The sequence below is a fragment of the Anas acuta genome, chromosome 5, assembly GCF_963932015.1.
Source record: "Anas acuta chromosome 5, bAnaAcu1.1, whole genome shotgun sequence".
Taxonomy (NCBI): Eukaryota; Metazoa; Chordata; class Aves; order Anseriformes; family Anatidae; genus Anas; species Anas acuta.
Genome location: NC_088983.1, coordinates 54,464,758 through 54,918,212, shown reverse-complemented (window position 1 = coordinate 54,918,212; position 453,455 = coordinate 54,464,758). Strand labels below are relative to the sequence as shown.

Sequence of the window (453,455 nt, the reverse complement as noted above, 5' to 3'; positions counted from 1 at the left end):
AGCGTAACTGCTTAAAATACAACATAAACAAAGAAGCCTGTGCCAATATCTTGACTTTGTGTAAACAATTCAAGCCATACTACTCTGAAGATAATGACATAATGTTGTATAAAATGCTCTGAAAGGGTGTTGTTGAATTAATCTGCGTTTGGGTTCTAGAAGAAAATCAGAATGCACAGTGAAAAAGTTCTGTGCTCCTGTTGAATACCATCGTAACAAGGTCTGGAGCTTCCAGAAACCATCTTATGAAAGGGCTTCACTATTGTGAGTTAAATTGGAAAAGAATGATTTTGAAACCCTGTGCTGTCATTAATCCCATTCACAAAGCTTCAGAAATCCATGGTATGTGACAGACTGGAATACAAGATTTTGTCTTACTAAGTATAAATGAAGTATTTCTTACAATTATGATAATACATCTCGAGGCAAACACTCCTTCTCCTTTTAGCAACATAATGAATTCAGGTCTGGAAAGGACAGTGATTAGTGTTTTAAACTTCTGTTAATAAAACTAAAGGAAAGCTATCTGTACATAGGAGTTTATTTAGATGCCCACAAGTTTTAAATCATTCCCCTTTATATCTCAGCCCACTGGATATCTCATCCAACTGAATTACCATTGGGTTTTACAGTGTGATATACAAAATGAGCTGACATGATTTACAAACATCCTTTGAGTATCATATAAAACACAACTGTTTCCCTTATTATACAATCATTAGGGCAATGCAAATATAGTCAAATACATTAGTAGCTGAAAATGATGGGGTATTTTAAGAAAATAAATTTAACTTTACCACACAGACCTGTTAGATAAAACAAGTAATGTTTAAAAAAATGGAATAAAATTATCTGAGTGATAGCAAGTCATTTTTATATTTTTCCACTTTTCTCCTTATAAGAAACATGATAGTACTTGATCTAAAAGACTTGATTTTTTAATTTTATATTCATTTCATTTTTTTTCATTTTTTTTCATTTTTTCATTCTTATTTATGTTTCAGTTTTTCTGCATGAAACGATGAAAACCTCACAAATATAGACTTTCCAGACTGTATTCACTATACTTATTTCTGCACTCTTTTCCACATACTCAGTGCTTAATTAAATGAAAAGCAAAAAACACTACACAAATGAGCAGAAAAAAATACAACAGCACATTAAAAAGGTGACGTTAATCTGCAGGTACCATCGTCATAGAAATATATTCTTGTTCTAATGCCACAAACTTTCTAGCCTCATGAAAAAAAAGAATAGACATAAGCTGAAGAGAGTCTAAACTCTAACCTCAATATAGGGCTAAGAGTTTTCATTTTTATTTCTAAACTTATGTATTAAAAGACACTGTGTGCATGGTAAATTTAAAACTAAATATTTTTAAATGTCATAAAATAAGAGAAAACTTGTTTCTGAACTGTTAATTGGGTAATGAGATTTACCGAGCGTTAAGATCTACTGTCCTGCGTGCCACTGGTAGAGCTGCTTCTGCACTTTGTCATTATGGTAGCAGTAACTGAGAATGGTGGACATCATTATTACTGTAAATACAAAAAAGAAAAAACTCTGAACTAATCAATGATGTTATAACTGACAGCAAAATCTAACCTAGTCATTTTAAATTAGTTCATCTTAAGGCCGACTGTTTTATCGTTGCACAATTCAGAAGAATTATACCCTTTTGCAGCATTTGTAGTTTCTCTTGCAAAACAGAACACTGATAAAGACTAATGGTTCTTTTCTGAACATGTGTTGAAATGGTGAGGCTAAGTTTTAGTACCATTTCTCGCTATAGGAGTCTTGCTGCTGCTTCACACATTTGGAAAAGAAAGTGCTTCTTTGCTATTTCACTAAGTTCATGGCATTTATTTTTATATTTTTTAAAGACAGACTTTGATTACTTCCATTCTGTCCAATCAAATATACCTTTGAATGTTTTAAAATGTTGGACAGACGTGAAATATAAGTACTATGCAATTTGACTGTACATACATACATATTTTCATAAATACATCTGACAGGGACCTTGGAACTAAGTATGTGATATCATGGGACAAAACCACAACAGGCTGTTTTGTTTGTAAAATCTAGATCCAAAGGAAGAAGAGCTGAATTCTATCATGTTGTCAATACACAAATTAAAACAAAAATACAGCTTTAGTTTACCTATGAAATAATTTAAACATATTTGCAAATGTCTTGACAGGAAAAGTGTGTAATTTACAACACTGAAAACTTTTAACAACCATTGACTTATATGCGCTGTACTGTAAGTCACCCGGACAAGGCTAGCAAGGATGAGCATAGTGATAGGTCCCAAAGGCAACTCCCAAACATCTTCCTCATGCGGAGACTTTGGTAATTGTCTGTTGTATAAAACACCAACGCATACGGCTTCATTGCAGATGTTAACTTCATCAGTGTTCCTCTCCCAGCACGGTCCAGTTCAAGTACATCAATTATTGTTGAGACACTCTAAATCCACTGAGCAGCAGACGTTCCCATTCTGCACAGACAAACAAGCAGGTGTCAATCACTGCTGCAGAACAAGCTACAAAGAGCAAAGGAGATCGTAGCTGGCAGAGGTAATTCTACCACACACAAAAAAACACCTGCTTAAGCCATCATCCCAGGTTGTCCTCATAGATCCCAACAGGGATGGCTTTTTAAGGAGGCTGCTTTTCTAAGTAGCACTCTAATTATCTGTTCTTTTTCTCTCTGTACAGACCGTATCTGCCAACAGACAGAACTAACCTGAACTACAAATCTGGTTGTAAACAACTCAGTGGTCCTCATGACAGAACACAGTACAACAGCAACAAAGATGATTCAAGTTGGTTTGTCCCATGCAAGAAAGTTAGAGTTTTAATCTGGTGCATACTGGGAAGCTCTCAATTTTTCTGAAATATGCCCATCTTTCAGATTCTTGGTTTAATCAATATGAAAAACTCTGAAGAATGGCAGAAAAGCTAACTTCCGTAATTCACAGCCCTGAAACAACAGCTTGGTTTCCCACAGTGAACACAAGAATATTTTGTGTAATATAAAGCAGTATTTTCATAATTCAGTTTGTTAATTTTTGTTAAAAAGCAAGAGAAGATCAGTTTTCACTTAGAGTGATACAAAGCACAAAATTCATGGTTCAGCTTCCATGGAGTCTGAAAATAGCAGCAAACAGGATACTGTCATCTGGTTTTTATTAGTCCTTTGTAAACAGAATGTATCTACTACAGCCTTAAGTCCACAGTGACTAGCTTTGGTGACAACTACCTTAAGATACTTTTTCCTGACCACTTAGAAATTCACTTTTTTTTTTTTTCCTGAGGGACACCATATTATGGATCACCAGCATCACCTCTGTATAAATACAAATATAACTTCACAGAAAATTGCACTTTTTAATCTGGACCGTTTTGCCATTTCTGCTTATATCACAGCCTCTAAAACATTTACTCATGTACAACTGAAGGGCAGTGAACTGTAGCAAAGGGCAGGAGCAGGCAAGAACCTAGCGGACCAGACCAGATGCCAGAAAGGTTACAATTTCAAACTGTAAGCTCAGTAAATGGGGAAGTGCAGCATCCAGGCACAAGGTTCACACTGCATACATTGTGACAGGAGAACAGCTGGGGAAACAATGCCTGAAACAATTCCCAGAAAATGCTGGAAAATAATTTTTCTAAAGTTCTGGTCCCTCCTACATTTGGGCAGCCCCAAAGCAGGCACTTTGTGGAGGCTGAGCTTGCTAGCCTGGAGCTCCTCCTGGCACACACTGCTCTGCATTATCTGCCTTGTTTAGAGACAATTGCCTTTACCCTTTCTCTGGAAAACTGCTGGCATTGGCAGTGTTCATTATGTACATACTTATGGGTTAGAGTACTCCCTACACAGCGACCTCTTTGATCTACTCAGAGAGTGGCAAATAAAGCAGGTGTGCCCTTGCTCTCTCCCTGGACAAAATACATGACAATGGAATAGAAACTAATAGGGAATAGAAACTATGGCATTTCCCTCCCACTTCTCTTATGGAAGTGCCTTCATATGAGGTTTCTACTTGTATACTTGCTGGTGAAACTTGTATTAGTATTCTTGACTCCGCTTACCAGTTCTGCAAAAGACATTTTCATAATCATTCACATGAATTAATTATTAAAATGTTAGCCTAGTTTCATACTAAGAATGCCTGAAAGGCTCACCAACAGAATGTCTGTAAATTGTGCTAGGATATTACATAGCTGTGCTCAACATTTCGAAGAAAACAAGCACAGATTGTTCTGTTTCCACCCTGCAGACCACATAAGACACATTTTTTGGTATGCTACTTTTTCTGCCCTCAGGTCTGCTTCACTTCACAGCAATCTGAATATGAGCTTCCAAGGGCAGAAAATGACCCTGTTTTTATGTAGTAACAATCATTTCCATTACCATTCAACCTTGTCCATCGTACCTTGCATTTGCAGGTTGTACAAGGAGATCCCACCATGGTCCATACAGCACCACTAAGTCTTGTAATTCCATAGCCATCTAGACACGTTTTCCTGATGTCATAGGTGATGTTGTCAGCCAGGCAGGGGTCACTGACGCAGTGGGGACAGCACTCTCCTTCTGAAATAGCTGTGTACTCGCAGTTTAGATTGGGGCACAAAAGAGGCCAACAGTCCACTTCCCCTTCCTGTAAAAATTTGAAACAAAAAAATTTGAAATTGAAACAAACCTCACTGAATACATTTCCATTTGTTAGCTAACTTTGCATCCAGTCAAATGGAAAACATTCATTTTGCCAGAATTGAAATAGATTTAATGGATCAGCTTCTCAGCCTGGTTGATCATGTAACTGCATATTTAAATACTGAAAGTTTTCTAAATGTAGCAGAGTATCATTTGCTTGTTTCTTGACTAAAAACACCACCATAGGAAGAGAACTTGAGTTCTTTGGGTTTTTTAAAGACAGCATTAAATACTGGTTTACAATAACTTTCCATAACCTACAATTTTTGCAGAGATGGCCTTGCAGACTTATGCCCTTATGGGCACATAAAATCTCCGTGCAGTCACAGCAACTGTTTAAACAGGAAAATAACAATGCAAATATACCTAAGTTAGCATGTTTGAGAAGCACTGAACATAATCTAACTAGCAACAGTCAAAAGCTATTTTACTGTCAAATGCTAGAAGAGTTGTTAGAACAATACCTGCAATACGTGTTATCTTCCACTTAGTGGAACTTAAAAAAAAAAAAGATAGATATAGCACGGATTTACTGAATTGGTGTCTTTTAGTTCTGTATGTCTGTTAACCTAATCATAAAATTACGCAAAGAAATGCTGACCACAAACTCAGCATCCTTTGTAAAACACCTCACATTTTATATTTGCCATTGCTGCTGTCTGCCAATGTTTCTTGCTGTTCTTTTGCCAACATAAAAACCACCTTAGGAGAATACAAAATACAATACTTATTGCTCTATGTTACAGATAATTATCTCTTAACAGTAACTTAGCTTTGAATGTAATTTGTTTCCTGATGCTCAGACACCTCTTGATTAATATCACACGTAAAAACAATGTTATACAGACAGCTATAAATGGAAAACTGATAATTTTAATGAAGTTCACTGCTGCACTAATTAGTATATCTGTACAAAAATTAAAGCTGTAGGGAGATAATCTACAGTGCTTAATCAGAAAAGAATGTTCTTTATTTTGTATGTTTGTCTAGTAATTTTGGTTTTCTTTATTTTTTTTTCTTTTTCTTTTCTAATTCACCATGTGGCACTGTCACTCTGTTTTTTCAGCTTCTGCTGAATTAAAAAAGAAAATTGCCCTGTCCATTTTGATAAGACAGGTTTAAAATTAAAAACTGAAACTCTTCCATCAAAATCCATCACATGTGAAAGAATCTTTAAAAAATATTTAAAGATAAGATGACATTATAAAAGTTGTCAGAAGTAGACAAACACTTTAAAAAAAAAAAAAAAGGTTAATATAGCATTAAGGTTTCCAAGCTTTTGTCAAGCTTTTCTTCTCAGTCATTAGACCTACTTATTCAGCAGTAGGAAGAAAACTGGTGGTGTGTCATTTGGTGCATACTCTGTCATTTGGTGCGTACTCTGTAAGTGCTTTAGTATCATCCTCAGCCTGAAAAGCAGGTGAAGAGAGAGCAAACAACCTGCTTCCAAGTACATTTAGCTAAAAACAACAATCATTATTCTTGCTCCCCTCCAAAACACTTTACCCATACCAGGCAACGGCACTGCTGGCAGCTGTAGGTCCAGTTGTCCCCACTGCGGTAGAGCTTGTGCCCCGTTTGGTCGAGGCACTGGCTGGTGACGCGAGTGTCACACTCTGGGCAGCAGAAGAGATCAGCACTGGGGTTCTCGCAATCACAGGCTGTTCTCCGGCAGAAAATCCTCCCATCCTGCAAAGACACATTGCCCTACTGTCAACCACAAACCACCAGAAAGCAAAACAGATCAGTGTCCCAAAAAAAGCCCCACTCTGTACATATCAAAGAGCATGTCTTTCACATATCAGAAAATATCAAGTTCTTAACATATTAAATGTTACCAACATAAGGACTTGATCATGTAAGTTGTAATACCTCAAATACCAGTGTTGTCCCAGTTTCTGTCAGTGCAATTGATTCAATGCTGTCTGAATGTGAGTGGTGTTTTCCTGTCTGCAACTAATTGAAAATAAATATTTTAAAATAAATCAGTACCTCAGGTGAAATGTGAAAAAATCTTCTTTCTCATTAGTTACACCAAGGAACTCTCCAACCAGTAGCCTCTTTAGTACATGCAATATCTGTTTAACTTTACTTTGACTAACTATGGAATTGTGAAGAAAATAACTTGAATAAATACGTGGAAGGTATGAGGTTGGTCCCTTTAAATTCATAGGAGCACCATGCAGCAAAATCACAATGATACTAATAGTTCTTTACTCTGAATTCACAACTGGTTCTGTTCCATATCTGGACCTACTGTACACCAGCATAAAGCTAAATGGAGTACAAACTATCACCACCCATTATAATTCTGTTCATGTACTAAAGAGGGCCCATATTCCACAGACTCTCCAAAATATGATTTTGCTAAATATTTACTTACTGTATTGGATGGCACATTTTGTTAAAGGACATTAAACATAACTGTGTGAGATAAACAGAAGATTTGCTTCAGCAAGTAAAGAGAAAAGGATATATTCTCTTTGCATCAGAGAAAGGCAAATTGATTTTAATTCTAGTTATGAAAACTAGGGGAGCTATTGTGTTTGAAATTATAGCATTTACTATAGGTGAGCCAACATACTGATATGCCACATGTAGACTTGGAACTGAAATCAAAGTTAACAATGAGGAGATTATTGAAGAGTTTTGACATTAAATTCTTTTGCATTTAATGCAGATAATTGGATTATTCCTTATTCAAACAAAACATCACCTGTAGCCAATTTGAAGGTAGTGTTGAGAGAGGAGTGAACCACAGTTGTAACATTTGCAAAATTGCTCTCACTTCAATGGATTTTTTTCATATTGTCATCAGAACCTTGTTCTGAATCTATAAACCTCTACCTGATCCAAGTGGGAGATGCTTTTTCATTGCCACCAAAAAAAAAAAAGGGTTACCTATCAAAACAAGGAAATTTACTTCCTCTCAAAGCTTTTAAAATGTGATTACTAAAAAGAAGCGTGGCAGTCCATGATGTCTTTTCCACAGGCAGACAGAAAAGCCATAACCTCAGCATATAGCATAGGAGAAGGGTGTTCTGTTTGTATTTTGAAGAATGCATTTTGACTCATAATGACCATGTCAGTCAGCATCACTGATGCATTTCATAGCATTTTTGGACTGATTAACATATTGCTTTCTGTTATAAGAATTATTAAAATGGCTTGTTACGCCTAACAAGGAAAGTTAAAGAGAACACAGAATTACAGAAATGCAGAAAACATGCTAGCTCAATATGGTTCTCAAGTGCTTTTCCTAGCCAAAGGGCATAAGGCTAGACTGTCTTAGTCTTTAGTCAGCTTTGCATCAAATTAAGATAACTAAGGATTCCGTACTTGTGGCTGACTCCTCACTGAAGCCATAGTAATAAATAAAGCTTTGCTTCCCTACTCAGCAGTTTGAGTAAATCACAAAGTAAGGAAGATGGCCTGCAGCCCAATTCCTTACCCACACCTGCTGGACAGGTCCAGATGCAGCACAGGGAATAATAAAACCCACAAAAACAAACAAACAAAAAAAAATCTTCCCTGCTGCCAAGTTATGACCAAATCTCTGTACTCACAGGTAGAAAAGCACAAGTATCTTCCACCCTTTCCTGAGGGAGGACATCAAGGAGCATCCCACCACAAATGCTCCGCCTGGCTGACCAGCTCCAGGTGAGCTGGGCCAAGTGTCTCAGCAGCCTGATGCCACCAACTATGGCTCTCTCCTCTCCATAATGGATTGCTGATTAATAATGGTTAGCAATAACCTATCTGCCCGAGCCCAATTTACTTTCCAAGCTTTCAAGATTATTTTTCAAATTCCCCTTTCAGCTGGTGATGGTGCTGGTACTTTGCTACTCCAAGCTACTGTGCTGTTACCTCTGGGGAGCAGCTAACCTTTTACATTGCCTTCACTCTCTGTATTTCAGAGCACTGACAAAGCTTGATGATTTTGCCAGAGACCTTTTGGTAATCATAATACACTGCTAATAATACACTGCTAATCTCTATTATTTAAGCATCTGTGTTCTATCTACAACCTCATTAGTTCCATGCCTTTCAAAAAACATTTTTATCCCTATGCTGCAGTGGCATAAAGCCTCTTAAGCTACGTCTTACTTGTGTCTTTGCAGTTCTATATTAGCATTGTGGTTTTTGGTTGTTGTTTTTTTGTTTTGTTTTGTTTTTTTCGTTGTTTTGTTTTTCTGATAGCAAAAACTGAGAAATACACAGAAAATAATTCATTTCATTTTGATGGGATAATTACATATAGCATCTTGTTAGTACCTCTCTCTCAGCCTTCCTCACTGAAGCAGTTCTACAGGTTTCAGAAGCATCAGTGACATGAACACAAAATTATTCTTACCAAAGGAAAAAGTGACACACAAGAGAATCAATGTAAAGGGTGACTCAAGTTTCCACAGAACCCCAAAACCGATCAGATAGAATTCAGACCCCGCAAAAACCAAACCAAACCAAACCACCTCACTGTTCTCACCATCAGGAACACCCTTCACCTGTGCACATCCCACCATTCCCAGTGCTGTGCTTACCCCCCAGATTTTTTTCACATTGGAATGGAGGCTTATCTGAATTAGACAACAAACTCAAAAGCCCACATATAGCCAGACCATAGAGCAGGCTTTTTTTTTCCCCCTCTTGGGAAAAGGAAACAACTACCCACTCCCCTTCAAATTTCTATCAGTCTTGTGTATTAAATCCACAAGAGTTTAGGAAGATACTTGTAAAGGATGTACCGAATATACTTAAGGTATTGCATTAATTATACAGTCAGCTAATTAAGTTTCAAGAGTTTGTGTTTATGTAAACTTTGTCCCCATTCAGGTGAATGCAGACAGTTTGAAGAGACTGGGGTGATGGAACACTGGAATAATCCCTTGTGCTTCCATAATGAAACTCTGCTTCAGCATACTACTGAAGGAATATAACTTCTTGTATTTGACAGCATTCTACTCCACAAATAGCATCACTTAATGAACTTCAAAGTTAAGCATGCTACTTGATTTCCATTTGAAGTTAAAATATTTTCAAGACAGGATCCATGTCTTCCAGCCACTGCACAATATACATCTATCTAGCCTTTTCTATATTAACTACAGCAAAACACAAGCTAAAAAAAAAAAAAAAAATTTTAAAGCTGAAACACTGATTTGTCTCCAAGAGAAAACAAGTGGGTAGGATCATTTCAAAGTTAGAGTAAGAAATACAAGGAATGATTTAGTCATACTCTGCCCTTCCCCTCACCAAAATCAGCAAGCTGCAAAAGGGTCAAGCAGGACCAGCCCTCCATGCAACTACATGAAAATAGTAGAGCCCTGCAGTAGGTTTGAGAAGTCTGGTGTACTGGGAGTTACCACAATCTATAAAATATGTTTCAATAACAATTTCAATAAATGCTGAGAGAAGACTTTACTTTCTGGTTGGATAAGATGGAGACAGAGCTCTCCTTGTTTTCCCTGTTCTATAGCAAAGAATTTGGCTCTTGAAACAAGGCAGCTACTGATGTGAAATAAAATGCAAATGTTAATTCACAGAGGAAAAAAAAAAAAAAGGAAAATGAGGAAGACATAAAGGAAGAGTCACAGCAACAAACACTGCCAAGCTTACTTTAAAATATCTATGTATTAGTTAATCATTTTGTGTATTTTCATATACTAATAAGGGCATTCAACATAAGAAATAAGTGCAATGAGAAATGGCAAAGAAAACAAATTATAAGCAATCTAAAATGGGAATACTAATAGTTAGAGCTCTGCAAAGGCAGACCAGATGTCTTCACATACATTAAACTGTTTATTCTATTGACTGGAAATCCTTTCATAAGCCAGCCTGTTCCCCAAGATTACAATAAAAGCTTTATATGTATTCAGTGGAGTTGTACATTTCAGCTTCTGAAGGGAGGAGTTTTAGGGAACTTACAGCTACTTGAAGTAAAAAAATATAGCAACTAACAAGAATATATTCCCATTTGAGCCCCGAACAGCACTGCAGCTTGTGGGTTCTATTCACCCTGAAGTGTTGATTTCCCCTTCTGATACACTACTGCAATACAGAAATGATGAGGCTTTCAGCTTCTTTTCAACTTCAAAATACCTTGTCTCTCATCACCTCTCCAAACTCTCTAGTGCTTCTGCAGCTCACAACCAGGGGACAGATAGGCCACTTCTCATTCTTTATGTTCAGATTTTCACAGTGGCTAAAATTTCATTTTACGGATGCAAGAGCCAATAGCATTCCTGCTGTATCTAAGCATACCAGTGCTATGAACATACCAGCTCAAAGTGGCCACAAAAGATCAACCACTTTGCAGATTGGTGCCTTTCTAAAATTCTAGTGATTTCACTGACAGCGTCCCTCTTTAAAACAGTGAAAAGGAAGAAAGAAGAGTCAAATGGTCTTTTAAGTTTATCACCATTTAGTGCCTGCTGCTAAGTCCTCCAACCTTGGAATCATGTCAAGTTAATTGATAGGTATTCCAACTAAAGGGCAACACCATCAAGAGGGCTGCTGTTGGCTACATACAGTACTTGTCCTAAGAGATGCATATTCATATGAAACAGAAATTGAAAACCATTTTTAACATCTAGAATAAGCGTGCTGATTGCCTGAAAGTTGTGTTAAAGGGCAACGTGAGATCCTCATGGAGGCATGCCCCGAGTGCCTCTGGCACACAGGACGACATGGAAGAAGTCCTCTGGGGTTAGCCGTTATTCAATTGTGTTCACTTTTCCACAATAGGAAAAATGTCTGTCCCCAAAAAATTTCCCAGTCACAACTTCAGTGCCCCTCAGCAGAGCTTACCTTCTGCCTCAGTGCTTTGGGCATATGCTAGCATTTTGCCAATGCCAGTGGCACTGCAATATGGGGTGTCTGACATAAGCCCAGAGAATTAAACAACTCCTGAAATCCAGAACACCAGGATCTCACCTTGCAGGAACAAACGGAGCATCTGTCCTCCCTCAGGGTCCACACCTGCCCATTCCGCTTGAAGCCACCTTCGTGGGGACAGTCTCCAGTACAAGATGGTCCAGATGGACAGAGGCAATCAAACCCTCCTGCCAGGTTCACGCAGGCTGAGTCATTCCAGCAGGTGTGGGTCTTTAAGGCACACTCATCGATATCTGCAAGACAGCAGATTTATAATGCTTTGGACGTTTGTTTTCACAGGGTAAATGTTATTTTTATATTAAGTATTACTGATCTGCCTTTCTGGTGGGTACCTTCTTTCTGATATCTTCCATATGTATTTGATAAATATTAAATGCTGATTTTCTAAACTTATCTACTGTTTGTTTTGATTCCACCAAGAATTCTTAAACTATCACCAGCAGACTTAATTATAAAAGCTGAGACTGACAGAACTAGTGCAACTATATATCACTGATGAACTTGAACAGGGTGTATAGTGTTTTTCAAGTCACTGGCAACTAGTGAAGAGAATTACCTTCCGTCTGTTGGACCACTCTCTGTTCTGGATTTCACAACAAAACAGAAAGGCACTATTTTTCATAACATTAATAGTTAATAATTAATAATAACATAATTTAATCAACACTAACCGCTCTCAACTGCATCCTATTCCCGTTGCTGGAAGGTATAAGAGAATTTAAAAATAAAAGATAAAATAAAAAGGGGCACCTTACAAGAACAACACCAAAAAAATCTTAGAATAAAGCTATGTGGGAAAACCATGATTTAGCAATGACACAAAGAAGGAAGCAACAAAAGAAAATCATTATACACTGAAGAAAAGTGAATTACAGTACCCCATTAAAATTGCTTTTAGAGGATAACATATAATTATGCAATATGGATTTACCTAGGGAGTTTATACAGCATTCTTTTTCTTGCAGTGAAGCCATGAGCTTTATAAACACGTTGTGGAAAGCAGGTATTTCTTTCAGAAAATAATTTTGGACTGCTCTTAATATATTGACAGATTGTCCAGATAAAATACCAGTAAACCGATGGGACTTTTTTGTTGCCACATTAATAATAAAAGCTATAAGAAACAGTGGGAAGAAGGCTAGAGAAGACAGTTCTTTAAAAGTATCTGAGGATTTCTATCATCATGAAAATTCCAAAAGAGTGTTATACAAATTCAGAAACTACAAGGAAGAATCCTCACACTTACCATTTAAAGTGCCTTTATTGCTAGGGTGAAGTTTATAACTCTTCACTGTACTACCCAAGAGTACTTTTAATTCCTCTCTAAAACAACAATTTTTAAAATTCAGTAGAATTAAAGAAGAAAAATTACCTAAACTCTAATTAAATGGGATCTCACCGCTAGCTGCCCTACCTCATGGGTAGAGAGCCATGGATTCACTAGTCATCTCCTCAGAAAGCCAGAACTTAAATAAAGATGTTAAGAGTTTCCTTCAGCTAATTGAGAGAATTATCTGTAACAACCAAATCACTACATTTCCTCTGGCCTGGATACTAAACTTGCTGGTTTCAGTTCACAAATACTCCAGGAACAACTGGAAATATTTTAGTCCCCTTGGGTTTGATCAAAAGCAAAATCAGCCAGCACAACAGTCTGGGGCTTAGGGCATGAGAAAACTGCTGTTCTCCTTTCTGCTCACAGACCAAAAGGGAAGCCAGAAGGCAATTACACCGCAGAAGGGCTTCACTCCTGGGCTGTGGGCCAGTCCTTTGTCAGAGATGTTCCCAGTGGCTTGATAGCTTGATTCAATTGCTCATCACTCAGACTTCCCTAAAATTGGTGCATTTTGCTGCTTTGATGGTCTTAATCACCAAAAAAAAAGAACATTATTGCTCTAATGCATACTGTAGCACTACTGAGAATTTGAAAGGTCCACTATCAGTGGTGTAAAAGGGATTGCACTAAGAGAAATTAAAACTCACTGTTCATCGGTTAACAAGTGCCAGAGTGTCACACAAGGTAAAGGCCATGAAGAGAGGTAGGACTAAACTGTTATCAAATGCATTATATTCAAACAGCTACAGTGAGGCTTAAAATATTCTTTAAAATACCCTATTTTCTTTTTGATAGACTTTGGCTTGCATTTCTTTGGTTGTTCTTGTTGAAGATCAAGGCATAGTTGCGGCATTCGCTTTTTGGTGATTTCACAAAGTGATATTCAATTGCCAATATTTTATTTGCCGTATTAAGGGCTTTTTGAGCAGCATATATATAGTATGCAGCAGGATCACAGTGCAAATTAGAAGGGTAGCTTTCACAGTTCAAAACTAAAAGGATTTCACAGATGAATATAAAGCCATATTGCCTACAGAGTTCCATGTAATTGCTTTACTTATGACACAGAAATCTAATTCGGCTTCCATGTAATTTAACAGATTTATGGAAAGCCAGATGTTAGCAATTATAGAAACTAACATTATTCATATTCTCAGTAGTACAGACCTGTTCACACTGCACAAAGTCAACTTAATATGTTATATATATCCAAAAGGGAAGAGCACCCTATTTATGTACTGCTGATGCTGTGTTGGGTTTAGCACACATAAAAAGGATGCCCCTATTAACAGAGGCCCAACCTGGTAAATGGGACATTCTTTACAAAGCCAGCCATCAAGAAAAACTGAGTAACATAGCGTGAGCATAAATTCCTAATTGCTATTCAGTTTGCTCTTTTTTTTTCTTTCTTTCTTTCTTTATGCAAATGATGGTTTCTTATTATTTTACGGCATTTATTATTTAAAAGTTTTAGCCATTAATCAAATATAAAGTGCTTGGACACTACACTCATTTCCAGCTGAACTTTTAATAAAGCTAATTTTCTGAGAACAGCATTTTCTTGTCACTGACTGCATTTCTAAAAGTGAGAACAAACAGCCAGTGTTCCCACTAACTTGAGGAAAATAAGTTATAAGAGTATTTTTGTCCCTTGCACTCTTTTAGAAGAAAAAAAAAAAAGATACAGAAGAAAAAAGACAAATGTTCCCATATTTTTAGCTCATAGTTAGCTTATAAAAGTATTTTAGCTTAATGGAGATCACATGGAATTGCTCATATTGATGTGAGATGAGTATGTAGATGGCTGTGCAAAACATAGAACAAAGTGCTTGTATTTACTGTGCAATTTCTTTTAACAATTGGGATCAATGTGTCTATTTAGCTGTTGAAAACACAGCATAGTTTAAAATTCTGAACATGTCCAAAACAATATTCTAATGAATATGAAAATTGTATGATAAGGCTTTTGCATACAGATTATTTTTATATTATTCAAATCCTTGCTCAGCTCAAATTCCCCACACTCCCATCAGGTTTCATTTGCTTTCCCACAACTGCTCTCCAAAGGCGTTGGCCCAAAACTGTAACATCTAATGAAGGCCAAGGCAAAACAGTACACAAACCTTATTGCCTATTATAACAATACCAGGCAGAAGATGAAATATTCAACTATAAAACTAAGCAACTTTTAAGAACAATGGACAAGTACATACACAAAACAGCTTGGACATGCTGTAGTTTACCCCTATATATAACACAAGAACAAGAAGTCTTTCTTGACTTTTGGGGGAATTAGTTCCTCCATGTAGCCTATAAACCTGGGAAAACCATCTCATTTTCCTCTCCATACCTGGTATGACTTTGCAACATTATTCATTAAGTTGAGATAATCTGTGGCATAAACCACTAATTAACTCAAGTAAAATAGGCAGAGCTTCACTTCTCCCCTCTACACCATTTCTCTTCAAGAGAGAATAGAGTGGCAAAAATAAAAAGAATAGAACAGAAATGACCATAATCAGAAACTGCTTTGTAAAGCTAGCCTTCTGCTATTTTATAACAATATATCACCAGCAGCAAAGTGCTTGTTGCTGTGACATGCCACCTCAAACATTGTGCAGGGCTATCATAAAACTGATCAAGATCTTCACTCTTTGAATACCTTCAATCTGTGCTTCTCTAAACAAGTGTACAGCAAAAAGTACCTGATACGTATTTTAGCTGCAATGCAACCAGTCACATTTTGTGGATGGGAAAAAAGAAGAAAACAAACCATCCAAGACATGCTTATTTCCTCATATGCTTTTGAAATACATAAATATAGCTTGGTAACATGGGCAGACAAGAAAGCAGGATCAAAATGGAATAGAATAATCCCCTGAGATGCAATTTCCTTTTCCATCCTTTTTGGCTGTAACGAGAAGTACTTTGCTTCAGATATTGTGAGAGGTCCCATAGCCACTGCATTTGAATGGGGCGGAAGACAAGCATGACTGTACATATCAACACAAGTTCATTAACTAGGTTTCACTGAAATTTTAAACCAATCCCTAGTTACTTAATTTCTTAGTTTTCCAGGCTATTCAGGTTTTAATGCTGTGACTTTTCTACGGCACCTTAATAAATGTGTGCAAGCATGTCACGCAGTGTGGTGCTCTGTAATATCATGATAAGCTGTTGTAGAAGAACCCTACTAATGTGCTAATTTTAACTGTTATGGTACATTAAACCATTACAGTATAATGTTATGTGAAAAATGTATGCTCAGCTCCCAAACTAATGTGTGTACAAGTTAACTAAACACTGTTTTGACAAATCATTTTTCACATGCAATTTGTCACAAAATAATGTATTTGCCTTCCTTCTAAATCAAATGAAGTGATTTGGACTCATCTTTGAAAAATTGCTAAACAGATTCATTTTTTAGTTAGAAAATATTTTATGATAGTACTTCTACAGAGACATAATGATGTATTAAAAACACTGTATGGTAAATTAGATTCAGAACATAGGATTTACTAATGCTTTCTAGAAATACAGAAATGACTAGGCACAATTACCTTGAAGATATGAAACTCATAGAACACAAGAATCAGAATTTACTAAATGGAAAATAAGCAAGAGACTATTTTCATTATGTAGAGACTGATGTTATGAGCTTTACTAAAGTCTATGATCAGGATAAAGTTGTAATACAGCAGATTCTAGAGTAGTCTTGGATATTCTGCACCGTATGTAAACCTTTCTGTCTACATATCACTTCTCTAATGGCAGAAAGGCAATTCTCAGGCATACAGGAAGATTTTTGAAGGTTGGGTCTAGCCTTTTGTTTGATAGAAAAATTGGGCACAACAGAATAGTTTGAGTGGGATGGGACCTTAAAGACCATCTAGTTCCACTTCTCTGCAATGGGCAGGGACACGTTCCACCAGACCAGGTTGCTCAAAGCCGCATCCAGCTTGGCCTTGAACACCTCCAGCTCTTCTGTGCAACCTGTTCCAGTGCCTCACCACTATCACAGAAAAGAAATAATAAAGAGCAGAACTGCTTTTCCATCACTTTCAAACCTAGGAAACAGAGAACACTGCAGCATACCATGTAGTATATTTAAACCTTCAGTGATTGATTTTAAAACTGTTCAAACTTAACCCTGAAGCATTGCCTCACCCAACTTTTATAGGACTAACACACACAGAATTTTCTCTCACAAGCTGCTGCATCCTACTGTTTTCCAGATTTCATATCCCAACAACAGCTACTCTAACCCTGCAGTTAGGCTGAGCTATACAACCTTTCAGCATGCTAAAGATGGTGAATCCTGTGTGTTTTTTTTTTTTTGTGGGAGGAGGATCCATGTTAAGCTTCCCTACAAAGTTTGCACTGATTCTTGAAGAAAAGACAAAGACAACCAACAGAGACTGCTGTCTTCATTGTTCCCTCTGTGCTTGCAAGTCACAGCATAAAGACTTGGAAAATGAAACCATTTTAGGGAGGGAAAAGAATCAGGAACAATTCTCTACAGACTTAAAGAGGGATGGAGATAAGTATATACAATTTATCTTAATTTGCTTTTATTTTTCTCCAGCAGATAGGAGTGAGCTTTGTGGCACGCTATTTACTTCTCATAAGACGGCATTTTCTGTGTCATTTTTTACCTTCTTTTGGTTCTGATAATCTCAAAGATTGTCACTGAAAATTCAACAGTGAGGGTAATTACCTTATGTGGTATCAGTGTTTGTCAACAGGCACTTAGCGTAGGGCAACAGCAACATATGCCAGTTGCTTCAACATGGATTGTGATATATCTGTGGATTGTTGTTAATACTGGGATATGTATCATATGACAAGTCATAGTTCTCTGTAAAGCATTTTTGTGTGTTTACCTTAACATGTAGCAAAAGAAAGGAAAAAAGAGTGAAAAAAAAATAAAAGAAAAACACAGCAACTATATGCTACATATTTTAATTGCCAAGGAAACTTTGGTAGCAACTTAGTTATAGCAATTGCCTTTTGTCTGCAAGCAGTATTCTTAATAACATATTGTGAAAGGCCAGTGCCTCATAAAAATGCTACTGCTGGTAATTAAATTACATTCTCTTAATTTGAGCCTGCTCACCATCTCTTTATGAAGCTGACATCTTTTATAAAAGTGTGGCTGTGAAAATATATTCCCTTTTCAAAGCTGTCTATGCTTGATATTTTGAGCAATAAAGAATTTTCTGAAGCTTGAAGCACTCTGGCTAAGTCATCCATCCTTATTGCCCAAGCTCTCATACAATATTATGACCTTCCTAATTTACAAATTTGTCCCTTACCAGGTGACAAACTCCACTCTTGCAGACAACAAGGTAAAAGCTTTTAGAAGCCCTGAGCTACCTCAATGCTACCCAAATGTGCACACGTTTTAAAATGTTCTGCAAGCACTGACAAGACCCTGCAAGCAATGACTCAGCCCCAAGACCACCTCCCCATAAAGAGAGGGAAAGGGAAATTTCCAAGAGATATACATAGCAGCAACCACCCTCCCAGGCTTTGGACTATCTGCCAGAGTTGAGTACTCCTTCCCACTGTCTTAACATTTTTCATACATTGTTATTATTTTGTTAGTTTGTCTTTTAAAAAAAAAAAAAAATTGTTTTTAATTTTTATTATGTTTTTAGCCTGTTTATTGTTCTCCAAGATTTGTCCTTCAGGAAGGAAGGAATGCTTCAAAACATACTGAAGAGCACTGAGCCAAACCCAGCTCAGGTACATACTAGGATCTCAGTAAACAGTCCATAAAAATATAACAGGCCAAAATGCTGTTGCTAAGCAGATGAACCCTCTTTTATCTGAAACAGAGCGAATGGCTCTGGCCTTGACTCTAAATACTCCACCGTGCAAATAAGCTCTGTAACATAATGAAAGTCAGTGTTCAAGTAACCAAGTTTTAGTGAGAATATGCACTATCATCTATTATTTTGACCACTTCTTAGCCGTACTTCTAAATGAAAATCACAGTTTGAAATCTCTTTGTTATATGGATTAGCAAAGTCTTTCAATCAATTTTAACTGCTTAACCAGTATAATGAAACAGAAGAAGCTGGTTTATTCTCTTCATCACTGGTACCCTGCAGCAGATAGTTCAGCAAAGCTATTTAGTTAAAATAACCTCACTCATTTCACATTTTGTTTACAACTTGCATATGGCAAGAAGAGCACCTCAACTAGCAGATTTCCAGTGTGCTGTGCAGGTCAAAATGAGGGCAATTTGTTTGCACCAAAACTCATGCTTTCAGTTTCCACAGTACATAGAGCATTTGGGGCTTTTGGGGGGCTTTTTTTTTTTTTTTTTTTTTTTTTTTTTAAATCTCAGAGGTAATCAAGTGTCCTTCCCTTTATTAGCAGTACTGGCTTTTTCAGCAACTGAGCCTATCTGTGGGCCACGTCAAACCACAGTCTTGCCTGTGCATCTGTCTTTTGCTGAGCCCAGCCCCAAGCCTTGCATTTTCTTAGTCAGAAAACAGCTACCTAAGGTTGGCCTGAAAAGGGATGGAGATCACCATGGTAGCAGCACAGATAGACATCAGGAATGCTACAAATGCCATTTATCCCCAATTCTCTCAGGGCTTTTCAAAGGCTACTTCATGTTGCTTTGACTTTTGATAAAGTATTTTCAATATTAAGTTACAAAATGCTGTAAAATTTTTCAATTTCCTTTTTCTTTTTTTTTTTTTTTAAGCACTCCTCAGTCAAGCTCACTGTTAAGATTTTGTTATGTTCCCTGGTCACCTTAGGACAATATATCAATATATAAGAAGCTAGTATAGTTTGGCTGGACAATCTACAAAATATTGCTTTTGCAAATAATTATTTTTTTCTCTGCATTTTTAAATCACAGTGCTATGACAGCTGCAATTTTTAAAATATTAGACTGTATCTTACAAGTTAGAACTAGGCATATAAATTCATATGAAAAAATATATTATTTTACTTCAACTGTATATTTCAAATCTTAGATGGAGCCCTTTGCACTTACACATGATAAGTAGGTTTCACAGTGTTAAAACAAAGTCTTTCACAGAAGAAGCAGAAAAGCAAAATGCTTTTACAGAAAATTAATGGAAGTGAGTAGAGATGAAATAAATGGAATTCCAAAGAAAGGATATAGAATGAAGAAATGTAGACCTGTATCTCAATAGTAGTTACAAAGGGATCCTTTCTGCATTGTTTTAAACTCACCTAATAAAATATCATATAGAAATTACAAGGCTTCCGAGAATAAGTAAATAGGTGTAAAAATTGTAAGTCAGAGGTAGAACACAATTGTCACCTCGCTATGATTTTGTTGTTGTTTACTTGCTGTGGTGGCACACAAAGTCTACGGATAGTCAAGGGCACCCAGACTGCAAGAACCAGCACTAAATCCTCATTCTTTGTCCTCCCACAGAAACAACAGACAAACTCCTGCACCCCTTAAACTTTCCTCTCCCTTCGTGCTCTTAGGGCATTATTCTCCAAATACGGTGCATAAAGTGCTTTATGCTATTTGCATAACTCTAAAAATAAAATGTTGAAGGTATGAAACAATGCAAAACAAACATATCAAAGTAATACAGACATACACCAAATCTGTTCTTGTGCTGCTGTGCTAAAATCTGAAAGGCAACTCTTCCCCTTTTGTGGCCTATTATGCTCCCGAGAAAGCCTGCTTTCACTTCAGGTTTTAAAGCAACTTATTATGATAAATGGCAAGGCTCAGTAAGTCACACTCTGGATCTCTGACTGCCTCCCTCCTGTAATAACCGTGCTAAAACGTGATGCATCTTAAACTAGCACCCAGGCTGTGGGGCTGGGGATGCTGCCAAACACAGACACGCTTGCTTGCATTCTCATTTTAGCCTCAAACACAGCAACAGCTCAGGACAGTGTCTCAGTAGTCACTTTATAACACCATGCAGAACGCGAAAAAAAAAAAAAAAAAAAAAAAAGCGCTATGCTGATCATTGCTTACCAACACAGGACTCCCCGGAAAGAGAATAGGTTCCATTGTCATGGAAACCACTTCTGCACTCACAGTGGTACCACCCTGGGAGGTTAACACAGCGTGAATGGTTGTGACACTCAATGATCCCCTCTGCACACTCATCAATATCTGCCTCAGAGAAAAACACAAGCCAGCCAGGAAATTAATTTCCTTTGACACCAATGCTTTAGGATTTTGTTTTTGCTTTTTAAAGTCTTCCTTTAATGGATCATGGTTTATTACGGTTCCAAATAGCAGACACTTCAACATGACTGACATAACAACAATAAAAAAGAACAGTACATCATGGAATTTGATACATATGAGACATTTGTTTACACCATGCTTTGTTTAAAATGCAAAGCAAACATACAGAAATTTTGTTCATTGTGTTGTTGGCGTGTTTTTTTGTTTGATCGATTGCTTTAAATCAGATTTGTCTGCACATGCAAAGCATTGTAGAGCAGGTTCTCGACTGAAAAGGCACTTTCAGCAACATTGCTGCTTTACTGACTGCACGTCCCAGGATACCTTGGAAAGAAAAAACCTTCTCTTCAGGATGTGTTCCCAGGGTTCAGCTGTGGTACTTTGCAGCTCTCTGGCACTTAACGTGTTCAGGGCACTTTGCAAACAATAATTAATCTTTTGCGTTTATATGATCAAAATGAATACCTACCACATGTGTAACAGTGTGCAACAAAAAGAAAAGGCAGTCTATGTTTCAGCTGCAATAAAACATTTAGCTGGAAAAGAATGAAGCAAATGACACCATACCGGTAAGTCTGTAGCAGTGGAAAGGTACAGCAAGTGAAATACCCTGCTGAGTTTCAATAAATGTGCTGTTTTTATAAAGGGTTTTTACAAATTTCCATAACACGGTTAATAGAGACCTCATAATTGCTAGTAACCTTGGTTAATCATGGCTGACACGTGGCTGTTGCTCCCCTTTGAGCATTTTTCCAGCACATTTTGTAGGGTTGCAATTAAAATTAGCAAATTAATTATATGTTAACCTTGCAGTAATTTAAGAAACTATTATATTTTGATTCCTCTTTTTAGCTCAGACTGTTTGACTATTTTTTTTCCTCCCCCATCTTGGTTACTTTCCAGCTGCATACCTTATCAATTAAAAAGAATCTCAAATCACTTCAAATTATTAGCTGTTGTCATCCATTGAGATTTTTTCTTGGCAATTGGCACAGTTAACATACTCATAAAATCATCTATACTGAACACATGAATTTGGTGAAATTAGATTCGCAATCTGCATTTGGTTCTGCAAGCATCAGAGAAGAAATGTTATCTGATCCTGACGCAAGAGTAAGTTAGGGTTACTAAGTAACCACAGAATGCAGTTTTTATCTCAATATACAGAATACATACACCAATATGGTTTTATTGACAGCAGGGAGTCATGTTGAAATCGATTTGAATGAAGTATCCTTCAATCTTCAATATCCCTCAAATCTTCCTTTTTTTGTTGTTTGTTTACATCTTGTAAGCAATACCATAGAAAAGTTTACTTTTTCCTCATTTAAATAACAATGCTTATTCTTGTTAAATACAGTTAAGAAGCCTAAACAGAAGCCTTTTTTCAGTTTTGAGTTCACATTTCCTCAAGAATAAAGCAAGTTATCTGTATAACAGGGTTACAACCACTATTTATTTGAAGCTTTATTCAGCTTCCATCTAACAATAAAGTCAATTTTTTACGCTTTAAAATCTGTCATTGCTGCCACCTTTTCTGTACTTTTTATTTTGTAGAAGCTAATTTTAGTGTTAAAACACTGCACAAATCTAGCTGTCCATCAATGATGAGTGCTGCTTGCAAACTCAGACACTTTCAATTCATTACAGCAAATGGAATTTATAACCATGATCTTTTCACATGTCATGGCTGATGGAACAAGTTTAATCCTATTTGGAAAGTGAACGACTTTGCCATTGCAGGTCAATTGCAAATGAATCCTTCTTGCTTTCTTTTCTTCCCCTGCGTTCAATCTGAGAACGTTCCTGTTCAAAGATTGCTTCTGTGGGTCAGTCCTGTACTGGGCCTCTTTATATTCAATTTTACAATTTTTAATTTACAAAATCAATTGAGTTTTTCTAAAGTTCACTCCTGAAGTTAAGCCCTTTTGAAAGTGCATTTGGTTTAGACTCATGGTATAGGATATTAATTGACTGGTAAATTACTTTTCAGAAAGCCTGTCTGCCAGGATACCAAAGCTGAGCAGCAGCTTGCTTAATGGAAGAAAAATGGTATGTAAGTCTCTGTACATTACATCAGAAAAGTAAAATAATATATACAACTGTTTCAAGACTACATGACCTTCTCATGGCAGTACTCTAACTGTCAATAGCTTTTGTCCAATGATTTTTAGGGAGACAAAACAATTTCTTAAGCACACTTCCAGTTGTATCAATTCTTCATTTATTCCTTGATCTCCATAAACCAGTAGAGTTACACCAGCAGGGCCTTACCCATGCCTGGGACAGGAGGCAAGGCAAGAGGAGGTGCAGTGCTGGCTGCTTTGGGAACACACACCATGAAAGCCATTGTTGTTGCAGAAACAACTACTAAAAAAAAAAATAATAATCCTTCAAGCTCTACTCTGTACCACTACATCTCCTCTCCCAGAGCCATTTCCAGCTTACAGGCGGTTCCCTGCTCTTCCCCCTCCAGTGAAACTCAGCACCTCTCCTTGCTCCCTAGCCCAGCTTTCCCCTGCATGGTATGTGCTGCATGTGTGCACGCTGGACTGTTGGTGTGGGCAGGAGAATGGGGAAGCAAACCTTCCCTTGCTTCTGCAGCAAGTTAGTATTCCTTTGGCAACATGTTATTTAACAGCACCATATAGAACAATATGCACAAAGAGCAGCATAAACAGGAAAAAAAACATTAGGGGCTTTTCCATTTGTCTAATACATCACAGGTCCTTATTCCATATTTAAAATTATGTCCATAAAAAATATGAGGGAAGAAAACATTATGATTAGGTCTGTAAGAACCTCCTGACATCCAGTGTGTTATTTGTAGCATATGGATAAATGTATTTCTGCAGGTATAGGAAAATATTATGGATTTGTTTTAGAAACTTCAGAATGATTTAAGATGCTCATAACACAAAGAGGCATCTGCAAACAACAGCTCTATAAAATGGCATGTCATATACCGTGACACTGCTTAGTTCACCTAATAGATCATTTCCATCTTGACGTATGGCTTTGATAACACTTTTTAGAGGAATCTATACAGGAAGATTTTGCTACACATAACAGCTAGGTCAGGGAGTTTGAATCAATTCGCCTTTCTTTATCTTTGCTCTTCTATCTTCAAATGCTAGCACTATATTTTGCATACTTGTCTTCGGATGGATATCTTTCTGTTCAAGTCTGATTTGGGGTTTTGCTACAGAATTTGAACTATATATACACTATTTATGTGTGTCTGTTGTGTGTAGACACTCACCAGCAGATGTTCTACCTTTTTATCACATAATGTTAGGCTGAAATGGAAGTGTGTACCTCTGATGTGGGAGTAAAAAACAGTACAAAAGTTATAACCCAACTTCAAAGGAGCAAAGAAAAACCTATCCAGAAATCCTGTAATGACACAGGCCAGAAGAAACAACAATTGGACATTTTTGGGCTGTGTTCCCATGCCTTAGGTCTTGCCCGCTCTTGGTGCTCCTGGCAGCAGAGTGAGCACATGGCTGTCAGGACTCCCAGGCTCTGCCTTTGCACAGCATTCCAGGCATCCTGCCATGGATGGAGGACCCTGGGTCTTTACATGCACATCTTCACCTTGCCATCCCATGTGGCTAAACCATGCTCACAGATTTCAGTGAAAACACATTCACTGACTCCCTGACTTGTTCTAAAAATCTGTGCTAATAGCTATATAGTCCAAAACAAATAAAGTATTTGTGAGAAACAGTCAATTTAATATTTCCTTGGGAACTGAAAATTTCCCACATCCTTAATTTTCCTCTCTAGTCTTCAGCTAAATATCTATTCTACCTTTACACTGAGTGTAACATTTTTCTTTTCTAGTTGCAACACAACATCAGACATAGCTGTCTTACCCCCTGTGGAACTATTTTTGCATTTTATTCAAGCTTTCTTACAACATCCATGTGAAAGGAGATCCTGTACAGGTCGTTGTTGCTTTTACCCCTATGCAGTTATTTAACTGTCATTAGTACAGAATTGTTAATGGAACTGGCAACACTCCATTATAATGGCTTTGCAAAAGCTCAAAAATGGCACATTTTTGTATTGTATAAGAAAGGCACCAGTTGGTTTTGAATAAGCTCTTGCAGGATGTTAATCCAGTCCTTTAAGGACAGGTCTATAATTTTTACTTTTACCATCCCAGCTTCTTGCATTATTCATAAAGGTATTTATGTATGCAAGATAAATAGGATAATTTACCTCCAAATAAAACACAATGGCTTCAGACCTAGTGAAAAAGTAAAATTAAAATAATTCAATCTTTTCTAATGCTTCATCATATTTAAGTCACCGTGTAATAATACTGAAAGGAAAACTGCTCAGTATGTTGTAATAGCTAACATTCTACAGTTTCAATGAGACAGAAGAGCTTTATTATAAAAGTGTCTGTTCCTCAAACTCCTACAGTACTCTTTTTCATTAAAAAAAATAAAAATAAAAAATTACGTGATCCTTATCTTCAGCTCTCTGTTGATCAGGAGACCTATAAAGTACGAAAGGTTTGTACTAACAAGAGAGGATCATACAAGTCTCAGGGTTCCTGAATTAATGCCATACCCTGGCAGTTAACTCCATTAATTCCAGAGTGCTATAGCTTTATTTTACACCTTACAATATGTTTCTTCAACATAAAAACACCGGAAAAATTCAGCCAACCTACTGAGGCATAAGTTCTATGTAGAATGCATGCTCTTCTCATCTTCTACTTTCGCATGAGCCCCACTTGCAGAAGACAGAGATAGCAAGAAAGGGATGTCACTGACAGCACTATGCAAACAGCTTTCCTGCTGCAAAGAAGTCATCCAACTACTTCAAATAAACCCCAAAAGCAAAGACAACTACTTTGGATGAGAAGAGATGAAAGTCTCTTTCTAAAAAAATATCTCCCACGTTCTTACCTTTATGCCAAATTCATTACATGTAAGCATATCATAATTCTTTTGTTTTACATAAACTTATATTAAGGCTGAATTTTACCTGATACAATTAACTCTTTTATCAAGTGACTTGTTAACACTCTATATTGGCTTTGAGAGTTCTCCACAATTATCAGGAAGGCACTGCATCTACTTTTATACATACACAATACAAAGCAGTTAATACACTGACAATAGCTATCCTTAAAGACTACATCTTTTCCCCAGTGCAAAGTAGAAAATGCTACAACACTGACCTTGTCACAGGTTTACAGCCCAGCATGCCTGGAATACCAATGACACAGCGAAGAACAACAATTTAGTTGTTAAGTGAACAGTAACTTAGAATAACACAGATAACTGTATAATTTAGTTACATTTGAATAATGACTCATGGTTGTTGCTCAATCTCATGGGGCCAATTCACTATTAAGACCACAGAGATGCTAAAAATCAGAAAGGACAGGAAACACATCTATCTGAGCCCTACCTATTGACATTTTTAATAATCAATTTCTTGTCTTATAAATTAAGGTGACAGAGAGCCCACTTCTCGCTGACTAAAGCTAGTAGCAGGCTTTGGAATAGTTGCTCACAAAATTCTTCCTTGACATTTAGCCTCTTTTTTAATTACTTTCATTTTAACTCATTAGGAGATTTTGGGCAATCAACCAGCACCAGATAACATATTCCTCTCTCCTCAGCAGTCATGGCAGTTTTCACAGACTGATTTTAATTGCATTATATTTATATTGGCTTTTACAGTTCCTTCTCAGGCAGGAATAGTTTTGCCTGAGTAAATGGTACAGGCTTTGGTCCATTTTTCTATTTTGAGGACACAGCAGTAAACTATAATGCTTCGGATCTGTTGAGACAGTAAATACAACTCAAATTCAGGAATAATCAAACTCACACAACAGTTTAATGGTACTAGATGGCTTTCAAGGATTAAAGGTGTGCCCACCACTCACTATAATTAAAGAACAGCTGTAATGTGCTTTATCGTGTAATTCTAGATTGGCTTTATCAAGATTTTTAATCATCTCAAACAGAAGTGCAAATTTAGAATGATGAGTTTAACAAGGAAAAAATGGAATTAAATTCATATCCGAATAATAACAGACTAGTGGTACCAGCCATTTTAAGATTAATTCTTCTAATATATAACATCTAATTTACTGAAATTCATTTTTAATACACACTCCAAGCTGATGTCTTTATCAGTTAAGTGCATGCCTTTCTCCCACGCTCTTATTTGTCTATTTGTATGCTAACTATGCAGTACACTTGGAGTTTGCAACCTAACGCTCTTGGAGTATACAAATAAATGTCAATTCACAACAGTGGAGATGAAACAAGAGTTTTTGATTCCCGTATTTAGAGACTGCTGGGTGACACAGCCAGACTGCTCAGTGAAAAGCATGGTGGGAATATACAAGGCAAGGTGAAGAACTATTTCATATTTAGTGTTGTGAGTTTCTGTTGCAAATAGGATTGTACGTATCACTCTATAAGTCAGAAGGAAAGAGACTGACTTCACAATTAATAGGTTAAGTTTCAAACTGACGTAGAGATTCTTTGTCAGATTTGAGGCCTATGGTCAATATGTCTTTCAAACTACGTAACTGTGAAAACAGATGTGCTATTAGGCCAAAATTTATCATATTTGGGCTCTTTACATGTCTTGAAAGGAAACTTGCCATCCCAAGGAAACCGTTTCCAATTATGTATAAATAGGTACCAACAGTGCATAGTCTCCAACATAAAGTTACCCATGTACACCTAGTCTGGCAACATTTTGTACAGCAAGTCACTTGCAGACCATTAGTTCCGTGATATATATTCAATTCGTTTGTAAAATCTTCTCAAGTATGATAGAGGCACCGCACACAATTTACAGGTAAGATGACTACAACAAAGAGAGATAGAGCAAACTGCACAAAGCAGCCCAAAGCCAATGCGTATGAAGCTCCTCAGCTGTTCTATTCCAGTCCAGAGTCCTAACTTTTAGGTTATCTTTTCTCTATCCTCTATAAAGACGTTCTCAAATAGCCTGGTAGAGGCAAGGAAAACCTTCACTCCCCACTCCTCTCACGATTTCAGTATGAGCTTAATTTTTGAGGAAATATTCAGTATCTTTATCCCTGACTGCTAATTCAAGTAAATTGGAAGAGTGGATTTGCATCTGTAGTTATTATATACAGCGCAATTATTCAGAATATTAGATACGCATAGTAGAATACAATGAGAGAACAAGATCTACAGGAGAGATCTTTCATGTCAATAGCCTGTAACCAATGAAGCCCTCAGCACACACAGATCTTTTTCTATAAAGTTAGGATTCTGTACATTTTAAAAAAATACATATTCAAACCTATCCTTAATAGCATGGTATTTTTATGCACTAAGCTCCTTAAAGCTAGTTCAAAGCATAAATGCTGTAAATTCAGATTCATTTAATTTACAGTGACGACTACAACCATACTAAAAATATATTACAGATTGCAGAATTACATTTCAGAAAATCCACATGGCAAAATACATCATGTATCTGATAAAAAGATTAGTTCATCAACCAGAATAAAAATCCTTTTGACAATTGATTTTGGCATGCTGTAATTGAAGAGTTGCATGTTCCTTGCCAAGATCACAGAATTTGAGAATCACCTCATGTAGACATATCTTAAAACAAAATAGTTGATGCTCTGAGAACGAATGCTCACTCCAAATAAAACTACTAAAATAAACTGTATACAGGCTGCAGACCGGTTGATCAGAGTTACAAAAGACAAATGTAGCTTCTTATAAAACAGGACACTGACAAACAGCATTCTCTACCCAACATACCAGTTGTCTGCAACCCAGTGAATTGCACAAAAAGAATCATTCAAATGACACTAGCTGTACCTATAAAAGCTTCATTGATGAGCCTTAGCATTATCATCCAATGCGAGCAGATGACTTCATGCAGAATCTTTAGGTATAATACATAACCAATATATCACTCTATCTAGCACTTGAAATGCTAAAGTTCAACATCAAAGAGCCATAGAAATAGCCTATTATTTTATCTAGTACATCCTGTGACAGAAAAGAAATGCTCCCTACCATACATTCTTCAGTGATTTGCCTCAAACAATTTTAAAATGACACGCATGATAAGTCCTCCTTCACTTCATTGGGAAGATTATATTGCAGTCCAATAGTCCACAATGTTAGGATTTTTTTTTTTGATTATTTTGAGCCCTACCGTAATCGAATATGGTTCAGACAAAATAACTCTTGTCAAAACAATTTCACTGCTAACAGGAGGCTGCAGCTGATGAGAAAATGATAAAAAAAATAAAAAAAAAGCACATTTTCTTCACTATGGCTGGGGTGGAGGAGTTTCAGCCACTCTTTTCTAAATTCCCATGTAAACCACAGTGCCGAAAGGCAACAGAAGCAATGCTAAATTGCAGGTTCAGATTTTGTACACATCCCGTAGCACCCCTGAGAGTTTAGTGATAATGGCAAATATTCTCAATTAGTTTTCTTAAATCGTGAAATGATTAACAGCTTCAGAAAAAGCATTTAACATTCAAACAGTAAAGAACTCTCCCAAGGAAGTAAATCCCCCAAAAAAGTGTAAAAGGAGCTCTTGAGATCATAAACAGAAAAACGCAAAGCTCTCTGCATCCTTAATTAGGAAAGAAAATGGTTCAGAAAGCGCTGTTCAATATAGAACAGATGATAAAAATGCATACGTTGAAGAATGTATGAACACAGGAGGATAAGGAGGATGAAATTTGTGTTGGGTCTTCCAGACACTACACTGGGTTCAAAATATTCTCATTCTGTGGAAGATGTCTGTCCACTCTGGAATGTATACATACTTATTTTTGATAACAGTAAGGCTACACAAAAAGATCCTTTGAGATATCAAATAGAAAAAGACCATAAAGATTGTTTAAGAGAAAGCAAAACGCTTACATCACATCGCCTATCTCTTTTTGTTCATAGTGTAAGTAAAGGCAGTTCTCTACTTTGGTCTGCTTGAACTTTTTTCCAATCCCACCACCATGCCTGTGTCCATCCACCCCTGCCTCCTAGAGATGGTATATTTATCCAGATTCCTAGCTCAATCATGCCATGGGCAGAATGACAAAAAATTTCTTGTTGTGATTGCCCATGCACAATGCAGTGAGTATATTGAGAAGCATGAATGAAGTGTGCTTTCTTGTTTAACTTGAACAGCACCATATTTCATTGCACTAAATAATCAGAGTCAAAATGTTCTACGAAATCTAGCAAAATTTACTAAACAAACAGAACACTCCAACCATCCCACTCAAACGTGCAGAATGGCCAGGATTTAGTCCTATGTGACTAGAGACATTCAACTATCCCATGCATCCCAGTAGTCAATGAACTGGGATAGGGACTTTCAAAGGCTAATGTTGACTGCTTAATAGCTATCTTTTTCATTAAGTTGAATCAAAATTCATTTATTTTTAAGCTTATTTGTTCTATATAACACATTAAGCATTTTAAAATTGTAAACATAAATATCTACTTTTAATCAAGTTAAAAAATCCCTGATGGAAAATTCAAAGTTCTTGGTTTACACTGAAAACATACACACACACACACACACGTATATATAAAGGAAATGATCATCTTACATCCAGTTTTAAACATAACTGAAGAGAATAAAGTATATCAGCGGATATAAAAGCCCAGTGCTGTTTCCAGTAAAAACTTCCAAGTGAAAAACTCAACAAATATTTGGGATTAAAAACTTTAATTATTACTGCTACACCTCTTTTTAAATACTGCAATGAGTATTTCCAAACAAATAACAAGTGACTGTTTTCTTAGCACAAAATGTGCACTTTGAAAGCACATGCTCTCTGTTTCATTTTTTAATTACAGACTCAATTTATAACTTCACTAAAGCATTAGTTGCAGACTTTGATCAGACCCCACTTTTCCCAGACTGGGTGCTGCTTCAGACATCAATAATTCCAATTAAACCAACTCTGAGATATGACTACATCATTTCTCCAAGCAATTAAAATTATGTAACTGAATTAAGTAGAAAACCCTGAAAGAAAAGCCAGAGGACTCATCAAATGTTAATAAAAATAATAATAATAAATAGATTGTATTTCTATACTGTATTTCATCCTGTGATCTCAAAACATTTCCTATGTATTATGTAATACTCAAATACTTTTTTGGGGGAAGGGGAATAAAAATATTATCTAAAAGAGTTTTGACTTCTCAGGATGAAGATACAGTTGCCACTGTTCATTGCATGAATAAGCCCTCTGCTTGTTAAAAAACACATTTATCCAAATTACTTTTGTGTCTCCAATTTCACTGAATTGACTAAGTTTTATTATACATAAATTGAATGTAAATGCTTTTCATAAGGACTCCCAAAGTTAGGAATTCCTCACACTGATTTTATTATTTGAACACCACAATGTAATCCACTCCCTTAAAATGTCCTAACCTACACAACTGTTCCACAAAAACTTATCTGTAAGAACTGGCACTTAAAACCAGATTCTATTGTACTGGGAGAATCATTTTGTACTTTGATTTTGTACCATCTCAAATGGCTACATTATTTCAGTATCAGAGTTTGGGGTTTTTGGGGTGTTCCAAAGGCTCAGTGAATCAAGTGAGCTGCGTAAATCAAGGACTGGAAGGAGCAGCTACCTGAAGTTTAATAGTGGTGCTAGTACTGCTGCTGTGTTTAGTCTAGACAGTTCTCTCCCCTTTATTTCTGTTTCCTTGTAAACACAATTTTTTGATACTACAAAATCTTCAGCAGCTCTTCAGGATATTCTGAATATACAGATCATGTGGACATTAATGAATACATTGATACATGAATCATATAGAACATAATCATTCTACAGAGAGTTTTCAAATATGTGTATATACATACACGTATAATCTAAGAGTCTCTGAGTTTCATTATCAATGAAATAAATTTGATTTATGGCACACAGGATACTAGAACAAAAATTAAAAAAAAAAAAAAAAAAAAAGAAAAAGAGTGAGCACCTATGAGAAAAGGTGTCCTATACATATTTATGCATTTAGGAAGAAGACTACTGCCGAAGAAAAAGAAAAGTCACTGAAAACAGAGCAGATACACTGTCCCTTTAGCTTGTTTGTTGTTGTTGCTGTTGTTGTTTTGCTGTTGTTGTTGTTGTTTTTCCCCCTAACCGCATTGGATATGTTCCTTTCCACATTAAGGTATTTTTTTTTCTATGAAAACTATGCTGTCCATCATGCACACTAGATCCAGATCAAAGAGTGTTTGAAATGTTTTGATCTGGTTAATACGGACAAAGACAATTGCAACTATGAATATCAGAGAATATGAGCAAGAAAAAGGTTGCAGCGGATAGCCATGCACCAGTAAATAAATAAATAAATAAATAAAATTAAATAACTTTTTCACAGTGAGAAATATGACCTATATCAACAAATGGTAATGGCTAGTGGAAATTATCCTACTAAATTATTAGGCTACATGAAAGGAACTAGTATGTCATGGTCTGCAAGGCATGCATTGCTTGAGAGTCAGTGGAAAACACACTTGCTGCGTGACAGGGACTAAGGCCAAGGGTCATTCAAAAATCTATGAATGCTAAATACAATAAATCATGCTGGATATAATTGTCAAGGAACTTGGGACTACCACAAAAGCTTTTCACACATACACTGCTTGTGAATCTTAGTGAAGAAAAGGCAAATTACGAGATTTCTGTTACATTTAGTTTTTAACCTGTGTCAGCTCAGAACTCCTACAGACAATCTTCTAATTTATTGAATGCAGTAAAAGGATGTCTTCATTACTTACCCTACTACCCCAAAATTAGCCAGTCTTTCGAATGGAAGTCTTATTTTCTTTAACATACTTTATTTTACATTACTTTTTTTTTTTTTAATAGAGGACATTTATTACGCTCCTCAGGGATGTTTTCTTGGTAAAATTACCAGTTTACATTAAGTGAAAATGCAGTCTTTGGTCTCGCAGTTTTTTAGTTATCAAAATAATTTCAGTTCAAACATTATAGCCTGAATAGAGCTGCTTCAGAAATGCATCCAAACACACACCTAAATTATAATCCCACCCAATATACTCACTTCAACTGCTGATAAAAAAGTTACTACCGTAATGTTGCCTTCATATGGTTTAAAAGAGTGATATTTACACCCATATTTTAACCAGAAGCTCCTGCAAAATCATTCTGTTGGGGTGATAAACACAGAGTACCAGGAAAGGCGAAACAGGGAAGGTACTAGCTGACAAGAAGGAATTGGAATAATAAGAGAATATTTACAGTCCTCTTCCACTTCAGCTGGCTCTGCCTCTCTGAAGTGTATCTGGGAAAGAACCAGCATTACTGAACAAACACATGTAAGTGCAATTCCTTACCTCATCAAAGACCGTGTATGTTTCATTAGGGTAACTCAGCTTTTATCTTATGAAATCAGAAATAAAAGGGCTGAGGGCCACCAACTGCTAGTTCACAGAGACTGACAGCCTCACCTGTGTCAAACTGAAAGCATTTGTTGGGCAGAGTAACCATGGGGGAGGGAGACAGTGCCTCTGAGGAACATACTGAGGGTAAGGGCAGGATGACACTTGCAGCTGGCGTGGCACTCCAGTCTTCTGTGATGCACAAGAGTTACAGAAGGAGCTCACAGGAGCCTAATGAACCAAATTCACAATTCCTTCTTCTTTTTAGGTTACTTTGATTTTGACCTTACAATGAAGCACTCACATACACAGTTCACTGCTACCTACCTTTTAATGACATTTTTTTTTCCCAAAGAAACATTTAACTGAGACTTAGCAATTACACTGCCATTGGCTTAGCAGTCAGACACCAAATGTTATGCATGGTCCTTTTTGCTTTAGAAAAAGAAAAAGAAGGAAAAAAAAAAAAGGCAAAGAACAGCAACGAACAAGTCCTAGAGCAAAATGGCATTATCTTGCCTCTGCTTAGTGCAGAAGAAAATCAGTTCCTCATTTTTGAAATGATTTTTAAAGATCTTTGTTTCCAACAGGGGACAATCACCTGTTGCTCATCCTGTACAACCAAAGTAAGCTGTAGAGGTCTGATAGTATTCCATATTCCCACCACAATCTTGATTCCCACAAAGGACATCCAAACCCCTTCAAGCAACAAATATTATACAGAGATTCATCTCACCTAGCTTTAGATGGATAGTAAAAGTTATCTGTCTTAGAGGTATTTATCTGGTCCCCATTTATCACCAATGGAGAGCTGAACGCTTTTACACTACAATTCATCTATCGCCTACTTTAGATGCCTCCTTAGAAGACAATGCATGATGCGTTAGAAATACATATTTCTTTCCACTGACTATAAAAGCTGTTTAGCTTACCTCAAAGGCAGACAGCCACAATCTCTCCCATTAGAACAATATAAGACAAATTCTATTTCACCTGGCAACGTATTCATCTACATGAAAAGAAATTAGGGACAAGTATGCTGTAGGGACTTGTAACTCTAAGTTATGCATCAGAATCTCTGACTAGTTCAGGCTGACTGGGGCCTTCAGAGGTCTCTGGCCCAACCTCCGCTCCTGGCAGGGCATGCAGTGAGGACAGACCAGGCTGCTCAGGGCTGTATTTACACAGGTCTTGAAAACTTCCATGAATGGAGACTGCACAGTGCTCCTGGGCAGTCCAAGTCACTGCGTTTTCCTCATGAGGAAAAAGTTGGAACCTTTCTTGCTCCAATTTGCGTCCATCATCTTTCATCTCCCCTCTATAAAACTATGTAAAAAGCTTGGCTCCGTTTTCTCGGTGGCTTCCTGTAGGTGCTGGTGCAGGAGTACTGAGTATGAGGCCAATAATCACTGCCCTCAACCTCCTTGTTCTGCTTCTGTTAATACAGCCTCCTACTGAGAAAATCCTCCTTTTGTGTCCGCTATGGTCATCCCCAGAGCTGGCTGATTAATTCCCTCCAGGCAGCCGTCTCCTCCCTGGCCACTGCAGGTATTTTAAAGACTTGTTTCATGCTTCCTTCCGCTCCGCTTGTTGCTCTGTGGATGTTGGCCTCCTGTTTAGATGTGCCCTCTTGAGCCATCACATTGTCAGCTGATGCACTCCTTCTCCCCTGGCAGCAATAACTGAAATAGCCTGCATTAGCTCTAAGGAAAGGCTCCACAGGACTAACGCTAGGTCATTTGTTCAGCAAGCTGAAGATGAATCAGAAGAGATCATCTCCAAGGTGGTGGTGTTTGGCAGGCACGTAGGCAAGCAGGCTACTGGGGCTGTTTTGGCCTCTTTAATGGTCCAGTGGGAGACACTTGATGAAAGAAGCAGTTTGAAGACATGAAAACAATGCTTCTAACGATGCTTTAGGGGAGCTATTTTACAATAAGACCTTGCCTGCTTTTTATTGTTCTTTATGCATTCTCATACCTTCCTGTTTTCTTGGTTTCTTCCCCCTCTTTTTCTGGTACAGAATAAAAAGTTCAGGTGACATCACAAAGAAAAGCTCCTAATCCTAGTGCAAGGATGGACTTCAGACATACCGACCAACACAACAGCTTTCTTTTTCTTGAACATGCTTTGGGGCTTTGTCTTGAATATTTTTGTTCCCGTTTGTGCTCAATTCCAGAAGAATATTCCAACCCTTTTCAAAGCTAAACAACCCATACGTGCTCTACTGACAAATGCATGAACAAGCTCTGTGAGTGCTTGTACATCGCAGACATCATTCACCCCTTGATTTAATTCTTCTTTTAAAAACACCTCTGCAACAGAGATTTTTTTTTTGGCTTAAACACTCATAGACCATAGTTCTCTTTTAAAATAAATTTATCTATTTCTGAGGTGGGACTAGAATCTTCTGAACTGCTTTAATAGCTTTCATATTTTATAATCTTTCTCATCAATGTTTAAATTTTTGCCTTCATTAATATTGCTCTAAGTCAAAAGTGCTTTTTTTTTTTTTTTTTTTTGGCTTAACTTGGTAGAATTCTACCAATGACAATGAGATAAGAACTGGGCTTCCTGGGGAGAAGTTAATATGTATGTATTTATTTTTCAGGCTGTGACTAAATTCAAATAATAATATATATTAAAAAAAAAAAAAAAAAAAAAAAAAAAAAGAACATTGAAACCATTCTCCATTGGAAACCATTTACAGCTATAGATAGTATACAAGGAAATTCCTTTACCAATCACTGCCAGCCCTGGAACTCTCTACAGCAGCTATTCACAGCACATAGTTATGCAGGGAAGGGCAAACAAAGTGGCCATAACCAATTAGGTCCAATTTGTAAAGTGTAATTTTCCAAATGGGAATTTTTCAAGACTCCATCCCAGGTTCTGTCAATGCCTTAGACCACACCATCATCAAAAAAGTTCAACTTCACATCTCAAGTCTGCTGCGCTTTCACCTCTGCATAACAACTGGACAGGTACTGTGTCCCCTAATGCAGTTCCCATCCTGAGGTGGATTTACAGTGCCATGCCTGAGCTTCATGGACAGAAGTTTCAGGAAGGAGATGCTATACTGTAGGTGGAACACTACCTTCCAAATATTATATGTCATAAAAAATAACTTATAAACAAACAAACAAAAAAGCCATTATGGAAAACTTACTTCTGAATGAAACTTCCTTTTTTATAGTGTGTCCCGTTTGTTGCAAAGGAGCAGTTCAGCACAGATCAAAGCATCTCCTGGCTGTGTTGTACTGCAACTGAAGTGTCAAACTGTTTCACAGCAACACTAATAAGAAATGCTTTGATGTGTGTGTCTGCGTGTATCAAGCACTTTAGTCATTACTAAGTAGCTACCCATAATATTTTATAAATAGATTACCCAAATTGTAATTTCATGTTATGATGCATCACTGAAAGTAACCCATATCATTATATTCCTGTTACTGACATGTTATCAAGCAAGATAGAAATGAACACTAAAGCACCCTTTTGAAATAGAGACATTTCCTGTGGAACAGTTATTTGGTGCTTCCATCAGAGAACACTGCGCAAGGCAACAGTGACAGGTCTAAAGATCATCACTCAAGTACCTTCTTTGATGAAATTAGAGTTTAAGAACACGAACGTCCTGAGCTGAACATCAATGAAAACAGAAAAGGTATAAAGATTTGGCCTTGAGCCTGTCCTCAGACGATAAGCCCACAGCACTATCTTCTGCCCTAGATAAATAGTCTCCACAGGTTACCATCAAATCAGATCTGATCCTCTTCTGAGCCTTTCCCAGCTCCAGAAGGCAATTAGCCTTCCCGTCAGGGCTCAGGGACAACGCATGGATTCAGCTACAGTGGGATGCACAGAAGGACATGGAAACATTCACCTAAGAGTCACCCTTGTGTCACTAAAGAGGACAATTACCAAACATGTTCAGTCAAATATCTTTGCAATCTTTCTCTCTTTCTTGCTTTTAATTTGCAAAATATTAAAAAGTCAGACACTACACTAACACTCCTGAACATTCTAATTAAAATAAATCTGATGTTATAATATTTTTTTTCCTACTGCTTTATAACACAACTGCAATGACTGTGACTGAGGGAGAGTATAGCACATTGCTGTTTTAGCTCTGCAGAGGACTCAACTCTGAAACTGCTGAGAAACACGGACCATGCTGCTGGTTGCTCTTTTTGTGTTGAAACAGTTTTTATCATTTCCAGGAAAACTGAAAACACTTTCATGTGCAATTAACCAGTTGGATTGCTCAGATTCACATCAATTATCATTCTTATTATTCACCATCTCCTTGTTATTCGTCTGTGCTACTCTTTTTGGCATGAGAACACCATATATTTTTCTTTTAATTTTAAACGTCCCATTCAACTTGACAAATCCATAAAGCTTTGCCTCTTGAGCAGCATAATGGTACTTTTTTTTTTTTCCTCTATTACTGCATAGCTCATGCCTAATGCTTGTGGTCTTAATTGATCTATAATTACCTAGTGATGACTATTGATAATTAGGGACTATTTAACTGATATGCATTAGTAAGAGGACACCAAAACAGTTGTCAAATTCAATAATTTAAATTTTCATTGAAAATGTACCTGTACAATATCAGAAAATATCTGATGCACATTCCGTAGCATTAATTGTCAAATTCTGTTTTCTCATACATCAAAAAACTAAAGTAAATCATATGCTCCATCACTGTCTTTTGAAAAGTCACTTATGTGAATTTGACATACTGTGTTTCTCTTGTTTTCTATTACTTCATAGCACCGTATGCAGTCCTAGTGCTGACATACAGCATTTTAATTCCCTTAAATATTTAGGAGAATATGGGCAGTTGCTACTTGGTATTGCTTCTCCAGTTTCTAGTATAATTAAATGGCTTAACACTAATACACACACTACTAACACTGGCAAGCCATGAAAAGCCAACAAGAATAATGAGATACTACCACAGAATCACAGAACTTAAGAGATCATCGGGTCCAACCCCCCTTCCAAAGCAGGTTCCCTAGAGGAACAACAGAGAGCAATATACAAACAGAACAATACCAAGAATTAAATTTTAAGATGCACAATTGTGAAGAATTTTTGAAAATGTTTTTAGATTCACAGGACAAAACACTTCATATCAAAACTTAATTTTAAACACACTAGCATTTTCAATAAATTCCAATTTCTTATTTGCATCAACATCTTAAGTCATACACCAAACACGTTATAGACACCTGTAATGATGTATGTTTCACAGACAGAGAAAAATGAGCTGGGAGAATTGAGGGAAGAACCTTCAATCACTTAAGTTAGTGGCCTAGTCAGGAGTAATATCTACAGTCTATGAATTTATTTCCTGACTGTAGACACTAAATTACCCCCCTACCTCTCCAGCAACACTTTGTAAATGTTACAGTTTGGATACAACTTAGTGTTTAATACAGAACTTTAAACTGTATTAAGCAGCCTGGAGGAGAAAAAAAAAAAAAAAAAAAAAAAAAGTCATACTGCAAAGACTGTATAATTTCATAGATGGAAGAAGATAGTGTCATTTTCATTTCTGCTATATGGTCTTATATCTTTTCTAGATTTTAGATTTGCATTATAATTAAACTATGTGGTACTTTCCATGAACAATGAAAGTACTTAATGTGCACCGTTTTGGCCCTTTAATTTTGGGAAGCAAAGTGGCCAGAGAAAGAAAACAGAGAAAAATAAGAACAAACGGTGAAGTTATAGAAAGTACATGTGAAGTGATAACAGCCCAGTTCAGTACCAAATAGTCTATCTTTATAAAGACATACTTCTATGTATCAGTACTTCTAATAATGAAGAAATTTCTACTCTGAAATTAACCTATTTCAAAACCTTATTTAAAGACCCTTCCATCCCTTACTCCTGTAGCTCCAACAGCGGCAAGCTAATCCAACCACAAAGAAAGGAGCACGCTTTGAAGTAACAAGGAAGATCTTATGTACCCCTTTTCCCCAGGTGTTTTGCCAAAAATACCTTTTTTGTTGGTATTTTGTCAATAAAAAGGAAAAGGGAAAGCATTTCAACCCTTGTGTCCTAGTGCTGGCAGCGTCACTGTTCTGCCAGATAATGGTGGGCAGAACATCAAGCTATTTGTGCTTACTTTTCCAAAGACTTTCAGAACGAGAAGAGGAAGAGCTAGAGAACAAACAGGAACATCGCTCTCAATCCTCAGGCAGCACATGAGAGACAGAGACAGACCAGAAGAGAGAGAAACACAGATACATAACCATCCCTGGATTAAACAGTTATTGCCACTGGAGGCCAGCAAAATCACTTAACCACTCTCCTAGAAAACTATGTCCATGTTTATTTTCCTGGACAAATCAATCTTTATTGGTTTCTGCAGTGTGGAACAACACTGTCCGGAAACCTTAAAGGGGACCCATCTGCAGACACTTCCCTGTGATGTGAGAGAGCAGTGGAACAGCTCAAGCACAGTCAACCTAACTCAAAAATGCAATGTTAAAAATATCTATGCCATGATACACATTAGATATTACGATATATATAATATATATTAGTATAGTTATCATATACTATTAAATATCTGATTAGATATCATATATTACGTACATTAGGGCTTTCCACAAGCCATGTACCAACAAAAATCTACAGCTTAATGTCTCTGACCAAACAGAGTTGTTGCTGTTAGGTCAAGGGTGCATTGTGTCACAAACCCAACCCTTGATCCATAGTCTTGGAGTAGTCTGAGTTAGTATTCTGTGTCTCAATAAAGCTTATTTGGGGGATTTAATTACAATGGTTTTGACCTGAAGTAAGTGCAGGACTGGTCACTCCCGCTAAGACAGATAAATCAGTTACAAACAGAAGTGAAACTTCAGGCATCTAGAACAGTTTGACTGTGAAAACAAGAATGTTCATAGACATCTAGTTATAGCTCTTAATAGGGGATTGCACAGCAGGACACCTAACTTTGTCACAGCCACAAAAAAAGAAATGGCAAAATTCCCTTGGAGATCTGAACTTTTCCTACTATGCCGTCTCATTACGCTCAGCAATAAACTTGGATTAACTGTATCCTTAAAGTTCCTGGAAGCCTACTGATACGAGAACTGGAAGATAGAATTTTTTCTTAAGAATTTTTCTTGGAGTTCATCTTGTATATTCAGCAAAAAATATGTCTCTACAAATAAGGTAGAGACAGCTGTGGTTGGTTCAACTGGTACAACTTTGGAAAGCACTGCCAATGCCACAGAATACTGGAATTTCTTTCTGAAAGGAGGGAAAAGTCATAAAGACTTGACTAATAGAAAGAGAATGAAAAGTAATGATATAAAGCACCTTGTCATTCTGTTTGAGAGCCTAGTAATGAGCATTTCTGCTAAAAGATAGGAAATGATCAGTGAGAAATGACTGGGGAGGATGAAGACCATATTAATCAATCACAGGATTATGGGGTAGGTAGTACTACTTTTATTGAAAAAGGTAAAACTGCTCTAGAACGTAATCAATTGTAGAATTTGTAACAGGAGCACAAAAACCTTAACACCATAAAACAAGGCACAGTGACACATCTCAATACAATTTTAGTCACTTCTGCTCAAAAAATAAGTATGAACCCTCAACAGAGACACGAGGACATACGGGTGAATTAACAATGTTTTATAAAATGTAGCATTCCTCACTTAATTGGATTAACACATTGAACACCATGGGGAGATACGATTTCTTTGTGTAAGCTCATTAGGGGGTCAAACAAGGAAAAGATTAAGACAAAGAACAAGTGTCAAAACACCAATGAAAATGAGTATTAACAGTCAGGATAAGTCTAGGTTGGAAATCAGCAGAAGGTTCATAGCCATAATATCAGCACTGTCTAGAACAGCTTTCCAGGGGAAGTATCATAGAATATATGAGTTGGAAGAGACCCACAAGGATCATCGAGTCCAACTCTTGGGTCCTCAAAAAAATTAGATCATGAAAAAAAAAATAAATAAAAAATCAGATCATGAAAAAAAAAAAAAAAAGTAGCAGGCTAACATTTTGTTGTTGTTTTCTATTTAAGAAAAATAGGTGATTTTAGGACAGGTCTGAAAAATCCATCAATATGTTTAAGTGGTACAGTCACCCATGGTAAATGGAAACTTAACTGAATTATCTGGAAGTCCCCTGTGCTGTGTAAAATGCTGGGTATTTTATTACTTCGTTAATGACAATTACTAATCTATGATAAAATTCTAAAGACAGGACTGTTTATTCTTCATATAATACCACATACCACAGGGTAACCCTGTGATCCTCCTCCCCTTTTCTGTATAACAAGGAACTGCCTGATTTCTGTTGTAATTTTGTTCTGCTAGCCATCAAGAACTAGCTAACACAGACTAAGAATGCTTATTTATCCCTAGACTTGCCTAACAGATTTTTGAATACAAAACATGGTTTGTTTGTTTTTCTTTTGAGACAGGAAATGACAGAAAGGACTGGGGAAACAAGAGCTATTGATGTTTCAATATATACTTTCCAAAAGCATTTTACATTTGCAACTTCTACAATGTTTCTGGTTATCAGCCAGGTCTATCTACACATAAACCACATAGTTTACAAGTAACTATCTTCTCTATCACATAAGACCCAATGGATTGTAAGAGCTAATTTAAAAACATTACGATTTCTTGTTCAAATGTGCAATTAAGAAGAGAAATGAAGATTGAGATTAGCGATGGCAGAAGAACTCTAAAGTTTATATTACACAATTAACATTTTAAGTAGAGTGGGTCAGAATAACTGGGCTGTTTACTTGCTTGCAACACTGGAGAGGGAAATAAGCATGCTTCAGGTCAAATAGTGCTTCATTTATTTTCTAGCATTATTTTAATGTTTTCAAGTCTTTGTAAAAGCCATTTCACACTTAAAATTGGAAACATTTATAAAGGTTTCAATAGCTTGCAGAGGCCTTAATAGGCTTCCAAACAGATACAGAAGTACATAGGGAATATGTACTTTTTCACATGTGGGATAGCCATACATGAAATCTTGGTGTGCTGTTAATTAAGCTCTGGATGTGTGCAGAGAGAATAAAAAAAATCTACTGGAAAATCTGAATAGTTCATTTAACCAAACATTTGTCCCTCTGACTATGGAAAAAAAATTGGAAAGTTAAAGGCTCAAGGTTATAAAAGATCATGTTCCAGTGCTCATTAAGAGGACTGCTAAGCAGCAATGACATACAGATTTTTTTATTCACTTAGCACAAAATGGGGAAATAATACAGGCCAATTTTCAGTAAATTAATACAGATGACATAGAGATAAGTTATTGTGCTCAGGCTGTTCTACCCTGAACATTGGTACCAGTCCAACACCTACTCCCTGAGCAAAGGGAAACTACCCATCACAGTAAAACACAGAGAGCAACCTGAGCAGGACACCATACCAAAGCAAAAGCAATGCTCCCACCACCTTGGAAGAAATGCACGCAAGTACCGTGTATCCTTCCCCTCTGCTCAGCACTCTGGTAGAGTCTTAGCTGCAGTAATATGTCTACCAAAGTGCAGGAAATGAGCTTAACGGAAGATACAGACCAACAGAAGATCCAGAGGAGAGGATATCAAGAATAACCAGAGACCTAGAAAACAAAACTTCAAGGGAATATGGGAGGGGGAAATATATATATATATATATATATATATATATATATATATATTATACAGATGAATACAAATTGTACATGTGAAAATAGGTCTCAATCATGAAGTGGATTCAAGTAATATGCTTAAAATGTAACATAGATATAACATAGATATAAGATCTTAAGGAAAAAAAAAGCTAAGATAGAGAAGTACATGACATGTACAGGCTTTTTAGGGCAGCTGTGCAATCTGCATCCATGAAAGTTTTGAAGGATGAAGGATTTTCTTCATGTGCATGAAGAAAAGGTGCAGATCACTCTGTGACATGTCAAAAGACCTGTCTTAGGTTTATTCCAGATGTATTTTCTGAGTCTAAATTTGTCTGTGTACAGACATACTTGATCCAAAGTCATGCTCTTGTCTCAGTTCTCCTTAGCCAATTACTGACTTTAGTGAACACAGCTCTGGGAGAAAAGCAGACAAATAATAAAAAAAAATGAAATAAACAACATTGTTTTCCTGTGCCTCTTTCATTACTTCCGTGTTCTGCTAAATGCAGCTATCTGGAGAGGAAGAATAAGACATACAATACAGATTCCTCACTTCAGATCTTGGTATCAAAGAAAAGAAGGAGCCAGATATCCTACACATTGTGTTTAAAATTCTTTCTGGCCCATTATGAGATACCTTTATAGATTCTACGAAACTAAGCACAGTTTTGTAGAAGCCCTTCAAGTCTTCTTTCTCTTGTACCCTCCCACAATAGCAAGAACTCAGTAGCTTGCTTTTGTTACAAGCCCATCAAATCAAACTTTGCAGGATTCTTTTCTTTTTTCAGCTTTTTGCCTTAAATTTCCCCTAGTATTTGATCACAAACTATCTGGGATTTTGCTGAAGAATGACTCCCATTAAAGAGTTTTAGCTCAGAGAACTAGAGCTTGCCAGTTCCCTAGAAGTAGGATCTAACAGCCTCCAGAGCAGAGGATGACATTTCTGTTCAGCCAGGTTCACAGCTGAAGCATTACGCATCATGTCAAAGAGAAACAGCAATAGAAGGATGAAAAAAAAATATCGTCACAGATTCCAAGAGAATTTGCTCCACTGTAATTTGTTACTGCCAACTAACTCAACAAAAGTTACAGTAGTTATAAAATCAGTGCAAGTCAGAATAAAATCAAATTATTTTCCTCAAAGACAGCAATATATTTGATCATATTGGAGGACACTTACTGTATTCTTTATTGGGAAAACATTCATTTTAAGTGTTAGATGCCAAGTGCCACAAAGATACATAAAATGGAATATATACATTAAATTAAAAGATGTTGAAAGGTATCACCATGGCATTTTCACTGAAGAAGCTGACAGCTATGCTATTGTCTAGAATGGTGTCTGTTAACTCCTAGATAACATCTGATTCTTAATTAAACACAAGCATCTACAGTTTACATTTTTTATGACTTCATAGAAGGACTGTAGCTAGCAAGGTGATATTGTGCTTGGAAAGAAAGATAAGCTCCTTCACAGAAGTAGCAATGAAAGCGAAGAATCAGGATTGAAAAGAGTCAAGTTTAAGCACAAACCTAACTGACATGGAGGCATAAGGTGGAAAAAAAAAAAAAGAAAGAACAAACCCACTCCCAATGCCTCTACAGACATTTTTCAATTGCTAGAATGCACCCTGGTATTTGGAGTGGAGTGATACTGTCAGGCAGGTGTTAAGCCTAAGTTTATGCCCTCTCTCATGTTATTTCCCAGTCAGAGCATTTAAACCTTTCCCAGTCAGAGCATGTAATGCCGTGCTAAGCAGTGCTAGGCTGTCCAAAGGTGTTAGCCATTTCTGAGAGGAAGTTGAGAAAACGCATCTTACTGCTTCTGTGCTATTATCTGCCTCTTCTAAGCTGTGGCAAGAGCCGAATTCAAAAGCTCTTCCCCTTTCTCCCATCTGCAAGAGGAGACAGGTAGCTCTCCTGGCTGTGAGATGGATGAACCTGCAGACTGGCTCTGTGCCCAGGGGAGAAGTGAACCTGTTGAGGTGTCTCCTCCCAGCTGGGATGGCCTTACAGCAGCAGGTACGCAGGCAGTCGCTTGGCAGTGGTAAAACTGAGAGTAAACCTAGCCTGAAGCATAATCCACCATTTGGGGCACTCCTACAAAAAAAATAAACACTACATGGTTGTAAACATCAAAACTTCTGGCTAAAACTTAGTAATGGTTGGGCTATAAGAAGGTGCTGTCTCAAAAACCCAATATATTTTCTTCTTTTATTACAGAGGTCAAAATAGTAAAGTATATCTTCTCAAGTTTTATATTAAGGAAGGAAAAAAAGGACTCCCAGGCAGAGACCTTGAATGTCGAGTGATTTTTATGGCTATATAACAGGCCCTGAAAACAGAGGGTTTTAATAGAAGTGTCAGTCACAGTCTGTAACTACTTCCATGCAAAATTATGACATCAGTATTTACTGAGATCTTTCAGGCAACGTGTGAACAATACAAGGCAGCTAATTGGCAGGTTACCCAGACAGAGAAAATTCATTCAGAAACTTTGCATATTCCCAGAATTCAAGCCTCCTACTGTTCACAAGGTCAAGTGAATGTATTGCAAGCTAGGCTCTCATTTGGACTTATTTTAATAATTTCTGAATTAGATATGGTTCTCTCTTTACTTTGCACTTGTACGGTATTACTCAGTCTCCTAAAAATCATGTCATATTCCCTACAGTTAGTCATTAGCGTGCTTTTCAATAACTCAAACACTATCAAAATGAACATGGGGGGGGTCATTTTGAAATGGCAAATAATCATTGCCTTTTAACTGCAAGGAATTTTCTAAGAAACTTTTTACATGAAAGAACAATGTTCTCATATAAATTAGTAGCTGTAATCCCATCACATCGCTCCACGTCCATTTTGTCAATACAACTAAATTTCTCTCTGGATCATACATTACCCTAAATGAAAAACAAAATAAAACCAAAAACAAACAAATAAAAATGGTTTCTCCACAAAGCTCTTTCAAAACCAAAGGGCTATAAAGGTTAGTTTTCATAAATTGCTTCCATGGATGTCTGGTCATATTAGATTTTGCAATAACAAAATTGGATGTAGGATATCTTGTTGAGATAGCAATTTTTAACAACAGTAATGATACCACTGCATTCTTTTGTACTGTAAAGAAGCAGTACTTCTGACCTTGCTCATCTTGACATCTGAAATGCACTGACACATTGTTCAAGGCAGGTAGTTTTGAAACACACATAAAATCAGAACTGTCACAATGCTTGCAATTAAAGAAAGAAAAAAAATCCAATAACACCAAACCTCAGACCAGGTCAGCCTGCTCTCAGGGACAGATCATGAAATCTCTAAGCTTTGCAACCTTCCCAGAAAGCAGCTTTGTCTTTCCCACCACTGAATTTCAGTGCAACTCCTCCAGAGACTGCCAGTTTGCACTACAACTCATTCAACATCCTGAATGGCACTTTAAAAACAGAAACAGGGCAGTCTTGGGAACAAAATTTTAGTTAGCAAGTGGCCATGCATTCCTGCACAAAGAAACATTTTAGTAGGATTTTCAAGTTAAGAATACACAGATAAAAAAAAAAAAAAAGAGTGACAAAATCTACTTGCCAAGTCTGCGCTATTTAAAAAACACTTAATAACCTAACATCCGGCTAAACTCTCCACATTTTCTGTGAGTCTCTAAGGGGGTACGTGTGTCATTTTCTGGCACTGGAGTAACTGAGTTCTGAACCAGAATATTACTGATTCACTCACTCTATACATGACTCTCTGGGTTTTCTCTTCAGCAGCAGCCTGAGCTGCTACCAGTTCATGTTCCGTGACATTGGTGGGTCAGACATAAAGAAAATAAATAGCACAAAATGGCACACCTCATGTAAGGCAACACGTTTTTATACCATTTCTTTAGTGCTCTTGGTGCTCGATTAGTTTGTTTAGACTTCAGAAGACTGAAAAATCTCCAAAAGTACAGCGTTTCAAAAAACAAAAAAAGTTAAATCACACTGCATGTTCTGGGTGAGAAAGCAAAAACTCCATCCGCACCTCCTACAAACAAGTACAACAGTAATACTTGAATAATAGAATTCTAGTGTCCAAAACATTCAGACTCAAAGTACCAGGAGAAGTGATCTGATATTCAGGAGATTATCTATGGCTTTTGATTTGCACAGCAAGGACTGCATCCTGGCCTGGAAAGGATGTATCCTTGTCTAGAAAGATCAAATAATCAGTCTTATAGGATACATACTTATGCTTGTCTTTATATATATATTGATTCAAGTTGAAGCCTGACATAAATTTCAGATTGTTCTCCTTCCTAAAAAAAAAAATAATAAATAAATGTAAAATTGATAATGATGCAGTAATTTTGCATGGCAAAATACACTTTTTTTTTTCCTTTGGAATAAAGTAATTTATCTGGAATGCTAATTAACTAGGAGTCGTTTCTGAAATTCAAGATTTATAAATCTCCTTGATATGGCCATCCTTTTTTAATCATTTCCATTACACAGTCTCAGACCAGATGAGGTAAGATCAACAGACAACCTGGGGTGTGCAGTGAAAACAGACAATAATCTTGTTTTCAGCTGAGGATCAAAACAAGCTTTGAGAAAACCAACTCTGGGTTTTATTTTCTTATAGACGAAATGCATTTGTTTCCCTGTGTGCCTGAGCAGCAGGATATCTATGAGCAACCAACATAATGTATACTTCAAACCCAAAAGAGCTATCATTTATTTTAGTCACAGAGCACAAGAATCTGTCTTCACAAAGCAGCCTCTCCCCAACCTCCACAGACACTATTCACTGCATTTTAAGAATCAAGTCACAAAAATACATGGACCATCTTATCTAATTAGTACTCATAGAACTGAATGCAGCATTCCCTGAGCAGTATACGGATTTGAAACAATTTAAGTCTCTAGTTTGGCTGTTTGTTAGAGCTGAAAGACTTATGGTTTCCCTTCCTTTTCCCCCCTCTCTCCTATTTTGATTCTGTAAGATAAGGTAAATGCCAAAGAAATACATTGTTTAGCTGTAGAGATTAACAACAGTAAAGGGCAGAGGAAATGGATGAGGAAGTCAAAAATAGCTTGAATGCCTTGGCTCACCAAGAATAAAGCACACGCAAAATCGAGCAAAAAGATCAGTAAATATGAGTCAGCAGCACAACATTCTTAATCCAGAAGCAAGCAGGCTACGCTACAGTTGAAAGCCATCAATCACAGAGTACTTAAAATTGATGAGGGTGCCTCCTTGTATCAGTTACATATCAACACATTCAATCCTCTTTTCTAAATGTGAAGAAAGCATCTTGATTCTTTCAGCTCTGAGTAAGTCATTCTTTTAGCATCGAGACAACAGCCCACAAAAGGGTGAGCCACACTGAAGATTATGTTCTCATCAGTACTGTGAAGAGCCATGCCCAACTCTACTAACCTTCCTTCAGTAAAAAGAAAAACGTCAAACAACAATAGCCAAGGAATTCACAATTTTCAGCAGCAAGAAGAACATTCACTCGCAGATAAGCTGGCTGCCATTCGATTTATGAAATGCTGTACTTCTGGATATGCCCTGCAAAATCCAACACAAAGTCTACAGTAGGTATAAACAGCCAAAGGAGTCAAGAGAGCTTTGTTGACAAAGTAGACTGCATGGAGTCTTTTCAATTATGGGACCACTTTTCATATTACACTCACATCGGAAAGGAAGAGGAGGCAAAGACAAAAGGACAATTACGGTTTACAGCTCATCAAAGGGGTTTGTACGATCCATGTTTTAGTATTATTTTTCTTTCTATTCTTACCCACCCAATTTCCCCTCACACAGACAAAAAATCAATAAAGCAGCCAAATGTATGAAGTTGAGTGTGAGTTTAATTGGAAGCTGTGAAAAGAGATACCACATGTGGTATGACAGTTCTTCATTTTGCATTACTCTTGTAGCAGACAAAAATGACAATTTGGGAGGAGCAGCTGCCAGAGTAGTTACAGAGGCAAAAAAATAATAAAAATCTGTTGACAAAGAATTGAAACCCTGAGAACAGTTGTAAACAGTTCTTTCTCAGAAGCCCAGTGGTCAAACCACTGGCACATCTTCCATGCTTTCTTCCTCAAGACATCCAGTTGCAATTTAAAAACTAACATCTATATTTCAGATAATAAAATGGGAGTAAGCACTCTCCCAGGAAGCAGTACTCAAAGTTGGAGAGAAATGTCCCACAGCCACAATTTCAGTAAACCATCCTAGCACTCATGCACTAAGTCATTCTGCATGGGGAGCTTCTTTAGTTTTGTTTGTTTGTTTTTATTTGCATTATATCCCCCTTGCACACACAAAACACAAACCTGTTAATCATGGGCCTCAGGGAACCTAACAGGTGACAACAAATGTCTGAATGTCTGTCTCCACTTAATGCAGTATTAGTCATCAACCTGTTATATCAGACTAATTTAACGGTAAATGATGACACTTCCCTACCAATTTGATGAAAACAAGAGGTCACAAGATAGTCACAAGTGCTTTCTTTTAGAGAGAAGTTAAAAATCATTATATTCATAGACTGAGAGCTCACTCTGTCTGCGTGCTGGCCATATAGAATTTCTCTCCTTTTGGACAGAGACACATATTCCAGCCTCGCTCCACACAGGTCATGTTGAACAGTGTACGGGCAAGCTACAGTCAATCTTTGTCACTAGCAGACAAAAACAACCTGCACAAAATGTGGCATGAGAGAGTGTCAGGGAAGTCTGATGGCTCAAATAACAAGAACCATGTGCAGGATGTTTACCCTGCCACTTGTGTGCGTGCACTGAGCACCATTGCTGCTGGTGCTCTGCTGTCAGAAACTTCACGCCTACTCAAAACAGTAAATCTCCAGAATACTGAAGAACAAAGAAAATAATCCTAGGGAATTGCCTGCATTCTCTGAAATGAGACACGCAACAAATTTGTTTTCCTCATGAAAATATTGGGTTGCAAGACTTCAGTGCTTTCTGCACAGAAATACATTCCTTTCAGAAATCTTGAAATTCATTTCTACAATCTAGCTTAATACTAGAAACAACATATAGCATTTCAAAATACGATTTAATACTAGCATCTGTCGAGAGCAAATTGAATAAGAAAGTCTTCCAAACCAGGCTGAAGTCAATGAAAAGGCTAATCAGAGGAAATATACCTCTTTCAATTTCGAAACTTTGAATACTCGTTGCAGGAATGTCTTTTGCTGCATATTCCTCTTGGTTAAGTGCAAACTAGTAATATGGATAGTGTAATACAAGGCCTAAGAAGTTACAAGTGACATACATGCACAAAATTAGGGGCTTTCATTCAGAGATTATTTTCCATTATAATAACTTCTTGCCAGCTTCATTACTTGTATACTTCTGATGTAAACAGTTTTCAGTAATAAAGACAGCAAAACTGAAGGCAAGTTGCAGTCTTGAAAGAATCTTTCAGAATAAGGGACCAGAGAGAATCATATCCAATACCACAAATTGCATTACAGTGTAAACAAAATCTAACCCAGGTGAAATTAATAAAGCTGAAAATGACTGCATTAAATGAAGATGACAGGATGGAAACGTTTTCTATAAACATATAGCTCTATAATATATTCATAGCCAGCGGCATTAGCACAGTTTCAAACCAGCAGACAATTCCTCATTTTTAAACCTCTTTGCTAAAACAAATAATTACATCTACACATTCATTTTAAAGAAAAGACTCTCCTTTTAAATATTAATAAGCTGCTTTTTATAATGAATTCTAAATTACAGTAAGAAGTCCGGGACTTGGGTGGTTGGTTGCTGTTTTTTAAATCCAAAATACTTTGACAGTGTTATTCATTTGATAAATCTTATACGGTTATATGTTCACAGTCTGAAGGCAAATTTGCAGTACACCATGTTAGAAATTCTCCCATCTAAATGCTATAATACTCTCAGTATCAATGCTCAGTGCAAACAAAGAAATCAAAACCTTGATAGATGAAGCACCATGAAGATAGTATCATCTGTGCTACGTTATCTATCTGCATGACCACACAATCCATCTAACTGAAGAGGCAAATGTAAAAAATCACAATTCAAAAGCATCTTACCTCTTTTCACCACTCAGGTACTATTCTTCAAGCATTGCAGACACCTTCCTCTGCTCCAAAGAAAAGGAATTCACACTCCTTCCTAATGTAAACCTGACCAACATTCATATTTATCCCCACATAGGGTCCTCTAAAGTGATTTTGTATTATCATTATCCCCATCTGGATAAAATAATAAATCATGGAGAGAAAATTCAACAGATGTCTAGAAACTGTTTTGCACCATATCAGCATGCTGTTTTCTCGTGGAGCTGTATTTACAGTCATGAAGGTGCTCATAGAGAAATATTTTAGGAAAGTGTCCCAAGTCTGAAAAATCGTGACATCAACATTGCAATTAACGGTGCTGATGCACACAGAAAACCAAGATTAACACTGATGCACACAGAAAACCAAGATGAAAAAGACGACAAGTCCTCTTTTCCTCACTTGTTTTTACTTGATTGTGCAGCCCTTTATGCCCCTTGTCTGCCATCCTCTACCCCACTCTGAATTTGTATACATGCACAAAGGTAGCACAGATGAAACGTGGAAGTAGAATAATACAAATATTATTTTTATTCTACTTCACAGCTAGGTAAGAATTCCTTTCCAGAAGGAATTGTCTAATTCTAATTTTCTGGGATATATTGTTTCAGAACAGATACATGTTATTAGAAAACACAAAAAACTGCATTGGCAATAGCTAACTAGACAGTATGTTGTTTGAACTGATCTCCACAGAGCAAACATATGCATAAAAGACAAAATTATACTTTAGAATCAGTAATATATAACTTAGACACAGAAATCCTTGTTTTCTGAAAACAAGGGATGACCTATACCCCATGCTACACATACAGTCCCGTTAGTCTTGAAAGCATATTTTAACGGTATTTATATTTACACTGAATTTAGATTAGATTATCTCACTTCCAAATTACTTTCTGGAAGTAACAGAATGCTCACAGCAACACTGGGTGTTTTCAAGAAGGAAGTTTAAGAAAAAATAAATGAGAATTCATGAATACTGTGATTATCTGCCAACATTTACAAGTAATTTTTGCACCTCTTTCTCAAAAATTCTTAAAATACACATTGCTCTAGTCAAATACAAACTGTATTATACATGCATTATACATTACATATCCACAAAATACATAGGTACAACTAAATGGGTTGCTACTTTCTGAAAGCAGGAGGAAGCACAGCTGAATCAGCCCTTGATAGCTGTGTAACCCATTTGTCTGTTCAGTATAAACTTCTCTTTGCAGTAGACTTTACCTTGGTTGTTAAAAACACAAGCCCACAGAAAAACTTCTCTCTGCATTCTAAGATGGCGATGTCCTCAGTGCCATAACCTACAACCTTGCCAAATTCTGCAGGACCTTTACTTATGGAAGGGAACCCAAAACTCACAGTGTAAGTGCCAGGTGCCTTAGAAGAACAACCACAGGCAATTTCATAAAATAACTGATTACTAAAATCAGCTAACAGAAACAGCTACCTATGATATTCATCGTGCTTTAGTAGAACTGCAGGCAATTTCATAAAATAGCTGATTACTAAAATCAGCTAGCAGAAACAGCTACCTATGATATCCATCCTTTTTATACGACAAATTCATCAAGCCATTTCCAAAGAGACAATAATCTCTACGTCCATTAAGTGCCATGGTCCCTCATGTAGCTGCTATTTTATATGGTATCACAAAACCCAAGGTATTTTTAAAATCAACAATATCACAATTAAGTTGCATCATTATGGCTGACATGCTCCAAGTTGGAATCTACTGTTAGTCTGCTGGAAGACCTAGTTTGTCAATAATCTTACTTGTTTATAAGTGGGATTAAAAAAGACTATATAGTAATATATGATGAAATTGACTTCATAAAACATGTTCTGCGCTAACTCAGTGGCTCCTAGTTTCAGTGAGTACTTACTCATTTGCTAAAACGGATTGAACTTGAGGATCAAATCAGAGCATTATCTTGAGTCCAAAAGTTTGGAATCATCTAAGTATCTGTGAAAAAGCTGAGTACAGTTTTTAAACTCTATACACATTGTTTAAATATGCATATATATTTGATTATAGTGTCAGACAAATGACACAGATATTCTGTTACAAAATACTGTTATGAATATATATTATCACTTTATATTTATTCCATTATTTCCTTTGCATTAATTTACCCTTGGCTAGCATTTACAGCCAGCTGCTCTTACAGTGAACCGTTCTTTGCATCACTACTAGACAACTGAAATCATTAGGACTACGCATAATGTAAGACAACCCAGCGAGGTAAAGACTAACAAAGCATTTTATGACTGTCAGCTAAATTAAGTTTTCTAATAACCCTTTTCATCAAACTTTAAAGGTCAAGATTCTCAACCTGTTTCAATACAGTTGAGATTGGTATAAATCAAAAGATTATGGAAAACAAAAAGCATGTAATGTTTTATATCTTCAAAGACACAAGTATTTGGAGTTTTAAATTAAGGTTCATTTACATTTGATTTATATTTGAAAGTGATAAACAGGGAAAAGAAAAAACAAACCAACAAACAGTTATTTCCTGGTTTGGTTGGACCCTTTTTTTTCATGTCTTAAAATATTATCTTTCCTTCAGCAGAAAACTGAAAATCGTTGTTTAATTGTTACTCATAAAAGCAGTGTATGACATTTGTCATTTTTTTTAGCATTGATTGGCACAAAACCATTCCCTTAATTCTTTCCCAATTTTATTTCTCATTTTGGCCTAGAAACCTTGCCTATGCCCTTTAAGTCTGGCAGTTAATACACAGTAATATGAAGAATGAAATATGAAATCTAGAAATGAAAATATACCATATATAAATTTCTTCAGCTAGACTGAGTTTAGTATTCATGAAAAATATCACATCAAATGCAATCAAGTGAGGTGTCTTACAGTTCTCCACAAGAATCAACAGAGTAGCAATGTCAAAGGTAGTACATTTCCCATTTTGGTTGTTTCTTCCCCCTGAAGAACATCCTCCAAGAGGCCATTGCAAACTATTTTACAGTGATTCAGCTCACTGATGAAACTGTTCAGTAAGAGGACTAATAATTGACCAGTTTCATTTTGCTAGTTGTAGGAAGAAGGCATAATAATGCATTTAATACACTAACAAATTAAGTTAACACTCAGTAAGGAAACTTAATAGTGCGGTGACAACCTAAAACCTTAACAAATGGATATACCTTTTTGTAGTGACTAGTGGACTATTTCCTTCTTGTGTAATTTAGTTTTTTTGCTTTGTTTTGTTTTTGTTTTTACACATGTAAACTGCATATGATGGACGGATCTGAGAAAATCCCCCACAGTCGAATCTGTCAGACAGACATTACACGTAGGTATCAGAAAATCCTGGTCATTATTGATCAGACTCTGTATCCTAAGTGACCTACTATCATCTAGCTACACATACAACTTTCTTACATCTTATTGAGTATTTTGAGTATCGAACATACCTAATAAAGCCTGCTGAGAAAAGATGGGGGTGGAGAAGGGAGGGGTTGGAAAAAAAAGAGCTCTGTTTAAAAAGAAACATATGACTCAAAAGGGAGGCCTTAGGAATAACTAGGCATTATCACACTATATCTGACTCAATAGCCTATAAATGATTAATGGAAGCACTGAGGGAATTATTACTGCTATCAACACACACGTCTCACAAACTGCATCAGCTGTGAACTCTCTATATGAAGTTGGAAGAGAAACAAGATTTGAGATGAGAAGATGAAAAAAAACATTCTGAGGTATGAATTACATCTCTACTTTCTCCACACAGTAAACTGAAAAAAAAAATAAAAGCGAAAAAATCTGTGATGGACTTTCTCAGATTCTTAGGATGAGAGAGAAAAACCCCTAACTCTCTTTCTAGGAAATGTAAGCACAATTACTTCTGGTCAAAGAATTCCCTAAAGCAATTCCACCCTCCCCAGCCCCCTCCAAAAGGGGATCTTCATACAGCACCTTGTAATTGGAACTCAGTCTTTGTAACAGGTCATACAAGTGAAATACATGTACTGACCACACCTTCTGACTGATCAACAGCACGCCAATTTATATATTTTCTGAGCACTCAAGAAAAGAAAGAACTTTCTCCTCAAAGCTATTTCAGTTCTGAGCCCAAAAACTTTAATTGCTTTTCAAGGTTAGTGACTCAACTGCAAGGGAAAGCCTGTTGCCCACCCTGGCTCCTTGTTAAATAAAAAATAATAATAAAATAAATAAATAAATAAATAAAAGCTGTCTTTAAAATGAAAACAATCTATTTAATCTCCCTTTAACTGAGGAGTACCTACACTGACAACTCGAAGTTGTCCATCGTTTGGACGGCCTGTTAAACCAGTAGATACTTATAAAGAAGCTGAGTGGCTGCAGCACACGTGAAGGGGACACATGGGATCCTAAGCAGAGTTTGGGTGCCTCTCCTCTTTTCGCAGCTCATCAAAGAGCCTGACTGCTTACTAATAAGAAAATCCAGCGGGTGTGCAAGAATCTATACATGCTGGTGAACTCTGCCATCTGTGATGGAAATATCACTACTTCCAAGATGATGCAATGAGGACATTGGATGAGCTGAGCCTACAAGTTTGGACTCCACGTAAGAATCATTCACATTTACAACCATGTAACTGCTATCAAAAGCTGAAAGGATCTGTAACCTATCACAGAAACATAGCTCTCTCTGAAGTTAAAGCATAGGTGCTACTCCATGCTAACCAGACAGCTATTTCATGAGTGATTTCTCTGACTGACATTGCTAAAGAAGGCACAATGTAATTACCCAAGCTGAAATAGGATACAGGTTCAACAGGAACTTTAATGACCAGAAGTGTTTAGACCTTTCATTTTATGTCTCATTCAAAGGATAAATGAGTACCATTCCAAAGATTAGATTGCCAGCATACAGAAAATGTCTCTTCAGAAAAATCAAATAAGAAAGGAAATTTTACTCTTTCACATAAAACCCCTGCCATTTATGTTTGCATCTGAAGTGACCGATCTACTTAGTAGATATTAGATGTTGAAAGAAGTAATTCCGATGTTACACTGCTTAAATAGTGGAAAACTCCAGCTATTGAACTGACTTGCTAAACCAGAGATTCTCTTTTTAAAAGCAAAAAATGATTGGGGTATTTGAGAAGAGCTCTGTTTCTGCAAATGTGAAGGACCAAATAGATTTTTATCAGAACTTTATAAAAAGTTAAAAAACAAACAAACAAAAAAAAAACTTTGCTACCTAGTTCCTCGAGGTACATTATGACTTATTTTACAGCTATCTCAGCCATAAAGGAACTAGCAAAGAAAACATTCAACCAGAACAATCCACATTTCGTTTATGCCTCATATGAACCTTACATTAAGTGAAGCATTCCTTTAACACCTTGTGTTTCCTTTCACCAGGGTCTACAGGCACAAACGTTGTCTAATGAAAACAGGATCTTCACAGAGAGTTTACGAGCTCTGAATCTAGAACAGATTTTAACACCACACTTTCCAGGAAATGGATGCAGAGGTCTTTTTCACACCCAATAGGTATTACTCTACCGATTTTTTTGGTAATTCATCATCCATAATATACTGGATTATCCAGAAAAAAATCCAGCGCTAAGAGGAGTCTTCTGAAACATCATGCACTTTCTGCAGCAAAACAGATGTCACTATCAAACAACCAACAATGAAAACGTTTCACCTGATGCTGAAAAATCTTTGGAATGAAAAAGCAAGTTTGTAATGTTCCAGATCAATAAAACTTTGTATTTCTTTTCTTGTCTGTTAAAACACGTGAGTACAATCCTTAAGAAGGACTTGTTTTCTTGGGTCCATACACTGATTTTAATTCAGCTTCTTCTGTTTTAAGCTTTTATTCACTGTAGGAGTTCATAACTCCATTCTGCAACTGTGCTAAGAGCAAACTATTTAAAAAGGGGGCTACTGAAATTCAGAGTAACTTTAGGTGCTAACGAGAGTTCTTCAGTTAATAAAGAAAGGATGGCATTCCAGCAGTGTTTTAACTCATTCTCACCCCTTCTCCTAGAGAAAAATAACTGATATATTTATCCTATTGTACATGAGCTACAACAGGGCAAATGATCTACGCCATTTTATTTGCTTTCCAAGTATTTTATGAACATGGATGGAATCTCTTCCTCTGAATATCAATCCAATGAAATCAAACAGACGTGGCTGTTGATTTTGTGGTGTTGAATTACCCTCAGTAAAGGGAATAGGGTGTTGCCGGTTACCCCTACTTGTTTTTCTGTTGTATAACCTCCATTAGCTTATAGTGTCCTTCTTATACCATAATTTTTGAGGTGAAAAAAATTAGAAATTAAAAAAGAAAAACCTGAATTAGGTATCCAATACCACTAGAGCAACAGCATGTTGTTTTGCTCCACTCCTTTCACATCACAGTATTTCTTAAAGAACTAATGCTGAGATGCTGGTTCTGATTACAAAGATACATTTTCTCTCACTAAGTCTTGAATAACTTGAATGAGATTACTCATTAAATATGCTATGAAATAACTCATTATATTAAACTTTGGCTGAAATGTGGCTCTATATGGTAAACTTCCAAGCTGCACAATTTTTGTCAAGAGTGAATTATCTCCCCAGCTTGAATAGGACCTTACCCCTAGACCGACCAGGTTAGTTAGATTTGCACCATAGATCAATGTGTTAAAGGTGGCATATTTATCATTACAAATGCAACTAACATAGCTAATTCTACTTAACCCCCCGCCCCCCCACACAAAAAAAAAAAAAAATCTTTTATTTCACTAGAACAATTTATTTTTCATTTCACCTAATTGAACTGCACCAGATCCTCAGGCTTTCATGCAGGTGAAATCCTCCCTGAAACCAAGGGGAACTGCCTTAAAAAAAATGCAAGTTCCTCTCTATGCACACTCTGTACATCTCAAGTAATATTTCTAGGTTATCAGTAAATTTCAATATTCACGGTTGATTCCCCAGTCTACAGCAGGTTACTGATAAGAAAAAGATGGTAGAGAGCTTATTACAGTCAGAAATGTCCCCTAAATACCGTGTGTAGTCAGACAGACTAAGGCATTTTTTATTTAATATTTAGTTAGTCTACTATCTATTCTGATATCTTTCCATAGAAATATTCTGTTTTTCACATATAGATATCTGCCCTCAGGAAGCATAGAAGGGTGTCAGACTATCCTGACAAACTATAGCATTAAATATTATAAAATTAGCAGTAGCGCACTGCATTCAGAGCAGGCCTGTTTTTTGGGGGGGTTGGTTTGGTTTGGTTGTGTGTGTGTGTTTGTTTGTTTGTGCTTGTTTTTTTTTTTTTGTTTTGTTTTTTTAATTAACCAGAGTAAAATGACTAATCTGGCTCATTCATCATGAATTATGTATTTTAAAGCAACTATTTTTTTTCCAGTTCACATCCATATAGGATTGCTTCATATATGGAAACTTCCTAGTTGTCAAATGGAAGTTTCATAAATAGATGAATATTCTCAGCTAGGAAAGGACATGCGTTTCTTTCTCAGCTAGGAAAGAAACGCATGTCCTTTTAGGCTGTGAACACTGTCTTCCACCTCTGCATCTTCCAGGAATGTTACTAAGACCAGCCACACAGGCAACCTCCTTGTTGTGTAGGTACATCAACCTGATGTAGAACATCTTGAACAGGAATTGGGATACAAAGATGGCCAGCCAAGACATTATATAAAGGTATTTTTGTTATTGTATAAGGCAAGAGAACAAAAATTATAAAATCTGGGCTTGGATCTTCTCTGCAGTATAAAGTTTGATCAACAGAAATTACCTCTTCATTACATTGTTCTGTATGAATCCAAATGCAAATTAGATGTCAACTATCTAAATCTTGCCTTTCTCTTCTCTGAATAAAATTGCATCCTTAAGTGATACCTGACATGTACAGCTAGCATACAGACACTGGCTGGGGGAGGAAAGTAAAATTTAGGTGGAGAAATTTGAATTGTGGGAACCTAGAGTAGTGTGCATTATCCCAACTAGGATATGCAAAATTGTACAACCCTATTCTTAAGTACACGTTTTGGGGATCTGAGAGAATAGAAAAGAATTTTCTTTGACTTAAAAAAAAAAACAAAAAAAAAACCCTCTCCCCCTCTCACCAAATCAGAAGACTATGAAAGAGATTTTATGACCACAAGTCATACAAGTAATAAAACATTAGAATATTAGAATCATTTGTTAGCTGGGATGTCAAGGTATCATCTCAGCTAACAGCAGAGATTAATATAGGTGATATTGCTTTCATTAAAATCAAACAGAAGTATATATACTCAGACACTTGAATATTACCAATACAGCAACATAAAATTATCCCTTGGAAATAAATAAATAAATAAATGCAGTCACTGCTTAATGTTACTCCTGGCTTTTAAACTTCAATTTTTGCAGTACACAAGGCAGTGTAAGCACTACAAAAAACGAGTCCAATCTCCCCAGCCATGGGGATAAGTGCTGTTCCTGGTCCGGGAGATTTCACTTTTCTTTGGCTTGGCAGTGTGAGAAAGAACTTCCCCCCCCTTTGAGAGTTATTTGTTGATTTGCAGGCAGATGTCCCCTTGATCCTTAGAGACTGTCTTAATCAGATTTTTCTAGTAGATATTCTTTCATCTACTCCCTGATATCTTTACAAATGACAACTTTGTTTCTTCTATCATATTAAGATATCACCTCTTGCCATTTTGCAATAAGCACCGCTGGGGCAAATGCTGTAAACAGCTTGGCAGCAAATGGAGTAGGGTAACCTCAGCCACCTGGAGCATCTGCCTTCTCTGGATCTGTCACACTCTCAGGAGTGTTGTATCAGCCACAATCACCATTTTCCGTAATAAGTTAAACATTGCTCACTTCAGCCCTCTTATATTGCACTGTATAGGCTTTGCCTCACCTTGAAATGAGACACTTTAGAAAGAATCTAATGCAAAGCCTTGTGCCTACAGCTGCACAGCTGGTTTGTTTCCCAAAATAAACCTTGCTTCATTTTTTACAAAATATCCTTAGATAGAGAACGTAGGGAGTTTTGACATTTAGCTTACTGTACTCACTGAAAATCTTTTTCTCGGTTTTGCTTTGGGTTTTGTTTGTTTGTTTGTTTTTTTAAACCAGGTTCCTCAACTGAAATGTCTTTGATAGCTACACACCTAAAGATTGATCCAGCTCAGGAATCAAAGAAATAGCACATGGGAAGACAGTTCTCACATTTCTTTCTATTTCCAGGGTCCAAAGGAATAGACTATAGGGATTTTTACCCAAAGGACTGCAGAAGACAAGAAATTCCAGAAGAAGCAATTTAAGAGATGAGTCAACAAAGCAGTACGCAGTGTCTAGATGACAACTCCAGATACTGCAAGCTAATATGAAACAAACAAACTAAAGGCCTCCTCATTTTCCTGACAGTTACATGACACATCCAACTTCAAGATATAAGCATTTCAGCGTTCCATTGTGCACCTGTGAAAACCACACTGCACTGAAGAATCCTTAGGTAAGTAATACAGCAATGCAAGAGTTGATTTATTTTTTTTGTCATTCACAAGTATGATCAGTGGGATTCAGAGCACATTTCTCAGCCATGGTACATACCAAAAAATGACCTCTCCCCTCAATGTCAGACAATCTTTTGCACACATGGTCCAAAACCACACACAAAAAATATAACCTCAGTAACTATCACCTCCTAATGCTTCTCTGTCATATCTTACCTTTACTTCTGTTTACAGTCAGCAGGCAATTCTTTGACACCATTTACCCATTTGATAAGGAAAAAAAAAAAAAAATAAAAGTTTACCTTCACTTTAGAAAGATAGATAAAACTACAACAAAAAAAATTATCTCTCTGAGCTCTAGTCAATACACAGTCCTTCTTATCTACCAGAATCATATTCCTCATGCAGTGTATACCAGCTCAGACAATAGCTTTCATAAGCCAGGGGAACAAAGACTTGGTGCAATTTTAGACATGTTGCTCGAGCAGTGCAAAAGCCCTCCTGCAGCTTCAGGGGAAAAAAATTAAAAAATAAAAAATTAACTTGCCTCTAGCTAGGAACTTGCTTCTTCAAACTTTTTTGCTCTTTCCTTCTTATTGCCCAAGTTCTAATTCATGCAGGAGGTACTATAAAGAAGTGGCTTATATTTGAGTATCAACTGGATTGTGCCTAGGAACCAGCTGGAGTCTGGGGTATCTAGCCCAGGATGACAGTCTGCTTTCCCATGTCTGCTCTCCTCCTGTGTTTCTGTGCTGGACACCTACTCTCAACTTGTTGTGTAATGCCAGGATCTAACTTCCTTAACTGAAATGTCTGTAACCACTGAACACCATCACAGAGCTGTATTGAAGACGGTGGGTATTTCTTAGGCCCATACACAGAACTCCTTCACATGCATGTAGGTGTTCGAGGGGTGCCTGCAACATACTGTAGGTTCAATCATTTGCTTACTCCCATCTTTTGATATTCTACACTGTTATGCCTAACTCATTCTCAGTGCTTCATCAGTGGCAGTAATGACGAACATTCCACAAATACAGAATAATAGCACAGCCTGTCTACAAAACCAACGGTACAACTCCACTGACCTGTGGTTCACCCACTGTGAGAGAAAAGCAGCTCAATGAATTATGGGATTATATTTATTTTAAAATATTGCTAAAACATTGGAGAAAACATTCCTGGATGAAAAAGTAGGGCATTTGACTCCATGCTGCCAACTACTCTCAGAGCATTGTGTTTGCACTCCTCTCTGCACAGCAAAATGTCTCTTGGAAGCATTTAACAGGGATCCCTGCCAAGAATGCACCTGGGCTTAAGCCAACAGAATTACATACATTTAAGGATGCGCATCTCCAGCTCAGCAGCCAGGTGTATATATGCTAGAACCATACAGCAATGCAAGCAAAAACTAACACAAAAACTTTCTAGCATAGGCATCACAACTATGTTAGTTATCACAAATGGTAATGATCACACAGATCATTTATTTCAGCCATGGTCAGATAAATAAAACAGACAAATAAAAAACTTAATCAGAAAATAGAATCAGTCTCTAAACAGAAAATGACAAGAAGTCTGTAAAAGGCATCAAGCTCACAGTTATAGAAAAAGCATTTATAAAGAATGGATTGAAAGAAATACTTGACAGTATCTCTGGATAACAATCTGCAGTTCACATTGCATGCAAATAGAAAAGGCAGCCCCACAACGGTGTTATGCGAATTCTGCATTTCAGGTAAAACAACTGGTAATAGCTAATTCTTCTCAGCAGCACGCTGAATTATGTATTTGTACATACACCTTAAATATGTATTTTAATTTCACCTTTTCAACTGCGTAAATTACCACTATATATCCCAGTCTTCTCAAATATCTCTGATTTTTTAATTAACCTAATATCATTTCAACCAGACAGTCAGAACAAATGAGTAACATATGATTCACATTCAGAAGGAAATGCACCTGCTTTTCAATGACCTTTCTAATTGATGGTTTGTTTTACCCTTTCCATGACGTTAAAGCCAATTTGGGTCACACCGTTTTCAGCTAGTGAGGAGTCCTTTCAGCTCACAAATAATGTATGAAGGATTGCTGTGCTGTTGGTTTGAAGGACATCTTTAAATGCAGCTTGGTGAATAGAATACATTACCCAAACACATCAGTTTACTTCAGATATACATCATCTCACCAGTTTCCATCAGACAAGATTTTAACAGGAATGTTTGATTTAAAGTCATGTCCCACCATTTCACAGCCTTCAAACTATGTCATGATTGAGGGAGTGGTACCATATGTTAAACACAACTGTTTATTTCTAACACTACATACAACAGAAGGAAAACAAATAAAGAAACAAATGTTTTTTGAATACCTTAGATGTTCTCCAATAAAACTGCAGCAAAATGAAGAGAGGCTATGAAGGAAGTCTTCTCTGACCTCCCATTCCTGACACTATTGCATACTCGAGGAACAAGTAGGTAAGCAAAAGGGTCTGCTTCAAAGATGGTTCATCACCTTTCTACTCTCAATACATATTTTTTTGTAGTTTTTCCAGGACATGTACCTTCAGATGGCTGAAGCTGTTAGAGACCTGACATTCACTTAGCTACTGAAATACACATACAACATAACATATATCAGCTAAAGCTTTCAAAGACACTAATACAACTAAAATATGACTTCTCATATTCAAAGCAAATTCAAATTTCTCAATGTTATCATCATTAGCTTGAGTGGTAGACTATTGATAATCCTACACATCCAACGAATAAAAAAATAATCCAGTCATATAGATTTTATACACAGAAGCAAGCTCTATACCTCTAAATTTACTGATATACCTACCGAGTGTCCCTTGTCTGCCATGTTACCTTTACTTGGTGTGCTAACTCACCCTTTAGATCAAAAAAATACACAAGCATGAAAAACATAGCCTTCAATTGTGGTTATGTCATCCATTTATCAATCTTAAACCATTGCTTCATCAATTTAAAGACTCTGTATTCTAGTTACGGGAATCCCTTTACAGCTATAAGAAGAAAGATGCTTTAAAGATTCATGTGTGAAAGACAGGCGGTTGAGCTGAAAGCTGGCCTAAAGCCACCAGCTCCCTGAGTCGGCAGGGAACCCTTGGGCAAAGCAGGTGCTGGTTTTGTAGAACCATATTTACACATCCATACAACACATCCCAGGTATCCTGAATCACTCTGAATGTATTTGTACCCTCTGAATTACAGACATTTTCGAAAGGAATGGACAAACTATACATGAGAGAGGCGAACTAGCAGGATTAGAGTGGGGCTCTAAGGCAGGTTTTCTTGTATTACCTCCCCATATATATTGTCTGCACTTATTGCTGAATGTCAGGAGGCTTGGGAGCTTGGTTCTGTTCAAAACAAATAACCCAAAGGCTATAGGCAAGCAAAATGCAGTACTCAAATTAATTCAAGATGATATGAAAAAATTCATGTCCTAGTTCATTCCCAAATCATTAGAAACAATGCTGACAACTAGAAACTATGGGATTTTATTATACAGTGATTTAAGTACATCCATAAAAAGCTTTAGGAGTTTTCAGAAGCTACTCAAAGCACATTTGTTGACAATTGGATTTAAATTACTTTCTATTATAGCAGAACAGACACGTATTAAACAGACACTGTTATACACTAATTATTGGACAGTCTCTGGATAACAAGTGGTTCCAGTGATTTAACGTGCCCTTTAATGGTTATTTCTTTTTTTTTCTTCCATAAAAAAAAACAGCTTGTCAATTATAAGCTCACCCATACTAGCATCATCCAACTTGCATTAACAATTCACTTTATTTCCACCAGTAAAGTATAAAGATTTACTAACAAACTTGCTAAACAGAAAACTGTCACTGGGTTATTTAAATGAAATTCAATTGCAATAAATACAGACCAAGATAAAATATAAAATCTGCTTTTTAGAGAATCTAATCAGAGTACTACATGGAATCCTATAACATTCCTTCCTTCTAACTTCAGGTAGACAACGAACCAGATCTCTGTGAGAAAAACAGAAAGGTGGACCTATGGAAGAGGGTGCCAGGATCAGATCTTGAAATGGAAAGAATTTGACATAAAGCTGAAAGGAATCAAAGAATCACTAGTATGATACACTTCAACTTAAGGTCCTATGGAAATCGATGTCCTCAGTGACTTGGAAACAAAGCAAACCTTAAAAATCCAACAACTTGAATTAAGTAGAATTATTTAACAAAAATTCCAGTGAAAAGCAAGCATCCCAATTCAGGTCCAATGTGCCAAATAGATTCAGAAAAAAACAAAAGGTGACCTTGAGCTCGCACCACAGAAGATAGGTGGAGTAAATATTTTTCATTTACCTTTCTCCATAATTAATTAGAAGTGTCCACTGGAAGCAAAATCAGACATCCCCAATCATTTAAAAATTTCCATGTTTAATGTAAGACTATCTTTCAGTTAGAAAAAGGCAGCTATGGAACAGCCAAAACATGTGTCTTCACTGAAGAGAAAATTTCAAGCAGATTGAGTTGAAAATACTACATTTTAAAGCAACTATTTCTTAATGCAGCATATCATATTTCTTATTACAAAAGAAGAAGAAAGCGTTTCAGCAAAGTTTTACCTTTCTCACAATGACTTCCTGTGAATCCAGAAGGGCAGACACATTTGTTAGGGGCTACACAAGTTCCACCATATCTGCATCCCTCTTCACAGAATGCTGAAAAATCAAAGGAACATGTGATACTACTTAATTTTTTTTCAGCCTATTATACATTTGCAAGGTACTAAGAAAAGCATCCTAATTCTAAGCAATTAACAGAATTCAGCATCCACCTGCAAACACAAAGAGGTTACTCACTTAAAAAGTGAGGAAAAATTTCAGATTACACCATAGGCAAACTACCTCACCAATAAAAGACTAATAACCATCTGGAAGAAGAAGAGAGGGAAAAATACAGTATACAATTTTAATGGGGCTGATACTTCAATTATACCCAATTTGAGTATTACAATTACAATGCTCTGGTGATCCACAGATAACAGGCTGGTCAGATGGTGTTAACTACTTGTTTCTCACTTCTGTCAAATAATACACTTCATTGAAAGGTCTGTAAATACAGCCTTTTCCTTTTTTAAAAAAATATTTTTAAGTTTAAATCACATTTTCAGGAATCGAAAAATTAATTAAGACTTTAGGCTTATGACTAAAAACAGAGAAGGGGTCAACCACAAGACAGCACCTCTGTCAAAGTGTGGTTCTTGACAAAAATGCACAAGTACTTCAGAAGTGCACTTGTCAGATATCTGAGTCGAAACAAATGATGGATCTCGGCTTTTCTAGCAAGCAGTGTGGCGTTCCTCTCACATATACAAGTTCAGCAGGAAGTCCACTAACTGTGAAAGAAGTATGCTTGAAATTTAATGCTATTTTTTCTTCCCTTTTTTCGCATGTGTATAAGGAGAGGAACTAGGACAAGAGAGGAAACTGCAAGCATCAGGGCATGATCAATTTTGCACTGTTAACGCCAGTAAAAACTTTGCTGAGGCTAAGGTCGGGCCCTGTACCCGCAAACACTCTCCCAACCCTCTCCTAGATATATATTGAACTTCACAAGTTACTCAGTGGGCTTAACTGCACTTATGAGGGAAGTTACAATTAATATTTAAACAGCAGCTCTCTGCACATCTAAGCTAATAACAGAATCACAAAGTGTTTTCTGCAAGCTAAAATCACAGATGGAGCGTTGGCAAAGAGATGTTACAAATGCTATGAAAAAGCTTGAAGTGCTAGATAACAGAACAAATGTTTTAGATTTATTTTCCAATGCACTAAAAAGAAAAATAAAGAGAGGAAAGTACTGAGGATTAGGAAGAATCTTTTTTAACTGTTAACCACTTAGAGGCAAAAGAGCACATCATTATACCTTGACTGAACCCATAGACTGCTATGTTCTAGTATAATTTGTAGCATGTCATACTGTTTTATGGAGAATAACACAGGGAGAGGAATGCTGAAGTGTTTTAGAGAAGATGGTAGTAAGAGAACATAAGCTCTCCTACGACTGGTGCAAGGCAGTGGTGGGAGAAAGTACTGCTCTTGCCCAGTAACACTTCCTGCTCATTGATGTGGGCGCTCCATGTGAGAATCTTCTGAAATATGTCTATTTTGAAACTGCTCAAAAGAGAAATATGGTTTAAGAAAAGCATTTTGTCATTTTTTCATATAAATATTTGTAGAGAAGTATAATTTTGCACAAAGCTGAAAGTAACTAGCATGAAATACAGCTGAAAAATTATGAAAAACATGATAAAATAAAAAAGCTGCTTTCTGTAGCTCTTGAAAAAATGCTCACTTCTGGTCTCGGCATTCTCAGAGGATGTTCAAGTTAAATTCTTCACCTACATTTTTTCTGTTTTGAAAACAAGAGGCAGCAGAGACTATCTTGAATTAGTAATAAATTTCTGCATGACTACAAAAGAATTAGAAATTGTGGCAGAGCAGATATAAAGGGAAAAAAAATAAATATATATATATATATAATCAGCTTCACTGACAAAAAGGAATAGCTTCTACATAACATATGCCACATTAAACTGGAAAAAAAAAACAATAGTGTTCTTAAAATAAAAAGAAGTTAGATGAGGAAAAAAAAAATTGTCATCTATAATAATCAGTTGTGTCCACCAAAAGTCATTAGAGCTGGAGGGAGATACATTTACTGATGGGAGGGGTAAGAGGGCTTCACTAAGAGCACTCACACTTTGCCATCATAACCGATACTGCAAATTTACTAATGTGAAATGTTTGCTTCTTACAATAAATCCTATTTATAGGCATGCACAGTTAGCTGGTGTTTTCTCCTGTTCTCTTTTAAGATAAATAAGATAAAAAGGTTAACAAGGTGGTATTGGCTATTTAAGAGATTTTCTCTTTAGTCTAAAAACTATGTTGTCTGCAGCAGCCAGGTCTCAACATCCGCAGGCACAGCCAGCTATGGTGTTCACATCCCAGAGAGAAAGACTGCAAGGCCTGCCATAGGTCAAAGTTCTCTCAGTCCTTCTATTCCTTCCTGCATGTCCATATCCAAACAAACCTCCTGTACATGTATCCGAATGTGCTTGCATTTTTTAAGCATTTTGAAATTCACTTCTCCTTAAGGTGTCACGCAGTAACAGTAGCAATGTAGAAAAGAAAACAAAACAAAACAAAACAAAAAAAAAAAAACTAGGAATCACTGTATTAGAAGTTTCTGTGAGAAGGGACTCTCTCTGTGCTGCTCAAGTGCACAAGGAATCACTGCGTCACTAGCCTGTCATATGGATGTAAGAGGGAGGACAGAGTTGGCGAAGAAGCTAGGCAATGGCTGTAAAAGAAAAGAACTGAATGCTCTTTTTCAATTTTTGCAGAAGCTGAAAAGGCCTCTGCAATCCAGACCAGCTGTTCTGAATGGCTTCTCTTGGTTCCTCAGGCTTTGGTGGATTTGGGGGAGGAGATTATTTCTTATAATTTTATGCAAGAAAATAAAATATCAGTGAAACCAACCACAATTGTCCCAAACAGCTTTCCTAAAAACTCTCTAATTCCTATATTGTAGGTTTGCAGGAAGTGGGAATGTTAAAACCACAAATCTCCAAACATCGTTACAAAATCAAAGTGTTTGTCTAAGGCCACTTTCCTTAATTGCCAGGAAAAGAGCCCACAGGATTATAAGGCAGCACTGATAGCACAACTCCAAATTTTAAGAATGCTCAAAGCCTCGCACGATAGGAACCCAATTTCAAACTTCGCTCATTTGAACTATTTTCTCTAACAGGTTTCTGCTGCTAGCTGAAACCTTTTAGAACATTTTATCAAAAATCATTCTTTTCCAACAAAGATATTTTTTCCTTTCTACTCTCAGTAGGAGAGATTAATTAAGGAAAATCTTTACAACACTTCTGTACCTATGTCTTATCGATGGACAAGAGGACCCAACAGGGAGCAGCTCAGTGACTGGATAGTAAATCAACTGGAGTGCCCAGGCTCTCATAGAACTACTTGCTTTAGCACTTACGCTTTGTCATACATCTTATGGGCTGTGGGGTCTAAGACTTGCATTGTAGTTTAGACCCTTCGAAATGAAAACTCTGTTATGGGGGGGAAGGCCCCAACAATACCACAAACTACCAGTTATAAACCTCAACTGCAGGCTCCCTCCTACTTAGAGCAAGTTAACAAAGAAAGATAAATCATGGTTGGGTCATACTTTTTTAATGTATTGCCATAAATAGATCTGATCTCAAAGTATTTGAAGGCTTCTTCCTCCAAAGTAAAAGCCATTTTCATATAAAGATCTTTGCTAAATAGACATAATTTCTCTACAGAGTTTTATTTTTGAAGCATTTCCTCCTCAATGATGGATCAGCAGGGTACGGAATCAGCTGAAATGAGCAATCTGTTGGATTTGCCATTTTTGTGAAATGTTGCAGGGACAGGGAAGTCTTACTGTGCAGCTCCACAAGGAGCCGCAGGAATACACCCACGGACTTGGTACTGTGCTCTTGCACACCCTCAAGTTGAATACCCACTGTCAGCATATTTACAGGATACAGGTTCTTTTACTTTTTCCAGTTAAATTCAATTATCTCCTCCCCCAGTTAGAGCATTATGGACATCCTCAGGAACAAAAAGAAGCTTTTAGCAGTGCTAGAGCCTCTTTTCATGAAAGGTGTGGAATTTGGCTGTCATTCTTGTAAATTCTTTTTGTTTCTTTCCTGTGTCTAGGCACTAATGCGTAAGAGAGCCAGTATGAAAGCCAGGCTGCCAACTACGGTTTCAAATATGCAGTACTGTCATACTATCATTTTTATGCAGTACTACATAAAAAACAAATACAACATACCATAGCTTGCATAAAAGGAAACACAGCAATACCAAGAAACACAACAACAAAAAACTCTTGTCCCACATATCACAATGAAGAGAAGCTATAATAAAAGAGAGAAAACACAGTGGTTTTTTGTTTAAAATAATATTTTTAAAAAATTTTAAATAATATTTTTTTGTTTTGTTTAAAAATAAATTCATATAAATTAGGCATTTACATGAATCAAAACCATACCTATTACTGCATTAAGTTCAGTTTATCAGAGATTAACCAGTTCCTTTCCATAGTCAAGGTATACTGTAAATTGTCAGGACACTTGCAGTGTGGGTTAACTGTTAGCCTACTTTGTAGCAGTAATTGCAATGTAGCTCAAGGTGAGTGAGACTGTGCCCTCTAGGTAGCATACAAGACACCAGTTTCTATAGTGTAGTAGCACTTTTTTGCATTTTGACCCCTACGTACTGGGTGCTCACATTCATCCAAAACTATCTGGTACCCTGCCTCACAGGCACACATCAGCTTCACTGTGTAAGCACCTACAGCGAAGAGAGGAAATCATTCTTCATGATCAAACAGAAGTTGGTATAATGCCGGTGCTGCCCTATAATTAAACCTACAGCAGTTTTCTAGAAGACTTCAATTCAATGGGACTTCAGCCTGGCACCTTCTACCTTCACTCCAAAGATTGTTAATTGGTACAGAGAGTTACAGGGGAGAAAAAAAAAAAAAAAAAAAAAAAAAGAAAAAGAAAAGAGCATCAGCAAATACATCCTTTGCAGGTACCCACTGCAGGCTTTTGCTCACCGCTGAGCTCCCTACCAAAAATATAGACCACAGCTCCTTCTGGTCACTGCCTCAGCAAGCACTAATCCTCTTTTGATGTTATCATTGCTCTCCTTGTAAATCAGGAGGTGTCCGGGGACCGCTATGCTGTGCACTATAAAAGAGAAAAGCATAGTGGCTACTCTTGTACTTTTGAAATACTACTTTCGTGATTTATCTTCAACAGGGTGGTCAGTAAAATGACCGTAAAGTCCAGGGACATTTGTCTAAATTCAAAGGTTATATGCACATTAAGTGAAAAAAAACAACATTCGGGAAAGGTGAGAAAGGGGTCAGGCATGGACTGCCCAGGTAAACAAAAACGTACTGGCTTTGGAAAGAGATGGGCTAGCTGAACCACACAAGCAATTTGATAATCAATTGATGGAAAGACCGCAATTTCATTAGCTGATTGAATTTACTCAGCCAAGTACACACAAGGTCGTAGATGATAACAATCCAACTATGTAAGCCAAGTACCAGAATAATCAGATGATGCCAGTTGCTGAGGTAGATTTAGAGGACAGCTGAGAAAGGAAGGAGAAAGCACACAAACAAAATAAGGGAACGGGAGAGGTTCTGCGCTTTTTCCCTGTACTCAAGTGTGACACTATCTTTTATAAAAGTACAAAACTTTTGGTTCAGTGAACTGCAACCGCTCAATGAAGGGTGTGACTTATTTAACACAAAGTCTGCCAAATGCCACTGGAGTCCTTTTACAGCTGGCTGGAGTCAGAGAAGGACATATTTGGTGGGAACAAACTTTGGGCAAAAGAACCTCCTGGAAAATTTTCATCCCACATGTTGGAGAAGAAAGGGGAGCATAGGTCAGTATGGCAATCAGCATGTGAATACATCTGAGACTAGAAGGTAACTCCTTAGCTGAGCAGTTTTGCAAGTGACTCCCAACCCAATTTGCGCTTTAGATTTTATACAAGGTATGTATGAGGGCTAGTTCAGTCCTGGAACAACCTGTAAGTCGTAGGCCCTCTAATAGCTGATTGTAAAATTACTACTCCTGATTTATATTTATAGAGATTGCACATATAAGAGGTATACATAAATGTAATTAGCATAATGCCTACCTACGGTAGTCTAATCCTGGCAGTACAAAACTGTTACTTAAAGCTAAGTATGAAAAAAGATCAATGACCTTAGAATTAGGGTATGGAGAAGTGTTTTTTCCAAAGCACTCGGAAAAGTATGAAGTTCTTTCAAATTTGTGAGGCCACACACATTAACAGTCCAGGGAAAAGGGCAACACAGAAAAGTACCTGTAAAGATTGTAAGTAATAATGAACATATCATGAAGAAATGATGGCTAGATATTGCTTTTAGGTATACACACATCTGCTGTGTGTGTGTACGTGTATGACTTTGTGTGTGCACATATTTCCATCGGATATAGTACTTATCAAAATGGTGAACTAATGTTGTAGACACTGGCATTAGGCTATTTAGGCTGCTTAAGCAGTTGGTCTTCTCAAGAACCCAGTACTTTGTCACACAGCACTTTAAAAATTAAGACTGAATTCAATTTGGAAACCTGAGCATCTCTCTCAGAAAACACTGATCTCTTAGAAGCAGGCCCTTTCTTTGCCGTTACATGACATTAAATTCTCTTGGTGTTTACTGTTGTGCTTGACTGACATGTCATCAAGTTGTGACCATTTGTACTGAAGAAGCAGCCCATTCATCTGGATGCTTTGCAGGGTGGGATCAAGTGCAGTTTGGCTGGAAATGCTGGTACTTGGGGTTGGTTTTTTGTTCGTTTGTTTGCTTCTCTGTGGTTGGTTGGTAGCATTATGATTTGTTTTTCTCAAGAATAAAACATCAACTCCTTAAAATTAGTACAATGAATCACAGTAATAAGCACTAATTGTTTCTTTTGTATTACTCCAATAACAGGACTTGCTTTTGAATGCACAAGTTATCCACCATGATTAATAAAATTTTCATCTAAAATATTATCTAACAAACAAGATGAATGTTATTAAATTAATTCAGAAAATATATCAATCAAACAGATATGTCCATTCTACTTATTGGTGAAATACATATATGAAATACTTATTGATATCAAGTTTATTTTATAGCTCTGAGGACAGCTGTGTGACAATTTTCTAAAATGTATATAAGATCAATAGAAACAGTAAAAGACAAAAGTAATATAATAAAATTTGTCCTCTGTTATATTATACTTTTGAAACCATCTCTGACATCCTCAGATGATTCTGCACAAAATAAATGTTGTTGCCACTTTACTACCCTGCTTCCCCAAGGCTAGACTCCTCAATATTTTTAGTGCACCATTTTAAGCCAACTGAATGTCTGTCTAGTAACCTAATACTAAGTATGAAAAAAATAGGGTGGAAAACTTCTTCAAGAAACCAAGTAACCATCATCTACCCATATGAAACAGGTATACCGACTAAACTCATTCTTCGTGCATTCCCTAGTACAACTGACTGGGGCTTTCACCAATAAAAAATAGATCTATTTACTGTAAGGAACAGTGTGAATGATAGTGTATGTAACTTAAATGAAAAGCTACCTAGCAACCTCAAATAACTGTGTTATTAAAAAGACTGGAATGTTGAATAGTTGTACAAAACATTCCTAACATCAATAAAACATCATTTTAGGATATCTGTCTGTATGAGGATTGCTGTGTTTTGAAATTGTAAAGTAGCTTTAGAAAAAGCATTTTTACTTGTGACTGAAAGTGAGCTTGTTGTTCTACTATGTTAGAACCAGAAGTATTATTTTGAAGGCTGCTGGAATTTTACTACAAGCATAACAATTGAAACTGAAAACAAATACTTGGCTTGATAGCTGAATGCTATCAATTATTCCTTGTTTTACTACTGCACATTTTGTGCAGCAATCTGATAGTGACAATATTGAAAGGAAGAAGAAAATATGAAATAAAACAACATTGGTTTTCTTGGTGAATCAAAGATATGCAAAGACATCTTATAAAGAGATTAAGAGATGTTAAGCAGTAACTTGAAACAAGTACATCTAAATTTAGGCATTATCTCTCATTGTCCTAACATTATACTACTTCTGGTTATCTTAAAGTAATGTTTTCAGCACTATCTCTGAAAACATTTTTTAATGGGCTTTTGCACCATCTTTTAAATCTCACTCATTTTGCCAAGCAACTCCACCCACAATAAAATGCCTTTTTTCAAAGGATGATTGTGTTCTGGTGAACAACACAGGAAAGATGGGACTTGTCAGTTCCAGAGATCAGAGTCCTCTGATTACAGGAAGGACTTGCTCTCCCTGTTTGTTTTCTTTCAGTATGAAGCATTTAGAGTTCAACCACAATACCCATCCAGTTTTTACTCTTTATCAAGAAAAGTGCCATGTTAGATATAGATTGTTTGCCACTAAGGAAAGGAAGTTAATCTCCATTTACAAAATCTAGCTTACCTTGCAGTATCTAACAGATAAAGGTCTGTATTAACTAAAGAGACTGCCAAACTGGCAACCCAGAGATGAAAAGCTCCGTATCCCATTAGCAATACTCTAGGGCTTTCTATCTCATTCATATGAAGTTTATATTAGGGAAAGCAAGAATGATAAATAAAACAATGAAGGAAGAAAAAAGAAAAAAAAAAAAAAGATTCAAATACACTGCTAAAATATACCATGGTAAATAATTAAATCTCTTAGGTATGGTAACTTTTGCACTCTTTCGCACTTCTTCTGACCTTTGCATTTGTTGGATTAAAATGAGAATGCAAATAACTATTAATAGGATAGAATTAATGTCAGTGCTAATCTGCATTTTAAATCAGGAAGATTTTCAGTACTTAAAATATTATTACAAAAGCTGAGTTTTCTCAAAAACAATGTAGATTTTCAGCAATTATTTTAACTTTCTCAGTGGCCAAAGACCTGTTCACGCTACCATCTCGGTTTACCTTGAGTAGTCTTACCAGGGAAGTTTTATCCTGAGATGCAAGGCTTATCCAAAAGAAAAGAGAATAAATTTAAGTATCCGAGAGAGCCACCTTTAACAGTGAAAAAAGAAACACTAAAAACTTGTCTGAAAAATCACTGAAAACCCTGGTATTGTTCTCACAGTTATGCAGAAATTCCAGTATAAAGGCAGCTCAAGCTGGTGTGACAGCAGGTGTGATATGCGTCACCATCAGCCTTATAGTCATCATAATACAATGCTTCTACATAATTCCTTTCATCTCAAGCTTTTACACATTATAAACAATTAAGCTTTACAACCCCCCAGTGAGGTAGACACATTAAGAACCTGAACCTGCTAGGCACTTTTTTTTTTTTTTTTTTTTTTTTTAGCAAAGAGTTAAGTACAGAAATATAATTTAATAAAGTACACATTTAACAAGTAAAAGCAGAACAGCAAATATAATCTGTGTGTGTAAGATTTTTGGCTGAGCCAAGAGCATTGTAGAAACCCAAGGGGCTACACACTCTGGTAGTGTCAATTAGTAAAACTAAATCAATTTAAACAGTGACTTAGAATTTACTTCCTACATTCTTAGGCAACAAGACTCTGAGGAGTACGTTTCTGTGACAGTTTATAAGAGCACACTGTTGACTTGTGTTCTTACATATACACATAATCACACAAACATTTTAGTTAATTTCTAGGAAGTATGCACAATGCTGACTTCAGTTTCTGCCACCTGCTTCCTCTCTCCAGTATTTTTCTAGAGAGACCTCACTGAGTACTAAAAGGTAGAGGAATTATAAAAGGACATGAAGATAAAATACAAATCCTTGGTTGGTTCTTACAGAAAAAATGTCACTGTGGGCACAAATCTAACTCAAATCTAACTTCAATGCCTCTGTATCAACTGCTCTGTATTTTGCTGTATGGACCCCATCACAATTTTGTGGGCTTCAAGAAAAATCTGATCTTGAAAAAGTCTGTATAACTGGACTGGATGTGCTTTAAAGGTGATAGAATTTTTCAAAGGTGCACAGGAGTTCAAGCTTGGTGTGTCTGGCTGAAATTTTCTTCCCTGATGTATGCAAAACGTTCCACATCGTGTGTGTTTGCCTCACAACCTGTCAGGAGTGCTTCAGTAGTGCCACAGAGCATATGCTGTATAGATATTTTTAGTACTTTGGATTAATTTAGAATGATAAGGTTCAACATAAATGTGAAATATCTTTCTTGTGCTATAACCTGCTAACAGTGCACACTATATTTTTAATGTAAAAAAAACAAAGCAGCATAAATGGCAGCTGTAATCTTCCTATCAAGCAGTCTGTGTTCCCAATGGAATATCTTTTCAAAACAGATTTCCAGTGCCACCTTCTTATGATACCATTTCACAATATTTAGTTTACAAAAATTGACTAAAAGAATACTTGCTGTATTGCTTGGCAATGCAACATTTAATTTTATGGTGCATAGAAAGCATTTTCTCTTAACAGATGTATCAGTTCCTCAGTATCATGACTAAACTGCCTCATACCCATTAAATGCTGTGTGGGGAACTAGCAAGGCTATGGCTTTTATTTTTGTTGTTGTAGCACACCCATCTACTGCTCATAACATCATGCCTCCCTGAATAACAACAAACAGCTTAGCCTGCTCTAAGCAGACTTGATCATGAGCACACTATATATGTTCTTCATACATTTGGTGGTTATGCACAAAAAATTGTCCCAGTTACACAACTTAAAGCATGTAAAAATTACAAGATTAATGAGAGTGTTTTGTAAATAATAAATTACTAACAAACATAAACTTTAATATTCAGAACTCTTCCACAATATGAAATTCAGTCTTCAGCTTGGGAGGGGTTAGCCTCTTCCGTGAGTTAGACATTTCATCTATTCATGTCCTGACAAGAAATTAAAATTTTGTTCTACATTGGAAATTCTTAGAATATAATGTAGTTGTAATATTCCTTGACTAAATTCAGAGAAAATCATGCATGTGTTTCACACCTCTCAGAGACGAATGGCTTTGGAGACTCTCCAGAAGCCGCATAGCAGCAACACAACTGTGTAGCCTATTGCAGACATCATACCAACAATAAGGCATAAGAAGTCATTCAGGAGAAGAGAAACTAGCATGTTGGACAACTTAGAAATTCTTCTTTATATAAGTTGTGATGTAAAAGAATATAAGGCTTGTTAGCTTTTCCAGCTGCCTCCTATACAAGATAGATAGTATAGAAAGCAGCTACTCTTTCTGCACATGCACGTTTTCATTCTCAATATCCCTCACACTAAGGGTTTCAGCCATCTGACATCAGCAACTCTACAAGTTCAAAAATATCATCTTAAAAGAACAAGTAAACGAGCTCCACAAAGCATGTGGTCTTTGAAGCAAGTCACAGATAGGAGGAGTGACTTCTGTGAGAACTAACTGGTTTAATATACGGTAGTTCAAGCATCAGCTGACAGATAGCGAGGAAATACAGCTAGATGAAAATTAAAAAAAAAAAAAAAAGTTAGATTTATGTATTGATGCAAAGGCTCCTTCAAACATTTCAACATTATTGGGAGCAATCAGAACCTGGACAAGAAAGGAAACTACTTTCAGGTTGAGTTTGTTTTATCTATCCAGTACAAACAAGGCTAAAAGAGAAGGCACCATGCAGAGCAAGGATGCAAGCAGTGGAATGCCATGATTCATGAAATCATAAGAAACATAATACACTGTAGTATATTCTCTAGTATAGTATCTGGTCTTCATGCATCTCACTGGAAATCAGTGTAACCTAAGCATAATTCTGAATGACAGCTAGCTTAACACCAAAGCGTATTGCTCAAGCCAAGAATGAGCTATACATGCATAGCATGGAGACAGATATCAGATACTACAGTTTTGTTTATTTTGAAGACATTCATGTTTACAATTATACATGTGCTAAGCTCAAAACACACCTAATAATGCCCAGTAGAAAATGTAACCAAAGTACAAGCAATGTGAGTATTTAAATACTCTACTGCCTCACTAATACCAGCTCTAGAAGAGTTAAGAAACCTCTTGAAATTGCTTCATCTTCATTCAAATAAAAATAAAATAAAACAAAAATGAAATCTTTAACTTAGAATTTTCTCATGCATCTGGCTGAGAACAGAAGCCATTTCTGTTTAAAGATACTTTTTGAGTCAAATAAGGTTTGATCTTTTAAAAAAGGTATGGTTCCCCCGAGGAGCAATCAACTGGTCCTCTCTAACGTACACTGACAAGACAAGTCAAATTGTGGGGAAAAGTAGCTCTCTGAAGAGCTTTGTGAAACTTTATGCATGCTATTTTTATGTCATTGCTTTTTTGTTTTCAGAAATTCTCCATACAGTTACTAGGTTTGTTCTACACTACAAATAGTATTGCATACCAGAAGGAAATAAATCTCTCCTAGTGTATATAATCAGTTATTAATAGCAAATGACAATGACTGCTGATGGACAGAATCAGAATAATGGTCTCCTGCTATTACATAAACAGAAAGCTTTAAATAAAAATACACACTGGAGAGAAAGCAAGCTTCTAGTTAACCGGAGCATCATTCTTGTGTGCGTTGCAGCTGACGTGCTGTTACAAAGCCAGAGTTCTGGTGTTTGCACAGGCACCAGAGAGGCTTAAGGAAAGTAATGGACAGCAGACCTGAAACTTTAGAGAAAGAAATGTACTGCATAGGAGTGCACAGACTGATAGGTGTGTGGTTCCTCTCTTCTGAATGGCAACCTGGAGTCTGAAGCCATCTTTTTATCCACAGAATAGTTGGTGTCAGCAGCAACACAAGATTTCTCAGACTGCCTTGCCCATAGTGTACTGCTGCAGACTATTGCATCTATCTAAAATGAACCTTCTAAATTGTGGTCTATGTGGCATGTCAGCCAGCACAGTAATTCTCAAGCTCTAGGGGGTTGGCAGAACGTCAAAAACTATCGGGTAAGATAAAGACAGTGCATTTCTTTCAGTGGAGTATCATATAAAAATAATACTGTCTTTTTGCAACTTATATTAAAAAGCTCTGCTTCTTCAGGATCCACAACCACATTTATTTAATTGACCAGCACCAGGGCATTGAAATACACATTTAAGATATTAAGAAGCGGAACACTGGTACTTAGGAGAGCACAGATTTCTGCCGTTTCCAGAAGAAGCATAAAGGAATAAAATATTTCTACATCAGCTAGACACTCAAGAGGATTCAGTCTGGGTCGTTCACCTATTGCTTTATATTTTGTTACTGCTGAATAAATCAACAAATCCAGCAACAGAACACAATTTTTACAGTGACTTGTATCTGTCTTTATCTGTATTATGCCACTGAGAAGGTACTTCAGTGAAATGGGAATGTTTCCCAGAACTGCATATGAAGTTTGGTAAAGCAAATGAGATTATAAGACTTGCCATGTGCAAACTTGTAAGCAATCTGCGTCAAACTACAAATGTTTTGGTGGACCAGAAGCAAGGCAAATAAACAAGGGACCCCATGGGAATGTTAAATGCTCAAAAGACCCAGGCAGAACGTGATGCTATTCACTCATGCAAAAGAACTGTGCCATAACCCAATATAACAACCCCCAAAATCATTTTGCAGCAAAGATAAATAGAGGTAGTTCTCCCAGTTGAGTCATCTTAATCACAGTCTCTAGCAGAAAAACATCACATATTGTTCTGTGATACTTCAGTGTTTTATAACGTATATATCACCAATACAACTGTAGCAAGCATTGCTTTACACTAATAACTACAATTCAGTGCTGCCAATGCTCAAGCAGAGGGCAGGGACAGTTGGTATTAGGACCTGAAGCTACAGTAAATACACCCTTCAAAAAGTGTAATAAAACTGTCGCCTTCCATTTGCTTTTTATAGCTGGCTCTTTTCTAAAACAAAATGAAACATGAAAATTTGGAAATTCTTTGACCCCCTTTTTATGACATCTGATAGCTCACAGAGATCAAATGACACTGAAATCTAACACATCAGCATTTTGGTTGGGCACCAAGTAAGATCATACAGCTTAAGTTTGGAGAGGTTCCCTTCCCTCTTGTTGCAATCCCTGAGTTTTTTAATGTCCAAGAAAAAAAAAATAGTATAAAGATGTTTACTGATGAAAGGAAAGCTGAATGCCTTGTCAACTGGTTTCTAACAGCACTATAATCACATCAGGAAGCCTTTCTAAACCTTTGCCATTGGATAGCAGGGTTGTTATTTTTCACCTCCCTGGACATTCCATGACTCTACCTCTATTACTATGAACTTGTTTGTATACCTGTTAAGTAGTTCTTTAAGAGAATACACCTAATGGAGGAAAAAAAAAATCTGAATACAAGATTTTGATAGAAGAACAGGTTTGAGAAGTCACTGGAATGAAAATACATATCTATATCCACTGGACAGTTACCCAACATAAAATTTTTGTTTCCACCTGGCCAGGCTCTGAGATACACCATTTGTGCTAATCAGAGTCCTTGGAGGAACTCCAGATTCTTTAACACACTGAAAATCCATCCTGTTGTTTCTCTTGTTTTAAATAGGCAGAGGCAAATAGTGCATTATCATCAAGTGCACTAATTGATCCAAATGCAGTGTAAACTAAATTAATGGGGCTGGAAATGCTGGAAAAATTAAACACAGCATTCTTAATAAAGCTGAAAATAGCTTAATAAAGCTGAAAATAGGATCCAAGCATCCTAAGGCATGTTTATTTCTGTTTAAATAGATGTCTTCCTGTAGACTGTTATCAGCTCAGCAGGAGTCTTACAAGAGAGGCATTTTTCTCATTCTGTGCATTTTAAGTTAGGTTTCTGAGAAGTTCAGCCTGTCTGTAAAAGCTGCTGCCATGTAAGAACTATAACTGTGGCAAAGTACTGCTAATATCCTGAGAGCTAGCGAGTTGCAATACTGAGCTGCAAATTCAATCTAAACCTTTATCTCAAAAAATGGAAGTTTACTGATCCATCTTCCAGATAGCGAGTCACTGCACACAAAAGGAAGAGTGTATCTAAGGGAACAAGATGGAGTCAATCCTCATTAGAAAGATTTTCCTTTATAAATGGCTTGTGGAAGTCTTTGGCTGGCAGCAAGGCACTGATTCCACCTTTTTTTCTCTGTTTCTGAAAAGGGCCCATCAGCATTGGCAGGTGTCACAGTAGATGGGGCTGAATACAGCGCTTCTTCGTAAACACACTCTAAATTAGATGTGAGAGGACAAAGCACCCCAGACCCAAGAGAGAAATGGCCAAGGGGCCTCTTTGAATAGCATTTCAAATACAATCTTCTTGAGCTATTTCTAAAGAGAAGAAATGCCAGCTGGGCTTCAAGAGGAGTGAGAATCTTCAGCAGAAAACTCTGCTCTTGCTCAAACTGTGCAAGAGAAGGGGCAGATGCATTGTATTTCTCCTTTCCAAAAGTTTCAGGAAGCACCACAAAGCAGAAAGGAGCAGAGGAAGGAGAAAGCAGATGAAACAAAAGAAGCTGGCAAGTGTGAAAGTGTGGAAGAACTGTGAAATTGTCAAACTGAGGGGGAAAAACAAACAAACAAACAGTGTACCCCTACATGCCTTAGAACTGTGAAATTGTCAAACTGAGGGGAAAAAACAAACAAACAAACAAACAGAGTGTACCCCTACATGCCTTAAATCTGATTGGAAATCACCAGAAAAATAGAATACTTTTGGCCACACAGAAATTCAGTCCACATCTTTTAATAATTTATTCTATTAAAATCAGAGGTAGGTGCTTGCTGGCTTTGAAAGACAAAAGAATCACAGAGAACAATTAACCTGCAACACCTAAAACTGTGCTGAAATGAAAAGAAAAAACACTTATCTTCAGAAAAGACACGAAGGACAAAGTTACTACCTCATTATATACGTGACGTGCATAAGAATAAAACATGTCTGAAAGAGAAGTTTAATAAATACTATGAGTAAAGGGTGACCAGAACAGATATAAAACTATGGTCCTGTTTTTAATTCTAATTCTCAGCCCTACACAATATGAAAATATTTCAACTGTAAAATTAAGGGTAAAAATATTGTTCCACTACTTCCAGCATTTACAAATTGATCGCCATTGCAGCTCTTCAAGACATTTTGTAGCAAAGTTGTTATGCATACGTGTACTTCATAAACTGTCAGTGCAGATGCCACTACTAGTAACTGAAAAACAGTCTGTAGGTCTGGTGAGAATAAGAAATATCAGCTACAGTGACTGAAACTCCAGTGACTTCTCTCCCATGTAAGCATCCGAGTTGGCAGCTCAGTCTAAGCTCATAATGCTTTTGAGTCCAGAAGGCTATTGCATGCTGTTGTCTTCCACATTTATGTCACTGGCACATCCCCAGCACAGATACAGTACTGTTTAGTTACAGCTTGGCCTTTTGCACATTTAATGATGGTCACAGATGTAAGGGGTGGCAATTCAAGTGGTGCAGTCCTGTAATAAAGCTAACATCATATATTTCTAATAGGCATCATAGCTTTTCCCCAAAGCCTACTGCAGCTTTGATAAGTAGATGTATCACTGATGGATAAAATTTAACCTCTAAGTTAAATTTCAAGTGAGATATAAAGGATAAGATATTCAAGTTGAAAAGAGAAAGGCTAATTATTATCTATAGTAATCTACAGTCTACCTTAGTCTCTCCTAAAATTTAGAAAAAATAATCACCAGCCATATAGAAGAATCTTCAGAAGCAAGAAAAAAATGTTTGCACAGAAACATGCTTGTTAAGGACTTTTAAAACCATGTTCGAGACTAGCCTTGCCTGCCTACGAGAGCACGTAACACATACCTATTGGTAACCAAGAGGTCACTGTGAATACGGAATCTATACGTAAGCCCGTGGATAGGTGGAGGGGATGCAGAGCACAATACCTGTTGTATTGTGACTGGTGAGAGGTTGTCGTCTCACTGTCAAAATACATAAACCTCAGAATTAAACTGAGGGATTAAACAGAAGCAAATTCTCTTAGTGCTAGATAATGTGAAATGACCTCCAATATACTGAAACAGCGAAAACAACAGAAAAGCCTTACAGCAAGATGAATTTCAGTGAAGCTGAACAAGAGACTCAGTGAAAGTAAAGCAGAGTACAAAGTAATATAGCCAGGCTAGTACAGATCTAGGTTGGTATTCTGACATAGCCTTTTAAAAATAGCGAATTAGTCACAAATGACTGCTCAGCCCAGTTCTAAGTATTCTGTCCTACCAGTACCCAGAGCTTCTTCCACTACTTCCATTCAGGACCTTTCTTTGATAGGGAACTCTTTCAAAGAGAGTACTACCCATATCTAAACAGGATTTCTTCTCCTTCAGGACACAGCTGCTGTCTGACCCAGTCCATCACTCACTGTCAGGAGAACTACAAGTCTGGCTGCAGCAATGATTCCAAACCTGGAAGATATAGGATCTGGGTACAGGCTGAAAGGGATATCCCTGGGACATTCATTAACGGCAAGTTTCAATAGATTTAGAGCACATCTTGCTGGCATTCACATCGATGTTACCAGATACTATGAAAATGAGGGGAAAAAACTGGGAGGCAGCCAGGGCACTGATGAAATGCTTCAGTTTCTCCCCAAGACCAAACTATCCAGTAATGCTACTGGATTTGATCTCTCCAAAAGAAGCTTTCAGTCTTGGTACTGACCAAGATGATAAACAAGCATATTTAAAAGCAGCTTCAAAAATGCAATAATGACTTAGGTTTTGGTTTTCTTTTGTGAGGTTCCTACTCATCTGTACTCTGAAGTCTTTTAGGCAGCTATGCTTTCTTTCTGAAAAAGGTACAGAAAAGTACAGAAATAGTACAAAAAAAGGAAGTACACGGGTTTCAGAACTAGTCAGATGGACATAAAGCTTCAACTTGCTGCCACGGAATCTAAGTTGAACAAAGAAGAATATAATCGCCAAGTCTCTAGTATTTTTGCATGATGCCCTTACTGAGCAGGTATCTGAAGAACTTGTAGATTTCAGTTCTCTGATTTGTCTATGTTTACATCTTTTGAGGAAACAACACCTGGAAGTAGAAGTAGCTAATAGGGTACAGCCATTCCACATGATTTGCTGTCCCCTGTATGTGATTCTTCAAACAAAGGTGAACTACCCAAGGTAATTTACTCTCTTGCTTATTTGGTATCACAAGGACAATCATGAACATTTTGATCAGGAAGAAAAAACAGTAAGATATCATTGTGATACACTCACTAGAAAGTACTCCACTGGATTTATTAGAATTTCTGTGCTTCTAACAGTGGGATTCTTAAATTCTGATAACGAAGCTTAAAACACTACTTAAAGCTTAAAACTGCAACTTAGCTTTCAAACATCATGTTTTGCTGTTCAGTTTATTAAGCCAAAAATTTATTTTACCTCATTATTCAGAACTTCATAGCTGTGACCATAGGCGAATGTCCTATTGCTCCTCAGCAGCCGTGATAGCAAATAATGTGCTGCAAAGGATCACCTGAAAACCAAGATCCCACTGAAAAGATAGAGAAAATTGGAAGGAAAAGACTCTTTGTCCACATGCATGGCAGTATTTTTAATAACAGAAATAATCCTTCCTTTGAAATTTTGACATTCGATTAGTGGTGGACAGCCAGAGAAGCGAAAGGGAGGAAATTGTTCTGATGATGCGTAACAAAGGTGCAAATTCCAGGACTTGGAGAGCTTCCACCACCCTGACAAAAGGGAAAGATTCTGACAGCTATTGTTGAAAACCTTTCAACATGTAAATACTGCAACAACAACAAATCAAGCCACAGAAACTATTTCTATCATAAAATCCTCCTAATACTACTGTAAAAGGGATGTTTGCCACTTTCGGAAGTACCTAGATCTGAGATTAAGTTACATTTTTCCTTATGGTCCAAGGAGAAACTGCAGGGAGGAAACGTGACTGTTTCAGTTCCAAATTTGTGACCTCTTTGCAAGCTTTGTGGCAGGGGAAGAAGGAGAGGACAGGAGGAATTTCTGCAGTCTTTACTGGGACTGGCCAACTCCCTTTCGCCTCCTGGCTCAGACCTGGCGTTTCTGTTGCTAGCCTGCCCATCTGCTCAAGAGCACCACGCACTCAAGCGCTTGTATCCCTTCTGTCCAGATTGATGTTAGAGCTGACATGACATTGTGGGAAGCAGAAAAGAAAACCTTTCTCTAAGATAGATACTGTGTTAGTTTGCTCTTAGTTCTGGAAGAGAAACTGTATGTGTAGAATACTGGCTGGAAGTAGACAAAAGATAATAGATACGGCTTTGCCAGTCTCTTAAATAGCAAAAAAGTATTTTCCTGAAACACTGACTGCATTTCTTCCAAAGAGATGCTGGAATCCTGTTTGTTATCCCAACTGCAGCTGCAGAAAATGCTGTTGGCTTTTGGGATTTCTGCACAATAACTCTGAAACCTCTTTTTGTGTCACTCTGCCGCAGCAAAATTCCATTTAGCAGATATTCACTTTTTAGTCTCCTTTGCAACAGACATTCATTTACATCTATTTTACATGAACTAAATTTGGCATTAACTGTAGTAGACCAGATGCTTAAATGATACAAGAGCTGACTGCAGTGCTCATCTTTATTTACTGCTCTGGCTTGGGTTGTATTGATTCCTAAACATTTGCATACACGCTGGTGAGATCTGAATTGTTTTGTTTTGTTTTTTCCCCTGTAACTTTTATCCCATTAATTTTATTTTTCCTCATTCAGGTCAGGTTACTGACTTTGATTCATCTTTTTAGCATCTCTTAACACAGTTCAGAATAAATGTATCAATGGAAAACGTTGGTTTATTCTGTACAATTAGTTTTCATATAAGTACAGGATGGCTGCAGAGGGATGTTTGGTTTTTCAAGCTCATTCTCAGTCAGGTAGGCCACTTTTTCTCTTTTCTTGCTTTAAAAATTGTTGCATGTGACCACTGCACCTAAGAGCTGCATTTCATCTGTACACAAAATCCCTTCCTGTCAGTAGATGAACTGAGGAGCTTTTCATTGAGCATTTTCTTTCAATGAAGGAATACAGTAAACGTTTTCTTCCACTTAGATATTTTACGTATCTACCTAGATACTGAGATCCATGTATGTACCACAGATACAAGAATGAAAGCAGCCATGTAAAATATCTAGATAAAGTAACATCTTAAACCACAACTGCCTTCCTAGTAATCACGTCTGAGTTAATACTTAGAACATATTCTGAGAACAAAGTCCGATTTGTTACATGATCCTCAGGCTAACTCTCCACACAGTTATCTGTGCCACAAAAACAAACCTTCAGTTTCTCTGAACTTCAACTTTCTGCCTGAAATATGACACAAATATTCCCACTGCCTCGTTTGCTGCTTTCCCCAAATAGTTTCATTCACTTTTTTTATTCATTGCTTTTAACTGTTATATTAGATTTCTTATTCAATAATCCATTTATTAAACGTAAGTGGGGATTTTCTCATTTTGGTCCTTTTTGTGAAATGCAAACCATGTCTTTATTGGATCTTTTTTAAACACCACACTTCATTTAAAAAGCACTCAGCACTTTACACCTCCTTATTAATAAAATAACTTGACTTGATTAAAGCTTTTCTCAGAAGCGTTGTTCCAGCTGCAAATGAGGCAACACAAGAAATTATCAAATCCTTCCATCCCATCTCCGTCCCTTCATGTCCCAAGGCAGTTCTCCTCCCAAATTTGTCCACGATATAACCATATGTGGAAATGCTCACAAAAAAAAAAAAAAATAAATAAAAAAAAAATCTGCTATCTTTACTTCTTGAGTGGTCAGAAACCTAATTTCCAAGTTGAATTTACTCTGAACTACTTTATATAATTTGCTCTTGTAACAATAGTGTCCTCTAAAATCTTCTTCATCTCTCACTTGAATTGTACATAGTAAGAACAACTCACTGCAAAGTTCATTTTGCTGGGCTTAAAAAAGAAACTCCCTCTTAACCCATTTTATCAGATGGTTTCTCCATTCTTGCAAACATCCTTGCAGCCATCTCTGAACACATTTCCAGTTTAAACATATCTTTTAAGAACAAGCATGAAAGAAATACATGTAGTATCTCCAGTTATGTTTTACATGATTTCTTGTACTATGATATTAAAGCTTCTTTGCATCTAGTAAAAATACCTCACCTTTCTCTCAGTTGCATCACGGCAGCAGCTCACACACACCTCCCAGACAACCAGCAGCCCAGTATCAGCTCCCTGTCTGGGCTGATTCAAACTGAGGAGCCCCAGCTGTACAAGAAAATTCCCTGTAATCAGCTCCTAAGAGTTCTTAGGTTATTATAGTATTTAAAGTGGATGATTACCCTAATGCACAAGGTCATATCATTCTTCCTGGAGGAGAACTCAGGGTGAAAGTCTTCACACACACAAAAAAAAGTCATTAATATGCTAATTGTTAAGATTAATGAGGCATTTTTGGTATTTTGAATAGTGACCTACCATGCTATTTAACAGCTTTCACACCACGCTTTCAGTACAGCCCTCTAATTGATCAACTCCCTGCCTAGATCCATCCCTGCTAATTCCGTGCAAACACCCCTCCTGAATTTCGCAGACTTGAATGAGGCCCTTAGAGCTTGTGACACAGTTAACGTTGCTGAAAGGAGTGCTCCACATTTTAGTATATAGATGTAACAACATTCCCAGCAAGCATTTTACCCCTCAGAACTACTTAGACCTACACTCATCAGCAATTTCAAAGACCTCAACAGACTCTTCCTGGAGATCATTCCAACAAACGCAATAAAGAATGTTACCCGAAGACAAGGATCACATGGTAGCAAAACGTCAGAAACCATGGTGCTATAAAATCCTGTGGGAAACAGACCGCTAAAATGTAAGCAGCAGGTACTAAGCATTTGTGTTTTTCCAATGCCAAATGCAGAGATTTTATGCAGGGCAACCATAAACATTTCTCCAAACACAATACACTTTCATGTTGCAAGTTCAGGAGAGGTTGAACTTTCAAAACAAAGCTCTCTCTACTTGTTTATCTTACGTAGAAGTTGCAGTAATGAGGAAGCTGAGTGCAAAGTTTTCTTTCTACAAAATCATTTGTCAGCAGAGATTGCTTTTTAAGATTACTGTCGTGCTGCCAATAGACAACAGACGTCTGCCATTCTTTTCAATTCCATATGCAATTTACCACCACCAAGAAAAAAAATGCTACAGTCTTTCAAAAATCAATCTTTCCAATTCAAGCATATCAGCATGGAGCAATACCTACGTAAATTCCAAGGTGAAAAAAAAATATTTATAGAGAAATGGAACAAATATTAAATTCTTTGGATTTTATAATCCCCACTGAACACAGCTAGCATCATATAAAACCATCATAATGGGTGCCTAAACAAAACATGTATTGCAAAGCAAAACCAGTATCGCAAATACAGGAGAGAAAAGGGATAGCTCAACTCAAAAGAGCTCATTTTCCAACAGTCTGAGCAGTACTTTTAATAAAGAAAAAATACTTATTATAAGGTAATATAAATCTGATATATTCCTGCACTACTATAGCTACTGTATCTTTATGTTCATTGTACTAATTAACTCATTAACAACAACTTCATATAAGGTATTGCTTTATCTGAAGCTAACTTTGTGATAGTAAAGAAAGAAAGATCTGAGAGATCACGTTCAAGTCTTGGATGCTACAAGCAGGAATCATTTATCTGCTGTTATGATATTATTACAACAAAGTTGTAAAAAGAAAGTTGTGAATTATGGACATTACAGAGAACAAAGTTTTAACCTTGCTGTAACTCACTCAAGTCTTGGTAGAATACAATGATCCAAAACATTTTGTCGTACTACAGTGGCTGGTGCTGTCACAAACATTTGTAAGCTTTTCTACCAATGTTTATGCTCTATAGACAATTTTGTTATGTAATGCAAACAGTAATCATCTCTTGTTTACACATAATAGAAATACAGAGTATGAAAATATTCTGCACTGGTGAAGACAAGAACAAGTCTGAATCAAAGCTCATATCTCTGGAGATGTTTAAATGACTGCAGGCCTCTGGTCTAAAAAGCTTCTCTCGCTCCAGTTTCTGCAATTCCCAAAATCTTACTCTGTTGGTGACTTGTACAGCAGGAGGAAGTAGAAACCACTGTACACTACAACATGTCGCTGCCATACATTCAAATTGGTTTCTTTTTTGTTTCTTTTTCTTTTCTTTTTTTTTTTTTCCCCCTACAGGCTTACGGACTGCTATTTGCTGTACTGTGATACTCAACTATTCAATTAAAGCAGAGGAAGTAGGCAGTTTTTAAAGTTACAGCTTATGTCAATATTACTAAAACCCAGAGTTCATGATCTTCAGTCTACTTATTTTTCAAGTCATCTACAAAACAATACCTGTTTTTCCAATAAGCTCCTGCTTCCATGTGCCTGCCTGCTCTCCAGACATCCGCAAGCAGACTGTCCGTGCCTATACCAAACCCAGAGAGAATGAACGTAACAAAACCACTGATTCACTGTCACCCAGGAGGATCTTGCTTTTGTTCCCCTGCATTCATTTGCTTCCCATATGTTCCTTTAACACGTAGAGTGTTGCAGTTCAAAAGGCTTTTCATCCAGCACATGTTTTATCAGAATATTGCCTCTGTGGAGTATATTCAACTGCTCCTAGGTACGTGCAAATAAGAATGGAACTTCATGACCCCAGGGAGAGGGACATCAGCGAAATAATAGTGCAGAGATTTCAGTAGCAGTACCGATATCCCTGGAATACATTAGGGCATCACAGCTTACCAGTTTCCCCCAGTAGCTCACAGCTGTCTTCCCTGTGTTTCGCGCAGCTGAAGAAAGCCTCTCACACTACCCTACAAGCACATCAGTCATTCCCCATGGCCTGCCTATAGCTTGCATTTGCTTGCTTCCTCTGTGCTTTACAGTCACCCGTTGAATTCTACAAAGAATATTAATGCAGCTAAAATGCTTACACCTCAATTCATGCCCTATTTCTCGGTCCATCTGTTGAACGAAAGTTGTATTAGCACCTACATTCAGCTTAAAACTCTGACCTCTGCTAAGTATAGACCTTACTTCACTTGGAATTACAATTGGAAACAGAAAAAAAAGAACAAGCTGAACTTGGTGTACGTGAGAAGTTACTCTATTTGTGCTGTTCTATCCAGACTCCAAGGGGGAATAAACACAGTCCCTCCAAACAAAAAGTAAAAGTGTCATTGGAGAGAGAAGATCTGTTGAGATACAAAACAAACCCCGGGGAGATATATCCCAGCAGTCCAAGAGCCACAGATGAGTGAGTAGAGCTGTCAAGACCAAGAGAATTGCTGAAATGGTCTGCATTTATCACCACCGTCAGCTACGTCTTCATCATGTATCATTCCCTTTCAGGATAAATTAAAATGTAAGAAGTAGCTCAGACTGATCACTTAAGTTCATATTGTAATAATGTCATTTTTATTCCAATACTTTGTTACTGGAGGTAATTAGAGTAACTTTAGGAGCACTTACTTTCATCAGTGTAAGTGTACATTTCCCTATATTACTTCATCCTTTTAATTTTTAAATTGCATGATTTATCTCACATAACAACTTACCTGATAACACCCCTAAACCTGAAACCATACTGTAAAAACCTAGGGGAGGAATTGTTTGATTCCATGTTGAGATACAGTTCTCTGGAGCTCAACAACACTGAACAGCAACCAGAATTTCCCCGGTATACTCAGGGATCACATTAGCATGATCCTAAATGCTCTCAGTACTGGATCTTTGATATTTATGTTTCACATCAAAATGGGAAAATCAACAACATACTGTGACCCTATGACAGCACAGAATAGGAAAAGTTGCTACTTATGAGGAGCGGCTGAGGGAATTGACATGTTCACTCTGGACAAGAGGAGGAGTCCTCAGTGCTCTCTGCAACTACCTGAAAGGAGGTTGCAGTGAGGAAGGTGTCAGTCTCTTTTCTAGGTGACAAGAGATAGGACGTGAGGTAATGGCCACAAGTTGCACCAGGGGAGGTTTAGACTGGATATATTAGGAAGAATTTCTTCATGGAGAGGGCAGTCAAGCATTGGAATGAGCTGCCCAGGGAAGTGGTGGAGTCCCAGTCCCTGGGTGTATTTCCCTATAAGCCTTTAAGACACATGTGGACAGGGCCCTAAAGGACATAGCTTAGTGACAGAACTCGGTAGGTCAGGTTGGTGGTTGGACTTGGTGATCTCGAAGGTCTTTTCCAACCTGGATGATTCTACGATTCCATATCAGATCACACAGGTATCATCTGGAGTTCTGCTAAGAAGCCTGGCTGTGTACACTGTTATAACACATTTAATTTCTTACAGGTCAGATACTTAAGCCTTTTTTTCCCCCCGTCTTCCTTAGTTTCTAATGGCATAATGTAGACAGTGTAGTTACTTCTTGCTTTTGGTCTATTCAGACTGTAAGATTTAGAAGTTTTGCTTCTTAAATTCATACATTTTAATTAAAAGAAAAAGTGCAAAATACTAGACTTCCAGACATAATTAAACCTAATACACTGTTCCAGATCAGAAACTCTAATTAACTTTCAGCATCTCCTATCACTAATAATCACCCAGTCAGCAAATACCACTGACAAATTCCACTCCTTTCTTCCCCTTCTGCCCCCAAGGCACAGCTGCCCCCAAAACTTAATTGGAAATTAAACATTTCCTCACCATACAAGCTAACCACACTTGTACTCCTATTTGAAGTTCACAATTAGAGATGTTTCTAATGTTGGAAAAGAAATAATCAGCATACGAGAAAAATATCTTTCTTGGAATGTGTAAAATTGAAATTCTGTGACCAAGTTTTGGAAAATAACTTTGAAATGCAAGTTTCCAACCAGAAGATTTACAAGTTATCTTACTTGGGAAGAGGAAACAAAAGCACTAAATGGACATTTCTTTCCATCAATTTAATATTTAACTAGTTCTTTAATTTCATAGCATGTATTTTTGAAAATTAATAAACCCAATACACAGACACATCCTTTTACCTGACCAGGTGAAAAGCAAGACTGACTCCCTAGAATCACATGACAGCAAAAGAAATGCTGCCCTAGGGATGAAGTAACATTTTATGTTGCCAGCTGGGAGATTCGGGAAAAAGGTGACCTTAATATACTCCTTTCCTGAAGCTAGTGGAAAACAAATACACTGAAACAGTTAATATGTTTCGTCGTGGGGAAGAGCTAACCTGAAGCCTCTGCTCGGCGTTTCAGCTAGCTGACTGCTGTATGAACCAATATAAAGGACATACTCAGGATAGGCCACAGGTCCTGCCCTTTCAGCAGAAGCTTCTAGGCAATGGTGGTAGCAATCTGGAAGTTAGGAAGAAATGAAAGAAAAATCTAAGACAAACCATAATAACTCCAAGGACTAGAGGCTGTCCGCTGACTGTGTCATTAAAATCAGAAAGGACAATATGAGACAAGAAGGGATACAGACAATCACATACGTTGCTTCCTTGGATTATCCTCCCTTGTTTCTTGCCAGTCCACACACTGCAGCAATGGCTGCGGGCAGTGGAAGGCATTAGTAATAGACTTGGTTCCCTGCCCTTATTAACTTGTGTTCTAAGACATTGACAACAACGCTTACAGCAGATAGTCTCAATTTGTTCTGAGTACAGAAGCTGTGTACAACTGGGTGAAGCAGGGCTCCTGCAGAGGAGAGGAGACAATTTTGGCTTGACTGATCTGACTGATTCGCTAAGTATGTGTGTGCATGCCAAGCGGAGCAGGGATGAGCATTCTTCTACATCTCACAGAGCTACTGAACTCTCTTGACTTTCTCTCCCATTTCTCTTCTCCCTCCCCCTATATATTGTCAAGCCACTATTGACCACATTACACAAAAGCATACAGGGCTCTTCCGGAACAAGAGTCAGCAGCACACCACAACAACGCACAACTCACACAACCTGTAAGTGAAGGGACTGCACAAAAAAAGGCAGACTAAAAGCAAACGCAGCCCATCCACAGAGCTGGCACTCAGCAAGCCAGGTTTAGCATCACCCTCATCTGTATGCAAGAACTACAAGGAACTTCACAAAAGGTGGAGTCAGTTTCAGAAAATTTCTTCTAACACAGAAATTCCATAGAATGTTATCAATAAATCAAATCTATACGACGTTGCAAATGAAATGTCACAGCCAAAACAAGCAAACAAAAAAAAATCGTTATGTTACCTTGTCACAAGATCCAAATAATTGCTGTCACAATCACACACGACTCGGTGCAACAGCACTGCAGTATTGAGCTTACAGACTTGCAGGCAGACCATTTTGTGATTTATTCTTATACCAATAGACAAAGTGGAAGCTGTATCAATTCCCTTTTCAAAGTGATACATGCCACGATAGCTGCTCAACACCTTAAAAATTGATCTAGGTATGTCTTTAACAGCACAAAGAAAACAGCGTCATGTCAAAAGAAGCCAGTTAACTTTTTGATTTATTTAATTCTCACTGGTTTGAAAGTAATTGACCAGCTCAACAAATTATTGCTATCCTACACTGAAATGTAGTTTGATTTCCTACATTGCATTTAACAGTACATATTCTGGCTTCTAACACACATTTTTGAAGAAACAAATCTGCAATAAAATCATATTTTGGCAACCCAGCAGTCACAATTCAAACATCACAAGAACGCTGCAATTATGTTGCAGAAATGCTTCCATCAGCATTGTTTAACTGGACACCTGAGATTAAAACACACAATACCTGTAACTGTTGAGGGTGAGATTGGAACCTTCCACGTCTGCACTGATTTTTGGCTTGGAAAACAAAAGTCACATTAAGCTTTGTGGTGGCTCAAACTTACAAGGTCTGTGTTGTTTCACAAGATTGTGTTGCTATATACCTAACAGTCATTTCTGTGCATCCTTGAAGCAATGCAATAAAAAAAGATTTCATGCCAGCTAATCAACATCACTAGTGAAATGCAAATACAGGGCTAGCAGAAGATACTTTTATATGGTCCATCACCAATATAATTACCATACATTCATACAAAAATCTCACCTGACTTACAGGAAGACTCCTCAAATTATTATAGTTTAACAAGAAATACCTAACATGACTGAATAAATGTGATTACCTAACCGGGGACTTCAATGAAAAGGCAGTAGGCTGGGTTAAACAGGAACTCTTGTAATTATATCAGCATTTTAATTACATACAAATAATACTGGAATCATGACAAAAAATATTAACATGGCTTGAGGTTACTAAGCACAAATTAAAAATGTACTTTTCACAACAGTGCAGAGATACCTAAGGTAGCACTGAGCAGGCAACAAGGTACGATGCTAGAGGCAGCAAAGCAGTGCCATCCTTGGCTCGGAGCGCACCGCTGGAGCTTGGCAGTGCCCGCCACGCCTGGGGCTCAGACAGTCCCCAGCCTTCTGCACCCACGCCCTTTGCACGCTCTGCCTACCACAGCAGTCAGGGCTGGCAGCAATACTGGGCCATGCTCCGCTGCACGATACGGAGATGCTCTTGGTCTTTGCCTTTTCCTAACTCTAAGTGGAACTGCAATATCACCCTGCATGAAAGTTTCAACTTTCCTCCTGCGTTTTTACATCTACAGCCATCTATCACTGCACACGCTGAAAAGGCTGTGTTAAAGCCTCTGACTGTGTGTTCAACAGTCCTCATGAACAAATGTCATCGTCCACGTAAATGTGAATAACTGCCTCAGTAGACACCAACTTACGCATCCTCTATCTACTGCACATTTTATAAACTAGTGTGTACCAACTGCAGGGTTAAAATAATTTCCCTTAAATTAGAAGTATTCTCATCCTCGGACTGCAGGCAGTCTGTGGGTGAGAGAAGTGTTTAAGTGGCTCAGCTAAGCGGAGATAAATGTTGCCTTTGCAGTCTGTTGAAGTCACCAGTATGAGACACACAAATGCAGCCTATGACACTTAAGGGCAATTGGTCTTGTGGAGCATTTCAGCACTGCAGTGTGTTACAAATAAACACTACTAAGTGTCTCAAGAGTGCATCCGTTCTTTAGATGGCATTAAAAAAAAATCTAGTGAAGATGCTTCTTCTCATGATACCTGTAGTTTGAAATATCTGTCAAATGTATTCAAGGCAAGAACAAACTATGTCATTTTACATATTATTTCATTAACATGTGCCTAGAATGCCTGCCTAGAACAGATGTGAGCCTGACTGGACCTGTCTGGTATAACCTAGGAGGCATAGTTGACAGGGCTTATCAGGTCAAAAGAACATTAAGATTTAAATAAGAATTAGGTAACCATATTCAGATGCAAATACAGTATGCCAAGTTTGCTTACTTCAAGCTCAGTTTCATTCTACAGCAGTTTATTTGCATTGAAGGCCTGCATATTTCTCAGTGACTGCCAGAATACAGTGGTATAAAAGATTTTCAAGCCTATATAAAAATCACAGTTCAGGGCTTAGAAAAGCATCATAAAAGTACCTGATATACTTCTAGATGTGCATCATGCTTCTGTTTAACGTACAATCTTCAGTTTTAAGCACTCAGCATGAGGAAACACTGCTTGCAAATTTCTAACATCTACCTTTATCAGTATCAGTTAATTAAAATTGTTTTCATGCATCTGATTTCATGCATTAGGTGTAATTTATTGTATCCCTAGGTGTAACTCTCCCAAGAAGACATTCAGACCAACAAGAACCATAAAAACAGTGTTGAACAGAAAAGCACAAAGGAAAAGATTGTAAAAAGCACTCGTATGCCTCAAACACAGTATGGACACAATTTCAGTTAGGACATCTAAAAATGCCATTCAGTGCTCTTCTTTGGCTCTTCTCATCATCCTACCCACTGAGCCCCATTAGAGATGCCAGGCACCTACCTTTTGCACAGAAACCTTGAGACAAGGCATAAACCTTCGGCACAGAACCAGGTGCTGTCAGCTGGAACAAACAGAAATCAAGCTCCCTCAGGTCATGAGGGACTCCCAACCTCACCGTCCTCATGCCCAAGCACCTAAGAGCACACCGGGGCATCCCACAGAAAGCTCCAATTTCCACAAAGAGCCTCCATACAAAACCCACCCAGGGCCACGCAAAACAAGGCAAGGTGACATGCCATCACCCACATTCTGCAGAGTGCTCTGCTGATGAAGTACTTGCCTGGAAGGTGGTGGAGGGCGGGGTGGGGAGAAGGTTAACTCGCCCCTTCACTGGAATAAATGAAAAACACAGCTCCATTTCTTTCAGGAAAGACACGGCAGCAAAGGAAGTGAGAGAGGAGGTTTTCCTGTCCTCATCCCTCTCATTCCAGAATTAGGCATGTGGGAAACACAGGAGCAGGAAAGCAAATGCAAGGTTACACAACTCCCTGTGCTGGTGGTTGTAACAAGTGGCCAGAAGGTATCTATCACCTGTCCTCTATTATGCTGTGTGCAGGTGCTTTTTCACTTATTTTCTTTCACCTGATAAACTTTTAAAGCAATAGGTACAAATACGCAGTGGATCAGACCTTGCCACCTGAGCTATTTCTGAATTTCAGAGATTCTATAGCAGTAAAAGAATAAACAAATAATGGAGCCCTCAGAATCACTTGGCCAATAACCATTAGCAACTACTTGCAGATTCCCACTCGTTTTTATTTTGGCTCCATCTACGTCCTGTGATGTCACTGAAAATTAGTTTCTAAGTCTTGTTATCTTATAACCTTACACTGACTGATTAAATTTCTACAGAAACAATATTTTTTAACATAATGCTAAGTACTGCTTCTAATGGATCTTGAATGAACATTACTATTAAGTAGAAATATCAGCTCCCTCTGTTTGTTGAGGATTCCAAGATGAGCGATAGGTGGGTTTGGCTGGTCAGCTATTCAGATATGGCAAATTCAACCTCCACTTGATATCCACAGCAAAAGATGAATGCTTACTGTCTGTGTTCATCCTAACCCATGTGACATAAGCACAGCAAAACATATTTGGCACTAAAGTAAAAACTTAAGCACCTAATTGCATAAGTAGTCTCTTTGGAATCAATTGCTTACTTTCAGTTAGACACATACCTTGCCCAGTCAGGTCTAAAATTACCACATTAAGAATTTTCTCACTTGCCTCTCTCCTAAGGCTAAGGGAATACTGTGTTGCGCATGCAGGACTGATTTGATTACCTCAGTCTTTTATTGGGAAATAACATATGTCATGGCAATGTCAGGCGACTATTGTTTCCTTTGTTCTGTTCAGAGGGAGGAAATAATAGGTGTCAGGAAAGCAGCGCAACCATGTGTCTCAGTAATAAAAGTGGCATATTAATGAGCATCCGTAAACCATTATAATTAATGCAGGGGAATGGATATTGCCTATTTAAGCTCTGCACGCATTCCTATAGCTCCACACCCAACTGCCATTTTATTCCATCCCAGGGCTTTCCACTCACAGCAGCTCCTTCGCAAAGCCATCAGGCACAGAAATCATATGCTCAAGGGAATGGTTTCGATACATTTTAATAGTACAAGTGACAGTTGAGAACAGTCATCCAGTCTGTTCATCAGTAGCAGCAAATGCATCCCATAGTCTATGCGAGGCATACACATATTACACCCTTGAGGCTACAACATAATTAACAGGCTACAGAGAAAGATGGATAAGATAGGCATGCACAAAGATATGGACTTGTACTGCTTTAATTAAAAAAAAAAAAAAAGGTATATTTGTGAATTTTACATCATTTTAAAATTTCAAGCCCTGCTTGATATGCCTGTGCACCATGTAGCCTTCAAATAAACAGTCAGTTTTGAAGTTTAGCTTCAAAAATCCAGCCTGACAATTCCCGTCGTTAAGCACACAATTGAAAAAAGAGAGAAAACCGCAAGCACCATCAAGGTGACACATTAAGATGCTTGAGTATTTATCAGTGGAATAATAACATAGGTCACGCAGCTCTGCCCCTTCAGGAATACCTAAAGAGAAACTCCTAGTTTCTATGACATACAAATTGTTCATTTTCACTCTTGGACAACTGACTTTTAAATCATGTTGAAAAGCAAGACCCCTTCAATTCCCACCTCTTCTCGGTTTACTTTAACTTCTAATTCCCTCTGCACTTAATGTGTTCTAAGCTATTTTACTTCACATTCTTCTTGTAGTTCATGTACTGAATTCACCCAATAATTCATTTTGATGATACAATCTTCAAACCACCACTTTTATTTTTATTTTTTTAGTACGTTCTGGAATAGATTCTTTTTCACTGCAACATTTCTTTCAGGTACCATTCTCAGTGTACTGTTTAAGCTTGTCATTAGTCTTGTGCTTAGCATATGCTCACTTAGCATAGCCACATTTATTATTTTTATCGGTGAACACTTTAGATAAGAACTCTATACACACACAGGGGTGCCTCAACTTTTCAGCATGTTGCAGAGGCTAAAATACCAGCACCACTGTGAAACAGTTGCAAACTGAAGAATCGTTTCAGACAGAAATATGCAAATTATCCCATCAGACAGCCTACATAGCTTCCAGATTTGCCATTTCCAGTGCTAAACAAATAAATGCAACCTCCAGAACTAGTAGGCCAACCAGCGTAACTCATGCAAACAAAGAAAGCAAAATCCACACGCATTGCCATGCAAGTTCTCCTGACTCTAAGACACCGTTTTCAGAAACATGATCAAATAAGCCATTTGTTATCAAGTTTTTCCTGCACTATCTACCAGAAGCTGCATTGCAGAATTTTTTTTTTTTTTATTTCTTAAAATAAGTTAAAGGCAGTTTGGGTGCTGCATTTTTAGTTTGTTTTAGTTTGTTTTGGGGGTGGAGGTTCCTTTGTTTGGAGACTCCCCCTTGTCCCTATCTCCCATTTGGACCCAGAGAATGCATTCAAAAAAGACTGAGTACCTCCTTTCAGGACTTCATCCCTTTCACCTATTGATGGCCTATACCATGCACTGAATGAGTAAGAAGGTCAGAGAAAAAAAAAAAAAAAACTGTGATTTTGTCAGTAAAGACCATATTACTGCAGTGGATATGAGTGACTTAAGATTGAATAGGTGACCTAAATATTAAATATCCCCCAAATTTTAACATGATTGACCTTGCAGTCTCAACATTTCTTTTGGTTTGATTCCTTGGGTATTTTTAGAATACTTTCAATAGTTCTGCTGGAAAAAACACAGGCTGGTAGTTTGCAAACAGAGTTTGAAAACTGGATCAGGTACTGCCTGCATTTGTCACAGTTGACAAATCACAGTGTTTTTACCCTAGTTTACCATAGGGTGGGAAATTCAGCAAAATAGGAAGCTGAAAGAAGTTTTCCGTCCGTAGTCTATTCCTCTGCTATGGTAAGGAACAGATCCCTTTGAAAATCTCAGTAACCCTTTTGTGCAGCTGAAAATGTATAAATAAATGAATTATACCATCTTTATCTAAAAGACATTGTTCTATGAATAATCTTGGTGAGAACATAACAGTAAATCAATCCGGTTGTTTCAGAGGGCCTCCTAGCCCAGCATCCTCTCTCTATGTTCCCATAATGAATGCCAAGGGAAAGAACATGGCAAAGATATATGGTGACACTCCAAGGAGTCCCCATGATATTCCTCAAACCTAAGACTGAGCACCCACCAATTGGGATTCTCATCTGTTATGAGATGTGATGCAGCTTTTTCAATCCTCCCAGGCTCCTAACCATCCTGTGATCAAGGGTTCTGCAATTTGATTATATGTTCTGTGAAAAAGTACTTCCTTTCCCATTGATGCGGCCATGCAGGTATCCCAGTGATGTCAAAACAAACCTGCAATGATCTTACTTTACTTTTGGGCAAGATTTTTTTTTATATATATATATATTTTTAATACAGCTTGGTTGTTTCCTACAGAGAATCCAAAGAATTTCATGTTTGTGGCATTCTTTTGCCTTTTCATGCTGAACTGCTGAGTCTAGATGAACCAATGTTAACCAAAGCAGTAAGAGACAATTGGCAACCAGGTCAACAACAGAATCTCCATTTCCAGAATGTAAACCTAGGAACACTCACGAATGCTTAGGAGTAGGCCTACTGAGCCCTTTAGACTCACACAAGCAAACAAACATGTAAGATCAAATTTTAAAACATTTCACATGTGATAACTACAGGATTTACTTCCTTTTATACAGATACAATACACAGATACAGCAGTTGGTCTGGACTGGACCACTTACTCAGCAAACACAAATCAGTACGACAGCCATTTTACATTAGTTATAAATCTAGAGCAGGGAGACGATCTGTGACAGCAAAGAGATCAGGATCCAGATTCTAACAAGATGCATTAATCATGCTTTTTAAATTATCTATTTCCATAACTGATGTGCATTCTAAATCATCTTGAACAATCTCCCACACAGAACAGGATCTCGTCAGCAGGAAATGTTCTGCCCTTGGAGAGGCTGTAAAATTTGACTGCATAATGGTGAATATGCATAGCTTAACTCTTAATACAGAAATAATTAAGCCCAAATTTCAAAATCTCACATGACTAAATCTAGATGATGATCTTTTATGGAAAAGAAAAAATATCCTAAACAATCTTAATTTCAACACAACTGATTTAAGTCATTGTAGTCCAAAAGCAAAGCAAAACCATTAGAAGTGAAGTAGCTTTAAAAGTACATGGCTAGTAATTTACAAAGGGTGTTTATATAACTTCAAAACCAATACACAAATGAGATGTTATGGATACGTTGGTTATCAATATATTGATAACTAACTAATCATGAACAAAACCACAAAGATTCCTACATTAAAATTTCAAATTTTCATTTTTTTAGTACAGTGGATTTAGTTCAGTTCTGCTAGTTTTAGAATGAATACTCCATAGGAATTCTGATCTCACTGCTGTATATCTGTATATTGTTTTAAAATCATTAAATTGGTTATATCTAGAATGTTTCCTCCAAAAGTATGACTGTCCCATGTCTTACACTTCACATGGTACCTTGCATGTGCCAAGTGACACCAAAACACATGCAAGTGTGCATATTTGCTCTTGCAGTGATTTGTATGCTACATACTAGGTATAACTGCACAAATTTCAAGACAGTGAAGAAAGAACCAAGATCAAAACCTCAAAATGAGTCAAATCTCCCATATTCTTTAATGGCACTTGTACATATTATAACAAAACAGCATTTAAAGCCTTGAGAGGGCATATCAACCATTCCAAGCCTTGCAACTATGAACGCCAGAGGCTAAGCAGAAAGACCTGTTCGTTTTTTCCCACTGCTGTGCTGGCCTACATATTACTCAGAACACGTTCCAATGCACCATTAAGGGCTTTTAACTCCACCCCTGACAGACAGACATATACACCATATACAATCTAAATAAACCTAAGAGGCTGTTAGTCACCTTGGAGTGATCAGATATGCTTTTATATTAAAACATCAGCACATCAGACAGTCTCATATTGCTGGCATTTGGTAATGTCAATGTAAAAGAGACCAAAAAAAAGCAGAGAACCCAAATAACCCATACGGCTAGTTTCTGTTTGTTTGTTTTGTTTTTGCTGTTGATGTTGGTTTTGACTTTTTTCTTCTTTCTCATACTATTCTCGACTATTTTTCATAAAAGATGATGAAAAGTTGTCTTTAGCCACCTGTTTACTACACCGTCAACATACTACCTACACATTGGAAGGCATACATTTCTTTCACTTGCACTTATTTCAGGTTATTAAGCATATTTTAGGCTAAGGTTTACATTACTAAAAATGTACCTGCTTGGAAACAAAGGAGAAAGCTGCAACGAAAGACAGCTCTCAGACTGTCATTCTTTAAAAAAAGTAATATGACCATCTAATTACTGTTTGAGATTAAGACAGTGTGAAATAGGCCGACTTAATGAGTTACACCAGACAGAAGTAATTTTCAAGCCTCTGATGTACTCTAGTCACCAGTAAAATTTTTGAATATATTACGAATAAAGACTCCATACAATTATTCCCATTACCTTAAAACAAAACAAAAAAATCTGTTCAAATCTGGTCACTTTTCCATACCAGCATCACAGCAAGTTTTTCATGAAGGAACTGATTAGTTCATCGGTGACAACCACACTCCAAAACACACCTTCCAAGGTACGTATATAGGAAGAACTGCAGCACAATTAACACTAATTTGGACTTCCAAATTGAACTAGAATAACTGAGACATTTTCATGTTAAAATAATGACTTGATTTTTTAACTCTCTACTATACACTGAGTTGTAATCCCCTGACTGTTTCCTGAGAAATGCTGCAGGGGAGCAGAACAGGAAGAATAAATCCTATTCCATACTTTGGCAGAAATTAACCATTCTACAACCTGAATACTAATTAGAATAAACATTGTTTTGACTTTTATATCACAACACCTCATGTCTCTCTTCCCAGGCATCAGTCATATCGCACGCGCTTTAAGGTTTATGACTAACTAAATCCACCCCATTTAATCATTCTAATAAATCTACATCTCAGTAAAAACCACTAAAGGTGATATTAATAGCAGACCAAATACAGTCTGTTACACAGACAAAACAGGTAAAACACCAAAATAAAATGAAAAATACCCACTCTTGTTTGAGCACTAGACTTCTGGTTGTTCCGCATTAGTGAGACACATGAAAAAAGGTTTAACAAATTCAGTTCGTCTGTATTTCAGGAGAATGTCTAGTGTTTTACCATCTAAGTATACTAAAAAAAAAAAAAAAAAAAAGGCCACTGCTATTTTTCTGTTTCTAGGTAAGTACCTCTACGAGCAGAACTTACTCTGAAACAAGATTTGAAACAAACTATCAAGAGCTAGGACAAGACTCATACAGTCCTTCTGGGTGTCTTTGTATAAAACAAGATGACAACTCATTGCAACAAGACATTGGTGGTGACTTGTACTTTGCACAACATCACTTCTGCAGCATGTCATGCAAGGCTACCAAACACAACTGAAACTAGAACTTAAGAAGACAAAAAGCACAGAAAAATATTCTCCTTACATACATTTTCCAAGCTTCAGGATTCAATTCCTGCCAAGATTTCACCCAGAAACACTGCAAGGATACACAGACCAAGAGCCTTTATAGTCTGTTATAAATCTGTGCATTCAACATCCCTGGCTCTTCAGCTACAGTCGTAACATTGAGTTTTGCTCATTTTACATATGACACAGTTTTACTTTCACAACTAAACATTGTCTACAGCTGACATGTTACTCAGAAACCTCATTGTCTTAGTCTCTTCTTTCATCTAGACATTACCACTAATTTCCTACGTGGCGCATCCTGACAGACAACGCTATTGTATCGGGTAGCCACTTACCCCCTCCCACACACACCACAATCCATTTGCTAATTTTTTTTCTTTTTTTGGATCACCTTTCCTTCTGCCCTGATAAGTTAATTGCCTTCATACTGCACTGTTAAGTCTTATCCTGAAGTTCAGTGACTTCTTCTAAATTGGCCTTAACTTCACCCTCATCCATGAATTCATTCACAGAATTCAAGTAAATAGGCATGGTGTGAGTTACCTACCTATGACTTCTATTCCCTTCATCAGTATTAGTTCTTTTGATTATTTTTTTTCAAAGTTTTCTTCATACAAAAAAAGCAGCTTAATAAATCTGTAAATTCAGAATACCTATTCACCTCATTTTACCTTTGTCCTCTGCCTTTTGTGCTTTAATTTCTTCCAGCAAATGCTTCCTTATAAGACTTTTTATTGTCTGTAGAAATATTGAGACAATTTATCTAATTTATCTGATGCTGAGTCCTGTGTTCTGTCAAATTTGCTAATGGTGATGGCACAGCATTGAAATTGCCATTTCATCTCAACTCAGCTGCTTTTTTCCCCCCAGTCTATCCCCAAAATTTCAGTATCTTTCTGAGATGCTAAAGCCCACTTCTTTCACTGAAATTGGGAGCGTACATGTATGTACACCCATAGGAAAAGTTTAGTTTTCCTCTGTTTCATACAATCTTACTGTCTACGTTTTGGTACCTATGTATTTATAAAAATTTGTTTGTGTTCATTCTCACTTCTCTTCCCATGTCAATGTCACTTAAACTATAGCTGTATCTATTTTAAAGCAGAAGAGCATTTGCTCTTAGACTAGGCCCTTGTCTACTGCTTTTCCTCATGACAGTTTCCACATCTAGTTTGACACGATCCACTTCTTAATTACACAGACTAGTCTACCACTTTTACAGAAAAGCACAGAAGTTCTTCCTCCTTTATTTTTGTACTCAAGAAAGGAGACAGCCTGATTCTACAGATTTTTTAAAATTATTTGCTTTCCTCTTCACTTCTTTTTTTTTGTTTGTTTTTATTTCTAAATCATCAGCAATCATAGTATTCACATTGAGATTATTTGTCATTATTTCTTCATACTTTCCACAAAAATTGCAGATGTCATAAATTTGCCTGCCAGAGTAATTTCATTGTATTTACCAGTATTTCACCATGCAATTTCATTTAAATGTGCATACATTTTCTAAAACACAAATAGCAGTATTTTGTTTTCTTATAAAGATGTTATCAAAGTACTAGTCAGTCAAGTCAAAGAACAGCGTTATTCTGATTTCATAACGTCGTGAAGACTATGATATTAAATATATAGCACAATTGGGCACAAAAGCAAATCCTATTCTTGATCATAAAATCACTATTCTATTTACAGTGTTGCTGGACAATATTAATAAGATTTCTAATAGAACTACAGAGATATTACTTCAGTGGCAGTTGAAACAACCATTTTGTGCATGTAAATGTCTGTAATGTAAACCCTTACAGGTGGTTTAAGTAGAACATAGATATTTATCAACTTCAGATGGTATTATATTAAGTTTATCACCTTGGCTCATATCATTTAAAAATATATATATATATATGTTGCTTGAAGATGAAGCCCAAGAATTACTAAAAGACAACATACACTCTCTATAGCTGTCCTGCTATGTCCAGACCTCTTTCCTTGTGCTGAGTCTAGCACTTGTGTGAGGAAACTAATGCGACTGGTACCTGGTAATTTTTCTGTTGTTACTTCTTTTTTTAGCCAAATTTCACTTACAACATATCACCATTAATTCCAACAAAAGAGAGGCAGTACTGGTGTCCCTGGGGTTACCGTGGGTAGAATGGAAATGTTCCTTAGATTAGCTGCCCAAACTGTGAAAACCTCAAGTGACCACAGAACCACAGTCTGAGACACTCAGACCACTTCTTTAAGTAGAGTTTTACCATTTACTAAAACACAACAGCATTCTAATATTATCTGCTTAACAGTACTAACTATTCCAATGTAATGACAGATTATTCTCATCCCTAGTGAATATAATAATTAGACTGCAAGCCACTTTCCTGTAATCTCCAGTTTTCCCCTCAATTTATGCTTGCTAGTCAGAACGTAAGAACATACTGTTTCCTCTGTTTTTGTGTATAACTGTCTCAAAAAGGTAACTATAAGTACATTTGCTTATGCAAAACAAAAAACAAAAACAAACAAAAAACAACTATGTATTTTAACCACAATTAGAGTTCAACAAAATTTTGAGGATAAAGCTTTATTGCATTTTTCCAATGCAATTTCATTACTTCAACATTACTGGATTAATGACCATGAAGCACGAGTTTTACTTCGAATTTTTGGCACATTAAACCCAATATCAAGTGTGCAAATGAAGAAAACCACTGTGAAAACACGTTTTGTATGAACTAATTCTAACATCCCTGTTTCACAGAAGAATGATTTAAGGTTTATCTTGTTATATTATCTTCAGGGAAAAACAAAACAAACAAAAAAAAACAAAACACTAAAATATCACAGTTGAACACAGCCAGGCTGTTTACTCAGACTTTTCTAGAAACATTTGTGTATGGTGTAATTTGCATTCATTTTAATATAGTAAAAGGTAGTAGAATGAATTTCTCCCCAGTATCACCCAAGGAGGTGATAGAACTGCAATATGGATGGAAGGTTTAACTTGGCCATCATTTTCATAACCTTTTTGTGATCCTTTTTAAATCATTGCAAATCATTTTACAGTTTTACATAGAGTGACGCTGTTGTGCAGATGGACAGTACCCAAAGACAGTCAAATCAAAAAGCAATCAGTATATACTACTTTAACAGCTGACAGGCTAACCTTCTTGAAGACCTTTAGCTTGAAACAAGAATGATATGAATCTTAGTACTCCTTTAGGGGATTCCATAGCCAATTCATAACATTCTAAAAATTAATATCTAGCGTCTTGTGCCTACAGACTAAGTACAGAATTTTCTCAATTTCATTAACTGTCATCTCAAAAATTTGAAAGTTAGTTTTCCTGTAGCTGCAGTTCTATTTAGAAATTATGCAGCACCAGACATGCCCAATTAATAAATAAATAGCTTTTCACGAGACGAGGTAATTCATAAATATACAAGAAGCAGAATTCACGAAGCACCTTCATGACACAGCCCTCTCTAAGCCAACTGGTCAATATATTCACTGCTCTGTCTTTATAAAAACATCATTGATTGTCCTTTTCCACAGAAACAAGCCCCCCAAAGTTCCTAAGTCAATGACCTACCATTTCACATAAAGCATAGCTGATACTAGGCATTTCTTTTTTACATCACAAACTTCAAAATAAACATTTAAAGGTAAGGTTCAAAAAAAATGTATTCTATTGTGAATGGTTCAAAAAAAATGTATTCTATTGTGAATAGACAAAGCACAGCAATATTATATTAGGATATGAGTTGATTACCCTAATTTAAAACAAATCTGATTAAATTTTCAAAGCTAAAGGTGATAGCATATACAATCTACAATTACCAAAGCAATGAACATAAATTTTAAGCTGAAAGATAGTAGCTCAAATGACAGGATTCAATGGCAGTAAATGGAAAGTCCTTTTCTCCTAGCATTCCAGAAATACTTCTTTTTTGCTCCAAAGTTCTGCACAAATCAATTCCCATCATCTCCATGCATACTTCAGTTGCCAGATGATAAATCAGACAGAGGATCATTGACAGAATCCAGCCATCACAAGTTACCAGAACGTAGGGGACTGTCAGAAAATATTAATAGAGTCTGCCACTTTTATGTTGTTTCTAGAGTAACAGACTTACCTCGGCAGATGGTCCCATTCCCCACATATCCAGGTTTGCAGGTACAGCTGTGTCCCCTGACAGTGTTAGTACAGATTGCATTCTCATCACAGTTATGCTGTCCGCTGCTGCACTCATCGTGCTCTACAAGTGGAAAAAAAAATATACGAGAGAGACAGTGAGCTTTTCAGTTTGATGATGTGGCATTTGAAAACCAAGTGGAATAACAAGGTTGGCACAATGGCTGAATGCTAGAAGTCTGGTCTAGAAGTCAGCTATGGCTCTGCTTCAATTACAAGACTCAGCATGTGTATGATGATTATTTATGTTCAAAAACAGTAAAAAAGAATCAGTGAGGAGAATCAGCACAAACAGATTAGCACAAAAAAATTATCATAGAAGAATATCTGTTGTGAAGACTAACTCATATATCACTGTCTGTCACTAAACAGAAATAAGCAAATACAAGGGAAGTGAACAAAGGAAATGGAACTCTATCAACACGCTCTTTATAGAAGGCACAGTTCAGTTGTCACGGCCACTAGCTCTAATGCAAGCTGAGCTGAACCTTTCTCTAATAATGCATAACAACAGTTAATATCTTTAGAGCACCATTCCTACCACTGGATCTCAACGAAACTACCAGACCTATGGGCCATATTTCGCTTTCATCCAGCATCTCTAACTGCTGCCACTGAGCCTAATTTGCTGCAGCTCTTGCACTTTACTCTCCTGCTTTATTTTGTTGTGGTAAGGCAGCAGTTAGAGGTGGTGAGCTACCTGACCCTGAAGTTTCTCGCTTCTTCCTCCAATTACTGGGAGCTTCCCTTATGCAGCTGGATTGCAAAAAGAAAACCTGAATGTTTTACACCTCTGCACTGGTGGATTTACAGTTTTGTTCAGCAGAATAAAGAGAATGCAGTGAAATTTCTTCAGGTCAAGCAAAGGGTTTCGACTATAGACCTAATCATAAATGTCAATGTGGAATCTTTCTTGGTAATCTTCATTTATGCCAGTGCAATCATCTGGCTAGCATCCTACTCAGAGGTAAACGGCATTTCTGCCTGGAACCAAAGATAAGCTTAAATATACTAGTAAATATGAGGTGCTCAAAGGATCACAGGCTAAATTTAGCCTTTTATAGACAAGAAAGAAGCGGTGCCTCTAATACATGAGGAAAATACTCATTTTTACATACTCTGAATTAAACCCCTTTGGAAGAGCCTTTTCATTAACAGCAAGACCAAAGGCTTCTCCAGCCTTACATTAATCTTTGCATTGCCCTCACTTTTCTGTATCACAGGATGACAGTCAATTTCAAGGTAAATCAAGACACACGTAGATTTGAATGGTAGATTCCAAGGAACGCTCCGAACCAAATAACCAAACCATTATCAAAGAAACACCTTTGATAACTGTTTGCAGAACATATACCTGACATGCTTGCCTTTTTTTTTTTTTTTTTCCCAAATCCATCTGACAGGTAAATGATATGGATTGCCATCATTTTCCTTTAAAGAGAATCAAAGCAGCATGTCGCTCACTGCCTGTTTGCTTTCAGCAAGAAACTCTCATATGCACACAGTCATATGTGCCTGGCTTTTGCTGATAAATTCAGGCTTATATTTATACTTGTTAGCTTGTGTTGATCCCTGGCTCTGCTCGTTCATTTACTTGAGCTCCTTTCTAATTTTCAGATGCCTCAGATACTCTGAGTTTTAGGCTTCTTCAGGGCTGTTTGTTCTCTCCTTCATATTTTAAGAAACCCTACTCTAACCTGATTCTTGCCACTCCTGGTCTCATGGTGCTCAGACACAAGGATCAAGCTACCCTCCAAGGAAGTGCCTAGCAGGCAACTGAAATTGAATGTTACTTTCTTTTATAAGGCAGGCCTTCTCCATGCTCTCTTCCTCCTCTTACTGCTTTTACTAGTCATTGCCTTTAGATTTTGTGTGTTGGTATTCAAACTACAATGAGAGGGCCTTCATGATAAGCTCTTATATACAGAATATTTCTACTCAATTGCCAAAACTACTTGATTACCTTCTCAGCACTTCAAATGTAAACAAATGATTTCTCAGAGGTAGCATTTGTGTTTTGCCAAAATACAGAAGAGATTATACTCTGTTGTCTTGTTCCAGGACTTTGACAGAGTAAACAATGCTGTTTACCACTCCTGCAGATGTACAGATGCTAGCAGTGTTAAAAGATTTAGCACCGACAAAGTTGCGTTCATACAGCTATGCCTAAAACAGAGGACAGTTTTTCTAGGCAGATATAAGTTTGAAGAGAGAGCAACAGAGTTAACCATGGGAATATGCTCTTCATCAGAGATCCTGATATTCTTAGCACAAAAAGGACTAAGAGACCTTCATCTGCATGAGGAATCCCAAGACTGTTTGGCTGCTATGATGGGAACTTTAAATGAAATTTTCCCTGGTGTAGGGATGTCTATAGATGACGTTACTCCAGTCCTAATAAGAATGAGAAAGCATTGATTTTCTGTCAACCTACAAAAATCTTTTTATTCCAAATAGAAAAATCTCTAAGATTCTGTCAGTAGAGAGTTATTTTTGGTTTTCTTCTCCCTCACAAGAGATCACCCTTTGGAACACCTCATATTCACATTGGCAAGTGAGGGAGGAAGGTGGACTTGTGTTTTGTTTCATCTTAAAGGAGATTATGACTGATTTGCAAAGAATATCACTTTCCAAAATCTCCCATTCAAGCGCTGATCAGAGAGAATGTGTTTTTCCTTTAACGTTACAGTTAAAACTACCTAAATAGATACCGAAGCATGGAAGGAAAAAATGCTGAAAAACAAATGGAAGGGAGTGACAAACAGTGCCATTCCAACAACGGAGAGCTGAGACTAAAACTTCAAGTCATATCTTATTTTGACAATTTCACTTTTGGCTGAAAATAAGCAGCACAAGAAATGGGGCTCTAAAATTTCTTTTGTTTACACATATATGTATTTATATATATATAAAAGCATGCTGCCATGGAATGACAGCTCAGGAATGAAACTGTCATCATAAATTTGACTAAATTCATCCATCTCCATGTGTCTTTTGTTACTATTATGTAACACAAGAGGAGATTATGATCAAAGACAAGTATCAGCAGGCTTACTGAGAAGGTCACTGCAGTAGGATGCAGTTCCCAGGACCAACGCTCATTCCCTTGGATTATTAATATTGATTTCAAGAAATAGGTAGCATTTCAGAAGAATAGTTAAATTACAACACTATTCTTTGCTTACAGACAATTTAGTTCATTTACAAAATCTCTGCAAACTGTCTTCAGTATTAGTATTTCTGTTACTGAAATATTCTAGTTATTTCCACTTATATTCTGTGCTTTGTCTGGGGTAAAGCCAGAGGATTATTTACTTTTTATGCCTCTATTTCCCTGCATTAAATGAAAGTATTACAAGATTCTATACTTTTTTTTTTTTTTTGAAGTATTTGTCCTTCTTTTGAAATCCTCAAATGTTAAAGACCTTGCAGAAAATTAAAGAATATCAATCTTCTATAGTAAAACAAACAAAAATCAAATACCAACTGCCAGTTCACCTTCTGCTTAATTTTATTTTCCTAGAAGCAGAAAGGGGTTATGAAAGCACAAATTATCTCTGAAGCTTCAGATCCCATTCTTGACTCCTAACCACCAGGCTACAACCACAGCTAGCACACTACATATTTAAGCCTAGTATTTATTTCTAGACCAAAACCTTGTCGAATTTCCAAATGGTTCCATGGACTTTTCTAAAATCCTTAACAGTCCTTATCTTCAAAGTTTATATTTGAGCTAGGCCAGCTTGTGAAGCAACAAATAACAAGTTGATTCTTTTTTTTTTTTTTATGAAGAAGTCCATTTGCCTCCATAAGCACTTGAAAGATCACTGCTAAGAAATTAGTCACCTTCTTTACAATATCTCTGCCGCCTCTGTTGTATGACTGTAGAATTATGGCATGTATCAAGTGTGGGTGCATTCTATGCATACATTAGGCAATGTGTCAGCTCTGAGGAACACCTTTAAAACAAAACCTCTACAGAAAACTTCTATATGAAAAAGTTGTAATTGGACAGTTAACAAAAAAAAAATACTTGTCTCAAAAACTGAAATTGCATCAGCTCTGACAGCACTATGGATCTGGGGACACTGATGTTTATACATCAGTATTGTTGCATGATGGTGAATGCACAGCTGTTAAAGATAAGCATTGTAGTTATCTCTGCTTTGTTCACAGGCAAACTAATAAAATAAGTTTATCTTGATGAATTGAATACCCAGGAGCTGTCTGACAGAATTTGTTTCAATATTACATGGTCTTACAAAGATAACAATCACATAAAAAGCAAAGTTAATTCACCAGAAAATAGTCTCAAGTAGACAGTTAGTTGCATATCTTATTATGAAGCAGCAATGCATCCCACAAATTGCAGAAAACCTTATTCTAAATACCAAGTTGGTGTGTATGCACACTGACATTAGGGAGCACAAAATACCTCCTTTTTCCTGAAATGCCAGAGGGGAAACTCGTTAGAGTGCAATGGGAAAATGCACATCACTTCCTGTGAAATTCTCAGTAACACAACTGAATGGGAAACTGCACAATTACCAGAGTGCCACAGAGAGCTGTGACTGCTCTGCACCCCCCTGTACTGGTGTTGCACATTCAAAGGAGACTGACCCTGCCCAAGCAAACAGCACACCGATATCCCCAACACCAGCAGCCAGCATTTACTGTGCACTTACGTAGAAGGCAACAGCATGCAGCAGCAGACCACAAACACAACTGAACTCCACATCTGTGGACAAAGCATTCACTATAAAAGGTCAAACCTCCACTAACAGCTACATTAGCTACACCTTAACCAACACCAGAATAATAAATCATGATGCATTTCAGCTGTGATGCCACTAGCTTAAATTTTAAACAAACCATCAACTTTCTTCTAAAGACAGGTAACTATTAAGGCTAGTTGAGTTAAAGCATCTGTAAGCTGTAGCATCTTGTGCTTTGGTGTAGCTCAGACGAGCATGCATTCCAGCTGCTGCACATTAATATGTAACCCTGTTGACAGCTGATCACTTCAGTGTGAAGTATGAATAGGAATATTCCAACAAGGACAAAGAAGTCAGCAATTCTGTATTCCTGTCAAACGTTCAATATCCTCATTTTTCTAGCCTAATCTTACTGAGGAATCACAAGATTACTTTTGTTTAGTGTTAGTTTAAAAAATATATATATACACACACACACCCCTCAGTTCTGGGCTAAAATGAGCTGCAAGAATGCAGCAGGAAACACACCAGGGAGAGAGGGGTAACATGCAAATATTTTTGCTGCCTAAGGTACTGTGTCCTACACAAAGCCGTCAAAACCACACTGCAAAATTGTTTGCAAGTAAAAAAACACTACATAAAAATAATTCAGAACACATGCAAATTAAAAAAAAAAAAAAGGATTTGTCATACATTTATAAATACAGATGCACAAACGTATGAATTTATAACAACACAGAGGTGCATGTAAACACTATTTTTTCTCCATTTGCGTGTACATGAAATTCAGTGCTTGTGAAAGGTTCGACACAGCTCTGACAATTAGCATTAGAAGAATATGGTCGATAATAAAAAACGGCATATTGCTGTACTCTTGTAGTGTTTTCTTTTTTTTTTTTGTGGTAATATAAATATCCATATTTTTACTGAAAAAAAATATTTTCAATAATTTTTAATATTCATTTTACAAGAGAAAAATAGCCTTTACTTATGTACTGGGCATACATTTTTAAAAATGCATTCTTCAGGAGTACAACATAGTTTCTAGGATGTTTCTGCTTTCCCTTGCTGAAAGAAGCTTACTGGATTTGTATGGGCTCTGAAAGTAGAATCTACTTGGATTCTACTTTTTTTTTTTTTTCTTCCAGTACATACTTGGAGGAAAAAAAAAAAAAAAAAAAGATGTTATTCTATTTGTATAGAAATCAGAAACAGAAAAAATTCTAACAGAAAATTAGAATGACCATTTGAAAATTTATACACATGGTAAAGCCAAGAACCTTTTAGAAAAGAGTTCTGAGTAACTGTAACGTGGGGATAGCTGTCCCTTGCACATTTCAAAAGACCATAATGATTTTCCAACTCATCATTTCTAAATGGTGTATTTGACACATGATTTACTTTTCAGGAAAAAAAAAAAGTGTTTATTTGATTATTATTTTTTTTTTTTTAATAAGAATGTTCTTCTAAAAAGGACAGACACTTGAATGCAATTACTGAACACATATCCCACTGAGTGGTCCTACATCATAGCCACTCTCACTTTTCGTTACAAGAAAAGGTCCCAGTTTAAACCATCTAAGAAGATAGGAATATTTTATATTGTGACAATTTCCTCCCATTCGTTCCCCCAAACCTTCATTCTTTAACGAAAAAAAAAAAAATCTTCATTGGAAAACACTGTGTATAGATGCTATTTCTATTTATTCTCATATTTGCAACACTGAAAAGAAATCTATGTTGATCTCTAAATTGAGAGATGAAAATCTGCTTCTGAGGTATGAAAGGACAAATGCAGGAAACACTTATATGCCAGAGGTATACAACAGAGACACGACTCACTTCAAGAATAGCAATGTCATCAGATGCTACCACTGTTTATTAATACAGAGACCATTTATATATAATATGTCCTAATGTAAAAATAATAAGCTGCCAAGCAACATGTACGCAATGGCATTTGAAAACTCGGAAAGGAGAAAGTCTTCTCTCCAAATACATTTAAAAGAACAAGCAACACTTTGTTGCATGGCATTAGGACTCAAAAGTCTATTTAATTATTAAGGCTTTAAAAATGAGAAATGAAAAAATTTGAATTTGAGAAGAACTGAGGACTTAAAGGAATCAGGACTTCAGGTCATAAGAAGTTCTGATGAAACAAAAGGATAGTTCTGAAATAGACTGAATAAAAAGAAACTTGACTGTGAACACACAGCAAGACCCTCCCCTAGAAAACCAGGGCAATTAGAAACATGATTCGTAGGTCAAACAGCATATGTGCAATAAATTACATTGCAGATAAGATGGTGAAAGACTATTGCGCTACCTGTGAATCCTGACAACCCTAAAAATAAATAATCTGCATTTTTGCCTACTCATGAGAATTATAGAAGCAAAATAAGGCTGATCTATGTCCATTCTGAACATCAGTCATACAAGCTCACCCTGTTCATTTCCACAAAGAAACAGGCAGGCAACACAGGACTCAGAACAGCAACAACAACAAAAAATCTTCTTTAACATTAGGATGTACTGCAAGTTTATCGTTACGAGCAGTAAAACACACAAAAGTGCTTGCAGAAATATCAGATTTGCAGTTCTTTTAGTAAGAAACTAAAATGCTATTGTAATTTAAGACACGATGAACAGCTTCTGGTGTTTAACACCAAATTATTTAGATTGCCTTCTAAAAGAGTAGACATATGCTACTCTTGAGTAATTAGGAAGAAATAGTGAGATTTAATTTGAATATAAAATTCAGAATGTGCATGCATTTGCCTGTCTGAATAATGCCTCTTGAATGTTTACTTTTCTGTAATAAACTAAATTGCTTCCTTTGGTTTCCTGGTACCTCGTTAGATTTTGGTCACAATTCCCTATCTCCTATCAAGTTTATAAAAGAAACTACTAATGTAAGCCATGCTTATGCTTTTTATTCAGTTTTGTTCTAATTTAGTCTAACAAAGCAGCCTACCTAGTACTGTTTAGAAACCAGTGTAACAAAATAGGATCCATGTCCTCAAACTGGTATTCAGAGAGAATCACTGAGATTGGTCTGACAATTTCCTCTTCAAAAACTTCAGTTATTAATTGGTTTAGTTCAGATTTTTAACTCCACAATGAAACCTTCTTTGCAATCATGTATTCAAAGATTATAAACAAAACCAATGTAATCGGATTCATACACTTAATGTTTATCATAACTAACATGATAAGGATATATCTCAGGGAATATGGACTAAAACTACCATCTCATGCCAAAGAAGCTAGTGTGAAAAAATGGGAAATAATAACACCTGTACATCAGTTTGTATGATTTCAACATCCAGTGGGTGACGTCTTTACAGCACATGCCTCCTGCATTGAGATGCTCAGACTTCCTTGTTTTCCCCTCAGCAAGAAGGAGAAAGCAGAAATAAACATGAAGGTCTATGTTCTGTTCCAGTATACAGAGATTTCACTGTTGTTTGTCATGTGTTGGCTTTTCCAATGAACCTTAATCCTTAAAAACCCACCACTTCCACTTTTATCTTATATACACAGACAGAAGTAAGAAGAACCCAGTATGACAGAAAGATGTACTGTAAAAGAAGAGGACAACTTTTTCCAGAAAGAGTTGTAGTACTCAGAACGTCTCATAAACCAATGTTTATCATAAGGAGCTCTCCCGCCCTTTTACACAACCTTGATTTAATATACAGAAACCTAAAATATGAAGCATACTGAGGTGTGTATATTTAATACCAAAGCTTGCCACCAAACTTTGAGTCCAATCACAGAGACAGGCATCGAATTCAGATCAGATCAGATGCAAATGAAAAAAAATAACAAAAAAAAAAAATGTTACAGCAGAAACTCCACTCTACAGCAGAGAGAAAAAAAAAAAAAAAAAAAGGAAAAAAAGTTCTTCAGTTATTTTTAGGCTTCAAAGATGTTGCAACTTCATACTACCAGAAGAATGAACTCTTTTGCAACTGCTCTCACTGAACAAAGTGCTGTATATCCATAGGACTCAGAGTCTTCAGCTTCACAGTACTGGGAATGAACTCCACAGAGATCAGAACATCTTTCAGAACTTAAACTAAGTAGTAGGGATTGCCTACTTTCAATCTTAAAGATTCAGAGTAATTCCTAACTTTAATGGTAATAGAGTGCATAGGAGCTCGCTTTCCAGTGCTATGGCACAGATTGAATCCTTCATCTAAACTTTTGCACAGGGTGAAGGGAACATGCAGAGCATTGGTAACGAAACATGGTGCAATATAAACCATGTTACCTTGAAGACTAAGCAATATTAATGAAATGAAGAAGCCCAAGTCACAATGGAAATATAAATGTTTTTTTGTTGGTTTTTTTTTTTTTGTTTTTTATAACAAAGCTATCAAAAATGTAATACTCTACACATGATAGAGATGTGGAGTTGTAGAGAAAAGAACCATACCCTCAACTATGAGATCCAAAACATCTTAAAGGTCTTTCTCTGTATTGGATTTATGATCAATTTATGCACTGTATGTCTAGAGTTTTGCAGTTACCAAGTCTGCATACCAGTCTCAATCTATTTTTATGTAGCTTTCACCTTGTATGATCTCCAGCCTGAGCCCAAATGGTGAATGTGATTTTTACCATTTACATCTGTGGACTGGGAGCTATACCCATAAAGACAAACACCTCAGGACTAAACCCACAAGTTGTGTATATTGGTTTGTATTTTTGTAAACCATTAACTAAATTGTTTTGTAAACCATTATTCCAAATCTCTCAGAGTAGCTATTGCTTTTCTTGACACAATTATGAGACAATTTCATACACAGAGCAAATAAAGCCTTGTAACTCATTATGATGTACCATGCAGAAACAAAGCCAACTATACAGTTCCGACTAGACTGGAGCCATGAATCGCTAATATTGACAGAGGAAGTGGTAAGAACATCTCTGTGAAGTTCTCAGCTTCTCATAGGACATTCACTTAGAAAAATGAAGAACACATAACACCAGAACCTGAAACTGTCTAGAAGCTGTCACTGCCAAATTTACAGTTTGCAGAAAAGATGCCTGTTACCGTTAGATCTTAAGATCCGGTTTTATTTTGCCTCTGTTTTACTATAAACTGAGTACAGCGCAAATACCTGCTTTTTGTGTCAAAAATAAAAAAAAAAAAAAAAAAGAAACCCTAAAGCAATATAGTACTGATTTATTTATATAGCAATATAACTTAATCTAAAAGGAAAGGATGCTTTTTATCCATAAAATTGTGAAAGATACATATTTTATGAGGTTGGTATCAGAGCCCCATCTTTCAGGTATTTTCAGTTCAACAATAGCTGCAAGCTTTGTTTTGAAGAACTCACAACTTCACTAATAAAAAACATATCTGATTGACCTTTGAATGCAATTTTTAGTCAACATTTCATCATAGCTTAATGAACTTATATTGGCAAAATGAGTTCTAAAGAGTTATTTCAGCACTCTGAAAATGTGCTTTAACTTTGACATTAAAAATAAATAAATTACAAAATGCAATGCAATGCCCATCTCAAACTTGCACAAAAGCATATTAGAGCTATTGCAATATATTAATGAGGAATTGTTCATAAATGTAACTGCAAGCATGACAGAAGTGTCAATCTGCTCATACAAGAACACAGCGTCACAGTTCAGGTTTGTAGCAGAGTTCAAGTATACCAAGAATAGGACGCCTATTATTTCTTTGCACCTATTAGAGATGCAATGAGAAGGCTTGCAGTGTTGGAGCTTGTATTACAGGGGATATGAAACTTACAGAGACTACTTTTCTCAATTTTCCATTTAAAAAGTTAGACAGAGTCAAACTGTTAGGTTCCCCCATAGACTTAGCACCTTTGTATTTCATGTACAAGTTTCTAATCAAACAAATTCTGCAAAAGTGATGGAGACCACTGTACTTTCAACTTTTGATAAATTAGGGATGAAGTGCTGTTTCTTACTGAAGTAAACAGAACGTGAATCTAGTTGCAGCTCACACAACTAACTCGGGGAGTGCTGACTGAGATTATTGAAAATGCATATCTAAAAATTGACTTCTAAAACAGTATTTGGGCATTGAAATTACTGAACACTTTTCTGAGAACCTAACTTGCCTCAGTGTGTTTAACTAGGACAAACGGGTTCTCAGCACTTGAAAGAAAAAAAATAGTAGTAATCCTATTTATGTCACTCTTCGATATTAGTCTTCAGTGTACTCCTTTGGCCTCACAAAAATACCACAGAATTAGTAAATGGAAGGAAGTGATCAAATAATTTTACCCCTTGAAGAGTGCAACTTCAGCATTACATTTATTCTCAACAAACACAATCAATTTGGATTTGTAGGCAGAAACAGCAACTAGTGAATCACGATTTCCTAAGGCACTTAGTTTTTCCCTGGAGATATTGTACAATAATAGTGATCATGCTAGACCGTACTTGTCTTATGAGATCTGACAAGATCACAACCTGAGTTTCCTTGGCTGCAACTATGCCTTCTTCTAACAGCAAAACACTACGCAGCGTGAAGATGCCACTGCTGAGACAAACGATAGATCAAACAGAATGCACATGCTGTCCATTGCTCAGGCTCTCACAACTAACTGACAGTGCAACTTCGTTTTGCACTTTCATCACTTTAGTAAAAAAAAAAATAATAATAATTAATAATAATAATAATAATTACTTAGATATGCAAACATCTCCATTAGACTAAATTTAAAAAAATGGTTGATTGAGGTTTATTCAAAGAGGGAATTCTCTAAGAGACTTCTACTCCAAATGCATGAAAAAGTCACTAGCAGCCCCAGCAAAGTGACAGCAAATGAATGGTATGTATTACTACAAGTAAAACAGGAATTTAAGTACGGGGTTATGCAAGAGAACTGATGATATAAGAAAGGTGTCTCCTCCATGAAAATTTAGCACAGAATTTTAGGGAGGACAGAGGCAGTAACGTCACATCATCAAATACTACAGTAAGCACTGCAGAAATCTGCAGAAATACACCAGAGATTCAAAGTAAGGGTCTCTAGGATACAAAGTCACATACACTTTTGCTGGCTCTCTTTTCAGTGTTAACCGGTGTCTGACTCACTAAGAATTACCCAGGGCCTCTCTGCTGCAGGTGGTAGGATACTGCACACAGCGTTTGGCAAATCATGAGGTAATTAGGGAGAGAAGCAAAACACCACGCAAGGAACATCTTCAAAAATCAGCTTATAGAAGGCACAATGAAATTCCATGCTCAGCTTGAGTACCTAATATTGACAAAACCTGTCCACACAAACAAGCATGCAAGAAGCCTTAGGAAGTGAGATTAAATGACCACAAACACTGAAGGAAGCATAAAACTTCACGACTGGGGTTAGAAAATGTGAGATGAAGTTGAACAAAAGAGAGAAGATGAGAATCAAGCAATGGTGAACAAGGAAACTGCCTTTTCCTTCCAACAAAAAACAACATCAACATCTGCATGAGAGATTTTAAATAAGCAGGCAGGACACACAAATAAATAAATAAATAATAAATAAGAATAAATGCATAACATTTTTGCTATTTTCTTTTTTTGGTTTTGTTTTAGCATTATCCATATTTTCCATGTTTTTATACTGCAGAACAACATCAGAAGGGAAATCTAATTTTTAAAAATCCTTTTTTTTTTTTCCCTCAGTGTTTTGTTTTACAGGAAAGCAAACATGTATCTCTTCCATGATGTTGCTAGGTCTACAGAAATACATGCTGAAGAAGCATGTATTTCCTGACAGTCCTGTACTTTTCTGTTCATCGCTGTTTTTAAAAAGCAACTAAAAAGTCTTCTGAATCAAAACCTGTGTCAGAAAGAAATTTTCCCGCTAATATCAAGGTGAAATACCAACACAGGAACTTCTTTTGCTCCATGCTATGGAAAAATTTGAAGTTCAGCATGGATCAAAAGCCTACACTTATACCTTAAATTCCTTTTTCTTTCTGAATGATGCCCCTTAACTCTTCAGGACTGCCTGAAAGCACATGCCCCGAGCATCAAGTATTTCAAATCCTGTCTATTTTACATAATTTCCCCAATACTGTACCATCTGATGCTTTGACCCTCTGTGCCCCACATTTTCTTTAACGAAGCCTTCCCTCTAGTGGGCTCATCACTGGTTTTACCCAGAAATCCGGAGGCCAGTTCTCAGTTGTACAATGCCTACTGGCTCTGATGCAAGCTATCCAACCTGAGCTTTCTTCCACCACAACTCCTTGCTTATACGTTCCCACCAGGGGAGCAGAACAAGCAATTGTCCACAGAGACTTGTTACTTCCAGTCCCCAAAAGAAAGTGTAAACAACTCTAAAGAAATCTTTGCATTAATGATGAACATTGGAAGGGAGGGAAGGAGGGCTTAGAACTAGGATTTGGTAACCTCTTCGCCCCAAACAGTATCCACGTTCTAATAATGTCAATGAAAACGTATTCCTATAAATAGGATGGTACTTCATTAAGGCAAAGTGAGAAAATGGTTGCAAGTCATCCAGAATAAAGAATAAATACAATACAATCATTGTAAGATGGATTTAAAAAATAAACAGAAAAAAAAGGAAAACAACCTCCACCAAACACCGGTACCTATGCATATTACATGTTACTGTGTTGCTTAGAATCTAATTACAACATATATTTCAGGGAAGAAGAGTAGGATTATAGAGAGCACTCCAGCACAGAGAAAGGAGCAACACTGCTGTTAGATAAATGGAGCACAGACCTTCCTACAGAACATGCCTAGAGTATGAGAAATCACAATCCAGCAGCAAGCGCATATGGCACAATCTGAATTCCACCCCTGTCTCATTAACCCTCTGCATGATTTGGTGACTAAGGTATTTGTGCTACCTCTTCTGTAAAGCAATGTTTAGAAAAGTGCTATGTCAGTGCAAAACTGACCTAATATATTGAAATTGTTTACAATGTACACTTTAAAAACAAGAACGGAGGAGAGACCGGCTCTGGAGTAATTGACCCACTTGAACAAAAAGGTAAGAATCTAGAAGAAACCAGACATATGTTAATGTTAGGTAACAGGTAACCACTTTATATGCTGGAACACTAATGACCTTTCAGGGATAGCTCATATATACAAAAGATATCAAGTAATCAAGAGACAATTTTAAAGGGTTGCTGGTAATCACATACAAGGAACGGCTGAAACAAGTCTGACAAAAGCCCACTGGGAAAGCAATAGATGTAAACTTATCACAGGTTAAGCACTAGACAGACAATCACAGTAAAATTATTGGGAGGAAGGTGTCAGGAGGGATATACTCAGACACTGGCTTCAGAGACTTTCTGTATCAAAAGAAACAATAATAAAATGCTTTTATTATTTGAATGAAGACATACTTTACACAGCAAATAATAATCCTGCTCTAGATACTATCTCTAACCCTTACAAAGACATTTTCTGTATTTGTTGCCGATTTCCTAGATGAACACCCCTATACAAAGAAAAAAAATGTTCTCTGGTTCCTCTGGAGCCTCCCCTTCATCACAGTGTCCTACAGGAGGGGGAATGAAAGGAAGCGATATAATTACAGCTGGAACATGGTTTTGATAAAAACTATAATTTCAGTCCTTTAATATTTGCCATCTAAAAGGGCTCAAACCCAATTATTATCATTAGTGATCTGTGTCTTATGTGTCACTTCTGTGACACAGGTGACAGATGTCTGAGAACAGCGAATACAGTTGCAGAGAAGAGGTGTATGTCTTTCCAAAGGATGTTGTACAAGTGCTGCTATCAGCACTAAATCAGCGTTACAGAAATTAAGCAACTCTTTCCCACAGAAGGCAATGGAACTTCTGATTTTAACCACTCTTTAGAAAACCTGAACACACAGGCGAGGCCTGCGGCATCACGGTGATGAATTCCCTAGAGAAAATCTCCTTCCACAAGCTCCCGTACATACAGATTGGATGTCAGCTAGGAGCCCTCCATCTAATCTCCATTTTACAGTGAAAGCAGCAGCATCCCTGTGAATAACGCTGACAAGCATTCCAATGCTACAGGAAAAGATCACTGAATTACGATGTTAAAAATTAATAGTAATTTAAATAGTTAAATATTAATAGTTTAATTTGGAAGGAATAGGAAGGATTTCTTTTGATACTAATTTGACCTTTCATTCTAGGTGACCACACTGCAAAGATGACAGGTGAAACAAATTAGTATAACAAAACAATCAGCTGGAATCAAATTCAATTTCAATGGAATACCTTATGCCGCTATAACCTAAGGGATTCATCTTATGGGGTACACCTCACTGGGTACACATGCAGTTTAGAAAATTGATAGGATAAAAATGTGTTTCAAATATTTAACAAGAGACAAGGTAAGGTCAACCAGGAATTCAGCTGAAAAAAAAAAAACATACATAAACAGTATTAATTCTTTAAACTCTCCTGTAATGAGAGAAAAGTAGTATTTTTCAAACAGAAAGAACTTTTCTAATTAACAAATGTGTGGTATTTTAAGCATCCATACTGGGAAAGATGAATGATGTCAACTAGTCCTGTCATCAGTGATGCTACCAACACTGGCAAACCTGCTGTGTTTCCAAAGAGCTTACAAAAGCAGACATTCAAAGCAGGAAGAAAAGTTCAACTGAGTTAACCATACACAATACCTGAATGACAACACAGCCTAGTGTTAAATTCTTACTTCCAACAAGACATGGGTTAAGATGGGGACTTTTGGAAATAACCCAATACAGCTCAGGAGGTGTTTTTCAAGAAGAATGGCAATGAGGGCATATAAGGAGAAAACAAGCATCAGGAAATGCCTCCTTTCCTTTTCATCCAAGAACTTGAGTGAATAGCTATGGCACAATAAAGGAGAAATGCATCTTAAAAATTGAGTTGAACATGGACAAATGATGGCTTAAGATGTGGCATCCTGCAAGGAAGAGTCAGCTACACAAGGCATTTTCTAACTTCAGCATTTCTCTAAAAATTCACTAGCCCGAGTGCTTTTGGGGAAGTGGTATCTTCACACTGGGTGAACCAATGGTTCATTTTGTACCCCATATTCAATCTTTTGTTTCTAATGCAAAGAGCAGTGATGATTTTTGGCTTATGATCCTATTTTCCATTCTCTTTCTGAACAATTCCTGGCAAAGATTCCTATTTTCAGTTTATTCCCTTTGAAATACTTGGCATTATTACAGCCCATGACTTGGTTTTGTAAGGTTTTCAAAAACCCTTTCAAAAAGAAACAGTTATTATTCTGTGATGCTCACTGAGGGCCATTTCTTGCTTGAGAAGGCACAATGTAAGTTGTATAATAACAATATAGCTATCAAAAGATCATTAACTGCAGTAGGATTACCACCTCATTTTGGGATGGGCTTTTCTCAGTTTCTGTCTAGGCTGGAAGGGATCACCACACCTCTACATGAATGCTGGTAATGATAGCCATTGGTCCAGGCATAGGAATATAACAATATTAAAAGATAATAAACAGCACCAAAGGAAAAAAAAAAAAAAAAAGGAAAAGAAAATAGGGTCGTTCTGAACAATACGTACAATGGAGGAAACCTTGTAACTCAGATTTCAATCAGCTGTACACAGAAAGATGAGAAAGCAGAGGAATAAGATATAGATTATTGTCCATTTGCTAATAAGAAAAGATACAGGAGGACTAAACCATGGAATCGATATACAAATAACTTTATATTCTAAAAATGAGCTAATGAGTATAATGAGTAGCAAATAAAAATCAGTAAAAAAAAGGGGGGGGGGATGTAATATCAAGCTTCAAAAGGAATAAACTCAAATAAAAATGTATTGAGATGAACTAGCTCAGAATATGTAATAATATTTTCTCTATTGTAAAATAAAAGCACTTACTTTGGTGACTGAAAATACCTAAACATACAAGAATATATCTCTACATGAACCACTGAAATTCTTAAGAAATCTTCCATATGCTTTTCAGTCATTGTAAAAGAAAGATAATATAGCATATAAAAAGCATTGGAGAATCAGGAACAACACTGTCTGCATTGACTCACAAATTCACAGGAAACTACCAAAAAAACGTAGACATCATTTTACAATACCTGAAATTCTTATTTCACTAAGGGTAAACTCTCCTGCCCTCACACTAGAGTTATAGGTGGTTTAAGGGTTAGCATTTGAGCAGTTACAGACCAAAAATTATTAGGAAAAAAAAAAAAAAAGTTTACGGACATTTATAGGAGCAAAGAAATCACTGGAATAAGACTGCATATAATTTGTGCTTCATTCTAAAACTAAGATAACTGATTCACAAAAATACTAAGGTGTACAATGCACTTTTGTTTTTGAAGAATCTTGAAGGATTCAAGTGAAAATATTCTAGGATTATAATTATTATTGCTGCTGCTGTTGTTAAATACTCTGTTATTTTCTTCTGACTTTGCTGCTTCAAACTGATGGTTTAAGTCACATCAAGTTCACCTAATCTAATTATATTAGATAGTCCATAATAAGCTGACTGCCTTTCCAGAAACAATTTTACTTTTATCATGTTAAGTAATCATACTTTCATATTAGAGTTAAAAATGCAAGAACATTGAAAATAAGGTATTGTGGCCAATTGAAATTATACCAACAACTAGCATCTGAAGGATTTAAACAGATAGTAGCAATTATCCTCTTCTTGGTGAAGCATGAAAGTGATAAAAATGATTATTTTTCTGAGATCACTATAATATTCATGTATCTACTTAGCTTTCTTGCTTCGAAGGTCCCATTTGTTTTCTTTAAAGAAATGAATAAAAAGATTTAAAGGATTATTATTATTCAGTACTTAAGAGAAAATGAACAGAAGCTGTAACAAAGGTAAGTTAAACGAGCAACAAAATGCAGAAAAATATTTTCCCCAATATTTATTACATTATAAATTAAATTTCCCCAATATTTATTAAAAATATTTCCCCAATATTTATATGTAAACATTTCTAATATATATAAATATATATATAAGGATCTCTTGCTCGATGAAATTACAGGCAAAATATCAGAGTGGACAGACAAATAGTCATTTTACAGAACATGTCTAACTGACATCTAAAGATTTCAGATGATATTGAACCCAAACATACTCAGAATAGAAGCTCTTTTATGCACATGAATAACATCAGTAGTTTCATCAGCAACAATTTAATTATGAAACTATTGATTGTTATGTTTCAAGGCACAAAATGACCATTAGATGGAATGAAGGAAAGAGATTCCTTCGATGTTCAACCTGGATGGAGGCCTATATTTTCTCTGAGGGAACCACATTTGCTGCCAGAGAATAAATGCTAGATCAACAGGAGTGCAAGGTGCCAGTTTTTTTTTGTTGTTGTTGTTGTGTTTTGTTTTTTTTTTTTTTAATAGAAAGATTTTAGACTGTTATTTGAAGAATTCTTGGGTAGGATAATATCTGGAATTAATTTATGCAATAGGATACCAGTTTACACTGCTTTCATTATTTGCTCTTCATGAGTTGGGCTGACAGATCAACTTTACATTCAGTTTGGATAAGGGAAGAAGGAATTGTGTCCAGCTGGCCTTCTTGCCTTCAACTGAGGTTAGCCATATCACCACGTGCACTAGCATAGAACTGCTTGGATTGCCTCAAGTTGGTGTTACACTAGAGGAAAACCTGAAAGTGTATTCCATACCCTACTTTCTGCTGATTATTAGCGGTTACCTATGAATGATGAGTATAGACACCATTGAAGGCAAAAGGATAGCATGGACTTCAAAGATTAGATTCGCATTTTCTTTATCAGGAATCATTGAGTAAAAGGAATTTTCTGATTTCTTAACACTAAAAACTCTGATGTGTTCTGCTGCCCTATATAAAGATTTAACATACTCGATGAACAAAAATGATAGTCTTTCATTTTAGGGAAAGCAAGTCATTGGGTAGAACTTATTAAATTTCTCATAATAGTGGAGAGGACTTTTAGTTTTAGTCTCTGTAATGCTGGTCTTAAAGAACTTCCAAAACAATTTTGACAAGTAGCATAAAAGTTAGCCTGTACAGGGCTGTACTAATTCAGTACTGCTGTATCGTTTCGAACTACTCTGTGCCATACAAGTGGGCAATCTACAAGAAGAATAGTTTGAGGTTATTCTACCAGTAGTACGTCACCTCTTATCCTAACAACGTTTGTTTCTCAAAAGTAATATTGCATTGAACTGTGATGTAATCAGAGTGAAAAATCTGTCACAGACAGCAGAGTAACATTGCTTAAATGGAAAATCTGGTATCTCTAAAAACTACATCCAATACTAGGATTTCATAATAATAATGGTGAATAAAAATATGGTAAACACCACCACCTGTGTAAATTTCATAAGCTAGGAATTGCTCAAATAAGTGACTGTAGCATTATGTTCCTCAGCGAAGACTTAATTAAAGAATATTTTTTAAAAACGTTCAGAGACAATCACCCAAAGTCATGTTTTCAGAAAATACCGAGGAAAAGAGAAGGTCAGAAGACCTTTCTTGCACAGAATTATGGTGCCTGTAGAGCTGTCAGACAAGGAGAAACATAAGCAGTAGTCATTAAAGAAACTTATCCTCATGGAATTTCACACAGTGGAAACCTATTACAAGGTTTGTTGCTTTATTAAACACTGTAAGAGATTTTTTTTTTTTATTTGTTTTGTTTCTTGGGGCTTTTTTTTTGCTTTTGTTTGAGAAAAAAAAAAAAAAAGAGTTATTAATATAAGACTAAAATACTAACAGTTCTAGGTCCAGATGTTTACAGAGTAGAAGTCCTCAGTCACTACTTAAACTTGCTTTCTATTCCCATGCAGCACATAGGAAGGAGAGACAGAAACATTCAAAGCAAAGTCCAAAATATATATAGTAGAGAGTCCTTCTGGAAATTTGCTGACAACCCAGTACCCACATTAATGTTCACAAAGGGAAGAAATTAAAAATTTTGCAGCAGATGCTTAATACTTTGCAGGCTCAGATCCAGCTTGAGAAGTATTATTTCTGACTGGAGAGCCAACACATGCCTGCAGAAGCAATCCAGTAGCAATCAGCAGCTCAGCACCTTACAGAATCTTTCTGATAAGTAGTTAAGTCTTATCCTCGGTTTCTATGAGACATATCTACATGTTGCTTTTATTTAGTACGCAGATCATGATCTGTTAAGAGCTGCAGTATGCTAATAAGACAAGAATAAAAGCTTTTTCATTTTAATAGTGATTTATTCTTATACCATCTGTTGCTGGAAAACCTATATAACTGGGACAATCTACAGCACAGGATTCAAAATTGATCTGTTAACATCCTTCAAGAGCTGTCTGAATGTACTCATACACCAAGCACAATAAGCACTTAACCTTCATGCAGCATTAGTTTTTCAAGTTCACCGTACTTCGCTAATCTGTTTTAATCTCAACATCTCTAACTGTGTTAAGCACAGTAAACTTTCCACTGGAACAGAAATTTGGACCATAAAGGCAGTTAACCCATTGAAATAACATAAGGAAAACAAATATCTCTAAGGACTTCTGAAAAAATATCAGGTGAGGGCTTCATATTTCTAAAGAAGTAAGAAATCATTTTGTCAGTGAATTCATTAGCCTCTTTTCTCCAACACAAAACCAAAATCCACATAGAGTAATAACTGTCCTTGGTTCCCAATCCAATTTATGGATCCTGACAGGCAGTCTAATGGCACAGATGATTTTTAATAAATCAACAATCTCAGAGCACCAAATCAAAAGCAGCAGTGACTTAAAGAAAGACTTATTCTAAGTCCAGTTTGACAGCAGACCTGAATAAACATATATAATTTGATTTCTACAATCTATAAACCCATCTTTGGGATTTTTCAGATTGCTAGGTAACCTCACTTTTAGCAACCTCAGCGTTGATTTCTACTTGAGTATTTAGCCATGTAAAAAAACCTACTTATTTTTGCATTGAGTTCATTCCAAGTCAAAAATGCTTATTTGACTATTTGTTTATAAAACATGCAAAAAAGCTGGCTCCTTGGGAAAGGAGTCTGCATAGATTACATATCAGAATATTAAAGGAATGTTAAATTCTCCTATCTCATTATTGCTTTTTGTTTCTAATGTTCCTTTAAAAGAAGTTACATTTCCAATTCAATTAATGCCTTGAGTTAAGTCTTTCCAGCTGACTTTTTACACAACTTCTTCAGTCTCTGTGCAATAAAGAAACCCACTGCTGCCTTTACAAGTATCATCAATAATGTTCAGCTGTGGGTACTCAATCACTGAGAATTGGTCATACATTTTAGCAATACCAGTTGGAACGCTGCTCAGTTGCCCTTAAAAAAGGTCCTTTCAGTGTCTTCTGAAAGCATCAACCATGAAAGACGTATGTATGTTTATACATTTCACTCTCACTAGTGCCCTAAGCAAACGATTCTGCAAGATGTACAATTTCTGTTACTGTCACACATTAAACATCAGCTAAGAACGTAACTGTTGTTATTTTCATCTGTAACTTTTTCATTTTAATAAGCCCAGTCAGAGGCTCAAGTCTAACAGCAGCAACACACAAAAATACAGAGAAGCCTTCATCATCAGATGCCATATATATTTTACATCAGCTTACAACAGAGCCCAAATCTGGGCAGAGAAGTCACTTGGACTGTGAATTTGAATTTGAATCTTCACCAGAAACTAAAATAAGCCTCATTTCTTAAGTGTGAAGTGATCAAAAGATAGTTGTAAGTGACGTTAGTATGCCAGGCAGAGAAACAGGGAAATTAACACGCTCTTAATGCATTAAGCTAGAGAGAAAGAAAGAACCCTCATGCCTAAGATTGAACCTCAAGCTGGAGGCCTTACTAGTAATCAAAGATGTCATCCATAGCACAGTGCACTCTTCCTCAAGAGCCGCAATCTGGTCCACGCTCAGATCATATGATCAGCTCTAGGATTTTGTCATGATCTGAAAATATTGAAGTTTCCTGCACTGTTGACAACAATCTGACATATCCTGTTAGCCCGCCTGTGCCTTGGGAGCTGGCAGTGTGCAGCCTCTCACAGAGTGGGGCTCAGGCATGGGTGCCATCTGTCTGCTCCACTAGGTCACAGAAAACCTCCAAGACATTTCAACTGAAGATCTCTACGTGTGCAAGCTCTTGGTCCCAAAACTAGAGAGTACTGAAGATGCAGAGAGATAATGAGTAAAAGGGCCTACTTAGACGAAAAGGATGTATGAATTATAGCAAGATCAGACGAAGTCTATCTTCTTTCTCTCCCCATTTCTATTGAGAAGCACATCTGGACACTGTAAAACCATACAAGACCACTGTTTACCTTTTCCATTCATCTCTTGTAATTGAAGACTCAGAGAGCTGGGGCTGTTCAGCCTGAAGAAAAGAAGGCTCCACAGAGACCTCACTGCAGCTTTTTGGTACTTTAAGAGGGTTTATTAAAAAAATAGAGAGCAACTTTTTACTTGGGCAGATAATGACAGGGCAAGGGGGAATGGTTTTAAACTAAAAGGCAGGAGATTTAGATTAGATGTTAAGAGGAAATTCTTCACTCAGAGGGTGGTGAAGCCCTGGAACAGGTTGCCCAGAGAAGCTGTGGTTGCCCCATCCCTGGAGGTGTTAAAAGCCAGGCTGGATGTGCAACCTTATCTAGGGGTGGCATCCCTGCCCATAGCTGGGGGGGCGGAACCAGGTCTTTAAGGTCCCTTCCAACTCAAGCCATTCTACAATTCTGTGTTTCTACAATTTTGCATAATGCATTATAGGATTTGTGTAATTCTTAGAAGTATGTATGAAGTGAGGTAAAAGGGCAGAACATTTATGTAGCTCTGTACTGAGTAGATACTGCTAGCACATGCAATAAAGACAATGACATTTTATGTTGTGGTGGAATGTGATTACAGTTGGGATGTCTTTGCTTTATTGCAAAGCCACATTTATAGCCTAAGTAAAATATGGGATGCAGTTCAGGACTGGATAGATACCAAGGAATCCATCTGAAAGCAAGGCTCTGAAAACTCAGTGGATTCCTTCGTCCCTTTGCGGACTGCATATGTGCATAAATATGTACATTCTTAATTTACTGCTTGAAGAGGAATTTGCTATGCCAGATATTCCACATACCAATGAAAACATCTGTGCTATTTTAGAAGAAGAAGAAAAAAAGACAAACCAAAAACTAGCAAAAAAAACATAACATTATTCAATAGTTCAGCATTATGAATGTTTATATATGTTATTTTTTTCAGAATAGGACCTTCCATTATGAGAAGCACAAAGGAGTCTAAATCAAATCCCTAGAATCCTGAAGATGTTTTGTAGCTTGGAAACTTTTCTTCACTATAAATAAATAAGAAAAAAGTATTTTACTCTTACAGATCATTAAGCTCTTACTCTGTTTCACCCTTATACTTTGCTTCAGAGCCCTTTCTGCTATCATCTGCCATGGCAGGAAAGCCTTCCCCAAAACACCTAAATGATATTTTCTAAAAATGAACTTCATTTGTTAACTGTGAAAAGAAAACAATCCAAGCACTGGCAATAAGCTAATCAAATGACTAGCGAGGCTGGTCCATTCATTTGTTTAGCTCTGTCCCACTTCTCTGACAGTGAACAATGAAAGTTATTCCTGAGGCAGTTAACAGATCCCCAATTTGAGCAATTACTGCAAGCAATCATGTAACTGAACTGAGTATTTTCATACTATGAGGCAAAAAGCCTGCAGTAGAAAGAATGAAAATATTAACTACAAAGTGAGACATCAAAGCATCTCTTTCCCACTCCCTCTGTGCTATTCCCAAAGGCTTCGTGTCTTAAGGACCAAGAAAGTCTGCTTGCCAGTGGCAGCTCCTCCACAGTCCTTAAAATTATTTTACCAACCATTCAGAAAGGCAACGTTACCAGAACTATGGTTATTCATTCAAGTTTACAAACACAGGAATTTATTTAAGTTATTGAGGTTATAAGACGTACTAGAATTCACCTCTAAACATTACCCATACTAATTACCTATTTCAATATTTTTGCTGATGGACAGAACAACAAAGGTGTTCCAGAAGCAGTACCAAACCACCCCAAAGGACAGACCACATTGCACACCTTCAGAGCAAGAGAAACTCTGCCCCATCCACTACTCCCCCATAAACACTTTTCTGCTGACTTTTTATTATTACTATTTTATTTCATTATTACTATTTTATTTATATGTGTTATCTGGGAATCCACAGAACTAGAAAAGCAAGAGTTGGATAATCCACAACACATGCCTAAACAGGGCTTACACAACCCCAGCCACTTCAAACAAAGAACACAGCCATCATTGAACCAGGGTCCTAAGGTCTCTTCAGTATCTAAGATTGCTCAGAAGGCAATTCTTTGATCACTTGTATACAGTAATTGATACTCAAAAATCAATGGTTGTTAATAAAATATTAACTTTTCCCAATCAATATCCACACGTCTATAAAATATTCAGCACAGGTACAAAAATGATACCATACTGAAGCAAGAAATGTTAATGAAATATTTCTGAGTGTAAAATATACAATTAGAGTAAAAAGGAAAAAAAAAAAAAAAAAACACGGAAGAACCTTCGTCATACATATTTCTCACTGCCAAAAAAAAATTATCAGACATAAGCACCATGTGCTTCATGGAAAATTCTGTTAAACTTAACAAGCTTCTCGTAATTCCTTTGTTTCAGAAATAAAGGCCTTATTCTGCAAATATTAAATCCAAGCAGCAAATACAAGATACAATTGCAGATCTGCTACATGCTGCACATTTCATGAATATGCCAGTTGTTCCTTGGCAGCCTAGTCTCATCTACCATGGCACATTACCTTTCAGAAGGAAACCACCAAGTCATACATCTGTCAAAACCAAGTTAATAGACTACAAGTCCCTGGTCCTTCTAGGACTCTAGCAATGGCATCCCTGATCATTTCCATCATTTCTTAAATCTTTCTTAAATCAAAGTGGTAGGAATTTGGCACTCCCACACTCCACCAAGGAAGGGCTCCGCTTCCTCAGTGTGGGATTTCTCTGGAAGAGATGTATATGTAAGTGCCATACACTACACAGCTTTTGGTCACACCAGACCACAAATGCCACACACAACATATACGTAAGCATACTGGAAGACCACTTGAGCCTTTTTTTCTGTAAGATTTCCTGACAGTAGCATGTTAGTCATTACTACTGCAAATAGACCAGCCATATAACCCATTCATGTAGCACAAGAAACACCATACACAATCTCTGTCTAGCCATTAGTCATCCACGTAATTTCATCTTCATCTACTCAAGCAATCTGTTTAAGCAGAAAAAAAAAAAAAAAAAAAGAAGGATATAGCAATTAAAATAGAAAATTCCCATCTAGCATGGTCAGTGTTTTGCCTAGCTAACGAGCCTTTGGCAGTAGATATGGACAACGCCTGGGAATCTGATAATTGGTATTGGTGCGTTAGGCCACATTTGCCCATCTGAATTGCTGACCATATACACACCATGCATCTTATTTGGGATCATGCTTTAGAGCTTCTTCCTTTACACACACACCATCTTGCAGCTGAACGCAAAAAAAAAAAAAAAAAAAAAAAAAAAAACGAACAAACAAAAAACTTCTAAACTTCTTTAATACACCAGAAGGATGCTGTGGAGAGAGGGGGGTAGGGGCAAAGCAGATCTTTCCAAGGGGAAAACATGAAGTTAGGATAAAAACTTGGAATACTTGGCCATATTGCACTTGGCCATTGCACTGCTTGGCCATAAACCTAAAAATAGGTTATTTTAGGTTAAAGATGGGAAAAGTAAAGCACATTCATGAAAAGAGGTTTTAAATATTAACAAGGACTGCAAATAGAAAGGTCAAAGCATTCTCCACGTTCACTGAGAATATGACAAAAGGTGACGGGTTTAAATTGTGTCAAGGGAGATTTAAGTTAGCCATTAAGCAAGCCTTTCCAAATGGCTAAGTACAGCGGAGAGAGAAAAATATTAAGGAATTCCCTGTTTTGTTTTGTGGTTGGTTTTTTGTTTGCTTGTTTGTTTTTTCCTCTCCTGTAAGAACGGGTGAGACTAAGGATGTTTTAGGTACCACGGATCCTGCTTCGAGGCAGGGTGGTGAACCGGATGTCCTTTCCATGATTCGGTTATTTCCATAATTTGGTAAGGGAGTGCAACTGAATGGTTTCTAGAAACAGGATACGGTGTTGGGGAACGTATTCTTGTTTGAACAGATGAGATGACAAGCCCGGGCTGTTAGAGGTCCAAAACGATCAGAATTTGATTGAATAACATCTTTCCCAAAATCAAGTGACACTCCTGAAGGCATCAACATCTACTGTGGAAGTGGACAACTAAAACATGAGAGCTTTTTGCTTCCGTCCGCTGTCACTGATCCAGCATCCTCTGCATGTTTTCAAGACAGCATGTTCCCACTAATACATTGGTGTGGTGGCTCTACATTCCAGCTCTCACCTCATGAACCGTTTGTAGTAATTGCTAGGTTTAGGATAGAGATCAAGAACTCACAGATCACAGAAATTGATTTAGTCCCATTGAATCAAGAATAAATCCTTCATAAAGGAGCTCAGGACAAATGCTGACTGGGTGACATGGAAAAAATTACCCTTACTTGTTCTTTAGATAGGCAGCTTCATTTATGAGTCTTGAATGAGTATTAAATCAAAATCATGATTTTTAAGCCACTGAGCATGCACATGCAATTTGAAATACTAAATTATAGCATATGCACCAGCACCAAAGGCTGCACCTAAGAAATCATGTAAAAATGCTAATTATCCCTAAGTCCAGAAATACAACTATCAGCATGACTTGTGGTCAGCTGTTTAATTAATTTTACTATTAATAAAGTTAGAGAAAATCAATGTGTCAGAAGGACTTGAAAGGATTACCAACTATTCTGGACAAATTAGCAACACATCCATGCCTCAAGCACAAGAAAGCACAAAGATGTTTAATTAAACTATTTACCAGTGAGGAATTTAAATCACTATAAATATTACATTTTGAGCGCATTTTTTCCCAGATTGAAAGCACTTCGAAGCAAATAATATGCAGTTCCCCAATGGCATTTTTTAAAGGAAGGAATTTAAAAAATGTTGCAGTTAAATCTACTAAATGAAGGTGAAGTCAGGAACAACAGAACGTAACACAGCATTTAAAAACTAGAGGACAGGTGAATAATTCAATTCCTAAGTAACAAAAGATGTTACAGAACTTCATGGAAAGAAGAAGATTTACAACATGAAGGTCACATGGTTACTCAAGGCCTATGCACATTGTGCTTCTACTAATCGCTTTTGTTTCCTGTGAAAATACTGATCCTTGTTGGTATGTCTGTTTTTCCCACACCTCATTTTTCAGATCCCATTTACTAGAATCTTCAAAGCTTCCCGTGTCACATTTGTGCCACCGTGAATTTCGGTTAGATGCTCCACTTCTCCTTACCTCAACTACCCCTGTTCCAAAACAGCAATTAAATACTTATCAGCCATCCAGGGATGCACTGAAAAGCTACCTTATCCACGTTAATACAGCATTTTCTGACAGTACAAAAGAATTATCCCGTTTAGTATTATTATCAATAGAGCTTCCCTGTGGCAAGAGCACACTAGTTATCTCTCTATGGGACTTATCTAAAGCCAAAATGAAAGCAACTGAAAGCCTTCCATTGAGTTAATGGGTTCTGAGTCAAGACCTGTGCGAGTGTCAGTCATCTGACACTGATTCACTCTGCTTTTGTTTTGCTGGATTGACTCAGTGCTCTTCTAGTCATCTGTTGACTTGTCCTGCAGAGCAAAGAAATGCTCTCTGATGCAGGCAATACCCAAGGGTACATAGATTACCTGCAGCTGAACTTGGCCAATAGCCCTCTTTGGGGCTTGAAACAGCGGCTACTGCATTTCAAGGCACATGAAACTAAGCATTTTCCTTCACAGTTCTGGGAACAGAGATGCTATTGACTGCAGTTCAAACAAAAGAGTACTGCTTAACACTGAGAGCTAATTCCTGTCCTGCCTTTTAGCACTTGACACATAAGGACCTCAGGAAAGAAGAGACTGGCATCAGAGTGTTTTGTACCTGCTGAGTTAATACAATCACAGAAACATCCGTTCAGGGTTACTTAAAACCAATTTCCAAATGCATTTGGAGATGTCCAAGTATTGTCCTGATGATAGCTGCAGCAAGACAACAAGCACGCAAATCAAGCTCACAGGACAATGAGCTGTCCTCAGCATGTAGAGGACAGAGTGGACTCCAAAACAGGGAATGCTTCAGAGCAGTACAAATTAATACATTAGCATCAGACAAAATCAGGAGGGTCCAGATCTTATGGAGGTCCTTACCCCCAGCAGTATCCACTGTGCTGAACATCTGCTACCTAGTCTGTAAATGGTGATACATGACTATGACCTAAACTCAATTCATATTTTTCATAATGTTTCATTTAAAATTACATGTATGTCATGCTAGGTTAGATATCCACCACTGATATACTTTAGAACAGCAACATCTGAAGAGGATGTTGCAACATCACTTCCCCTGAACGTGCCTGAAAACAATCCCACTACAGATCTATCTTGACTGCCTAATGACCCAGATTTCACGTTTTCAGCTAGCAGACATGTCTATTCTGTCCATCATCTGAATAGTGGTAACATTTATTTACTGATCTTTGAGCACGCTAGACCCCACTCAATACTTGGAAAGTCCAAATGTCACAACAAAATATTAACGTTTCTTTCTTGAATGCTAATTTAGTTCACCAAAAAGGAGGAGATAGAAAAGAGGGTCAGTAGATTAGATTGCAGTAACAGCACTTTCTTTCCAAAAGTGACTATATTATCAATTGGCCGCCTAAAAGCTTCTATTCGGGTCTTTTTCAAACACAAACCGTGGTTCTGGATGAGAGGCCAGGAGCCTGCCCTTTGAGATTGCCACTTTGCCACTGTGATGCTTGCTGCATTATTAGTATTATTATGGGGTCAAATACACCATCTTGAACCTGACAGGTAAACTCCAGCAACAAAAATCTCAAGGCATCAATTTCAGTGATAGCAAACAATTTGAACAATTTTTGCTCTAACAATTGCAGGAAATTTCCGCAGTTGAGTTGCTTTTCTTGGATGGGGGAGTGGAAGAAGAAAGAGCAGGAGAAGGGAGCTGCTGTTTTTTTCCCCTTGAAATTTAGATTTTGCAGAACTCCACATCTGTCTATGCTTTAGGCACAATCCTTCAAATATGCTACATTGGAAAGATTGCTATATATGCTTGCATGTTCACAGCCAACATACTGCACAAAGGCTTGTTCTGAAAGGGCATTGTATTCAAAACTGAACATTCCTCCAGAAAGTACCAAAAGGGGCTTATGAGACAATCCTTCCAAACCATTAGGTTTTCCTACTTCCTTTTGCCTATCCATACTGTAAATCAAATTAACATAAACTACAGATTAACAAATATTTAAATTCTAAGATGTTGTTTGTGTTTTTTTTTTTTATCTAAACAATATGTTTCTATATAACATCAATTTTTCCATAGGATGAAAATGCAGAGTAAATTATTTTCAAAATATTTGCTGTTTCCATGGTAGATAAAGGCTTGTCTTTTTCAAGTAATGTTTTAGTGACTCTTGCTTAGAGAAGCCAAAGGTAAGAGAAGTTCTGTCAATGTTATCTCAAAATGAGGACTGAGAAAGGGTTAAACTGGAATTAGATGATCCTTGAGACCCCTTCCAACCCAGGCCACTCTATGGTTCTCTGTTAAAGGCCAGGTATTTTTATCATCCTCACAGAAAATGCCAGTAATATGCATAAACTGATGAGACCCATCTACACCATTTCTTCTTCATGTCACCACAACACATCTAGTTTATATGGATAACTTAAAGCCTATTATGATAAAACAGCATTTGCTCACTTGATTCAATGGCAGCGAGGCATAAAAATAATATGTTGTTTCCAACTGAAGAAGAACAGACCTCCAAACACACTTCCAAAATCATACCAGAGAACAGCTGCAGCCCACCGGAGATAAAGAGTAAGGGATTTTTAATATGAAATTTATAATGTTTTAAAAAAGCATTTCAAGCAAACACCCATAATGCTATGTTAGAAAAAAGCAATCCAAGAGACCTTATTTTTCAACAAGCAAGAATAAAAAAACTATGCAAGTCAATAAAATGCTTTAAATCGGTAGATTCCAGTAAACGAGAATATCCAGAGCAGCAAATCTTGCTGCCATTTTCAGAATGGGTAAGACTGTGATTTACCTGAGAACAGATAAACAACCTGTCAGTGTCATGCGAAGGGAGCAAAAGAAGCTTCCTGTTCAAAGGTAACTTCTCTTAATAAAACCGTCTTTCACTGAACAACTTAACTAACAACATTCACAACTCCAAGCTCCAGGAATAGGAAAGCACAAAACCATAAATAAATCTTTCTTTCATTAATCTACTTTTCTTGTCCGAGCTATTGCTAGGCAGATAAACCTATCACAAAATAGCATGGGGTAAACCTCGGCACACCAGGCCTTTTGCTTATGCAATACTTAAAATTGATTATACACAAAAATATCCACTACTTATTTTAAATCATATTTCAGATTTTAATATAATTGTAGACTTCATTCAGAATATTATTTTTGTTACTACTTTGTCTGTGTGACTGCTTTTGCTAAGGACTCAGCATAGCTTCCAATAGAGTATCTTTTTTACAAATAACATCAGGAAGCTACTGTCCCAACAGTTCTTACGATCAGAACCAAGAAACATTATTCAACAAATGTTTGGAAGAAGAAGAAAAAAAAAAGTGTAATCAACAGCAAAACAGTACAAATGTGTTTAATTTGAAAAAGGACACAGGAAACAAAGTATTTAAAATTCAGCAATATGCAAATTAAACATCTCATTTTGCTCAGTTCAAGTTGACCTAGCATTTCAATTTTCACTTCATTTCTTTTTGAAAAGATAAAAACCCCAATATCAAATTGAAATACGCTGTTCAGTTCAAAAGAAGTGTTTCTCACTCAAGCCTTCCACAAATCACTGCTTCTCAACTTCTGAAAGCCACCAGAGCAAAGGGGCCAGAAGGCATAGGGCTGGCCAGAAATAAAGACCATTCTCAAAAGCCCACACCTTAAGTCGAGGACTCTTTGTACCTCGATGAATTAGAGTCAGTCTTCCCAAAGAATGATACCTCTTACTCCGGAAATATTTCTGCTTTTGAGTCAACATAGCGTAAAATGCATGCAAAGCAGTACACATGCCTTAAGCATTTACATTTGAAACTTGTTAACCTTAATCTTGAGCCCATTACAGCCTGATCCCACATAAACAATATTCAACTGCAATCTGAATGTTAATTCACTCAGCTTTCAGATTTGTCCCCAAATGCATAGTTCAATAAAAAGATAATTTCTCATTTCTTTTGAATAAAAAATTAAAAATGGAGTAATAGCTAGAATCCAGTTTGCTCGTGTCTGCTACACAATGGTGCCAGCATGAGAGGAAACTAGTTAAGTATTTGCTACCTGCTTTTTTCTTCTATTGCACTCTTATTTGAAATACATTTGTTCTTGTAACATACTATTATTCATGGATACAACAGACAATGAACCAAGATTCTAAGTTACATTACATACTCGCTGTACTTTGTAACTGTGATGTCAAAAGAAGTCATTTCAGTAAGATTATAAAAACTGCAAGAAATATTTATCTCACTCTTTCCATTATTTCTTTCTTATACAGGTCCTTTTTTTTTTTTTTTTTTTTTGTGGTTGCATGCATGCACATTAAAAGAATGTTCACCAATTACTTTAAAGCAACTCATCTTACTAATGCACAGGTTTGCTGTAAATCACAAATAACCTGCTTTCTAAAAGATTTGCATGCCTAATGACACTGCCTTGCCAGAAGGAAAGGAACGTTAGAAAATTAGTAGTGCATATATGAAAAGCAAGTGGCAATTATCAAAAACACTTTCCCCATCACTGAAGGCTGCTCCCTCACACAGCAGTCACACACAACAAAGTTTAAGTTCTGAAACTTTTCTGACATGTAAAAGATCAAGAAAAACTCCAAAGACAGAACGTATACAGAAATAATGACTCTCTGGGCCAACTAAGAATCAGTTTCCTGGCAACTATTTAGTATCAGCCTCCCTCGAGAGGTGAGCAGAACCTCCTGAAGTTTTTATGAACTACACCATCATGGCTCCAAGACATACTGTCATCATGAAAGTCAACATTTACTATGACCTTCCCTAAGGACAAGAAGAGCATTACAACGTAATTATTCTGGGCTGGAAATCGTTCTCATATTGAATACTCCTGTGCCATCCTTCCACTTGAGAGAATAGCTCACCTAACACAATTCTAAACCTGGTATTGTGTCAAGCTTGCTTATTTCCATTTCAATAAATTTGTCTGATATTTTCCTTCCTTGCCAGACAGGTGCACCATGAAAATAATGCTGAGATCAGCCTTTCTGGAAGATTGTGACTGACAGATGTTATACAGTTAAGTATAGTTGACCAAGGCATTTCAGTAACTTCTCACATTTTCACTAAAGATTGCCAGGGAAGGTTTTTTAAAAACCTGTAGATGGAAATGAGACCTATCTGCCTTTCCCTAAGAATTTTTAGAGCTCATTTTGCTGACAAGTATTAAAAAAAAAAAAAAAAGTATCACTGGATTAGTTATCTAAAGCTAACATACCACTTCGCTTTTCTAAATAACGTGTAGCAGGCCTGGAGACATTAATTTTCAGCATTAAGAGCAACAATTTTCACACCACGTAATGATACATTTTTACTTTTGCTTTTATATATTTATCTCAGCTTTGTCTACAAAAAAATTCCTCTTAGCTAATTTCTGATGTTTCCATCTATTGACCGGTTTATACATAATAAAACATCATTTCTTCTCACTGTGCATGAACCCTTTTCATGTCCTTGCTGTAATAAAGCAGGTCCAATGGTTTGGGTGAGTTATTCTCCCATGAAGAGGCAGGACTGAAACTTTGGAGTAAAGGTGATGGGCACATCAGTGCTAGGAATCTGACATGATCTGATCTCCAGCTGTCCACTTCACATGCAATCCACAGGTAGGACATGAAGGGACAATGTTCTGGTCGACAACAGCACTCAGGTGCAGGTACCACAAAGCTTCCTGAGCCACCCTCCAGTTAATCCCAAGGGGCACACACATAAGAAACGTACCTCATACCATTTTTATCTATCACACTTGTGTCAATTACACCAGCCGTGGGTCAACAAGTACATTGCTTCTGGTATGGCCTGGGGACTTATTAGAAAGTGAGGAATACACAAAGCACACAGAGTATGATAACACTATTGCTATATACATAAGAGCTCACCTGTACATGAGAAATCATCTACTCGGACATATCCCTTGACGCAGTCACAACGATAGGATCCGGGCAAATTAACACACACAGTGTTGGCATGACAGTAATGCATCTTGGCAGCACACTCATCAATATCTGCAGGGAAGAAGAACCAAGGAAAGTCACAGTCAGGCTCAGTTAAATAAATAATATGACATAACATTAGAGTAAGAGAAGATAAATTTCATTTACAACTCCAAACGTGATCTGGTTGAACTCCAGCATTAAAGAACAAAGAACAACGCAAATTTAGTGGAAAATTCTTTCTTAAAGTATAGTCAAAAGTCCTGCAACACAGTAATGAAGGGGTTCCTTCCCTTGCTTTTAATAAAAAATTTAAAAATATTGTTTCTTAAATGAAAACTCTGGAAAAAGTAACATGAACTTTTTTTATATATTAATTAAAAATCAAAATGATGCAGTTTTTAAACACGTAAATCAGAAATAAGCAACACTGAAAATCCTAACTCTGACTCATAGGTAGCCAAAATTATTAAGGCGTGGGAACTCTGAACAACATAATACTGGTTGTAGTGGTGAACAGATATGGCATGACAACAAGGCAAATTCAAATGAAGAGCTGATCAGTGAGTATTCCAGCTGTCTGTGAAACAAACTTCTGCTCCAGGAACAGAACAGCACTATTACTGAACAGCACTCTGCACTGCTTCCACGTCCCACACAGGCAGAAGATCAAGCCAGATGCCTAAGACCATTTTTAGCTTTCCTTACATTATCCCAATACAATACAATAAATAAATAAATAAATAAATAAGGATGACTTAGGAATGGCAGTAATTTCGCCTCATATCTGTTTGCTTGAGCAATCTCTCCTGCTATTGCAAACCCAAAATTCAAAATTATTGTTTTCACAATGGAGAATAAGCCTATCATTTACTAGCCTGTCTAAATATCCCAAAGTGATACTGTAAACTGTAAAATATTCTCCCTTCCTTCCCCACAAAACCAGATATTATACTGAAGAATTCTCTCTTTTTTTTTTTCTTTTTTTTTTCTCAGCAAGATAGATTTTCTGCTTAGTAGCACAGATTTTACATAAAGTAATTCATGGCTTTCAAAAGATTAATTCTAGTATTACACATGTTCACACAAAAGAAAAAAGAATCAGACTCACTTTTCCCACATCTCCTTCTCCTTGTTATTGATTGCTCACACTCAAGAAAGCTAGTAACTAATAACAGAGCTGGAGAACTTCCTTAGTTGGTGAGGTTCAGATGAGCTGGTCACCCCGCAGTGTGGTATCCTAACACACCCCTCTGCAAAGCCGCATGCAGACACCAAGCTACAGGCTCCCCCAGCCTTCACCACACGGTGCTTATGGAGATGCAATAGCAGTGCTAATTGGGGTTAGTACAACGTCATCAGCATTTAATCTCTGAAGAGGGGCCTTAATTGTGCAAATATTGAGTTAGTTCAATTGCTTAGTTGCTTAAATGCAGGTAACCTATTTGACTTCCCTGAACAGCAGTAGCTGCAGTTGAAATACACCCAGGTTTTCCAGCCTTGAAAGCAAAACCCATGCCAGCTCTGTTTATGCTTTCTATATACCACAGACGTCTGTCCAGTAGGAACCATGAACTAAATCACTTCACACTGGCCACCAAACAGCTGTCAGTTGGGAGTGATTTCCAACTGCTACCAACTTGGGCTGAATTAAAAATGATGGCCTGGAGGCAAGACTTTGTATACCACTGCAAACACCTTGAACTACCTCGCTCCTGCATTTCTGTTGTTTCTGTTGCTGTGACACTTGATGAAATGAATTTTAAAAAGTCAGAGGCATCAATATACAGAAGATAAAAGCCAAGAAAAATCCTCCCACACGTCTTGTTATCACACCACCGAGTGCCATAGCCACTTGGGAAACACTCAGGTGTTGATGTGTGTTCACACTGTTCTGCTTGCAGACTCTTTTTAATAGGCTTTTGGAATATAGCTTTGAGGAGTTTTATTCTTGCATATCTAATAATTTTCTGGCATTAAAGGGAGAGGAACGAAAAGATGTCTGAAAATAAATCTATAATATCTAAATAGCAATGAATTCTTTTGAAAATTAACCTGATGTGCTTCTACCTTCTATCCCCAGCTTCCTCCCCAAATTCACCGGACAACAATCCTCCTCTTTCTTCCCCCAAAGAGAAGCGAGAGGATTAGAACTCTCAAAGGTGGAGGAATTGAACTGTAACACCAAATATGAGAATTCCCAGGTATAAAAGAAAATCCACAACCGATATGAATTTCTCAAAAGGAGAATAAGAACTTGAATTGATGGCTTAACTATAAATAGAGGAACTGAGAACAACCAACACTGGGTTACAGCACAAGTCCTCGAGTCCAAGAAGAACTGGGCCTAACAAAAGAAGCAGAAGGAAGAAAAGATCCCTCTCTTCAAACTTTGCTCATTTAACTCTTTTCACAGTGTTTCTCTGTGCATTTTCCACATATCCGTTCAGTATTTCACATTTTCTTTCACCTTTGCAGTATTAACCTTCTACTAACACGTGTTTCCTTTATGGAGAATAATATTGAGAGGTCAAAACCAGCAGTAGTACTTTGTTATTGAAGCCTGAAGGGCAATGCTAAAGTTGTTGTTTTAGGCCACAATTTTACAAATTCTTGTAAAAGGTTAGGTATTCATCACAAAAAGCTTTGGGTTTTTACTTAATATTGTTAGAGTAAAATCTATAAAGCACACAGTGGTATATACCAGCTCAGTTGTAATGGAACTCAAATTGTGATTCATGAGTATAGATTGCGTGTCACATTTGAAATATTAGAGCTCATCTTCTAGTGGTCTTTTGAGGTGATAAAAATACATGATTAATGTTTCTCTCCAGATTGGTGAAGTAGTTTGTTTTTCTTTTAAAAAGGTATACTTATGGTCTTTAAAATGAGACTTGACACAGCATAATGATCATTCACATATCACCAGCTTCCATCTACATAAGCTGCTTCTTTGCAACAACAAAGGCATTTGGGCTTCAGCTTTTCCATAAGAACTGTTACGTTCCAGAGTAGGTTGGTTCAGTGAGTGCTGTTCTACTGGCTTCAAGGGTTTCCTTAACAGTTACCAAAATAGTGTTTATTACCTACACCGAGCTCTCTCTGCTGCAGTACTCACCTACCCTACAGCTAATCAGCAATCACCATTACTCCTTACAGTTCTAAATAGTGTTCATGAACTTAAAAGGAAACATACATATGTTATGTTCTATCATCAGTGTCAGCACACCCAGCAATGCTCTGAGTGCACTCTGAGTACAAAGCACAAGAACCTTACCTCAGTGGAGCTACCTGCTTAGCACCTGATATGATTTTTTTTTGCTTCACCAGAAGCAGTTGTCATCTCATACCAACCAAAACAAGACAGAAATACAATACAAGTTGTGTTATGCCTTGACACGCGATGGTACTGCCTCTGTCTGACATACAAATCATAATTTGGGGCAAAAAAAAAGGCTGTTCAAAGGAAAATGAATTTTATTTCTATAAGAAATATAACTAAACCAAAGTAAACACTTTGGATTAAACTATTTGGCTTATTAAACTGCAAAATGAAATAAAAAAGACATTTGGTGCATGTACACTCTGCACAGAGGAAGACAAGAAAAGAATAAATTAAAACTTTGCTGCATCACAGAGATAGTAAACAGGAAAAATGAACACTTCGGATGTAAAGGTAATTTCTGATCGTTTAAAAATAAATAAAATAAATAAAAACAAGAAAAGAAAAAGCTTTAACGCAGGGAAAATGACCAAGCCAACCAACCCACAGCCAGTGAAAGAGTTTCTCTTCTACACATGTACTGCATAAACTTTACAAACCACTTGACCCTCTTCATGTCCCACTTGGAATCCTATTGCCAAATATTTAAACATAGATTACAAATAGAAACCAAATCACAACTAGCGGTTCTTGTCTCCATTTGTCCCCTCCAACAAAAGTTACATCAAGCCAAATTAATCTCTGCTGTAAATAGGGCATAGATCCTGTTAATAGTAATGGGAGTTTCCGTTCACCCAAAAGGGGAAAGGGACCTACTCTTTTTTAAACCGTCAGTCCTGTAATAACCACAAATGAGCAATCTTGGAAACAATGCGCTCTGCATCTGCTGTTGCAAATGACTGTTTGTGTGCTTTTTATAATAATCCATTTGGACATTAGTGGTATCATCAACCATTGTTTGGGGCTTCACAGTTTAAATAATGGAAGACAATAATATTCAAATCAAAACAAAATGAAACCAACTATGCAGTGTTCCAGAGCATTATCAGATGATTTATTTGGAAATCTATTAAGTATCAGAATCAATTACTCTAGTTGCAACTGTCTTGCATTTACTTGCTTTCTGGCTGGAAAGCAAATTTTCCCAACTTTAATTCCAATTTTCAAGCACTCTATAGTGAAGAATAGATAGAAAAGGAACGTTGAGAATAAAAGGACAGCTTTTCAGAAAGCTCTGACATCTAATTCTTGATTCCTTAACAGAAAACATTATTCACGGGGGCCGGGGAGTGTCTCCCCAGCCAGCCCCCCTTTTATACAAGTTATTACTAAACCATGATTTCAGCTGTATTCAACTCTACTCTAAATAATCTACATTTTTCAATACGTGAAACCAACCTCTGTTGTTCTTTAGATTTTAAATCTTACAGCATATTCACAAGCTGATGGAATCAAATAAAATGGAGTTTTCAAAATAGCAGAGCACAGTGGAGCAGAAGAGAGGTCCTAAAATTTCAGTCACCCTATGCTTATGCAAAAACAAACACATGCTGTTTTCACTCTACTGACTTAGCAGTTCTTTGTTCATTATATTTATTTTTTGCTCTCTGAATTCTCCCTGATTCTGTTCTCTCCCATTTTCATCTCCTTTCCACTGCCAGACTCACTGGACTTCAGCTCTGCTTCTCTTTTTTTCCCCTCTGCTCCTATTATCTTTTGTCTTTTGCATATGTCTCACATAACCAATACCCATTTGCTGTTGTTGGTTTTGGGTTTGTTTTTAACCTTTAGCACAGGATTGTTTTTGCCAACTGTGCAATGCAACCCTCCGCGAAGAGATTTCAGGGAGCTATAAAGCAAGACAGAGCAGCAGTCAGCTGCTCCCTGCAAGCTGGCAGCAGCTCAGGTTCCCTCAGTCAGAAGAGTACGAAAAAACTAGTTGTTGGCTGCCAATGTTTAGGCTAGCCTTAAACCTCTTCACCAACTTGGACTCCTTGGTAGCGATTCATCTCCTCCAAGGCAGGGCGGCGCTGCAAACAGACAACCCTCACCATTCCAGGCTTAGATGGACAGACTTGCTGTCCAGTTACAGACAGGGAAAGAACTCCTAACAAAAGCAGATAAGTCAAAGGAAAACCTCCATTTCATCAAGGCTGAGAAATGTTACCCTAGCATCAAAAGTAAGTAGCTAGCTGAAAATGCCTCCGTAAATTAGGGTTGACGTAGCATCACCTGGGAATCCATAAGCAATATAATAACTATAAATATAACATCAGAAAGTACTATCGCTTTGAGAGCTTCATTAAAACGATGTAACCTCTTCCTCTGGGCAGCATAAAAGTGCTTTACACTGATATACCTATTTTACGATCAAGACAAGTATCAGTATTCCATATCTGCTTTCTATCAATTTAACTGCCCCTCTAGGGATTACAACTGTATAACTATGAGGTTAAACACAAAAATAAGCATTAAAAAACATATTTACATGCAAATCACACTTGAATAGTCATACTTTCCAGAGCAGAGCAGGCCATGTCTGAACTAATGTAACATTCCTGAGAAGGACAATAGGATATTTGAGTAAAGTCACCTCCTCTCTCCACCCCAAAGCCCCAGCTGTTTATTTTATCACTTTTAGGCTTAAATCTTCTACCATACATACTCTAGCAAGTGACTAGAATTCACCAAGATCACAATATGAGCACTCTTTTGGTACATCTTTTCCAGCTACATTAGAAAAGCATCCACACAGCAGTCATAAAGTGGTTGCTTTCTAAAATCCCCTCTGGTGAAATTAAGCCCTAGACATTAAAATATTGCTTAGGCACAAAATGAGCTCTTTTTTACCATCCCTGATAATGCTTTCACCAATATACAAATGATTATTCTCATTGCTTTATGTTACACTTTTTTGCCTTAAAAATGAAAATAAAAAATAGAGCTTCTCATAACCTGAGTCCTCACTAATGTGACCAAATCTTTGGAGGCAAGGTATTCCAACTACAGTATTTTTTCTCATCATTCCTCAAAATACCACAATCATATGATCAAAGTCAGTACAAGACTCTTTTGTGCTTGCTGTCCAGACTATCTAGTGTCCCTCTAGTTAGAAGATTTTTCTTTTACAATTCTACTGAATTGGCTCCTGTCAGGCAAACTGAAAACTTGCGGTTCCACTCCTCCCTTGTATTTTCCATCATTAGGTTGGCAATTTACGGTGTATTATTAAATGTCTGTGTGGTTGGTTTGGGGGTATGGCCCTCAAGAGCCTTGACATCTCCTAGGATAAAAGCTGTCTATTGAACCGAAGTTTCTGCAAGAGATCATTTAAATCAGTTAGAAAGCTGCCACTGACATGTTAACAGTGAAGAAATTAAAAACAATGCATTACTTGTAACAGAAAGGAGTTGTTTTCTTAACCCTAAGTGAATGACTTCATTCATTTGATAAATACATTAACAGAAAATGTTCATTGTCTTACAGTTTTTTTTCTTTTAATGTGTGCAGCAATAGTTCTTAGGGACAGTTGATAATTTATTCATAAGGCATCTCTGACAGTTGCAAATAAATTATTTTTTAAAATATTCAGTCAGAATTCACATATGATAATGTAGTTTAGAGAACACATCAAAAAAATAATCACAAAAAGCAGAATGGAACATTTGGGGGAACAGGTTTTGGCTAACAGCAGCATCTTCGTCATTCACTCAAACATGCCAAAGCAAGTAGCAAAAACAAGTCAAGATTCATCTTGTATAACAGCAGACACTATGATGTTTAGAATTTACTGGAATCCAGATTGCCTTACCCTGGATTATTCAGCCTTTTTTTTTTTTAATTATTCTCTGAAAATATATTGATACTTGTATTTAGAACACACGGCAGCACAATGAGGTTACTAAGTAGTGTGCCTGTGTATGTGTAGAGACTTTTCTTTTTTAATACATTGCTCAATCAGCTCTTTAATTAACTGGATTGTGACAGGCTACGTAGCAAGCAAGCTTCTTCTCAGTTTCACAGTCCATTAGGCCAGGAGGATTCATAGCTTTTAGCTGAGTGTCATCATCCCTGCTCTCCAGCTGCTGATCCAGAGCAGACCAATGTCTTTGAGCATCACTGCGCCATTCATGGATTCTGAGTAACATTCATGGTGTCCTCTCATGGGCATTGCGACACACAGAAAAGTTCATCACCCAAAGGTATTTTTAACAACCTCAGGCATACCAGCAGCTACTTCAAGAAAAAAAAAATCTGCATTTTAGGAAATGACCTGGTGTCTACCAGAAAAAAAAAAGCAAAGAACACTTTTATGCCCTCTGAAGCTGTATAAAGCACTCTGAAGAGTAGTAAGTGAGATGTCACTGCTTCTGATTATAATGAGACCACTTCAACTAAAATGGAGTTGATTGTGTATAAGCCGGTGCTGGCCCCACAGGAGTAGTTCGCTCTCAGAACTTTGCAGGAGCAAACTGACAACAAGAGAAGTTGTCTACTCTAAGATAAGAGTACACAAGGGATTTCAGGGGATACCGAACTACTGCTGTATCACTCAAGAACAGGACTACATAGTGAAACACTGTATCTTTGCTTATAGTCAGAGTAATCTTCTTGACAATATTACCAAGAACACTGCAACAGGTAAGGGTTAAATTCAGAAAATGATGAAAGATAAGCTCAAAAAGGGATACAATTCAAATATGATGCATTTTGAACTCTTTCTTATAAAAATATGAAATTTGGTCTAAGCCCGTGTGGCTCTAAATCCCATGATGGTGTCAGCTTGCTCTTTCCTATTAGCCTTGCCTTTAAAACAGCTGAAAAACTGCTTACTGTCCTTTTTAGAAGTAGTATGTTCACTAGTTCACATTATAAATTCATTCATTCATTACCCACAACTATGTGGTTAGGAAATAATCACATTTGTACATGCTGCCCTTCTTTCAGATCAGAAGTTTCGTTAAGGTTCACTCCAAATGCTAATTTAGGAATAAATAAAAATTCCTAAATGTGATAAGATATTGGGATACCCAAGCTTCATCTTTTTCAGTGGCATAAACGGCTGCATGGTTATGGTAACATGTATCCCAATAAAGAAAAGATTGCTTAACTTCAACACACTCATGCTTGGCAGTTCATCAGAAATGAAACAGTACACAAAACATAAAAAACTACTGGTTCTTCCCATCCTGCTGCAGGCAACAGAAGATGAGAAAATTATGATATTCCTCCCTAGGCATCCTACTTCCAAGCTTTCCTTAAAGCTTGAGGTGTTTTGGGAATCTCCTAAATGTTGAGGAGAAGGTGGTGAAAAAAACAAGGCTCATCACAAAGCCCACGTGGAAAATTCTTGCCATCAAAGATGATTTCATAAGACAAACTGTAAATTATAGCTGTACTGTCACAGTCCATCAATATGGCACAGCCATGGACAACTGCAAGCTTTCCAGTTTGGCATCAGCAGTCTGACACTGCTCTCCGTTACTGCCTTGCTAAAACCCTGAGTACGATGACATAGATTCAATCTGCATCATGCTCCTTCAACGAACCTATAGCTAACAAACATGTGAATCATCTGTAAAGTCTATTCACTTACACAACTGGTATTCATCAGTACAATACAGCTGGCTTGTTCATGACACAGAGAGAGTTAATTGCTTTCCCTGGCTAGAAACCTCAACGTATTACCACAGGGACAGAAGAAGGAAGTTATACATAATAAATCTAACTGGACTATTCTCCCGTAGTATTTAGTACCGATCTTATACCCATTTTTCTTCTTCAAAGGCTCTTAATGCATGAGATTTTATTCTAAATCTAACTACTGCATGCTTGACTGTAAGAGTTACCATTACATAAGTTTATGTCACATAAAAGGTTACGCTACTGCTGTTCCCAAATATATTAGAGCCCATTAGAAAACAAAGCAATATAATCACCTCATTCTTACAGAAATAGCTCTGTTCCTTAGAAAGATTGCCTCTGGTTTACTGATTATATAGATGTAGTCCCAAAGCCCTGTTTGCTTTGGCTTTGATTTCACTTATGAAAGAAACTCTTTTCGGATCTCAGTACTCACTGATAAAATAAATACTGCTGTTGGAAAAGCACTGTCAGATTTCTGTAATAGATTCACCTCCTTATTTATTGTTATTTTTAAAATCTTTCCAAACATCCTTCGCAATACCAGTTCATACCCACATTGGGGCAGAGGGAGGGGAGGGCATAGCAGGCAAGAAGCGAGGGGAGCAATGCTTTTCTTCCTTTCACCTACATTAGCCAAGCAATATGATACATTGAAATAATTCTATCCATTTTCATTCAGCTAATACCTTACCTTTTGAGTCCCTTCTATCAGATAGTACTAATGGCTAAGGGTTAACAATGGATTACTGTATCAAAATGAACAATTCTCTCCTCATGCCGCTATACTGAGAGCAATTACATTAAATACCTGACTCCATCAGCACTTGTCTTATACCATTGTCCACAATTTTTGCTTCACTGCTCTATTTTTATCCCTAATACTCTTACCCAGTTTGTCTCGTCCTATCTATGTCCTGGGATATTGACTGGCTTACTCTTTCAAATCCACACAGATGCTATCTTCAAATGATAAATTGTAGAAAGCTGCCCATATAATTGATCTAGAATCCCTGTGCCCACGGCAACCTTTTACTGTGGCATTTTGAAGGACACTACATCTCTCTGAAAAATTAAATGCTGGTGAAACCTGTTTTTTGTTGGGTTTTTTTTTTTTTTTGGTCTTTGCCATGCCTAAAAATATCTACAGTCCCTAGAGAACTACTGCTCTTGCATTCTATAATGACTTTTAATATACACTGTTAAAATAAATGAGACCTGTGATATGTTCTCAGCAAAAAGTCACACAAAATTAATAATCTGCTATTTTCACACTAGAGTAATTTGCTCACTCTGTGATCATTTGTGCAGTGCAAAGCAGTACACAGGTAATGAAGAAGTACTCTCCCGTGTTGGTAAACACACACTGTGCCCTATCTTCTCTATTTATGGCCTTCAAGCAGTATTTGCATCTTTCTAAATGTTCTCTATTTATGTCTTTTCAACCACATATTTACTCATATCTTTCTATCTTTTTTTTTTTTCCTCCTATCTCCAACTCTGCTGAAAAATACTTGTGGAAATATTGACTTAAAGTGGCATACTCATCACCATCGTTAAATTGGCAACCACACCCCTTCAAGAGAATCACAGAATGGTTGGGGTTGGAAGGGAAGATCTCAAGATCATCTTTGTCCAACCCCCCTAGCCAAGCAGGATCATCTAGAGCACACTGCGCAGGATGGCACCCAAGCAGGTTTTGAATAATTCCAGGGGAGGAGTCTCCGCAATCTCTCTGGGTAACCTGTCCCAGTGCTCTGTGACCCCCACAGTAAAGAAGTGTCCTCCCATATTCAGATGGAACATTGCAGAAGCTAAACCAGACGGTTTAACATAACAGAGGATTTAGCGATGTTATTTTCATGGGTAGAGGCTATTCTGCCTTAACCAGGTTCCACAGAGGATTAGAGCCAAACGTCTTATTCAGGTAAGAAAATTGTAGATCACTGCAGAACAGTTCTCTTCCAAGCATACCTCTAAGCCATGCTAAACACCTTTCTTTGTTCTATGTCCTTACTATACAATCTAGTCTTGTTGTTTGTGCTTTTTTAAATTTAATTTGTAATGTAAAAATAAATACATAGAAGACAGCAGCAGAATAAAAACCCTTAATTTCAGGTATTATAAATAATTTTTCCATATAAACATAACCTTAATTGACATAACTGAAAAATGCAAGATGTATTTCTCATCCTAGCATATATGGTAATCAGATGTGATTTACAGCACAAGTTACTGAAAGAGGCATTTCTGCTTTGGAGATTGCAACAATACTGTGTTCCTTAGGCATAACCTGAGGTGAGCTAAACAAGAGGAGCAGTAAAAGAAAGAAATATATCCAACAGATGATCATAAAAAATATTCTTCACCTGCAACCCTAATTCCTGCCTCAATGCTTAGTACTAAATTTTATTTTAATTGCTTTGCTTTTGGCTATGAAATTGAACTAGTGATTTAACGCTTTCCCCTTTGATAACATAGTCCAAGCTTAGATGCGGTTAAGTAACATGATATTGGAACACATGCCCTTAGTCTTTCCATTCTAATAACTCTGAATGACCACATCCTCTATCATCATAAGGAATCAATGAAGTCTTTCTTCCTATTTCCTTTAACAGCATCACCTGCTGAAAAATTCATTCACTCAGACTCCGTCAAGTCCCACCGGGATGAGCGGACAAAGTACAAAGAACGAAAGATGACCAGAGAGATGCAAACCCAACCCTCCTTGTCCATGAAAGCTAACTCAAAGCATGTCTTGTTTGGATAAGAATTCAATGTCTAATAATGGAAAAGAGGCTTAATGCAAACAAGCTTTCTGGGACTCTCCCAGAAGCAGAATATTAATTTGTATTATGCAGCATCCTGACCTCTGAGAGTGGAGGTCTGGAATGGAGTCAGCATTACAGTGTTAGTCACGATACTGTATTATTTTATTACTGGTATCATTATGTACATTTCAGAGCACTTTACCAGCAATAAGGCCTAATTCTAGCATGAGCAAGCAAGGCAGGTTTTCACCTATAAGCACTGACTAACCAACTGTAAGCAGCAAAATCAAAACACAGTGAAATTCTCTGAAATAAAGGACAGCGTCAGAAACATGCAGCAGGTTGAACTAATCCTTGTGAAATTTGAGAGGAAGATACTCGAAGTTCAATGATCTTTGAATCAACCTGCAGCACTGAAAAAAAAAAAAGATGATAAATCCCAATTCGTGGATATGTTAAAGAGCATGTGTATACATATGCATGTGCACATATACACATATGCACACTGCTGAGGTGGCAAACAGTCTAGAAAAATCTCCCACTGAAGGAAGAGGGGAAAAAAAAAAAAAAAGGAGAGGTGAATCTGCATCACTGGTTTCAACTGCTGGGGTCTGTTTCCAAAGCTAGCTATCTCAATTTTTGAAACTAGATTAAGTTTTATTTAAAGGCAAAACAGTCAGAGTTCAGCTGATGAAAACTTCATGGTTTTCTTTTCCCCCCCTAGAGAAAAACCTTATGAAAAAATGTGAGCTTTCACTGTAAGCGTGGAGATTTCTCTCTATATATGAAACGTATTTACACCATCTCCATTAAAAAGCAAAATTCTAGCCTGATTTCTTTTGTGATTCTGCATTACTTGTAAATAAACTATGAAAAATTAAAGAAAGAGCACAACTAAACAAGCTGTGACTAGATCGGCAATATCTAAAAGCAGAGCAAAAGAATTCTTATTTCCAGCAGTTTCCAATACTCTCTTCCCCCCACAAATTTTTCCTACTGTTTGTTTCCTACTGTACTGTACATTGTAACCAGTACAATGCGAGTAGGTTATATTGCTGTTAATTAAAAGAATAACAGTACAGCCAGACAGGACACTATCTGCTTTATGAAAACATATTACCATTGCCAGAGACATCTAAAAGCCAGAAAGGTGATGACTATCAAAAGTAAAGTGGTCCAGAGAATTCACATGATTGTGAAGACCACACTTCGAAGTATCTTTGAGAGTTGTTTTCTTAACACAGGTTTCTGATTTTTCTTATTGAAAAAAATAATTGATAATACAAACCCTATATCAATGAAAATCAACATGACTTTACCAAGATGTAATAGGAAATACCAATTTTTATCTGCCAAGACCAGATGAGAGAACTAGGTGGAACTGGCAGGTCAAGGTCCCCTCATAGGCCTGGAAGTTGCAAATGACTACACTGCCCTCGAATCCTGGACAAAAAGTTTTTCATAAATCATACTTCATACCTTAGCAAGTTCCTGGATTAATGTACACCGCCACAAATCTGTGCTCTGTTCACATGTCCCTATCGTTTTTATCCTTTGCGCCCCTAAACTGCTTCTTATCTGTGTGTGGTTTTGTACAGCTGGTATTGCTGGCTTAACAGCTGTCAAAATATCCTTAGTCTACAAAGATCTCACACTGAATGAGAAGGAAAAGAAAAAGGAAAAAAAAAAAAAAAGAGTTGAGCCAGTATTACTGTTTTAAATTCTGTGCTCTGTTTATACAGGAGGACCTATACTTTCAATGAGGTTTTGGTGAAAGGGTAAACAGAATGACAGCTGGTTAATTCACCAGCATCTAGCAAAAAGTGAGCAGAAAAGCAGGCACAGGCATAGAGAACAAACTCTCTAATACACACACATCCCTGCACAGCTGCACAGAATGGCCTCCACGAAGGCAAAGATGAGGAGAAACCTCCTCTTCTACTAACAAGAGGAATAACAGCCCTTTTAGGACTGGGGTAAGGAGGAGAAAAAGAAATCACTGTTTCCATCCCTAAGGTGTATCCTTTCAGAGAAAAGAGAGGGAGCCTCTCAATTAAGTTCAAAGTGAGAATGTTAACCAAAAAGGAGAAATAACCTTACTGATTGGACAGACAATTAACAAATACATAAAGATAGGAAACCAAACTATGATTTCCAAGCATTAGGGAAAAAAAAAAAAAAAAAAAAAAAAAAAAAAAACAACAAGGAATACATATGCGAAGACTGTTATGGAGCAAAGGAGACAGACTACAACTTCTGGTGAGGGGATGTAAAACAACACTGAGATGGTATAACAGAAAGGAGATGAACTCAAGGCATTCTGTGTCCACAACCGAAAGCCCTATCACAGTCCAAGGGTGTTTTTCTTTCTCAAAACTGTAATTAGAATGTCTCATTTTGCTGAGAAAGCATAGAAAAAGAACAATTTCAGGAGCAATGTCATGATCAATTAAACAACGTGGCTTTCTGCAGAATTTTCAGAGAAGCACATATGGAAATAAATATTAGCGCCATTAGAGATGAAAGGCTGTATATACTTTCACCTTAACGTTTGCTTCCTCCTGCTTGAATATATAGTGATCCAGATACTAAATTAGCACCAGCTTTACATTTAAGTCCATGAAATCTGACTTCCTTTTCCAGGCTCCTTTAAATGCATGTAGCTGTGGTTTATCTTCTGCCCTGTGGTTTATAGTACTTTTCCTCTATGAATGTATAGCTTTTATTTCTCTTTCTCCTACAGGACAGTTCTTCATACTGTTTTTGAATAATGAACAATTCTCTTACATCTAGTTTCTCACATAATGCAACCTTGTCTCTTCTCTTTCCCAAATCAATGTAATCCCAATAGAGAAGCTAAAACTTCCTGTATTCCTGTGTTCCACATTAAAATTGCTGAGATTATTTGAAAATTATCACTGTGTTTAACTACTAGTGGCCAGCGTAACAGCACGTCAGATTTCTAAGTTTTCATTACCTAGTCAGGACCTATAACCATATCTCTGATTATTGGTATAAAATGGAGAATATATGGAAGATCTTCATACAATCGTGTGTGTGAAAGACACTATCAAGAGGAAAGAGCACGATTAACACATTCCTGGGCTTGGTTCAACAATATCTAATGCTAGCTCGTGCAGTCATGGTCAAACTACTATATGGACGGAATTCTGTGGCTTTAATCCACATACATCCAAGACAAATCAAGATACTGGCTATAGCTCCACTATATCAAAGTGCTACAATGTCGCGTTAAGGGGTGTAGCCGATTAACTGTTACGGGTCCAGTCGGATTCAAGACGCTGAACTATCACAATCACAGATTCACCAGTAATGTATAACTGCCCTTACTTATTAAAGTCATGTTCAGTGGGAACTATCACGGCTAGGAACAATGCAATCAAGTGCAATTTTTTACAGCAACAGGTACACAGGTTCTTTGGATTGCTGGCGATAATTTGCTGTCTGCAAATGCAAGCTAGCATGCATTAAATACACAGGTGCACAGCCTGAAAATTAACATGTTAAAAGGCATAAAGACTCTATAGAGATTTATAAGTTTCCACAGAGACGCACAGTATAATCAAGTGCTCAAATCTCACAGAATCACACAGAATCACAGAATTTCTAGGTATCTCACCCAAAGGCATCCCAATGGGAGGGGAAGAGAGGCTCAGCCCCTCGACTGATCCCAGCAGTCAGGAGGTCCTCGGGATGGTGTATTCCTTTGTGATGGTATCTCCCCTAACGGTGGTATCTTCCCTAACGTCCACTCTCCCTTAGGCCAATTTATATTATTTTCTATCTTTTAGGTGAAGCTTGAGTGACTCTAGTCAAGCATATCTCAGTTATGATTGGTAAAAAGTTCTCCCGTCTCCATTTAAGGTAATTGACTCCAAGAAATTCAGAGAGCGTGCTCAGTGAAGGGTGGTCGCACCTTGGAGGCGGGTAGCTTTTGGGATGGAGGTGTGTTTTGGTATTATAATGATATTATAATGAGCAAAAGTACACTAGGGTACAGCGCTTGTCAAAACATGACAGGTCGTTGGCTCAGGATAGCAAAAAGTGTAGCTTATCGGTCTCAGTGTGTACAAGAATAGTCAAGTCCCCACCTGGTACAGAGCCTAGCCATGGTGTCTCCACTCCGCTCTACGTTCCATACTATTCCTTAGAGTCAGCACACCAGGTTCCCCCAGTGGGACAACATCTAAGGTTGGAAGCCTACGGAACATGCAGGTAATGCAGCTACGCCCTACCCTGAAAACCTCTTCAATGCTGTACATTTTCTTTAAAATGTGAATATTAGTTTTATTTTCCTAGTTACTTTAGGCAATTACACCACATACAATTATACCTATACCAAGAAGGTTACAACCTAAGTAAAAAATAACAATCGAACTCACCTTAATACATCCTCTGTTTTGGTCTAAGCATTTTTGGTTTAATAGGATTTCTGTAATGGTAACAATAGTACTGAAAGTAGTACTTCTAAGCAAAACTCTCTTATTTTAACTATTTATACTGGCCAGTAATGTGGTAGACAATAAAAAAAGTGCTATTGTTTTAGTTTCTAAATATGTTAACACCAAAAGGAAGACCAGAATAAACATTGGTCCATTACTTAATGAGGATAATCACCTCACAAACAGGGACATAGACAAAGGAGAGATGTTTAATGCCTTCTTTGCCTTTGTCTTCAACACTGATGATGGCCTCTGTGACCGAGGTAGACCAAGAGTTCGAGAAGCATTTGGACAACACTCTCAGATGTCTGGCCTAATTTTTTGGCTGGTCCTGTGCAGACCCAGGAGTTGAACTTGATGATCCTTGTGGGTCCTTTCCAACTCAGGATACTCTGTGATTCTATGATTTTTCGCTAAGAACTTTATTTCCATTGGCCAGGAAACAAGCAATCTAACCAATTGTATTGCCAAATTTGGTATTTCTTAAGTACTATAGAACAAAGAATCAGTCACCCAGTTAAGAATGAAAGGCAAACCCAAGAATTTTCAAGTTTCCACTCTAAAGTCCTGCAAGAATGATGCTAATAACTGTAATTTTAACAGCTGACAGATGCAATTTTAATTAGCTAGGCATTGTTTTTCATTAAGGTGAGTGATGCATTGAAACCCTATTGAGTCATAAAAGCATCATTTAATACAACTAGCAGCCTTTTTGAGATAATTCATTTGACATTCTATTAAATCAAAGGGAAAGGTGTGACTATGCTATCTAGGCTGCATCAGTGTTTCTGAGTACAATAAATGTCAAGGAAAAAATGAGTAATGCACAATAACAAGATTTGTACACAGAACACATGCTGCTTTCTCACAAAACACTGATATTCAAGATTAAAAAATACTTTGTTTTAAAGTCATCTGCTTTCTTGCAATAAAGAACAGTTTCTTGTCCTCCTGTAGTGCTTTCACAAATCCAAATATAAAGAAGTGAAATAATCTATCAGCACAATAGACTAATCAATCCTCTGACCTAACAAAGCCGAAAATTTCTCCTTAAGACTCAGTTTCTACTTATCTTCCAGTATTTCAGAAACGTCAAAAATTAAAAAATGTTCTGTAGTTCTACTTTCCCATTATCTCAGCAGCTGAAGTTGTCTAGTTGTTGATCCTGAATTCACAAAAAAATGCATTCCAATTGTTTATTCCTGTACATTCCTGAAGATAGTTATGTTCCTTCTATGCTTTCAACCAAGCTTTATGCATTTAACTTCTGGTCTTGCCTCATAAATCAGTCCCTACAACCCTTTCATCATTTTTTTTTTACAGTCTGTTCTGAATAGCTTTCTGTTTATTAATTTTAAAATATCCTAACTGCACATGCCACTTGCCTCAACTTGTCATATACTCTGAATTCTGCTTCTGAAGCATCATTAAGGTTTTGGAAGGGTAAAATTTTATGCCACTTTGACTTTAGAAAATTATCCCAGTACCAGACTCTGTTAAAATGGTTTTAGAGATAGCATTAAGAATAAATAAATAAATAAATAAATAAATAAATAAATAAATAAATAAATGATATAGGGATATTGAAATCGCTGCTTAAATTATTTTGAGGTTTATGCTGTGGCATAAAGAACTCCTAACCAAAGGAAGGCAAACAAATTTCTTATAAATACGACCATGTAGCACATAGTATAATAATACAGCATGCAATCTACACATTCTAGGTTACACAAATAATCTTCCTGTTTTCCAGCTAGGTGCAAGATTCATGTAATCTGATACATCTCCCATAAACTGCTATTACTTAAAACACAAGAAAAATGTATCATCCCAAGGATATTCTCTTTGACTTAAGGACAAGACTCAGATCATGAGGCACAGGAGAATTCCCACACATCAAATCTCAAGCTGATAAAAGTAATAGCTATCATCTGTACTATTTAAATAATCAGTGTATACACACACACGCTCAAATATATGTCAATTAAAACAACCCTCAATTCCCACAAGTAGGTGCAGAAGAAGCTATGCTGCCTGTGCATGCCATGCTCATCTTAAATACAGGTGTTCTCATTTTAAAACCCTGCAAGTCTCTGTCCTGATATCCTAAGTACAGGCATATAATTAAAGGGACACTAAATACTGTAATTTGCTCAAGAATCGGCAACAAAAGAAGCAGTAACACAAAGTTGACACAAAATTCAAAAGCATCCATCTTAATTCAGTCACAGGGAGTTTTTAAGAACTGGCTAGTAAATACAAAGAGCATTATAACACATATGCTAAATTCCGTATTTGGTGTTGTATCAGCAAATTAATGTGCTACAGCATCACATATTAAAGCATATGATTAGTCTTGTTGTTGATATAATAATAATAAAATATTTAAATAATAATTCAAATAGCTACTGACAGATGAGCAGCTTGTTTCCAAGGTGACCAAAGTGATTTATATTCCTTATTGAATTTCCCTTAGATGTAGCCAACTTATTACTACCTTGAAATTCTTCCTCTGCTCACAGCATCTCACCGGTTTATATTTTGCAGTGTTGCAGTTTAACAATCTTTAACCTGCCACTTTATCTAGAGTCCATGTAATGAAATAGTGACAGGTGATGTCTTACATTCTACACAAAAGGCCCAAACATTTTGAATACATAAAGGAGTTGGTTTGACAACAGATATCAATGTACAATAAGAAGAAATGCGTATTATGGCTTTAAACAATCGTCTTCCAACAGGATTTTCTCAGAAACTGATAGACTTCCAAATTAACCTTAAACCACACAAGACATTTCTGAACTCAAAAACACTTTTGGACAGATACAATTGTATTCATTTCAAAAGAGATAATCGTAAGCAGTTATGTCAGTACCAGTAAAACAGAACAAGCAGGCAAAGAAATCAAGCCTTCCATGAGAAGTCTACGCAGCCGCAGACCAAAGCCATGATGTCCTCCACAGAGACAGGCTCTAAAGCTTGGTATCATCCACCTAGTTATACTAGACTATTCATCGAAGTATTGCTGTCAGAGTGGCACGAATACCTGCTACAGTGCAGTATAAACAAAAAGGAGAGCCCTGGTATCCACAGGCTGGCGTTTGATGACTTAGTTATACTATTAAAGACAAAATCACTTCATTGTATTGTTAGAGAGAAAAATTACACAATTTAAGGATTAGTTTGCTCCTTGCTACCTGTTTGCCTAAAACAAATCCACAGTGTTCACAACAGCATTTCCACAATAAAGAATAGAGCTGCTACGTTGACTGCCATTGCTGCCTAGATTAGTGTCTGCATCGCAGAGACACGAGGTCATAAACCACGTAAGCATATTCCAGCCTTGCCGGATGTAACAAAGACTTCTGTAATTCCCATGAGATGTACTCCTGGATAAAAAATTAATGGGGCACATACACTGCAAGACATGTGGTAACAGGCTGAGTCTAGACTCCGTAGGTTCCACCAGCAGAAGTTGATCATGATGTTCTGCTTAGCCTGAAAGCTTCAACTGAAGGCCTGCCCTGGGGAACTATCCCATTAATGAAGGCAGGAAGCGTAACAGGCCCCACTTCAGATCATCTACTTGCCCTATAGTGAGGGAGTTAACAACTAAACAGAGGAGATAAACAGCTATTTTAAATGAACCAGACACTGCAGAGAATCATGCCAACTGCACCAGCGGGGGAACATGGCTCCTCCTTTCTCATTTCTGACTACATTAACCATACCTTTGTTTTTCCAGCATTAAAGACAACTGTCATTACAATGGCAGGAGGCTGCGGACCATCAGCTTTGTTGGAAAACAAACCACCTAGAATGGCCTAAGTCAACATGCCGTCTCACCCAATTCAGGAGCAAATTAGGGTGATCCCTTCCAAATTCACGAGAGAGGAAAAGGCAACCTACAAATGAGCACATATTTGCAGCAGAAATCAGTTTATAAATCTTCTCTGATTTCTGACAACAGCTTAGCCCATCAACATGTCTAGTAAGAGCAGTTGTATAAATGGTCTGCCATCACCTCTGTGTCTCAAACACAGTGCTCTGAGGTACAGTACCTGTGATCTCGCAGAGGAAGTGACAACTTCTGAAAGCATGTCAGCAAATGGTTTCCACACTGTGAAACTATTTCACATGCAATGAACAGACCACTGGTAAGGTATATTTGCCTCTGCTCAGATGCTATTTTCCCCTAAGCCTCTGAATGAAAGAAAAAAAAAGCTCTCGTTTTACAGAAAAAGAGGGAGGTCAAGATCAAAAGATTCAGCATTGTTCAGTCCTTTGCACTCACTCACTGCCATTATTCCTTTTTCTCAGTGGGCAAAGGCAGATGGGGAGGAATTTTTCTTTCCACATCTGGCAACTTCTCAAATTTTTGAGCTGTGTGTTTAATAAGCAGATTTACTCACAGATCAGGCTTTTTTTTTTTTTTTTTTTTGAAACATCAGTACTCACACATTAAAGTGACACTTATTGCCAAACAGTAGCAATATCTAGCTTTACTCCTCTATTTCTCCATAGATTTTTTTTTCCAAGGGTAGTAAGGTTCACAGTCTACTGTAGTGTGTGTTATCATAGCTGTAGCAAGCAAGTGTGAAACGTTCATTATTCTACATCTATTTCTCCTTACTAGCTAGTTATGTGAAAAGGGCCTATAAAAATTGCCTGTAGCAACTCAATGCAGACACAAAGAAAAAGCATAATGTTGATTCCCTATCAATCTAATAACCCCAACTCGTACCATGACGAACAGAGAGACTGCCAGTCATTTCCAAACTACTAAATATTTTAGAGAGTTTTCCAAAGACCATGCACATAACCTCCAGCTTCTCCCTGAGGAATGGATGCAGACAAATTTGGTACAAGAAGAAACAAAATATAAATACAGACTGTCTGTACGTGGAATGCAGTATAGGCAGCTTTTCAGGAACATACAGCTCACAAAACCTGAATTAATCTCTCACAAATCAAAAAGAGCAAAAAGGCTCAGTGCTACCAATTATTTATTAGATTTTGGGGAGGTATTAGCAGAGCTGGATGACTTCTTACCTTTTTTTTCCTGTTCTTTCCTTTTTTTTTTTTTTTTAAATAAAGTGAATAGGTCACATGCCAAAAATATAGTTCCAGCTCACAAGAAATCATTAATGAATTTAGAACAAAGCAAGAAAGCAGAGCTCATAACATAAATAAAATAGTTTTTGAAAGGTGCGATATTTCTGAAATAACTTCTTTCAGCCTTGTAAGGGAACAAGTGCCACCACACAGAAGAGAATATTGACAGGCTTGAACAAGGGTCTCTCCCACCAGGACGTCATCCCAACCACATTTTGGAGGCAGTCGCAGAAGGTCGTCCTGTTTGGGGTGAAGAGGTTACTGTCTAGTGGACTTTTAGTTTGTTGGTTTATGACATTCCCCAAACAATTATAATCCTTGATCCCATTTCTATACATTTCTTAATACCTTCCTATTTTATAAACCAAATTACATGCTACTGATTCCGTAGCGTAACTTGAAAAATAATAGTTTCAGATCAATCTTCTGATACACATTTCATAGGTGTATATATAAGGAGTCACAGCTATTTTTTATACAAGTTAACAAAAGTAATTTAAATAGGTTAATTTTAAGTGTACACAGGTTAATTACTGTTCTTAGAAGAATTGGGAGTTTGGCCTTCTCATGACACCAAATTATGAGCCTTCAAACATACACATTACTCAGGTCACCTTATAGTTTTTACAGTTATTACTCCTCTCGCATGACTTTTTTTTTTTTTTTTTTTGGTCTGACAGACTTCCACAGCATCTGTCTATCCAATACCTCCATCCTGTGCACTGCATTGCTTTCTTTATTAGTTTTTTATGAATTTTGAACTGTCTCTGTCTTCTCTTCAAGCTGAACCTGTCTGAAAAGGTAAAGTTAACCTTATATTCTTCTCTTTCTAGTGCAGTCTACAGATATGAAAACTGCTGAAAAATGTAAGACATTCTATAAATCTAGCGTCTAAAACCTGAATGTTTAAATTCCCTTGATTAGAGCAAATCTAGGAGACCTCAGTAATTTGTGAGCTGACTGTTCTCCTGAAGACTTACATATTTATTTTTTATACGTTTTAAGATCTAGAGTTTGTCACTAACCTAGTCTTCAAAATACGGCTTATGAGGAAAAAATTATGGCAGATTTCCATATAAAAAGCTTTTATATATAAGTCTATGAAGTTGTCAGATTCCACAGTCTGAGGCAGGGAAGTCTGGGTCAGAAATTATATAGAAAGCTTTCAAAAATCTGGGTAGAATAAATCTTGAATAAAACAATAAAAATGGCCAGTATGCAATGCCTGCCTCATCTGAAAAAGAGCTGTTCTGGAAATGAGCTCTCTTAGCTGGACAATTAATTCCAAAGGATAATAAGAGCCAGTGGGTTTCCTTTCTTCTGGAACATCTCTATTACAGCATTTTACATCCAATTTTCGAACTGATTCAGTGGAGTTTGACATTTTGCAATGGGAAACAAAAAGAATGATGCAGCATAGCCACAGAGTTGTCATACCAACTATCCATGGCCCACCACAGAAATGACAGAATTGTAGCAGTAAGTGAAATACTTCAATTGTGGATGCAATAATTACATAGAAGACCTTGTTATAATATTTGTTCTCCTTCTAACAGCACTTCAAATAAGCCTATAAGCCATTTGTTCTCACTTACCTCATTTTTAACTATAGGTCTTAGTACTAAAAGATACGTCCGTTATTCAGGTCATGTCGTAAAACTACAAGTGGTTAAGAAAAGAAGTTCTTATGCATGTCCAGATTTTGTAAATTCATTATCTCATTGCTAAAAAAAAAAATTCAACGTGAATTAAGATGCAGCACAATTTGATTAACTATATTTATAAATCTGAAATGAAAATGAAGATAACTCTAAATGAAATATAAATTATTAAAAGATGCAACTTGTGATGTTTATCAATCATCCCAGTACAAAATGGAAAACTGTCCTAATCCATGTGAAGCTGTGAGTAACCCTATCATCATGTCCTACTTGTTGGAAATAAATCTAATGACAAGAACTGACTAAACTTCTTTTTTTAGGTTATTTTTGTTATTGTTGTTGACAGTTTGTGATTTTTTACTTTATTTTACCTATGAGATGAAATCTTGAGGCTTGTTCTTTAGCTCTGATCACAGGTCTAATACAAGGTATCCCTACCCATGGCAGGGGGGTTGGAACTAGATGACCTTTAAGATCCCTTCCAACCCCTAACTATTCTATGACTCTATATAAAAAATGAGTCTACAAAACAAAAAAGGTTTGGTATTTAATAGGGTCAACTGAGTGCCTAAGGAACTGATTGGACTGCATTGAGCTCATGAATTTGAACGAGGACAACATAAATTACTTCAATAAAAGACTGCAACTATCTGGAATAAAAGTGAGAAAAAACACACACAAGGATCACAAAAGCACTTCAAAGAAGATTTCAGGAGTAAGCAAAAAACGCACAAGGATAGGAAAGAGAGACTGACTAACAAGATAGGCCATGCATCCTAAATTAGCCACAGGGTGAAAACAGTACCCAAGCTGGATCTTTCAAAGGAAAATAGAATGAATGGTGAAAGGCTCTTTTTCACCTAAGCAGAACAGAATCAGAAAAATAAATAGAACGACTAGTTACCAAAGTTTAAATCCAATTAAAAGCTATCTCCATGTAGACCCAAACCTGCAAGAAAGCCCTATTTTCTCATAACAACAAAGAGCATTTCCAGCATACTGAAAGATCTAGAACATGAAAATACAAATTCAATAGCAAGTTTTTAACAATATCCCTAAGCTTTCAAGTTTTCCTATTATACTAGTTAGTCTCACAAATCTTTACTTGAAAATTGTTTTGTGCCTCACAGATCATCATTGCTAAAGCAACTGTAGCACTGGAGAATACCAAACACAGGACCTACATTCCAAGAAGGGGGAAGTGATCTGGATAAACATATATTCGTTTTTACACTGAATATGGCAGATTTTGGAAGAGACAGCAATCAAAGTGAATCCAGTACATCTTACAATACAATAAACTGAATATTTGATAGTGTCCCATGAGAAAGAACTTAAAATGCAGGTGATGTGGAATAATGTAAGAATACATCATAATACAGATAGAAAATTATCTATGTGGTGCACTATAGTCTATACTGACAAAGCAGGTCTCAGGATAGAGAAAACTTAGTATCTCCCAGGGATCACTCTTGGAATTGATCCTGCCAAATATATTCATGAGTAACCTTGGTTCAAGGGCTAGATTATGAAATGCAAACATGACAAAGTTGACAGCATGGAAGAGGACAAGATCATCCAACAGGAAGAAAGAGATGACCTTGTGACGTACAAAAACGAATGAGACACAATTTAGAAGCAAAGAAGTGCAACATCACAGCAAGACAAACTAATAAACAAGGATTTCTGCTTTAAAATTGAGGTTCATAAACTGTATAAAATGGAGGAGAAGAAAGCTGGTCAATACAATGATTTTGATGTACCCAGATATTGCAGTTGCAAAAAGGTCTAACGAAATTCTGGGATATTTAAGACATCTTCACGCTACTCAGAAGGAGTTATCAGATATCATACAAAGTAGCATTTGTTTTCAATTCATTATTAATAATAATAATAGTAAATGTGTCCAGAAAAGGGCTTCTAGGGTGACTACAAAATGAGAAACTAACTTTCATGAAAAGAATCAATGAAACGCTGGCCCTGTTAGCCCATTTAAAGAAAGACTCAGACCACATATAATTATTTTTCATTATTGTTATATCTAAGGATAAATCCTGGGGAAAACAGGAAAAAAAGAAGTACTGACAGTAAAAGAGCAATTCTGGCACATGATCAAATGGCCATAGCTTCTGTATGAACTAGCAGACTGCAAATTGGAAGGTAATATCTAACCAATAAGCAAAGCTTTGGAAAATATATACAAGCCAAATGCTAGGAAGATGAAGCTCAGCATCCTACTCCCTATACTATTACCATTTTATTCAATGACTCAGATTCAAAACAGATGAACAATTTTCAAAGCATGCCATAGTAAGCAAATCCCACTTCTTATTAGATTGTTTTTTTCTTGTCTATTTTTTTCTTCACCACAGAGAATCTTCTATTCTTGCCTCAGAATGGTTCAGGTAACAGGAATCCCTGTTCATCCCAGTTTAGCTTTTGATGTAGCACTTCGGACTCCATGCGATGCAGGAGCTGTGATCAGTTGTGTTTGTTTGTTTGTTTGTTTGTTTTTTCTCATGGCTAACTCTAAATACAGACAGAATGCAGAAGTATTAATCATTTGGAAGACTGTTCTAATCTAGCAGTGCAGGGAAGACCTTGGACAGGAACCAACAGTACCTGACAATCTTGTCAGTGACCACATCCAGAGTCAGGATCTAGCTTTTGTTCTCAGACCTGAGTCTATCTACCAATTATTGTGAAATCAAAAATTGAACACCTGCAGACTGTGATCTGAAATTCCAGCTGGGAGTAAGGCAAGAGAGAGCATCAACTAAGCAAACAAACAATGGTGCACTTATATATAACAACAGTAACCATCTCAACAGCAGCTATAGTGTTACCAGGAGCAAAATGGGAATCCCTCACCTTTCTAAGATTTTTAGTGAATAAACATTCCCATACACAACCGCTTGAACTGTGATCCAAAAAAATCCTTTCAGATGGAAACATTTATCTCCTCTGCAGCAAATAGGAGATTTCTCTTAGTAACCTGTTCACACATCAAGTGTCACCTCTTTGGCTAATGGTTTAGATCGAAAGAAAGAACACACCTCATAATGTACATAACCAACTGTGTAATGCTGCTCAGCAGGGAAATATCCCTCCTGTAACACTGCTGTGATTACCTTATGCCTTGAAGCATGCGAGCTGATGATCTTTATCTTACCTTTCATAACTACAAATGCTACTACTGGTCATAAAATTATTCAAGCATTTCAAGAATTCAGCCACAATATTTGATTTGATGACCTCCTGCACTAGGGACTAGCAGGAGTTCACCAGGCATTCAATGTCTGGTGAGTCATTTGTTTTAAATTACACTTCTATTTTCATATTGTGGAACAGGATTAGAATAACCTTCCAACTAAGTTTCACTACAGCCCTCATCAAAAACTGTGAGCAGCTAAATCAAACCTCGCTTAAGGGCTTTACTGTGACTTCAACTTATGCTATATGGCATAATAAATCCACTCTTGCAGGAGATGCCAACACCTTCCCACCTAAAGGAGGTGGACTAGAAATGCGAAGAATTAAATATCCCACCTCCGTAGCTCTCCACACGAGCCAGTTCTGCCTCTGCACTTTTCTGCAGGTTTGTCACCATTTCCCCACTGCTTGCAAAACCCTGCAACATGGGAACAGGGTCTCTGGGAGAGAGGTTCCTGGGCCACAACACCTTTTGTGACAATCCTTAGCTATTTGGTCTAAGTAGCACTTCTTGTTCAGGCAAGTGTTGAAAGGGACAGTTTACTGTTAAGTCCTTTCCTTTTAATTCTATTACCTTGGAGGCTTAGGTGTGAAGAATATGAATATCCTCGATTTCTAAAGAAATTCCCACATCTTTTTCTTTGCTTATTAAGATACAATAGTTATACATTTGTCTGAAAAAATAAGCTTTTTTAGTATTATTTTTTCCAGGTAGCACAGAAGAGGAAAAGAAAAAAGCAGGCTCAGTTATTAAAGAAATAGCCCACTTCCTTCTATCTACCCAACTTGTTGTCTCCACGGCCACCTATACACATATGCACACAGGCTGTTTTACATCCCAGAACTTAACAACGGAAACGGAACCGATTGGAAAAAGGAAAAAAAAATAAGCAGGTATTCTCAGCAAGCAAGTCACATGTCTGAAAATTCATTTCCTATTAAGATTATGTAAGTGAAGCCAGCTTGGCTCAATCACACTTGTATATCAGTTATTAAAGCAGATTCTAAAAGAGACAGAGTGGGCAAAGAGGATAGGTGGTTTCTATATAAATTGAATAAAATAATGTGAAAGCTTACTCAGAAACTTACTTATCTAAAAGCACCTTTCAGAAAAAAAGGATATTTTATCCCCAAAATCAAACTGCTCAGTGTAGAATATTCTATAAAATGAGCATCTGTCAAAGCGATCAAAAAGACACCATTTCTTTGCCAGTGGTAATGTATTTAAGAGGTTGCTTGCTAGCAAACTGCCATGGCAACCACAATAGCACCTGGGGTACAGCGTTCTCCTGAGTAACAGAAGACCTTCCCTCGAGAAATTAAATACTTTTGCAAAGGTGCAACAAAAAAGTAATTTTGTGTACAAGGAAAGTAACTTCACTACAGCCCCTTAACTCCAGAATTGGGTTCCCATCTATTATTCTGTTTCTTTACCTAGTAATATCTATATTAAGCCCAGCTATGATTACACAGCACTGCAAACGTGTGCTTTAAACATAAACCAATCATTCTCCACTTAGGACAATCCAATGCTTTTTGGAAAGAAGTCAATAACACTAGACGCAAGTACAATTTCAAAAACAGAATAAAAATGGGACACAGCAAAATGGCCAAACCCACTTACTAGCCAAGATACTGAGGCTAACAGACATTAAAAGAGGGCCATAAGGTGGCGTGTATCTTACTTCATAGCTTTGAAGGTAGCTTAAATTGAAAAATGAAAGCTGATATCAATATTTCTTTGTGCAGTTTTGAAATATTATACCCAGAAATAGCCTAACCCAACCTAGTTATCAAGGGACAGAGGAAGGAAAAGAAAAAGGAAAATCTCAGCTATAGATTTGTGTGCACATAAGAATACTTTTATGCATTGAAAAAAAATGCTGTAAATAGAGAGGGTTTTTTTCTGTTGAATTGACCAACAGTGCACATGCTTTAGCTCAGCTCTTTTCTACAGAAGACTGCATGTAGCGATTAAGTCACCTTTTGAGAAGAAGCAATTCAAAATTCATGTTATTCTGAAAATTAAGTTTATATAATGCATGACTCCTGAGCACATTCTACCTCGACTCCCATTTTTGGAGAAATTATATTATACACCACCACCAAGTTATAACACCACTCAGAGAAAGCTTCCTTTCCTTTGCTTTTCTGGCTTTCCTTCTGTTCTCCATTTTCAAGGCTAAGTGAGAAAGAAATTACATATATCATCTCAAGCAACAAAAGGGAAAATAAATAATACTGCTGACAATAGCAGACACCAATTATTTTCTTTTTCTGATATGCGAGAAGCTTCCAGTGCTTTTAACTTGCAATTTATGAATGTCGCTGACTTTTGTGTTTCTAGCAGATTCACTTATTGTCATGCTAACGTTTTATTCAGTTCCTTCTATTTTCCCCCCTACCAACACCTTTTACCTTAACTTTAAAATTTTGCTTGGAATCACCAAACAGGCTGGTGTCATCAATAACAAAGACACATTGGAATTTGAGAGATTAAACATTAGTAGGCATGCCCACCTTCCACTTCATTTAAGAGGGTATTTTTGTGTGCTTTGAGAAGATGAAACAATAATCTGCTCTAACCAGGCATTCAGGGATAGCATTCACTTCTAACAGGTATTCCTTGTTTTGTTGTTTTTGTTTTTCCTTTCAACTTTAAAACCACAGTTTGACACATCATTAGAGACTTACTATTAACAGGTACCATACGGAAAAGATAATGAATATATACAACTTACATGTTGACTGATTCTCTCATCACTGTGTCAAAAACCTACAATTAAATCAAGTATTTTCTTTCAACCAGATTTCAGTATGCAACTCTTGAATCAAGAATTCAGTGCTTTGATTTTTTCATTTTATTTTAAATGGAAGAAGTTTAAGCCATACAAGATGGTGAGTACCGAATTGGAGCAAAATCCATGATACTGAAATGAAGCGCTTTGTAAGCATTTTGAACAAAAACTACTGTTCACTCCAGAATATTTGTTACCTGAACTTCTGTTTAACTCGCAACTGTGTGATCTGCCTCGCCCAACATTAAAAGCACAAGGCATCTACAAAAAATAGCAGTTGCTTATACAGAAGATAAGATCCTTTTTTTATTCTAACAATGTAGCACAGGGAGGTTCCAAATACAAACCAACTTCCTTCGAGCCTAACAACCACAACCGACAGTCCAAGTCAGGCTTCAAAATCCGGAAGGATCTTTTACCATCTTCACCAATATGCGTAATTAATACATTTTAATCCTAAAAGATACTCTGCTTTAAATTTCAAACCGCTTCCAAGTGTGAGCTTGATTAAGCTATAAAAAGGGATGATACTTGTGACAAACCCAATGCATTTCAACAATGACTGAATGAACACAAGGGGAGTAAATTATGATACAGCTTCTACATAGTATAAAGATGACTCTAGCTTTCTTTGCACCACTACAAAATGAGGCTTTATAGTAGAAGTTACTGCAGCCAGCAGGAGTTGCATACTACTTAGGGTTCCATGCACAAGAGTTTTCTAATGCCCTATATCCAGAAAGTCATGATCCCACCAAGTGCAAAGTTTTCTAGACAGTATTTTCAAAGAGCGTAACACCCATGAAGTGCAAAGCTACAGACTGGCGAAGCCCTTCACCATGTGTTCAACTTTAAGTACCTGAGCAGTTCCAGATAACTCAGAGGGACTATTCACAAGATTAAAAGCTAAAACCAAACCTGACTCAGCTACCTGAACTGAGACGTAGGAGTCAGACTCTGAAACAATGGTTCAGTTGCATCAACTGAGCAGCCACCTTCATAACTCCTTAAGGATGCAGTGATCACAATAAGCTTTTATACAGTGATGGACACTGTCAATAAAATATATATAGTTTGAAGTGAGAATGAACATTATGTGGAAGTCCTAGCACAGAAGTTACTTTAATCATTATAGGACACAGGATGTTTTAGCCCTTTCCATCTTTCATTTGCCGCTGATGACCCCATAGTTATTTTAAGATACTAACAGATAGCTAAGACTCCCAAGTTAGCTTGTGATATGCATTTTGTTCTAAAGCAATTTCTCAACTGTTTATGAAAGATGAATTGCTACATTAATACAATATTATTATTACACACTGTTTACAGAGTTAGTCTTGATGCTCGTATTATTTAGTGCTTTCACCTAGATAATGAAATAAAGAGCATACAGACAAAATTTACCAGGGATGGTAATCTGGCAGGACTTACAGGAATGGCGATGATGGAGACAAGAATTCCAAGCAACCTTGACAAACTGGAGAACCAATTTCTTAAACCAGAATGCAATTCAAAAAGGGAAAGGTTATGTGTGTACACATAAATAATAAACTACACCGACACTGGATAGGAACAAAAAAAAAAAAAGAGCCATTTTGCAAAAAAATAATTGTCTCTCAAGGGTTTTGAGAGTCAGTGTATATCAAATGGTCCGATGAGTCAGTATCATACTGTTGCAAAATTAGGCAATCATGAAAGATGCACAAACAGTAATATATCTTTTTGCTCCCCTCAGCATTGCAACACATTGCTTAGAGCATCTCCTCCAGATTCAGACACTACACGTCAGATTTGGACTCACTGGAACAAATCCAGGAAATATCTAGACAATAAGCTAATATAACCTTCACTGAAAGATCTGGGGGTGTTAGGTTCCAAAAACAAGGACTCATGGTAACAATCTTTAAGTGCATAAAAGGCTGCTGCAAAGAAGTATAAAATAGTCCATTTTAAGTATCTATGGTGATTAGGATTGATGCTGCAGCATACATTAGTTATTAGAAAAAGTTATCGAATGGTAAGAGCAGAAAAGCAGTTGAACACATTTCTGAGGGGAAGCTGTAGAGTTTCCATCTCTAGAAGTGTTTTAAGACAAAGTTAGACAAACATATGTCAGAAAGTGGTTTTGTTAAGCTAATCCATTGTTGAGCAAGCAAATCGTACGAACCTGATCTCTCAGACCTGTTTCCTATCCTTCAGCACTGGCTTCTCACGTAGGGAGAAAAAAAAATATAGGGAGAAAATGACAAGTGAGCGTCATTAATATTATTGTTCACTCTTCATAGCCACATGGTTCTGCCAATGCACCTGAGCATTCTCTGCCCAAACAGGGAACAACCATACAATCAACTTTTGAAAACTTGTGTGAATCATGGAAATTTAACCCAAACACCGTAACAGAAAAGCAAATAAGGGAAATATCAGCTTAAACCCAAAAACTCAGTATATTTTTTATAAGATATATAAAGATATACATATATACACAAACACTGACAACAGTCCCTTTTCCCCCTTCTGCAGAAAGCTGTTTCTTTAAATTCCCCTTGAATATGATCAGCAAATAGCTGTTTGAGGTATAAAATACAAGAAATTATGAGGAACTTAATACAGTTCCTCAGGAGCCAACTTCAACAGCAAGATAACTTCAATGAGTGGGTGGAACATCCACTGGCATTTTCACATATCTTAGATCTCATTATGGAGGTGAGGCTGCAGAAGTAGTGTGGTAGGTGCTAATTTGGGAGGAATGGGTACAAAATCTTGGATACCAGTGTTGATTCCGCTTAGACAGTGTTGTAATGGATAAAACATACTACAGACTAGAACTCTGTGCTGCAAAAGTGTCCCCAATATTCTATTTCAAATGATCTGTGAAAAACTGGAAGGACTTCTGAAAGACCTTGGATCTCTGTAGGTGGTAAAAAAAAAAAAAAAAAAATAGCACTTTTTAAATCCAACTCATGAAACTTGGCATTAAGAAAAGAGTATTCTGTTCTCAAATGGAATAAAAGAACTCAAACAACCAAGCTTATAAATACTCCAAGGCAAACAATTTCAATTTTAACTTCTGCAAATTTTTTCAAGTTACAATATAAAGTTACTCAGCCTTTAATGAAGACAGTAAATGAAGCATGAGCCATAAGACAGCTGAATATTACAGAAGTCTGATGAAATTCAAATTCCAACATAACACCAGATTCTATTGCTTCTATTTCAAAATGAAGTTCCTACTTTCTCTTGTTTACTGCTTCTAAAGCCACCAATCAGAAAACTCATTTACCTGCTTTTGTCGTCTCAATGGAGGTGAATGAAACATCACCCTTCCAGAGAAGAAATACCAGTACACACACAGGCATATATTTCTAGTTTTCTTTCACTGGAGATTTTTGGCTTTGTTTGTTAGCTAGGTTTTTGGCTTTGTTTTTTGTCATTGTTCTTTGCTTGTGTGTTTTCCACCCTGGATGGGGCTTCACCTTTTTGAAAAATTAAATACAATAATTAAGGACAGTAGTTAGATATTGCACATGGCAATTCTCTAAACAACACACACTGAAATTGCCTATTCTTGACGCCCTTATTTCTTATCATCATCTTCTTTCAATAATCTCAATAACAAGCTTCAAGGATGTTACTCATACATTTAAATCATCCACCACTCAAATATACTGCAGAGGTCTCCCTCATCTCCTTAAAATTAATCCACATTGCAACAAGTTCTCCAAATGTGCTGTAACATTTAGAATGGAAGAATCTATCTTGTGCACCTAACTTAAGATCTTTAACTAGGACAGCCCTCAATTTACCTTCATTTCTAATTCCAGGAAAACTGACTGCATCAGCTCATAATATGAGCGCATTCATAAATCACACTTATTGATTTTATTTATGGAGATATATAAATGAAATCTATTTGCTGGAATGAATGACCTTTTCAGTAGACAACAAACCTCTGAAAAGGCTTGGTTCACTTCAGCTTATTTTCGTCATCTTTAAGGATGGAAAAATTTATATGCTTTCCTAAATTAGTACCCTAATTTTGATCTTTATGCTGAGCTGGCCAAGAGCAATGCTAAACTGACACTTCAGATAATTACTGCAAGTGTTTACTCCTTAGGGTATTAATAAATAAAGCTTGTCTCATATGCACACACACACAGTCTTTCCAAATATTAGAATTGTTCAGTCAAATAACATAGTGGTAAAGATAACAAATGCTTGGGTCTAAACTGCTATTTTAGAGGTCACTAAGTATTACTTGCTTCCTAAGAAGTTTCTACACCAAAATCAGTAACCCTAAGACAGCATGGGATTCACATCAGTGATCCAGCTGAGTGGGAAGCTGCCCACATTAGTTGACAAAAAACATAATGACAAGAGTTTCAATGAAATTCTGCGTCTCCTCAAGGCTAAAAGGACTCACTCCATTCAAACTTACGTCCACTTCACATTTTCCTGAGAACTTAAGCGCAACAGGCCAAAGTATGTAGGCTCCTAATTCCTACTTAAGCACTGAAAACATCCGTTCAAGTCATGAGAATTTAAGGATTTAAATAAAAGATAAAGATCTGAAATATCTTTAGGGTTTGATCCTGCCTTTCTCCCTCCTCCTCCCTCCTCCTTCAAAGGCAACAACTCTCCCACCACCACCTTTCAGTAGAGGAGAAAGCAGCAGTTTGTTGTTTGTGCTACAGCCTAGCCATTTAATGTGTTCAGACAAGCTTAGTGTCCAGGTCACTCGTACACTCCGGGGGATTCAAACTGCCATTTCCCCAGCCACCATTCCAGCAAAGTAAACTCATCAGCAGGTGAAGTTAGAGCTGATTTATGTTTGCTCATAAGAAGATTCATCAGGAGAGAAGAAAATTTGCCTTGCAAGGCTCACGGCCAGGGCATTTACCAAGGCAAAGGAAAAGCACTGACAGCTGGTCTCTAGTATGAGAATTGTACATTTTATTTATGTTGTGCTCATTTTCATGCTTTAACTGGTACGTAATTTGTATGGAAGAAACTCAACTGTTTACTCCTCTTGATAAAACATATTCTAGCTACTAAAATTTGATCCTCTTGAGAAACAAAAACAGAGCGATTGCTTAGCTGGGTAGCCTGGAAAAACTTTTGTAGAAGTTCTTTTAAAAGATCTGGACCCACATGTTCAAAGCACTGTAACAACCTACTGAAGATAAGAGAAAACAGAGAAACAGAGAATGACTTCATTTCAGTTGCCAAATCAGTGAACTGTGAACAGATATGTTCTGTTATGATTTTAATAATAGCTTCTTATTATATATTGAATTCTTGAAAAAAAAAAATCATTTGCTGACCTTAAGAACAGTATCTAATGTGACTGATGTTAGTTTGTTGTTTTTAATTTAATCAACACAGTAACATTCAATGAAATAGGCTGTCAGCTAACAAAGATGTGCAGATAACTGTCATTTGAACTATCAAAGTAAATCTCAGATAACTTGATTCAAGTCCACCTCACTCACTCAAACAGCTCTTTATTCATGCCAAATAATTCATGCAGTTTTTGCTTATTTTTTCATCGGAAGCAAAAACGTCTGCTTTTTTTTTTTTTTTTATCTGCCTTGCAAAAAGTGAAGCCTTTAAAAAAAATTGTTGGTTGTGATCACTTCCCTGTCCCTATAGCAATCAGCAAGTAGCTATATCATTATTCCTTTGTGAAACTGACTCCAGGTGCCCTGGGAGACACGTTCATGGGATGCGGCATGTGGGGAACTGTGGCAACACAACAATGCCATGCCCCGGCAATCAGCTGCCTTTTTGTTGGACCACACTGAGCTCCGGTTTCACTGAAAGCAAAGTTTAAGGAACCCATGGGGAAACTAGGAAGCCTTTTCAGTAACTTCTAAAAAATAAGACACAAGAAAAATCATGTCAATGCACAGACAATGGAAGAATGATAAATGGCTTGGGAAAATGTGTGTATTCTGCTTAAACCACTCAGAAATAGCTTAACTCTCATGCCACTCCCATCAATACGCAGGTGAGCAAGCTCAGATAAAAGCAGAATGCTTAACAATTTACTTCTAGTCCTAGTGCCAATGACTAATGGGTAAAACCACTGGTCTAAGGTGTAAATATATGTTTATTGTGGCATACAAAGTTCTTACAAGCCTTGGCTAAAAATCAAAATAAAATACAAATTGATGCAAAGTCTACATAGGTAACCTGTTCAAATGAATAAAAGTCAATCACAAATTGAGACTCTGGGGATTGCATAAAGTTGGATGAGACACCTAGGGGAAAAAAATGACTGTCACCCTTTGAAAGGAATGATACCATTTGCAGTAAGTGAGAAGTTAGTAAACAATGCAACAAATACAGTCCAAGTGTACTCAGTACCTCTTTGACACATGGTTTGGTTACAGCACAGTTTTGATAGCAGTTTTATTGTATGCTTTCCGTGAAAAAAAAAAAATAATTATTTCTATCTGTCAGGCTTCGTAAGCTCTACTACACTAAAATGAGTTTTTGTTTGTTTCTCTGTTTTAATTATTGCAACATGAGTATAACAGACAAAACAACAGCCTAAAGGTACAGACGTATCTAACATTTAAAATATACTAGTGTATAAATATGCATGAGTATGCGTGCAGTGATGGATGATGCTTCTTTTCATAAATAAGCAACTCCTATAATCAAAGCTTAGAACTATTTTAAGCACCTTTTCTGGTGCCTTTGCATTTAGATTGCAAACAGCCTTCAGAATTGTTCTTCCTCACTACAAAGTGACTGAGGTAACAACTCATGAAGCTTGGTGTGAGATAGTTGCAGTCCTTAAATGCTAGCAAGCAGCACACCAACTGTTAAGTACGTAATGATTCGATCATAGACTAACAACTATTCTCACACTTACCACTCTGTTCACACGTCATTCAATCTAACCATAACGGTTAGAGTTAGCCTCTAAGTACAGAGGAACATGAGAACAAAACACTGCATTTAGGCCAAAATGTATCTGAACTCTTTAAGAAATGTTCAGTTCATTACTTCACAGCTGCAATCCAAGTATAATCACCACCTCACTATACACCAAGGACTCTGCTCTGTGATTCTGTCTTGCAGTAGAGTGCCAGATGCTCACGGGAGAAAACTCAGAAAACTTTTAAATTGTACGTCATCTGCACATAGATTATCATGTCCACACACTATTACCACAAGCCATCTCACGAGCAATAAAGACACCAGCATACAAACTGCTGAGCTCAGCACCAGAGCCCAGAAAGGCTACGGAAATCAAGAAGCTGTGTGCTGCAGAGAAGTCCTCCCAAGTCTAACCAATGCTACTTCTCATGTCAGAAAATCAGCATAAGTGAACCAGCAAACAGCTTTCAGCTCTAGCTTATTCCTCAGTGGCCAGCATGGAAGCAACACATGGAGAGGACATACTGCATAGCACTAATCAGCCCTACTCTTACCATTTTTCTCTGTTGAATCATGTGGCTCTATACAAGTCAATACATGAGTCCAAGTTCATATCATTTAGATTCAATAAAAGATTTAATCATACCTTCTCTATACTTTCCTTCACTGGTGAACCATTTTCTATCATGTTTGTCTTCACTGTTAAGGTCTACCACGGACTTTTCCAATTTTATCTATAATCATTCGTTTGACACCAAGAGGTTGACTTGCAAGTAGAATCAGCTTATGACAATCACCTTGGACAATTCGTTACTAAAAACAACTGAAAATCCCACAAGCACAGTCACTCATTCTCTCACATTGTACTTGAGATTAGCTTGGAGTTAACAGTATCACTACAAGCATATAATTCCGTTCAAAACCTCCTTAGAATAATCCTTCACCATGGTACCTAAAAACTAACAAATACTGCAGCTCTCCCTGGGGTGGAGGGGAGCTGCTACTCCCTTCAAACAACTGCCAGCCCTTCAGAGCAGGATGGACAGGAAACCCTTGCTGAGATCTCATCTTAAACTGGGCATCAGGGGCTGCCTTCACTTGGGGGCAGGCTGGCAGCTTTCATTCAACAATTTAGCACAACTTCCTGCTTTTCAGAGGGAAATACACCTCTGCCTTCCTTTCATTACCATAACCAACACATCAATACAATTAAATGCAATTATTCTAGGTTTACAAAAATATATTTTAAAGCAAAACCTACTCACTTAAAAAACGGGATTCTACAGAATGGAAAAAAAAAAAAAAAGGAGCTGTTCAAATCATATTCCCACATTTCCTTTTCCCTCCCACCTAGAATACTGTCTCTCGTCTTACAGTTGGATTATAAAGCCTACTGGGAAAGATCTCATTTTCATTATACAGCTGAGTAACACCTACCACAGTGATAGCCTGAATGCAAAAACAGAAGTCCTAGACACTGTAAAAATAAAAGAAGCTATATGATTATATAGCTCTTCTATCTTTAGATCTTCCCGTGCCATACGATATATACACGCTTACTGATATATCTAACCATGAGTAAGAGAAGACCCCAAGACTAAAAGGGGCCTAGAGCTAACCTCTATCTACAGTGGCTTTTCTTGAGGGAGGCTGACTACAAAACAAGCGAAACGGAAACACTGGAACTTTAGTAGCATACCACAAGCACATCAGTCCAGGTTAAGTTAATAATATGTAAACTTCTACAAATGTACGGGTGTTTTCCTATCTATACATTTAACAAAACATTCATATTATTCCTTCAGTTCTGCTAAGAGTTGCATGACACAGATATGACACAGCATTTTAGCCTTGCTTTTGTTTCAACAAGTACAACAGAAATATATTTGCAATTTTTCCAAGAAGTGAAGCATTTTTTCTTGATAGCGCCAAGCAATAGTCTAATACACCCCACTACATAAAGCCAAGCTATGATAAGACATACAACAGACATACGTTAAAAATATCTCCTAGGGTATAAATGCAGCCCTAATCAAGAACATCAAGAATAGCATCTAATGCTGCCACAGTTAAAACATCCCTAACTCGGTTTATCCCCTGTAGCTCCAAACTGCTTAACAGGTGATAAAGTCATTCTATTTACAGGACAAAACACCACCTGCCATCATATGTACATATATTTCAAGGAAAACAACACCAACTACCTTACATTAGTTGTTGGATGCTTGTTTCTCTGTCACAACAAAACAATTTCAGTATCGTGACTTGAACTTTATTATCATCCGAGGCTTTGAAGTCGAAGACATTGAACTAATCAACCAGGTTATAGATTCAAAAACATTTTTTCAACTCATTCATTTTCAACATCTCATTTCCCCCCTGAACCCCTAGTCCAGAAGAAGCATATCATGCCAGTGCCTCAGATCTTCAGTCCCAGACTGGATGCCATCTCAATCTGCTTCAGGTCTTACTTTAGAAGGACAGTGAGTCACTAACTATACAAACCTATACAAATTAATAAAATACAACTCATTATTGCAAATGGACTGGTTTTCCCTCAAGATTTCTGCTTTTCTTGCAGCATCCAATATGGACACTTCCTAGCTGTCTGCAGTTTTCTCAGAATCGCCAACTCCTGAAAACATAATACGCTTACTGATTTCACAGCAGTCAGAGATTATGGCTGTAAAAACAATGGGTGAGAATTTTGCTCTTTTAGTAATAACACCAAAGGAAGAGTTCTCAAGTCAGTCACTTTAGCATTAATTAAAATACAGGAGAAACTACCAGGGAATGATTTATATTCAAACGGGATTATGGCTAACACTAAAATGTTTACAAAATCAATGGGAACCTAGCACAAAACAGATACAGCTCCTGGGAATTCATATTGATTAGATTCCTGTCTTGTCCAAGATACAGTTTCCTTTTCCATCTTCCTCATTAGTTCATTTCAGGATTTATGTGAATTGCAAAAGATATGTAACCGAGCTGCAGTTATTTATTTAGCGTTAACTAAGCAAAAAATAATTCTACTCACCTGAAATGAAAATTCATTTGTTTTGCAGTGCTTAATGGGAGAGGATGGTTCAGTCCACCTCCACATTCATCATCTGTTGCACATTAATGAATATCCAATAATGTCAATACTAACTGAGAAACAACTGCCAGAATCTGTTAGCGCACAGACAGAGGTGAGTTGCCCCTTCCCCTGCATGCCCATGACACAAAAGTACTCCAGCCAACTGGCACAGAATATGCAGTTTCCTACGCTGGCAAATGCTGGATGTCTTTATACAACCTGAGGTTTTGTTGCCTTTTAGATAGAACAGCAATGACAGTAAAAACAAAGACAGCGAGGTGCTAATTACTAAAAGGTATGTTGGTGCACTGCAGACATTGTGTTGACAAGCATCAGCTGCCCTATCAGCCACAAAGATGTGTCATGTTTTACCCAAATTTGATATTACTGTTTGTACAGAAAAATCATTATACGAAAACCACACAGTTGCAGTGCCAGGTTCTGAATTGATTCTCATAGCAAAGCAAGACTGGAAATTGTGCCTTACATTCTTTCATAAACTGACTTCAGATTGCTGCTGACCTTTTCACAACAGCATTGATTCAACTAGCTAGACTGGAAGCCAAAAAGCAAATAAAGTCACCTCAGGGCTAACAGGTTAAAGCAAGCTGCAGAACAGAGCAGAAGGCCTGACCTTCAAAGGTTAACGTTACTTGTGCCAAAGTAAATGCAGGAAACTTTTCATTACCAATGCAATTGTTCTTACAGAGAAATTACAATTCCAGAGAAACAGCATTTATAACTGAAAAAAATAATTTGTGCACATGAACCAGGCCTCTCTAAAGCCAGAGTCTGTATCAGCCTAAATGTCAGTTACCCGGATACTAACATCTAGCAATGATCTTCATCTCCCCAATATATTTGTGCAGTCTTCATTTCTGTCAGTTAAGTTACCATACAAGTCCATATGAGCACCACAAAATCCTTTCTGTTTTGCTTAAGAAATTCACAATGGAAAGCAATGCCCATATTTTAGATGGGAAGGAAGAGCTTTGTGGAGAGAAAATCATCAGGTTCGCTCCTACTTCAGGAAACAGGAATGCGTTAAGAACAATTTCAGTCCGCCACGGGATCCTCATTGCCCCAATGTTGTACTGTAATCTTTGAGACAGTTTGGAGAAAAAGAAATATAAGACAACTAGCAGCATAGTCAAGACATTGTGAAGCACAGAATTATCTGTGCACAGAATGGAGTTTTATTTCCTTATGGATGGAGACTGGAAAGCAAGGTCTGAACAATCAGCTCCTGAGAAAACAGCCCAAGTGGGAACAGCATCAGCTACTTCTTGACCATCAACTGTGATGATAAGGCCAACTTCATCATCTCTGTCCTGGGCAGCAGAAGCAAGAGCACCACCAAACTAAGTCTGTGTCTTACACATGGAAAGGGGAGAGTAAGTGCAGGGCAAAACAGCCATTGTGGAGGTCTGCTGCCCTGGGAAATTTCCTGCTTTACCTCTGCCTAGAGCCAGCCCTGAGGCAGCCAGTACTTTTTCAGTGCAACCTCTTCGAAAATTAGATCTCTCTTTTTGTGGAACACAGCACATCTCTGAGCTAACACTAACTCACATTCAGATCTGAAGGTGTTATTCTGTGTTCGTATAATTATCTCAGCACTAATAGCTACCAATATGTACAGATATATTCTCTGGTGAAAGCTTGAAGGGAATACGTGACTCATAAGAAACAGGGAACAAAATAATGAAAATGAGAGGTAAACAATCCTAAGAAAGATGAGAGAGAGAGATAAAGAGTTTGAATTTCAGGGGAAAGGATTTTGTTTGTTTTAGAGCACATTAAGCAAAACAGTAATATATTTAATGGAATCTGAACAAAGGGGGAAAAAAAAAGAATTAAAACTGAAAACATGTAAACCTAGGTCACATTTAACATAGCCAAATTCATCCTAATCATTTTTTATTAACTTTCTTAAGCCCATAAGTATAAAGAAAATCATTTTCTACCTTTGAAATACAATGATCCCTATGTCAACTGGTATAAGGCATATGCAGCTTTCGTGAGAGAGTTCAGGACAAGGCATAAAAACACACAAAAATCTTCAACAGAACAAACAAAAACAATTTTAGATTAATGAAATGGAAGTAATCAGAAATAATGAAAACAAAAACAGTGATGCCTAATCAAGACATCGAAGGACAAAATTAAGACAAGACAGTGAAGAAGTTCCTAGAATAACCAAAGGGGTTTTAGACGCTTACCCTTTAACTAGGGTAACTGCCATACTAACTCGAAGAATGGCAGGGTACCTTAGTGGAAAAAAAAAAATGAATATTAAAAAAATGAAAGAGTCACAGATCAATAGGAAACTAACATCAGTGTAAGAGTTATCTTCAGATACTGTAAGCAATCTTGTACTCAGTTTGATTACTTGAATCTTTGTTTCTTTTCAACTTTTTTTCCAGGGTCAAAGAAGATTATTAAATAAATGTAGATGCCTTAGAAAAATGTACTTTTTGAGAGATTTTCAAAGACACCTAAATACCTAAACCAAATTTGTCTGTCAAAAATTTTACAGAATAAAAGGAATTGTTCCACAAATTAAATCTACACTTCAATATCTTATTGCATATGCTTCAGTTGTCAATAACATATATACACTTCAATATTTTATTGCATACGCTTCAGTTGTCAATAACATATAGTAAATAAAAATAAAATATAAAAAAAACTTATTTCTTATTGTTTAAGCAGTTAGCTTACTTTTCTACACCTACTTCAGCCTACTTCCTTGCATTATCATGCTGTTTGTTATCAATCACCGTCATCCAGTAAGCCACACAATACCCCAGGAAAACAACAAAGGATTTTGTTATCACCTTTATCAGAGTTTCCAAACAGGAAACCAAAACCGAAACACCTGCACAGAGATACAGAAGGAAATGGGCAGATCCTACATCCACAAAGACCCATGGTAAAGCTTCCTTTTCGTATTAGGACAGTGCAGTTGGACAAACCAGTTGCATTTTAAGTTTCAGTTCCAATATGGCTTCTCATGCGATACAGTAATACAGTAACATTGTTTTTTTCTTTATTACAATTATAAATGTGTTTCCATAAATGAATTACACTGAAAAAGCATGGAACTGATTATTCAGAAATAAAACTTAATAAAAATATATAAAACAATTATGCCTCAATTTCAGTAATGAGGAGAAACATGTATTAAAATTACTTAAAATTGCTATAAACGAGTGTAACTCGACTACATCTGGATTATATCAAAAAATGAATTCTTCTTAATAAAAGCAGAGTGGTTTGCACTTAAATACTCTGTACAATCAGTGAACCACTCGATTCAAAATTTATCTGGAAAAAAAAAAAAAAAAGCCATATGGAGAAATGCCCTGATAGGATGTAAAGTGTTCATGCTGAAATTTGAAAAAGGACACAGAGTTAACCATACAGCAAAGCCTTAGGTTAGCGATAATTTCCAACAATTGCTTACCTTTTTTGCTTTGTTTTTATAATGCACATTGGTTTTGAATATGCAGAACCGTATCGGTAAGACACTCACTAGATCTTATGGAAAAAACATGTCAGTACAAACTGACATATGTCATTAGACTTGTGGCTTGGTGGTGGTTTTTTATTTCTTTTTTAGAACAAATTTTCTTTTTCCATCTACTGGAAACAACACATATACACACAAAGAAAAAGGCAACAGATAACATTTGCTGAAATAGCCTTCAGTTATGCTATTAACAATGGCAAAACACATTTTCTATTAAAAATAATACAAAATAAGTATTTTGACAAGAAACTGAATGATTTCTCCATTTAGTATTTTTGACCAAATGTTAAAACTTAAAAAAAATATTAATAAAATAAAGTTCTAGGCAGAAGTTTATTTTGTTGGCATTTCTTGTTTGCTTGCTTGCTTTTGAAACTTCATGGTATACCAAGGCTTTGAATTTTAATCCTGCAACTGGTGAACACCAAATACCTGGTAGATGTCCTTCTCTGTATGCAGCAAAGCCTGTGACCAACATTACAGACCCTGGACACTCTGTTTCCTGGCTCCCCAAAATCATCGTTCCCCTAGCCTTTCACTTCCACCTTTTCTATAAAGACTCATCTCAGTAACCTTCTCCCAAACTGAGGGGGAGTGGTTTGGCTGCCTGTCCTGCAGCAGTCCTCACTGGCATCTCTACTCCCTTGTGGTTCAGTGTCTGTTCAAGAAGCACCAGAACCTCAGACTCATCTGTGCAAAAAAAAAAGTTGAAACTTCTTACAACAGTTTAAAAAATAAAGGTTTCTCTGACACACCACAGTATTCAGAACTGTTCCTAAAATCCTCCCTGAGGAGCGTGATGCTATTTTTTCCCATGATTCCTAACATCTTTGAGCAAAGTTGAACAAAATGACTTTCTACACATACTTGACTGCCTCCATTTCCTCTGGACTCAACCGATACTCTAGGGTTCAAATCAGAATCCTCAGTCCTTCGTAAGGGCCCTCTCATGAATTAAGTTTTTTCTTGCGTTCCCAAAACTGATTAGTATTTGGTGGTGGTGGGTGTTTTGTTTGTTTGTTTTTGTTGTTTTGTTTTTCCTTTTCAGCTTATAATAGCTATAGGAAAAGAGCACAGCCCTCCCTCCTCTGGCCTGCCCTCGACAAACTTGTAGTTAAAATACCTAAACATCAGAGCTGTTCTTCTACTGACATATTGCCAGCACAGACCTTGAAGTAGCTAGAAGACATCATTTACAAGCTCATTTTCACATGACCGCAGTTGAAGCCCCATCCAACAATGTGTTTATGAACAGGCTGTTATTTGGACAAAGGCTTCCACGCCACCAAAGCCACTGTTAAAGAGTGGTGGCTTGAGCATCAAAACTGAACATCAAGTTACTTTCAAGTAGCTGACAAAGTTTACAAGTACTAGTGCTTAAAACAGATTTTCTTCTCATTTCTAAACTTTCACCTGTGCTAAATAGTTACCCTCTCTGCACTCCCAAACACTGCAAGAAGTAGCCATAGAAAATTAACAGCATCTGACATCCCTCCAGTGCTCGTGATGCAAAATACAATACTGTACAGGATAAGAGATAACTAATCACCAAAAGAAAAAAAAAAAAGTTGGAAGGGACCTCAGAGGTTGTCTATTCCAACCTCCTTTAGAAAGCTGGGCTAACTTTGGACATCTGGTTACATAGGGTCCACCTAACCATAGGTGCACAGTTCTTTAAAAGTACAGCAACTGCCCAGACACAGCCAGAATACGTTCCAGAAACATCCTCCAAATCATGCTAGACAAGACTTGTTCAGTCATCCAAAATAAATGTACTGGCCCGTTACCGGTGCGTGTTTTTCAGTTAATACTTTTGTTATTTAACTTGTTTCTTGTCAAGTTAAATATCCACTAGCTTTTAAAAGAAATGACCTTCCAGGTAGAGAAAAACAATTAGTGATGCACTCTAGAGTAATGATTTCCTTCACAAAACAGGTATCATAACAAAAGAAAAGGACAGCCAAAGCAACCTTATCTTGTGTTGATTGACATTTCCATTTCCTAGAACTTAAAACCATGTTCTCAAAATGTATTGCTCTTGCTGTTTTGTGCTATTGAAGCTAGTTGGACTTGGCTATAGTACTTAATCCCATCACTTCTCTCAAATGCCCAGACTGTACATATCAGTAAAAGCATCTGTACAAGGTATATTCAGCCCTTTTGAGTCCACTCTGTATGTTTCTCACAGCAGAAGCTACGGTTTCTGACTATCCTGCATTCAAAAGGGAATTCAGAGATAGTTCGTTTAGTATGCAACCCGAAAGATTTTAGATCAACTTTAATTGTTAATTCTCTTTGCTATTTTCAAGAGAAAACGGCCTCAAGATAATTTGATTTATACTTTCTAATATTAAAAAAAAAAAAAAAAAAAAAAAACTTCAAGGGAGGAAGGAAAAAATCTGATATGAATTCCTCTCTGAAGTGGGGAGACCTCCAGATGAAAACAGATGGCTTTGGAGCTAGATCAAATCCCAGCACCTAAGACACTGTTGCCCTGTCATAGCTTTTTCCCAAATACAGGGCCTCATATGTAGTCTGTGGCTAAAATGTGTAAGTAAAATATTTTCTTTGTAACACAAGAAGTCAATGAAAAACAGGACCCTATGACTCAAAAGCATTTCACTAGTCCCCAGAATTTCCTAAAACACAACCCACATGCAATTCTGGCAGTCTTCACGTTCACTTTGTAGGTCTGTGATAAAGTTGCTATTCAGTCATAAAAGTTGCTATTCAGTGTGACTCAAGTCTTTCGTGCTACAGTAGGAAAACAGTGTTGAATATATGCACACGCAAATATGTCACAGCTTTAAAACTTGTGTCATTTTTGATCAATTCCAGTTATGCTCCAAACTATATTTTAGAAGCTAAGTGCACAATTTTTAGCAACTTGTCTAAAAGTACTGGTGCCTTCCATTCAAGTTCAAACAATGTTTTCTTCATATACAAATACTTCAACATTTTATAATTCAGTTCAGCCATAAGCAAACTTCTGATGGTCACTGGAAAAAGGACTCAGACTTTTGTCTTTGCTTCGCTCCAACTGTTTGAGACAAATGCTTACTTAGTCTAAACTGCCACAGTTCCACTAAAAACTTTCAGCTTTTTCCTTCTCCATTGATGTCAGCAGAAATGTCAGAGTTTGCATGAGGTAAGGAGCTACTCTAATAATTTGAAGAAAGAATGTTGGCAATATCAGGATGCATACAAGGTCTTAATGGGTAAAGAGCAGCAAGAGCTCTTTCTGCTCACGATGACTAAGAAAGACTTATAATGCCACCATTTCTGGCATGAATTCCTTGCTCTTTCAGTGCTGGTACATGTAATGAGAACAATTTGTTACAAGGGTCATTACAGAGAAAGGATAATGATGCTGACCCAGCAGGAAGATACAATAATATTTCTCTTCTCCTACTGGTCAGCTTTTACAATTAGTAGCCAACAACATCACCAGGTTTTTGTTTAGCACATTTAAAAGTGAGATGAAGTTATTTTTTCAAAAGTAAATAAAAATGAAGGCTGTGAAAGCACAGTTTATAATGTAATCTGCTCCACATCTATTCCTACCTACCCTCCTCCACAAATCCAAAATTACAGTAATGTACCTCTGTCCCCTAATCTGGAGTCTTGGAACACAAAAACATCTTGAGTTATCACATTGAAGGGGGAATTCAACTATAGATTGGAAAGACAGTGAAGACAGACAATGAACTAAAACACCATTGTTCCATTGTATACTAGAAGTCATTAGCTTATTCTTGGCAAAAGAAAAAAAGAAAAAATAAGGTAAAAAGCCAAAATTTATATAAGAGATACCCAATTATGTTCAATACAACTGAGGAGAACACTACTCTGACATATAAGTGTTTATTGAAGGGGAGACAGCATCCCCATGCCCCTCCATATGAACAAAACTCTCAGACACCTCACAATAGGTTTTTCATTGCCATTCTGAGGGGGTGAGATCTCCTTTAATAGCAATGATTGTAATGTATTCAAATGCAACTTACTAACATAAGAACTGACAGTTCCAAAGTCGAATTTCTTAGGAGCCATAATTATTTATGACACTTCATTACAACAACTCTAAAGCATATGGTTACCTTATTAGAAATTAAAATTCATTTTCATATAAATCTCAGCATGACATTACACCAAAAGAATTTAAGTTACTCCAGAGGATGGCAAGTAATTTCACTTATACTGTTCCACAGCTTGCTAGTTGGAATATGAATTTCAACTAATTTACTTTTAAGTATAAAAGCAGTTTTGATAACGCTAATAATCCATCTACGATCATATAGCGCATAAACATTTTCCAACAAGCTTCTAAATCTACTTAGTATAAAAATGTTGACATTTTTTCTTTGAAAACTTTCTGTCCACCAGCAAGCATATCATCTCTGCCTATCAATGTACGTAATTACTTTGGGGAAGGATGTTTGTTTCATTTGAAATTCTGTCTCCTTCAGTAACAGCTCACAGTGCAAGAAAACTGCAATCTCATTTACTAAAGCACATAAACAAAGTACAATTCGGGTTATATCACCAAGAGAAGGGACTTCCAACAATACATAGAATTACATACATGACTGGAAATTTAAAATGGGCGCTGCCAAGTAACTGAAGTCTTGAAAAGTAGATTAATCAGCATTGTTTAAAGAAACTATGAACTATATGTACAAAAAAAATGCTATTAAGTCCCACTTTTATGAAACAGGTGAGTAGTTTTTTGTTTGTTTTTTTTAGTTGTTAGATTATTTATTAAATTCCCACGTGATAACTTAATTCTGGTTGAAACACTGCCATTGAGGTAGTCGTTGCAACAGATGGTGATCTCAACTGTAACACTTTCATATTCTCTTTTCCCACCCTCCTCTTTGTTTTAGTTTCATATTGTATTCAAAAATACAATAAGTTTGCAATGAACACAATGATTTTCCACCAACAGAAGTACCATTTTCTTACCCTTATGTAATTTCACGAAGTATCCTGTGCATACACTTATGCATGTGTGTACATCTATACAGCACAGAACATAAGCTTATTACGGCATGCAGTGAATAACAATTGCAGAAAATACAGGCATCTTGTGAGAAAGGTTTTTTGAGAAGACAACAAAGAGAAAAACTATCATTACAAGCTGATCCAGGAGTCAAGTCGATGGAAATGATCCAAAACCACAGACACGTATCACTGCCAAGCCGGTTTCTGTGATACCACATAATGTTCATGTCACCTCCCAAGCCACAATGAAGTGAAATTAAAGCAGATGCAATGAAAACAGTGTGCGCGCATGTGGAATTCCACAATAGATTAATTAATTTTACAGCAAGAAAAGCATCAGCTGAGGTTTCCCATCTGACTTGTGCTGTGAAGGCATTATGCACTGCAGTTTACTTCTTACTGAGTTTAAACTGCTCATGAAAAGTTTTGCACACTAAAGAGTCATTGGCTACAGAATGTGAATGGTCAAAGAATTACACATAAGAGGTAAGATTTATGAAACTCTCTCATCTTCAGAACCACAGCAGAACTTAGATTCTACAATACAAGATTTCTTTGTACCTGTGTGTTTTGCAACAGAAAAACTTTTTTTTTTTTTTTGGTTTTTCATTAAAACTGTGCTGGTTTTTGCATTTGGTCTTTGCATTTCAAACAAGCCCTGATTTCTTCCTGATTTTGATGAGGATGGGGTCAACCAAAAAAAAAAAAAAAAAAAAAAAAACATCTTTTCCCTCTGCATTTTGCTTTCCTTTCTATATGACTTTCAGAAAACAAGCAGGTTTTCTGCCAAAACCTCCATCAACGTAAGTATCTTCAGAGTGGAATTTTACAACATATTTACATATCTACCTTTCTGTAAACAGTTTCCTGATTATGTCCAACCACGTTAAGCTGAAATGAAAAGAAACAAAACAAAGGGATTCTGTATGTGTCTCGGACACACAAGTTAGAAGGAAACTAAATGCTGCTTTAGTTGGAAATTAGCAGCATAATCCTCAAGTTCAAAGCTTATTGTCTCAGACTGAGAACTAACTCGCCTTATGTATGTAAGTTGAACAATTTTCTTGTGATACCTCATTACATCACAGGAAACAATATTGTTTTGCAAACCTTAAAATAAAAAAAGAATGGGATTGCCTGCTTTACAAGCTTAAATACTTATATAACTCACCTGCAGAGCTCTAAATCAAAATACACAAAAGGAGAACAAAGAAGAACAAGAGAGAGAGAGAGAGAAGAAAAGTATTAGCCATAGAATTGTGTTCTTAAATAAGTGAGACACCAAGCTTTATTTAGCCTGCCCTCAGAGGCCTGGGGCAAAGAGCAGAGCTTCCAGCCCCACCATGAAGTGGAGATGTCTCTAACCCTAAGCACGCCACCTGCCTGTCATGTGCAGTATCAGGTTGTGGCATAAGAGACCAGACGCCTAACAAGGGAGAAGAAGCTATAGAAGGCAGTATAGTGCATCAGACAGACGGTTTACCTGGTCTGTCCATGTTAGATGTTTGGGTCCATGCTCAGGGGTGAATAAGAGCTCATTTTTCACCCCAAGGCTCTCATGTTTCTCTCTTATATTAGCTTGACTCAACAGAATTGCACTCAGGTGTGAGATTAAAGGCAGCATTGATGAGGATAATGGGATTACAGCAACCTGTTCTTCATTATGCAGGACATAATTCTGCCAAATGTTATACTCTTTTTGGTGGGACTGCAATGTCCAAAGAAAGAACTAAGAAAGGTCTCCTGCAATTTAGATTGTTACAAACTCTATGAACAGCTATACTTCATCATTAGTCAACTACAGTCACCTATTGCCACGTTGACTTTCACTGTTCTAAAAACAGTCACATTCTCTTGAAAAGACTTATGTGCAAAGTCACCTAACATAACTACGAGTTGCCAAATCTAGCCATTACTGGGTATATTTTGTAATCAGGATTGTCCTGTTTCATATCATAAATTCTGAAAGATTTAGAAGCCCCAGGAAAACTTTGACTCTCATTCACACAAATAAATCTAGAATAAGAAAATAAATTCAAATATAATATTCACTCATGTTTTTGAGGGTATGCTGATTCCGAAGTCTTACGCGTAGCCACCACACTGAAATACAGCCTTCCTCAATGCTACAGTAGACATTAGGCACAGACTTTACAGTAACTCTGCCTCTGCTGGGGGATAACACCTGCTTGCTCATACCATGGAGCAGCTTCTTTCTGGGTCTACTAAGAAACCCCAAACAGCTGACGTACATCAACTGCTTAAAACTTGAAATGAGTTTTATGCCATTCCGTTTCTGGCCTCTCAAGCATGACTCTCCAATTTGCTTTCATTTAGTTTCCCTCTTTCTGCTTTTATGAACCACAAACTTGGACCGCTGTAAATTACATAATGATGAATTATATTGTAAAACAATAAATTATTTAAAATTCTTTCACATCTTCAGCTGAATGAACTTCAGAAAAGACTGGGATTTTTGCTTTCAGGGCCTGAAATGGGAACAAAAAAACACGAATGTGATGATCACACTTCACCCTATCTGTGCCATCTCATTGCCACAACAAGATTTAATGAGCACTACAACTAGCATAGTAACTGCTAACATTAACATAGATAAGAATAAACATAAACAAAGAATTAGCATTTCAGATTATAGAAGTATATTCAAATGAATGATTGTTAAACTGTGAACATATGCAGAAATGTTAACAACCAGCTTCAAGACATTCAGACTACTTCAAGAAATTATGTTATTATTTACAAAAATTCAACTTTTAGGCCCATAATTCTGGCTGCAATTTTAAAAGTTTTACAAGTCAAATGGACAGGAAGAGTTCAACAGTTAAGCAGTACAACAGCTATGCAGTATTGAATATAAAAAAGACACTGAGTTAAACAGAGACCAAATTCAGTCAGCAAGACCACAGAAGGACCTAGAAATTTCACATTAATCCTCTAATTTACATCCATCTATTAACTAAGAGGAAAAGAGTCGTTGGGGAAAGATCAATACTTCTGAAACACTTCTGTATGTGGCAAGTTACAGTGAACTAATCAGCTAAGAAAAACACAAGATTAAAAACATATTTAAGTCTCTATGTTAAATCTTTATGTTTGCCTCTAACCTTGTGATTATGAAATTGCATATAGAAGGACACACTAAGCAAGACAGAGGTGTTATACAGTCAGAATACAGCAACGTACTTCAGTACAGGCAATCACCCATTTTCAGGATTCAATGTTTAGTTCATGTTTCACTGCACAGACAGATAAGCGATCTAAAAGGTAATAAATGCTTCAAAATCAAAGATGCAATTTAGTATTTCTTTGCGTTAAAAAAAAAAATCTATCTAAATTGCTTTCCTACTTCCCAACTTGGCAAATATTCTGTAGAAGACAATCTATCATGGACTAATCTGAGTACACTTTCAACTACAAAAAGGTTGTATGCAGCCTACTTCTGTGTTTTACTGTTGTGCTGAAGCAAGGGTATTCCAGTACTAGTTAGCTTACTGTAAAGGGAAAAAAAGTATATAAGGGAAATAACATCACATTACTACAAAATGAGCAGGTTTTCTGACAAGTATTTAGTCTTTGGGTAGCAATTCACGGCTTCTGTGACATTTTTGAAATGAGCAATAATGAGCACTAATTTTATAACAAATTAATATAAAATGTTTGGTGCACAGGAAGGGAAAGAGTGATTTAGTTACGTGGCTTCTGAATGAAAGTCTTGAGGGACCCTAGAGCACACCATCAGGACAAAATATGGGAATAATTCTCACAAAATTTAAGGCATTTTATTTTTTAACTCTTCAAGCTGAGGTAACATCAGCAAGGTGACCTTGAAAGGGCATATAAGGAAACTAGCTATACTGCCCGAATTAATCTCATGTAAACACATTTCACACATCATCTTCTGTCACTAGCAACTTAACCAGTAAAGGAGGAGAAAACAAAACAAAACAAAACAAAAAAAAAAAAAAAAAAAGCAATACCAGGCATTCTCGACAGTACATCTGGCCTCAGAACTTTCAGCTTCTTTAAAGGTAAAGCAGTCTCACCCAGACATCCTGTCCTAAACAGTGCAACAGGCTGCTTCTGCCACAAGTTTTCTCTATATTCTTATAAAACAGCTTTATTTTGCAATATGCTCCTAAAACAAAACAACTCGGATTCACACAGCTTGTTTATACTCTTTACACCAAGAACTAGAAGATATCCTAGAGAGCATGTGTCGTCCCACTACAGTATAAAGGGGGAAGAAGCTCTACAATGAAGTAATACAGAAAGAATATTAATTTTTACAGGCCCACTTCAGTCAGAGGATCCATTTTTATATTATATCCATTACCACAATAGTGTTCTGGGGTGACAGTGGGGAACCAAAAAAGCGAAAAATACTGCTGTGTAGCATGACAAGACATCTCATGGTATGCTACCCTATCACTTTTACTAGTTGCTTCCTGGGGGAATGAGTAGTTGTGCATGAAGGAAAAAAAATACTAATTTTCTTGTTTATGCTCTCTTGTCAGCAAGAATAGACATGCGTTATCCTAACTGGGAGATTCATCCCACTTCAGATTTAAACAGCTCTTAAAATGAATCAGAGCTCAACTTGAATTAGGTAATAATCACTTTTGCACCAACCTAACTTTGCAGGCAGAAACAGGCTTTTAGTATTCAAGCAGAAGGTAGCAAAGAATGCAGAACTGATATGTGGAGGGGGAAAAAATTATTCTTGCTTTTGCTTTTGTTTACTAGGAAATACACAGCAGAATCTCACAGAATTGTTTTCAGAAAGATGTCTCTCTGCTTCTTAGCATCTAGAACATAAGGATAATCGTGCTAGAGACAAGCATTACTTTTAGCTGATTTGGCTTGCTTTTTCTCATTTCATCTCTAAGCTTCAAGACTCTCCTACTTGCCAACACTTTCCTCTCTCTTACTAGCATTTTCAGGATGATCCTATTGGTATTTGTGAACTAGTCACAGAGTCCGGAGCTTTCTAGCTTTAACGGTGTATTGACAATTTGCTTGTCTACCGTACACATTACATAACATGCCTGGAAGAAACAGCATGACACAAAATCAAATGAATTGCCCATTTTGGTCTTGCTTTTGCCACTGAAATACTGCACCATTTGTAACTAACACTCCTGCATGCAGCTTGCAGCCCTCACACGGTTGCTTGTATTACATGCTAAGTCATAGCTGCAAGTGTTCACAGTACTTGTATCCTGCAGACACTGGGCTCTGGCTATTTGGGACATTCCCAGAGTTTATCCACACATATGTGACAGAAATCAACAGACACTGGTTTAACACTTTTGCCTAAGTATCCCATCTGTGGTTGAACCTCCATCACTGTGGCTAACAGAAATATTTCCCCCTGCAAATGGGAAATGCTATAACCATGTAAGAGAAATGCAACAGGCAAACAGACAGAAAATTGCTTTTCAATTTTTTAATTGAATATATTGCATTTACAGAACACATAGAACCTCCAAGTACCGCCTTCATTCATTACAAGCTTTGTGCACTTGTTTTCAGAAACCATCTTCCCTAAAGACGCCTGTGTTATTTCAAAAAAAGGAATACTAAAATTTATCCCTCCTGTATATTTTGACATGAAGTGCTGCTAACTGTTTTAAGAGTATTTAGTGGGAATGAACAGTAAAAGCATTCCAGGATTAATTTTGTATTTCCCAATTTTGCTAATACCAACTCCCTGACAAACATCAGGAGTTTTCTACTTTTTTTTCCCACTCTACTACAAACGTGAATACGCAATGTTAGGAGGGGAGAGGGTGGAAGGACACAAATACATGTGAAAACATGAAGAGGACTCAAATGCAATTCTTCAGAGATCTTATGAGACTGAAATGATGCCATGAGGTCCAACCAGGATAAAACTAAGTAATAGTGAGCTCAAATAACAGTAAAAACACAGGGAAGGTGAAATAATACCATACATTAGAATTCACACACACAAGTTTTTTCAACTACAGTGGAAGTCACAAGAAATGTGGAAAGCTCTTTCAAGTTAAAGATCTGGAGTATTCTGAACTAAGGTGCCACTTACCAGTACATGTCACAAATAAAAACTAGTTTAACCTCACCTTCTCAAAGGAAACAGTAACCTTGTATGCCTTTTAAGTTTAAGGGCTTAGGAATCACAAAGACAAAATGAGAATTACAGCTGAGAATATCTTCCTTGCTTCCACAGATGTTTTGTATGTTTATTACTTCCTGTTCGGGTGTTTTTTGTATTCAGTGCTTACACAATACACACAGAAACCCAGAACTACACACACACATACTATACCAACATCCTGCTAAATTCTACCATCAGATGCATGCCTATGGTTTCATTGATTTGAGTAACAGCTTCACTGTGAAGCTGAGAATATTATACAGCCAACTATGAAATTATTCTGTTTAGCAGATTAAACACAGATGAGAGAAATTAGATTAGAAAGGCATACAGAGCAATTTTGCAGAAAGCTGTTCTAAGGAGCAAAAGCCCTTCACAGAGCTGAAAGGAGTCACCTCTTGGCTAATTGCTTTGTCAATCTGTAGTTGCCCTTGTTAAAGCCTCTTCTCTTCTTGATATTACCTCCTAAAAACTACTCTCCATCTAGCAAATTTATCATTTCATAACAGCTATAAATACACTTCTGCCTATCCCACCACTTCAGGCAGCAGAAAAGCTGGTTTTATGCAGTTACCTCATGCTTCAACTACACACACAGCAGCCAGGGATTCGGGCTGCCCTTCCAAAATTCAATGCAACACAGACCGGATATAATTCAAGCTAATTTCTTCAAAAAGAAGGACTGCCATTGCCACTAGTAATATACTGCCAACATCTCCAAAATTACTTGAGTCAAGGTTTTTAAACTTCTGCCACAGAAGAAAAAAAAAGAAAAGGGAGACAATCCGCTACTAGATTAATAAAAATACTCAACATTGATTTTTCTTAAAAAGGCAAAAAAGAACAAGCACTGACTTCTGCATCAAGGCTGATAAAGTGCCTCATTACTGTCTTTTGATTTCTGAATAGACCTTGCAGTACCTACATACCAGCTCTTCTTTTTGTAGAAAAAAAAAAAAAGATTCATAAGGTACTCTGCTGCCTGCCTTTAAAAAAAAAACACTCGCCAACTGTTTTCCCAGTCAGTGAAAGTTCATATATAGGACCCATTCAAATTATAGTTTGCAGAGAACTGACTAAATGCCATGAGATTTATAACTGCAAGTTACTGAATAGCTTTATGAAATATTAAAACAGTCTTGTTCACTTAAGTATACTAAAAAGTCTTTTTATGGAAGTGGGATTATTTAAGCCCAGTCCATGCATGCCTTTTTTATTCTTCCATCCTGTCTTCCAATTCTTAGTGAATTTTAACAGCTTGTCAAAAATGTCCATCACCGCTACTGTTGGAAGCAAAACCTAGCAAAATATTTTTGACAAAGTATTTTTAAAACTTTCTATGATGGCCAAAAGATTATATATTGTAGCTTAATATATACAAGGACATATATACAGAAAACACCAAGAAACAGAAAGAATAATGCTCCATTGCAGCCATTCCTGTGATGATATAATACATCAACAGAAGTACCTCAGCTACACTCTTCCCAGAAACAGGTCTCTTTTGTATCATAGGAAGACCATTTCAGTAAAGTACCTGACCCACAGAAGTACTTCAGGAAGCACATCAGATGTGTAATACCATTTCTGTATTCAAGCCTCAATACCCCTTCACACTTACCTTTCTCACAATTGCCTGCAAAATATCCTCTTCCAAAGTTAATACATCTCATAAAATTGTCACTCTCTAGAAAATACTTTACAAGGTAGGTGCTATTGTCTAAAAAGTAGTGTTTTGAAACCTATAATGACAGCATGACCATGGCATGCCAAGATAAGACTGCAACAATGAAGTACAGCAATAGGTAGGTAATCTGAATAGTCCAGCATCACTTTCACCTTTTTTGGTAATGCCTAATTCATATTTATATGTTGGAAAAAAAAGGTGCCTATGATATTTACCATCATGAAACTGAACTTTGCAATATAATTCATTTTTGAACCATTTGTTTAGTACTATGTTTCTGAGTACATTGTTAAGGGGACAGTTTTTTTCACATTTTGTTTACCTTCACAATATGCAGAGTCCCCTTGGACAGAGAGGTAACCATTCTTGCATTCACAAGTAGCTTTTGTGTTCCAGTTTTTGCACTCTGAATTTTCACCACATTTGTGTCCCTCTGCACAGAAGTTATGGCCTGAAATCAAGGAACAGACAAGAAGTTATTAAAATAGGTTTAGTTCAGGTATTAAGATTTTATATTTATATCGACTGTATTATTCTCTGATAATGCTACATAGTGGAAATTCCCTCTATAAACCAATCTGGTGCAAACAGGCTTTTTGGATTCCTCCGAAGAATTTGTACTCAAGTAAAGTCATTTTATTCAAAAACATATTTGTATGACTCACTTTAGTAAGGAGAAAAGAACTTCAAAGCAGGAAACCATGTCAGTACATTAGTTTCCAACAGAATCTATGCAGAATCTATCAATCTATCAGAATCAATCTCTGAGTGACACAAAATATAACAGCAACTTACACCAAAAAGTATAATGAAGTGTAATAATAAGAAGTTCACAATTCTTTTACTGTGCATAATCAAGCACTTGTTCAGGTGAGCAAAACAAAACCTTGCATTAAAACACAAAACTGTACTGATAATCAAGACAACCGCAAGCACTGTCTTTTAATCCTGTCATGAAAAACTAGCTGGATTGTTTTTACAGTCTATAATTAATCCACACATCATGTTTTGTAGTGCAGATTTTTTATTTATGTCTCATTTTCCTTGACACAAATTCTCAATAGTTCTTTTTTGCGAACACCTTCTTCTATCCCACATATTGACATTTCTAATAGCATCATGAACTTTCCTAGTCTCTCATAAAAAACTCACAACTGGCTGAAGTTCTTCATTCAATTGTTCTCTAAGATGCGTCAAAATCTCTCTCTGCTGAAGTTTAAAAAGAAAATAATTGCAACTTTAACCCTTTAAAGGCACTCCATTGGAGATACTGTAAGTGATAACTAAATACCTTACAGAACTTAGCAGGAATTCCACCTCACCAGAGTATTTTTTGATGGACTTTTCTCTGTTAACATCCAGGAATCTATTTTATTTCCTTGATACATATAAACAGTATGGTACTTATTTTTCCTTTATTTTCCCTATTTTTTTTAATTTATTTTCCCTCCTTGAAGGAGGGAAAATTTCTTCTTGCTTTTTTGTTTTGTTTTGTTTTTCAGCCTTAAAAAAAAAAAAAAAAAAAAAAAAAAAAAAAAAAAAAAACTTATTTTTGTGGAAAGAAAACTGAAATGTTTACAGGTGTGTGTGTGCTATGCACACCAGAAACTCAGACTACATGCACTCTGATTTGTTCTTATATCAATACATAAGAACAGTTTCTGCCAGTTCTGATTGATCATAAAGGAGCAAACCAAAAGTTCTAGTTCATTCACACTAAAGCTTCTAAAATCCCTTAAAGACAGCTAAGAGAAAAAAAAAATTGTTGATCTAGACTTGTAAGACCTAAATGCCAGGTGCAGATCTTCATTCATATCTTTTCCTCTGATGGTCTTTAGGGAACTTCATAAGACTTTAGCTTGTACTAAATACAGTTTTTTCTACCACAAACAAAAATTTCTAGCATACCCTGAAACTTTTTCATTCATGGGTTTATATGTGTTTTTAAACACACACTTCAGTCATCTATTAAGTTAAAACTCAGATATTGTCACTTTAGTGAACTCAGATTCTATGAGTCTGGCCAGGATTGATGACCTAACATTGGGCTTTAAGGGTCACCTTAAGAAAACGTAATACTTGTCAGTAAGGAAAACACTTTCTCAGGATCAGTGTCCAACTCTGCACTTAAATTTCATATTAATTTTACTAGCAACAAGGGTATCTTCCTTGTGCTAAGTTGTTCTTTCACTGTAATCTAACTTGCATTTAAAAAGAAATGTCTTTGCATCTCCTTTTGTCTCTGTTAATGACAACTGCAGATATTTCTTCCAATCTTCATTCATTTCAGTCTGGTAAAAAACACTCAAGTATTCCAGATACAGCCTCGTAAAGCCTGGGTACATTTTACACTGTGGTTTTCCTTTTTTTTTTTTTTTTTTTTTTAAAAAAAAAAAAGGGTGCATAAATGGCTAAAGGCAGCGTAATCACAATCTCAGTATTTGCCTTCTTGTTTTCGCCTTTATAATTTTAATTGAAATCAAACACTGGAACTCATCTTCCCAAACTTCTCCATTCAGCATCTAATTTATACTCTCCAAGCAAGATCACTATTCTGTTAGCATTTTGGATAATATCCAAGAGACAACTGTTTTTCATAATATTTTCTTTGTCACTGTTTCCCCTAAGACTGTGACATCCTAGACTGTTTCCTGCTCCTTTAGAATAATAAGTCTCCCTTGAACTCATACACAGTATTAGTTTTATATTTAATTATTACTGGTAGATAGTACAACTAAGAGCCAAGATAATATCAGTGTGCTAGCCTAAGCACTATAAAATACTTTAATTTATTGTGTATTGTTACTATTGTACTAGGATTTGAGGTTTATCTAATACATATATATAAACAATAATATAGGAATGATTTAGGTTGTCTAACCCAAACAGTCCATCTTTTAAGCTGTAATCATTTTTGGCAACTTTAATATTCACAATTAGCCAACAGGAAAGCCTCTCAGACTTAATTTTCATCACAAGTCCCAAGTCCCGGGTCAACCACTCATTTCTAACAGGACTTGCTCCAAAGCACAACAGCCTGACAAGCTTACAATAGTTCTAAGAATTCTTCACTGTTTACTTATCACCTCTTAAATTCATCAGCACATACTATGACTACACTAACTATCCATTTAGCACCAGTAAAGCTGCCTTTTTTTTTTTTTTAAACTTTATAGAAAAAAATTGTATCGCTTTCATTCCCTTATTACCAACAGTATGCAACACGAATCTCCTCGGACTGGAGTCTGCTTCTCCATTCAGAAGCAGACTTGTGTTTCCAAGCTTGAATGCTGTTAAAAGAGCATAGAAGAAAAAAGTAATGCTCCAGTTCTGTAACCTAGGTATATGTAACTGGGGGCTCCAAGGAACTTCTCTTTGTTCTCCTCTCATTAGGAATACACGATGAGAGAACACCTACTATTTCTCTAAATTGCTTTACCATTTGTTATTTGAAGAGATGTGTGGAACACTGTTTCTTGCCTTTAAAAATGTTGACTAAAAGTGACTCAATCTCTATTTCCCACAGCATTTCAGAAAATTTGTTCCACACCTCTGTAAGTGGAAAGTAGCATGCCTATCCTGTTAAGAGCATGCATGGTGCTTCAACTCTACGTTTTCAAGCTTTAACAAAACAAACTTAATTTAAGGCTGACAAGCAGAACATAGATGATTGTACAGAATGCTAAGGGCTCACTGTACCTGGGTCAGAGTAGACACACCACTGGATCAGAGGCTCTAGCAAGTGCTTTTGTTTTAAGCAAAGACACACATTTAGCACTTTAAAAGAGCCAAGAGTCACATACCCAAGAAGTGTGGTTCCTACATTTTCTAAACCCCAGTCTGCATTATCTCCAGCTGGGATTTTGGAAGCAAACAAAGAATAAAATACTACCTACTCTTTCTTAGCTGATATTGAATCTGAGTTCTTTTCCCGCTCTTTGGGCAATAAAGGCCAACTAGTATTTGTCTGTAATGTGAAGTAGTAAGCTAACTCTGTTTTTCTTACCTTTAACAACCCCAGTTCAACATCTCATTTAAATACACATTTAAATTCATTCATATTCAGCAAAACCCACCAGGAATGCATCCAGGGCCACTGACCAATTAAGACTGTGCTTATACATACTCCTGACTAAGTAGGGCGGGACCTAAGCACTGACTTAAATGTCACTCTATTGATGGAAGCAATTACTTATTGCCAAGTAAGCACAATGGAAAAGAATGCAAACATCTGATAATTATTAGTTCTTCGCCGTGAAATGGCAACAATAGGTTTCCTACAAAATACCAACACAGTTGTCAAAACCACCCGATGATACTGCAATAGGGTGTCTGAATGCCAGTCATGGATGGCATGGCAGCTAGCTGAGGGCATTCATTCCTGAGGGCATTAAAAGGAGCGTGGCCAGCAGGTCAAGGGAGGTGATCCTCCCCCTCTACTCTGCCCTGGTCAGGCCTCACCTGGAGTACTGTCTCCAGTTCTGGGCTCCCCGGTACGAGAAAGACAGGGATCTCCTGGAAAGAGTCCAGCAGAGGGCCACAAAGACGATACGGGGCCTGAAGGCCTTTCCTTGTGAGGAAAGGCTGAGAGACCTGGGGCTGTTCAGCCTGGAGAAGAGAAGACTGAGGGGGGATCTCCTCAGTGTATATAAATATCTGAGGGGTGGGGGACAGAAGGATGTAGCCAACCTCTTCTCAGTGGTTTGTGGGGATAGGACAAGGGGCAATGGCTGCAAGTTAGAGCACAGGAAGTTCCGCACTGACACGCGAAAGAACTTCACGGTGAGGGTGACGGAACATTGGAACAGGCTGCCTAGGGAGGTTGTGGAGTCTCTTCTCTGGAGATATTCAAGGCCCATCTGTATGCCTACCTGGGCAGCCTGCTCTGAGGAACCTGCTTTGGCAGGGGGGTTGGACCTGATGACCTTTCGAGGTCCCTTCCAACCCCTACAGTTCTGTGATTCTGTGATTCTTATTGCCCAGGTGAAAACAGCTGAATTAGCAAGACTTCAGAATATTCAGCCAAGTCTTATCTGAGATGGTCAGCTCTTCTCTAAATACAGAAAAAGTTTAAAATAGAATCATCAAACATGAGCAAGCAGGCAATTGGAGTGGATTTGACAGAAGCTCGGAATATCTTAAATAGTTCTGATAATCTAAACTCATTTCAGGATAACTCAGATGAGAAGGCAAATGAGTATGGATTAAAATTACAGACAAACACATTCAGAACAGATGTCAGAAACCATTTTCCCCACACATTCGCACACAGTTGTCAATGTTCACAACAGCCCTGCAAAGTCATTCAAGTCATTCATGATACAATTAGATACTACCAACAGGGGAATTAAACATCGAAGAGTTCTTCAGATTTTTGATAGGCATGATGACTTCTGTTCCTTCCCCAAACATAACCGATAATGTTACTCTTCTTTATCAAGGCTGCTGTAATGTTTGCTCCGATTTTTCTACAGAACATAATAGGATCACAGACCATTATTCATCTTTCAACTCCCAATATTTGACTGTAGAAAGACCATTCATAAATGTACTAAAACAAGTATGAAAGAGGGCAGATTTCATGATACCAGACATAACATTATCACTTCTGCACAACATGGTTGTCCCAAGTAAAATCATCTAAATTTAATCACTTATTCCATTTGGAGTCACCTAAAAATTGCTCTGATTTTTTCCAGCTTTCTTAACCTCTTCACATTCTAGTTCCCAGAATCTGCTTTCCCAGAGCAGCATGCTCAACTGTTTTGCGCTCTCACTGGGGATTTTTTTAAGTACCTAACACATTTAGTAATTTGGTTTAATTATCAATTGAAGAATGCAAGAACACATTCAAAAGTATTGTTGGAATCAATATATCCTATCCTTATCTCCTCACTTTTTTAGAGACAACACTTCTGTGCCTCCCATTTTTCTGAGTTCCCTTAAAACATCTGTAATACTTTTTGTACTTCTTTCAGTTTCCCTCGCTGCTCACTTCAGAAACTCTAAGCTCCCCTTCTGTTGCTCTACAAGGATCTATCCTTCAGCAATCCACGTTTCATTATCTCACACGTTAGAGGCTTCTAAAAAGAATGCTGGGGATACTTACATTAATAGCATGAGTAATGCCCAAAGGGTCCAAGGTCATTTCACCCTCAAAATCTTCACAATAATTCTGGTTTAGCCCCACGTTTACCATGTAAACATATAAAGTAAAATCGGGGAACAAATCATTGGAAGAGACATAAAATTTGCACTAGCAATTATGCCCTTTCATGATCTGCATCAGTTTTTAAATGAGTCATGAGCAATGAAACATTTTGAAAAGCAGTTTTTATGTCTTCTGAGACTGTGGTCCCAGAACACAGTGGTCTGACATAAAGCAGCAACTTCATAAATTCTTTTAAGATGCTGTATGATTGCAGACCTTATTACACACTGTTTGTTTGTGTGCATTAGAATAATGGTGCTGCACGGCCTAGGAAACTTCTGAAGATTTTTTTTCTTTTTTGCAGACAAAGGTCTTCTAAATCCTAAATATTGTTTTAACTAAGCATAGCAAGTAACTAATGCATATTTACCAACCTCCATTATATCTTAATAAAACTAAAACCTCGAAATAATTCATACCTTACAGCAAAGAAAGAGAAACATTTTATTTCTGGAGAAAAAAAAAAAAAAAAAAAAAAAAAAAAAAAGAAAAACACACCTCAGGTTCAGAGCTAGACAGAGAGAGATGAGAAATATGCTAATTGAAGAGCCTTCTCTTGTTCCAACTGAAAGAACTGAAATCCCCTTACAACAAGCAGTACAAGTGAGGATAGCAGAAGCCTCATTTTTAGACTATAGTGCTGTTTCTGCAGAAATGCATGCTTCGGCTCATCAGTAGCATTCTCCCCTTTCTCCTAACCAGCATCATCAGTCAATCTAAATCCATCAGCCAAACCATATTACAGGATAGCAAATAAAAATTACTTTCTCCAGAAAGCAAACAGCTCTCACTACTTCATTATTTCCTCACACCCTCTCGTTTAGAGAGCATGACTGAAGGAGCTAGGGGCTGTTGAGGCTGTTCTAACACACCAAAATTATGAGCATAACAACATAAAAATTCTCTCATGAAATTTATTTGTATCACTCATTCAAAAGAGGAAAAGTCCACTCGTTCAAAAATTATACACTGTCTTTGGCAAGGAGAAAAACAGCTGAAGGGAACAATAAAACACTTTTATGACACTATTTTTTGTATTAGATTTGTCCCTGGGACATAAAAAATGTAGTAGGCATGCTGTAAGAAAAAAAGAGTGATTCGCAAAAAGGAAGTAAAAAAATATATTTTAGCACACAACGATTCTTTGTAAAAATTCACAATTAACTAAACTTTTTGTAAGCCTAAAAGAGAGCTTAATAATACCATACATCCCGCTAAAAAGCATAAAGTAGCCACATCGTGTAAACAGATATTGGTATTAAGGCATGCAGATTAAGGGCAAAACAACATGTGGTCCACATTACAATTGGGAAGAGACCCTACGTACAGATCTGTTGAGGCCCATTTTTGAGTTCAGGCCCATCAAATCACAAAAAATAAACTGTCATTGTACAGCAAAGTACTTCCATACTATGTCCACTTTGCTGTACTACTTATACAAACATTTTACTGAAATCTATACATTGACTTTTATCATACTATTTTCATCATAGTACTTCTGCCATAGTTTAAAATCATGTAGCAAACCTGAGGAAGAAACGGTGCCATTTGCTGTTTTTACTTTTCTAACCATTTATGACCAATAATGACTATCTAGGAAGCTCACCAGCTGTGTACATTGCAGTATTCAATTCAGTCCTTTGCTGACTCACAGTTTCCACCACCATCAACACCACAGTTTTTTGTGTGGTGTTTGTTTTTTTTTCCCTTGCATAACCTGTTTTATTTTAAGCATTTAGCTGTTGATGTGGTCGATATTACCAAGCAAAGGGATTTTAGCAAATGTTCAGCAAAGGTGTTTTATAACTCTACAGAACATGAAATTCGATTGAGGTTTTCCATATTTCAACAACTAGATACTAAACAAAGCACAAATTGATATGAAAACAAAACCTACCAGTCAACAGTATGTACAGATAAACTTTGCACAGTATCATTGGTCTCATTTAACATTACTATTAAAGTTTTACTTCATCTTGTTGACTGTTACAGTTAAATGCCAATGCCATCTGTCATCATACATATAATGTGAAATTTGCACAATGTGTGAATGATCCATGTGGGTTTCCAATAATTTTTGATTACTTGGTATTATATTTACTACTGTGTTTTTTCCTCACTGGTTTTCTTCTTGGACAACGGAAGATAAACATAGTCTCTTAGGAAAATCTTTACTACAAAACAGAGAAGTACTTTATCTTTTCCCAATAAAAGACATGTTGGAACATGACGAGACCAGAAACTATAGCTATGAGAAACAAGAAATTCTTAACAAATATTCTTTTTTTTTTTTTTTTTTTTTTTTAAACACCAGTGCTCTGCATATGATGAAATTATACACTACCAATTTAGGTTGCATGGAACCGAAGCCAAAATGTCAAGCATATATTCCATTGCAAGATCTAAAAGGCAATTTAGGAGTGCTAACTTCAATTTATTGCCTTACAGCACTGACAAAACCAACCACAAATTTAAGCATAATTTTGAAAATAACTTCAAAAATCAAAGAAGAAATAAAAATGAAGAACACACTCTTTTAGTAGAAAGCAAAAGCAGGACTGGCATGGAAGTTTGGTGTATCAGCTTGAAAGTTTATCAGAATTCATAGGAAGTGAAAATACAATTCCTTCCTCTGCTTCTGGAGACCATCACATAAGTATACATATTCATGCTATTTATAAATAATAAAAACAGTCTGGGGATGAATATCTAAAAAGGAGTACCTATCATTAACAATAATATGGGATTGAATAATTATAGAATTTATCTTTCATCAACTTTGAAGCTTTCAGCTTTCTAACACTTTTAAGTAATGAAGCTAATTTTTCAGTACTACGCTACATCAAACTAGGCCATCTGTTAAGAAGTATCATTAAGACATTGAGCCCTCTAAGGGACAGAGAAGTAACATTTACTGCTTGCTTAAATAGTTACAGATGGTTCTAGAAAGTGCTTGAAAAAATGCATGTTTATATTCTTAGTCCATCATCCAGCAAGCAGTCTCAAACGTGCTGGCCCTGGCATTCACTTCCAAGTTCAAGGCCTTAGTAAATATTTAACTACACATATTTATTAATTAATTTTTACTGGCCAGAGGGACAGATTGAGCATTCCTCAGCATCTACTATGACACTCTGGAGGAATTTACATACAGGCAAGAAAGCAGCCCAGCAGGGCCAGATAACCATCTAAGTCTGGAAATATCTAATGCTTGTTTGGCATGCCTCTTGCTTGAACATTTCTGAGGTTCAACACTAACAGCTGGCACACAAGACCTGCTCTGAGCGACTAGAGTCCCCTTAAGCTCAGCTGAGAATCAGCGCCAAAACAAAGGTACAGAACAGAGGTACCATACAGGCATATCCAAGGAACAATCGTAACGCCTTTCACCTAGCAGCTCACTCATTACAACACACTTTAAGAAGAAAGCTTATTCAAGTTCTCTAGCCTTGTGAAATCCTCACTTGATTTCCTCTGCTAAGATATTAGCCATGACTTGTTCAGTCTGATCCAGCATGCAACCAGGATTCACTAAGGATGCATGGGAATATACAAGAGGAACCTGCATCTCAACACCCCACTGGAAGGAGAACAAATGGAATTCTGGGCGTTAGGGTTAATTTTTCATTTTTATTCTGTAATTGTTCATCTCAATTCATAAATGAGTCCTGAGAGAACTCAAAACTAAATCAGTTTCAGACTGGCATCTTAACAATATTATTGTTATTTTAAGATTGAGAGAGCTCTAAAGAAGTTCACTCCCCATAAGCTTGGAACCCTGTATATTTAGTGCAATTGCAAGTTCAAGCAATGTAAGATACCTCTTATTTTAAACAATTTATTCACAACAGGAATTCAGAAGAGATACTAGACCCTTTCTCCCTCGGTGCTTTCTTTTCTCCCTGCCCCTCTCTAATTCAGAGCAATTAAAACTATGTAGCCAGTAAGTCTTCTACCCAAAGGAATATTACAGATTGGCTTTATGTGAAGGCTAATTACAGACTCAGGTACATAGGAGTACCTAATATCTCATTAAAAAGAATTCTTCCTTCCAGTGTATCCCCCCGTTGAATCAGCAACATATATTCCTTCTAAGCATGCATAGTCTCTGGCTTACCTCTGCAAACACTGCAACACTGGTTCTCTGGAAGAACGTGATCTTTTCCCGAGCAGTTCAATGGTGGACAAGTCTCGGTTACTTTTACTAAAACTCCGTTCTGAAAACAAATAACATTTTTTTAAATGACTTGAATGAAAACACATGCAATGTCAAGGATCACAGTTTTCCATCTACAACTCTGGCAACCTCTAATAACAGCAAGAGTAAACTAGTAGGCAGCAAGCTAAATTTATTTTTATACAATAAACCAGAACATAAAGTAATTCCATTGGATGTCCATGTCCACATTTGGAAAAAAAATATGACACATAAGTATTTGAAGGAATTAAAGAACTTCTCTTTAGGTTTTTGTTGAAGACAGCCTTCCAGCTTTGTGCAAGTCCCAGTTTAACTCCTCTTAGTTCATATTCTACATATCTCACTGCACTAAGTTATTCAGCTCAAGGGCTCACAGCAGATAGACATTTTCAGATATCATGTATTGTCCTTCTGTGTCCAATTAAAAGGGTCTGTCCTTTAGAAGTACTGATCACCTAATTTCCACAAATCAGGTCCTTCAAAGCCATGGCAAGGCAGAAATCCCATCTTGAGGTATCCGTACAGAGATAGCCATATAAAATGTAAAACAAGGTAAAGACGTTCCCATGACTTTGATTTCTGGTAGATTTAGACTGTACAGGAGGTCTATTTGCCGGTAGGGATTTTCTGAAGTACTTGGCAAAGAACAGAGCTGAGGAGATTTTGCACCATGATTTTACTCCATCTTCTTCCCAACCAGGAAATCACTTTCATTATAGCTGCAGACCAAACAGAACTCCTGCTCTTCAGTTAGTTGACTCTTAACGTCTTGCCCCAAAATAGCATTCTCTTTTATTTTCTCACCCTCCAGCCTTCCCTATACCTTTATTTACCTCGTGGATCAGAGACCAACAACCAGTTCTTTGCTGAGCTGGAAACATCTATCGTCTATCCCACAGGACTGTCCACACTTGAATAATTCTACTTTCCCAAGCACTATGAACCTCTACTAAGAACAGTGGTAGCCTGTTATATTGCCAATAAACAGTCTGAATACGAACCTAGCCACTCTTCTCCCAAATGCTTATCACTGTGCCTCATGTGGCAAAGCAAAAAGATGAGAGTTTCAGCTTTCTTAAAATAAATTAATGACACTTTCTAGCTATCGTGATTGCAGAAGAAGCTTAAAAAATATAACCCAAATGCATCTAGGCCTAAGAAAGCATTGGACAACTTATACAAAAAAAGACAGAATATGTTACGAAAGCCACCAATCTCATAATCCTAGGGGTCAGATACATGACCTTGCAGAGAACATGTTGATAATACCTACTCGTCTATCTGGTATGAAGAAACATGTCTATGGAGAGACACCCTTGCTAGCCCGAAGCTTGCTGTTAAGTCTACAAGACACTGTGCCACACCATGCTGAAGGACTAGCTCAGGGGTCAGAAACTGTACAGTTAAAACTCTTTGCTGGTAATTAACCTCACCAACAAGGCCACGCTGATTCAGCTGTGTCACTTCAGACTCCAGAATTAGCTTTCACAGCATCAAATTGTCCTACACAGTTATGAACACAGAAATGCTTACTGAGTCTACAAGTGCAAATGATGTACAAGGTGCCCAATAGCTAGCAAGACTTAAAACTGAGAATTGCAGCAGCAGGGAGTGAAAAGTGACCGTTCTGCAGACACTGCCCATGAGACTGCATTCTTAAGTCTAAACAAGGTCAAGTCATTTTTCTTGCTGCCTATTTGTCTTAACTGGCAAGTTGCATCAATTGCTGTCATGAAAAATAAAATAAAATGAACCCACAGGCATTAGTTTTTCCTTTTGTTTTGTGTTTTTCTGTTTGTTTGTTTTTTTGAAGTCTCCCTGCAGTATCATTCAGCATGCATCATCCAAGCAAGTGCCCACACTAGAGCAATGAAGTTAATGGAGGTATTAGGTCTCCTGATCTCACTTCCATAAGTGAAAGGCAAGAATCCCGCATGGTTGCCTGTGCAACAGCAGCAAAGGTGATAAAAGAACCGGACACAGTGAGCCATCATTTACTATCATGTTATCAAACTACCAGCTGCAAAAGCTCTAGCTATAAGTTATCACTTATTCAAGCTTAGACAAGACAATCACAGAAGGGGTACAGTATGTCATCATATGAACAAAGTGTTCACTGATGATAAATCCAATCAAATAAACAGCAAGAAATCAAGAAATAGTATGGAAGTCAAATCAGTGATCTGGATAAACCAAAAAGCTAAAAAAAAAAAAAAAAAAAAAAAAAAAAAAAAAAGAGAGAGGGAAATGTAAGCCATGTTCATTCCCTGTTTAGTGAATCATAAGGAGGTTTAAAAAAAAATAATTATATTAACAGACAGCTAAGATTTTATTTCCCTAAAGTCTCCTGTTTTCTGCAAAACTTGCAACTTGTTAAAACAAATCCAACAAATGTTTTAGAATAATAAAAACGTTTCCATGATGAATATTCTTTGGATTACAATCAATTTGGTACAAACCCATACAGATCCAATTATAAGAATTATCATCATTAGATTTCAGATTTTATCCATGGAGATAAATAAGAGTAGTTCATACTTCAGAATTATTGCTTCAGGCTGCTTTAGAAAAATGGTTGACTTTTTATACTCTGTCCACATATGTATTCATAGAATCTGGACAGACAGAGATGTTAAAAAGCCCTAATCTTCTTCTGGAATAAATAGGTCAAGCTCCAACTGTGGCATGCAGTGTACAAAGAATGAGATCTGGAATCAAACATTTACAAGACAATTACATTTCTTGTAATTACAAGGATAAGTACAAAAATAAAAATAAAAAATGGGTCAAAGCAGTGACATGCACTGGAAACTGGAACCATGGGCTCAGATGACTAACTTTGGGAAATAATAGCCAGATATCAGTGGTTTTTTTGTTGTTCTTGTTGGTTTGTGGTTTTTTTTTTGGGGGGGGGGGGGGGGGAGGGCGGTGCTTGTTTTATCTGTTATTGATAAGCCTTTCAGTATGAAGTTCCAGATAGTGTCCTCAGCTGTCACTCAAGGCACCACATTGCTCTTTATTTTTGCAAAAAGCTTTTAAATTCAGCTTTCTCAAAGTCAGTAGAGCCCTGTCCGTCTTTCTAGCATTTGTATGGCATTCCAACTCCCCACGCCCAGCCATCAACAAATAAGAATTCGTTCTTGCACCTTTTGTTGTCAAACATTGGCCAGTTTTGAATCAGTCATCGTGTCATTCACAGGCATTAACCCATAAGTCAGCTGATCAACTGGAAGTTCCCAATCCAACAGAAGTTATAGAATTCTTTCCATTGTCTTTAAATGAGCCATGCTATCACATTGTTGAAATCCACAAAGTGAAATAACCACTTACTGAATGCAGCAAGGTGCAGTTTTCTCAATCACTGATACACTTGCATTTTCTATATTGACCTTAACAGGCTAGAGAAATGGGCAGACAGGAGCCTCAAAAACAAGAAGTGCCAAGTCCTGAACCTGGGAAGGAACGACCCCATGCACCAGCATATGCTAAGGGACGCATGGCTGGAGAGCAGCTCAGCAGAAAAGGACCTGGGAGGCCTGGTGGATACAAAGTTTAATATGAGCTGGCAGTATGCTTGTGTTGCAAAGAAGGCTAAGGGTATTGTGTGCTGCGTTAGACCAAATACTGTCAGTTGGTGGAGGGAGGTATTCTCTTCTCAGCACTGTTGCGTCCACACCTGGAGTACTGCGTTCAGTTCCCCGGTACACGTGAGAAATGAAACAGCAAAGTGTCACTAGGATAAGAGACTGGAATGTCTCTCCTGTGAGGAAAAGCTGAGAGCTAGGGCCATTTAGCCTACAGAAGACAAGGATCAGGGGGTTCTTATTAATGTGTGTATGACTATCTGAACAAAGGATTCAATGATGGCAGAGCTATGTTCTTTTCAGTGGTGTTTGGTGATAGAATAAGACACAATGGGCACAAACTGAAACACAGGAGGTTCCCTCTGACCATCACGAAGCACTTCTTTACTTGGGGATGACTGAGCACTGACACGGGTTGCCCAGAAAAGCCGTGGAGTCTCCCTGCTTGGAGTATTCAAAAGCCACCTGGACATGGTCCTGAGCAACCTGCTCTGGGTGTCCCTGTTTGAGCAGGAAAGTTGGACCAGGTGACCTCCAGAGGTCACTTCCACCCTCAACCATTCCATGATTCTTAGGAACACATATGCACTTATTTTTGTCATTTTCTCTTTATAGATTAATCTAGAGAGAGGGCAGGATTCCAGCTGGAAACAAGCAAACGGCTGTCTATCAGTAGCATCTGTGCTTACAGTTAAGAGGATGTGCACCATAAATATATCTTTTAGTCTGGATTAGTTTTCAGAAATAAAAAGAACTGCTCACAGCCTGATAAAGAAAAACTTTGATCCATCTGGATTCATCATCATTATTATTATAGTTAGATCGGATAAATCTAAGTTAAAAGCCTCTTAAGCTTGGATCGGTACCTATGCAAAAAATAAAATAACTCTATCTTCAAATACAAATTAAAACATGAAATTTCAACTTCATCTACTTCACATTAATGCACCTACAAATACATCCTGCTTTATAGACACAGGAACTACTCCCTGAGACTTTTTTTCCCTCAGCACTTGTCTTTCTACACTAATAAATTGACAGTTGACCTCTATCCCCTACTGTATGTCTTTCATGGATCAACAGCTTTTCAAACTTGATGTCTGTTTTTCAAGTCTGAAAAATTAACACACACTTTTTTTTTTTTGCTTTTTAAATGAGTCGTTTCCCTAGCACAAAACCCTTTCTTTAGTTATTCACCAGCAGTGGCAAAAGCAGCAAAAATCTCCTCACATTCTCCACCAGCAGGTCTGCATGGAATAGAAAATGATTACTACAGCAACAGTTAAACTCAATACCATTCAAACTTCATCTAGCAAGCATTCCTAATTGAGGTAGTAAATAAGCAGGTGTTTCGCTTAAGGCTTTAAGAGGTCATGCTTAAGGCACACTGAGTGATCCTCCTGTCTACATATAGGTCCTGCTGTAGAGGCAAAGATAAGCACCCACTTAAATACTCTCCAAAGTCAGAATGACAAGATTTGCCAGTGAGGTTTGATGTCTTCTTGAAACACAGCTGTAGAAGTATCTTTTTTTCGAGGCATAAGTCCATTTTTTCGTGATATCCCATTAGCATATGTTTTTTCAAATACTTATCAATACTCTTCATTAAGATATAAATAATATAAACTGTAACATTACTGCAATTAGCATTGCCATATGAACTTCCTTCAGCAATAAGTAAAATGCAAAAGCTCTTTTCATTGTTATTTCTATCATCTCTAACATGAGAAATATTTTATGGTCAGTGTTCGCTTTTAATCTTCACAAATGTTTTATCATACTCATAACGATGAATATAATGCTCTTACTGATAGCGTAGAGGAGTTCCAGACCATAATTTAGATCACTCTGTTTTCACTTTAATGCAAAAATCCTCCCGTTCTCCTTATCTTATTTCATACAGGCAGTTTCCCTCTCAAATAAACATTCTATGCCATATTATAAATATAACAGGCACCTTAGTCTGTCTTCAAGGCAACGACCTTGCCCACGTATTTGTATATACAATGTTGAGCACCCCTACACAGCCAAACACTAACAGCAGCTAAGTAATTTCTCACAACAAGCTGCTTTCACAACATCTGCAACCAGTTATTGTCCATTTCCATTAGTGAACATAAAATTGCTACTCTGTACACTCAGCCACAAGCACAACAATAACCAGATCATTGTAATCTTTTCCAAATGTTTTTCATAATTGTTCTAGCATACTGATCTGTCAATAACATTTGTAAGCCTTCCCTTTATCACCTTCCCCCTCCACAAATTCAACAAGATGTAAAAAACAAAAATACTTGAAAATTACATGAGAGCACAAATGTATTTAAAATAGCTGTGCCTTTCTGAAGCTATAAATCATATTTCAGGCATAGACATACTCAAATTACGACAAACACATGTCTCAGCAAAGCAATGGGCCTTTTATCATCATCTACTACTACTCTCTTCTCCTAAGGCAAGTCTTGACAAAGACCGGTTTCCGCCACACTTACACACCATGTGCAGCACTTACATATTCACTAACACTCCCTATTATGAATGCTTTTGTCTAAATACTGACTGTAGTTGCAGAAGCATTACAAATTTGACAGAGACCCCAGTCCAGTTCTTAGTAATTTTAGTAGTTTTAAATTTACCTCAATTTGTAGTAAGGCCAGTTCAAGCAATACTAGGGAAAGCCTATTGTAATTCAAACAATGAAAGCCAGGTTGCTACAAATTTTACAAGACATAGCTTAAGTTAGCAGCAGCCTCAAGATGCTTCTGCCTCTTTCTAGACCCTACGAAAGCCAGAGATGAAAGAGAAAATATCCAAGTCATTGTGCATGTTGCTATTACCCTGCAAGAGGCATATTCTTGCCTTGTTTACATGTCTGTGGCTTTCAGTCACTTCAGGGTCACCTTTTCAAGACAATGGACATCACCTTTATGCGAAGAAAGACTAAAAAAATACACTAACTTACCGTTGTCACTTTTGAACACCACACATGCATTTAAAATCAAAAAATACATATATAAAAATGAAACTTACTCGACATTCCCTGCAGCTCTTGGTTAATACTCGTTGACCTTCCGCTAGCACTTTGCCTCCATAGATACACTTTGCTGTGATGTAAGAGAAGGTGAGGGGTTAAAAATAAAGGAATAAACACAGTTTTTAAGTAGTAAACAAAAGCAAAGCATAACACAGAAGAACACAAGTACTCACAATCAAATATAGATAGCATTATCATAGCCAGTTTGATTCCAACAAAACTTTAAAATGAGTACTAGATCAATCTTCATGATCTTTAAGACATAAGTGTGTTTCTAAAGACCTTTTGTTTAAATTTACACACTTAAAGCTGCTAAAAAAAAAAAAAAAGGTTTACAAAAAGAACTCATTTAATTGTCCACAACACATTTTAAAATCAGACTTCTTTCTTTTGGTATCCCAGTTTTCTTGATTTTTCCAAGCTGCCCTAGTTTATATGCCTGAGTTGTCATCTCATTTATGAGAAAAACTTCTGATCAGGAAGCTTTGTTTCAATTAGGAATCCAATAAACTATTTTGGGGAGAAAATGAATTAGAGAAATGTATTTTTTCTTTCTGTCTATTCTCCTGACATGACCACTTTTAAGAAAATCACAGACACACCAGAAAAGCAAATCGAGTTAATCCGTAACTCAGAAAAATGATGAGATTTTAAACAGAATTATAGCCTTTTGTCAGATAGTCATCTGAAGGCTAACACAAGATGGCAGGGATCAAAACAGAACCACCTCATTTTTAAAACCCTTAACGTATCACTCAGTAGAACTACTTTGCTCGTTAACCCACAGCTGAGACAGGAAACTCCAATAATCCAGCCATTCAATAATCCCTAGAGACAGCAAATTACAACTGATGATTCTATCAGAGCTAAATAAGAAAAGCATGGAGAAATTAACACCTGTGGTGCAGCTCTTTGGAAACTCTCTGCAATTACTACTATATACCCAAAAGTGACTGACTGTGGCCCTAGCATATCATTCTGTCAAGGAGCTGGCATTTACAATCAATTTCAATCAACTTCCATACATCTCTTCCCAGTAACTGACATACTGAGTTCTTGTCAGAATAACAAGTCAAGTTTGTGCCAATCACTGACAAAAGGCAAGTCTGATTGTTCATCTTTCCATTACAAATACCAGGAACAGCTTATTCATGGGGATATACATTGAATCTACAATTTAGTTCCATGCAATTCTTTCATGTCCAATTTTGACTGTTGTTCCTACGCTCATTGTCAGCAAACGAGCATCAAAAGAAGCATACGGTACCTTAGGTCCGTAAAGGAAATTTCTAGAGTCTGTGTTACAAATAAAAATATTTTGAGATAATATATATATATACATACACACACACACACACACACATATATATATATATATATATGTATTTATATATCATCCAGGCAGGGCTGCTTTTCCACCTAAGTTCCCTGTCCATAAATGTCTTTTCATAAGCAGAATACTCATGACAAAATATAACAGAAACGAGATAGCACGAGTAAACAAGACCAAGTGCAAAATCACAGCTCGGAGACATTTGTGTTTGGGACTAATTAATTCCCTGACTGAAGAAATCCAAAAGAAGTCTAGGCAAGTGTTATTCTTCTCCAAAAAAATCTTCAAATAATTCAACATCCCTCTCCTATAACTATAGCAAAACTCATACGTGAAGTTTACTAGTCTCCAAGAAGAAAGTGGGGAAAAAAATGCCTCTACTTAAGGCAAGACTGGCATCAGTATTCAGCCAAAATTTCCATATATGAATTGCCTCTGTCCCTTACACTATCATTAAGGCATCAAGTATTAACTATTCCTTCCAGCAATGTTACTTTATGGCTTACATTTCCAGAAGGCTGATAATAAAACTAATCACAAGATTTCTATCTTCTCATTATCTTATTTCAAAAAGAGTTAAAACAATCACTCTACGCTGTGATGTTAACTCAAGGTCTGAAATTCTATCATGTTTATTTTAAACAACAATCTTCCAACCTGAAAAGAAAAAAAAAAGACAGATAACACTTCAGTTTATTATCTGTTTCAGTTTATTTATTATATAATCACTATGAAGAGCTTAGACCAAAAGACTGCTGCTCCTCAACATCAGCAGGATGTACAAGCTGAAGCCAAGTCTGGTTTGTTTGTTTTTGTGGTTTTTCATTTCCAAAAACAAGTAAAAGAATACTTTTATACTGACAATGCACAGCAAGATAATCTTAAACATTTACAATGCTTATTCATTTTTCAGCAAGTATTTATTTTCTTCTTAAATTGCAAGTTTGCCACTGTGTTTCCTGTTATTAGAATTACCAGGACCTATTAAAGTCTTTATAAAATATGCCTGTTTTCAGGAGAAACTCAAATCTGCTTAACCGGGGGGGAGGAGGGAGAGGGGCTGGGGGTCTCTGCGATGTACTCACCCTTGCATATTTTACAGCACTGGCTTTCCACATGCACTGGGAGAGCATCAGGAGGACAATCAAGAGGGGGACAGGACATCCTTCGGCATTCTACAACTCCGCTCTAAAAATGTTTTAAGACAAGATTCAGCTACGATTGTTGTAATTGGTGAGTATTTTGTACAAAACAGAGCATACAGAAAACTAAGTAAATGAAATTAGCATTGTGAATTTGAGACCCACGCTTGCGTAACAACTTTAATCATAACTACAAACTTGAACCAAAATGCATTTGAAGGTGAACCACCCCTATGCGTTGGTACTTTTTACTGGTTTTATCCCACTTTCCCTGAACAAAGCACATTAAATAGAGAACATAAGCCCATCTTTACAACAACGTAAACACTACGCTCTGTAAGCTGTGCCAATCATCTCTGAGATTTTTAACAATCTGTTTTCTATTTTCTTGAGCAAATACAGACCCTCTTCAGATATTTATCAAATAATTTCAACGAGACAAGATTTACATACTAATACTCTTCTGTTCCTCCATTTTCATAGTGATAAACACTGAAAACAGAATCTGCAAGTTACCACCATTCAAGATGCAACCAAGCACCTATGAATATTATTAAGATAATGCCTCCATTTTGGGAAAAATAACTGCAGTGAAAACAATTCCAAACCAAATACAGACAACGCCCAATCTTGTTCTAAAACCGTGAAGTCCTCACAGATATAAATAGAACAAATAAGACAGTGCTGTCAAGGGAAAGCAGATTTTATTTATGAAGCTTCCACACAGGAAATGTCAATTTTTCATTTATTTATTTTTACCGTTTCCCTTTCTATTGGTAACACTGTCACAAGATACATACGAAAAACATACCAATTCTTTAGAGTTCACATTATGTATTCAAGGACCATTTTCACATTTTAATTAGGTCCTTCTCCTTAAACTGTTTAAAATTTCTTACTTTGCATGTGCAATTCCTGCAGTGATCATCTTCAACCCAAGAGTCTTTGTCTCTATAGATCAATCCATTTACTTGACAAGTCTTCTCACAGTGACAGTCTTCCAATTGACTCAGTCTTGTTTCTGCATAATTTAGCTATAAATGAAAGTAACTTGATGAGATTTCTGCAATTTAAACAAGTTTTTTTAAAAGCAAATATAAGAAAACATTACACTTATTTTTATCTGAACCAAGTTTAACTACCTTTGAAATGCTGAACTAGAATGTCAACGGGTATAAAATATCACTACTTTTCTGACTTTGACAGAGCTACCTGTGCAAACTAACAACAGCGTATGATTTATGCAAGCGTCTCTTGTATTTTAATGAACCCCACTAAGATCTCCTCAGGAAGGTCTAGGCACTACCGCTAAAAGCACACAATCTACAATTGTTTCTAAATCAAAATTCTTAATGGTCCATCACCCTGATTATGAGTCATAAAGCATAAAGACTGGCCGACTGACTTTTCCTAATTATTTCCACCTCTTCTTTGTCAAGCAACAGCCAGACTAATACTTTCTAGCTTTCACAAAGGTCTTAACCTTACAATCATAAGTAATATTTACAGCATTTGAATATAGTCTAGTACGAGTATTCCCAAGACTGAATCATGGAGAAAAGTCATGTTCCTGGAGTAAGCGCTAGTCTGATGACTTTCTCTTCATGTCCTTTGCTGTTCCCATTACCTCCTCAACTCCAGCTGCTAAAATGCATATAAAGAAGTTAAAACTGATGCACCTTTTCCGTCTGCATGCTAGCAATTGCTATATTTTCTGATGAGATACTACACAATAATAAGCAGGGAAAATGCTCGTTCATGTAGAAGTAGAAAAGGCTTTTTGAACCACCCCACCATCACAGACCTACCTAGGGATGATCCTGAACTGGAATTCCTCCAGGTAAGAACACCCTTCCCACTATGCATACCTGGTATGCCTGTATACCTGCCATCATCTCAACCCTAACAGAATTCCAAGTGATTTTCTCATGTACCAAAAGAAAAAAAAAAAAAGTCTTAATCTTTAGAAGAAAATATGTGCATCCTTCAGGCTCCAGAACTGCCATTGCTCTAAAAACTGCCCTAGTGCAGCTTTATGGGAGTTTCACAAGGTTGTTATTTTTAACATTGATACTTGTCTTATATATATGAACCATCACACTAAAGCTACTGCAGAGAGGCTACCAAAATCTGGCACATGAACAAATTAATGCACTCTTAATTCTGCTATAAATACAATGCCATTATTCTACGTCATAGGTTGCTACACTTTAATAGTAGAAAATTTGAAAAAAAATGAATGCACGGTGCTCTAAGTTACTTTTTACATAATGACATATACTGGATATTCACACATTTCCAGCCCCCAAAATTCCACCCACTTCAAATGTCTTCTTTCATACCTGCCAGTAAAAGAGCAAATATTTAGGGGAAGAAAAAGCAGAGAAATACTCAGCAAGTTGCTGTGGGTTTCTTTTATTTTTTTATTTTTTTTTCCTCTGCAGTTCTCACAAGAGAAAGCTCTGAATAACAGTTCTTTATTTAAGTTGTTATTCTAAGATAATATTCATCTCCCTCAAACTGATCATGATCTGCTGATTTCAAAACTGCTTTTCATGTTTTAGAGGCAAAACCATTGTCTTACTGAACTGCTCGTATTCAGCAAAACCTCTCTTCTGGTCATTATGTTTAGTCATTATATTTACAGCGTATAAAACATTCAGATTTGTTAAAAGGGTGTTTGCTTTGTCGTATGCTTCTCCTTCATTCATGTACATTGTATTTTTTTTAAAACAAATGAATTAAAAAAGAACATTCCCATACAAGTGGTCTACACGCATTTTTTAAATAGAGGTTTCTTGGAATACCCATTTTTGACAATAGTAAGTACTATCATCCTTTATAAATTATTCCAGGAAAATTATAAAATATGAGAGAATATTTTCCACTTATTAGCTTTTCATATCATTTCAATTATCTTGCTGAATAAGTTTTATCTATTTCAGTATCATTTACATACTATTCCGAGAAGCATCTTTAAACACACTAGATCAATTAAATGTAATCTGCTATACTAGAGCAACTAGAAACATCCTGTTAATTGACAATTTTCTATTGAAATCAATAAAACAATTCTTTAAAATTAGCTGATGTATTTTCTCCAGTGTTGCCAAATGCACACAACTAGATTTGTTAAACTTTTAAAATGTTGCTAGAAAATCCTGAAGCTTCTCCTATTCTTTAGCATATGAACAGAAATACACTAACGAGGGAGAAGCAGCCTATACCATATCAAATATTTTCCATATACTAACCAGTATCTAAGTTCTTAACATTCAGGAATATTATTTGTTATTCACATAGCTTATTTTCCTTGCTTCTCCTCTGCCCATAAAAATAACCAAAAGATGACAGATTTCTCTTTAAAATGTATTGTTTCTGGCAATATCAATAACAAATGTACCCAAAACAAACAAAAAATAACAAGGAAAACTGTTCATGGAAGTATCTGTGGTTATATCAATCCATGTTATAAACAATCCAGGTAAACTATTCCATCAATGAACTCAAGAGCTTGATTTTCTCAGTTTTAAATCAAACTCTACTTCAGCCTGTCTGACCTCAGTGAAGGAAGAAGTTGCTGGAAAGTTTTTGGGCTGGAAGTCTTCAGATCCTCTCTCCAGCCCCAACAACCATCCCATCTGCATAAAGCACACCCTAGTGTGGGCCCATAATTTAACAAAAATACATTGTATTCCACTGAAATAAATGCAAGAGATGCCCACATTGAATTCTGTAGAGTTGAAAGTTGTATGAACTATTTTACCCACCATATTTAAAGAGAAACCAACAATATTCCAGCATGGAGGTTAGAAATGCTAAAATATACCACAATCCATTCCCACCTGCAGCAAATTAACGTTGCAGCTGGATTCCTAACACATTGAGCTACGGTGTTTCTCTATGTAAGGACAGAAGATTAAATCAATTAAACTTATTTACTGGAAAGACTCAGACTTCATTCAAATGACATCAAAAAATCGCACAGGCTTAAAAAGCTACGTCTTTACAAAATGTTGGTAGGAAGAGGATACAACAATGGTTAGCTGGTTACAGATCATGATCAGATACCCCTGTACACAGCACTCCGTGACATCTTGCTGTAGACAGTACTCTGCTAGGCCCCTTTCATAGCCCCCATGTCCCATGCTGAGCCAACACAAGATACTGGGGACCTGAGCTATAGCTCAAGAGAGAGAGTACTTCCTTCTACTGTGTACAGCATAACTTGTACTGCTACCAAAATTAATTGGCCCTAAAGCCACTAGGTGTAATGTTTTCTTCCCAGAAAAGCCCTGGACTGAGTCTTCATCGTTTTACATTGTATAAACTGCACGTAAACATTCGTTGCAAACAACATTCACTGGATTATTCAGTGCTGTAATACATCTGTAACCAAGCACAGACTGAGGAAGAAACTGAAACCCTAGACAGAGCTGAGGCTAAAAGCTACAGCTGAACTTGAAATATTGCCTGCTTTTCCAAAGCATGTTCATTCTCTGCATCTCTTGGTGCAGGGCCAGGAACCAAGCATCACTGCTCACGTAGGTTGCTTGCCTCACTGCAAGCCGGTCCCTGACCACATGCCCTGTCAAATGGGAACTCTACAGGCCACTCTACAGCCCTTCTAAACCCTGCTCTTTGCATGCCATACATCACCCCATATAATAGACTTGCATCTACATTAGAATTGCTTGTGGCTATTGACCCCAGGACTGAAAAGACAGATACAATCCTTAATGCTTCTCTCAAAGCCCCTCTATTTCTTTCGCATTTGTCTACCAAATTAACTTCCTTTCCTTCTGCATGCATTTTTTCCTGATCACTGTTTCTGTACCCACTGCAACAAAACAGTCAGGGCACTACTATAACAGAAAGGGAACATGCAATGAAGAATTATCCCAGCACCACTTTCTGGAAGTAGAGCGTCTCTGCAATACAAATGCTGTGTTATTTGCTTCCCCTTGTAAAGCACTAGCAAGCAAAAATATAATTAACAGCAGAGAAAGCAAGTTACTCAGTACAGTGCATAATTGGAACTTGCTCATGCCACCAGCAGGGCACAAAATAATTGCCTCTGTTTCACAGTATAAGCAACAAACTGAACTAAAAGCTTCATATTTCTTATTCAGAGTCAGCCTGGCCAAAGCACATCAGTTGGGTAAGTGGATTGTCAGTATAATGCAGACACTCTTAAAGAAAAGTTTCCCCTCCCCTGTTAGGAATTAAAAGAGCACTTAGAGGCAGCACAATAACAAGTATCACACACATATTGCTTTTTGGCTAGTAGAACTACTAAGTAAATCCCATTTTTGAAACTCCTTTTCTGTAACAACATTGAGCTTAAAGGTACCAGAGGTTGGTTTTTGTTGCAGTTAAATCTACAAGTAATTAGCACATAAATGCTGTTTCAGATGAGACAGTTAATTGCCTTTTACCACAGAACAGACTGTTCACCAACATTAACCTAAAGAAGCGTTCACAGACCCTTTCATACAACTCAGGCTCAGTCACTTCTAAAACACAGACTCCTACCCTGGAACTTGACCGCAGTACTTAGCTGAAGCGCCTTGCCTAAGGCAGAGGTTGACTGCATAGTGTAGGAGCACAGCCTAAGGAAAATCCCCAAAACCCCAAGCAAAAATCACTCTATCTTCCCATTCATCATGTTCAAAACCCAAACCAGAAAGGGAAAACAAGGAAAACAAAAACACCAAACCACGTAACATAGAGATTGGTTAACTTCTACACTGTAAAAGCCATTGATCAAAGGTGATGTCGAGATCAACACAGCCTGCAGCTTCATAGGCATTTCCATTTTGGGGCCTCATTCAGTTCCCAAGGAGATACTACGCAGTTCTGAAGATTTCACAGGACTTCCCACAGGCAAAATCACACCCTCTGACAGCGTCACACAGTGAGGAAATTGTTGAGGGATTTCAGTCCTTTGTTTCTGCATTTATCCCTCAGCATGGAAGGGAAATCACACTAAGGCTTCTTACAGAAATCAGACCTTGGGCATTTTGTCATTATCTACCAAATAGGGAGGCAGCCAATAGAAGTTGTATGAGACACAACATCCGTGACACTATCTCCTTAAACCCACTGCATATAAGGCTACTGGCAGAAAGAAAGGAGAAAAAAAAAAAAAAAAAAAGGAAAAAAAAGGCTCTACCTTGAAAGTAATTGCAAGAGGAATAAATATTTTTGTGTTGGTCTTAACCCAGAAGAAAACAGAATTGACAAAGGAGCTTAGGTACCTACTTTTGCAGTCATTTTTGCCAGGAGTTCTTGCAAATCCATGATTCCTTGCACCAGACTTAAGAAATCACTGCAGGTTGGGCATGCTCAAAAGAGGAAGTTGAAAAGAAAAGGAAAGGAAGAGAGAGAAAGACAGAATAACCTGTAAATAAATCAAGTCTGTCATACAGCTGAAATGTCAAACGCTGGTTATCTGAATATTAAGTTCAATCTGTTTACACAGAATTTTTGCCTTCTGGAAGTCAGCACATGCAAAAATGGCAAGCCTGAAAATATTATTTTTAAAATAAAGAAATAATTCACATTAAAAAGTCTTAAATTGATATAATAATAATTAACTGCTACTTACTGCGATTCAGGTTAGGACACTGCATTATATATCCATTAGGTATAAAGACAACTTTCACATCTTGAATCACACCCTTTGTAAAAGAAGAGATAACTGGTAATACAGAACACAAACATTCACTTTGATCTGTACAAGCTATTGCACAAGTCATTTATTGAGCAGGTACAAAGTACCCACTTCAGTGGGTACCAGCTCAGTTTTCTCATTTGGAGAATAACTGAAGATGGACAAAATATAACAACACCTCCCTATCCTTGTGCACATTTGGATATTAATTTTCATAACATGCTCGCTCTTTTTTTTTTTTTTTTTGGTTCTGTGTTTTGCAATCAACATAAGCTGCTTAAATGTTTCAAAACGGGATGAAACCAGTGAAAAAAAGCTGTGAAGTAATATCCATTATTCAAGCCCATGAAAGAGACAAGCACAAAACCCCAGCAACACTCTTCAGTGATTTAGCTGGACAGGACTGTGAAATCTAGCATTCTGCGAAGAAAACTATCTACTGCAAGAGGTAAGGAAGAGTCTGTACTTTGACTGTTTGCTTTGGTGTAGCCTGCTAGCTTTTATCTGAACAGGCAGTTCATGTAATTGCACCATCAGTTGGATTAAATCCTCTCTCTAACCCAGGCAGATGGAAAGATCCCCTGTGCAGAGCTGGCAGAAATCAGGCTCTGAGGTCAGAAGCAGGTTGTGTAGGTCATGTGAGGCCCAGAGACCAAATCAAGCAGGACGTGAGAGAAGAAGGACCAAAAGGTCCAGTACCAGCTGTGTCTTTCATTATCCCCAAGATGCAAGGATGTCCCTGATGTAAGCAGCAGACAGAAAGGGCTGCCCGCCATCCCTGCACAACTCGCTCCTGAGGAACCCTAGATTTGTCAGACAGTGGAAAGCCCAGAAAATGTTGGGGCTCGCATACACTCAGTGCAAAGTGTAACATGCTTACTCCATAACATTCACTAAGTTTAATGATGTCACAGTCATTAATTAGGAGGGGCAGGGAAAACCAAGGGTCTTCCTCTTCAAGTGTTGCTATTTGCATTTCCCTGACCAGACAGAGTGACACGGTTCCATCTCCTCCCAAACACAGAAGAATTTGATCAATTTCCTTTCAAATTAAAGATGGCAGCAGTTATTACCTAATTAAATTAGTGATTTGTAAGCCTATGTTTTAGTTTTCAGTTAAATTGCAATAAAGTGAATTTTGCAGACTGAGGACAGTCACTTGCTCAAAATGTTCATCTCAATCCATAAATAAAATATAGGCCTTAGATAGTGCTTGAAGCCTTGCAAATGCAGTAACGTTTCACATTTACATATTCACTTTCTAAAACAACAGAAGGTAATCAGCAGCACTGTTTCCTGCCTACTGTTTTATGATGAAATATTAACTGAAAATATTAAGACATAATCAGATCACACTGTCTTTTTTACATAAGTGTATACATTTATTAACATTTTCATCTATGAGAGCAATGAAACCACCATAATAATGAGAAGTAATACTGTCACTGGAAAAGAAACATTCTGAAAGCCGTTTTATACATTTTCTGCTAGTAGTCATCAGTGAGAAATTAGAAGCCAAGGCACAAAAGCATATTTCAATGCTTAAGTCTCTCTAGTGAAAAGCTTAAACAAGAATAAACAAGTTTACAGTGTTTCACTGTACCATATCACACAGCTAACGAGACATCACCCAGAGAGAAGGGATGTTTTCCTCTTTTTCTTTTTTTTTTCTCCTGAAGTGCACATGGAACTTCAATTATCTTTATTGCATCAGAGCCCTACTGCTCTACTGTTATTTGGATAGATTTGCATTTAAACACAAATAAAAGGGGAGGGGGGAAGAAACATTTTTTGCTAAAACTTTTAAGTTGTCTTCTGTGAGCTTTAGCAGTCCCAACACTAAAATCTGAAGAGGAAACAACTTTTTTTTTCTTCCCCCTTTTTCTGGCTACATGAAACATGTTAATGTGGGAAACTGTTTGAACTTCAATTCACCGGTATAGGTGTCCTCTATATCCATAAACCCTCTGAAACAAACAGAATTAATATGATCAAATACAGAGGTGAACTTCAAAGAGCCCAGATTTCACTGAAGTATTTTATTAATAGAAAGACTTCATTATAGACAAATGCTTATTACGGCCACAATTATTGCAACACGTATGAACCACCTTGCACTATTCCTCCTTCACCATTAAATCCAGGTTGCTGAGAGCTTTCTACAACCATAGCCAGAAGGGGAATAAGCACGCACATTTCCCTGGGGGCAAGCAGTTTGGCACAAGGCAGAGTTTTTTAGTCTGCATTGTATGAAAGACATGACAACTTGGCCTTGACAGGGAGATGTCAATGGTCAAAATCTTATTGTTTTATTTTTGTTTGTTTTCTTTTCTTTTCCCAAGCAGACATCACCACTTATCCATTTAAGCATTTGGCAAATTACAACCAAAGCCTCAGGATGCACTAGCTTGAAGATCCTTCATCTGTGCACCAGTTCTAACACTAAATTCAGGCCTGCAGCAGTAAGCACCAAGCCCATCCCATGAGGATGTACAAATACAAAAGCCCTCTTTACTGAGCTTCTCAACTCTCTATTAATTAGAGGACTTCTCCCTCTTTCTGTGAAAAGGCTCATGTATTCCACAAACAAGCTCTCCATTTCTGCATTTTGATTTCTTCCACCACCTTTCACCCTCTTTGAAGCCTGCTTCTGCTCCAAAGGTGATGCATGCCTTGCAGCTGTGTCAGTTGCATTGGCCAGAGCTAGTAAATGGCTCTGCAGAGATGCCCCAGCACATGTTCCCAAAGCCTTTCTCTGGGCAATGCTACACCAACCCCACCAGACCGCCATAACATCAGCGTTATGCTCCTCTACACGGGGTAGCTGTGCCCCATGCCAGGCAGTTGAACAGTTGCCCTTGGCACTGCATCTACTTCACCTTGGTCTGTATGACTCCAAGACCAAAATGGCCACAGATGCCCAAAATGTTCATCTGATGCTGTGCAGTGAGAATGCCAACCACCAGCTGTGCAGTCCCCAGATGGAGCAGCAGGGCTGTAAGATCAATGGAGCCTTCTAGAGCAGATATGAATACTGCCATCTTTAGACATTAATCACCTGGACAGCAATGCGCTGACAAGCTTAGTTCTGCTGCAGATTGTTTCAGAAAGGCTTAGGGGAAAGGGTTCTCCTCAACAATACAATGAATTTTGCAAATTCTGATACCGACAGTCATCTGATCTATCCTAGACTGAGATCATCCTGGCTATGTGGTATCACCATCTTCCTTCTATCATTTGCATTTACTTTGGATTCCCAATCTCATTAAAACAGTATTCTTCAGCACTAAAAGATAGCTTGTTTTTGGGTCACACAAAGAAACCTGAAGGGTTGGTGGATAATTTTCAGAAGTAATTCATGAGATTCCCTTCAAAGCAAACACACAAAGCTATCTTAAGTCTGCTCTACGCTTGCTCGCTTGGCTGATCTGCTACAACTATTCAGTTTTGTCTGAATTCCAAGTATTTGGTCATAGAAAGTAGGCTACACAGTGAGATATTAGTTGTAACACGAGAGATCTCAGATCCCTTGATTACTCCATAGGCACTTCACTCCCCAGAGAGCTTACCTGTGGAATTAACTCTGCAAGTAAGGATATGCAACAAAAGCATAAATAAGAAAAATGGCAGCAACTGGCCACTGCCACTTAAAATATGATATCGTCCCCTTCTTCTTCTGATATATTGAAGAATCATCATTTATATTTCACATGAGAATATGGCCCAGAAAGGGCCCTTATAACGTTTATTTATGGAGTGGAAGAAGGACAGGCAAAACAATTAACTAACTAGCGACCACTAAAATAAGAATATTTTCAGAACAGCAAAGACGATGTTCAGAACAATATTCACTGCTTTTTTATATATACATTATCATGAATCTAACATACATACAAAAATGCTAATTCTTTTTTAATGCTCTTATTTCCCTGCAGATCTCTGTTTACATTAAGGAAAATAGATCTATTTATTTATATGCTGAAATGGTGAAACAAATTGCTTTAAGAAAGAATGGGAGATCCTGCTGAGCATGTAAGTACATGGAAAGAGATGTGTACTCTTCATAAACTGGCCAAATCCCAAGTTTTTGTAATGTGTAACATAAAAAAGTAAGATTTCTGAAACACTCCTGCAGAATTAAAAAAATGCAACCAATTATATTTCTGCCCTGAAGAAAGTTAGTAAAATATTCAAGCATGCATAAAGCAAAGTAAGGCACTTGTCGGCTTTCATTACGATCAATAAAATCTGTCAGCTCATTAGCATATCATTAGCTACCCTGCTGTTCCCAAAGTGTTAATGCGTAGAAATATTAATTTACCAACATATAATATCTCAGAGTTCTGAGGCACTGACTGCCTGCATAAAATAAGAATTTAAGATGGGCGAATCTAATACAACTTCTTTCTTTCCTATGTAGCTATAAACATATGTTTACCATCTGTGGAATTATGGGAAGCAGCTGAGGTAAAAAAACAACAGCTGTAGAATAAAATAATACTATCAATTTCACTTCACAGTGACAGCTCAGCTGCCAGAAGATGAAACGAACTCCGGGTTCACAGCAACTCTTGGACCATAGTTTGAGTCAAAAGGAAAGTCAGATTTAACTTCTTTTTCTCAATTAAAATTGTTAGTTACTGCAACAATCTACCCTAATTTATTTTAGCATAAAATATTTTCCCTAGCTTTTTAAAAATTAGGGACTTTAAGGTGAGGTCCTTAGAAAACCAGCAACTTGTAGAAGCATCTTACAAACTGACTGTTTCGAAGGGAAACAGAGTGGGTGGTAAATCACCTTGGCAACAAATCCATGCCAATATCGAGGATACACACACTGGCTTATCACTACACTGTAGTCTCTTTTATTGATATAAACACCATGGGGCTTGTTAACCAAAACCTTAAGAACTATCGGCAGCTTTTTCTGTAAATTAATTATAAAGCTGAAGTTTTAATTTTTATAGGGGAGGGATGTTTTTTGTTTGTTGGTTGGTTCTGCAATTCAGCTTCAGCCATATCATCATACAGACTCACCAGGGGGCAAAACCAATGGAAGAAAACACACAGGTGAGGACTTTTCCAGTCATAGGTCATTTCTCTTTCCTTTGCAATTTTTAATTCTCATGCCCGTACTGGCCTACTCAATAGTGGTATCTTGGGGAGCCTCATTAATGGCAAAAAAGACAGGCTTTCCTACTAGAAGGTAGAAGCAACCCGCGTCCTGCCAGCGAATCAGCCTTTCAAACAGCATGGGCTATTTGGAAGAAAAGGAAGCTCCCAAGGACAAAGCAGCTTATCAACAAAACCCAATGACCCATTACCAATTCGCTGCTAAGAAATACAGTGACATCCTTATCTGAGGGAAATACAGAGAAATGAACTGTTTGCAAAGTACAGCGGACTCAAGAAACAGAAAATCTACTGTTTTACAGCAAGGCACACATGCCGCATACAACAGCTAGCATATGCCAAAGCCTGAAGGACCACAGGCTAGAAGACCTCCTCTACTCTGGAAGGCAATGCTGACAGCTGCAACAAGAAAAAGCCACCTGCGGCAAACAGCATCAGGGCGTGGGTATTATGCAAACAAAATCAAGGAGTAACTGGCTTCCAAGAGCAGTTAAAGACACTACTGTTCAGCCAGAAGACTGTGGCTCAACTGTTGCTTTGGCACGTTTTCAAGTTGAAATCTGAGAATTGACTCCAATGCTGTCTCATTATGTCCACAGAAGTAGCACGGAGGTGTGCCGCAGTTGGTTGAAACCCAAAGTAAGGAACCCAAACGAAAACCTAAATATTGGGCACTACAGTCAGTAATTATAGTATTCTACCTTGCAAGAACAGATTCTTTTCTCTAAGTGTTGCACCTGCCTCAAATCCCAGGCCCATGGTTTACGCTAAAATTCATACAAATCAGACTTCAGGAGTGTAAGACAACTAATCAGGAGTATTTGGCCACCTACTTGCTAATTTCCTTCATGGGCTATTTCATATCTGCTTACCTTAAAGAAACCGTGCTTCCTGTTTCTCTGTCCGAGCCATAAATTGCTTTCAGGTGTCAAATTCGTTTCTGGGGGATCAATGATACGTTCATAAATCCTGTAGAAGGAATATAGTGCTGTTACTCAAATCATATTTTTCCTCTTAGAAGTTGCTAGTCCAAGTCATTTGTCAAGAAAACATGCAAAGAACAAAACAAAAACACCTTTGTTAAACATTTCATGTTTATCATCGGTATTTTTGAAGGCATATTATAGCTTTAAAAGCAACAATGAAACGGGAAAACAAAAACTGTTAAAACCACTTGATGTGTCAAAACACATGAAGATTGAAGAAAGTTGCAATTTCCCTTGTCCAACTGTGCAGCACTAGGCTGAAGAAACACAATGTCAGAACCCACCCTGCTAGGGAAAACAATAAAATGAAGAACCATCCTATCTTCAGAGCCTCCTTCAAATTCAGCTATCAGTTATGGGGAAAAAAAAAAAAGAGCAGTCTCAAACGAGATACAACCAGAGAAACAACACTGTGGGATTTTCATACTGTTCAGAATCTTGAATAGGCTCCACAAAGACAGTTTATTCCACCTCCTACTCCCACAGCCTTTTCGGCACTGCATCTCTTATCTATCCCTGTTGCTTGGGCCTTTCACTGTATGCACTTCTTCCTTTTTGGCTTCTGCTGAATTCATTTGGCCTGGGTGTTCCACATGTGTGCTTTCACCCCTGCACATCCAGCTTGCCCATGTCACTGGCACAGGTCTGATACAGACCAGGACCTCTTTGTCTGTGTTCAGTACCTAGTCTTACAGAGATATTTTATCAGTTGTTTTTCACGGATCTACAAATAATAAATGACAAATAACATCAGGTCCATAAGCAAGCTTTATATACTGCATAAACTTGCATGTGAATGCAGTAATATCCACCAAAATTTTCTAAAATTAATTCATAATGAACAGCTGCAACATTTCTTATTTTTAAATTAAAAAACTAAATGTCTGTTGTTGTTAAAAGGTTTTGCTTTTTTAATTGCTTATTTTTAAGAAAGCAGTAATGAAGTTTACGTGATACCTTATTCAGGAACTCAGGCTACTACACTGATGATACCATCATTTTAGATTATAAAAAATTTAAGACCAAAGTAGTCACGGACCCTGGCTTCTCATATTGCCATCTTCCACAGGTGAGACTCATGAACCTACTGCTCCATAATAAAGCCAGAACTTTTAATAAGGATTACTGAGAAGATGATGAAATATGTTTCCATTACTGTCCAGCTCACAGGGATTACATGTTGCTCTGTAATCACACCAGCATGACAGCCAACAGAAAAGACTCTTAACATGCCAAGTGCTGTGAAGTATTGATGTGCTTAGAGTGGGATTTTTTTTCCTCTTTCTTTAAAGCTTTAAAATGAACATGAAAAATGAACAGACACACAAAAAAAGTCATTCAACATAACTCATTGCACAGTTATCTTCCCATTTACACTCCAAGCATTTCTAGCTTGGGCGCACCTAGCATAATCATCAATTTTTGTATTGTATGTTGCTGTGCCATTTGAAAACTTACAGGTTTGCAGAGGCCTGAAATGGACTCCAAGTATTAAGAACTTCAAGTTCTTACAGAGTTAACTACAAAGAGTCATATATTCCACCCCCAACTCACTTTTGCTAATCCAGAAAAGAAGGTCATCAGTTGCCAAAACTAAATGGAAGCAATCTTAAAAATGAACAAACAAAAAAACTTGGTTTCCTTAAAAAAAAAAAAAAAAAAAAAAAAAAAAAAAAAAAAAAAAAAAAAAAAAACACCACAAACAGTTAAGTAAAAATTCCAGTTTTAAAATGTTAGCACAGTAGTAAATAGACTTCTAATAGTTATAATTTTATTGTTCAAATGTATTATAATCAGCCCTAATTCATCACTTTTCATCAGCATGATATATTCAAAGCTCCTGAACATTTCTTCTTCTACTAGTTAATTACTCACTGTCTATAAAAATGACCATGCTGAGCTGTTTTACCTGTTAAAATAGCGAAACAAGATGGCATTCTTTTAAACCATGTTTTGAGAATTATAGGAATCTCACATGCAGTATCTCTATCAATATTTTAAAGTGTAAGCAGAACCTTTTTGCCACACCTCATGCAAAATTAAACATCTACTCAAATGCAAAACTGCTGTAAAATGCTGAACAAGGAACAAAGAATCAAGGTACTCAAGAAATCCAATCAATGAATTACACTACCCACATTAGGAATTTCTCTTCAGATATGTAGCACATCTTCAATCGTGACTTAGATTAACAATGTCCTCACTGAAAAACATCTGATCTAAACAAGTAAATAAATGCATGACTAGTCAGTATTCCATCAAGAACTCCACTTCTGGCAAAACCTCAATGCTTAAAAAAAAAAAACAAACAAACAACAAAACAGGTTCAAGAACACTACTTATTGAAGAATATTTTATTTACCCCAAGTTAAAGGTTACAAAGGAACTCTACAATACCTGCCTACAGTTATAAATAATATAATAAATCTATATATATATATATATATGTATATCTTCTCCACGGATCTGCCGAATAAGTAACAGGTTGACGATGCAAGCAAAGTAGATCAGTACTTACCTTTCTACATAAAAGGATGTTTTGGACCATGCTACTGGGTTCCTGAACAATGTGAACTTTATTACTGTATGATGTTAAACATCAGCAAAAGGGCCCCAGTAAGCAGGCACACAGCCTATCACTGTAATACTCTCTACATTCTTGGCAAATGAAAAGGTCAAATAGTGCATGTTAATTCATAACAGTGAAAAAAAAACTGTAGCAGGCTACCAAAAACATGGCTCACGATATACTACTTCACTAATAAATTAAAAATTAATAATAATAATAGTAATAATAATAATAATAATAAAATTGCAACTCTTGACAAAAAGGTAGAGTGATTAAGAAATAATAAATAAATCCAGGCGACCTTCCCAGCAAGGCTAGAAACAGCTACTCGAATGCAAAACTGCTACAGATGAGAAAAACTGGAACCAAACAAAAGCAGCTTTTCAATCAGTATGAGCCAAGAAACATGTCAAGTTTACTAATTCACAATCAATGGACTTCATAAAAATAAAAAATTAGCATTTTTAAACATCAGTGAACAAGGCAGCACCAGCTCCAGGCATTGGCAACTGAGACCAATGGGGCTCATGGGTGTGCAGCTGAAGCCAAGCCAGGAGCTGGGCACGTCTCCTGGCTGCTAGGGTCTTGTTTAAAATCACAGGAACAGAAGTGGTACACCATTCCTAAAGCAGGTTTTTGAGAAGGGGAGAGACTATGTGGGTATTTGAAGACCCCTGTCCGCAGGAAAAGATTAAGGTGTTACTCGTGTAAGTTGTGGGGAACAGGGTTTCACCCAGACATTTAGGTTATCCACGGGCAAACACCACTCAGAAATCTATCACAACCTAGTGATCATTCAGGTTATTTTCAGGCAGTTTCTACACTGTGAAAAACCCATGGAGCACAAACATTTTGTAATCTATCTCAAAGCATAATGACAAAAGTAACTATCTAAAGATCAAATTCTATTATAATTATTGTTTATTAAATGGGGAAAAAAAAAGACTTTGCTCCACTCCCCTTTCCTGCATTGATTTTCTTGTGCAAGAAAAAAGCGTTTTTCAGGCTGAACAGAAACAAATGGATTTTTTGTTTTGTATTTTTCTTTTGTTTGTCTGTTTGTTTTTACAGCTCCATTAAGCTTTCACCTCATTCTCATTTCCTTACTTGATTTTCTGGGTAGAGGAGCATCACTATTGCTCAGCTTGGCCAATACTTTGTATTTGGCATGAAAGCAGCTGAACTGTACCTACTACACTTCCAATTTATTAAGTACTGGTCTAGAGCTCCTGGGATATCAGTTTCCAATACACTTGGCTTTGATACTCACATGGAGAAATATGCAATACGCTTCACAAAAACTGTAGTGTTTTTTGGTTTTTTTTTTTTTTTTAGAAAAATTCCAGGGAACTGTGCTCTCTAAAGTTACTGCACACTGAACAGCCCCTCTAGCACCAGGAGACCCAGGTCTCTAGGTTAATAGAAGCTCTGGACTTTCAGATTTATGACTACTGCCTTCACTTTCCAAGAGAAAGTTTGCTTTGTCCATATGCCAATGTATTTCAAAGGAGCTAAACCACAGACACAGAAGAATACAACTGTAAACCTTTCCTTTCGTGAAATCCTCATGCTCAGTATATATTTACTAACCACTGACCCTCTTAGCTAAACATAATAAGAAAAAAAAATAATTGACAAAGACCCCTGATATCTTCGTGGTCTTTTGTTGTTGTTTTTTGTTTGTTTTGCTTTTTTGTTTAATTTATATATCATAGAATCATAGAATATCCTGAGTTGGAAGGGACCCTTAAGGATCATCAAGTCCAACTCTTGACACCGCACAGGTCTACCCAAAAGTTCAGACCATATCTACTCTATCTACAGTTTGATTTATGAAGTACTCTTATAGAATCCTCAGAAACACGTTTTTCAAAGACACGTTCCTAAGAGCCATCTGTGACATAATGAATACAGTAACACAGAAAGAATATCTGGAAAAGAATCAGTGGGTTCCTGAAGGGAAGCATATCTAAAATATCTGCATGTAAATAAATACGCAGACACAAATCTTTCTCTCTCTCTAAAAATCAAGCGAGGAGACAGTTACCTTCCATTCAATTTAAAATGATTCTTATCTTTGCAATGTTCCATTAGAATAGGGGAACTCTGTTACCAGCATTCTACATGTGTGCAGACAGACAGAAAGACTAACTGATTATCCAAGATCACAAAGACTGAGTCAGAGAGGGACACTGCCCAAGATCTAGGACAGCAGACGGAGCATCTCACACACTAGGCCAGGCTTCTTCTGGGGAAAAAGAAAAAAAAAAAAAAAAGGAAAAAAAGACAGTTTTCTCATGTATTAAAGTAGGTTTCTTACATGCAACTTTAACAAGTGAAAGTTCACACTTGGGTGAGTATGTCCACTTTTGAGGTGGAATAGCTCTACTTTATACATATAATATTTGCCAAGCCAGAAGCATTTTAGAAATAGCTGAAATATTTAGTAGAACAAGAAAATAAACTTTGTGTCTGTTTGCATTAGAATGCATAAATCAACATAGGCTGATCTAGAAACACAACTGCTGAACATAAAAAAGACTCTAATTTCAACATTTGCTTGCAAACTAGCTGCACAAATCATGGAATTTCCAAATTCTTTCAGGTCTGAAGTACAAGTAGGTTGCTCAAATACAAATATGCATTATCCAATTTGCAGGCTAGATTCAAGCCCAAGAGATATCTTCTATTAGGGGTATCGTTAAGAAACTAATAGTTGCAGTCTAATGTTGCTGTGACTGAGGCATGGCAGGAACTTCATTTCCCAGCCTCTGGTCTCTACTAATCAAAGAACAGGCTTATATATTTGATTTACTCACATAAAGCTATCAATATTTATGTAGCAATCAGGTGTTGAATTCATCACACCCCATTTTAGATGCTGCAGAAGTTTACACCTGCAGTGGAGCTCGTCCTCTAGACTCACTTTCATTAATGAAGAGACATAACTGTTTCTAGGGGATGATTCATCTTACTGTACATTAATCAGCCTCTGCAAGCCCCTGCGACTGCACAGGAGCACATTCTGACATAAGGGTGAGTCACTGAAGCACATTTTTGCAATTCAGAACCTGACCGTCAAATCTGACATTCCCTCACCCTAGATATATATATAAACCCCAGAGGGTAGGGGTAAGTCACATGTATGCACAACGCATTGTTATAGCACACTAAACTTTTTCAATTTAATAAACAGAAATAAGTTGGGAGATGGGGAGGTTCTCTCATGTTTTGCACTAGCTTTTTTTTCCTCCAGAGGTAATTCACAGAGATGCGGACCACCTTGATCCTTGCTATCTATGATCTCCAGCTGAGGCTGCAAAAATTTCGTACATCTGACAGAGCAAGTGTCATACCTCCTAACACAGCCCATTGCATGAAATAACCAGCCACTTCTAAAACTTTGTCCAACGTGTTTCCTGGATCCCAGGTGCATGGAGAAATTGATGATACACCAGTACCTAGCTTTAACAGACAACACTGGTGTTAGTCTAAGACTCGAAAAGAAATATGAGGATACCAGATATTTTCATTTCATTTTCTATATATTTCCCAGTGAAAATGTGTCAACAACAACATGATTTTTTTTTTTTAGTAGTGTTTACAGACAGGATGCACTATTTGACATGTATTCAGCTCTAGAGCAACTTTAACTAAATTATTCATTCACTTTCCAGCATTCTATTTCAGAAAAATAATTTTCCTGAGGGAAATTTTGATTTTTCATGCTATCTCTTCTGTCATAAGATAGGAGTTCAAAACACTTAACAGGGAAAAGCAATTTAGATTAAAATATCAGGTTTTGAGGGAAGCCTTTTGTTATTAAATTTTGAACATACTGTAGTAACTGCAAACTAGTTAATCAAAAGTTACTTTTCAGCTCTGGTAGACAAAAAATAGCTGTCCTGTAACAGCATACGTGAGGTAAAAAACTCAAGAGCCTATGCACAGTTTTTGATTTCTTCTAAATTCTATGGCACGCAAACGATTTCACTGATTTTCCTATATAATCGCTGAGGTAAGTGAATGCACATCTCAGTTTTATTATTTTGACTACGAAATCTAAATTCAAAAACAAAAATGTATGTAATTAAACCTCTATAAGCAACCTCTTTTTTCATTCAAGAGATGCAAATTAACTTTTAAGATCCTCCAGCAACAGGAGGAAATGAAACAAATGAAAAGAAAGATGGTGAGAAACACACATTTTGCTGTCAGGTTTGGGGCAGTCCTTCTCCACAGGTAGATGTCATCTGTCTACATGAAGCTTTCTTTTAAAATAAATAAATACATAAAATAGGCTTTGCAGTTTTCTATGAAACTATCAATGATTTTTCACATTAAACTAAAATGGATCACTGTTACTGATTCCAGGTAGAGGAGTGGACCCATTAAGTTATATGGCATTGGCTACGTATGTGAAAATAACTGAAATCAAACATAGTAAGGCAAAAATATGCCAATGCCTACAACATATAAGGAAATGGATCCTACTCTGAGATGGCAAGTAGCTCCATTCCCCAGGAAGTTAGCTGTAGTCAGAAATAGTAATTTGGCCATTGGATTAGGATTTTCAAGAGTTGTGGGAAAAAAAAAAAATAGGACAAACTATGAGATCAACTGTGTCTTACATATAACGTATTCAGAACACTTTGCACTATCCTTCCCCACCCCGCTCCCCTCGCCCCCCCAAATAAAAATACTGGGTTCTTAGTATAAAACCCGTTAACATGATACCCAGATGGTTATTGAACATTTCAGATTTGGCACCCTTTGTCTTTTTATGTCTTTCCTTGAAGTCCATCTTGACCTGTTACACCCAAGGCCAACAGCATGTGGCTCATAACTTTGGTTTTGCCCATAAAATTTGCACATAATTTGCAGGTAGCAGAAGCATAAGAGAAATGCAGTTGTCTCTGTTTCTGGTGAAGATGCTAACTTTACCATATTCAACCTGCTTGGCCACAGCAGAGCATCAGGTAGCGTTTGGGTCCAAAGAAAAATAAATACTTCAAGTGCTGAAGGAAATGTCATCGCCATGCACAGACTTCTCTTAAAAAAAAACAAAAACAAAAACAAACAAAAAAAAAAAAACAAGACCCACCACTCACAAATTCATATGAATTCAGTTACTTACCTTTAAACATCTAAATTGTAAATAAATACCACCTCTCAAATAAATATCCAACTGACCAAAGATATTTTGGCATTCTACCCACTTGTGAGCAACTATCACTATTTGAGTACCAGAGCATAAAACATGTACCAAGAGGGGTTTATATGATGTGCACAAACATCCACAACACACAAGGAGATAACTGTACTTATAATAATTAGAAGACAAACTCATAGGGTCACTAAAAGACACCTTATAACATCAGCAAGCTTTGAATCAGCTTCTAAACCACAACACTGATTAAAGCAGACTTAACAAGAAGGCCAAAAGCACAGCACTCTCACTTGTTACCTTACTAAACACTGTACTAAAAGCTCATACACATCCCAGTATCAGTAACAGAAGACCAAGCACTTAAAAAAGATTCTGGAAAGAGGAAGAAATGAATTCCATCAGTTCTTCCAAGTGAGAATATTAAAAAAAGCTCTTCTCCCCACAAATTGAAGAAAAAGCTCTTAAAGTGAGATACATACAAGATTAAAAAAATCTGCATTGAAGTATCTATAAAACAAGTAGTAAATAATTAAGCCTATCTGGTATCAGAAAGCAATAGGGTAGAAACATGCATCATCATAATGGCACAAAGCAACACTGGTACTTCAGATCGTGCAGCAAAATTAATCCACGTATAAAATTCTACCAGAACAAAGAGGTAAAATCATGGTTACAGGGTTTATTTCATCTCCATTCTGTCATGGAAAAGTTAAGATTACTGTTGGTGTTTTTCATAAAACATTTGTTAAGTGAGAACTAGCAGTGCCGAAATTTTGCTTCCATTCCATCTACATAAATTATACAGGGACATGCTGGTCCCTGGCCCGAGATCTGCAGCACACAGGCCTTCACAGCTGGCATTTAGAACAGAAACTGAAGCACACTACATTTACAGCCTAGAAACAACTCTTTTTCACAAAAGTCCTCTTCTCTGTTTCATTCGCAACACCCAAGCTGCTTTATCTAGTGTGGTAAGACAGATATGACTGTAAGAAGATTCAACTCCTTTCTGCACGGGTACAAAAAGTAAATTTAAAAATAACCCAGCCACAAGCAACATTTCTACTAAACAGCTTCTTCCCCCCCCCCCCCCTCCCTACCCCCAAAAAGAATCGTCTGCTGAGAATTAATTGCCTTGCAAAGTACCTTGTCACAGGATCATCTCATCGAGGGGTATATGTCATCACTAAATGATTTGTGTATCATCATAAAATAATTTCAGCCATATTCCAGAGCCAATTTCTGTTCACGACTGAAGGTACCTACAGGCTGAGGACCGTAAGTTTTGCTTGTTAACTCTCTGCCTTTGCTTCCACGCTCCCACCAGAGCCCTCTCGTTAGTTTTGTCTCAGCACTGTGCAATGGCACGTGGCTCTCCCCAGAGCTGCCAGTCCTCCCCATTAGCCGCCATTTCGGTAACCCCACAGAGGTCCGATTCATTCCACATTCCCCAGTCCTTACCGTAGGTTCATCAGCCAACCCTGATCTCCATTCTCCCATGGTATTTTTCAACTGCCCATTTTAGCCTCGGTGGTTTGAAAGATAACATTACTCTCTCCCTATAATAACTAATTGGCCATGACTGAGGAAGTGCATGAAACATACAGTAAACACAGAACAAGCCATTATATTGGTTCTAAAATTAAGTTTTGATGGAAACTGCCAGGCAGACAGACAGAAAAGCACTCTCCAGGGACAACATTCGGGTTTGGAGCTCATTTCTCTCAGCATCTGACATGCTCTAGAGGTGAAAGCATGGCTCGGCTGAACTCAATGAGAGTTTTCACTGCAGACTTCAATGGGGCAAGAATTTCACCCCAGGGACACTGCACAGCACATCCTTCAGTCAAGCTTAAGGTAAGTGGCTGGCGTGACACAGAAAAGAGTCAGCTGGGGCTTAGGAATTTCTTTTAGTTGCATTAGTTGACACAGTTATTTGCTTTCATTTTTGTCCTACTGAAGGGGATGCCGCTAGAATTGCAGCACAATTATGTAACACAGCTTCTATTGATTCTTTCATTAGAGACTGGACTCAGATATGAAAACAAGCCATAGAACTAGAAAGAGCACGTTACCTTACTGCAGTGCTGAGGATCAAGCTACCAGCTTTCACCTTGCTGCTCCTTCGAGTATCATTGCATTGATACTACGAGTAGTTCTTCGTATCATTAAGAAACTAAAAACAGCAGCCAACATCTCGCGTTTCATTAAAAGAAAAAAAAAAAAAAGATGACAGCTCACTAAACACTTACCCATGAAGTACTGAAACATGAGGCTGGACTGCCTGTGCCATTCTCTGCTAGCACATTCACAAAGCAGCTCTCACCTCACAGCACAGAACCAGGCACTCAGTTGCCCCCACGCTCGGTGCTGAGCCCACTTACCCCCCTTGGACTCACCAGGACCATTTAAACATACCTGGGGCCTGGACAGAGTTCTCCCACATACAGCAAAATCTGCAAATATCTTTCTGTGTGTGACACAAAGCGAGAGAGGACAGCGTACCACTGCTGCACCATGTCCTTGCCACCACTTCACACCCAGAGCCACGACGGCCACACACACGGTATCTCCAAGCCTTGACACCTTCCACCTCCAAGCACCCCACAGCCTCGGAACAAATGTGATATCTCCTACACCACTGCTGGTTTGCTTGGTCACCAAGTTAGTACGGCAATGGGAAATGTCAGATTTTGGCTAGCAGCAGCTGATACAAGCAGCCTCCACTTTGCTGCAGCGGGAGAATTTTGACAAGTTTAGATTTCCAAAAACAATTACCTTTTGGGAATTCTTCCTATTTCAAATTGTCAAAGAAAGTTTCCCTAAGAACTAAAACACTTGAGAAAAATCTGGGTTGGTTTCACGGACTTGAACAGCCTCACCACTGCTTTCTCAGTCTTTCTCTCACACCCCACAGTGATCAGACACTGGATTATTTGCTGTACGGAGACTCAGATCACAAGACAACTTCTGAAGAGTTCAGGGGGGTTCTCATCTGCAATTTGGCCCAAGTCCAATGCTTTTTATAAAAGTATTTACTGAAATTATTCAGCCATTTTTCAATTCAGCTCCAGTGTTATTCTCTGTGACTTCCAGTTGTGAACTCCAGAGTTTAGCTAATGATTTCACAAGGGAGAGTTCACTTATGTTTTGGATCTATGTTATGTTGATCTGCCTGGTTAGTGAAAGATAATCATTTTTTGTCATCTGAAAGGGAAAACCCAAAATATTTGCTTTATGTAGTTGATTCTCAAATCATGATGATCTTTCTGTCCATATGACCCCATTAGCACTCTGACAAATAAACAGAAAATAGAGTCAAGTAATAGATTTGCCCTGAAAAAAAATATCCACAGAAACAAAGCTCCACATACATTTCTCTGCATACGTGTGCTAAATTTTTCAGGGACTGCTCTTGTAATTAATCACCCCCAATTTAAGGGATTATTGCTTTGATGTTAAAAATAAAGTATGTTGGACAAAGAACCAAAAACAAAGAGAGAAAATGGGATAATACACCTATTCACACGGGTTAGGGAATAACAAACTCAACTGAAGCTTGCCAGTCCTGATTTAGAATGATTTCCTCCACTGTTCTCCACCCTCTGACACACCCACAGCACATAAATATGATGAATGCAAGATGCCAATAGCAAAGCATAAACACATTATTCCTACCCTGCTGAAGTCATGAACCTGTCTGTCAACATTTTCACCACAAGCCCCAAATCTAAATGTAAAAAAGCAATTAGAAGCACTGCTACGTCTCTATTCAGCAGCAGCTGGGCTCTGCAGCTACCAAACACTGGCTCCACCGAACTGTCAGACTCTGGGGACTGACACAAGGTCCCATTTTAGGCCCTTAACAAAACTCTGGAGCCTCTTCAATAACTGACATCAGCAGGACCTGGATAAACCCCTTCACGCAACCAAAGCAGCTGCATGCTCTGCTCCTACCAGGAACTACAGGGAGCTATGTAAGGCCCCTGTGCTGCAGCACAGTGCCCCGCATAGGGTAGCCAGCTGATGACACTGCTCGTACTGATTCCATGTGTTATCTTCTTCTAGGGGAGGGCAAAGGATCTAAGACAGCCGGGCACAACCACAGATTATAATAATTTGTTTTTGTTTTCTACAGTACATTTTCAGCACTTGCATGCTCATGATCTTCTTGCCATTCTATTAATGCAGCGTACACAAATAAAAATGAATTTCTCCTGATTCATCTAGGATTTAAAAAAAAATTCGTCATAGACAGAGACCGGGTTAAGAGATAACGTTTTTCAGTCTTCAATCACATCCATACTACCATTCTGCTGTGCTGGATATCTAATGAAAAACCCTGGCTTAAAAAAAAAATAAGAAAAATAAAAACAAGGAAAAAACATCTTCTCTTGAGTCACACTGAATGCATCTTGAACATTTTCTTGCAGCTTAACTACAATAACTATAATGATACAGGCCTGACAGCAGCTGATGTGATAAGCCAGATGGAGATCTCTCTTATGCTAATGAGTTTATTGCCTTTCTGTCAAACAAGAGGGACAATCAGTAGGTGAAAATTAACTTCCAATCAAGAATACCACAAATCAGCTGTTGGGTGCACCTGTAATGCACAATTATAGTACTCTACCTAAGTAACCAGTTCTGTGACAGTTTTTGCTACAGCATAGAGCAGAGAAGCAATCTCGGTCACAAGATCATATTCAACTGTTTTGAGAGTAAATTACCTAACTCTGTAACACTACCACCTTGCCATCTCCTCTTTCAACAGCAAGTGTTTTACAGTAAGTAAAGCGGTGAATCTCCTTTAAAGGGATCACTTTAAATGTTCTTTTATTTATTATGCTTTAATCAAAGTCACCAGAGTTTATCTAAAGAAGTTAAAAACGTCACACTGGCAGCTGGAAGATTTTATTTATAAGGACTCAGAGGTATTGGGTTCCCATAGTTTGACAACGTTGCTTTAATTTATTTATTTTTCCAATTAAAAAGTTCTCACTGCTCATGCATTTTTTAATTCCTTAATGCCCTGTTCTAACAGAAGAAACATAAAAGACGACAACAACATGTTTTTCAGAGGAAGACTACTTCCTAGCCTGCTCCAGTTTTATAATCTATTCTCTTATACACTTACCAACTACTCCCATCAAACAGCTACAAGTATGCATCAAAACTATAGGCTGTATTCATAATAAAATGCACTTCAGCACATATTTTTACTGGAAAGCATTTATTTTTGCAGCAAATTGCCTTCTACCTTTTATGCTTGCAGACAAAGTTCAAGGAAAGAAATACTTATGCTCTTCGGACAGGTGTGTACCTTTGCAGCAATAGGGTTGACAAGAAATAAAGCAAAAATAAAAATGAAAAGCAAGCAGCCTTCAGATCACCTCCGCAGATGAATCAGATACATTGAAAACTATTTAGAATTTATATTTCTTTAATAAATTATCAATAAATGCATTTTAATACAGTTCCCACCACCTCTTAAATTGTAGCCCCAATGCTATTCCCTCACTCTTGGGCAACGTTACACACTTGCTACAGCTGAAACTAATTCCCATTGAACTGAAAACAAATGCCAACTTAAAATAGGCCTTGACAATCTCCTGGGGCTGAAAACCTCCTGACAATGCAGCTACACACAGCAGGATCCTTTACCTCTGCTCCCCAAAGAGAACAAATCTGGGAAGGTGCTTGACAGAGCCTATTTCACAACACAATAACCCTTTAGGACCACAGGTTATTTAAGGACCCTCTGACAGTTGCTCTAGATTAGTCTAAGTATTCACCAGAAAAGCAGCCGGTGACAACTCCCTTTTCCCTGCAGTAAGAAAGCACAGCTCCAAAGCATAACCAATGTTTCAAAACAAGAGTTGCATGCCACTAGCGGACTTAGCACTGGAGGTGTAACATCAGGAAGGAAAGCAATAGCAGTGAAATTCATTTCCATGTTGCTTTCAGCATAGGTTTTATTTGTGCATCAGTTGGACGTTCATAATGAATATAGTCTTTTCATTTTTTCTAAGCTTGCTGAACCTTACCAAAATGTTACAGATGTGCATATACACCCACCGCTTATGCCAAAAGTCTGAACTGTATCCCTGGCTAGAGGCTACCTCCTAGATCCAATGCAAAGGCTCTCGATGTCAGTGAAAACAGAGTCCAGTGACTTTCGGTGGGTTTTTAGCCTGGATTCTCAAGCATTTTCCTGTGCCAGCAGCTCTAAGCTTGAGCATCAAACTCAGCAACAATTCTTACTCCCTGTTCATCAAAGAGCGCCAAAAGCAGCAAGTAATGCACAGTAGGAGCTGATTTCAAAAGGACACTTTTGTACTTGTGCAGATACACCTCCTTTGATACATACGCCTCCCCCACCATGTTACGTATCATTAGAATAGAGGCAATTATACTGTTTTAAAGATGACTCTTAAAAGCACTAAAGGCTTTTACCAGTACTCAGGTAGCCTACCCTAAACTATCTAGGTGTGAAAAACAGAAATCAACTTTGAATTGAATCCAAAAGACAATCAAGTACCCAATGTCAAAGCAATTTTACAAACCAGATTAATGTGGGTGGTAAGACTGGAAGGAATAAAAGTAGATTTAACTCTCTTTACAACTTAAAAGTTTCATATGCAATGCTTTCCGACACACTGCAGTTTTCAGAAGCCAGAGGGCGGATTTGGGTATCGATGTAAATCCTGTAGCAAAATTACGTTATGTCTGGATATTTTTCCCAATGCAAATACTTCCAGTGCAATTTCACATGCAGGCTAACTTTAATAACACATTATTCACAAGTCACTTACCAGAATAGTCTTGTATAGTATATTACTGTAGCCGAAAACAAAAGGAACACTGTGTTTATACAAATTCATGCACATTTGTAAGGATGCAAAGTTGCAACCCCCTTAAAGAAATCCCATAGGAATCCAAAGGGTGGACACAGAACTTCTAGACAGGGTCCAGCACAGAGCCATGAAGATGATGAAGGAATTGGAGCATCTGCCTTATGAGGAAAGACCAAGTGCGCTGGGCCTGTTTAGCCTACTACAGAGGAGGAGATTGAGAGGGGATATTATCAACTTCTGTAAGTACCTGAGGGGACAACGTAAAGATGATAAGCCAAACTCTTCTTAGTGGTGGCAAGCGATAGGACAAGGGGTTATGGGTATAAATTGAACCACGGGAGGTTTCGTCATCATATGAGAAAGAACTTGTTTTCAGTTCAGGTGACAGAGCACTGGAACAGGCTGCCCAGAGAGGCTGTGGAGTCTCTCTGTGGAGTCTCCTTCTCTGAAAATACTCAAAATCCACCTGAATGCAATCCTGTGTAACATGGTCTAGGTGACCCTGCTTGAGGAGGGGAGTTGAACTAGACGATCTCTGGAGGTCCCTTCCAATCTCAACCATTCTGTGATTCGCTGTGATTTTTTCATCATTTTTATCCCCCTCTTTTTTTTAAACAAGGGTGAGGAAAGAGTAAGAAGGAAGTGCAGAACCCCTTTCACTAGGCAGGTACGCTTGAAGCTAATTTTTTTTCTGATGGACTCTCCAAAAGAGAAGCAAAACCCGAATCTCTGCAGGAGGTTGGACAGGTGAATCTATTGAATGCAGTCGTATTCGCCTTCCCTGTTAAGTCTGCAAAAGCATTGCTTCTCATTAGGCATCTGCCCACAGCCTAAAAGGGTGGCATTTACATATAAATCTACAGTCCTTAACACTGGATTCTGTGCATACTTTCAGCTGCAGTTTTCTCGACTCTAATTTTAGGAAAACTTAGGGGTTTTGTTAGTGCTCAGAAATCCGCTTCATTGGCTTGCCCTTCTTTAGACCAAGCATTTCATTTTCACATCTTTTGACATTTATTGTAGTGTCAGCCAGAAATGCCAGTGCAAAGATGAAAAATATGTTGACTCCTCCTTTGAGTGCAAAGATGTAGGGGGCTAAAATAAAAAGCAAACTACAACACCAACATTCACAAAAGTCTCTAATTAACCCAACAGAAATGACACAGCTGAGTCAGGAACTTTAAAACCTTTTTTTCCTTTTTCCCCCTCACCATTTAAGTTTTCACTATGATCTGTATACAAGTCTTGCTTTCAAAACTATTCCTATTACTTTATGCAGGAGTTGTCATAAACTGCCACAAATCCATGGCCAAATAGATATTTAGGTATGAAGCTATGCTGGGAACAGCCAAGAGGACACTCTTAGATCCATCAGCCCTGTTTAGGGGCTGACAGAGACGTCTATATGTATTTACCACCTCATATGACAGCACAGCTTATTCTGTAATTGTATTTATCTATTGCTTCTTGTTACTGTAAAGAACATCAACCATGACACTATGCAGCTCTCTTGTTCCTGGATAGACTTCTGTACCAGACAGGCATTTTGTGTCATCTTCCTTTAACATCGCATGCAAGAAGGCAGCCAGCAAAAAAAAATAATAAAAAAATCTGCTAAGCAGGTCTTCCATAACACAATTACTGTTCATCAATATATATACTATATATATATATACATACATATATATATATTAAAAAAAAAAAAAACACAATAAATAAATAAAACATAGGAGATGAGGAATCTGTCCCAAAACCCAGTATGCCAATAAACAGAAAAGAAAAGGAAATTATAATCAATAAAAAATAATGGTAAGATAAACAAATCCGAAGACCAAGACAAAGACAATCTTTACAAATTATAAATTTCATGCCTGAATGAAATCAAAACTGCTCTAAGCATATAATTGTTTTTAGGGTATGAACAAAAAGATTTAATAGGCAACCTTCCTTGAGATTAGGTTATTACTGTCAGTAGTCAATGCAATTGCAGAAAATGGTTGTAACATTCCTTTTAAGACAGTACTTCATAACTACTTTGGGCAGTTTTAAAACTTCTCCAAATGTTCCAATTAGCATGTCCTGCCATAAAAGTCCCATAACTTTATTCTGCCTGCCTGAAATGAGGACTTTAGGAAGAAATATCAGCTACCATCGCCCTATCCATTTAAATCCAACAATTCCAAAACACATACAGCAGACTGATCCTCTCACCAAATACAAAAAATATTTTCATACTTGTTTCAGTGCAGGAATATGTGAAAGTAACAGCTCATTTTCCTCACTCCTTAAGACTACTTTTGAAGGTCCCAATTTTGAGTTTTGTGAGTTCCCTCATCAACCACTAATTTAGCAAAAGCCAGTCTTCAATATGTTGTGAGATCATGTCGCATCAGAAGAAAGATTCCTGGGTCATTGCCTTTTTATTCCTTGAAATCCTGACAATCTGCCGTCTTGTTCTTGTGCTCTTCGCAACTTCTTAAGGAAAAAAAGTTCAATGACAGAACACCCTTCCAGAAACAAGCAGCATCAGTTCTATACATGTGAAAAGAAGCTGCCAGGTTTCTTGGAACTTTCCAAGCAGGGCAGTGGGTGGAATATCAGCAAAAATTGCACTGCTCAATTATGTAATATAAAATTAAAATGCCTCTGACACATCTATCTATTCTTCAAGTTTTCAGGTATGCTGAGTGAAGCAGTTCACAACAGAAAGACTGCACAGCAATCTATCACTCTTAAATGCAATCACAGTCAAACATAACATCAGCAAGTGCCTGAACAACAGAGATGCATTTAATACTCCCCAGTCAGCAATCAACCTTTTCCACATTTGTTCATAATCACAATGTAATGTAATATTTTAATGCTTTCTTTTCCTTTTCTAATTCCATTACTGTTTGCTGTACTTTTTAAATTAAGCTTTTTTTAATCTCCTTTTGCAGTTTTAGTCTTGCCCTGTAAGTAGAGAGCATTTTTAAAAGAATTATATTACTGAAGACGTTTTCTTACCTGTTGCAGTCCACGTGGAGCAGAAGGTGAGATGCACTAAGCGATACAGCAATCTTGTGCCACTGTCCATCTGCCAGGCGGTAAGGGAACACCTCTGTTCTTGACTTCCCATTAAACCTGTAGTGATACCTAATCTCATCCCGTAGTCCACTGCTCTCCAGTTCAAAATAGCTGTAGGTAAAACATGAAGAAGAATCAGCTCCATTTTTGGTCTATTTATTGCTTCTGTCGCGTTCTTCTTAGTTCACCTAGTTCCTTAAGTAAATACCACACGGAAGGTCACAATCTAAAGACATTACTCAGCATGGATTTACTAGGCCATTTTTTAAAAAGAAGTAGAGACAAGTACTACGCATTCAGCACATTATAAAAATGGCAATACCATTTACATGAAAACAGCTCATGTTCAAAACCATTTGATTGTCCTGGAAATTGAAGTCCTCTTTTTATCCACAGAACAGGTTCAATGACAAGAAAATGATCCTTATTCTATTCACCAAGACGTTTTGTATGAATGCAGGATTTGTAGGCAATGCAAAAATAAAGGACTCTATGTATCATTACCAATGAACAAACAAAAAGCCATTAAGGTAAAAAAGCATCGGGTAATTGTGGAATTTGTACTCACTATTTGCAAATCTACTTAAAAAATTATTTACTTTTAGGACTCCCATACACACAATTGTGTTTAATTCATTTTCTCAATTTTATTTTTACAGCTGTAATTGTTCAGCTTTACAAGGGAACAAAGCCTCCTGGATAGATCAGGTGTCTCAACACCTGGCATTAGCAATCAAAACCTTCACACACTTGTCACAAGGGAACAGCCCTTGGACAGTACTGTCGAGTTAACAAAGTAAAGCTATTAACTGGCCTCATGCTGGCGGGAGGAGGCAGCTCTTATTCTAGGGTGAATTTTGCCCTAGTGGCAACACGTTGACAGCAGAAATAGCGAAGCCTTGTCTTGGCCCTCAGATAACAGAGAAAATTTACAGCATATGAAATCAAGGTGCTCATTTTTCTTGCAAAACAAAGCCCTGGATATACAAAGGTGGTTATACAGACCTTTGCTGAGAGCAGAAAAACCTCTACAATTAAGTACAGATGTTAGGTTTTCCAGCTAGCCCCTACCCCTGTCTGCCTCTGAAGTGCCATGTTTTTCCCTTCTGGAGGACAGCAATTTAACATGGCAGTTGCAAAATGGATGCTAGTTTGGGGTTTAAAAAAATAAATACATACATACATATATAAAAAAACTGCAATGCAAAATAATCAATACCCAGTTGACGATTACTGTTTTTACAGACCTTAACAGCCAGTATGGACAAGTATTTCTTCACAAGGTGTGTGTACTTCAAGAATGATTCTCACCAGTGAAGCAGAGGCTATTTAGAACACAAAAACTAAAAAATTGAGATCTTTGGGAGGAACTAGGTTCTCAGATTAAACGCTAGCTGGGGACATATGCAACAGATCACAACAGACTGGAAAGGTGAACTTCAAGGCAAAGCTTGGCCCAAAGAGAAACTCAAACCCTCCTTCATCCTGACAATGCCTCGCTGTTCAGACAGCCAGAAGATTGCAAGATTTTTCACATACAACATGAGCATTATCAGGTCACATCAATTAAAGACTCAAGTGCAAAGTAAAAACAGTCACAGGCAGATAAAGGCAAAACGAAAATGGAATGAAAGCAAGGCAGACATGTACAAAAACATATTCAGTACAGGGAGGAAAAAATAGGAAAGGCTGGTGTTGTGAAGGAACTAGCTGGTTTCATGCACATAAAAGCATGAAGAGAGCAGAGAAACAGGATTTCTCTAAGCAGAAGAGCAGAATCTTGATAACCTCCACCACCTAAATACCTTTAAAATACCTAAGTTACGCTCAAAGAAATTTGGAGAGGATATTTTTATTATTTTATCTTGATATTCAGTAAAAGCTCAGTCAACATACAGAAGATACTGGTTCTGGTGTTTTGCAAGCCAGGAAAGTACTAGGGCAAGTACCATCAGTGAAGTCATACTTAAAAAGTTACATGTTCCTTAATTGCCATCTGCTGTCAAAGCACAAATGGAAGTCATTAAAGAGAACTTTTGCTCTTGTTCAGATGAGCAACACTGAGACTAAAAAAAAAAAAAAAGAAAAATCAAAAAAGACCTACACAACATCTTTCTCACATCCAAAGTATTAGTATAAATGCATACATTTTTACATGGCTGATCACAGAACAAGACAAGCTTCTGTCATGGGAAGCACTTGGCTTCCTGCAGTCATTCTTCATACTGCCTTACAGCCACAGAGCTGATCATTTACTACATAATGCTTTGTTTGTTAATAAAAAAAGGCAGTATGCCAGCCCTGGAAAGGTCAGTCAGACACTGTTCTTAATCATGTATGCTTTATCATGTGAACTATATAGGAAATTGCAAAGCAACATTGTTTCCCATCTGAGAAGCTTTAGTGTCAGTAGTTGCTTCTGGACTAAAAACAGCTTGTTGCTTATGCACAGAGCTCGTTGTCAGACTCCCAACTCATTTTATGTAAAACAGAAGAGATTAAAGCTTACTGCAATAGCCAGTGCTAACTATATATGTACACCTGCACCTGTGGCTGAATGTTACAAGACTGCATAAAACACCACATTTTACCTCTTCAGCTACGTGAAAAGAACATGACAGCAAACAAATTCTGCACCTATTTTTCATCTCCCTTCGACAAGTGCAAATCAGAAGCAGATACTCTCAAACAACCATCAGCAAACAGCAGTCAACAAAAACACCAACAGGAGAAACTGGCTGGATAGCCCCATTTGCAATCTCTAGTATTTAAATAGTGCAAGACAGCATAAGCCAGCATGCCTGCATTGATTTCCTTTACATATTTATTTATTTATTTGATTTGGGGGAAGAGGAGAGGGGAGATGTGCAGATTCACACAGAGATCTTGACTATACAGACACACATATCACCATGTTTACATCTTAGGAGATGTGGTTGTTTTTTCTCTGAATAAACCATATGAGTATAATTCATTTGCAAATAGCTTTCTCAATAGCAAACATCTTTTCTTTCCTCCTCCAACTAGACTCTAGAGAAAAGCTACAACATAAAGGCCACTCACTGCTGAAATAAACGTGCCTATTCTGTGTTCAAGTTCTAATCTGCAAGAAATGGAAAATGGAAGGGAAAAGAGTGGCAAATCATAAGTTCAGGCAAGCAATCATCAACCTGTGAGAAAATGATTTTTTATTTTACTCTTAAAATCTATCTCAGTTTTTGGGCATGCTGTTGCACAATTTTTATCTACATCTTTCAATTGACAGGTAAATGGGGAGGGGTGGGGGGTGGGGATTAACAGAAGCTACCGTACAAGAGGAAAGAAAATGAATTAGTCTCTAACATGCACGTCTTTTTATAGGTTTTTCCCAATATTTTACCAGGAAGAAGAAAATGCTGGAACCAATCAAGTCTGGGATCCTGAAAGGATTAAAGCATCTGGGAAAAAAACATGCTGGTCTTCCACACTTGTACTGCCTGAATAAATGCATCAGCAGCAGACAAGTGTGAACTTTCCATGTTGCTATGAGATCCGTATCAACAGCCCAAGGGAGACTGCTGAGTGTTACAATCAGTTCTGCTGCTGCATCACAACCACATGAAGTCTGGGATGGGTCTAAGATATCTCTGTGTGTCAACTTCCTGCTATGGTTAGCCTCCCTGCTGCCTTCATTGTGACCTTTTCCAAGAGACATGTGCGACAGTCACCTATTTGTCAGCCTGTTAGCACAAAGGGATGCTTTCTTGTTTTGTTATTTCTCAGTGTTTTGTATTTTATTACTTTTGATCATGTCTGTTTAAAAAGAAACATCTGTTTTGACAGATCAAATTCTCAGAACACATGTATCAAGAAAAAAACACTGTTTATGGAAGAGCAATACAGAGGAGTGTGTGACCTTGGCTGAAACTATTCCACTGCTATAATCTCCAAATTTGTTAAACATGTGGGTTACTACTGGCTTATTTTACACAATTATACAATTCCAGTCCTTTCTCTATATCTGTCAGCAGTCCCTCTCATTCAAATCGCAATGTGTAAGAGAAAAAAGCAAAAACATGTTTCTAAATTCAGATTAATTTTATGCACATCAAAAAGCTGGGTTATTTTAAGACTGTGGAACGTGCTTTACAGAAGGACATCATTCCACGATCAACTCAACATGCTTTGCAATTCTTCTTGACAATTTTTTCAACCCCTACGTACCTTACATAAGGGTACTGTAATAAGAAGATAATGCCTGGCTATTTTTAGGAGAAAATAATACCTAACTTACTGAAGTTTACTCCTTTTTTTTTTTTTCTTTCATTTTACCACAATCACAGTCAAGATCTACCTGTGTGTTTGACAGCTCATTTCACTTCCAGATGAGAAAATAAGGCTTCAGGTTCCTAAAAGTACACCATAAATTGGAAACTGATGATGTGGATGCCATGACCCCAAAAAATGTAAAAGTCAGCATCGATGTTAAATAAAAACATATAAGACACCTGAAGCTGAAAGCCCGAAATTTTTTTATGAGTTGTTTTAATCCATCATCTGCATTAAAGAAACATATTCGTGTATTCATCCTATTTAACAGAGCAGGGATTTTCACCTGTGACAAAAGAACATGACCTTTCATTCAAAGGCATTACTGATCTCATGGTGTCGAAGTGGCCAAAGGAGGGAGGGCTCACAGATTCCAAACAAGATACAACCCTGAGTACAACTCTGGGATACGTGTACTTGTGAACATCTTTAGAGTGCATACAGCGCTTTTTGTTCTGATCCCTATGATGCTAGCACCTATCATGAGACACTAAAACACTGCACAGTGAAGACAGGGCACCATCTGGTAAGCACAAGCCTGATTAAGTGCTTTGGTTCTAGGAACTAAGGCATGACTACTTTTTGCATTTCATTCAGGAAATTTTCCCCTTTATCACTTCCAAACATAAATAGAGCAGAGTTTTTATTCTGACTTTACAACTTCCGTCATCCCTGATCAAGTGCCAAATGAAGCCCCACAGCCTCTTTCAAGGAGCAGCACCAGCACTTGCAGCAGATGCTCTTAGAGCTACTGAACAGATGTCCCAGGGCAAGGCAGCAGGCACAGATGGCATCCCTGCGATTATGTACAAACTTGGGGTTATCATCTAGTCAAAACACTTGTGCATCTGCTTAATGGGATAAGGTCACAAAAATCACAGGAGTTCAAGGATGGAGTCACCGCTCACCTGGCACGTGATGCAGCGACACCGCAACATCAGCTCTCTCAACTGCTGGAAAAGTCACTGCCATAACAAGAATCAGGCTTGTTCAATGGTGTTATTGAACACAAGATTCAGGCAGGTTCTGTCAGTCTGGTCAAGGCACTTGTTTCCCCCTCCACCCCCCCTATTTTTTAAATAGCAAAACAAATTCAAGCAAAGTTCTAAGTCCAGCCCATTTGAAGTTAAGAAATAGAAATTAAATTCAGGAAGCTTCTACACCCATCTGCCTCTTTGCACGTGTTTGTGCACACAACCTTTTCATTTAATAGCATCGTGCCAAACAGAATATCAGAACATTTAATGATGTTTAGTAATCAAAATGGCTTCAGGCAAGACTGTGTTTTAACATCTTTTCAGAACCACTTCTGGATGTATTCAGAAACAACAGCCAAAAATCTCTATCCATTACCACGCTGACTGCATCATTTTCCATCTACAGAGGTTCTGTGATGAATCTCAGATCATTGGCTTTTGGATTTTTAGTGTTCCTGACCACTGAGTCTGCGTGCACAGTGGTACACACAGCACATTGTTATTTTGGTTGGGCAGCCAAGTGGCTCAGCCTGGACAACAGCAGAAAATAAACTGAGATCTTATTCTAACGCTCCCCTGGTGGAAAGCAAGTCAGGCTGACAGCAGGCACAGGCAATGCTATGCTAAATTCTGCAGGTAAACCAGCAGGCCTGTGCCCAAGACTATCACCACTGTCAATGAAGCCATACTGAGCAAAAGCAGTGCCTTGGAAGCAAGAGAGGCATCTGACTTCAAACAGAAGTAAACACTCACCTTGCAGTTGTCACTGCAGTTCTATAAGGATGCAAAAACTAGAGCATGGTACAGCTGTCAAGGCAAATATCTCCGTTGCTTCCACAGGCACTGTTTTTGTACCCCTAGTTACTAAAAAGTGACAGGATAAAGATCCCAAGCTCTGAAGCACTGTCAACCACTAGATTTTCAAGAATCGCTCTTTCACGTTCAAGTGCATAGATCTAGTCCTCTGCTACATATGCATACTCACAAACCACACAGCTACCTTCTGCAGCTGGTTTTAAATTTGGACAGACTGAGAGGCTGCATAGCAAAACCATGCATAGCAAATCTTCACTTACGTGGCATTAAAGACTTAGTGCAATGGCAGAGATTATGTACTGATATCAAAGCCTCTGAGCAAAACCAGACTGCCATCAGGTAGCACAAAAGGTATGCTGAATAGAAAAGGGATCATCTGTAACAGTGGAAGTATCTTGCTGAAAAAACAGATTAACTTTCTACAAAAGAAAACGCGAAATCCCACATGTTTCACAGACAAAGACTCTGATCACCTGCAACTCCAAAGTATTACTCCTATACCAGCAAATCCAATACAAGCCAAAAGTTAAAATGTTAATTTCTTTCAAACCTCCAAAAACTAAATACACTGAAGTTCTACTTCACTGTGCTATTGTCTACCTAAACACACTTCTTTCAAACATTTGTATCCTTTTATTTCAAATACACAGAACAAAACCCAGCCCATTAAACATCTTTCTTTTTCCATTATGATTACTCCAAGGACAATGGGAATCGCATTATATCAGCCTACCTTGAAACACTTCTCAATAACCACCCACAAGCGACATGTGCTGTAATAAACATTTTGTCTTTTGTTCTACAAATCTACACGGCAGCTGGGCACGCAAGCTGCAAGGTATTAGAACACTTACAATGTTCAACATATGTATTTGTGTACCTCCAACTAAGCATAAGTCACACGAATACAAATTTACTTTCTTCTTTGATCAGATAAAGAAAAAAAGTGACCCCCAACATCTGCTTGCCAGCTAAAATGCAGCTCGAGGTACAAAGCAGCTACTCTTTTTTGTGGCATGTGTTGTAAGGATTGTGCTTATGCATTTTTGTTTCCATTTCTTGTGCCTAAATATCTGTCTTTGCTGTGGGTGCTACCTGCCTACTGTCTGAAAGACATGGTCCCTCCCCCGTTCATTGTAAAACTGGTAGGTAGTAACACACTGCCCCTGAAAATAGCACAGCATCTCAGCAGGCTTCAGAACTAGCACAGTCAGTAGGGTTGAAGAGAGTCCATTATTTGAAGGATGGTAAAATCCTAACTCCTTAGGCTGCTACAACCAAAATAAATAAATTGAAATCCTCATGCACAGATAAACAAAACCAATAATCTGCTAAATTAAGTTCCTGCGAGAAGCGATCATGCAGCCAAATAGTGGGAGAAATTTTGATTTCGTCCCCTCACAAAAAGCAGGCGTTGATCTTGCAGTAAAGGATGCAGCCTAGTGTAACCACCCCGCAAGGGATGGCCTCGCTTTCTTGCACGCTTTTTCCTACCTTATACTTTGCACCAGATTTAGCCACTCAGTTGCACTAAGGGCAGGTCAACCCGAGGAGCTAATCTGACAGCAAAGAAACCCAACAAGAACAACAACAAAGAATTACTTCTTCACATAACACTGCTCCAGAACCAGGTCACTTAGCACTCACAATTACTGTGTCTGTAGCAGGGAATGCAATCCACAGTGGCACTCTGTGGGTTACTCAAGTGGTCCTTGAAGGGCTCATCACCTAAAATGCCTGGACTGAGGGTTATTTTCCCCAGTGCTCCAGTGGACCATCTGCAGTCCACAAAGTGTTTGTATCTATGGGCTTTCTAAGTAGGAATTGCCAGTTTTTCTGTGGCTAACCGCAGGACTCCAAGGCAGCATTAGCTGAAGGGTCACTGTGGGCATGCAGAAGCCTGGAGGTGCCAGCGTGACCAGAAAGCCCCCAGCAGAGCTGTAAGCAAAGCCCAGCACAACCCTGCTCAGTCCCTCCCCAGCGCCCACCGCTGCGGCAAGAACTCAGCTCAGGGGATCCCCAGATCCACAATCCTTAAATACCAGATTTTAATGAAACAAAAGAGAATAGCATAGCCTTTTAAACTAATGAAATCTGCCACTTGAGAGTCAAACTAAAATATTTGAAAACAAATTATCCTGTCCTAATTGCTATGTGCTTACAAGGAAGGTTCTTCCCTCTGATCTTGCTCTGAAATTCAGCAGCTTTCCAGTGATTTTTTGTGCTACAGCAAGTGCCATACATTTGTTAGATTCCCAGCAAAAGCCTTTCCCTTCCCACTGCCTTAAGGCCCAGCAACACAGCTGCTCACGGCTCCCCTCAGGGTGCCCCCAGCCTCTGCCTGCCCCACCACCTTCCCACCTCCCCTCTCTCTCCCCAGTGCCACCAGGGCACTGGCAGCTTGCAGGGTGAGTCCTTCGGGCAGGCACTGTGACCCTCTCCTGTCCACGGGGCACTGCCTGCTTAGCATCCAACTAAGAAAGTGACCCTCTATGAGCAATGTAGTGTGAACATCTAAGCCTCTTGTTAACTAGGAAAGTTACAGTCTCAGTGAGCAGCCAAAATTCAGAGGACGCAGTTTGCAGAAAGTTGCCTTCAGCCTAAATTAGAGGCATTTCAGTGCCTTGCCTCTATCAGAAGATCATAAAACAAGCAAACAAAATAACTCGGCATGTTGGAGAAGACTCCAAGGGGACCTACACATCCTGCTCCTGGCTGACCACAACATTTCCACACTGTCCAAATCCAATTTTAAAGAGTTTCCAACTATCAGCCATTCTGCTTCAATTGCTAACAAGGTCCAAACAATGTGCTTCAACAGCTGGTTATCAGCAGCATGTTAATGCTTCGGAGAGACAACAATTGCCATCCTAGGGTACATAAAACACCTGCTCTCAGCAGGGAGCCACAAGATAGAAGGTAGCTCCTCAAGCTGTAACTCCTTCACACCACTGAAATCAGTGGAACATGTATAGAATACAACTTTTCTGCTTCACTTCTCTCTTTTGCATACTTGAACCCAGAGGACAGAAGCAGGAGGGCACAATTCTCTAAAATGCTTTTGGGGAAAAAAAAAATCTGGAAGAAAAACTCACCAGCTTGTGTCTCTCTGGGAGGCAGGGGGGAAACTGTGTAGGTGCCTCTCGTATTTCACAATACGTAGTTCAGAGGGACAGAAGTAAAGCTGGATCTTTACATTCTCTAATCATCTTGCCAATTTAGCAATTCTACATATGAATATTGATGAAGATATGACCGTTATCCTAAAAGATCAAGTAAAATGGAAACATTTGCCGAGTTTTTCCTTCCCTTTGTTTTGAATACTGGGCATCTCAGAATCCACTGTGCTTATACACATCTTGCAGAGATTGATCTAAAATGCAGCATAGAGTACATCCAGTCCTTCAGGCTTACAACTGGGGTCAGAAGTCACTTGCTCAGGTTTCTTTCCATTAATTAGGTTTCAGCATTTAACTAGCTTGTTTCCCATTTATGTTTTAAATCTAACATCATGTAAGACTGGAAGGTCCAGTAGCCTTCCAATTGTCATTTGTGCATGTAGAGCTTTCTATCTACTCCACTACAGTCTGAGAAGCTGTTCACATTGTAACTGGGAAGAAATAATTTATTAGGAAGTCTCACCCCTCTCCCCTCCCCAACCAAAACTGACTTGCTAGAAATAAAAATATTTCACTCCCAGCCTAATACATTTATCATCATCCCTCAGAATATTTATACCAATACATCTGCCTGTTATGTACCAAAGGGCCAAATTCTCCACTCAATAAATCCATCGCACTATAGCAGTACAATTAGCTTGCAAGTTTACAAGTATCTGACATGACAAAGTTTCTGAAGGTCAGTTCCTAAGCATAGGTTCACGTTAAAAAAAAAAATAGAAGAATAAAAAAAGAATGAAAGGAATAAAAACAAACACAAAAAGTTTTTAGTGCTCCCTATAAGACAATCATAGAAACATTTATTTCATACTTCGCTCTCTAGTTCTGTAATGGGGAGGGGGGACTCTATACTCAGAAAACCCTTCAGAAATAATAACACCACACGTGGACAGAAAGTTAGTATTGATAAACATAAAGCAAAGAGAGAAGAAAGACCCAGGACACACACACACAAAATAGTAAAACAAAGGTTTTTTTGTTTTCTTCAAGCTTCTTTAGTCCACTGACGAAAGCAACAATAGTTTCTGTGGGAAGACAAGGGGGGAGAGAAACTAAGTTCCAATCAAGACTCAGGGACTTTGAAAAATGTATATAACAAGACCGTGAGGAGAAGGTCAATAAGAGTTTTATTTTATTTCTCATGAGCAACTCCTGGGCAATGGCTCCTTACTCGCTTACTAGTTTATTTTCACTCACTCTGCATAACGATGTCCAACTTCTCTGCTTTTCACAAAAATAAAACCAACGGTTATGAAGAACATCTTTCTTTGGAGGGCAGTTTGTTACAGAGCAAGTAAATACCTGACAGGTTACTTCCAAGAAGTCAAAAGGGAATTTTGTCTGATGAAAGGTTAGAAAACCTGATTCAGAGTTATTGCCTCCCACATCACAACCAGATAACAGCTTGGCTGGCAGCTGCCACCTCATGGATAACCTTCAGTCAAGACTGTTTCCTCTTGCTTCCTTTCAGGGGAGTACCAGAACCACAGGGGATGTGTATTTGTTCTACCTATCTGATTTGAGAACATTTAGATCTGTACAATAGCAAAAAAAAAAAAAAAAAAAAAAGTATTCTGGACTCAAACCTTCCTGATACCTTAAGGCCTAAAAGGCTTAGGACATGAGTAGTAGTTTCTCCAACACACAATAAAACCCATCAAAATATCATTATTGAAAACTTAGGCAGTAAATCATTTGAAAATGTCATAAGCCAGTTAGCGGGATGGCCAGTAACACAGACCCATGCTCACTGTTCTCATTGGGTGCCTCACCCATTCTTTCCAAGCACCAAAACTCTTCGTTTTGTACATTCTTGGTATCTTCTAAGTAAACAAATGCTTTATTTGCCCACTCAGTCATCTGATATTAAATGAAAAGTTTATAGCTTTTTTTTATTGTTGTAATTTTATTACTAGTATTTGTGGCAAAAAATTTCACAGCTGCAAGAAAAAAATATTACAGAAGCCAATTCTTTTTAAATTGTACCCCCGAGAGGTCAAGAAATCATAGTCAGCTCCTCCGGTGACAGCCAGGACAGCACTAGCCTGGGTAACTAAGCATCCTTGGCAGATCTCTCCAGAGACCCATCTCAGACAGCAGTAGGATGGAGCTATGACTACACCTCCAGTCCAGGGAGTAAACAGCTCAGAGGAAATGCTGACTCCCATTTAAGTTATATTATGGGGCTTTGGACCATGCAAGACCAAAGCATGTAAGGAGCAAACATACAACTTCGGTGAAACTGTACTAAATCACTACTCAAATAAGGACTCTTAATGGGTGGGTTTTCAAGTATCTCAATGGCCTTTTCCAAGCTTCTTGGTGGTTGAAAGAATGAAAAGCTGTGATCAAAACATCTCACCAAGATCTTCAAGATAGAAAAAACGAGCATAGTTATCCAACAAAGATAATAGTTTCTGCATCCCCAAGTAACATGTTTCTACATCTTGTATTACATTTTGTCCTTTGAAATTTAGAAAAAAAATATAATCTGCAGATTTTCACTTTGTATTCCAGATAACTAGTACAGTCTGCACATACTAACAGACTGTTCAATTAGACTTAATCTGTGTTAATTAAGCTTTCCATTTCCCAAGCTGTATATTAATACATTTGGATCATGAAAACAAAATCTTTATCATCAAGCTGATTCAACAAGATAAAATATTAACAAAGACGCATTTATCATCTTCTATGCAATATAAATCCTGTCCATCAAAGGATCATATAAATTAACAACTAATCTCTAAATGTTGAGAGATACCCACTTAGCGTAACAAAACAGCTTATCCGAATGACTGACTTCGAGGAAAGGTGTTTTCATCTTACTTTAATACCTTTTACATTCAATTTCTGTATGTTATTTGTAAAGATTTAGGATCCATTTACCTACATATTTCTAAAACACCATAGATATCTTGGTTTCAAAGTTCCATGCTATTTATGAAGAACAAACTCCTGCTAATATGCACTACAGAAAGGCAAAAACTTTTCTCTTGTACCTTATGGTGATTATCTCCACTCCGAACATCATGTAAAACAGCCTTCTGAACTAATTATGCTGGCACATGTAACTTAGATTTTATTAATATATATATATATATGTATAAAATAGGTTTTACTCCATGAAATATTTATGCCAACTACTAGACCTGTGTGCATAAAAAAGGTCTTGCATAAGATATGAACTCCTGTACCAACAACTAACACAGCTGCTCCCATTATTCAGGTCTTGTTGACCTCCTGCGTGTCCTGTAGTCTCAAACTTTTAATTGTGCAATTTGGGGTGTACTAATAAGTTGAATACCCCTATGCCATAAACTACAGTATTTCCTATTTTGTACATCAGAGGGAACTTATTGGATTTTTCATGGTCAAAAACTATATTGGTTAGGTAATAAGATACCCTTATACTTGTTCTCACAGGCCTTAATCACAATGAAATATAACAATCTTTTTTGTGTTTTTTTATAAACTAATCTCTTTGTACTGTCTATTTTCACAGACGAACAGAAGGATGAAAAAAGCTTTAAAAAGAGTGTGAACAGATAATCAAAATAATTATAAAAATCAGTAATTTTGATTGAGCAACAGTGATTTAAATAGAGCAACAATTTTTAAAAAGGTTTACCAGCGTGTCAGGGGCCTGTGCACATTTCAGTTCACACATGAGGCTGAAGTCTAGAGTGACCTGAGCGGCTGGTGCACCCAAAAATATAAAAACAACAACAAGCTGAACGTTCTGCCATTACATTATTATTATGTAAGCAGGGTACTCTTCAGCAGTGCCCCCAATCTTTGCTCTCTAATCTTCTTTTCCAGTGTTAAAAAGCTTTTTCCCCATTTTCTTCCACTTTATTAATTTTTGTCATGTCAGACCTACGTGTCTGGAAGCACTATCCTTATCAAGGTCCAAGTAGCAACTTAAGACACTGGGGAAAGAAACAATGAGCCTCTTTTAAGTGATACACAGTCAGTCTGGGAAAGACGGATAATTGCAGTAATCCATCTGACTTTCAGAATGCAGCAGCAGCCATTAGCAATGCTGGCCGTGTCTGTTCTGGCCATTACATAGAACTACACAGACTTAAAACTACTTTGGCTCCTGCATACAAGCACAAAGATTTACGTGAGCCTTGCATCCAATTCTTCAACTACACATAGTTTTAAATGGATGTCTATTAATACGAAATACTAGAGATAACCTCAGGGCCAAGGACATCAGCAGTGCATTTTATTCAATCAAGATTACTCCTGCATAGTGCATCTCTCTACCAGCCGCTGTCTCTGACCGCCAAGAGAAAGAAGTTAAGCAGCTAAACTCAGTAGAGGCCATATCTAAAAACTATGTCCCTTGCATTGTATAATATTGCCTGTCTAGAATGACCTTGGATTGACAAGTACATATGTGTGTCCCCAAACGTGACACAGTATCAATGGCTATCCTCAGTGTACTCTTTCTTAAATGAAAAATGGGGGAAAAAAATATCTGTTAATATGGCAAACTGATGTCTGCCACTATAACAGCTAATGAAAATGACCTCTTTTTCTCCAACACTGACAATAAAAAAAAAACAAAAAAAAAAACACATGAAATAAGAATATATTGTATTCATGCCAGGAAGCAAACATACACATCGCCATATGGAAGCACAGGTTTGAAATATAGCATAAGAGCTGAATTTCAAAAACAGCAAACATATTATTTTAAAACATTTTTAAAAACAGTGAAACATGAGAATGCAAGTTTAACTTTAATGAAAAAGCAAACTCCAGAGTGCACATGATAAATAGGAGAAATTGCATTATGAGGTTTGCAATTTCCAAAATGCATGTTGTCTATGCAATGTGGTTTTGATCTTGAAAAAAAAGAAGAAAACAAACTAGCAAGTTGCAAATTACATCAAGAGGCTTTAATTTACATGTCAGATTATAAACCCACCATTTCAACACAGTCACAACAGAGTACTGAGCATTCAGCACCTTTTAGACTGCAACTACTAGAGAGAAATAATTTCCTCTTACCTGTGCTCTAACTCACGGATGGACAGTATAACTCCAGAAGTCGATGCCTTCTGTTGCAGAGTGGCCAGAAACGTGAACTCACTTTTATTCCGAAAGAGCTGAATTAACTTCTCACTCACATGGGGCGCTGCATGGATTTCTCTTTCTATATCTAAGAATTTTATTCAAAAAAAATATATAAATAAAAGGGGAGGAGAGTGGCAACAACAGTCCAGTAGAAATGCTAAGTCAGAAAGATTCAGATTACATTTTTCATTTTGCCATCGACATATTTCATTTTTGAGAGTCACCTACCACACACCACCATTGCAGTTGTTTAGTGCAAAAACCCCAATGTCGCCTCCGTCAGCATTCCCGCTTGTCACTTTGACAAGTTCACAACTGGTCAGCTACTGATTTTCTGACAATTTTTAACGGGATGCTGAACCATTTGTGTCTGCTGTGAGCAGATTAAGTTGTTGTAAAGAAGGTGTGCTGCAGTCAGATAAATGGGCTCCTAAACTCTGAGAAATCTCAGGCGCTGCCTCTCCCAGCACAATTCACTAAGCTCCAGTTTCAGTTTTTACCACCAAGCCCGTTACCATCTTTCCATCGTACATCAGAGGAAACCTGTCCTTGCACTGTGTAAGGCAGAGATGTATTATTGCTAATAATGCTATATGGCTGAGCTTCTGCCCAAGAAATAAATACAAGACACGCTTGCAATCTGCTACCGTTTCAGGGATTTCTCAGTTTAAACAAGCAAAGCGTGACAGCTCATGCAATATTTATTAAACTACAGTCTGACCGGGCAGATCCAGAAATATTTCAGTCTCACTAACCCTGCTGATGTCCAAGCGGCAGCATGCCTTCTCATATTTGATCTTCTAAGATTTAAATGCACTGTCTCCCAACACATTCATTTTTATTTCATCCTTTTATTTGCAACGTCCCATCACCACCACTGATGATTAATGACAAAAAGGAGGAATCACAGCATTTCAACCTTCCCACCCCTTGCCTTGTTTTGCATGCTGGGCCTTTGTCACACGTTTGCGAGACCTGTGCCACTCGCAGTTCCTGGATGTCACAATCAATTAGAAGCCCAGTGAGCTTCCTTCAGAAAGGTTTACTTTGAAGCCAGAAATGCCAACACAGATTCTCAGCTGGTAGAAAACCATATAACTCTACTGAATCCTGAGAATCTGGCCCAGCATGAATGCCATAAGACACAAAGGAGTGACGAGATTTACAATTCAGAATTCCACTGCAGGGGAGGAAAAAAAAAAAAAAAAAAAAAGTATCATTAAATGAGGCTTTGCAGACCGAAAGAGGAGAGACTGGCTTGCAAACTGCCTGAAACTCAGAAATACAGACTACTGGGGGAATGCCATGGACTGAAACCAAACTCCAAGGAAAAAGTATTCAAGCATGTTTTGTAATTGGATGTCTCCACTTCTTCCGCACAGCTTACAGCCCTTCAAATGAGCCTACGCACTCAGAATCCGTAACACACTTGTGCTTTGAGAAGCTCACCTCTGAAAAGTACTGCAAATTAGACATCAAAAATCACCAGTCATCATTTAAAAATCTTTGCCAGAGGCTCAAATTCACCTGATAAATAAATATAAGGTCCACTTTACAGCATCAAGCTATTCGTCTCTCCAATGCCACTTCTATCATAAGAGGACAAAGCTTCAGAGAACAGAAATAGTTTCCACTGCCATCATAAAGGGAAACAGAAGAAGTAAGTATCCAGCACAGAAGAGCAGATTTTGCATTCACCTACAAGATTTCGTTAACCGTATCATTATCCTCACCTACCTTACCTAGCAGATGTTATTAGTGGTCATAAATACTCCCTAGTCCTCTTCGTAACAGCTGGCAGGAGACACAGAACTGTGTCTCATAAATCAGGAGGTTTTCCCCTATTACACTGAATGGGTAAGCATACTCCCTACCCCACTAACTTAACTCACTTTTGGCTGTAAATGACTCCGACAAGTTAAAACTCTCAGCCAGCCGGCTGTCTACACAGACAGAAAACCAAGTACCGAGGTGCAACTGAGACTCGGAGATAGAATTTCCAAATGCTGAGAGTTGAGGAGAGCTATTCTTGTTTTGAATGTTAAGAACCTTTATATCCTACAAAATCTTGTGTGTTTTTTTTTGTTTTTCCTTTAGTGTTACAATCATAAGAAATAAAATATTGCCTATTTGAAGTTCTCAGAAAAAAAATCACATGAAAACATAGGCAGTGCTGTCAGTGGAACACACATGTAAAAAGCCTTGGGAAAAATCCAGCATTTTCTCATCACAAAGGGACCAAGTCATAAAGCCGCATCCCCTCATACCCACCCAACCTTCTACAAAAAACAAGGGCTCCTTAGTCAAAATCACCACTGAATAACCAAAGCACTGACTACTCCAGTTAGAAACATACTTCGAAAAACCATGTTATATTCTACACCAGTTCACAGTCTAAATACACCTTACATACACCTTACACAGCATAAATACACCTTACATTAGCCCTCTGTTGGTTAAAATCAGTATATGCCATAGGTATGAAATCATCAAGAATCTTGGATTCAAACCACTAACTAGCAAACATTACTTAGGTCCTGATTTGCAACACTATTCTGATATAATCCATAAGAAGGCTGTTATTTAACCAGGCTTTTTAAAAATAACAAAATCTAAATCCAGTGCTACTCAATTCGAGTAGCTCTACTCATTGCCAGGCTAAGGAGGTCCCAGTGCACAGGAACATCCCCTCACTGGAGAGCCGAAAACCACACTTGCAGGGGTAGAAACCCCAGCACAGATGATTTCACCATAAGGAAACCTAAGTAACTGCAACAAGGGGGGTTCCCAGCAAATCTGCAGGGATGTGGCAGATGCAACGCAATAGCTGGTGCTTGGATTTGTGAGCACAGGAGCCCACGGAGGTTTGCAAGGACGCAGAAATCTGCTTCCAAGGGGCATTATGGAGGTGATGGACTGCTGGGGTGCCAAGCGCACTCCAAGGCTTGCAGCCTGGAGCTGTACAAGGCTTCATCGAAGACAGTGCCCAGGCAGCTCCACATCGGCCCCCGTCTCCTGCCCCATGAGACAGCCCCCAGGCACCTCTCTGGCAGTGCTACACCACCTCCGGGTATGTCACCGGGCTGTATTCTGCTTGATTTCTGCAGAAAGCACCACACTCATAAACTAGGAGTATGATCCACTTGGAGTAAGAGCTTTCCATTTGCAAGTTGATTTTCATGCTTTAAAAAAAATAATAATAACAACACTACCACCCTGAGAAAGGATACACCTCCTCACTGCAGGTGCCTGAGGGGGAAAATACATTTTATGCTGTCTATAAAAATAACTGTCTGCTTGTAATGAAATGCCGTATTTCCTACATAATATAGAACAATATAGGTTTATACAGTAATCTTCGGTGAAACACCGCTTCATGCTTGAATGATAATACAATCTCAGCAATAAATAATATAAATAAATAAAAGTAGATACGACTTTCATATGCCCTTCTATGTGATTATATTTTCTTAATCTGAAATACTGACTGTCTGGAGGGTTTTTTTTAAACATAGTAGAATGCTTCTAAAAGAAAACAGGCAAAAAAAAAAAAAAAAAAGCAATCTTACACAGTTATTTTAAAGTTCAACAGATACAAATCACCCAGAGCATCAAGTAAACTTTCTACCTTCAGCAAAACAGAGAAGCAGAAGACACCCCTATGACAAAGACAGTGCACATCCCCTGTTTGGTTTAATACCTCCCCCCCAGCCATGCAAACCACAGGTCCAGGGAAGAAGCACCAAACACAAAGCAACAGCACAGCGTGCCAGGAGAGCCAACCCAGCTACGCCCTCCCTGCGGGTTCCATCCCCAGGGACACAGCCCTGCCTCCTCCCCAGCTGCCTGGTGCCCTGCAAGCTGGCTCAGCTCCAGCCTAGCCCTACCTGGGCCAGAAGGAACCAGAGCAGTATCCAACACTGGGACTGGGGCTGGGATCAGCTGAGGCAGTCGCCAGCCCCCTGCTGCGTGGCAGCAAGATCCCACGCTCAGCCACCTGTCTGAATCAGACACGGGTCACTCCAGTTCCCGTTATTTAACTACTCAGGATTGAGTAATTGAGTAAAAAATCAGCTTGCATCTTTCTGTGGGTTTCCACTGTTCTACGTATCACCAGCTCAGGGAACTAAGAATTAAATCCTCAGACTTCTGTCACTTGTAGCTTTGACTGAGTTAGAGGCCTCAAGTGAGAGAGAGGGAGATGCTGGCTCCAGCTCCACTGGAAACAGAGCAAAAAAAAAAACACCCCAAAGAAGCTGACAAAAGGAGTCAGAGAAAGAAAAAAAATGATGCAAAGAAAGTAGGCAAAGTTATTGCCAAACTTACTTGGATGCCACTGTCAATAATCTATGGTATGAAGGCGAAGGGAATTATGTGATCATTTGGGCTAGAGTTTTAAGCAATGAAAAGTATACATCTGTTCTTGCAAGCTGAATCCCAATCCATCCGAGAAATCATTACTCTTTACTAAATGTTTCCTTTAGAGAAAAATACTGAAAGTCATTTCTAAACCAGATCATATTTTCTGAAACAATAGCTATGTTTCAGCATTAACTAGCCTGCTAGAATACTTTTTCCTTTTACTTCCTTACTTTGGTAGGGAACGCAAAACATAGTGCTTTATTGCTAACTTCAATCATTTCAAAGCTATTTGTTTAAATATACTTTCAAAATATAGCCTTTGCACAGCCACACCAGTCAAGCGAGTAGAAATTAACCCTACAACAGAGAATCCAGATCGTAGCGATAGCCATTAGAGAGCTGAATATTGCAGCATATTGGCTTTTACTTTGCTATGGGCAAAACACAGTAAGACTTAAACCTCCACATGAAGGAGAAAAAACAAAAAAACAAACAAAAAAAAAAGTGATCATTTTTTTAAGACACCAGCTTTCCAAATATGGAACAGCGTAGAAACGGGATCCGAAACAAGTGTAGGCAGTTTCCAGAAGTTGCCCAGGATGTGAACACAAGACAGGGTCACAAAACCCTTCTCAACGAAGGCAGGAGCTTCATCAAAGCTTCCATGTCCAAACGGGATCCAGTGCACAGCCTCCTTTCTGCACATCGGTCCGCACAATTCTTCTTTCTAACAAACAGTCAAAAACAAAAACAAAACAAACAAACCACCCCCGCATACTACTGGTGACAAAGCCCCCGATGCCCACTGCTTCCTGTTCCTCTGAAACCTCTCCTCAGCCCAGACAGGCCACAAACTGATCCAGAAGTTTACAGAAGGATGCTAACAGCAGCCACAGGGATCCTGCCCAGGAAGAAGTCATTTCACTGCCAAGCAGGAAGACGCTTCAGGTAGTTGTCCTTCCCTGCCTAGCAAGGGCAACACGCAGTTCTCGCTAGACAGCACCTTTTTTTCTTTTTTTTTTTTCTTTTTTTTTTTTTTTGAAGCTGCAGGAGGAAGATTCACACCACTTCTCCTCACATGCCAACAGAAGGCAAGACTTGGCAATATGCTGCTGTCACGGGAACAGGCAGAGAGGCACGAATCCCTCAGAGCACCTTGGAAGCTCAATTCGGCTATCGCTGCTGGGGCCCGAGACAGAGCCCCTGGCTGCACAGCAGCGTGCCTGGCTGTCACCTGAGCGCAGAGCCAGCAGCACGCCTGCTGCTCACCCACACTGCTTCCAAGGCAAGGGAGGAAAACAAACGCAGGCTTGTATGCAGGCTTGCGGTGCTTGCTGAGCAGGCACCGTGCTGCTCCCCAGGGACCCCTGCCAGCTACCCATGGAGGGGTTAAAAATCCCCTCCCTGCTCTTCAAAACTATGCTGGAAGAAGGCAGGATGTTTTCTCAGCAGCACCTCTTTGCTTCTAGGTGTTCCCAGCAGCACGAAAAGTCATTCTAAATGCTCTACTCGCTTCTGCCTTGCTAGCTCCACTCAGAGTCAGTAATAAACAGTAGGAAATTATGTTCAACAGCACAGCTTTCTAAATTATGATTATTCATTATAAATCACTTTTTACATGTTGCTTCCAACACTGTTTCTCAAGAATAAGATCCATCTGCAGTGAAATGCTTGGTGATTTTAAAATGCAAACCTCCTACAGAGATGATGTCTCATTTTAATTATTGTTTCGGTTTAATGGGTTTTCATTAAATTAGAGGATGGAGCAATTACCAGGGTGAATAGCTAATGTTACAAAAGGTAAGTTCCCATGACTATACAGCAAAAGCAGTTCTGCTAAAGAAGGTAGGAAAACAGCATAATTCAAAGTAAACTCTCCCTTTGCATGATGCAAAACTACCCTGGCAATAAGTGTTCATATATTGGTGTCATGGTGATGTACGTTTGTAAACTACTTTACGACTAGGTCTCACCTAACAACATTCATCTAGCATTTGAAGTTATATAGCTATTCCATTCTTTTTGCAAAGCTACTGCAAAGTCAGTTCTAAAAGTCAGATTTTTGAGTGGCTATGGAAATCAGGGACTGCTTATCAATTCACCATTTCTTCCCCAATTTAGTTGATTTAGGAGCTTCATCTCAGACTCTTCACTTCTTGAAAGCTGCCCAACTTGAGCACTGGCTAGAATGACCATGCTCCAGTTCATAAGGCAGTTGTCAGAAAGTCGAAGTCTCGTTTGCTTGATCAGCATTTCAAACTGAACCAGGGAAACTGAGCACTCCGCAGCAAGCAGAGCACCAGATACTGCACAAGACTTGGAAATGAATACGTGCCATGAGAGAAGGCAGCCACCTGCTTCCTCAAGTCCCAGCCAAAACAAGGTCCTACAGGGGACAGAGAAAGCAGAGAGCGGTAGCAAAGCCTACACTGCACGGGCTGCCCTCTTCTGCTACCAGTGAGCTTCCTATCTCTCGGGCCCTTGTCTTCCCACCTAGACAGACCAAACAACCTAGGCAAGTGCTGGAGTTGTCTCAGTGGCGACAGATGCATGAGCAGCACGCCCGGGCACACGCATCACACGGCGACTGACACCGTCTTCAGACCACGTGGCTCGTACAGAGCAAAAGCAGACAACCTGAGTGAGCCAACTGGCTTTGCCCCAGGCTTCCTGACATGAACAGCCACGCTGCTCAATGTGCAGAGCGCTGCACATCACCTGTTGCTCGGGCAGCCCCTTTCCCTTGGTTCCTTTTAAGCAGCTACTGGGCTCAGGCTCGCCTTCGCAAGTTGGCTCAGCTGTGTCCTCGAGGGACTCGTGCTGAAATCAAGACTATTTACAAATGGATGATCCCTTAAATTAACTGCTTATTCCGGTGCCGGTAGAAATGCTCCAGAAGTTACGCTACTGCTAACAGCACATCATCTGCTCTTAAATCATGTGAGTTAATCAAATTACATGCCTTGTTAGTTAATTAGTGCAGGAGTCACTGATTGTAACTTCTTTTCCACTGTTTATCTATATTAGCTAGCACGTCACATCAGTGTGACTATAAAGGTAAAGGTTGCTATTTTCAAATTTGAAAATAACCACAGTTAAACAAAAAAAGTAAGGATTACAGTAGCAATCCCATCATGAGGAGAAGTCTGAACAGAGCCAGCAGCACTGTTTGCAACGTTAGCATGAAGGAGCAGTAATTCCTAAGACTCATTACCGAAATGCTGGCCGTTTTGCAGAAGCACCGTCCATTTCAGGGATTTATTTCAGAGTATGTTAAATGCTAATGCCACACAAGATAATGAGCCACCTAAAAATACTGTTCCTGTTCTGACTTCGCGCACAAGCAAACCCAGCAGTTTTTACTCCACTTCCACAAAACTCTTTCAGATAAGCTCAAAATCACAGCAAATCAGAAATGATTTTTAAAAAATGCAAACACATACTGAACTTGACAAAACACATTCCTTCAGCCACATTTAGAACAAGTTTACATCTAAGTGAAGACAGTACCAGAAAGTGAGGAGCATCTAGAACCAAAAATTAGATGCAGAAGGTAAGTTTTACAAATAACTGCAGCTTGGACCACCTTACTCCCACTATAACCCTTAGCACATTTCTAACCTGGAAACAAACTTCAGCTTCATCAATAGACTGTACAGAGAACAATCTATTTGTATTTTTAAGCTGTATGTAATAATTCTGATTTCTCATTTAGTACTCTTCTTTCTTTGAGGTGATAATTAATGCTGCTCATGCTTTGTGACAAGGTGTTAAAAATAAATAGTATCAAGTACACCTGCTTTAAGGTTCCAAACTTTAACAGGAATGTGAGAGGCACAGGTAACCAAGAACCTGGATGTTCAAAGGAATTTTAAGTACCATATCCCAGAGAAGCAGAAGAAGCCAAAATGCCTGAATTATTTTGGCTGTGCTGAGAATTCCAGTCTAGCTCAGCAGGGCCACAAAGAAAGCAGAATTTGCCTCCCTGATGAAGACTTGCGTTCTTAAACACTTCAAAACACCAGAATTCAGTAGTTCGTCAACAGGGAAGCTTCAGCAACCTGACTCAGTTTCTTCACGTGCAAAGAGAGATTACAATGCTTAATGCTGCTTACAGTAGCTAACAGACCTGCCTACACCTACCCAGAGCTCCCGATTTCCAGTCCATATCACAAGAATAATCCAACTTGAGGCAATGAAATTATCCGTAAAGTTCAAAGTAAACATATGCTGATGCACGCTCATGGTTCAAAAATTCCCGTGATATGACACTCTAAGAAGTTGTTTAATTACTTTTAAAACATTTAGCTCATTTATTACTCAAATATTATGTTTTTTGTTTCCTTATTCTCTCTCTGCAATTTGTACAAACACTAACCGAATGCGTTTCATGAATTAATTTTCCCTTCTGTTTTCTTTAACTCAGAAAAATCACTTCCACGGTATTGGTAAAGAAAATTAAATCCTGGGTGTCTGCTTTATTTATTAACTGCGTGATAATAACACGGGGCATAATACATTTGTCAAAGCCCCTCTCTACTGAAGTATAATTTCAGCTGTCAGCCTCTTTACAATTATGTTTATATTCAACACTCTAGCTGTCTTTGTTTCTTGGAACACATATAAGCACGCATTTATATATTCTCCCCAAATCTGTCTAAATTCCACCTCTGCGAAGTGTTCCACACAACCCCCCAACAAGGAATCGTAGCCACAGCTAACATACTTAGTCATTCTCCACAAGTTTTATATGAATTATTTGAGAGATTTAAGAATTTTCAAAAATGTCACAATAATAACTGTTTTATCTTTTTACACCATAATTATGATTTGGAGCATTGCTTTTCTTATTTCATCCAAGCCTACCACAACTCATGAATAAAATATGACAACTTTGATAGCATCCATCGCTGTGGGTTCATCCGTAACAGCAAACGTGCTTGGGGTACTAACAGCTCCCTTTTGCTCCATAAGCCTTTGTTTCTGAAAATAAGCTTTTATTTAAATAGAACCACCACATGTGTCCCCCTTTTTTGCATTTCTTGCCGTTAGCAATAACACCAGCAATAATGTTTACTTTTTTTTTAATGACTACATTTTGAAACAATTAGGATGGCATAAAGCTAGAAAAGCTGAATATCCCATCTGAAAGCTGGTACTCACAAGACATCAAAAAGCATTAAAAGCACTGCCGGCATCAGAGAACAAAAGGCTAACACAGAGGACCGTGACTTTTAAATTTGTGGGCTATGCTATTTAAAAAAAAAAAAAAAAAAAAAAAAAAAAAAAAAAAACTTTTTTTCCTGGCTTCATAATTAATTACAGTGAAGCAAACCTAAAGAACTTCCCCTATTTTCATAAGATTACTGTAACCAATACCGCACAGAGCCCTGCTCCCTCAGCTTGTCAGTAGAGTCCTTTGAAAGGAAGACTTGAGATAAAGTGTAGTACGTGAGGTTTCCAAATCATTGGCATTTACTAAATTATTCTCTAGATGTCACGTTTTAAGGCTGTGCTGCTTCATTTTCTAAACAGCATGATGAATATCTGTGGAGACCTCCACAGACCAAGAAAAACCATGACACACATGCATAAAGCCCACTCTCCTCCCACACATCTTGGCTTGGTTATTATCCCTACTCCCAAGAACGGGCTCTAAAATTTCAATATCGTTATGCACAACGAGCCAAAGCGGAGAGACAGAAGCAGAGGCAGGTCTGTGTGCCATCTGTAGATGGCCTTTCGTCACAGAAACAATGAGCGTTTAACCTCTGAGATTTGGTTTTATGCTTGTTGCACTCTGAGAGTCTTTGCTGCCTTATGGGTTACAAAATACAAAAAGAAAAAGAAAAGGGAGGGGGGTGATGGGGAGCAAGAAACACAACAAAGCTTTACAACAGGAACTTGTCCGCTGCAGGAGGTGCCTGTTCCCACTGATGCCAAGTGGAAAACTCACAGCTTCAAACAGAGGCGTCACCCGGATGCTCAGGGGGGGCTTGGGCTCAGTAAAGTAATCCTATCTACTTTTTCCTATTTATGGCATGGAGGATCAATGGGAGACACAGCTGTAACTACGTACAAGAAGCACTATCAAGCAGGGTGGGAGGATGGGGGACAAGAAGACTGCCATGTGACATTTTGGGGAAGCGAGAACACCAGCGCTCAGCCACAGGGTTTATTGGGTTTATTGTCAAATACCGCAGTCACATCAGTGATCACAGATCCCTCTGTTGTCAGAACCACAGAATCAGCTCTCTCATTTTAGCAGGTACACAGCCTACATAACTACTGATTTAGATGAATGTTTCAGTGGACACCAGGTGCCAAAAGCACTTCTTGTCCGTTTATTAAAAAAAAAAAATCTAATGTTCCGCATTTTATATCATTGAATAGGCTACAAAATGCAAGGCAATCACATGATATAATGCCACAAACCAGCACAGTTTGATATGATTACTTCGCACCATTTATGTGGCAAAAATGAAAAATAAGAGGAAAAAAACGTCCCCCTCGTGTCATTTATACACCCACACTGCAGGTGGCAAGATTAATCTAAAATTTGGCATAGAAGGAGTAGGTTGAGGCCTCAAGTAACATCTAATTTTTATTCTTGATAGGTAGTTGAAGGCAGCAGGGTTTTTCACCACAGGAAGTGGTCCGTGCCTGGCTCTTGCATTTAGTCTGATTGTATCTGCCTTTGTGTACCTTTTTAAGGCACAAAATCTTAAAAAACAATCATCATCATCATCATTACATTCATCTGACAGTAATTTTAAATAGCGTCGCGTCTTTCCAGGCAAAAGATGTAGCTCTGCTTAGAAGTAATTTAATCAAGCAGAACAAACGTAAACACTCCTCTCAAATAGATACTAATAAATTTCCATTAAAATTGTTTTGAAAATTAGAAGTCCCCTCCTGGGGAACAAAAGCACCCATAAAGGGCCACTTGCCTCCATGGCCTGCAGTGAGAACCCAGGTCTTCAGCGCTGCTTTTCCCTCCCTCTGCATTTTGAGAAACGTTCATTCCACAGAGCCAAGCACCGCTCCATGTCCTCTCCTTTACCCCAGTGCCCATCCAGCAGCCCAGACCTGCAGCGTCAGGCCGTGGCACGGGCTTGCCCTGAGCTCAGGCAGGATTCCCCCCCAAAGGGATACTCGGCACTGTGCAGGACTCACTCCAAGGAGTAGGCTCAGCTCTGGCACCGCAGCTCCCCAGGGCTGTGGCTGGCACTCAAGCCTGCACTGTACGATATTTCAAAATGACATCCTTCCTCTGGTTTAACCCTCCTTTTCTCAACAAGTAGTTAATAAAACCTGATTGCATGCAGAATGATAAGACTTAAGAGTATCAGCTCACCAAAATCCTCTGCAGAAGAGAGACAATTTTTGTTGTGTTTCCCTTCTGACAAAGATAGAAGAAACTCAGACTGTTATTCTTTCTTTTATCTAAATTGATTTACTTCCATTTTAAGGACTTAGATGGTCATGCCATGGGGAAGCATGCAGCACTTACTGGCAAAATCACAAACTAATTTCTCTAGCCCCCTCTCTGCCCACTGAAGAGTAGAGACCTTTTGTTTTCTTTCTGCTTATCTTCATTACAGGACTTTGTCAACAGGTTGCCAGAAGCATTTGAGGCTTTTAGCATACTACAGAAATACTGAAGTGCTTCTCCCACATCCCCCTTTGTACTTACCACAGTGGCAATGAAGATAGACAAGCAGCACAATTATTGTCTCCCAGGAAAGCAAAAATAACTGCCAAGGACAGAGCCAATGTGTGCTCAGAATTCTTTCCTAATCATTATAGACATGATGGGAAACCCAAAAAATGTCAAGTAACAGAAGGCAGCATGACAACATTCAGGATAGGAAAAAAAAATTGAAAATTGGTCACTGTAGTTCAGTGCAACTAAGTTTCTGTTTTAATTCACACTTAGCTTTTTTTTTTTTTGGGGGGGGGGGGGGGGGGAATAAATTAGGGTATACTCAACAAGAAATTTTGCAAGGATTTACAATTGTATCTTCATATCAGTATGTTGGATTCGTTTTCCTCCTAGACAACACTCTATCATAATTCAAATTTAAACAACAGTGGAAACAGTGAACGCTGGATGGGTATATATGAGTATTCTAAAAACTACTTCTGGGCACTGACAAAGTTAACAGTAGTTTATCTATCTTCAGAGACTCAGAACATTGTTCGATAATTATGTCTCAAGTGACCTTTAATTTCTTCCACTGGAGATGATTCATTTCACTCATTCCCACCCAGCTCACTGTATTTTGACTCCAGTCATTTCTCTCTGATGGAAAGGGTCAGTTTTACACAAGATAAAAACCCACTTTGACTAATTATTTCATTGCCACATAAAAAAAAAAAATACACTGCATATACAAAACACATTAAAACATTAGCTATATTAAAAGAATATGAACAAGAAGTTAAAAGGCTGAAAGCTTTCAAGTCTCTGAGGGACACCTAGCTCGGCCCTCCAGAGGTACGCATTACAATACCACTTTCAATTGCAGGATCACATGCTGCTTTCCAGAGGGTCCCCCTGCCTCAGTCAGTGCACAAAGAACAAAGAGCAAACGATACCTGTGTGACAAACAAGGATTTGATTTTTTATTTTTACTATGCAAGGCAGACCTTGAACAGTAAATCCAGCAAGTTCAAATCCTTCTCTGAAGACAAAACAGAGCATGACCAAGTTAATTATTCCAGTGCAGTATCTGAAACTCGACAATTAATTAATTCTTTTCACACCAGTGTTGTTAGAGCAAAGGGTATTAGTACCTCAGCTTTACAGGTGAACAACCCAAGCAGAGTAAAATTAAGGTTCCAAGTCATTAATTAAGTACACATTATCCTAGCTTTATCCTCCAAAAACATTTGTTAAAAATTAGCACGTCACAGACACCCTACAGCACTGCCAAATCCGAGCTTCCAGTGCTTGTTCCCTGTTACGCTGCCCTAATGCTGTCTCTGCTGTAAACAAACCTTTACCCAAGTCTCACACATCCAGCCTGAGACCTCAGCCCTCAGGTTTCTCATTCAGGCACGAGCCCCTCACCTCTGTCCAAGCTGCTTCTCCCCACCACTGCCTATGGTTCCCCTCACCATGTTCTTCATCCCTGCACCCGGTTCCCTTCCCCTCAGCTCAGCGTCCTTGTACCGTCCTTGTCACTGCTCTGCCCGGCCATCACCAGTTTGCTTCTTGGCCTCAAGCTCCTCACCACAGCTGCTTCTCTCCTCTCCCCTCCATCTCCCGGTTTGAGTCCCAGTCTCCTTGCCCTGCCTGTCACAGTTAATCTCATCTGACTGCTGCTCACCACCCACCTCCCAGCACCAGCCTGCGTCCCTTGCCAGCTCTCAGAGGAGCTGGTTCACCCCAGCTGCATTATCGTCTCTTTACACACCCAGTCCTCACCCCTAAACTCCCAACCTCTCTTTTCAAGCTTTCACAGAGGTCTGGAAAGGAAGGGTGGAAAGCTGGAGAGCAACCACGATCCCTAAAAGAGATCCAGTCCTCCCTCTCTGTCCTGACAAGTCCCTAGCCGCACTGTGCTCTGTCACCCTCAGGCACAGCCGGCCCAGCTGCTCCGCAGGAACAGCGGCGTGCAGAGCCACCAAGGAACAACGTACATCCAGCCACACAAACCATCCAGCTCTTGTATTTAGCCACTGAAAACCTCTGGTATTTATTTCAACTCTTATTGTATCAGTTCTTTACAGCACAGCTTTGACAAAGAGCTGAAAGCGGAGGGAACTCTCCAGCAGCTCTGAAGGAAACGTTACTGCGGGATCAGGGCAAGAGGCTGGCTTACACACTGTTTTTACATACAAATAAAAAGGATTTTTATTTTTACCATTGCAGACCTTCCCTCCTGAGGTTCCTTTAACTCTAGACATGGGCATCACAGCAAACGTGAGGTAAAATCCAAAATCCACACCACCCCAGTCAAAACTGGCATTGACCGACACAACAGGGCGCATAGGAGAGGAAAACACCTCACCGCCCACCTTCAAATAAAAAATAAATAAAGAAATAAATACAAACTCCACAAGTTTGAGGAGCTTTCAGAGTTTCCATGGAGATATACCTGTGCCAGAGGTGAGTGCTGAGGGGCTGGCAGCAGAGGGGCTGCAGGGCCTCTGTGAGGAGACGCAGCCAGTTCCGGAAGGTTCTGGACGTTCCGAGGGTCCCGCTCGGCCCCTCAATCACATAAATGGTGCCCTGGGGAAACCGTGCTGAAGAAAAGGCAAAAACCCACATGCATGAGGGGTGCCACGAGCAAATGGCCACACGGGCACTCAGCTATGAGCTGAGGCAAGGGATGGGCTCTACCTGAATAAAAAAATAAAAATAATAATAATAAAAAAAAAAAGTTTCTTGCCTTTCCACACGTGCAAGGGTGTCTGTGTGCTTTGGAGAGCTCTCCTGAACACAGGAGGGAGGGATGCAGCAGGGAGAGGCCTCCAGAGGCTCAGCACCGGTTCTGCCCCAAACCTCAGCAGCACCCCAGCGAGGCAGGATGCCTCAGGCACCACCATGCGAGGAAGCAGCGACAGAGCTGCTCTGCCTCACTGGAGCTAAAGGCAGGATCAAGACTGAGCCAGCCATGGTGTGCCTCCCTGCTTCTTCTGAAAGATTTCTGCTTTGTAAAAACAATATCGCTTACACTTCGCATTTGCTATAAACATACCGGAGAGATCACCAAAACCAATGACCCTGGTTGATTGTCTTATGTATAGAGGGACAAACACCCTCAACTCTAAAATTAAACTTTATCTCTCCCACTCAATACAATCCTCTGTGCCATCCACCCCAGGAAGAGCAATTGCACATTTCCTCCCTGAGCCATTATCTGCTGCCTTTCATGCAGTCCCTCGCTCTTGTCTGAGCTCCACAGCCTGAACACCTTGCACATCACACTGGCAACACTGAGCTTCAATGCCTGGTGTGGAACAAAGCCTCAGCTGAAGGGCACAGCCCACAGGCTCAGGTGAGAAGACACACACACACTGATGAACCAAGGCAGCACCCTACACTCCTGACCCTTGAATGGGGTCTGGAAACACCTCCAGTCTCCGAGCACGTCATTAGCAATTCAAGGAGGAAGCTATCTGAAAATCAGAATCCGTAACATCCTGAGAGGAAACACCGATGAAGAGCAACGTACCACATCTGGAAGTGCAAGGGAGCCTGCCAGAAGGCACCTCTTACCCCCCAAGGCTGCAGCTTTGCTCTCTCTTTTGGCCTGAAGCAGGACAGCCCTCTCATTTCAGAAACTAATCAAGATCCACTCTTTTCTCACAAAAAGATTAACCTTTCTCTGTTCTTCAAGATACTTGTTATTCTTTCACCTTTCCTGTCAGAGCCGTGACTGTACAGAAAAAAACAGCAGTTACCAGTAAAGTGGGAAGAAGGAGTGCAACCAAACTCTGTGCTGCAGGAGCTGCAGGCTGGGTGTTTCCCTTACAAATCCAGCAGTTGTTTAATACAAAAAAAAAAAAAAAAAAAAAAAAAAAAAAAAGACAAGGGAGAAAGGACTATATATATGTAGACTTTGGACAGTTCTTGGTGGTCTAAGTTGCCAAGTGCTACACGTAGTATACATAGTAAAAAGATAGTTCCTAATTTAAAGGTAAAAAATACTGCCAGATTGTGAAGAAGGGGAACAAGAAAACCTTAATAAACTTCTTGTGGGAATTGCTTTATAAGTAAAGGCTTTAAGCCTCTATCAGTTCAAAAGAGATGCTGAGGGAAGAAGAATTAAAAAGCAATGTGCACAGCTGACAGGTTATAAAAGGAATAAAATTTTACTTCCATAAGAAGAGAGCACTGAACAAAAGTCACTGCTTAAGATAATCACATAATGTAACAGTTAGGCTGAAGTCTGGGCTCACTGCCTAGGAGCAGAATGACCAGTCCAACACCAACTCCTGCCTGATTTATAACTAAAGCCTTTCTCTGCCACTGAACTTAAGGTTCCGTAGAGGTTTCCACCTACAGGTGCAAAACAAGCCCTGCTTCTCTGCTACCTGAAACAGAGCATGGGATGGAGTTCCGCTATGCAGGCCATTGTTCAGCCTGCTTCTTTACATAATAAAATGTATACCGCGGTCCTGTTAGAGGAAATTCAGTATCTTCTTGTGACGTTGGACAGATAGCATTCACAAATGTTTTTATGCAGTGTTTGTAAGACATTATCACTGTGCATTATCACATGGATGAACAACATTTTCAATATATTTCTTTGAGGTAGATTTCCAGCCCACCCTTGTAACTGGTTCCCTGAATTCTTTCGGTTTCCGGCTGGAGGTGAGGAGATGTAGGGTTGGACACCGGGACTGTGGGAGCCCCGTTTCCCAAGAGCACTCTAGTCACAAGTCTTCACTCACTCTCCTTTGTCCCTTGCTGCTGGGACAACTCATCTGGACAGAAGGATTTTTTTTCCCACTCCTTCTGTAAAATTAATGATAAATAAGACCAGAATTTTAGAGACCTTATGAATTAGACCCTTTACAGAGTTGCAACTGTGAGTTAGATAACGACATTTCATCTAATTCTCACTGTCAGCACTCAGACAGTTTTGTTCAGTGTTTGTATTTTTTTTTTTTTTTATTATTATTATTCCCTCACCCCCATTTCACAGAGAATGGAAGTGAAACACAAATAATTGAACTGATCAATCAAAAATCCAGCTGAAATACTCTAATAATCGAAGATAAAGCCCAACAGGATCACCCAGATGATTGCACTTAATTACAGGTTTCTATGCTTTTCTGAATTAGGAACAGACTTGCTTGTCCAAAGGCAACCCACAACTCTCAATTGGCACTTTGGTTCTATCATGCTGTCTCACAATTTGCCACGGAGCTGAATTTGATTCTTTGCCTGTAAAACTGTTTTACATGGAAATCTGAGTCTCAGCTCTTACTACCAATATTATTATCAAATCAGAATACTTCACTGAGGTCACCTTGGACTGAAATTGCCAACCTTCCAGGGAAAAGAGTCCTTCTACATTTTCTCTACTATCAATCAAATCACGAGGTACTCCCCAGAATCTTTTTTAACAAACAAATTGCTTCCTTTAACAGAGCTAGCATCACAGATTTAAAAAAAAAAAAAATAGTCAATAAAATTAATAGTTTCACTTTCTCCTGTGCCTTTCTTTCTTCCCATCACCTTTTTTTTTTTTTTTTGGGTGGGGAAGAGGAGGAGGGCTCTAAACACAACTCAGAGAGTGCCCAAAACTCATAAAGCTTTCAGCATCGAAAAGCTCAATTCACAGAAAAAAAACATTGCCTAGGAAAACAATTCACACTGACACTACAGCAGTATGCAGAACTGTCTGAGTGGGGGTAAAATTACCATTTCTCTCCCTCACAGATATAGACTTCCAGGGATGCACAAAGCAACACACTCAGTTTGAACAGCTCTGGTAAAGTCATTTTAGAAAACACATCTTACAAGACAAAGCGTTCCTTGGGGAGCCTTTGTGTAAGCTCAGAGCCCCATTACGTTGCTGTAAGGACATGGCAAAAGAAAGGGGGGGGCAAAACTGCCCCCATGAAAGCTGCACGCCAAAGAACACCCTCACGAAATCTTCTTTTCTTTTCCTAAACCAGGAAATCCTGAGTGGTGAAAGCACACAAGTGAAGAGGTCTCCTGCCACGGCTCCCTGTTCAGCAATCAGCCTGCCAGGTGAGGCGAGACCTCCGCTGCCCAGAGCCCCAGAGGTGATGCTGGAGCAGCAAGGCACAGCGCTCACCGACTACTGGCATGTGATAAGAACTGATCAAAGCAAAGCTCTGCGTAAAGAAAGGGCTGCCTCTTTGACACTGGAGCAGCAGGTCCAAGAGGATATAGACATTTCTGAACGAAGCGCTAACTTTCAGTCTTTCCTCTCCCCGGGAATGTCACCTTGTTGGGATTTTTGTGAACTTCTACAGGAAAAAGTATGATTCCTTCTACCTGAGACACAGCAGTTGCCCACGCATCCCTCTGGGTTCTGTACTGGTTTTACTGTACGGGAAAATAAGTATCAAAATTAAGTGTCTCCCGGTTCCAGGCAAAGGCCTGGCACGCAGCCCAACTGTAGCTGTGAAGTAAGTCACCTGTTACTAAAAGGGAATTCATACAGCTGCCGACATACTGCTGACATTTAACAAATAACAGATACGAACAAGAAGGGAAGCAGCCAACAGGCAGCCTCAGACTTCCATCCTGCCTGACAGCAGTAGCAAAAGATCCCTCACAGACCTCTCTCAGGATGGAGTACTTCTCCAAAGGTCTCCAGTCTTCTCCTAGCCCAAAGGCTTAAGTGAAGACGGTAACTTTCCCAAATCATCTTCCAAGAAGCTGGGTACGAGAGGCAATATCCAAGCATAGGGCTATTTCTGTCTGCATTTACAAGGATAATTTGTTTGGGGAACTAGAAAACAACTTTATTTACTTACTTACATATATTCACTTCATATTGTGAACTTCTGTTTGGTGCTTTTGTGTACATCTATCTTTGGATTTATCTGCTCACGTGAACTTTACAAGCTGTATGTTTTTTACACTAGTCTTCAGGTTTGTAAACTACAGAGGCAGTTTTTCAAGGGAAAAAAAAAAAAAAAAAATAAGCATAACATCTTCACCTCTAGCCTTTCAAAACTACTTTCAGTATCGAGGGTTTCAGTCAGTGTCCCCAGAAACACACCTCAATCCTTCTCTCTACAGCTCTGAGCACCAGTCTGTGAAAGCTCACTGCAAGAGTTCATCAGGGCAGTTGCAATTAGCTACACAGAATGGCAATTGGAAATACTAACATATCTTGAGTCAGTTAGGCCTTTGCAGTCTTTAGGGGAATGACTGTACTTCAATACTGTTCATCCATGACACATAAAACTGTAGTCAGGGGTATTAGAAGCAAAACAATTGGTATCTTTAAATGATTACGATGAACATTCTTGATTAACTTAATGCCCATCTTCTGGGCATCAGTCTGGCAAACGGTGAAAGTTCTGCTACTCAGCATAGCACAGATTGGAAATATGACTGACAAGATCTTAGGTCTCCAGAAGCGTCTGCTATGGCACCTGAACTGGCTTTGGCCAGGTAAAAGTCAACTAAGACTATAGACCAATTTCTTTTATTACTTGTAATAAAGTCAGTTGGTATTGCAAATCCAGAAGTAAAGCAAAATGAAATCATAATCTTTTGCCTCTAAGAACAGCCACAGAGGAGAAAGAGCAACAATTAAGACAATAACATAACCACTTGAATACATAATAAAAGCACAGTAAAGAAAAAACAAACATAGGACGCCTCCGCAATAGAAGTGCTCCTAACTGTGCTTTAATGTTTCTCTTAATCCCAAGTGATAAAAATGTCTCTCTCACCCAAGAAACCTATTGTACAGTCTCAGTGCTACCCCTTGGTGGGACTTGATCTCTTAATCTTGGTCTCACCTAAGACCACCATAAAATATGCCTCATTGCATCCACTTAGAGAAGAGGGGGAAAAAATAAAAAGTGGAAAAAAATAACCCCTCACAAGCATTATCTTAGAATATTGAATGAAGAATAATATTACAATTCAAAGTGACTTATTCTGTGCCTGGTACTGATCTCTGACAGTTAAGCATGGCCCGATTTTCTCACTTTAACAGTTCTCATACAGTTGATAAAAGGTTTGCTACTTGTTACTAACTGGTGGCAAGACATTAACTGCCTTCTCTTACCTACATAGCTTCAGCTCTGTGTGTCTCTCGCATTTGTACAATGACAGAGATAGTGCCCAAGAATACAACAGAGCCCACGCCTGGGGCCACTTGGACATGCTAATTTGAAAACACGTACTGAAAGTGTTGTAAACCTACCCAAACTACTTCCCCTAGAGACCTCTAATCTCAGTGACCTGACAGCCCACAAAAAAATGCCATACGCATTTCAGCAAAAGAATGACAGTTAAGACTACCATTACAGGGCATCGGGCATCAAAGCTCTTAGGAGCTCATGAAGTTATAAGTGGGAAAAGAGAACCAAGGATGTGTGTCTTACCTTGAAATAAAAATGCTTTGCTGGCATTGTGTAGTCCTGACACTTGCGTTACCCCAAGGGTTGTATTCACAAGATCCAGTTCTGTGATTATATCAATCTGTAAGTCAGGATCCATTCCAAATCCTATAGCTGTTGGAGGGAGAGAACAAGAAAGGGAGACTTGAAGTTAGATCAATTTTTATTTCAAATCAGGTAATGAAAAGAAGGGAGAAGTACAGGTACATTTCTAGTATCTTCACACACACACACTGTATACAGTAATTACTTACAAGGCAGTAACTCTGCTGCAGGAAAGAAGATATTCTTTTCTAATTATTTCAATTAAACTCTTTTCTTTCCATAGATTTTACTGTGCACAAGTTAAAACATTATAAAACTGATTACATTAACCCAGCATCTTTTTGAGGCTGAAAAGTAATAAATAAATGAAAGCATAAGCACCTATGCAAAAAGATGAAAGAGATTTGCAACACTCATCTATTGGCTACATGATTTCCAGGGAGACGTGAAGGCTGAAAATTCCTCTCACATTTCATACCTAGCTGTGACTAACAGAACAGGCCCTACAGCTCAGTCTAAACATTATCTATTTTCCCAACTGGACAAAATGACCCTGGAGGAGATATGGTAGCAGGACAAAGGATGCCGTAATCAAAGAGCCCTGAGTGATTCACCAAATTGTTTGATAACGCTTATGAACCATGTCTTCTACATTTAAGCACAGCCAGTGCCTGCGGAGCATGTCAAAGCCTACCTACAAATAAGGGATATTCATTTACCTAAAGCAGCAGTAGCACCTTCTGGTCTGCAGTAGCACCTACTGCAGAAGCATGAGTCTAAGCCCAAGATTTAGGAAGGGCTCATGCCCAGGAAAAGGCTGCTGCTCCTTGAATTGATGGGGGAACTAACAGAATTGACAGAAAAGACACATATTCAAGCAGTTTGAAGTTACCATGTTCAAAAGTTCAGGGCAACCTAATGGCCATGGCACACCAAATTCTTTCAACTTGTCTCCTTTTTCAAGGGATGGAAAGAGGCCAGCCTGACCATGGTCCCTCTCAACACAGCAATAAATATCATATAAGACCTGTGCCTGAGAGATAGGCCAAAAAATCTCATGCAAGCACTTTCCTAATGAATTTTTTTTTTTTTTTTTGCTAACGTCATTAGTTACAGGATCTGAGAACGGAAGCCTGATACAGCCAAAGTCAATGGTAAAACTCCCACAGACTTCTGAGGAGCAAGGATGTTACCTGCAAAGCACATCCAGATTGATTTCCACTGAGTGGACATCATGTTCAGATCTAAATTGATTCATTTAGTATTCCAGGACTGTGCTTCTGGATCAGTTAAGCTGCAAATACTCTACTTTGATTCTTTGAAAGGCTCTAAGAAATTACTGAGGTGTACAGAATGAACAAGAAGTTAGGTATTCTACTCATAAATCAACTGTACCACAGTGTTTCTCCTTTCTTTCGCTTGGGTATTGAAACTTGTCAGGACAACACACTGTGCTTATACAGAGGACACTATTGCACATCGAGCTGAGTAGCAAAAATCCTTGAAAAGACAGCTTTAAAAGGGCTTCATCAACACTACTCTACAATGAAAATCAACACCTAGAAGCATCTGGCCAAACTGATCCTCCAAGAACACGGACATATCAAAGTGCAGACATGCACAGTGCTTTCATAAGGATGTGTGGTTAAGTAGCTTTTGTAGAAACTTTAGATCAGAGAATATGACACCAGATAGAATTATCCAAAAGCAACATCTTCCCAGATACTCAGCAACATCATCAGGTTTTAGTATCAGACGCGAAAGCAGCAAAAAGTTACAACTGATGCTGTGCACGCTGATGGACCAAGAACACACCTTCCCCTTCTGGGAGAAACACAAGCATGAAAAGCACAGCCAGCCAGCTCTTCTGGTCCCAAACTGCGCTCACAGTCAAAATGCTACTGAAAAAATATACGTGTCCTGCTGTAGCCAACATTAGCCAGAAACCACTTGCTTTTAGCACACCTGCCTGCAGTCATCAAGAGAACTTACCTACCACTCCATTTCCAACCTACAGCAACTCTTCTAATGCAAGGGCTGCAACCCCCAGACACAGATTTGTATATACTATTAGAGGGAGCAACCTTTCTGGACAAAAACATAAAAGCAAAGGATATTTTAGAATAAAAACAGAACAATTTCTTATTTCTACCAAAGGATTTTATTCAGAAGAAGAGCAGCACTCTGTCAATTGTGTGAACTTACTCATCTGAGAGTCTGCTTTCCCTGCTGAGAGCAGAGTATGCTGTTCCTTGTTTGAAAGGGGTCGGATCTATCTGGAGCAGCAAAAACCTACTGATATGAAGGCAGACTAAATAGGGACTAAAACTTGCTCAATGGAGAGGACAAACAACATCCAGCAAGACAAATCTTGACCCCATTAACATCAGTGAAAGCTCCGCCACTGACATCAACAGGATGAGGACAGAAACCGCATCTAGCAAGCCTATGCCCTCCCATAAATCACAGGAGCTTCGCTGCTCCATTAAAGCTGTTTATTCCAGCCTGAGTACCTGGGGCTCAACAAGTATACATAGATCACTGTGGCTCCACAGGCTTCGATTTATGCCAGTGAAGGGTCTTGTGTGACAACTTCAGCGTGCCCCCTTCCAGCTTTTGAAATGCTTTCCAAAAAAAAGGAGACTATTTTTAATGTCACAGCAACTATTTAGGAAGAGCCTAACACCGCTTTAAATACTTAGTCATTTTTAGTCATTTTCCTGTGCTGCCTCTTCAAGCTGCAGCAGGCACTCAAAAGCCTAGTTAATAATTAATAAACAACAAATCAGCAGCTTCAGTGCGATAACTAAGTCTCCTTTTCCCCTGTGGTCTCCCACAGTCTATCAGAAAGATACCACAGGCATATCAGCGGCACTTGCATCTAGTGTTTTATGCTGCCTCCCTTCAGCAGGAGAGGAGGCTGGCAATACTCCTCCTTTCTGAACTAAAAATTAACCGTCAACCTGTAAGCTCTTCCTGGAGAACCGTGCAAAGCTCGGGCCTGATCCTGACTGATGTTGCTTTCAATTCCTATTTAAAGTAATTGGGCCATTCTCCTTAAACCAGGGGCTTACACGAGCAAGACTCCAACTAATTCAGACAGGAGGCGGGCGCAGAAATCATCTCAGGACTTGGTGGATTTGGCCCAACGTGAAGTGAAGGCAGTACAGTAGATTAGAGGATTAAGCCGTATAATTATGAATGATGTCACTAGGAAATCCCTAAACGAAATTAATTCTGCCTTACGGCTCCGACAGCTCGTGCTCTCTGCTTGTGCCTCTATCACCAGCAGTCACGCCAGGCTCCATGTAGCCAGCGTGCAGCTGCGCAACGCATGCAGCACGCTCCTGATTTCCGTGGCACCCTACACAGGAGCTATTTGGGGATGGAGAAACTTTTAGGTCGGCACAGCCGAGTCGCGGTCATTCCGACGGGAAGGAGCAGGCTCTACGAGGGGCGTTTTGCTCTCCTCTCTCCCTTCGGCGGCAATTGTTGCACACAAAGAACTTTCCGAGTAGCTTCGCGAAGCCGAGCGGAGGAGTTTGGGAGCCGCTGACCCTTCCAAACGTCTGTCTGCTCCCTAGCGGTAACGCCACTGAGAGAAGGGCGAGCGCTACCTTCTCCCAACTACTTCTATGCCGCACCCCTCGAGACCGGTGCGTTTTGGCGAGGCAACCCTACGACCGATTTTCAAGCCGCGATTCCTGCGTGCTTCCCATAATCGCGCAGAGCGATTTCCCGAGGCACAGCGGCGAGCAGCACGGAGGGACGCGGGGCGGCCCCGGGGCAGGAGCGAGAACAAAGCCCCGCCGGGAGCAGGGCTCGGTGCCCGGCCCCGCAGCGCGCACGGCACCGGCCGGCACCGCGCACCGGCAGCCGCCTCTCGCCGGGACGGTACCGCGGACAGCTCCGGGACCCCGGCTGGGTTCAGCCCGGCCCCGGGGGGCGCCGCTCCCGGCAAACTTTCCCACGCCCACCGAGCGGCCGCGCCCGGAGCCCCCCGCCGGGACCGCGCCCGGCCAAGGGGGACCCGACCGGCGGCGCCCCGCGAAGTTGCCTCCCGGTGGGGCGGGCGGCGACCCCCGTCCCGTCCCATCTCATCCCATCCCATCACATCCCATCCTCTCACCTGCCCCGGCGGCGGCCGCCCACGCCCAGAGGAGCAGGAGCAGACCCATCGGCGCGGCGCGGCGGCGGCGCCCGCCTCCCTCCTCCGTGCCGGCGAGCTGCTGGGGAGCGGAGCGGAGCGGAGCCGAGCCGAGCGCAGGCTCCCAGGCGCGGAGCGGCTCCGGCTCCGCCCGCTGCCCAGGCGCGGCCCCGACGCCCCCGCGGCGGGGGCTCCCCGCCCGCCCCCCGCCGTGACGCGCGGCCCCCCCGGGCCTCGCCAGCGCCGCCGCCCGGCCGCGACACGGAGCGGGGAGCGCCCCCGGGACCCCCGGCCCCGCTCCGCTTTGCGCTGCCGCCGCACGGAGCGGCTACGAGCGGGGAGAAGCCACCCTGCGGAGCTCCCGGCGCTCGGCACTAAGCGTGCCCGGCCCCAGGAAGCAGCGCTGGGAGTAAGGGAGGCGATGCGGAAAGCTGGACCCGAGCTCGGGCTGAGGGAGGCTCCTTGCTCAAGTCACTTCCACGCTGGTGCGGCTGGAAAGGGTAAAAGGGGGAAAGGAGGGAAGGATACCTGCGGAGCAGCGCACAATCTGCTCTCGTGGCTGTTCTGCACCTCAACACTTCTCTCCAGCCCTGAACTTGGCTCAGTCCTGGGCAAGAAACAACCCCCCCCAACACACTCATCGATTATATTTAATGACTCTCCACCCTAAAGCACCTGATCTAAATTTGAAGTAGAGATTGTTGGCTCCAGCTGAAGCTCCCATCCCAATGACCAGAATCAGAGGGAGTCGCACCTGATCCAGTTTTACTGCAGTTCGCCCCAAGCCCTAGCTGCTCTAAAGCCACAGGATCCCCCTCATCACATGGGGTTTGGTTCTGCGTTATGTAAATTTAGGTCATCTGAAATGAAAATATTAGCCTGTACATTTGGATAAAGTAAGGTTGATACAAAAAAAAAAAAAAAAAAAAAGCCTTTTTTAGGGATCAGTTGCACTTGTGCACACTTACAATGGTATGATCAGAGTAGAGCATGGCTGCCTAATTATTAATTTAGTAAGATCACTGAAAACAGCTGCTCCTGTCTGTAAGCAAGGCATGCACTCCAGGAAATCTCTGGGGTGGTCATTCCAAAAGCGTCTCCTAAATTCATCTCCAGTAGCGTTAGTCCAAATATAACTTAGTATACTCTCATTTTCATCTAGGGTGTTGTGTTATTAGCACCACTTTTAGCCCTGATGCATGGCGACATGCACATACACAGTATACTGCTACGTACACGTTATGTATCCGCAGCACCAAAAACAGGAGGCAACAGCACATCCTCAGGTGAAGGCACAGCCTTCTATCCCATCCTGATAAAATCATTTTTCTGCATAGCTTTACTCTGATTTAAGATGACATGTCTTTCCATGAAATACAAGTATACATCCAATTCATGTTAGCTTAGCTATGTTTGTGCTTATCTAATAATAAATCCAGGGTCTATCTATACACAAAACTTAATTGAATCCAACTGAAGTTTTACTCAAGTTTCCAACCTTAAGCTGAACTGGTGCAGAGCCTTTAATGTCTATACAATCTCAATTCATCAGGCATAGGTTCTCAAACAGACAGGTAATTAGCTTAAGTTAAATTACCACAGGTAAAAGCAAAATTTTGGCTTCAAAGCATAGCTTCAAGCACACCCTGAACTCTGTTATGGGCAGACACTGCTCTCACCGTCTCTGTCTTGTTCTTCTGTGAGCCACAAACACCCAAAGAGCCCACAGGCACTACGGCAAGTAACACCCAACTTGCTCCAAACCAAGCTGGTCACGCCATAGACCAGCACTGTGCCCAAATGGTCACGCTGTCGGAGAGCATCAGTTATCTCACAAGCAGTTTCAACTGTTTGTATCAGAAAATGTTAGACAGGATGGACAAAAAAAAAAAAAACATTCTTCCAGCCAACACTATTCTCACACTTCCTCTAGTGGAAACGCATCATCTTCGTCACCCAAAAAAATCTGATATTCTGATATGATCTTGTTGGAAATATAAATAGCCAAAAGGCATGACATTCAAATAAGACTTAAAGCTGTGTTCCTGAACATTCATAGCAGTTAAAAAAAAAAAAAAAAAAAAAAAGATGGCACTTTTACAAGAGGAAAGCGTTGTTCCTGGCAAGCTAGATGGATTTCAGCTCAAATAATATTCCTGTGAAAGATAGCTCTTGCACTCCCAGTTGGACGTTGAATGCTTCTTGATTGTGACCTAAATTTTTGTGATGTTGCTAACTGTGGTGCTAAGCTGCTAGTCCTTTCAGCCAAAAACCTTGTGGCACTTCATAGCTTGATGAAGTATTTTTGACTAGGCCCGATATCTCTCAGAGCAGTTGCGATGCTGTTTGCATCCCTTGGACGAAAGGCAATTACAAGTGCTAAGTGTTACTTTAAGTGCAGCCGAACGGGGGGGGGGCTCAGCCACCAGCAGAAATGCACACGCTAAAGAGCTGACCGTGCTCGCACCTGATAAAACACCTCGTACCTCATGGAATAGCACATCTTTGCTTTTCATAACTAATAAGGCTCGTCCTCAAAAGCCAGTTTCCAGAGGGGAACTTGCAATTCTCACTGGCCAAGCGTACTTTGCAGCCAGCAGAGGGCAATAATTTGCAATAGCACTTACACCTAAATACTGAGAAAAGGATGTGAGGGGATGGGAAATTCTGTATGAATACTGCCTGCTGTTCTGTCTTGCCTACTACCAAACAGTTTTAATGGACTGTACGGTATCAGTCCAGCGGGTTAGGAGTGTACACGTTAAGCTGTATTGCTATGTAAGCAGCCAACAAATCCAGCAGAATGAGGCCCTGCAAAGAAAAACTCTGCTTCACTACTCTGTCATGGAGTGCTACCTACTGCTTTTTTAATTTCCAAGTGCATGGCTAGGTAACGTCTGATGATTGTGAAGTCTAAATTAAGCTTTTCAACTGATTAATCCATTAGGTGGATACAAGATGTGCCCTTGGGTCTGCACTCTGAACACTGCCATTTCAATACCCAAAGGAGTAAAATTATTTCCAGCTAAATGCATCTGGCTAGCACCACAACAGAAGATGTGCCTGTCTTCTAGTCATCTATGTAACATAGCATACATCGGTTTCAAGTGCAGCCTGAGTGAATCCATACAACCAAGTTAAAAGGACATGGATTTTTATCTGCTCCCACGAGCATAAAGATTTAAAGCAATAGTGCCTAAAGGTGACAGCAAAGGACTGTCTCTTAGTCCCCAAATCAATGTGTTGTATCATTGACTCACACTGTTTGACTTTGGAGATCTGACAGACTCCACGTGCCTCCCATTTTCCTCCTGGAGAGGGGACTAATGACACTTACCTGCCTCCCAGGGCTCATAGGGTGCATGCTGACAACTGCAGCCTCCTCCAAGATGAAATCTGTCCTACATGCGCCAAGAATTCCTGCAGTCCTCCATCATTAGGTCCTGCCTCCTCCTTCATCTGCACATACACATCTCAGAGAACAGCAAGTTTACAGACATAACAAAGTGCTTTTTCCTTTGGGAACTCGTTACCAGAGCTGCTGAAGCAGTCCTGCCACATAGCTGTTGAGTCATGTTCTGGACTAGGCCCTTGCCTGGAATTGCTATCCCATTCTTGGCATAGCACTAGGGTATCTTTCACTACCGTGCTTGATGCCACGTTGTGATCAAGTATCACACTTCATCTATCATATTTGGGGAACACTCTTGTTTTCCAGCAGAGAAGTAGGTCGGATCGGTACCACTGCAATACCAAGGTATCAGTACGCAAAGAGTCAGCTTAGCACATGGGTTTTGTGGCACACTCAGTGCTTTGCATCACACTCACCATGCTGCAGAAATTCGGCTTTAAACAAAAGGTGCTGTAACATCACGAAACGTCTGCTTATGCTTTCCTTCTTCACTAGTCCCTTCTGCCTTTCACTTAAGTCTCCATCGGAACCTCTCTTGTTTTAGCAGTTCAACTTTCTTTGGGGTGACTGAATTGAGAGGATAAAAAGGATTTAAAGAAATCCAGTAAGTCCTCTGATAAGCAATCTATTATTCTACAAGCTACAGAGAACTCAAATAGTTAAGAACCCAGCCATTTAATTGATACTTGTTTCTGCAGCTGTGCAATATCTCCATTTCCCAAGAGGGCTGTTTCCAGTTGCTGCTCAAGGTTTCTAACAATCAAATGGATCAATTCTGCAGATACCTTAAGGCTGTGTGTTAAGTAAGAATGATGTTTGTGGTGTGCACTGGGTGGGCAAAGAGGGTGGAAAAAGAGAAATTCTATTCACCAGAACATGTTAGCATATTTTGTTTTAAACACTGGACATTTATTTAGAGACTTGGAGCCCATACATTATTGAATAATTTTAATTTATCACATCCAAATATAATAGGCAAATATATAATACAATAAATTGCATTTGTACACATAAATACAAAATTTGAGGTAGGGCCTCAAGAATAATGACTTCTTAAATGAATAACATACAGCATTATAATATGCACTACATGAGATATATATGGTGCACCCTTTGTAACATAATGCATCTTCTCCACACATAGGTAATGAAAAAAATAAATGACCTGGTTAGGGTACAAATCTTTATCCATAGGCAGCAGTACCCTATAGAATGCCTGTAAATATATATATATATTTATATATGACATTACGCAAGTAATTAAGATTTAACCCATCAGCGATGGGTCTGTAATAAAGTGCCATAGGACACAGGGAGCAAATTCTCAGCTGGTATGAACTGTCACAGCTCCAAACCAAACTGTGACAATTTAGACCAGCTAAGCATCCACCTTACAAGGTAATACTACATAATATAAATGACAGATAACAACGTGTTTTAGTCGATCAATAATTTTCTTAACAATGGAAGATAGCTATAAGGCAAATGGTTACCTGATGATGTATTTAAATATTATGGGCAAATAATAATATTGCAAGCTATAAGGTCCAGCCTGGTTCTCGCATTAAGTTAAACCCATCAGGAAAACCTTCTCTCTTTGGTGATGGGCTGCCTGAGGGTGATGAAGGCAGAAACCACAAATACCCCTACCCTCCCCCCTCGAATCATCAACCTGAGTCCCTCTGGAATATCAAGATCTGACCATTTGACAATTATCTTATGTGCACGCCATTTAACTACAAACTAAGAAACAAGTGTCTCGTAATCATGCCAGATAGAACAGCGTTACTAGCAAAACAGAGGCACGTTTTGGGAGGCCACTTGCCGAAAGATCCTGCAGCCTGCAACCCACACTCTGTTCATGTCTTTCTTTGACAGCAAGAAAAAGTGGAGCTGCAGAATAAGAAACCAATAGGAAACCAATCTTTGTCACAAATAAGCAAACGCTTTTACCATAGGCAGCAAGAAATCATATTATCCATACAACTGTACATATATTCAAAAAGGCCAGAAGATACCTAAAATAAATCAGCACTTGGAATTTCATGGTACGGGATAGCCACAGTGTATCGGAAGCGATGATCTTCAGTGCTGAGGCACATCTAATGTGGTCAGTGGAGCAGAACCTAATCAAAAGAATACTTTGACCCAATTGAAACATATAAAGACAATCCAAGTCTTTCTCATTTAAAGGTCATTTTGTTAAACCCTTCTTTTGGGAACAAAGTGCTGCCATGTCTAGCTGAAACACAGGTTTTGAACATTGCATATTAAAAACACTAGGAAGACCCCAAAGGATTTGAAGATGGCAAGCATTTGCATTAAGTGTGATCTTTAATGCATACAACAGCGCGTCTTAGCTCATCCAGAAGTTCAATTTCATTTCAAAGAAAAAATATGCAACATAAGTAATTCTCACCAAATTTGAACGTTTTACTCACAAGTATCTGCAAGTACGTACATCACATTTTTACTAATATGGCTTTTTCCCCTCCTTTTTATTTGTAAAGATCTTTACTGGTACTTAATTAATTACTAAATTTATTTTTAGAAAATTATCAAAGCACATGCAAACTTTCCTAGAACATAGTAAATGAAGTGCATTCCCAAACTGCAAGGTTATTTCTCATTTAAAGAGGCCACTGCTGGTTCATTTAATCTCAATGCTTGGATTTGGCCAGTAAAATACTTTTTAAGAAGTCTAGCACGAAAAAAAAAACTTCTGTTTTTAACATACCATAAAAACTTCGTATTTTCTCTGACTTTTAAATTCATTTCTCCCCCTTCTCCAAATATTTTTGCAAGCCCAGTATTGAACGTCAAAGCTAAAGACAAAAATCAACTAAAAAAAATCACTCATCTGCTTTCAGAGTTTCTAAGTCAGGAGTACAATCCTGTACTCATGACTTAACTATCAATCACAGGAACAACACCTAACTTAAAAGCAAGCATGTTCATTACCTAACTCATGGAAAGCAATTCAATTTTTCATATGCATTCCATTTTGCTAATCCAAGCCAAAGGAAAGATATCATAACCTAGCGGTACTCCTTCAAATGATACCGCTTTTACACTTAGCGCAGACAGTAACTGACATCCTTATACTGAGGCCATTTTATTGCAAGTAGTTAATTCCAGTTCCAATTCATGTCCTGAGACAAAAAGTTACAAAGTTAAAAGGATTCAGAGCTATTAGGTGATTTGGATGCTTTATTTTTTCTTCCCCTCTTTAAGAGGAACAAACCTATACATGTATTACTTTTCATCACAAGAGTAACAAAAGCAAACTAGACTGGACTCCAAATACCAAACCAAGATGCTAGGTAAAATTGGTAAAGAGGCCTGAAGCTATTTATCCTGACAAAAACGTCTAATTGCCACTGCTCACTGACTTAGGTTCCTTCCCAGAGGAATGCCCTCAGCCCCAATTAGATGTGGGGGCCAAATTTCCATTGTGTCAGAGTATGGCTTCTCACACCTGCCTCTGCCAGGAAAATAAGAGGCAGAAGTAAGAATAGTAACACCCTTATTAAAATAGCTGGCAAAGCCAAAACAAGGGGGCGACAGTTTTAAGGCAGAGAAGCTCACAAAAGCGTCCTATCTTGCTGCCCCTCGAGACGAGGAGCGGCAGAGCCCCTGGGGCAGAGATTCAGGGGCCAGCCCAAACTGTGGCAAAATCCACGCTTGTCTCGCTCAGTGACAACCCCTGACAGCACTCCACTTGTCCTGCATGAGGATTAAAGGTCTCCAGCAGTGCCTATAATTGGCAACACTAATTGCCCCGTGAAAGAGGAAGTTCAGCAAAATGATTAATATATTTAATATACATATATATATACACACACCGAGAAAATAAGTTCATTTGTGGAAGTATTACGTTAAGGTTTAGTTTTTGCTTTGTTTTCTTCAACAGGATGAAACAACACAGCTACTGATCTACAGACACACATTAACTGAGGATTTACCTGAGACCCTGTAATATGCAGACAGACAGACAAAAGAACGGGATAGAAACAGTTCCCTGAAAGGAAAGAACATTCATTGGCTACTACAATGTGTGTGGGGAGGGAAAACAGGCTAAAACTACTCTAAGCTCACCATCTCTACACTGGTCGATAAGATACTTATAGGGACATAAAACATCACTAATACACACTACGTGAACACTGATCACTGGTAAAAAATATCGTATCTGTATGTATAGGATCTAACAAGATCGTAAAGGTTACAGTTGTGCCAATTATTGAAGATATATTTTTCTCCCTCATTCTAGTGCATTTACAATAAAATGGGCTAATTTCCTATTCAGATAAATAAATGTACTCCTAAAAAGCTCTATTTTTACTCTGCCCAGTAAGTAACAACTATTTGAGTCTAACATTCATATTGCCACGTCTGATGACTAAAATGTAATGATTTAGAATGTCCTGTAACTCTTCAGCGTTACCATGGCTGTATAACACACTCTCCTCTCCCTCCAGCCTTGCATTTTGTATATCTAATGCTGCATCCATGTTGATGTTAATTGTTGTGTTGTGTTTTTTTGTTTTGTTTTGTTTCTATGTGATGAAGGTGTTCTAAATGGAAAAACATAGAAAGGAAACTATGTACATTCCAGGGAATACCAGTTGGAAGAATTTACGTGTTATATATATAATATATAGACAACTGGGATTCTGCTATTTCCCCGTTGGTTGAAAGAGAAGAATACATCTAAAGGTCGCGTAAAGAGTGGAGAATGAATGGGGAGTCACAAGGCTGAACAGCACATCTAACTTCTAATAACTGTTGTCAGGTGGTAACCAGACTACACTTACCACTGTAAGAATACAAAGTTAGGCACAAATTATATGATGGCTTCTTGAGGAGATACTGTAAACAAAAGCAGAGAAACAAGGAAAGCTATGTTCAAAAGTATCGGAGTTCAGTGAGTAAAACCGCAGTAGCACTTCAAGTACATACAGTTTGCCAGCGGAGCCAGGTTTTGGACACTTGGTGTAACTGAGTCATTTCCAATGAAAATGACAGATACCAAATTACAGAAAGAAACGTATGACAGTACTTTCAGCTGATGCCCATAATCCTGTCTGGCATGCTTTCCAAACCACTTCTAGGTTCAAATACAGTTTACCCCAATCTCAAGTGATTTTTTTCCTAAACTTTGTTGTTGTTGTGTTTTTTTCCTACTCAAAAACAGCAAACAGACCATTGTGTTTCTGTTCTGATCCCACATATTGCCTACTGGCATGCTATTTAGAGGGTGTCTGCTAGTTTAGACAGCAAGTCCTCAAAGTTAGTATAATTCATACTTAGACAAGAATTGTGTGACAATGAGTCAACGCCTGCTGTCAGTGTAGACAAAGTGACTCCACTTATTGCAACAGCCTCATGCTGGACTTACACCAGGGCTACAGGCGATCTCCTCCTGTGCTCACTTCCATCCTATCTGAGAGCTGAACTTCCCTTTGATTACATTGGTAACAAAAACAAAATCCTAGTCCCATCTTTGGCTGTTACAAGGATGCTTGTGTGAAACAGGTCAAATTTTGCACATAATTTCCTTTAAAGTTCTGTTGTTTTTTGTTTATTTACATATAACCTGAAAAATACTGGGACATAACCCACTGTGCAACATGCTTTTGCTATTTCACCCAAAACAGAATGAGCATCACCTGCACACGGAAGTGGTCTGGCTAGGTCTCCCTATGGCATGCAACAGTCAGTCTTACTTTCCTAAGCAGCCACTTTCAGGCACTGTGGAAAAAGAAGAAAAAAAAAGGAAAAAATGGCAGAAAAATAAATAAGAAAAAATAGCTGAAAAGGCTGACAATGTTATTGTCACCAATATAATAATTATTAGCATTGGGTCCCCAATTCTATATCCTTCACTGGCAGTTTAAGTCCCAGGGAAGATGTTCCCAGTGGATCGATCATATTCATGTAACGTTCACCACGGTGCTTGGCCAAAAACGGGCCCCAGTCTGGCTGCGGAGAGCACACCAACTTGAGTCGCTGCAACGTTAGAGAGAGAAAGAAGAGTCTCATTTGAAGTTACAAAGCAGAATTACAGTGCGGAAGAAATAAGAGGAGGCTCATTTGAGGTTATTGACAACGACCCTGCAATGCTCCACTGCTCAGTGTTTGTTTTGCGCAAAGTTTGCAAGATTAATAGAGGATAAAGTGCCCAGATTTTAATTATACATTCTCCCTCGCACCATATGAGGGGAGTTCAGACCTACTGCTGCAGATTGCCAAGCTCACTTGCTGAAGGACATGTGCACAATTACTTAACCCAATCGCCTAAGCAGTGGGTAACTGCATTAAAATAATTGGATTTCTGTTTAGCATATTTCCCAGAAGTATACAAACGACCAAAAACTAGTACAATGCTATGAATGAACAAAAATTTTAATTTTGAGATGACAAACTATTTCCCTTCTACTTGCAGCAGAAAGAAACAGAAGAACGTTAATCTGGCAAACATCCAAAACCTTCTCATCTTTCCACTGATTTCTTTATTGTATATATAATATGATTGGCTATTTACAGATAAAAAGGAAAGAAAACATATTTCTGATGACTTAAGCGGGAACAATTATAGGTTTATTACCTAATAAAGTGAATCAGGCCTCTCTATCAGTTATTTTAATCTCAGTTTAATTACCAGTTTGCAACCCTTACCTCCCAGATCAACCATAATAATTTTATGCAGCAGACTCCATGTTCAAAAAATACTGGGCTACGGATGAAATAACTGCAGAAAAAGCCCCTTCAAAAGAGATCAGACCTTTTGGTGTTTCTTTGGGTGCACTACTGGAGGGACAGTAAATAAAGCACCCGATTTTTTGAGGCATTACATACTCCCATCCCACACAGGTAAACTGGAAGATCTGAAGGAGAGCTATTTATCTCAGTGAGAGAGACTTGTGAACAAGCAAGTCTAATGTCATATTAGCTCATTTCCAGTAGGAGTAGTTATCTTTCCCACCTTATGCGCTCCAACGTTCTCTACACAAGGGCTGAAAGGCCCTTTAGACAAGTGGCCTTGTTGCCTAGTGCCAACTGTGTACTTGGATGCTCTCCCCAGGGTCTCCTGCCACTTAATATTAAACTCCTTTGCTCTGTATGAAATGGAAAAACACAATCTTCTCCCTTAGGCATTGTAGCGTGACATATTGAGAGACCAAGAGATTATTCTATTTTAGTACATTTTCTCTCCTTTCCATCTTTTAGGCGTATAACAGCCCCGATGGATTTTGCAGGAAAGCCGAACTGTAAAAATGGCTATGAAAAGGGGAGATGGCTGGCTGTTCCTTATCCCAAGGAGGCAACAGCACAAGCAGCATGCAGTGAGGAGAGGACACAACTGAGAAAGCCTCTAAGGCCACAAACAACAGCACTGAACTTCTTCAGATGACAAGGTGAAGACAACGAAGGAGTGAAATGCTGGCGTGGGAAATGGGAAAGACTTCGCTCTTCTACAGCCCACAAGGAACTGGGGAGTCAGCAGGACGGGAACACTTGTGGAGAGGCGGTGGTGGCAGCAGCTGCAGTGCTGGGCACAGAGAAACAGAGCAGAAGGGGACCGCCACACTTTTGGAGTGGTGGGGGGAAGCAGCAGGGATCTGCTACGTACCACAACACAAAAATAAAATGCCACCTGTTTTTTTTGTTTTTCAAGCCCAGGTGCCACAGAGGAACAGTTTATTCAGTCAGCTAAGGTTTATAATAACTCGTTTCAGCTGTAGAGCATGTCTTTTCATCTTTCTTTTTCTTGGATGTCATGAAGCGGCACAACCTTCTGTAATGCCCGCCCCCTGTGTGACTTTGCAAAAAGGCTGGCAAAGCTAGGAAAACAACTTTCTTCCACTGGCACCATTTTCAGGGCTTATGAAATTTGTGACTCCTTTTAGTTCTCATAAAAGCAATCACTTAACAATTTAGGAGCATTTTGTTGAGGAATAGGGAATAGAAGGTCTGCATTTTAAATCTACCAAGCATCTTTTTGCAACACAATAACCAGCTTACCAGAAAGCAATCTTAGCACCATTAGCCATTCAATATTACAAAAATCAATGTAAAATAAAACAGACAGTCTCCTGTGACCATATTTTTGAGCAGCAAAAAGACACGAGAATTACCTCAATAAATTTGCCCGGGGCTAGATGCATTTTTATCACAAACATAACTGGGATCCAAATAACCGAGCAGGCCAGCATCAGCCATCCAAGCACCATGGACCAGCCCGGGTAGTGGTAAGCTCCGTAAGTCATTGGTTCCCATTGGTAGAAACTGAAGCAAAGAATAAACTGGAAACAAGGAAGGAAAATAAATGTTTGAGTAAGGAAAACAAACCTGTTTTTGCAGCACTCGGTAGGCATTCACACACATAACTGCTCTATGTGGAATATAGATAAAAGTACACGCACCTACACAGGGTGCTCTCACAAACTGTAACAAACAGGTCTGAGACTGAATCTAATGAGCTTTGTGGAAATCCTGCAAAACCCCACAGAAATTACCGCATTTATGGCAGAAGAATTGAAATTAGAATCTTGCCCCTAGAGTAACAGGCTTTATTACATGGTCTATTGGCAGTTTTACCTAATGTGATTATGCTAAGTTAGTCCATTTCATTTACAGTATGAATAGCAATACATCTGCTTACATTTGTGCATAATTCAGTAACTTTTGGGAAATGCCTGTGCTTACAATAATTGCACACAGAAGATTTATAGTAGTATAGCTAGGTGAAGGCATATATAAAATGATCAGTTTTATTTCCAGAGATGGGGAGTAATTGAAAGTCTAATATTGGACTATACAAATGTATCAAATATTAGCTTTACAGAGGCCATAATAGAAAAAAAAAGTATTGCTCGGGTTTGCTTTGTCCATTTCCATTCCACAAAAATTGAATTATGACTGATCAGTCTCAAATTATTTCTTACCCTAAGTAATATTTAGTGAACACTTGGAAGGAACAGCAACAGAACATGCAAGCTTGACTGGACCTCGTCTGCTTTCCAAATTTGCTTTCCGTAAGAGACAACATAATTTCCTATTCCCTAGTTGTGATTACTGGCAGTAGCTAAGCGTGCAAGTCTGATCAGTAAAGCAACCAAGTAATTTGCAGAAAAGCCTTATAATTCCCCTCAGAACTCTAACAATGGTTCTAAGACAGGATCATGAAAACAGCCATTGGAAGAAATCAGAGAAAAAAAACGTGCACACATCTCCATTTTAACAAGGCCCTCGAGAAAACATATGTTCCCATTTACACTGTGCTAATACTATTGATTAAACTGAGCTACACCTTCAAACTTTTCAAAAATGGATTCAGAAACTATACCTAAATGTTGTCAAAATCAAAGAACAGTCACCGATACAGAGGTAAGGTTGGTCTATCTGTTTTTCACACACGACACCACTGCACTTGAGTGATGACAATGAACTGGTCAAGAAAATCTGCACGGGAAGGTACAATACCTGCATCAGGGCTGCTGAAGAAATTCTTCTCAGCACAGGAAGTTTCTTTCCCTCACAACTCAGGAACTTGTTGAGTTAACCAAAAGAAACCAGTCCCTTCACACAGGAATTCCTTTTTCAGTGTCCAGAAGAAATTACGTCATTCTTAAATTATGTCACTTGAAAGAAGTAAGCACCTATCCAAGCAGCCTGTTTCAGGGTAGATGGCTATCCTGAAGTAAAAACTTCCCAACAAGATCTGCTGAAGAATCACACACACGCAGGAGCTTTCCAGCACGTTACGCTGAGGCACAACTTCTCTGCACAGTGACTACAAATGACTAAACTACAAAATCTGTCACTGTTTTGCCTCTCTACCTCACCCAGCTGACATTGTATTCATCATTGTTTTGAAATGCCAGTCCTTTCAGGAGCTCTAGCATTTGTGCTTATCTTGCATATTTATGTCTATGAATACCTGTATGAAATATAACTCCCTGTAAAATGAGGTTTCTGTGAGAGCTGAATCATTCTAGTGCCACAACATGGCACGCAACCAAGGCCTGTATCTGCATTTAGAAATGTGAAGGGAACGCTGTGTCAGAGCACCACACGGGAACCACACGGCTGTGACACTTCGAGGACTACCGGACCTGAGGAAAACGTGCTTGGGTAAAATCAACAACGTGCCTTCTTTTAGATTCAGTGGAGCCCTAGATCTGAAGTAAAGCATTATTCTAGACTGCGATGTGGAAATAACACATCTAACCCCGGACTGATACACCCGTTATTGCTGCTTTCCTCCCCGCTGTGTCCCTGCGGGCCGTGCCAGTGCCGCGGCCGCTTCCCGCAGTGGCGCAGCGCCACCGCCCGGCCCAGCCTTGGGAAAGGAAAGCTCCTTCTGAAAAAGGACGGGGGGAAAGAAGAACAAGGAAACTACGGGGATGATTTATATTCGTTATTAAGAACGTAAATATTTAGACCTCTGCAGAAATAGCTCCATCTTCGCAAATAAGACCACGTCACTCGCATTGCCACCCAAGTCTTTCTAAAGCATGTCTCTTAGATCAGTTAGAGTCCATAAAATATTTTTCCCTAACTAGGATTATATGATTGAACCTGAGAAGAGAAAGGAAGATTATGTCAATTTGTCTCTCCCTCCTCACATATTTAAGTGTGTGTGTAAATATAACTATGTATAATAAATACACACACTTAAATATTACAATATTATAAATATTATAAATATTTCATAATTATAATATGAAATTATAATTAAATATGAAATTATAATGAAATATTATAAATATTTCAGGGGTGACCTTATTGCTCTTTACAGATACCTCAAAGGAGGCTGTAGCGAGGTGGGGGTTTGGCCTGTTCTCCCAAGTGCCTGGTGACAGGACGAGGGGGAATGGGCTGAAGTTGCGCCAGGGGAGTTTTAGGTTAGATGTTAGGAAGAACTTCTTTACCGAAAGGGTTGTTAGACATTGGAACAGGCTGCCCAGGGAAGTGGTGGAGTCACCATCCCTGGAGGTCTTCAAAAGACGTTTAGATGTAGAGCTTAGGGATATGGTTTAGTGGGGACTGTTAGCATTAGGTCAGAGGTTGGACTCGATGATCTTGAGGTCTCTTCCAACCTAGAGATTCTGTGATACGCAGACACGTACAGAACAATCAAAAACTGCAGGCACGCAATGGCACGCCATCCCAGCACGTTGTACAGACAGGGAAAGACTACAACAACAGCATTTGGAAACTTACTGTCCCTCTCTACCAAAATGTCATAACTTAACCTCTATTTTATCCACTACAAACATGCAAGAACACGTGCAAATCCATGTCTATCCATTCACGTGTACCCAAGAGGTCATTACTACCATTCAGAAACATCACAGACATCCAAGAAACAACATCATCATCTTAGAAGAAGACATCACAATGTCTTTGCTTACTGTTAAGATAGTAGGGGTCACGAATGCCCAACAGACTCGCCAGAATTTACTTGGCTGGAATCCAATCATCATTTCTATATCTTCACAAAATCTTTGCAATCCTGTAGGCAGCGAATGTAAATGCAATTAGGGGGGTCAAAGCAAACAGCTGCAATTTGCAACACAGCTTTTGTGATTTTTCTTGTGTCTAATTACAATAACAAATCCGAATATGTTTGTTGAAAACTTCAATGAAAGATCTAACCATAAAGTAACAAATGACACCATTATATTGGGAACCATTCTGATAAAATATTTACTTCCTATGGAGTAAAAATAAAAATAAACATGACAATCTTTTACACAGAAATTACATGTATTACATACTGAGTACATCTCAGACTGAGGTACTGATAGCACATGCTGGTTAGCTGCAATTTTATGCATCCTTGTTCTATTTCACTGGAAAGAAAACCCTTATTAATTTTAAAATAAACTATTTATGAGCTACATACACTATACATGGCCATTAAAAACTGGCAGCTGCATACCTGTGTCAGCAAAGGCACTATCTGAGTTTCTTTATACCAACTGTGTGACTAGAGTATGATTATATCACTTAACGTTGGAAATTATAGTGTCCTATTATTTTTCAACTGATGTTTAAGCAATACTTAGAACTATTAGAGAGCACCAATAAATATTTAAAATTCTATTTAATGTTATTTGATTAAATGGATTGACTGACATGTTAATTCTTCCCATTATCGTATTGATTGTACCTGTGTAGTTACTGGAGTTAATAAAACTCACAAGATTGGAAAATGCTGTTTCAGCCATTTCTGCAGTTAGCTCCTTATTTATGCCATGTGACTGGAGAAGGCATGCTAGCCCTGCTGCTGCCATTGCCCACCTAACAAAAGCCAGCCTACTTTTCAGTCTTCCTCTGCATAGCTGTTTAGGTCAGTGGCCCCTACTCACTAGCATATCCATTAGTGATTTCCCCAAAAGTAATAAAAATGAAATGGAAGCCTGCTCCAGCTTTTCTAACAGTGATGAGAAGCGGGAAGTCTGGGGTTCAAGGCTGAGCTCGCCCGTCACACAAACATTTCAAACCCGGCCCAATTTTATTTGATAAAGCAGGTGATTGTCTCTGCCATTTAGATTTTACACAGCATTATACTACAGCCTTTCATCTAACTTGTGTGATGTGGAGACAGGGATGGAGCTTAAATATTCAGGAGAAGTCATTCAATAAGGGAGGAAATACTCGGAAGAGAAGTAATAAACCGCTTTATGTTCTTAATGCCCTTATAGTCAGTCACTGCAGCTGCTGAATTTAAGAAGGGATAATCCCCAGGCTTGATCCACCTAATTTTGAAGCCTTTCTGTTGATACGGAAAAGAAACGAAACTATCCACCTGACTGTTCTAAGAATTAAGAATTGATGAACCACCACATAAAAAGTAGCAACGACTCCATGTTCAGCATCTTCTGATGCACCTTTAAGAAAACAACAGGGTTTTGTGGTGCTAGGACAGCCCTAGAACCGAGCTTGACAGGTGAGCACAGAGTAAGCCAGCATAGGCTGGTATCATGCAAGAAAAAAGCTAAGAACTGTGCTATTTTAAGAAATAGATGAGAAAAATCCCGAAGTTAAATAATAAGGTGGTATTGCAAGATCTGAATTTGGGGGAAGAAGTACAATCTACAGTGGGTATGAGATCAGAAAATTAATCCAAAGGGACAATGATACTTCTTCCCCCTCCCACCCCGCAGTGTCCCTTCTTGCTGTTGCTGCAACAGAGGTATACCTCATTGGATGGCCTTCTGCCTTCAAAATTTGAGCAAGTTCTGTGCAGATCTGCACAGATTTATCTGAAACTCCAAAAGAAAAGATAGTTCCTTCTTGGAAATGTTGGCAGATATTGAGCTTCAGGTATTTTTAAATATTAGCAGTTCACGAACCAAATGTATGTAAACAGATACAGAGATTACACAGTAGGCATCTATTTCTCAGTGAATGATTGAAAGCAGGTTCAGAAGTTCCACAGAAAAATCCAAAGGATGCTTCAGTTAATAAAACACTGATTAAATCTTAGTGCATCTGGTTTCCCTCTCAGATCAGTCAAGCCTGTTGAACGACTTTGGTAAATAAACAATGTGATATTCCGTATTTCAGTTTCCACTCTCAAAGGTAGGATGATGCATTCAAAGTGCTACAGATATAAAATCCATTAAAAAGTGGAATGCAAGCTAAGACAGACATCTACTTCAATATTCTGCCACAGGTAAAACATTGAGAATTACTAACATACTGTCTGCATATACACTGCAGCCGTTACCACTCACTCTGATGACAAACCTTCCCAACAACAGACTGTCAAAAAACAGGTCTAGAAGGAGCACAAATAAAGTTAAGGTAATGCATTTTCAATTTCAAGCAGTTTCCTACGGTGTTTCACTCAAGCACAAAGATCTCTGTATTTAGCTTTGCGTTGCAGAATGCAGCAGTGGGAATTATGCTGATGATTAAATTAATACCCAGAGCTGTAAGCTATTCTTTACCAATCATACATCATAATCTAAACAATTGGAGAATAAACATCTATAGCAGCATGTGAAATAAAGAACTGCATTTGACTGGATAATGTAGCACCGACTCTACTGAAAAATAAGTGATTGCAAGAAAATAACCAAGTGTGCCTCTTTTTAATTTAAAAATCTCAACCAGCTCAGCAAGCAGAACATGTAACAAGAGCTAAAGACAGATTTATTTCATCATAAAAGCGCCTGCCACTATTATGCCAACCTGCTTGCTACGAAGAGTACAAGCGTACGGAGAAAGGTGTCAGTGGAGTGTAAAACAAGCAATTGTCTGAGCTTGAAAATATATGATACCAATTTTAAGCACTGCTTGAAAGAATAGAACAAGAGCAACAGCTTCATTTGTATTTGCAACATGCAAATCACAAATATACAAGCTGTTTATAGATTTAATATGGTAGAAGTAGCTATGATACATTAGTCAAGTGGATAATGACTGTAAAAATAAATCCTTCATTTTTCGTGCTGAGAGTCGAAGCTCTTTAGTGTGACAAAAGGTTAATTCCAGGTAATAATCTTTGAAATCGCTTAGATCAAAGACTTGACTGGCATCTGTTGATTAACAATCAGCTGGTACACAAAGCACAGAGACAGTGATTTGCAGTTCATCAAATCTTTGCCACATCTGATCATTTTAAAGTACTATGTAATTAAAAAAAACTCCTCCACTCCAGTCCCTCCTTAGCAGTACTGTAACTCTTCTGTATTATGTTAAGGTTTTCACTCAAATTCGTATTTTAAGCAATATTGATTGTGTTGGACAAACAGGGCACTACCCAGAGCAATTTTGTTTGCAAATCTAATAAAAAGTTGTTCCGCAAAGGCAGGTTTGTAGTTATTCTGCCACTCAGTGTTCAGAGGAGGAATAGAGCCTTCCTATTTATCTTCATACTTATTTAAGAACATGCAGAACAAAGAAATTCCACAGATTGCTTTTGAGCTATTTAACAATATTCTGTGCAAGGAATTTTTACCTTGTACCGTGATGGCAATGGCTTAGAGGGAGTGATCGTTTTGACATAGACTAAACAATGCTATTGACAACGCTGCCAAAGAAGAGTGACATCAAGTGCTTTTAGAACAGCATTGTTCAGGCATGCTGTCAGCAAATGGAGAAGGAGGAAGGAGAAAAATAAATAAATACATCCCAAACCCTTAACTCTTCCTGAGCATTCCCACTCACCATCCCTTACAGAACAGCATTAATTTTAAGCACGCTGGGAAACTGGTCAGAACAGTAACCAACCTAATCCATCAGAGAACACATGCCCCATGATATTTTCACAGAACAGGTAAATGCTAAGCCTCCTGGAAACTGGGAGGAAGGAATGGGACAATTGTGCCTATCTTCATGGAAACTGAAGAACAGAAAAGCAATGCAGCTTGCCAGTAGCAATTTCCAGACCAGTCTTTCTGCTCTATAATCCCCAAAAACCTGTCTCTCCACTTCAGGAGATATCTCAAAGCATTACACTCAGGTCCTTTGAGTAGACTGTTTGAATGTAAAGCTGACAGCTGTTAGCAATATCATCTCACTCAGATATTACACTTCTAAACCCACCTCTAATCAAAACACTTATATTTCAGGGACCTAAAAAACAAAAACAAAAAGCAATTAAATCAACCAAAATGTGAATGGTCTAAACTATATTTTTTTTGCTTCCTGTTTTGATCTTTTTCATTGTTTTGTAACATTCTCTCCCTAGGTCATACCTGAGGTACCTTTACAACCATTTGAGCCCACTCACTGGATTGGATATCACCAGAGATAAAATACTCTACTGCATTTCCATAAAATTTGAGACAATGGGAAAGGATGGATTGCCTGTCCTTTTCATGTATTCATTCCTCAAGCAAGAGCAGCAGATGTTGCATGTTTTGAGTTATGCTTGATTTTTCATACATTTATATTAGAATAGACTCCACAACATCAGTAGATATAAGTATCTAGTGCACAGGACTAAGGCCTAAGATCATCCTGATAGGTAAATATCTTCAACAAAAAATCTCAGGATTGTTTAAAACTAGCTGATAGAAAACATAACGTTCATTTCTGGCCATAGCAACAGCAGAGACAGCTTTATGTTTGTTTTCTCTAACACCAAGGCTCAGAACTTCTTTCACTTTTGAAGGCAAGTCTTAAGTGACACCAACATACTCCAGACATAAATTAATAACCTGTTATGTAAGGAGATCACCATATGATTTCCTACTACAATCATCTCAGATCACACATTTCCGAGAATCAATTTCCTTAAAGCACTGAGTGAGTTTGGGAACAGTCACCAACTAATACCAGCTGATGCAGCTACAGTGGCATCAAAGTAATTGTACTACTTTCCAATAGGTGAGTGTCCTCCTAAAAATTCCATGTATGTCAACATGGATTGATATAATTACAGTTACCACTGTGCATAATGAATCACTGAGTAGCAGTGTAGTGCGTAGTCTTGACTTACTGTAGAGTGCTGTAGACTTACTGTAGAGTGCTGTAGAGATGGGCTAAAGGAAAAACTGGCTGTGTACGTGGAAAATAAAAAAGTGTCAAAGAGCTCCTGGCTAAGTGTCACTAAATGTTTGGTCAATGTTTAGTATTTGCTAAGAATGTTCATATACTCTTAAAACATCGGCTTTAAGCTACTGATTGAAAAAGGACTTCAGTCTGTATAAAAGGGTCTTTTGAATATATGCATTTAAAGGAATCCTATAGCAATGAAGTCCCATTATGCTTCCATTCAAAATCATGTTTCTAGATTCTCAGGGTTTTTTTTTAGTAAAAAAGAAAAATTAAAAAGAAACATTACATCTTTGTAAGATACCATCTACTTGACCATATGCTAAAATGCTACTTTGACATAGGTGGTCCAATAACATTATCCATTCTTACCATAAATATAGGAAACTCCAACAAGCTCAAAGATGGCTATGATGACAAGAGAATAAGAAGCTGCATAAGTGTCCACAAGCTGTAACATATACATTCCACCCTAAAGAAAAAAGGAAAAAAGAAACATTACTTATGAGGTATATCTGGCACTTCTCTCTACATATGTCCCCATATCCCTATCCTCTAGCTAGCACTAAGGTAGGCAAAATGGACAGGAGCAGGACACAAGACTCTGTCCCCAAGTACACATCAGGCATTGATGGGACAGAGGCTCAAGCCACAATGTTGTTGCTTCCTTCTGGCTGAATGATCGTCTAATCTTTTTCAGTCAAGTGAAGGAAGGAGTGAATCCATCCTAGGCTTTGGAACCGCAAAGTTGGGCTGGTAGGTGACGAGGTGAGACAAAGAAAGACAAAGGCAGAAAAAATGGATGATGAAAAGACTAAAAATAGAGTCTGTGCACATCTTCTTGAAATTGTTAAGTATTTACAGTGGTGGAGGAACTAGAAGAAAAAAAGACAGCATTGACTATCAATGATAGATGACAATTTCATTATTAACTCCACGCTTTTCCAGTACTATCAGTAAATAACCCCTCTATACATATGAAGGAAGGCACCCAAAATTATTGTGCAGGTCTAGATGACGTATGAACTTTTGTAAAATGTGGATACCTAATTTATACGACTATTTTGGAGATGTTGAGTAAGGGTTAATTTTTAGAGACTCAGATTTTCAGAAAGATTTGAGCAACCAAATCTATTAAATAGATCTCAGCCAGAGTGTCCACACACAAAAAAAAAAGCTTTCAAACTCAGCTGGTGTCTTCACTCATTCAGTGCAATTCAGTTTACTGTTTTGCAACTGCTTCTTGCAAGGGAAGGGAATGGCCACCAGAGGGGGACTGGGGACAGAAAGTGATGCTCAAAGACAGTATCGTTACCTGAGTGATCATAGGAAATCCCATGATGAAAAAGGAAATGCAGCACCCAAGAGTGAATAGTGCCTTGTGCGTACGTAAGTATTTTGGAAATTCATCTGAAACAGAGGTCACTATAGTCTCGATAGTAGCAAACTGAAAGACAAAAACAAAAAGATTAATTTCAGCACACAATGTAAATGAAATGGTCCAGCTGGGTATGCTGCAGTGAGACAGGATTAAGAATCCTGGGTGTTAAAATGCTAAAATGCCAATGCCAAAGCTTCCCCCACATCTTTTTGGTATTGATGGTCTTAATTCAGTCCTCTCTTTGCAAATCACTTCACTGACCACATGGAAAATTGTGAGCAATCTCATGATCCTCAGAACCAATAAATAGGAGAAGCAACAAGAAAAGAAGAGAAAATGAAAGCAGTTTTACCATCGTGTCCAATCCAAGTGTCAGAAGCATCAAAAAGAAAATTATAGCCCAGAACGGAGAAAGTGGAAGCCTAGTTAAGGCTTCCGGGTAAACCACGAAAGCAATTCCAGGACCTGGAAACAATAAAAATAAAGGCTGTGATATATTTTATTGCATTAACATCATTGACTATACAGAAAAAAAATACATGGGTAAAAAAGGGAGATGTCAAAACTCATGTTTCCATATATAATGCTCTATTACTATGCTTGTTAGAAGTAAAAATGATCACATTAAGTCTCTGTTATTTACAGTAAGATTTATCATCACACAGTTAATATCTAATTTGGCTGTAAGGTTCAAAACCCTTCTACACTTCCCATTTTCACGTTGCAGAATACACATTTAACCAGTAGATTAATACTCTGATCCAAATAACAAACAAAATCTTGCACTGTAGTTGTTCTTTCCTGCTCTGTGACCTAATTCCTACCACTGTCCCTGTCATCTGGCCTCAGACCAGCAGAGCAATCATCCCTACCTCAGTACTGGAAAAGAAAATGCTCTTCTCTAACTCAGCAGCAGCACACAGCCAAGTGAGCAAGAGAGAACATAATGCATGCACAGAGCTAATATCTGGCACGTGGTAATAATTACCAAAAAAATATAATAGTATTATAATATAGTAGTAATATAAAAATACAATAGTATTATAATATAGTAGTAATAACGAATAAAAAAAAGATAAGGTAACACAGCAGAAAGAATAAGGAGTTGTGGTTTGTGTTTGTTTTTTTTAAGATTGAACTGGGAGTTTTGCTTTCTCTGTTGGTTGGTATCTTAGACTACAATTTTTATTGGCTGTCAAGAAAAATTATTTTCAGAAGTATGCTTAGATTTGCCGGGGAGAAAACATTGCAGGAATTTGATTGTAGCATTGCAGTACATGACACTTCTCTATTTATCCTGGCTGAAGGAGTGCCCGCGTAAAATGCTCAGAAGGGTATTTCCCTTCAGGCAAGACATAAGTGAGAGAGAAGTTGTGCTGGTTCCATGAGCTGAGCCACAAGAAGGGGGGATCCAAGCTCACCCTGTCCTGGCCATTTCTAATCCAGATTATTGAACCTGATTTCCTGCAGCTCCCCATGCTGTTTCTTTTCAAGGGAGACCTGTTGCTTTCTCACATAATGGAAAACAAAATGCAGTTCTAGCAGCACACAAAATCTCCACAGGTTAACTTTTGAAGGAGTTTCTTCTGAACGAAAGACAAATATTAAATTTAACAACAGTGTAAAAAATAACACTGTGTATGACTCAGTGCTGTTCTGTCTTTAAAACATGCTGCAGAAAAATGGATTTTCAAAAGAGGATGGTGCAAGGGAGAAAAATTTTGTATTCACAAACATGTTCTTTCATCTCTTGATTAAAGATTTCTTCTTGACTATTAGAGATAAAGGCTCTGTTTGCAGTAGCTTCCTGTATTTACAAGTTCAAATTAAGCCTTGAAATAATGATTTCCCATTAATCACGCTTTTAGGAAAAGTTTAATTACAAAATATGAAATTGCAATCTTTCCATCTTGGCGCCTGATAACTTTCTAAGGTATTGCATGCCTGGTAGCATCCAAGCACATGTAAACAAGTGCAGGGAGTCTGGCTTCCACCCCGGCCACCTTCAGGGACTTCTGCAGGAATTAACTCCTCCCAAATGTCTATTAAAGCCAGGAAAACTCCCAAGGTTTTGCACGTGCTGAAATGGAAAAGGCAAATGACCTTGAACTTTTTAGTGATTTTCCAATCACTAAAGCCTTTCAGTTGTGGCATATTCTTAATCAAACTGTGAGAGTAGAACCAAAACACATTGCCTCTTTGAAATGGCTCATTTTTTTCATCAGGATTTATTTTTTTTTCTGAAAGCAAAGTTCCAACTGAAAATAATACACGGTATTTCAATTTAATATTTTAGGAATAAAAAAAAATTAAATCCCTTCCCCAGACCATTAACCATTTCATTCAAGTTTTTGAATGTCTGAAGGCAGATTACATATCATCGCAGTTTTTGCTGTTTTCTCCCTCTGTGAAAAGAAATACAACTTTAGAATTTAAAAAAGAAAAAAGAAAAAAGATAGGGAGGGACGAGGTTCTTCTCCCCTCTTGCTGAGTCAGCTTCTTAACTCTGCTAATTCAATATGCTAACTCAGTCTGCATTTTCTCCTCGTTTCCACTCTTCCTACCGTGCAATTTTCTATCATGAGACTAAATTTTCTTTCCACCTATTACAGAGTATAGGGCAACGTCACCATTGTGAAACAATTTTCAACAGCCTAAACAGGGTTTTACAGACCAACTGACAGCCCTACAATAAGATTGGCTTGTGACAGCTTTTTCCACATTCCCTCGAACATCTGCTGAAACAGCTGGGAACAGAGAGCTCCAGCCTGTGACTAGTCACTCACTCAAAGACCACCAGCAAGCACTCAACAGAAAAGGTTTGGCCAACTACTGTGCTAAATAATACGCCATCCCCAGGGAGATGAACCAGCTGAACCAAATGTTTCCCCAACCACCCCTATCAGCTATGTTTCTCCATCCCTCCTCTGTAGCCCCTTCAGAGTTCCCACTGCAGCTTCACCCAAGCACAGCTCTCCTTAAAATAATCTGACTGTGCTGTGGGGTTTGGACTTCAGGGTGCTTTTTTTTTTTTCCATGATGGACACACAGTCTAAAACAAAAAAAATAATGGAAACATTATTGCTGAAGCATCTGGCCTTCTAACTTGAATTTTCCTAGCAAACTAAAAGGATAGAATCAAGACTGCATAAACACAAGAATGAAGACAGACACATATATAAATAATTTTGAGAGCTAGACCAGAATAAAAAAAGTGTGAAGAGATGAATACACCAAAAACGAAACTTATTTTCCTCAGAAGTTTTTTACTCTACCAGACCACACTGGTAACAGTCAGTACTTCAGAGAGCTTCTGCTCTTTTTGTGATCCGTTTCAGTGCATCCCAAATGCCTTCTGCAAGGCATAGAAGATTCTGAGGATACTTCTGACAATCAGTATAAAAGCACCTGATAAATAAGGTGTTCAGAAATAGCTGACTTCTGAATTTTGTAGGAAACAATTACTCCCAATGGCTGCCCTTTATTTCTTCTGTCAGTGGACTTCTAGAAGAATAAATAGCTCACCAATAAATACAAATGAGAACCGCATTAAAGCAACACAGACAAAAATGCAATGTCCATTTTTAAAACCAAATTCATAAGAAATATTTCGAAATACTAACTCTCCCTTTCTCCCTATTCTGCACCCCAAATACTCTTTTAGCTTGTTTTCTTGTTGTTTTTTGTTTGTTTTGCTTTGTTTCTTTCCCATCAATTACATGGAGAAAAACGATCACATATTTGCTAGGTAACCCCCGATCTTGCATCTGTGGCTTGCACTTGCTCAGGTCACATTTCCTTGGTGCTCCTAAAAAACCCTTGCTCCTTAAACGCTCATTAGATAAATTCTGTTGCAGCTCTTCAACAGAGGCTGGCTTAAGTTGCTCTGCAGTCATAATCATTTTGAAAGGCTCACCAAAAAAATATCAAAACAATTCAAGGTCACTTCCCTATATACTCATTCCACTTCCCCATTTCATTTTTTATGTAGCCCTTATACGGAATCATAGCACGGAACTTGGGTGTCAAGGTGCCCCCTTACCCTCTTTTCCTTTGGAACCTTCTAGATTTCAGGAAATGATTTGTTCCTAACCAACAGCAATGCATACAGCAGAGATAGATATATTTGCCCTTGTGTCATGCCTCCCTCTCCTCTCACCATTGAACTGATGGGATTTGCTCCTGTGAAGTGATTCCTCATCTAGTGTCTTTTTGAAGCCCCTTAAAGGGAAGAGCAGTTGTAAAGTCAGAATGCAAGAAGATGAGGGCAAACCCATGCTGCCATGCTAAGCCAGAAACAAATTATATAGCCTGTTTTTTTTGAGTGTGTGGGACAGAACTGTGTTCCTTTCTGTGTTGCCTAGAGGAAAAGCTGGTCATCTGTAACCTTCAAAGCTCTAAAGTACAAAAAGGAATATCCTGACATGTTCTACTGCCTGGTCAACTGGGAGATGAACACTTCCTCTGGTGCATAACAAAGCTCTCAGAACATCATTTGTAAGAGCAAAACTGCTGGCAAACAGTTCTTCTGTGCATCTTTAACGAAAGAGCACTAGCATTATATGAGGATGTGAAAAGCAGATACACTAACTAGAAAGCTGTTAAGACGACATACAGCAATAAAACCAGTCTTACAGCCCTGTCGCAAGTCTGGATTCAAATGACATGTAGCCAAGAAAAGCTTAACAGAACTATCAGATGAAGACTGACCCTTAGCTAACTCACAGAGTTTTTCAAACACAAAGGTGTAGCACCTTGGGGCACTGAATTTAAGCACACAACAAACATGTCAGAAGAACATTGGGTGTCTTCACATTAACAAAGACAGCAAGACACCTCGTGTATAAACGTCACCTCCTGTATGTGACATTCAGTTTTTGAACTCTCTGTCCTTCCTCCAGTTCAAAGCCTCCTTTTACTCTGTGCTACTGCAGGGAACTGGGGGACAGCATGGAAAGCCTTCCATCTTTTAATCCCTTTCATTCAGCACTTGGAAATGGCTGTATCTGTGCCGAAGGCTACAATACGATACTTAACACCCTCACTTGTATACAGAAATGGCTGTGGTGGGGAAGTGAAAAAACGTACGTTATTCCAGAAGTATCACAAACTTATCTTTTTAACCAAGTCTGAAATCATCAAGAAGATTGGGGTTGGTTTGGAGTCGATGTACTGTACATTTCACAGGAAACAGAACTGAACTAGGGTAATATTTACCCCTACATAATTCCACCGATTTTTACACTTCTTCAAGCTTCTCTGAACAGTTACCCTTCCTATCTCCTGCTGCTTCATAGCACATCATACATGATAGCACCCATTCTTCCATCCGTCACGTTCTTCTTGCCCACATTTAGCTGAACTCATTAAGGCATTATGGATCCCCATTTCTAACCGTCTCACTTCATTAAGGCCTTCTCATCTGCTCCAGTACAGTAACAGTTCTGCAAGAATTTTTAATTTCCCTGTAGAGGCATCTCCTTGCTCCCCACAGTTCAGAGGCTCGATCTACATCTCAGGCTGTACTTCTCCTATTCCCACATTGCAAAGCCCAGCACTGTCTCATCCAAGATTTCTCCCATCAAGAACAAGTTTTACCTTGAACAGGACCTAACAAGGCAGCAGCAGAGACAAATAAGAAACCCAGTGATTGCTTAGACTATGTGAAGGAGACATCTCACCCCAATCATTTATTTACATAAAGATTTGGAATGTGTCTCATCTTGCTTTTTCTCTTACCAAATGAGTGACAAGGAGGCCCCAGGTAGTATCTTGACTTCCCAGTAACACTGAGTACTGTACCTTCTCCTGGATCAAGATGCACACAAGTGGCTTACTAAGCCACTGCACTTTGAAGCCCCTATTCCCACCTCCACCGCCAACATCATTAGTAGTAGAGCTGAGTGTGCCACCAGGTGCCTGCACTTCAGAATCGGGTCTAAGAAATGAAACGGCAGTGTACCCTACCTTGGTCTGCAACAGCTTCGATATTCACTTTGAGCTCATTTGCCATGAAGCCAATAACTGAGAAGATGACAAAGCCTGCAAATATACTTGTGGCACTGTTGGTACATGTGACTATCAATGTGTCCCTGCAAAGAAAACACAAAAAGACAATCGCCTTGTTTTTAATACACAGGAGGGGGTTGGACATGTTTCAAATGTCTCTCACATGCATGCACACATTCTGTGGAAACACTGACAAAGGCAAATTTTACACTTATCAGGTGAACATGATTCTGGTTGGAGACAGCAGAAGTCTTCACACCACCAGATATCAGATGTTCAAGTTTCCATCATTCACATGCCATAAAGGAAGCCACAGGTTAAAGAAGACATTGATTGTTTCTGCTCTTAGAATCTCTGAAGACAGCAGCAATGACAACAGAGTTCATAATGGAGTGCTTTACTCTATACCTAAGGTGGCCATCTGCTCACTACGTTACATACGGACTAACCACTGTTGCTCAGGTAAAATATTTTTTGTCCTGTATTTTTCTACACGCAACATTCAGGGTAAAGCTTTCTGTACCCTACAGCACCTGCTCATCTGTAGAGGTACAGCCCTCGGTGATTGTTGTTGGGATGGGAATCTCAAGAAATCCGTATCTGAATGCCATGCTATCATGGTTAAGTCCACGTGACACGACAGGAAACCAGCCATCACTGTCTTTGTCCATGATTTTTTCATTTGTTCTAGGATTTTTATTTTTTTTCCCCAAAAAAACACCCCTTAAACTACTAGGGCTGAGGAACAAAAGTCGCTTCCTTTAAATGCTTTTCAAACTTGGCTACAAATGCTTATTCCTACTGTTATTTCTTTGTCAGGAACAGAACGAAATGCAATCTGAAAAGCTGTTAAGAAGCTCACTGAGCTGGCAAGCTATAACAGAGCATCCCTCAACAGGAATGATTAGGTTAATTCTTTAAGCTTATAGGAAAAAAATATATTTGTTTGGAATCATTAAAGGTTAATCTTCTTCCAAAACACAGGTAAGTTTTAAGCAAATATTTTAGGTGCATGTTATGCAATGAATGTATATAAATTCACCACAACTGCAGATTATCTGAAGATGTTTAAATTGGATATGTAACTGAAAACTAGAATACTATTTGCAATATTAAAATGTAATGGATATAAAAATTGAAATGGGACAAAATAGTCAAGCTTCATTTCAGTATTCAAGATGTGTTGCAAAATTAACCACATTAGAAGTAATTAAGCTTTTCTAATTATTTCTGCTTCAGTCTCCCCATCCTCTCTAACATAAGTAAATCACAAATTCGGCGTTAAAAGCATAATATTATTTTTCTATTTCATTACCGCATATTTCATTCAAATTTGTCGTTAGCATTTTCAAATGCCACAAACCATTGTTCAATTCAGGCAGCAAGATATCATAACACCTATCACACTTTTTGCCCTGATATACTGAATGTATCCATTCATCACCAAAAAAATCAAAGCACAGGATAAGCATTTTCAGAAGTAGGACACAAAGGACAATTAGGTGGGAGTAACAATAAACAATGCTTTTACTTATCCATATTTTAAGGTATATTCAAGTATTTTTGAAAACTATTTTTGAAAACTAGTAGCAAGTATTTTTGGACTTCCTTTTTAAAATCTGGAACCACCTTTTTTGTTTTTTGTTTTTTAAAGGTACCTAAGTATATGTTCCGTATACAATACCTAGAACTTACAGAATATTGATAGGATATTGGAGTTCAAAACCCAAGGAGCCTGTGCTGCTCTTAAGCCTTGATTCGGGGAAGTTTTTAAGCGTGCTGTTGGATAGTCCCTGCCTAGCCAGCAGCACATGCTGTCCTGAATCAGCACATGCATCCTTGCACAGGAATCAATGAAGGTTTGCTTCAATAGAAACAAGACCTACTCTAAAGACAGCAAAATATCAGTTAAACATTCTGCTAATGTCACTTGCTTTTGTTGTTTTTTTCCTTGTCTACAGATATTCATCTGGCACACACTCCTTGTTGAAAATATGTACTATGCCACTAGTGAAATGACTTTACTTGCAAAAATAAATTTCACTGATTTCAAATAAACCTGATTTTGAATTTTACAACCTGAAATACATTCACACATGTGAATTAAAATTAAAAATCAATTAAAAATATGAGAATCGCATATAGAAATTGCATGTTGAACTCATGCACGTACAACAACAGCCAACTTGAGCTTATTCAACGTATTGGTTGCTCTTCAGCAGACACTGCCAACTGTTGTGGTTTCATAACGTTGCTCACAGCTGCTGACAGCTTCCCAAATTGGTTTTCAAGCTAAAACTGCCAATTCTGAACATAAAGAGTCAACAGGGACTATAATAAGGCTAAGGCTCATTGTGAGACTAGTAGGTTAGGACCGAGAAAAATAATAATAATAATAATATATATATATATCATTTAAATGAATATATATATATATATATATATATATAAAGAAGAAAAAGAAGAAAAAAGACAGAGGTGAGCATTCCAAACGACTACTGCAAGCTGGAAAATGTTGGCATTTTTGGACAAGACTCTTTTAGTAAAACTTGCGGATTTCACTCTTACATACCTGTAGCAATTATTATGGAATTTGTTGTAAGAAGAGAGAGTGATTAGACCTCCCCATGCTGCAGATAAGGAGAAGAAAATCTGAGTGGCAGCATCCTTCCAAACCTAAGTAAGAAATAGAGGAGAGGAAATAACATTGGCTTCAGGAAGAAGAATTAGAGAGACCGGTAACACTAATTGTTACTGTTGGGGATTAACATGCAAACAGTTAATCCTGTTAACTGGTGAAATAATTTTTAGAGAAATGGATGTAAATAAAATAGCATTTACAAGTGAAATCCTGCCCTGAAATACAGTGTCCATTTGATTAGGAGTACTCTTCTTGTTCACCCAAAGTAAAATGATATTACCTTTGCCATTCAACACAATGTGTTACTTGTTACATATCAGTCTAAATAAGTTCAAAGGAAATACAAATCAAGAGGAAAAACTTGCATTGGGCACTGATGGTTTATCCAACAGTTACATTATCTTCTTGATAAAAGCAAGAACCTCAGCACTGTTGAATGTACTACTTATGAGTGACATTACGTTCCAATTAGGGTAAATTTCTGTTGTGAGATGTACATCAAATAGCATAGTATAAGGTAGGGCCATTCAGACTGGGCCTTATTTCCTCCCTTCAGAAGACAACACATGCTCAGCCAAGTCTCTCTTTAAAAATATTTCAAAAACATTTCAAATAAATAATGTAAAAAGAAAGTACTGCTTGTTCCATACTGCTTGATATTGGTGGTTCTTTAAAGCCTTAAATGCATTTAGATAAAATATTTCTGAACTGACTAGAATTTCCAAGGAACTGGTCTTATTTAAGAAAAATTTTCAAAATGTTCCAAGCACTGGTATTTCTATTTACAGGCTTTCCTACAAGTTCCGATTTTCCACCAAAGTGTGTAGTGCAGAAATGGAGCTAGACATATATGCACAAAATTCAGGTGTTCCTGTGCACGCTAACTAGTTTGAAGGTACTACTTGAACGCTACTTCAAAAGACACCAGCCAGTAAGGAGTCAACATTTCACCTGTCTGCGTGTAATATACAGCTATTAATTTCTGGTACACCGCAGAGAAATTTAAAAGCAGAAGTCCACTTGAATATTCTTGAACACTTACCTAGGGTTATACACCTGGTGTGTACAGATAGCCCCATTTTGCAAAAGGCAACAGTTCTCACATCCATTTTTGCACCCCAGGGAATCCAAAAATGCTCGTACTTAATGCATAAAGTCTATATTGTTTGCTCAAGATTTAATACTCTATCACCAAAGGACTAAAATACCTAAATACCTGCTGTTTAAAGAGATAAGGACATTAAGAGTTGCAGAATTCCCCACTGCTATTGACAGAGGAAGGAATTTCTTAGGACAGATTTCCTGAGATGTTTCTAAAAGTTGCTTTTTCTGCAGAACAGAGTCTGAATTCCAAGTTTCAGCTCAGGCTTCAATTCAGTCTCCAGCCTCAGGACAATTGAGAATAAAATTTAGGAAGCCAAGTGCTCCTGCACCATTTCATGCAAGTATGTGAGCCATGTGTGGATTCATGTCTACACCAATACAAACCACGTGTATTTTTGTAGCGTGTTTTACTGGTTTAATTGGCAACAAGCAGCTTCTTAGAATTCAGTGGAAATCATGAATGAGAAAGCAGAGGTGAAGCATTCGTACAAGTCAATCTTTTCTAAAGAGCAAAGCCGGGTACCAAATTCCTTAACTCTGTCCTGTACTACACAGAAAGTAACATTATTTCTTATAATACAGGTAGTACAATGATCACAGCTGTTGAGGGAAGAGGTGCTAGAGTACCTTGTATAATTTGATTTTGTTTCGTGTCTCGCAGTCAGTCTTCAAAACTGCATTATATTCTCAGCATCTCTAAAGAATTTTCTAGACAAACGCAGACAGGCTTATTATGTTACCTATTAAAAACCTCACATTTGCTCAAATCAAAGCAGCATCCACTCAGACACCAGCACATGAAAATCTGTACCTCCTTTTTAATTCCCCATTTTCCAAATGCGCTTAGTCTAAGAGATTCAGGTGAAATATTAAATATGAAGTAAATACCATATCTGTAACAACATACATTATAAAAGGTATGTGCAGACAAATGACAAACATCCACTGTAACAGCACTCCATAGAGGTGAAGAACAGGACTGCACAGATGCACTGCCTCTGCACACAGCAAACGCTTGCAACAGACACTAAGTGAGAAATCTGTAAGAGTTATTCATGCCATCAGGAGTTATAATTGCAATAATAAGCCCACCATAGCATCAATTAGCTTCTCCCACTTGGGTGTGATGAAGTACCAGATTCCAGCTCCAGCTCCAGGTAGAGTTACACCTCTTATAAGAAGGATGATGAGAACTACGTAGGGGAATGTAGCTGTGAAGTACACCACCTGCAGAGACCAAAGAGGTCATTGAAAGGTTATATGAGAAGGGGAGTGGGGGAGTGGAAGCATTTCAATTTAGGCCTTAAAAGGGTAATTACTCAGGATCAGAGACAACAGGGGATAAGACTAGCAAGGCAACAGGCTTATTTCCCAGAATATCTGACAGAGTCAACATCTTTTGCAGAACTTCTTGCTGCTAGTGACAGGAATGATATCAATAGCAACAGTGGTAATAATACCTGGGATTCTAGAGAGAGAGAGGGGAAAAAAACAAGGTGAGTAAAGACTGGAGATCAGTATTAAGTTCAAGCTGAATGGAAATACCGTGTTTGATCCTTGTCCAGATAAATACTAACACAGCTCACTGGAAACGAAATGAGCAATGCCAGTAAATGGCACCTAAAGCCCTGATCTTTTCCCGATGTATTTCTCTGTATTTAACTCAACCTAAAGATTTTGTATTAGTTTGTACCTCCTAATAATTACATATCACCATGACAATGTTTATGGGCCCAATGAAAAAAAAAAAGTCAGCGTAACAATCAAGATACACCAAATGACTGTTAAATGCACAACAGAGGTTGTGTGCTTAATGTCTTCATAATTATCTAGTACAGAGCAGAGCTCTCTCTGTAGTCAAATAAAATGCTAAGTTGCAATGAGCTAGGCTGCACACTCTTCAAAAGCATTTTAAAACCTTTTGCACTTCAACCTCGCAGCCTTACATGGGCCAGAATCCTCTGAGCTGAGGTGACTTTTGAAACTGCTTTCCCAACTTCCCCCTTGCTGTTTCAATAAACTGCATTTTGTGCAGTGAATGAAATTTTATTCAATTGTCAGAAGAGATTCAATCCATTTCTGTCTAAGCAGTATTCCTGAGAAATATCTTCAGAGTTTAAAGCAAAGTGCATATACATCAATGAAACAACACGTCTGTATAGACGTAACACATTCTTGTCTTCATTTGTATTTCAGAAGCTACTTCTTTCTTTGTAGATAGGATTTTATTATTTATTGTACTTAAGTGTATCATTTCTGCAATGACTGGTATTTAAATGATGTAATATTCAAACAGCATTACACAATTAATATGTAATCGTTGTTCATCAAGAAAGGAACTAGGTTTAAATCAATAATGGCAATTGGAAGCCAGCTATTAAGGTTCAATAAAATTACTATAATTGCTCAAGTCTACACTGAGAAAAAAATGAAGATATTCATTTCAAGAGAAGAGCTTTTCCCCTATTAGATAATAAAACTTAGCAACATTAGCATGTCTATCCAACTTCAGTAAAAAAACAAATGGCTCAAACAATAGAAAAACTCTAATCTAGAAGACTTGACTGTATGGAGCATTCACACTACTTCAGCCCCAAGAAAGGTTTTACACAGACTTATCTAGCTAGTCCAGCAGAGCATCATTTCCACTCTTCATTTTAAAACAAGTGTACTTTAGGATTCTTAAATTAACTGGAACATAATTGAGCTATCCTGATACACATTGTTCAGGGATTTGTGCCTGCTCAACTAGTTTTTATGGTGAACCTAGATGCCATTTTGTCATTTAGATAGGACCTACACAACTTCTTCAGCAGGTTAGTTGTCCCCACATGGTACTGTACTAACAAGAATATTGAGTCCTCCAAGACCAGTTGACTTTCTTCAGCTGATCCCCAGCATATTAAATAGACAGACCCACATGGCTGCAATTGACCACTGCGGGCACCTTCCTGAGAGCTGCCTGAGGAGCCAGACACAACTGTTTGCAGACCAACAGATCTCACTTTGCATTATTATGTTTGTTAGAGGCAGCAAGAACCACAGGGCCACATATTGACAGTTACCTGAATGATTTCCACTTGCCCCCTCACTACAATCACCTAACCATCAATAGCAGTTTCTTATCCCTGGCACCAAGAAGCCAGTATTTCTTTTGGCCGCTACGCCTGTCTTACCTAATATCTCCTGCCACATCCAAACCAAGTTATTCTCCTCTACATCTTCTGTTTCCTGGCTCTGGCCTTTCATGAAACAGTTTTTCCTGTCACGCTACATGTAATAAAAAACAAAAAACACTCAACTTTCCCCTTGTACTCAAGCCTCTGGATTTTCTGCTCATTTCCAAGCTAGCTCATAACAGATGTTGTCAGCTTCTAGATGCAAAGGGGTGGCTTGAAATTAGCTACCCGGTGACAAACTGTAGAAAATTCATAGCTGCCTCTGTACATGCGTTACCTTTAACACAGAAAATATATAGTTATTCCATTCCAGTCTTGGCATTTTGCTTTGTTTCATTTGTGGGCTGTTTTTTTTTTGTTTTTATTTTTGTTTTGTGTGTGTGTTGTTGTTTTTTTTTGTGTGTGTGTGTGTGTGTGTATGTGTGTGTTGTTTATTTGTTTTTGGGGGGAGGCATTTTTTCAGCCTACAATTATTAAATGAACTGCATTTATCCTATAGTATCATCTAACTTTTTGACCTACAAGCTAATTACAATGGCATTGAAGTCTCAGATATTGCATTGCTGCAACTGCCATGAAAAACACCCAAAGCAGTGCTGCTGCTGAAAAAAAAAAAAAAAAAGGGTTGCGTTTCCCTGCGCAGACAGCTGCCTAGACAATTAGGATGCCTGCACTTGCAAGTCCATGAGAGCACATGTTCCCTCTTTGTATGGCTGCTGGTTAGGACACAGGGCAGAAAGCTGAACATCAGAGAGGCAGAGGAGAACATGACACAGAAGTATAGGAGGGAGATGGGAGATGTCAGAAACAGGAAAAGGGAGCTGGATTACTGCAAGAAGTTTTAGGAAGAGGCATGAAGTAGTCGGGAAAACAGGATACATACTGTCACAGCTCAAACACCACAGAATGATTTAAGTTCAGTTCTGATTTTAAAACACGTTGCTTAACATCTTAGTGTACATCGTAATTTCCCAGATTACAGTGACACCTGAGGTGACTGCGGGATTTCTGATGAATGCCACACACACTAGGGCACTGTTTCTGCCATCCAACTGCTAAGCACAGCTCAAGAGCTCATTTTCAAGTTTCCAAGTATTAGGGATCAAATGCTAAACCTGATTTCCAAAATTATCTTTTTAACGTTTTAGCTAGATAGGAAAACATGAACAGGAAAAAAAGACATTTCATTAATATGTAGCCATTTGCTGAAAACAAATTTCTGTACTTCAGTGCCTTAAACAAGAGCGTGATTCCCTCAAAGCAGGATGCTGCTTTCCTCTAAGCGTATGATTGCAAATATTTTTCTTACTTTTCCTGATGACTTGATTCCTTTAGCAAGGGAGGCATATACAATCACCCAGGCTAGGAAAAGAGACAGTGCCAAGGGCCATCTAATCTCACCAGGATATTCTATCCCAGCTGAAATCTTCAATACAAAGTACCTAAAAATTAAAATAAAAAGAAATTAAATTAAAAGGAAAAAAAAAAATAATGACAGCAACTGCAGGCAGTAATTCAGTGCTAATTCCTACGGTACGTAGTTCTGCTTTATCGTTCTCAGTGGCTTCTCCAGAAGGTTCGAGTGAATGTCACCATGTATTATTTTATTTATCTGCATTGCAGTAGGAGATAAAAATGCCATGCACGGGCCAACACCCCAGCTGTGCTAAGCACCAGAGGAAAAGAACAAAAATAATGCAGTGTTTAAAAATTATCTTTCATTGTTAATATGCATAAAGTGTATCATTTATCATTCTTAAGTATTTTATTTCTAGTCTTCTAAATAGTTACTTCTCGTATTACTGGTTGATTATCTGTATTACTAGAGATTTTTACTAGAGATTTTAGAGAAAGTAACGTAATATTTCAAAGGAAAGATCTTACTTGAAGTATTCTTCACTTCCGCTGACAAATGTTTTGTTTCCTTCACTGGTGAAGTTAACCATAGTCAAGTTTGGATAGGCACTCATACAGAAAGTAGAGTTCTTGATTTGGATTTTTGGTTGGTCACCAATAATGCATGAATCTGGGAGAGAAAAAAAAAGGAAAATAACTTGTCTGGATTTACAGATTGGGTGCAAAACAACAATAAAAAGCATTCTATTGTACACATCACTTGAGTTTCAGTTTTGCATTAGGTTTCTGTAGCAATGCTGTAAGGCTCAGAGTACTAGGTCTTAAAATGCCTCACGGTTTTTCCCTTTACACCCAAATGCTCAAGGTAGTAAAGAGTGTGGACCAAAAGCAGTTACAGGCAAGGGCTTGCAATAGGGGTCACTATCTAGTCTTCCTTTCTACACCACGTCAATACAACTACAGGGATGCGCATAAGCTCAGCTCCAAACCAGGGATGTGTGTCACTGGAAACAGGAGATGAGACTGGACAGGATTTTACCCCACACCAAACACCCTGCGCAGCACAGGCACCTTTCAGCTGTAAAGATTTCTTTTTTTTTTTTTTTTTTTTTTTTTTTTTTTTTTTTGACATTACAGTTCAGAACTTACATCTACCCTTGATGGTGAAAACATTTAAAAAAAAAAAAAAGGTAGCAAATGAATTGCTCCAAGCCACCTGGGTAGCACTCCCTGCCCTGGGCTGGGCACCGCAGCCCCCGCTGGCAGCAGGGAAAGAGCTGTGAAGACCCAAAAGCACATCCCAACTCACCTAGTAAAAGTTTGTTCTTATCTTTACAATCTGGTGTGTTCCAGGGGTTATTACAAGAAGCCCAAGGCAGCACGGGCACGAAGGAGGCGAACAGGTAGAAGAGTGTGTAGCACAGGATGATGTTGTAGTAGATGGCTATCAGGACAGAGATGATGAGCATCGCGATGCCGCAGCCTAGGAAAGAGCAGAGGGAGCCCAGAGGGGGCCACCATCACCACTGCCCGCACAGGAAGCCACAAGGGGTGCGGGTGGCAGGGGGGGCTCACCTTGCAAGGCAGGGATGGCTTTCCACACTGACACGGGGCCCTGGCTGGCGAACTGCCCCAGCGAGACCTCCAGGAAGAAAATGGGGATCCCAGCGAGCGCCAGCATCATCAAATAGGGGATGAGGAATGCACCTTTTGGGGGGAGAAATGACAGCCTGCTCAGCCCCAGCCCGGGCAGCCATCCCTGCCATCCCCAACCCCAGCAGGAATGGGGGAGCAGGGTTTTGGATTTCCAGCATCCACTTGAGGCAGCAGTGTTGTATTAGAGGAGCCCCCACACATGCTTTCATTTTGTATGTTTAACGGCAAGCTTACCTTTTATTTATTTTATTTTTTTATTATTTTTTTTCCCAATATTGAAGTGTTCCAAATGGTGAGTTCTCACCTCCAACAGCTCGGGAAGAGCCCGCACCACCTCTCTAAGGTCCGGAGCCCCCCACGGTGGCCTCCCCAGCTAGCACTCATTGCAGGTGTTTTTTTTAGGACAAGCACCACCTTATAACGAAATCTTGTCACAACTCGTCTACTTTGACTGCTGAACACCAGCTTTCCCCCAAACCAAAGCCAAGCAAAGCAACAAAAAGCCCCCAGCGAGGATTTTTGCCAGGTGTGACGGTGCAGTGCGGGTCCCGGGGGTGCCCGGCTCGGCGTCCCCGACCTCCGCTCCCCTCGTGCTTATCCCCACCGCAGAGGGGGGGGGCAGCTCAGCCACGTACGGAACTGCAGGTAGAGAGACAGGAAAAAGCCATCATACCTCCCCCATTCTTAAAGGCCAGGTACGGGAACCTCCAGACATTGCCCAGCCCCACTGCATAACCCACCATGGAGAGGATGAAATCCAGCTTGCTAGACCAGTTCCCTCGGGCTTTATTTTCATCCCCTACATCGTCTTCCTAAAGGGGGGGAAAGGAGGAAAAAAAGAAAAAAAAGAAAAAGATCGGACAAGAGCTACGCTTGCAAACGAGCATCGCGGAGCCGCACGGGGGGCACCTTCCCCTGCAGCCGCATCTGCCCGAGAAATTAGGCTTTCCTGTCGTGCCCCCCTCCTCTGGCTGCTCCCGAGGGAAGGAAAACGTCTGCTGCAGCCCTGGGATGGGGGGGCTGTGACAGTCCCCGCTGCCCGCCCCCCAGCTGGTTCCTCCGGGAGGGCGAAGGGCGCAGGGCTCGGCTCGCCGCTGCCTTCCCGGGGGGCAGCCCCTGCAATGCGCCGCGCCCGGCCGGGGGCGATGCCCTGGGGACAGGCTCTGCTCCTGCAGCGGAGGGCTTTTTGCCCCCGATTTCTGTCGGGACAAACACAGGCAGGACCGTACGCCCACTCCTCTCCGCAGGACCAGAGCCTCGGCTGGCTCTAGGCGCGGTAGCTCAGCACCGGGAGGGTCCCCTCTCTTCCCAGCTCCTGCCCCATCCCCGACCTGCTCCCACTGCTCCCCGAGCGGGCGCTGAGGGCCGAGCATCCCTTAATCCCTTATTACCGGGGGCCGAGAACCCCGGAGAGGAGGCTCTTACCCCCTCCACTCTGCCGGGAAGGACAGAAGTGTTGCCATCCGTGCCCAGTACCACGGTGCTCTGGCTCAAGGTCACCCAGGCGCCTTTGGCGTTGTTTTGCTCCAGAGAGCCCTTCCCAAGGTTCAGGGTAGCGTCCCCGTCCGTGCTTTGCAATGCGGGAATTTTGCAGGGGGGAATCGCAGCCTGCCCGGCGGCCCCGGCCCCAGCGGCGTGCTTGTAGGGGAAGCTCTCCCCGGATTCCCTCCGCACCGTGGAGTTGGCTTGCACCGGGGTGCTGCTGAGTTTGCAGATGCCGACCTTGGTCCTGTCGAAATCGTTTGGCTTGGCTTCTTCGGAGGGAAACGTTTTGGGGTCGTTGGAGAGCGAGCGGGGCAGCCTGGCCATCGCGGCGGGGGCTTGCGGCGGGGCATTTTGCGGCTCCTCCTCGGGGCTGCCTCTTCCAGCTCCCGCACCTTCGTTTGGTCCAGGAGCAACCGCGTCGGGGCTGTTGGCGAGCTGCTTGTTCATCTCCCTTTGACTGGCGTAATCCTAAAACAATATCACATATTTTACCGAACGGATTAAAAAAAAAAAAAAAAAACGTTTGGACAGCAGGATTTTTATTTTTTTTTTTTTTTTTTACCGATTGCTTCCCTCGTGCGCAAAACGCGTCTGCTAGAAAATCGGGATTAAAACCTGGGTGAATTTCGAGGGGCCCGGTTCCGCTGCTTGCCCTCTCGTTCAGCGTTAATATTCTGGCGGAGAAAGCAGCGAGGAACGAAAAAACCAAGCAAACAAACAAACAGCGGCTGCAAACCCGCAACTGGAGTTTTAGATAAATGTTCCTACAGCACTGCGCCGCCAGACCTCGTTAGATTGCACATCACGAGCGTAGGATGCTCCCTTCCCTATCACCAGTGTAGAAAGATTCTTTAATTTTACGCCCCATTTCCTTTCTGTCATTCAACAATGCACATCGGCTTTTCTCCCCCTACCTTTTTTTTTTTTTTTTCCTTCATACAGGCAATAGACAAGCTGCCCTGTAGGCAGCCAGGGATGTTTAAAAAAACAGCGAAATAGTGCTGGGGAGCGTTTCTGAGCCGGCTGCCACCTCTCAAAACCCGACAGCAAGCCGGGGAAACGGGGAAACAATCGCACCACCACCGCGGGATCACGGCCATCAGCAGCTGGCTTCCCTTCTGATTTTTCTTCGTTTTTAGAGGTGTGTGAGTCGAAAACGTGTTTTGAACCATTCTCCTGTACGCTAAATAGATTATTGACGACACCACCGTTTCCCACCAATTTAAAATTAAATTTCACAATGTATTATTATTATTAAACCTTAAGGACCCCGCGGGCAATGCCTCCCTTCCCCATCCCTTAAAAATTTTCTTTCCCGACGCACCCTGCCTCCGGACCCCCACGCACCAAGGCTTCCCAGCACTGCCTCCGCCGTGCCTGTCCTGGCTGCACCTGCGGCACCTCCGGCTGCTCCCCCAGCCCGTGGGGGCACGGAGCAGTGCCCCTGTCCCCGGGTGGGGGGACAGCAGCCCCTCTGCCTTGCAGGGAGAGAAAGACAGAGGCAAGTAAACGAGGCGGGCGCAGGGCAGCCAGCACAGAACTCACCTGCGAAGCCTCCCCTCGAGCCCTTCTAAGTGTCGAAGGAAAGAAATGAAGCGCTTACCATGCCTTAAAATCGAGTCGGTCGAGGTAAAAACAGCAGTAGAGGCAATTGACAGACTGGATTTTGCTCAGTCCAGAGCAAAGCTTCTATACTTCCTTGGGAAAGCCTGGGTTTGCGTCAGTGCATAGCAAGGTGCCCTTCGTTTGACATTTTCGTGATAATAAGAGTTTGATAAATCATTACCCTTGGATTCAGATTTTAAAGGGACAACCAGAAGCCTGAGCGCCGGCTAGCTGTCACTCATGCGGCAGTGGGATTGCGTGTCCCGTGTGACTCACGGGGGGCTGATTACTAAACCAGATCCTGCAGGAGCACACAACTTTCTTGCTGGTTATTAAGGGCAGCACGAGAAACACGTACTACTGCGTCCAAAAGAAGAGCAAAGGGGGGGAAAAACCGGCCAGTTCTGCCCCTCTCCCCCCTCCCGTGTGGTCCATCCCATTATTCTGCATTCCTGCAGTTCACATGGGATCGAAAGTTAAAACAGCTTATATATATGAAAAATTCCGTATATACATATATATATATGGAATATATATATATAGTGTATAAAGTGTATAAATATATATCTCTCCGCATAGCTATTTCCAGAGAGAGACGTTCACTGTGTATATAGTGCACAAACAAGTTAATTGTGTATCCCCTGGTCTCCCTACACCACTGTACAACACCACACCGTCTCTTTTCACTGTGCCTCCTGGGGGGAAGCCCTCAGCCCCAAGTCAGTCAAGGGGACACCCGCCATAAAGCCATCTCCTCTTTCACCAAAGCCACTTAAAGAGTTAAGAGGGAGCGAAAATGACAGCAACTGCAGTCAGGTCATATGTGTGCTGCCCTCACCCATCAAAGCATTTTTTTTGTTTGAGAACTGGGGGAGATTCTCAGCGCTACAAGCCCGAAGTTGCGCTGGAATCGTTTTTTCAACGAAGTCATCCACCCATCACCACCTCCCACGCTATTTGCCACCTGAGGGGCTTTCTCGGAGATTTGTTGCTCACGAGTCAGTTTTTTTTCACCCTGAAGAAATTAAAAAAAAAAAAAAAAGAAGTGCGTTGGCAAATCGGGATGCTCCCTAAGCAACCTTCCCGGTTGTTTTCGCGTCAGAGGAAAAGCTGCTGTTCCCCCGCACACGCTTTGCTAGCGTCAGCTTCTCCCGGGGCTATTTTACGTCTTAGCGTAAGCAGTGTGCACCTACTAGGGGGAGGAAGGAGGGGGCTACGCTCCCCGGCACCCCACGCATCTTTGCACGTCCTCGGCTACTGCGGGGCTCGGCGCGCCCCCGGGGCTGCCCGCGGGGACACCAAGTCCCCCCCCGAGCAGTGCCACCCAGAGCACCGCGACAGCAGATGGGAGGGGGGTGAACGAAGCAGAAAATTTTTAAAAATCGTTTCTTTTTTTTTTTTTCCCTGCAGCAAAGATCAGAGCGTTTCCCAGGTGGGAAAAATAAATGCTTTCACCTGGCAGCAGAGCTCCTGAGCGTTTTTACGCCACAGCTCGCCTTAACCTCTGCTGCTGCAGCTGCTGAAAATATACTTAAGCATCAACACCTGTTTTTCCACGCACATAATTGTACCGAAATACAGGTGTTTTGCGCACAGATCCTTTCATACAGCCTGCGCTCTGCTCCTCTCTCCAAGCAGATTTCTCCCCCGTTTCCTGCCCTCCCTGCATGCAGCACAGAGCCCCCCAGGAGCAGGGCTCGGGGGGAAGGCAAGCAGCGCTTGGCAGCGGTTCTGCGCTGTTGCAGAGAGCCGCAGAGCCGGCTGCCCACAGCCTGGGCAGGGTGGGAGCCCCGTTATGGTGCCCTTCAGGTTAAAATAACGCCTCTAAAGAAGGCACGGGGTGAATTAAAGCAACACGGCAGCGCCCCAAGAACCAGGCGGGTCGGGAAGTCCCCGCAGCTCCCCCAGGAGCGCGGGGCTCTCTTGGTGCTGCAGCGAACCGACCCCCCTCGTTCCCCACGGTCGATCCCAAGCCACGTTGTGCCCCAAGCCCTGCTCCTGCCGCCCCGGCAGCACCCAAAGGCCCTGACACCGTTTCGCCCCCACCCAGGAGGGGACGCGGTCTCCGTCAGCCGGTCCCCAGCCACGGCTGGGAGGGGGGGATCCATCGCCAAGTCCCACAAGCAGGGGTCCGACGCCCCCCTTGCCGACCAGAAAGTTCATTTAAGCGGCTTCTCCGAGCTCCGCCTGGGTTTCCCGAGGCCCCTCACAGCCCTGAGCCCACGGGGACCAAGGGGACACCCCCCAGCCTGTCCAAAACGGGGGACCACCCCCCCCGCTTCCCTGCTGCGACCTGCGGAGCGGAGGAACGAGCGCCTCCGTTTTAATTACTTTGTCAAAGATGAAAAATAGCAATTGATTATTTTTTTTTCCCATGCCCGCCACCCCTCCTCCTTCCCCCCCTTTGCAGATAAGCAAACGACGGGGAGGGGGGAGGCGGGACCCCCCTTCGGCAGCCCCACAGCGCACCCCCCTCTCCTCTCTGCAACGAAAAGAGGAGCCCGGGGGGCAGGGGGAGGAAAGGGTGCCTGAATTTCAGCTGAATGTCAGCCTCCCAAGGCGGATGGGCACCGCCCGGCCCTGTTATTTAAGGTGAGGGGGGGTGGAAGGATGCGCACAAACGGCGGCTGCCGAAGGGGCCGCCCCCGGTCGCCCCCCGCACCCCCTGCGGGTTTTTCCTTGCTCCACAACACGGACCCCAGCCCCATCCCGCTGCCCGCCCTGCAGAAAGGTATTGTGTGTCCCTCCCCCCCTTCCCCCATCAGTGCTGTGCCTTAAGATTTAGGGTTTGGGTTTTTTTTGTTGGCGCATAGCTGTGGCTGTACCCGCTGTCACTCGAGCAGTGCGCAAGGCGCAGCCCCGCACAGCATCGCAGTCACCCTGCCCAACGAGGAGGCAAAGACAGAGCAAAACCCGTCCCCAGAAGCCAGCTCCTGCTCAGCGATATTCACCTTCACCTGCTCCTCTTTCCCTTCTCGTTCTAACCCCACATGCATGATTTTATAGCCTTAATTCAGCTCAACACTGTTTTTCCAAAGACCCTTTCTTAAGCCAACTATTCCCCGTACCAGGCTGCAGTATTTTGCCTCTCTCAGTTAATTATGTCCAAATAACGAAGAGATGGTCGAAATCTATAAAGTGATAATTACCTGTTATTTTTCTCTCGTGAATGCCTCGGGCTCATCCTGATGTTTATTAGCTATACTGTACTATTTCTGATGTGCTCGTCTCCATCTGCTCCAACCCGGATAACTCACTGGATTTTCAATAAATTGTCGAAGTCGGGCATCCTCACCGAAAAGGAATCCGTATGCTGCCAGATTTAACTCTTTCAGTGGAGACCACTGTACATAATGGAAAGGAAAAGAAAAGGGGATCAGGTGGGGGGGAAACAGAAGCATCTGGAGGAAATTTCTGCACCACTGGCCAAGCATTTATGCTCCTAACAGCTATTTAACCCATACATACATGTTTCTTCATTAGTCCATTTTCCCTAACTGCGGGGCATAATCTCGGTGTAGGGCATAACATACACAGCTTTGAACCTCCACTTGCTGATAGAAAAGGGCTTAAAGTAATACAATTAGGAAAAAAATATTTTAAAAGCCAACAGTACATATATTTAATGAACAAAATGATAAGCAGAAGCTATTTACAGCTCGAAATATATTCCCAGGATGTACCCCGGTGCAATGAGGACAAGGACACAGCTTTTCTAGCACCACAGTGAGCTGCAGGCTTTGCCTCGGCCGGTCTCTGCCCTCAGCAGTCCCCTGATACAGGTGAGGATGACCTGTCCTAGTACTGCAAACGATAAAAATTCATCTGTTGGAATGCACAGTGCTCAAAACTGGATTACTTCTTTTAATTGTGCAATTGCCTACGTAGGTTTACCACAGAGAACAGACAAAAAAAGCTTCCTTAAGTCAGCTCTTCCTTAAGTCATAGCTCTGTGCAGGGACAGCTGCAGAAATGCCACATAAAGTCATGCTTTGTAGAGGAATCGGAATGCTTTAGGATGTCATCAACCAGGTCATTTTATCTCAGTTTTGGCACAAATCTGTCGGGTGTGATGGACCAGACTGCCTGGATTTTAAGTATCCTAGCTATCGTACCTCAGTAACTTCTTACTATGTGAAAACAACATATTGAAGATGCCATATGCGGGGCTGAATTCCTGATCAGAAGTTTGCAAAAAATATCAAAATTTTTTCCCTAAAAATGAGATTATGTTGATTTTCTAGTCAGATGCCCCTGGGAAGACACCATAACCATCACGTGGAGAATAAACCAGATTCTAGCAGACAGCATCCATTTTATCACCTTTCACTCAGTGTCTTAATCACTTTTGACTGTTGAGTCCAACACAGTAAGAATGAAAAATAGTGCATGCACCTCCATGAGGCTATCTCACAACACTGACAGCAGGGTCCCATTTTCAGAAAACACTCAACATAGAAATGAAAATGCTTCCGTTTTCTCCATGGCACATTGTGTTCTTCATTTGGATCCTTTCAATTTCTGACTGGGAAAAAAAGCCTCAAACTTTTCATGTGCTCTCTCATAGGAGCTGCTTGGTTGAGTGCTTCTCAATGACTTTTTCCTCTTTCACTGTGAAAGGGGAAATCCCCCAATTTATAGCAAATTGGATCATGGTGATTGTTATACAGAGATAATGACTGAACCGCGATCCCTCTGTCAGCATGAAATACAAAATCCTACACTTCTTCCTATAGAGCGCCAAATGAAGAAACCCATCTGTTCACACTCTTGATCAGTCAACTCAATGTTGGGATGTAAATCTCCACCAGCGAGTAGTTTGGAAGAGCAGTTCACAGGAGCAGTAAACTGTCAGGGTCTTAGGTTGAATGTAGCTCTCCTTCATTTTGAAGAGTACGAGTTAGGAACAGGTTTGCAGCTACAGCTACCGTCACCAGGACATCCATTAGGCAGACATAGTAACGACTCCCTATCCTGAAAGCTACCAGTCCCACCACTGTACTTGCAGCAGCTCTGTGGGAATATATTGGTGGAAACGCTTCACCTACTCACATCCTGCTTAGTAGGCTCTCAGTCTAAGTCCAGACAGAGCCCCTTTAGTAGAGTCTAAGCCTTGGGTGAGAAAGAGTCGGGTATGCCAACACTGTGGCAGCTGGGAACTACCCCGTGGTTGAGGAATGGAAGATGGGGATATATTACATAGCCACTTTTCAGCTTCATTACACTGTCAGATGGCTCAAAGGGGCTGGCATCACAGCAGAGAATCTGGCTTACAGCTTGTACACATGTGGCTGTTTTTCAACGGCTTCTCGGCTGTTAGTCAAAGCTACCTAATCCCATCGTGTCTGCACTTCACTAAAAGCAGACCTATGATCTATAACCATGCTGTTTTCTGGACGTGCTGAACCAGCCTCGGACTGCAGCATGCCTTCAACTTTAATTCTTAGCAGACAACAACAATATTGGCAACAAAAAATTAAGTTTCAATTTACTCCCTAAGACAACCTGTGCATTCAGTGTAGAGTACTAGACTTAAAACAAAGACATTTAATTGCTTTAAAATAGCTAGAAAACAAACAAACAAGCTTCTACTGGTCTACATGTAGAAATCAGGTTTAAGCATTCTCTTGGGCATGAATCTCAGAGTAATTAGGATGACAGTGCTTTCCTATGGTATGAGATTCATTGTTTAAATTGTTACTTCACTAATTCCTATGGTTATCTTCTGGAATTGCAGACAGCTTCAACACTGAGCTCCACATATACCTAATGCCACAGTCATATCAAAATTTCAAGGTGATCCACTATCTAGGACCATGGAAATTGAAGCCAGACTTCAGCATCAAGACTATTTTCTTATTATGCTTCCAAGTTCACTCCTATGCTTGTCAGTAAGACGTGAAAAAAGATCAGAGGTATTTCAATAGCCAGTTTCTCTCACACACCCTTTTCATTTACTTTCACTTTACCCTCTCTCCAAATAAAGGCACATCTATCTAAGACACTCAGAGCATGTTTTCACATCATATCACAAATAACTTAACAAAATATAGCTAAATACCACAATTTTTCTTCTTCACTTCAAGAAGCAGACAAAACATGACAAGTACAGCCAGCCCATGGATGAGACTGGAGAAGGGAAGAACCTACTAAGGGCAACGTGAATCTGGAGTTCAGCTCTGCCAGAAGCCTCAAACTGATTGAACGTGGTATCACTTAGGTACCAAGTAAAATTCAAATGCCCTCTTGTGTGAACTCTCAGTACAGAGAGAAACAGTCTTGGGGAAAAACAAAACAAAAACAAAACAAAACAAAAAAAACATTTATGTTAATAATTTTTAAAGGTATTACTCATCTTACAGTTTGTAGGCAAATGCATGAGTATAAAGTATTGTTATACTGGCAGCTAGGATAATGTTTCACAAGTTTAACAAATTAAGTTTACTCCTTCCCATACATCCCCCAAGCCCCCCTCTGTCCATCCTTAACTGAAAGAAAAACTGGTATAAAAAACTGTTTACTAATCAGTCCTTATTACATAATCTTATCATCTCCAGATATATAACACTGCAACATGGATATGTCCTGAGGCCACTGTGCAATGGTTAACCCACAACGTGCTTTCTGAACTGCATCACACTGCAAGAAAGCCTTCCTCAAAAATTCAGCATTTTTTATCACATTGGCATTAAATGTTCCCCTTCCGATTTGTCCCTTCATTTATTTCTTGTCCTTTGCACAGAACATCAGCTGACCTGGCTTTATTGGCATTCTCCCTTCACTGTAGCATTTCACACTGACATCAGAGATTAACACCAAGTCTAAAAATAACTGGACATTATTAGAAAACAATCAGAATCAACACAATCTGATTACTCAGAGTTGCAGAAAAAAGAAAAAAAAAAAAGGTATTCCACCAGCCAATTCTGTACAGATCCCAAGATCAGGCTATAAGTCATCTTGACTGCAAAACGTAAGACAAAAAAACTTCAAGTTCATCCAAACTAACAGCAGCCCAGATCAACCTGTCATGAAGTCAGCGATATTCTAGAGCTTTAAGGCAGAGTTAAACATAGAAATGTACTAGAAGTTAATGGAGAGATTGTCATATTGGAAATTAGACCTTAGCCATCAAAGAGTAGCTTTCTGTCTGCCCCTGCTTGTCTTCAATTGCCAAGCCAGTCGAGTGGCATTAGGGCAAAAGAAACCGATTCAAATCAGTAAGAGCTAGCACCACAACAACCAGTGCTTCCTCATGCTGAGGTCTCAGATTTTTGCCTCGCTGAAACTGGAAGCTTTGTCCTAGACAGAAAGGACTGAAGAGATCCTGACAAAAAGCCTAGCTCCACAAGCTTTGGCAAAGTGATGTTTTTGCATTTTGCAGTCGTTTTCTACAATGCCTGGCCTACCAGCTCAGGCATAGCTGGTGGAACACGGTCACAGACTTCTGACCATTGTGAAAGGGGCACTCTTAGGTACTTGACATTTTCCACATTAGAACACATTTAGCATTGTATACTGGGCCTATGGCATCCACAGTAAGGTTGCTGACATGAGTCAGTACGAGATACAGAAGTTTGCTCTTGTTACTTCTTGCCTTGTAAGGAAGGACATTTGCTAAATCTTAGCATCTCCAGATATCCTTACTGCAGAATTGCATTTTTTTTGGATGACAGGTTTCAATTACAGTGGTTCATTGAGCGATACTATGAATAATTTTCTTTTTTTTCTCCTCTCCTCACTTTCCATTTTTTGCTTAAGATCATTTGCTCTGCTGCTTTTATTCTAACCCCTCTATTCCCTTCAAGTCGATCAAAAAAATCAGAGGATAACCTATAATTCACATACCTGCATCTCTCGCACTGTGGCAATAAACATTCCTATGCTCATAAACACATTCCACTCCCCCACTCCTCCTCTAAAATGCAGCAGGGCAAACTATGCATTTAGTCATACTTGGAAGAGACTTGCTGGCAGTGGAGACATTTTCTTTTTCTGTCAGGGAGTGCTAGTTCTGCCACCTCAGCCTATGTGGGGGATTTGGCCAGGTGAGGAGATAGAGGCAGGCTGAGTCTTTTGCGCTGTCACCATTTCCATCACTGAATAGGAAATGGCTACAGGGATGCTCAAACTAGGGTATGATGAGCTGTTTGGTCAACAACTAGAGATGGTTTATGCCTGGACAAATGTATGTAATATATCCACCCGGACAAACCAATTACTTCACTGTCTGTATTCTCATCTCTCCTATGTCAGAGGAAATTTTTCAGGGCAGTAGTCGTTACTTTATAGGAGCAGTAACAAAACAGACCTCTGATCTAGAGGAAGGCTCCTGCCTCTTTCTACCCAATTTGCTCATCCTCAAGTAACACATCATTACTCAACTTCAAGCAGTAACATTTAGACAGACAAATGAAATTGATTTTGATGTCTGGAGACTAACCTGGAGAATTTCACCGAACTTGACCAGACGTTCCCTCCTCCAGCTTCTCGCTGGGACTGACAATTATTAGTGGACTCATTTCAGACAAAGAAAACAAGTTTGCTTGGTCTGTAGCCGACAGAGGCAAATTACAGATACCACACAGCCCTGATGCTGAGGAAAAACAAAGAACCTCAGAGAAAGTGAAGGAGCATAGAAGCACACACTTTAATGCAATTTTGACCGAGACAGAAACACTGTTTGGGGGCATGTGTCAGACACAGAGAAAAACAAAGAACACAAAGCAGCCTACAGGCCAGGAATGAACATGCAGTCCAGGGCAAAGTAGAAAAATACGTGCAAGATGGCACTGCTCCATATTCAGAGATGTTCTGCAAACTAACAACAGCTCAACAGTTCAAATCAGCTAACAGAGCCATCAGTGTTCAAACAGGGCACCCGTAACCTCATCTCATTTTTAACCTAGCAAGGTCGTTGAGAACTGCTACAAACCCCAGATCTTGCATGAGAGGCAAGCAGACCTGACATATGGCAACAAAGAGAGATACGTGCACACTCTGTGTTTACTTTTGTTGTGATTACCACCAGAAGTTGAGCATAGAGAGCTTGCATGTGAAGCCAATACTATTAACACCTATGGCAAGTTTTTACACCCCTTTCAAATCTCACACAACTAGTGGAAAGCAAGCTAGTGCAAACTCCCATCCAGACAGTGCACTACAACGATCATGCATTATCTGTACAATCTACAGCTGGCCTTTCATCATACTCATGCTTAACTCCCTGTAGAAACCCTCCACCAGCTGATGGCTCATACTCTCTCTTCTGTTTCCATGCTACTGATCATGAAAAATAGCTTCTCCCTGTACGCCGCAAGAGGTTGGTAGGGAGTGAAAAAAAAAATTCTACTTGTACAGGCATCTGTGAAGTACAGGAAAATGTAATAGGATCTGGTGACACTTTGTTAATCCACATTGAGTTCTAGTTGAAATAATTGCTGTATAAAGTTCCAGCAAGATGTTTTATTACCTCCTACCATCTATGCTCTTGTTACAGGCTAGGCTTATGCATCCCTTTCCTTAATTCAGCTTCAGTTCTAGAAAGAATGTAAATTGCATTTGACTAATGCCACCTGCATTTTCATCCAGGAAAAGGAGGAAAAAGCAGGTAAAGGTGAGGCACTCTGGAAGGAGACTGTCTACTGAAGATATTTTATGTGCAAATGCACGCAATGTATCTACCTAGTCCCCCACACCCGGCCATCGTTTCATCACACTATACAGTCCCAACACTCAAGAACTGGCTTTACTTACCACTGTTCCTGTCGGCCGATTAATATGTTTTTGTGGCCTTTTCCATTTCATGATATTCTTACGACGAAATATCTTTTTACCATCTTGGAGTTCAAATCTATGGATGAGGAATGATGTGCAAACCTATGAGTAAATTCTGACTGTTGCTTTATTAGATAACTCTGTCCATCAGCAATCAAGATTTTATACCTCTGGACTAGGCTTTTGCACAAGCCACATAGGACAGCTTGCCCCCACCTGGCACAGAAACCCAAGTGCTAGACTGTGCAACTGCCTATTCCAGTCCATCTCACCACAATTCCACTCTACAGATGTTTTCAAATATTTCTGCAGTGCACTAGACACTTAAAATTCACATCAGGTACTGTCTCTTGGTCTGAGCTCAATGCTCAAGTCACAACTAAAGTTCAAGTACTGAAATTGATATGTCACTAAAAATTCAGCTAAATTATTATAACGTTCTCACACATTTCTTCATCATAGTCACAGAGCAGAGGGATCTACCATAGAACATTTCCGAAGTGAATTTTATGTGCTGAGAAGCTCCTGAACAGCTTGAAGTTCTGCTGTAATATGTAATTAATCCTAAAAGGGAAGATGCTTAGATCCAGCATTAGGCTTTGAATCTAATCCCCTTTTTCTTTCAAGAGAACGATTACCCTGAAGTCCAATCTCAATTCCTTCATTACCTCGAACAAAGCATTTTTTTGAAGACTAGCTTTGGCAGTAATGAATTTAACATGCCCCCCTGTATGGACTGAAAGGTTCTATGCTTCCCACCATCTTTGAGGCTTAGTTTCCGATCCCAGCAGTATTGCAGCAGCAGGGTGCCTGCCTGCCACCTCATCGTTCTGCCCTGCTGTCCTGAAAATCCAGTACACTGAGCTCAATTCCTAATTCAGAATTCAGCAACCAAGAAAGGGGAACAAGATAACATTACTTCCACCATGTTTTCAAACAGATGGGTTATGTATTGTCTAACACAGAATAAATGTCCAATCAAAGGATCCATGTGACTACAGACCACCTCTTCTTATCCCCTAGATAATGAAAGCTACACACACCAAAGAGAGAGAATACAGATGGGGAAGATAATCTGAAAATACGTAGTTGTCCTCTTCCAGAAGATCCATAAACTCCAATGCTTTAAAAACACAGCTGGCAATAACTGAATCTGTTGAAAAACAGATTAAACTTTGTTTTCAGTAAGCCATTGCAGGTCACAGCACTGGTAATATATTAGTTGGGCATATCGACTAATGAGTACGACTTCCATTTTGTTTGCAGTGTTATACAACCAGATGTACAAACACGTCAAGTTATTGAAAACATTCAAGCACATAGTGGTCCCAGAGGAACTGCAGTAGAATCCAGGAAAACTAGCTATGTTCTGGCAGGCATATGAAAGAGTAATATTTTACTAAAACCCCATTGAACTCCTCTGTAAGTTTATTTCCATAATCAACCGCCTTTAACCAGCCTTTTCAGAGGAGAAACACTAAGACTGTCATAACAGACCTTCTCTTTCACAGCGAAACACTAAGATGGTCATAACAGCTCAGCCATTGCTTGCTTATTCCACTGACTGAAGTAAGGGTTTCAAACAGTATGTACAAAAGCTGACTGCAGGATGGTCTTAGTGTTGATTTTAGTAAGGCTTTTCTGTTGACAGCTCTCTTTCTTCAATAATGTCTCAATTGCTTCAGGTGTAATTAACTGTCATATGGCTGACTAAATCAGGCATGAAACATCTGATTTAAAAAAATACTTGTGTGAGAGAAACAAAATTCCATCAAGGAATGGCCTGAACCACCCTAACTTCATAATTTATTCTTTTGCCAGATATTTCATCCAGTTTTTAACTTAAGGAGTTGACTGAAATGCACTGTAAAACCCATGAAAGATTCAGACTTCAATACAGCCATTACATCACCTATCATCCTGCCTGTTTTTGTTTTGTTTGTTTGTTTTTTAAATACAGGACAATGAGAAAAAGTATGGCATCTTTTAAGGAGTAAAACACAGACCAGGTTGCTATGAAGAAACATTCAGGAAGTCTCTTTCAGACAAAACCATCTTAAACTATTGGTCTATAAAAATAAAGGCTTCCCTTCCTAACATACATACAGGAATTAAAATCTCTATTTTACCCCAGAAATTTCATGTGATGTCTCGCCATATTCTCTCTGTCTGTCTCAAGATGTTGGCAGCTTCATAACAACAGCAATTTATTGTCACCCCTGCAGGAATATCAGAGAAGTGTCCAAAAATGCTGAAAATTCATGACCTTGATTCTCAAAAGAGATTAATGGTTGTGTTTCACTTAAGACACTACCAAGGAGCTCTCATTTAGGCTTTTCATCGGAAAGAAACTCTTGGGGGGGGAAAAAAAAAGTTTCAGGAGAGCAATAAAAACGGAAAATAAAATCACTAAGCATTTCAGAAATTTTAGATCACAGCTGAAGGGTTTCCTAGTTGAAGAGCTTGACTTTTTTCCTCAACATTCTCTTCTTTTGACAGCATTAACCTTCCCTGGCATGTGCATATTTGCATGAAACTATTTGCCTTCCGTTTTCTTCGGATGGGAGTGTTCCCTGCTGCCCTTTGCTGCCACTCCCAAAAGATGTTGGTCTGTTCTAGGTGACAGAAGAAAAAAAAGAGGGGGGCAACTGATCCCCAAGTAGGTTGCACAGCCTAATGCCATGGTCATCTGGTGCCATGAAGGTGCTCAAAATTACATTCAAATCAATTACCAGAGCACTACTTCTCTCTCTGGGGACACTGCATGGTATCTATTGTTGTTCAAGTTACAAATGTGTTAGGGTCCAAGTAGATAAAATAGCTATAAATGCTATAAACACACGGAGCTTCCAAAATTAACAGCAATGCACACATCAACATGAGTGTTTCCTACTGCTTTCTGTTCTCAATGTAGGACTTCATATTGATTTACAACCAGACAAGCGTAGTGCCACTGTAACATGTGAGTTACAGAGAAGTCCTTCTCCTCACATCCAATTTTCCAGCTGAGTAGACTTGGTTTCACCAATGTCCAGTGCTGTGACAGAAGTCAATATTATTAGGAAATTCCCTCTCTGCAGTGCTCTTCTCTTTGCATAACCCATCAGAAGGTTTAATCAAAGTTCAATTCTACTTACTGAATCCTACTTGTATTGCAGGCTTAATTACCTGAGCCATCATTATCCAAACGGGAGCAACGCTGCTTCGAGGGAGCTCATTATGGTACGTGACACCCAGGGCCTGTAGATTCAGCATGCCTCCTACCAGCTGACCTTTCTTTCTCTCCTGCCAACCTAGAACTCCTTTCATCCAGACAGGCCGCAACACTCAGGGAAACACAAGGCAATAAAGTTAGTTCACAGTAAAACTGACTTTGTAATGAAAACTACTGCAAACAGCAGTAGTAAAGAGTGATAGTACTAAGTAGAGGGTGCAGATTTGTATTAATTCATTTGGACATTATTAAATGAAGTTTCCCTATTTTACAGATTTATTTAGTTGGTTTCACATATTAGTAGGTCATGGAGTATTTTTTATGGTGTGAAAACCACCTGCTGAAGTGCATACAGTTTTAAGCCTAGAGTGATGATACAACGAGGAGCTTACGTAGCACAAATTGCTTTCTCCTAATGGTGCGTTATACCTGAAATGTGTTTTCACCACTGGAAATGTTTTCACCATTTCCCAAATGCAGACAACCTTTGGAGTATTTTAATTGTCCATTTCACTGTTCCTTTTTATTTGTTGCGTGTTACTGTAGTGTAAAGATGTGATCTCTCCCATATAATGTGAGCCCCTTTGGAGAAATCTGTCCCTCATTTCCTTCATGTTGTAACACATAAAAATGCAAGAATGTTAAGAAAAACGAAAATGGGCATCCCCAGTTCTGCCTAGCTTCCTTTGGAAGAAGGAAAAAAAAAATCACAAATCAGAAAAGCCTCTTAACTACCACGTAAAACAGGATTTTTTTTAGCATTTGCCAACTGAATCCAAGGAGAATTATTTTATTTGGGTTGTTGCTATCGCTTGTGAAAAGATAACTTTAGTTTGTTTGTTTTCCATGGGACGTATCTGCTATCGCTCTTTTTCCACTGCTGTTTTGAGTAGTACCCAAGTGGAAAATAGAATTAACATGTTGAGTAAGCTTTATTCCTCTTTAATTTGTTATTGCTGTCATTAAGAGTCCTTTATTTTTGTTTGGGTAATTGTTACATAAACAGTGATAGAAACGTTATAAAACTCTAAGTTGATTGTTACGTGGGACAATTTTTTCATTGGGTGAGTCTTCTTCATTTATTGTGGTGGAGTCCAGAGAGTACTGGAAGCTAGAGGCATTAGTAAGTCAAGGAAGCAGAGTAACACTTGCCATTCAGAAAGGGATATAAGCCAAGTTTGTTTCTGTCTCGATACATGAGTGGTAGCAAAGCAAATAAAAATTCTGAACCAGGTGGTACGCATCAAGGAACAGACTACTACTTACAGATTTGCATATGGAGAAAGCACAATCTTCTGAAATATTCCATTAACGAAACGTAATCTCCTTATAAACAGTACGTGCATGCTCCTGGCCTCTTCTGTCTTCGCTGGTAAACAATGCCATTAAAAACCACTGCTTTTAACAGTCAATAACCTTCCTACGAATTTTACACAACATCAAATAATACATCAAATAGGAAATACTTCGATTCTTTTATTGAACCTGGAAACTGAACCATGTTCAGATTGCTTTCCAGTCCAACTACATAAACCTAACTCAAACTGACTGCTTTTTAAACCTTTTAAATCACATAAGCGCTTTTGCAAATTTTCTGCCATGGTCATAACATTAAGTGTTAGCTATTCCCAACATTTTCCCTTGTCTTCTCATATAACACAGTATTTGTCTTAGAGCTGAATGTCAGGTTTTCACTAAGTGTTAGCACCTGTTAATGCCTGGATAAACAGAATAGAACAAAATCATTTGACATCTCTTTCGAAGCGGGTATATCAGGAGATGTGTACAGGATTTCAATGTACTTTTGGTTGCTTTTGAAAACCCTTAAATCCCGTTACTACGTAATCAATCAACATTACAGAAGCAAGAACAAATTTTATACAGAATCTGGTATCTAAAAATCAACTTGTCATCACTTCAGTCTTCCAACAAGCCTTAAATTTCAACTTGTCCTTACTTCCCTTCCAGTATAGCTGTGGGCTCTTTCTACTTCTTTGAGCAAGTAAGTCATACGTAGGTTGTGACATCCCCCTACACTTCAAAGATACACCACTCAGGACTTTTTTCTTCAAACAATTTCAACCAGGGAGAGAAAATGTTCAGTCATTACTAAAGGGAACTTCAGGCACTACTAAATCCATGGCAGACAAAATTCCTTGGAAGACAAGTTAAAAACTAGCAGCCTACCTTCTTTAGTTAGCAAATATATCTCCCTAATCAGCTTTCTGAATCCTCTGTAGAGCATTATCTATTTGTAGTTGAGGGTTTGCTTTTATCTGGATCACAGAAGCTGGATCTATCTCATTACAGCACACCCCATAGAACAGAATTTAGAAGATCAAACTAAGGTGCACATGGAAAAATCCTATTAGCAACCCCAGCATGATGTGCACACAAGAGACGTTCAGTAATGAAAGACCAGGAGCTTCCAAGTTTGTCTTTCTTGCTCACCTGCTCGCTGATGGGTAGAAACACAGAGTTTTATAGCTTAGTTAAATAAACATTTAAAAGCACTGCAGAAAGCAGGAAAGATGAAATCAGCAACAGATCGCAAAAAGAGGGAAAAATGTAGCTTGACATCTACGTAAGAAATGAGATTGTGATCATCTAGTCTTTTCAGATGGAGTCATTTATATGCAAGTACATAAACAAAGATTTCAGGACACAAATGTGCAAGCAGGACAATGGACCCCAACCTTCATTTTCATCTGAATATTAGAAGAACTTTGAAGATTCACCAGGCAATTTAACACCTGTGACCTTGTATAATGTAAACTACATAAGCATGAAAAAAAGATAGACACTTGAGTATTTTCATTGGGAAAAAGGTTGGCTGTTGGATTGGTTTAAAAAAAATAAAATATGCACTTTCAAGGTTCTTCAGGACTCCTGGAGTTCATTATACAAGCATGACAAAACCATACTTTCCTAACAAAATATAAAATTAAATCTGTTATTTATAGCCAAGCATTTTTTCCAAACGATTTCGCATTCATTAGAGCAAGCATAGAAATAATTATGGGTTAAAGACATTTCAATAGGGTAACTTTTTCTTCAATGTCTGTGTCTATCAACTTGCTAGCTGAAATAGCCTACAGCATTTTTTGAGTTATTAACTTGCAAACTAATCATTAAATATCAGTAATGATTCATTTTTAAAGCATCTTGCTTAAAATACCAAGCTATTCTCCTGGGATGTTAAAACTAATCTATTACTTAAAACAATGGACAAAAATGCTCACCAGTTGCAGACATTGCATGTTGAGCAGCTAAAGATTTTGTCTGGGAAATTACCCTGACCTTCTTTATCAGAAAATAAATCAGAATTATCTTTTTTAGTTTGAGAAAAAAAAATCGTAGATAAACTACATGGCTTAGTTTGGAGTATAAAATATGTACTACTTCACATATTTTTAAACTATCTAAAAAGAGCAGATAGACAAATGTACAAGAGCTTTCCACCTCTTCTAAGAGCATTTGAGATTGTTTTAAACGTGTTTAAAATGCCCAGCCTGCCAGGTCTGCCTTTCCATTTACAACGAAGTAGTTGTCTGTCACCTTTTGATTCTGCAGAGAAATGCAGAAGTTAGAACTGAAGTTAGAAATGCTTAGCAACATTTTTTTAAAATTTTATTTTTTTTATTTTTATCAAATGTCACCAAGATTTTTATTTCAAATAAAATAGTTGAACACTAAAACACTACTGTAACTATTCAAGTTCAATAGTAACTGCAGGAAAACACAAAGTGACTATGATTGACCTATATTAATCAGAAAACACCAATAAAAAGATCTACAGCAATCACATAGCTCATGGGTTATGACCTGAAACACCTACATTTATATCCTACTTGTTTACAACAGCAAGCGAATTCCACTGCAAATCTCCAGATTTACACGTTTTTCCCTTATCTTCTGTCTCTTCCCAGTGTTAGGGGATCTAAAGATAAATGCCTGTTTTTATCTAGTCAACATGCACCAAGCATTCATAACACACAAATTCTGCTCTCCTGATTTGAGCTCCACATTTGATATTATGTTGCACACAGCTTAAGCAAGTATGATAATACAGTTTCATATTACTTCCTGCATCTAACCACTGACTTGGAATTCTGGATATCCGTATTACCTTCTTGATATCACCGTACAGTGCATCACAGGCTGAATCAGTTGCGTGTCTTAGCATGCTTTAACAGTTCTCCATTAGCTACCAGAACTAATTCGTAAGTTCTAAAGGCCCAAACCTGTACCGACCCTTTGTCCATACCTGACTTGCATCTGCATCCTGTTCCTGCCACGCGTGCAAATCAAGCAGTCCACGTAGTGCCAGTTTTGCTGAATCAAAGCATACATTTGTATGCAATTTTTTGCATCTCTTAGGAGTAAACTGCACGTTCAACCATTCAGAACAAAAGGAGCAAGCAGAAGGGAAGTTGTCCAGCAACAGCCTTACATCAGAGTCTTCAGCCATGAGGAAGCTCGTCAGAGTAAGTACACAGTAGAAGGAATTCAAACACCACCACCACCCATAACCCTACCCCCCAAAAAAAATCCAGAATCAGAAAAGGAAAAAAATGAAAAGGCCAGGGACAGAACAGACTTGCTCTGAAATGAAGTCAACAGCAAACATTTCTACTGAACACATCAGACAAAGAACACAAGAGGAAGAATGAATGGTGTAAACAACACAGCAGCCAACCACCGGTGGGGCTTGTTACATGCATGGAAAATTTCATCTGTACTTATCAGTACACCAAAAAGAAGGGGAGAAGAAGTTGCCACAGTGGTTTTTTTCCTGTTCAGTTACAAATTGTTTGCACCTTTGACCACAGGCCTTGGGATAAAGCATCATGTTTTGCATGAAGTGTTACTATCTCTGAGCGGAGACATTCAGGAGTATTTTACTCCAAGCAGTTCCTTTCTGATTTTCTGCCTGTGATTCATTCATTGAAGTCCCTTTAAAAGTGTGTTTACCGATCACATTTCTTAAAATATTTTCTTCTCAGAATTACAATTAGGAAAGATAAGTTTACGGATTGTGCTGTCAGATTAATCTTGTATTATTCGATTTTTAAGTTGGGAAAAGCCTTCCATAATGGATGGGCTATTCCCACAGGCTGCTGCGTGACATCACCTATAGGATCAGTTTCCACTTGTGTATTCAAAGTTCTTTGAAACAACACTGCATTTTTCCTAGTAGCATAAATCCGTCTTCGAGTTGTGTTACTCAAGTGTTATCTTCATTAGCACCTTTGACCTGTCCCTCACACCTTGTCCCAGCTTTGACAAGGAACAAGGTACACGACATGTATCTTTCAGATGCGTATTTATCAAACGTAAATACCCAACAGCACCAAAATTCTTAATATTACCACTCTTCCATCTTCCATCTCTGCATTCCAAGTGATTCTCAGCCAGCCTTATTTGCTTGTTTGCTATCTGCTACGTGCATTGATCGTGCTGGTCCATCAGTCTAACTTGTCTTTGGTGCCTCTCCTACTCTCCTTGTTCCTGCAGACATAAGGATGTACTAAATCACCTCATCTTAACTAGGTAAGATTTTCTACTCTTTTAAACGTTCTTAAACCATTTTTTCATTTTTGCTTACCTGTTAAAAAATGCTATGCAAACTCTGCATAGGTCTTCTACTCAACACTGACACAAACGAACATACATGCTTCTACAGAATCTGCAAAATGGTTGAAAAGTTGAGGTTGTAAGGAACCTCACAACATTGTATAGCTCAATGCCATTATCTCAAAAATAATCATTCACAGTCAAAGCACCTGAAACTCCCATAGTAAACTACATACCAGACAAGCCAATTCAGATGCAGATACTTGCAACTTCTGGTTGGCATAGTGTTGAGAACACCGTATGAGCATTTTGCTTCGTCTGTCAATATCCTGCCTTTCTACAGTGCCTCTCAGAAGAGGACAGAAGTAGCAGTCCATCCCCAGCCTGCGTATTTATTGTTTAATATTGACAACTATATCACAAATTACATTAATCAGTCCAATGCTAACTGCTGGCATTTCATCTCTACAGTAAATTTTTATGCGCAGCTGAACAGTGTGAGTTTCAGTTAACCAGGCTCAAGCATTTTAAGGAAAATAAACAAGGAGTTTTCAAAAGGCATATACATCAAGCTAGAAAAACACTGGCGAGTCACACAGTTATACATCAGCTGTATCACTGTAGAGTATTCATGTTTGTCATATACTCCTGTGAAATAAATCATGCATCTTGGATTTACTTTTATTCAATTTTCTCATTTGTTAATTTTTATAGTTAAGCCTATCCTGAAGACAAACTTCTGAAAACACCTTGTTTGTCACCTGTGTGCAACTTCATAAAATGGAAGGATCTAAAATTCAGTGCAAGTGATGCACTCATTACCAGGCAAACACAACTGCCCAGGTGTCAATATAGCTCTAAATCCTTTTGGTGGTCAAGCCCTCATTTACAGCATTCGAATGAGTTAACCAGCAAAAGTGTTCAGCTCCTGAACATCCCTCTTAAACTGGGTATGTGTGCAGAGCTTTTCAACATCTAGATGTTAATCAGGACATTTATAGGTTTAATGGTAATTCAATGGTTTTCACACAGGAGAGAATCTCCACCCTTCCAAGCCTAGAAAATTATTGGGTGCCAATTAGTAAGCTACGTGTTTCCACAGAAAAGGATAAAACACTGTAAAATGAAATGAAATCCACAAGTCTGTTTTCAATTGAAAATGTTGAAGCTCTGTAGCAATTGTGACTTCCTAATCAATGCCCATTTCGCCATGAGGAAAAAAAAATAGGTGCCGCGCTGCAGGAGAATTTCAGCTTTTGGAATAAAAATTTCCGCTTTTCTGCCAAATTGACATAATCGCTGATAACATCCTATTTATCTTTAGTTACAGGTGCAAGAATTTCACAATATATAATTACCCAAACTTTATAGAGCAGACTCCAAGGGAAAAAAAAAATGTTCTCTTCTTAGTCCTTTAAAAAATCTATTTTTTTTTTTTTAACTGAAGTTTGGAGATCAATAGCAAAACTGTCATTTGTGCTTCTTGAAATCATTATTGAAACAATTTCCAAACTCCATAAACATCAATTTGTATTCAATACAAATACGTGTACAATACAAGCATATTAACAGCTTACGGTTACACTTGGTCCAAACTCTATTGCTGTTTGGTGTTTAAACATTATGACACACACATCAATCCTTGACTGTTCACAGCCACTTTCTGTAACCAGCCAAACAAAATCCACTGTTGCAGCACCTGCCAGTATCTGTTCATAGTATTTTCTGTAACACTGATAAAATACACGCTTCCATTCACCTGTGCTCCAATCAGCTACCATGGAAAAAAAAACAGCAAATAAATGAGCCATCACTGGGGAGATAAAAGAATTTCCAATTAAGTGGGAAAAAAAGGAAACAGGCAACTACATTATATAACATATTCGGATCATTTATTTAGATAAATGTAACTGAAATGTGATACAACTTCTTAATTATACAAGTGTAATAAAAATAAAGTCTTTGTTGCTGCAATCCTGCAATTGGAATCCAAATTTATTCCCATCGGGATTTTCCAGCTACTGCTGAGCTGCTCTGGCACATCATTTAGCTTTTTTCCTAAAACAAATTGCACAAGGATTTTGCTTACTCGTTAATGGTAAAATTTGCCAGCTGGAGAATAAAACAATATTCAGAGATAATACTCACTGTTCCTCACAGCAAGACTTTAAAGGCATTTTTCTCACCCAGCAGTCTCATCTAACTCAAATCCAGCTTTTCCTTCCTTCCCCCACATCGTGTGAGACACAGCAGAATCTCACTGTGTCACCAGTCGCCATATGCCACTGTAAGAGCATCCAAACATTCATCTCTCAGTTCCAGGTACAATTTTCATATTCTCATGCATGTATACATATAGAAATCCAAGAGTTTACCATTTTCAGATATTTAGAAACAGTTATCAACTGTTCAATCTGACAGTTATATCTGACATTTCTCAAAGCTATATGTAGAACTTTCACTGAAGGCTGTAGGTCTGCTTTGTGTCCTTCACCGAAAGGGTTATAAAGAGGGATCGCGGATCTTTTCTGTTTTTGCGAACTGTTATCTTTCCTCTCAGGGCCTCCCCTGCAAGAAAAAAAGAAAGAAATTACTATGCATAATTACTGTGTATTATGTGTATCCTGCGTAACATAGATGCACTACATATGCTTATGTTGTACAAGAAGCTGCTCCCAGTGAGTCAGAATTAAGTCTACAAACGTTTCTTGTATGTTTTCAAAGCTCTAACCAATGGTCTTGAAAATGAACCTACATCAAAGTGACTGCAGTTAGATCTGGTGAGGTGCTAAGTTACGTAGATGCTTTCTCAGTTGACGCACCCAAAGAACCAATATGACAATTCTACCTGTGATTGAGGGGGTGGGGGGAACAGTTTGTTTCACTTGTTTGCTTATGAACAACTGAAATTCTAAGGCTTGGACTGCAGAGATGCAGAACAGATCTTAAATTTTTACATCTGACAGTGTGTCAGGTTTTTAAATAACGTCACGTTTAACTCAGAAAAAAATAAACCATCAAGCCAACAGCATTAACATTTTCAAGGAAGTTATGTGCAATGAAGCACCCAAGCAAGAGACTAATTTTGAGGTCAGAGGACTTTCACCTTGTTGGGGTACTCCCAGAATCACAGGGATTGGTTGGAAGAGACCTCCAAGATGACCGTGTCCAACCTCTGACCTAACACTAACCAGTCCTCCACTAAACAATATCATTAAGATCTACATCTCAACATCTTTTAAAGACCTCCAGAGATGGTGACTCAACCACTCCCCTGGGCAGCCCATTCCAATGCCTAAAAATCCTTTCAGTAAAGAAGTTTCTAACATCCAACCTATTCAAGCTATCTTACTCTATTTGGTGGCTTTCAATCAGATACTCTAAGGTTTGGTTAAGGCTTGAACTTACCTGGAAGTTCCATGTCACTGTGAAAGTTCTGGAATTCTAAATTCTGTTCTGGTACTCTAGCTCTGGCCTTATGAGAATTGTACAAGTTGCTTCTTTTTTTTTTTTTTTGTATTGAGCTAACTATACATTAGTGAATATTCTAACATGTCAAGAAAGAAAACCACAAATATAGATATTGCCTCACACTGTAAGGAAACAGGACCTATGTTGGTTTTTTATTTTTTTTAAATGAGCTTAGCAAGCAGCTCTTTTTATTTCACAATGCTTTTGCAAAGACCGTTGCTTGCAGATATTTAAAAAAAATTAATAAAATCCCAATGTACTTTCAGTCCTTAACAAGACCTGTAATTTCAGTTAGATTTGTGAATACGTAGAAAACCCGCTGCTGAGCAATCTTATACCATCAGTTGAGAAATACAACAGCTGCATTTAAGCAGACGATTCTACGGAACACCCTAGAGCAGGGATGACCCAGGCCTACAGCATCAAGTTCTCTGCTGCTCTTTTACTAAGCTCCACTCCATCCATCTCCAACCCTCACATCAGCCACAGCCACTGTTACTGCTTTTCTATCCCACTGGATACCAAGTACTTCCCAACTGTTTCTTAATGTGATTTTAAAACCAACTATTCATGCCCTGTTAAAAGGATGAAATTTTCATTATTCTTACTGAAAAACAAACCAAAACAAATAGCAATTCCAAAACCGGGCCGGTTTTCAATATGCGAGTTTTTTTTAGCAGTCTCCATTTGACACATTATTCAGTTACATACAAACAAAGAACTGACAAAAGATCCACTGTATGAAGCATCACATCAGAAAAAACCTTTTCAGCAAGATTAAGTGTGGTAGCAACACTGTACGGGAGATCTAAAAACTCCTCTGTTTGGTAATTTAACAGTCGCAGATTTAGCTTCATTCCTGTGCGGCTTTATTGTTAGGACATAAATGACTGATACAACACAATGTGTTTTGCAAAGAACTGAAAAAATGTTTTCATAGTTTACTTAGACAGATCTGACCAGTATATGAATAAATTTAAGGGGAAAAAAAGCATTATAGCCCCTCTCCAGCTGGGAATATCAGCTTAGTTTCAACACAAAGACTTACAGAACTGCACTGCAAAATGAATTACTTGGATTATGCTAACATTCTATAATACGGAATATGTTTGAAATCATGACTAAAAAACATCTAAGAACAGAATTGAAATTACATGATTTCAATCAGCCTGTAACAGTCTTATAATTTAAAGCATTTTAATATAGAACAATGCAGTAAACATGGTAAAAAATAAATATAACTTTAAAAATTACATTTGACTTTACGGAACAGAACCCTCAGATTCTGTTTCTAAATACAGTTAGTGAAACGAAGCGGTCCCTTTTTCTCAGCTATTTCTTATGCAGTAACCACATTAAATCTGCCTTTCTAAACAGTCTTTTTCTGAGGGCTGAACCAAGCAACAGCAGTGCAACCAAGTAACAGAAAGGCAATTCTGAACAATTAATCAATGTCACGTAGATATAAAATGACTGATGTTTTTTCACTGTTCTGCTGTCCTATGAACTGCCTGGAGGAAGCTGTCTGGGGGACTCAGCTGCATCACCTTGCTCTTATCACGCTCAGCTGAATGCGAGTAAACTACACAGTGCCATTGCAGTTTGATTAGGACAAAACTGAATCCATTACGACCCCCTTCCAGCATTTTTATTAGCCTTTGGGGAGTCCTGAAATTCGTCCCACAAAGAAACTGAATTCAGCAGAACTGCTGCAGAAGCTTGCTAGCACTAGGAAAAAAAATGCATCCCTACTTCCATACTGACCCACTGCCAAGTATCACACATCCTATTACATGCTCTGCTGTACACCCTGTATACATTAACTTTGAACACCCAAAATAGTTCATTTTGGTTTTGACTTCTATCATCAGTGAAACTGTAACTAACATCGTTTAGTTCTGTGCAACACCATCATCCATAGGGCAAGTTCTTCAGATCAGATACCTCTCAATGCAAGAGCCTCTGTCACTTAAGTTATTTCCAGTATTTTTCAGTCTGACTCATCTGAAATGACTTGACTGAACCCAAGGATTGTGTGCAGTCTCCTACACACATACCCTTAGCATCTATGCAAGGCTTGACATGATCCATGGCAACGAACCTGTAATGCTTCCTGCCCTTTAATACAGCTTGGTGCCCTCTCAATTTTTGATTATTAAAAAGATTGAATGAGTTAGTGAACGCAGCTAGCACTCAAGATCTCTCAAAGTTTCTTTTCTTCTTGTGGAAGAGCTTTATCAAACTAACAGCAAGCGAAGTATGAACATACTCAAAGCATTCTTTTTTCTGCCCCAACCCCTCCCCCCCCAAGCTTAAGGTCTTTGACTTCAAAGATCTTGGAAAGCAAGATCCCACTGGAAGCGTTTCAAAGAGAGCTGTTATAAGACTGCAGTAGACTTGGGCTGAAGACACCTTCCAAATTGCTGTTGAGAAGCATCTTTTACAAATCCCTGCTCTGAGGTTGTGACAATCCCCCACGTAGTAACAACCACAGGTTTTACAGGGTAGTCACACTTGCCTTAACAGTTACATACCAGTGCGTTTTGACACCTCTCTTCAAGATAAGGCTGCGCTCACATGAGACTGCCAATTTAAACGTTATCTCACTTTCCACCCCAGTTTCAACAAACTGGAGTCGCCATCTTAAGTAACATTGAGGGCTAGCAAGCAACTGTAAAAAACAAGTCTTGAAAGAATTACTTTGGAAGAGTTGACTAGGAAGCAGTTTCTACATAGCATCTATCTTTAAAAAACAAAGAAGAATGCAGGAGAGCTGATTTGTTGCAGAACCAATAGCATTTCCCTTAAACTCAGTAATTTATCCTTAATCTCCCCCCCCATGTAATTAAACTGCAAGCACCTGCAGCTGTACACAAACCCTCACCTTCCCATTTGACCACGTCTCTTTTTACTGCATCACCAACCCAGTAATTTCCAATGAGCACTTTCTATACTGAGCAAAGCAATACCAAAGTCAGTGATGACGTCTGATCTGTGACACCCTTCTTACACTGGCCAGTTAGTTTGATCAATTAAGCAGTTGTTTACTGATTCCTTTTTGTTATAGCCCTGCTCTGAAACTATACCAAGGTTCTGTCTGTATCCATCATACCCTAAGCATTTTCCTTGGCAAGTTTTCCTATCAATTGTTTCAACTCTGCAAGCCAAACCACAAAGTAGGCACCTCCAAAAAAGGCTAAACAGCCTGCCGATTAGGTTAGGACAACCTTGTATGGCTGCCTAAGATAACATGTACACACCACACCTGGCTGAGCAGTGAGATTCTCTAAGACAGATCAGGTACCAGAAATACTCGCCAAATGAAACACCGAGGGCCCTCTCCAGGGTCCTCCAACACGGAGAGTTGTACAAGCCAAACTAACTCACCTAGAAGCAGTCTCAATTCACTACATTTTGAAATAGAGATCCTGCGTTGTGTATGCTGTCTCAACTTTCAGCAGTTGCAACAAAATTGTGAGAAAACTATGTTCTTCCTGCCATACTCATCACATTCCCTTGCTGTCTCAAGAGCATTCAAAGGGGACCACACAGAAAGGCACAAGAAGCCCCCGTAATTTTTCCTACCAAACTTTTACGAAGTCAGTGAGATAAATAGGCCATGAGAAGAGACTTTCTCCAATTAGTGCCTGATGTACACACAGATATTTCTGCAAAATAAGCAGGATGATTTTAAGCAGATTTCAAAAGCTACATCACAAGACATGCAAGATCTAGTCGGACCTCAAAAAACAAGTTTTAACAGTTACCAGCTTTTAAAAGCAAGCGACATCATTGCAACTGTAGACAGGCAAAACAAACAGTAAAATCTCAATTAGAAACCAAATGATCCAACTGGGATACATAATATTGAAGTATTTCAGTAAAAAAATCAGAACAGATTATTTGTGACAGTAGTTTTTTGTTGTTTGCTTGTTCTTAATAAACAAACTCTCCAGGTATTCAAATCTATGTTTTCAAGTTTTTATGTTTACAAACAGCTACCCAATCGTGGAGACTGGGGAGTTCAAGATAACCATGGATTTTACAGGGGCTTAGTCATGTGCATTCTTCAGTTTTGCTATGCAAGCCTCTTCTAACTCCACCGACAAACAAATCAGGGTTTTATTTCCACTGCAAGGCACTACCGAGAACACAAAACATTGACAATATGCTGCTTTACTGCTAATAGAATTTGCTTGCATACAGATCTGGGTTTTAACTTAATGCACTGTTACCGAACAGATTCTGTCACCCCCTTGAAATCATTTTTGTATGTATTTTTTATCTGTTCAGTAAACCCTTCGGTCAACCAAAAGAGAATGATGTTCCCTATGTAATTTTCTGTTTATGAAACTTAGCAGCAGTATCACAACATACAATGGAAGAATAAGATCCATATTTGGACCATTAGTAAGATAAAGACACAGCTTTGGCATATGAATTTTAATTTTTAAAATAAAGAGTTTTTCAAGCTACTAAAAGGGCTGCTAAGTGAAGCCTTGTGCTCCATAATGAGTCTGCAATACAGTACTCTTGTCTGTGAAAAAAAAAATCTGGTAATAAAGTATCACCTGGCTTCTTTTTCTAGCTTCTTTGTTTTTACTGTGTGTTAAGCAGTTAAAGCCTATCCAACCTGCTGATGCTCTTCTTACTTCATCGCACATGAGCTTTAAGTCTCTCGTCACAGTCTGTGAGGACGAAAACTAGCTTTTCAGAATACGTTAGTAGCAGAAGATTGCCCCTGTCCCCTAATTAAACCAAAATAAGCAAAAAATATCCATTAAAGCTATTCACAAACCTATCTATCATAGTTATGTATGAAGTTGTAATTCAGTAGCAAATCCCATCTATTAATTAGGTATAATTCTTACTGCTCCAGTCTCTACTAATTAGTTGCAATTCTTATTTCTCCAGTCTCCAGATCTGGAACTAGGTAAAGTTTCTCCCATTTCCTCTCAGAGGATCTGCAAACCCTGCACACCTAGCACAGGCTGCAGCAGGAACGGCAACGCAGGGAGGATTAGTTCCACGCTGCACCCTTTGGCAGCTAATGGCTTCATTCTATTATTAGTAGGAACAAGATCAAAATCACTTTTCTTTTTCCCCATGGATGAGAAAACAGAGCTACTTTTACAACAAATAACCTGGAGTCAAACAGCTGAGAAAAATACATAGTTACCACAGTAGAAAAAAGGAATTTTACCATGGCACAAAGTGGCATTTTTCTGTTAAATACCCAACAGGTTCAGATACCTCCAAGCTCAACCTCTTTCGCAGAGCAAATCCAAATACCATCATTGTTTTATGACCAGATCAGGCACATCCCCAAAAGCTATAAAGCATCTCTGATAGACTTGAAATCAGCTTTACTACTCAGACTTAAAAATTTGAGGGAACCATTTTTCTTTGCTGGGAAAGAAAAAAAAAATAACCTGCCTAAAAGACATGTTTTCAAAACAGGAAAATGTTTTCAAAGTATTTTATACCAATAAATCCCTCTTTCACAGCTTATTAAAACACTGGAAGCAAATGGCACCACAGTAAGCTGGCTAAACAATGAAAGAAGCAGCTCTGTCTCAATAATAGCTTTAAAAATGGAGCCAAGCTTGTGGTTAGACTAAGTAGCATATTCTGTGTCTGTTTATCTCCTTGGCTTTCCTTAACTGCATTATGACTGCGCTTTGCTGTTTTTTAATCAGATTATTAAAAGATTCAAATGATATTAGTTCTATTTATTTTCCACTATCCACTACAAGAAGAGATTGTTCTGGCTAGAACAACTCATTTGGTCTCAACTGGGTGTTTTTCATTGTGTCCCGGTGCCATACAGACATTCCTTATTCTAAGAATTAGTACATATGACAGTTGAATATTGGTAAGTACAAGGAAAGGCAAAAAAGCCAAGTCTTTCAATGATTCAAATGTGTTTAATCTAATATATTTACCCTTTTCTTCAGCTAACTCACATGGAAAAAAGTCAATTTGAAGACAAAAAATCTCCCCCAAAAGCTAAGCACTTGGAGTAGAGTTCAGTTCACCACGCCAGACAGGAACAATACATGGCCAAATGGTGACAAGTTGTGCTAATTAATCAATGAACTTTAGTGACAGACAAGAAACAGCTGGAAGTGCAACTTTAGCCATACTGCAAGACAGGCGTGAACAGTTAGGTTAGCTAGTAAAACAAAAGGAAAGACTGAAGAAATCAAGGAATATAGTTAAACACGAATTACCACAGATTAATAGTAAAAAGTCACTATTTTGAAAAGAATAAAAAATAATATGAAAAATAGAAAGATATCGAAATCTCTTTTTCTTCAAGTCACGTTACTATAAGAGATTTTTGGAATGACAACGAATCCAAGTCAGAAACAAGATATTTTCAGAAGTCACCCAAATCAAGGAACATTCTTACATAATTATCAGGAAATACCTTCTGCCCTGATGCAGTTATATCCTCCATGAAGAAACAAAATTCCACAGAAATTAACATGGAATTGACAAAGGAAAAGGAGCTTATGTCCGTGTTTCTCTCAGAACCTTCTCTTATGCTTAAAAACAGAGAAAACTTGGCTTCTATCTTCTATAGAAGATAAAAAGAGAACAGAAAAAGATGGGAAACAGGAACTTAAATAACTACTAAGAGTAGGAATCAGGCAGAAGGAAAAGAGAAGCACAGCAGCAACAAGATATGGTACAGGAATATTTTTTTTTAAATGTGAGCTAATAAAGAGGAAGAAAGAAGTTATGGTAAAAGTGATCTTGAAGGTCAACCGGGTGGTTGTGTTCACTGCTTCAAAGCACACTGTTTCTGCAGTTATCTTCGGAAAGTCACAGCACCTAGACTAGAATTCTAGATCCAGACACACCTCCCAGTAATTTCGGACATTCTGTAAATGTCAAATGATCTATGTAATATTAAATAACGAGCATATTCTAACAAATGTCATTGCACTTTAAAAAAATAAATCACTTCACACTCTATGACATTGAAATATAATGAATTTCACCAAGGAGACCTTAGCCAGCCTCATCTAGAAACTGAACAGAACACAAGCCAAGCACAAATACACCAAACCACATGTGCATTCCAAGGATCTAAAAATACGCAAAGTAAAAATCATTTAAGAACTTAAAGGATGAAAAAAAAAAAGATCAGTCACATAACATAGTCCTTAATGCCCAAGAAAGACACTCCTGCTAAAAAGCTGTGATGGCTAATAGATGGATGAGGCTATCACAAAAGCTCTTTTAATTGAGGCCTGATGCTGCTATCACCACTGTACATTCATAATTATCATCTATCAAGAGCAGACAATATCCCCTTCTACCTCAATACTCCTCCATATCATGGATAAGCCTCTTGACCTCAATTTCTTGTGCAAGATCCACGTATGTTTCTGTGCTCTTTCTCCCCTGTATGTCTGGCCCATTTGTAAATTTTTGAGTTCAAGGCCATGGAATACCGTGAGTGGCTTAACCAACCAGCAGAACTGAGCCCCATTGCCAGACTGTCTCTAGGTCCTTCCTGATAGTCCCTAAAGAAAAACAGCCCTCAATATGAGCTGAGGAGTTCAATCGTGGTAAGCACGTATTTAGTGGGTAAGTAGACAAATAATGTGCCCTTTTTCCAACATAAAAATATAGCTATTTCGTTTCCTTTGGTTATAAACAATGACCCACGATCGTCATTGGACACATTTCTATGTTTATGAAACAAAGAACGCTTCACTACTTGCATAGCAAAGTACTTTCAAAACTTACCAAATACAGGTAATTAAAACCACTAACATATAATTTTTATCTTCAAAACTTTACTCCAACAATTTATCATCTGAATTTTGGGTTAACCCGGCAACAACAAAAGCTTTGTTTACTTATGTCAGACTCAAGATAGAACATATTACAGTAGTTATTCACTTCTTAAAAGTCTTCAGCGTATCAAAATCACATCTCCCATACTTCAGTTGATCATGTTCATGGCTGTGAGCTCTTTAAAACCCTTTTCTATTTAGAGAGTAATCCCACAAGTGCCAGGTACAACACCCATGCACGTACCTATATAAGAAATAGAGCATAACTTATGAGTGGTAAAGAAAATACTATGCAATCATTTGACCAATATGAAGCTTAAGAACATGACTGATGTTAAGAGAACCTTAATAACAGTGTTGCAGTCTTAAATCTCCCCCCGTGCCAGACGAAACTCCTTTGACACACCAATTTCTTATAAAAAACACTATGGAGCTACATTAGACATATGCCCACTTAAATATACATGTGCAAACACATATATATACATTTTTTATGTTGATTTTACAGAACACAGATATATATTTCCTACTGCATTGCTTAAGCCAAGAAAGTTTTTAAACAGCAGCTGAAAGACGTATTTACTAGTTCTTTTTAACACATAATTCTTGAACTGTTTTACATGTAAATGATAATAGCAGTGTAACACAACCATTGTTGCACCACAACTGAATTTAAACATACCTGCTTCTACAGGAATTGGTTTCTCCAGGAGAAAAACTGTTTGTTTCCAGTGCGTTTTGGTACACCAGGGACCAGTTGAAAACAAGACCTGCAATGGAAGAGTTCAAGACTTTCATTAAAGAACACCATTTTTAATACCACAATACATCAATCAATTACCAAACACACATGCGTGTTTTCTACAACAAAACTCGCTGCCAAACAACTCAAGGTAGAAAAAATATAGAAAAAATCCTCATCTTTCAAGGCTGTTTTTAAAATCCATAACGCCACATACCTTGTTGTGACAATCCTTCTCAAAAAATATATCAAAATACCCAGCAACTGCCTGTAAAAAATAGGAAAAGGCAAATATGATGAAGGAGCAAGTGACATTCAAGAGAAAGACCATCATGAATATATATGTATGTAATTATTGTGATTTCTGCTCAAGAACATTTGCTCTGTCCCTCCTGTCATCCCACTCCTAGCCTCAAAGAGCTTCGCTCTTCAGTGCATAATTCACTAGTGGGACTTGTCTTCCAGCTTCAGTAATAAAACCCTGCAATTGCATTTTATTACAAACCTCATCTTAAGCTAAGTTTCCAAAATAACCTCCACACCCTAACTACACCTGAAATTACATATGGAAAAGTACTTTTTTTTTTATATGTGCAAGCCCACAAGCACATTAACTTCAGTTCTTCAGTCCTTGTCATCTACAGCTTCCATGACCCTCACACTAAATACACATAAAAAATGAGGAACATATTCACTCTTTGCATAGCTTAACAACATCATCCATAAAAATGTGCTGAGAACAGAAGCAGAGCATAACCAGACAATGGGTATTTTTCTTCTACTAATACATACACAGATGAGGAAGAAGAATCGCAAACGCCTCATGCTGGCCCTTTCAGCAGTTTTTAGTAGTAACTCTCCATAGGATTCCTTGGAACATTTGCTCTGTCCCTCCTGTCATTCCACTCCTAGCCTCAAAGAGCTTCTCTCTTCAGTGCATAATTCACTAGTGGGACTTGTCTTCCAGCTTCAGTAATAAAAGAAATAGAAAATATCTGCACACAAAAAATATACCCACACTATTAGTTACACAGCCTTTTAATGATGGCCTGCTTTTTTGACGAAAAAAGCCTTAGACTCCCACAAGCTCAAATAATTTAAATAAATTTCAAGAAAGAACTGGAAGATGTTAATAAAAGGCAATCAGCTACACCATTTCAACTCTGAAATGCTATCCACGCTCACCTTTGCTTCCTACTGTCTCCTACGAAAAGGCTAAAGCTAACCTGAAAATGGACCCAAGGCAGTTAAGCTTTTCTGCTCTGTCAGTCTGAAGAAATGACTCAGAACAGAACTTTTGAAAAACTGCTACTACAGATGCTAGGGAACTTCTATCCCTCTGATAGCAGGATGACATAGTCCTTCTGATAGCTACGGTATATGCAAACAAGCTATCCGTCCAATTTGGTGATGGAAAGACTGCTGCATGAACACTTACTGCAAATGGTTGTATCCTTCTTCCCACAGCAATAGTAATTTTTTATTAAGTCTATAAAAGTGGTCATTTTGAATAGTTACAAAAGCCAAGTTCTGCAGCGTGTTCTTTATATTAAGTCAGAGAGATTGTGAAGAAAAAGACATCAAACACACTTACAAAATCAAGGTAACCAAACAAGTGAATGGGACATGGCTTTATCATTATGTACTAGGTAATCCAAATAACAGCTAAACCATTCCGGTATTTTTTCTTTCCAGTCTAAATCCGGAACAGACAACACGGATGTGAGTACAACTTCAAACAAAACCAAAAAAAAGTGCTAAATTACTTGTGTTAGCTTTTCAACTAACAGCACTCTAGAGAAGCTTGGAAAGCTCCAAAAACAACCACAGAGATACTAAGGGACCTTCATGACAAATGAGCACCAGATGTTGGAAATGGTGATTCTTCCATCCTGTAAGCAAGACCCTATCACTCAATGTTGAGAAACTCGTTCCCAATTGAATTACAGCCCTGTCTCTATCATGCCTTTTTTCAGTGAAGATTGAGGTTTTGACAAAGTTTTTTTTATTGACCCATCAGACTACTTTTACTGATGCACCATCTTTTTGGATGCTAGTCAGACGTCTCCGAAGCCGTAAGAACACCTCTTAATCATCAGGTCAATACTGTTGATATGCTTGCAGATAAAATTTAGGATAAGATTACTGGGAAGGAAAGATAAAGGTTTAGACAACAAAAACACATTAAGAATTGCGAGGGGGGTAAAAACGGCTTCCAGAGAAAATGAGACTATCAGGATACACTTCTGAGCAGAAAGCAAAGGCAGCGCCTAAAACTCCAAGCAGACATACCACAGTCGGGGGGGGAATACAAATACCCATATGCTTGGCAGCAAGAACTAACAGAAACATTCTACATGGCACCCTGAGAAAATGTCCCCACCAGATGAATATTTTGGGGGGGATTAAGTTCAGCCTGAAAAGAGACTGCAGCTATAAGCAAAGAAACCATCTCCCTGCTACCTGTTTCTTTCCTGTGCTCAGGGAAACGGGATTTTGTACACCTTCTGTAAATAACCAGGATACATAACTACTTGATTCCTTACGCTGCCAATGGAAAGAAAACATTGCAACTGAAAAAGCTGAAACCTTGACATTGACCATTTAAATCAAGTAGTAACAGTATTACACATCACAAAGACTATCTTATGCAGAGTTCCAGGAATTAGTCTTTCCTACATTGATCCATTCAATTCTTTTTGTTAAGGTCTAAAATCAATCTACTCCCTTCACTGAAGCAATTGTTGAGCCACAAATTCAAAAATAAAAAACACAGAACAATATTCTAACAAAATAATTCCCCAAGACCCTAAGGATAAATTCTAGCGAACAGCTTCAGGCATTCCTCAAAACTCCTCAGTTTTACTATCTGACATCTCTTGACTGAAAGCACAGACTTTTCAAATACACTTTCTCCAGGACATTAAAACATGACAGAAAGCAAACAAACACAAGCCAACAAAAAGCAAAGTCCCACCTTTTTGGTGAGCTATGAAAATCAGCTAAGATTAAGGACCCTAGTCATATATAGCTAGTAATATAGCTAGTAATTCTGTGCTTTAAGTTAAACACCTAGAGAAGAAAGTCTATAGAGTATTTAACAACTAACTTTAAGAACAGATATTGTAATTTAGAAAGCTAAGGAGTTGAGTTTGTTGGTGTTTTTTCCTAACTGTTTTCACAAATCTTTGAATGGCAACAAGAAGCATATCTTGGGCTTGCAAACTGAATATAAGATTAAGAAAGTTAAGCAACACGCTGTTCACACAAACCTTAAGTGTCTCAATATCTTAAGTTAAACAGATTTTCTTGAGTTTATGTAATCAAAGCTTCAGTACATTTTTCATATATTAAAACCTAGGTAACTAGTGCTGTAAATTGTTGAGGTTTTTACTAAGATTTTTGTTGAGACTACGAAGCCACTGATCTAGGAAGCACGTTATTTGCCACCACAAAACAAGGCTTAGCATAAACCAAAACACAAGTTAAGGGGTCAAATCTACCCCAAAACCTCCCTGTAACTCCAGTCTACATTTTCTACCTTCCTCCTTTAATCCTCTTGATTTCACATGGAAGATTTTATGTGCTAGGTTGCATGCATTCCCCTGCCAGTAACACAGCACTGTAAGAAGAGCTATGAAAACCTAAAATCCCTGACGGTATTACAGAAGCCCATTTTAATACTCCCAAATGCTTAAAAAAAAAAAAACACACACACACCAAAAAAAAAAATCCACCATCCAAACAAAACCACCACCACATCCTCAAGTTACATTTAAGCTTTGCACCACTACAGCAATGTTCTGGTATTCCACAATAATATCTTGTAAAAAAAGTGAAGTAGATGTAGCTAATGCTTTCTGCAATTTGGTCTGCAATCACTAATCCTATATATTTGAAAACAGAATCTCTCTCAAAAAATTAAAAACCTCCACAAACCAACAAGTTGCATATTCCAACTGCATATTGCAGTGGAATAAAGGGCTGGCCAGATTTTTATTTAAGGTGTCACCTTGGTGCTTTTTTTGGTTGGTTGTTTTTTACACGTAGTCAACCTAAAGAAAAGCAAAGCAGCTACAAATGTCTGTAAGTCCTAGGGGACATTTTCCAACTACTGCCTTGGTTTCCCTTGTTTTAAGCAGAACAATAAACAGTTATTTCTTACATGGGAGACGGAAGATTTTCTTCATCTTTTTGCTCCACCTTTGATAACTTATTTACAACTTCACCAATGATCAATCATCAGTAACTTATGCCTTCTCTGGAAGAATCTCTCAAGTACCAGTCTCTTGAATACCGTGAAAGAGGAAAACAAAAATAATGATTTATAAACTGGTAATAAGTACCTGAAACTCCAGCCTAGCATCTAGCCCCGGTCTAGGCTCAAAGGATATTAATTATTGGGTAAGACTGCAGAAACGTTATTTTTCCTGTTCTCAAATCAATTGCCAGGAGGAAAGCAGAGCTGTGACGACAAAAACCCTAACCCCAGAAGTAACTGCCTACACTTACTTCACAGGGAACTGAGAAGAGTAAATAAAGAGCTAAAGAAATAATTAAGAATCTATCTGCATTACTGGGACTGCCAAGCAGCATCCTACCAACGTGAGCAAGAGTTCACTCAGCAACTTACAATCAAGTTATTTCTGAAATCATCACAGCAGCCACTAACATCTACCCAATTTTGTCAAACCCCGGTTTTGACAGAGTCCACATAAAATAGCTTAATGTATTCACCCATCAGAGAGGTTTTCTAAGGTGTTCATGCAAGCATATAAAGAACTGTAAATGAAGCACTTACACCCCACGTGACCCATTTTTTCCACGAATTCTCCTTCCCTTCAAGATAAAGCTATCTTGAACCTATTTTCATTTATTCATGTAACGTGTACAAAATATTTGAATCATAAAAAGCTTTAACAGCTGTAAAAGATGAATATTAGTACATATTCTTTATTTATACTCTTCGACTTACAGCCTTAGCTGGAACGGGAAGAAAAGACTAAATTTATCAAATTAATTCTAATATATCTGAATACTAAGGCTTTTTCTGCAGAAAATGGCTGTCTGTTCTATACAGCTTTTTAACAGGATAAAACAAATGACAGTGCTCGACTCCTTATTAGAGCTCGTATAGGCAACCTTACCAATTCACTGAGGAACAAGGAAATTAAAAATTATCATCATCACTATCACCTACAGTGAGTAATTTATCATTCTTGTTCTTCACTAGTATCATGTTCCAACAGTGAGTGGCTACAACAAATACAATTAGACAGCTGGCCACAGAAGTGGGAGATAATGTGCTTTTGATGGAGTTTATCCAAGCATGGAGATGGAATGTTTGTAACCCATGCGGCAGAGTTGCTGCGTTTCTATCACAGGAGGAAAAAAATGAAAAACCCTTGCTACTAAAAAAAATTAACAGTTTTGGGTTTTAGAAAGAATTAAGAATCCGGACACAACTGTAGAGGAGGCTCCAAGGTAAGTGAACAGCTCAAAAGGCCAAATCCTGCTTCACAACATGATGCGGTACTCTTTCCTTTCAAGACAAATCATGCATTAGAGGCGTGTTTTGCAGCAGTACCCTAAACCAGATTTCCAACTGCTAACTAAAAAATTTTGTTTGTCACCTAACACTGATACGCTAATAGTTACTTTTGGCTCCCAAGTGCAAGACTGGACATGAAAGGATGAAACTGTCTAAAATATAAGCCAACTTCAGCATAGATTTTCCATAGTCAAAATAATTTTCTCCTGAGTCAACTTAATTTCCTTTCTCTTCCTGAAGGTTTTAATATATCAGTCACGTCCTCTGGTTCATTATCCTTCTTTCATCCCCTTCCTCCCTCCCACTTTTTATACGCATCCTCTGCTCTTTGACAAGATCTCCCGGGAGCAATGAAGAGATACTGCCATTTTCCTCCCGAGGGATATTGTTATTCAGCTAGGAAAGATCAACCTTGATGGACTCACAGGGGAAACACTTGCAAACAAAAGAGAAAGTTTGTCAATTGATTTCTGCACTGAGGGTAATCACCATTATATTTTATCTCAAAAGCTCACACAGCGATCAACTTAGAATACAATTAATGGAATATTTTCCTAGCAGCATCTACTAACTGATATTAGCCAGATGTCTCATTAAAATCAGCAGTGACAAACCCTAGTTCCTTACCAGGAAAATGCACTTTTGCTAGCTAATTTAATTTATTTTTGGCTATTATCTTCGTAAGACTAAAATCAAGTCAACCTGCACTAAAAGTGCCTTGAATCAATTTAATATAATGATTCTATGCAGTCGCTTCATGCTTCAAAACTCTTCCATCTTTGAAAGCTACAATAATGATAAATAAGCTTAATACATTTAAGATACTACTGAGGTACTACTCAGAAGGTACTATTAAGTAGTAAACCGTAGGAAGGGAAAAAAATTAACAGGAAGAATACTTGCTCCAAGAAAAACCTTGACTCCTCCCACCCCAGAATAACTTCTGAAATCCTTAAGACCACACACAAGGTCACCTGTCAGATTTAAATAATTATTTTCACTCAATCTTTCCATATTTCTCAGGATAATAATGATTTTCTTGAAGACCCATCTAATTGCTTGAAGACCTGGAAGAGAAACTATTTAGAGCATGAAGCATTTTTAAAGGGTATGGTTTGAACAAGCACATCTCAGGATCACTTGTGATACCTTTAGGATGCACATATAGAGATGTTAGGCTGATCTGTTTAAATGTGATTTTATGCTCTACTAGATAAATATTTACGTTCTCTCATATGTATACCAACTATGACAGTAATTTGAAATCATTTACAGATGGAAGGACAGACAACTCTGATATGTTTCTATTAGTAAGTAATACTAAGCTGTAAACCACAGGAAGAAGAAAAATTAACAGATTTTTTCCTCTCTGAAAACAACCTTTACTGTGGTCCTTCCAGCCAAAGAACAGAAAAAAAAAAAACGCTGTTCCTAAGTATCCCCAAAGCAACATGGAACAGATTTCCTACAGCCTTTACAAAACACATCCAGATGCGATTACTTGTACAGTCCACAACAACAGAAATTAAGTATGGGAGAAATGAAGAGGTCGATTTCTCTGTCAAGACTGAAAACAAACAAGCACAATTTCAAATAGTATATACTAAAGGGGATAAAAAACAAGACCAAAGAGAAACTAAGGTCAGACTTTGGAGGTATTGAGCATCTTACCACTGAAATTAGAAGGGCAGCCTCTCCTCCTTGAGGAGTCCTGCTGTTGTTCCAAGACAATCAAAGCTAAAGTGCTAATTAGTTGCTAAAAAGACCGCCTTGTTGCTTTGATTCCTGTCAGCTTATACTACTTACTGTCCTGTTACCACAAAAAGAAAACAGGTTGATGGGAGGAAGCAACAGATCGCCAGCTAAAAGTTCAGCTTTGCAATGATTAATTTTATGTTACATACTACAACTGGTTAAGGCCACAATTCCTTACTAAATTACTTCTCATCAGTGCTATGCTTCTGCTAAAACAAGTTCAACAGTAGCAGCAATGCCTTCCAAGCTGTCAATACATCTCCATGGAAGAACATCTATGGTATAGCCCTCTGCACTCATGTAGTACCTTGGAAGGAAGCAGAACACAAGCCACACTCACCAAAACTCAAATAACTGCATGAACTAGTAGCTGCCCTGCAACTGGATCCACCAAATTGCTCATGTATCTGAAGTCTTTCGGTTGATATTCGTTTGTTTTGTTGTTTGTTTCTTAAACAGATGAGTTTAAGAGTAGTCAAGTTTTGACAATAACAGTGGTATGAATTTAGCTTTGCTGTTGACTGCAGCACTTGGAAAAGAACAAATAAATCTGTTTTCACACCTACATGACAGAAAAAGGGCCAAGAAAAAAATTCCTTGGAAATCAATTTTAGGTTGTCAACTGAAATAAAACAAAAACACACAAGCATACAAGGATTTGTTTTCCAACTGCCATTTTGGGTGGAATATTTTCTTTGCAACTAAAACTAACATATTTTCAAATGTTAATACCCAAACATGCAAAAAAAAAAATCACAAAACGGAGCAGCCAAGTACATTAAGCTAGAACTGTGGGAAATGTTTATTTTCTTGTGTAGAAAACAAACAAAACTGAAACAAAACAAAAAGCCAGTAGAACAAAAAAACAGATGCAAACAAGAGAAGCATCAAATGTTATTTTCAAAGGACAAATTGCAATCCTAAAACATCTCCTCAAAAATTCTCAACATAAATAATGGACTTTCATTGTTCATTTGCTGCAAGGTTAGGCAGCCTGATATGATGGATGAACTGTCAACTCACAACTAAACTTGTACAATCCATCATAGAAAGAGTAGAAATTTCACTCAAAGTGTCAATAAACCTAAATGATGAAGTGCAAAATACTTTACAGAGTTCTGATCATTTTTTAGAACCTGCATTCACTGCAAAAATTCAGAAACACTGTTCTCTCCCTACTCCCCATATCTTCACCCTTCAAGTTGTAAAATGCAGACGTACATTTTGATTTTTGTCAGTCACCTGATTATTACCACCATCAGGAGTATAGAATTGAAATTATATTTTTGTAAAGGTCTAGTGCTAGGGAAAATGATTTTTACTAAATAAGCTACTTTACTCTACACAAACATCAAATATCACCAAGATTTTGTAATGATTTCCATTTACTAATCACTTACTGAAAAGTGGCCAAATTAAGGTAACTAGTCCACGGCTCCAGTAGAGTTTGGTCTGAAATCAAAGCTGACCATGCTGAGGCAACTAGACTTATTTTGCAAATCTATGATTAACTAAAACACTGTAATCCTCTAAATCTTTCCCCATAATTCAACAAGGGAAACATATTATACATACATAATTGATGATGAAGCTCCAAGATGTTTCCAGGAGCTATTTTTATCAGTCTGCCCTCCACTACCCTATTTGTATGTCTTGTCAATTCAACCATATGGTTTGTACTCAAAGTAACAAGTCTGTATGTTTGAACATAGATATATATACATATATATTTATAAAATCTATCAAGTCTATCTTGCTTCTTAATTGACCAAGACTTGAATGGATTTAAAAAGAGGGGTTTCTCCCAATATTTCAGAGTTGAAGAACGCATACAAAATAATTGCCAATCCTCCACTACACCTGAGATTCCAACTCCTCTTTCATGAAAGCTGTTAGAATTAAATCTCCTAGGTAACAGAACAACAAGTTAATTGGTATAAACTGAGTTTCCAGACACATTAACACATAACATACCTTTGTTAACCTCAAGTAATGCCTTTTTTCTCTCCTCTTTAATCAATTTTTTGTACCTCTTTCAAACCTTATCTTCATTCTCAACCCCTCTTGGCATCAAAGAACATTGATGCAAGCTGCTTAAAAATCACTTGAATTTGAGAGCTATCAATAAAAACAGAACTCAATTTTTTGGGATAAATCATTTCTCTACCGAAGTTGTCGGTATCAAGTGGGAGATGAGCTTGACTGTCTTTGAACTGCAAAATTTTCTTTGCACTGCGGCACGTGGATTCTCCAATGTTTCTTTGCACTTCACATTAAGTATCATGTTCTGACCCTATTCGTCTGTTTTCTCAAGTAACCAGTGAATTGAAATTTTTTGTCCTAAGGGAAGCTGTTTCCTTGGATCACAGAAACAAAAAGTAGTATAGATATAATGTACATATATAAGAAGTTGGAGGCTTTCATAGGCTGGACTGAGAAACATGACAGTTCCTGCTGCGATATTTATTTGAATTGAGGCATGTAACCAAACTTTCAAAATGTGATGGAAAAATTATAATTCTCATCTTTTGTCTTGTTCATAAAAGCTGTTGTCTTTATGATACCGCAATGTTTGGTTCTGTAAATTAGTTCAGAACAATTCTTCCTCTAATAGTCCAGCAATTGGGAAAGCAGGTATTTCCCAAGTCTCACGAGCTTCACGTCTAGAGAATTCACTGCAATGTTCACCCTTTTCTATGCTCATATTCTCTTCATTAAAATTTCTTTAGAGGAAAACAAAACAAAGAACACAAATCCTTCTGTGTGATTCTTTCCTTCACAACTCCAGTAAACAAAGCAACCTGTGCATCAAAACTAAGTAAAATTCCTACGGTATCCCCACATAGGTACCAATCTACACATTTCTACCTATTTTAACTATAATTATTATAGTTGGAATATGTAAACGTGTTCAGACTATCTTTACTTCAGAAGTCACTCACACTCGAATATATTTATTTTACAAACTTTGCATTTGAATATCTTCCTCGACTTCAAAACCCGAACAATATACACAATAAAAATTACATGGGCACTTGCGGAAATGAAGACGGAACACTTTCAACTCAACTTTCAATCCAAAAATAAGTATTTCTCTGTTCTCTCATTACTAACTGATAATCAATGACCAAGAAAAAAAGCAGCAAAATGAACACGTTAATGTAAATTCATACTGAACAATGTAGGTGCAACTTCAGAGTATTTCAAACATGCCCTGGCACCGAGACTTTACTCAATTCTGAAGGTCGGACTGAAAACATTTTTTTCCCCCTTTCTTTTCGTATTGACTAGTGTTTCATAGACAAATAATATTTAATTTAGTAAGATCAGTCACCCATTTGTTGGGGAGTCTTCATTCAATTTAATGCCGCATACCCTATAATATCAAGATGAATAAGCTTACGTTTGCTGTTACTATAATAACCACATCGATGAAATCCCACAGCCTTTCTAGAACTAGTGGTCTTTTGAATATAACTCATTAATTTACATACAGTAAATTAATACAGTATATTAACTTAAATACAAAACATAATGACAGACGCAATAAAAACTTTATCACCCAGATGTCTGTTCCCCTTCAGTCTTTGCACGTGAAGATTAGGAACTTCCCTGTGTGACAAACTGTGTTTGTCATACGAGCTGCTACAAATTTACTGCAAGAGCTGTAATTTATCTGTCTCCCAGATTCTCTATTTTTTCACTATTTTATTCAACTCAGAAAAGCTCTTCAGAGAACTCTGACTATAATATTCTGCAGCACAATGGTAACAACCTGTCTGAACAGAAATGTTGTGTTTCCAAAAACGGGCTAGAGAACAACAACAATAAAAAAAACAATGCTAAGATGCATTATGCTTCCCTTCTTCATCTTACCTGTACCTGTATATCATAATACTACTATAGGAGTTTAACATTCACCTCTCATTAGAGAGAGGGTTCATTTCACACCTCTGTAAAGTTCAAGTGAAAGTTTCAAACCAAGGATTGATGATAAATACACTGTCTGTTAGTTCAATGTGATACTGACCATACGTAAAGAAATCAAATGTCTTACCGTGCACTTTGTACTCGTTGTAATTGTTAGGGTGAATTCCGAAGAGAATTCTAAATCTGAAGTGGATGCAGTATTACAGTCAATATGCTGTTGAAAGGAAAAAAACAATACCATCAGTAACACTGCTTATAAGAAATTAAGATGTCTCTTTGGATGACCTTTACGTGTTTTTCGGTTGCTCCATAAAAAGATAACTTTTATAGACCAATACTAACACAGCTCTTTGAAATGCCAAGAGGAGACTTAAAAACAGCTTAATCATATACATACACTGCCCAAATACACAAAATCCCTCTTCCTCAATGTCAACACAAACAGATACTGACTAGTAGCTGTTTTGAACTATACATGGTAGCTCACTCTGCTCAAGCAAGTTGCTCTTAGGTAACTTTCTTCATGACAGCTCCCAGTAGTTGACATTCACGAGCATTCACAAGCATACATACACATGTCCTCAGCAGCAATTAGTTTATATGGCCACAATTTGTCAAGTCACTTCTGTTGAGGAAGCATTCTTAGCGCTCGTTGAGACCTCTTTCCACATTTTTTTCTTTAAACTTTAACCTGTTTTACTTCTTGTTCCTGTAGCCACATGGTAGACTACAGTATTCAACTGATCTGGGTTAGAAGACAACTTTTTTTTTTTTTATTATTATTTGCCAGATTAGTTTTGTATTGATCACAAAATAACTGAGGTCAAAAACAATCTCTGGAAATCTGTTCGTCCAAGCACTTAACCAAAGCCACATCTACTACACCAGGCTGCTCCAGCTCACGTTCAGATGGCTTCTGAACATCTCCAAGGATGGATATCCAAAACCAATCTGGGCAACCTGTGCCATTGTTCTATTGCCCTCACAGTAAAATAAGTTTCCTTATATTTAAATGGAACCGCATCCCTGCATGACAGACACAGCTTCAGACATTTCATGAGCTTTGTGGTCCTTCAGCAGACTCCCTCCAGTACATCCAGCTAGCTCATGCACTGGGAAGGCCAGCACCAGGCACAGCCATCCACCAGTGAGCTCTCTGGGACTAATGAGCAGACGAAGCTCCCCCCCCTTGAACGGCTGGCAGCAATCCTCCTAGTGCAGCCCACGGGGTTGCCTGGCTGCTTTTACTGCGAGGGCTCGTTGCTGGCTTACAGTCAACTTGGTCTTAACAAAGGTCCCCAGCCACCCTTCTGCAAAGCTGCTTTCCAGCCAGTAAGGCCCCCAGCCTGTATGGGGGGTTATTCCTCCCCACGTGTGCAGTTTGCACAGCCCTTGAATGGACTGCAGAGGACTCTTGACCCATTTCTCCAGCCACAGTGGGCAGAGAACTGCTTCTCTGCTTTCACACACTCAAAAAACAATGGCATCCAGTATGTATCAATACCGACAGATCACACTGCAACCTACATTTCAACTTTTTTTTTTTTTTTAAGACAGACGTACCAATTTTTGAAAGTTAAAATCCTCAGTCCTCATTTAGTTCATGAAAATTCTATCATGCTGGCCCTGTATGAAGTACTTTAGTTTGCCTACTCACCTGAAATGCTTTATCCAAGCATATCTTATTTTGTTGACATTAAGTCCTACATACAATATTAGTCAGTATTACTTGATACTGCCTCAGGTTTCTTCAGGGATTATCTTTCTTCCTGAAAACTTACAGTATTAACTATTCAAAACAAGCAGCAGCTAGTATGAACAAGTACACTAAAATATCGTCAGTAATCATCATATGATAAATTGGAACATTTTTAAACTTTCTCTCAAAAATACAATCTATTTGTTATATGGAATGGCTATTGATTAAAACAATTTACCTGTAATGCTGCTGTTGCTCAACTCATTAATTTTACTACTTCCTACTGTAATTCCAGCCAATGAGCTCATACATAGCCTTGAGTGTATTTTAAAAATCATGATTGTAACTAAGAACAAATGAGTATAGAACCGTTAGGTACAGAAGTTATTAGAAATGCTACACAATGACAAATTTCACTGAGCCCATACTGTGCTGGTCAGTGACTGCTTGTAATTACACAGACTTAAAAAGGGACATTTTAAAAATGACAGCAGCTTGTAGGCTGCACTGGGCAAATTTAACTATAGTTATTATCAACTTTCAGGGTTAGGATGTGTTGTTTGTTTTCTTGTCTAATAAACTGATGTAGCTTAACTTTTCCACCCAGTTGTCCATTTAGAGCACATTGTACGTTCTTCGTTTAGTATACCAAGCTTGACCCATTTGCTAGAGGTTTTTGAACTTCATTTCCACTTGAGTTAGAACCAAGTGCTACAAATACAGGTGTACACAGGTGAAAAGTACCTCTGTCTCACCTACAGCACAAATAAACCTCTCAGCTAACTACAGCTTCACTTTCTTGATCTCAACACTACTGTTACGTGTACTTAAAGTCACTAACAATAGAATTTATCTTCCCTAAAATTACAGATCTACAAACTGTATTTCATCAGTTGCATTGATAATTCGATCCTCTCCTTACATACAAGGAGAGCAGATACGTGTCACAATCACAAATTGTTATAGATGTCAAGACAAATGTGTCAAACCCCTTAACGTGGATTTTATTACATAGACTAAAGAGGGAGTCTAGTGAACAAGCTAAGACAGTAAAACATAAGGCATCCATGATGACTATCATCTATGAAGAAGGACTACTTAGAGGAAAAAAAATGCACACAAGAAGAAGTAATAGAAGGAAACTTCAGACCTGATTACTGAACTATTAAGAAGGATCTGGTATGGTACCTTAATAACAGTGGCTGTAGATATAAGTGTATTTGGATCCAGCACCTCCACGACCGCTTCTGGAATTACAGCCTTCTTCATGCAAGACATATCAAAGCCATATACATCTTCCCAGAAGAGCAGCTTGTCTGCATGTTTATTCATATCCCCCACAGCTACTAGGCTAATGGTGCAGATGTCCGGGTAAACTGTAACAACAAAACACAGATTTATTTTTAGACATACAAAAAAAATACATTTTTTCTTTTTAAATGATTAACATCTTAAAAACACATAAGAGATTTTTCTTCCATTCTTAGATAGGACACTTTTCCTGCTGCTTTCTTTTCTGGCATCACATTTTCCACAGAAGAGACTAAATGCTAAAACTCAATTTTGACATGCTACTCCGCTAACAGTATTAACCGTTCATGAGAATATTTCCTTTTAGTCGAATCCCACTGCCAGGGCGTAACTGGAAATTTCATGTTTGATGAAAATTTTTTGGAATATCTTATTCTGCTTCTATACACAGACTGCCCTAAAACATATTTAATAACTACTAGACGGATAGATACCCAGAGGAAAATTCAGGTCAGGGCTCTGAAGGAACACGTAATCTCTGTCAAAAGACCTTATTTCCAGAACAGTGCAAATATTATCACTTGGGTATTTTAATCCTATTTCCTGTCATTAGTTGGCTGATACATGCCTTAGAACCTAACCATGACTTTTGGGTACTGAGAAAGAATAAACACTCTTCTTCTACTTGCACCTGAACAACATGGAAGTAACCTAACAGACCGAAGACAACTTCCTCTTCAATTCTTCCCCACAGTTTTAGGATGACAGCTCTCTTTCTTACATTGTCTTCACATTTGTACTCTGTCCTTACAAGAATATTTTCAGGACACGTATTCAATATAGTAGCACATGACTAATGTTTTCCTTCTCAACATCTTCCTAGAAGAAAGCTAGTCCATCTCTTTTCACTACTGATTGGAGAAGACACACCGAACAGCTGCTGTGAATATGGCTGTCTACAGCACTATCAAATAGTAAGAGAAGCTCAATGTAAAGCTTATATTTAACTAGGCTTCTTTCCAAAAAGACATTTCCCCTTTCTGTTAGAGCTTTAAAGCCTTCCAAGTCACACAAGTTGAATTCTTGATCTGGCTTCAGAGCAGAATGCTTACTATTAAGCACCTTTACTTTATTTTCTTACATCAATGTGGCAGCGTTAGCGAGACTGAAGCTCAGTTTCTTTTTTCTTCCAAAAAATCTGGTGAAGTGTAAAATTAATTTTGTCTTCAGCTCTGCTTGAAATTGTAGCTTATCAAAATTAATATGGAAAAAGCACTAGTCAGAAAGGTGCTATTTTTTGCCTTGTAACATAGCAAAGATAGAAATAGAAAATTGATATTAGACCTGTTATACAGCGAGAGTATGTCTATTCTAAAGGAAATTTTACACATTATAAAGGCAACTCTTCTCTAAAGAAGGTTTTTTTTTTCCCATGTGAAAAGCAAGTTCCCATGTTCAAGCAAGCAACCACCTCTACAGCCGAAATGACTAGATAATGCAAAATATGAATGCACGCTGCCATTTTTCTCACATTCTGACTGTTTAAGCCAGAACACTAGATGAATATCGGCTATCTTAAATTGGAATCCCATTGGTGAAGTACCACCTCCACTCTGCAGATGAGAACCGAAAGCAGAAGGTTTTTCCAGGAACAGCCTACAATTAACTCAGCGGCAAAAACGTAATTAGTTGAATGCCTCCCTGTTTTGATTCCCATCAATCTTGTTTGAAACAAATGAGTTGATTCCAGCATACCTGACAGCTGTCACATGCACAGAGATCTGGCAGCAAGAGTATTTGCAAGTACTTTCTTGGAGCAAGCTATAACGGTTTTGCATTTCTTAAAGCCCTCATTTACTGTTTACTGATGTGAGAACTCTGTTATGGTAGGCTTTACCTCACAGTGTTGCAAACCTTCAAGAGCCACCACTAACATCATCCCAAAAGCATGGGACAGACAACAACAGTAAGTGACTACAGGATGCAAGGGATGTAACCAAGAGGATACAAAAGGGGAAAAAAAAGACCTGATGTCTCTAGTTACAGGTCATGCTTTGAGAAATGAGATAGCAAGCTAGAGGTAGCAGAACTGCTAACAAAAACAACAGTAAAAAATTATTTGAAAATTCTTTTATCAGAAAAATAAATCTGAGTTCCACAAACAAGGCACCGGCATGAGATAACAGTCACGTACCCAACTTCTAAATTTACAAACCCAACCATTGTTTAGAAGCTTACACAATATTGAGGTCTGACTGGAAATCTAAGCATGTTGTGTAAGTATCAGATTAAATCTTCTAAAGGCAGCAGAGTTTTGTCAATGTTTAAAAATACCCGCTTAAAACTGCATTTTACATTTCAACCAAAACCCTTGTTTCTCCAAAAACCCTCTGCTTTTCCTGCAACCTTATAACATTTGCCTGTGCAATCCTGACAGATTTGTCTTTTTTTTCTGATTAAGGTTATAATGTAATAATTATTCTTTCTCACAGGTGAAACAACCAAAATGCTGACTGGACAAAAGCACATGCTCCACAATGCGCTCTCAGATTCATCGTTTTGACATCTGTGTCCTTCTCGACTGAGTGCCCTCAAGTCATCTGTCACTAGTAACAGCTCACGTGGTAGACAGAATACGAGGGGAAATCCTTTAGCCCTTAGCAATGCCTCACAAACTTCAGGACACTGAAGGGTAAGGCAGTGATCCTCTGGATATGCAGAAGGAATTCCAAGTGAATACCACCATCTTTTTGACTTGAACAAGAAAACAGTACTTCATTTTGAATGACGACTTCCTTATGTATGTCATCCCCACACCCATGTGTGCTGCGCTCAAGTAAATGGAAAAATATACGCCCAAGCAAGTACCAGCTCTACAGAACAAGCAGATGGGTCCTGGGCAGCAAGAATTTTGTGCTCCCAAACAATGCTATTATATACTGTACACATTACCATAGACAGTCTGACATAATCCACTTCAGTATGCCAATAGGCTCAATTGAAGTAACCACGATATGACTGACTGCACACAAATCTGGAAATCTGGATTCTATTCCTACCTCAGTCACTGGAAGATCTGGCCAAATCACAGCTGCTCCTATCCCTGTTCTCAGCTTTCAAACAGCCCCAATAAATAATGATCTTGGGCTTAAAGGTATTACGTGGCTTGAGACAGAATTAAGCTTTACAGTAGATTCAGGAGTTTCTCTCTTAAGACTTCACCTCAGAACGAGCTCTTCATTTCAGCTCATCCCCATTTGGACGTGCCCACAGTTCTGCTATTCATCCACACTGCATAGTGTCAGTCTTGCTGATTGCTGAGCAATTTTGGCACAAAGCTCAGGCACAGTCATTTTCCCTGCTATGCAAACTGGCAGAGGAGAGTAATAGGAAGCCTCTGAAGGAAAAAGCATCCTATTTAAAATCTGGCTACACCTATCAGTGACTCTGTAACACAGTATGCCTTGGGAAGAGTCAACTAAGAACCTGAGATCCTTCTCAGACCACAAAGGTTAAGTGCACTGCAGAGCCAGCACACCTTCTCTCTCAAATAAAATGTGGGGAAGCTCAAGCCGCTAGCAAACACACCACCAATACAGAAAGATGCTAGCGAACAAGATGCTGTCACAGTTTCTGCAGAGGTCAGAAATGCCTGGCCCTTTTCTGAAAGCTTTGGAAGCACTAGCTGAACAGGAAATCATTCTTTACAGTTTCAGAGGATGTCTTCAAATTTAGTAACTACATTGTTACGTAAAATGACTAGCATATATTTATACAGAGCTCACCCAACTGCATTCCAGATAGGGCTGCAGTGCTCTACAATACTGAAAAAAGCACTCCTCTTCTGCTACGCTATTCAAGAGGCTTCTAAATATTTTAATACATAAACAGTAATCTCTTCCTTACATATTCCGGTTTGCGATCAGATGTTGAACAATTGCGTAAAAAAGCCTTTTTTCTGCTGCACTCTAGCATACAAAAGCTCAGTGCAATCAAAGCGAAGCACTGCAGCGAGCACTGTTACATAGTCATTAATCCAATCATTAAGTCAGTGTAGTGAAACTAACTATGTGCATGGTTAGCACAAAAGGGGGGAAAAAACAGACCGATGACTACGATTGAAAAGGTCAATATGAAATACAATACTGACAAAGGAATTAACTGAAAGGAATAAAGCATATGCAGAGCTCATGCAGAAAACTGCATCACATTAGTAATAAATACTCGCAGGCATTTAAACACTGCTTAAGATGATTCTATCTAATCTACTTAAAAAGGATGAAAGTACTCCACTTCAAAATAATTTTTTTCTTCTGTCACTTCCCCACCCTCCAACAACAAAGAAAAAGAATATATTCCTAATGGAAATGAATATCCTAAACTGAAACAAAGCAATTCCATTAGTTATTTCACCTGGCTTCATATGTTTGAAACTGTATGTTCTCCTCACACATCATCTGCCGTCCTGGAATGCACCCTATTCCCTTTCCTTCTAATTCATCTGAGAACAGATAAAAATTTTGAACTTTTCTTCTTACAAGTAAGTTGTAGCTTTCTCAAACAGTTCTATATCTTAGCCAATAAAAATTGTATTCCTCCATTTCTAGTTTTGCAGAAACTGGTATTTATGGAGCAGAAAATGAACACAAGCTTTACTGATGGCTGCTATTTAGCCTCATATATTTTGAAAGGTTTTAAGTCCAACACTATAATTCCATTAAGGCATTTCTAGATTTTTATTTGTCCAGATTGGCTGCATTGATCATTTCTCAACTCAAAGGACCTGGGAAAAATACAGACAACATTCCAGTCTTAACTTTAACTATTACAGCCTGAGGTTACCATCCAACTGCTGGGAATAACAAAATAATATTCCGGAGCACAGAAGTTAACTCTAGAAATGAAGTTTATTAACTTGCTACTATCCCCCATCTCCCTCCCTCCTGTGTAGACATGTGGGAAGAAATAGGGAGGAAAAATTTAGACTGTGCTTAAGAATAAATAACCCCCTTCTATTCTTAAAAACACCATTAACTTGAGACCTTGATACCCCAGCTAATATCCTTCTACTACCCATACAGTAAATTAATGCCTCGAAGCTCCTACTAATGGTAACATTATTCATTTAGACTGGCAACTTTCTCATCCATGCATAGCTTATTCCAAGTCTCTGAGTTCATTTAGCTTTCCCCCAGAGCTAAATTTATTAGAAGAATTACGCGCACCAACCTGAGCCTCCCTCTGCCAGGTACTTGTCCTTTGCATAGATGACAGAATCCAGCATAGACTCAAAGAGAAGGAAGTAACCCTGTTCACAAAAAGAGGAAAAGAACTTACAAGTCATTACACTTTTACGCAGCGTATTTAATCAACATACAGACTGACTTCATCAATACAGTTTAAGAGCTTTACATACCCATACACCTCAGTAAGAGCCAGCACATGGTGAGTTTCTCAACACTAGCACGGTCATTTCAACACTTTAATTACGTATCATCTTTAATTCCCATGCTACAAAAATCTTAACATTTACTAAATTCATAAACTGTAGGCAACAAATATCCATCTACACCAACAATTACCTGACTCCCATAACATACAAAGAAATGAAATTTACTTTAAACCCCAAGAGAAAAGCTCTATCGATTGATTTTGTAGTCACAACTCCGAGGTGCCGTATGAAAAAAATAAAAAAGAAAATCCCTTTGTCCTTGGCATTACATACAATAGCATTACATACAATTAACCTTTTAAATTAAATCTTCAGTTTCGACTCTTAAAAGTGAAGTCCAAATTTCTAAGAGATATATGGCCATTTGTTTATCAATAGGTTTACTATTTTACGCTCTTCCCATCTTTCAAGTTTGACTATGATCGTTACTCCTGCTGAATACTCTCAGCATGCTTCATCCACTTTCTTTGGACATCAAATCACTTAATGACAAATCATACCAGCATACACATCATTTTTTCACTTCTTCACCATGGGGTTTGATTTATGCACCGACAGCCAGTAGGAAAGAACAAAAAAGATAATGGCAAGTCCAGACTCTGGACTTGTAGACCTACAAGCCTGGGTAGCTGTAATCAAACAAAGCAAAGCTACAAAGACTTCTTTCATCATCTTTCCTACAATTCCGTATTTGGAATTGTGATTTGTTTAGTTGCTGTTGTTCTTCGTTTCATCAAGCCACCCTACTGAAGACAGCACTGCATGTGAACTGCATTGTTAAGATACCAAGTTAGCTTCAAGTTTATCTCATCTTCTTAGTCATCCGAGGTTCCTAAATTTAAAAAATGCAGCAAGTTCATAATTGCTCTCATAAACGTTCCCATCCACATTGCAGCCTTCAGAACTAAAAAACAAACAAAACCAGAAAATGAGAAACCTGAAGCAGGATGCATCCGTGTTGGGAACGATGACACAAACTCCCTCTTCTTATCGTATTTCTTCTGATAAGAGGACAGTGCTCTACTGCATACTTTTCTTCCAAATACTGTCTATTCTGTCACTTCCCTGCTTAACCTTTACGAAATTCTTAGACTAAGTCCCAAAATGAACACCGCTGCTTTGTGAGCAATACCATTTTTGTAAGCCTAGGAAAATGGTTGAAAAGGCCAGGAGCTCCTACAGCATCAGACAGTATTGTAAGCCTCCAGCAAGCCAAAAGCACAGACTGGAAACAGTTTTCTTTTTTAGTTCTTATTCTTGCAATTTTACAATTCTCCAATTTTACAATTGGATATGTTTGATTCATACAAATTCTTTTCAGATGCTTTTAACTGAAAACATGACCTCCAGGACACAGCATAAGATTAGTTAACAGCAACAGTCGGTGAGTTAGAAAGCAACATCTCTACAGATCAATTCCTCCCTTATTTCTTCCTGACTAAAATTACTGTTATCTAAAATGCCTGCCAACCAAGCCTAAGGGGTGCAATTGGAAGACACACCTTTTAACGAGAAATCCAGTGAAATTTTCACCGTCCTTTCCCTGACCCTTGCATTCTGCCAGTACTGTTGCCCCCCCATCCCCAATTCAACTTCGCATTCCTCCAAGTTACGTAAACCATCGCTGGTACTGAAGTCATTTATTACTTCTACCAAAGCATCTTGCTCTGTGTGCCATGCTCATCTGCAGTGTAATTTAGAACGCAATTTCACAGGCTGCTGCCTCACCTGTAGGGGTGCCATCTGGAAAGAGAATTATACCTGACGTTTTGTCCCCGTGATGCTGTGGGGCAGCACTCTTGCTTCCACCCCAAAAAGCATTCAGGGGTTTTGTTTCCTTCTTCAATGTGTATTAGCATCCTGAAAATTAATGATTGCAAAGAGATCTCTAGATTCTACCTGTGAGTAGAATATTAATAATTTCATCTTGCTAGTAGCTAACACACCTAAAATGTCTCATGTCCCTTTTATCCATGTTTTGTGTTTTGCAACAGGATTATAAAACGCTCACACAACTTGGACAGTTTAATGCCCTGCACTGTTAAATTTTCTTAATTATTCTAACAGACTACACTGCTCTGAAGTTCTTTTTCATTTTATTTCAAAACCAGGTAAAATATTTTGCAAATAGATCAAAATATAGGTATGGGAAGTTTTTTGTTTGTTTGTTTTGTTTTTTAACAAGACTGCTTCAGTATTCATTATAATCTTCACCGTGAAAAATGAGATTAAACTACTTAAAAGCATTAAGACACGAGAACAATATTTAATTTCACGTATACCTGACTGTGTGGAAAGCGACAAAGAAAAATACTATGCTTTAAAAAAAAAAAAACTTCAGTTTAGGACCATCTCCTCCTGTACGTTTCCCTTATCCATTCCTATCAAATGCATTATTCCAATCGTTTTTGCTTTTCATATTTTCTGCTTGTTGGTGAAATCGATGTAAATGAAGGATTGTTTTCAAGAAGTGGCATTAGCATCCTTACAATTGCAAAAATCGTTACAGTTTTTAGTACAGCAGAAAAAAACAAGCAATGAAAAAACTGAGAAGCGATGTTTACCTACCTGAAGAAGTGGTGCTTTTTCTCCTCTTATCAAAGAGGATTTCATTATTTTTTGTAACAACTGAACCTGGCCTGGTAATCAAATTCATTGACTACCAAAACTCAACATTTAATGAGATAAAAGGCAGCTATCAAACCACTGCCTCATCAAGTGGATTATTTTTTTTAAACCCTGTCAGTATAAAACGTGCATTATTTCCTGAGATCAAATTTTTACCTACAAGGTTTCCATTGGACTGCAAAGTAAAACAAGTTACAGAATACCTAGTAGTCAACAGATTCAACTTTATGTTAGAAAGTGCTGTCTCACATTAATAGATAAACAAAACCCATGGGACCTGCTTGATTTTGTGAAAAATCACTTTTTACTCAACACAATCCCACAAAATAAATAAAAAAAAAAAACATGGCATGTTTAAATGAGAAGCAGCAGCTACATGTGAGCTTTTCTGCATGGTCTGCTGCAGCACCATTTCCCTCACACTAAGTGAGCCTTCATGCTGATCTCTAATGTATGCTTTAAGTCAAAACATAAAAACAACATCAAAAAAACCCCACACTGCTGTCAGAGCAAGCCCACACATTGCAAAACCACAGCTCGACTCTGATTCTGTACACCTCATTTTGCCCTTAACCAAAAGCAAGATGAGCGGGAACACCATAAGGGGAGATGTCAAGAGTGGACAAATGACACCCATTATTAAGGGGGCAGACAAAAAGGAAAAAATTCCTTTCATAGAAAAATTCACTGTAGAGAAATGAAAGCACTGAGCTACATCATATGCTCCTTTGCATAAAAAAGAATTTTTACGTGGAATTTTAAATAATATTTTTACTGTGCTATGGGAACTGAACATTCTTACTAAACGATCCCTCAAAACATGAACAGAAACAACGCAGAGTATCAAGATAAAAGAAACATTACTAAGTATTAGAAAAGCACCACTACCTTCCATCAAAAGGGAAGAAAGGAGGTAACAGATTACTTCCAGTACTTCAAACACACTTACTTCCTAGTACTTCTCCCAAGATTTGGACTACCTCCCATTCAAGACCCATCCCGATATCATTTCAGAATTACGTAATAGTAGGCAAGCAATCAAGTAAATAGATGTGTGGTATCAGCTACCCAAACAACACAAGCATTAGATAAAATTACTAGCTTCTATTAAGAATCCATCTTTTTCCCAGTTGTTACTTCTGTAAGGCTACATTGCATATTCAGTATCGTAAAGCCTTACGCAAGCCAGCCATTTATGAGAATGTAGAATATTCTACCACTGTATTTAGGTCAACCAGCTCAGACAACTGTCCTTCCGTGGTGTAAATGCCTGAAGTAACTAGGAAAATAAAACTAACATTCACACTTTTAAGGAAAAGGTACAGCATTGAAGAGGCTTTCAGGGTAGGGCATAACTGCATTATCTGAGCATTCCCTAGGCTCCCAACCTTAGATGCTATCGCGCTGGGGAAACTTGGTGTGCTAGCCCTAAGGAACACCACGGAGCGTGGAGTGGAGTGGAGACACCACGGCTAGGCTCTGTAATCAGGTGGGGCCTCGATTGTTCTTGTGCACAAAGCTGCACTTTTTGCCACCCTGAGCCAAAGACCTGTCATGTTTTGACACGTGCTGTACCCTAGTGTACTTTTTGCTCATTATAATATCATTATAATACCAAAACACACCTCCATCCCAAAAGCTACCCGCCTCCAAGGTGCGACCACCCCTCACTGAGCATGCGCTCTGAATTTCTCAGAGCCTATTACTTTAAACAGAGACAGGAAAACTTTACACCAATCATAACTAAGATATGCTTGACTAGAGCCACTCAAGCTCCACCTAAAGGATAGAAAATAATATAAATTGGCCCAACAGACAGGGGATGTTAGGGAAGATACCATCGTCAGGGGAGATACCATCCCGAGGACATACAACATCCTTAGGACCTCCGGACTCCTGGGATCAGTCGACAGGCTGAGCCTCTCTTCCCCCCCCCATTGGGACGCCTTTGGGTGAGATCTGAATATTTGCTTATAAATCTCTATAGAGTCTTTGATCCTTTTAACGCGTTTATTTCTAGGCTGCGCACCTGTCACACCTAGAACCCACACCTAGAACCCACACCTAGAACCCACACCTAGAACCCACACCTAGAACCCACACCTAGAACCCACACCTAGAACCCACACCTAGAACCCACACCTAGAACCCACACCTAGAACCCACACCTAGAACCCACACCTAGAACCCACACCTAGAACCCACACCTAGAACCCACACCTAGAACCCACACCTAGAACCCACACCTAGAACCCACACCTAGAACCCACACCTAGAACCCACACCTAGAACCCACACCTAGAACCCACACCTAGAACCCACACCTAGAACCCACACCTAGAACCCACACCTAGAACCCACACCTAGAACCCACACCTAGAACCCACACCTAGAACCCACACCTAGAACCCACACCTAGAACCCACACCTAGAACCCACACCTAGAACCCACACCTAGAACCCACACCTAGAACCCACACCTAGAACCCACACCTAGAACCCACACCTAGAACCCACACCTAGAACCCACACCTAGAACCCCTGTAACACCTGTGTATTTCATGCATACTAGCTTGCTTTTGCAGACAGTCACTATCACCGGCAATCCAAAAGAACCTGATTATCTGTTGCTGTAATGAACCATACTTGATTGCATTGTGATAGCTCTCATTAAATGCAACTAGGGTGAGGGTGGTTATCCGTGATAGTTCAGTGTTCTGAATCTAACCAGACCCCCAGATGGTTAATGCGTTTTTGATGAATGTCCGAACGGACCCCCAGACCGTTAATGTGTTTTTGGTGAATGTCTGACTAGACCCCCCAGGCGGTTAATGTGTTTTTGGTGAATGTCCGACTGGTTCAGTACTCTGAATCCAACCAGGCCCGTAACGGTTAATCAGCTATACCCCTTAACGCGACACCTTCACAGTCTAAAAAGAAGTCAAGAAACGTAGTTATTTTTCAAGCAAACAAAACTCTCAACCTCTAGCTTCATACTCTTAGCTACAGAAACAGAACTCAAAGCATAAAGAGAGAAAAAAAAGACTGTACATGGATGCAGCTGAGGAACACTGTAGAAAAGCATGGTATTTTCTGTTTTTCTGCACCTTTCCTTTTAATAAGCAGCCTACAAATCTAACAACTACACCACTGAAATCCACATGTGGAGTACCACAGCTACATTTGTATGGTTAGCAAATCTCATTCTATCAAGCATTCAATTGAAGCAAAAACCAACTTCAGCTCTTTCCACAGCAGGTCCCATTTCAAACTGATACGCTGTGTGTAAAAGTAATTCCAGTAAAACTTCATTGCTTCCTAAAAATCCGTACCTCTTGGGAGTGGGCATATATGGGATCCTGACTGAGAGCAACAGCGTGCACAATTCTTGCTAACCTAAGTGCTTTCCTACTACTTGCATACAAACAGCACCGCATTCAAGTAAAAATTCTAAGTTTCCAGTGAAATTTAGGCATTTGCCAAACATTTTCAGGTCAAGTCACTAACTGACTGTGTTTTTGCATACCTCAGAGCTCCAGGCAGCATGACGCATCAGAAGTTTGTAGCCCTGGTACAGATTATCAGACAAGCCTGTACAGGGAAACTTCCACAACCAAGGCCAGCAGTCAACTCGGGTATAAAATTCACCCGTTCTTACACTCAAACAACCCATCTCCAACAACCAGAAGACCGTCATCTTACAGAATCAGTGTGGTTAGCACAACAGGCTATTACTTGTCCATTTGTCTTCCTCAAGACCACGTGCTTCACTCGGAGAGATGGCTCTTTGGTCCACCTGCTCTCCCCTGTGCTCCAGGCCTGCAGCCCTGTAAGTGCTCCTGTCAGGCTGCATACTTAGCCAATGTTCTGCTAAAAGGCATTCACAGCAGTCCTTAGAGTGAAAGCATCTAAACAGATGGATTTATCTGGGTATCCAGTAATCCAAGAGGTCTTCAATCTTCACCAACCTGCCTTTCAGAAACCAACAGAACAGCTCCGAGCTCATCACACTGCCTTTCCAAATTGTTTCCATGCTGGTTTTAGTAGAATGCAATTACACAGACGCCCTGCTTATGGTCTGATTTTAAAGATGTCTAACACACATACTTCAGATGTCACAAACAATTAACTTACTCTCTACATCAGCAGCAAGATCGCTGTTCCCTGTTTGCTAATTTATTTCCTAGACCCAAAAATAAATAAATAAAAAACAATAAATAAAAGCCACTGAAGAGACGGTTGCTCATCACTCAGCCTCTAAACCCGGAACATGACCAAAATGTATCCAGACGAATTTACAACCCAAACACGTTATTTTGGAAGTATAGATATGAAATATAGTTTGGCTTCACATATCTGATATACACACCCACTCACCTAGCCACAGTGTAACACTTAAGGTGTTTCTCCCATTTTGGCATATTTCAAGGGAATAAATTTAAAGATTAAAGAAATAGGAATAGCAGTCTGCAGAATCTACAGCTCACTTACACAAGCAGGAGAACGATCATCAGCCACTACAATGGAGATGTTCATAAAGCAACCCCATACCTTTTACAATACACTCCTTGCAGTGCTATCTTTCTTACAAGGCCTGTTATAGAAACGTGCCGTGGGATGCAGCATCTTTTCCCTCTCTCCAGCCTCTGTTCTAATGCTTCACGCTTGTTCATAATTTTCTTATGCTCCATGCGTGGCTCTAAAAAACTTACAGGGTACTCATCTTTAATGCTGCTCTGTGCCAAGTACAACACAGTGATGATTCCACAAAAGAATTTCGTGCTCGCTAGCACATGAGCAGTTTGCTTTCTAAGTACAACAGCAACCTTCCACATTTTAGTTACCAAGGAAAGATGTTGTTCCCATTGGAGGTTTCCTGCTAGTCTATGCAAGTGCTCCAAATAAAGAATTGAGAGCTGACATATATTGAGCTCCTTTTTGTTCCACACTGTGCATTTACAACATTTTCAAGCTAGTGGTCTGTTTCTAAGCACTTATATTCTTAGTTTAACAAAGAAGATTTCACACTGTTCGCTACCACGTAGAGAAGGAAAACAAAAAGCAAATTCACACACTTGTGCAAACGCACATGAGGAAGACAGACAAAGAGGAATCTTCATTTGCATCTGGGAAACCTAACGTGCCTTTCCGGACAGTGTTGGAACAGTCTGCATGATGTCCAGTTATCAATCTTACTTTAACAGCATTGTCCTCTTTATCTCTGTATTGCAGCAACCTATAAAAATGCTAACATCCCTAAACATTTAGAATACCTCATTAAGCGAAATGCACATGTCTATATAATTATAACATTAAAAGGTAAATTAGCACCGAAATGGGAAAACCAGAACATTCAGTGCATCATTTCTTACATGAGGTGCTTTTCTAAGTCCTCTATTTCACCTTAGATGCACTAATTTACAACAGGACTTAGGTTCTTAAGTGGCCGAGTGACTTTCAGAATACAAATCCTGTGCTCTAGAACAAGCAGTCTGATTTTGGGAGGATTATTCTCGGTGCACATATTAGAAAAGTGATCAGAAGTTTCCCTGAAAAAGGAATCATGTTTCAGGTGAAGTCATATACTCTGATAAATCACCAGTGGTAACGTACCAGCTTTAATTCACTAGTACCATATGCTTAAGTCTCCCTTAAAACTAGTGACCTCAACACTAGATGAAGCTCACACTTCTGGTGACATTCTTTAGAAGACTGTAGAAAAAAAAAATCTGTTGATTGCCAGCACACTGAAATATTTAATATATCAAAGAGCAAATAATTTCTTTTCACCTTTACCTGGAAATTAATTAGAAGTAGAAAGAAGTAACTTCACATATAAGCTTTCACTACCGATCTTAAAAGAAAATCCTTCTGTCCTTTAATTTCAAGTCCGAACAATGGGAATTAGTACCAAAAAGCACCATTTTGAAGAGTTTTTTGAACATCTGTGACACAGGAGACTGAATAGAAGAAGTCTACAAGGGAAGTCAAATGGTGTTTCTTACCACGCTTTTGACAGGGAACAGCCACTATGGGATTCAGCCTGGCACTAGGTCTTGTCACACAGATCCTTTTCTCAGTGGCAGGCAGCAAGCATAACTGTGCTTGAAAACATGCGCATGAAAAAACGTCAACAGTCCAAAAGCTGAAATCCAACAGACTGCAGGAAATGGCTCCTTTATGCACTGCACGGAGTGTTTTCTGTTGGCCATCATCATCATTACGCACCTTTATTTCATTCTTACGCTAAGAAGGCTGCAATCGGAGTTAACACTGTTTCAAGCTCCCTCCATATATTCACCAATTTCCCGGTGTACATGCTCCTTCCTATCACCTTTCCTGCACCGTCAGGATGGTCCTTCAGTTGTCCTCATGGACTTACTGGTATTTTACATATCAGAATTATGTATGTACATGAAAAACAGAAAATTCCCCCGTTACTTTCACAAGAGCAGCTGCAATGCTACTATTCAGAAGCACAGAATACTTTTATACATTTGCGTGCTAACCACATAACACAAACTTACTTCTGTACCCGAACTAGCTTAACTGTACTTATAGAACCCTGACTTGAAATAGCAGGTACAAGAGAGAGGAGGAATTGTATTCAAATGTCATGTAATCAGGACTGTCATCCCATCAAACAGGTTGTCAAAACCACTGCCGCACACAAAAAATTCTTGACTAAAGAATAGCAATGCTTACAGAATCATTCCTGAAACTGAATGAATCAGTGCAATTTTTTTTTGGTCCCCAAAACTGTGTCTTGAAAAGAATATTCATACATACACCTTACCATCCATTCAGATATGATTACATCCACTTTTTCCAAGGGCAGATCTACTTCTTCAATTCTTCCTTTGACTAGCGTAATAATATTTTCAAGTTTATTTGATCTGTAAGAAATAATATAAATCAATTAGTTTATATTTCCATTTTATGCTGTAAATATATTGATGCCTGTATTATGCATTTCTCCTTTCCCCCTCAAATAACTTTTTAGTTTTTATTATTTTTAAACTGATCAGGAAAGTAGTACAATGTAACATCATTTTTCAGTTACATGTCAGATGGAACAGTTATAAGTTTCCAAATATTTCAGGAGATTAAGAGCCAAGCAAAGGTGTCAGACAGTAGATCAGTATGCCTCCAGTGTGCTGTGAATGCAAGCGTGTAGACATCAGAACCCAGGAAAACAAATAAGAGGCCAACTTAATATGATGCTCCTCTTCATTTAGAGTTGCTTGTTTCCAGTTCTCCTTTGACCCTCATAGCGTAAGTCTAGAGTAATTGGAGCCTACTCATCACACTAGGATACAAATAGAAATGAACTTCATACGAAGCTATTTTGCATGACTTTTTTTTTTTAAAACGAAACCAGCTGCCAAGTCACAGAGAACAAACATTCCCTCTAAATCAATATTATAGTTAAGACACCATCCAAACTGTGATTCTGCCACAGTCATCTGCGCTGTTCAGTAACTGCAGCCATCAGTATCACCTCATATGCAAGTAACGGTACAAACACTCTCTATACCGAGGAAGTTTCTGTGACCTGACTACAGCTTTTGGAAATAACAACTGCACGACAGTTGAATTGCTAGACACTTGAAACACTTGAAATTTAATATTTTCTCCTTGGCAAACCATGTTAGCCTTTCTTGCATATACCATTATTAGGATAGTGGCTATTAGAGAGAGTACTGAAGTATTCCCCCAAAAAATAAATTATCTATCCACAGCAGTTCTCATCTCTTCCCCTACCCGCCCATCCTGATATCTTACTCTTGCATGCTGTCTGCCTTTCAATGCAGACCACTAATCATATTAAACATTCGATCTAGAATACAATAGGAGAAAGATCAGAAAAAAAGGGAGGGAAAGGGTCAAAAGGGTACTTGAACACATGGGCTGTGGGAAACATCAATTAAACTCTTTGAGTGCGACAATCATCCCGAAAATGAGTAGCAGTTCACCGCTAATATCACATTTAGTTTTGGAAGCAAAAGTTAACATAAGTTCAAAGGGAGAAATAAAACACTGAAGAGCTATCAACCATATAAATATTTTAAGAACAAAAAAGCCTATACAGATAACTTCCTGAATGACCATATACAAGGACATAATTAAAACCAAAGAGAGTAAAAACATTAATTTATTACATAGTTGTTTTCCATTTTATTGTATAAAAGGAAAAAAGTCATCAATATAGACGACCAACTATAGGAAAGACTGCTTGCATGCTATTAAGTAGTGCACTTTCGCTTTTTATTCTAGCCTACTAGGACAAATGACAAATATCAAACCTTCACCGCACTTGAAAATTTTCCTTTTCTTGTTCGCATTAAGAAAAGATAGGGCAAATAGTTAATAAGTTTACTATGAAGCCTTGGGAAAGAAGGGAATGCCCTGTGGGAATGCCACGGCGACCACTTCCTCCAATTTACTTATACACATTGGTTGCACCGTTTCTAGCATTTATTAAAGGGCATTAGAAATGAACCTGAATTCTGTACGAGACTCAAGCTTTTGATCATGTACTTTAATCATAGGTGGAGACACACTGAACTAACTACTTTTAAGCAACACCAAGTTGTTTAGTATTCCCATAAATATTTGTTATTTCCTTACAAGTTTGTCAGTTCTATTCCTTCAGGAAAAGGGGGTTTAACAAGGCAAATATGAACTGTCCTGATATGAACCAAAGACTTTAATGTGAATTGACCTTTTACAGCCAAAGTTACCTATAAATGCGTAGCTTTAGTGGTGGTTCACTGCTTAATTTGGGTGGTCATTTACCACTTTTAAGAGCTTAACGGTTTTCAATTTTTGTTTTTCTTAAAGGCTCACCCTTCTCCTCACCAAAGGTAACACACAGTGGCTAATAGTTCTATCATCCTTTGAATTTAAAGCATATAGGACTTTTTGTACCCTTGTTTTAAGAGATGAATAATCCAGAGTTTGTCACATGGTACATTATAAATAAGACAGTAATTCATATATGTAACCATTCTGAACATGTTCTCTGCCTACTGTGCGGGACAACAGAAGACCAAGCAAAGGTCTTGACTGATATTGCAGTGACTAAATGGGAGGCAATGGACATAATCTGCACCCATTGGTATTTGAAAAACACGAGTGAGGATAATCAAACAAGCTATTTGCCAGAGAAGTTCAGACAGAAGTGGCAGTGTTCAGAACCTGACCAGACAACGCTCGAGCCACCTACCGTACCTGAGCCTGTTCTCAAAGTGAGCTGAGCCAGATGCCCTCGTGAGGTCCTTCCTATTCCGTGTAATTCTGTGATGGTTTACACGGCACACACCTTATTTGTGATATTCCTGATCATTTATCAGATTTTTTTTCCAAGATCTTTTCTCAGTGACCCCATAGATTGTGTGCTAATGTGTCTGTGTACATGCTGTTAAATTGATTTTTTATTCAAACTATAGAAAATATTACAGGGCAATGGTAATCACTTTCCAACTAACACGAAAAACAGAGCAAAGGAGGTTTCCAAGGAAACAAGATATGTGGTAATAGGCATTTATTACTCTATACAAACATAGTCTCCCTTAAATATACTAATGTAAAGAACCTTACTAGAGAAAGGTTAATACCATATAACTACAAAATTTGCCAACAGAGAGCTACATTTCATGTCTCCATTACAGGTGTTAAAATTGCTTAAAAAAAAGAATAACAAAAGCTTGTCATGTACTAGTTGAAAACATCACAGTTTAACTACCACAACGATCTAAAAAATGTATATATACACATTTAGATGGACCCAGCAAAGCATTTTAATCTTCTGTAATCTACAAGACTAATTTATCGATATCATATAACTATTGAAATTTGCTACATATATAAAATGAAACAGCAGTGAGTGTTTGTACATCTAGATAGCAATCTAAACAACTTCCACTGTGTTCATCTACAGCAGTTCTGTACGCTTAACTTAAAATTTTGCAGCCAGCAAAGTTCCTCATATCCTCTAGGTAGGTGTCAACTCTAATGTTTGTTGATTAAAAAAATTACAATTTTACCAGCAGCGATATTTCAAGCAAACAAAGCAAAAATAGGAAATGCATTGGCAGCAGCCAGTTCAAGCCTCAATAACATGACAGCGCTGGTCCCAATGCCAATATCAAGAAGCATCTGGGAAATATTTTTCCTCAACTAGCGCTCTATTTTTACTACCTTTATTAGAACAGCAAACACGATTGCGCATCAAAACCTGTGTTCATTCTTAGAATAAAGAAAGACTTCAGTATAAAACCTACGAAGTGATATCTGATCATTAACTTAGACTGGTATTTTATTAACTTCTTACAGTGGTATTTCCATACTTTTTCCAGAACTTTTCCTACCTTATGATGTCCATGGCCTGATAAATGATTTCAGATTGGTCAACTCCAATCACTGTCTTCGCACCTGCTTTGGCAGCAAACATAGAAAGTATTCCAGTTCCACAGCCAACATCCAAAACCACCTGAAATAAGTATAAGTAACTTAGTTTTGCTTCCATTTATTTTTCTTGCTATGATTTTTCCCACATGTCCTTCTACATCAGTGAGATACCATACTTTAAAGGAAGGACAAAAAGGTAGCAGCATCAAATCTTACTATTACATTCAGAGATATGCAAAAGCCAAACTACAGTTTTAACTCTGCTCCCTCTACTGCCTTTTACAGACAGGCAATGAAGTAGACTATCCGAAGCTGCAGGTGAACTCATCCACGTGAGCAAAATAATTACAAGCAGTTATTTAAGCAAGAACTAAGAAGTTACATAAACAGGAAAAGCAGAACATTTGAGCCTGAAGAACTTTAATCAGTGAAATATTCTAGTATCGATTTAGCATCAACTCTGAAAAAATACACTCAACTCTGCAGTTTCTCATTAAAACTATTCAAAAACTTTAATTCTTTCCAGTAGTTTCACTCCAGCTACAGCACATGGAGGAGGATTATATATATGCACGCAACTGATATCACTGATTATCTACTTGCCAAAGAGAAGTGTCACAGCCACTCTGACTGCTCAACATTCAGAATGCACGTTTACAACTTTCTTACAATATCAATATATTTATTTTCCTCATTGGCTAAATCCTTCTTGGTCCACAGTAATTTTACACAAATGGTTCCTGCCTTGCCTGTTAAAATCTGTGACTAAGACATACTTCCATGCTTTTATTTCTCCCCTGCAGCAATAAGAATTGGATATGATTCTTCAGATGCATATAGTCCTGTATTCTTCTTTAGAAACATATAAAACAAAGAAAAATCCCTAGTGATTCATAATACCAAGGAACAAAGCAGTGTCCTATCTACTTTTGCCTCTAGAACACAATGTGCCCACTTCGTTATATGGAAAGAACTGTGAGAAGACGAGATCAACGAATCTTTCTTCATATTTACTGTCCATAAAAACTTCTACAGATGACTTTATGTTCCTTGTAAAGTGTTCATAAATCCCCTGCTAGAAACGGCCACAGTACCACAAAACAGCTACGGCTTCGATGACTAATTTCAAAATGTTGAATAGCACAATTTAAAACCCACAAGTTATTTTCTAAAAGGCTTAATAAAAAAGACAAAAAATCCAGGAAGATGAGAACCCTAAGTTTTCCTGGAAGACAAACTTCATTAAAACACTTTAAAAAAGTGTATTCAATTTAACACTACTACTGCAAACACTTGGTTTTGACAGCTCAAATAGATGTTAGGCCAGATAAATGAGGCCAGTTCACTAATAGTTATATTATCAGCCTTCTTTATATATCTAAGCTTTACTAATGGTGTTTAAAAAATTCTAGACCCTAGACCCAAAAATGTTCTCAAAACTGAAAACAGTAGAACAGTCCTAAAGAGTACATAGACATACAAAGAGTCGCTCAAACTGTGCACAGTGTTTAAGCATTAACAGACCGAGCTGTAAAGACAAACTTTCTTCGCCACACAAGAGAGCACACATAAGTTACTAAAATAACTCTAAGGTAAGATACGTATCAAGTTAGAGTTACTAGTCACGAAGATCATCTATTAGAAAGGAGTAGGAAGTTATTTCAGTGGCTCTCCTTAGCACAGCTTCTAGTGTTGTGAAATGGTCCTCACAGCTTTCGTAACGCTCTTTTCCCAAAGGCAGGCATCGAATCACTCAGTAATCCATCCCACACTTGAGAATTATAACCCCATCTTAGAAAATATTTCAATGCAACAATGCACTCTTACTCATGAGCTATTGAGACTTCTTGTTTTGGCACAATGTTAACTTGCATCTACACTTGTAAAGTTCATTTTACAAATGCTAACCATTTAAGCACATGAATGCTCTGCCCATCAGGTGTGTTTGCCCAGCATCGCATACAACTTATATGCTTTGATGATGGATACAAAGCAATGAAACTGAAATCAGCAGGAATAAAAATAGCCGTTTATCCTTTGCAGCCCAATCTAAGTTAGCCTCTGATGTGGTGTACTGGGAAACATGAACGAGATGTGAATGCCACCTGTCTTCACAGGCCAACTTACAATCTGGAAGCAGACTAGAGAACATTAGCATAATGGGGTTTTATCAGCATCTTGCGTGGAGGCTGGCAACAGAAGTTGCAGATAGAGTTGCTTGTTCCACTTGAACTCTTTGCAGCTTTGTTCTAATGGGAGTCAATTCCATGACCCATTCGCAAGTGAAACATGAGTAGTAGTGACTACAGAAGTGCCTGGGCTCGAGTCTTCTGGAGACAGGAATATGAAGTTAAAACCAACGTTTCTGCTGCTGTTGGTATCTCGTGCTCCCTAACACCATCTCTTCTAGCACTCCACACATGGCAGTTAACAGAACTGCTGAGCCATGAAAGCTGGAAGTCAGAGCCAAAAACAAACCTCTGTGAAAGAATGCTCTTGATGTGCAGTTGCATGAAAGAGAGCAATCACCACAAATAGAAAAAAAATCAAAACAGACAACACTTTGGACAGCTGCCCTGGTCATTTAAAAACCCAGATGGAACTCATCTAGCCTCAGGCAGGGGACGTGGGTGGAGAAAAAGGAAGAGAAAGGAATATGTACAAGCTGGAACACATCTGAGGAACTGAAAGACAAGCAAAATGATCACCAATTAGCCTAAGGACAAGGGTCTACAGCTAACGTGTTCTTGCAGTGATCACATATGGCCTCTCACCAGAGATCTGGAACAGCTGGACTGGTGATTTGACTACACCATTACAGACTGCAGCATCACATCCTTCTCTGCCATCTAATCAAAACTGATAGGCTAGCTTTCGTAACAGAAAATATTACTTCAAATTTGGTAAGACAAAGTCGGGTAACTTGGTCGATTTAATTCATTCCATCAATGAACTTTTAGTAGCAATAATGTTTAACAAGGCATTTTTCTCCTCAATATCCCAATAACGCCTGCGTTGTACTTATATTCCACAACAAAAGCTTAAGCATGGCAATACCACTTGTTTTTAACCGAAAATATTTTTTCTGTAAAATGGATCACATTTCATTTAACCAGGACAGATCACTTGAACTATTTGTTTGGAATTGTCCTAGCATGATTTTTTCCTATTTTCACCTCAAGTACGTTTAGCAGGTTTATAGCAAACACAGTATTAAAGTTTTATAGCAAGAACAGGATTCAAGTTTTAATAATCTATTTTGGAAGCTGAAGGAATATGCTGACTGGTCCTGAACGTAATATGCACAAACCAACAAACAGATGCTGTGTTATCATTCCGTTCACACAAACGCACCTCTTAGGGATACTGCAGATTTGTACTAAAAGGCAGTAAGGTCAACTAAGCTGTTTCAATCAACTTCTACAGACAGCCTCACAGTTGTCCTTTCAGAAAAAAAAAAATTCTAACGAGAAATGCCATATGGGAGTTCTAAGAATATTACAGGACTATGAAGCTGTTCTTTTTTTTTTTAAAATTGTCATCTAATTTCTAAAGGAAATCAGCCTATTTTCCCAGGTTGGACATGTCACTTGATAACCGTCATTTTCCAGTGTAGCTGCTGAAAGAAATCGGAGGTGGGAAATATCAAGAGCATGCACTATCCACCTAGGATTACTTCCCCTTGTAAAACTACCTAGGACAATTTCCAAATCAAGAACTTACGTTACCACTTATTAACTGAGTCTCTTTCCAGAACCAACCAAAAAAATCTGAAGTGATTTCCTTCCATAAGCCTGCCAGCTGAATAACTTAAGCGGTAAGTAGAAGAAATCTAATCCAGAACACAAGTCCGCACAGCACAAAACAGAAGACACCAAACTCATCAGAAATAGCCAACAGGAACATGGAAGACAAGAGTATTACACCTGCACCAGGGTCATAACCGCGGTAGGATCATAAACGCCCACAGGCCTCTTTTCTCCTCACTGCACAGCAAACAGCAGTTCCCTGTTCCAAGTCCTAAACACCACCAACTCAGCAAGTCAGTTGCATATGAATTCTTCCCCAGATCTAATTGTACACTGCTTCTAAGATGTCTTTACTGTATCAGGCCCAAATAGAAATTCACTTAAATTCTGGTCAAGAGTGCCTCTAAGATAGGTTCTGCTTAATATACTAGATGAGAAAGGTTTAACTTAACCCCGCCAACATAATTAATGAACATCCCGACATGGCACACATAAGTGACAACAGCGATCAGTGCTTCTGTTATCAGCACTGTCCACTCTCCAGCAGTTGAATAACATTCTACCACCTAATAAAGCCAGAGCATATTAAATCAAATCTTGTCAGTGCAATATTCCAACCCAAAGCTACAAAGCAGCCAGTCGGAAGGATTTCTATCACTTAAAAAAACAAATTGCAGAAATTACTGAATTTTGAGCTGTTTTACCTACCTTGTCCTTGAAGATATGTGGATTTTGATATATGAAGTCACGATAGCTTTCTGTACGCACTTTATCCTATGATTTAAAGCAGAAAAAACAATGTTCACTTGGCCTACTCATATACAAGATACTGTTCAAAAATGCTGAGCAAGTTGCTTTTTACTTGGCCTGAAGATGTTTTGTGGCTACTGTACCTATAAGGATTCTCCAGTAATGATATTTTCCATACTAAAATCTTTTAAAATTTATTGCCTAAGCAAATAAAGCCAGCTGAGCCTCTGGAAGAGAAATTAAATACCTTTCACTATTCTGACCTGCTTCATTGGATTTTGGATGCTTCGAAGTTCTTAACACCCCTTCATCACCTCGCACGAAGAGCAGTAATAGAATGGCAATACTACCTCAACTATACACAACAGCCTTCTATACAATGGTAAAAATTTGACTGATGAGGTCATAAAATTTTCTGCATCATTCTATGCTCTTAACTTGCATGACACACAGATCCCTCAAAAGGAGTCATGGATCACATTAACTATTTCTATTTCTGAACAAATCTGAAAGCCTGAAAACAAGTCAGTAATTAAAGATGTACAGCCCATCCTATGGAAGCTTAAATTAAATAAATAGAGATATAACTATAACTCTACATGATCTGAGAAGCTAGTATGTTTTCAAGCATGTAACAGAGCGTTTACAGTACCTCCGTGTATGAAAGCTATTGGCATAGTCCGATCTATCAGCAAGGTAATATATTGATACTCTTAATGTGCATCACCAGGTACACAAATTGACAGCCAAGCCTATGTTTTGGAATTGCTGTTGAAGGTCAGATGTTAGAGCAAAGCAAAACAGTACCTTTTAAGCCACCTTTATTAATAAGGATGGACTTCGAATAATACTCAAGTAGAAAATACAACTCTTTATATTCAAGGTTACATTGTTCTAATGTAGCAAATAATTTTTATAAATAGTATCATAACTAAACAAATTTTCTATAGTGAGAAAGAACAAAGTCTATTTTATTAGGAAGAAAGGTCATGAAGAGACTCAGAACAAAGAATATGTTCATAAAAATTATATAGACAAACCAGGTTATTCTGATGCTTGAAAACCCTAAAATCTGGTTAACAGTTAAGATCATTACACACATGGCCCAAACAGTCATGGAGTATTTTACAGAATTTTACTTTCAAAATATATAAAATTAACATGAATAAAGCAAATAGATCCTTCAAAATTAGTTGGCTTACTACGACAATTCATTGAGAGCAACTATTTTTAGTAGTTTACTTCTGTCGCAGTATATCAGGATTTGCTGAAACAACCAAAATAGTATTAAAAAAAATCACAAGGTTCAGCATCAATCAAGCAAGCAGCCAGCTGGAAAGCTTTCAGCCTTCCATCCTGCCCACTCACATTGCCTCAGCACTGCCCCAGCTAAATCAATACAATTCTAGCTCCTGTCTCTACTATATGCACTACTGCACTACTGCCATGGTCATTCACTTCAGGTCTCTCTATTCATCAATTCCGTTCTTTCACTCACTATTTCAATGCAATACTTTTCTTGTTTTTAAATAAAATTGTAGGAAAACTTAAGACAATATTTAAAAAATTCTGAAGAGAAAAGACAAGGAGAAAAACCAGCCATTTGACCAGTGTAAAGTAACAACCATCCGTCCCTAGCTTTGAAATTGTTGCAGCAAAAGAAACAAATCGAAACTTCAGCCTGCCACTACTAGGCATGAGGAAAAAAAAAGTTTCCAAATATAACACTGTCAGAAACAAAGCTGACAACACACAGCAAATCCCCTTTCTTAAAGCTTTTTATGTAGCAAACCCATTTATTTATATAATACTGGCATACTAAAAAATCGAAGTGAAAGCCTGATATAGCAAAAAAATCCGTATGTATGTGCAGTAAAAAAATCAATATTTTCCTATTGTTAGAAAAAAAGTCTGAAGTCTTAAAAACATGGACAAACATCCCCTGAAACCAAACTCAATTTGCAGAAATGCACAATTATGAAGAACTTCATAATCAAAGACTTCCTCTTCTATACCCTTTAACAGCTCAAACGACACCTTTATTTATAAAACTGACCTATAAAAAACAACTCCTATTATTTATCTTCAAGATTTTTAATATATTTCTCTAGACTACTCATTTAGGAAAACATTCTTCCATCTCTGCAGAGACCTTCATGCTTCTGCAGCACTCCCTCTCCCTTTAAATTTACCTCACACTTACACTAGCCTTAACACAGGCTCATGTGCGTTTCTACATTAGGGCCATCAAATGATTTACAAAGCAGAAGATTTTATATGCTACCTGCGTGGACAAAGTTACTTTGCAACTCCATATTCTATCCATACATTTAGGCAGGAATTTTATTTATTTCTGCCATAAAAATGCTGAAACTGCTTACGACTTTCCTAACTATGGCCTTCTGTCAGAAAGGAAGCATCAAGGGGTTTTAATTTACGTGCCGGTTATAGGATGCTTAATTTTTTCATTTTATTTTTTTTTTAATTTACAAGGGAAGAGGTTTCCCCTTAAAAAAAAAAAATGCCTTAACCCTTACCTTAATCACAAAAAAGCAGCTTACAATTTTTCCAGCTATTCAATGTCATGTTATCAATATGCTGGATAGCATACAAATGACACCAATTTCTGCTTTTACTTAATGCAATAGGAAACCACAATAACTTGCCTGACAAATTTTAATTGTCTGGTAAAAATAAACCGAAGAAAAATATTCGTCATCTGTACCGTGCCATTATATCGTGTATCTTTTAAGCATATAGGAAAAAGCTGCTTCTGGCAAGGTTAAGTTGTGGAAGATACTGCAGCATCTTGAAGCCTGTCTCTAGAGTAAATGATTTCCCTAATGCTTCCTGTACAGTAAAAAGAATTCATAGAAAGGAAATAAAATTGAAAAAAGGTTCTCAGTCCGACTCCTAGGAAAAAAACTACTATGTATAGAAAGGGTTAAAAATGCAGCTACTCTGCAGTATATATATACAGGCACACAGCCCGCTTCATTCTGTCTTTCTTCTACAGCCCTACTCAGATGCAGTTGAGATCACTTTCTAACCTTTAGCATCTCTTCGTGTATCCCATAATGCCCGTAGGAGCTGAAGTAAACGCCATCCTCATCCTCCTGAAGGTCTGCAATGGCGTTGGATGACGAGCTGCTACGGACATCCACGTTCATCACGAAATCCTGTGCAAATTGTCTGTAATCAATTTGAAATACACCCTTGAGACATGTTTATGGGACCATGAAAAGGAGGCGGGGGGGGGGAGGGAGCTTGAAAGAGATAAGGAATCCAGACTGCACAGAGGCTTTTACAACAATGGGCCCGGCTTCGGCTTCAAATGTGCACAATCTCCCTCTGCTGGCTCCTGGAGGCTGCTGCACGATGATGCACCACTCTTGCCGCATTACCTATCCAGGCTTTTCTCTTCAAGCAGCGTTAGCAGTGAAACAGTTGCTGTATTTATTTGTGTGCCAGCCACAGTTTGATCCAATTCAGATTTCATTTCTATTTTTAAGTAGAAACTCCTTGCTTGGCACTTCCTAGCACAAAATCTAGTACCACCATGGTAAAAGTTTACAGGGGGACAACGTCTGTTTTGTGTATGTAATGCAGTTATGGACTTAATACCAAAAACAGCACTTCAGAACTATAAATCATGTATAGATAGGTGAATGACTCATGGAAGGTTGAAGAACGCACTTTAAACTGGAAGTATCAGAGGAAGCTAACTCTGAGCTTAAAATACAAGTTATTTTAATTCCATTTTTATTCACATGCTATACTTATTTTCCTCTTCCATGGCCTCGTACTCCTTATGTTATGTTCTCACTTCTCCAAGAATTGATGAACATTTTTGAAGAATTTTGGATCAAAGAACCCATACCTATGGTTTTATCATGAAAACTAAAATTAAAGGTTGACAACTGAACAACTCATACTATAATGTTGTAACTGACACTTCAATATGATATCAAGCGGAAGAGAAAAAATGCTTCAGCAGCCAAACACAATTCCTTCAAGTTCTGCAGTCTGACCTAGACCACTCCAAAGCAGCCAACACTGACCTTGAACAAAAGCCTTATTTTCTTACATAGCAATCTACAGAAGCTCCAGGTAACACCTCGTTATCAGTACCATCCTTACAGGACAACAAAATTACTATTTCTGTCCTGATATTTTAAATACTTCTGTGCTTAGTTTGGATGAGGAAGAGAAGGTGGTAAGGGAACTCACACTACAAGGCTGTAAATATTAGAAACTTCATATACTTCCTGACATACAGGTAGGATACAGACCTTATTTTTAATATTGGTCTTTAACATACTAGTTCATGTTTTTATTACTTTTTATAAATACTGAAGTTATAAAAAAAAAGGCAACTTATGAAACTTAAATTCTATGGCATACAATTAGAATAACCATATTGTATCACTTCAGCTTAATTTCAGATGTGAAATTACTTTAACTGGATTCAGCCAAGAGTTCCCCCAGCCTACGCATGCAACACAAGTACCAAACAAGAACTCTAGATGCAGAGATTCCCTCTACCTTTTTAATCAAGAAGCAAATACAAGTAAAAGCCATCATCTCTAAACAGGACACAGATGGAATAAGGAGACATAGAAACCATGCTCTTTTATCTCTAAATTACATCAAATGCTAAAGGTGACCTTACTTATATAATAACTGTTACCACTTGTGGGGAAAAAAAGGCCTCCAGCTACCTGTTCTGAAATTGTATCCCCTTCCATTACATCACAAATATGTCTGCTGAGCCTGGAAAGCTTTGAAAAACATTTCTGCATCAATTATCTCATACTCATTTAGTAGGTGTCCTTATGTACTATTACTCCCATGCTTAGAAAGCAACAATTTCAAGGGAGCTGCATGACTGATCCTGACCAGTCATAAAAACACCTTACTTTTTTCCACACCTTAAAGAACATCTGCATAACAAATCACTGCAACCGACACAAGTTACAGTTAGTCTCCCACAAAGGGTCTGCAGATAGCTGAAGCGTGAGAAAGCTCCTGGACCTAGCTTTAACTGCTGAAGCCAAAGACAGGCAACCAGCCTGTTACTGGTATACACCTATTTCCATGTCAGAAGACAATAGAAAGACAAGTTCCCATAGATTAAGGTCCATAATGCTGCTCTTTCTCCACATTCCGCTTATGAGCTCCTTTTATTTTGTTGAAGGAAGCACTGTATCACCTACCTAAAAAGAAGCATCTGTCCATGGTCTCTTTCAATACAATAACCTACAGCAGAAATCAGCATCACTACAAATTACGGCATGTAGGCTACTACAGGGCAAGTGGTTGGTCTGCCCGTAATTTATAACTGGTCTGCTTCACCTCATCTACACCTGGCCATTTTTTGCTTCAGTTCAAGCTCTTACTTCATTTTTTGAAGATCTTCTTGCGCTCTAGCCAAGGCTGCTTCTGCGAGTCTTGCTCTGTGTTCTGCACACTTTAATTGTTCAAGCACTGTCATATCATTTAACCCATTAGAACACACATCGGCGGGTTCACACAGGTCTTCTATATCTGATAGGGAAGAAGAAAAACATATGCTCATAAACGCATAACCAACATTACTATTTTTGTCTTTGGATAATTTGCAAATACAGTGTGTTTTACAAGAAACATCACTGAGTTTGATAGGACTAACTGCAGAACACAATACTACTCACTAAAAGCATGATGTCAGAAGCGAGCTCAGAGTTAACAAAGCAAATAAATCCCCAACTTGGGCTTCTTCAGGTATCTGTGTTTGATAATTGATAAATGAGACATTAGGTTTAGCTTTAGTTAATTACGGTGCTACTCTGTATTTTTCCTCATACAGAACTCAGAAAAGTTTAAGTAGAAGAAATCTAGATGAAACATTATTTTTAAGCACCACAACTCAGATTCAGCAGTAGGACCCATTCACCTCTTGCTAAATGCATCTGTTGAATTCAACAGACATCAATGCATCAGAAAACAGTGCTGCTATGTTTCTAGATGTAGTAGGAAGCTACTACCAGCTTGTCAGGCAAGAGACTTCATTTAAAAATAGAAAAATCACAACTATGCTCATCTGTCAAAGACAACAAACTATTCGTTCCATGAGACTGAAACAAAGCAGGTATTTAAAGCACAATTTGCAGATGCTCATATTATCCATAACTCTCAGCAACCACTAAGGTAGCTGAAAACACCAAGCACTGCAGAAGAGAGTAACATGGGCACAGAGTGCCCATTAGACTGTGAAGTGCACAGTGAAATGTGAAATCCCTGAAGTAACCCATCCATGTCCTCTATCTTTGCCATCAGGCAGCAGGGCTTGTTTACAAAAGGACAGACTATATAGAGCAGAAAAATTCCAGAAGCCCTGAGTACCTTATGGTTTAGGGGAAAGAAAGATGCACAATGAAGTGCAAAACAGAGACAGAGCTGGAAGATCATAGATAGCAAAAGCAAGTTCAGAAGTCAAATCGAATTCCCTCAAGACCTTTTAACAAACAGATAATTAAAACCACTAGAGGCAGAACTCTTCTATGCAATTGTATTATCTTACACTTGGTTGGTGAGCAGATTGCTTGCTCCTCACTTGTAATTTTTTTATTCAAAGCACCTGATTTTAAGTATTTGCATTTAGAAGCTTTATAAGCCCCATACATCTTCCACTGAAGTTTAGGTAAAGTCTTGACCTGCTTCATTACCACATACAGCACCTCAACTAAGAACATCATATTTATAATACGTGAATGCAGATAATAAACAGAGCTATAAACACCTCAGACATTAAAAACCAGCAAGCAACATGTGGTAAAAATACCAGAGTGGCTGAACATTTTTAGTTCAATTATTAGACAGACTTTCTCAAGTACTCAAGTTAATTCAGGAGTAGTGCTGATGCCTTCTGTGACACCAACTCTTAATATCACATTTACCCATGATACAGTGTAATCATACTGAAAAGCAGTTATTTACCAAACTGAAGCAGGAGATCATCTTCTAGCTCTGGTTTCAGATACTCCTCTCCCTCCCAAGGCAGTGGGCTGCTGACTGATTTCAAATATTCTGCTGCTGGTTTCTAGAGGAAAGGAGAAGAGCTTGTAAGTTTCTTTGAAAACACCAGACCCTCAGTTCCATTCAAGAAAACAAGGCCCAGGATTTTTCTTCCACCCATTAAAATAAATTGTATATTGCAAAAGTAGTTTTATAGCAAATACCAAGAAATATAGTGCTTTAAAGCCTAACTAGCAAGAACAATAAAGAACAACTTGTGGCTACCATCCTGGCTCTGACATCAAGTATGCACGTTAGCATAGTGACACTACAACCACGGTGACCAGAGCACAAAAATACATCTTTAAGCTAGTTTGTGTTGCAAAATCCAGAATGTTATAGGATCACGGAACTCAGCACAAGCAGTTAAGCACTGCAGTCTACCAGACACTGAAGGACACCTTCAGGATTGCGCTGCATAAAGTTTACCAAGTTTACACAGGTGTTCAGCTGTGTCAGGCTCACAGCTTACAACAGAGGTAACCAATTAAACTAACGTCCTAATTGCATCAAGTCTTTTCACATGCACAGCACCTTACAGAAATGTTACATCCTCCTGTATTTGCATTTGTCAAGGCAATACTTCTTTGGAAAAAGGAGAGGTCAGATTCTGGACCTCAGTTTCTCCATTTGCATGACTTACTCTGTAGCTAATTATACCTTAAGTAATTGTTGAAGGATTTAAGTAAAATGATTGAAGATTCGAATAAAAATTGCTTAACTGTGCAAGACGTTTTTCAGCATAGACCTATAGATTGATCAAACAACCAAACATATATCAAAGTTACAATAAAAACAAAATGTAGCCAAGCCTAACTTAAAACTATAGATTCACACCAGCTTTTCTGATTCTGATACTTTAGTGAGATTATTTTTACGTTCTGTGATCAAGTGCTGTCCTTCCTGGCAGTGTGCTCACGTTCCTAGGAAAGACTCTTTTGTACCAGCACACACAAGAACTAGTAAACTTAGTCATCAAGAGGGAACCCATAACTGGAGTGAGACATCTAAGTTGAAGGCCAAGATGAATTACAAAGCACTGTGATATAACACGGCATGGACTTCTTTTAAATATGAAAATTCTCTCCTGGAAACAATATAAATTGCATGAATGAAGTACATTTAAAATTAAAACAACTTCACAGTTATGCTTGCACATAAAGAAACCAATTGATTGGTATTTTTTGGTCAATTCTTATTTCTAGAATACAAAGTTTCGTGCAATTATTTAAAAAAAGCAAGCTGAAAACATAGCACCTTGATTTTGCATTCTCTAGACATCAATTACTAAAGTAATACATGGCATACTTACTTTCCGTCTAATGAAGTTTATTAGTTTAACATATCCATAAAAATCAAGTCCTGGAATGAAAGAAAAAAGAGACCGTGCGTTACAGAAGATTCACAAGTTTTACTATCGTATGAATACTAATTACTTGTTTAACTGGCCACCCTCTCCTTAGGATGTATGTCATTAAATAATGTCATCTTCCTATCTTAATTTCCCATTTACAATTTCACTCTCTAGGAACAAACCAAGACACGTCCACCTTCAGGACCAATACTTTTGCCACAAATTACGAACAGAAGACATGAAAACTTGGCTTACGAGGATGTATTTCCTTAATTTGGCTAGCAACTCCGCACCAGGACATTATCTCCTACTAGGCTGCCTTGTTGATATTTTAGGTTGTCGTACTCCTCTGTTCCCATTTTCTACTTTCTGCTTACTAGAAAGTAAGCTGTTCCTACTCATCAAGAATACACAGATATTTAAAATACCTCAGAAATAGGGATAGTTTACACGTAACTATTTACTTTCCTTGAAAAGAGAGGATACCATCTATACTAAAAACCCTTCCAGCGGGTTTCAGCCTGCAAGCAGTCCAGACCTTACAGTTTTGCGTGCAGATGTCCAAATGCTTTACACAGCTCCCACACCACCACCTTTCTCCACTTCTTAACATGTACTCTCAGGACAGTTTTATTTCTAACCCTGCTTCCCAGCGCTCCTCTGCAGGCAGCAGGACGTGAATGAGAGGCTCTGTGCTCGGCCCCCACCCACCCCACCCCACCTCGCCCCGCACACGGTGCAGCCCGGAGCCGCCCCCGTGCTGCGTGCCGCTCACCGTGCCGCCGGGCCGCCTCGCGGAGGTCGAAGCCGTGCTGGGCGCTGCAGTGCGCGAACACCTCCCCGGCGGCGCCGAACACCCTGCGGGCAGACAGCCGTTAACCGACCGCACCCAACGGCCGCAACGCTCACACTGGGGACGGAGGGGAAGGGGGGGGGGGGGGCAGGCGCACCTGGCGCAGAAGAGGCATTGTGCCGGCGGGCCCTCGGCGCCTTCCTCCTCCTCCTCCACCTCCTCTTCGCCCTCTTCCTCCTCCTCCTCCCGCTCGTCGCCCCCCTCCGCCCTGGATCCCATCCTCCCCGGCCCCACGTGCGCCGCTTCCGGGCCCCCCGCGTCAGCAGCGCGCCCGCAGGGGCGGCACCGGGCGGCTGTGGGGAGATGGAGGGGGGGGGGACGGGGATGAGCGCGCCCCCTGGCGGCGGCCTCCCGCGCGCCCAGCCGGCCGGTGCTCCCGCCGCGGCGCCATCTTGTGGGGCCAGCCCGTCACAGCCCCTCATCAGGCACAGCGGGGCCCTAAATATCCCTAAAAGCACCTCAATACCGAAAAGCTGAGCTCGTGGCTCAAAGCAGCTGGTATTTGTCACGGTGGGTGGGACAGGTTACCAAAGCTCTTCTGCTTCCTCACCGCAGTCTGGGGCTGAGGGAAACGCACCTGCCCCTTCTGCCCCAACAAGCAGGGGACCCGCATGCATCCCAACCCGTGCCCCAGGCTCACGGAGTGACAGATTTCCACCCTCAAGCAGCAAAAAGCACTGAAATTCCCATCTGTGCTAGTACAAGAGCTTCCAGAAATACTCGAACTACTTCTGCTTACTTCTCACAGCTAACACAAAAGGCTTTTATAAAAACAGTACTAGTTAAAGAGATTAGACTTGCCTAGATCTTGCATCATTATAGGCAATCCCAAAGCAACGTGAAAAAGCTACACCTGGAAACTGATTTTAGATATGATCAGAACAACAGATTTGAAAGGGAAATTTGTTTTAAGAGCTACAAAATCAGTCTCCTTTACAAATCCTGCTTTCTTTTCAAATTCCCTATCCATTCAGAATTACTTCTGTAGATACAGCAATATAACACGGATTCTTCAAATGCTGCTTAATGGTCCAAAATGAAGCTCCTTATAGATTTTTTTCCTTTCACAGCAATAAGTACTCATTGACTAGGCAGCAGTGCAAAATGCTGGCAAAATGCTGCATACCCCTAATGTACACGAGAAATCTAGGCAAGCCAGATGCTTCTGCCCTCTCCCTAAGCAGGGTCTGATCCAACGAAAGAAATGGCACAACGATAAAACACTTTTCCTCTACTCTCGCTCAAAGAGCTAATCACAGAAATAGATTCAGCAGCCACTGTTCTGTACGTAGTCCCTGGGCTGATAGCAGCAAAAGCAGGAACAGCAGCTTCTTTGTGTTTTACTGAAATTCTCCCCCACTGAAGGGGCAAGGGGTCACTGATTGCATAGTCTTTGCTCCATTGCACGCCCTCAGCTATTGTTGAGTCCACGCAGAGAATAACAGACTGAATGTGCTGCCCAGCCTTGTAACCAAATCTTTTTTTTTTTGTCATTGCATGAATTAATATTCTCGATAAATGTAAAGCACCTGTTCACTTGGAACAATGTATATAACATGTTGGGTTAAGACTGCATGAAGACTGTATGACAGCAAAAGCATATAGCTTGCACCAGTACCTCTTGAAATATGATCATCTTTGTTACCATCTCCTAATCCTTATAAAGGGATTTGCATGGTACAGGAAGATTTACAATGTAATGGATTACTATTTTATAATCCGGACCAAGGGGAAGAAACTTCAAATATTTACATTTTTTTACTGTGTTGCAAACTTTTTTTGAAGCTCTGGAAACACAGCGGGCCGTCAGATGGTGTTTGCACACAAAATATGGTCTTGTCGTGTCACTTGTAAGCTGTAATATTTCATCTGGATTTCCAAGCACATGTAACTTTTATTTTCTACCTGTGTCACCACAGTGCTTGTCATTACTCAAAAGCACAGAAAGTCTGTTAGCAGAAACTACATACAGAGCAAATAAAACATTTTTGAGAAAACTATTATTAAACAGCTATTACTTTACCCTGTATAAAATATACACGGAACTATACAGAAGCATGAAGCTCAAGACTGAAAACAATTCTTCAAAAGCATTTTCTGTCTAGAAAGCCCAGATGATCTGAAATATTATCCTATACTCCTTTGATACTAAACCCAGCCTGCTAGGCGTACGTGCCAAGAACCATACTCCCAAAACTACACAGTGCAATGGGAATTATTGGTCGTACTCAGTCTTCCTATCCCAGTTGGTTGCACATTTTATTAAACTAATTATGCACAGCTCTTGTAGCAAGCAGTCGGATCTAGAAGCAGATACTACCTTTTTCAGCATGTCTTTTTGATATGTTGCAACAAGGAGGTTCTCACAAGGCTGTCACTGCAATGGAAAGCGTAGGTACTGCAGCGATAGGTGCAGTGGAAGAAGGTGCAGAAACCTCATGTTTTGCAGGGGGACATCACTGCAAGTAAAGCATCATTAATGGCAGTGATTTCCTTACACCTTTACTCACTCTTAGTTGAAGGGTGAGTTTAGATTTCATTAAGAGCATGGAAAGCTTTAAATGAAGCATAAATCAAAAAATTTTAGTGCCATTTAGCATGCTGAAGGGAACAAGCTGTGATACAGAGAAGAGTAGTAAAAATATTTTTATAGTTATTATCAGGGGAAAAATGATTAATATTGAAAGCAGGATCACTAATCTGGATTTACATGCACAGTCAGTTTTTCTAAGTTTGATAATGGTGCCCATATTCCCCTTAATTCTGAAAGAAGATAAGTGGGCTGTAAAATGTTTTTTCATCTGGGCAAATACCCAGAGGACCCTGTGCAGGGCTCATGCAGACATTAGGGTAGGTTGAGGATTAGGCCTGAGAGAGAAAGCAAACCTACATCTCCAGCTAGAGTGGGGCTGGACATGGGCTGCCTGTGGAAAGGATGGGATGCAGAAGGAAACATGCTGTTAAGTTTTTCTTCTCAGCAGGTTCCTGTTGGCTTTTTTTTTTCCCCAAAACAAAAAACAAAAACAACAACAAAAAAAAATCCCAAATTATGGTTAGGGTTAATTTACCTAGTATGGCACTCGCTATGTTACACAGATCATTTTCACCAATCACTCCCTGTTCTTTCTCTGTTTTCTCTGCTTTTACATTCAAGCAGCATTTCTCAGCCTGTCAGAAATGCAACAGAAACACCGAGCATCTCTTCCTATCCATCACCCAGTCCCTCCACAACTTAGAGCACAGCTTTTATCCTTACACGTGAACATTGTCTTGAGGCACAGTTAGAAAAGATGATCCAATTCCTTTTTGCTACCAGGCAGAGGAGTCCTGCCATCTCCAGCATTCACTCATCTGACCATTTGCTATCCTGATTTATCCTTCCAAATCAACTGAAACCTAGCCAATTTTACACCCACCGACCTGTGCTTGCTGAGATGGCAAAGGGAAGCACACTGCTGCTGCAGAGGGGCTGAAGTGGCCCAGCATCCCTCTCCGTGCTCTCCAGCTGCAAGGATCACTTCCAACGTGGGGGAATGGCAAATAGCAGGAATAAGTGGCCTGAAATGTAGCACTGTTTCTACAGACACTGCTATTGAGTATTTTTCGATGAGGGATTGAGCAAAACCCATCTGTGCAAACCTACAGTGAAGAAAAAGGATTGCATTGTGCAGCAGCTTGAGGAGCACAGGACAAGTTCAGGTGCTACAGACTGCGCCCAACTGAGCTAATGCCAATCAGTTAATGTAAAACAAACTAACAAAGGAACACACAACAACCTTAGGGGCACAGAAAGTAACTGAACTTCACAGTTACTTTCACTGTTGATGTCCAAAAGGTAATTGCAGACTAAACTACAAATAAGCATGTTAAGGATGAGCCAGTGTTCAAAGACAGATTATATTTAAGCAACGAATTCAGACTTTCTTTTTCATCTTGAAATATCTGTTTCCACAGGGAAAAAAAAAAAATACTTGGACTCAGAGTAAAAGTTTTTGGTAAACTACAAAAGCAATTCTATCCTCATCTGAAGTCAAATCAACTGTTCACCTTAAGACACATCTTCACTGTGAAAAACAAACAAAAAAACAAAACAACAAAAAAAACACGTGGTCTCAATTCATTCTCAGCAAGAACACAACTGAGGACAAGCATTTTGTGGCATTCAGATCTGCTAACACATCAGACTAGTGGAACTGCTAGCTCTGTACATTGAAAACAAACCCTCAAAAATAACTATCTGAGGCATAATATTTTTTACATATCTGCAAGATACTTAGTGTCACAATAGCTGACAGTAAGTATTTTGACAAACTGGCTGTCAACACCTTTTCAAAGTTCCTTTGAAACCTAAGCCCCAAGAATATCAAACCCACCACAAACAGCTTGTCTCTGTGTTCATGGGGAGAAACTAACTGAAGCAAAAATTTTAATTGTGCCAAGAACTGGGAACAAATTGTTTGAACCCTAGATAGCAATATTTTTTTTCTGAACAACAAAATTAGAAATCATAAATGAAAAGAACATTAGTACATATTTTCAAATACATTTAGGGAATCCAGTGCTTAATGCCTAAATTTCCAGGGTTTGATAAGGATATCTTTAAAAGCACACCTGAGATGGAAGTAGAGGAAGAGTGTGAAATTTTGTAGATTATAGAATGAGAGGGACCACATAACAGAGCCATATTTCTCACGTCTGTTACAAATTCAGTGTGATTTACCTTTGATGTGCACTATATCACAGCACAGACCACTCTCTCCATTTTGGTGGATGTAATAAAAATACAAGATTTTCTTTGTATAGCTCTGCTCTCCCTAACTTATGACTGCCCCAGCAGAATGAGGAACGATGCTGATGAACATAAGCAGACAAAAACAAGTTAGAAAAAGTCAGAGAAAGAGAAAAATATCAAAAAGCACAATCAAGCGTAGGACCAGATCCATTGACACTGCTTTCCTTGCAAAATTGCTTTTGGTTTTCCAAAGACATCAGGGAATATAAATCATGTTGTTTTTTTTTTTTTTTTTTTATAAAAAGTTTCTTAGTTAACAGGCTGTTAATTTAGTTGCTTGCAGAAAGGATGTGCTATTTTACCTGTGCTTCTGTATCTAGAAAAAAGACAGAAAAATGACACACCGATTGGGAATTTTTCAGGAGTTCAAGGCTTCACACTCTGAAAAACTTTGAAAACATTTTCCAGAAGATAACAGACAGTTTGGGAAAATTATTTTCTTGGAGACGATCTAGGTACCCCAAAAGCTTCTCTCAGAGGTTTAAAGAAAGGAGGAAGGAGAACTGTTTAAACCTGCACAAATAACGGGAATAAACAATAGCACAATGCAAATGTGTAATCAAAAGATTTAAAAAATAAAATAAAAATAAAGTAGGTAAACTAAGGTATCTGTTGTAAATCGAAGATATTAACTAGCATTAGCTAGTATTTAGATTTTTATGTCAGCTTTTTCTAAGTTGTCTTGTTTTAGCTTTTCTCTTAACAGATTTTTGCCTCATTTCACTAACATGAAAATGGAAGCATCCTTCAGGAAAACTGCAAATTGTCCTGATAAATATTAATTTCCACCTTTTTCTTTAAACCAAAAAAAAAAAAAGAAAGAAAGGTGCTTGTTTGAGGTATTATGAGTAGTAGCTATGTGTGTTAAATCTCCCATTCTTTGCACCAGCTCCTTTTTTAAAAAAAAATAGATTGGCCAATCAGAAGTGCCTAGACCGACGCTGTCTCCCTCGGCTAATCCAAGGCCAGTAGAGGGATAATTTGATTAAACTGAGACCCTAATTTATTTAGCTTTAGTTCTGGATCAACCTCTTCTTAATAGAGTGCTGTCGTCTCCAATTGTTTGATGAAAATTAAAGTGACATAAATACCATGGGACTTTTTCAATCTGATTAGTCAGCTAACTTGCATCAATACTACCCCAGCCATCAGGCGCTGGCGTCCTTCCTTTCACCAGCCTCACTAACAACTGACAAGTTCTCCTTGAAGAACGGGCACCCACGCTGCCACTCAGACCCCCACACTTAACCCATCATCCGTCCTCAATGGCTCTTGTTTGACAAGGTGCCCACACCTTTCTCCATTGCTGTTCATCAGACAAAGCTAAATATTGTTTTATTAGCAATCAATAGCCTGTTAATCCCAAACGATTTCGCAAATCCACTGAGCTCTCAAGCTGATTATAAACGTTTGGTTTTTTTTTTTTCAAGCTGCTAAATTTCAGATGGATTTTCCCCTCTCCTCCTGACCCTCCCGCTCCGATATGGGACATTGTAGCTGGCAAGCAAACCCACAAAAGCAAAAGGGGTCTGTTGTCTTTAACTGGACGCTTACAAATGTCAGAGTTTTGCAGTTTAAACCTAACCAAACCTGTGCCACCAAGCCCTCAGCATCCTTACTAGCTTCTCCACTTCCCTTCTATCAGTTTGAAACTTATGAGTAAGAAAGCTTCCGAGCCTTCCTTTTTATTTTATGGCAAGATGGCAAATTTTTGCTCAGCCTGTGGGCTGACAAATAAAGAGCGAGAAAGACAAAAGTCAGCTTCTTTGATTTGCAATACAGAAAATGCTAATAAAGCTACCCGTTGCACCACAGGATGATGTACCAGTCACGGCCAAAACACTTGGGCAGGCCTGGTACACTCTCAGGTTCCTTTTGTTTGTGTATTGGGTCATGGATGATATCTACTTTGAGGCACACGGGGACCAGCATCACAAACACACTTCCTCTAGGGTTTAGGAATCTTCGCTTATGCCTACTGTTTGCCTACCTTTACCCTAGAGATGCTACTCGTGCTAGCTAGCTGGTACCACAACGATGGTCCATCTGGGTTATCTGCTGGTTCTGTAGGATATGCTTCCTCTGTGATAAGGGGAAAAGAGGGACTGTTGTGAGGTAACACCTCAGCAATGACTGCACATACCCTGCCCAAAACACATCTTGAAATAGCTGGTCTTTACTCTTCAGTAGGAGAAACTTAACTAGTAACAGGGTAGTCTCCTCCTTGTTGGCACCGAGAGATTTAACTAAAAACTAAAATCGACTAAACACATCTCACGCTCACTGTGCAGCCACACACACTGCATATACCCAAACATACATTACATGCCCAAATTTTGAATGAAGTAAAAGAAAAGTTATATCCTCTGGGGTATCTACTGAAACAAAAACAGGTTTTCTGTTTTATCAGCCTTGACAACCAAGTGCCAGTTCTGAAATGGATTATCAAAGTAATATTTTGGAGGCAAAGTTTCTAATTGGTAACTTCCAAAAGTGCTCCTCCATATCCAGGCACAATAAATGTGAATGCTTCTGCTCAGAGCATAATGTTAAAAGAGCTCCAGAGTAGACTGCGTAATATCTGTTTTAAATGGCTCTTTCATATAAGCTCAGGTCTTTCAAGGACTTATCTCACACTTTGTCCAATATTTTTTGTTGCTTTTTTGTTTTGAGAAGTATCTATCCTATCAAAGCTATCCATCAAAAGACCAGAACATGCTGACAAAAAAAATACACCTACTCGTTATTTTCTAAAAGTTTGACATTTTAAATCTCAGGCACTTTGACCAGAACATGCAAGGTTTTGTCAAGCCAAAGAAAGCAGAGGGTGTTTTCTGTTTCCACTCTCTTTTAGCTACTGTGTATGACCCTGGTCTGTTTGCCAGAGGCAAAAATGGGCTTAAAGGGTTGAAGAATGTTTTTCAGTTTTGCATTCTTCACAACAAGGATTAGCAAGAAAGACTTTTAACACTAATAGTCACCTTACTACAGTACTTCATGTAGTTTAAAATCCTTCTCAAAAAGCTGCATTTCTAAGGGTAGCTTTAGAAAATTATTGCCAATTCAAGATTTGAACATCTTTGTACTGCTTTTGCATTCTGGGATACAACAATCAGCATTTTGTGCGAGCTCTTCCAGGCCTTCAGTGCATTCTCAAGCTGGCTACTCTGCATAGCAATGATCATGTTCTTTTTTTAAAAAATTACAATTAAATTTGCAAATGTTCTGCTGTGCAATAGCATGCACTGTTTGAAACCTAGAGGAAGGGTTAGCTGCTTTTTATAAAATTATTTTTATCTATTAATTTGTTAAAATATTTTTTTCCTTTCACCTAATTACTCTGTAAGAAGTATTAAACATTTGGAAACAAAAAGAATAAGCCTGAAAGGATTTTCCTTTACAGCAAAGTAAGAAACCCATCATCCTATCATCCAGAAGTGATCAGTATCAGCAATTAGAAAGAGCTCCTTTGCTGCACTGTGAGGTCTGGATATGTCCCACGTGCAGCAGTTTATACAAGCAAACTCAGGTGTAAGAAGTCCATCCAGAGCAGCACAAGACTCTACTCTCCCCAATTTACTCTAACACACCAGCAACAGACAGCTGTTCAATTCTTGCTCCAAATGCTTCACCTAAAAAATCATCAGGGTTTTGCATTAAAGGCAATGTTTTCTACAGAAAATAAAAATAACATTTGTGTGAATTTTCTAATGAAAACAGAAGTTGTTAAGTCTGCAAGTACTGACTGTACGTCAAGCCTGAAGTGGCTGCATCTACCAAAGCATTTTGTTTTGAGCTGGAAACCTGCCCTGTGGCTTTGAAGTGAATTCCTGCAACTCCCACTTGTGGTTTGTTGTTTGGATCTGTAGCCCGCTTGGTGGACACAGAGAAGATGCTAAAACACAGTGGCCACCCCAGGTGCACAGCAAATACCTTCCAACAGCAGAAACACCACCAAAATATTGTTCAGACAGCTTCAAACCATAAATGTGGTGCACACAGAGAATCCAGGGAACCACAGTGAATCTGAGCTGGTGTAAAAACCTCTTAAATTTTGTGTGCTGTAGGTCTATGACCTTCCGCTTCTCACTTCTGTTTATTCATCCGCCCCTAACAAGTTTCTTACAAATTTATATGCAACACTTTTTCCTGTGAGACTGAGCAGCACTATTACTCAAGAGTTCTTCCCAAAAAGAATAATCCGTGTCAATCATTGTAAATTGTCACAATTTAGAATAATTCCCGCAGCGTTTCACTTGGTGCTAGGGGTCACCTGCCTCCACAAACTGAGCCTTAGTGTTCACGGATGCTCATGCCCGGTACAAGTTTAGGTCACCCTCCCTGTTTACTGAACTCTTTGACTGGTAGCCAAGTCATACATCTGGAAGCTACGGCAGATGCTCAGCAGCTGTTGTCCAAGTTGCATGGGCAGGAAGGAGATTTACTGCCTTGCTCGGGCTGCCCAACCCCCTGCTTCATTTGTATGGCGATGCTCAGAGCACAGCGGACAGCGCAGCTACGCAGTTTTCCTGTTAATTCATCAGGCATTTGCCTCTTTTATCCATGGTTTTGGGTAGGTATGACTGGGTTTCCTTAATGGCTGTGTTATTTGTGTGCCAAAGTTCATCCTTCTGAACTTCAAAATCATAGAACTGAGCAACATGATACTTAGAGAAGCTCAAGACTGAATCTGGACCCGGATCCAGGGCAGAACTGCACTGAGCCAGCAGTGAATGCAATTCCCAAGCAGGTACAGCTGGATATATAGTAATTCGATAAAACTAAAATTGAGTTTCAGGGGCTTTAAAAACAGTGTTTTATTTTTCCCTTCAGCTTCCAAGCTGAAGTATCTGACAACAAATAATTCTTTTAATGTTATTTTCACGTATATCCCCTAGAAAAAAAAAAAAGAACTGATTGCAACATGAAAGAGTCTGTCTTGAAAAAAATAGCAGAATGAAAATTGCCACTTTTATGTGACCATTACAGCAAACTGGGTACAAGGCTGTTTAACTACCAATACTTTGCTCTTTTATCCCAAATCTGTGCCCTCTCTCCCCAGCAGCCTGTAGCCCCTTACCAGATTCCTGCGTTCCATCTCCTGCCTCCCTCTCTCGCTGTCTGCTGTCGTTACTTCTGCTTTGCTAGATACAGGTCTCTGTGCTTGCCTTCTGGGAGACCAACTCATTGCAAAGAGAAATTACTGAAATATACAGGCAGAGGAAGCGGGAGGAGAGCCCTGCTCAATATGCAGCTTGAGCTACTTAAAGGAGCAAGGGTGTGACCCTCCAGTGAACCCCCGATTTGTACACAGCACCAGAGGGCACCAGATAACAAGCAACGATTTGCTATATATTGCCATCGATTTTCCCATAACAGCTACTTACTCTTGCAGGCCACTCTGATTCCTTGCAAGTGTGCTACCTGCCTTTTTAAAATGAGGTACCTGCCTTCTGACACCTATCCTCTCAGGACCAGACTGTAAATCTGTTGTAAAGGTCAAGTTTGTGTTGTAAAGCCCTTTTTTTTTAAATGCTCAGAAACACTCCTGTGTGGCTCTGCCCTGAGCTGCAATGGTCCAAGCCATTTGCTTCTGGGCCATTGAATGCAGCCTGGGTGAATGCCACAGGAGTGTTTTGGCTAAACCACGTGGGCTACCAGCTCTGGCAGCGGTAGCCTGGAGGCTGCTTGAGCACCTGCCTTTGCGTTGTACATTTTTGGTTTTCAGAGGTTTCAGCCTTTTCTGCTTTTTGGATATTTCTGAATTTCCCTAACACTGCATTTTGGACCATCATGAGATACAACCAGGCAACTTCACACCAGCAGCTTTCTACCTCTGCACATAGTCAGCGAGGTCTTCGCAATCTGAACAGCCAGAAACCAATCTGGATACCTGAGGTTTTTACACAAGACTTCATTGTAGCCTAAATTTGCTGTCCATAAAAGCAGATCATTCATAACTTCCAAAATAGTTCAGCAAGGAACGCATGCTTGGAAAACAAGGTTTGGAGTTAACACTGCAAGCAGTCAGATCAGACTATTCCCATTTTCTGTATGGTGTGGGTGAAACCGAGAGCAGAATGTGCCCTGAACAGACTAAATGGATTTGGTTATATGTCTTCCTAAGCAGCCAGGTGCAGGAATCGCTGGGCTTTTTTTTTTTTAAGCATTTTTTGTACTAAACTGGACTCCATACCCCAAAAGTGTTTCTTTCCCTAATCGCTTTCCTTCTCAAACACAGTCTTCCTCTGAGGACGCAGGGGGGCAGTGCAGCTCTAATTTGGATTCAAACATCTATTAGACAGATGGTCTGCTTAACATACAGCGAGCTCAGCCCAAATCCGAGGAAAGCTCCCATCCCATTTAAAGGATCATTTCTACTATTTCCCTCTCTGCTGCACACTGCAACCCGCAAGTACTTATACCTTTTCAAATAGAGATGTCTTCCTCAACCTCCACATTTGCACCAAATATATTTAATGCCAAAGGGCAAAAAATAAATAAATAAAAATCAACAAATACTCTTCTTCCCTAAATGCAATCAAGTGCATCTATTGGTGCTACTGGGGACCAAGTCCTGGAAGGTGCTGACAACCCACAATCTCTCTGAAGGCCATCACCACTTGCAAGTGCTCAGACCTCCTGGGTCAGAACCCAAAAGCAAGCTGAGCACGTCCAAAATCGACTTTTTCAACACCCCGAGTAACAGCTCAGCAGGAGCCTTTCACCTGCAGCCAGTCCCGATCAGGAGGTGAGCGGGGAATAAATCGCGTCCTTTTCTCACGCGTCCCTCAGCCTTTTTCAACATCTTAAAACAAACATACAACTCTCATGAGTTACACAGAGGCAGAGCTTCTCAAGAGACTTTAAAACGGCAATGCTAGAGGATGCAAATGTACTGTTCTTTTTGTTTGTTTTTGTTTTTAGAAAAACTCATTGATAATGGAATTAATTGCCTCTAAAAATTCTGCCCACAATTTGATGTCATCTTTACCGAGGAGATAAAAGCTTCTGTTACCAATCACAAAGCCATTACTACGAATAGTAAGCCAAACCAAAAAGGAGAGCATATTTTCACAGGCAGTCTGCTTTCACAGACTTTGTTGCTTACATCAGTGGAGACTTACTTCTCATCGTAATGCTCTCTTCAAGTTTTGCTCGTGTGTCTCACTCTGGAAGTGCCACGTACCAGCGCCGTGCTCATTTGGTGTTTTAGACCTATTATTAGTACATAAACAAGCTGCTGGGCTCAAAGACATCATAAAACAATGAGTCAGGATTACAAGCTGATGTGTAAACTTATTTTAGAAATTTTACTTCAGATAGAAGCAGTAGCTGTATGGTTTGAAAATGTGTGAAATAAGTAAAGGAGATAGCCACTTAAAAAAAAGTGTTGTTTTTTTTTTTTCCTGATAGCTCTTTGAGCTGATTTGTTCTCCATTCTCATGGGCCAGCTAGCAAGTTCTAACTTCCTCTGTAAAATGCATTTCATTGTGTTTAAGTAAGTTTATTCATTTTACAGTGTTCCTTCCAACCAAATACCTTAGAGAAAAGGCATTTTGCAAAGTAAGTACCTAATGCAAACCAAACAAAATAGTCACTGGGTAGTTTGGAGCAATAATTTTTTTTGGTTGTTGTTGTGATTTTTTTAAAGAACATTTTTTTTCCAGCACACTGAGGCAAAGGAAACTACTATTTAGTGTGAACAAAAGTCTGTTGTTAGCAGGATATTGACTTTAACCAGGCTCTGTGGGAAACCCCATCGCTGCATGCAGAACCTGAGGAATGCGGTGTTTTTGAAACCTCCACAGCACTACTCACGGTCTGGATCCTGGCACATACTGCAGCATTGAGAAATGCTTCAAGGCCACAGCACACAGATCCATGAGCGGGGTGGCATTCTACCAGCAGCACCGCAGAGCATGCACAGCGTGCTCTGGCATTACGCAGCATCTCACAGACTCTCTTGCAGCCACATCACCGTAGAAGGGTTTGTGTGTGAAATAATTCTTGTTCAGGAAAAGGTTTTGACTGAATTCTGAAGCTCATCCATTTGTGGTACTTCCTAGGCTTTTTCTGTTTGACCTTTTTCGCGGGTGGTTTTGCTCCTTGGGGTTGTGTATGTTCAGAGAGAAGTTTACAGACATTTTAGAGATGATTAATGATATTTGCAGTTTTATATTATTTTACAGCAGCCAGCTACATTTTATCTTAATATATATTTCTGCATGTACTTCATCTGTATTTCTAATTTCAGCTTACTAACTACTTAGAGTGAAGTGTCCTTGATTCATTGCCAGCCTGAAGCAAGAATTAGATGATCTTTAAGGTCCCTTCTATAATTCTATGATTCTGTGAAGCAGCATTATGATTCTGACAATTAATAAAAATTACAGCAAATAGAAATAAATCAAAGAGTTTCAAGTAGTTACCCAGATCAGGGAGTAAAGGGAAGACACGCTGCTGGAACAGCAGATTATCTTTACAGGCCAGCCTCTGAGAGAACCCCCTGGAGGAGCAAGAGCGTGGAGTTAAGAGCTCTCAGGCACCGTAGGTGCTCAGACTTACACCCAGCTGGGGCCTGAAGCATCCATGTGCTCTGTCCTGGGGTGTAGTGGCCCCACTTAGTGCACATCAGTAGGGGATGCTTCACCTGCAGCACTGGGAACAGTTCAATCATCTACCACAAGGATCCACAGTGTGGAAATGCTGACAGTGGCTCATTTAAGAGACAAACCTACATTCAGCACGGCTGAGAAAGGGACAGTTGTCAGGGAGCCAGGTTTTGGTTTGCAAAATCAAAACTTTAATTCATAGCGTTGCATCTCTACAAAGACACCGTACAGCATGACTGGTGGTGACAAGAATCCTTTTTCTGCTGTTTACAGAAAAAACACAGCTCCCACTGGCTTCAGATGATTTAACCTCTGAGAAACAAGCACTTCATAAGGTTTAAACCAAGATCTCTGTGTTTCTAACAAAAGAGGAGGTTCCCTGCTTCCTTCCAAGCTTCACACATTCCTACCAGACACGCTCCACTAGGAGTGAGAACCTAATTCACCTGAAAACAAAAGCTGCAGAGAATATATCAGCCAGGTTGGGCTCTGCACTACCTCAACATGGGGCTAAAAATGTCCTGGTGCCAGGAAAGGGGAAGAGGGGGGGACAGTGCTGCTAAGGGTGGGCAGGGGAGCACCGAACTGCTTTTACAAGCAGCATCTCAGATTGGCTGCTGTAACCCTGAGACCAGTTTCTCATCAAGTCCTGATCCACAAATACAATTATTTGGAAAATATCAAGGTAATAATACAGCATATTTACCTTCTCCTGAACATATATTGTTCCAAAAAAATACAGAAAGAAATAGCTAAAGGTCAAGTGGTAAAAGAAAAATCACAGCAACATCAAGAACTTTAAAACAAAACAAAAAAATAAACTGAGAAGATGCAGTTATGCAGGTCAAAAATATTATCTGAAGAAACAACCAAAGAACTTTTATGGAACCTACGGCTTTGGAAGTCAGCTTCACTAGTATAAAAACACAGAGCAGCTCCCCCAGCCTTCCCTTTTGCAACCGGTTTGTAATGTGCAAATTGAACAAAATAAAACAGTCACTGGAAAATTATAAACAACTTTAAAAAAAGGGAAGGAACCACGATATATTAGTAGTTTGAAATAACATAATTTCTCAGTAGGAAGCTATAATTCCTTTGAATTTTGACTAAAGCCATATTGGTAGAATAAAATTAAGCTACAATATACAAAGACTTTTTGCAAAAGGCATACACCAAAGCATCTGAAATTCAGCTCGCTCTATCATATTTTATTAGAAAATTAAGTTTTCATGTTTTTAGAGCAAATAGTTGATGTTTCTGAGCTTTTCTTCACAGACAGCAAGCACAACATTTTGTTAAAAAATAAAAATAAAAAAATCCAACTCATGCAGATTCTTCATTAACATTCACTTTAGTTGCTATTAGCTATTAAAGGATTTTTTTTTCCTTCCATATTTATATAGTTGACTGTGGGGAGAAAATGTTTTAACTTATTTAGTTGTTTTTGGAAAACTTTAAAGATGGCAGGGTGGCAGAACTATATTTCAGGCTAGATCATCATTCCTAAGTAGCTTCTTTTAACCTTCAACATACTTTTACTGCAACTTTTATTTTTCCCCTTTTGGTAGAGAAAGACCCACTTATTTGGGGAATTAAATAGCCAAAGTTTTCATGATGATGTAACGAGCAACAAGCTATTTGAAGTAATTGATCCAAGTATGTTGCTGAGCTGTATAAAACATTCAAAAAATAAGAGTACTAAGCTCCAGAAAACTATGAGAGCTTTTACAGAGGCTACATTGACTCAAACTTTTTTTTTTAGCTTCTTGTCATTCTGTTACATTAATCATAATAATATTTGTAATTGTTAATCAAACTTGGAGAAAGAGCTATTGCTTTTCATTTTTTTAATGAAATGTGAAAAGTAATCTTTCATTCCTCCCCTATTGTACTGGCCTACTTTTTCTTTCATTCATAATCTTTGTGAAATCACTCCTGATACATAGGAACATCTCAGGAAAGAACAAGGAAAAAAAATAAAGAAAAAGGAAATAAAGCATGGAGACTTTCAAAAAATATGCAAGATATTATTCAAAATGACAGGACTGTATTTTCTTTTGCTATTTCAGGCAAAACGTTCCTGAAACAGCCATGCCCTCCCACCATCTTCAGGAAGCTGGTTGGACAACTGTGAAGGTTAGCAAATAATAAATGTCAAGAATATTGAAGTAATGAGATCATTGCCTGGCAGACAAAGTGTTTTGAAGACTGAAATCCAAGATACATATAATACCGTGCAGCCAGTGGTTACGGCCAAGATAAAGGGATGGCCATACAGAAATATATTTGAAATCCTATAATCCATTTGTCCATAACTATTTCCAGTCATCAGAACTGAGAGCAAACAAACAAAGCGACGTGACCTTCGCAAAAAAGATAAAGTGAACTGCAAACAAATCTAGAATTCCCTCTCCCTCATCAACATGCTCGAAATGCCCTCTGAAGCCCGCTCGGGAGAGGAGCGGCGAGCACAGCCAGAAAGCCAGCCCTGCACAAACACCCTTGTGACCCACGCGCTCAGCAGCGGGATGAAAGAAAGTGCCATATCAATTTCATTTCCATTCATCATTGTTAAGCTTCAGTTTAAGAAAGTTTCATTGCCCATAAATACTCAAATCATAAGCAGCTGCACATGATATCATTTGGAGCGCGGTTGCATAACGCGTATTTCCCCCGAGCTTTGTCCTTAAGCTGCAGCCTGACAGGCATCAGCCAGAGCCAGCCTGCTCTCGAAAAAAAAGCCTGCGCAGCGTTTTTACATTTAGCAGCTGAACCAAACTTCACAAAAGCAGCCGAAAAGAATTGGTAAAAGGTCGGGATAGATTGACTGTTTCCAAATTGGAATACTAATGATGATCTTTAATGAAGCCTGACAGTACAATCTGTTTCTTATTGTTCCCTAAGTGCTGGCTACTGATCATATTCACTGGCTTTAGGTGACGGGGACAGACAGGGACAAATGGGCCCCACTGGTGAGCAGGACTGGGCACAGCTGATCTTTCAACATGGATTAAATTAATTAAAATGATTCTCACATCAGAAGAATCAATCTTTTTATGTTATCATCATAGTGGTTATTAATTTTGAATGATGTCTAATTGGTGCCACTGCTGTTTGGGTCAGCTGGCTCGGTAATCTTCTTAGAAAGCAGGAGAGAATACATAATTTTAGCTCCTCTGGCAGGGAGCAGGGGAGCTGCAGGAGGAAAAAAAAATCACCAAACTGTTTAAATACCCCTAATAGTGTGGAAGAACAACAGAGAAAGCAGACAAAATACCTGCAAGACCCAAACGGTGGAAACTCACCTGGCTTTATTAATTCCACTGCTCTTAATAGACTGCAAAATTAACACCTAGCCACCACCACTCTCTCACGGTGGCCTCAAAGAAATGTTTTCTTATAGCATTGACAAGAAGCACAACTGGAAATGCTCCCTTTCATTTTCTGGGCAAGGACAGTATGCTCAGTGCTGCACTGGACTCACACAGGCACCAGCAAACAGTGTGGTGTGCTCAGGCTGCAGACAGTCAGTACCTGGCCCAACCATTGCAGGGTTTGGTCCCACCTTAACCAAGGATGTCTCTGATTTCTTTGCACAACCAGTCTTTTGAAACCAGTGACTATGATGAGACTAGGACCAGGAATATGTGATCTCCTACATAATTTTTCAAGGTACTTAAGTACTTGAAAACATCAGTGGGAGGTCAGAAGAAAATACAGAAGGACCTGGGTGTTGAACAGGGTTACCCATCTGCACAGCTTTGAAGTTTGGGCTGGATGTGTCGTCTCCACAGCTCTGTGCTCAAACAACTATAAATGCCTAAATTCATCCCTGCACGTGGGCATAGAGCTTATTGCTTGTTGTCTTGATTGAAATAACGGAGCGAGAGAGAAGGCCAAGTTCTGCGCCTTATACCAGCAAACAGACATTCTAACAAGGTCAGAGCACAATGCCGGACAGCATTGGTAAGGCACGTAGTTTTTCCTCTTGTCACTTTTGGAACATTAATATATGACTAGCACCATGAATCATCTAAAGGAAAGTTAAACCTAGGATGACATTCATACTAGTTAACACCCTGGAGACTTGTGCTGAAGCAATATCTAAACCTCCCTCAGCTGCAAAGTGACATAATTCTTACTTTTCATTAGTTTGTGTTCTGGACATACAAAATTGTTTGTGTCTTGCCTATTTGTCATCACAAATATACAGCAGAAATAGCTTTACTTGAAGGAACAACCAAAGAACAATTCATCTGGGATGGCATCTGTTTTGTCAGTGGAGCAGATACTTTGATGATACATATCCAAATAATCTAAGCAAACATTAATGCTGGCAGAGGATGCATGTTAGCTCTCTTCTCCCTGACAACAGGAGGCGTTGTGCTCTCTACAAATCCACTTTCAGCTCACCTTTCTCCAACCACACTCTCCAGCTCGACAACTGTCTTAGGAGAAGTAAACCAACTGCCATACAAATAAAGGCCTGCAACCATGACTTTCCCTAGAGTGAGGTCTTCAATAGCCTGCAAACACACTGCTCCTGGGGCACTGCTTCAATTATATTTCTTTGGAAAGTCTCATGTCTTCACTATGCCAGTTCAGCTCTAACCCCGCTAGCTAGGGGAGGTAGCAGAGGACAGTGGGGAAGCAGGGGCAGCACATCTATGTGAGCAACTCGCCCTGCAAACCCTCTGCAGTCAGCCTACCTCCAGTGCTCCTGTCTCAGAGCAAGGAACACCTTCCTGGAGAATTCCTCCTTCCAGATGCTCCTCACGACAACGTGAGAGCCACTTGAGATGGCCTCTTCTAGCCTTAGCTACATTAAATGACTCTGCTTAACCTGTCTGCTGATCTTGTCAAGCTATACTATAGGTCACAACTCCCTTCACATCATCTTCATAACTCAGGGGGTAAAAAGAGATTTTAAAATATTTTAACTACTAGTGCTCTAGATGACCATTCTTCAGCAATAAGAAAGCAAGACAAACCTCAACCAAGTTCCAGATCATAATAACAGAAAAAAATAAAACGTTTTTATATGGTAGAGTCCAAGTTTGGGGAGCTGGGAGATCCAGGTCCTACTTCATAGATTGAAAGAATTAACACTTAATAGATGAAGTTTCTTTTTATCTTTGCTCTACACACATTCCCACTAATTCTTCTGCTGTGTTTGCGAAGTTGGGGCACACTGTTCTCATTCAACTCTGTTAGTAACTGTTTAGACAAGGAGTAAGTTACACACTATAAAAGCCAACCTATTGTATCTGGTGCCAGCACTGCTTTTCTATATATACGACATGGGCTAAGCTGTATCTCTATCTTTATCTTTGTTTCTTTGTCTGAATGTCCATTTCTACTAAGGATTTTTAAGAAACTAAAGCTAAATATTATTACTAGTTTCAAAATTCCTCTAAGTATGAAAATATGATAAGCAAGCACATTAAGGGACCCATTTAACTATGAATTCAGCAATATAACATACAGGCATGCTTGAGAACTATCTAGCTTTAGTTGTTGTCCCAAGACATCTAAATGTAACACTTTCTTTTCTTCCTCACAAACATGATGCTTTGAAGCATGATCCCTGCAGAGGGATCTGGATAGGTTGGAGAGCTGGGCGATCGCCAACCGCATGAAGTTCAATAAGAGCAAGTGCCGGGTCCTGCACCTGGGACGGGGAAACCCTGGCTGCACGTACAGACTGGGCGATGAGACGCTGGAGAGCAGCCTAGAAGAGAGGGATCTGGGGGTCGTGGTAGACAGCAAGTTGAATACGAGCCGGCAGTGTGCCCTGGCAGCCAGGAGGGCCAACTGTGTCCTGGGGTGCATCAAGCACGGCATCGCTAGTAGGTCGAGGGAGGTGATTGTCCCGCTCTACTCTGCGCTGGTGCGGCCTCACCTCAAGTACTGTGTGCAGTTCTGGGCACCACAGTATAAAAAGGACATGAAACTGTTGGAGAGTGTCCAGAGGAGGGCTACGAAGATGGTGAAAGGCCTGGAGGGGAAGACATACGAGGAACGGCTGAGGGCACTGGGCCTGTTCAGCCTGGAGAAGAGGAGGCTGAGGGGAGACCTCATCGCAGTCTACAACTTCCTCGTGAGGGGGTGTCGAGAGGCAGGAGACCTTTTCTCCATTAACACCAGCGACAGGACCCGCGGGAACGGGGTTAAGCTGAGGCAGGGGAAGTTTAAGCTTGACTCAGGAGGGGGTTCTTCACAGAGAGGGTGGTTGCACACTGGAACAGGCTCCCCAGGGAAGTGGTCACTGCACCGAGCCTGACTGAATTTAAGAAGAGATTGGACTGTGCACTTAGTCACATGGTCTGAACTTGGGTAGACCTGTGCGGTGTCAAGAGCTGGACTTGATGATCCTTAAGGGTCCCTTCCAACTCAGGATATTCTATGATTCTATGATTCTAAGTCTCAGTTGTCTTGTACCTAAAAGCAAGCAGTAGCATGGCTGGTGTCTGTCTCCTTAAATCAAAGTAGCGACTTAGCACAAAGTGGAATGAACACAGGAGTCCCTAACACAACAGCAGCAGTACTGCTGTAAACATTTTACTCGACTCCAGAATGCTCACCCTTACACATACACAAGGTTTTAGTCCTGAGAACTTTGCTACTACTTCAAAGCTGTACAAGTACCCGTCATTTCATCCCTAAACCCTGCCCCATACCACTGCGCACATTTACATAGCCAGTAAAGAAGGCAGCCATGCTGTCTGTAATGGCCAACCTCTTTGAGAGCCAGAAGATCAGGACCACAAGATCAGAAGAGAAACCTTGCAACCCAGACCAGAAAGGAGATCCAACAGCTGAATTAACTGGCTAAACGATGCAAGTATTTTCTGGCCACCCACTTTACAGACTCTTCTTCAAAACAGGACAATATGACCTGGACAAATTTTATTACTTCAGGATTCCCCCAGTTTATCTCCAATCCTGTATGAGATACTGCTTCAAACACTGCAGGACCAGAAGCCTCCAACAAGCTTTTTCTTTTGACTAACATCTGACTGTAAATTTATTCTTGCTTTACAAACTCAGCATCTCATCGATGCATAACTACATCAAAGGAAAGCAACATGGGAAAAGAGAACTCGTGTACACTGAAAACAGAGCTTAAACAGAGCCAGGCTAAACTATTTGCAGAGAAAGCTCTCCTGTCCTCTAGTGACCACGATTTCCACACAAGCTATTTGGATCCTGTCAGATTTTTGTAAAGAAAACTCAGCTCCTAATGGTGGTTTTTAGTTTATGTGGTGACAGGCTTTCTGGAATTCCACATCTCTACGTCCTTTTTGTTCCCCTAAATACTTTCCCTGCAGGAAAATGCACTGATTCCAAACAACTATAATGGCTAAGTCCTCTAGCAAATGTCTTAAGTACCTGATTTTGAATAACACCTTGTCTGAGGAATTGGTCAGTTGTTAACCTTTAACCCTATGTACTGCCATGCAGGAGGAATCCGCTTAAAATTCTCCCTGCAAAGATACACAAGAAGTAGCATTAAGGCTATTTGACCTCAGGATTTTCTGAAGGTAACTTTTGCGTGCAACTTTCTCACATCTTTTTTCCAACTGCAAACAATGCTTTGAACAACTTTTATGGTCCTTTTTTCTTTTTCAATTTTTTTTTTTTTGGTGTTCCCATTTAGCAGTGAAAAACAATAAGTCTTAAAAATTAAAAAAAAAAAAGGAAAGAAAAAAAAAGAAACAAGTTACTAATAATTTAGAATTGAGAAGTGCCTAAGAAGCTGTATTGACTTTCCCTGGGACAGGGAACAAACTTTATCTGACAACTCATCTTTCAGATAATAGAGTCAGTTCATGGGGAAAGGTGCAAAGTTAGGTATAGTCCTGATTCAGGCATGCAGCAAAACGCAACCCATATAGCATGGACAGATGCCATTACGTTTTTATGTAACGCAAACCAAATATCTAGAACAAACAAACAGAATGTCACTGCTGCAGGCAGATAAGGCAATTTTAAAAAAAGAAAAGGTATTTATAGCTCTACCACACCGTATTAAATTCTCTCTTAATAAGAAAAAGAGTCCGACACGAGTTATCTTGTGCCTGGGTTGCGATAGTGAAGCTGCTGAAAGGAGCTGTGAGACCTCTACATATGATGCAGAGTTACAGCTTTGCTCTGGCACTTCATATTAGAAGATACCATCAGTATATTTTGGTCTCACCTTCTCTTTAACTGCATTTCCAACCACTCTGTTGAATGCATGAGTGAAATTGTGCCCCTGCTGAACTTACTGGAAGTTTTGCTGTTGACTTCAGTGGAGCTAGGAAGTCATCAGTCAGGTGGAGAATTCCCTTTGCAAATAGAAATAATGCGGTGATAAATAGACACCAACAGCTACTGAACCCTGGAAACAAATACAGCATTCACCTACCCCTAACTCGTACTGGCAAAAAATATTATGTTGAGGGTGACCAAGACGAGAACTGTTATCTAAAGCAAAAGTCAAAAAGACAAGCTGAAAAAAGCATTTTCCTGCTATCTCAAAGAGGTTGCTGTATACGCTAAGACTGCTGTGAACCCTGGCACTACCATTGTGCTGTTTCTGTCTTAGAGCCCAAGATGTAGAGCTCAAAAGGCGTTTGCAATTGCACAATTTGTGCAGAATTTGTGAAGCAGCAGTATCACCAGTCCTACGGTGACACCGTAGCAGTAAATCGAGAACACTTGCCATTCGAAGGGTTCACTTCCCCAAGACAAATGAACGTTACCGGGCAAACTGAACCACTGCTTGGCTGACGGGAGTCCCTGAACAGAAGCTGAAGTACACACATCCCTTCTCCTCCAGTCTCTTAAAAATTACTCCTCTGGCATGCAAAGCTGACTGGTACCAGTACTGACTTTATTTGCAAATTATGACCACTAATTTATTTAGCACAAGCAATCACTGTCTGTTGAGTCAAGAAGATGATCTGAGGAACCTGGCTGTGGAGGAAGCCTGAAGGGCTGCTTTGCACCATGTACGCAACACCTTTATTGTGGACCTCAGCACTCCTAGAAACAAGTATTTTGCTCCTGCTTATAGCAACTATTACCAATTTCACAGGATTGTCAATGCTTATCAGTAAAGTTTCCACAATACCTCTGGTCTGATCTGTCAAAGCACAAGTAGGCTTTTTTCTGCCATGCCTTCTGCATTCCTTCAACTCCATTGCATTTCACAAGTTCAGCATCTTTCACCATCTACGCTCTCAAGTAAAACAGAGTTAGCAACATTCAGAGAGAGAGTTGTGCCACTGAAATACCCATTACAAGAAAAATATCCTTTTCTAAAGACCTCTTTAATCTTTCTGGTGATTCATGTCCTTTGTGAACAGTCAAGGACGCTGGATACTGGATTCTGAATAGGTCTGAACTAGATAAGCTTTCCTCATCCTCTCTGTATCCCAAGCAATAACGCAGATATAGAAGCATAATGATAAATAGACCACCATGCCTTGATCACCCACAAACAGCACAGGAACACTCTGCTGGCTGCACTGGCAGGACTCCCCTGGGCTGGAAGCTATGGGAGACTCCTTGTTGTGCTTCCTCTGTATTTAGGAGTGTGCGTGCAAGCACAGGAACCTACCACACTTGTATATCCTCAGCAGCCTGCTGAGGGGATCTTTTCTTAGTCAGTCATTACTGCTTACAGGTTAGGAGATCAAGACGACTCCAATAAATGCCATATAAGCAGACAAGCCAGCCTCATTTATTCAAAACCCTTGGCTTCTCTGCAGATGGATCTATATTTTTGCATTTTGGACAAATGACAATCTGCTTGATTTTCAAATGTCTTAATGTGGAAAGGGACACAAAGGGTTCAGATGCAGAACTTTCTTCTAAAGATATACATTTAGGTAGGGGCAGTCAGAACAAACAGATGAACAGCAGCTATGTATGCATTAAATCTAAGAGGCTTTGAGTATTTACATTTGTGGGCCCACTTTTGAACACTTTACCCTTTAAACCTTTGTCTCAGGCTCCCCACGTATAATGACAACAATTCCAGCTCAGAAGTTGTGAAGATGAACTCAAAGCTTTTAACTCACTTAAGGCTACCTGAATATCCAGCTTCTCTGAGGACAGCTCAACAGCCTATTGAGGTCCCTGAGTTTTAAGCAATATTTCAATTAAGCAAAAATTAATTGGAGACGCTATTGTAATCAAAACAAAGCCCCAGAGCATCACATCTTTTTGACAAAATCCTCAAATACACTTGAAACAACTTACTTTTAAATCCATCTTTCCCTCTGATGAATGGAGAAGACAAAAGTTACCATTCATCAGGCATCTTCTATTTATCTAACTTCATCACTCTCTAAATGACGCATTTGTGGATTTCTACTATAGTCTGGGTCTCCCATGCTTGGACACAGCTGTGGTTCTACATCTCATCGTTCACTAAGAAGAAATCTTTGAAATTATGTTTTAATCCTATCTTAATTTCTACTGCAGAGTTGTACAAAAGTCCTTTGAACAAATACTGAAAACCGCTATAGACTTGGCATCGTATATTTACATGTATGACATATTTGCTGTTTCTGAATTGAGTATCCTTAAGAGAGTTTCAGACAGACAAATAGCAGGGTTATCAGCCAACAAATTGTGCACATCACGTGCTGTGCTAAGCCGATACGGTACTGATGTCACTCTGCTTTAGGCATAGCACCCACAATGGAAAATTTTGCCAAGACTGATACGGACAGTAAATGAACTGCAAAGCACAATTCCTTGTACAGTGAAGGATCTTTTTAAAGAAAAGCTACAGAATAAGAAACATGAAAAAGCAGAATGTTGCAGTGAACCACTGAAGCAGCCAAAACCCCAGATTGCTCATCCCTAGAAGTGGTGTATTTTGTTCTCACCGTATACTTTGAGGCTGCTTGCTGGTTCACAGAAGACAGTTGGCTAGCTATGTCCAAGGGAAAATATAGGTTAACCACATTGCTGCGCTCTACATTTTATTCAAAAGTATGCGAGCAGCCCATATAAATGTTAAGCAGTTGTTAATTAAACTCCCCCTTTGCTCTCCCACAGCAATTTCCCAGGCAGTCAGGGTGGAGGAGCAATCCCCGTTTCAGCCAGGGGTTGCTGCGTATGGCTCAACCCCAAACCAACAGGATTTATTAACTTCATATCTGGCGGCAAGGAGTTCGTGTGGGACCCACCGCAGCACTAATAGATCTCCTGCTGGGCCACAAACACCGCTACAAATAGCAGGGCTGCGAGCGCAATCACAGCGTGAATGGCCCTAAATTAGCCAGCGCCTAATAACCAGTTTACCAACACCTGTATTAGTACTGTATCACTGTGGGGAGGGCTGCTGTCAGACAAGCCGTAATCCCATAAGCTCGTCATTTGCATATCCCTCATTAGCTGATTAAAACCTGAAGGAGGCAGGTTTTTGCAGCCGGTGGGTCCATTCCAACGCTCCGTCTGCCTGGGTGGCTCGATAATGAAGCCACGTTGGTGAATGTGAGGTTTATATGTATGGAAGGGATTAAGAGCATTAGAGTTTGTGTGAACCGATGTTGCCATATTCTCTCTACTGGATCACAGTAATTGGATGGGAGGAGCGAGAGTGGATCCATTAGTTTTGTCTGTTTGCCCAGGAGCTGGGTGCTAGAGATTCAATTTTGCTTCCTTTTGCTCCTTTGCCTTTGTGAAGCATGTCTGCTTTGTCTCGGCGAGCCCTTAGCACCTCTGTACACTACCCGCACTAAGGCGATTCAGCCACAAAGAAGAAACCTCGGAGACAGGCAGCATAAAATGCAGCTCGGACTCAAGTACTACTTGAGGGCAGCACAATCCTGCCTAGCCCAATCCTGGGAGAGAAAGCAAGAGATAATTGGAATCTATAAACACCTCTGGAGCCTTTTTATTATTTTATTAGTTCTCCACATTTGGGCTTAACAAACCTCATCATCAAAGAGACCCTGAGCTCCTTACAAGCAAACTGAATGGCTTTAAATTTCACTGACTTAAGGAGCAATTGTTGAGAGTATTTGCCGGGCTTGCATAATTCCGATGCAAAAAAAAGGAAAAAAAATCCATTTCCTACATTATTTGTACAGCTGGAGTAATCACTCCGTGTGACAGATGATGATAAAAAAATCACAACAAGATTGTCTCTCCCATACTGCCAACAATGCACCTTCAGCAACAGCAATGAGAAAACAGGCTAAGCAGTTCAGAAAAGCGTGATGCCAAAGACAGTCTTAACAGGATGCGAAACCACAAGTTGCACACAATAGACATTGATTAGAAATAACAGCAGTTTGGGGAGGAATATTTTAAACACCCTAGCATGGCCACACCACTCCGCCAACTACCTGGAGAAGGCTTTCTTCTGCTCAGGATAGCTTAAGGAAATCACCATGCAAATAAAGCTGAAGGGCACAGAGAAGATGGGAGTGTTCAGATATAAAAGGAATAACTGAAGGAACGCACAAATACAACAGTTCCTTGATTTTTAAAAATATTATTCTGTACCTAAAGCTTAACACTGACATTCTCTAATTACACCTACCTGTGTTTTGGTAGTAAAGTCAGTTTTTCCTTTATATAAGCACTTTATTTAGTGTTTTTTATCCTAGACAATTGCAGACAATCATGGGATAAGAGAAACTAAAAGTTCCTCTAGTCAAAGATGTGGAAAAAAATGAAATGTGTTTATCCTTAAAGACTGTAATACTTAGAAAAGCCAAAAGCACGGTGGCAGCACAGCATTACGGAATAATGTCTGATTTGCCCTTGTGTTACTTCAGGATCTCCTCATTGGAACAGTTTTATCAGCATGAAACTGTAATGACACAGAGCCTATTTATCAAGCAGTGATTCAGTCCAACTCCGTACACAGTCAATATAATCACATGCATTTCAATGTGTAATTTTTATTTATGACATGATGATCATTTATTGCTTTTCACCTGGATCTTACCAACTGAGTCTATACCATGTTCCTCACGAGATCGAAAGGGGAACGTTTCACTCAGAGACAGCCCAATATTTACTCCATGATCCGTACCTGAGTAGTATGGGCTTGATTAATGCCTGCAGCAGGCTGTGAGCTGCCCCAATGGCATGAGAAGCTCATGAGTATGAGAAGATGCCTCACCTGAATGCATCTTTCTCCCAAGCCATTAGAGGACAAGGACAGGCATGGCCAACCCACCTGGCTGCTGGAGCCCCTAAAATCCAGATGGAAACAGCAGCTCTCCTGCTATAGCTTTTGGCTGCGGGAACATAACCATGCCCAGGCACTGGCAGTGTGAGATCCAGCAGTAACAGTGAGGATTCCCACAGTACAGGGAGCTCATTTTCATGTGCCTCTGCACTCGATGATCTCCATTGCCTCCTGTAGGTGACCATCATATCCCATACAACGCCCCTCTGCATGTGTCTGTATAAACAAGGACTCCTGCTCTGACTGTTTCTCACGTAAAACAACAACTGAGAGAGCAGCCAGAAGGCCAAATCAAAATCTGCATCCTTCCCCTGCCCCGCCAAAAATATATAAATAAATAAATGCTGGAATTGCATTAAAAAAAGCATCTGCACCCAGTTATCTCTAGAAGGTTTCATAGTACTGCCCTGTCTCCTCCCTGCTTTGACTAAAGCCTGTCTGCCTTCAGAAATAAGCAGTTCCCTGTGGCTTTACCCACTTCTCATTTATGGCTGCCACACTTCCCTGGCTAGGTGGGAGACTTGCACAGGCTACCTTTGACATTGTGGGGATCTCAGGAAGCTATACAAGGTACCAGCAGCTTCTGTAAGCGACTGTTTGCCTCCCTCCATGGTGTGGTGTAAATGCCTGAAGTAACTAGGAAAATAAAGCTAACATTCAAACTTTTGAGGAAAAGGTACAGCATTGAAGAGGCTTTCAGGGTAGGGCATAACTGCATTATCTGAGCATTCCCTAGGCTCCCAACCTTAGATGCTATCGCGCTGGGGAAACTTGGTGTGCTAGCTCTAAGGAACACCACGGAGCGTAGAGTGGAGTGGAGACACCACGGCTAGGCTCTGTAATCAGGCGGGGCCTCGATTGTTCTTGTGCACAAAGCTGCACTTTTTGCCACCCTAAGCCAAAGACCTGTCATGTTTTGACAAATGCTGTACCCTAGTGTACTTTTTGTTCATTATAATATCATTATAATACCAAAACACACCTCCATCCCAAAAGCTACCCGCCTCCAAGGTGCGACCACCCCTCACTGAGCATGCGCTCTGAATTTCTCGGAGCCTATTACTTTAAACGGAAACGGGAAAACTTTACACCAATCATAACTAAGATATGCTTGACTAGAGCCACTCAAGCTCCACCTAAAAGATAGAAAATAATATAAATTGGCCCGAGAGAGGGGATGTTAGGGAAGATACCATCCCAAGGACATACAACATCCTTAGGACCTCCTGACTCCTGGGATCAGTTGACGGGCTGAGCCTCTCTTCCCCCCCCATTGGGACGCCTTTGGGTGAGATCTGAATATTTGCTTATAAATCTCTATAGAGTCTTTGATCCTTTTAACGCGTTTATTTCTAGGCTGCGCACCTGTAACACCCACACCTAGAACCCACACCTAGAACCCACACCTAGAACCCACACCTAGAACCCACACCTAGAACCCACACCTAGAACCCACACCTAGAACCCACACCTAGAACCCACACCTAGAACCCACACCTAGAACCCACACCTAGAACCCACACCTAGAACCCACACCTAGAACCCACACCTAGAACCCACACCTAGAACCCACACCTAGAACCCACACCTAGAACCCACACCTAGAACCCACACCTAGAACCCACGTAACACCTGTGTATTTCATGCATACTAGCTTGCTTTTGCAGATAGTCACTATCACCGGCAATCCAAAAGAACCTGATTATCTGTTGCTGTAATGAACCATACTTGATTGCATTGTGATAGCTCTCATTAACGCAACTAGGGTGAGGGTGGTTATCCGTGATAGTTCAGTGTTCTGAATCTAACCAGACCCCCAGACGGTTAATGCATTGTTGGTGAATGTCTGAACGGACCCCCAGGTGGTTATTACGTTTTTGGTGAATGTCCGAACGGACCCCCAGTTTTGGTGAATGTCCGACTGGTTCAGTACTCTGAATCCAACTGGGCCCGTAACGGTTAATCAGCTACACCCCTTTAACGCGACACATGGCAGCACCCTTCATTTCCTTTCTTCCCACTCTCTCCTTCTTGCAGCAGGCACACGCAGCCAGCCACATCCTCTGCAGGGGCTCTGACAACTCTGGTTTTGCCTGCAGGGTACCGCTGTCCGTAACACCCAGCCTGACCCCACGGCTGTGGGAAATCAGGTCACTGCTACACTGCGAGGATGATTAATGAAAGGGCAGCGGCTGCCAAACTGCTGCTGAAAGAACAACGCACATTTGTCTAAATATTATGTTTCCAGAAACTTAAGCTCAGCCAGGACTAGTGACAAGGAGGAATGAGGCTGTGCTGGAGCTGTAGGTGTTTCAACAGCTCCTTAGGTGCTCTGCTCCGTGTCACTGCTGGGGGAATCCAGTAAGGTCCTAGCTCCAAAGGACAAGGGAGCTTTACAAGTTCCCATCCTACCTCTCACTCCCCCAGGAAAAGTTTACTTTTAGCATCCCAACAAGTACGTTCACTGCCCTAACAGAACGGGTGCTGAGAAGATAAATACTCCTCGAGCCAGTCATGCTGTGCTGGAGACTCAGACACGTTGGGCACCTACTGCAAAACCAGACGGGACTGCAACCAGACTCTGGGGTTGGCTCTGTCTCTTCCAGACTGATGCTCCTGTCTTGCAAGAGGAACTCATTCAGGAATTTGTAGAGTTTGTGACTTATAAATAAAAATATCCTTCTAATTTCCTTATATAAGAGCAAATGCTCAGGTGTGTTTTCACCATTTACTCCAAATTACTATCTAAACATCTCACTGCCAGTGATAGCATAAATAAGCCAGTTAAATCGTTAGCTTACTAACATCTCCTCGTGGATTACATAAAGAAAAAGAGAGAAAGAAATAAGCACCCGTGTTTTTAGAAGGCATTGCCTACAAAATCCCCCTCGAGATTATTACACAGCTTTTAGTGAAATAATGTAACCTCTTGAATTAGAGCTGGTTATACTGCAGAATATGAAACATATGGTAGAGGTACCATGGCCCCAGCTTCCATAGTCTCCACTCCCATAGCCTCCAGCCCTGTTCTGTGACCTCTGGTCTCACATCCTCCCCCTCCGGCAGCCCCCAATCCCATGGAATTTGGTCCCCTGGCCTTTGCTCCTGTGGATGCCCATTGCACGGCTTCAACTTCCATAGCCTCTGGTCCTGTGGCCTCCACTCCTGTGTGCCTGGCCCTTGTTGCCTCTGATCCTCTGAACTCCAGTCCCTAGCCTCAATCCCACAGCCTCCAGGCCTGTGACCTCAGCTCCCTTATGCTTGATTTGCACGTTCTCCAGCTCTACAGCCTCTGGTCATGGGGCCTCCACTGTCATGGTCTCAGCTTTTATAACCTTTAATAAGTATGTGAATGTTACTCCCATGGCCCCAGTCTCCTAGTCCCACAGCCTCAGCTCCTGGGGCCTCAGGCTCTGAGATTTCTGCTCCTACAGATCTACCTCCAGACAAGGGCAGCTAGCTCAGCTTCAGGTGAAATTCCCGTGAGAAAGTGGCTTTGGACAAGAGAACAGAGTCATTATAACAGAGCCCAGATGTGGCACAGGGGGCTGGCAGAGCTCACCACAGCCCCCTGCGGTCTCCCTGCTGCCTTAACCCAACTAACCACAGATCGCTCCAGCTCCCGCTCCAACTCACCCCTTGAATCTCACTACTCCAGCTTCTGGCACTCACACTCAGGTGTTTGGCTGGATGGAGGAACTGATCCAGCTCAAAGCAAACCTGGGGATTTCAGGGATGGGGTTTGCTTGGATGTTCATGGATCAGCGCTTTGATCCAGCTGACAGACAGCACAGCAGCACTTGCACTATGTCAAGTGAGGTAGTAGAAAGGAAGAGTTAAGTCAGCAGGCTGTGAACGATATAGAGCACTCTGGCAAGAGAAGTTAACTCAAAAGTACTTGATAGCTTCAGAAAGAGCCTAAGCAACAGGACACTGCCTGCAGAGACCAGCCTCCTTCCTCAGAGAAAGGCCTCAGACCCCCTAATCAGGGCTGTACCTTTCCAGAAAAGAAAAGCTGAAATCCAGAATGAGCACTTCAGTGAGTTTGGAAAAACAAACAATTTAAGTTAATAAAATTACTTAGGGGAAACAAGGGTATTCTTTGTGTTCTGAAGCCAAGGAAGTTCTGCCTGTCTTCCACATTTCTTTGCTAAGAACTCATAATGACTTCGGAGCTGGTTATTTTTACTGTTAATATTAAGGGTCACACACTTCATTCGTGGAATACATCTTGCTACTGAGCTGACTCCGTGGAAAACAGACCACTGGCCTATAAAAACGACAGCAATAAGCTGTAAGAGAAGGCTGCCAAGCAAATCGTGCTGTGGCCGCGCTGTGGTAAATTCCAGAGCACACAATAATGCTCCCAGTTGTTTGCTTGAATCATCTTACGATGCTGCGTGCACATTTAGCTGATGTACCAACACTAATGCACCATGCCATTCTCGGAGCTGGAATTATAAAACGTTTCATAAAAATAAACAGCTTTCTTGCCAAGCTCATGACCGATAATCCCACAGATGCAAATCATTCATCACAGAACGTAGGAAGGTAATTACCAACCTCGGGATCTGCTCTGTGGAGTTTGGGGCTGTGGTTACATTGCGTTCTTGCTGCACGAAGCAGGCAGCAGTTGCCTGCTGCTGAAATCACTCCATACCAGTACACATCAGGTCCGAACAGAGCGCTGATATTCAGCCAACCCACGTTCATTACAGCACTGGCAGTGGACTGCCAGCATGGAACATTTTCCTGCCACTTTTATTTAGCACAAACATCTCAACGCTGATGAGTGGAAAGAATAAAAAAATACCCTCGCTGCGTGCTTATACTTAACAGGGCCCAATTCCAAAATTGGACGGGCCTGACTCACAGAGCCATTGTCTTTTTGTCCATTTAATTCATCCCAACAGTGTGAAAAACCTCATTTCAGAAATTTCCAATCCTGGGCTTTGCCACAGACTATGTTTCCTTGTAAATAACAACAGAGTCAAGTACAACACAAAGGCAGGGGGTTACATTGCTCCCCTCTTCAAAACCTTTCTGTACAAAGACTGAAATCAGTTTTAGACATTTCGGAAACCTTTCACATTAAATTATTTGCTAATATTATTAATTTCTTCCAGCTCCCACAACTCATTTTCTGTTTCTAGTCAGTATCACTGTCTTATTTTCAAACACTGCTGTGACACAGCACTAGAGTTTAACAGCACTGCAAGAAACCATTCATATTCCCTTCCTCCCTCCCCCTGCTTTTTTCATACCCTCTTCCCTTTATACCCCAGCTCCCCAAGAAAAACATTTAAAAAAGAGCAGGGAAAGTGTGTTACCAAATCCCATCTAAACACGTCTCTGAGCGTGGCTGAGCCCTACAACTCCAGGCCACCAAGGAGTGCACGTGAAAAGAAAGCTCTGCTGCCTCATGAAGGAGAAAAAAATGTTTAGGTGGATAAGACAAGGGAGCAGCATCAAGGACATTGCCCCAAAACCACTAATCCCCCAAGCAATGGAGTAATTCCAAGCACTTACTCAGTTTTCCATCACTACTGCGGATACCCAGGCACACCTAGTGTGGCTCACAGCTCCCATCTAAAAGGCTCATTCTCCATGCTACTCTCATTTTCCATCCTTATGTTGGAACTCTCATTATCAGTAAAACCTGTGTACAGTGAAAATAAAGGGGCCCTGCCCCACTCAGGGCCTTCAAACAGCTGTCTTACATTGAAACCCACATCACCTGGTGTGGCCAACAGAGAAAGGCTGTGATAGCACACTACTGGGGGCACAGGAAAATTCCTCATCTGAGCTAGCCAGTATTCCCACAGACCTGCATTTTATTTTCATGAATAGTTCACAGGGAGACAGGCAGGGTGGCTGGAGGCACGTGTTGCAACATGAAGTGCTGGGACAGTTTGTGGAGGGCACCTCCATCTCCACCAACTGATGAGAGCCACCCAACGCTGACAGCTGTCTGCGTGCAGCTGTGCTGGCCTCCTCCCTGCAGCAAGGGTGTTCCCACTGCCCAAGTGCCCGCAGCTGCTCAGGATCAGCTGGGGAGGACACTCGGTGAGAATCATTTCAGCTCTAAACGAAAAATCAAAGTGTCAGTTCAGGATGACACTAGAGAGAACAGCTGAGGCTCGGCTTCACTTTTAAGCCATCACCAAATCACCGTGGCTCATTAAATTCTTCGAGCTGACTGTTTCTCCCTGTCCCTTTAGTGACAGTCCCCGCCAATGACTTCCAGGGCTCTGTGTTTGCTTTTACCTCGTGAAAAGGAATGGGCTTGTATGTAACTTCGTAACACAGAAATGGGCTTAATATCCCATCACACCGCTTCAAGGCAAAGTTCACTTCCCAGGGTATTTTGGCAAGTGTCACCATAAAACCTCACGGTACTTGCCTAATTCTTGCAATATTTCATTGCTTTAGCATTATACACAACTAAAGTGATAAAGGTTGGGAGCTGAGGACACAGGACCCATATGATTTATGAGCCATTTGCCGAGGCGATCGGCTCCGGGGCAGACGCGTTCTGCAGCGGAGCGGGGGATCGGGCCAGGCAGGGCTAATTTTTCCGGCATCGAGCCTACTTCAGGGAGCCGCCAGGACCCGGCAGCCCTCGTGAGGGAGGCTGACGAGGCGAAGGCGGAGCCAGCAGTGCCTCATCCCCGGCCGTTCAAAAGCAGCCCCTAGGGAGCACGAGTGACCAGGGTGTGGCGTGTCAGTTTGCGCAGGCAGGGCGGAGAGCAACCCCCTGCCCACACGAACACCTCTTCACGACAGCCATTAGCTAGGTGATAATGGTCTCCACCAGGCACGGTGGGCTCTCCAGGAGGTCGGTACACACCCAGACCAACTGCCCGTTAAAGAATGCAGCAGTTCAGGTCACCAGATGCAGGGAGTGAGGCAGAGACACTGCGTGCGTGAGGTGTGAGCAGGTGGATGACCTGATCCGCATGGTGGCAGAGCTCAAGGAGGAGGTGGAGAGGTTGAGGGATATCAGGGAGTGTGAACGGGAGATAGACTTGTGGAGTAACTCCCTGCAGGGCCTCAAGGAGAGGTACCGGGGTGAGACACCCCAAATGGGGGTGGACCCCCTGCCCTGTCGCCGTCGGGCAGAAGGAGGGGATCTGGGAGTTGAGGAGGAATGGAGACAGGTCCCTGCTCGACATGGCAGGCGATGCCCTCCCCTTCCGGCCCCACCTTCCCGGGTGCCCTTACGGAACAGGTTTGAGGCCCTGGAGCTTGAGGGACTGGTAGCTGAGGAAAAGGTAGAAAGTGTACCCAGGAGGATGCCTAGGGCAAGGAGGTCGACTCCACGCCTCAGGACTGCCTCCATCAAGAAAGACAGGAGGGTGATTGTGGGAGACTATCCTTAGGGGAACAGAGGGCCCTATTTGTTGGCCTGACCCTACCCGTAGGGAAGTCTGCTGCCTCCCTGGGGCTTGGGTGAGAGACTTTGCCAAGAAAGTCAAGCGCCTGGTACGGCCCACTGACTACTACCCGCTACGGGTCTTTCAGGCTGGTAGCGATGAAGTAGCAAAGAGAAGTCCGAAGGCGATCAAAAGAGACTTTAGGGATTTGGGGCGACTACTTAGAGGATCAGGGGCGCAGGTTGTGTTTGCCTCTGTCCTTCCGATAGGGGGGATCGAAGCAGAAAGGTGCGCTGTTCACATAAACTCGTGGCTTCGAGACTGGTGTGACCGGCAGAACTTTGGGTTCTTTGATCACGGGAAGGTCTATGCTACACCGGGCCTGATGGCACCAGATGGGATGCGCCTCTCTCGGAGAGGGGTAAGGATCTTTGGTCAGGAGTTGGCAGGGCTGATAGATAGGGCTTTAAACTAGAGTCGAAGGGGGAAGGGGCTAAAACCAGGCATGCCGGTGAAGACCTAAGGGATGGTACGCTAGAATCAGAGGGGCTGTGTGCCTGTGAGGTCCTTCGGTTAGATCCAGAAGGTGCTGAGTGTAAGGAGACGCATCTGAAATGCTTCTACACGAAAGCACGCAGTATGAGGAATAAAATGGATGAGCTAGAAGTACTGGCCCAGTCCCGCAACTATGACATCATCGGCATAAGCGAAACCTGGGGGGACGAGTCCTGTGACTGGGGTGTTGCGATAGATGGTTACAGGCTCTTCAGGAGGAACAGGCAGGGTAGGCGAGGTGGTGGGGTGGCGATGTATGTGAAGCAGGGGCTGGACTGTGTGGAACTTCAGGTCGGCGATGGCAAAGTTGAGAGCCTCTGGGTAAGGATCAAGGGATGAACGAATAAAGGGGATGTCGTTGTGGGAGTCTATTACAGACCGCCTGGCCAGGACGATAGCACCGATAACTTATTCTTTACACAACTAAGAGAGGCCTCGAGATTAACTCCCCTTGTCCTTATGGGGGACTTCAACCTGCCAGACGTTAACTGGGAATGCCACACGGCTGACACGAGCAAGTCCAGGAGGTTCATGAAGCACCTAGACGATAACTTCTTTGTATCAGAAACACTGTGACCAGCAGGGCTAGGAAGGTGATCGTCCCCCTGTACTCGGCTCTGGTGAGGCCGCACCTCGAGTACTGTGTTCAGTTTTGGGCCCCTCGCTACAAGAAGGACATCGAGGTGCTTGAGCGGGTCCAAAGAAGGGCGACGAAGCTGGTGAGGGGCCTGGAGAGCAAGTCCTATGAGGAGGGGCTGAAGGAGCTGGGCTTGTTCAGCCTAGAGAAGAGGAGGCTCAGGGGTGACCTTATTGCTCTGTATAAGTACATTAAAGGAGGCTGTAGCGAGGTGGGGGTTGGCCTGTTCTCCCAAGTGCCTGGTGACAGGACGAGGGGGAATGGGCTAAAGTTGCGCCAGGGGAGTTTTAGGTTAGATGTTAGGAAGAATTTCTTTACTGAAAGGGTTGTTAGGCACTGGAACGGGCTGCCCAGGGAGGTGGTGGAGTCACCATCCCTGGAAGTCTTTAAAAGACGTTTAGATGTAGAGCTTAGGGATATGGTTTAGTGGGGACTGTTTGTGTTAGGTCAGAGGTTGGACTCGATGATCTTGAGGTCTCTTCCAACCTAGAGATTCTGTGATTCTGTGATTCTTGGTGCAGGTACTAACGGAGCCAACTAGGAAAGGTGCCCTCCTAGACCTGTTGCTAGAAAACAGAGAGGGTCTGGTGGGAGATGTGGTGATTGGTGGCCGCCTCGGTCATAGCGACCATGAAGTGGTTGAGTTCAAAATTTACAGTGACAGAAGGACAAGTGCCACCAAAACCTCATCCCTAGATATGGGGAAAGCGGACTTCAGGCTGCTCAGGGAACTAGTCAGCAAGGTCCCCTGGGAAGCTGCTCTTGAAGTCCTCGATGTCCACCAGTGCTGGTCATTCTTTAAGCGATGCCTCCTAGAAGCACAAGATCAGGCAATTTCTAAATATCGCAAGTCAGGCAGGCGGGGCAGGAGGCCGGCGTGGCTGACCAGGAACATTCTGATGGAGATTAGGCGGAAGCAGAGAGTGTTTCGCTACTGGAAGGAGGGCCGGGTGTCATGGAAAGAATACAGGGATGCTGCTCGTGTTTGTAGGGAGAAAATTCGTGTGGCTAAAGCACACCTAGAGTTGAAGCTGGCTGTGTCTGTGAGAGAAAATAAAAAGGGTTTTTTTAGATATGTGAATGGAAAAAGGAGAACTAAAGAATACATAGGGCCGCTCCTTGATAGGGAAGGTCTCCTCACAGACAATGACATAGGCAAAGCAGAGACGCTTAACGCCTTCTTTGCCTCTGTCTTCAATGCCGAAGGTGGGCTTCAGGACCCAGGGTGCCCTGAGCTGGAGGACCGGGACGGTGGGGATGACAAACTCCCAACCGACCCTGAACGCGTGCGGGATTTGCTACTCCACCTGGATCCCTACAAGTCCATGGGTCTGGATGGGATTCATCCCCAGGTGCTGAAAGAGCTGGCAGACGTCATCGCGGAACCTCTCTCAATTATTTTTCAACGATCCTGGGAATCTGGAGAGGTCCCGGTAGACTGGAAGCTGGCAAATGTTGTGCCGATTTTCAAGAAGGGTCAGAAAGAAGACCCTAGCAATTACAGGCCTGTCAGTCTCACGTCAGTGCCTGGTAAAATCATGGAGAAGATGGTTCTCGAACTTATTGAGGCGCATCTGGGGGACAAAGCAGTCATTGGTCCCAGCCAGCATGGGTTTGTGAAGGGTAGGTCCTGCCTAACTAACCTGATTTCCTTTTATGATAAGATCACCCGTATGGTGGACCAAGGGAAACCAGCTGATGTGATTTTTTTGGACTTCAGCAAGGCTTTTGACACGGTTTCCCATAGGATCATACTGGACAAAATGTCCACCATACAGCTAAATAAAAACATCATACGATGGGTGAGCAATTGGCTAACGGGCAGGGCCCAAAGGGTTATGGTGAATGGGTCTGCGTCAGGCTGGCGGGCGGTCACCAGTGGGGTCCCTCAAGGCTCCATTTTAGGGCCGGTACTTTTCAATATTTTTATAAGCGATCTGGATGTAGGAATAGAAGGCATTTTGAGCAAGTTTGCTGATGACACCAAACTTGGAGGAGTTGTGGACTCGAATGAGGGTGGAAAGGCCTTGCAGAGGGATCTGGATGGGTTGGAGAGCTGGCTGATCACAAACCGCATGAAGTTCAATAAGAGCAAGTTCCGGGTCCTGCACCTGGGACGGGGAAACCCTGGCTGCACGTACAGACTGGGCGATGAGACGCTGGAAAGCAGCCTAGAAGAGAGGGATCTGGGGGTCGTGGTAGACAGCAAGTTGAATATGAGCCGGCAGTGTGCCCTGGCAGCCAGGAGGGCCAACCGTGTCCTGGGGTGCATCAAGCACGGCATCGCTAGTAGGTCGAGGGAGGTGATTGTCCCGCTCTACTCTGCGCTGGTGCGACCTCACCTCGAGTACTGTGTGCAGTTCTGGGCACCACAGTATAAAAAGGACATGAAACTGTTGGAGAGTGTCCAGAGGAGGGCTACGAAGATGGTGAAAGGCCTGGAGGGGAAGACGTATGAGGAGCAGCTGAGGGCACTGGGCCTGTTCAGCCTGGAGAAGAGGAGGCTGAGGGGAGACCTCATCGCAGTCTACAACTTCCTCGTAAGGGGGTGTCGAGAGGCAGGAGACCTTTTCTCCATTAACATCAGCGACAGGACCCGCGGGAACGGGGTTAAGCTGAGGCAGGGGAAATTTAGGCTTGACTCAGGAGGGGGTTCTTCACAGAGAGGGTGGTTGCACACTGGAACAGGCTCCCCAGGGAAGTGGTCACTGCACCGAGCCTGTCTGAATTTAAGAAGAGATTGGACTGTGCACTTAGTCACGTGGTCTGAACTTTTGGGTAGACCTGTGCGGTGTCAAGAGTTGGACTTGATGATCCTTAAGGGTCCCTTCCAACTCAGGATATTCTATGATTCTATGAACTTTTGCAAGTTATTAACAGTCACGATGGGTACTTCAGTTTTGACTGCTTTAGCCTTTTGAATCGGCCTGTTTTGGTTTTGTTGGCATTGCTTTCTTTTGTTCATGAGAGATCCTAACCCTGGGAGATCTGGAGAAAAACAGGTTGAGGCAGGATCGCATGGGGCAGCCCTTCTCTCTGGCAGGCCAAATGGCTCGGGGGAGCCAGCCCCAGAAAAGGGGCCCTCAGCCCCCCAACCCTCCTCCTTCCTCCACGCGAGGGCATCTTGTAGGCTGCTCCCAGCACAGCCACCTTGGGCCACTCCATCACAGAGCCTGGCTGAGGTCACAGTGGCCACCCCTGCCCCAGGCCCTATAAAAGGGCCCCCCTGCCACTGGCCCGCCACTCGCTGAGCTTCGAGGCCCTCTGACTGCCAGCTGGTGCTGCAGGAAGAAGAGCAGGAGCAAGGAGGCGAGAGGCAGCCTTCATTGGCGTGCAGGAACAGCAATGCTGTCCAAGCGAGAGCCAAGAAGAAAGGCAGCTAATGAGAAAGAGAAGTATCATGGGCAAAGGGATCGCGCCTATGGCACAAGAAACACCAGTGCCCGCGACACCTCAGGCGTGCAGCCCATGTACTCTTATTATCAGCGGTACCATTGGCACCGCGAGGACGCGGGGAACAGGCCACCCCGTCAGCTGTACAGTGACAGGGGGCCTTCCCGGTGTCACAACGGTGGCGTGGAGCGAAAGGAGCGGCGCCAGACAGACAGTCGTGGGGAGCAGAGGTGTGCCAGTCGTCCGGATTACAGCGCGGGACCCAGCCGTGGCCGTAAAAAAGACGGCAGCGTGATAACCTTGCACGGAAATGAACCGGACAGCGGCGTGGGTCCTAGGCACGGAACCGGACGAGCCCCCGGCGCGGCACCCTGGCCCGAGAACACTCTGAGTGGAAGGCAACCCACGTGGGCAGTTCCGGGAAAGGACTGGCTGCTCCTGCTGCCAAATGCCGCGGAGCCCATGGAGCTGGGTCCAGCCGAAGAGGCAGAGGAAGCAATGGAAGTGGACCCGGCTCCACCAGATCAGACCTGGAACTGCCCCGGCACGGCTTCGCTGTCTACCATCAGACAGCACAAACAGTGGCGCAGGAGTGCCCGCCCGGCTCCCTACTCGTCGCGCCGGCTCCACCCCAAGCATTAGCTTGGGGCCACCGAACAGCACGGACATCCCGCAGGGTCACCTGCAGGATGTCCTGGCAATAAACACCTCTTGCCAATTCTCAGAGGTTGTGAGAGTGCTTCTTTCCCATCCCCCAGCCCTTGCGCGAGAGGTGGCATCTCCTGCACAGAGCCTGGAGGAAGAGCACGAGAGAGGACCCAGCTTCCTTGGGGCTGCTGCGCTGGGGTGACAGGAGGAGTCCCCATGGGTTTGAATCTTTAACACTTGTGAAAATAGACTAAAGGGTGAAAATAGACTAAAGGGTGAAAATAGACTAAAGGGTGAAAATAGACTAAAGGGTGAAAATATTAGGGTATAAGCAATTATAGGTGGCTAATTTCTTATAATAGAAGTGAGTTTCTATATCCGAGTAATTGGAGAAGGCTGAGGTACTCAGCAACTTCTTCACCTCTGTCTGCACTGGCAGACGGCCTTCCCAAGCCTTTCGTTTCCCTGAACCCGTAGATGCAGGCTGGGGGATCAAAGTCCCACCCACTGGAAGTGAAGAGCAGGTTCGAGACCACCTGAAGGATCTGAACAAGTACAAGTCTATGGGACCTGATGACATGAATCCCAAGGTCCTGAGGGAACTGGCTGACGGAGTTGCCAAGCCTCTCTCCGTCATAGTTGAAAAGTCCTGGCACTCAGGCGATGTCACCGGTGAGTGGAAAAATGGAAACTTCATGCCCCTACTCTTCAACAATTCAAACAAAGAATTGAACAAAGAGCACTACCTTTCAACAATTAGAACAATTAGGGGACATTTCTGCTCAGAGAGAGCAGTCAGGCATTGGGACGGGTTACCCGGGGAAGTGGTGGAGTCACCATCCCTGGGGGTGTTCAAGAAAAGTTTGGACCTGGCGCACAGGGACATGGTTTAGTGGGTGATACTGGTGGTAGGGGGATGGTTGGACCACATGATCTTCAAGGTCTTGTCCAACCTTAAGTTTTCTATGATTCTATAACTCGAGAAGGCCTTTTCCTAGTCCAAAAAATCACGCTATATGCAACCAACATAACAGACCTGTGGAGTATTTCTGTACCAAGACACATACACAGTAGGAATGTGATCATAGTATGCCTCCAGCCACAACAATTAGCATAGGATTCATTATTTTTTTCCAAATTTCAAGAAAAAACAATGACTACTTTTCAAGCTTTGTAAAATTCAAATTGTACTCTCAACTCCTCCTTGAAAACACCTTTGACAAAGTTTCTGCTGTCAAGATTAAGATGGCCAAGGAAATTGATTTTTCATACAGTAAGCCCCATCATCAGAAAACTGGACTGAGAAACAGGTACATTATTAACTTTTTGTTTTTATCAAATTCAACACCAATGCCAGTTACTCTCTACTCAAACCACAAAAGGGCCCTGCTGATGTCAAGAAAAGTCAAGCATTTGGAGGCAGGTCAGACAAGATGATCTGTAGAGGTCCCTTCCAACCTCAACCTTTTTGTGACACTGTGACATAAGCAATGTATCACGGCTTCTTTGAGAATGGTACATACTTCTCACCCTGCTTCTGACAGCCCAAAAGCTGCATTCCATGGCCTCCAAGATCCTCAAAGGTTTAGTCCATGAAGATGCAGCTACCATGGAAAACTAACACCCAAATAGACTCTTGAGCTTACAAAGATTTCTGTTTATGACATGGACCATTGTGAAAACATCTTTCACATTATTTTTCCTTAAAAAAAAAAAAAAGTAAATATTTAATAACAAAACAAAAATCTGTCATAGCTACTGTTCTGAAGCATTATTACCATCCAAACCACATCTCCTCCTCTTTAAGGATTTCATTATCAATCATGGCTTATAAGATCTTAAAGAACATGGCAGTAAGAATTCACGTGAACGCACCGTGTAGATGCTGAAATTCCAATTTGCCTCATTTCTATTGCGTGCTTCAGAGCACGCTTTCAGCATCCTTTACATCTCTTCAAGACACAGAAGCACTGTGGTTAACACCTGCGGCACCTGCAGGGCCACTTTCCCTTGGATGAACACTTAGCTAAAACATTTCTTATTAGTGCCACACTTAACACCAAGAAGATGCTCAAAGCGAGGGCACGCTGGTGGCAGATACAAAGAACGTGAGGTCCCCAGCACGTCTGCTGCTGCTCTCTCTATATACACACATATATAGATAGAGGCTACCAGCAAGCCTCATTTTGACCTAATTATTGACCATGGCATGCTTTACAGGGCTCCGAGAAACTCTTCTGTCTCACATTTTATTTTGTAGAGGACACAGGGCCTAAGTCCTGCACTCAGCCCCGTTCCTTTGAAGGCACTTTAGCTGAAGTTGGTTTTCTGTATCACTGAGCGAGAGCAGAAGCAAGCTCCATTTACCTTAGGGAAAAGGAAAAGTACAGCCTTCACCTGGTAGACACAAAAACATTTTATTTTAATTTAAATGTTCTCTTTGACATAAAAGCCACTAATCAGATAGGTTACTAACTGCTGCTATAATGCAATCCAGTATTTATTCCTGCACCGAGGCACTTCCTTCCTAACCAAGTAAAACATTGCTCATCTCAGCCTACCACTGAGAAATCCTGGTGCTGGTATCTACAGCTCCCAGCCCTCCCAGGATAGCAGCACAAAAATTGATGGGATTGAACTTCTGTTCCTCTAAAAAATATATAAATAAATTAAAAAATAAAAAAATAAAAGCACCAATACCAAAATATGCATTTGCATGAGCATGCAGCTCTCCAGAGCTGATTTATACCTTAAAAATAGTTGAAGTGCTGTCTTTTTCTCTCTTGTAAGAAGAGAGCGCTTGAGCCTGTTGATCAAACACATCCCCTGCTTTTCCCTGTTCAGGCACAAGCTTCCAGACTCAGACTCTGAACGTAATTTCTGTTCCTCCCACACCCTGTGCGTGTTGCAGAATTTTACCGTCACATGCCAAACGTGCAGTAAAAATTTCTGCACCTGGGATGGGGAAACCCTGGCTGCACGTACAGACTGGGCGATGAGACACTGGAGAGCAGCCTAGAAGAGAGGGATCTGGGGGTCGTGGTAGACAGCAAGTTGAATACGAGCCAGCAGTGTGCCCTGGCAGCCAGGAGGGCCAACTGTGTCCTGGGGTGCATCAAGCACGGCATCGCTAGTAGGTCGAGGGAGGTGATTGTCCCGCTCTACTCTGCGCTGGTGCGACCTCACCTCGAGTACTGTGTGCAGTTCTGGGCACCACAGTATAAAAAGGACATGAAACTGTTGGAGAGTGTCCAGAGGAGGGCTACGAAGATGGTGAAAGGCCTGGAGGGGAAGACATACGAGGAACGGCTGAGGGCACTGGGCCTGTTCAGCCTGGAGAAGAGGAGGCTGAGGGGAGACCTCATCGCAGTCTACAACTTCCTCGTAAGGGGGTGTTGAGAGGCAGGAGACCTTTTCTCCATTAACACCAGTGACAAGACCCGCGGGAATGGGGTTAAGCTGAGGCAGGGGAAATTTAGGCTTGACATCAGGAGGGGGTTCTTCACAGAGAGGGTGGTTGCACACTGGAACAGGCTCCCCAGGGAAGTGGTCACTGCACCGAGCCTGTCTGAATTTAAGAAGAGATTGGACTGTGCACTTAGTCACATGGTCTGAACTTTTGGGTGACCTGTGCGGTGTCAAGAGTTGGACTTCATGATCCTTAAGGGTCCCTTCCAACTCAGGATATTCTATGATTCTATGATTCTATGATTTTCCTAACCCCAAGCAACTCTTTTGGGCTATGCATTGTCCTTTACATCAGTAGTTTCTTTTATAGGTATCAAAGAGTGGAAGAACCTCTTCTACGGTGCAGCCACTGGTACCTAAAACTACACAGTTTTTCTGCAGCTTTTCAACTGCATGCTTTTTAACCCCAAAGGTGAATCAACACCGTAGGCTGATTTTATTGCTTGTTATTAAACTACAGTCACGCTTTGAAGTCTAAGCCTGAAGTCAAGACCTTGACTATGCTAAGCAGAAGGACAGAACAAGAGGAGTGCCCTTGAGACAAAGAGTGGGATAGCCAGTTAGAGCAAGCCCATGGTTTTGGATCATTTACCTGTCAATCAGCCGTCAAAACACTGTTAGTTATTTTCTGTTAGAACTTCATTGCTCCTTACTACACTTTCCCTTCTACAGGGAAGATAGGAGGTGTGAAGAGGTCGCAGACTCAACCCCAGACACAGACCCCTTTCTCATCCCTTTCCTTGCACTCGAGCCAAGTGCCAAAGGGTGCAGCTGACTCCGAGGAGACGTGGGCCTGGGGAGCTTGTATGCGCCCGCAGACACTATACTGCATCTACCTAAAACAGAATTAACCAATGCTGGGGGAAAAAAGGCTTTTTGGGGAACAATACATGGATTTGAAAAGTTTGAGTTTAGCTGAACACACACTTGCATTATTTAACACACGTTCACCCCTTGTTCTGCCGGCTCTGTCCCCACCATTTACTGCTAAACAGGTCCCTTATCTTTATTGATCACTTAATTTATCTTTTCTTAACTCCCCTTGCTCCGTCTGGTGCCGTGTGTCCAAGGTATTGAGGCTAAACATCCGTCTGTTCATACTGTCGTGACTGGTTTGCCTTTGAAAGAATAGGGGGAGCAGGTGGTGTGACTAAGTAGACCCTCAACAGAATAGGGGCACCATTGCTGTGTCCTGTCCCAACCTGCCAGCGATTCCCCACCCTCCCAACTGTTCCACATTAAAGCAGTCAACTGTGGCTTTACAGTCCAAGTTTTACACAACTGTTTTACAAACCAGGAAGAATTTCTTTTGTTGAAAACCTTTTGTCAGGCAGCACAGAATGGGGGGGTAGCGGGGTAGAAGCAGTGCAGAAAGCCCGTTCTGAGGCTGAGTGCATTTTAATGTGTATGTAGATATACACCACGCGATGTGCCGAGCCGCTGAGCCCGTTCTGGCCGTACTGCCGGGCTGCTTTTAAGCTCTCTTTCAAAGCAGTTGCACAATGTACCTTTCACATATATCCATCCTTTTAATTTTCAGGGGGGGTACTACTAAAGAAATATGTTTATGGCACATTTCTGGCTTATTAGAGCAAGTAAGACTGGAAACAACTTAATAAAATAACTCCTGTAAATTGTGTGTTTTTTTTTTTCCTGAATAAACATACAATGTCCGTTTTTCAGTGTTGCCAAATGAATAGAAATCCATCTAACCGGATAGATAGCCCCGAAGAAAAGTCCAGATGATGCTTCAAGCATATTCCAGTTTCTGAGTAATCTCACTGCAGGCACCATGCTGCTTCTCATCTCTTACACCGCAATTCCTCACAGGCTTCAGCGGCGCTTATTTCAATCCCCATTTAGGAAAGCACTCCAACATGTGGGATATCTCGGAGATAACGTAACCTGAAACAGCCTGGTCCATGAGAGACAACACTCGGGAACTCACAAAACTAAACCCAGAAAGAGCAAATATTTCTTACAGCTGCAAAACTCATCTGGTATCACCACCAGAGCGCTACAAATACTTGCAAGCAAAAGCCAAACTTGCCAAATTCTTCTGGCTTGCTTTTTTTCCCTCCTCTCAGTGAGAATTCGTTAACTGGACCATTCACATTTTTTTTCAAGCAGAAAATTCCATAATTTTCCACGTTTTCAAAGGAAAAAAAAATGTATATTCTTATTTGCATCTTGAGTTCCTTTCCACAGGCAAGAATGTACTGAAAGCTCTGTTTCAGGCAAAACTGCAAACCAAGGGAGAGAGGTCCCCCCCCTCTTTTTTTTTTTTTTTAACATCTTGTAGTCAATCACTCAAATCTTATAACTGCAGAGAGAATGGGAAAAAAAAAAAAAAAAAAAAAGTGAGAGAAAGAAAAAATAGAAAAAAAGGAGAAAAATTGGCTTCTTTCTTTCCTTTGGGGACTTGTGTGTCTCCTGCTACCCTCCCCCTCACTATCAAACTGCAAAGGAAAGACAAAAGCTGAAACCCTGCTCCTGCAGTAGTCAAAGGCAAAATTTCTGTGGGGCCTGAATTTCACCCGAGCTGCTGAGTCCTGCAGCGACCAGAGAAATCAGGGACTGCTGCCCAAGGAAGAAAGGATCCCCATTTACTACAGGACTGCTGGGAAAGGACTGGGAATTCCTCAAACTAAAAGCTTTTCTGCTAGGAGCCTGATCCTCTCAAATAAGCAAGTAACTGACTTTTCAGTTGAACTGATACAAAGAGTACAGTTTAGATTTATTTTTATTTTTTATCTTCTTCATTAATATATATATATATATATATCTTCAGAGATAAAATGAAATATTTCAAAATAATATTTATTTATTCATTTATTTTAAGAAAGGAGGAAGGGGGTGGAGGGGGAGATTACAAAAGGGAAAGGCTGTGTTGAGAGAAATGTTGATATGTCTACAGCCCCTTCAGTAACCTGGTGGTTAGGTCCCTCAGAGGACTCGGTTTAAATTCTTCCTTTCCTTGAAAGGCCCTGACGGCCTTCTAAAAAAGCACTAAAACTACCAAGCAGTACGAAGACATGGAGAGTCTGTGATTGCCAATTGCTCATATTAATGCAATTCTATTATGCATTAAAAACAAAATCAATGGTCCTTTGAAGCTGGCATCCAGAGTATCTATTCTCTGAGATCAGTGTCTTAATCATGAGGTTCATCAATTCGTATTTTACATTTCCTATCTCACTCAATATTCATTTAATACACAGTAAAACACCACCTACAAGAACGAAGGGAAGCTCACCTCCTCTCCCCTGTCCCCTCCATTGTTTTACACCAGTCACTACGTAGAAGGGAGACAAGGATTTGCTTTTCCCATATCAAGGAGAATACTGAAAAATCTGGACTAATAAAAAGAAAAAAAAAATCTCCAAAAACCTGAATAAGTATCCTGTCACACAATGATGGATCAAAAGGGATCACCATAGCTTATTTTCAGTGAAAACTGTATCTCAAGTGCAGCAAGCATTTCAAACAATTTCTTAACAACCAGGACTATTCGGCAGCCAAACTGGTAAACAGTAACACAACACAAAACAAATTCTCCAGACCTAAAAATGGCAACTAAGGAAACAAGGGTAAGTATCACCAAAAACGAAACATTCAGAGTTTTACCCCCCCCCCCAAAAAAAAGAAAAAAAAATCTTCTAAAACATTTTCACAGCAGGAAAAAGAGAAATATTTTAGTACTGTACAGAGGCAGAAAAAGAGGATATTCACTTATTTAGATCTCTCAATATTATCTCAAACACGGTGGCTATATGTCTTGAGATAACATGCCCTACATCTCTTCTCATTTCGAAGATATTGATTGCATACCTACTTCAGAACAACTGTCAAATATGGCAGTATCTGTATATCACTGCACTGCCTTTCCATTGTAAAAATCAGGAAAACCTTTAAAAAAACACTTTAAAGATTAGAAAATAATTCTGCATCATTCATTTGAATATTGTATATGATATCTCTACTACTGCATCAAAAAAAATAACTTCTTAAATTCTGACTTGCTTTTATTCAATGTGTATATGAATTTTCAGAACAAACTGTGTACAACATTCAGAAGACAGTTGTAAAAACAGCTGTGGAGTCCACAATCACTGTATTTCACCTGCTCTTGCATGTTAGTTTATGTCTCTAGCATCTCTTCGTCTACAGACATATATGAAGAACTACCAAATCAGTTAAGAATTAATCCTTATGCTATGCTAAGGAGAGAGAACAAAATGGTTAGGTAGAAAAACTGGGAAACTATACAGTAGATGACACAGTGCTGCAAGTGACCTGCAACCTGAACTAGATCACAAATGATCTAATGAGATCTGAAACAAGCCTCTTGGTCTTTCCAATCCTTGATGGGCATTTGTCTACGTCACAAAAGCCACAATACCTTTTGGCACAATTTGTCAGAACTGACATTTTCAGAGAGGCTTATTGCTGGTAAGGCACAGATGTTATAGGTCAGAATAAACTGTACTGGCAGATTTGCTGTAGACAAGGTTAAGTGGCAACAGGCAAAGCTGTCTAGAATCAGCAGTGTTCCCTTTCCAAGAAAAACTGAACCAAACTAGTGAAATATCCCAGCAGACGGATGAAGGAAACGTGATTTTCCAAGACAGTCAGCTATAGGCACCTGTTTATTCAGAGGCAATAACAAGTTTCCTGCACTAGCATATGCAGCCCTCAAAATATTTTGTGGATCTTGCTGCTTCTGTGAAACTGTTGTCACTTTGTGCATACATCAGACATGATTTCACTTGCTTGAAAGTCGTGTATTGATACCCTCGATATATATAATGCCTTCATTTTACTTTCCAAGTGACTGAACAAAATTAAAAGGAGAAGGAAAAAAATCATATCTTCCACTTACCCTAATGCAAATGTAATATTTGTGTAATTGTGTATAATCATTTAAAGTATAATTTAATACATCCCTTTAACAACCCACAAATTATCACTTGACAACTAGAAATAATAGGTCTCTTTGTTAAAAACAGAAAGCATGTGAAGACTAAAGGTTAAACAGGTCTTTTCATCATGATAAATCACTGGTTAATGAGCCTGGTATTGTTGGGTATTATACTTGCTCACTTTAATGCCATTACCTTCTGGTTGTAAAGCTGACACTACTAATGATCTTCATTCTTTGAACTTTTCCACAATATTGACTGGTTGCATAGAGCAGATGTTACTTGGATTTGACTGCAAAAGTGGCAATTCTTCTGAAGCCTGAAGTAGCCCTGAAAAGAACGATACAGAACGTATTTTGATATCTCTAAGTCAAAAGAGATTCTTTGCCAAGCTATTGCTCTGCAGTTTCTCTCTATAACACAAACATCAGTCTTAGACAGGATAAATACCCTTCATCTATTTTCTGCAGCCCATTTTTACGAAAGGAGGTTGTAATAATGTAGTGAACCAACACAAGGAAATTCTCATCTGGGCTCTGCTGTTGGACCAGTAACGGCTTCTACATCACCGCAAGCACAAGCGAAAAACTTCTCAGTCCTGTACTTATTTCACACCTTTCCTTGGTCTTGACTGCAGGACACTGAGATAGACAGGGGGGTATTAGCGTGCCAAGTGCCGACAAAGCAGGATGCAGAAGGGCCATGTGCATATATTTTTCTATATCCACATCCACCCCTTTTTATTCCAGGGGGAAGGAGGCCCAGCAGACTCCATTTCTTCTCCAGTAGGTTGTTAGAAGCAGCAAGTAGTTACTCGACACCTCTTTAACATATGAGGGCTGTCTTTATTTGTGTGATGGACTAGGTTCCAATAAACTCAAACTGCCTTGGGAGCAAGACAGAAGACAATGGCAGAAAGCAGGGATAGCTGTGTTTAGTTTAAACCTGATGCAACGTGGAAGCTCTGCGTTCTTTTCACTTGCTGACCTTGCCCTTTTCTTGCACCACTTCTTGCTCTGCTCCTTCTACGCTTTATATTTAGAAAATGTGGACCACAAGGCTAAATTCAGACATTAGGAAGGCAGGGGTAATTTTGTGCCAAGTTACTTAAAGTTCTGGGCCAGAAAGATTGTGGTGCAAGGTAGAACAGGAATTGGGATGTCTGAACTCACCACCCCAGAAAGTTAAAGCTCAAACTGTTACACCCTTCACGCACACAGTCGTTCTATAGCTTTGTGCAACAGCAAGCACAAAAGGGTTCGTTTTTCATTTCTTTCAGTGAGATTTAGGAGAGTAGGAAGAATGAAGATGTGATAGGTTTCATAAATACAATTCTGATTATTGAGTTCAGTTTCACATGAGGCAAATAAAAAATATGAGCAATTTATCTAAAGAAACTAAGTTTTAAAAACATCCCTAGTAAGATGCAAATCCAAGATCCAAAAGGCATTGTACTCACTGGTACATAGAAAATTCTGAATTTCCTAGAGGATTCATGAAAGTTTAAACCTGAAGGTTTAATCCTTAATGTGCTTGAGCAGGTTACAAAAAGTTTCAGTAACATTAATTTCACAATATAAAAAAGTGAACTTGAACATATTTCCTGCCTCTTACCTCTGGTTCTATTTACCTCATTTGGATTGCGAGAGATATTTTTCACATAATACATCCATCACATCAACACCCAAGGCTATCTAAGCTGCAAAGAGGGTTCCTCAATGAAAGAATTTAGAGTCGCTCGCATATAGAATAAAATTGTGAGCCCGAACAAGTCAGCTGAAGCCTCAATAAAATAAACATGTCACTTGAGAAATAATTAGGTTGGCATGATTTAATGGACAAAAAAGGGAGAATATGGTCTTTAATAACCCCACATACTGCAACCTAAATATTTCTCATCTGAGAGGTATTACCTCCAATAGTATAATATACTTGTGCCTGGTATGGGGCCTGTTCCCAGGGTCAGAATAAAACTGCCACTTGCTTCAGCTTGCAGCTAGGGGGAGAAAGCATTAAAACATTTCCCAAGTTGATGTTTTATATTTATATATAAACATGTAAATACACACACACACACATATATATCTAAATATTTGAACAATCATAACTACAGTCTTCCAAAACCCAGCTCGGCTTACACTCCAAATACAAATTTTCTCATACTCAGAATTTATCAAAACATACAGAACACAAACTTTGACTTAAAGTATAGCTACTTCCTAGCACAGTCAATTTTTTTCTGTTAGTGTTTACAAAGTGTCTTTTTCATTATGTGCAAATTGGCCTAAGTAGTTTGAAAGGCATGTTTTTGATAAAACAGACTTTCTAGAAATCATTTTTACTGTGGAGAGCATCAAAAGTGTATAGTCGTTTGTTTTGTTTTTCCATTGCGTTGTCAATTTAAGTATTTTGCATTTTATTGATAAAATAATGAAGATTAGTTATGACTACCTTGGGAAAAGAAGACTTTTTAATATTGTGGACTACATACAAATGCTGCTTGTATTTTAAGACTGCTCTCCAACCAGTTGCAGTATATTTTGTGATGCTGGTATTGCAAGCTGCTTTCTCCCTCTCCGGCGCCTTCTAAGGCAGCCCTTATTTTTGCCATAAAAAAAGCTTTCATTTTGAAAAGCTATTTCAGATATTTTTAATGGATGAGATGCAAGACTAGTGGCTGAACATCTGCACTCGTTTGGACACTGAGATATAGTTTATTACCATGTAATCAGAGCAATTCTGCAGTACTTGGGCTACTAAAAATCACGAATAGCGGTAAATACTTCAGCACAAGCTAATGCAAATTATCCAAGAAAGGCTTTGTTAGACAAACAGTATTTACCCCAGAGACAGACCCATTGTATCAGTTTCACAGAGACTGAATAACTTCTTTAATCAAAGGTACTGCCTCATTCCATGTTTCTACATCTACATCCAAAGTAGCTCCACAGATCGATTTGTGTGTCTGGATGGTGAAAAACAGAACTGTGCACCCAGTAATTTCACAGAAGCTGTGTAACTTCCCCTTGGGGTCTGCTCTCTCTCACCAAAAATCCTCTTTCTCAGAATCCTCATTGTGAGATCCTCATCAGATCTACAATTTAAGCAGTCGTGTTTGACTTCATTCTCACTCCAATCCAATGCATCAAGCCCACAGTTCCCGCTTAACTTGCCTCCTAAAGGCAAAATTAGACTCCCAGTTAGAGTCATATGCTTATATAAAACTGTAACAAGCAACACCTTGACTGACCTATCTCATTTCACTATTACTTTAAGCGGCAGAACTCTCATTGCAAGGAAAAATTCTATATAAAAATCTTTTTTTTTTCCCCCTAAATTGCAATACAACATTCAGTACGAACATAGAACGATGACCTACAGTATTCATTTAACATATTTTCACATGCATTATCCAGGAGTTATGTAGAGAGGTCTGGAAAAGCTCTGGTATGGCAGCAGAATTGTCTGAAAATGCAGACAGGCAATTCAACAGAAACTTTTCCCCAGAATACATCCCTACACACACACATTCATGCAGCCTCCTCTGCCTATCATCCCCTATTCCTTGACCACATTCACCTCCACCGGCCCTTTGCCTTTGACCTCTCTCTGCCACTGCCTCTGATTTTGTATTTGTTTTCTGAGGACATATTATCAATCACTTTTAAGTACCTTTAATCGGGACATTTAACCTAAACGTGTGAAAGTAGTGGATCCTTCCACCCAAAGGAAAAATAAGTTATTGCAAAGAACTTTTGGTTTATATCCCTTAAGATACTAAAGACAAAATGGGAAAAAAAAAAAATAAAAAAAAAAAAAAAAGGAAGATAAAGAAGTTGCAAACATTCTAGTTGCCAGAATTTGCATCAGGTTTGAAGTGCCTGATAGCATTATCCACGTTGATAACCCACAAACCAAGACTTCTGCTTAGAAAAGTTCAAGTGCTGGTGTCAGCTAATTTCTCTTGTACCAAAATGTTGCATTTTATTTCCGCTGATTAGCATAAAATTGTTCCCATTGTCTCAGCTACAGAGGCACACAATGGTGCTAAAGATCCCTGCAGTGGGGAGTTTCTGCATGTTTCCAGCTCCTGGCTTTGCTTTTGAATTCATTAGCCACAGGAGCACCGCATGCTCTGTGTTGGATTTCCATATTTACAGCAAGAGAAATACTAGTTTTCACTGGTAACTCCCTGAATATTTTAATTACATGCCTTCAGCTGTCAGGGGAATTATTTTTCATCACTGAATGATGAGGCCGAGGCCATAATATGCCTCTGTAATTTATTTATTTTTTTTTAAATCTAAATACCTACCTTCATCTGC

At 39.0% G+C, this 453,455-nt stretch overlaps 3 protein-coding genes and 1 long non-coding RNA gene across 10 annotated transcripts in view; all 4 read right to left on the bottom strand.

Annotated features, from left to right (window-relative positions):
• Positions 1-523: 523 nt before the first annotated feature.
• NELL1 (neural EGFL like 1) lies at positions 524-284,791 on the bottom strand. 4 transcript variants are annotated; one of them, XM_068684942.1, is made up of 20 exons: positions 284,658-284,791; positions 279,923-280,051; positions 259,433-259,583; positions 245,068-245,238; positions 227,352-227,448; positions 221,281-221,353; positions 220,935-221,017; positions 215,570-215,704; positions 214,614-214,716; positions 212,192-212,265; positions 205,497-205,596; positions 195,491-195,619; positions 139,878-140,003; positions 106,691-106,813; positions 65,534-65,629; positions 20,952-21,092; positions 11,662-11,855; positions 6,238-6,414; positions 4,445-4,669; positions 524-2,503 (listed from the first exon to the last, which is right to left on the bottom strand). In XM_068684942.1, exons 2-20 carry the CDS (start codon positions 280,035-280,037, stop codon positions 2,453-2,455), a joined length of 2,364 nt encoding a protein of 787 aa, XP_068541043.1. In that variant the 5' UTR covers positions 280,038-280,051; positions 284,658-284,791; the 3' UTR covers positions 524-2,452. The 4 variants fall into 4 exon arrangements, with proteins under 4 accessions (XP_068541043.1, XP_068541044.1, XP_068541042.1 ...); XM_068684943.1 differs by lacking the exon at positions 284,658-284,791 and adding an exon at positions 284,112-284,309 and having other exon boundaries at positions 20,952-21,026; XM_068684941.1 differs by lacking the exon at positions 284,658-284,791 and adding an exon at positions 284,112-284,308.
• Positions 284,792-288,453: 3,662 nt separating this feature from the next.
• SLC6A5 (solute carrier family 6 member 5) lies at positions 288,454-332,359 on the bottom strand. The gene is made up of 18 exons (XM_068685425.1): positions 332,330-332,359; positions 327,739-327,825; positions 325,371-325,496; positions 322,817-323,344; positions 322,065-322,203; positions 321,311-321,442; positions 321,045-321,218; positions 320,264-320,405; positions 319,689-319,821; positions 316,293-316,427; positions 314,028-314,131; positions 311,414-311,538; positions 305,799-305,911; positions 305,381-305,512; positions 304,438-304,537; positions 298,965-299,065; positions 295,683-295,850; positions 288,454-293,553 (listed from the first exon to the last, which is right to left on the bottom strand). The coding sequence occupies exons 1-18, from the start codon at positions 332,357-332,359 to the stop codon at positions 293,398-293,400; spliced, it is 2,625 nt and encodes an 874-aa protein (XP_068541526.1). The 3' UTR covers positions 288,454-293,397.
• A 12,560-nt stretch (positions 332,360-344,919) lies between these two features.
• The window catches only part of PRMT3 (protein arginine methyltransferase 3), a 166,499-nt gene continuing 57,963 nt past the window's right edge, over positions 344,920-453,455 (bottom strand). For 2 of the 4 annotated variants that reach the window (XM_068684937.1, XM_068684938.1), the window contains exons 3-17: positions 449,326-449,460; positions 401,440-401,522; positions 400,623-400,672; positions 399,233-399,335; positions 397,654-397,801; positions 395,305-395,446; positions 392,213-392,278; positions 387,716-387,837; positions 384,139-384,238; positions 374,492-374,570; positions 369,200-369,387; positions 366,440-366,526; positions 355,294-355,344; positions 355,017-355,104; positions 344,920-345,617 (exon numbers count right to left, since the gene is read on the bottom strand). In XM_068684937.1, the coding sequence (XP_068541038.1) occupies positions 345,508-345,617; positions 355,017-355,104; positions 355,294-355,344; positions 366,440-366,526; positions 369,200-369,387; positions 374,492-374,570; positions 384,139-384,238; positions 387,716-387,837; positions 392,213-392,278; positions 395,305-395,446; positions 397,654-397,801; positions 399,233-399,335; positions 400,623-400,672; positions 401,440-401,522; positions 449,326-449,363 (1,455 nt within the window). In that variant the 5' untranslated portion in view covers positions 449,364-449,460 and the 3' untranslated portion in view covers positions 344,920-345,507. Of the gene's footprint in view, positions 345,618-355,016; positions 355,105-355,293; positions 355,345-355,868; positions 356,072-366,439; positions 366,527-369,199; positions 369,388-374,491; positions 374,571-384,138; positions 384,239-387,715; positions 387,838-392,212; positions 392,279-395,304; positions 395,447-397,653; positions 397,802-399,232; positions 399,336-400,622; positions 400,673-401,439; positions 401,523-401,614; positions 401,782-449,325; positions 449,461-453,455 lie in introns of those variants that run through there. The other 2 variants (XM_068684936.1, XR_011097288.1) reach the window with 2 other exon arrangements.
• Positions 421,582-434,765, bottom strand: LOC137857849 (uncharacterized). Its single transcript, XR_011097289.1, has 3 exons — positions 433,661-434,765; positions 423,125-423,254; positions 421,582-422,411 (listed from the first exon to the last, which is right to left on the bottom strand). It is a non-coding gene; the product is annotated as an uncharacterized lncRNA (long non-coding RNA).

Bases quoted from the DNA above. Each gene is read 5' to 3' on its own strand.
- SLC6A5 (XM_068685425.1), bottom strand. From the start codon at position 332,359: ATGTTTATTGCCACAGTGCGAGAGATGCAG. The intron at 323,345-325,370 runs GTAGCGCTGAGA...ATATTGTTTTAG, and splicing joins TCCAGCGCAACTTCGGGCTT to GATTACGCCAGTCAAAGGGA. The intron at 314,132-316,292 runs GTGGGCTTATTA...TTTCTTACTTAG, and splicing joins AGAAGCTAATTGATGCTATG to GTTTGGAAGGATGCTGCCAC.
- NELL1 (XM_068684941.1), bottom strand. From the start codon at position 284,160: ATGGGTCTGCTCCTGCTCCTCTGGGCGTGGGCGGCCGCCGCCGGGGCA. The intron at 106,814-139,877 runs GTGAGCTCTTAT...TTCCACTTGTAG, and splicing joins AGATGATTTCTCATGTACAG to AGCACGATGAGTGCAGCAGC. The intron at 6,415-11,661 runs GTGAGATCCTGG...GTGTCTTTGCAG, and splicing joins GCTCCGTTTGTTCCTGCAAG to GATGGGAGGATTTTCTGCCG.